The sequence below is a fragment of the Daucus carota genome, chromosome 4 (genome assembly GCF_001625215.2).
Source record: "Daucus carota subsp. sativus chromosome 4, DH1 v3.0, whole genome shotgun sequence".
Taxonomy (NCBI): Eukaryota; Viridiplantae; Streptophyta; class Magnoliopsida; order Apiales; family Apiaceae; genus Daucus; species Daucus carota.
This window is the reverse complement of record NC_030384.2, coordinates 29,189,933-29,672,954: the sequence shown is the minus strand read 5'-3', so window position 1 is coordinate 29,672,954 and position 483,022 is coordinate 29,189,933. Positions and strand designations below refer to the sequence as shown.

The following is a 483,022-nucleotide window of genomic DNA, read 5'->3' as shown; positions in this document are numbered from 1 at the left end:
AGATATCACATATTGGATCATTACAACTGAAAAATGGTCTTGTACTTAAGGAAGTCTTGTATGTGCCTTCTTTCAAGCATAATCTGCTTTCTATTCACAGGCTGGCACAAGATAATTCATGTTATGTGAAATTCAATCCTTCTGATTGTGAAATTCTGAGAAAGGCTGATAATCAAGTACTTGCTGTTGGGGTCATTGAAAATGGTTTGTACTGTATTTCAGACAGGTCTGTCTTATCTCAACAAAAGGAATTGAATGCTGCTCAGAAAATTGTTTCATCTGAACATGATTACACTGTCTGGCATCAAAGATTGGGCCATGCCTCTAAAAGTACAATACAGCATATTTCACAACTGAAAGATGTGGTTACTAAATCAACAGAGAAGGTGTGTTTGACTTGTCCTGCAGCCAAATTCACAAAATTACCTTACAATCTGAGTGATAGTCATGCTGCAAAATCATTTGATCTTGTCCACTTGGACACTTGGGGTCCATACAGAGTCTGCACACGGGGCAAATATCGTTATTTCTTGACTCTGGTTGATGATCATACAAGAATGACTTGGATTTACCTCATGCAGCATAAGTCAGACTTCTTAGAGAAATTTAATACATTTTTTAACTATGTTTATAATCACTTTGGCATTACTGTGAAAACTCTGCGCTCAGACAATGCTCCAGAATTCTCAGATTCTGGTGCAAATGCTTTCTATCAGCAGCATGGGATAACACACCAGACTTCTTGTCCTCACAGACCTCAGCAGAACTCCAGAGTAGAACGCAAACACAGACAAATTTTGGAGCTCTCAAGAGCCTTAAAATTTCAGTCAGGTTTATCCTTGGAATTCTGGGGTGATTGTATCATGACTGCTGTCTACATAATGAACAGACTGCCTACATCAGCTTTGGAATACAAAATTCCTTATGAAGTTTTGTTTAAAGAGAAGGTTGATTACAGTGAATTCAGAATTTTTGGTTGCTTGGCAGTTGTGGCTAATCCTTCTACTTCATCAGATAAATTTGAAGCCAAAGCCATTCCTTGTGTGTTTTTGGGATATCCAACAGGTAAAAAGGGTTACAAATTCTTGAGTCTGATTGATCATACTACATTTGTATCTCGTGATGCAAAATTTCATGAGACAGTTTTTCCACTGAACAAGTCCTGTGAAACACCCTATATTCTACCATTGCCTATGTCACTCACTGCACCACCAGTGTCTTCTTTTGTTGACATTGATGAATTTGTGCCCATTTCTGCAACTAGCAATGCATCTGAGCCAGACACATCCACCAATACTGTGGATATACCACTCAGGCGCACTGGTAGACAGAGTAAACCTCCATCTTGGCTACAAGACTATGCTACTATACCTACTAAAGCTGCTAACATAGCACAGTCTGCTGATCATGTTATTTCACAAGAGTTCAGTTGTTTTCTGGCTACTATTTCAACATCTGCAGATCCTAAAACATTTGCTGATGCAGTACAGCATGATCATTGGGTTGCAGCAATGAATCTTGAACTTGATGCTCTAGAACGTAATGGCACATGGGCCATTGTTCCTCTTCCACCTGATAAGAAACCAATTGGTTGTATGTGGCTTTTCAAAACTAAATTCAAAGCTGATGGAAGTGTTGAACGATATAAGAGCAGACTTGTGGTGTTGGGATGTAAGCAGCAGTATGGTATCGATTATGAACAGACTTTTGCACCTGTTGCAAAAATGTCTACTGTTCGAGCTTTACTGGCTGTAGCTGCTGTGTATAATTGGATTGTAGTTCAAATGGATGTTACGAATGCGTTCCTCTATGGAGACTTGGATGAAGATGTGTACATGACGTTGCCTCAAGGTTATACGTCTTATGGCAGTAGAATTAAAACTGGTCAATCAGCAAAGATGAATGTAAGTTCAGATATTCATTGGGTGTGCAAACTCTTGAAAAGCCTGTATGGTCTCAGGCAAGCGCCTCGGAATTGGTTCAAGAAATTATCAGACACTCTAATTTCACTGGGTTATGTTCAATCACAAAGTGATGCAAGTTTGTTCACTATCATCACAGCATCTTCCTCTACATTGGTACTCATTTATGTTGATGACATTCTTATTGCTGGTGACACAGAATCTGAGATTGTCAATCTGAAGAAGATGTTGTCTAATGTGTTTCACATGAAAGATCTTGGCAATGTGAACTATTTCCTTGGCCTGGAAATTGAACGGAGTTCAGCAGGATTTTTTGTGTCTCAAAGGAAGTATGTGAGAGATTTGTTAAAAGAATTTCACATGGACTCAGCTACATCAGTGAAGGTTCCACTTGACTGTCACTTAAAGCTCACTCCAAATACAGGAGATCCTTTGCCTAATCCTACTGATTATCAACGTCTTTTGGGCAAGCTGATTTACTTGACGGTGACTCGACCTGACATCACATTTGCTGTACATGTCTTGAGTCAGTTTATGCACCAACCTACAACTACTCATATGCAGGCTGCTAAAAAACTGCTCAGGTATCTCCGAGGCACGTCCCAACAAGGTATTTTGCTGGCATCTTCGTCTGCAGTACAACTCCAAGCCTTCTGTGACAGTGATTGGGCGAGTTGTCCAACTACTAGACGTTCTACAACTGGGTTTTGCATCCTCCTTGGTTCATCTCCTATTTCATGGAAAAGTAAAAAGCAAGCAGTTGTGGCAAGATCAACAGCAGAGGCTGAATATCGCTCAATGGCAATGACAGCATGTGAGATCACCTGGTTACATGCATTGCTCAAGGACATGGGGATCAAGTCTTTACCTTCCACTGCACTGTACTGTGATAATCAAGCTGCAATCTCTCTAGCAGCTAATCCTGTTCTGCACGAGCGTACTAAGCATGTGGAAATAGACTGTCACTTCATTCGGGACAAACTGAAATCTGGTGAACTGCACACTTGTCATGTGCCTTCTCATGAACAACTTGCTGATATTCTGACTAAACAGCTGCCAGCACATCAACAGTCTTACCTCCTGTCCAAGCTTGGAGCTTCAACCTCAGCTCAGCTTGAGGGGGAGTGTTAAACTGAGTATTATCACAGGGCATAATAGTACTTTACATATAACAGAATATAGATATATAGTATCTGTGTGTATAGGAGTTTGTTACATTTTCAACAGCTTGTATAAAGCTGAGTTCTCTCTGTAATGTGACACAACTTTACATTTCATATTCAGAGCTCTTTACTTTGCATTTCGTGAGTGTATACATAACACAAAAGTCATCACATATATATATATACAAGTCAACTTCGAACCACCACCACGACCGTTGATTCGGCCACCATGAATGATTCATGTCGTCACCAAATTTGGACGATTCATGACAACTAGAGAGGCTTTAATTGATTTATTTAAAATTATAATAATAAGTGCATATAGTTAGTCGAAAATTGCATAGATTAGAAAAAATGGTGAGCTCGTTGAAGTAATAGAGAAAAGATGTGGTCTCCGGAGAGAAGAAGAGAAATCTCCTGAGTGAGAAGAAAGGTGGGGATCGAGGAAGGGAACGGGGGGAGGGGAGTAAAAAACGGGTGCTAGGAAAAGATAGGGTTGGGTTGGGATGGGCGGTTGTTGGGTGGAACAGAGGGACTGCGATGTGGGATGGGGCGGCATGGGTGACAATGGGGGTGGGGGTGGTCGAAGCAGGACTAATAGTTGGTGGAGTTTGGTCTAGTTGTAGATTGAGATGTGGATGATAATCACTATATATAACTACAACAATCAATGATATTTTTAATTTTCTATTAAATATTGATTTTCGTTTCACACACACATATTTATGTATATATATATGTTAGATCTTAAAGATCTCATTATGTTAGTGGTGGAATCAGCGGGCTAAATAAGCTATTTTCATGAATATTAGTTTAAGAGTGGAATTATGATCAAGTATTTTAATACTTGAATTCTGCTTTGGTCAATATTAAATTCTCTAAATACTTCAATATTGTTCATGGTGTACGTAAATCGATTTTCTTATATACACGTTCTTTGGGCAGGGCATGGATGCTTTAGTTTTTCACATGACACATGTGTATTGATGTTTTTATATAAATCCTTTTGCTTGGATCAATGTAAAGTAGAATGCATGATATAATAAAGCGACATACCTGAATTAATTTTGAGATATACTTGAATAAATTTAGTAATATATTTGAATTAATTTTTTAATATATCCTTCCTGTAAAATTCTGTGTGATAAATAAAATCCATATGGTATATTATGTTTTCTTTTGAGTTGATTATTAAAGAATGAGCTGCACAGTATAGGAGCTTCCTTGGATCCAAAGTGGGTTTGATACAAGACATGTGCATGTTAAATTTTCTTAATATCAGGGAGTGGTTGTTCTTGGCTTTTGTTGTGTTAATGTCGAGGAGTTTTTTAATGCCGTTGTTCATGCTGATTTATCTCCAGGCGCTTGATTGTGTTCAATATTGGGATTTCTGTTCGATTTGTGGTATTCAGGTGTGGAGTCTGAACAGGAGGTGGTTAAGTGGTCGTATGGTGAGGGAGGTGTTAATCTGGACAGGGGCTTGTCAAGGTGGTTCTCTGGAAGTGTAGTGTGGGGTCCGGTTTTTTTAGATTGTTTTGATGGAGTAAAGTTGATGTGTCCAACATGACTTGTTTTATTATTTTCTCTGCTTGTAATTTTATTTGGACGCTTTTATGTAGGTAGCTGTAGTTGTGTTGATTTCTTGAAGGTTGTTTCGAGAAATCTGGTTTTGTCCCGGGGTGTGATTTTCTCCCCAGGTTGTATTTTTTATTTTTATTTAGAGTTAATTGCAATTGACACCCTTTTAATTTCAGCATAATGCACATTGCACATAATAGTTTTGAAAAATACACTTTGCAACCCCAGATTTTTAACCCGTAGACACTTTGCACCATTTCCGTTAATTTCTGCCATTACCGTTAACTTTTGCAGGGGCATTTTGGGAAATATAATTATATTTAATTTAAATTAGACCTTTATTTAAATTTTCTGACCATCTAAACGATATTTTTCGGAAAAGCTTAAAGAACGAAAGTTGTAGAGAATAAAAAGATCTTCTTAGAACTATAAGGTTCAAAATTTTCGTAATTCTTTTTATAATTATTCTAAAAAAATTCAAAAATTAGCAATCTTGTAAAAATGATCAATCATTTTTAAATAATTATTTAAAATTTGAACCTTATTGTTCTAAAAAGATCTTTTTATTCTCTACAACTTTTGTTCTTTAAGTTTTTCCGAAAAATATCGCTTAGATGGTCAGAAAATTTAAATAAAGGTCTGATTTTAATTAAATATAATTAAATTTCCCAAAATGCCCTTGCAAAAGTTAACAGTAACGGTAGAAATTAACGGAAAGGGTGCAAAGTGTCTACGGGTTAAAAGTCTGGGGTTGCAAAGTGTATTTTCCAAAACTATTAGGTGCAATGTGCATTATGCTGAAACTAAAGGGGTGCCAATTGCAATTAACTCATATATATAATTCACACGAGGTGTCGCCCTCATTTACCCGGAAAAAAAAAAAGATTGAGCTGCACAGTAACACATGCATATAAAGTATACACTTAATCAACATAAACTAATCAGACATGTAATAAACTTATTATTATCTAAGATGACAGCTGCAGCTTAATGACCGTTTTTTGTCAGTACAGCTTAACGACATTTGGTAGCAAATAAAAACTGTCAACTCGCAGAGCCAAGATAGGTATTTAGCTTGCAAGTACAGGATTATTATTATTATCACATTATTGTCACAAAACCAAAATAGATAAACTACTTGGTATATTATTTTAACTTGAAGCGAATGGCACCAACTGCATATCACGAGGTTCATCCCATGCTATTCTCACCAGCTCGAGCATTGAATGTCTTCCTGTTATGATAGAAGAGTACAAATTAAGAATTCAGATATATAATAATTTGAAAAAGATTGATTGAATAATTTCAAACTAGTTTATATACTGAAATCAAAATCGGTAACCTAGAAGCGTAATATATGGAAGTTGTATTGTTTATACTTCTTTAGATAAATACATTATTTGATTGTCATCTTTTTTTGCTACTATACTATATGGTCGAAATGTTCAATTACGGGTATTATTGTTTCTTCATATAAACAAGGATCACATACACAGAGCAAAACAATTGTTAATCAAAATTGATGTTAATAGTCACATACCGAATATTAACGAGATCAGGATCATCAGGGTCATCTGGTAGGTAAAACTGGTAATCTCGCAAATCAGTCCTGGGTGAAGCATCCTCCCAGTCCCAAATATCTTCCACTATCCCTTTTGTCTATATAGAAAAAAAGTGATGGAAAATGTTAAACTTAATTACATACCTAAAGTTCAAGCAATATTATCAATGAAAATATTTATAACGCTACGAGAAATACAACTTGGACAAACTATCGCGCTATGCGCGAAAAAATTAAGTTTTGCTACTAAAAGAGTATAAAGTATTTCAAAATACAAGAAAATAATACTATCTCCTTTCTTTCTTTTACCAAAAGAAATTCAGAATATAGAATCTAAATGATATAATGTAATAAATTCCCATAAACTTGTCTAGATTTCAATATTGGATTTAATGGACGATTAACGAGATCAACACTTGCGCAATGCGTGTTACAGTTGTAATACAGTAAAATAATTAAAAACCTCTTTTCTAATCGTTTATTATGGAAGAAACATATGTCAACTTCATTCTTCAATCTTTATAGCGAAAAAAGGAGTGAAATTATGAAAAATTTGGTGAAAAATATGAAGTTTAAGAACTTATAATTCATTATGAGATAAGATTACTGGAAGTGTGACTTACAACCAATGATCTGATGTACATTGATACATCACGTATAGATTTCTCTGGTAACATTACGGCAATCTTTTTGCAAGTATCCAAGATTGATGTAGGAAAGAACCTGCAGGATTGAAAAAAATTGCATATAAATTTAGGGACTGAAACATTCATATATTTATTAATTATTAAAAGCTCATAACACACACATGTATATATGTACATATTAAATATTAAATACTTATCTATCTTGATCAATTTGTTTAAAATATCAGCTAATTAAGTTGTATTATCAAAAAAAACAAAATTTGATAAGATGGTACAAAAGACAAAAGTTTGAAATGTCAAAACCAAATTATTTATATGATTAAAGAAATATAATTTTTTCAATTCTAGTTATAATATGTACCCCCCCCCCCCCACCCCCACCCACACCCACATAAAGAGAGAGGCACACATACACACATAGAGGCCCAAAAATTATATTTGTGTGATAATTTTTATATATAATAAATTACATGGTTTTTTCAAGATATTCAGATTTTGGTTTTATATAAATAATTATTTATTTTTGAAAACAAGTATCTAAGAAATATAAACTTCATATATAATCAACCGAAAAAAGGATACACTTTAACCACAGTACCGAAATGTGAACACACACAAAAAAAATCAAATTATTTTAAGAATATTCACGTAATTATGATCAGTTATGAATCTAAAACTATAAAAATCTTATATATAAAAAGAAAAAGTTATAGAATAAAATTAAAGCCAATAAATAAATGTAAGTACAATAAAGTAAGAAAATACTCACTTTGGTATTTCTTGTTTCATGATTTCATGTTCTTCATTTTTCCAGAGGCTGAACCTAAATCGAATTCTCTTATTGGGTCTGCTGTTGGAGGATGACCCAATCGCCATTGCAGCGGATCTGGAACGCTTTCTTGACCTACCAATAGGTTTCTTATTAGCATTATGAGTTCCATTTGATGATGTTCCAGTATGATTAATCCCGACACCCATTCCTGGAGATCCGTTGAAGGAGGAATGATTGATTTGCTTCATTTGAGGACAAGGAGGGATAAGGTCACCATCCGACCTTGCATTTGGTATGAGAGTACTAATTCCACCAGAGTTGTTTTGTTGCAGAGCAGAAATTGGAGTGATTTGGAAATCACCAGCACTCATAAAAGGACCCATGTAGTTTTGTTGACCAGCAGAAAATGAGGTAAATGCAATGTTTTGGGGTGAAAATTGGTTTGAAAAGGTTGCATCCATTGGAATCTGAGTCGGTATAGGATAATTTTCAGAAAATGAGCCAAACATTATGTTTGAAGATGGATTTTGAAAAGTAGGACCCCTAATAATGTTGTCTTGAACTGTGTTTAGGTGATGAAGATTATACTCCAATTGGAGAGCATTTGTATCACTGGTAGCTGAAATAGGTACCTTAAAGCTACCAAAGTAGATGTTTTGAGAGTTATGAGCCATCTAAAATTTCTTTGTGTTAAGAATGAGACCCAAATATGAAAACTTGCAACACCATACTGAAGAGTACGAGAATTTATATTGGGGAGATATTCATATATATTAATTGATGTGATGAAACTGTTAGTTGATTAGTAGTAGTTGGGGATGTGAGAATTTAAAACTTTATTGTTTAGTATTTAAAGTGCTACTTGTTTGTATATAAAATTTAAATTTTTTATGGTTGTGATCATGTTAATATTTAAAATTATTTACTAATTGGAGAGCATTTACGTCACTAGTAACTGAAATTGGTACTTTAGTATATTTATTTAAAATGAGAAAAAAATATGAAAATTTTCAACTCCATATTGAAGACTACGAGAATTTATATTGTGATGATATTTATATATATTAAATGATATGATGAAAATGTTAGTTGAGTAGTAGTAGATGGGGATGTAAGAATTTAATTTTGTTGTTTAGTATTTAAAGAGCTACCGGTTTGTCGATACAATTTCAAAGTTTTTTATGATTGTGATCATGCAGATATTAATGATTATTCTTTAATTGGAGAGTATTTCTTTCACTAGTAGCTGAAACAAGTACTTTAAATCTCCCAAAGTAGGTGTTTTCAGAATTTTGTGCCATCTAAGATTTCCTTTTGTTAATAATGAGGGAAAAACTTAAAATTTGCAAATCCATGTTGCAGACTTCGAGAATTCATACTGTGATGATATTCGCATATATTAATTGCTATGATGAAATGGTTAGTTGATTAGTAGTTGGGGAGATGGAAGTTATAACTTTATTGTTTACTAATTAATGTGATACTTGTTTGTATGTTAAATTTCAAAATTCTTATAATTGCGATCATGTAGATATTGGAGAGTATACTCTATTTGGAGAACATTTATGTCACTAGCAGCTAAAACAGGTACCTTAAAGCTACCAAAGTAAAAAAAAATTCAGAATTATGTGTCATCTAAGATTTCTTTGTGTTAAAGAATGAGACAAAAATATGAAAACTTTCAACTCCATATTGAAGACTACGAGAATTTATATTGTGATGATATTCATATATATTAAATGATATGATGAAAATGTTAGTTGATTAGTAGTAGTTGGGGATGTAAGAATTTATAACTTTGTTGTTTAGTATTTAAAGTGCTACTTGTTTGTTGATAAAATTTCAAAATTTCTTACGATCGTGATCATGCAGATATTAAAAATTATTCTTTAATTGGAGAGCATTTCTTTCAGTAGTAGCTGAAACAAGTACTTTAAATCTACCAAAGTTGGTGTTTTCAGAATTTTGTGTCATCTAATATTTCATTTTTTTTTTGTCAGGTAGATTTCGTTCTGTTAATAATTAGGAAAAAACTTTTTTTTTTTTGGTGAAGGAAATGAAGCAAAAACTTAAAATTTTCAAATCCATGTTGAAGACTATGAAGTTCATATTGTGATGATATTTGTATATATTAATTGCTATGATGAAACGGTTAGTTGATTAGTAGTTGGGGAGGTAAGAAGTTGGAACTTTATTGTTTAGTATTTAATGTGATACTTATTTGTATATTAAATTTCGAAACTCGTATAGTTGCGATCATGTAGATATTGGAGAGTTTATTCTAATTGGTGAACATTTATGTCACTAGCAGCTAAACAGGTACCTTAAAGCTACCAAAGTAAAAAAGATTTCAGAATTATGTGTCATCTAAGATTTCTTTGTGTTAAAGAATGAGACAAAAATATGAATTCCACTCCATATTGAAGACTATGAGAATTTATATTGTGATGATATTCATATATATTAAATGATATGATGAAAATGTTAGTTGATTATTAGTAGTTGGGAATGTAAGAATTTATAACTTTGTTGTTTAGTATTTAAAGTGCTACTTGTTTGTCGATAATATTTTAAAGTTTCTTATCATTGTGATCATGCAGATATTAAAGATTATTCTTTAATTGGAGAGCATTTCTTTCACTAGTAGCTGAAACAAGTACTTAAAATCTCCCAAAGTATTTTCAGAATTTTGTGCCATCTAAGTTTTCTTTTTGTTAATAATGAGGGAAAAACTTAAAATTTGCATATCCATGTTGAAGACTACGAGAATTCATATTGTCATGATATTCGTATATATTAATTGCTATGATGAAATGGTTAGTTAATTAGTAGTTGGGGAGGTAAGAAGTTATAACTTTATTGTTTAGTATTTAATGTGATACTTGTTTGTATATTAAATTTCAAAATTCTTATAGTTGCGATCATGTAGATATTGGAAAGTATACTCTAATTAGATAACATTTATGTCACTAGCAGCTAAAACAGGTACTTTAAAGCTATCAAAATAAAAAAAATTTAGAATTATGTGTCATCTAAGATTTCTTTGTGTTAAAGAATGAGACAAATATATGAAAACTTTAAACTCCATATTGAAGACTACAAGAATTTATATTGTGATGATATTTATATATATTAAATGATATGATTAAAATGTTGGTTGATTAGTAGTAGTTAGGTATGTAAGAATTTATAACTTTCTTGTTTAGTATTTAAAATGCTACTTGTTTGTTTATAAAATTTCAAAGTTTCTTATGACTGTGATCATGTACATATTGAAGATTATTCTTTAATTGTAAAGCATTTCTTTCACTGGTAGGTAAAACAGGTTTTTTAAAGCTATCTTAGTATATGGTTTCAGAGTATTAACGTACCATCTAAGATTTCTTTTTGTTAAGAATAAGACATAAAATGCAAACCTTCAACTCCATATTGAAGACTACGAGAATTTATATTGTGATGATATATTAATTGATATGATGAAACTGTTAGTTGATTAGTAGTAGTTGGGGAAATATGAATCTATAACCCTATTATTTAATATTTAATGTGCTAATTGTTTGTAAATAAAATTTCAAATTTTTTTTATGATTTTGATCACGTAAGTATTGGAGATTATTCTCTAGAAGGAGAGCATTTGTGTCACTAGTAGCTGATCACGTTGATACTTTAAAGCTACCAAAGTAGCTGTTTTCGAGTTATGTGCCATCTAAGATTTCTTTGTGTTAATGAGGCGAAAACATGAAAGCTTGCTCATATTAATTGATTACAGGAATTTATATGGTGTTGATATTCATATATATTACTCCCTCCATCCCAACCATTTCTTTAAGCTTTCCTTTTTGGGATGTCCCAATTCTTTACATTTCAAAATTTACTAAATATAGTGAACTTTTACAATATAAAATTCAACTAAGAGCAAGTCCAATAGATTACCTATCTCATTGCCTATAATAATATAAAATAATGAGTCATAGTGAGTCCTATTGCTTTAGGTAGTCTACTTTTAGTATGAAGTCCAATAAAAATCTCTATTTTTTGTTCTTTTAATAATAAATTTGAGGGGAAAAAGAGGGAAAATGAGGGAAAAGATAAAGAAAGAAGGAGGGGATGATTTTTTAGTCATTAATATTAAATAGGTAATGATTAGAGATTAACTGAAAATAGGTAATAGTTAGGAAATTTAGAAATGTGCTAGTGATTTAGGTAATCACTAGGATACTGTTAGAGTGCTATTTTTTGATACATTACCTAAATGTGAGTTTAGGAGTTCATTTAGGTAAACTATTGAACTTGCTCCAACCCCACTACTTTTCTCCATTATACTTACTTTATATATTTTCTTGGCCTTTGTGTCCAGCCCAAATGTAAACATTTAGATGGGATGGAGGGAATAATTGTTATGATGAAACTATTACTTTGTGAGTAGCAATTGGGAGATAAGAATTTATAACTTAGTTATTTAGTATTTAAGGTGCTACTTTTTTATATAATATTTTTATATTATTACGATTATGATCATGCAAATGTTGACTTCCTTTTGATATGAGATTGGGTGAGGTAACATTTTGACTTATAGAATACCTTAATGTTACAACATATGAATTAGTTAAATAGTAGTTTTATGTCATTTCTTCTTTCACTTCTATTCAATTTTTTTTAAATGCCTAAAGAAATATAATGATGCTGAGATAATTTGAAAATATTGTTTTTGTACAACTTAGATATACTTATATTTCTTATGAACATAACTTTAAGATATATCATGTATAACACAACTGAATGCGAAATAAGATCTAAGTATGCATTGATATTTTTCTTCAAACTGTCAAAAGCCTTATTTTATATAAATAAAATTGTTAAATAATAATCATTTTCTCCCTTTCTTTTATTCCAACAATATTGAAAGTACTACTTAGTTCTCTTTAAATATATTTGGAATTCATATATATATAAACAATTAATCTCAATTTAATAACACTATTAAACATTTGGCAAAAAAGTTAGTTCGTAACATATTATTCGTTTCGTTTTCTTCTTTAGATAAAATACTAACTTCAAGTTTTAGTAAAAACATAAATTAATTACTTTTTTCAAATCTTAAAATATTTGTTTAAAATTCAATATAGTTATTATTTTATAATGGAAGAAGTATCAAGAAAAGTGTGAATTAATTATATGATATAGTGAACTATAAATAAAATTTATTTATTTTGAAAAAATTAATTAATATTTAAAAAGTTTTAAATATTTCTTGAAAATCTAACCGCACAGATGTTGAAATATACATAATTTAATGATGTGACAAAAATATCACAAAATAAAAATGTTTTTGATGTGAAATTTTTACAGTTAAACTAGTGAAACAACTACTACTTTACATGTCTGATCCTGATCGAATTAATATTTTATTTTTTTATAAAATATTTCTTGACGATCTCACCATATACATGTATGATCTACTTATTTTAATGATGATACAATAATATCAAAAAATAAAAGATATATTTGAGGTGAAATTTTAATAGTTAGCTAGTGAAACTACTATTACTCAAACAAGGTTGGTCATGAATGATGTTATATTTTCTTGATAAATAATTTATTGACAATTTAACCGTAAGATCTAGTTATTTTAATGATATTCGAAATATCAAAACTGAAAAAAAAAATCCATCATCCATATTTTTAAACATTAAAAATTAATCGTATATATTATGTTTAACGAGTCGAGTTCGAACTCGAGTCGAACACTAATAAAACTAGACTTGACTTGAGTTTTTAAACAATTAATTATTTTTGTTCAAACTCGAGTACAATAACAAACTAAACCGAATCTAAACCGAATCGAATCGAGTTTTAAACGAGTGAAGTCGAGCTTGCCTGCGAAACAGCTCGACTCGTTTCCGGCTTTGTTCACCTGCGATAACAGGTTAAGGTATGTCCCACGAGTATCTGTTCCTTTTTGGGATCAGCCAAAGTTAAACACAGTTGTCTGATGACACTGTGCTCATTTAATATTAACTAATTGAGGAACCGCGCGTTGCGGTGGTATATGAAAATTATATTAATAATTCAAAATTAATATTCGTAGAATAAAATAAATTTGCAGCGACTTATAAAAATGATATTAATGATTCAAAATTAATATTTGTAGAATAAAATAAATTTTATATTATAAATATCTCGATGCAATACCAATATTAATATTTAAAATTGTAAAATTGGACTATAATTCATGAGTGAAAAAAATGATAATAAATTTCTACATGTAATTAACGATTTAAAGCAAGGCGAATCTTAATTTTAATTGTGTTTTTTTTAAAAAAAGTAATCATGTTCTTTACTAACATTGTCATTAACTTTTCCAAATACTATTTCTTAGACATATACACCACTTTCTGCATATAAAAAGCATACGGCTCTTTAACAGAACTGATTGATGACATCTAGCCGTATACATCGATCGCCCAATAAAAGTAAGCTTACAAACAACAACAAATTATGAACAAAACAAATATTATGAAAGAATAACCAACAAACAGGTATCGAGAGAGTGTGTAAGTTGTGTTAAAATGATCCAAAACCCTACAACCTATAAGGGTATTTATAGATGTAGAGAGACTTGTCCATAATTAAATAATTTGAAACAAAATCAGATTAAAAAAAAACTTGCAAGCTACTATATTCCATAAATAATCTGAAACAGATTCAGATTAATACTTGCAAGCTTCAAGCTATTATATTCCATAAATAATCTGAAACAGAATCAGATTAATTTATGCCAAGATATATACAATAACAATTAATCTGAAACAAAAAAAGGTAGTTTTTATTTTTGATATCTTTCATCCAAAAATTCCAAAAAATTAGAAAAATAGAACGGAGCTATCTGAGAGGAGCCACCTACACGCCCCTCGCTTCTCTTTTATATAAGTATATTGATGATTGGTGTAAATGAACACTTTTTGTATGTGTTCTTGAAGTATAGAGTTAATTACACTTTATAACCCCTAGATTTGCTCCAAACGCAATTTAGTACCTGAACTTTAACACGTGACAATATGCACCCTAAACTTAACATTCACGTGCACGTTGTAACCCCTAGTCACAATTCCGTCCAGATCTGCCGTTAACTTTAACTGTTTGAGAGGTAACAGTCTGTATATTAGTTTCTAACAGCTATTTTACCCCCTGTGACCCTCAAATTTTATGTATTGGGTCTGTTTGGGTTTCAGAAGCGACTTCTGCTTCTGGCTTCTGTTTTTTTTTAATCTGTTTGTGTAAAGAAGTAGAAGCACTTTTAAGAAGCTGAGTATGCTAGCTTCTCTCTCACAGCTTCTGCTTTTTTTTCAAACACTTTATTAACTTATTTACTTCTCACTTCTACTCCACTTCTTCAATTTAAGTAAGAAATCACTTCTTTTAAGCTAACCCAAACGACCTAATTATATTTTGAAATTATTTCTGAACACACACAATGATGTAAAAAAATTAAAATAATTTTTAAAATATGTACTTATTTTAAAATTTTAAATTAAGTTACATCGTTTATTTAAAAATAAATAAATTTTCAGATTTTAAATCTAGATACATATTTTTAAAATTATCTTTAATTTTTTTACATCATTGTGTGTGTTCAGAAATAATTTCAAAATATAATATATAATTTTTGAGGGGTCACAAGGGTTAAAGTAGTTGTTAGAAACTGATATACACACAGTTACCTCTCAAACAGTTGAAATTAACGGTAGATTTGGACGGAATAGTGACTAGGGGTTACAACTTGCACGCGAATGTTAAGTTTAGGGTGCATATTGCCACGTTTTAAAATTCAGATACTAAACTGCGTTTGGAGCAAATCTAGAGATTACAAAGTGTAATTAACTCTGAAATTTATGATTTATTGTAAAATTACTGCTCAAATCTTTTGATTAATTTTAAAAGTATTTTTATAATTTGTCGACTATCTCTTATCTGATAAAGTTTCTCACTAAATCGGTAATATTTTCAATAAATACTGGATCGACAGATCAATCTATTTGTTCCGACTTATAATTTTGTTAAGTTTTTCCTAATAAAACAAATTCGGGTGGTCAACTACAAATAATATAAGAATTATAAAGCTTAATTATTCAGCCGGCTGCAGCTGTCCCAAACAAAATAATTGATAAACACACAACTTGGATATATTATACATAACAAATATGTAGTCAATCTTGGCATGCATGCACAATTTTACGCGAACGATACACGTTTAACATCTCATATCGAGAAATATTAAAATTCCGCTCAGGCGTCAAACGACATCTTATCACGTTGTTGACTTCGAAAACAAGTCACTGCTTTGATGATTTTCCACAGCCTGTTCTCCCTTCTTTGGCCCGGTGTCACCGCGTCTTGATCATCACGACAACCACGACCGTTACTGTTGGACGGAAAGAATGTCGATGGAGCGTTACGGCTTTGTCGAATTTTGATGTCGTTCATTGTCTGACTTCTTTGAATTTTAGGAGGTAAGCCGAACAAGACGAGTAGCAATTTCGATTTAGCGGGAGAAGCCGAAACTTTGGGCTGATCCTCGACAAATTTAGAAGTACGAGTGACCGAACTGTAACTTTTTGATTTTGTGATAATTGGTTGGTTCGCTTTCGAGGAGGCTGTCATGCGTGTGCTGTTGCTTCTAATTTTGTGCCGCGGATGAGGAAGAATCCCTGGGACCGCATTCCTGGTTCTGGGATTCGGGGGTTTTGAATTCGTCGAATTTTTTGGTCGAAAAACGAGATCATCTAATTCGGCATGGTCAGTCTGAGGAGGCGGAAACGGAATGACAGGCTTGCTAATTGTAATCTTAGGCGATGTAGTGTTCGTATCACCAATATTCCATTCTTCACTAAAAAACTCGAATAAATTTTCCTGATTCTCGTCCTGCGGCGGAGGCGAAAATTTCACCGGTGACGAAGAAATTTCGTGCGATTCGATTTTGTTCGGCCCAAATTTTCCATCATGATGAGAAGCTTGGTTGGTTTTGGAGCTGACTTGGAGATCACACAGAGAAAGAATGTCTTCATCACCTTCATAGTCATGATCCTCCCCAATATAATCTCTTGATTTCGCATGCATTTTGAGTGTTTGATTTCAAGACTTGTAATAATTTGTTGTTGTTTGGAGAATATTTAAGCAGTATTTATATTAGTTATACTAAGGGGTACTGAGCTGTCTGTGTGTGGTCATGTTGAACATCTTATAATTAATCATTTTTTGCTTACTAAATTATGGTTAAATTTGGAATCGTGGAAGTTGTTGATGGGCATCTTTGTTTATTGTTTCTAGATGATTAATTAATAATTATAATTACAGATTTTTGTATCCGATATCAACAGTTTAATCTGTCTGTATCTGGCAGTGAACCCTACCGCGCGGGCTGTTGTAGACTTGTATAGTCTTTTTCTAATGAAAAAACTATCTTAACCGGCCAGTGCGATGCTCTTCTTTTGTACTTCTATAATTTAATAAAGTATGTTATAATTACGGCTTAAAATATAATAAAATAATATGAAATTTTTTAAAAAAAATCCAAGTTGCAGAAAATATTTTCAAAAATACGATGCTAACCTCATTTGGAACACTAATAACAACCGTAAATCAGCTATGTTGCAACTTCGAACATATTTTTGAAATTAAATTTGAAAATATGAAAAATTTTGCAAATTTTTCTAAATTATAGAATGATTAACTTATTTTATATATTCAAAACTAATAATATATTTATTTAAGTTTTTTTAATGTTAAGGGGATTAGAAATTTTTTAATAAATTTTAAATATTAATATATAGAATCATTTATATTAAATTTAAAATTTTTGATATATTAGATTTGAATATAAGATCATAATAATTAAAGAACGAAATAATCAATCAAGTAATACAAATTTATATATTTAACTTTTAATAATATAATATAAATATGTTAGGCAAATGAAAACGAATATAAGAGTTTTATAAGATATATGAGCCACAATTAGATGGGACATGTGATCTGGATTATACAATTTACATCGCATTATATAGTGTAAGGCACGTTTAAGAAGTTGTTTGCAATTTCTTATTAGCATGTAATATTTATTTTACAAATATCTTTGTGATAATTTTTCCTACATTAATAATCTTTTGTTGTGTACCTTTTAAATATTTCTCATGAAATGCTTATATACTCTGTATACGAGGGCTGTAATCGCTATAAGGACTATCCGTTGTCCCGACTTACATCCGGCTCGAAAATATGATACATGTCTCATATCCGTTTTGAAAACAAATCTCATCAATTTTCTTACGCTTTTCCACTACTTTATATATTTATTCGATCCTAATATAAAGAATTGGGTGGGGTGACGGATATCTCATGACATGTATATTTATGGCTGCAAATGAATAAAGTTGAACCAATTTTTGTTTGAGCCTCGTTCAAACTTTTCATGAAACAAATTGAATTTTTTTTTAACTCAAAGAAAAGTGATGTTCACGATTGGCTAGCATGTAAAGTCTATATTTGTTACTATTATGTTATGTCTCATTCCCTCTTTCATGTAAAATTTATAATGATGATGGCATGAAAGTTCATTTTAAAATATTTGAATAATTTATAATACTTTAAATTTTGAAATATATACATATTATAACTGAATCGATCTCGAACTAAAAAATTCAAGATCAAGCCAAAAATGCAAAAAGTTTCGGGTTCGTTAAAGACCCGAACAAAATGTTCGTGTTAAGATGGTACTTTTAATAAACCAACATATTCGAGCCACTTCAATGTGCCGAACTCGAATTTTGTTCATGAACGACTTATACAATTGAGCCCAGTCAAACAATCGAATCTGAATTGTATTCACGAATGACTCTGTATAATTAGACTGTATATTCATATTATGAGCGTGTTTGCCCGGACTTATATGCCTAGATTTTAAATCAATTTCAATTTTAAATGAAAAATGTTTGCTTGTGTAATATGTTAAAAGTCGGCTTAAATTAGAAATCAATAAGCCAAAAACTGATTTAAAATCATAAGTTAATAGTGTACTTTTTGATAAACTAATTTTATTTTTATGATTTTTTAAATAAAAAACAATTTCAACACTAAAATAAATAATCTATTAGATTTTTTTTACTTTTTTGACTGAATAAACTATTTTATTTATTTATTACTTCAATAACTCATAAACCTTCTATAATATAATTACTCAAAAAAAACAATTTAACCAAGCACTTATTACATTACATCACTATAAGTCATAATTCATACCTACCAAACCGGCTCATATATATATCACACTCAAACTTTACTTGGTCTTTTAAGTTGACGTATTTTATTTAAAATAAATTTCTCAATCATCAAGTATTCATCAAATAACATATAGACGACACGGATGTGTAGTTTATTGTAGTTTAGAGCTGTATGTAACGACTTTTTGATGTAATTTTATAAATTATAAATTAAAATTTTGACCAAAAGGTATTATGATATTTCTGACGGTCATTTTAATCTTTTTTTTTTAGAAGAACGCCTTTTCCGAAGACTATCTTTGGCGAAATCTATAGTCAAAATTCTAAAATTCATTGAAAGTTTCAGTTTTGTTATTTTTGTTGGAAGATAAATGAGAGACCTACTTCATGGCAATTATAGTATTAGACTTAATATTTTACAGACTTTGTTGTCAGAAATCTAATTTATTTATTATTAAATAAATTTATTGAGAAATGCATATGCATGCATGTTAGGCTCTTCATGATTAATATAATCCTCCCCAAAAGCAGCTTTTAACATTTCTGTTTGATCAAACACGTCTCTAAATTGAATATTTCGTCGTTGATTACTCGAACACTAACAACAGTTTTCGTGATAATACTACACAATATAACTCTCGAGAAACCTAACTACAATCAGATCATACTTGACTTCCATTACACTCTTTAAGTGTTAGATTTTGCACACCTTGCACGGACATAAGATAAGACCATTTGGCTCTTTAAAAATTCTGCGTAAATGCTAAAAATTCATCCACTCCGGCAAAATACTCATTTGTATGACCAGAATCAATCGGATTGGATTTTCAACCAATCTAACTATGATCCATAGAAACTAAACAATGTAAAAACTAACATATAAATCTAACATAAAATTTACACCAATATTGAATTATAAATATCCAAAAATCATGTTTACATTTATTCTATTTTAATGAATGCATATGAAAATTTAAATATATTACACATACCTACACTTTCACACAAGTATTGAATCATATATGCACACAAAATAAGTTTAATTAAACATATAACATTAATAAGTTATTTATCCAGAATTTTAAATATTCAAATCGATGAAAAAAGAAGATATAAATTTAAGATCGATGTTGGCACTGATGCATCACTCAATATACATTTTAATGGAGTAAAGAATTAATGTGACTTAGAATCTGAAGAAAAAAAATGAAGAGGATGACAAGAAAATGTGTGCACATTAAAGCTCTACTGTCAAGAAGATCTCCCACTCTTTGTTCTGTACTAAGCATGAATATTCATTGGGTTCCTCCACCGCACGGTATGGTCAAAGTGAACTGCCATGGAGTAACTCTTCAAGAAATTGCTGCTAATGGAAACACTTCTGGGTTGGGTGTCAACCTTCGTCGCACAAACGAGAACATGATAAGTTGTGTGGCTGGATCCATGAGGAAGCTCTCTCCACTGGGGAACCAACTGTGGGCTGTTTTCAGTGGTATGAGGCGAGCATTCCTGGGAGATTCGCGTCGGGTTATCATTGAAACTGATAACCTGGAGGCATTTGGGGCGATCAAGCTTCCGAATGCAAATGCTACGGTTGAAATCTCTAGCATCGTCCAGCAGATCTTGCTCCTCAAGAACAATCCGACATGGAACTGCTCAATCAGATTTGTCTACAGTCGCAGGAACAAAGTGGCCCAATGGCGGCGGGTTTGGCTGCGGATTACCTCACAGCTGCAGGTTTCCAGCTGGCCCCCATGGTGCCTGGTGTACAAGAGCCAGAAATCCAGGATGTTGCGTTTGAGGATGATCTGGATGTCGAGGACGGTGCAGTGATCATGCAGGTGTAGCCCCTGTGGCTCTGCAATTTTGTTTTGACGGCGTAGTAAGTAGCTTGTATTTTGCTGTCTAGTATGCTAGGCTCTGTTTGTTTAGTCCTTTAGTCTTAAGCTTTGATATAAGCTAAAGATATGGTGGCCGAGGGCCTGTATTTCTTTTGTCTCCCTGCCATGGGAGTTTATCTTATATCAATGAAGTGCTTTTCAAAAAAAAAAAAGCAGGTATAGATTAACTTCACGGATATCCCATCGAAAGTATCCATTTTTTAAAATATCTATTTCAAATAATTACTATAGGTTTACATTACTTCTTCCAACATGTGTTACTTGTAATAATTTGTATTCCGTAAGAAGTATTGTTAGTTTCTCTAACCAAAAAATGTTTTTTTTTAATTCTTAAATAAAGAAAAATCGATTTATTTTCAGACATCGTAGGAACTGGCATCAGAAATTCTGCATTAAATCTGATGTCATGTCTTTTATAAGGTGTATAGTTATTTTTCTTAAATAAAATATGATATTTTTTCACTTTTTAATTCTCAAAAAACAGGAAAATATCGAAAACCTCTAACCGAAGTTCAATTTTGTTGTCATATGGTCTATTTAGCGGGAAAAAATTTAGCCGCCAAATTATATATATAAAATAATCATCTTCCGACGACATGTTAAAAATCTATCAAATGTTAACTCACTCATCTGTCAAATGTTAATCCTCTTCAGATGTTAAAGACTAAACAGAGCTCCATCAGAAGTTGGTTGTCAGAAAAACCTGTATTTAGTATGAGTAGTGCTAGGTGCACAAAATTGTATACATATAATTTGTACATAATAACATGACAGCTGATGTGGGATTTTAATTGAGGTTGTTGATTTAAATACGAGGTTCATTCTAATTAAAACCCACCACATAATTGTGTACAAAATTTTGGATACAATTATGTATATCAAGCATTTTCTGGTATTAACTTACCCCATTATAACAAGACTATCTTTTATGGTTCTTGGTCCCACATGCTAGGACTCCGTAACTAACACGCATCTTTTTGCGTTGTTGGATGAATATCTAACGGTTAGAATTACAATAATTTTTAATATGTTTAACGGTCACTGAACGAATATGTTCAGCACTTTTTAACCGCTGAATGGATAAAATACTCATTTCAATTGTCAAGCAATGCAAAAAAAAAAAAAGAGGAGGAAGTAAAGACTCTCTAATTCATGAAGTAGTAAAATGCACTAAGCAATTTCATTTCATCTCTAATTCTTTTACTCTCTATTAATTAGCAACTCTCTGATATCATTAAAATTAATATTACAGCAAAAAATCATTTAACAAATATAGACCTGACAAGACTCTGGCAGCAAAATAATACTCCATCCATCCCGCCAGATTGTTTGCGTACACTGTTTGCATGTATCTTGAGGCTCTTGTAAATATAGTTTTACAACTTTTTTCTAATTTTTTTTACTTTTTTTGAATAAAAATTTAAACGTCAAACTTTTTTTCGGGAATTTTTTTCTAAAAAAACATATATTGTATAAATATATTTTGTAGAAGTCTCAAAATACGTGCCAAAAAATAATGTAAAGAACCTGGTGGGACGGAGGGAGTAAGGATGGAAATCTCAGTAATGTTCTACCAAAGCTAAAATTTAATTATGATATAAACTCCCTGAGAACAAAATTATGATATAAACATAATTTTTTTTTTTGATATATAGGAATTAATTCATTAATCAAAAGGCATACGGCATCTACAAATATAATCGAAATTGGACAGACGCTGAATTATATCGCTGTTGAATCTTCTTTCTTGGAGAGGCAACTAAGCGATTTGAAGATGATTTGAATATATGTACTCGTTTCACCTGATTGGTTTTCACCCGATTGGCTTTCACCTGACTGTTCTGAACAATCGACCATGGATGCGATTCCATAATAACCTTCAAACCTGAATCAAACTCATGAAAATCATGCCGATCTATAACCTCGGTCATGGAGAACATCAAAACACACCACAACAAAAACCGACTCTCACAAGAAAGAGAGACTAACAAAACCCAAATAAATTGGGAACTTATTAAAAAGAAAACAAGATTTCAAACAAGAAATGGAAATGGAAATTGAGGTTTTTCACTGGTGAAAACCGATGGAAGCCTCTTCGAAAATCTTTAATAGAGGCTAGGGTTTTGTTGATCCAACGGGGGTCTAAACCCTCATTTAGATCTGTTTCTACACAAGGCGGAGGCCGAACTCTAAAAATGCCCCCCCTCTGCTTTGTTCCCTTTCTTCCTTATTTATAGTCGCTAGGCAGCTTAGGCTGTGCTTTCCACGTGCTTCTTTCCTGGGCTTGTCACCTTGGGCCTTTTCCTGGTCTGAGGGTTTGTGGGCTTTGTGTCTTTTGGGCCTGTGGCCCAACATTTGCCCCCCCGAAATAATGTGGCGGATCTTTAGATGTGCGAGCCCATTTTTACTTTCTTTTCCTGTTGCACATACAGATGTAATTTTCCTGTGCCGTCTTTTTTCTTTTCTCTCTCTTTTCTTTTTTTTTTTATTGTTTTGAATTTTGAAAGATGGGGTTTTTGTTTGAGTGTTAGGGAGCCGTGTCCTTTCCTCGGGAAGGCGAGTCTTTTTTCGTGATCCGTCTTGTCATTAGTCTCCATCTTTTCCCTTTCCCTATTAAAGATTATAGCCTCTCTTCTCCTTCTTCTTTTAAGCTGTGCCTCTCGGGACTCTAGGTATTTCTCTCTTCTTTTTTCCTCCTTCTTTCTTTTCCCTTTGTTGTTGTTTCGTAGTTGTAGTCTTCCGTGTGTCGTCTTGTTTTCTCCTTTTTCTTTTGTTTGTAGCATGGTATTGTGATGTCTCGGCGGAAGTTTGTTGTTGCTCTGTCTTCCTCTTCCGAAACTCTCAGTGATAGGACAGATGGTCTTGAACATTCTGGTGGGTCGTCTGGCGGCGGTCTTGAGTTGTTGGAAAAGATTGATCTTTTGGATGTTAGTGATGACGTGGGGATTGAGGATGATGGCCCCTCTGGTGGTTACGCCCTTAGTGCTATAGAGTTGTTCTCTTCACGACCTTGTCTGAATAGGGTGAGTAGCGTCGTTCCGGGTTCCCCTGAGGCTGATCAACTGCGGAAGTGTGTCGATTTTGGGGATACTTACATCTGTCACTTCCCTTCCCCTGAGGATCGCATCTGGGTTTCGCCGCGGCCGGGCTGGCAGGCTGTACCCTCTATCTTCTTCACTTTTGGTTTGCGCATCCCCATGCATCCCTTTCTCCCTCTTTTGTTTGAGGCGCTTGGGTGTGGGTTTGCTCAATTGTCGCCAAACAGTTTTGCCCAAGTGATGGGCCTGATTGCCCGTTGCCGAGATTATAAGGTTATGCCCTCTTTGGAGCTTTTATTCGCTATCTTTCGGGTTAAAAGCATTGGGGGCCAGGTGTATCTAGACAAGAAGTCTGGGCGTTCTCGTTTGGTTAGGGTTCCATTGTCTAATTCTGGTTGGCAAGACAAATGGGCGTATTTAGAGGGCGGAGAATTTGCGAAGATGAAGCCTTGGTCCTTGGTTCCTCGAGATCACATGATGGCTCTGAGTGATATGCCTCACTCCTTTTCTTCCTCCTTTTTGTCTGAGTTTCATGGGGCTACTGAATTGTATACTGTTAATAATTTTGCTAATGCTACTTTCTTGTCTGAACGTTGTTGTAAGATTTATTTTCTTTAAACTTGTTGTCCTCTTTCTTGTTGTTGTTCTGGTTTAACAGATTTTTGACTCTTTGATTTTTTCTTTATTTGTCGCAGTGGCTGGAAAGCGATTAACTGCTTTGTTGCGACGTCATCCAACCATGCCTAGTGAAGCTGTTATGGCTATGTTAGCCCAAAAGGGGGCTTCTTCTTTGGTTGTTCGTTCATCTGGTGGTGCTGTAGAAACTGGAGCGGAAGAGACTTCTCGAGTCATTGAATTGGACGTGGATGTTGTTGGTGAAGGACCGAGTGAGGGTAAGGGGGCGACTGGGGTTGTGACTCGTGACAAGGCGAGAAAGCGTCTTCGAAAGGATGGAGCCCCTCCTCGTCCTCATCATAACAAGAAGGCTAAGGGCGCGACGACCTCTTCTGGTGGTGGCTCTCTCAAGACAGCCCTGGATCGTGCTGCCGATGTCGAGAGTCTGTTGGGGATAAGCTCTTCCTCAAAGAAGGAATTTTTGAAAGATTTCAAGGGACATTTGGACAAGGTATTCTTATTTTTCCTTTGCAAGTTTGTTTGATGATTGTGTCGTCTGAGTTGTGTTTACGCTGATAATTTTGTATTTGCAGCTTCTTCAAGGTTTTAATAGGGTTCTTACGCTGGTGGAGCATGGTGAGGATAGTGTAGAGGTGACGCAGCTTCGCAAAGAGGTGGCAGATGCCAAGAAATCTGTTGAAGAAGTTACTACTCGGGCTTATTCTCTAGAGAAAGAGAAGTCTGATCTGGGGAAGATGATGACCTCCTTGAAGGAGCGAAATGGTGTTCTTGCTACTGACAAGAAAGCCCTTTCGGCTCTTGTTCTGTCCTATCAAAAGATAGAAGCTGGTTTGAATGCTTCCCTTGCGAAGGCTCGTAAGGACCATGTTGACGAGGTTGGTCGCATTGAAACCGATTTGGAGTCTGTTCGTGAGGAGCTGCGTCTGAGTCGTGAAGAAAATTTGAAGTCTTTTGAGGAGGGTTACCAGGCCTGCTGGGATCGTGCCAATAGGAATGGGTATGCCATGAATGACCATTCCTTTGGTGCGTATTGTGAGGATCTTGCCCGCGAGAGAGATGGGGCTGCTTCCTCCAACCGTGCTGTGGAGAAGGATGCTTAAGTCCTTTTGATTTCTGATTTTATCTTTGCCTGGGGAATGCCCTATAGGCCTATGTTGCTTTTACTGTTTATCTGCTTTGATCTTAACTTTCTCCTTAAGTTTGTTGGTTGCTCCGAGACTTGATTTATTTTGCTGCTACTTTGTTAAACTTTGTGTTTGCTGGCCCTTCTGAGGCGAATTGATTATCTTTTTGCTGCATATTTGTGTAGAATGTCTGGCTGATTTTTTTGCTCTCTTTTGGGCGTATGTACTACTTCGATGTCTGTGGGTTTTGACTTTGGTCCTTCTGTATTTTGTTGTTGAGTCAAGTCCGGTGCTCTTTGTTGTTCTTTGTTTCGCAGTCCTTACTGCTTTTTGTTTTTAGCTTGTGTACTTAATTGCGGCATGCTTTGTCGTAGGTCCTTGTTGTTTGAAGTTGTTGTGTTGTTGTGCTTTGCTTCTTTGGACTTGTAGTTGTGTCTATGCATCTATTGTACATAAAAAATTTAAATAAACAACTTAAATGAATTGTGGTTCGTAAATCCATGAATTTTGATGGATTAAAGATGAAAGTCTTATATGAAGGAAGGATGTGTACCCAAAATATGCATGATGTTTTTAAATCAAGATTAATCAGATGTTTTTGTAATGATTTCGACAAAATAAAGCTAATTTTTATAGATCCTTGAGAATTTTAATACAAAAGGTGCATATAGATGCGCGCAGTTGGATCATAAGAAGTAATTTTTTAGACAGAAACGATGTTCCTACGAACTTAGGTAATGACAAAGATATAGCAGCGCCTTTTCCTATTGATAGTAGCGCTTGAGGTGAATAGCGTTCCAAGTGTTGAGGACCGGAGAACCGTCCGGATAGGCGAGGCGATAGGTCCCTGGACGGACTATCTGAGTAACTTTGTAGGGACCTTCCCATGGGCTGGACAATTTGCTTTGTTTGGTTGGTATTGACACGGATGATTCTCTGAGGACCCAGTCATTGACCTGGAAGTGCCTTGTCTTGACCTTTGAATTGTAGTAGCTGGCTACTTTTTGTTGATACTGGGTATTTCGAAGTTGTGCTTGGTCCCTGACCTCTTCCATGAGATCATTGTTTAATTTAAGCCCTTCTTCAGATGTTTCGATTGAGAAGTTTTCAATCCTTGGAGATCCCATGCTTATTTCAACTGGGAGGACCGCCTCCGTGCCGTAAGCCATTCTGAAGGGTGTTTCACCAGTTGGGCCCCTTGGAGTGGTCCTATGGCTCCAGAGAACATTGGGCAGTTCGTCGACCCAATTTGTTTTTGTGTCCAAGAGCCGTTTCTTGATCCCCTGTAAAATTGCCTTGTTTGTGATCTCCACCTGCCCATTGGCCTGTGGGTAGGCGACTGATGCTTTAAGGTGGTTGACTTTGAGTTGCTCTAATGCCTCTTCGAACACTTTTCCTGTGAATTGAGACCCATTGTCTGTGACTACGATCCTTGGGACTCCGAATCTGAAGACAATGTACTCCATAAAAAACTGTACCACTTCCACTTCTCTGATTCGTGCTAAAGCCTTGGCCTCCACCCACTTTGTGCTATAGTCTATGGCCACGATTATGAATTGTTTCTGACCTGTGCATTTGGGTAATGGGCCTACTAGGTCCATTCCCCACATGAAGAATGGGCATGGTGCTTGGACTGGAGTGAACTGGACCGCGGGCCTATGGTTCATTGATCCATATAACTGGCATGGTCCGCACTTCTTGGAGAACTCTTCGCAATCTTTTCTCATAGTTGGCCAGAAGACTCCGTGTCTTATCAACTTCAAGGCCATGTTCTTTCCGGCTGTGTGTTCTCCGCAAATGCCTGAGTGAATTTCTATCGTGGCGACTTCTGCCTCCTTTGGTCCAACGCATTTCAAAAGTGGTTCTGCCAGGGCCCTTCGGTACAACTGATCATTGTTGATACAATAATTTCTTGCCTTGAAGGCTATTTTATGTTCTTCGTTCTTGTTTTCACATATGAGTTCTCCTTTGATGAATTGCATGATGGGACGGCGCCAGTCATCCTCTTCTTGCTCTATGCAAAAAATTTCTACTTCTGTTATAGAAGCCTGTTCCAGTTCTCTGAAATAGACCGGGTCTGTGATTCTTTCGTTGGATGTTGAGATGAGTTTGGATAGGGCATCGGCCCATTGGTTCGATGAACGGTCGATGCTCCTAATGGTCCATGAGACAAATGTTTTCAGCAGATCGTTGGTTTTCCGGAGATAGGCCTTCATTCTTTCATTGGCAGCTTTGTATTGTCCTATGATCTGATTGACCACCAACTGGGAGTCGCTGAAAATTTCGATGACCTTGACTTCCAGATGTTGTGCAAGTTTGAGACCAGCGATTAGTGCCTCATATTCTGATTCATTGTTTGTTGCCGAAAATTTGAAGCGAATGGCCTGTTGGACCTTGAACCCCTCGGGGCTTGTAAGAATGACTCCTGCTCCGCTTGTGGAGGATGTGGATGATCCATCCGTGAATAGAATTCAAGTTTTATCATTGAATGCTTGAGCTTGGGGGTTGGTTTGGCTGGTTGCAAAGTTGCATTCTGCCATGAAATCTGAAAGGGCTTGTGATTTGACGGTGTTTCGTGGCAGATATTCTAGGTTGAACTGACTCAGCTCAATGGTCCATGAGGCCAATCGCCCTGACATGTCTGGTTTATGGAGGATTCTCCTTAGTGGCTGATTAGTCATTACTGAGATTTGTCGCCCTTGAAAATATTGCCTTAGCTTACGACTTGCCACGATTAGAGCGAAGATAAGCTTTTCGATTTGAGTGTATCGAGTCTCAGCATCCTTAAGCATATGGCTGATGTAATAGACTGCTTTTTGCTCATTCCCAACTTCTTTAATCAGGACCGCTGCGACTGTTGAATCTGTTGCTGATAGGTATAGTTTTAATGGCTCACAGGGTAGTGCTTTTGTTAGGATCGGAGGACTTTGTAGGAAGTCTTTAATATTGTTAAAGCTTTCCTCGCAGTCCTTGTTCCATGAGAATTTGTTTGATTTGGCTGCCACTTTTATTGCCTCATCCTTTTTGAGGATTGTGGTATGAACCGTCTTAAGGCCGCCACACAACCCGTGAGTGTTTGGAGTTCTTTGATTGTTTTTGGTGCTGGCATTTCTTTGATAGCTGAGATTTGAGCTGGATCTGCCTCTATCCCTCTTTGGGTTAGGAGGAATCCCAAGAACTTTCCTCCTGCTAGACCGAAGGAGCATTTAGTGGGATTGAGTCTCATTGAATGTTCTCTTATGCGAGTGAATGTTTCTCTTAGGTCCTTCGAATGTTCATTTGCTTTCAAGGATTTAACTATCATATCGTCTACATATATCTGCATGTTTCTTCCCACTTGTGAAGCAAAGATTGTATCCATGGTTCGTTGAAATGTAGCTCCTGCATTTAAGAGACCGAATGGGACTACCTTATATGCAAAAATTCCCCTATGGGTGATGAAGGCTGTACTGTTTTGGTCCTCTGGGGCCATTTTGATCTGGTTATACCCTGAAAAAGCGTCCATGAAGGATAACAGTTCATGACCCGAAGTGGCGTCGATCAATTGGTCTATATTGGGCAGAGGATAGAAGTCCTTTGGGCAAGCTCGATTAAGATCAGAATAATCGATGCACATTCGCCATTTGCCGTTACTCTTTTTGACTAAAACGGTGTTGGCGATCCAAGTGGGAAATTGGACCTCCTTAATGAATCCTGCTTCTAGGAGTCTGTCTAGTTCGGCATCTATGGCCGACTGTTTTTCGGGGGAAAATATTCTTTTCTTTTGCCGGACTGGCTTGTATGTGGGACTGATATTGAGTTTGTGGAGGGCTATTGCTTCTGGAATACCGGGCATATCTTTTGGTGACCAAGCAAAGATGTCCGCGTATTCCCTGATGAGAGTTATCAGTTCTTCTTTAACCAAGGGGTCCAATCCTGATCCAATGGTGATAAGCTTCCCTGGGTTTGATGGGTCCAGCTCAAATTGTTCTGTTGGACCGATTGGTTGGCAGACCGATTCACGAGGAACGTCCACTGCTTCTTTCTCTTCTATTTTGATTTCTTCCTCCATTGGCTCATCTCGTATTTGGTTCACTGTTTCACTGGCACTTTTTGTTGTCCTGTATCTAGGCGTTATATTGTTGTCATAACATTGCTTCGAGGCCTTTTGGTCTCCTTTGACTTCTCCTACCCCAAACTCTGTTGGGAATTTCATCTTTAGGTGAGGTATTGAAGTTATTGCTTTTAGAGCTGATAGTGTGGTTCTGCCTAGAATTGCATTGTAGCTACATGAAGCACTAACAACATGAGATTTCACAATGTGCCATACTTGTTGCGGGGGAGATCCGAAAAGGACCGGTAGATCGATGATACCCAGGACCTTTACCTCATTGCCTGTGAATCCATACAAGGGGGAATGTCTTGCATCACCCAGTTTTCGGTCTCCAACATCCATTCTTGAAAACGCTCCATGGAACAAAACATCTACAGAACTTCCATTGTCGATTAAGACTTTTTTGACTGTGTTGGTTCCCATTTTAACTGTAATTACTAAGGCGTCATGATGAGACCGCTCTATGCCATCTGTGTAGTCGTTGTCTGAAAAGGATATGACAAGTGATGGGCCCTTCCTTTGTCTTTTTGTTTCCACCTGGAAGACCATATTGTTCTGGTCTGGGAGGCCCTTAGGAATGTATCCTCCTGAAATGACATCGATCAATCTGTCTGAGCTCTTGTTGCCCTCACTGGTTGGGTCCTCCCTTTGGACGAGGTGAGAAAATTCTCCACTCTGAATTTTATTTTCTATTGCGTGTTTGAGTTGAAAGCACTTTTCTGTTAGATGGCCTGTGTCCTCGTGATAATCGCAATACTTCGAGCTAGGGGGTCTGTTTGGATTCATTGGTCTAGGCGGTTTGTAGTTAGGGTCTGCCTTCATGATTGCTAGGATTGTGGCAATATCCATGTTTAGTTTGGAGAACTGTCTTTCTTCTCGCGGAGGGCGAGGGGGCCAAGGCCTGTTAGACTGATGAGGCTCCTGGACCGCGGACCTTTTTTGGATATCGGTCTGCTTGCCTGCTTCAGTTTTTCCCTTTTCTTGTCCTAATCCCCTGGACCATTGTCCCTTTGGGGAAGAATTCTTGTCCCATCGTTTGGATCGTGGTGACGTGATTTGTATGCTACCCACTGCTTCCTGAAGTGTTAATCTGCGCTCAAAGATATCCATTGCCGCCTCTATGGTCCGAGGACTTTTTTCAAAGAACTCTTCCAACAACTGCCCATGCCTTGTCTTGTCAATTCCTGCTGCCAAATAATTGACCGCCAACTCCTCGACCAAGTTAGGGATGTTTGCCATTTCAGTTCTAAATCGGTCCAAGAAATCACGTATCGGTTCTGAGGACCGTTGTCTTACGGTCATTAATGAGGCGGTGATCTTTCCCCCTCTTTTGTTGATAGAGAACCTAGCTCTGAACTTGTTTTTCATAGTGATCCATGAGTCAATGGACCGTGGGGGCAGGTTGTTGTACCATGTGAGAGCTGTCCCCTTGAGACATGTGCCGAAGAAACGGCATCTTGCCACCTCAGAGTGGCCGCAGAAGGACATTCGTCCATCAAACATATTGAGGAAATCTGATGGGTCCGTGGATCCATCGAACAGTTCTACAGATGGGATTTTAATGTTCCTGTCAATTTTGGCATTCTCGATGTCGATTGATAAGGGATTTCCTGATGGAAAGTCAAACCCTCTTGGTTGAGATTTTAGTTGTTCCTTCATTAGTGCGAATTCTTCTCGGAATCTGTCCATGTCTGAGCTCTTTTGGCTCTTTGCATCAGAGGTCTCTGAGTCTTCGTCCTCTCTGTTTTCATGAGTTGACCTTCGTTTGTGTCGTCTAGAGCTGTAAGACCCCTCAGAATCTTCTCGATAAGATTGTTTGCTGTTGGCAGAAGGTCTCCATGAAGGATCGTGGTCCTCGGTCTGGTATTCCGCCGAGGGTTCTATTTCTTTGCGGATTCCCAGTGCTGCCTCCAATCGGTCTATTTCTTGCTTTTGCCTTAGCTTCGCCTCAAGGAGTCTCCTCCTATTGTCCAGGCTTCTGACCTCCTCTTCGATAGTGAGAGGGATCAGCTGCTGTTGAGCCTTTTTCTGAGCTTTGATTTTCTCCAGATGGAGCCTGGCGTCGCTAGTGAGGACTCGCTTCCCTTGTGGTGTTGTCACCATCATCTTCGCGGCTCGCTTCCGGTAGGTTCCAACCGGCTCGGAGTGCGCTGGTAGCACATCCACCATCTGCAAGTCATCTTCATCGTCCTCGAATAAACATCGAGGTTCTAGAGTTCGCTGTGACTGAATCACAGGTGAGAGAATTATGCGAGTGTCCGTAGTTTTTAGATCTGTGTTTTTCCTTGACCTGCTAGGTCCCTCTTCCATCTTTAGATCTGCGGTGTTTGAGTTTTTTAGACTAATTAGCTGGCTGATTAGAGCTCCTTCTAGCGCCAAATGTTGATCCAACGGGGGTCTAAACCCTCATTTAGATCTGTTTCTACACAAGGCGGAGGCCGAACTCTAAAAATGCCCCCCCTCTGCTTTGTTCCCTTTCTTCCTTATTTATAGTCGCTAGGCAGCTTAGGCTGTGCTTTCCACGTGCTTCTTTCCTGGGCTTGTCACCTTGGGCCTTTTCCTGGTCTGAGGGTTTGTGGGCTTTGTGTCTTCTGGGCCTGTGACCCAACAGGTTTGAGAGAGGGAAAAAACAAAGTGAAAAGAAAGACGAGTGAGAGTTTTCCTCGCATCTGTCACGGTCACTTCTCGGAGTTGAAATGTGAGTTGCAGAATCACGGTCCTCTCGTTTCTTTGAATTTTGTTTTCTTCGAATTTAGTTTGAATAAGTCGTATCGTGTGCAATTCGACCACTTACCTCCTGCTTGGTCATCTGTAATCATACTCCCGATTACTTTGAACCATACATACCTTTTTATGCGTGTTTTTTTTTTGTTTGTATACATGGAGAGGGTTTAATTAAACGAGAATATAAAGTGTAATAATATTCGAGAAATGTTGAACTTTAACTAATCTGGAAACAGATTTATCATCTTATACTATTATACTACTGTATGCCCGATCCTGAGTCTCGAAATATATAATAAATTTAAAAGATCCAAGAAAATCGTTACTAAATACACGTCATCAATCTATACCTGCTTATGAATCTATACATAACTTTAAATTTGTTTAAGATATCGAACCAGTAATTTCAAACATCTCACAAAGAAGGTTCTAACAAATAGTGTTATTTACTTTGGTCGCAAGACCTTAAGCTAAACTATCTAAACTTACCATTCACGTACAGAAAGTTCATTTTCTTCTAGAATTGCCCAAAAAATCTCTCCTACACATACCTATCTAGCCTTTTCATTTCACTTAAGTTTAACGTGAACAGAACACACATCTCTCAGCTTCATTACCTATATATTTCATGTCCATCTTTGTCTCTTGCCATTACACAATCAAATTTCGAACCACTTGATTTTATCCTCAAGCCTGCAGCATGATGTCTAGTACCGAAAACTCGCGACAAGGACCAGACTCGGAGAAGGCTGATGATGGTGATGTTGAATTCGAAGAAACGGTTTCTCTGTGTGATCTTGCAATGCAGAACAAGAGCAGCTGCACAGAGGATGATTATCAGTATTTTTCGAAAGAAGAGGAGGATTTTTTCGAGTTTTTTACTGATCTTGAGAGTAATACCAAGTCTATAGCCTCGTATTCGCCCGAAAAGGTCGTGTTTGGAGGGAAAGTGATGTCGAACCAGGGAAAACAAAAGGCGGAAAAGGAACACTCAGGGAGACGAAAGCTTGTGAAGTATGATTCGATAGGGAGTAGTGGCTCGAAAAGGCATACCAAATTGTTGCTTATTTTGCTTGGCTTGCCTCCCAAGACTCAAACAGAGAAGGAGATCTTGGTTGATATTAGGAACCGGCAGAATCAGCATGGTCCTTCCACGTTATTCCAGACGGATCGCGGTAATGATAAGAAAGTTGTTCATCATCCACGGGTTAAGAAAGGGTTCTGGAGGGCGGTTAATGTTGCATCATGTTTTGGGGGCCAATTTATGCAGTCCCCGATTCATTAAATATACGTTGGCTCGTAGAAAATTGTGGCATCATGATTTGGTGTTCAATTTATGCATTCTCCGTTCATTAAATATACGTTGGCTCGTAGGAAAATGGTTGTTCTGTATATAGCAGGGGCGGAACCACCATATTTCTGCACCGCCTCATCTTTGTAGTAGCTAATTTAGTTTGACTGGTTTTTTCTTCACCAGGTCCTGTATTAATTCCTATTCTTTTTTTTCGTTAGTGAACTGCGATTTTCTGATTTTATACTGTGCCCGCTGCTTGTTACAGGTGAATAAACATACGCTCTAATTAAACATAAAAGTGAGATGAAAATTCTAATTTTAGATCTTTCATGTAATCAGAATTACGTGCTGCAGTTGATTTACGAGGAGGTCAGTCGGGTCTTCAGCCTGGCTATCATGCCCCCTTGTTACTCCCCTGTCCAACAATTCTAGAATATCTTCGAGTAGAACAAGTCATGCATATTCTCTTCACTTGCAGCTACTATTATTAATGAAATACTGTTTACTTGGAAGAAAAATCTTATACTCCTTTCTTTGTTATCAGTAGAAGTTAAGCTACTAGTCAAGACATGCGCAGCACTTGTCAATCAAGTCTTTGATTTATAATAATACAACAGAACTAGCATTATCATCAAATTGCAGCTGCACTACTGCAGCAGATCTTGGAAACTCTGTTAAAATATAGTATGATAAGATCCATTTGAGGTCTTTATCTAAGTGTGTAGGTCTCAAATTCGACCGAGATTTATGGAGCTCTCAAATTCGACTATTCGTCATCCCCAATAATTTCACGATATAATACCGACACAAAAGTATTTATCGGCTGGCAGAGTGTTGAAATATAACTTAAGATCGATTTGGGGCTTTTCTCTAGCACGTTAGAGTTTTAGATAAACTCGTTATCAACAACTCTGAGTAGCAAATTTACAGAAAGTTACAGTAATATGTTCTACCTCTACACCTCTGGTTCTCTCATAATACATGAACAATTGATTCAAGATTTTACAGAGAGATTTAAGGTTGATTACATCACCAGACTTCACTTCTAAACATCATGGCTTTTCCCATACAGAAATTATCTTAGCAGGCTGGCAGCCTATAATTTCATCCAAATGTACTGCCCATTTTACTTGATTGCTAAATATGAATGAAAATATGATAAAAATTCTAAATTGAGGTACAAAGCTTGTAAAAATAATCATAGATTAAAAAAGTGAAAACTGAGAGTTTTTTTAATTTTTTTATTTAAGCAAGTCGGTTGATGAAATTCATAATGTGAGAAGACGAAACATGTAACTGGAACAGTAGAACACTCTACTTGTTCTTCTCTTCTGTGTCGGCCTCTGCAGCTCTCTTGAATCTACCCCCAAGATGACGCTCATTCGTCCTCTCTGCACGAAGTTTGGAATAGGCCTTGAATGACTTCATCTCTTGAGTAACCTTGACAAGCTCCGCATCTGGTTTCTCACGTGCAATAGGCATGTATGAGCCTGTGACTTGAGTTGCAGTAGCCAACTCCCTCGAGGGCTTGCAGACAAATGTACAAAGGCTGAAGACTTATAAGGCTAAGCTTGTTGTGTTCCCGAGACGCGTACGCAAGTTTAAGGCTGGTGATTCTGCTCCGGAGGAGTTGGCTACTGCAACTCAAGTCACAGGACTAGTCCTTTTCACTTCACATCTGTCAGTTTCATTACCTATATATTTCACACCCTTCTTTGTGTCTCTTGTCATTACACAATCAAATTTTGAACCAGTTGATTTTATCCTCAAGGCGGCAGCATGATGTCCAGTATTAAAAATTCGTGACAAGGAACAGACTCGAAGAAGGCTGATGATGATGATGCTGAATTCGAAGAAACGGTGTCTCTATGTGATCTTGCAATGCATAATAAGAGCAGCTGCACTGAAGAGGATTATCAGTATTTTTCGAAAGAAGTAAAGATTAAAGGTTTCTGTTTTGGAATAAAAATTGAATTCTGTCAGTTATTTGTCCCTGTTTATAAAATTTAGTCAAATATTAAAAATGAAATCAAAAGATCTGAAATAATTTTATTTTTACAAAAAGTGTCTGTACATAAATTTATATAATAAGCCTACCATATATTTATTTTTAAAATATACAAAACATCCAAACAAGTCATTAACTTTTAAATTTAAAAAAAAAAGTCATTAACTTTTACTTTATTATTTTAATAAATTAAATAGATCATAATTTTTCATCAATCATAAAAATAAAGGTAAATTAATTCACCCATTTGCATTTTTTATAACTATACTTAAAAACTAAGTTACCGAAAACGTGTTCTACTGTAAAATTCACACTCTTAATTAACACAAAACACTATCTCTCATACAAAATTTTAACACAAATATATATCTTTAATATCAAATTTGTCTTATATAATTAAAATTATAATTACAGAAACTGGAATTAATACCAAAAGTCATGTATATAATTTAGTAGCTTGTAGTAATATAAAAACGGATTTTTTGGACACACACTAACAACCACTTTTTGAATAAGTGGAGTACTTCTATTGGCTAAAACTTATTAATAATCATGACCGCATGCGTATGCATAAATCATGACCAGTAAAAATCCCTCACATCAACAAAAAGTAGTTGTTAGTGTGTGTCTAGAAAGACCCATATAAAAAATAGAAGAGTAAAGTGCACTTTTGTACTCGCACTTTACTCAAGACACCACTTGCAATATTGTAATTTCAAATCGAGCACTTGCAATATCAATTTTTGTATTTCATTACATTTTTTTGCATTCCGTTAATTTGGGTTAACTCCGTTAATAATTTAGAGAGTAAGGTGCATTTTGTGTACCCACACTTTACATAAAGTGCATTTTGTGTACTCGCACTTTGGTGTAGTTTTTCAACTAGAGTATTGCAAGTGATGTTTATGAGTAAAGTGTGAGTACACAAAGTGCAATTTACTTCTTAGATTACTAACGGAGTAAACTCATATTAACGGAATACAACAAAGTGTAATAAAATACAAAAAATGATATTGCAAGTGCTCGATTTTGAACTACAATATTACAAATAGTTTAAAGTAGGAGTACCCAAAGTGCACTTTACTCGGAACAAATCCACGGCCTAGATAGTGATGTTTTCTCTAAACCGGGCCATAAGTATTGGGCTTGATCGACAAGTCCATCAGGTTATTGGGTTTGTAAAACTGCGCCCCAGTTCCTAAAATGCCCTTATATATAATGATAAAATGTATAGCAGCTGTCTGTGTAGACTACACACCTGAGCTTTAGGGTTTTACTGGGTTATCCAAAAGTCTGCACGTCACTTCTACTCTCAATCTCCCCAAGGTTCTTGCTCACTTTTCTTACATAAATATTATATGTATGCTTCTGTTTATGTTTGGTTTTTTGGTGTTTGTGTTGAACAGGTGTATCAGCTTTGTTGGTATATCAGATCTGAGTCTTTCTTGTTGGGTTCTTGTTTTTATTTATTTTTGTGAATTTTATGGGTGAAAGTGGTTTGCTTGATGATTTATGATTTAAGAATTTGTGGGGTTTTTTTGTTTCTTGAGAATTAATTGAGGAATGGTTATTTGGTTAATTTGTTAAAGTTGCTGTTTTTATGGGGAATCAAGCTTAAGTTGGAGTTGGCTGCGGTAAGAGATTTTACAAAAAGTCTTGTTTTTTAATTTTATGTTGCAGTTTTTGTGGTGGTTGCTTTTTTGTAATCAAAGATTGGGTTTTTAAGTGGTAATGATTGTTTATGTTTGTTGAATAAGGTGACATTTTTTATGAAATTGGTAATTTTGAGTGACTGCTTAATAGATGTGCAAAGGTGCTAGCAAATGTGTTTCTAGTGTATTAAAGCTAATTTGGAGTTGGTTGGAATTTTCTAGCAGGAGTAGAACCATTTTTGTTTGTGATTATTGTGTTGATTGCTTTTTTGGTTATAAAATTGTGTTTTTAAGATCTAATGATTGTAGCAGTATGTTTAAGTTTATGTAGAACAGAAAGATTTATATATTTTTCAGTTAGCTGGTCGCATAAATTTTTTAGTTTTGATTCTAGAGTAAAGCTTTTGTGGGTTTTTTTTGGTAATGTCTGTATGATTGTATTTACTTTTACTTGTAAAGATATGCAACTAATCATATGAACAATTTCTTCATATGCTACTAGGTCACTTCTGGGTATGCTACTGGTTTCTGGTTAATTTGTGCTACAGTTCTCTTTAAATTTTTATTGATATAAGTTTGGACTTCTATATTGTAGATGAATAGGGAAAAGCTAATGAAAATGGCTGGTGCAGTGCGCACTGGTGGAAAAGGCAGTGTGAGGAGGTAATTTTAACTGAAATTTAGTTTGAATTGCCCATATTGTACTTTGACACATGTAAAATTGTCCACAATGAATCACTAATAATTTAATTACATTTTTGGAACTATTGACCACAGAAAGAAGAAGGCAATTCACAAGACAGCCACCACAGACGATAAAAGACTGCAGAGTACCCTGAAGAGAATAGGGGTTAATGCAATTCCAGCAATTGAGGAAGTTAACATATTCAAGGATGATGTAGTTATCCAGTTTGTTAGTCCTAAAGGTCAGAAGCAAAAAATGTCATTTTGTTTATTTTTCTGATGGGTTTATTGTGCAATAATTTTTATATTCTTGTTTCAGTTCAAGCCTCTATTGCTGCCAACACTTGGGTTGTTAGCGGTTCTCCACAAACAAAGAGTATGCCTTCTTAATTTTTTATATATTTTATCAATTTTGATGGTCTAATCCACCTTTACAGCTTTAGAAGTTGATCATAGTGGTGTGTGCATATTTGCCTAGTATATAATGTTGAACACTTGAGAAGGTAAATTTAAATGTTCTGTACATGCACCTGTGCTCAGAGTCCGTTGATGTGACATCTGTCTTACAAGTCGTTCCATGGTCTATATAATTTGGTAATCATATAGGGTTTATGAGCAGTGTGTTATTGATACAGAAGGGGATTTAAATGACTCATCCTTCAGATGGTTTTGTTAAGTTGGAACAATACCAAAACTAGCTGAGTCTATAGTTGATAATATTTGGGCTAAGTTGTTTAACCATATTACATATATAGCAGAATGTGTGATTCTAATATTACATATATGCCATTTAGCACTGATGATTACAATTTAGCAAACGGCCCGAAATCTTGTTTTAGTGTCATTGTTCACAACCAAATTAACCCTGGATTTCTTGTCTGTCTGTCAGAATTGCAAGACATTCTTCCGGGAATCATCAATCAATTGGGTTTGTGCTGTTCATAATATTTATATCTGCTTCATAGTGTGTTAAATTGTGGTAGAATTGAATTCTAATGTGCTTTATATATCTACCAGGGCCAGATAACTTGGACAATTTGAGGAAACTCGCTGAACAGTTCCAGAAGCAGGCACCTGGTGCAGCAGCAGTACAAGGAGACGATGATGATGAAGTCCCAGAACTTGTTCCTGGTGAGACTTTTGAAGCTGCAGCAGAAGAGACCCCTGCTCAGGCCTCATAGAGTTTTGGATGAGTGATTCATTCCATATATTTTAATATGTTCTGAGGTGTGGTTTACATCATCTCATAGCTAATGCGGACTTGGTCTTTGACATACTGAAGAACTGATGCTTCTCTGTTTTGTTTAATGGAAAATTTATTTTTTTTCATTGCACATTTTCCTTTTCTTTTTTTCTTTTTTTGCTAAATCAGTGCACATTTCCCCCCCACATAAAGTCAAGATATTAGAATGCAACACTTCCGAACCTAGGACAGCTGTACAGATCTTATGTTGAGAGTGCAGAAGATGCCAGTGTACATCTTCGTGGTAAAGAGGTGTTGATCAATTTTTTAATATTTGTCTTTACATTGCTTCTGAATCTGGTTTGCGAGGGCGATATACACCTGTTGGCTTTTTAGCCTGGTTAAACGAGATATGATTACATGATGTTTGAAACATGTTGCTTTTGTTCGAGTTACAGCCTATGCAAATATTCTCAGTCTCTTCTGCATAGATTTCCTCTAAAGGACTCGCTAGGAAAATATCGGCAGTCAACTGCGGAACTGCCCCATGTTGGTTTAGACAGCTTCTGTAAGAGCGGAACTGCTCTATGTTGGTTTAAACAGCTTCTGTCTTGCACAATATTAATCCATATTAATGACTTGATTTAATCTTTGCTGGATTGGTTGCATATAAATCCCTTCTTGGGGACAGTTGGGAAATACCTTGTCTATACTGGAGCATGGTGTCTTTCCAATGAATCTTTAACTACTTGTGTTCTAGTTTTAGAATGTTGTGGCTCTATAATCTATATGATACATGCATATTCTGATTTCAGTTTGTCTTTCATAACAATTGCTTGGTGAAAAAGATAATTCCCATCTATTGGAGGTTTGAATGGAACAGACTACAGAAACTAGAAAACAGGGGATCTTAAAGCTCTTTCTTCCCATGCCAACGGGGCTGTTTATATATTAGACACGACCCAAAATTTGATCCGAACCCTACCAAATCTGTACCTCGATTTACTGAGATAAAATTCGAAAATGACCTGAAAATCACGTGATTGACCCGAGATAAAACTCGAAAATGATCTGAAAATCACGTGATTGACCCGAAATGACTTAAAATTAGAATTTTATTTTTTAAAAACTTCAATTTTCAGTTAATTTTAGGTGATTTTAGCTTGACCTGAAATCGATTTGAAGCGATACGAACACGACCTGTTATCCAAAATCACCACTGTGTCTATATTGCTCGTAATAAAGATTGAATAAAAACATTTTTTTTATTCAATTATATGTTAATTTTAGTGTCACAATCTCTTAATCAATTAATTAATGCAAAACGATAGTATTAATTAATAGATAATACTTGTTATTTGTTTGCTTATAAACTTAAGATAAGAGTGTGATGGATTTCGGAATCGTAAATAAACTAAATTGGTGGTTAAGAAACTTGACCTGATTTGGTAAGAAGTTCGACTTGATTTGTTAACGAGCTTAAATTCCAACAACCACACAGGTTCAACCAAACATGTTTGATAAATTTTACGAGTTTATTCGAATTTTTTTTTTTGAAAGGGTTGATCCGAACTTTTTAAATATTAAAAGTCAAGTATATAATTTAGTAGCTCGTAATAATATAAAAAATAGAAACAAATTTAGAGCAAAGTGAGAAGCACCAGATGGTGATGGCTTTTAGTGAGTATACTTCTCGAAACCGGGCCATAAGTATTGGGCTTGATCGACAAGTCCATCACGTATTTGGGTTTGGAAAACTGCACCCCAGTTCCTAAAATGCCCTCATATAATGATATCATATCATGTATAGCAGCAGCAGCTGTATGTGTAGACTACTCACCTGAGCTTTAGGGTTTTACTGGGTTATCCAAAAGTCTGCACTTGATTTCTACTCTCAATTTCCTTAAGGTACTTGCTCACTTTTTCTTACATAAATAGTATATGTATGCTTCTTTTTATGTTTGGTTTTTTAGTGTTTGTGTTGAACTGGTGTTTCAGCTTTGTTGGTATATCAGATCTGAGTCTTTCTTGATGGGTTCTTGTTTTTATTGCATTTTTGTGATTTTTATTGGTGAAAGTGGTTTGCTTGGTGATTTATGATTTAAGAATTTGTGGGGTTTTTTTGGTTCTTGAGAATTAATTGAGTAATGGTGATTTGGTTAATTTGTTAAAGTTGATGTTGTTATGTGGAATTAAGCTTAAGTTGGAGCTGGGTGCTGTAACAAAATTTACAAGTAGTATTGTTTTTTGATTTTATGTTACAGTTTTTGTGGTGGTTGTTTTTTTGTAATGAAAGATTGGATTTTTAAGTGGTAATGATTGTTTATGTTTGTTGAATAAGGTGACATTTTTTGTGAAATTGATAATTTTTAATGACTGCTTAATAGATGTGCAAAGGTGCTAGCAAATGTGTTTCTAGTGTATTAAAGCTAATTGGGAGTTGGTTGGAATTTTCTAGCAGGAGTGGAACCATTTTGTTTGTGATTCTTGTGTTGATTGCTTTTTCGGCTATGAAAATTGTATTCTTAAGATCTAATGATTGTAGCTGTATGTTTAAGTTTATGTAGAATAGGAAGATCGTATCTTTATATTATATTTTTCAGTTAGCTGGTTGCATAAATTTTTTGTTTTTGATTATAGAGTAAAGCTTTTTGTGGGTTTTTTCCGGTGATGTCTGTATGATTGTATTTACTACTACTTGTAAAGATATGCAACTAATCATATGAGCAATTATTTATTAAAGTTAATTTAACTTCTGGGTATGCTACTAATTTCTTGGTTAATTTGTGCTACAGTTTCTATTTATTTTTATTGATATAATTTTGGACTTTTTTGTGACAGATGAATAGGGAAAAGCTAATGAAAATGGCTGGTGCAGTGCGCACTGGTGGAAAAGGCAGTGTGAGGAGGTAATTTTAACTGAACTTTAGTTTGAATTTCCCATATTATTCTTTGAAACATGTAAAATCGTCCATGATGAATAACTAATAATTTAATTACATTGTTTGGAACTATTGACCACAGAAAGAAGAAGGCAATTCACAAGACAGCCACCACAGACGATAAAAGACTGCAGAGCACCCTAAAGAGAATAGGAGTTAATGCAATTCCAGCAATTGAGGAAGTTAACATATTTAAGGATGATGTAGTTATCCAGTTTGTTAGTCCGAAAGGTATTGAATACAGAAGTAAACAATGTCAATTAGTTTTCTTTTTCCTCCTGGGTTTATTGCTCAATAATTTTTATATTCTTGTTTCAGTTCAAGCCTCTATTGCTGCCAACACTTGGGTTGTTAGTGGCTCTCCACAAACAAAGAGTATGCCTTCTTAATTTCTTATAATATCATCAATTTGATGGTCTAATCCACCTTTACAGCTTTAGAAGTTGATCATAGTGGTGTGTGCATTTTTGCCTAGTATATAATGTTGAACACCTGAGAAGGTAAATTTGGATGTTATGGCATCTGCCTTACAAGTTGTTCCAGGGTCTAAATAACCAATCATATAGGGTTCAAGAGCAGTGTGTAATTGATACTGAAGGGGCTTTATATGAGTAATCCTTCAGATTGTTTTGTTATGCTAAGTTTGAACAATACCAAAATTAGCTAAATCTATGGTTGATAAAATTTGGGCTGGGTCGTTTAACCATACTACATATATAGCACAACGTGTTATTCTAATATTACATATATGCTATTTAGCACTGATGACTAAAATTTAGCAAATTAGCTCGAAGTCGGGTTAATGGCCCATGTTCTTCTATGATCTATCTTTATTTTAGTGTCATTTTTCAGAACCAAATTAACCCTGGATTTCTTGTTTTTATGTCAGAATTGCAAGACATTCTTCCGGGAATCATCAATCAATTGGGTATATGCTGTTCATAATTATTATATCTGCCTCATGTAGTGTTAAATTTTGGTAGAATTGAATTCTAATGTGCTTTATATGTTTTCCAGGCCCAGATAACTTGGATAACTTAAGGAAACTCGCTGAACAGTTCCAGAAGCAGGCACCTGGTGCAGGTGCCGATGCTGGTGCTGCAGCAGTACAAGGAGACGATGATGATGAAGTCCCAGAACTTGTTCCTGGTGAGACTTTTGAAGCTGCAGCAGAGGAGACCCCTGCTCAGGCCTCATAGAGTTTTGGATGAGCGATTCAATCCATATATTTTAATATGTTTTGAGGTGTGGTTTACATCATCTCATAGCTAATGCAGATTTGGTCTTTGACAAACTGAAAAACTGATGCTGCTTTTTTTTTTTTGTTGTTTAATGGAAAATTTATTTTTTTTCATCGCACATTTTCCCCTTTTTTTGGCCAAATCATTGCACATTTACCCCTCACATAAAGTTAAGATAATCAAATGCAACTCTTCCGAACCTGGGACAGCTGTACAGATCTTATGTTGAAAGTGCAGAAGACAAAGTTTACATCTTCGTGGTAAGCAGGTGTTGATCAGTTTTTAATTTTGTCTTCACATTGCTTCTGTATCTTGTTTGCAATATTATGCAAGGTAGATATGCACCTGTTCCTTTTAGAGGATCAACCGTGGAAGATACTGTTGGCTTTAGCCTGGTTAAACGAGATAGATTACATGATGTTTGAAACATGTTGCTCTTATTTGAGTTACAGTCTATGCAAATGTTCTCAGTCTCTGCTGCTATAGATTTCATTTAAAGGACTTGCTCCAGTGAAGTGCAGAACTGCTTCATGTTGGTTTAAAGGGCCTCTGTCATGCACATAATTAATCCGGTATGTTAATGTTAATCTTTGCTGGACTGGTTAGCATATAAATGCCTTTTTGGCGACTGGTTTGAAATAACCTTGTCTATACTGGAGCATGGTTTTTGTCCTAGGAATCAGTAACTTCTTGTCTTCACTATTAAAGAAGTTTTATCGTCAAAGAAAAAAGTACGAGCTGATAGTGATTAAATATAAGAGGATTTAAAATTTTCTATGACGAAGATTGCAAGGAAACACGATGAAGAAGTGTAATGAATATTTCGAAGCATGTAAATTTGATTTGTAGTTCAAATAGTTACAATTGAATAGAATGATTGACGGAATTAAAATTATAGACAATTGTGTTGATCATCCCAATGTAAAATACATATTTCATTCGTTCTTCCTGCATTTCATCCAAGTAAACACAAATCTTACTCCTTCCGGCCCGGGAGATCCGAGTGTGAAAAATTTGTCACCGAGCTGAACACCTGTCAGAAAAGGATTATTATAGATTACCTGCAATTTGGCACGCCAAAACGTGGTGCCTTGTATTGTTTGCCGCGTTACGACTTAAAGTCAACATTTCATTTCACTCATTCATTACGAGGACTTGGCTACTACTACTTGACTTGAAACCTTGTAGTTCACTTTTGTAAGCATCTTCTAATCCGAAAAGGATCGATTGCGACATTATACATGCAGTTTTAATCAGCCCGCCTGGATGTTCATAATTAGTTCCCAAGCATAATCAGAATTCCAAAATAGCCAGAATTAAGACATGGATATAGTTAAATTTTAGATGTCGAAAAAATTCAAATACTCCTTCCGTCTCGCCAGTAAGTTTACGTACACTTGAATGTATTTTGAGACTCTCGTAAAGTCTTATAACGTATTTTTAAATTGTTTTTTGAATAAAAATTTAGACTTCAAACCTTTTTTTCAGGATTTTAAAAACATATACATATGATATAAATATATGTTATAGGAGTCTTAAAATGCGTGTCTTAAAATGCGTGTGAAAAAAGTAACGTAAAGAATCTAGTGGGACGGAATGAGTATTATTTTACATCAAAATCTTTAATAAGTGAAGTTCAACTCAAGTTACACTATATCAGGGACTGGTTAAACAACATACAGTTTTCTGATCTTTGGATGAATATTCAGCGGCTAGAATTATAACAAAAATTTAATACGTCAGAGCTTTTTAAGAACTGGACGTGAAAAAGACCCGGTCCGGCGGTTAAAAAGCGCTATACAGACCTGGACCCTAGAGTCCAACAGCCTCTTGTAATTTCGAACAGACAAGATAATAAGACAGAAGATAATCTAGTTCTAATAAAAGAGGTGGTAATGAGGGGAGAATTAGCTTAGCTAAAACGAGGGACAAAAGAAAGATTCTGTGGTGGCACTAATAAATACTTTATCTCCTTGTCATCAGAGTTTTCTAGTTGGTAAACTGCACACTCCAGCTGTTTAGCTATACTATTGACTTTCCTCCTTTTTCTGATCATGCCATGGACTTCATGTTTCACTCATTAATTCTTGCTTTCTTTGTCTTTATATCCATTTCCCACTTCATCTTCCAACCTTTGTGGCTTCCTTCTTCATAAAGGTCTCAACTTTTTACTCCTTTCTCTATGTTTTCTTGTTTATGTCAAGCAATATTTAACATTGTTGTGTTTCAGTTTGGCTTCTGTAATAATTCATCAATGCTGATGCTTAGATAATGTATATGGTCATGGTTTCTTGTTCAAATATTTTGATATGATGCTTATGAGTAGCTAGCTATTGTAAAGCTTTGTTCATGCAAGTTTATTGAATATCTTTTGGTGAAGTTTAGAAACAAGTTCTAAAAGGTCTATTTAGCTACTTGCTTCTTATTTGTTTTCATTAAATTTTGTGATTGTTTTTGGTTGTACTACCTTTCTGTGTATAGCAATGGACATTGTTGTGTTTCAATTAGGCTTCTGTAGTAACTCTAACTCATAACTTAAGATGCTTATATAAGATTGTTAGCAAAATTGCAGATGCATATATAAGTGTATATTGTTGAGGGGAAGAGTTTACACGAACAATCTGTTTCTTTCTGTTCCTAGAAGTCGATATAAGGTCTGAGTAAGTAGGCCTGGTTTGGTTTATATTGTTGAAATGGTTGTTTAAATGTTTTATAAAGCTCCATAGAAATAGCTAGACAATGTAAATTTAGCTTTATGTAAAATTACTGAACATCTTTTTGTGAATTTTGAAGACAGAAACTTAAATTTATATTTTGATATTTGTTCTTCATCTTAGATTTATTTGTTTTTCAATTGTTAACTTTTATGATATGGATTTTATTGCATTCTAAGACTATATGATGTTGTTAGTATAATTAATGACATTCATTTGCATATGCAGTGGTCAAAATTGGTACTTTGTGGCTATGAAGTGCTTCCCATGTTCCAGTGGAGAAAAAACTGATGAACAGAAGACTATTAGGTCTTCGGTTCGCTCATCATCAACCTCGGTCTCAGCAGATCCAGGGGCTAAGAAATCAGGGTCAGAGTTTAATTCACTTGATCTTTCAGATACAAGTGTAGAATCCAATGGTAGGAAGTCATTTGCAAGTTTGTCGCAGAAGCCAAGTTCTCTCAGAGTCTATGCAGTTTCTGAGCTCAAGGTGGCCACAAAGAATTTCAACCGTTCTCTCATGCTCGGAGAAGGAGGGTTTGGAGGTGTATATAGAGGTGTGGTACCTGATGCAGAAAATTCGAAGAAAAAGATTGACATTGCCGTTAAACAACTCAGCAGAAGAGGATTGCAGGCAAGTCTCTTCTGCAGATGACACAAATCATCTTGAATAATGATATAATAATAACTTTCATATACTTGAAATTGAATGGTAGTTTTATAGATATCGTATGTGGCTTCTTTCTTGAACAATGTCAGTCTCATGAAAATCATTTAAATTTTATCTTAGTCATATGTTTTCTTTGTAGGGGCACAAAGAATGGGTGACTGAAGTCAATGTCCTCGGAATTGTTGAACACCAAAATCTTGTTAAACTTGTTGGCTACAGTGCTGAGGATGATGAGAGAGGTATTGAACGTCTTCTAGTCTATGAATATATGCCCAACAGAAGTGTGCTTGATCATTTATCAAGTCGATCTCGAACCCCTCTCTCATGGGCAACTAGAGTGAAAATAGCCCAGGATGCTGCTCGCGGTTTAGCTTACCTGCATGAAGGGATGGACTTCCAGGTACTTTTTTTACAACTATCTGATTCTGCAGTTATAATCTGCAGATAATTTTCATGATAACTAATTCGATAGAGTTCAGGAAATATCTTTTAATGGAATTTGTTATTTTGTATGAAATTGATTGTAGCCCAGAAATAAACTACAGTAGTGCTCTTTTTTTGTTTACCTTAAATTGCGATTTATCATTCTTAAATTGTTGAATAATTGCTTTCATTGTTTATTTACAAGCTTCATGTTATATGCAGATTATCTTCAGGGATTTCAAATCTTCAAATATTCTATTGGATGAGCAGTGGAATGCAAAGCTTTCAGATTTTGGATTGGCGAGGCTGGGACCTTCGGATGGTTTGAGTCATGTCTCAACAGCGGTATGCATCAATCACATTGACTTGATAGAATCCATTCCTTGATTTTAGCTTTGCAAATCAAGTCATAATGCAATATTCCTGCACTTCATTTGTAAACAGTAGTATCATCTTGTTCCAGGTTGTTGGAACCGTTGGATATGCAGCTCCTGAGTACATGCAGACCGGACGGCTCACAGCCAAAAGCGATGTGTGGAGCTATGGCATCTTCTTGTATGAACTCATCACAGGTAGGCGACCTTTGGATACAAACAGACCAAAGAATGAGCAAAAGCTCTTGGAGTGGGTAAGGCCACACCTTACCGACATGAAGAAGTTTCAACTGATTTTAGACCCTCGATTAAATGGCAAATATTCCATCAAGTCTGCTCAAAGGCTGGCAGCAATAGCCAACAGATGCTTGGTCCGTAAACCAAAGCTACGTCCCAAAATGAGTGAGGTCTTGGAGATGATTAACTTGCTTATGGATACAACTGAAACTGAAACTCCTCAAGTTGCTGTCAAACTGATAATACCTAAACATAGTCTTGAAAGATCCTTAACAGAAGGCTTAAAGAGAAGATTTGTGGATCCTATAGTCGGAGAAAACAAATCACTGGTCTGGCGGACATGGAGGCCGAAGCTTGTGAGGACAGTCTGACTGGTACACATTTAGAAGAGGAGACAACAAACTGTTTAGGTGGTAAAGATATGTAGTAAGAGAGCTTTGTTGCCAAATGAGATAAACTTTGTACTTTATTTTATGCAATGGAGTTGGACAAAACCACTTGTATGTTTGCTTTGAAGAATGTTTACCGCAGGTTTTCTTGCAAACTTTAACACAGTTAAGAACTGTAAATTGTAGATATGTACATTCATAAACACTGCCTTTTTCACTATGCAACATTCTCAAGCTAATTTACTCTTGGCCAACTTGTATTTGCAAATTCTAGGAAAAAAACTTCATTGACTCCTATGTTTCTGGTTCAACTACAGAGACTGTTCCACTAAATCTCGTCTTCTTTTCCGACAGAAGAGTACCTCTATGATTCTGTAGGAGGCACCGTTGGCTACTGAGGCATCGACATCTAGTTCAGAACTTCCATTTGTAATTTCTGTTATGGTTGTTAGGAGCATGAGTTATGTTAGACATTGTATTGTTTCTAGCACTTATTCCATTCTGCGATCATCTTGCTACTCCAGTCCATAGCCAAAGCCGCTGTAACCACCTTATTTTCACCAACTTTTTTGTTTCTGAAGAATCAAATGTTCCACAATACACTGACAATTTTGGTTAAGAAATAGGTTGAGAGCTCAGGTAAGAGTATCCTCAAGATCACGCTTAAGTCCTCCTGAATCATGCCACTTTTTTAATCAGAATTCATGAAAACCGGTGTAAACTTTGGCTACAATTTTGAAAATCAGTGTAAACTTTGGCCACAATTTTGAAGTTTTCTCTAAATATAATAGGTCTCACCGTATGCATACTAATAGCAAGAATCTAACTACTAACCGATCATAAAATACTATTAGATATACGAAAAAAATTTCACAAATTATTTTTTATAAAACCTTGCTACCTTAAGCCTCCAATTAATATTAACTAGCGTTTACCCGTGCTACGCACCGAACGGTTAATTATATAAAATAAAAATAATTTTATATATATAAATTCAAGTATATATTATTTCATATCATTTATACAATTTTATTACATAATATATGTATAATTTTTTCAAAATATAATATTATTTCTTAAATACTCTGAATTTGATCAATTATGTACCACGTATTATATTAAATTAAATATATAATAAATCATATTTTCTTTTTTTATCAAATATTATATAAGGATCGACCATTGTTCAGAAATCAATGAATGCAATCCCCACTCCCGATTTCGGACCCAAAATCTAAATTATCCGGATTCAGATTCAGTTAGCATGGTTCATTTTTCCATACGGATCATTTTGATAGCAAATCACTGATTTTTATTAATTTCTTTTTTTTTGTCCATTGCATCTTCTAATTAGCCATCAAATATAATATAATATATATAGTTATTAAAAAAATGTTATATTTTTAAGATGTCAATTCTACCAATATTCTTTAAACTCTCCTTTTTATTTTTTATTTTCCTAATATATGAACAAAATAGAGAAAAAAATGATGGATGAACATGAGAGAATAAATTTTTATATTAATAAATATAAATTAAGAGCGAAGGAAGGCTTCTAGAAATATGACATTAATCATTTACGAAAACATATTTCAAAATTATCATCATCTAGATAAATTTAAATCATTGTTAACAAATAACGTGATTCATTCAGAAAATCATATTAACTAATCATCTAAATTTCCGGTCATCCAGAATCAGCTATCTAGATTTAACAAATGACTCCTTACACAATGGGGACGGGAGCGGGGCAAGTAGTTTCACGATCATAAATTTTTCCAATTTCTCGTATTGAATAAAGTAATGTCGGATTAAGTTCGATCAGATCGGTGAATGCATCCCCTAACATCGGTCATTATTATTTATTATAATTATAAATACATAATTAATTAATTTTTATGCATTAATTTATTTTTATTTGCATGATTAGTCTTTGGCCATGTTTTAGGAAATTTTTCTACACTTAACTTATTTATGAAATAATATAAATTATTAAATTCAATAGAGCATGCCGTAAAAATATACATTTGTAAATATTCACTCATCTAAAAGAAATATTATTTATTTAAAAAGATGAATATATGTGATTTTTATATCTATTTTCAACCACTGATATAATGAAAATTTTGTCACCATGAAATTTCTAAAATTGATCATTCTGAATGCTAACTTGTATTAATTTAAATATTATTTCTCTCATTGTAATTATATATTTATACTTATAGTTACGATATATTTAGATGAGTATAAATTTAATTTTATAAAATAGGAAATATTTGATTTTATCTCGTATAATACTCGAAAAATCATGCACGACACGTAATACATGTTAATGAGGAGATTGTATTTTTTGAATAAGTAAATAAAAAATTCGTTCTAATCGTCATATTATTAGTCATAAAATAGTTTTTTTTTTGTGATTGGCTAACGTCATATTGGTTCCTAATATAGCACCTTTTTTGTGATTGTTTAACTACATATTGGTTAAAATTTAGTAGAAGGAAAGTATAAAATTTAGTAGAAAGAAAGTAGAATAAAATAAGAGATATCATTGGTCTAAAATTTAGAAAAGAATTTTGATTGGTTCCGAAATAACTATTTTTTCTGATTGGTTCTTAAAATAGCTCCTTTTTTGTGACATATTGGTTAAAATTTAGTAGAAGGAAAGTTGAATAAGGATTATCATTGGTCTAAAATTTAGGAATAGTTTTCTGATTGGCTCCTAAAATAGCTACTTTTTTGTGATTGGTTAACTGCATATTGGTTAGAATCTAGTGGAGGGAAAGTTGAATAAAGATTACTATTGGTCTAAAATTTAGGAATAGCTTCTGATTGGTCTTAAAATAATTTCTTTTTTCTGATTGGTTAACTGGATAGTGTCATAGACTCTGGTATTATAATATAGAATTATATTATTATTATTTATTTATCTGCGAGAAAAAAGTTTGGAGTGCGTATGATCTAATACAATCGAATTGTATCGAAATTCCAATGAATCACCCGGAGTTGGAGCACCTTTGACCTAACCCGTTTACCCGCCCCTTAGTTTTCTTTGTATTTGGATATTTCATATTTCCCTTGCCACAGCATCTTATAAGTAATTTTCTACTTTGATTTTTTAAACCCCTCTTAAACCCTCGCCGCGCCACCACAGTCCCCGCAACTCTCTTCACAAAACCCAGGTACCAAAAACACACACACACACACACACACACACACACACACTTGAGTTTCTTTCTTTACAGTTTATTTTTTAACAAACCCTAATTCATTTTCTTTTTCTACAGTTCATTTTTCCAAGAAAATCAAATGTACTGATTTGGGTTCTGACCAAACCCCTTAAAACAGGTACACAACACACACATACACATATTTATGTTGTTTTGTTACTGTCTGATAATAAAGTTAGTTCCTTTTTTGTTTGTTTGTTTACAGTTTTTTTATTGAAGACAAGTGAAGTTAGTGATAGTGATTTACTGGTATGGATATAGAGCAAGTGCCCCAATTTGTTAACAAAGTTTCTAATGAAGCGAAACTAAAGGAATTATTACGAAACATTACCTCGAATGAGCTCAAGTTATGTAAAGATGGGTCGAAAGAGTTTGTCAAGTTACTTAAGGGTGATTCGGGAGGTGAATTGCTTAAACTATATGTGCATTCTTCGTCAGTGTGTAGCGAAATTGTTCAAGCGTGGAAGCTGAGGGAAGGTAAGGCGGGGTTTTCGTATGTTTTGAGGTTGGTTTCTGCGATTTTGAGTCATTATGAGGGTATGTATAGGGTTGATAATGTGGATGGGATTGTTAGTAGATCTTTGGATAAGTTTGCGAAATTGATTGTGGAGGAAAAATTGGATGGTTTGTGTAAGATGTTGAATGGTAAAGATTCGAAGCAACAAAAGGGGGTGCTTTTGTTGTTGGGTTCGATTGTGAGGCGTGGGTCGGGATTGGCTTCGGATGTTGCTAATAGGTTTGATTTTAAGCTTCCGGTTTTTCCTAAGCTTGCGGAATATAGGAAGAGGGAGAGAGGGGTGAAGAGGAAGAAGGTTACGAGGAAAGCGTTTGTTGGGTTTGCGATGTCGTTTCTTGAAGTGGGGAAAGCGGGGTTGTTGAGGGGGGTGTTAACAAAGAGGGAGATGTATTCGGGAGTGCTTCGTGGTCTTGGGAGTGACGATGATGAGACGGTTGTTTATGTTCTTTCGACTTTGCGAGATAAGATTTTAAAGGAAGAGTCATTGGTGCCACCCGGTCTTCGGAGTGTTTTGTTTGGGAGTGTTACTTTGGATCAGTTGATTGATATTTCTGGAAGGGATAATGGTGGGCTTGCTACAGAGTTAGCTCAAAAAGTCTTGTCTGTTGTTTGTACTGACCCTTCTAATGGGTTAATGCCTGATATGATGCGGTGCCCTCCACTAACGGGTAACTCGACTCGACTTTTGGGTGTCATGAAGAAGCTAAAAGCAACAGAAATTGAATATCATAGAGTATTGCTTTTGGCCATTGTAAAGGGAAAGCCCTCATTTGGTTCGGCATACTTGGACGAGTTCCCTTATAACCTTGAGGATCATGCATCATCAAACTGGTTGGTTTTTCTTTTATAGAAATATCTATGATGTCCATTATATGTACATGCTAATTAACTTTCAGCAAATAGAGACTGAAGTGTTTGCAGGTTTTCTGCTATTTCTTTGGCTGCAGATGTGGTATCCTCAGTTGGTGATGGTGTTTCTTTTGAATTTCTTAATACTCAGACTCAAGATTCTACCCCTTTCCGTAGCTCAGATGTGCAAAGTATCATTAGATGTATATGTCCTCGCCCCATCACTAGATTGGTTATTAACAAAGGCTTGCTCCACTCGAATCCACTTATTAAACATGGAACTCTACGCCTTGTTTTCGAGGCCCTGAAGTTATTGGATTCTTTTGTAAGTGCTCTAAGTAGTAATTCTTGTGGTGGAAGTCAAATGAGGCCTGAGTGGGCGTCTTTGAAGAAAGATATTGAGGAAGAAGTCTGGATTTCGCTCCCTGATCCCCAAGTATTACTGTCATTGCTTTCTTCTCTGAATAGCCACTACAAGAGCCCAACTCCAAAGAGAACATCACGTCCTGGGAATGTGTCTGAAGATAATAGTAGTCAAAATAAGAAGAGGAAAACACATGATGCAGATGATGAAACCGATATGATTGTTGGTGGAATCAGTTCTTTGGGTGGTGTATCCTCATCTGTGGACCCTGAAGATCTGGAGATAAATAGTACAGATGAGTTAGATAATGAAGGCGAGGATATGAAGATCATTGCCAAAATTTGGGGTGTCCACTACTGCAACAGCCTTAGTATGACACTTGATGATGAAGATACATACTTCTACAGTAAATTGCTTGACGCACTCAAAATTTATTATGTAAGTCTCATGCTCTATGACATGTTAAATAATCTTAAAAGCAGGCATGGATCTTTGTTAGTATACTATTAATTTAATGAAAGCCGGGATCTTGATACATGCAGAAAGCTGGGAGTGTGCAGTGTCCTTATGTTGTGTGCTAGTTAATAAATCATCAGTGCTGCCAAAAAAGAGATGGTGACAAATGATTTAAATGAATTATGTGTCAGCCTCCTATAAGTTCTATGATAATAGGAAAGTAATTTAACACATCTAAGTCCAGTTGTATAATTGAAGTTTGTTCTTTAGGTGTTATATTATTGATTATAATTGCGCATAAGCTGCAACTTGCAAGTATTGACCAAAATACCCTTTATAAAAGTTATTGCTAATTAGTTGGATGAGGTTAAAACATTTTATGTTTCTTGATGTGTACAAATTATGAGGTTTATGCAGTATTAATGTATTGCTTTCAAACCTGCCTTAGATGTGATTTGAACTTGATTAATGTATTGAATGATTATTGCTTTCAAACCTGTCTTATATTATGCAGTATCATTTGTCATCATTATGAGGTTTCCTTATCTTTTATGAGAAGAAATACTCAAATTAATCAGTATTATCGATGTTGACTAGTCCTTAGTTTCCAGATGGGTATGTTTAGTTTAGTTAATAATCTTTATTTACTCAAATTATGCAAAAAAAAAAAAGATTTTATAATGGGATAAATATGTACATCTGCTCGAGAGCATCCTCAACTTACCATAATTACTTGTCTGGACATGATTATGTGAATATAGTGTCATGATGGGTGCTGCTTTTGTGGCCTGCTTGTAGGGATGGCAACGGGTCAGATCGGGTCGGGTTTCTTGAGATCCAGACCCGATCCATTATATTTCGGTTCGGTTCGGGTCCAGGTCCATAAAATGAAGATCCAGATCCGATCCGTCGGGTTTTTTCGGGTTTCGGTTCAGGTTCGGGTCTAATTCGGGTATTTAAAAAAATATAAAAATTAAAATTAAAAAATATATATCTATAAAAAAAATGTAATTATTGATTTTTTTTTTAAATTTAGGAACATAAAAAAGGAAATTACAGGTTTCATTTAGTACAATAAACACGTGAAACATGTTAACTTAATTGTATACAATCATTCAACTTATCATTTATATTTTATTATTTTTATTATATTTAGATTTTTTAATGTACAATAATTGAGAAAAGTAAAATATTGATGAAATGAATATAAATTCCGTATTACGCATATAAAATTAAGTAAAATGTTAATATTCATACCTAATAATTCATATACTTTACATTTAACATATATATATATATATATATAACATGTAATATATATACATACACATATACATATACATATATAATATTTGTATCGGGTTTTTGTCGGGTTTCGGGTTTGGATCGTGTTTAAATCGAGTTTCGAGTTTCGGGTCGGGTCTCGGTTCGGAATACCTGAGATCCAGATCCAGATCCAAACTTTTTCGGGTCTAAAAATAAGATCCAAAAAAATCGGGTTCGGGTAGATCCAATCGGGTCGGGTAAAACTGCCATCCCTACCTGCTTGTAATAGCTCACCTGGATCATCACGACTCTTTGCAGCCTTCACCATTTATTTCTTTTGTCTCCATTTTATTAAACCTATATTGTTGCAGCCTTTGGGGTCATTTGGTCTATCTGAATAAATAATATCTGAATTATTTACATCTCTGAATCATTAGTAATCTGAATACTTATGAATAATATTGTTTGGTAGCTAAAATTCTCATTCTTAAACATCTGAATGATAGTATATATTTTTATTTATCCCTACAAATGAATAATATTATCTTGACAAATAATCTATATATCTTTACCTGAATAATAACGTACCAATAGAAAGCATATAGTAACTATTTATGTATATATAAATAAATTATGTTGGAAATTTAAAAAATTAACACACAAGCAATATATTTGAAGATGATAATTAAATTAAATTATAGATAACAATTAATTTGGATTTCAAACAATAGAATTGATTAAAATGCACAATACTTATGTAAATTATGTAAATATTTTAAAATAATTAGGTTTTAGTTTTTACTTATTATTAAAATAATAATAATAATCATTACCTTTCGAACTTTTAGTATTGATTAATTAAGAAATAAATTATTAAATGTTGCTAACATTAACATAGTAAAGTAATAACCAACTATAAAGAGATAATAAAATTACTTTGAAAACACTTGTACGTACATCACATGTACGTATACGTGAAGTCGTGAACATAAATTTATCTTTCATCTTTCTATATCATCAGGCTTGAATTGTTTTCCAAATGATCTGAATTTGTGGAAACGTTTAGAAAAGCTCTGTTTAGTGCTATTAAGAAGTAAACAACTGAGGCCTTTGTCAAAGTTCTACTTGTTTTACTTATATCTGGTGTTATGTGATCATTGTATTCGGGTTTGTGCACTCAGAGCTGGTGTATAAGATATTTCTGCAGAAAGAAAAGCCTGATCATATATATATATTGGTTTAAATAAGTTGATTTCTTGAGTAACCTGGATTACCTAGTAGCTTCTTAATGACTTCATGTAAAGTGGGCTTCACTTGCTATTTAGTATAAGTATAGCCTTTGATTGTATCAGTTTGTCTCTTATTTTATAATTATACAGTGGTTGTATTTTTGTTATTCCCTTTGGATATTATTATAAAGTGGTTGTGATTTATAATTATAAGTACCTCACGCCTCACAGATTATTTTGTTTGCAGAGAACTGGTACTACTATGCTGGAGGGATCATCCAATTTTTTTAAATATCTTCCCAACAATGCCTTGGCATTACCATCTATTCTGCAGCGATCTTTATTGTCACTACTTATAGAATATATCGGGTGGTCTAATGAATGTGAGCTTCCAGTCAAAGTCCATCCTTTAATGAAGCATCTTAGTGCGCTTTTAAACTTGCTTCTGTATTCCCCTGCTAAAGACATCAAGGAACAGGCATATATTTTGGCAAAGGCAGCAATGTCTAGTTCTGGTGCATTTGATCACAATCTGGGAGAGATTGGAACATGGTTCTTATTTCTGCCAGGCTATAGTACTAACAATTTTTTTATTGATGATCAGCATATAAATATGTGCCAGGACCTGTTTTCAACGGTTGTAACCTTCTTGTGCGAAGCTGTGTCAACAATGGGAAATAGTTTGTGTAAGAACTGGGATCGTCTAAGGAGCTATATCTACCATTTGACAGGCAGGAAAGGTAATAAAGAAAATTTACCATCAATATGTTTAAAGTAAGTTTCTATACGATACTTTTTTAAAATCAGTTAGAGGAAATATGTACCATAAAATAAGAAATTTAAGTTTCTATCTTGAAACTCTTGCACCTTGTGATTTGAAACTTGATTGCAGATATCGTAGCCCATCTTATAGCTAATCAACTACCTCACTATGTACTGTCACTTGTCCACATCTATAAATGCCATAATAAGTGTGTAGGGAGTTGATAGAATGGTTTGTAAAGGTTCCATGAGATGCACACAAAGGTGCCTCTCAAGTTCCAAACATGTATTATAGGTAAGTAAGATATTGGATATAATGACATGAGGAACTGGAATTCCCATGTATTGATCTTAAGTCTTTTTGTTGAGGATGATCTGCATAAGTTTGCTGAAGCTGTCAAATTATTTTGACACCTCAGCGCTTGAGTATGGAATGGGTCTGAAAATGAAATGCTTAGATATCTTTTTTAATTGTTTCCTTGGACCTAGCATTTACTTTGACTTCTGCTAAATGTGTTTCTCCATTTGTATTTCTATTAAATGTAGTAAATAGTAATTAGTCTTTTGGTCGTAATACCTCCATTTTGGCCCTTAAGTAGGTGCACTAAAGGTGCATCATTTTTAGATAGGAGCAATACTGGATCCTGTGCTTGATGTTTAAATGGGTAAGATTTTGATGTCAAGTCCCTGTGCTGCATAGGGATTCTTGTGCTACATCAGTTGTATGTTTCCCGTCTGTAGTCCCCCCAACTATCTTTTACCTATCCAACAGGTGAAGCCTAGTGGAGTCAAGGGTTCAAGGCTCAGTGGAGGCATGTGCGAATCAGTACTTAAATTTCTTTAATTGATGTTGCCCAATGGAAATAACGAGTTTTGTCCTCTGACTTGCTAAGTTTATATCAAAGTATAGGTTCTTTCCTTATTGTTCAGATAGTGGAAATTGAAGTGGAGGTGTAGGTCTTGAGTTAATAATATTGTGCTACAGCTGATTTATGATTATATAATGTGTTAATGTTTTTGTTTAATATTCTGCTCCCAAGTCTGCTGGTGTCTCAGAAGAAGGTTGTGCTGTGTCGTATTATTTTTATTCAGTGAAAATTGTTTATCTGAAGCTAGTAATAGAAAGCTTTTACTTATCTCCTATTTGTTAGTTGCTGCTTTGATGATATTTATTTCTTTGCAGATTTATCTCCTAATTTCAGTCCACTTGTTCTTTGTATCCTGGAAAATTGTCTCAAATTACTCAGAGCTGAATCAAAGAAGTCCTTACCAGAAAAAACAATGATATCATTATATGTAAGCAACACACTGATGTACCTCTTGCAAAGTCAGGTATGATATATAAATATCCTATACGAAATTTTGAATATAATAAACTTTATCATATTTTTCCACTGTCAGTGTGTATCACATAGCACTAAGCCAGGTGTTTGATAGGTTGATTCTGGGCTGTTGTCTTCTGTGGTCAAAAGAGTTTTGTCTGAGAGTTCTGAAGGTCTTGACATATCTCTGGACATGTGCGAGTGGAGACCATTGAAAAAATTGTCTGTCTTCCTTGAAAACATCACATGTCAGAAAACACATAAAAGGAGTCCGTCACTTGCTAAGGTTGCAATTCGTCCAGAAAATTCTGTGGTCAACACAATTGACAACATTAAAGTTGTCGCAGCAAGGGGCCATGCTGGTGAATTGGCTGGAGTAACCTCAGCATTTTATTTTTCAATGCTATGCACACCACCTTCTGAGCTATTGCAAAATTTTCCATCAGTTATAGCTCTTTCAGCAAACTTTCTTGGAGTTCCTCTACCGCTCTTAATGTCTACTTTTTTCTCTGAACAAAGTCTTTTATGTGACATTTCCAAGTTGTGGCCTGAAATGTTCTTTGATGGTCTTCAAAGGGCCACAAGTGCTACCCATTCCGAAGAGGAAAACAAATGTACTATTGATAATCTCGATTCAGTAGAATGTTCTTCTGTTGCATTTGGTTCTCTCTTGAAGCAGGCACCATTTCATGTGCTATTTCCAGCTCTTTTTGGTGAAGAGTCTTCACACTTGTTGGATAATATAAAGCTACAAGACTTGCTTTTAGCTAAACTCTCTGAAGGGACGACTGATATATACATTTCCTACGTCTCCCTTGTATTTTTCTGGTTTTATCAAATGCAGTCATCCTATAGACATAAACCACCACACGATCTTAAGAAGATTTCTGAATTGTGCTCTACTGTTCTGAGGAATTTGGTTTCACGCATTGTTTCTGTACGAACTGGTTCTTGTTCAGAAACTTCTTGTAGTCCTTCGCCTCAGTATGTGCAGGAAGTGGCTGAAATTGTTTTCAGTCATCCTGCAGTATTAGCATCTTTGGAACACCCAATTATTATCAATCAGGTTTCGACAGAGGAAATTAGTGGGATAAGTGTAATGGATTGCTTCGGTCTAGCCAAACAGGGAGTCCACACCATAGACTATCATGTCTGGAATTTTGTAGCTTCTACTAGTGACCAATTGTTTACCTTTTGTAACCACCAGAATTCCCTATCTGAGTTAGATTCCTCATATGAAAGAATTACAAAGGCCTTCAATTCCATGGTCAGGAAGCTATTCTTGATACTAAAAGACAAGTTTGATCACTGGTTGAAAACTGAAGATGTAGCGCCTCTTGTACCAACTCTGTATGCGTTACAGAAATTGGTTCCCTTCATATCCCCTTTCACACTGCTTGAGTTGGTACGTTATATATTTTCTGGAGTTGACCTCAATGATTCTGCAGTTTGGAGTTCTTATACAAAGCCTGCTCTCTGTATTGGGTTATCTATAGCTGGTCATGCTTTTGATTTGCTTTCAGCTAATTTACGAGATTCATATTTGAAACCAAAACAGTTTACCCTTTGGGGAGAAGAAAAAGCGACTGATATTTGCCTATTTGAAGAAATATATTTCCATGTGGTCGAAATCGCCTTGCGGTGTGACTTAGATGTTACAGATTTATGTTTGCTTAAAGCTGTTAATGCTGCAAAGAAAAGTATATTGCTGCGGAACGAATGTCTTTCACTGTGTTTTGTTGTCCCGAGAATAATTGCAAGTACTCCTAACAAATTTATTACTAGGTGCATCCACAACACTAGCATGAGTAAAGCAAAAATTTTGTTTGTACTTGCGGAAGTAAGCCCATTGCATATGTCAGTTTTCGGACACTTATTTTCTGACATGATGACTGAATATATGCTTCTGAAGGGAAAGAATATGCAAGCATGTAGCCATACTCTTTCAGACGACAGTATTCTGATGCTTCTCCCTACTTTTCTATTATACTTGGATCCAACTTTGAGAAACTCTGGTAACCGATATCCTAAAACTCTCATGAATATAACAGGCTTTTACTGGGAACTCCTGACACGTGGTTTTTCTATGTGGAAAGACTATGTTTGGAGGGACATATTTCTAGTTGAATATGGTGATATTGGGTTTTCATCTCTGGTGGAATTTCTTAGTTTTTTTCATGACAGTCTTCTTGGAAAAGCAATACTTATGGTGCATTACTATTTAGCCTCAAAAGGAAATTCAGTAGAACTCGAAAAGCGATTGGAGCTATATAATTCTGTACTTCGTACATCTGGAGCACATGTTCTACTGGACTGTAAAGTCAGTGAAATTGATGGTTACAGTATAAATCAGTCTGTAGACGTTATATGTAAAACCATTGCCAAAATCAAATATTGCAGGATGCTTGTGTTTCCGGAGGACAACAAGATCGATTCAGTGTCCTTGCAAGGAAATTATGGTGATGAGAGTATGGGGGTGGTTCCCTCAGAAGTTGGATATGAAGAATCACAAATCCAGTTTGTAGACAGTTTAGTTTGTGCTTGGCAATCTCTTGTCAAGAAGTTCCCTTCAAAGATGGAGGATTTTGGTGAAGTTAAAAGCACAAACAACAGCTCCTTGTTCAGGCTCTTGGAAGTTTTTATTATGAATAACATTTTGCAACTAACGTCTCAGATGGGCAAAAATATTTTTAAATTGGGTTCTGTCAAGAAACTTGTGAAGTCTTCACTTGTCTATAGGTTTCAAGACCCTGCAGTGTTCAGAATGCTCCAAGGTGTTGTTACTTCAACTGTTGATAAAAGAAATACCTGTGATTTGATTATCAAGCTGTTGCTTGCTCACTCTCAATTCGCACCTACGATTGCTGCTGCCTCGAAAACATGTAATGATTCTCAGTTTGGTATTGTTCTTAAACCTATCTCCAGCATATTGAGATGCTATCGCAACCAAGATTCAGTTAGCAAAAAGTCTTTGCAGGCATCTAACCCGTACATGAATCTGTTGGAAGTCCTCAAGTTGCTAAAGATACTATTACATTTCAAAAAGGAATGCAAAAGTTTAGGGGAAGATGTTGGAATAAACGCTAAAGAATTGCTTGTCATGCTTCTGTCTGCTTACGGTGCTACTCTAAGTGAAGTTGACCTGGAAATTTACAATCTGATACAGGTAATTGAGTGTACAATTGATGGGGGTTCTAGTTATATTGCCGAAATGGATTACCTATGGGGATGTGCTGCACTAAAAGTTCATAAAGTATGCGGCACGGAACATGATGCATCTTCAGAGGATATTGACAGTGTTGAAGCTGCTAATGAACGTCGAAGAAATGAATTCAGAGAAAACCTTCCTATTGATCCAAAATTGTGCACAAACACAGTTCTTTATTTTCCTTATGATAGAACCATATTCGGTTTGCCAGAACAGGTTAATAACCTGCATATTGAGGTACTACTTCTCGTAAACTGCCCTGCCTTTCTATTACCTTAATACTTATTTATTAACAGATATATGTTATTCAATTCAGGAACATTCTCGATATATTGACAAACCACCCATTTATGACCCTGTTTACATCTTGCAATTCTCTATTCACAACCTGTCGATTGGGAACATTGATCCTCTGGAGTTTGCTAGTTTTGGCTTGCTTGCGGTTGCATTTGTTAGCTTATCTTCACCTTGGGAAGAGATGAGAAAATTGGGCTACGAGGTTCTAGTAAGGTTTAAGGATGCATTGGAGGTAATGTTTAATCATGATTTTATGAGAGTATAATTTTAAATTTGCATTAATTGTGGTTTAGTGTTAAAGTTGGATCGTAAGTATAGGTTAATAGCAAGTAGAGTGTTGAATACACGTGAAAGGGAATAAAACAAACGTCAAGACTCAAAGAGTTTATCTCCATACAACTTTTATATATCTTAACCCATATTTAAGAATTTTCTATTTTACTACTTACTTACTATATTAGTGTGGAAAAAATCAAGAATTAACAATGTGGGAATATTCCATGAAGTAGAGTTCATTAATTGACATCATGTATTTCTATTTAAATATATGTTTTATGAAGCTCTGATTTGTCGAAATTAATACCACACTTGTTGATAAAGTTCTCTATAAATTATATTAGTAAAGAGATAACCCCTTAAGGCTTTAATTTGTCCAAATCAATTTTTGACTTGTTGATTAAGTTCTCTTAAAGCTATATTAGTCATGAGGTAACCCCTTATGGAGTTATTTCGGCGTCTTCCGGTTCATAGTGTCAGGAACGAGGAATGAGGTGTGGTTAGAATCAAAAGAACTGTACCTATCTTTTGTTTTTCTTTGGCGAACTCATACATAAAAAATATATGGGTTTTTGAAACCTTCACTGAAATTGAGTATGGATGGTGGTGTGAGGTATTGGATTAGATATTATTTTTTCATCGCTATTTATAAAATTATATGTAATTTTTAAAAAATATATATTATAATGATTTTTTTTCATTAAATGAGTATTATTCATATTTACTTAATACTGATTGGCCATATCATGTTTTATTTAGTGGGTGGCATACCCTGTGCATTCACATAAAATATTGAGGGTTAATGCCTACCGGTGATAAAAAAATGCTCATAGATGGTTGCATCAATCACTTTTTAGGGCCCGGACTTGGATCCATTATAATTGTTTAACATTATTTTCATCTTGTATAATGTATACTCCCTCCGTCCTTTACAGTTTCCTTTTTGGGATGTCCCATCCAATTCTTTACATTTCAAAACTTACCAAAAATAGTCAATGGGTCCCACCACTTCCCAATTTTCCCTTCCTTTTTACACAACTTTTACTTCCTTTTCACACTACTTTTACTCCACTATCTCCCTTTTATACATTAAAAACCATTAGGTCCCACCACTTCACCCACTTTTCTTTCTTTTTTCCACTACTTTATACATATTTCTTAACCTCCATGCCCAAACCAAACGTAAAGAATTGGCCGGGACGGAGGGAGTATATATTAGTAAAAATGAGTTATATATATTTGTATTAAGATGAAATAAAAATATAAGAGAAATTTATATTTAAACAATTTATAAACATCACTATAAATATAAAAATATAGGGTAGTTGTCAAAGGGACCCTGTTAGAATTGGCTTTTCGGAATACTATTGGCTTCCATTTGGCCCCACCATGGTTATTGAGTCGACGACTAGTCGGAAAGTCGCTGAAAAAAATAAGTCGAGCAGCGTGCTTGACTTGAAAGATAAGTCGTCCACAGTTTTTACCCGACCCAACCCGGTCCATTTAGATTTGGCCCGACTCGATTAGGGTTTTTTAGCTACACTTCCACTATTGAGACGCATCTGGAGTTAATCAACTCCATCCGGAACTCATCTGACGACGGAGGCAACAAACCCTCTTCTTCTTCATCTTCTTCTCTCTCTCTTCTCTCTTTTCTCTCCACTCTCCACTCTTCTCTCTTATCTCTCCACTCTTCTCCTCTCCTTTCTCTCTCTCATCTTTTTTATCTCTCTCTCCGCTTCTTTTTTCTTTTTAATTTGCACCGACCTATGTGTCTACTCGTATGTAGATACAGACCATCGTGTGTGTATGTACTGCACGTGGCTGCCAAATTAAAAATATAGGTATATATATCTATCACATTATAATCATAATTGTATATTATGTTTATGTTTTTTTATACATTTATAAGCTCTTACTTATAAACTATCACTTAAATATATATAATTCATAAAACACTCATTGACTATAATGAAAGAAAAGGTAGAGTAAAGAAGTATATAGAATACAAGAAAACAGAAGTCACTAGAGAGAAACTGCAGTGTATGGTGAAATCGCTCAAGTGGTTGTTACTTGGTTACGAGCTAGACAATGGTTTCTCATTTACATTCAACTTAAATGGGTAGTTAATATGTATGGGTCAGGAAAAACAAAATCTGGACCGCGGAACATGGCCACCATGACACCATGTTGTTTAGGGTGCAATAGTATGATCAAGATTAAAACATTCTTTCTCCTTAAACATATGTAAAGCTGCAAGACTTTTATCTTGTGTAGTCGTGTTCACATGTATAATTGGGTTTGCATCAACTGTAGTGCTTAAATATCATCCAAAAAATAGAGTGAAATTGAGTGCTATTCATTGTTTCTACTGTCTGACATTATTGTTGCTTCCCAGACATTTTTGAAATCACAAAACTCGATGAGATCAAAGTTAAAACATTGTTTTTCCGTAAACATATGTAAAGCTGCAAGACAATTAGGTTTGCATCATTTGTAGTGCTAAATTATCATCCATAAATTAGAGTGAAATTAAGTGCTATTCATTGTGTCCAAAATTGGGGTTGCTTCCTAGACATATTTACTTAGAATTTTGTTTTCTGCCATCTCATTTGTTATAAATAATACTATAACATGCAGAGAAGTCCAAAGAGGAAGGATGTATCACGACTAGGTCTTTTGCTTACATATTTGCAAAATGGTATCGAAAAGTCGTGGCAGCGGATTCCTTCCGTAATTGCCATGTTTGTTGCAGAGGCTTCGTTCATATTATTGGATCCTTCAAATGAGCACTATCAGCCCATAAGCAAGCTTCTGGTGGGCTCGTCTCGGGTAAATTTGGAGGTATGCTGTCAGAATATAAGAAATTATTATTTAGTTTTTATGATTAATTTGTTTTTTGAAAGTGGAAACCCATTTTCTGATGTGCAGATAACAATGTTGCTATGTAAGAAGTAAAACTAATGTTGGTTCTGATTCTGGTGCAGTGTATTCCCATGTTTAACAACTACTTCTGGAGTAGCTCTGTTAATTATAAATCAGAGAGGATGTGGATACTGCGCCTCCTGTATTCTGGGTTAAATATAGAGGATGATGCTCAGTTATATATTAGAAACTCAATTCCTGATACTCTTCTAAGTTTTTACTCTTCTCCTCTCTCAGATGATGAATCAAGGGAGCTTGTTATTGAGGTAAAACTGACTATGTTGTGCTTGTTTGGATATGGATGGTTTTGTACTGTGATTATCGAAGTAACCATTACACTGGTCCCTGTATTCTTTTATGAATACAAGGAAAAACACTAAATGGTTTTTTTTTGATGTCTACATTGTAACTACTATCTTTAGGAGCATGTGCCACTATCCTTCTGGCTGAGATGGTCCTTCTATTTCATTAATTATGCAGAGATCATGTGCCCTTAAATTCTACTGGTGTCAAATATCTGCTTGGAATAGTAATGTATTATGTAATAACAGCACCACATGAACACTGAGAAAAATAAGTGTTCTTATTTATACAGAAATTTAGGTTAGATTAATTGAGGAGTCGGGTGGGAAAAGGAGATGGGAATTTAACTTGCTGGTTAATATATCTAAAGCTGCATTAACAATCTTCCACAAGATTGTAAAAGACACCTACTAAATGTAGTTGTCACTAGATCTAAGCAATACTAATTCCAATATGCCTGTCTGAAAGCGTTATCTAAAAATTTAAGATATGTTTTGTACCAAATATTCTTAACTGTTTTGTACCAAAAATATATATTCTCCTATTTTTTAACAAAGCGTGGAGTTATAAATGTTTTATCCAAATATTACCCGACAATGAGTTTATGTGCAGTGCTAGTAACAGAGTGAGATTTCAATCACTTTTTTAATTGCAAGTTCATGCTGACATGGTCCGGTCTCTGTTGTCAATTTTTGTATTGGAGTATTAATTACGAACCTAACCTACATTATAGTCATAGAAACACTTGCATCATTGCATGTAAAACAATACTTGTAGTATAGAGCAAAAAGAGACAGCTTCGTTTCTTCATGCTGTGTAAAGCTTTTTAATTGTGTGTCTTATATGTACTTTTTTTTATATCTGAACTAGTGTTGTGGACTTACTGCAGATTGTGGTGAAGTCTACCAAACTACATAAGATGTCTCACTACTTAGTTAAAAAATGTGGACTACTATCTTGGTTATCATCTATCGTGTCGAATTATTGCGGAAGGCAACATTTCAATGAGAGAAAATTATCATCGACTCAGTTAACTGTAATTCTGCAGGTAGTGAATTTCCTATTGTTCTCTTTACTTGTGCAATCTGAATTTCGGATGCGTCATCATCATTTTTATATTTCCCTCCACTAACATTACCAAGGCCCTACTTTAAGGGTGGAGGATATTGTTTTATTCAAAAGATACAATTGATTTCCTGTCTACTCTTTTCAAGTTCTGACTTGTTTTAAACACTCAACTGTTATCCCCTTGAGCACTAATATGCGGGATGCTTTGTGCCATACGGCCCATACCTTTTTCTACTGCGATAAGTGCTTTTGAGAACAAGGGGTTGACCATGCCTGCTTATTATTAAAACGTGGCAGTAAAGTTTAGTGAACAGGAGTAGACTGTGCAATGTCAAGAAGATTCATAACCTAGTAGAAGAGGATGATGGTTTTAGGATGGACACGATTTAATGTCATTCATATTTGAGATATATAATGAAAATAAGTTGTGTTTTGTTGACTACATACTACTAGAACTTGTTTGTATTAAAAAATGTCATTATATTCTAACGCGGTTATAATATCAATAATTTAGTTTATATATATATATATATATATGTTGCTTCTATATTTTTATTTAGTGCACTTCTCTTTGATGAAGCGCACTGTTAGCTAAGTCTCCCTGGAAGGCCCCTGATGCTCCTTTAAAGTTTTCACTTGCAGCAATTATGTCGTCTCTGTCCTTAAGTGTTATTCATCTAAAACAAATTTTATAAAATTGTAGCACTGAGATAAGATCCTGAGAAGGTGTGTTCGTATGTATGTGTTTATATTTTGCAAAGAGAATTAATTCTGGTCATCAGAAATTCAGAATCGGTGTGTATGGTTTCCTATGCAATCGGAGTGACCTTTTTTACCTGTTACAAGCTTCTGGCTTATAGATGTTGATCATTTGGCTACCTTCCATCATTTTGTGTTGATCCTTTTGTTTGTGTTTTATTTAGGTTGTTAATGATGTGCTCTCATGCAAGCACACAATTGAGTGGTTGCAGAAATGCGCCCTTGAGCAGTTGACGGAACTTTCATCTAATCTATTCAAACTGTTGGAGGGCAGTATTGATTTGGTCAAGAAACATATTTCTTTGGGAAGTCTAATCCTAAGAATACTCACATCAGCATTTAGGATCTCGCAGAATAGGGATGTAGGTCAACCCCATTTTACCATGTGTTTTGAGGGTATATTCCATATATATGAAGCCGCTCATGCATTTAGTGATGGAAGGTACAATCCTACTGCAGAGGAAGGACTTGAAGTTGTACTAATGAACACACCTCCAGTAGATTTTATGTGCATGGTATTTTTTTCTCTTCCCTATCTGCATGTCCGAAACATCTCATCTAATGCTTGAGCATCAAATGACTTCTGCTTAATTCCATAATTGTTCGGGCTGTAGCCTGCACAGATGTCGCACTACATAAATAATTGGAAAATATTATTATCATATCTTTTAGCCAGCTCTACCTACATATATGTTTTTGTATTTAAATATGTACTAAAAGTTTGGCAACGTGGACTTACTCAGACATCCTTATCGTTTATTATTGTGTGCATTTAGTTATACCCAATAAGAAACAAAGATAAGGTTTAGCATTTCAGTTTTATGTTGTAAACTTCATTTTATGGATATTTTTCATGTTTTCGCCATTGTCTAAGCTTCCCTGTAACACCCACTTAAGCCTTCCTTTGGCACTGGACGTTAGCCTTTGATTTTTACTAGTCTGGCCGCTCAGGCTGTGGACTGCAAAATCACTCCTTACCCCAAAAAATACATGAAGACAAGAAATTTTAAACAATTGAAATCAATTTAGTTAGCCACATACTGTATCCAATTTATCAAAATAATTTCCTAAATATTACATTACTGATTACTGTCATTTTCTATGGACTACGTGTGTGATATTACGTTAATTCAATACTTTAAACTTTGAGGGGTCAGGACACAAGTGCCACTACCTTACCCGAGTCCCCTTTGTAATGTCACTGATTGTCTTGTTTATTTTGTTTTTTCCGTCAAAACTTTCTCATATCTTCTCTGTTCTTTATAAAATCCCACTTGTCACTCTTTCTTTTCTTTTTGATTTTTTTCCATATTCTCAGTTGTTTACTTATGGAACATATTGTCAGTTTTCTACTGTAGAGATAAGTATTTTACAGGCATACTGTTAATAAATTTGAGGATTTGCATAGTTTTTTTTTATCTCGAATGTCTACAAACTGGACATTGGTGGTGGCAAAATGCCTGCAATGATTAAGAAGTTTATTTGTTTTCATCTCCCTTGAGAAGTAGGAGTGGAGAGAAGATGAGGAATTAGCAGGCTTGTAGTTAAATTGAGATTGGCAATTAATTTTGTTTATATCAGTACTGAGAAGCAGGCTTGTTTAGTCTTCTCGCACTATCATCCATTGTTATCATGCAGTCGCCTATGATGACATGACATCCTGGCACTTAAATAGGCCATAGTCTTCGTCACCATATTCTCTGGTTCTGAATGAAATCTGTTTAAATTAGGTTTATAAGATTGTCATTGCTCAGTTTGTAATTTAGTCGTTATTATGTCAGCATGCCACCTTCTGAGTTTCGTTACTTCATTAAGTGGCATGGACCCCTGGTGACTTTATATGATATTTACTAATGTTTCTATTTTATTTTAGGCTCTTTCTTTTCTTGCTAATTCCTCTTCCTTCTTCTCATTCTAGCTAGCTGCTGACTTGCTGTATATTGTTTATAATTGTATAATATGTACTTCATAATTCAAAACATGTTATATTATTATGTGAATATATCTATTATAATAACTTGTTAATTGTTATTATATGTTTTCACTACAATTATATGAGAAAAGGGTTCCTGAAGTCGACTTTAGGCAAGTTACCTAAAGTCATGTGCATTTTTTGTATGAAAGTTGGATGACATTTTTGTCATAGAATTTACCCCCTTTATTTACAAAAATAGCATTAATTTTGTATTGAAATATGTCTTAGCTATAGGTAATTATCTAAAGGTATCAAGCCCTTATTATATTATATACTCGTACTTGTTATAATTTATGGACAAGTATATATGTTTAATATTTTACATATACATATGTTATTGTGAGCAGTGGCGGATGCAGAGAATAATGTATAAGGGGGCACAATTTTTTTTAATAGCTTGCTAACATCAAAAGACATACTATGTCTGTTACAAAAGCTTCCTGGCATTTTGAACAATCAAAAACATTTTTCTCCCTAATCTTTTTACGCCATTTTGTCCATTCATGATGTTGTATCTGCATTACTGTGTCTTGTTCCCACTTTAGCTCTTTTTTTTTTATTTATTTTTATTAATTTTAGTGGGGGCAAATCAGCATATATAAAAAAAGTAAAAAAATAGAATTACTAATTTGTTTAATTATTATGTGGGCACGGAACCCGAGGGGCCTCTGAGTGTATCCGCCTCTGATAGTGAGAGTTATCTGCAAGCTACTTGATAACTGATCAACTCAGATCAGAATATTATAGTATATGCTCATCAGATAGTGTTATGAATTATTTGTATTACTTAACGCTTTTGGTTAATCTTGTTATAATCATCTCTTACAGTTAAGTGTTTAAACCTCTTGTGATTACAGAATCAGGAAAAGCTTATAAAATTTGTTCAGTGGGCTATTTCTACTGCAATACAGTCAGATTCAACGAGAATGCTGCAGGCTAGGGAGTCTTATCACCATGAAATAATGTCTTTGCGGGAGAAGGAATCTTTGAAATCGAAGCTTTTACGCTGGTTTACTGCTTCCGTAATTCGGGGACTGCTGTCCAAGAGATTTAAGTGCTTAAACTCAACTTTAATACATAAACAATCAAGTCTGGTAACACTGCATACTTTAAGTGATCAAATTCAGAGAGGGCAGGGAGAAAAGCCGGCTGATGTTGGTTCAGAAGAGATATATGCTGTTGCAATTTTTCATCTCCATCAGCTTCTTGGAAAAAAATGCATAGTTATTCCTTCTGTTGTTTCTGCACTCTGTCTAATATTTTGCGGTACGTATCAATAAGTACACCTAACCCTTTTCTACTGCCTGTTTTTTTGAAAGGATTATAATTGCCAGAGAACTACATTATTCTTTAAATTTAAAGGGTGATAAAGCCATGGGATTGTAAGGTATTATAATCTCATGGAAATGAACTAACACAATAATTGAAATATGAATTCATGGTATTATGATCCTTTACTTCACACAAACGTGGCCTAAGTGTCTAATTTCCTTTCATTACCGCCTCAAGTGTCTAATGTCCCTTCACTATCGTTTTAAGTGTCTAATTTCTCTCACTGCTTGTAGTGTATATCCAATTGATGTTAAGTTGCCAACACTACATACATGTCTCTGGAAAATCTATCATTAGTTTAATGTAATGTGCCTCTGTTGGAGATAAAGTTGTACAAAATGCTCATATAATTGTTCTGAATTTACGATATTTCCAATTGATGCGAGTTGCCAACACTACCATACACGTGTCTGGAGAATCTAGCATTTGTTTGACATGGCCAGGGTACTTGGGACACCTTTAATAAAACCTGTATGTCATCTTTGGTCCTCTTGATACTTTGTAGAACTATATGTATTATTACTTGCATGTGTGATGTGTCTGTGATAAACACAATGTGAAAATATAATAAACTGTATTCTTGTACTTGCTCTGATATTACTTCCAACATTATGTTTGTCTTGGCATTATCAAGTATCATACACCTATATAAATTATATCACTTTTTAACTTTCTGCATCTTACGCATACACTTGGCTGTGTTAAATTTTCTCAATCATTACTTTTTAACTTCAGAATCAGGCTTCTCAGTTGGCCAGGCAGGCCACTTGGAATCACTTGCACACAGGATACATTGCCCTAACGAAGCTAAACCAGATTGGAGATGGTGAGTCGAAACATATTACCACTGCTGCTAAAACTTGTGGACTTAATTTTTATGCCCTTTTTTTTCCTCTCTTGTTTTCCCCTAATCGTAAGCCAATATGCTCTTGGCATGCCTCAATTGTTGACAGGTCATTCGACCGTCAATGGAAGGATAACTCATCTGAACTTAGTGAGGCCGAGAAGTTGGATGAGAACCAAGCTTGCCAAAGTCTTTTAGTGATTATTTCAGGCATACTTGGACAGAAATCATCGTTGTCACGGTATCTATCATATGAAGACTTGGAAAATTGTGAATTGTTTAAATGGGAAAGAACAATGCTCGAGCAATAATGTCTGATAATTTTTCTTTGTACACCTATATTAAGAGCCACATTAATCTTCCAGAGGAACAAATTGTAAATATATTTGAGAAACTACCATTGTGTCATATTTATGATTAATTAATAATTATGTTTGTCAATTTCGCAGAGACACGAGATTACTAGAAATGCTATGTCAAATAAAAATTATCAGTTTTTTATAATGACATTTAGATTCATAGATATATTTGTAATGAATTTATGTATATTTGTAATAATTTATGATATGATAATTCATTTTAATGAATGAGATGGACATCCGAAGATAACTGAACCTACGTGGATAGAAGAAAACTGGTAGCAATTTATATTTTTAAAATTATAGATTTTTTTTTTTGGGATGCATTTTCAAACGCCTATGTAAAATCTTGGCCAATAGAGTTTCAAAGGAAAAAAAGAGTAATATCTTAAGTCATATCAAAAGTTTGTTCTATCTCATAAAAATTACTTGCTAGTTAATGTGTTGAAATAACAGTTTTTACACAAAAATCTAATTTTAAAAAAAGTTTATTTGGAGGAGTGTTTCTATCAAAGGTTTGCTACGTATTTATATAAAATATTAAATATTAATTAAATAATTATCTAACATATAGTTTTATACATGAGGTCGATCTACTAGTCAAAATAATTATGTTAATCGGTTTAGTTAGATGTTTTATTATGATATGAGCGATTTTCAAATAAGCTATTCACGTGTTTTGAGAATATTTAAATACTAAGTTATGCATAACTACGTCAATCGGTTTAGTTCGATGTTTTATTATGGTATGAGTGATTTTCAAATAAGTTGTTCACGTTTTTAAAAATATTTAAATACTAAGTTATGCACAAACTTCAACAATATATAATTACTAATCTATGCGTGTAATCTGAGAAATTTAGAGACCAAGTCTTGTACATTTATCAAGATTTTATTTAATATTTAAACTGTTAATCACCTCTATAAATAAAAGAATTGTCCTATATTTCACAATGACTATTTAATAGAACAATTCATTTTCTCTATCATAACACGTTATCAGCACGAGACTCTGCAAAACTGACATAAGTCAAAGAAGACTTTACTAAACTAGGATAAGTCAAAAGAACCTGCCGAACTGAGATAAGTCGAGCAAGTTACAAAATAAAGAGATCCAATGCCAACTCTGAAAAAAATTACTTACTATGTCCCAACCGTTTCTTTACGGTTTATTTTTTGGGATGTCCTGCTCAATTCTTTACATTTTAAAACTGACCAGAAATAGTCAATGAGTCCACCACTTACCCAATTTTCCTTCCTTTTAACACTACCTTTACTACACATAAGGTACGATCTAACTCTAACCATTTTATAATTGTTATTATTGTTATTGCCTATAAATTTATAATTGCTTGATTTGATAAAGATGATTATGCCATCAAAATATCACTATCAAGATGGCTATGTCGTTAAATAATATGTCGTCAAGATGGTCCAGTCGTCAAGTAATATTATTTTAAAAAAAGTTATATAGCGACTATATCATCAAACCTTTTTAAACTTATCATATTGTGCATATTTAGTTGTTTATGTATTAATTCGAAATATTGATAACTCATGTTTTAGATATTTATTTACATTCAAAATGATGAATCTTGTTAGAGTTTATTGCATTATGTTTTAAAAAGAAATTTTCTCTCTTATATAAACGCAAAATTAAAACTTTATGCTAATGGTTAAAAGATATTACAGAATCAAGAAAAGTCTCAAACTAAACAATATATAAAAGTTATGATACTTATTAGGCATCAGATTTACGATGAGCCTAATATAAAACCTAATTGTTAATGGTTCACTTGAACTTTATAATAATCTTAATCATGATTAGCAGAAACTGTTCTCTTTACTATCTACTTAGTATGACCCACTTGATATTTTCTAACATAATAAGTGATTTAATTGATAATTAACCCATAAAAGAAAGGCATTACAAAATAGAGATCTTAGATATGTTTTAAATATATATGAAATTGATGGTAACTACACGGATATTTATGGCACATTAAAAAACTTTTATCATTTTTACTATTCGTCTAAAAAAACCTAAAGAAAGACAAGTAGACACCAAATTTGTCAATATTCCACTATGAAATGATGAGAATTTATATGTAATATAAATGGGTGTTAATCTTTGTTAAGATTATTAGATTATATATATATATATATATATTGTTTTTGGTGTGCTTGTTTCTTGTATTTGTTTTGTTTTAATGGAAAACGTTGATCATTTATATGTATCCATATAATATGACCGACTGCGCAACAACTCACACAATATTATAAAATCATTAATATACAATTAACAACTAGTCTTATCATACTATAAGTTGGCTACAAACTTTCTTAGTGTTATAGATATTCAATTTAATGATTTTCATAAAATTTTGCCAAAGAGTGTTGATTTATGCACACCCCAAAGTTATCTATGCACACCTTTTCTCTTTTTTGAATCAAATTATCCTTAATAGTTTTAGCAGTGTTTTGTTTTTATTTACTTAATTATGGTACTTTTTAAATATTCATGATTACAAATTCTTATAATATTCTTTTAGTATCTTTCTTCTCTGGTCTTCCCGCTCCATTGTCAAGATAAAACCCTAGCATTCATGGAGAGCCTTGCAGAAGAAAATTCAGTCTCATACGGTTGAGAGAGACTTGTTGGAGTTAAATCAAGTAATTGATCCGATCAAATCAAATAGTGTGAGAATCTTTCTGAATTTTTCACGCATCTCTCTAATTCTGGACCTTCCGACGAAGGTATTGTGTGTTTTTCCTTCCTTAACTAATGTGTATATTATTAGTTATAATTGTCAAGAACTTGTAAGTTATTAGCTTGATGATATATGATGCTAAACTAAATATTTAGCAGATTACAATACGTCTGGGCAGGAAGATAATGCACTATAGTTTGGAGAAAATGAATTTGTGTCTATGTCAACAACACGTTACTCAGAACGTGAAAAGCTCATGTCTTGCATACGTAAAGTTGCTTCGCCGCTTGGATTCGCAACAGTCATCAAAAAATCAAAAAAAAATCGTTATGTGAGAGTTGGTTGTGATAGAGTAGGTGAACAGCGTATAAATAACTTCGCGTAAAACAACGAGATGTTATAGTTAAAAGAGCAACTGGGACTCAATCAATTCAATGTCCATTTGAAATTTGGAGAAGATGTAGAAGTGATGGATTTTGGGAGATTGAAATTAAAAATCTGAAGTATAATCATGATCTTTCTAGTGACATGTCAGGGCATCTAACTCATCGGTAATTTACTGGGAATGATGGGAATGAACATATTCGAATTCGAGAGATGACAATGTCTGAAATTTCTCCGAGACAAACCCTTACTTCTCTCCGTCAAGGCAATACAAATATTTGGTCATATTCTAGAAGTATCTACAATGCAAGGGCGAAAATTCGAAAAGATAGCTTACATGGATGTACAAATGATTGAAGCATTATTTCAAGAACTTGGACAAGGTGAGTTTTTCTATAATATAAAGCATGATCATGATGGACATCTGACTCATTTGTTCTTCGCACATCCCTCGTCGATTACACTCACAAGAAGCTATTCTTCTATTTTCATTATGGAATTGCACTTATAAAACAAATAAATGTAGAATGCCTCATCTCAATATTGTTGGAGTTACGAGTTTTAGGACTTAAGCGACAGCCCTCCACTATTTTGACAGATCGAGAGTTGGTCCTAATGAATGCTGCAAAAGTGATATTTCCTAATGGCGCTCATCTTTTGCGCATATGGCACATCGAAAAGAATATAATGGCAAAACGCAAGCAAAATTATAAGAGTTAAGACTAAAGATGATTAGGAAGAATTTATCACTACATGGACAGATGTAATAAGATCACATGGAGAAGAATCATTTTTTGGTGCTTGGAGTATGTTTGTGGAGAAATATAAGGATCACATGTCTGTGATTGCCTATATTGAGAAAAATTGGCTTCCGTTCAAGAAAAAATGTGTTTATGCATGGACAAATAAAATAACACACTTTGAAAATCATGTGACTTCAAAAGTGAAAGGTGTCCATTCAAAATTAAAAAGACAAATAACTTTGAGGTGTGCATAAATCAACACCCTTGCCAGAACACCTTCTTATTACCACAAGTATCTCGGTCGATAATTTTTTTTTGAAAAAACACACTAAATATTTTCTGAATTACGTACCTCACAAATCAAAGTCATTGAGTCTTATAGTACCGTCAGGTCCAAACTTATATACCAAAAAAATCACTTAATTTTGGTATAAAAGACTAGAATATGAAACTCATGTTACCGTTGCACTTTGAAATATAATCTAATTTTTATGTCAATTACCAATGCAACTTTCTTTGAATAAAAATTATTTATTTTTTCTTTTGCTAACATGCGGTACATTTGACTTTTTTTCTTTTCAGATTTGTCCACAATTATTTGAAAAGCTTGCATATGTTTGAAATTTACAAAATATATTAAAAATTGTATTAATACTTCGATTATATAAAAACTTTTTACCAGTCAATTGTTTAAAAAATTGTATCACTCAAGTGTAATGAAAACGAATCCAAATAAAGCACGACTGGAGTTGAACTTTCTTACTCATTCGGTAAACAAAGAATAACCAAGCTATTGTATCACTCAAGCTATAATACTGCCTGTATAATATTAAAAACTGTTCTTCACATGTTTTACCATCGGATTGTCATCTGTGTTCCTGCACGGACAAATGGCATCCTCTAGCTTAAGTACTATATCTTCAATGTTGCATTAACACATGAAGAGAAGTATAATGGTACACCCTTATTGATACTACAAAAGCCTGTAATGTTAAAAAAAAATTAACATAATTACATTTTTTTTCCTTTATTTTATGTACAGTGGCGTTCAATTGAGAGGCAGATGGATTTACATGGCAAACGGCCTATTCCAAGTCAACCTATCTATCAGGAGGTCCATCACATCTCGCTTTATTTAAACTTATTTTTTCATATGTCCATGCAGAGAAAATTGGCATATCACTCTCAAAAACAAGTTATTTTTTTTTATAATTTGCATTACTTTTACTACTCTCTTTGGGCTGAATTTTGATTTGGGTAGTGCTTGTTTATTCGATTTTGTATCTCTATAAGACACAATAAAAACATATATTCAAGATCATAAAATACAACACAAGCATGACTCCAAAATAAAGTAAAAGAAGCTCAATAAACTTGAAAATGAATGCTTATGCTTATGCTAACAATCCATAACAGTTTTTGACAAAACTAAACAGGAATCAATTATTCAGGTACCATTCAAGTAAGCAATTCAACAAAATCATACTGTCATAATTATACTAAGTATCCACAATGTCATCTAATAGTTTGGCATCATTTAATAGTTTGACTCACAATAAATCACAATAACATTCAGCACTACTCATTCCAATTCATACATTTACACCACTGTCACATTGTTGTCATCAACACCACAATATCATTTAAAACTTACTCAGTCCAATTCATACATTTACACCATTGACACATTATTATCAACACCAATGCACGAGAAGACACCCACATTTAGATAATTAATTTAATTCAATTTCAAGTGATTTTAACTTGGCCCGAAATTCACCCGTTTACAAACACGAACACGGCCCCGAAATTGTCACCCCTGCTTACAGAACTCATTTAATACATGGTCTAATTTATTAATGTTTCCACACACTCACACCAATATAACATATAAGAACATACATCGTTTTAATCATTCTAGTTATATTAGTATGTTTCCACCTACTCGACACATTCAAGAACAGGTAACTAAACGTGGGTAATTGAACTTATATTTGATCAGAGGAAGCCATCAGAGAAAACCACAATCCAATATTACAATGTGCAAAATTTAAGTAAAAATCCAAAATCGATTGTTTAAATACAAAACTTAAATCAAAAAGCAAAAGATATGTATGTATGTATTATATAATATTATAAACCAGTTTGGGACTTAGGGGTAGTGGATAAACAGATTAGATTGATGTAAATTTATATCCGACTTATTTATTATTCAGACTGTTCTTATCGAATCGAATATTTTTCCTATCTATCAGACCGAGTCACGTATAAATCCATTAGCAGCCTACTCGGGTCGGATTTCCGATCTATTAGCAGTTGTGTTTATATCATTTTCACCCCCAAGATGCTTGGTGTTGGCATCAAGTGACACAAATTAATATTTTAATATCCTGAATGTCACGATCCAAACAATTGGTCTCAAATATCATTCAGTGAAGACGGATCGTGTAGCGTTTATATTTAGGAACAAAACGCTACATTATGTAGCGTTCTCAGTAAACAATAAAATACTAAAACGCTACTTTATGTAGCGTTTTCATGTAAAACACCACTCTATCTACCGTTTTAAAACCAAAACGCTGCATAATTTAGCGTTTTTCATTGTTGTATTAAATATCAAGCTGGTTCCAAGACTCTAGGGCCTCACGGTTCTAAAGGCTAGAATTAATTAGAGTTTAGATTCGAGAGTTTAGGGCCTAACTCGTAGTCAATTTATTTCAGGTATAAATAAATTATTCTAAAACTCAAATGTGAACCTAAAATATTAATAAATATTAATAAATATTAATTTACGTTCCAATTATTTACTTTATTAAATTGGTTCGTAGGTTTAACAGCCTCACGGCCCTAGCTAAAGTATAGAATTTCTTAAGATTTTAACTCGCAGTAAATTTCATTTCAAGTATATTCTTTTTAGAAAAATACTCAAAACGTAACTTTGTGTAGTGTTTATATTTTGATAAAACTAAAAAATGCTACATCATGTAACGTCTTTGTTTTTAATAAAACGAAAACGATAAACGATATAGCGTTCTGATGTTCGTTTAGAACACAACCTCATATACATTAGACATTAGTGAATGACAGTGATTTTAACCAAAAAACGATATTGTGATATTTGTGACAACGGGGGGACATCTTTCCAAAACATATGAACTTCCGAGATATTTCATATTTCAGTCAACATATATGACATAATACACCATTCACCATCATTATCATACGTTATAAATAAAATTTTAAGCGAAGCCAGCAACAAAAACTTTAATCCAAAATCTAATTTTAAAAACTGGCAAACAAGGTATCATCTAGGAGATTTTTAAAAAAATACCTACAAAGAACAAATAAAATCACTTTCCACCACCCCCAATTTCTGAGCTTACTAGTACACTGACAATATCATCTAGTTTACAGACTCAGAGGCCATTTTGCCTCGAGAGTTCTAACACCTACCCCCATCAGATTACAGACCTACCTGACTAAGGATTACATATTTAGGTCTTATCATGTCCTGTCTTTCTTCTATGCCGGCTATAGTCTGAAACAAACCTGAATTCGCGGCCACATCCTTTGACTTTGCATTTGTAAGGCTTCTCCCCCGTATGAACTCGTATGTGCTCTGTCCGAGCCCATGCCCACTTGAATGATTTTGTGCAACCCTCCCACGGGCATTTAAGAGGCCTGGCATCGTCATGAACACGTAGATGAAGTACTGCGTTCTTGTGGGAGTTGAATGTCTTATCACATCCTTCGTGGGGACACTTATTATTCTTGTGCATACGCAATTCTTCTTTAGTTTCAAAACTCAGCTTGCAATTATCTACATCACAGTTATAAGATGCCTTCCTCTTTTTAATACCATTTTTGCAGCGACTTGGATGCTCTGAAGACTCCTGGATCTTCTTTGCTGCTGGTTTCTCTTCGAAAACCTTCTTTGTATCTGGTTTCTCTTTCAAAACTTTCTTTGTTACTGGTCTCTCTTCCAAAACCTCCTTTGTTACTGATCTCTCTGCCAAAGCAGTACTGCAGGCCCTTGGCCTCAATCTTTCACATGGACTCCTAATAAAACCATCAGCTAGCAATTCTTTTTCTCGTTTTCTTTTCCTGTTGTGTTTTACTACTGAATCAGGTTGTACTTGAGAATTATGTCTGTCAAACTCTTTCATTTCCTGCAAAGGAGTTATTTCACCTAAACTGTCCATTTTGTCAGCAGCAGAGTCCTCCCCTGGAACATCCTGAATCTCTTTTACAGATATTGGAGAAGAGTTGGTTGATGGTGTAATTTTCACAAAGGCAGTAACACTGTCCTCCTTACTTCCCTTTGCGGAAGCAAACTCTGGCTGCAGTTCAAATTCCAAACTTGGACAATTTTTATCCCCAGCATTCTTTTCCACTAGTGGTTTCTCGATCTGCTCCCTTGACCTTTCTACTGTGCTAATATCAGATTCTGAAACCTCGGGCTCAGATAAAACTGGAACAGATATCTCTTTGGTGGAAGCAAACTGTGGCTGCACTTCACCTTCTAAATTTAGACTCTTCACACCAATATCAACTTCTATGATTGGTTTCTCTATCTGCTCACTCAACCTTTCTATTTTGGTGATATCGGAACCTGAACCCTCAGAGATAGTAGGATCAGAGAACACTTTTGTGGAAGCAAACTGTGTCTGTACTTCACAATACAAATTTGCGCGACTGTCAGCCCCAATATTCACTACTGAAAGTGGTTTCTCAATGTGCTCATTTAACCTTTCTACTTCAGTGTCTGGAACCTGAGAGATATTAGGATCAGAGACCTCATTCGTGGAAGCATCTGCACTACCCTGGAGTTTGTGCAGCACACCACTTTTACCAGCATTCACTAGATTAGAATTTACATGTTGTGAACACAATCCTTCTATCATTTGATTTTCTCTCTCAACTTGGACAAAGTCGGGGGTTTGACAAGCAACCGTACTTAAAATGGGAACTTCAGGTGACCCGGCAGAAGAATTTCCATTCTTTTCGCTACTATTACCAACCAGCTTTATCTCCTGCTGCATCTGGGAATCAAAAATTGCTGAACCAAATGCCTCATCCATCATCATCAATTCCTTTGATCTTCCACTTTGTGATGTTACATTTCCAATCACAGGTTCAGCAGAAAGTAAATTTGACTTAATTTCAGAAAGAACAGGACTCTCATTAACATTCCTTCTTTCCACAGGGCACTTGCTTTTCTGTTGCATGTCAGATTGCTGGCCCGGAATTAGCACACTTCGTTCAGAAGAACCCCGACCTGTATTTTCATATATACTGATGTTATCTGCAACACCATTATGTTTGTTTTTATCAAGATCCGCACAATTGACAGGTACGAGGCCTTTTTGAGAATCTTCCAAAATTTTGAATGTTTTGCCAGAACCAGAATTCTTAGATTTGAACCTTCTAACATAGTGAACAAGCTTAACTTGTTTATCAGGAAGGCGCGCATCGTGAACAAGCTTAACTTGTTTATCAGGAAGGGGCGCATTGTGAACAAGCTTAACTTGTTTATCAGGAAGTGGTGCATCGTGAACAAGCTTAACTTGTTTAACAGGAAGGGGCGCATCTTGAACAAGCTTAACTTGTTTATCAGGAAGGGGCGCATCTGATACTGATTTTAAGGCTTCATCATTTTTCATCAGCATGCTCTCAGATGATTTGCTTACAATCTTAACTTGTTTATCAGGAAGGGGAGCATCGTGAACAAGCTTAACTTGTTTATCAGGAAGGGGCGCATCTGATACTGATTCTAAGGCTTCATCATTTTTCATCAGCATGCTCTCAGATGATTTGCTCACAAGCTTAACTTGTTTATCAGGAAGGGGCGCATCGTGAACAAGCTTAACTTGTTTATCGGGAAAGGGCGCATCTGATACTGATTCTAAGGCTTCATCATTTTTCATCAGTATGCTCTCAGATGATTTGCTTTCAGATTGATTTAGTTTCCTCCTTTTAGAGCGCAATTTAGCAGATTTCCACTTAAAGCTAGGAAAACTTCCGTTAAAAGCTTTGTCAAAGCATAACCCCTTCAAAGTCAATGCATGCTGCAGTTCCTCAGAAGGATATTTTTTAAAGGTCTTCAGACAATGCCGCAAATTTATTTTCACCGTTGATGTCCAGTCTTCTTTAGATTCATCCTGTCCTTCATCATCAATTGCAAAATTGATAAGCTTCAAATCTTCTGGGGAGGCATTATCTAATGGAACCTCCTGATAACTGAAAGGTTTACCAATTTCATCAGCTACTGCTGCAGCATGTAATCTAATTTTCTTGAAATCTGCCCAAAAAGAAAAATTTGTTAATACTTTTCCCTCTGATAATAGAAACATATATATTAAAATATGAAATCAATTAAACCATCACAGAAATAGCTTGGCATATAGCCAAACATAAACATTAAAGAATGGCTTGGTAATTTTTTCAGTATCAACTTGTTAGCTCTATAATGGTTTAGTTCAAAAGTTCGAAAGATATAGAGCAGGATCAAATAGTGCGTGTTATGATGAAAATATGATTCGGATGTTTTAGTTTCCTGTCGAACATTTAATTATAGCATTGGATTGTTTTCTAAGTTAAATATGGGCAAGAGGCCTGTTTTCACCTGAATGACAAATTACAAGCACATCTGCTCCCCCTTTACCAGACAACAATTCCTCAACCTGAATTGCATGCTCCAAACAGAATATCCGTGGTCTGAAGTAAGTGTTTGGGCCATGACTGAAATTATCTATTGAAGAACTCAGAGATATTTCTTCCACACAACACATTGACTGTGATCTTTCGACACTTGAAAATGCTCCGGTTGGTGTTTGAACTAATAAAGTAGAAGCCTGTACTTGATCCTCCACGGTTGAGGGTTGCACACATCTCTTTGTCAAATCAATCTGTCCTCCGGTCACTATTTCTTTGTTCTCTGTGACATTTCTCTCACATGCTGATGATATTATATCCTTGATTGATGTATCCTGGTTTTGTATTGTATCTGCAAAAAGAAATGATGCGTTAGACCAAATAGAACTAAAATATCCAACAATCAAACATAAAAAGTAACGCGGTTCATCCATTTTCATTTATGCAATTTTTAATGAACATTCAAGCGTACAAATATAAAGCATAATTATAAACCAGAAGTTGGCAGGCATTCTATGGAATCACAAATTGTCAGATAACAGAACAATGAAGATCACTACCCTTCAATCAGTATGCATTCATTTATGCAGCCAATCATCTAGGAGGATATACCCAAAATTCCATGCTTCGTGGAGAACCAATGGAAGCCTTCATAACTATTTCTTCAGGGAGCTGGGGCTAGGGGCTTGTGGGGAAAGGGGGGGAACCCAACTGGGAATGAAATCTTTATTTCTCCTCTATTAATAGTCATTAACTTTGTATTACTCATTTACTTATAATTATTATTACATAACAACTACTTAATTAATGATAAATAGCACAGGACCAGTTGATTTTGTAAACAAAAAGACAATTACTTAATATTGACAATAAGGACAGACATTTACCAAATTCAGATACAGCTTTAAGTAAGTCTAGTCTCACAATATTTTTACATGTAAACACACCTGTATTCACCAGACGATCAGATAATTTATCTAAGTCACAGATAGTTTGCACTTTGCAGAATATTTGTCCCTACTTCCATGACAATTTTATGTTTCTATATCTAGATGGTGGGCTATGACCACACTGATATACGGGAGTTTAAACAAATGAAAGACCCAATTAACTAATTATAAATAGTCAATTCCAGCTATACAGGCCAATCACAAGTCACTGAAATTTTTATGAGCATAAACGCGTGCACTGTTGCGGTCTTAAACACTAATATCTAATGAGGTTCAGTGTGCAAATCTATACACTAATGCTCCGTTTAGTTGGAAAAAATGGAATACTAATTTGCGAACAAATATAGAGGAAAGAGGAGATGCAAAGAGGAAAGAGTGAAGAAAAAGAACGGGTGTGAATTTTTTTTGTAAAAAATTGTGAAGTAAATGAGTAGGAATGAGCAGTCATTCCCATGTTAGACGGATTGATCTCTATATAAATTGGTATGAATGGAATGGATGAAGAAATAAAAATTATATATATTTACCATTTTTGTTATGTTGCTGACTTGAGGTGAGTCGCAGAGGGTCCCAGAGCGCAACTAGTTTAGCTAGTCCACATGTCAAAAAAATGATATATAATATATATACATTTATATGTGAGATGACATAAACTATGACATGTAATGAGAGACACTTGTTCTATTAGTAAAATGACAAAAAGTTAAATTTCCTTGCACAAGGTACCGTCTATTGTTTAAGTTATACTTATAAGTTATAGTTTACAGAAATACTTTAATATTTACTGACCAAAAATTATGAGATGTACAACCATTACACTTTTACAAGGTATAGACTATTAGAATCATTAATTCATTTGATCACTTTGCTTTAAAGATAAAAAAATAATTTTATATATATATATATATCTAGGCCAACATTCCAGAGAGGGACTCCTTATATGGAGTTACATAGTGCGCCACTATAAATCATCAATTTTATTATAAATTCTGTTATAGAATACATATAAAACGTGATTCTAATATAGAATACTATAAAATAAATCTATTTTAAGTAATTTAACACTTAAAATTTGATTAAAAAAAGTATATTTTCGAAACTGATTCTACAACAGAATAATTCTGGATGATTATTATTCTGTTATAGAATCATGTTGAGAAATTGCATAATTTTAGATGATCTTTGGAATAAAAAAATTGTATAACTTCGTTTTCGGTTTAATAATCAAAATTTGCAATTATATTTCATAAAAAATATAATAGAATATATATTATGTATATATTTATAATGGTGTGCTACATAACTCCATATAAGAGGGTATGCTATGGAGTGCTACCCTATATATCTATATATATTATATTAAAAAAATAATTATATATATAGGAGCTTACTCCACTAGAAACTAAATTTCTTTAGAAACTAGAAACTAGTCCCTGACAAATTTTTTACCACTGTTTTTAACTGCAAAAATCACTCGTTTGTATATCAGATATCTCTATTTGATATATAAGAAATCTGACAAATATAAATATATAAATACATATATATCTACAAGTCTACAACGTATATCATCATCATCTTCACTCATACTATATTTGATGAAACTCCAGGCATGATTATCAACCCTTCTACTACTGTCGCCATCACCTACAACCATGATTTGGCTAATGCCGCTTGTCACCTGCAACTATAATTGATCTTCAATAATTGAACACCAATACCAATCATAAAATAGTGATTAACAACATATAAAACAGTGATTTCTGTAGTTATATACGGTGATTAAAGGAGTGGTTTCTGGTTCATAGAATATTACTCCCACTGTCCCCCTAGTTAGTTTACCTTGGGGACGAGAGTTTGGCACGCATTCTAGTGCTCCTAGAAAATATAGTTTCGTAACTTATTTTTTAATTTTTTTTCTTTTGAATAAAAATTTGATGTTTGAATTTTTATACACAAAAAGAAAATCTCAAAAATAAATTACGGAACTATGTTTTATAAGAGCCTTAAAATGCGTGTCGAGCAGTGAAAAAAAAACTATAAACAAATGAGAGGGACGGAGAGAGTATTGGTTTCTATTTGATCGCCTATATATATATATTAGCCATAGGACACCCTCTAATACCGAGTTTTGTAGCATACCCATTATAAAAATATTTATAATACATATATTTATCATATTTTTTATGAAATATATCTACAAATTTAAATTAGTAAATAAAAAGCCAAACTATTCAATTATTTTATTCCAAGAATAATTGAAAATTAAGCGATATTTCAATATTATTCTGCAACAGAATCATGATGATCCATGATCCAAAATTATTCAACTATGAAACCGATTTCGAAAATCAACTTTTTTTGTTCAGATTTTAAGTGTTAAATTTAATATATATATATAGTACAAATATATGTGTGTATATATATATATATATATATATATATATATATATATAGGGTACTACTCCAATACAAACTACTAAAATACAAACCAATGCGATTAAGCTGAATGGTAAGGGTTTTGGGACTGGGGATGGACCCCAAGATGGGCCTAGACGGGGTCTAAGTGGGGCTTAGTAGGGTCGGGGCGTGGCCTAGTGGGACCATGGTGGGGCCAAGTTTTGGCTCTTAAGGTTGTCTAGAGCCTGTCCAGGGCCTATGCGGAGCCTTCATTATGCCCTAGCGGGCCCGGGTGGATTGAATGGGGGCGAAGGTGGGCCCTAGGTGGGTGATGACATATAGGGGGTGGGTGATGACATACAGGGGGTGGGTGATGTTATTTAGGTATAGTTTCTCTTGATTTGTATTTTAGTTTTTATTTTAATGGTTTGTATTTGAGCAATTGCCTATATATATATATATATATATATATATATATATATATATATATATATATATATATATATATATATATATATAGAGAGAGAGAGAGAGAGTCTAATAAAAAACACCGATATATACACATAAAATACATGTTTCAATCTTATTATTCATCAAATATTAAATAAGTATATCAAAAAATAAAGTTTCAACATTTTCCTCCAAAAAATCGTTGAAAAATAATCATAATATCCAAATTGGTTCTACTTACAACCATATCTGTACAAAGTGATTCTGTAGTAGAACCAAATTTCAAAATCAAAATTTTTGCTTGGAAGTGTTAAATTGTTTGTGCAAGTTATGTGTGATTAGTATTGTGGGTTAGAATCAAATTGTGCATAAATATAATTTACTTTAAAATTATTTATGATATTTTGAAGTAGTTACAAATGCTTTTCCACGAGACTATAATATATGTATATGTGTGTGTGTGTGTGTGGGGTACTATTCTACTTTAGAATCACATTTTATGTGTATTCTGTAATAGATTTTAGAATAAAATCAATCATTTGTAATGCAATGCTACGGAACTCTATATAAGGGGGATCTGTCAAGAATATTGGCTTATATATATACAACATAACAAGTTCCAAGGCTGGTGAGTGACTCGAACAGTCGACTTTTGATGTCTCAATGACTCGCTATGCCAGTCAAACGACTTCCCTCTATATTGCTAGTAGCACGGTCAAGTCAACTGAATTTCCTTCTGGTCGATTAGTCAACAACTTAAGACTCATGATTTTACCTAAAGAATAGTTTAGATTTTATTCCATTCTCACCCAAATATCAATTCTTCCTACCTAATAGAGCTAACTGAGCACGGGAATTTAGCACCACGATCCTTTCAGTTATTCCAGGTGATCATATTATACATAACACAACTTTATATCACTTTATTGTAAGACACCAACAAAATACAGTAAATGAACAAAATTATAAAGATGGTCCACAAGAAAATCACAGAACAAGTTCAAGGTTTATTACGAATGATTACCTGAAACAGAGACATCAACCATGCGATTGGATAACAAAGAGGAATTACACTCCGTAGGACGTGCATGTAGAATACCCTCTAATGCTTTCTTTGATGGCTGTACAACAGACATGAAAGGAAAACCAAGAAGCCCGCAAGCTACACAAGGTAAAGCCCCAGAATCAACTTGAAATTCACTTGATAAGTCAGCATCATCCACATATTCCAAGTACAAGTCCTGGTTAGATAGCTCATGTTTGTGAGTAGTCTCACTTGAAATACTTTTCTTCGGCCTGGACATGTCAATAACGCCGTTGACCAAGTCAGAGCCTCCAGGTGAAAATGGAAGCATTTCAAGGTCCCATGATACTGCACGGTAAGAAGAATTTTTCTGAAGAAGAGAAGTCAAATGGGTATTTTCATGTATGATATCCTCAACAAATGCCTTTTTAACTAGTATCTCTCTTTCTTCTTTTTGACGATCCCTTAGACGAGAGCTCCGAACACCTGGCATTAGGGACTTTGGGACCCTATTATTCAATCAATTTCTCTGTCAGACATGAAATGTAAAATGATGAAAATTGCAAAACAAGCTCTCTTGACAAATGTATGAGAAGATTCAAAAACCTCAAGGATCAAAATATTGGAGATGTCATTTTTTATTAATCAAATTTAGGGAAGCCAGAGTTGAACAAGACAATAATTCAAAAAGGTGGAGAAGTGGGTAAGTAGCTACTTTAAGGTAAAATGCAGCAGTGTCTCATCAATAGTCTCCACAAAGATTATGAAAAAATCTTCATGGACTACTGTCAAACAAAAAAAAAAGAGTTCTCAAAAATAAACCTATTTGCCAGGTATTAGGCTCCTGAGTTAAAAGAAAGACGTTCAGGTGTATATGGTGAATAATTAGAGAGGAAAAAGCTTCAGTACTCTAATATTTATACTTTAGTTTTCGAAAGAATGATTTTCTTTAACAAGCTCAAATTCCGTAGCATCAGCTCTGACTCATAACACAAACATCCGCATACAGTACACAGAAACATTATGCAGAATCACGAAATGATAAAAAACATACCTTGAGATAAAAGACATGGTTAACAGGTATAGCAGCTGCTGGTGAGAGAGCATGGGAAGATGGTTCATAGCAGCTCTGCGCACCGCAGCTTCCTTGGCTAATGTAAGCCATTTCGGGGTTCCAAAATTAGCAGCTTCTCCACAATTGAATCCTAAAAATCAACATCCCTTAGACTATTTTTCAGTATGTGTGACCATGATGGAAATAGTTCAAGATTTCTTTCTCATATAACTCACTATATATGCTTTAAACTTGTCAACTAGAAGATAAGCCACAGAAAGTAAAAAATGGAAACCAATCGTTGACAGAATCTAATTTAAGGTATACATACATGTACCAATAATTGTATGTTCTTCCTATCTCATAGCCATAAAAACCTTGCACTTACAAACTGGCTGTTAAGAATTGAAGTATAACATAGTATTGCAGTAGTACTCATAGGAGTGTTAAATAACAATAGAATGTCAATAAGGGTAATATGGTCAATTGAGTAGTAAGGTCTACTATAAGTACTGGATGAACTAGTTATTTATGTTATGTTGCATTTTGTAAAAAGGAATACTCATTCCACCAATCTCATCCTCCCTCCACTTTCTCACTGCACTTTCTCTCTCTATAACAAACTCTCCATGACTCTGTTCTCTCTCTCTCTCTCTCTCTCTAGCTAATCTCTGCATTCTCTCCCTATCTCTCTTCTCTACTGCTTGTTCCTCTGTTCATTACTCTGCAATTACTTGTCTTAGCTATTCGATTAGTTTATAAACCTAGAATAAAACAAAAGCATTAGAAAATACAGAACTCACAAAAGGTTCTTGACACTTTTGGTAATGTATCACATTAGAAGATAATTTAAGGTGTTGCTTTGTGAAACCACACAAAAGTGCTGAATGACTAGGCACTTCCGAAGTCACTTAGTTCCTCTGCCTGAAATTGAATTCAAGTAAAAAATATTGTTTGGCAAGTGCTTAAACTAAATACACAATATTTATATAATGATCAAAATTCTTTTGAACAAGTTTAATCCATCCGGGTAGCTATTGCAGCTCAAGCCTAAATTAAAATTGCTCAAACATCAAGAAATGTAATTCTGAAAGAATGAGATACCCATGCAGCATAGAATCACGGTACGGTGATGATAAAATTAAACACAAAACAACACACTAAAAGTTCTAGACAGCATTATGGTACAAAAAAAAATAAAAATGAAAGCAATTACCATGGCTGAAGCCTACATGATATGCCCTTGGAAAAGTGATAACAAATTCACCTGGGTTCTGAACTAACCTAAGAATCAAAATTAGAATAAATTACTAAACAGTAAACATTTGCCAACAAATAAGTCAGTACAAAACGATTTCACTGACAGTAATCTACCAAAGATGAAGCAAGAAAGATGGATACATGTCAATTTATTTAACATGGGAGAACAAACCTGCAACATGGAATGCCTGATGCAACAATAACTTCAGGTGATAGAAGAGTAGTCTTCTCCCCCAAGAGTGTCAGAGCAGCTACAAAAGAAACAAATATATATTAAAGACAGTTCCAGATACAACTTGCCAGAATCAGGACAGAAGTTTTTATCAAATCCAGCATCAACTCTAGGAAATTTTATTTATTGAAAAATATAGTAAACTAAATCAATTAAAATAATAGAATTGCCAGATATGAGAAAGGAGAAAAACTAATAACAAATAAACCCTAAAACTCTGTGACATTGTAAGTAAATGCCACGAGTTGATAGCTTTGTCAGCAGAAACCTACATAGCTGCCAAGTGAAAGTAAATAACTAGATAACAAAATTTATCTATTGTGCAACATTTTAGCTGGTAAAGAAAATGTACAAAGATCAGACAGACTCCCATGGGCTCCCTATGTCGAATAGAAGTTCAACAGAAACTGCATGACCAAATTATAAGTATGGAAGATTAATCTGCTTTTCTTGTGTTTTTATATAAATATTGCATATACAAAAAGGAACTAACTTCAGATTAATGACCAAAGTGTTGCAACTTAATAGAAAATAGTTTCATGAGGTGACTGCTGATTGCCATCATTGGCCAGAAAATTCTTCGTTGCTTAGCTAAATGTCAAGAAGGTGGATAAACACATTTGCCAAAATCATATTATCCAACTTAGTAATCAACTACATGTGTTTGATTCCTTACACTAGTGTAATCTAACTGTCACTTTTCCAAGAAAGAAAGATGTCTAGCTAATTGCTGGAAGTTCTGTTCCGACTTCCGAGTACATTGGTTGTGTACAATTTTGCGGGAATGTAATCTAAGAATAAGCAGCAATCATCTTACATACCTAAGCGATCAATATTTCCTCCATAAGCTTGGTTACGAATAACTTCCTCGAAAGTTAATGCATGGTCCTCCGGAACTGCATACCAAGTCTTCGGAGAGCCTGTATGAAGGAAATTCAAACTGTGAAGCTCGTGATCCTCAACATGCCATGCAAACCAGCTGAACAGCATTCCTATGTAAACCATAGGGGATGTCACACCGGGAATATCATCTGGCATAAACCGTGTAACTGATCCAGGTGACTGTGCAATTACTTGTAAATTCCAAGGACTGTCTGAAAGTTTCTGACCAGAACTACATTCTTCATTTCCGTGACCTAAAATTCTTTCCCTGGATGATCTCGCTATATTATCAGGAGTATTAGATGGACCGGTGGCAATGGATGAAGGATTAAACTTATCGGACACACATCCATTCTCATCATTACTAGTATCATTTCCTCTTGGTTCCTTCCTGTTCTCAGATGCATTTTCTCTTAAATTCCTCCTCCTGCTATTGCGTCTACAATACTGAGCCGACCCATCAGGTTCTCCAAACCCAGATCCTGGGACATCATTTGCGTACTCCACATATATAGGCTTCTCAGAAGCCGCCTTCCAAAACAACGTCTCTATAACCAATGCAGAAACATTCTTAACCATACCCAACTGACTCCTAGCAAAACCCCTCGCTTTCGCCTCAAACTGCTCTAATGTATAAACCTCCCCACTTTGCCACACTTGCTTATATATCGGGGGAGCCGGTTTCTCAACGCCCTTATTTCTCTTCCCACTCTGACCCAATTCTTGTTGCCTCGTCGTGAAAACCGCCTTGCTCTCCCCACCACCATTTCCCCAACCCTTAACACTCTCGAAATTCACATCCGAACCCAACTCAGGACACTTTGAAAGCGACTTATTCAAGTTAGCAATCACAAACTTCTTCGAAGGCCTAGGAAACGGCGGAATCACCCTACAAATCCCAAAAGCACTAGCTTCCTTCTCGATTTTCGATATATAAGCAATTGGGTCAGCAAATTCCGTATCCGTTGGTCGAAATTCGGGCGCCAGAGGCAACCCACTTAGCCAATTAGGTATTTTCACATCCCTCATTACAACATTCAAACCCCACCAGCATAATCAATCATAACCAATCAAACACACAAACCCAATCAACAATCTCAAATCTCAACACACACTTCAATGCAGAATCAAACAAAACAAACCCTAGTACCAAATTTCAACACTATCAACTGGGTATCCCTTCAAATTTCAATACAAACATGCAATTAAGAGCAAAAATTGAATAGTGAATGAACAGTAGAACCTGCAAACTTCAATTGGGTGTGTTGAAATTGACTCCAATTTCTCAAAAGTGAGACTGATTTATATATGTATGTATAGGTGTATGTATAAAGGCACGATTTTTTGTGTACATAGATTTTGACAAAGGGGACTAATCTGCGCAAGATAGAGTATCGTACGCCTCTTGTGTGTGCATCAGCAAAAGCTGGGCCGTACGATTTACCTTGGCCCACTTGAATTTCTTATATATTTGGCGCATGTTAGTCTAATAAAAAAAAAAATTATTGTGTATATAAAAATGTTATTAAACATATTTGATTAAATTAGTGCAGTAAGTTACGTGGTGGGTCAGATAAAAAAAATATAATTTAGTAAATTGGATATGAATTTATATATAAAAAGAATTAAATGACAGTATAAATAAAGGGAAAAAAAGAGAGTATAATAAATAAAGTAATACACTAGTGAGTGAGCAGTTGAGATTGGATATTAGAGTAGTACTTTCTTTTCTTTTGCGCTTTCTATCATTTTCGCCATTGAAGTGTACGGGCTGAGGTTGCCAGGTCAGCCGTTTAATGTGCAATGATTACGTGTTTAATGGGTTGTTTATAGAAATTCGAAAATATTACGCCCTCTCGTTCTTTTTACATTTACTAATTTAGGCATAATTTATAGACCAAATATAATCATGAGTAATTTTGTTGGATTTGTATTTACGAGTATTTTAGTATAGTGAAATTTTTATATTTAATACTAACACGAAATTAAAGATATTAATGATTAAAAATGTACGTTGGCAAACGTGATAAAGGTAAACGGAAAAAGTATTTTAAGACGGAGGGAGTAATCAGCATGAAAAATATACAAGTGTTCTATAAATTATTTAAATGTATCCTATACATTTTTTATGTCTTATTAAATTTATAAAAACTTGAATAATTTATTTAGATTTTTAAAATATATTTTTCGAGTGTATGTATATCTTAACTCTTTTTTTGTGTCTTATAAATTTTTCGCACTCATAAATTTTTGTAAGTGCATAGAGTAAAAATTAACATATTTTGGATTTGTTTTCGTGTTGTATATATTTTTTAAGTATGTAGTGTATATAATCATGTTCTGTAACTTTGTTTGAATATCGTGCAATATCAAATTGTTATCCTTGACGGTTTCTCTTCGTATAATATTATTTATATATGAATTACAATATATATATATATATATATATATATATATATATATATATATATATTTAACTTGATTGTGATCTAATAAGTATAATTTAATTGAAACGGCTCGGGAAATAAGATAATTTAAACCTTGATACTCGTTTTTCAATTTGATGATTTTTGAGTACTTGAATGACATGTGCATGTATAATTATATCAGAAAAATGGCTAGAAAATTATTAGTAAAAACTTTAAAATAAAGGAGAACGAATAAGAAAAATTACAATTTTATGGTTGCATCTCATTGCATTGTTTTTTCTTTATAACACCAATATATGAATGTCACTCGTACACTCTTATGAATTTGATTTGTATGTCATGTGTTAGTTTCATTGAATCTGATTTGTATGTCACATCACACTTAAAACGATTAATATGATCATACTATTTATTAAGTCAAATTTGAATCTCATTTGTTAGTCTAATTATATCTGATCTGAATGAGTTCATTCAGTGTGATTTGAATGTCAGGTATTAGTGTTAGACTCAGTACTGTCACGCTTCAATCTTATTAATCTGTCATGTCTGGGACATTACCGATCTCATTAAGTCTCATTGCTGGAGACGATATCATATGATACAGGGAGGGATCCACCAACATGAAGGGAAGCCATTAATATGACCTTGCTAATTGCAATCTCATGATCTTAACGCTTGTTGCATCCCATCGAGTTAATTTCGTGATTCTGATCGATTTATTTATCACATGATAACAACATCCCATCACGTTAATCTCGTGGAATCCGATCGATTTACTTGTCATATTATTATCACATGATAATAATATAATAGAAAGTTATTGATTTAGAACAATTTACATATCACATAATATCTTGAGATAATATGTGATAATACGACGTCACATTATAATTGAGTCCAATCAACTTATATAGCACGTATTATCTTTAAAATATGACACGATAAAGATTGCGTTGGTTAGATCAACTTACCTACCTCATATTACCTTGAAATAATATGACCATAATAAAATAGTGTATCCAGAATTCAGAAACAATAACTTCTAACCAAATTTAGAAGAGAAAAAAGAAATCAACACATGCTTCAACGGAGCTGACATGGATTTATTATTTTCGAGCCGCTAGACACAAACCTTGTAATAAAATGACCACGATAAAATTACCGTATCCGGAAGCAGCAATTTTTAACCAAATTTGGAAAAAAAAAAAGGGTTATATATCAAACTGGCCACTCATTCCGTCAAAATATCTCACTTTAGCCATCCATCTCATTGGAGACTCGTTTAAGCCACTATAAAAAAAAATATATCATTTTCTCCACTTCATTATTCATACCTCTTTACTTAATCATTTATAAAAAAATTAACCGTTTGTGTTTTTACTACAAAACCACTTCGAGTACCCTCGTAATTGTCTCTAGTATTTATTAAAATAATTTGGGAATTAATAAAGCAAGACAGCTATGTATTTTAAAAAAATATTTAATTATAAATATATATTTATGTGATCACCCTAACTATGTTTCTTTAGAAAATTTTAAATTATTTTGATAAATACTAGAGACAATTACGAAGGTACTCGAAGTGGTTTTGTAATAAAAAAACAAACGGTTGATTTTTGATAAATGATTAAGTAAAGAGGTATGAATAGTGAAGTGGGTAAAATGATATATATTTGCTTTACAGTGGCTTAAACGAGTCTCCAATGAGATGGGTGGCTAAAGTGAGATATTTTGACGGAATGGGTGGCCAGTTTGATATATAACCCGAAAAAAAAATCAGCACATACTTCAAAATTCAAACAGAGCCGATTTGCATTTACCTTTTGAGCCGTTAGATCTTTTGCAGTTTTGCTTTGACGGAAACCTTTGGAGCCCCGATACAAAATTAAAGTGAATTTAGGCGGGGAAGGAACTTGTGCAAATAGTCTGAATAAACATGTCAGTTTTCTAGATTGTAAATCCTTGTGTAAATTAAAATTATCTTTAAATTATCAAAACGTATATTTTTTCCACTCGGAACAATATCAAGACAACTGTAATTCAAAGAAAAGGCGTCCTTCACCACATATATGGGTTCAGGAGCTTATAATTCAGTAAATTGTCACAAGCTGTAAACAAAAGCCCTCATACAAAGATGAATGATAAATAAATCTATTTGAAATCTGGCTTCTCCGGGTAAGTGCAACCAGATCTTTGGATGATAACATTTGCTGCATAGCAACCAGCTCGCACACATTCTCCGATCGGCTTTTGTTTGACCAACTGAGACAAAAATCCTCCAACAAATGCATCACCTGCATACAAGTGGAATTACCATCTTATACACCATTTGCAAACAAGAAATATAAGCAACAATTAGCATTAAACTTTAATTCAAATTCAAATTAGATTAACAGCTACAGGGAAGCAAGTATGTCCTTGGACTTGGAGGCTGAGAACATGTCGGGAGAAATATTCCAGTTCAAATCCATGTAGAGTTCAGGAAATGTACATCTCAGAGTCACATTAGCATAAGAGATAAAGATGTTTGAGGTATTAATATTGTTGAACATAAAAAAGATTGTAAAACATACTTGTAAATGGGACCACGGTTCTAACCACAGCCACTGATCCTTATTCTTATATTGAAGGTTATTCAGAAAGCACCTATAAGTGGGAGTATGAGGGCAATTCTAATATGGAAAGAAGTTTTCAGACTAGAATCCGATTTTTTAAGCCTATACAAGTATGACCAAATTTTATCTTGCTTTTTTGCTAAATAAGTATGACCAAACTTTCTAGTATATACCAAGCTTAATTTATCATAAAAACGATATTTGGTGCACCGAGCCTTGCTAAGCAGACCAGCTCAAGTTGAGGTAAAATTAATTCCAAGCTCGGCTTGGCTCAGACACAACAATAGAAGTTCAATCACTAGGCAAAAGTGAAATTTATAAAGAAGAGCATTTACCTGCACCATTGGTATCAACCAGTTTCTCCTTGGGTAACAAGATTACAGGGAACAGTGTAACCTTCCCATCCTCGGCAACAACTGCTGGATCTGCACCCTGAGTTATGACGGTAATCCTTTTATGTGCTCCTGATGCCTTTGGCCATTGAGAAATCTTTATGGCAATCTCTTCAACGTTTTCAGTCTTGTCATAAACAAAGTTCAATAAATAAGATAACCTCAATCTATGTATTTGTTTGTAGATATAATTTGTCAAAAGCATCAGCTCGATCCACCAAACTGAACAATATAATTCTTACCTCCCAACCATGGACCTTCGAGAAAGTTCTTGCTTCTGTTTCATTCCCGAATACATAGTCAACATACCTATATCCATAATAATATTAGGTTGCTTTAGCAAAATGATAATAATAGTAATAATTATTATTATTATTATTATATGAAGAAAACTGGATACCAAAGCCGCAGTAGCAAACTTACGATAGAGCTTTTTCTTGTACATCTTTGAAGAACTCACAGATAAATGGAGCAGAGAGATTCATTGCAAAGACCTTCATCACAGAGAAGCTTACGGATTTAGTATACGAACCTTATAGAAACATCACCAGAAAGTACTACCAGGGAAAACTCCACCAAAATGAAAAACGAATGAGTGAAATAATCTATACCTTATTTGTTGCGGCAGCATGTTCACCTACAAGCTGAATGGATTCTGGAGATACAGTGAGGAAAAATCCAGCAATATAAAAATATTTGGCCTTCTCAACTGTGCAGATAGGTTAATGTATTAGAATAATAGAGTTGGGAGGCGTCTATTACAAATCACAAACATTAGATTAAAAACAGGGGAAACTGAAGTAAAAGAAGAGTAATCATATACCAAGGCTCCAATTTTCAGGCTTTTTCAGGTGATCTGACTTGTAGCAGTTTGCAGCTGACAAGTTGGCAATCAATGACCTACACAAGTCCAACACAATATTTCAGAGGAACAAATTGCACAGGTTGCAAGACTGACTCACAGTTAATAAGTCATAGATAACATTAACCACCAATGAAATCGCAGGAAAAATTATAGAAACTGACCTCTCACCACCAACAACACAAACGGCGCAAGTGCCTGTGGGTGCAGCTTCATCCTCATAGTAGTGAACCTAATTATGAGGAATTATTAGACCTCGGGATAAACAACTAATATTTCAAAGTGTAGATATATACATCATACATATATATACATAGACATATATCTGTGTGTGCGCCTGCAGATACTGAGAGCATCATAAGAAACATTATATAATTACATTAAGTCCAGCAAGTTTTGAGTTCTTCTTCATTTCCTCCCCAAACTTATCCTTTCCGATGCATCCAATAAAACTAGTTGCACCAGGAGTTTGAAGCATCCACTGTAAAAACACCAGCCACATCTATATTAATTTCGATTCTGATGGCACTATTATATTTCTCACCATCCTTAGCAATCTATATTAATACTTTTTAGGGGATTTTTTTTTAATTACCTGGGCTACTCTTATAGAATTCTGAGTTGCACCTGCATAAGAATTTGAAATTATTAAAAGGCAAGGCATGAATAACTAGAGATATGGTGGCAGTCTCAAACACGACAGAGCATATCAAATTCTACATTGCTATATACTCAAAATTCTATGTACTAAAATTACCTCCAGCAATGTACTCCACATTTTTCTTACTAGCCAATTCATCATACCTGCAATAAAGAGAGTCTTCTATAAGAATTAACACAATCATATTGTTCTCAGGGCTCCAAGCCTCCAAATACATAAAGTAGATTCAAAACAAGACTGTATTTCCAGTACCAATTATGCACCCCTATAAATCTATGGTGGGACTCACCCAAATTTTTTTTATGAGGAATACATATATTGGGCAATAATACAGACACTTCATGGTGAGAGCATTATATAGATCTTCCGACTTAACCTACTTACCAGCTTTGACATACATCACTATCAGTATCAGTTGCATAATACTTGAAATATATAAAAATGAAAAAAAAGTGAGAAAAAGTCTTACATTGGCAAGTGCTTGTCTTCTGCAAGAATGGCATTGTTCAATGTCACTCCGTACCTACATATATAGATTGGAGAGTTATCGAGCGAACAAGCATATATCAATATATAAACCAAAAAAATACTGTATATCCATAGCCTTAATGGTGTTTATATTACAAAGAACATTAGTAAAACACAGAAACTTGAAACTCCGGATTTATATGTTCTCTGATTTTTTTCGATCACAAATCCAATTAATCAAGTCGAGTGCAATGTTTTAACACAGGCCTTCCTTTTGTTCTTTTACCTTCTGAAATAAGTCTTATTACAGATAAAGAAGTCACCACTAGCAACTAAATTACAATCCCAGTAACTAACAATCAAAAACCTATACCAATCTACAGTAGGTCTTTTCATTTATAGGCTTTTCGACACAATAATGACAAAGTTTTAAATACACTTCTTAAACTCAAATTTTATACAATGCTAACACTAAAACAGCTACATTCACCACCCCAAACCTTAATTTCATAATCACGATCGCAACATATGTATAGATGCATTTGCGAAACAATTATTAGCAGAAACTAATCACAGATCTAAATCAGAAACTATAGTTTAGATCCATTTCATAATTTAATCATTTATACATATATATAAGGGAGAGGGAAGGGAAGAGGGGGAGAGAGTGAGAGAGGGAGAGAGACAGAGAGAAAGGGAGAGAGGGAGAGAGAGAGGGGGGGAGAGGAGGGAGAGAGAGGGGGGGAGAGAGAGAGAGAGAGAGTACTTGTTGAGGAAATCGTTGTCAACAACAGCAGAGATGTCGAGAAGGGGATTTCCCATGCCCAATAAGATACCTTCGGACTCCATTAATCCTGTAGATACACGGAAATGATAGAGATATGAATGTGAGTGTATAGAGAGATCTGGAGATCTGGGCACAAATTGGTAGAGTGGGAGTGATGATGTATATATAGGAGTGGGGAGGCTCGCGGTAGGTGGCTGTTAACTCATTCACCAAACCTACCTGCTGCATATTTATGCTTTTCTTTTTTTTTATTGTTCTATTTCTTCATTGGTGGGCAGTTAATTTCTTATTTATTTACACACAATATAAATCAAGATCCTGTCAAAAAGAAAGAAAAAATTATAATTCAAGCAAGCATACAATTATATACTTATATATAATAATCGTAACGGAGATAATTTGGTCACATGGTCTTCTGGTCCAAAAGCTTTTCATCCGTTGGATCGTATATTGAACAAATAAGCACCGTTAGATTGGAACAAAATTAACTTGTGTTCTATAAGGCAACTGATATCTACTTGCATGTTTATAATTCCTTTTCTGAAAATAAATATTTACTACAAGTTTTATTTGTAAAATCATATAAATCGCACCGTCACAATATTTTCATAATATATTTTAAAATTAATAAGTCGTATTTATGTGAGGAACGAATACAAAATTCTTTTCTTAATCCAAAATAGTTTCTACCTTCTTATTGCATGTTTATGATTCCTTTTTTTTTTTTTTTTGAAAGAGTTTATGATTCCTTTTCTTAACTCGAAAAAATTATGCTTATCAATTTTAATCTAGAACCATATAATTTTTTTGAAAAATATTTAAATCACATTATAATAATTCTAATATAAAATACATTTATAAATATAATCTAATAGGAGTTGGCGTATCGTATTCTACTCAAAATATATTAAAATTTGATAGAAAGAATTTAATACTTTGGCATGATACATACGAGAAAAGGAATAGTTTCATTACAATAGTTTATTTGAAGCCATTAATGACTCTGATGGTGTATTTACAACAAATCTAACATACAAACAAATCATAATTTCGAAATTTATTTTATTGAAAATTTTAATTTATTATTTGATAAATTAAATTTTTTCACGCTATTTAAAATATATTTAAAAAGTTTATAAATAATTAAAAAGCTCCCGTGCCTTGCACGGGCTATACGCTAGTGATAATTAATGTACTTTTAAGCTGTTATTGAGTTCACGTCTCTCAAATGATTTTAATTTTTAAATATTTTCACATTATATATTAAAATTATTTTTATTTTTTTAATTTTAGATATATAAGTAGAATTTTTTAATAAATTAGAAAGATCATATTGAAAAATAACTATCTCTTTCCAATTCGAATTTTGATAGAATATATTTTTATATATATTCTATATGATTTTATTTCTATATTTATTAATATTTTACATTGATTTGGATTTTATTTAATAGATTTTATTGTTTTATGGTAGGAAATAAAGAATTCCGAGAAGGATTTGGAGATAAATTAGTTACTTTGGAGCTAAACTAAAATTCGGATTTATCGGGTTCCACCCGATTACTACATTGTTTGCGCCATATCTTAAGTTCCGAATGTCAGATTTGGACGATCTTACGGCGCACGCGAATCTCTTGAAATTCTCTTTAATTTAGAAGTGGCCCTAAAAGCAAAGTCCAACTGGAAAAACCAGAAAACAGAGCAGCAAAGAAAGTTACGAATTTTGGAAGAGAATCCTACCTTACTTGGAAGTTCTATTTGTATATTGATTTTAAGACATTAAAATTATTATTATTATTAGAGGAATAGATCAGATTTTATTATTGGGGGATTACTATTAGTATAGGGGAGAGAAGAAAAAAAGAGGGAACATTAGTTACATGCGCTACTTTTACAGAGGGTTACGTTTACCTCATCTGTCTATACTTTACTCTTAGCTTGGATTATTTTCTCGATTAATAGAAGTTTTAAGGTATTTTTTGATCATCTCGTGTTTATTTGTTAATGTGTTAGATGGCTCTCTTCATTATTTTTGTTGCTTTAGTCGCTAGTATGTGTGAGTATGTTCCATTCTATGACAAAAGGGGGGTCCTGTTTGCACCATTATAGTGCTTTATTTTCATTAATTGTTTAATGGGTAATATGTAATTCTAGTCTATATGTCTTGATGTTTGATCTGTGTAATTGGCCAATATCATAGATTGACTGTAAGCAAATATGAGTACAAGATCGAGAGATGTACTTACTAGAGGCATACATAAAATTAACGGGACTGAAATTTAGTGCAAGAGTATCAATGGATTCCTGAGAGTGTTAATATTTGAGAGAGATTAACAATTGCTCTAATCACATGACTTGTTGAATTATTATATGGATAATTTGTTTTGGTGTAAGCATGGTGAACCTGAATTGTCTTAGACCTTAGTTAATTGATTTAAATCATCTTTGCATTGCTTTGTTTAGTTAATAAAAAAAATTCAATATTTATTTGTCTTGTGAAACAATTCGCAATAGTCAAATTGAGATTTTTGAAACTTGTCTCCCTGTGGGTTCGACCCGTACTTGCTAGTATCTGTGTACAACAGGCACCGTGCACTTACGGGAGATATAATTTTACGCATCAAATTTATAGAAAGAAAGTGTCAAATAGTAAAAAAAAATATTTGAAATATATTTATGAGAAAAAAGTTTCATAATGATAATAAAGTAATGGTTTGTTTGGCAACCACTTATATGAAAAAAAAATTATTTTTTTATTTTTTTCGACAATATATTTTTTATATCTTTTTGGTATATAAATGTCAAAGAGGTGTTTCATGCATGTTATTATCATGTGTTATATATATCAACATAATAATTAATTGATTTAATAATATATTTTAAAAAGTATGAATCGATAAGAATAATCGCTTAACAGAAATCAATAAGAAAACATTGATAAAATGACTTACATTTCAATTTAATATTATAAAATAAGTTAAATAAATTCGACTTGTTAATTTTCATATAATGCATAATATTATTTTTATTTAGTATGTTATTTAAAAACTATATTAAATAAAAGTAATCTTATTTATTCAAAAAAAAGTGAAAGTAATTTTATAATCATGAAACTTATATGATTTTATAATTAAAATTAGAATGCAAATTTTGTTTTGAGTTATGAAAAAAATCAATCATATAAAAACATATCATTTAGCATAGAATACTCTTCTTTTTTAATCTAACAGCGTTTATTTGTGCTGATTATTAAATACGTCATACATCACTACTATTATACTATAAGTATATCCTTTTTGATTATTATAATGAGAATACATCAACTTTTCTTTACCATGCAACATCTTTCATTTCTTCTTAAGTTGCATCCTTTTTCATTGTTTGTCCTCCAAATCAGCTAACAAAATGTTTTACAAAATCTTAACTATTTTATTAATTTCCGTCGATATCGCAGTATTCACTCTTTTTAAACAAAAAAAAAATTAAAATAAAATAATAATTAACGATTAAGGTACTAGACTAACAATGACGATCTATAATGACTTTTATAGCAGGGATACATGCTTCTTTAGCCATTTCTAAATTTTCTTAACATGCAAAATGTGTGATTTGTCATGAATATTCGAGATGTGGCTTATGTCAGTGATATTATGTATTTTGTATTAAGTACACCTTGTATGGTTACTCAAAAAAAAAAAAAAAGTACATCTTGTATGAGCATGAACAAGTATAAATTTTAAAATTTATTATTTGTAATTAAATTTTAATATCATTTTATTAGTGATATAATATTATTGAATGTCTAGTTTTTTCTTTATAAGAATTTATGATAATATATTGATGTTTGATTATATTGTAAATGAGCGGCAAAAAAATATTTTTTTTATTATTATGTTGATGATAATAGTTTTTCTTCAATTTTTGATTATTTTAAATTATATTTTTCATCTTTCATATCTCTACATTAATAAGAAAAAAAAGGGAGAAGATACGATGTGTCTTTATCACCTATATGATGACGTTTTTATCACCTAAATTTCAAACTTCTATTTAGGGAAATTTTTTTAAACAAATATTATGACACTATATTATCTAAAAATATGTGTGAGAAAATAAAGTAAAGAACAGAGAGCGCATCTATACTAATTATGATAACCAACATAAATATAAATATAATATGTAATTTGATATATTATCCTCATTTCTGTTACTCGTTTTAATCATATATTTTAAATTTTAGCTTTTGTATATTAATTTTAAATTTAAAAATTAATAATCTTGACAGTTATATTATATTTTATTTCAAAATGATTAAATAATTTAAGAATAGAATAAATAAAAATTATTGAAATATAAATGATAGGCTAGTTTTGAATATAAGATACAACAAATTAAAAAAAATAATAAATATTTTGGTTTTACCTGAGACTTTTTTCGACCGAATAGAGTTGATGGCATATACGGCAGCAGCAACAGCAGAAGGATACTCAGTACTATCTGAGTAATTGTATTCCTGGTTCATTTGTGTGTTAAACCATCTTTTCTTCTCATCTGCAAATCCACCATCAATGTTTGGAAATGTCTTAATCGATAGTTAATTAAGCCAGCCAGCATTAGCATGAGTCTACACATAACAATATTTACCCTGTTCTAGACATTCTATAGATATTACTACAGATATAATGAAACAAAAGTCGAATTTTTGATGTACCTTGAGCTTCACGAGGAGGGCTTATCGGGATCATTCTGTCATTATTTTCTGTACAGAAATTATTGGGATCATTCTGTCCTATGGTTGCCCTGTTAGGCTCTCCTATCTCTAGTTCCACGCCAGAAAATCTCACCCTGCCAGGAGTGTCCCTATTTCTCTGCCGTACACCAGAATATTTCGACCTAATAGTATAAATCGGTCATAAACTAACGAGATTGCGTAATTGCTTTATGTACATTTTGCCATGCATTATAGTTTATAGTAGCCAAAGCACTTGCATATGCATATTTGAAAGATTTTGTACCTCATTTGCTTAATTAAGATCTCCATGACTCGAAGTGCGATTTCTTGAACTTATTCCTTCAATTCTTGATGGTATCTTAAGAAGTTATTTGAGTTTGTATAAAAGGAGCAGGCACGGAGAATCAGTCATGCTCATAGAAACCATCTCAAAAAGATCAAGAAAGTAACAATGAAGAAAAGTACTAATTCTTTGGAATAATGCTTAAACTTTTGGTGGAATATGCAGTCTTGTAAAGTGACCTTGGTGCATTCTCCAGGTTTGCAGAATCAATCACCTTTCTTTGGAGTAATGCTTAACCTTTTGTTGTATTCCTTGTGATTTCTTGACCTTGAGCTTGCTTAAGATGCGCGACGTTCTTGGATTTTTCTAACAGTGAGAAACATCTCCCTGACTCCCTGTGAGGGTGCTCAAGATGATGCATAGCAATTAGCAAACAGCTTCTTAGAGCATCCACAATGCAGAAGCCCATGGGGAAACAATGCAGAAGCCCATGTTCCCCATTTTCTATTATCACCTATATGTCACGTATACAATTTGTTGTTGTCCCCATTAAGAGCGTCCAACTTTTAGGTGGCACCACGACATAGGGAACATGAGATTTGTACCTTTTGTGGATGCTCTTACTTCGGAGAGTAATTTATATCGTATATCTTATCATCCCATATCACGCTATATGTATATTTTTGTCGTATGTCTTATCATCCGATATCAATGCTATAAGTGGTATATGCAGAGCGTTTTTATCTTTGCGACATTGTTTACTCATATATTTTCTTTTTAATAGTTAAAGATGCTATCATAATTTACTTTGGTGCATAAAATTTTAACAAAATGCATATGCAACAGCTCAAATACAGTTTATTTGCAACTTGTAACATCTTTTAGGATCTCATACAGCTAGAAAAACAAAATTTCTCTTTATACTAGCTTCATTGGTGCTTAAAAGAACTATATACATGAGAATTGAGATTCATAATGTATGGTCACCACCAACACAGAAAATCTGAATCAGAAACTTCAAGGACTTGGTAAACACGTTGATTCACTGCGGGATGGAATGCAGTTTATCCATGTGCCCAGGGAAGGAGCCAGGTTTCTGACAATGAGGGGGCAACTTTTTTTTTTTAGCCTAGTATAGTAAGAACAGAAAGTGTAGTAAACTGTAAAAGTAAAGTGCAGTAGGCAGGAATCAACCTAAACCAACACTGGGACAAGGCTGTATAATTAAGACAAGTACCCCTTTGCCTCCGGTGAAGCTACCGGAACAAGTACCCCACTGCCCCGGTGTAGCTCCGCGACTCCGTCCCTGCATGTAGGGGTGAGCAAAAAACTGAAAAAAACCCGAAACCGAACCGAAACCGATAAAAACCGGTAAAAACCGAGCCGAAGAAAACCAATCCAAAACTGAAACCTAAAAATAAAAAACCGAACCGATGTTATGGGTTCGGTTCCAGTTATTGGTTAAAACCGAACTGAAAAAACCGAACCGATTATTTAAATAAATAAATATGATAGACATATAATATTATTTTAAAAATAATTTCAAAAATTTAAATATACTATATTTTATAAGTTGGGCTACTTTTAATTATTTAGTCCAGTATATTGAGTTGGAAGATTATTGACGCCTAACTGATTAGAACAACAGGCACATGTTCTAATCAGTTAGGCGCCAATAGTATTTGATCCTCTGCTATCAAAACATGGCTTTATCTTTAATGGTGCATAAAATTTGTGTAAGATTTGCAAGAAGTCAAAGACATACTCCAGAATTTACGGGCAATGGGTGCTTAGAGCAAGTCCAACACTATGCTAAAAGGTTCCCTAAAAATATTATAAAATAATATGTCTTAGTGATTTAGCACAAGATTTAGCACATGAGCTCCAATAGTACTCCCTATATCCATTCCCTATTATTATAATATTATTAAATTTAAACAACTTTGGTGTGGAGGAGAGAGGGAAATGATGTGGAGGAGAGAGGAAAATGAATATTTTAATGATGAAAATAGTTTAGAAGTGGCTAGCATATTCTAAAAATAGGGAAGTGGAGGCTTGTGCTAGTGATTTAGCACATCACTAGTATAGTGTTGGAGTGCAATTTTATCATATATTCCCTATTTTTGGATTTAAGCCTTCTCTCCAAACTACCTGAGGTTTGTTTTCGAAACAGACTATCTGCGTTTTATTGTACATGATATTTTTATGTGCTAATGGGCTACCTAAAAGCAAAGCCAACTCCGTGTTGGGCTGTTTGCTGAGTAAATAGCAGTCACAACGTTTGAGTTGAGAATATATCACTAAGCTTCTTTTTTGAATAATTCTTGCTCTAACGGGCTTTTAGATGGTGGGCAGAAATGAGAATGTGGTATGGAAATTGGGATGTAGATATCCAAAAAGAGAGAACTAGGTCTTAATATCACCCCACATTAAAATTGTTAATCTAAATATTGACATAATATGATGTTGCGATTTTTACTAACCGGTCTTGTTAATCATAGTCAAACGGCTTCTAAATAGCCAACTTTCAAATCAAAGGCTGATCCAAGACTCATATGTATAAAAGATCAACAGACTGAGCCGCAACAAGACTTCTGGCTTTTTTTATAAGGCGGCTTCCGCTTTTCTTGATTCCCTTTGTGTAAAAAGTCGAGAATCTAGCTTTTATTTTAAAACTTTTATTTCTTCCCTATAAAATTTAATCACTTATAAATCCTAATTTACTTCTCACTTTTAATCCAATTCTTTACTTCAAGTAAGATAAATTTTCATTAAATTAATCTAACCGGCCTCAGAAACAGTCCAGGCTTCTACTTCTACTTCTGAGTTCTGTGCATGTGTGTACTTTGTTACAGTAAAAGTGTTTGACTCTTGCGTGGAAACGAATAATATAAACGATTCATATTCCCATGTACGTGAAACACAATGATTCTGCGGTGAAAAGCATGCAGTAAAAACACTACTCACACTCTTTATATACCGCTACTCTTATGCTATGTATATGAGTGGACTTGGAAACGAATATTGTAACTTATAAAGCTGACTCATTTGCTTTATACTTTTGCCTTGCCTTTTCTTCATCTTTTTATCTTTCTTTACAACATCAATAATGGATGTTTTTCCTAAATGTTTTCATGACTTATCCTAGCTATTGTATCTCTTTATGCTTATTGTTTCATATTCTGTATGATACATTACAATTTGTTTTTAGAGTTTGTCTGGGCGCACACCAGACAAACTCTATAAGTTTGTCTATAAGTTTGGTGGATTAATTGGTGTTGTTGGCGAATTTGCAGGAGGCACCATTATAAAAGAATAAGAGCCAATCAAAATCACCCAAACTTATGAATTTTAATGCATGGACAAACATTAGAAAAACCGTTTGTTTTTATACAGTTTCTAGTTATTTAGAAGTCGGAAATTTTTACGAAAACAGACCCGATAAGAGGTAGACAGGTTTTGGTTTGATTTAAGGTGTAAATTGGAGGAGTGATTAGGAGTAGGTCCAGAAGTGGTGTTTGATACTTTGCTGCAAAAAGGAGGTGTGCATGCATGGCACAAGAAGCAAGGCTATATGATTAAGGGTGAATCTAGGCTTCTCTCTCACATCACACATGCATATGGACAATTGGAGTACATAGTTAAAGGTCAGCTTTGTGTTTGACTTTCTCCTGGAAAGTCTGGCAAATTTTTAGGTGGTAAAGCTAGGGAATCCTATCCCATCTGCCAATAAAGCCCACTACTATCACAGGAAGCAGTATTGTTTTTCTCGGTGGATCTCACTCATTGCATCCATCCATCCACATTCACTTGTCTAATATATACAGCCATCGGATCAGACAGTCACGTCGTGTACTTTCGTGTAGTATATTTTCACATTTCGTATATTTGAAAATGAAATTCATATCCGACCCGTTTTGTATTCGTGTATCTAAACTCTAATTTATACTTGTTTTAAAACGTTTCGTGTAATTTTTCGTATACATTTAATATAAATATAATAACAAAATTTAATTAAAATATTTTTAAAAAATACAATTTTATGTATTATATAATAAAATATATATTAAATCTTCATATTTGTATACAATTGTGTATAAATTTGCACATGTATATGTATTATATATATAAATATATATATATTTTTACATGAACATATACTTATTTTTTTAAAAAATATACTTATACCGTGTACATTCATGTATATAAAATATAAACCCGAATTCGACACTAAAATCAACATGTATTTTGGTGTTCGTATACTTTCGTGTGTGTACTGAATATTGAAAACTAAACTCAAACTCAAACTTTTCGTTTTGTGTTCTTTTGTATTTTCGTGTCGTGTCTAGCTATCAGTCTGCTTAGTTAAATGGTGATACAAGGTGTACACTTTTTCTTTTGTTTTCATGTAAATATAGGAATCAATTATGGAGGATTTTAGTGTTTAATTTTATCACCTTTGCTAAGTGTCAAAATCATTACTTCATTTCACTAAGCTAATTATAATTTTGTTTCAACAATCGTCTTTACGAACCCGATCTTATATCTGTTATATATTTGAATCCGTGCAGTTCTCTCCACAGTTTATGACATCTCCGCCACACTTCCTGTATTTTATGACCAACTTTCTCCAAAAGATTATGTTTAACATTAGTATTAATTTAGTTTTGTAAACACAAACAAACACTAGTCATTCATGTACCAGGAAGAGAATGAGAAATTTAGTAATTTGGAAAGCATAAAGCAACCGAAGTGGTGGAAAAGGAAGCTCCACTGAAGCCCCTTGCAAATAAGATTCTTCTCCATGGACCATGCATCAATTAAGCTCATGATTTATCAAGAAATTCAACTTCTTTAAATGGTTGGTTTTTTTTTTTTTTTTTGACAAAAAATGGTTGGTTAAATATATGTATGTGTGCAAGTGAATCATTTGGTGCCCCCATTTGCCATATTATACTTAAAGGTGTAATCGCCGGCCCCAAACTAATTTTATTTTAGATTTTTAATTTACAAGAAGAAATTAATAAATTCAAAATAATAGTTAAAAATAGTTAAATTATACCGATGTTTTTATTATATGAATGCAATGACGAAAGAAAAATGATTGACATTGTAATCAAAATTTAAACAAAATTATTGATACAGTTCATTAACATATATGTTGAAAAGCTCTCTCCTCTTAATCCTAAGAAAAACTTCTAGCCTCTTCTTCTTTCTCGACATGACTTTTATCGGTTTTCATCGATGAAACGTCCTTAATCAATTATTTTCTATGCTTTGTTCTTATTATTTCAATAACACTACTTTTCAGGTATGGATCTTCTATCTCTCGAGATTGTATTATTTATTTGATAAAATCTTTTCAAAATAAGTTTTGTTCATAATTTATTTGAGTTTTGTTTATTCTATTTTTGTGAGAGCTTGATATGTTTTTTTGGGTGTTTTGGTGTAATTCAATATCCGGGACTTTAGATCTGCCGGATTTTCAGGGATTTGATTCTGCGATAAAAACTTAAATGAGATTACAATTATGATTGATGGCTCAAACTGGTTGTGATGAAGCCGATTTATGTATATATATCGGCTTCAACAAATCGCTGTCTTCGTAAAGACTAATTTAATCAGTGATATGATCCATTTTATTTTTGTTCGGCTCGATTGTTTTTAATTCTGTATAACTTTTCATTTTTGAATTAATTTTTTTAAAAAATAAACGTGAAAATGCTGGGTGCCCGAAATTTTTTCTCATTTTTCTTTCAAATTCTAATTGACAAAATTTGATTGCTTCCACCCAAAATAATAATAATTAGATCATACATGCACATAAACCAATCAACTGAGATTAACTATTTGTTTAACATGTCATTTAGGAAAAATATTGAAACCGAAAAACCATCAAATACGACTAGAATATATAGGTGGTGTTTGGGAAACGTTTATAAGCCCGGCTTCTGGGTTTATAAGCTAGAAGCACTTATTTGTACCGTTTGCGTAAAAAGTTGAGAAGCACTTAAAAGAAGTTAGGATTACTAGCTTTTGTTTTAGGACTTCTACTTCTTTCCCAAACAGTTTAATCACTCATAAGTCTTAACTTGCTTCTGACTTCTAATTCACTTTTTTATTTTAAGCAAAAAACACTTATTTTAAGCTCACCCAAACGGCCCCATAGTATGTACAAGACTACATTGCTTTTTTGGTCCGAAAAATACAGTGCTAGTAAAATTTTAATAAATCATCCATAAATATGGATGGTAATCCCTTAAAATAAAATTAAATTTGAATGAAGGTATTATTAACCCTTTTAATCAATAAGAAATATGATAAAAATACATTCTCAAAACTTAAAAAAAAACATGCCATGAAAGGGTTGCATTGTAGTTGAAAGTTCTTGAAAACAAAAGAGGAACACATCTTGGACCCATTTGAATAGTCATCCATTGACTGGTTAATTATCGGTGGGCGATTAGAATCGTTTTGATAATGTCCATTTTCACGGCGCAATACAACGTCCATCTATCTAACTCAAAACTCGGTTGCTTTATTTATGCCGAAAACAAAAAATATCGACAGAAACAGCTTGGCGCGCATGATTTTGTCAATATCACCATTTATTTTACTCAAACTCGTTGCCAAATTTGACAAGTAGTAATCAAAATTTCAAAACCGTGCAACATAATGTAAGGCACTATCATACATTTTTTAAATTATTTTATTTATAAAAAATGTCACTTCCTTGCATTTCAATATATCTGTGTCCTCTTTTCAATTCCTTTAATAATAATTCAAATATATAATAATAATAATAATAATAATAATAATAATAATAATAATAATAATAATATGACACAATAATAAGATATGTTTTTAGAGTTCATATATCAAAATAACGTTTTAAATTTTAAGGACAATTTTTTATTATTATATTTATGATCTGGTTTCTATTAATATTATAAAAAATTCTCAAGTCCGTGTAATAATAATTTACTTTCCTGCAAAACCAACAAAGAATGCTGCTAGAACTAGAAAAACAAATGGTTGACAAATCGCATACGAAAGGCGTGAGTAAATAAGTGTGGTTTGCACGTGTGAAGAATAAGCACTTATGAAAATTATGACCGATACGTAAAAGTCCATGTTTTCGAATCATCCTCCCCTTCCATGCTCACAATACACCATCATCATTCACATTTTTTAATCGACATCTTTTGCAATACCTTTATTAAAGCTCTAGATATACTACTTTTCCGGTCGTCTAAAGGTGGTGATTTTTACTAGTTTGTAATTTATGGTATTGTGAATTTTTCTCCGAGGACTGTTTATGATTTGATAAGTATGCAAGTTTTACTATATAATCGTGTTTCTACTTTAAGAAAATGAACTAGCTATACAAGTAAACAGAAATTTGGCACCGTTGATATAAAATGGAATAATTTTAAATATTGTTGTTACAAAAGAGGATGTATCCTCGTTCCGCTGAGCCAGATCCAATCCGATATCTACTCCGTTTAAACTAGAGGATCAAAGTTTTATAAAATAAAGTACAAAGAGAGACGAGTTCGGGGAAGTAGTGTATCCCCGTCCCAAATGTCGTGATATAATTTTTATATTTATAGTTTCTTAGAACATCTCCAACCATCTAAAGCTTTTTGACTAAAAGGTGAGTTGGCATTTTTAAAATAAAATAATTTAGCCCACAGTTTCAAAAACTCAACTCCAACCATGCTTTGTCTATAAATTTAGTCAACCTCCTATGGATGGCTAAATTTGTCGAACCTCTACAGGTTTGTAAAATAATCTGTAGGAAAATTGTACATCATTTATTATCATATTGAACTGGTATATTTTATTTTAACAATTTAAAATATTAATAACATACTATTTTTAAATTATAACCAACCAATATAACCAGTACCATTGAAGCAAAATGTCTTCCAGGTTCAACAAATTTTACATAATGTCTTACATGTCCAATTTAGCCAATGATTATAGCCAACGCCGTCGGAGATGTTCTTATATTTTTGTGATATTAGTATTATTCTGTGGGAGTATTCATTTTTCTGCATTTGCAATCAGTTGCAACTTATTATACAAATAAATATAATTTCAATTTTTTTTACAAGGTTGTATTTCTGTTTGCTAGCAGTTACAAATATAATTGCATGCAATCATCGTATTTTACAAATATTTTTTGAAATATCATATTTTTACAATTTATTTTAAAAGTGTTTTTAGTTTTGCAAAAATTATTTTAAACTTTTATTATTTATAAAAAAAAACCCAAAATAATTTGGTGGACGGATTGGGTCCGCCATTCCTTATTTTAATGTAAAATTGAAGGAGCCAGAGATTCTATACCTACATATCTCTGTTTTTTTCCATTACATGACACAGCTTTCCATTCTCAACTTCCCATCCTCCAAGGTCAAAACTCTCTCTCCATATTAATACCCCTCCTCTCTCTCTCTCTCTCTCTCTCTCTCTCTCTCTCGTATATCTACACCCTTCTCTCTGCTTCCTCCAAGAACCAACCTCCTCTGTTACGTGCACCCCTCAACTCAGTTCTCTGGTTTCTTGATTTCCTAGTAAAAATGAGTAGCAAATGGAGAAAAGCTAAGCTTGCACTTGGCCTGAACCTCTGCGCTTATATCCCTCCAGAGACTAATGACTTGCCTGAGAAATCTTCTGATGCTGCTCTGCTCTCACAGTCTCAGAATAACTGGGCTTTTGGGCCCTCAAGATTGTCTAAAAGCTTTAGCAGATCATCAAAGGTTTGTTGTTTCTTTAAGCAAGTATTTATTTATTTTCAGATTTTTAGATATCATCTTGTTGGTACTTGGTATTCCTCATGATTTTGTAGCTAAGATATGTTGTTAATATTTCTAGGAAAAAATAATGAGAAAAGTTTGCCAAGTGGTGCAGCTTTTGATGACTTGTGCATATCATGCATGTCTGTGTAGGTTCAAATTTCAACTAAGTTCAAGTTTTAGCCTACAAATTACAAACAAGTGAATTGTATTGCTTTGATGGTGAATTGTAATTTTGAGATAGTTTAATAATTCGGGTTTTTTAGCGCGGGGATGTGACACATCCTAATAAATTAATAATCATGTTTTAGTTAGACGGTGGATTTCTACTGATTCCAATTTCTTTTAAAAATGCTTGCCATGCAAGCACAAAAATCTCTCTCAAAATGCTCGGCGCCTAAATAAAAAAGGAGTAGTTGTTAGTGTGTGCCCACCAGAAAGACCCTCGTTAATTTTAGCAAAATATGTTACATGCGTTATTAAACGGTAAAGTAGTTTGTAGCGGAACATGAGCCTCTCGGTGTTATATGTTATGTTTTTGCATGCGGACAATCTGCAATTTGCACTTATTTAAGTACTTCTTGAATTTTCTATAATCAAGCTATGGTATATCTTGTTAGGCATTTTTCCCTTAAAAAAATTTAATTATAGGAAAACCATTTTTTGGAAACTCCTTGCCAAGTTGCCAATTTGCCATAGCTTTTATACTTATATTGACATTATGCACCTCTGTCATTTTGTGGGCATATTTGGTCAAAGGAGGCCTACAGTTTGTTACTTCCTTTGCTCATCTTTAGTTCCCTTGTAAGAGAAGTAGTAGAATGGGTGATCTCATCTTTGACTGTTTGTGTTCTTGAGTGCCTTCTTTGAGGATAAACGTGATTCTGTTTTTTGGTATATTTATAAAAATCTTAAATTAAAATACTCACGCAGACATGTCTCTCCGAGTTCATGACCCTCAACCTAGTATCAAGAGAAGAGGAGAGGTATCTCTTCGACTTAACCGATTGTGTCCTAAATTTTGTATGGCCAAGTTTAAAACTCGGTATTGTTTGAAGTTAGAAGTCATTGTCATAAGCTTGCGTTGGACCATATGAAGCTGGTTTTGTATATCTAATTGTTGAAAGTTCGTAAAAATGGACCCTGCCATTTATTTTGATTAGCAACTAGCATATTAATCATATCCATGAGCATTAGATACCTTTTAAATTCAACTTCAGCAACTCTCGTAATAATGAGCTCATTTGACTAATCTTTTTGGGTGATATAATCAAATGTCAAGATTCAGACAATTTGATGAGAAATCGATATCAACCAGTGATTTATGACCCACACACTATGTAATTGTGCTGTATAATCTTTAGAATAGTACTTTTGCACCATGAGGCGACTACATTCAATATGTGTCTCTGCTGCACCTGATGATCTGAATCTGTTACTACATGTCTAATGTCTGCATCAGCTTTTCATGCCGATTTATTGCTATTAAGTTGGCTATTTTGTGAGTCAATGTTATACATAGTATTCTTCTAAGATTATGTTTTGTACTTCCAGAAAACATGCTCCATATGTTTGGCTACCATGAAACGTGGAGACGGGAATGCTGTTTTCACTGCAGAGTGCTCACATTCCTTCCATTTCCATTGCATTGCGTCAAATGTTAAACATGGAAATAAAATCTGCCCCGTTTGCAGAGCGAATTGGAAAGAAATTCCATGGCAAGCTAATACACTGGAACCTCTTCCTGGAAGGTCTAGAATCAATCCTGTGGATTTGTTGCCTAACAATGGTCTAATGACAGCTGTACGTCAGTTGCCTCCTCGTCCTGTTTCTTATCGACATGTAGCACAACTATTCCAGTCTCCTGAGCCTGCTGTCTTTAATGACGATGAATCCCTAGATCATAAAACAGAAAAAGCTGAGGATATTTCAAAATTTAAAAGTCATGTAGATGTGGAATCCGGCACAACCATAGCGGTCAAAACTTACCCAGAAGTTCCAGCAGTCCCACAGTTCAAAGCGTATGATAACTTCACTGTCCTGATCCATGTGAAGGCCCCTTCATTTTCAAGTCACGATCATAGTATCAATCAGTCTAATGTGTCTCCGATTCCTCAAAATCCTCGTGCACCTGTAGACCTTGTCACAGTGCTTGACATCAGTGGCAGCATGGCAGGAACCAAACTTGCATTGCTAAAGCGGGCCATGGGATTTGTGATACAGAATCTAAGCCCAAACGATCGGTTGTCAGTGATAGCCTTCTCATCAACAGCACGCCGCCTTTTCCCTCTTAGTCGTATGTCTGACACAGGACGGCAGCAAGCACTGCAGGCAGTTAACTCTTTAGTTGCAAATGGTGGAACAAATATTGCCGAAGGCTTGAGAAAGGGTGCTAAGGTGATGGAAGATAGAAGGGAAAAAAACCCTGTTGCAAATATAATACTCCTTTCAGACGGACAAGATACATATACCATGAATAGTTCTAGTGGCAGCCAAAATGAACCCAACTATGGACTGCTGCTTCCTACGTCCATTCACAGGAAGGAAAGTCCTGGCTTCAAAATTCCAGTGCATGCATTTGGGTTTGGCATGGATCATGATGCTTTATTAATGCACTCTATCTCCGAGGCTTCAGGAGGGACCTTTTCTTTCATTGAAGCTGAAAGTGTGATTCAGGATGCATTTGCACAATGTATAGGGGGACTATTGAGTGTTGTTGTTAAAGAGCTGCGTGTGACTATTGAAAGTGTTGACTCCCAGATTTGTCTTCGCTCTATAAAATCCGGTAGCTATCCAAATCACTTGGTGCATGATGGAAAAACTGGTTATGTCGAAGTTGGTGATATGTACGCGGATGAAGAAAGGGATTTCCTCGTTTCAGTTAATGTTCCTGCAGAATTTTTGAACAAAGAAACATCTCTATTAAAAGTCAGATCTGTTTATATCAATCCGCTAACAAAGCACACGGTAACACTTGACAGTGAAGAACTTAGGATTGGGAGACCTGAAAAAGCTGGACAAGAAATGGTTTCAGTAGAAGTGGACAGGCAAAGGAACAGGCTGCAGGCAGCTGAGGCGATGGCAGAAGCTCGAGTCGCAGCAGAACAGGGCGGCCTAGCAGCTGCAATTGTAATCCTTGAAAATTGCCGTAAAACATTGTCACAAACTGTATCAGCTAAGGCTCATGACCGTCTCTGTATTGCACTGGACGCTGAGCTCACAGAGATGCAAGAAAGGTTGTCAAGCAGAAATGTTTACCAGTCATCCGGAAGAGCATATATATTATCTGGACTAAGCTCACACTCTTGGCAGAGAGCAACTGCAAGAGGTGATTCTACAGACGGTTCAAGCCTCGTTCAAGCCTATCAAACCCAATCAATGACTGAGATGCTTACTCGTTCGCAGGCTGCACTGTTAAGCAGTCCTTCAGTTCATAGGCCTCTTCGACCAAAGCCAAGGTGATGCCACAAGCTTTCACACGCTGTAAATCAAACTTAAATGTGTGAAGTACCTATATTTTGTTTATTTCAATTTGGAGGTAAATTGGAGGGTATAAGAAGTGCGGTTTTTGTGTCCATATCGCTCTCTTTTTTCAGTCGTGTAACGCAATAACAATCAGATAATGCATGCAGAATATATGTAGTTTCTGTAGCCTTGTATTGGTGGGGCTAATTCTACTGAAGGAAGTGTTTCTATAGATATATATAAGTTTGTTACTGATTATGCCAAGTTACCTGCATTCTGATTCTTGTAATACTTTTTTCTACATTTATTTTACTTTCAGTTTTGCGTCCAGAGATTAATCGAATAATCACAGTATTTAAAAACACGGAGTCCATGCACGTAGAAATAAATTCTATAGAGCAAAATATAGATGTCAGATTCCTTGTGTTAACTTAGTGCTGTTATAGCATTAGTTTGCTATAAGCAAAGAATCAGTACTTCTATTTTTGTGCTTTTCTTTTCCTTTTTAATATTAAATGATTATTCACTGTGGTTAGCTTTTATTATTCTGTCTATATTTGTAACCAGAATCAGGAAGGGATAGGTCCCTTGCGAAAAACATGGATCACGACCCTATTATATGAAATGATTTATTTAAGTGTTTTCGTAATTAGTAAAGGTTTTTGGAGAGTCGGTAACTTAGCAGTACCTACACGAAGTATAATATCACTATGAAATGCACAGTTCTTTGTTGATCTATATATGACCCCATATGTTTATGCTAAGATCAGTCTATTATCACAAGTCTTAACAAATAATTCATTTCTTGAGCTCGAGCTTTTCAATGGCAAACTATGACCACATACTCAAGTGTCTTCCAATCTACAAAGCAGCAATAGAAGGCGACTGGGAAACTGCAGAGCGCTTCTTTAAAGAAGACAAGAGAAACTTAAACGCGCGCATCACATACGAGACAGACACTACTCTGCACGTAGCTGTGGGCACAAATAGTTCTCACAGATTTGTGGAAGAATTAGTGGAGCTGATCATGGATGAAGATCCTCAGATGCTGCTGACTGCTAACTGTTATGGAAATAATGTGCTGCACTATGCTGCTATGGTAGGGAACACGCGAGCTGCAAGGCTTTTGATCAATAAGTACCCGGAATTGGCCCAGATCTCTAAACCGAATGGGCACACCCCCTTGAAGTTGGCAGCGCGGTATGGACATAAAGAGACCTTATGTTATTTGTTGCAGGTGACAAATGATGTGGTTGGAGAGGACGGAACTAGTCCTTACCGCGGACACGATGGTGCTGATCTTCTTACTCTTGCAATTATAGCTGATTACTATGGTATGTCACTATATTACTAACTTCTCAAGCCTTATGGTCTTATTAACATTAGTCCTCAAGAATAACAAATGTCAAATATTATTTCTTAGATAAATAAGTCTTCAGATTCGATGCTCTAGCATTAACACATTATTCCTACAGGTCTGCATTAATATTGATATTGTCACTACATAGCAATTAGCAAGATTACTCTTTCTAATGTCTAGGACACTAATATGTTTGTTAATATGTATCGGATGGATTGTCAATGGATTTTGTGCAGATGTGGCTCTGTATTTGGTGGATAAGTACCCAGACTTGGTGACAGAGAAAAATATCAAATCGCAGACAGGGTTTCAGATACTAGCTGCAAAACCTAATGCTTTTCCAAGTGGAATGAGAATCGGATTTTGGCAACGAATCATCTATTCATGTAGGTCATATTTTCCAGTTAACGAACTCATATATGTGCATACCACAAGTTCACATTTACTGATCTTGTCTGATCAGGGATTCCTGTGAATCGAGAGAAAGCATTAGAGTCCCCTGTTACTAGACTGTCGCGGATGGTAACAACTCAAAACCGATATAAAGGTATATATGTACTTCATACATGTGAATCTGACCTCCACTTTCTGTATGCTAAACATTGCTACTTGTTCATTCTCAGCTGGCTATGGTTTGCATGTTCCCTTTTGGAGTGTACTCCACTACTTAGGTATGAAAATAAGCTCTAAACCTATTAATTGTTGCCAAAAACTTAATATGCAGTAGCTATGTTTGTTCACAGAGATATAATTCCATATTAACCAGTTGATATGGTTTCTAACACGGATTAATATAGTCTAGACTATAATATTGTGATGGAATCAAGATCAGAAAACAACTGAGGCTAAAAAGATATTGTCATTGTTTAGAAGCCGGCCAGGACTTGAATTTACTTTACAGATTTTAGCTAAAACAAGGGATTTGTAAAAGAAAAATAAATTTATTACTGATTAATGAAGATCGACCAGGCCTGAAGCTTAGCCTTTTGTCCTGCCATTGCTATAAAGAGATAAAATTTTGAAATAACTGCCACTTTATAATCCGTATCAAAGCTTTTACTTCTAAGACTGTTTGATCAATCCATTACATGATATCACTGCAGCACCGCGGATCAAGTACATGCATGACTGCAAAGTAATGCATATACTGACAGAAGAACTTGTAAAACATATGTGCTCAACTGTTTTAAAGAAGGGCAATCATGCCATAGCATGGGATGTATTGGGAACAACACTAAGGACAGCAGTGACACATGGAATTTATGAGCTTATAGAAGAGTGCATTCATCAATATCCAGGCCTCGTCTGGTACAAGATGGGAGAATTCTTCCTGGTCCTGGTTGCAATTAGGCAACGGCAGGAGAAAGTGTACAACCTTGTATATCAAATGTCAGGGCATAAGGTTTACACAGCTATAGCTTGGGAAGAGTACGCCAATAATGATACTGCATTGCATTTGGCCGCCAGGTTAGCACCTCGACATCGCCTCAATACGGTCACTGGTGCAGCTCTGCAAATGCAACGTGAGCTTCAGTGGTTCAAGGTCATACTCAAACAATCCCTTCAGAAAGTCTTTTTTTTTTTCCACTTATTTCAAGTTTCAACCAATGTTCGATTAGTTCACTCGTCCTCTCTGTGATGCTATCTATTTTTCATTGTGCTAATTGAGTCGACCTTAAGTCACTTTAATTGCTACAAGGTCATCTAAGAACTCAATCTTCTAAAGTTCTTATAAGCTGCTCAATTTAACTCCCTTATTTAATGTTTAAAATTTTTTTTTTTTTTTAATTAGTTCCATGCACGATGCATTTCATAGTGAAGACCTGGACACAAGGGCGGATCTAGTAAGAGGCAAGGGGGACACGTGTCCTTAAAAGAATTTTTTGACATCCTAAATTTTGCAAAATTATAGAAGTGCCTCTATAAAATTTGAAAATATATGGTGCTTTTTGAAAATTTGCTTGGTGCTCATCTAAGAAAACAATCCTAGATCCGTCCCTGCCTGGACTGGACAGACTTAAATATAATTGTATCTTATTGGTGCAGGAAGTTGAAAATTTTGTGCAACCTTCATACAAAGAAGCCTTGAACGATGAAAACAATACGCCAAGAATGGTATTCTCTATTGAACACAAGGAGCTACTCAACGAAGCACAACAATGGATGAAGGACACATCATCCTCAGCCACTGTGGTCGCAGCTCTTATTGTTACCATGGCCTTTGCAGCCATATTTACAGCACCAGGAGGAAACAACGACAATGGGAAACCCCTGTTCTTAACCGACGCAACCTTTATACTCTTTGCCATATCAGATGCTGTAGCATTATTCTCCTCATCAACCTCTGTATTAATGTTCTTATCTGTACTCAGTTCGCGTTTTGCAGAAGATGATTTTCTGTATGCTTTACCAAAGAGATTGACGCTGGGACTAATCTCATTGTTCGTATCACTAGCAGCTACCATGGTTGCATTCAGTGCAACACTCTCACTTGTGCTACACGATGAAATACAGTGGATTGCTGCTCCGGTTATAATGATGGCTAGCGTTCCGGTAACATTGTTTTTGTTGTTGCAGTATCCTCTGCTTGTAGAACTGGTTCGCTCTACATATGGCAGAGGCATTTTCTACAAGCAAAACAATTTGTTGCTTCATTAATTTTGTAAAAAATAATTGTTATTAGTACTTTCTCTCATGGCAAGTTAGGTTAAGAATCTGTAGTTGTTTTCATTCATCAATAATATAATCTATTCGCTGCTTGAGGGTTGAAAGTGTTCTTTCATGAGCCTCATTCACCATCACCACACTGTAACTCGAAAGGTCAGGTTCCCCCAGAAATTTTCCATTAATCGCGATTCATCCGAATTCGTCCAATTATCCATAAATCGTGATTCATCGGCCGATTTTTAAAACGCTGGAAAAATTTAATTGATAACAAAGTGACTCACTAATAGAGAAAAGCAAATAGTAGTAAACGAAATTAGGGTCGGGTTGAACAGAGAACCGGTGCTTAAAATAGAACCATGAAACCACTAAGATTCAGCTGCAGAACTCTAAATTTTAAATAGATTTTTAGGATTTAAATCTAAATACGTGTTTTTTTCATATTTTTTTATCGTTGTATGTGTTCAAAAATAATTTTAAAACATAATACATAGATATTGACATTTTTTGCATGTGAAGTTAATCTTAACTAATACTAGAAATTCAGTTACAGAACCCTAACTAATACTAGAAATAAGGCAAGAGAAGGTTCTCTCTAGAACATGACCCATAATGTCATTAACTAACCTTCATATTATATTATTTTAATATACATTTTCATTATTACTTTCAGAGTCAGAGAATTTTAATTTATTTTTCACGTGACTATACTATTATAGCTCTAGCCTCTAGTATCAAAATTATATTAATAAAAATCATCAAAATGTAATTATAGTATAACATGATCAAAAAGTATGCAGAATGCACTGGGCTAAATAAACTGCAGATACAATCCGCTGTATTCTGTAATCAACCTAGTATCTCATCAATATCAAAACGACAAATATATCACTTGGGGCAATGACTTCGGTAAGAAATTACACGTGTAACAAAAAAAAAAAACCTGTGTTCAAAAATTTACAGGAAGACTACTTATAAATGCCAAGGTAAAAGGAGATGTTGATTTCCCAAATAAAGAACACCAAGGAGGGAGCTTAGAAATAACTGTTTTCGCCATTGGTGTTATTCTGTTTAGATCCGTTCTTAATTTTAGAAGGAGATGCTGATCTGCACCCTGTCGCTTCTCCTTGTGTTCCGCATGGATATTCCTTTTTGCCCAAAAAAGCGTGAGGCTAAACTTTGTCGGAGTATTTTTCCCTCCTGAGAACTGAATAATATGCCATCCATCTACACTGCTTTTCTCACCAAGCATTATTAACTCAGAATTTCCTGCAACATCTATGGGAAAGTAAAGTTGTCAATTTAAAACTGTAAAGGAACAAGGCGAAACTTATATTTTTATTACTTTAACAAAACTTGGGGAGCGTATGGTCCATAGTATATCAAACTGGTTAATTTTAATCAATGTGTTGTTCCCATGTGTTAAGTACTTGGTACTTAGTTGAGGGGTTTAATTAGATGGAACCGGAAACTCACTCCATTAACTGGGCAACTCATTCCCCACTTTTCAATGGGATCCCTAATCATTCCTACATCCAATTTCCCCATATTCACTCCCTTCATTTCCATTATCTATTTTCATTTACAATCCACACTTTCCCTTATAGTTAACTTAAATTGCAACTTTAAGATATTATAACCTATATATAATTAGGATAAAGGATTTGCTGTGGTCATGATATGGCGTGATGGTTGTAAATGAGTCCCACAAAACTAAATATTATAATATATTTCTATACATATAAGCAGTTAATATAAAAATAAAAGTAATCAACTAACACAATTAATAATATAACTATATTCACGTGATATCATATAAAACTAAAAATATGTTTGCAAGAATGAAAGCAAGTGTTAATAATAAAAATAAATTATGTATAACAATAATACATATTCAAAAGATACACGTGAATTCCATGTGTATAAGCTAGTTAGTCGTAATTACACAAAGGTCCATTTGGCAATAACTATCTTTTGAGTAGAAGCTTGAAACTTGAAACTTTAAACGTTGTAATGCAAAAGTACAAAATTTAAGCAACTTAAATGCAGCGGTCCTCGATCAAATTAAAGCCCATGACCCATGATACTCTGACTCTTTTGTTTCTATATCCGTACCCCACTTGGATACAACACTTATATATCGTGTCATATCCTTTGCCAGAAATGTGGACACTTTGACCAGCTTAAAGGCCACATAGGAGTTGCTAACAATTCAAATAATACATATGGGAAGAAAGAAGCAGAAACGAGATACAAGTAAGAAAGATGCCAAATTGAAAAAATCATTTACAAATTATGCTTGCTTGAGTATCTACTGACCATGCCTTTTTATTAATAACTTATGCCGTGTCCCCACAACCATGTCAAACATAGGAAAGTATTTCTGTGTACAAAATTTTAATCAGATACCCGTTTGGCAATTCGTTTTCGAGTAGGAGTAATATAGTAGAGAACAAAGTGTGATTGACAAAAACACAATCCAAAGTATAATTATGGTACAATGCACCTGCACTTCCAATTTATTTAAAATTTCAACAGTCACAAGAATGTAAACTGAATCACAAGCCCATAGGTATCTTGATACCAGACTATTAAAGCGAATGGTGAAAGATGGAATGGAATGCAACTAGCCACATTAAGATATTTTTGTCAATTGAGAATGCATGAATGTATATATTATTGATTGGAGTAAAGAATCTAATCTTTTCATTTTCTAGTTACATAGTAGCAATCAGCTAAACATTTTTAAAACTCTTTCAGGGAAGTTAGGATCAGTCACAATTTTATGCTGAAATTAATGTTGAGATAAGAATTACCAGAGTATGCAGAGAAGGATTAAATACTCAAAACCATACCTCGAAGACGAAAGTCTTCTATTTCATTTGTATTGATTGCAAGTGACCAGCGCGTGGAAAGTTTTGTATCAATGATAACTTCGGTGATTCTGTTATCCTCTCGGTTATCATTTTCAACACGAAGAATGGGAATATCTGACTTGCTCCACCCACTTTCGATACCATGTTGTGTCCAACACCCATACTGTACTGAAAATGTAACAAAATCAATTTTTTTATCCCTTCCACAAACAAACCCCTCACCAATAATTTCTGCCTCCTTGGTCAACTTTCCAGGCGCTGATGAAAACAAAGAGATGTATGAACTTGCTTCTTTTCCCTCATATATCCCAGTTGTGTCCACAACATGCACGACCTGCGAGTCATTTAAGACAATTTATGATTTACTCATGTATAGGGTCCTTCAATTAAAATTTAATTTTATATTTCTGCCACATCGAAAATTAGAATGCATGGAAACTAGTATGATATGCTCAATGATTTTAAGAGTACCACCTACATTCAAGTCACAGACAAAACACAATATTTTTACTGTCAGATATTTAATACTTTACTGCATTAAAAAACTTTTAAGAAATGTGGACAATGTAAGAATTTTAAATTGTCCATTCATTTATCAGAATCATGGGAACACACACACACAACAGAATCATATTAGAAATAGATAAGTGAAGAATTAGAAAACAAAAAGTTTTTTGTTTTCAAGTCGCTCAATTTACACAAATTACTTTACAATCTAGGTACACTCATTGAATAACTTTGTAAGTAATTGGTGATTAAGGAATGAAGCAATTAGTTGCTAATACAATACATACATTTACTGTTCTCGCAATGTCTTCAGTAAAAGCGGGCACGATACCAGATAACACTGCTGCCACAGAGAGCCCAAAAAGAATGCATGTTGCAATAGATATTGTGGTTTTTGCACCTGTGAACAATAGTTATCAGTTGAATGCTTCAATTAATCAAATAATTATGAAAGAGAAGGGACGATTTCCTCAGATTGTGATGTCCGGATCCACCTTAAGTCTAACAAAGATACAAGCTCTCTTTCCTTTGAGAAGATATACATGTAATTACTACCTGTCCTACAATATATCATAAGTCCGTTTTAAATTTGGTCTAAGCACTAATGAAAGAAAGCTGTAATAGAAAGGAGCACTTATATAAAAGTGGTCCTATACGTGAAACATTGCTGAATTTTGCTAGAATTTGGATATAAGCATTACAGATAGCAGAACAAATATTATTATTCTTCCAAGAAGTATATTATAATATAAATACTTAATGAGGCTAGTCAAGGATCATCAAGTACTTCCGTACTGAACATGAACATAGCCTATCACCTCTACTTCAGAAAAAAAGATGGCATACAAAAATTAATTGCACGTCATTACAAATTATCAAGGGAAAACTTGAAATCAGGTTTATACATCAGCTAATATCCACTTTGCTGAAAATCTAGCTACAGCTTTAAAAACGGACAGCCTGCATACTTCATACGACTACCACAAGTAATTATTTTTTAAGGACTTGAGCAATGGATAAAAAATTATAATCTTTATTCGTAGGTTTTGGAACTCAATGCAAATTAGAATAAGATAAACAAGAAGTAGATAGGTAAAGCTCGGTAAAAGAGATCATATGACAATCCCAAAGGGGTTTCTAGGAGTTCTCACTCCCCTTTTCCCGATGGGATTTTGAGAGGAGTGATAGCACATAACTCTCCCGTTTAATATTTGGTCCTTCCCCCTTAGCAACTAACGTATCACTTTTGAGCTGAATATATGTTATAATGAAAGAATTATCTTGGAACCTGTTTCCAATTGTTATAGGTTTATAAGTCTATCAGAAACTTAAGCAACAAAGCTTCTATATTTATATTGATTAGATCTAACACAGTAATAATAACCCACAAGGTAGGGTACTTACACTAAAACAACAGAGCTAGCAGACATCTACAAATTACTTGCATGCATCCTATTTATTCCATTTCTCACCCCTATTCCCTCTTTCTTTTTCTGGCATGTACAATTCAGCATTACACTTTGTTCACTCTTCACTCTTAAATCTCATGTAGTTTAGTGCAATAATGCACTTTTTCTTTCTTCCTCTATCATCTCCACCACGTAATTTTAGTGCATTAACATGTTCTTTCTTTCCTACTCTTTCATCCAGTAATAATTACCAATCATTTTTCATCTTAACTCCTGCACCCTATGTGGCAATTTAATAAAAAATGATATAAGAGGAAGAAGATACAAATGAATATCTGGGATGTTTATATCATATGACATGCAACTTTCAGGTTAAAGCTGACTGCTGACGCAAGTCATTGCTTTGGATTCAGTACATTACTTTATTTACATCTTCAAACTACATCTATTTAATTAACATATCTTATCTCACAGCAACATACTGGTAGCAAGTTTAATTAAAAAAAAGAGCATTACAAGAAAAAAAACCTGATATGTGAACATATGATAGAAGGTAGACCAATGTGAGGCATACAACTGCTGCAATATATACAGCGAGTATTACACTCCCAAGCCACTCAGGTGTACCTCCAGGATTCCTGCACAACCAAGTATGGATTAGCAAACCACTTCTCCTAGACTATCAAAATGACAATACATAAGCAAGAAAGCAGTTTTAATTAAGAAGAAAGTATTTATGAAGCTAATAATATGTCAGCCAAACTAAGGCAAGTAACAATCTAACAAAGTGATCGTTTGTAGTAAACAAAACAAACTACTTTTATTTTATACAAAGAATATAACAATCACGTTTTTCTGCCATCATCACGAGGCTTTTTAGAGTAAATTTCAGGATGGTGACTAAAGTTTTCAGATTTTTACAAAATGTTGGCTTATTTAAGGAAATAGCAATAATTTGACCAGTCTTATCTTCTTCTTTTTTTAAGAAAGTGACAGCGGTCAACTACCATTAATGGTGTGCCTTTAAGTATTAAAGATTAAGCGTAAATTCAATATGGTGGCTAAAGTTTTCAAAATTTCACAAAATGTTGGTTGATAATCAGCCAATATCTTGTGAAAATCAGAAAAATATAGCCAACATCTTGAGATTTACTCTTTAATTTTTAATACTTAACGGCATAGGGCATATGGTTAAATGGAATTGACGGGGGCCACTATTTTAAAAAGAGAAAGAAAAGACTGGCCAAGTTATTGCTATTTTGGAGAATCAGCCACTATTTTGTAAGAGTCTGAATACTTTAGCCACCAGTCTGAATATAGGTGATCGCAGAGCATTATTACAAATAGACATGATAACAATCTTGGTGGTTCCAATTTCCAAATAAGCTTTAGGCCTTGGAATTTAAATTATATATTAATTTTAATAGAAGTTCCAAGAAGATCGGACTTCCTGATAAAACCATTTCTCACATGTCGAAGTAATAAATATATATCATTGATGCAGACCGTGCAGAAAGGTATATTAATATTTCAAATGTCCTAGGTTTTAAATAAGTTTTTATAAAGAGGTAAGTAAAGTATCCGTATTAGGCCGATTCAGACACCCAGTAAAAAATCCGAAATTGTGTACTTGTGTTTATCACAAAGTGTTCAATAAAGTTCGACTATATGCCTCAATTAAAACAAGGGAACATCTTGCAGAAGTACAATACAGAGACACCAAACAATTCAATGGGTAGTAAGCACCAGATGCATGAACACATATTATAAACAGCTGTCGTCATATATGGGCAAGAGAAACAAACAGTTTTACCTTTCAAATCGCACAGCAGTTCCAATTAGTGTTGCAGCCAACCGAACAAACATCCCAGAAGATATTAAAAATGGCACCAACAAGCCCAACAAAAGGGTAATCGTTTTCAGTGGCTTCGGGAGGCGAGCCGGAGATAAAGTTGCTTCAAGCAAGCCATCTAAATAACCGAGCAGATAGGTCAGGTTTACTAAAAGCCATCAAAAAATTTCAATAACAATATTTGTTATTGATGGAAGAAAATGAAATTGAAAGCATGCATATTTAAATTTGCACAGGACCTGTATATTTTGTAAATTATAATGATTCTTTTAGTATTTAATAGAAACTAGTACTCTCATATTTTTCAAAATATATCTATTTTTTTAATATGTAAAGTATATTTTTGTTGTAATTTATTTCAAACTTCCAAAATTTTAATATTCTGCAACATATATCATTTAACAAAATTTAATTTCAATATTATTAAAATACAAAAAAGAATTACATTGGCAAATAAAGGTAGAAAACATACATAAGCCGTCCTGTGCCCCCTTTATTAGATTTGTCAAATTTTTGAAAATAGATATATTAATAGACATTAAACACTGAGGTCTATCTGCAGAACTTAAGCATGTCTATGGTGGCTGCTAACCAGTTAGTTAGATTTTGATTTCGACTTTGGCTATTGAAAGACATTAAAGTGTTTGTTGCTATATTAGCTCATCAGTGTCAGTTTATCTACCAAGAAAAGAACTTCTATACTTACATGAAAATGCCGGCGAGACTAACCAAACAAGAGCTATATAGGAAGATCCAATTTTATAGAAATTTCCAATCATCAGAAGAACAAGCCACTGCAGCAGACCAGCTTTATACAGCCATCTTTCAGCATCCAATTTTATCAAATCAGCTTTAAGCACGGGTGAGAGATTAACATTTCTTCTAGAAATTATACGTGTCAAATATGATTTAAGAATGATGAAACCCAGATGTTGGCCGGCCAATGCCCCCAAAAGAGAAGGACAGACAAATAAACCAACTACCAACCATGGACTTGAAATAAAAGGCACTGGTGATGTAGAAATGAAAGGTAGTACAAAGGCAACAAGAACAGAAAAACTGACTGAACATATCCACATGAGGAGTACACTCAAAAAAGATAAAGCTAGAGATATTGCAGCAGGATAGCCCCCAATAACCACTGATGTACCCCATATTAGAAGTGACTGCAAAATAACTGAATTGTGCAGCATGCTGGCAAGACGCTGACGGTACACGATCATATATGTTCCCTGAGAATGAAAGTATGTCCAGATCACTATAAGAAATCACCATGAGAAGTTTATGTAGCAGGGAGGAAGTTCTTAAACCAACAAAAACTGAACAGCATAGAATAACATAAACACCCATTAGTATAAAATACCAATATGTCAAAATATATAGCAGAGTCCTTCCCACTGTTAACAGCTCCGTCTACTGACTCCATCTTAGAAAGATAAGAGGAAGCACCAGCTCTTTGCAAAAAAGCAAGCATGTTTTCTCCAAGATGCTGGAGAGAGCCTGACGTTAGAAGCTTCAATTTGTCGTTCTGCATGAAAGGATATCAAATCGCCATCGACAAACTAAGTTAGAGATTGAGACTTAATAAGTAAGACACCTATTTTAAATTATAATAAAATAATTTACATTTAGGATTTAATATTCCAGCTTCAAGTGGATTCACGGGTACATATTATTTGACCACTTTAACTATACTTAACAAAATTTACAAGTCAGTTTCTAAGATAGATAATATATATGGGTAAAAGAATCAAACCCTTGTATCTAGAGAAATTACTTGAGATGACAGTAAGCCATCATCTTGGGATGATGGGAGTTCATAAACAATGATCATATTCATCATGAGGTCAAAAATTTGCATTTTAATAAACACTTTAATAATTGTAAATTTTACTGCCAGATCAAAATCATAGAACATGGTCAAAGAACTTAGTGTTTTAGCATTAAAAATATGTTGATGGAGGATGGGAAAAAAGAATTGATCTATATGTTATTAATTGGTTTATATTTTTCTAGTGTAGAGATAAATAGTAGAATTTATCTGTATGTTATATGCTGTATAGTTATGTAGGTTATTTTAAAATAAGCCCGATTGTTTACAGGCCTTGGTCCATTAGGTTATGTTTTAGGGTTTCCATTCGCTATACAAGTCATGTATCCCCACATGTAGACTTGATTATTGAGATATTTTAAAATATGGAATTGGGTCTCTTATGGGTTGCGATCCATAGTGTTTCTCCCTTCTGCAGTTGGGTAACTATAAACTCTTGGGGTAGTGGGTTTTCTGAGGTTAACCCTCCGAATAAATGGCTGTTCTGCATCATATATGATAATCATATGTTTAGCAATACCTTTGTATGATATACAGCAGTTGTATCTACATATGCAAAGTCAAGTCCTGAAAGACCAGCAACTTCTTTGTACACTTGAAAGTCTGTAGCAGACTTTATAACTCCAGAAGAAAATAGATCCTGCACAACTAGAGTAGATCGGAATATAAGATACAGAATGAAAATACAGATATATTCGTTGTTAATGGAGAAAAAAATGTTTATCATTCATAACCTCCACAAGGATATATCAAACCTGAGCCAGAATTTGTCCAGATGGATACTTCGCTACCATAGCAAAGTTCTCGATAGCCCATGGATGGGGACCAGCCTATTGAAATGAAGAGAATTTAAAGTATAACTTGGTACAATGACAAAATCTAGGAGTGAAATGGAAAATCAAATGTAGTAAGGGGATAATGAAGTCTCTTTTTATTAAGCGAACAAGGTTTTGTATAAGGTTTTGTACAACAACGAAGGATGCTCGATTAAATATGAAAAGTAGATAAACAAGTTAAAAATTAATAGATTAGATGAGACCTGAAATATGCTAGAAGCCCCACCAACTCCCATAGCTTCCAAGTCAATAGCCATACGAATTGTACTGCTCCAGGGATGCTGTTATATCATAAAGTAGAGTTATTTTATACTTACGACTTCTGCATCTAAAAATGACAACTTATTTTCGTGAAAAAGTTGTAAATATAAACACTTCTATGTTGCCTATAACAATTTTTTCCTGGTGATCTTTGGTTAGATTTGGTATGTTGGCAACGTAATTGCTGTTGATGCAGTGGCAGACCCAGACCCAGGGCCAGAAATTATTCTGCTGGGAGGCACCAAATGCATAGACGGAGCTAAGGGATGACACAAGTAGGTCCTGACATACAAATATATATACACATAAAATTATATATATATATACATTATAGTGTTTGTATTTAAAGATTAAATTTTATTTTTTTAATTTTAACTAAATACAAAGGACCACTTCCATCAAGTCCAACTACTCCAATCAGGTCTTCATTTGGTCTTTTAATTACTCCCTCCGTTTCAAATTAGTAGTCCATTTTGAATTTTTCTGGTCAAATTGACCAATTTTTAACTGAAAATTAAAACTGTTAGTTTATGATTTTAAGAAACTGAAGATTACATTTAAAAGTAGATTATATATACTTTCTAAATATACATTTCTTACATTTTTTTCAATTACATAATATGTAAATTCCAATAAAAACTTGGTCAAGTTGACCACGGAAAAAGTTAAAGTGGACTACTAATATTAAACGGAGGGAGTATTTGCATTATTTATGTCTGGCATGAATGACTAGGTTCTTAATTAAAGATTTGAATGAAGTATATGCTAAATTTGAATGGGTATCTTCTGGAGAATTTGGTGTTAATTGTGTAATATCAAAGGAAGGAATTGTTGGGACTAAAATATCAAGAGAATCTACCTGTTAAGGTAGATAATAATTCCTCTACCCAAGCGCTCTTAAAACATCATATTAACAATAGTATGTAGGCAAATCCAACCAGGGATGTAGAAGTTGTGTAAGTGTGCCGTAGAAATTGCCAAATTGATACTGTATACAATGCAATTTTAAATTGCAATAGAATATAAAATCTGAGCCATTACATAACTGTTGCACGAAATATATAATTTGTAGTATTGAAATATTTAAATTCTTTATGTGTAACTTCTACAAAAATTTATATACCTAACTATTATTGTTGAAAATTGAGTTTAAAGGGCTTCGGTAGAGTTATTATCTACCTTGTCAGATATATTCTCTTTACCCTAAGTGGACGATCACTCAAATATCACCTAGTGATGTGTGGGTGATGTGTGTCATTATTAATAAAAGTATACATTAGCAGTGACTTTTACATATATAATTTTGCATATATATTATATTCTAGAAAGCAGGGATACTCCAAAGAGGAGAAGAACTGCGAATGGGACACGCGGGGGTGCGGGGGTGCGGCGGAGTGCGGCGGGATACGCACGGGATACGCCACGTGGCGTATCGGTGGAGGCAGCGAGGGGGATACGCGGGGGTGCGGGAATGGGGGTGCGGGAATGGCACGATTTGTAATTTTGAACAACTTTTTTTTAAAAATAAAAACTTAAAATAACCTGGTCAAATGAAAAGAAAAGACGGGTCTGGGTCAAAATTAGGTTTTTGTACGAGAGAGAACAGAGGCGGCGACTCCAGCGATACTTCAATCATCGATCTTCAATCAAATCGACTCCAGCTCAACTTCAATCATCAATCTTCAATCAAATCAAGATCTCCAGCTCAACTATTTCGTTTGGTAAGTGTGTTTTTGACTTTTTGTATATCTACTCGTGTGTATGTATATATAATTGCTCGTGTGTGTGTATATTTATATCTCTGGTATGGTATGATTGATTAATTGGTGATTTGGGGTTATGTGGTATACTGGTATTAGTATATATCTCTGATACGTTTTGATTTTTGAATTTTAAAAGATTTGGTTTGTTATATATGGAAGATTTGATTTGGTTGGTTATAAATGGTAAATTGCAATAATTTAGGAACTGTTATACGGCTTGATTTGATTTGGTTGGTTGTATTAATATTAATTGCTTGTAATCTTATTCAGTAATGGAGTTCATGTCAAACTCGGCTACAACTACAAGTACAGGAGGCTCTAATTCGGTCAGCCAACCATCACAAAGTGTGCCAGTGGATGAAAACACATTGTGGAGGCATGTTACTAAAGTTGCAGTAGCCAAAGAGAGAGGGGGAAACACTAAATTTCGATGCAATTTCTGCAACAAAGAATATACAGGTTCACTGAACCCAAGGTATGTATTTTCCAACTGAATTTCAGCTTGTACATGTGTTATTTTTACCACTGACTTTTAGTGATAAACATTTACAGGTATTACAGCAATACATGGCTTAATGCAGCTCCAGACCGCCTTCCTCCTCATCAAGATATCGAGCTATCGGAAGAAAGAAACAAGTGCATTAAAAGATATTTTCCAGATGGGGAGGCAAGGAAAGCTGTAAATGTTGAATTTGCTCGCTTTTCTGGACAGATGGATAGTTTTGGAAGTGCAGACTCTATTGAAGATAGAGGCACTGAAGATCCTAAGATGTGGTGGCTGGTTTATGGAGCTTCTGCTCCAAATCTTCAAAAAATAGCTTTAAAGCTATTAGGACAGCCCTGCTCTTCTTCTTGCTGCGAAAGGAATTGGAGTACTTATTCTTTTATCCACTCGGTTAAAAGAAATAAGATTCTTCCTACTCGGGCAGAAGACTTGGTTTATGTCCACACCAATCTCCGGCTCCTTTCTAGAAAGAGTGATCAATACATTAAGGGAGAGACCAAGTTGTGGGATATAGGAGGTGATCGTTTTGATCCACTTGATGGTGCCGAAGAGCTCGAGATTGCTAGTCTTTCTCTTGACGAGCCGGAGATGGAAGCCATGATTATGCTCGATTGAATCACTTAAATTGCACTAGTTATTTATGTGTTTTAGTTATCAAGACTTAAGGATGATTAATTTAGTTATTCCACTATTTTGTTCTACTTAAATGCATCTTATGTATTATTTATATATATATAAATAATATTTTTATTATTTTAATATTTGCCGTATCCCCCCGTATCCGTATCCCCATATTTTGGAATTTGACGAATTCCCGTATCCCCGTACCGCGCACCCGCACTCCCGCACCCGCACTCGTGCTTCCTAGATTATATTTGATATAGAGGCCACAACGAGTCACTTTTAAATATAGCTCCTATACCTGATGCCAAGAAACACCCATTTTCTTCTTATAATAATAGTAATAAACTTCCGAATGTTATAAATATAAATATTAGGTGTTTACTTATTTTGTTGTTGGTTCTCACTTCTTACCTCCTTTCTGCTATGCATTTATTCCTTTTTTTTGTTTTTTCATTAAATTAGATGGAGCATCCAGGGTACCAGAGTGAAAATTTATAATAGAGAAAATGAGTATGAGGAAAACAAAAATCAATAACACATTGCTCCATATAGGGAGACATTACGTAATGTTAAACACATTGCTACCAGCATATTAAAGTAGCACGCTCTTTAGGGAGTTCATCCATAATCCAGAGATAAGAACCTCCAGCCCCTGAATGATACCTTAATATAACTTCTATATTAATGTCGGCAACAGAGTGCCTAAACCTAAAAAGAATTATGTTGGTAGTTGTGTAAAAGAAAGATTTTGCTAAAACCAAACGTAAACCGCAAAGGAGTGACTTACAATGGGTTGGCTAAAATATTAGAAGACTCATAAAACTACTACATGTCGCACAAAACTTAAATCCAGACTATGTTAGAGGAAACACAACCATTTACATAAAGTTGGCATATATATCAATCGTGCTTTCTTTAACAAATGACCATATTAGGCTAAGGTCTAGGTACATCTAACCCTCCAAGAGCCACTTGCAATTAGTTTGGTTTATTAGAATGAACACTCGATACAACCAAAAAATTCATTCAACAGAGAAATAAACAGTCTGAAGGAATCTTAATAACTCAGCCTTTACTAGGTGTAAATAATCCAGAATACACTAACCTGAGTTATAAAGCTATGAGCACCATTTAAGCCCTCCTCTTCCCCGGTGTTAAATAAAAATATAACAGCATTTTTGAATCCATGAGCCCACTGGGAAACTCCTCGGGCAAGTTCTAACATCACAGCCACACATGAACTGCAATCTCCAGCTCCTTCCCTGTTAAATACAAAGGAAGAATAATTATCGCTGAAGTTGCATACATTTTAGAGCTTGGAGTCTGGTCTAAATTCTACAGCCTATTTAACCAAGGTTTCAAATAACTGCAAACTCTAATATATCCCATGACAAATTTCTAAAATATTAGCAAAACACATTTCTGTAGTGAATGACTTCGAGCAAAACTTGGCGCAATATGCTAAACATAGCAGCATTATATTCTGTTATATTTGGCAGAAATCATATCTAGATAGTACAAAGTGACATCCTGAGGCTTTTGGTTTGGGTCCGGAACATTTAGGCTCAACAATTGTCGACAACCAGATAGTTAAGTCCCACCAATCATATGAACACGTTGTGGAATGTCTCGATTTCATTTGCCAAAGATAAATACACAACATGTCCCTATTTAACCAAAAGTCTTATCTTCAAAATCCTCCTTGAGCACAAACATATTAACCGACAATCATTGCCAAATTGTTGCTAAAAACATATGCAATTCTCTATATCTACATGAGAGTTACCCCCTCCCTCCCTCCCTCTCTCCCCCCCCCCCCCCCCCTCTCTCTCTCCCCCCTCCCTCTCGCATCTCAAGGTCAGGCGTCGATGAGCATATTGAACTATCCATGTGGCTGAGAGCCCTCACAGCTCAGGAACAACGACGCAATTATCAAGGGTGCGCTCTACCACTGAGCTAACAGCCCGTTGTGCGAGCCTCCTGCTGGGGACCCGCTATGCCCAAAGCGAGAGAAACCCCATCCCTCTCTTTCCTTTTTTCGCCCTCATATCGCAACGGGGAATCACTAGTAATCACCGGTCAGCCATACGGCAGTAAATTCGTTCCCGGGCCTTGTACACGCAGCCCGTAACACTATGGGAGCTTGCCATGCCCGAAGTCGTTACCTTAACCGCAAGGAGGGGGATGCCGAAGGCAGCGATAGTGACTGGAGTGAAGTCGTAACAAGGTAGCCGTAAGCCGTATTGGAAGGTGCAGTTGGATCACCTCCCTCCCCCTCTCCCTCCCCCCTCCCCCTTCCCAAGACAATTCAGCAGTATACTTTGTTTTGTTATCCAATAGAGCATTGTTCATAGTCAACAACTATATTCCAACTGATCATAGCACATAAATGGTAAACTGCACTGCAATTCTTTAACAAAATCATAATCCTCGAAACTGTTTCATTTACTACTAAAATTAGTGGTGTGATTAAGAAACCACTTTATCATTTATCGTTACAAAGCAGTAAAGTAATAGGAAGAAGTTTTGGTTTGAGTTTTATCAAAATATTGAACATACTGAGAGTACGTTTCAAATCATGATCCTTTGTTGTAACACAGCAAAGTTTACTAAAAAATATTCACCTACTATAGTTTCATATAAAACTTATTCAAGTTTGCCTCGTAACACAAAGTAACAGAAACAGATTAATCAACTTCCCAAAAAAGGGATGCATGCTTATAATAAAACTTAAAACATAATCTAGAAACACATAAGAAAATTATTTAAATATTTTAGTGAAACTGACTGCAATATTAAAATGAAAATAACGATACTGAAGTAGGGACATGAACTTTAAACTACGAGATAAAAGCACACCACTGACATGACCAAGTACTCATGTGGCATCACATATTAGCCTCGTTAAGAAAGAAAAGTAATAACTAATTATTAAATACAAAAAAGGATGTAGGAAGCATACGCTGCAAAAACTGTATCAATGTGAGAAGAGACCAGGATTGCATTTTCTTCCACTTCAGATACATACTTAGGCAAGATCCTTAAAACAACATGAGTCAGATCTGAATACGCAACAGTTCTCCCCTTAAAAAGGCCACCAACCATAATATTAGCACCAGAATTTACATGGAACAAATCCACTTGAACATCAACCTCCCAGTGTGCACTTTTCTTAATGCTTTCAGCAGCTGTCAAGACATACTGCAACAGATAGAAAGATCACCGCAGATTGTGAATAAATTATGAAAAGATGGAACTAAACAAAAAAATTTTAGTAATTCGCCCACAGAGTGAAATAATACTACGAAAGAATAGACCATGGCAATACAAGAGAATGTAAAGAATAATGTTAAGCGGTTACCATCACATTAGAGAAAGTAAATGGTCATAATAATGTAGAGAACTCGATACTGAATATGTGCTCCAGCAAATATCTATGTACAAAATTTTAGTAAAAAAGAAACACTCGAGATCTTATTTCATGTCAGCAATTAATAAAGAGTATTACAGGGTATGCTGTTCTTGTTAAAATTAATAGAAAGAAAGGGTTAAAGTTGGATGGAGGTGGGTCAGCAGTTGTGTCCGTACTTTTTGCTTTTCAGTTGATATGAAGAGGAAACCTCGATCTTGGTTCAAAGCCTCAAACATTTACCCTGTCTCTAACTATTCCAATAGATGATAGAAAGAAAGGGTTTTAAAGTCAAATGGAGGTGGGCCAGCGGTTGTCTCTACACTGCTTGCTTTTCAGTTGATATAAAGAGGAAACCTCAATCTTCGCTCAAGCCCTAAAACTTTATCCTGTCTCTAATCCTTCAGATGGATGTACGACACAGAATGTTAAACACTAGTAATGGGTAAGGATTTAAGGACCACTTTATACTGCTGCAGTGGACTAAAACTTTTTCCCTACCTCTTAATCTTTAGATCATTGTTTAGAGCAGAATAGTGAAGGCCTAAACAGTGGTGAGGGGTGACGATATGAGCTTTATGCTGAAATACCTATAATGAAGGGGAAAGTTAAATATTCCCACCTTCAGTTTGCTAATGATATAGTCGGGAATAAGGGGGGGGCATGCTGGACGTAACCCATACGTGCGACTCTCGCATACGGCTCGCACAATTCTCTTTCTTCTCCAATATCATCAACTATCCACAGATACAGCATCATTTCTAATAGATTTTAGGGGTTTCCTGAACTCGTATTTCACGTGTTTAACTGTATTTGTATGAACATCGATTCATAGGGAAACCTAATTTGTTGGTTGTTAGGATTGCACTAACAACTGCATCAGCACTCTTCTTCTTAGACTGTCAGTACCAAGGAAGGGCAGTTTAGTACTTTCATATTACTTAACACGATATAAAATCTTTAAATAGAAGTCTGAGTTTTATTTATCAGTATGTTGAATTTGAATACATAAAATGGAATCTGTTTCACCAACTGCTTCTCTCTCTATAACTGTTTTCTCACCCTAGAATCCTAGCTTTCTCTACAATTTATGCTTTGTTTTCTTCACACTCACCTAAACTTCTGTTTCTGCAATTATACACTCAGATCTCTCTCTATATCTGCCATATCTGTTTGTTTCAATCATATAAAACCAGAAAACCTCAAAACAGTCACAAAACAGGTTAGGAACTCGCTGATTCCTAACATTGGTGCCTACACCTATCTGTTATTCAGAGGCTTCCTGGCTCTTGATATTTGATCAGCACATCCTATTAGAACATAGAATATATGTACAGACAAATTTTCAGCCATACTGTTCAAAAAAATCAAGCAATCATTACATAGCCTTTAACATAGGTTTGGAAGATGCAGATGATAGTAAAGCCCTAACTACCTTTTGGATTATAGCTACACGTTCTTTTAAGCTTGTAGTAACAAGTTTTGCACCACAACTACACTCCTTCATCCAATTCCAACTTAGTAGGTAGTGACCTTATCATATTGTTCTTCATGTATTAGTGCAGATAGCGAGTGTGTATATGAAGCTAAGGTAAGAAAGACCAAGTGAAGGACAAAAAATATACCACCAAATGTAGACAGACACAATCAAAAAAATACCTGCAAAGCATGATCCAAAACATCAGAACCTACAGGATGAGGACCCAACTCAGTCAACGCCTTCACATGCTTCATCGCTTCCTCCTCTGAAAACCCCCTCTTACCAGCCTGCTGAGCCGTAAGAGGCTGAGGCAAGACCTCAAACTGATAATGATGAACAGCCCACGAGCCTTGTATAATCAGAACAAACAAGGCCAATATCACATACGTCGACCTCTTGGCCTTGCTTGAATTCTCACCACTCTCCCGTACACTACTACTAACATCGCTAGCATTATCATCGCTAACAGGTGCTGCCACAGAACCTTTAGACCTCTTTCTCATCCTCGAATCACGCAAACACCTACTCACAGATGTAAACCACAATTTGCCCAAAAGTATAAGAACAAATACATAATAACAGTACCAATCAAAATATCAATCCAATTCGCTCCAAATCACCAATATCAGTTTACACAAGCCTATATAAACATATAATTACATATCATCCAGACAGAACCTAATTATAATCAAGCTACTATAGTACATATAAAACATAAGTATACACATACGGATGTAACAAGATTCACATGAAACAAAACATGAAGTAAGAAGATTGGATAACTTAGAATTAAAGTACCTGTATAGAATTTGTCTGCGCCCACAATTATCAGTTTTGTGAGGTTTTTCTTGAAACTAACAAGGTTGTTAAAAGTACTGACCTATGAAGACTCTGTGTGATAAGTGTCTTTAGTTAATCAAAGTAGGGTCCTGGTCCACAGCCATCGATGGCTGTGGACAGGTTAATTGGCCTACAGTTTTCTGGCCGTTGGATGCATATCCAGCGGCCAGGATTATAACAAAATTTTAACACGTCTAGCGGTTTTTAACCGCTAGACGGGGAAAATGTGTCTAGCGCGCTAGACACATTTTCCCCGTCTAGCGGTTAAAAACCGCTAGACGTGTTAAAAAAAATGTTATAATCTGGGCCGCTGGATATGCATCCAACGGCCCAGAAACCATATGCCATTTACTGCGTCCCTGGCACTCGACTGCCAGGGACCAGCACCCATCAAAGTACAGTATCTCAAACTCATCTGGGCTAGCCGGTCAATGAACCCTGTTGTAGTATCCTAGACTACAAGGTCTCTAGAGTTTGCCTTTAACTTAAAAAAAAATGTTTATTACTTAAAAACAAGAAATTATTTGTAAATAAAAATAATTTTTATTTATATTAATTTAGTTTTTTGATATTTATATAACTTATCAGATATAATAATAAATTATATTTTAAAGTGACTTGTACAATTTTGTTAAATCAAATTTTAAATAAAAATAAATTATCAAAAAAGTTAGGATTTTCGATTTCTCGTATAACGTACAAATAAACTGATTTTGACTTATAAACCTACAAATCAATATACTTATATAAAGGAGAAGCGAGGGGCGTGTAGGTGGCGCCTCTCACATCGCTCCGTTCTATTTTTCTAATTTTTTGAAATTTTTGGATAAATCAATATACTTATATAAAGGAGAAGCGAGGGGCGTGTAGGTGGCGCCTCTCACATCGCTCCGTTCTATTTTTCTAATTTTTTGAAATTTTTGGATAAAAAATATCAAAAATTAGAACTACCTTTTTTAGTTTCGGATATATTAGAAGCAAGTTTCAAAATCTGATTTTGTTTCAGATTATTTATGCAATATAGTAACTTGAAAGTTTTAATTTGATTTTGTTTCTATATAGAGAAGCGAGGCGTGTAGGTGGCGCCTCTCACATCGCTCCGTTCTATTTTTCTAATTTTCTGGAATTTTCGGATGAAAAATATCATAAATTAAAACTACCTTTTTTAGTTTCGGATATATTGGAAACAAGTTTCAGAATCTGATTTTGTTTCAGATTATTTATGGAATATAGCAGCTTCAAAGTTTTAATCTGATTTTGTTTCAGATGATTTAATTATGGAAAAGAGCAGCACACAAGTATCTCTGCATCTATAAATACCCCTATAGGTTGTAGGGTTTTGGATCATCTAAACACAACCTATTCTCTCAATACCACAACCCTACCTCTCTATGGTGATAGTTTGTTTGCTCGATTTCTAACTCGGTGGTGCCGTTCTTCTACAACGATAAGTGAAGGTTGTTTATACAGTATTAAAAAAAATTAAGGTCGTTGCAAACAAAGGTAGTTATAGACCGCTATGTGGAAGTCAACAAATCCAAATACGAAAGAAGAATATAGTCTTGACATGATATTGATGGATGCTATCAATAAATTAACTATTAGTGATGTATGTTTGTTGGTTATTCTTTTATAATATTTGTTTTGCTCATCGGACATGTTTGTTATTGTAAATTTTTATATGATTTACTTTGTACACAGGAAAATATTATTCATGCATTATCTGTTTGCTCCGTTCAAGCAACTTTTAAGTGAAGACTGTTCATACAGTATTAAAAAATAAAGACCCTTACAAGTAAGGGTAGTTATAGACCGCTATCTCACGGATTTAAGTTAGATGTTTTTGTGCACAATCATTCTAAAAAAATTGGAGGAAGGTGACAATGTAAGAACATGATTTCTTTTATAAAAAAACACAAATAAAATTAATATTCGCTGTGCTTTAAATTGTTAATTACATGTAGAAATTTATTTTCATTTTTCACCATGAATCATAGTCCAATTTTGCAATTTTATATATCAGTATTGGTAATATAATTTTTATAGACCGCCGCAACGCGCGGCTTCTCAACTAGTTTTAAGTATAACCAAACCCGTCTTATGAGTCATGTGATACTCCTTCTGTCCCCTTAGGTAGTTTATCTTAGATACGAGAGTTTGGCACACATTTTAATATTTCTAAGAAACATAATTCCATAACTTATTTTTTAATTTTTTTCTTTTGAATAAAAATTTGATGTTTGGATTTTTATACAGGAAAAAAAAATCTCAAAAATAAGTTATGAAAATATGTTTTATAAGAGTTTTAAAATGCGTATCGAGCATTGTAAAAAACCCGTAAAAAATGAGACGGAGTTTAGTGTCAGTATATCCATGAGATACTGGACTGACCACAGAACAAAGAAACTGGACCACGGGTCTGTTTGGGAGTGCTGTTAAAAATTGTTGTGATGTCAGAATAAGTGCTGGTAAAATAAGTGCTATTGTAGAAATCAGATAACTGTTTGGTAATTTTTTGATATTAACTTATTTGAGTTATAATATAAAAACTAATAATGTTTTTGGTGAGATTTTATAATGAAATCTATAACAGCATTCTGCAAAAGCTGAAAAACAGCTTTTTCCAAAAGCATGGGAGGACCTGCTTTTTCTAACAGCAGCTTTTCAACTAAAAGCTGCTTTTCGATTTACCAAACAGTTTTTCACCTGCTTTTCAGCAAAAAGCTGCTGTTGCTGTCTGCAACAGCAACCCCAAACAGTACCCACGAATAGAAAACAGTAAGTTCTGCAAGTAATGTACTCCCTCCGTCCCACCCATTTCTTTACACTTTTCTTTTTGGGGTGTCCCATCCAATTCTTTACATTTCAAAACTTACCAAAAATAGTCAATGGGTCCCACCACTTCTCCACTTTTCTTTCCTTTTCACACTACTCTTACTCCACTATCTTCTTTTTATACATTAAAAATCAATGGATCCCACCACTTCATCCACTTTTCTTTCCCTTTTTCACTACTTTATACATATTTCTTAATCTCCGTGCCCAACTCATTTGATAAGAAATGAGAGGGATGGAGGGAGTAATTATTTAAGCTAAATAACTTCACAAGTGACACAAAGTGCCATGTGCTCTACTTGCTAAATATTAAATGATAATTTATTCAACTTTTTTGCAGTATTGTTCACCTAATTTATTGTTTAAATAATTTTACCATAAATGGGTGGTATTGCAAAGAACAAGCACGGATCACTCAATGACGAATCTATTACTCAAACGACTTCTTCCTTTTTTTTGGGTTTGTCTAGTGTGTGACCATGAGCACATGCTAAGCGCGGAATTTGATATGTTTGGGAGGTTTTGATTGGTGTGGTTGTTGTATTTGCAGGGGGTCCACCATTATTAAGATATGAGGGTCAATCAAAATCTCTTAAACTTGTAAAATTCCGCGCTTAGCATGTGCCCATGAGCACACTAGAAAAACCGTTATTTTTTTTGCTTTATGATAATGACAGGATTTCTTATCTTACTCAGTCACTGGTCAGTCTATAAATGAGATTTAGACAGTCTGCGTTAAATTTGTGATAAATGCCGTATTAAAATCCACCGAATCTGTGGGGGCGAAGCTGTACTTAATTATGTCTAAATCAGAAAATTGAGTGTTGTACGTTTCTCCCACGTCGATCATTTCCTGTTATTCTCCTGTTACCAGTACTCAAGTTCTTCCCATTCTATTCTAAATTCATCAATTCCAACTAACACTAAGCCGTCGTCTTCACGGAACAACCAGAGTCCGAATACATTTTAACTTTCACAGACTCTGCTCTAAACGGTTTATACCAGAGTATTTATGTTTTAACTTTCACTGATCACTGATCCTGGTCTAATATAGGGTTGGTTTATCAATGCCAACTAACTTATCCATCAATTTAAACACTACTGAGATACGGGACCAGACCATGCATTTAGATATTGTGTTTTTTTCTCTTCAACCCAGATCCATATTACTACCATATTTCTTCAAACTTTTGAGAAACTTGGTAAGTTAAATATTTTTTCCATTTTTTATCACAGGATACCAGTGTTCTTGTATGTGTGATGATTCTGCTTTTAATAAAATGTTAATCAAGTTTTTTTTTATGGTCTTTTGTGGATGATCTGATACTTATTTTGAAAATGCAGAAATGGTGACAGGCATGAAAGAAGCTACCCTGTATACACCTTTGCGAGGTGAAGAGGCTATAGACGACGTTAAAATCAGTGATGATGGAAATGTTACCCCTTTCCGCAATGCTGGGGTTCTGAGTAGAATGACTTATTGGTGGTTGAACCCGATGTTAAAGAAGGGAAAGGAGAAAGCTTTGGAGGACGATGATCTTCCAAAATTACAGCCCGCAGATTGTGCAGAAACATGTTACTCCTTGTTTATGGAGCAGCTGACGAAAAGAGGAGCTTCTGGATCGCTTCCAGTTTTAACAACTTTATTTATTTGGCAGCGTAAAGCTATCTTACAGTCTGGTATTTTTGCATTGAGCAAGGTACTTGCACTGGCTACTGGCCCTCTGCTGCTTAAAGCTTTCATACGCGTTGCTCAGGGGAAGGAAGCATTTAAATACGAGGGATATGCACTAGCTGCAGGCTTATTTTTTGTCAAATGTTTGGAATCACTCTCAGAAAGACAATGGAAATTCCAAACTAGACTAATAGGACTGCAAGTAAGATCTATGCTATCTGCAGCAATTTACCAGAAGCAACTTAGAGTATCAAATGCAGCTAAAGCATTTCATTCTCCGGGACAGATAATGAATTATCTGTTAGTAGATGCTAATAGAATTGGGGAATTTCCATATCATTTTCATCACATCTGGGCAACAAGTCTCCAATTATGTCTTGCTCTTCTTATCATTTACTATTGTGTAGGCAAAGCGACGGTTGCAGCTCTACTGGTAGTGATATTGATGGTAGTCGGAAATTCTCCATTGGCCAAATTGCAGCATAAGTACCTGACAAAACTCATGGTAGCACAAGATGTAAGGCTCAAGGCTATTACTGAGGCAGTGACAAACATGAAAGTACTGAAGTTGTATGGTTGGGAGACACACTTTAGACATGTTATAGAAGGATTGAGGAAAGAAGAAGCAAGGTGGTTATCCGCGATTCTGACACAAAGAGGCTATTATTTATCTCTCTTTTGGTCATCCCCTATAGTAATTACAATATTTACTTTCTGGGCATGCTGTTTCATGAGAATTCCTCTAGATACCGGTACTGTGTTTACATTTCTTGCAACAGTCCGAATTGTCCAAGAGCCTATCAGGCTTTTACCTGATGTTGCAGGAATTTTTATTGAATCAAAGGTTGCATTAACTCGTATTGTGAAGTTTCTTGAGGAGCCTGAACTGCAAAAAGGAAGCACAGAAGGTCAATGCAAGTGTATCGAGCAGTCAATACAAATCAAAGAAGCATCTTTTTCATGGGATATCAGTTCTTCACAGGCCACTTTAGAGAATATAGAATTGAATGTAAAACCTGGTGAGAAGGTTGCAATATGTGGAGAAGTTGGCTCGGGTAAATCAACCCTTCTAGCTGCAATTCTCGGAGAAGTTCCAAGTACTAATGGCATGGTGAGTCAAATTTAACATTTTTACATGTATACTAAATTATATACATAAGATTTAACATGCACTCTTGAAAATGTTCCTGCATAATTGGACTAACTTATGAATTTCAATTTATTCATTCATTTATTCCCAATGTCTATATAATATCTCATACTGGTTCAATTTAGCGGGTTTTCCTTACGTTTTCCAGGTCCAGGTTTGTGGAAAGGTAGCTTATGTTTCTCAGACAGCATGGATACAAACAGGAACTATACAAGAGAACATACTCTTCGGGTCATTAATGGATCAAGACAAGTACCAAAAAGTACTGAAAAGATGTTCACTTGTACAAGACCTGAAAATTCTTCTATATGGTGATCACACAGTAATAGGAGAAAGAGGTGTAAACCTTAGTGGTGGGCAGAAGCAACGGGTTCAACTTGCCCGTGCACTATATCAAGATGCAGATATATACCTTCTTGATGATCCATTCAGCGCTGTAGATGCGCATACTGCAACTAATTTATTTAATGTGACCTCAGTACCATATCTAAACTATTTTTAGATTATTTTTCTTTGTCTCATGTAAATCATATGATTTTTGCAGGAGTATGTCATGGGAGCATTATCAGAAAAAACGGTTTTGCTCGTTACCCATCAAGTTGACTTCCTCCCTGCATTTAACATTGTTCTGGTCAGTATTTAGTGAACCAAATCCATTATCAGCAAAATATTTTCAGATAATAAGAAGCAACTTACTTTTTGGCAGATAATGTCTGAAGGGAAAATCCTACAAGCAGATACGTACCAGCAGTTGTTAGTCCACAGTCCAGATTTTCAAAATCTTCTGATTTCACAAAATGGCTCTACCAATCTGGAGAGACGAATCAGTTATAGTCCTCCACAAAGACCTAAGATTTCCAACCAAGAGATACAAAAAATTGATGTAGAACAAGAGGTTAAAGTAGGGTCCGGAGACCAGTTGATAGAAAAAGAACAAAAAGAGACCGGAGACAGTGGTCTAAAACCTTACAAACAATACTTGAAGCAAAACCGGGGATACTTATACCTCTCACTATCAGTTATACTCCATATATTCTTTATAGTTGGACAATTAGTACAAGGTATTTGGTTGGCTGCTGAACTACAAAATCCCGCTATAAGTATCCTCATGCTGAACGGGATATACACTGGGATTGGGTGCGTAATGTTACTGTGCCTACTCATTAGATCTTATGTAGTAGTATTATTAGGTATCAAGGCATCAGAAACTATTTTCTCCAAAGCAATAGTCTCAATCTTTCGAGCACCTATGTCCTACTTTGACTCGACGCCTGTTGGAAGGATACTGAGCCGGGTAAGGATCTCTACATGTTTAAAATTACATTTCAGGCACGATAATAAGGTCTTCATATGACTTATGCATCCAATACTTTTTATAGTTATCTTCTGATCTGAGTATTATAGACCTTGAATTGGCAACGAAATTTGCATTTTCGCTGGGATCAACAATGAACACGTGTTTCAACTTTGGAATATTGGTTGTACTCACGTGGCCAATCTTATTTCTCGTCATTCCTACAGTTTACATTACCATAGTTTTACAGGTATATAATTTGACAACGCTGCTAAGAATTGTGATTTTAATTGCTTTTTAAAGAAATCAAGGTTCATGTTACTGAATAGTGAATATGCAGAAATTCTACTTAGCTTCTGCGAATGAGTTGATCCGCATTGAAGGCACGACAAAGTCTTCAGTTGCAAGCCAACTTTCGGAGTCCATTGCTGGTGCAGTAACCATCAGAGCATTTAAAGAAGAAGGTAGATTTATTTCGGAAAACTTTTATCTCATTGATGCAAACGCAATTCCATACTTCCACAGTTTTTCTGCAAATGAGTGGTTGATACAACGTCTAGAAGGATTATGCGCGATCATTGTCTCATGCTCTGCATTGGGCATGACTCTGATGCCTCTTGAAGCTTCTAAATCAGGTTGCAACTCTGTCATTCTGACTTCTATAGTTAATTTGTTCCAAAGCAAGACTCCCTTCTGAAAAATTGCAGATTCAAACGAATATACGCCCCTTCCTGGTGATATATGATTAGTAATGTAGTACAGAAATGATATAAAAATTATATCATAAGATTGAGGAAGTCTAGTTTATTTTAATTATCATCTAAGGACTCAGCATATAATTTGATACTAAGTGCTTTAGTAACTTACTATCTCATGACAGGATATGTTGGGATGGCTCTATCATTTGTCCTTTCAATGAATGTCTACCTCGTAAATGCTGTAAATATGAATTGCACGCTATCAAATTTCTTCATTTCTGTTGAAAGATTAGAACAGTGCATGCACATTCAAAGTGAAGCCCCTGAAAAACTTAAAGAAAACCAACCTCCACCGAACTGGCCAAGTGCTGGGAGAGTAGAGATCCACAATCTAAAGGTATTGATGGCCTCTTATGTGCTCTTTTCAAATAATTTCATGGTCATTAACACCAGTACATAATGAGAAGTCATAATTAAGCAGGTCAAATACCGTCCAAATGCTCCTCTAGTTCTGCGTGGAATTAATTGCATCTTTGAAGGAGGGCATAGTATTGGAATAGTTGGTAGGACTGGTAGTGGGAAGACAACTTTGATAAGTGCATTATTTCGCCTCGTAGAACCTGCAGAAGGAAAGATTATAATAGATAACGTAAATATTGCTAAGATTGGGCTTCATGACCTAAGATCACAGCTTGGCATCATTCCACAAGATCCTACACTTTTCAGTGGTTCTGTGAGATATAACATAGACCCCCTCAATGAGCATATTGATAGTGAAATCTGGCAGGTAATTATTCTCCAGTTGCTTATTATAAGATGCAACTTTTGTCAAAGAAACTAGCCAGCACCTATTCTATCTTTGTTTCGCAATATTCTTCTTTTGTTAAGTATTGTTTTTCAATAAACTTGCTCTAGAAAATTGACACTAATTTCTGTGCAACTATGTTATGCGAGGAAGGTTCTTGAAAAATGTCACCTTCTAGAGGCTGTTCAAGAGAAACAAGAAGGGTTGAACTCTTCGAGTAAGTAAACACTTGCAGTCACAGAAAGTCTTCATCTACATACCTCTAAGTGTGTGCATGTGTAGTTGTGCAGGACGGATCAAATTGGAGCATGGGACAACGCCAATTATTTTGCTTGGGACGGGCATTATTAAAGAGGAGGAAGATATTAGTTCTTGATGAAGCCACTGCATCAATAGACAATGCAACAGACAGTATAATACAGAAAACCATAAGGACAGAATTAGCAACCTGCACTGTAATAACAGTGGCTCACAGAATACCGACCGTGATTGATTGCTCAATGGTGCTTTCCATGAAAAATGGTAAGTATCATACATTCTAGTCAATTAATTTTTGTAAAAAAAACGTTTACATTAGGTCGTCGTGAAATTATTTTTGTATATGCAGTGATTTTTTTTTTTTTCCTTTTGAAATGCAGGAGAGATGGTAGAGTATGATGAGCCTAATAAACTGTTGAACCAGGAGGGCTCACTGTTTAGGAAGCTAGTTGAGGAATACCAGTCTTATTCTTGTCGCCACAACCAAGAATAAACTTTCAAAACTTGTTTAGTAGCAACCAGAATATACAGAAAGTCATTGCTTTCTCAAATAAACATCAAATGAATCTTTGATCATAATAAATAATTGTACTTTCTTCTGTGACATATTTATTTCCCGCCCATGCAAGTATGCTAATCCATAACTAAAAACTGTGAAGTTTATATAATCTCGGTGACAGTAAAGGTCAAAATTTACCTTTTGTATCTATGTGACTGCAGTAACTCGACGTTGAAGCATATCTAACAATCTCAGACTACTAATCACCAAAAGGAAAAAGCCCTGCAATGTAAAACGACGCAGAGGAAGCTGAAGTAAGGGTGAAATATTCAAAGAAAAAGAAAAAGAAGCAGCAGAGCCTTAAGATGGTGAACTTTTAAGTGTAGCAGATGATTATAAAGTAGTACCATGTGCATTTGTAAACTAGTTCCAATCCCTACTGCATTGAATCGGACACAGGTGAGGTATCTTGCTTCAACTGGGACACTGAAATAAAGCCGGAAAAATGGTGAAGCCGCCTCCTCTGGCTTGGACAAAAGGCCTACTTGTTTGACTCGAAAATCTATGGCATTGTGGAAGAAGCTGAAATGCAGAAACATAAAATTCTTGCTGAATCCAAGGAGGAAAGGCTTGACCTGGCCAGGGTTAACAAACTCGAGCTCCTAGACTTGGCCAATTCTTCAAACACTGAAGATGCATGCCTCCAGAACATGAAAGATATGATTCATTTGATAGTATTGCCTTCTTTCTCAACTTCTGGATCGCTTCCAGTTTATCAACTTTATTTATCTGGCAGCGTAAAAGCTATATTAAGTTATCTCGCAGCATCACACACGCATTGGACTATTGGAGTCCAATGGGGTCGTCGGCTAAATTGGAATAGCAAGAGATTACTTAAAATTCGTGTTTTTAATGATAACCCGTGCGAAGCACGGGCGGGTATATAATTCGTAATTTATTATTTATAATTTAAATTTTAACATCATTTTATTAGTATTTTAATATTAATGGATTGAATTTTAATTATATTATATTATATTTATAACATCATTATAATTTTTTTAATGAAATATTATATGATAATGAATTGTTATGAGTGTTTTTAGAATTTGAAACTGTTTAACAATATAATACTAATAGACTCCACATTTGTAGACTTTTAATACCAAAAGGAGAGTACAAAACCAAAAAATAATAGAGTCCACATTTGTGGACTTGTAGTACCAAAAGGAGAGTACCAAACCAAAAAATATAACTAAAACCTTGGATTACAAATTATACCCATGTTGGCTTATTATAGTATAGTATAAATTGGTTATATTGATTAGTTATAATTTAAAAATAGTGTGCTGTCAATAGTTAAAATAGAATATATTAATTGAATAAGTTGAAAGTGATAACAAATGATATGTAATCTTCTTACAAATTTCTTATAGAGCTAAGATGCGACAAATATAATCTTCACAGAAGGTTAACTAAAATTACAGACAACATATAAGTATGGTTTGGTGTGAGTTTTTCGATAATTTGACTATATTTTTTATTTTTAATGTTTTTTTTATGATTGGAGATTCAGTAAGAGCATCTCCAACCATCTAAAGCCCTTGGCTAAAAGGTGAGTTGGCATACTTAAAATAAAAAAATTTAGCCAACAGTTTCAAAAACTCAACTCCAACCATGATCAGCTGTTGTCTATAAATTTAGCCATGGATGGCTAAATTTGTCGAACCTCTACAGGTCTGTAAGAAAATCTATAGGAAGATTGTACATCATTTATTACCATAAATTTTACATAATATCTTACAGGTCCAATTGATGCTCTAACCGATCAAAATTTTAGCTACCAGCTTCCGGTCTTCTTGTTTTACCAAACCAACGTAGGTTTGTGAATCCCAAACCAGATCCCCTCGCTCACTCCCCACTTCACTCTCTCTTAATATTCTTAACCACCCTAAACCCTTGAAACAATCCAATGGCGTCCGCATCAATTCCGGCCCCACCCAGCCGGAATTGGCTGGAACTCCCGCCGGAGCTCACCGCCTCGATCTTCCACCGCGTCGGCGCAATCGACGTCTTAATGAACGCTCGGAAAGTGTGCAGAACCTGGCGCCAACTCTGCTCCGACCCGGAAATGTGGCGGGTCGTGGATCTCCGGTACACCGGCGATCTCTGCGATATCGATTTGCGCAAAATGGCTCGCAAAGCTTTGGAGATGAGCGCTGGACACCTCGTTGACTTGACTGTTCGACATTTCGCGGATGATGAGCTGCTCAATTTCATCGCTGATCGGTATTAATCTTTCTCGCATCAATGTTATATTCAGTTTCTTTTGGCTTCTCGTAATTGTTTTTCCAAAATTCGTGTTGCATGTTTATATATTTTGTTAGCATTTTTCTTAACCTCCGTGCTAAACCTGATGTAGAGAATTGGGCGGGACAGAGGGAGTATGCAATTGTAAGATATTAACTCGTCACTGTCCTATGTTTTTTATTATTGACGGTTGATGGTTGTGATGAATTTAACTAATATGACCGGTCATTTGCATGAGGGGTCTTGGTATTTAATTTTTGTATTTCACAGCATTGTATGTAAAGATCCCGGAGTATATGTTATGCTGTTTTTGATATTAATAAATGTTTTTTCGTGGAATTTGTCTTGTAATTGTTCTATATTGTATAAGCCATGCTTTGTTTGAGCACATGTTTCTTGTCGTAAGACTCGTCAAAGTAGAACTACATTAGTCATCACTCTTCACTCATCAACTAAGTGGTACAAACCACCATCTGTAACAATGGAAAGGAAATCACCACCGATGATAGTACAATTAAGCAAACCATTAGATTATTAATAATGGATAAATGTGATGACTGTTCAGTTTTGATACTATTTTTTGTTATCATTGAACACAAGCCTATATATACATACAGACTGGAGATAGTGATGTCAAGGCTCTAGCATTCGTTAATATATTCACATAGTTCCTGAAATATTGAGATAAGCTTTACAGTTTATTATATAGTCCTACATTATTGATAATATAATGGATGTGATAAATTGTACTATTATGATGGATGATTTGCCAGTACGGCTAGGTGTATATGTGTGTGTATGTATATATTAACAAAAAATTAAAACAATATATATACAGGTTCAGATTGTTTAAGTCTTAAAGATTTTACTGTGGATTTTTGTTGCATGTTAAATTTGGTTTTCTGTTTTATTTATGTATACATTATCATTTGCTTATACACATAATATCTTTAATGGATGAAAATGATGACTATATATTTTTGGTATTAATTTTTAGTTTTCAATTGATCAGGTCTATATCTTAATAGAGTGAGTGTGTTATATTGCAAAAATCTTCACTCTAGAGACCTCTAGCATTCACCAAATATATACATACACATAATTCACCAAATATGTAGTTATCATTAAGCATTCACTACATAGGCTAGACGTTACATGTACCATGTAGTTACATAAGATTCTCTGAGCCAAATCAATTTATATATTTAATATATGTAGATAAGTGGTTTCCTGTAATATGAGATAGAAAGATATAGTTTCTTAGTCTGAATTTGGTCGGAAACAAGTCTTTCTTTTTTGAAATTAAGACCTGTCATGCGGTTTAATTTTGAGCCCCAATCGCCTTTTACATCCGCTTGTTTATGTTTCTTCTTTATCTTGTGCTCCCTTAAATGTTTTGTTATAGTATCATTGTTTCATCTGTGTAACTTGTTTCTTTTACTTATGTCAAAACTGAGTATTTTGTTTTATATTTAATATTTATAGCTACGTATTTAAATAATAGCTTAATCTGAACTTGTTTTTGCAAAAACTTTAAGATTAATTTATTAGAAAATGGCTGAAAAGAGAGGGAGTCTAAATGAAACAGAAGGGTATAGATAATTGTTACCATTGCTTAAAAGTGTGGCTCTCTCTGTTTATCAGTTTCCCTGAGGTTCCCTCTCGCATTTATGTTTACTGACATTGTCAATGATGCAACTGGTAACTGCTAATTGTAATCTTAATTTAATGATTATCATGAAATTATCTGTCATTGTATGCAACAAAATATTTTTCTGGGATATATTTGTCATATCTTGGATTTTGATTGCTAGTAGTCTCTTATCAATGACCACATAGATGTTACTATATTTCTGTGGTCACAAGTTAATGCTGACTTTTCGCGTTCCTTTCTATCATGTTAACAGATCAAGTCAGCTGAGACGCGTTAGTCTCATATCTTGCTTTAGCATCACAAGTGATGGTTTAAGTGAAATGGTCAAAAAACTCCCTCTCTTGGAGGACCTTCACCTTTACCGCATTCACGTCTCTAAGCAAGCTATTGAAGTTGCAGGGAAACATTGCACTCAACTGAAATCATTCAAATTGAACAGCCAAGATTATGGATATTCAAATATTGGGTGCGATGAGGAAGCTGTGGCTATTGCAGAAAATATGCATGGTCTACGTCATCTGCAACTCTTTGGAAATAAGATTACAACAGATGGCTTGCTAGCCATACTTGAGAAGTGTCCTCATCTTGAATCTCTCGATCTACGACGGTGTTTGAATGTTGCTAATCTTGAACCTGATCTACTAAAAAGGCTATCTCAGCAGATGAAGGATCTCAGGCTTACATATGACTCCCTTGAAGACTTCGATTTAATTGATGAAATTGATGACAAGTTTGATGATTTGGATTCTTTTGATGATGGTAATGCTTCTGGATTTTCTGATATCGACCTTGTCTCTGACGATTATGATTATGTTGATGAGGATGATGATGTTGATGATAATGACGATGATGATGATGATGAGGATGATGGTGGTGGCAGCGATGAGATGTATTATGTCTGAGGTATTTGTTGATGGTATGTTAAGCTTATAAATTTGTTAATTTGCATGCACTTGACTGTTTGAGTATGTAATTTTTTATTCCTAGGTCTATTCTTTTTCATCTTCTGGTTGGTGTTGATTATATTCTTTTTCCCCTGGCCTATTATTTTCTGATTGATTATGTTTATTGGTCATGAACTATTGGCATTAACGTCCATCCATCAGTTAAATGTAGGTGCCTATGTTGCCTGGTCGCACGAGGAAGTTGGAACATATGGACTTATATTGGTAGATGATTATCAAAATGGAGTTGACAATCTACTGAAGCCCAGAATTATCATATGATGCAAAAGCAACTTGTTGATGGTGCTTTGGTGAGAGCTGTTGGGTATTACTAGTCGTTTCTGTATGAGACTGCAAGTACATGTATGTGAAAGCAGTTTATGTATATCCCTGATCTATGGTTAAAACTTGGTGTTCTCCGAAAAAGTAGAAACATTATTTATGTTCTAATACTTCTATCTTGCCTGGTTGTCTCTTCATCATCTTAGGTGGTTTAATTTAACTATTGCTTTTCTTTTAAAATGCAAAGGATTTTTTTTTAGAATAAAGGTGATCATGAGTTGGACATATAATCACACGTGAATTTACAGATATAGTATCTTTATTTTTAAAATAAAATTTGCGGATTGAAATGAATTATTTAAATAGACTGAAATAAGTTCGGTCATGTTTGGTGTTCAAGTTCGTTAAACTTGGTTAAGTATATTAACAAACTCGAGTGCAAACAATTTCTTTTATCCAAAAATCTTAACAAATTAAATCAAGTTTCACAAGTGTTCGAGTTCGACCCGTGTTCTCTATATTAATGTTTTGAGTTTGTTAAGTTTAAGTTTGATCATCAACAAACACATATTTGAATATACCTTTCTCTATTAGTGTTGTTTTGAGTTTGTTAAGTTTAAGTTTGATCATCAACAAACACATATTTGAATATACCTTTCTCTATTAGTGTTTAGAGTTTGTTAAGTTTGAGTTCGATCATCAACAAACACATATTTAAATATACCTTACCCCGTTAGTCTACTATACATCTACGACACAGAGCTAAATTGTTATTGTCAAATTCGATAATAACATTATCAATCCATACATCATTATTCAATTACAAATGAAAAGACTAAATTTAAAATAAAAATTCCGAAACTATCTCTATTTCCGGCTTCTAACTAGTATATTGTTATTAAGGGTCTGTTTGGGATTGCGGTTGAAAATTGCTGTTGCTGTGAGTAAAAGTGCTGTTTAAAAAAGTGCTGTTTATAAAAGCTGAGTCTGTTTGGTAAATTTGATTTTAAATGTGTTGTTTGAGTAAAAGCGGAAAACAAACTGTTTGGTAAATATTTTGTAAAATTGCTGTTTGGAGTTATAGTTAAAAATAAAATAATATTTTATTCATTATTTTATAGACAAATATTGAACAACAAATTATAGTTGTATAAAATAAAAAATTAATTAAGATAAAGATTAAGTTTTCACAAAGAAAAAAAAAGATAAAAATTAAATCAAACTAAATCACTATAGGATTATCTTTAAAAAAACACAATAAGATTACGAGTCAAAATCCAACTAAAACACTATAGGAGTAATGGAGAAGGAAGATGCATGATGCTTGCTTTATCTTAATGAAAAGGTAATTTGTTGTTGTTTACCATACAATATTACAAAAAAAATGTTTTATACGTATGTTGAAAGTTTTATTAAAATCTGCAATTTATTAATACTGTTTTTTTTTAAAATAATTTTCTTATAATGTATCAGGTTTTTAAAAGAATATATGTTATATATATATATATATATATATATATATATATATATATATATATATATATATATATATATATAATTCGTAATAATATATATTTCATTGGTTCATTTATTAGTTATTAAAATCAATCTCTTCATTAAACTAAAAAAAATATAAAGTAAGTAATGATATACGAATCATATTTAAAATATAAAATTATGTTGGAATAACTATTAAAATTTATGATTAAAAACAATATTCTATTTGCAAAACTATATAATTAAGGTGAAATATTTTCAACAGTAACTTATCATTTATTTTTTATATTCAAATATAAAATAAAATAATTTTTAGTATCACGTAATTTTAAATGCTTAACGGGCAATAATAATCCAGATTAGAATAAAAAAAAGTATTTCATAAATGTGTACCGCTTATTTTATTGTTTTGTTTTAAGAACAAAAACAATTGCATGTGCTAGGGTTTGATGCCAGGACTTATAATAGCGGGGCGCAACAGCTGCTTTTGTGAAAAGCAGGGATATACCTGCTTTCTCTAAAAGCAGCTTTTAAACAAAAAGCGTGGTTAGAAAAAGCTATTCTGGACGTTACCAAACAACCTTGTACCAGCTTATTGACAAAAAGCTGCTGTTGTGGTTGACAACCACAACCCCAAACAGGCACTAAATTTATTAGTTCTGTCCGATTTTAATTAAGTTTGATATGTTTCTTGGACAATTTGTGTTCAGTTATTACCGAACTCGGTTCAAACATAAAAATTGTCCAATATCGTTGCTGAACATGCTTGGATTCGATAGAATTTTATTCATGTTTGCTAAAATTTCGTTACAGTTCGTTCTTTACGGTCGGTTCTTTATATCAAATAAAAAATGGTCGCTGAGAACAAAAACACACCAAACCGACGTCGTTTCCAGCACTCAGCAGTCAGCATCTCATCAGCAGCTCATCCTGACATTCAGCAACCACGATCACTTTCCTAAAACCCACCTCAAATCAACCACCGCTTTCCCATTCCAACTCCAATTTACTTCAACAAACTCTTTTTTTTACCGCGGTAAAACAAGCATGAGTAGAAGCCACCCTTCGATCCACCCGGTGGACTTGGCGGCGGCGCCGTCGACGGCGGCGCCCGGCGAAGAGAACATCTATCCTCCGATGCGTCTTCGCATGAAAGACATTCAAGGCATGCCTGGCACTTGTATGAGCCTCGTTTTGCGTGCTTTTCAGTTCCTCTTCGCGGCAATTTCGCTCTCTGTTATGGCCTCCACCTCCGATTTCCCCTCCGTCACCGCCTTTCGGTATCGTCTCGATAAATCAAATTTTCAATTAATATTTGTTTTTTTGTCAGGAATTAATATTTGTTTTAGTTGCGGTGAAGTAGTCAAATTCTGTTAATTTGTTTTTTGCTTTATATAGTGTGTTTGTTGCCTTTTTTGGATTATGTGACCTAATTAATGATCTAGTTTTTGAATTAATTAGATGATGATTTTTGGACAGTAATTGCTTGATGGAATTGGTAAATAGCTAGATTTTTAGATTATATCTATGCTAAATATGCTAATGCCTAATAATAATTCTTTTGAAAATACGTGTGTATCTGCCTATCTGGTTATGATGTATCGGGAACTTTTACATTGTTTTGCATGCCCTAACGTTTTCATTTTACGTGAGCAAATTCTCCCAAGCATTGGAGAGAGTTTGAGCTTGTGGTAGGCGGGGGTAGTGTATATGGCGTCATCTATAGCCAATTAGGTTAGCTACGGTTTTGTTATGGAATAAGAATGTAGAGTATTGTCTGAGCAATGGGCACATGGTTAGTATTGCATGTTCATTCCCTTTTCACTACGTCAGTATTTGATACGGCAAAGTTATCTTGTGATAATTTTAAACATTCTGCTACTTATCTTATATTTGTAAAAAATACCAATAATAGAAAACAACTCAAATATTTGTATATTCATTTATTGCTTAACCTAATGGCTTGTTTTGGAAATTATCCTGGATTTGCTACAAATGACATATTTGGATAATCAGAAAGATTTGGATGTGATTCAGTTCAAGGCATATATAATTATAGATTTGAGACTTTGAATTTACAACTCAACTCAATTCTAGCTATACCACCTCTATCTAGAATTTTTGGCTTAGAAATAAAATCTCTTCTCTTTGTATAAAGGAAATTACATAAAACTAAGTGAAGAAAATATTCATGGCAACTCCTTTGCCATGGTGGTTCGGCTCTCGCTACCCCAAAGATACCCAAAGATGGAGAGGTAAAATTGGAACAACCATCTAATAAAATAAGTTGGTAATTTAAATTCTAAAAGATTGATTGATTTTTTTTTGCTCAAGATATCTTTAGATTCCATGATTATTTTCTTTATAAAAAGAAAATACGACTTTTCTCGTGTATCGACGTAATTTCCCTATTTAGTGCACATTAAAAAGAAACAGCTAACCATAAAACTGGAGAACAAAATGTATCAATTATATTTGTGCTAAATATACTTCCATTAAGTATTTAAACAAGGTTCGCAGATGTAGTCTCTATCAATTTTTTTTTAAGTGTTTGCAGATAAAATATATATAAAGTGTTTAAAATTGTTTGTAGAATTAGTAGCTTATCCAATGTAATTATGGTGTTATACGCCTTTGGTTGGTATCCTATGCTTTTTGAAAGGCAAACGGTGTTGATTAAGAGGGTCCCTAGTCCTTATCAGGATTAGAACTTTAGTACTCCTAACTAGTATTTGGCCTAGTTTCGAGGGGAAGGTGGTAGTCGTTCATTACTATGCTATCCCTCTGAATCCTTATGAGGGTCTCAACCTATGAATCAATTTTCAGTTCTGTTTTCGTGTTATATGTAAACACAGGTTAAATGCTAGGGTTGGTTTTATACTTATGCTGATGTAATACAAAAAGCTTTAAAATTTCAATTCATGTATGAAAATGGCTTATACTGCATAACAAGAATTTAAATGCTCTTATCCCAGCTACCTTGTTGCTGCTGTGAGCTTACAGACCCTGTGGAGTCTCTCACTTGGCATTGTTGATATATATGCTTTGTTGGTGAAGCGGTGCTTGAGGAATTCCATAATTGTCGCCCTGTTTACTATGGGGGATGGGGTAAGAGTGCAATTCTTGTTTTATATAGATTGCAAAGTTAATATGATGTCTCGTACATGATTTATGCCAATGCCGTTTCTGATCCTCGTGTTTAGTAATCATTTGTGTAGCTTAAACTTTCTATAATTGAAACTGTGGGTACCAAAGAGTGATTGACAGTCCACTCTGATACTTAGAAGAGTGGCTGGATACAAGAACAAAAACAAACTTATCTTATTTGTTGAAATTTATATGCCAGCTAATTTAATTTCTTTTTAACTTGTACAAATGCCTCTCTGATTCGTACTTGGCATATTCCAGTATTTGGGATAAAGAGTGTTACTTAGTGGTATATATTTTTTAATTTCTGAGCATTTTAAATCTTGTTCTCTAAGCGCGTGCATTTGCAGATCACATCGACACTTACATTTGCGGCAGCATGTGCATCTGCTGGGATAACTGTCCTTATTAGCAACGACTTTAACAGCTGTGCTCAGAATCACTGTACTCGGTTTGAGACAGCTACTGCGATGGCCTTTATGAGTTGGTTTGTTGTTTCGCCTTCCTTTTTCTTAAACTTTTGGTCTTTAGCATCTAGGTAAACACAAGGCATATATGTGTTTTGTCGTATATTGATCCATAACTATAGTTTCTTGGTGCTCTTCATGTAAATTGAGTTATTGGACGTGGCATCATACTGTTGTACCCACTTTTTTTATTGACAGTTTGTATTTTATAGTTTTGAGCCTTAAACTTGAGAAACCCGACCAAAGTACTAAACCACCCAGTCCGGCCAATTATTTCTTCTGGTTCAATGGCTGATCGGTTTAGCCTCATCAAAAAATTGTTGTTGGTTTACTAGTTTGGTCAGACCGTACCTGACTATTAAATGCATATGAGTGTGTATACATCTATACATCGCTTTTTAAAGCAAAAAAAAGAGTTTGCATAAATATGATATATTTCTCCACGTTTAGGTGGCAGGTGAAACCAAAAAAATATCTTGGAGGAAAACTAAAAGGCAACATACATAGTGTTTGTGAAGGTTTATATAAGCCAAGGGATGTTGTAAGAAATGACAATATATCTTTAAGTCAAAATTGACACAAATGTTCATTTTTGAAGATGGTGAGTAATTTTAGCTATTTAGATGTGCATTTATAATTTGGTTTTACCAGTTTTTAAGGGAATCTCTCTTTTGCAAATGTGCAAGACAAGTAAATGGAAATTGGAAAATCTACCTGGACCAGGGTATCCCATATAATGGGATGTCTATTTGGTAATGAGACGTCCTATTTGCCAATGCATGTTTGATTCGAAATTCAGAATACAAAGGAGAAATATATAGATAAAAATAAATGGGTCTTCAGCTCGCAATTTTTGTGCAAATAGTTCAAAAAAAAAAAGTTAATCTAAATTTGTACCTTTTCATTACAAAATTGTTTGTTTGATGTTTACCAGAGTTTTTTTGAGAAAGGCTATTTTGTTCTATAATTATAATCATGAAAAATTCTTAATTAGAAAATGAGTTGACAAATTAAAAATAAAAAATAGAAATAATTTCTTAAAATAATCACACTCGAACCGTACCATCTCCTTATCTGTAGTTATAGTCAAGTTTCTATGGACTATTTTTGTCAAACCAATATAGATCCGTAACAAATGTCACATCATCGATTATCATATTAAAACAATAAATTCTATTTATAACAACTTAAAATAATATAACATACTATTTTTAATATATATAGCTAATTAATATAATCAATACTATCGAAACAAAATGTCTACATTTTAGCTAACCATTATAATCAAACACTCTATTTATAACAACTTGAAATAATAATAATATACTTTTTTTTAAGTATAGCTAATTAATATAATCGATACCATCAAAACAAAATTTCTCGCGGGTTCATTAAATTTTACGAATATCTTACATGTCCAATCTTTTTTTTTTTTTTGCTAAATCAGGATAATAATAATCTAACAAAAGAAAACAGTACATATATCAAGATACCCTGCAACAACCCCTGAACCAAAGCTCTGGAGCAAACTTAAGACAGCTAGATCACCAACCACAACTGGACACTAGACATTAACAGACATTAGAAACAGAAATAGAACACACACTGAGCTAGCTTCCCAACCCATAATTATAAACAAGTTATATCAAAGTGCTAACATCAAACAAAATCACCAAACTTTCGAGAAGCAATACTTTAATCTCGATGCTTATCAACACAAGACAGAATTAACTATATTAAACGGTAGAAGTACAATCTACTAAAGTACAAATGAACTATGCAGCTACAGATTGTTGCTGCATGTCAACAATGATTCAGTGGTCGTTGGTTTTATAGACCAAGATAATGAGTCTCTAATCGCAATCCAAGACACAACTAGACTATTCTCGAGCTAGGAGAGCAGTAATTGTTAATTCATTTGATGAAGACTTAGTGTTTGGGTTGCTTATACTGTCTACTTCAAACAAAAACCTCTCCATGAAAAATCCCGGCTGCTTAGGTTGAGCCAGTTTCGTATTATTGCTTAGCATGAAAACCACCTCTGACATAGCTGGCCTGTCCTTTGGATCGTGCTGAACGCACAATAATCCGATTTGGATAAGTCGTAGAGCTTCAGTCTGGTCACATGACTCCACAATCATATCATCGATTAATTGCAGAAGTTTCTCTTCATTGTAAGATATCCATGCCTTAAAATTGTCATACAAAATTGTCAGTAGCAAATTAGGCTGTAGTATAGGAAGTGTCATAATGCATTCAAACTTACATGACCGAGAAGGTTTAAGCTGTGACCAGGATGAAAGAATAATCTGTTTTTCATTCCACTGACTATCTCTATCAGTAAAACACCGAAGCTATATACATCAGATTTAACAGAGAATTGTCCGTCAATAGCATACTCGGGGGACATGTAACCACTGTGGGAGATGTATAGAATGTTATTTATCAAATGCGATGTAAGGAAAAGAACACATTTAATTGCAGAGTCATAGAAATTCTTACTAAGTCCCAACAACTCGTGATGTATTTGCTTCAGTTTCATTTGCTTTAAAACTTCTTGCCATGCCAAAGTCTGAAATCTTTGGATTCATCTCATGATCAAGTAGAATGTTACTTGCCTTGAGATCTCTGTGTATGATTCTTAGCTTTGAATCTTCATGAAGATACAGAAGTCCCCTAGCGATACCATTTATAATGTTGTATCGTTTCTGCCAGTCCATCGTGTTTCTTAATTCTTCATCTGTTCGTTTTTTAAAATTAATTCATAGTTCAGGATAGTAACATTGACATCTGTCACAACTAAGATCATCATATAAAGTTCTCAAAAAGGGCCATACCAAAAATGAACAAATCTAGGCTTTTGTTAGGCATGTATTCGTAGATCAAAATCCTTTCTCCTTTGTCTATGCAGCAACCAAGAAGCGCAACAAGATTTCTATGCTGAAGTTTGGAGATAAATGAAACTTCATTTTTGAACTCATCTAGTCCCTGGCTTGAATTGCTTGAAAGTCTTTTCACAGCTATTTCCTGTCCATCATCCAACATGCCCTGAAAAATAAGTGTTCTGATGAGTCCATTCACGGCTATTTAAAGTATTTCATATCAGCTTTTCTTATTATTTGTAAAAGTTGCATTCCAAGAAGGCTATAATGTTTAATCTTTCAGAGAGAAGCTTTTATTTTTTTAATTTCTGTTTTAATGCTACCATATAGTGGGACAATGTTGGTTCTTTGCAGGAATACATTTCATTTTATGTACAGGTTGTGTATCACCATAGTACCTTGTAGACGGGTCCATAGCCACCATGTCCAAGTTTGTTGTCGTTTGAGAAGTTACTTGTAGCATTTGCAATGCTCTCAAATTCAAATAACGGCAACTCCATATCTTCACCTTCAATTTTGTTCCAGGCAACAATTCCAGAACTTAACCTCAAGTTTTCTGCAATGTGTCAAGAAGAACAAATGCAAAGTGATTCAGTGTTCAAGTGCTATCAACCAAACTTCCAAATTTTTGATAATGGTCAGTATCAATTCTCCCTCTTAAAATTCAGTTCTTCTCTTCTCTTCTATTGGTCTGTATCTAAATACTTTTTACTATCGGATAACAGTTATGATAGCAAAGTAAAGTTTACCTTGTAACTGCCGTTTTCTCTTCCTACATGCTATGTAGAGGGATGTCATGCAAAATAGTCCTAATGTTAGTACTAGAAATAGTACTAATGTTGATACACCAGCAATGACAAAGACCTTTATTTTTCTCTTTGTTTTGGATCTTCCACTTTTTCCTGCGTTTGCCACAGGATTAAAACTCAAAGAAATATTCACAATAATTCCAGTTATTCACAGTCTGCAGTTCATAAAAAATGAAGATATAATACATGAGCGGAAAATTGTCTTTACCTAATTCTGATGATGGTATCCTTACATAAATATCTTGTCCACCTTCTATGTTGTCTCTGATATCAATAAGGCCTGTAAACCATAAGACACATCCATGCCCCCCGCTTCTGACATCTGCATTTGCATAAGCTGTACAAGAACAATTTTTCAAGCACAGTTCCTCACATTCTTGAAGATTGATTGTCATGTTATACCACGAGTGACGTGTGTCTGGCAACTTTACACTTGAATATTTCACAAAATCCTCTTCAGTCCCACATACCAGATTAGTTCTGTGGACGCATCCATTAGACCAGTCTGCTGCTTCCCACTGTTTTGGGAATTTTGGAACAAATCCTCGTAAGCATTCACATCTTGGTGTTTTGTTTATATTACATATTCCATAAGCACCACACGAACCATAATTATCACAGTCTGTGAACTGTTGAGCAAGGTTTACCTCCCAAATTTGTTGTTGATTATTCCACATAAGAATTTTTGCTTCTCCAGTTGGAGTCAGTACGACCCTCATAATAGCAGGCGTTTTATTGATGAGATCAAACTGACTATATATTTCCCTTCCATCGGAAACAAACGTGTATTTATAATATCCGCTCTGGTAATAATTAGGAATGCCACTGTATGCGGGACCAATCCATGGTCCAAACCTCGACCAAATAACTGAATCTTTCCGCAAAATAAATTGTGGAAAACCATTAGAATCAAGTTTGTAGGTGAAATTACCCAGGGATGGATCATTAGCACTTTTCCAAGATGTATAGTACCTGTTTATACCAGTTACCAGGTCTATTCCAAACTTCATGCCAGGTAGCTGAGTGTCTCCAGGATGATCAAAGCTCTGCCAGATGAAATCTTCTGAGTCATTGATATTATGATCTTCATCCCATAAAACCAAATTCCCTGTATCTAGTAGCTGTAGAGAAGGGTTCTTTAAAGATTTAGATGTATTTGCAGACCAAATCAGCCCATCGCTACCATTAACTGTTTGCAGTGTAATTCCATTTCCACTCACCCTCACCATACCGAAGGAGTTATTAAGTGGAGTTTCTCTATTAGCCACCCACACAACCGTTCCATGTGATATCTTCTTGTACCATATCCCCAGATATCGATTTGTTGAACTGCCTGGGCTGAAAAATCCAAGCTCGAATTCTCCACCTGCTGATACAATGGTTTCACCATCTTTAATGGTCTGATTTGAACTGATGGTGTCAACTGCCATGGAATTAACTACGGTGAACCATGAGAAAGACCACAACAAAATTATGTCAGTTAACTGCATTGTTTTGTACACTCCTTTAACTTGCAGAATGTACTAAAAGTTTACTGATAGAACTTTTTGGCAATGCTTCCCTTTGCGCAGAATCTTATACCAGACACACAGTTCACAGATCACAGTAAAATCCAAATTTGGCAAACTTATTAGCCACTTGTCTTGACTAGCAATAAGAATAGTTGTCTTGGAAAAAAGGCTCAGCATTATTTTGTCAGAGACTTTTCAAATAAATCAACAATTATTAGCTTCTTATCTGAGTGAAGAACCGCAAAGTAATACTCAGTAACAAAAGTGAAATAGATAAAAATCAAATACGTAAAATGTTTTTATTGTATTCTTTCGATCTGAATTTCAAAAAAATAAAAATAAATGCTATATCTGATCAGTGGTTTTCATTCTCTATGGAGTTTGTAGTTAACTGTCATTTTCATCACCCAATTGACATACAACTAAGGAAACTATCAAACTCGAAAACTTTCAAATGTATAACTACACAGTCTCCCGCGAGACTGAGCTCTTATACCATGTTAATTGACCAACTCTCCTAAAACCTCAAGGTGTTGAGAGGAGGGCTTACCAGGATCATATAATATTTTAACACACGCAAGTTGCTAAAAATGTGATCTGCTTCAAGCAAAGATCCCTCTCCATGAAAAACCCAGTTTGCTTAGGTTGAGGCAGTTTCATGTTACTGCTTAAAATTGAAACCACTTGTCACATATCTGGCCTCTCCTTCGGATCATAAGTCCCCTAGCAATTCCATTTATTATGTCGTATTGTTCTGGCAAGTCCATTGTGCCTCTTCTTTTTTCATCTCTACATTTCTCTACAAATTGGTCCACTGTTTCGTTGCGTATGCATGAAGACGTATGCATATATATGTCACATTCAAATTTATTATTGTTAGCCATATATTCGTAGATCAAAATCCTTTCTCTGTCACAAGGTTTCTATGCTCAAGTTTCGCAATAATTGAAACTTCATCTTTGAACTCTGACTGGAATTATGTACTTAACTACAAATCTGTCTCTTTAGCAATGTTTCCCTTTCTGCAGAATCTTGTCACAGCCACACAGTAAATTCCAAATTTGCCAAACTTATTAGCCAGTTGTCTTGACTAGCAATTAGATTAGTAGTTAGATGATCAAGCTACTGGATTGGTGGTAAGGATTCGTGGAAAAACAAGGCTCAACATTTTGTCCAGACTTTTCAAAGAACACAAGAATTTTAGCTTGTTAATCAATTACTAAATTTTTGTATGATACCCTGCTAAAGCGTGAGAAAAGGGCTAAACATCACAATTTGGAGTTGAAATACCTAAAGTATCACATCTTGAAAATATGGCCCCGGATACCACATTAAAACACTAAATTGTGCAGCGTTAGGGTGTCTAACAACGTTACACGATTTTCATCCCTCAACTGACATCCAACTTGCAAGTCAGTACCGAGTATATTGACCAGACCGTTCAACCGGCTCAAATAAATCGTGCTCAATGCTAATACCAGTACCAGACTGCTGATGAGAGGAAATAATGAGAAATATAAGCATGCCCACACAATGCATTTCCATTCATTTCCATAGTTGAAGCTAAACCATGCAATTCAAGGGTCAGCAACCAACCACAAATTTGAATCCAAATTCAAATAAAGATACTTGATGATAATTAAAAAAATACATAAACGTGTTAAGGTTAGAAAATAAATTCATCAATCCCTCAAGTATAAAAAAAATAGTTAGGCCATCTACATGGGTTATAGTAAGATTTTGGTTGGAATTTTGGTATTGGGGCTGGTTTTGATGGGATCTGTTAGTGCAAAACCACCCCCTTATGATCCTGACCCTGAAGTAAATGCTTGTAGACAAAATTGTTACAGTGCCTGCATGGCGGGTAAGATGGTTAAACCCACCACAAGACAGCCATATCCACAGTCTGAGTGTGAATCTTTTTGTACGCCGTGTTAAATTGGATCTTGCCTTGTAATATCATTTGTTCGTATGGATCCTAAATAAACGTTATATGTGTATGTACAAAATCATTCTACTAACATATTTGTATATATTGAGCACGTTTGGATAGCTCAAGTGGTTAAGAGCTTATTCTCTGTTGTCTCAGGTTCCGGGTTTGACCTTCGTTCATCCTGAAAATTTATTAGAACAGATACTCATTTGTAAAGTTATAAGTCATATTTGTCAAAGAAACATATTTGTATATATTTAGATATTCAGATTCTTGTTTCTTATTTTACTTCTTTTTTTACCCAAATAATGTGTTTTTGTACATCCCTGGTCTGTAATAATATTTTTTATAATCCAGCGAAGTTTCAGAGTGTGAATTGACATGTAATATGTGTTGGTTTTTCTGCTGCAAATTATTCCTTTAACTAGATTCATATTGTACATAAACTAACTCTTCTGAATTGTGTTTAAATCTATCCTAAGTGTTAGAGGCACGAGTTGCATTTGTTTTACAGTAAATTCTTTATTAAAACTTGTGGTCAGATGACACACAATTCGAATGGGATTGTGATTCTTTTCACTTCATTGAATATTTTGGCTTATAAGCTCCAGAAACTCAAAGAAGCAGCACAGCAAAGCAACTCAAAGAAGCAGAGGAAACCACAATCCAAGAAACAGAGGAGATAATCGATTACCAAAATTTATGTCGTCCTTTTCCACTTACAATCATCAAGTCAACAACAAACAAATTTCCCGAGGAACTGGTGATTGAAAAAGGCGACTCGGGGTACAAAGGGATCATACACTTTGTAGGTAGAAAACTGAAAAGTTGCTAGATTAAGGAAATCGACTCAGAGATCAAGATGCTTAACAAGCTTCAACAATGTCATTTTTTATATATATTAAACCAGCGGTTATTTTACCTCTTTGAAATAGGCTTCTCAATAAAAAGTTTTATTTTGTTAATTAGTAATCACTATGATCAAGGAGTTCAAAGACAAGTCATATTACTTAATAAATATGACAAAAATATTGAAATGGAGATTTCCAGTTACTTGTCCAAATAAAAGTGTAATTTTGTCGTCTTCTTTTTTCATAACAAGGCCCTAACCCTGATTTCTTGCTCTGTTCGACAAATATTAGTACTTCTTTCATGGGTTCAACTCCTCAAGATATGCATAGGAGCAGCTCGAGGACTGGATTACCTTCACACTGGTACATGCATTCAGCACAGAATTATTCACCGTGATGTTGCAATGAACTTTATTATTATCATCCCCAGAAGGTGAGTCATGTTTTTGTTATCTTAAATTAGATCATTTTATATCGGCAGGATGACCCGTGTCGGATACGTATTTGGCTAGTTTATGCAATTCTCAGTAGTGCCATGCATCTCCAGTATATGAATTTAAGTTTGTGTTGATTTACTGATTATTGATGTAGCTACTCAATATAATTAATGTTAGTACTCCAGCAATTAAAAAGATCTTTATATGCCTCTTTGCTCTGCTCTGACATCTACATTTGCATAAGCTGTACAAGAACAGTTTTCCAAACACAGTCTCTCACATTCTTGAAGATTAATTGTCATCTTATACCAAGATCGATGTGTGTCAGGCAACTTGATTATTTCACAAAACCCCCCTCAGTCCACATACTAGATTTATCCCTTAAAACCAAATTCCCTGTATCAAATAGCTGCAGACATCTATTCTTCAACAATTTAGACGTATTTGGGAACCAAATTATCCCATAACTAAATTTAGACGTATTTGGGAACCAAAAATCAAAGTTGGAAATCTCCAGCAGCTAAAAACAAAATGATGGCAGTGAACATCATTGCATTCAACACTCTAACTTGCACAAAGCATATGATATCACATATGCAAATTTCTAAAAATTTACCAAATAATTATCGGATTTATGCGACAACCCTTTTGATCAGGCCTAGCTTCTTTTCCAACCCAACATCTTAGAGTACTGATAATGTATCCAAGTTACACGAAAATCTTGAGTTTATATTGGATGACAACGTCACAAGTCCGTTTCAACTAAATTTATATCCAAATAATCCAAACTGAAATCCCTTGAGATCGGATCAAACTTTTTTGTATATTTAATTTTTTAAATAATATAATGAAGTCCATGATACTTGCACTGAGCAAATAATAATTTTTTTTATTATTAGAGCAAATAATATGATTTATATACATATATATAAATATAAAATCATAAATGATTAACTTTTATGAGTTACAATATTAAATATTGTTTAGACATTAAATTATAATTATATAACTAAGAATTAAATGATTTATTTTAACAAAACTAATGATTTATTCAGAGTAAAGAATGAAATGATTTAAATAACAAATAATCATGAAATCATGAAATAAATAGATGTATGTTATGCCTTTTGTATTTAAAATATTAATATATACGGTTTGATAAGTTTAGATTGGGTTGAAGCCGGTTTTGAATTTAGATTTTATGTGTCAAAATTGCAAACTAATTCATGATCAATTCAATAATATTACATTCTAAAAATGAATATTCAGTAATAGTATTAATCATTTTAAAATATAAATCCAAATTCAAATTCAGATATCGAAATTCGGATATCGGTTCGATAATATTCAATAGATCAATAATAAATATAATATTTATTATATAGAAGGTTGCACCATTATCTATCCATACATCACCACTTATTCAACACCACATATCGTTAATAATCACCGATAATTAATCGATAATTCTCCGTTGATAATATAGATGTTAAACATAAATAAATAAATATTATTAATTGTTCTAAAAATGAAAATTGGGAAAGTATTTTCGAACATCAATTTTTTAAAAAAATGACATTTAGATATAAATATATAATTTTTTTGACAATTACCTTTATTCAATTATTAAACATCGGTTTGCCTCTTTAATGGTAAGATTTGTCCCGGCTTACCGACGCAACACGGGAGAAGAGTCGTGTCGGGTCGACTCGCTTTATATTTGAGTGAAGCAGCGTTATAGCTAACGGGGGTGTATTCGATTGGGATTTTAATGCATTGTTTTTAGTCTATAGATTTTAATGGATTGTATGAGATTTTGATTTTGTGCGGATTCTTGACGAAATGTCGCAGAGTTGATAGGATTTAGGTACAATGCTTCAAAATCCCATTGAATTTGGTGGGATTTCAAAAAACTTAAAATACACTGAAGAATGCCACAAAATCCATCATTTTATGAAATGAAAAAAAATCCATCAGCATTTGAATACCATCAGATTTTAATGGATTTCAAACAATCTCAATCGAATACCCTCGGATTTTAAAGCATAATTTAAAATCTCAATTGAATACCATCAGATTTTGTAGCATAATTTAAAATCCCAATTGAATACCTCAAAATTTTAATGGATTTCAAACAATCTCAATCGAATACCCTCGGATTTCATGAATGCAAAAAAATGTTTTAAAATCTCAATCCAATACACCCCTCTAAGCCTTGCTTTCCATCTCTTCGATGTTATTGTCACTAATTGTTTGTTCTATACTTGTCTTTATGATTGTTTCGTTGTTTGATTCTTGACCACCTATTGTTGAATTTTTCGTGTTAATTGAATATGATTGCCATGTTGTTTATGTTTCCACTTTCCAGCATTACCCGTTAAATGACCAGTTCTCCAAAAATCTCGATATATCAGGTAGAAAGGCTAACATCACGCCTCAGCCTGCTCATAATCCGAATTTATAAGATCACTTAAAACTTATAATCAACACAAAGAGGCTTGTAGTATCTACAAGCTAAATGAACTATCCAACGAATAAGATGACTTGCTAAACTCTGAAATTAATGAATATACAGTTGATAATCCACATTTGTAAAATTTAGTAATGTACAAACAGACTAGGGTAACTAAATAAGGTGCACAAGTAAATTGTTCAAGGGTCGTAGAGTTTACGGACCAAGATAATTTGTATCTATTCTCGAGGTAGGAGAGCAGTAATTGTTAATTCAGACGGTGATGCAGTTGGATTGGTCAAACTGTGATCTGATTCAAACAAAAATCTCTCCATGAAAAACCCAGGTTGCTTAGGTTGAGGTAGTTTCATATTACTGCTCAGCATGAAAACCACTTGTGACATAGCTGGCCTGTCCTTTGGATCGTTTTGAACGCACAATAATCCGATTTGGATAAGTCGTAAAGCTTCACTCTGGTTACATGACTCCAAGATCATATCATCGAGTAATAGCAAAAGTTTGTCTTCGTTGTAACATTTCCATGCCTTAAATTTATCATACGAATTGTCAGTAGCAAATAAGCCTATAGTATAATAAGTGTGTTTTATAATGCATTCATACTTACATGACCTAGAAGGTTTAAGCTGTGATCAGGATGACAGAAGTATCTGTTTTTCTTTCCAGTAATTATCTCTATCAGTAAAACGCCAAAGCTATATACATCAGACTTAACAGAGAATTGCCCGTCAATAGCGTACTCGGGGGACATGTAACCACTGTGGGAGAAATAAAAGGTACAGAATGTCAAATATTAATGCAATGTAACTTGTAAGAAAAATAAAACAGTGAACGGCAGAGTCATAGAAATTCTTACTAAGTCCCAACAACTCTTGCTGTTTTTGCTTCAGTTTCATTTGCTCCAAAACTTCTTGCCATGCCAAAATCTGAAATCTTTGGATTCATCTCATGATCAAGTAGAATGTTACTTGCCTTGAGATCTCTATGTATGATTCTTAGCTTTGAATCTTCATGAAGATACAGAAGTCCCCTAGCGATACCATTTATTATGTTGTATCGTTTCTGCCAGTCCATTGCGTTTTTTATTTTTTCATCTGTTCATTTTTCATTAAATTAGTCTAATAGTTGTTCGTGCCCAAAGACATACATGATAAACCCCAGGATAGTAAAATTGACATATGTCAGAATTATGATTATTGCATCATATTCACAAAAAGGGTCATACCAGAAATGAATGAATCTAGGCTTTTGTTAGCCATATATTCGTAGATCAAAATCCTTTCTCCTTTCTCTATGCAGCAACCAAGAAGTGTCACAAGATTTCTATGTTGAAGTTTGGCGATAAATGAAACCTCATTTTTGAACTCATCTAGTCCTTGACCTGAATTGCTTGAAAGTCTTTTCACTGCTATTTCTCGTCCATCATCTAACATGCCCTGACAATAATCATTTTTATGATTCCATATTTTGGAGCCCAGTATGAATGCATGTTCTTCAATATTTTTGAAACACCTTACAGGTGAATGCTACTTGTACTTCAATTGGTCGTGCATTGCAGGTTGCCCTGAGATTATTTTTTTCCCAATCATGTGAATTACCCAAGTAGGTCAAAAAATGGCAATATTGTTTTTTGTTTTTTTTTGAAAATAAAGATTACTGTTATTTTATCAAAAAGAGTTTATAGTATCAGCCATTCTTATAAGTTCTGGAAGCTACATTGTTTAATTTTCCTGACAGCAGCTTTTATGCTTCTATATATCAAAAGATGTTGGGATCCTAGTATGCTAACATGTGCTATCTAACAGAAAAAGGAGAAAAAGAAAAAAGAAGGGGAAACTGATTTTTAGACATGGGAAAGCGATGTCAACCAGGTTCTAAGTTAATCACATTATGTACCATGAACACTGAGTTTTACTATACTGCAGTGCTCTCCCTACTCAGGTATCGTGCAGACTCGTCTACTAGTTATCAATTATTAGGTTTTAGGAATATATGTAACAGTTTTCTGCTTTTCGAGTTTATGTCAGCACTGACAAACTGGTTGAGTATAAACCATTAGTGATACAATGTCGGCTCTTTGCACAAATAATTAATGTTTAATGTACAGCTTGTATATCACCTTGTACACAGGTCCATAGCCACCATGTCCAAGTTTGTTGTGGTGGGAGAAGTCACTTGTGGCCTTCGCAACTCCTTCAAATTCAAATAGTGGCAACTCGATATCTTCGCTCCCAATTTTGGAAGCACCTTCAGAACTTGGTCTTGAGTTTTCTGCAATGCGTGAAGTTCAAAAAATGCACAATGATAACACTAAGCACGAAATTATAATTTTCAAAGGTAAGTGTTATTCACTTCTGATATTCAGTTTTCGCTTATTGTTTAAAATCTTGCCCTTATTCGTATAGGCGTATAGCAGTAGATGAATTACCTTCTGTCTGCCGCTTTCTCTTCTTTAATACTAGACAGAATATTGCCCCAAGTAGTACTAATGTTGTTACTCCAGTAACTATAATGATCACTATTTTCTTCTTTACTCTGGATCTCCGTATTTTCACTTCATTAGCAAAAAAAATAAAAAATAAAAAGTCAATAGTAAAAGAGAGGTTCCATAAGAAAAAGTCTGAGGTAGCATTTCAGTTATTCACAACTTAAATAAATTAGAGAAAATGAACTACTATAAAAAATATTCTTACCTAATTCAGAAGATGGCATTCTTACATATATTTCTGCTCCATCTTCTTTATAGTCACTAATATCCATGAGGGGTTTGAACCATAAGATACATCCATGTCCACCGTTCCTGAAATCTGCATTTGCGTAAGCTGTACAAGAACAATTTTCCAAGCACAACCTCTCACATTCTCGAAGATCAATTGTCAAGTTATACCATGTGTGATGTGTGTCTGGCAACTTCACACCCGAATATCTTAAAAACCCCTCCTCAGTCCCACAAACTAATTTATTTCTGCGGACACATCCATCAGACCAATCTACTGAATTCCACTTCTCTGGGAATTTTGGAACAAATCCTTGCAAGCATTCACATCTTGGTGATTTGTTTATGTAACATATTCCATAAGCACCACACTGTCCATAACGTTCACAGTCAGTGACATGATAACTGATGTAAGTCTTCCAAATTTGATCTTGATCATCCCACTGGAAAACGTCTGTCACTCCACTCGGTGATAGCACCGTTCTCAGGATAGGAGAAGATTTACTGATAGCATCAAACTTACTATAGATCTCCCTCTCATTAAAAACAAACGTGTATCTATAAAATTCACTCGGGATATAATTTGGGATGCCCCCGAATTTGTAACCAATCCATGGCCCAATCCTCGACCAAATAACTGAATCTTTCCACAAAAGAAGTTGTGGCAAACCATTATAATCAAGTTCGTAGGCAAAACTTCCTAGGGACGGATCATCAACACTTTTCCAGGATGTAAAGGACCTGTTTATACCGGTTACCAGGTCTATTCCAGACTTCATGCCAGGTAGCTGAGTGTCTCCAGGGTAATCAAAGCTCTGCCAACTAAAATCTTCTTCGTTCTTGATATCACTATCTTCATCCTTCAGAACCAAATTCCCTGTATCTAATAGTTGCACACAAGGATTCTTCAAGGCTTTAGACGTATTTGCTGACCAAATCACCCCATCACTACCATTAACTGTTTGCAGTGTAATTCCATTTCCACTCACCCTCACCAAGCCTGAGGTGTTTTTAAGTGGAGTCTCTCTGTTAGCCACCCACACAACCGTTTCATTTGATATTTTCTTGAACCAGATGCCCAGATATCGATTCGTTGAACTGCCTGGACTGAAAAATCCAAGCTGGAATTCTCCTCCAGCTGATACGATGGTTTCACCATCTTTAAGAGGCTGGTTTGGTGTTATAGCATTAACTGCCAGGGAGTTAACTAAGGTAGAGAGAAAAGTGGAGCAAAACAAGATGATGGCTGTTAACTTCATTGCATTGTAACACTTCTTTGGTAATGGAATTTAAGGTTATCTATTTACTCCTTTAGTAATGGAGTATATACTAAGCTGTAAAGTAATGTAGGTCACTGGTCCTCCTAGCAGTCGATTGCCAGGATAAATATTCAGCGGTCAGAATTATAACAAAATTTTAATATGTTGAGTGTTTTTAACCATTGGACATGTAAAATGACCCCGTCCAGCTTTTAAAAAGCACTATACATATTAAAAAATGTTATAATCCAGGCAGCTGGATATTCATCCAACGGTCCATAAATTGGATGCCGGTTAAAACGTCCTTGGCAATCGACTTCCGGAGACAAGTGCCCAGTAATGTGTACTCAAAAGAAAGTCTAAAAATCTGACTTCTCTTCTTACTAGAAATAAGTTACGTGGACCGTTTTTATGAAAGTAGTGCAGGGCTGAAGGCAATTTGTTTGTGGAAATTTTAGTCATTTCAGAAGTTGTCAGCAAATAAAGAGTCATGGGTTTGATTTCCAAAATTTGAGTGTTTCTTGGAAAAGGGCTAAATGGTTGTCAAGCTGTTGTGAGCTATGACAACCTAATTGGAAAGACTTTCAACTATTGCGTCTGGCATTTTCTTTCTCGTCTCTTTTACGTGTCACACATGATGCTTAATTTCAAATAACTGTTGACTGAACCGAAATACACGTTTTTTTAATCTTATATAAAATTATTAAATTTTCGTACTTTTTCGAATAGCCAGGAGAAGAATACATGGCTCTGCGCTCACAAGTCAATCTCACTTCTCACACGGCATCGAGTAGATCAGGTCATCAGAAGACTCGACTTGTATTTATATATGTGCTGCTATGACCTGTTAGTTGCGGAAAAGCTCCACTGTTGCAGGGCCACTGGTCGGATTTGGAGTATTGGTGATTAGTCGGTTGACTTGGTCGATTGATTAATTGATTTATTGAATAGTCACTCTAATAAGTATAAATTCAATTAAAAATTAAAATGAAAAAATGAATCAATCAATTGACTTATTGACTAGTAAGGTAACAGGTTTAAATTAAATCAAAAATTAAAAATAAATATAAATAAATACGTGTTCATGAAATGGAGAAATATATTTTTATAATCAACATATCTTGCGATTAATATAAATATGAGAATTGGAGTGTGAGAATTGGAGTGTTAGAATTAGGTTATTGAAAATCATGTATATAAGATATATATTAATATATATTATATATTTGATTATTATTATTACAATCATGAAAAGCTCCTCTGTCAAATTTGACTCGACTTGCCGACGTGAAATTATGGAAAGCTCCAAATCATGGAGATACATTTAGGTTTAACTGTTAAGAGAAGTCGGCAAGCCAAGTGATTCAGGAATGTTTATCTTTGTTTTTCAACCTCGTTTCAGCTATTTTCTCGCAAAGAGACTCCCGAGAGCCAGAAGTATCAAAGGAATGGTCATAAGAATGAATTAGTTGGTACAAGAAATGTTAGGAAAAGTAAACGAAAAGAGTAATTAGAAGTGAAAAGGACAGAGAAAAGGTTTATATTTCACTTTTTTTTAGTTTGTAATTTATAAGTTGTGAAGCTGGTTAAATGGTGGGAAAATTCACTTTAATGATAGTAGCAAAATTGGAATCTCACGCCGGTGGTGTCGGAATATTTAATTACATGGTTTATTTGGTTAATGTTTATATTAAATTTTTGTGATTTGATAAAAACTTCTTGATTATTACTTATATTGCTTTTTCAGCTATATCAAGAATTGGTCATTTGATTTATTTTTCGCAGTATTTGTTTCTTGTTTTGAATTTTAAATTGCTCTTGTCAAATTCAATTTTCAATTCCAATCCCAATCCCAATCCCACTAGCAAGTGCACTCCTGTCTCCCCTGCTACCCCGCCCTTTGCTCCAAACTTTGAGTGATCGAATCGTATTTTCTTTTTTCTGGTTCAGTGATTAGTGTTTATTTTCCGTGTAAACTTGGATGATTAGCACGCTAGTGCAAGTTATCAGATTTACAAGAAATCTACACTCTATTCTTTGATTGTTTAAATGCGGATAAGATTAAAGAAATATGACAACTAATTTGTTTGATGTTCCGAGCCATTTTATCTCAACAAGTGTTTTTCACATATTTTTTAAGTTTCAAGTGAATTGCTTCTATATATACAATTTTTTCTGAGCGCCGCAAGAGTACTACTCCTCCACTCCCTAGTAAGCCTTTGGTTCAGCGTATTCATCTGAAGTCTCGACTAATTAGAAATTGGTCCAAGGTAGGTCAGCCACAATTCCACATATTTCTTTTGCAGAAGGAATTCATGAGAAACTGTAATTTGGTTATCAAGAACATGCAGGGAGCTTGGAGAGCTTGCACGCGTTAAAAGCAGGGACTAACATATATATTAAGAACAAAGCTTTTTACCCCGTTTCTTTGCAGTTTTGGCAAGAGCATTGCATATATCTCTTTTCCGTTTTGAGGCAATTGCAGATGTGTTCGAAACTGCAGCATGGCGACTTTTAGTGGTGTTTTTGCCGCCATTGCTTGAACTATTTCTTTGAGAGCCTAGAGCATCCCTTAAAAAAAACTTTAGCCTCCATAAGGTAAATTCACTCTGCAGCAAATACAGTCATTAGTGCAATCAAAGAGGGAAAAAAATGGTAAATGTACAGTAACAAGGTCATAGTGGTATTGAAGTAGTTAAATAATGACCTGAGCACTAATGTCGAGCTCAACCTCTTCCCCTGTTGCTTGAAATGTAGGTTTATCCTGGGATACGATTTCCAATGCCTTAGCAAGATCTTCAGGACATAGCTGAGCGAGCGATATCCCAATACCTCTCTTCTCCTTAATAGATAATTTCCTGAAAGCTATTGTAAATTTAGTTTCCACAACCTTAAAAAATGCAAATTATGATGCTGCACATATTGATTCATGCATGGTATTATATTCAGTAGACTTGGATAAAAGGGGCTATTAAGAATATGCAATCCCAGATTATAATGCTCATTCATGCATAGAAGGTACTATGTTCAGTTGACTTGGATAAAAAAGGCATACTAATAATATGGAGACCAGAATTATGATGTTGCAAAATTTCCTTGCGCTTTCCAATTAAAGTTTTAAAGCAATATTAGTATCACAGTGAACCTGCATTTTTTCCCCAAAATTCCTCCTAGTTCCTCTAGCTGCTTGTTGGCCTCATTAAGCTGAAACAAAAATCAAAAGAACAATCATATATTACAATCTGATATAAAGAATAATATTTGCTTGAATAAAAATTTACCCTCATATACTAACACTTTGATCACTCAACTTAACATTCAACAAATTTTGGATCATTCAAATGTTTATTAAACTAACATTTTGCTGACAACTGAATTGACCGTTTAAATTTTCAGCTGAGTGAACAAAAGTGTTGGTTTTTAGGTAGTTGAATTTTGAAAAGCCCCTTACAGAATCTGTTGTTCAAAGAAAATCATAAGATCTATCTTACATACGCGCAAAGACACCACATAAATTATGTACCTCGTTAGTAAGATCCCTAGCCAATTCAGCACGAGCTGCCTCTTGAGCAAGTTGCTTTTTAAGTTGCGCCTCTACTTTCTCCTCTTCACGTCTTTTATCCTGCATATGACGTTTTGAAGTTACTGTATCTACTATGTAGGGTAAATAAGAAAATATATTAACTGTTAAACACCGCATCCCTATCATTATCGTAAAGAATACATTGGATCTTAAAGTTAAACAAAATGAACAAACTAAACTGTATCACCAGAATTATTGGATAAAAATACTGGCAAGTGATGAAAATTGATTTAACCTCCACTACAGAAGCAACATGTCAAGATGCATGAAAACTTCATCAGCATAACAGATAACACTATTTCCTAATAATTTTTGGAAAAATAATATAATTAAAATTTTCATTTTTAGAGTGGATATCTACTCCACGCCAGACTTGAAGGTACAGAATGATCATTTAGCCAAAAATGAAACATTATCTTACTATATTCTCTCTCATTTACCTTTAACACCTCTTCCTATACACAAATTATAATTTGGTTACTGCAGCAGCACATTATCGTACTAAATTAAAATATAGTATCATATCTATTATTTGACAAGTTAGCAGTTACCTCTTCTGTGACTTTAGGCAAAAGCTGCAGCCACTTCTCCTCAAACTTTTCCAGCAACGTCTTTGCCATCAAATGAACATCACTTGTTTCATCATTATATTTCATTGCATTGTTAAAAACCAACAGCATGTCAGCATATATCTCACGGACGTGCTTATATCCAGCACCATCCATTGCTTCCATTTGGTTTTTTATTGTACTGAAGTCCATTGGCCTATCAATAACCTAATGTACAGCAACCCGATAAAATCAAATGATGATGTCCAAATATAGATAAAATCAATTCCATAGGAAACACATGTGAGCCCACAATAGCCTAGGTAGAGGGTTTATATGACATCAAAATACATAGCTTCAAGCTGTTAGGTGAAAATATTGCTACACAGTGATAACATTCAAAAGTTAGATTTAGGGCTGGCAAAGTCAGGCCCGACCCAACAACCAGACACAAATTCGACCTGCAAAGTACGAATTCGGCTTGGAGTTTTTCAGGTTAGGGTTGGTTTCAGGTTAGACCCAAAATTGACCTAAAAAGGGGTCAATTTCAAGTTACCCGAAATTTTACACACACAAATACACAAAAGATCCATGGAGACCACTGTTTCAACGAAGACCTTGGGGACCATGTAAGTTTTTGATTAAAATATTGAAAAATGTATTCTTTCACTAAACATATTATATGAAGTTCACTACAAACCATAAATATCATGTGTATGTTCTATGAGTAGAACATGTTTTGTAACTTGCAAAACATGTTTTGCTAAACAATACGTTTTGCAATATATTGCTTGCAAAACTTACATAACTTTCGAGATATTTAAAGAGACAGTGGTCTTCCACGCATATGTTTTATAAGATAACATATTTTATAATGTTTCCAACTCTGAACATACATGGTCTCCACGGTCTCCGATGATGAAATAGTGGTCGAGTTTGAATTAATCGTGGGCAGTGCAGGTCGGTTTCGGGTTGAGCATTCTGACCCATTAAAATTTCGAGCGGGGTCAAATTTCCGACTCGAGTCTGTCAACCCGACCCGAAACCCGATATTTGCCACCCCTGGTTAAAATCACTAGTCCTTGAAGTCATATATTACAGCAGCGGATTTAGAGGGAAAGTGAGTTATCTACTCTTACATTAACAAACAACAATCATGCACATTTCACCACAGAATAAATTAAAAAGCATATGAGATGCTCCGATTCACATCTTAAGAAAAACCGATATATCAAAGGTTTGACCAGACAAAAACTTTGAGAGGCAAAATGGAAGTACCGAACCGCAAAAACCAAAAGTTTAGGCCAATTAAAAATGCAAATAATTTAATGAGCATGAGGTAGAAAACTAATAAACATGAAGATTTTTTGCGGCAAAATACACGAGGGCCCAGCAATTTATACTAGCAATTATCGTTCAAATTATACTGGATAGAATTAATTAAAGCACACAAGACGGTTTATTTTACATAATATGAGAAGTTACACCTGCGTGTCCAGCAAGTAGATAAGCTGTTACATGATGTTTGGGTTGCTTAACTGTATTCAACTCCTACTTCTTCGAACTCTATCTCTGCCGCCGCCCCCCCCCCCCCCCCCCCCCCCCCCCAACCCCACCCCCACCCCAGTCTTAAATCTCTGCTCTGCAGCTTATAAAAATTTATATTTGAATAGAAGATCTACATGTGCCTATGCTCAATCATTTTTACTTCTTTTACAAAGACATGAAGTGTATTTCCCTCTATTCCATCTTCGAAAAGAACGTAATTTTGTATGGCCAATCCTACATCTGGAAATACAAGTCATTTTAAACAGTGCATTTAACTGCATAAGGCCGTGATCAGTGATCGTAATACTAAGAATGCTCGTGGCATGACATTACTAAGTGGACCTGTAATGTCACTATACAGCTTTATTAGTTACCTTAAAATAGCTTACTAAATTTCAAACATAAGCCTGCAGGCCTTGTATTCAGCAGGTCTTTAAAACGATCCAACATTGAAGCTTGAGCTCTTCATTTTCAGTTTCAATAATATAGAAATTTCTACTGAGAATAACAGTGTCAAGATGGTAAAGTAGTCTCATGGTGGATTTCAATCTAGAAAATGATAAGATGTGTATCGGAGGAGCCAGAAAGAATATAATGCATTTGGCAAGAAAAATTTCTATTTACACACAGTTAAATAATAAATTTACCTCGTAATAGTCGTGCAATCCCAGACCTTTAACATCGACAGGTTGCATAAAGGGCCATGCGCATTTATGCTGAGTTATCTGGCATAGAGCAGTGCAAAGCAAGCTGTAAGTGTAAAGGAAGTCATGAGAGTGAACTACATAAATTTCAGATTAGATATATATCCCCCGTGCAATCACATAAACCAACAAGAGTCCAAAATCTTCCATAGCATGACCAGCATCATGGGTATTATCACTAAGGTAGTTGAGCAGTGCAAAGCAAGCTGTAAGTGTAAAGGAAGTCATGATAGTGAACTAAATAAATTTCAGATTAGATATATATCCCCCATGCAATCACATAAACCAACAAGAGTCCAAAATCTTCCATAGCATGACCAGCATCATGGGTATTATCACTAAGGTAGTTGAGCAATGTTGCTTAACATAAAATGCTTGATCTACTCTAATTGCTTTTTATTAAATTCAGCAATGAATTGCAAGATCTACTCCAATAAGCAATTTTGCTTTATATATATAACTTTTATAGAATGCAAAAAGAAGGATGGTTCTCTTTTCAAGACTGTGTTTTTGTACTTAACTACGGTTCTTTTTTTTCCAATTCCGAAGAAATATGCTGCTGCTGATGATGATGATGATGACACAAAAATGATGGCGAAAAAAGTTTCTACGTAACTAAGTAAACATTAAAAAAGGATAACAACCTTTAGATAACACAAGTAACAATTAAAAGATGTGTTTGGTGGAAGCTAGGTTGTGATGGATCGCTAGTTCACTATGGTATGTAAGAACTTGCGCGAACAATTAAGAGCAAGTCCAATAGTGTCCTAATAGATGCCTTACAAATATAATAGAACATAATGTCCTAGTGATTCAGGATATTATATACATACATCAACTCCAAGAACATGCCTTGTCCTCATTTCCTGTAACTATATTGATAATATATTTGAATCACAAGGAGGGAAAAGAAGTATAAAAAGAGGGAAAAGAAGCGTAAAAAGTAAGGGAAATGAATTTTTTATTGATAGAAATGAAATAGGGCATATATAGCGGTGTCCTAAAAATAAGGCATGTGACGGATGTCCTAGTGTTTTAAGTCACCACTAGGACATTGTTGGAGCATTCACTTTCTCTAAATGCCCTTAATGTTAGCAAGGACATCATTTAGGGATAATGTTGGACTTGCTGATGTGTAATACATGCAAGTTTTCGGCTGAAGCAAAATCCAGCAATTTCCTTTTATCGAGGAATCTTCTCAAAGCAAAAACATAAATTACTCGCTCCAGCAAAGCGAGTAATTTTATGACACTAATCTCGGACAAGAGCTTACTATTTAAAAACAGCAACCAGAAGAAAGAGAATGGAGGGAATATGCCAGCCTACAACGTACAGGCAACACTCTCGTAGCAGAGAGTAATTCAAGTATGAGAAGATAACAAAATATGATTCAAACAGGAAATTTATATTAACATGATAAAGTCAAAGAAAATATCTTCTTCAAGAAAGAAGAGTCTAATGTGCAAGCTCACAGGTAGAGCTGTTTAACAAACCGAGTTGTTCGCGAACAAGCTCGAGCTCGGCTCGTTAAGAGCTCGTTCGGCTCGGCTCGTTAAGTTAACGAGCTCGAGCTCGAACACAAAAAATTGTTCGTTAAGAAAACGAGCTCGAGCCGAGCTTTTAGTATGTTCGGCTCGAGCTCGGCTCAAACTCGTTCGGCTCGAGCTCGGCTCGTTAAAGCTCGAAAAAAAAAGAATATTTTCATAATAATTTCGTAATATATATATGTTATTGAACGCCGAATTCAACATATAATATATCAAATCGATCATGAGAATATCAACTATAATATGGTACCATCAAAACATACTAAAAATTTTATTTGGCTTGCTATTTTAAGAGTAAAGTAGCGGTTTGACCTTATTTTTATCTAGCTCGGCTCGGTTCGTATTTGTTCGTGAACAAGCTCGTGTTCGGCTCGTTAGTTATCGAGCTCGAGCTCGAACACACTTTTTTGTTCGATAAGAAAGCTCGGCTCGGCTCGGTTCGATAAGAAAATATTTAAAGCTCGGCTCGACTCGGTCAAAACTCGGCTCGGCTCGGTTCGTGAACAGCCCTACTCACAGGTAAAAAATATAAAACTTTTGTTTCATATTCTTCATCTAATGATTTTTGTTTAATAGTTTATATTAATGACACGATAATAAAATTACGATGTAAAACTTATAAGCAATATCCAATCCAATATTATTACTCAACAAAAAGGGACTTATAGAGGGGAGTTATTGGCAATTAAAACTTTCTTCATGAAACAGAGATTGAATAAAATTCCGCGTAACTGGGATCCCCCACGTACATATAAGCAAGAGCACCTACATGTAATATATAAGTGTCCGACAATGATCAATTAACTCCCCATGCTTCCAGAATTATCAGTAATGTGGCCAATATCACTTCCAAGTTAATAACATGCAACAATACTGAGTTAGCAGTTTCATTAGACTGAATCATTCTTAGTTCAGGAAAATAAAATAGTTTCCCTAAAAATGCAGGATAGAGTATGATGGAAGTGTAGACCAGAAATTTAATCAATGTGAGCATAATGTCAACACTGAGTGAATCAACTTATTAAAAACAAAGTCAGTGCATAAAAAGTATATGTTGATATAAGTATGTGTTGACTCAATTATTAAAAGATGAAACAACTAAAAGTTCACAAGTTAAGGGATTGCCTGGCGAAATATTGTGCCAAATTGGCGCATAAGCTCTTGCATTCTCTTTGCAGCAGCTGCATCTCTGCGTGATGCATCTTGCTGCTGCCTTTTCATACCAGGAATATGTTTATCCTTATCTTTATCCTTTCGAGCTGGGTGATCTTTCACAGTGCTTAGTTGATTTTTACTCGTAGTCCTGTAAAAATGCTGAACCTCATTTACTCGTTTTTCAATCTGCAAGTAAACATGTGACACTGGTGTTAGCTGTCATATTAGCAACAGAAATATATCCATAAAATAATAAATACTTATCCGTATCATCCTATCCTACCCCTCTTCTGGTGGTAATAAGAAATCAAGGATGGTGGCATGCGCGTCAAAGTATTAGACTTCTGTAATTGACCATGCCCAAAAAACATTACAAAGTTGGCAGTTTTTGGCGGAGTCTGCCTATGTCATCACAAACTAGATGGAACATTCATCCTACTTGACCATTTTCGTTCAGATAAGTGATACCATGTCAACATTGGTAGTTGACATACACATATGAATAAATGATATGACAAGTCACTAGAATTATTTGGATAAGTTATAAACATGAATTTGCATGAGAAATTAGGTTCAAGAAAATAATATGTTCAAATTTTTGAAAAAGAAAAACAATGAAAACATGCACCTCCAATTAAAATTTGCATATAATTATTACGTCTTGCTATTTGTATAAGTTTTGACACTGAGAAATTTGTTTTGGGTTGCTCTCAAAAATATTACCTTGTCCACCTGAATTTGTAATTCATCAATGCGATGTTTGTGTCCATCTACTTTGACGATATTTCCTTCCATCTTTCCTTCTTTTGTTAATTCAATATTTGCAACTGATGCATCCACCATCTCCTATATAGCATTATAATCAGTAGGTTACAGACTTACAGTTAAAGATAATAACCATTAAAATGGAATGTAATATCATTATTCAAACAGAAACTATACAAAATTAACAGCATACTCTACTTTTATATAAGAAAGCAACAAAAATCATGGATGAAAAACTATTAAAAAACACGTAATTTATACATGCTACATGCATTCTCTGAAAACGCATTCAAATGAAGTGTTTCCTTTTTTAAAAAAAAATATAAATATTATGAATGCATATTCCTGAAAACGTTAAATAAAAGATGTGTATTGTAAATACACATAAAAAATGCTTATGTGCTAGAGAGGTCCATTTTTTCCAATTTCTGTTTTGGGTGATTTTATTTCAAATTCTGCTGAATAGGGCCAACACCATATTACAAAATAGTAAGTGATACAGAAAATAAACAAAAATTGGTTGATAAGCGCAATGAAATAAGTGTTTTATACTAAATAACAAAATTCAGCAATCCTTTACACACTTTTCAAATTTAGTTGCATTAGAAGCAACAAAAGACAAGTAATAGGATTGTGAATATGTGACAGTGTGTAATAGTTATAAATGAATCAATCTCCTGTTTACCTATATGCCATCTTGGAATCAAGTACTCACTCTCGCATATTACAAATGTTATCGTAACTAAATTCAATATATAATTTATATGGCCTACATGACCACATTCACTTGGTTCGTTCTACGGGAGAGTTTCTTTCCTTAAACCAAAGTCAATCAACAAAGCTCGCTTCTTGAATATATAAAGCCATCTAGTTATCATTAAACATTCAGAAAGATATTATGTTCCTCAATCATTTCAATTCCTTCCACGAGTTCCCAGTTCAAATGTTGACTACGTTAAAGTTAAACAAGATCAATATCCCTCGATCATTCATATCGATCCATTAGTAGAAACAACCTCCAACACACCTCGACCGCAACCAATCAGGATTTTTCACACTCAAATTCATTCATAAAAACCAAACCTTTTTACCTAAAGTAAGGAATTTTTGGGCAGTCATTCAGATAAAATATTAAAAACCCCTTTTCGATATTAGCTAGCATATCCTAAACAAAGATACAAACTTGGAGTTGGATATCAACAAGTTTCAACAAATAAATCAAGAAATTAGCAAAATCAGCAAAATTAATGCAATTAGTACATTTACAAATGGAACCCTAAAGAATACAAATGAAATACATGTAAAACCAGAACAACAAAATGAGAGAGATTAAATCATACCAATTATGAAGTGGGCACGATTGCTGAGTAATGTATAGTGTATGTATATGTGTATATACACACAATTACACAAACTTGCAGAATTGAGTAGTCTTTTTGAAGTTTGTAGCTAAAATAACAGAGATGAACAGTGTTAAATGGGTTTAGATGTAACCGGGTCGGAAAATACATTAATTGGATCCGTTTCATAAAGCTCGAATTGATTTTCTTTAATTTACTTCTGCATAAAAATAATCCAAGATGATAAAATTTTGGAATAATAATAAATTTTACTCCGTTTTTTTGAAGAAAACATAAATCCAGTGAATTTGTTTATTTCAAAAAAAAAAAATTATGCTTCAAACGAAAACAAACAAAGGGGCATTCCGAGAATTGAACTCGGGACCTCTCGCACCCTAAGCGAGAATCATACCACTAGACCAAATGCCCATACATGCCGAGATTCATTGAATTATTTATATAAAGGATAAATGCAAAACCCCACAGACTACATGTTACAAAACCCTAGAAGTAACTAACTACCTACAGATCTAAAAATCAAGAAGTAGAAATGGGTAGAAGAGCAATTTTTCAGCTGATAAGATCACAAGCCACTCGCCATCTTGCTTCCAAGAATCTTCATTCAGGTTCATTTCTGTACACAAAGCCTATTTTGAATACAAATGTGCTTTGTTGTGTTAAAAAGATTGTATTTTTTAATGATTGGTGGCAGAAATGAGTGTAATTCTTAGATGGGTGTGTTGGTTTTCATGATATTTAGGATGAAGTTGTAACTTTCTTGTGTTAGGTTGCATTTTTTGTGGTGATTTTAGATGGGTGGGTTAGTTTTGATGATTTCTTGGTGAATTGACAATTCTTTTTGTGGGTACTTGTTGGGTTTCCAATGGGGAGGCTAGTTGATTATGATGATTTTTAGTGGGTTGATCAAGTATAAATGAAAGTTAATTTGGTGTGTAAGTTGGGTTTTTAGTTGTGATTTTAGCTGGGTGGATTAGTTTTACAGGCTTTATAAAGATATTAGAAGTGATTTATGTATTTGATATTGCTACACCAAGCTATGGTTTATGTGGAATCACATTCACATTCACATTTATTAGATTATCTGTCTGTTGTCTCTTCCTTGCGTCGTGCTTATGGTTTAATCCATGCTTATGCCATGTACTTGAGTCTGTTTACAAATTCTGAGGTTCTTTTCTTCTTATATACTGCTAATAAAAGATTTAACGAGTAGGAACGTTAAGAAATAATTTCAGAGGTTTCTGACCCTGCTAGAACTGAAGATCGTTGACATACTATCTGTGTTTGGTTGGAGGGAACAAATAATTTAAAAATATAGTAAATTGTGCAGTAAAGTTAAGATGGGGAAGGAGGATAAGTGAGAATGAGAAATTGCAAAATTTTCAGAATAAGGTTTCTGAGAGATATGAGTAGGAGGTAAGAACAGGAAATAGTATTAAACTTGCTGGAATTTATTTAAAGTTTAAAATTCTGTGAACAAAATGGAGTAAGGTATGAAATTTTATGAATAAATACCCCTAGAATGATAAAATTTGCATTGCATTCTCAGTCTGTTTATTTCTTCTGAATTTTAATGAAATGGATCCAATGGGAAATGGAAAGTGGATAAGTGTTTCTATGTGGGGTGACCTTTTTGTTTGATTATGATCATAACTAAAGTTCTGGGATTAAAAGAAGGAAACTCTTGGGGTATTAGAGTTGCCTGCTGTAGGTCATATAGGAAAACTCAGACTCATTATTGTACATGAAGTTAGTATAGTTTCAAGGTAGCTGGTCTAAAGTTGGAAACATGGGGAAGAATCAAGCACTTGTTCTTACAATGTCAGAGAACATGACCTTTATGGTCTTTACTTAGCTTGGCTTTTCAACTAGATATGTTGGCCCTTGTGAGATTTTCCTTCTTTTTTTGTTTACTATTATTATTATTTAGAATAGTGAGTATTCTAATTTGCTTTATATATTGTTTAGTGTTATAATATAGTCTTGAAGCATCTTCTTCCTTATCTATTATTCTGTTCAGTGTGCCGCATCACCATCCACATAATCTGCGATGTTTATAGTTTATGAAATCCGTATATCTTATCTATCATAGAAAACAACTATCATAAAGTGAAGGTTCAGATAATGCCCGTCATTGCTAGAAATGAACATTTCTGACATGCTAAGTGAAAGGAGGAGGGGAGGTAAGTTTAATGATATACTAAAATGATGTTCTTCCAATTCTGATTATAGTGGAAGTAGAAGAAAGTTGATAAAAATTGACTTTGCGGGGTTGGGAGGAGGGAGTTGGAGTGATTTTTGGTTATACAAGAAAAGTCGGTCCAATAAATAGTTTATATTCTGGAAATAAGCATTTTGTATATGATTTTTTGTATGGAGGTCAGGCCTTTTTAAATCAAACAATTTTGAACTGCATCTAATATGAATATTATGTCAGCTTTATGTTTTGAATAGTGTATGCAAGATGAAGACACGCATACCGACCTCTTGCCCTTCTGCTCTGCGCCCTCTACCTTATATGCAATTTTTATATAACTCTACATTCTTAAATTTAAGTTAATATATATAACTCTCTGTCAAGAATCTTTTCACATTCCACCCAAAGTGCATGACTGTCTGTATCTTGTGGAAGAAATGAAGTTTAGCTAACATAGAAATTTTGAATTGGATTTCCTGACATGAGAGGACAGATCAAAGTTTCTACTAACCAGTCATAAGTTTAAATTCTCCTGAGTTTGAAGTTTATTTGCTCAATTGTGTATCAATGACGCGGCATAATAAAAACATTAGCATCAGTGAAACCTATATAGACTACGTCACTCGTTGATGATAGTTTCTGTTTCAGGCTTGCATCCTCATAGGGTTGGACCATGTTTGCAGACTAGAGATGCCAACACAAACATCAACTTTGCGAGAACTTTGGCTGCCACACAGAGAAGGTGGGCTTCCCGATCTGCTGCAGAAGAAGATAACAGAATCAGCATAGGGCCTCGTAAAGGAAAAGACATCGAGGAAAATGAAAAAGACAATGCAATTGTTTATTACGGCCCGATCTCTAGTACTATCAAGAAAGTTAAACTTCTTTCTCTTTCCACCTGTTGCCTGTCAGTGTCTTTGGGACCTGTCATAACCTTCATGACATCTCCAGACATGAATGTAATACTGAAGGGTGCGGTGGCATCCTCGGTTATATTCTTAAGTGCTACTACCACAGCTGCACTTCACTGGTTCGTCAGCCCTTACATTCATAAGCTCAAGTGGCAACCTGGTTCAGACACCTTTGATGTGGAAATGCTGTCATGGCTGGCATCACATATTCCAAAAACTATAAAGTTTGCTGACATCAAAGTACCAGAGACAAACAGACCTTATGTGACGTTTAAAGCCAATGGAAACTTTTATTTTGTGGACGCCGAGCACTGTCATAACAAGGCTCTGTTGGCAAGACTGACTCCACAGAAGAGTACACAGGAGTCAGCTTTTAAGAATCTTTAGATTTTAATGACAAGCATAGAAGATGCTTAATGATTGTACACACTTCAAACATTCTGGTGCTTTTGTGAACCTGCTTTCAAACCCTTCTTTTCCGCTTCCTATACATGATAATCTAAATAATACTAGTTGAATATCCCATCTGTTGGGGTTTTTATAATAGTAGCATGATGAATAACTATTTGATTTAAATGTTGGAAGTTTCTTGAAGTTGCAGGAAATTTCTCGTGTTTATTTTTATTGTTGCTTTCAAACTTCTGTTGTTTCTGTTGCTCAGTTTGTTGGATTACAGGACAGCTTGAAAATTTCTGGAGTTTATATATGTGAGCACATTTTTGTTTAACCATTCTTTACCAAGCAAATGAGTATAGCAAATATCCCAGTATCTTGAAATTCTGCAATTCAGCATCACCAATTAGTATATTTTGCCAGCTATGTCTAAGTATAAATTCTAAACAATATAACCTTTTGAATAGACAAAAATACTATGCTAATTTCAGAATCAGCGATATTGTGTCTTGTGACCGGCAAAGATACAGAAGAAGTTCTAGACAAATTGTACACAGAAATTGAAGCTTGTCTTCGAAAACAAAACTGAGAAATAATACTGTAACTGGAGAATGAGATGCGAAACATGAAAACTAAGCAGGCCAGAACAATTATACAAGTAAAATGATCACAAAGAATATGTAAAACATTCAAATTAGGCAGCTTAATGATTATATAGATCCTGTTTAGTCCACAGGGAGAACATCATGAAAAATTGAAAACTAGAAAGGAAACATACTAGTAAAACAAAGCATAATAACCATGCCACCGTCGATCAAGCACCCAGTGCTCAGACCAGGCACCGGTTGACGGAACAACCACTGAACACAGACTTAAGCAAAAACATATAGACAGACATCCTTGACAAGAAACGGCACTGAAAACAGAACTCAGGCCTTTATTATAAATATGGTAACATCCACCCAAGATAGAGGGCGCATCCTGCACGGTTCATTTCTTCTTGGCAGCAGCTTTTGTGATCTTCGCTCCTGTGGGCTCTTTTTTCTCCACACTCTTAATGACTCCAACAGCCACAGTCTGCCTCATATCCCTAACAGCAAACCTACCAAGAGGAGAATACTCAGCAAATGTTTCAACCACCATAGGCTTGGTAGGAATCATCTTAACTATTCCTGCATCACCATTCTTTAGGAACTTGGGTTCCTTCTCAAGCTCCTTACCAGACCGCCTGTCTATCTTGGTCAAAAGTTCAGCAAACTTGACAGCAATGTGGGAAGTGTGACAGTCAAGCACAGGTGCATATCCATTTCCTATCTGCCCTGGGTGGTTCATTATGATGACTTGAGAAGTGAAGTTGGCAGCCTCCTTGGCAGGATCATCTTTAGAGTTTGAGGCGACATAGCCACGCTTGAGGTCCTTAACAGCAACATTCTTCACATTAAACCCAACATTGTCACCAGGAAGAGCCTCTTGGAGAGCCTCGTGGTGCATCTCGACTGACTTGACTTCAGTGGTCAATCCAGAAGGGCCAAAAGTCACAACCATACCAGGCTTGATCACACCAGTTTCAACACGCCCAACAGGCACAGTTCCAATACCTCCAATCTTGTAGACATCCTGAAGTGGGAGACGAAGGGGCTTATCAGAGGGCCTCTTTGGCTCATTGATCTGATCAAGGGCTTCAAGAAGAGTAGGACCCTTGTACCAGTCAAGGTTGGTAGACCTGTCAATCATGTTGTCGCCTTCAAATCCAGAGATAGGAATGAACGCAATCTTATCAGGATTGTACCCCACCTTCTTCAGATAAGATGACACCTCCTTCACAATTTCATCGTACCTAGACTTGGAGTACTTGGGAGTTGTGGCATCCATCTACAAGAAGAGGAAAATCATATATCAAATTTCACTAGACCATATTTTAGTGTGAGCAGCCATCTAAGTAGCCACATTCAAATACCTTGTTGCAGCAGCAAATCATCTGTCTCACACCAAGTGTGAAAGCAAGCAACGCGTGCTCACGAGTCTGTCCATCCTTAGAAATACCCGCTTCAAAACCTCCAGTAGTCGAATCAATGATAAGAACAGCACAATCAGCCTGAGAAGTCCCCGTAATCATATTCTTAATAAAATCCCTGTGTCCAGGGGCATCAATGACAGTGCAATAGTACTTATTAGTCTCAAACTTCCACAGAGCAATATCAATAGTGATACCACGCTCTCTCTCAGCCTTGAGCTTGTCAAGAACCCATGCATACTTAAACGAACGCTTGTTCATCTCAGCAGCTTCTTTCTCAAACCTCTCAATCACACGCTTGTCAATACCGCCAAGCTTGTAGATGAGATGACCAGTAGTAGTCGACTTTCCAGAATCGACATGGCCAATGACCACAATGTTGATGTGAACCTTCTCCTTGCCCATAGTGCTCAGCTGCTAACTTGCTAGAAACTAAGAAAAAGTATGAAACACTCTTAGAGTTGTTTAAATTAGAATGCAGTATGCAAATTATTGAATTGGATATTATAATCATAATTATGTTGTGATCTTTGTAATTCCTTGTCTTCAATATGTAATTATCATGTAATCCCTAACTACAGATCATCTAATTATCACCACAAATAGGAAAACACTCTTGTATATAAAACCAGACTAACGAGTCAAATTCTTTAACATGGTATCAGAGTTCATCCGAATTTCAAATTGATCAATTACATGTGGACACTATAAAAGACTTTCGAGTGAGAGAGTGTCAAAGTTATAATCCCATCTCCAATCAAAAAATTTCATCTCGATATGCAACTAAACAACTATTCTATCAAACCATTGATCTGGGGTCATGAGTTACTCTTGATTTTTACAAATAAACGCATATGTAGCCTAAAATAATTAGTTCAAAATTTAAACTAAAAAACAACAACAAAATTTCTAAATTTCATCAGCCGGGACTAACTAAAACCAAAATCTAAGCTAAAATTTTAAACAATAAAATAGTCTAGCTACTAAAACTAAATGATCAGCCAAAACATATGAAAGCATGAACGAGAGATAAAATATATACTGACCGAAGAGAGGAGCGTCAGGTTGCAAAAAGCCTTATCAAACAGAGTGCTCTGCAAAAGCTAATAAAGACTTAAGGGGTGGCTCTGTTTTTATAGAGGAATAAAAAGCTTAAAAAATGAATGGACAATAATATTCTGGGTGATTGACCTCGTACAGTTCTTGAAGGCCAAGCAAAAAGATCTTGGCACGTTAAGTAGGTTCTAGAATTGTACTACTTGACTTGTATACCAGATTTTTTAGAGTTGGTATTGTATGATTATGAAAATTTTTGGCTGGTTTATTTGCTTTTTACTTGGATATCAAGGCAGAAAGTGCTGAGGAACATCTTAAAATTTGCCTAAAATGGTTATTTGCAGACCAACGAAAGGAATATTTTATCTATTCTAAGAGCTATCTCCAACGGAGATTTCTATAACTGTTAGCTAAAAATGTAAATATAGATGATTATTAAAAATTTGCTCAACCTGTAAGCTTTTTCCTCCAATGTTAGCCAAATGGTTAGCTATATTTTAAAATTCGGTTATTTTGTTATTTTCATATTCTAATAATTATATTTTAAAATAATAATTAATTATTGTGAATAAGTTTCATAAATAACTTTCTTATAAATTCAATTAAATAATTATTTCATATTATTATAATTATTTCTTATTATTATTTCTTATAATTATTGTCTGAATTTAATCAAATCAAGTTTTTATACAAGGATATATGTTATTTTTATTAGTTAAAATAAAATTTCAAGAGCAAGATAATATTTTTGTAAAATCATATGTGACTATATATCCAGCTCATGTGTATATCACATTTTATTTTTATATTTAAATAACATATAAATTATTTTCACATAAAAAAATATATTTTTCATATAACTCAAAACGCTGTAAATTTCACAAACAAAAATGAGAGATTACTTTTAACACAAATATTATATACAAATATTTGTATTTATAAAGTTTTTTTTAATAAATATTAAAATATGTCCTCTTTTATAATTTAATTTAAAATTTACAATATTAATAATTAAATTTAACTTTATTATCATCATAAAGAAATTGGACAAAACTAAATTTAAATTAAATTAAATCTATAATATAAAATTATAATACTAATATATGTAATATAATTATTAAATATAAATGAATGACAAAAGTATAGAAGTAGGGTACATTTTAAAGGAAAATGACGTGGAAATAATATAGATGATGAGTTTTCAATCAACAAATGTAACGTGCGTGTTTTACGTTATCTAAAATTATTGCTAAGAGGTTACTGTGTTGGAGTAGTCTGTTTTGCACCTGTTATGTATATTTTTAAACCCGAACATGACAGCTAGACATTATACCTAACAGATGCATCCCGTTGGAGATGCTCTAAGAGCAACTCCAAGGCATTAGACCTCTTAGGTAAAAGTGTTTATGTGGCACCTACATGGCATCTATGTGGCACATTTTAGACAATAGGTAAAAATTCTACACTCCAACCATGACCCCTTAGCAAAAAAATATAGATAACTAAAATTGGGGTTGCTACATTTGTAAAACATCTAAAGCTATTATGTATAATTTTAGATAATATAATTATACATAATGCCATTGGAGTGAAACTAGAACCTCTTAGCTATAATTTTAGATGATTATTTATATATCATATTATAGCTAACAAATATAAATAAGACCCTTGGAGATGCTCTAACGGGGAAAAAATAAGAAATATGACAAAATTTTGTTATAATCTCAGCCGTTGGATACATCATCCAACTGCCTATAAAATTCTATGTCCAATAACTCCTTACCAGTATATATGTAATACTATTCTTCCAAATTTAGTTTTTGATTTTTTGTAAAGATAATTTGTCATAAATTAATATCTGTTTTTCCCATGATGCACCTCAACAGGGGATGAAGTTGACACACAGAAAAAAAAAAAATTAATCTTTTTCGCTAAATGTCTGCAAGTCCTGTCCATAATATTCACAACAAATTACATTTCAAATAACTAAGGGCGGGCTTATCACCTTGAAGACGTGGCAACTTTCTTTCTAAATTTATCAAAAAGATGCTTCTAACATCACACTAATTTCAATATTTTTATCTAAGTATTCTTATAATAATTTATGAAACTTATTTTAAGAAATTAAGAGTGTATTACTAAATAAATTAAAAATACTTCATATCATAATTATATATTCAAACTCGTTCAATTTTATAATTTAAATAGATATAATGATACAAGTAATATATGAAAATAAAAATCAAGTTATTAATAAACAAATTAAAAACATAAATATCTAGTGTAAATGTGTAACATATAAAGAACACATATATTGATCAAAAAATGAAAAATATATAAAAATATAATCAAGTCAGCCTAGTCAGTTCGAGCTCGAAAAACTCATCTCGAGGTTTAATCGAGTCGAAAATTTTGTTCAAACTCAGAGAGCTTGAGTCGAGCTAAAATACTCATCTCAAATTGCATCCCTCACTGTCCTACTTTCACTAATTCAATAGTGCATAACATCATTCTCTATCAGTAAGACAGTAACATAACAGAAAGACAATAGTGAACCCTACTTGAAATTACCTAGACAATACAGACAATGAGAGCTTCATTTTTGTGGACACTGAACACTGTCATAACAAGGCTCTGTATTCCCAGGAGTTCGCAAGAATTTGTGTCCTCGAGCAGTGGTGCTTTTGTAGAACCACTGAATATCCCAATTTGTCAGGATTTTGTTTATAGGAGCATGAACTATGAGACTTGATTTGCGTTATAGAAACAGAAAATAGCACATGAAACAGACACATTAGAATGGTTCATCACACGAAAGACGTTTCACATTAAAAAGAAGACATTCAGATTTGATCATATGTAGGCATGGCATGCAAAATTCATAAACAACAATACACAGGATGATCGAAAACGATATTGATTATACTACAACATAAAAGCCTTTGACAGGGGACAGTAAATTGCAGAAAATCTTTTGCCAGCTTTCGGACAAACTTCTACAACTATACATACAAAAAATTTAATAGTAAAAGCCACCCTTCGAGTCAAATCAAACTATGATACTCCTTTATGAAATCTGAACTAAAGGCTTCAGAAACACTATCAACCAGACTATAAAAATAAAAATTATAATCGAGAACCGGGATTATGACAAGAAAATTAAACAAGGGCATATAGTTAACACATGCACAGAATATCCAACAGATTTAAAATAACTAAGCAGGCTTGAATAATTCCATAAATCCACTTAAGTCCACAGGCAACATCACGAAATTCAGAAAGAAAACATACTAAAAGACAAAGGATAATGACCACGCCACCGCCGATCAAGTACCCAGTGCTCGGACCAAGTACCAGTTGACGGAACAACCACATGACACAAACCTAAAAAGAAACAGACCGCACGACAAACTAGACAAGTAAAGATACTGAACATAGAAACCAAGCCTTTATTATGGTAACAGCCCCCCAAGATGGAAGGCAGGTCCTGCACGGTTCATTTTTTCTTGGCAGCAGCTTTTGTGATCTTTGCTCCAGTGGGCTCTTTCTTCTCCACATTCTTGATGACTCCCACTGCCACAGTCTGCCTCATGTCCCTAACAGCAAACCTTCCAAGGGGAGGATACTCTGAAAAAGTTTCAACAACCATGGGCTTGGTAGGAACCATCTTAACCATCCCTGCATCACCATTCTTCAAGAACTTGGGCTCCTTCTCAAGCTCCTTACCAGAACGCCTGTCTATCTTGGTCAAAAGTTCAGAAAACTTGACAGCAATGTGGGAAGTGTGACAGTCAAGCACAGGTGCATATCCATTTCCAATCTGCCCAGGATGGTTCATGATGATAACTTGAGAAGTGAAATTGGCAGCCTCCTTGGCAGGATCATCTTTAGAGTTCGAGGCAACATAACCACGTTTGAGATCTTTAACAGAAACATTCTTCACATTGAACCCAACATTGTCACCTGGAAGGGCTTCCTGAAGAGCCTCATGGTGCATCTCAACAGATTTGACTTCAGTAGTCAACCCAGATGGGCCAAAAGTCACAACCATACCAGGCTTGATGGTTCCAGTCTCGACACGTCCAACAGGGACAGTTCCAATGCCTCCAATCTTGTAAACATCCTGAAGCGGAAGACGAAGAGGCTTATCAGAGGGCCTCTTTGGCTCAGTGATCTGATCAAGAGCCTCAAGAAGAGTTGGACCCTTGTACCAGTCAAGGTTGGTAGACCTCTCAATCATATTGTCGCCTTCAAATCCAGAGATGGGGATGAAAGCAATCTTATCAGGATTGTATCCCACCTTCTTCAAGTACGATGACACCTCCTTCACAATTTCTTCAAACCTACCCTTTGAGTACTTGGGAGTCGTAGCATCCATCTACACAAAAACCAAAATCAATACTCTCACTAGTAATTAACAAATTTCAATACAAACAACTTAATTAAAAAAAACTAGCCAGGTATCAGTTACCTTATTGCAACAGCAAATCATCTGCTTCACACCAAGTGTGAAAGCAAGCAACGCATGCTCACGAGTCTGTCCATCCTTAGAAATACCCGCTTCAAAACCCCCAGTAGTCGAATCAATAATAAGAACAGCACAATCAGCCTGAGAAGTCCCCGTAATCATATTCTTAATAAAATCCCTGTGCCCAGGGGCATCAATGACAGTGCAATAGTACTTATTAGTCTCAAACTTCCACAATGCAATATCGATAGTGATACCACGCTCTCTCTCAGCCTTGAGCTTGTCAAGAACCCACGCATACTTAAACGAACGCTTGTTCATCTCAGCAGCCTCTTTCTCGAACCTCTCAATCACACGCTTGTCAATGCCGCCAAGCTTGTAGATCAGATGACCGGTGGTGGTCGATTTTCCGGAATCGACATGGCCAATGACCACAATGTTGATGTGAACCTTCTCCTTTCCCATAGTTATCAGCTGCAACTAACTTCTTCTGTAACAAATTTACAGCATTCCATCAATCCAGAGGAAAATATACTTGCAAAAATAAAATTCAAAATGCACATCTGATACTAATCAATATTGACATAATTGAGTCAAATTCGAACTTCGGAATTCATTAAATCTATACAGTAAAATTACTCACGAGGGAAAAAAAACCGAAAAACAAATCGAAAAACACTATAATCTACAAAACAACTCTACCGAATATAACAAAATCCATATTAAATCTATAAAATAAAATTACTCACGAGGGAAAAAAACCAAAAAATAAATCGAAAAACACTATAATCGACAAAAAAAATTGTACCGAATATAACAAAATCCATACATCATCACGAACAAAAATACACTCACTCGATGCTAACAGAAATGCTTAGTTGTATTCCTAATTAAAAAACTCGACTGCGTGAAAAAATCGGGAGGCTAAAACTCAATAATCTCAGATCGTAAACTAGGCACACCAAAACATCACAGAGTTCAAATTACTGTGTACAAATATGATCCGCATCGATTTACATTTCTGTTTAATTTTTTCAAAAACGGAAACCGAAACAAAGAAAAATAGGCACATCAAAACATCACAGAGCTCAGATGACTGTGTTATATGATCTGCATCGATTTACATTTATCCGTTTAAATTTATCGAAACCGAAACAAAATGATCGTTAAGTATCAGATTAAACATCGACAAATCCATCAAAACTTTTGACAAAATCGCTAAATCACGATATGCACACTCAAATAAACACATCGGTTTATGCATCGAAACTAAATAATCGTACAAATTAAATCAAACAATCGAAACAAATCACCACGATCATACTAATACAACGAGATTAAACAGTAGAAACATATAAGCACATAACTCATAGACAAAAATTCAGATTTAAATACACTCACCGAATTGAGAAATCAAAAACCCTTGATTAAACTAGAGGCTGCGGCGAGTGTACGATAAAATGTTGTGCAGTGGCTCTGTTTATATAGTGAACGAAAGGTCAAATGTGAAATGACGTAAATGACCTGGGTGGTAAATTAATGGACGGGTTTCGCCCCTGGGCAGTGCTTGGAGATCAAGCAAAAGGGCAGGACGTAAGTATAGGCGGTAGTGTGTAGCAGGTTCTAGAGTTTTACTATTGCTGGCCTCTATCTTTTCTTTCTTTTTTTTTTGTTTTTTGCATTATTTACTATTTTCCATGCTAATTTATTAAAGTAAATCGTTTTTTTGGTAATTGAAGAAAATTTTATTTGTTTAAGTTTAATTAATGTTGGTTAAAATTGTTAAACGGCGCAAAATGGCTGTGTGCATTCACGTTTGAAACTCTTGAAATGATTTCGTCTGCATAAATTATAATATACAGGTAGAATAATAGAATTACAGTCATTTTTTCATAAAATATTTATATATATGTAACAAATATTAATTTTGATTTCCTCCCGAAGATATACTGAATTATAAATTAATCAAGTAGTATGTGATGAGCTATTGGTAAGGAATTTATCAATGACACAAATATCTTGGGAGATTCATCAGTTATTAAAAAATATATAAAATAATAATCATCTTCATTACAAGGTTTAGTGGAATCGGAGGAACCGTGAATGCATTGGCAGATAGACGAGAATCAGACATAACAGAGAAAAACATAGCCAACTCTGTACTTTCCGAAACTATTAAATACTCCCTCCGTCCCATTTTAACGGCCTTTTTAGAATTTGGTTGTTGTCCCAAAATAAGTGATTTTTTCTTGTTTTCGTGAACTATTTGGTAGGTGAATTTCAATTCTACCCCTCATTAATGCACCTTATATTTTCTATGCAATACAAATAGTGGTTTAGTTTGACTTTACTAGGGGTAGCTAGGTAAAAGTATTCAAATAAACACCTCCATAAATGTAAAAATTGGTTTGTGTGCATCTCTCTAAAAATGCAGTTAAAATGGGACAGAGGGAGTACTCATTTTAACAAGAAATTCAAGAATCAAGTCCCCATGGTGTCTCATACATTAAATTATGAAACATAAGGAGCCTTGAGAATTGAGATATACTCCCTCTGTTTTTTTTTATATTTTTTATATGACGTTTTGACTTTTGACACACACTTTTAAGTGCTTTGACCGGGTAGTTAAAAATATTATTTTTTAAATTTTCTTTTTTTGAATAACAATATATAATCAAAATTTTTATTCAAAAAAAAAAATTCAAAAAATAATATTTTTAACTACCCGGTCAAAGCACTTCAAAGTGTGTGCCAAAAGTCAAAGCGTCATATAAAAAAACAGAGGGAGCACTTGTATAAATTTTTGAAGCAGTCACGCTTCATATAAACCTGTTTAACTTAAAAATCACTTGCCATAAATAAAGTTCTCTGAATTGAGACCACTGTTAAAACAAGAATTTAGTCTTTAATACATAAACTCAAATATAGAGGAAGAACAACAAAAGTAGAGGGCTGGTCTGCCATCGCCTGTCAAGCACCCAATTCTGACACCAGGTGCCCAACAGAACAAAACGAATCCGAACAAAAACTCCACTCAAAATTAAAAGTGCAAGAGAGCAGTAACAAACCCACCCTGCACTAACAAAACAACGGTAACCTCCAACTGACCCAGTTCATTTCTTCTTGATGGCAGCTTTGGTGACCTTGGCTCCGGTAGGATCCTTCTTCTCCACACTCTTGATGACTCCAACAGCAACAGTCTGCCTCATGTCACGCACAGCAAATCTACCAAGAGGAGGGTAAGACATAAAGGTCTCAACCACCATAGGCTTGGTTGGAATCATCTTAACGAACCCAGCATCTCCGTTCTTCAAAAACTTAGGCTCCTTCTCGAGCTCCTTACCAGAACGACGATCAATCTTGGTTTGGATTTCAGCAAACTTGACAGCAATGTGGCAAGTGTGACAATCAAGCACTGGAGCATATCCGTTTCCAATCTGACCAGGGTGGTTCATGATGATAACTTGGGCAGTGAAGTTAGCAGCTTCCTTGGCGGGATCATCCTTGGAGTTGGAGGCAACATAACCACGCTTGAGATCCTTTACAGCAACATTCTTAACATTGAATCCGACATTGTCACCGGGAAGAGCCTCTTGGAGAGCCTCGTGGTGCATCTCAACAGACTTAACTTCAGTGGTCAATCCAGAAGGACCAAAAGTCACAACCATACCAGGCTTGATCACACCAGTTTCAACACGTCCCACAGGCACAGTTCCAATACCACCAATCTTGTAAACATCCTGAAGGGGTAGACGAAGAGGCTTGTCTGAGGGTCTCTTTGGCTCAGAGATCTGGTCAAGGGCCTCAAGTAGAGTAGGTCCCTTGTACCAATCAAGGTTGGTAGACCTATCAATCATGTTGTCACCTTCAAATCCAGAGATAGGAATGAATGCAATTTTGTCAGGGTTGTACCCAACTTTCTTCAAATATGAAGACACTTCCTTCACAATTTCTTCAAACCTCGACTTGGAGTACTTGGGGGTTGTAGCATCCATCTATATCACACAGAAAAACACCAAACTATTATTTTGATGCATAAGATGAAACACTAGTTATAAGTTCTGAAGCAGCAGTGTGTTTAAGAATTTTTCACATAGTTGTAAAGGATAAGCATATATCAGGTAAACAAAAGAACAATAACCAGCACTCAAAAATTTAAGTATTTACCTTGTTGCAACAACAGATCATCTGCTTGACACCAAGTGTAAATGCAAGCAACGCGTGCTCACGGGTTTGCCCATCCTTGGAAATACCAGCTTCAAAACCTCCAGTGGTGGAGTCAATGATAAGGACGGCACAATCAGCCTGAGAAGTTCCAGTAATCATGTTCTTGATGAAATCACGATGTCCTGGAGCATCAATGACTGTGCAGTAGTACTTGGTGGTCTCAAACTTCCAGAGAGCAATATCAATGGTGATACCACGTTCACGCTCTGCCTTGAGCTTGTCAAGCACCCATGCGTACTTGAATGAACGTTTGTTCATCTCAGCAGCCTCCTTCTCGAATCTTTCAATCACACGCTTGTCAATACCACCAAGCTTGTAGATAAGATGACCAGTGGTGGTCGACTTTCCGGAGTCCACATGGCCAATGACCACAATGCTGATATGAATCTTTTCCTTACCCATATTGATTAGCTATATGCTACATAGCAAAAAATGATCAAAGTTAGTTGCAATTTCATAACAATTTCAAGTAATTAGTAATGTAATAAAAACATAAACATATCCTGCACAGACGGATTGAAATAGAATTTTGTAACAAAATTTCTGTTTACAAGAAATATAAATCAAAATTTCCAAGTGTGGAATCCAAAACAATCACAAGTACTATGGTCTGCTCAACACGTTACAATATAGCATTAATCTGCAAGACAGAGTACTTGAGAATAGCTAGAATTAAATAAATCTACATGGTTGCCTGGAGTTGAACATAACAATACTTCAAACAGCTTATAACAAGTTTAGCATTGCAGAGAAAAAAACATAACCAATTAAAGCTTATTTCAAAAGACAATTATATATGAACATAGATCTTTCACAGAATTAAGGTGTACATGTTCCAATAGAGCTACAGACTACCAAACCTGTCATGGTAATAAAAGTCAAATCTAAAAAACATTAATTTTTCTTTAAATTTAAAAAAGGTAAATTCAATCGATACGATTATGCACAAAAATAGACATCGCAAGGTGTCTAATATTTTCACAAACAGAACTTAAAATAGCAAACAATAACCAAATTCAGCTAATCACCAGAAATCAGTGAGTTCACTTTCTATTTTATTGCATAAAACAATTAACAGAACACCTGACCAAGATCTCTACATAGTAACATCAACTAACTCAGATCTAAAACATAAACCAGACATACCCCAAACACAAATAACTAACTCAAAAGTCAAGACCAAAACATCTTCAGCAACTAAAATTCACCGGACAACATGTATAACTAAGCTCAATCTAGTAATCTAGTAATCTAGCAAGGATCTTAACTACAAAGTTGAAACAAATCGAAGACAGATCCAAATCAACAATCTGAAACATACTAAACAACAGCTTACAACATAGCATGCAAGTAATCAACTAGACACACATGAATAAACAGATGTTAAGACAAAAAGACATGGATAATAGAAACAGATGCAGAGGAGTACGAGAAAGGAGGAGAGTTCTTACAAGAGAAGCGGCTAGTGTAAGAGAGAGAGAGGTAGGGTTTTGAGGACAATGTGTTTGTATTTATAAACGATTTCTCAAACCCTAGGTTTGGACACACTACTTTACGTAAATGGCCTTGCATTATATTTCCTTTTTTAAGTGTTTGTTGAGTAGGCTTGCCACTTTTATTTTTGTGCTTTGTGTGGGCGGCAAGTCGGCTAGCTGAAAAAGATAAATGTTTGTTTTGGTTATGGGAGGGTGTTAGGGTTTGGGGGAGATTGGGCTTTGTGAAAGTGGTGACCCGGCCCACTTGCATGGTTCTGGTTGGCTTGGAGGAATTCAGTTAGGCCTGATTCCTGTTGGGATATAATGAGACATGCAAGTACATGACTTCTGGAGACTCGACTGAAATTAGAAAGAAACTGAGGATGCTCGGATGTCCTTTTTATCTAAAAAAATAAGATGATATGATTAGATTCTCAGTTGAAGGGGGCTTGTGGCTGTTTTTTTGATTAAAATAAAAAAATTGAAATAGAATTCAGAAGCAAGTTAAGATTTATAGGTGATTAAAATGTTTGGGAAAAAAATAAATCTTAGGCTACATCCTTAGAGCATCTCCAACGGCGTTGGCTATAATCGTTGGCTAAATGGGACCTGTAAGACATTATGTAAAATTTGTTGAACCTGTAAAACATTTTGTTTCAATGGTATTGGCTATATTGGTTGGCTATAATTTAAAAATAATATGTTATTAATATTTTAGATTATTAAAATAGAATATATCAGTTCAATATGCTAATAAATGATGTGCAATCTTCTTACAGATTTCTTACAGACCTGTAGAGGTTCGACAAATTTAGTCATCCATAGAAGGTTGGCTAAAATTATAGACAACAACTCGGTATGGTTGGAGTATGAGTTTTTCGAGCTGTTGGCTAAAATTTTTTATTTATAGTATGCCAACTCACCTTTTAGCTAAGGGCGTTCAATTGTTGGAGATGCTCTTATGCACTACTAAAACACTACCCTTTTTTTAGGAGTAGTCCACTTTTAATTATTTTCTTAATTTAATTTAGAAAAAAAATCAGAAACCTGTATATTCCTTCTTGTATCCCCTCACGACTTCCATCCACCGCTCGACTCTTCTTTCGTGATCAGATATTTCATCAGTTACTACCATTCCTTTCGATCAGTAATACAATTACATATACATAGAATATATATACACAGATTTCATAATTTGTATTAATCATTAGTCATATATTATACACAGATTAATGGATCCCGAGTTTGAAAACTAGTCTATGGAACTAGAGGAGAATGAGGAATACAAAAATACAGAGCAGTTAAAGACCCAAGAGGAAAATAATGAAGAGGAAACAAGTAAACAACTCTCACCCCCTGAGGTAAACAAAATTTTTGATTCCGAAACTGAGGTATATGAATACTATAGACAATATGGTATACAAAATGGATTTGGGATTATGATAAGAAATACTAGAAAAATCGAAGGAGTTAATACGTATATGACTGTTGCATATCACCGATATGGTGAGCCAAATCAAAAGGCACCGGATAGCTTAAAGCCAAAACCTGTTGTGAAAACAAATTGTAAAGCTAGACTTTGTGCAAAAAGAATGGATGAGGATGATAAATGGCGTGTGACTCAATTTGATAATGAACACAATCACATTTTGAGTCCAAGCAAGGCATATAGATTTCGTTGTAACAGAAAATTAACAAATCATGCAAAGAGAAGTCTTAATTTGTTTGATGAAGCTGGTATTCCCATGAACAAGAGTTACAATGCTCTTGTGGTTGAACATGGAGGTCATGAAAATATGACTTTTAGCAAAAAAGATTGTGAAAATTATATGAGGACAATAAGAAGGCTGAGGTTGGCTGAGGGTGATGCAGTTGCTCTCCAAAATTATTTTAATAAAGCCCAATCAATAGATTCCAAGTTTTATTATTCAATGGATCTTGATGATGAAAATAGGATAAAAAAATTATTTTGGGCTAATGCACGATGTAGAGCGGCATATAAAGAGTTCGGAGATGTAGTAACTTTTGATACTACATACCTGACTAACAAATATGATATGCCATTCGCACCTTTTGTAGGAGTTAATCATCATGGCCAGTCAATTTTACTTGGTTGTGGTTTAATTTCAAATGAAGACACACCAACATTTATATGGTTGTTTGAAACTTGGCTCACTTGCATGTCTGGTTATCCTCCTAATGCTATAATAATATATCAAGATAGAGCAATGCAAAATGCAATTGAGAAAGTGTTTCCTAATGCACGCCACCGGTGGTGTTTATGGCACATGTTGTGAGAGGAATTGATACAACACCCCCAGAACCGTGTAGCACAATTATAGGGATATCTATTACAACTACGAAAATCACGGCTAGCTTTTAGGGGCTACCGTTAACATAAACTAAGAAAAACAGATGTGAAACAAGTGTGTTTAAGGGCTGAGCTTGCAAAGAACCAAACAACGAGGCCGGAATTATGGAATTCCGTCCTGCAATTGCTCGGAAATATATGTCACAAAGGTTACACGTGCCTCTCTCTAGAGTGTAGAACTCGTGAAAAATGACTCTCGTCCGTCTCTTTGCAAGGTGCCTACATACCCTATATTTATAGGGATCAAGCCCATGTAGTTCTTGATTTAGGACTCTGAAGAGATAAGCTCTTATCCCCTCTAGTTTGAGATAAAACAGCCTTCTTTCAGTAGTTATCCAGCGGTATCCCACTCCAAGTAGGTCACTTGAAGCCTTCATCTTGCATGATTATCCGAATATATGTGAATTATCTCCTCCGATCATAATTATCTTCATAATAGATATATTTATCCCTCAATTCGTAGATAAATAATAGCTGATACACTCCCAATATGTCTCCAATTCGTCCTCCTAGAAACAAGGAAGAAGAGTCCTGTTTGGAGTCTGCCTGCCATTCTGCCCAGGCGGCGGAAGCCCTGCCAGCGGCATCCCCTAGCTGCAGCCCCATAACTGCAAGCCAGGATGCACTTAGCGGTAACCCCTAGTAGCGGTAACCCCTAAAGCGCCTTCAGGTGCAACCCCATTCTGATGGCAGCCTTCATTATGCTTCCAGTGTAAGTCCGTACACCTTCTTGTACACCTTCAATGATCCACCCAGCCATGGTGAAGCCCATTATTCTTAACCAAATGATTCCAATAAGCCCAAGTGAAGCCCAACTAACATGATGGGCTATAAAATAAGCCCAGGGAGATTTTATGGCACAACAACTACCCCCCGGTTCCTTGAAGTATTAAATACGAGAGGAACCTAAGAACGGTAACCCTCAATCATCCAGCTGCAAGCCCTTAAATTATGTCAGAAATTAATCATAAATTATTTCTAAGCTTACGTGAGCATAGCCCGGTGCAAGAAACAAGAAATAATTCAAACATAATTCCCACACATAATTATAAAACCAATTATATTAATTCGGCACAACCACCACAAGCCTTGAATATTTATCCCGAAATAATAAAAATTATTTTCCAAAAATATGTCCAAGCTTCCACAATTTTGTTCCAACTTTCTAGCTTCCCGCGTACGCCATGTCAGTTTGTGATAAGGCTGATCCCAAAGATTTCGGGGTTTAATTCAAATTTAAATTGATTTGAATTGTAACAGAAAATCCCCTAAATAGGTGGTGCAGCCGTAGAGTCCTAGCCTGCCTCTACCTCTTCAGCCACCCACCTGGGCCTCGGGAAGCCCTGCGTCATCAAAGCCTTCTCCACGCCAAGCCAGTCACGGCACGCCACCTGGCGCAGCTGTCCCCCACTTCCCACAGCTATATATACACTCACACTCAGCCTTGTTTCACTTTTCTTTTATCTCTCAAACACTTCACTCCACACTCTCTCCTCCGACTGAAGCACTTCCAGGCGCGCATTACTCTTTCTCACCGGCGTTCACTTCTCCGTCTTCGTTTCCAACTTCCGACTAAAGGTATGCTCTCCTTGAGCCTTCGTTTTTTCCTTTTTTTTTTATTTGCACCATGTCTGCAACTAATCGTTTATATGATCCATGCCTATTTGCCTCTATTTCTGCTTTTCAATTGCTCACCTCGGTATGCGTGCACACACCCACATTTGTCCATCTGAGGTTACTTCAGTAGATTAAACCGCCAATATGCTCTGCATGCCAGTATAGTTAAATATGTACACTCGTTCTCTGAATGCACACACACCACATGCTTTGATTTGGCCCTGATTATGTTATGTGTATCCCGTGACCTGACTGCCACTCTCGGCGTTGCTGTGACGCCTTGTCGATTCGCAGCCCCAATTACGATTTTAGGCCATAAACCCTAGGTTCCCAATCAGCCTTCAGAGGAAACCCCTCTTTTGCGATCGAACTCCCTTTGTGTGTCTTTATCTGCCTTGGATGTTTTATTGTGTGATTTGCTGCGTTGTACTTGCTTAGATTGTAGCCTAGGGTAATTATTGGATGTTGACTGTTGCGGTTGGGGTTAGGGTTAGGATTAGGCTTCCCGCTCCGGGTCCCTTGTTGGGCTTCCCGAAGAAGATGAACCGTCCTCCGTGGCTTGTGCTGCCTCCTGTGAGGGATGTAATCCTCTTACACTTCTGGGCTCCCACTGAAGCCTTTCCATTCCTTCTTCACACCCGTAGGGCTCCACCCTTGCAGCCCAGTCTTCCGCATACCCCTTCTCCTTCTCCCCTTTTGTTTTTCTTTCTCTCGACCTTTCCTCATCTTGCTGTGTCCTTTCGTTAACCCATCCTTTCCTATTGTAGATGTCTCAAGGATCCATGTCCTCACACTCTTCTCAGTCTGCCACCAGCAAGGCTCCCGTTGTTGCGGTTGACACGGGATCCTCCTTTAGCCTGGACCTTCAACCTGCCCGGCCCAGTTTAGGGGTTAGTTCCAGAACCCGCTCCAGGCGCAATTTGGTGGTGAAGGAGCTCAACTGGACAACCTCTGAGTCCAGTAAGGCGGATGGGACCTCGGGCCTCCCGCTGGACCCCTCTGCTGAAGCCCTCGAGGGGAGCCCCGAGGAGGCTGAGCAGGAGGCTGAGGCTTCCGTGGAGGTGATCGAGCCTCCAGCTGTAGTCCTGGCCTGCGAGCATATGGACTCCATCATGACTCCTGTTCGGCTGCAGTCCCTATTGGAGTCCTGCAACCCTGGCTGCACCTTGGGGATCCCGAAGCCAGGAGAGAGGTGTCACCGCTTTGACACCCTCAAGCCAGGCACTGGCTATCCCAAAGCCGTGCTTTCCGCCCAGTTCTTCAGGCTGGGTTTGTCTCTCCCCCTCCATCCTTTCATCCTGGAGGTCTTGGACTTCTATGAGGTCTCCCCCATGCAGCTCACCCCCAACTCCTACCGCATGGCGGTCTGCCTCTACATCCTCTATGACATCCACCATGGGGTGAGGATGTCTGCCTTGGAGTTGGGCTGGTTCTTCCAGCTGAAACTTACTGGCAGGACCCCAGGGTTCTTCTACCTCACTGCCTGGAACACCCACCACAAGAAGGGCATCAAGGGCAACCGCCAGTCGATGTCGGACTGGCAGAAGCTCTTCCTTTACTGCTATGACTGCCCAGTCTATAGGAAGGACTTCAATCTCTCCCCCAGTAAGCCAGCTCTTCCTTAATCCATTGTCTAGTTTAGCCCTTTAGGGTTCCCGTTTAGTTTCCTTATGCTTGTATTTGTTGTAGACATGCCAGTGCAGACTCCTTTGGCGGGAGAGTCCCTTGAGAGGGCCAAGCATGTGCTGGGGCTATCCACCGGGCTAGGTGATGGCTCCAGCCTGCTTACTCCAGAGAATCTGGAGAGGCTCGGTTTTTCCACTACGGTGGTAGATGCATCCCCCGTTGACGAGGGGGGTGCAGACGTGGAGGCGACGGGAAGCCCAGGTTTCCTCTTAGCTTGCACCTTTGAACTTATTTTCCTTATACGATATTTGTTTTATAAATTTTCTTCCTGCATGATTTATGATTTTTATGCCATCTGCTATGCTTGCATCTCCCCATATTTCCGCATATGTTTAAATATTATCTAATTGTTTCTCCTTGTTTCTTTCCACAGATATGGCTGCCAACATCCCCCGGTTTGTTAAGCGCTCCACCAAGTATGAGGACCTCTTTGGAGAGGCCTCCGGTTCACAGACTCCCCTTTCCGCCAAGCCACTCTCCCAGCTTCCCGCTCCTTCCCTTGACCAGAAGAAGGCTTCTTCTGGGAGCCGCAAGAGGGAAATCTCCAAAGCTGGGGAGGCAGGGTCTTCAGCTGAAGGCCGTTCCAAGAAGCCCAAGGTGGCCTTGGCGCGTAGCTCTCCGGCCCCCTCCTCTTCTCAGAAGACTCAGCTCTTCCACCGGATGCTCTCCGATCAGATCCCTGAGGCCACCATCCGGGAGTGGGACAGACTCTCCATTGCTGAGGCCACCCGAGACAAAATGGTGGCTAATGCCAAGAGCCTGCTCCTCGACCTAAAGATGGGGGAGCACGTCGCCGATACCGCCCGGGTGAACGAGACTATGAGGGCGGACCTGAAGCAGGCCAGGGCTGATCTGGCTTCTGCTGTCAAAGAGAGGGACGCCTTCCGGAAGGCCAACCTCAAGTTCAAAGAGGCGGAGGGCGAAGCTCGGCGGCTGAAGGAAAAGGAGGACCTGGTGAAGAGGGGGCTAGAGGAGGAGGTTGATGGCCTGCGTAGGCAGGTCAAGGAGCTGGAGTTGCAGGTGAAGGGTCTTCAGGATGCGGCCGCCGCTACCAAAGCGGGCAGGAAAGACCGGGAGGCTACCATCTTCGAGGCTGGGGTAGCAGCAGGCATCAAGGACTGCGTTAAGTCGGCCTACAGGTTCTTTCCTGAGAATGACTGGGCGAGGCTGGGACCTGATGCTGCGGTTGCCCTGGAGGAGGCGAAGGCCGAGGATGAGGCCGGCATAGATAAGGCCCTGGCTGCTTCTCAGGGTCTTTCTGGCGATGGCGGCGACAAAGGGGTGACGGCTGAAGACGAGCCAAAGCCCGCAGAGCTGGTTTCTGCGGGTCTTGTGGTGACGCCCCCGGAAGGGGTTCCGGCCGTTGCCCCTGCGGTAGCCTCGCAGGATCCCCCCGCTGTCGATGAGAAGGACTCCTCCTCCCCTGCTGCTCTTTGACCTCCTCTCCCCCTGTTTTAATCAACCTTTTTAATTACGAATATTTTTGCTTGGCGCTTGTCGTCATGAATTGTTATTTTGATGAGGGTGCGGACTCCTCCGAAAGTCTCGCAAGATATTTTGATGCTACAAGGGCCTCCCTCTGTTGGTGTAGGGAGGAATTTCCCTTGTAGTTTATTTCGTATGTAATTGCTTTTACATCTTCAGTCCTTGCCTTATATGCCTTTCTTGTATTTTCTTGAATATTATTGTGTTGGTCGCCTAACTTTCCCATGCAGGTAGAAAGAGTGAATGTAGGGGATACCCTTGTACTGAAAGTGTACACATTGTCCACCTTCTGGGGGTTGCGACCCTTGGGGCCTTGTTCTTCAAGGTTGTTTCCTTCTTTGCGAATGTATGTTAATGTATGTGTTGATTCACCAATAGCGTACACAAAAGCACTTGATTTTTCCTTGTAATACTCCGTTCAAGCATAGTTGAATCCGATCTCACATGTGTGAGAATCCAGGAACACCTTTGGGCTTAAGCTCCAAAATGACCCCTAGGTGTAAGCCTTTAAAGTAGTCTCCAAGTATAAGTTTTGAGATAATCTTATAATGTAGGCCTTGTAATAATTCCTCCAAATAAGTTCTGAAGTAATTCCACCAAGTTAGCCTTGTAATAACGTCACCAAGCGAGCCTTATGAGCCTGGATAGGCTTTAAACTTGAAAGCCTGAAAAGCTTTAGCCTTGAAAGCCTTGATAGGCTTGAAACCTTGAAAGCCTGAAAAAGCTTTAGCCTTGAAAGCCTTGATAGGCTTGAAACCTTGAAAGCTTGAAAAGCTTTAGCCTTGAAAGCCTTGATAGGCTTGAAACCTTGAAAGCTTGAAAAGCTTTAGCCTTGAAAGCCTTGATAGGCTTGAAACCTTGAAAGCTTGAAAAGCTTTAGCCTTGAAAGCCTTGATAGGCTTGAAACCTTGAAAGCTTGAAAAGCTTTAGCCTTGAAAGCCTTGATAGGCTTGAAACCTTGAAAGCTTGAAAAGCTTTAGCCTTGAAAGCCTTGATAGGCTTGAAACCTTGAAAGCTTGAAAAGCTTTAGCCTTGAAAGCCTTGATAGGCTTGAAACCTTGAAAGCTTGAAAAGCTTTAGCCTTGAAAGCCTTGATAGGCTTGAAACCTTGAAAGCTTGAAAAAGCTTTAGCCTTGAAAGCCTTGATAGGCTTGGAACCTTGAAAGCTTGAAAAAGCTTTAGCCTTAAAAGCCTTGATAGGCTTGAAACCTTGAAAGCTTGAAAAGCTTTAGCCTTGAAAGCCTTGATAGGCTTGAAACCTTGAAAGCTTGAAAAGCTTTAGCCTTGAAAGCCTTGATAGGCTTGAAACCTTGAAAGCTTGAAAAAGCTTTAGCCTTAAAAGCCTTGATAGGCTTGAAACCTTGAAAGCTTGAAAAGCTTTAGCCTTGAAAGCCTTGATAGGCTTGAAACCTTGAAAGCTTGAAAAAGCTTTAGCCTTGAAAGCCTTGATAGGCTTGAAACCTTGAAAGCTTGAAAAGCTTTAGCCTTGAAAGCCTTGATAGGCTTGAAACCTTGAAAGCTTGAAAAGCTTTAGCCTTGAAAGCCTTGATAGGCTTGAAACCTTGAAAGCTTGAAAAGCTTTAGCCTTGAAAGCCTTGATAGGCTTGAAACCTTGAAAGCTTGAAAAGCTTTACTTCCCACCGGTGTAGCCAAGTTATCAAGTTGTGTTTACGAGTTTTAGTGTTTTCGATTCTCAAATTTATTTGAATTTTAAGCCAAATGAGTAATGTTAATGATATGCCTACTACCCCCCGAGTTCTTTAGCGTAATTTTAATTATGGTGGAGAACTAGATGCAATTGAAGCCCTAAATAATTTTCAAAGCATACACGAAGTATTCAATTAACAATCATGGTAAGCAAGCAAACATATACAACATTTTTGTAACGGAAAGCTGCGAAATTTTTATTGAATCACATGGTAAAAGTTGACATATCATAATATTGGGGGGTGCAACGACACTACCCCCCGAGCGTCCTAGCAAATAAAGCAAATAGTAGCCTGATAATTCTCCTAAAAGCATGGCGATTACAACTAATAAATCGCTTTTATTTCTTGACCCTTAAGCCGAAGCCTACAGAAATACTACCCGGGTGAAGCTACTGGTAATACCTCTTTAAGTGTTGGGCGTTCCATGCCCGTGGTATGAGTCTTCCATCCATGTCTGTGAGGTGATAGGTACCTTCCCAAAGCACTGTTTTGATGATATATGGGCCTTCCCATTTCGCACCGAAGGCTCCATGAGCGGGAACCCTCATGTTAGGCATCATTTTTCTGAGAACTAGGTCTCCCGTTTTGAGGGGTCGAGCCCTTACTTTCTTATCAAAATATTTACGGGTCCTCTGTTGGTATGCAGCAAGTTTCAACTGAGCCGTATCCCGTACTTCTTCAATCAGATCTAAGTAGAGCCTGTGGTTGACCTCATTATTCTCAGGGTCGTAGTTATCCCTTCGAAAAGATCCTGCTCCAACTTCTACGGGGACCATGGCTTCACACCCGTATGTTAGGGTGAACGGGGTTTCGCCGGTGGTAGACCTTGGAGTGGTATTGTAAGACCACAACACCATGGGAAGTTCCTCCGGCCAGCATCCCTTTTTCTCTTCTAGTTTGGCTTTCAGGGTGTGCTTAATAATTTTGTTTAGGGGTGTGCATGGTGCGGTTTGGTGCGGTTCCGGACATTAACCGTTACCAAACCGATGAATGCGGTTCGGTTCGGTTAATCATCATTAACCGTAACCGCACCAATTAAAACGGTTTTTCGGTTGCGGTTAACCATTAGTCGGTTGCGGTTTTTTTTCGGTTTTTCCACTATTATTTGCTACTCTTGTGCATAATGAATTTTTTAAAAAAAATATAAAATTTTCATGAACATGTACAATATGTTCGGTTACTATTTACTATTGTTTCTATATAAGGATATAGGAAACATTACATACTTTCATCTAAAAAACCTTAATACACAATAAAAACTAAAACATACGTATTTTGACAAGAAATTAGATGATGTCAAGTCAATAAAATTACCCAAAATCAACTAATCATAAAATTTAAATAAAAAAATGTTCAAAAAGTACATAAATAAAAAAAAGTAGAATAAGTTTCATAATAAAATTTGATTAGCAGATTAACAGCAGAAATATTTCTACTTTGTGGCAAATCACAATAGCCCTAGTTTTCGATCAAGCGCTCCTCCAAATATTTGGGTGCCCGGTTATTTAAGTGACTCAGCAAGTATGCAAGTACGAAGAAGAACCTCCATATAAAATTAGATGTGAAATTTTAAAATGACTAAAATGCTTTATTACTATATATATATATATATATATATATATATATATATATATATATATATATATATATATATATATATATATTTCGGTTCGGTTAATTTCGGTGCGGTTTTAGTATAAAACCGAAAATAAAACCGCACCACTAATTTCGGTTTTTTATCTCGGTTATTTTCGGTTTTATTTGCGGTTTGGTTTTTTTCGGTGTGGTTTTTCGGTTTTTTTAGGTTTTTTTTGCGGTTTCGGTTTTTCCTGCTCACCCCTAATTTTGTTTACGGCCTCCGTTTGACCGTTGCTTTGAGGGTGGCACACCGCGGAGAAACCTTTCTTTATGCCAAGATTTTCACAGAAATTCATCATTTCATTGCTGTCAAACTGTTTCCCATTGTCTGATATGAGCTTGTAGGGAACCCCGTATCGACAGACGATCGCGCGGCAAACGAAGTCTACCAACTTCTTTGCAGTGATGGAAGCTAGGGGTTCAGCTTCAGCCCATTTAGTAAAGTAATCTACAGCCACGACTGCATATTTCACCCCTCCTTTCCCTTTTGGTAATTCACCAATCAGATCTATACCCCAAACAGCAAACGGCCAGGGGCTTGTCAGGGTCTTCAGGGGTACCGCGGGGCTCTTGTTTGTATTAGAGAACCTTTGGCAACTGTCACAGGCCCTGGCGAAGGCATGAGCATCCTTGTGGAGGGTAGGCCAGTAGTAGCCTTGACGGAGGATTTTGTGAGCGAGGGAGGCACCCCCCGAGTGATTCCCACAGATCCCCTCATGCACCTCGCGCATAATGTATTCACATCTTATCCCAGCAACACACCTGAGGAGGGGCCGATTGAATCCCCTTTTGTAAAGAATCCCATCATAAATTACATACTGGGCTGCCTTGTATCTCAATTTCCTGGCCTCAGCTTTGTCTGTAGGCAGGGTTCCGTTGGCTATGTATTCATGGATTGGGGTTGTCCAGAGGTTAGTCTCATCAGCTTCAACATCCATGACTTCAATTTTGGGGATGCTAGGCTGATACTGGATTTCGAGTGGGATCACCCCGAGCATGTGGGCATCCCTCTGAGAGCCCAATTTGGCTAAGGCATCGGCATCTGCATTCTCAGACCTTGGTATCTGCTCTAGCTTGATTTCCCTGAATTTCCCGATTAGTTCCTGGGCATACCGCATATAGAGATCGGTGCGGGGACCCCTAGCTTGGAAGCCTCCTCGGATGTGCCAGACTACCAGCATAGAATCACTGTAAACATTCATGTTTTCCACTCTCATTTCCAAGGCCAGCTTCAGGCCAGCTATTAGGGCTTCATACTCCGCGTCGTTGTTAGTGGCATTGAAGTCAAAATGAATGGAGCTTTGCAGCTTATGGCCTTCCGGACTGACCAAGACAATGCCAGCCCCGGCCCCATTTCCATTTACAGCCCCATCGACGTACAGGTTCCACCAAAGGGAACAATTCTCGGGTACAGCCATTGGAGACTGGGGTTTAGGCATGCATTCCATCCCTTCGACTTCAAAAGTGGGTGGAAATTCCAAGATGAAGTCAGCTAGCGCTTGCCCCTTTATTGCGGTTCTTGGCTTGTACTCTATGTCGAACTGGCCTAGCTCGACTGCCCATTTCATGATTCTTCCCGAGGCTTCCGGCTTGTGCAAAACCTGCCTGAGAGGGAAGGACGTTCGTACTTCAATCTTGTGAGCCTGAAAGTAAGGCCTTAATTTGCGGGAAGCTAAAATTAGCGCGTAGGCTAACTTCTCCATGTTTGAGTAGCGGGTTTCAGCATCAAGTAATCTCTTGCTCACATAGTATACTGGCTGTTGGGCTTGCTCTTCCTCCTTGATCAGGACAGCGCTAATTGAGAACTCGGAAACCCCTAGGTAAAGAATCAAGGCTTCACCTTCTGTTGGTTTGGCCAACAGGGGCGGGCTTCCAAGTTGCTCCTTTAGCTTTAGGAAAGCAGCCTCACATTCTGTCGTCCATTCAAATTTTTGCCCCTTTTTTATGGCTGCAAAAAATTCTCTACATTTGTCTGAGGATTTTGAGATGAACCGGTTTAGGGCGGCAACCCGGCCTGTAAGGCATTGCACCTCCTTTACGTTCCTAGGCGACCTCATTTCAATTAAGGCCTTGATCTTCGCAGGGTTAGCTTCGATTCCCCTGTGATTGACAATGAAGCCCAAGAACTTGCCGGATTCAACCCCGAACACGCATTTTTGGGGATTCAACTTCATCCTGTAATCCCTCAGTATATCGAACATTTCTGATAAGTGTGTAACATGATCATAGGCTTCCTTGGATTTTACCAACATGTCATCCACATACACTTCCATAGTTCTTCCAATCTGATCTTTAAACATCTTATTGACCAGCCTTTGATATGTAGCCCCAGCATTTAGCAAACCAAACGGCATGCCTATATAGCAATAAAGCCCCCTGTCAGTGATAAAGGAGGTGTGTTCCTGATCTGGCTCGAACATGGGGATCTGATTGTAGCCTGAGTAGGCGTCCATGAAGCTTAACAGTGCATGCCCCGCAGTGGAATCCACCAATTGGTCAATTCGAGGGAGCGGGAAGCTGTCCTTAGGGCAAGCCTTGTTCAGATCAGTAAAGTCTATGCAAGTCCTCCATTTTCCGTTAGGTTTTTTCACCAACACTGGGTTTGCTAGCCATGTGGGGTAAAAAGCTTCCTTCACTAGGCCTGCTTTCAATAGTCGGTCTACCTCTTCTTGAAGAGCGGTAGCCCTCTCTCCGCTAATTGGTCTTCTCTTCTGTCTGACTCCCTTCCTGTCTGGGTCAATATTGAGGTGGTGGCACATGACTTCTGGGTGAATCCCGATCATATCCGAATGGTTCCAAGCGAAGACGTCCAGATTATTCTTTAAGAATGCGGTCAGGGTTTCCCTTAGGTCCGGCCCCAATTGCTCCCCAATTTTTAGTTCTTTAGTGGGGTCGGACTCATCCACCAAGATGGACAGGGTATCCCCAGCTGCTCCGGTCTTCACCTGGGTTTCCGGCATCCTTGGGTCGAGGTCGATCTCAACGGTAGCCTCTTTGTTGCCACCCTCTTGGGGTTACGTACCCAGGATTTCATGAACGGGAAGCCGTGTTCGGTTTCCAAGTTGATAGGTTACCATTGCACTATTGAAGTCACAAGGTGCCTCGCACTCATTTTCTTGCTTTTTATTTTGGGGCTGCTTTTGATGTTCCCCTTCAAAGTCACTGTCAGTAGCATCTTCCACAATTCCTTCTACCAGGGTTTCAGCTGTATCAATATTCTTTGTTGGGAGTGCATCCGTGGGTGCAAGCCCTTCATGCACGGCATGCGAGGCTTCTAGATAAGGGTCTTCCCCCGGATGTTGCACGATAATCACCATGTTGCAGGTTGCTTTCACAAACTTTATTAAAACCCTTCCCTGAGCCTTGGTTTCAGGTTCCTCTTCTATATCCACCTGCTTGTAACAGCTCTCCGGGATGTCTTCATCCATTTGTTGGGCTTCTTTACAGGCTTTTACTGCCGACCTCAAAGCCTTGCTATAACATTCCCGGGAGTCAGCTTGACATCCTCGTACACATCCTACCCCATTGGGGGTTGGGAACTTCATGGATAGGTGGTATATTGAGGTTACAATCCGCATGTCCCTTAAAATAGGTCTGCCCAGGATCCCGTTATAGGAGATGTCTTCGTTCACTACCATGAACTCTGCAACCTGAGTGACAGCTCGGGGTTCCACTCCAAGGGTGATCGGGAGTCTTACCCTTCCAACGATCTGGACAGCATTCCCCGTGAAACCATACAACTCATTATAGCAAGCCATCATATCCTTATCCGCCATTTTCATTCTTTGATACGCATTGTAGGCCAAGATATTGACAGAGCTTCCGTTATCGACAAGAAGCCTGTGTACATTGACATTTCCAATCACGGCTGTTACCACCAGGGCGTCGCTATGAGGATGGTGTACCGCGCGTGCATCCCCTTCTGTGAAGGTAATGTCCATGGTCTCCCCTTTGAACATTTTGGGGGGCCTTTCAGACAGATGACACACATTGGTTAAGGGCGGCCCTCGGGCTTCCCGTACATATCTCTTCATAGCACTGCGTCCCTGGTAGGGGTGAGCAAAACCGAACCGAAACCGAAAAACCGAACCGAACCGTATAATTTCGGTTCGGTTCGGTTTTATTTTTCTGGAAATTTCGGTTAATTCGGTTTTTCGGTTTGAACCGAAAAGAATTTCGGTTCGGTTCGGTTTTTGATATAGTATTTCGGTTCAAACCGAAATAACCGAAGTTTTTATTAAATAAAAAATAAATATATAATATATTACATACATACTGATATATCATATACAATACAGATAAGATAACCCTAGAAATAGAATCTAATGTCCTAATTCCACTGCGTGCGGCGACTCTCCTCTCATCCAAACTCCGACTCCGAGTTTCCGATACAAGCTCTAGTCTCCACTCCCCACCCAAACTCTAGTCTCTATCGTAATTCGTAACACGAATCTCAATCACGGATTCACGGTAACACGAATCTTCATCTCCAGCAGCAACTCATCTTTTAATCATCATCTCCAGCAAGCAGCAACTCAAACTCCAGGTTTGTATTCTGCGTCTCTAATCTAACTATGTAAGACGAGCTTCAATTAATTAGCTTACAATTTCGGCTAATACTTTTCTTAATTTGGAATAAGATCTGAGATTATATGATTACCTCTTTAATGTTTTTCTTAATTAGATTTTCATGTCGAGACTCGAGAATCTTAGATTTTGATTTGGAATATAATATATTGAGTTTGATTTTTAGGTCGAGAATCATAATGTTTTACTTGCTGATAGTTATTAATTTATTAATCTGAGTTCACACAAGAAAAAATGCATTGGATTTTTGTCCAAAATGGCTGAGGCTGTAGCCTGCAGGCTGCAGGCATTAGCCATTCTGATTAAGCAGTCAGTAGCTACTAGTAATTTAGTAATTAGTATGTAATAGACTAACTGACTAACAACCATTTCTTATTTCATTTTCAGTTGGAAATATGTCGCAAAATCAACGAGAAGTGGAAATGGGTGACTCTAATGATGCAAGCTCCGGGAAGAGGAAAAGATCAAGAAAGCCTATGAAAGATAGGTCGGAGGTTTGGGATCATTTCACAAAGTTTGTAGATGCCGAAGGTGCACCAAGAGCTAGGTGCAAGTATTGTGAAAAGGTATATTGTTCCGATACTAGTACTAATGGCACTAGTTCACTTAGAAATCACCTCAAAGCATGCAATAAACTACCCCTTAGTGGTGAATCGAAACAAACCCAATTGTCTATGCAATCCGTGGGAGGAAATGAGGGTATTCTTAAAAAATGGCGTTTTGATCAAAAATCTTCTAGACATAAGTTAGCCGCCATGATTATAATTGATGAGCTTCCATTTAGGTTTGTTGAGGGTGAGGGTTTTATTGATTTCATGCGCACTAGTCAACCACTTTTTAAGATGCCATCACGTTTTACCATTGCAAGAGATTGTTACCAAATCTTTTTGGATGAGAAGAAAAAGTTGAGTACTTATTTCAAAATGTCGGGTCAAAGAATTAACATTACCACGGACACTTGGACTTCAATCCAAAAGATATTTTGAAATGGTGGAAAGTTAACTCAAGTAGGTTTCCCATCCTCTCACAACTTGCCCGTGATGTGTTAGCAATTCCAATCTCCACCGTAGCATCGGAATCCGCTTTTAGTACGGGTGGAAGAGTACTTGATCCATATAGGAGTTCCTTGACACCTAAGGTTGTGGAGGGTTTGATTTGTGCTCAAGATTGGTTAAGATCGGCCAAACGTCCAAAGACCATTGAAGAAGATTTAAATGACCTTGAAAAATTTGAAGAAGGTACATTATATATGTATTATGTTTTTCATGTATATTTAATTGTTGTATTCGTGAACTACTGAACTAATGTCTCGTTTTAATATAACTACTGCAACTTTTTCAGCTCTTACGGTGGAAGAGAATGTCCAAGATGATGCTATACCATTAGAGAGTGACTGGTAATTCCTGTGTTTTGTTTTTTTGCTCTGCTGCTCTGCTGTGTTTAAGCAGACTGTTTCTGCCCTGTAGCTCTGCTGACTGCTACTCTGCTCTGTTGGAACTATATGCTGTTTTGGTGCTTTAGAGCCTCTTTATATGATCTCTGTTCTGTGTGCAGTAATTTGCTAAAAAAATAATAGTAATTTGCTTTGAGCTAGGTGATTTGCTCTTATATGTATAACTACTGCTTATTATGATAAGAACTCCTGTATATTATAATCTTTAGATGTTACTGAAACAGAATACATTGTGAAAGCAGGACACATTTAACTCTGTCTGATCGAGTCAGTAGGCAGTATGAACAGTTGCACACGTTTATATCATGTATTTACTAAAATGCAATTTAATATAAAATGCTTATTATTGCTTTTTTTGTTCCTAATTTCTTCGCTATTCCTGAATCTTGAAGTAACAGAGTAGTCTGTTTTCATACGTGGTCTGCTGCTCTTGGTCTGCTAACATATTTAGTACATATTTGCAGAAGTGCGGAGGCTGGAGAAGTTCATGCTGCAGACTGAAGTTACTGGGATTGGAAGCATTTTATTTCTTTTTAAATTTCAGTGTACTTTTGTAATGCAAATTGGTAGATTCTATTTGTTCTGATGTAAACTTTAAATTTTCCGACTTTAATTTGTCATATTTAGTGATGTATGAATCAAGTGAAGTTTGGTTGATTGAAATCATTTAATTACAAACTGTAATCTGCAAACTGTACAGGATGTTGAAAAATTTCGGTTTTTCCAAACCGAAACCGAAACCGAACCGAAATATTTCGGTTGGTTCGGTTCGGTTCAAAATCCTAATTCGGTTCGGTTCGGTTTCAAAAAAAAGTCTAATTCGGTTTTCGGTTATTTCGGTTCGGTTCGGTTTTGAACCGAACCGACCGAATGCTCAGCCCTAGTCCCTGGCCTCCCACGAAGGGTCCTCCGATGATCATCCGTACACTGCCAGCCCGGGTGCTACGGTTGGCTTCTTGGTTATTTGTCCTTTCAGCTTTCTTTTCCTTATATTTCTTAGCCTCTTGGGCTACAAACTCCGTTAGGTATCCTGTTCTGATAAGATCCTCTATGTGGTCTTTAAGATGAACACATTCCGCCGTGTCATGCCCGTTCAAATCGTGGAAAGCACAATATTTTCCCTGATCTTTCTTTCCAGGGGGTCCACTTCGAAAGGGCTTCCGGAAAAGTCTCGCCTTGTCTCCGACCTCAAAAATGTGATCTATAGAAGCCGTTAGTGGTGTGTATTCGTGGTACCTCGCTTCTCTTGCCTTCCTCATTGTCAACCTTGACTTGTCGAAGCCCTGCGAGCTGGTTGTGTTCACGGTAATGGGCGAGGTCTTGCCATCTCGGCTCGAGGATTTTTCACCAACAGGCCTTACGTAGGGATTCCTCTTGTAGGTGTTCCTCCTATCGGGGCTGTAAGACCTATCCCTCTTGTTTTTCCAGCTGCTACGGCTTTCAGACTTTGACTCCTTTTTCAGCTTAGCTAAGGATTCCTCGATCACCTTATGGGGTTCAGCTCTAGCAAAGAAGTCCGCTAGGGTTTCAGGCTCTCGCCCTTGCAACTCCTTCCAAAAATCTGTTCCGGGCCTTACCCCCGCTATCAAGAAGTTCTTCAGGGTTTCCTTTGAAGTTGGTCTAACCCGGGGTACTTCTGCGTTGAAGCGCTTGAAATACTCTCTCAATGTCTCATGCTCCTTTTGCTTGATATTGGCCAGAGTGTTGGCAGGCGGGGCGTAAGTGACGGAAGCCCTGAACTGTCCCACAAACTGTTCGCACATTTTCCTCCAGGAGCTGATGGAATCAGCGGGAAGCCTCTTGAACCAGTGATGAGCGTCATCCCTGAGGGTTGCAGCCAACAAGCGACATTTTGTGAGGTCTGGAATTTGGTAGACCTCCATCTCAGTGTCAAACCGGCTAAGATACTCCACGGGGTCCGTGGTTCCGTTAAAACGCAGGTCGCCAACCCCCCTGTAGATACGAGGTAGGGGTGACTCCCTAACCTTCTTAGTAAAGGGTGACTTTACGGTAAGCTCGGCTTTCGACTTCTTATCGGCTTTCACCTTCTTTAGGGCTTCCAGCAGTTCTTCCATCTTGCATTTATCATCCCCACCATCAAGCGCAACCTCATAGTCATCATCCAGGGGTTGGTCTTTCTTCTTGCTCACTTCATTATCATTGTGCGACCCTGAGCTTTCCTCATCGTCATGAATGGAGATAACCTTTGACGGCCTTTGGTTTTTATCCTTTGACCGAGCTTCAGACACGGGCTTCTCCGGTCGTTGACTGGGAGGAGCCCTATGTTGCGAGCCTTCAGGTCCATCCCCGTTAGGGGCCTTGTTGCCAAGCCTGTGCCGCAAGTCTTGCTCGGTCAGTTTCCTCCCAAGGCGGTCGAACACACTAGCAGCTTGTGAGTGTTCTCTATCATCCATTTCGGGGTTAGCTTCCTTCTCAGGGTTGCCACCTTCTTTCCTGCCGTCTTCTGCACCGAAATCTAGCTTGGTGGGAGTCACCTTGCTAGCCCTTTTCGACCTTGCTGACTTTCTTTTCAAGGAGGCAATCCTCCTACTCATTCTCTTCATTTTTGCCTTCATCTCCTCGCGGGTCAGTTCTCCGCTTGGAAGATCACTTTCATCCTGCGTAGCGCCTTCCGGCGTCTTGGGGTTCTCAGTATTTTCGGGAATTTCTGACATCTCTCCTCTCTAAGATCAGTAATCCCCTCCTTCTAGCGCCAAAAAGTGTTGTGAGAGGAATTGATACAACACCCCCAGAACCGTGTAGCACAATTATAGGGATATCTATTACAACTACGAAAATCACGGCTAGCTTTTAGGGGCTACCGTTAACATAAACTAAGAAAAACAGATGTGAAACAAGTGTGTTTAAGGGCTGAGCTTGCAAAGAACCAAACAACGAGGCCGGAATTATGGAATTCCGTCCTGCAATTGCTCGGAAATATATGTCACAAAGGTTACACGTGCCTCTCTCTAGAGTGTAGAACTCGTGAAAAATGACTCTCGTCCGTCTCTTTGCAAGGTGCCTACATACCCTATATTTATAGGGATCAAGCCCATGTAGTTCTTGATTTAGGACTCTGAAGAGATAAGCTCTTATCCCCTCTAGTTTGAGATAAAACAGCCTTCTTTCAGTAGTTATCCAGCGGTATCCCACTCCAAGTAGGTCACTTGAAGCCTTCATCTTGCATGATTATCCGAATATATGTGAATTATCTCCTCCGATCATAATTATCTTCATAATAGATATATTTATCCCTCAATTCGTAGATAAATAATAGCTGATACACTCCCAATATGTCTCCAATTCGTCCTCCTAGAAACAAGGAAGAAGAGTCCTGTTTGGAGTCTGCCTGCCATTCTGCCCAGGCGGCGGAAGCCCTGCCAGCGGCATCCCCTAGCTGCAGCCCCATAACTGCAAGCCAGGATGCACTTAGCGGTAACCCCTAGTAGCGGTAACCCCTAAAGCGCCTTCAGGTGCAACCCCATTCTGATGGCAGCCTTCATTATGCTTCCAGTGTAAGTCCGTACACCTTCTTGTACACCTTCAATGATCCACCCAGCCATGGTGAAGCCCATTATTCTTAACCAAATGATTCCAATAAGCCCAAGTGAAGCCCAACTAACATGATGGGCTATAAAATAAGCCCAGGGAGATTTTATGGCACAACAGCACATAATGAAAAAAATTCCTGAAAAGTTAAAAGGGTACAAGGAGTATGATTCAATAAAGTTTCAACTACAGAATATTGTTTATGATTCCATTCAGGTTGATTCTTTTGAATTAGGATAGAGTTCTATGATTTCAAATTATAATTTGAAAGATAATGACTGGTTGAATAGGTTGTATGATGGAAGACATAAATGGGTCCCTTGTTTTGTGAAAGATTGTTTTTGGGCAGGAATGTCAACTACACAAAGAAGTGAAAGTATGGATGCTTTTTGTTGATAGAGGAATTTGGTAATCAACAAAGATGAGGTTCATGGCCGGAATCAAGATCTGGGACGGTGGTTTTGGTCGCCGGAGTGTGGTGGTTGTGCGTTTTAGGGGGTGGCTAAGGTTAGGGTTTTGAGTTGGTCTCACGTGCTCGCAACTCATGATCCCCTAATGTGCCTACATACCCCTATATTTATAGGGGATCAAGCCGTACGTAGTTCTGTTACCAAGACTCCTAGTTTGATCAGGACTAGGCCTCTTGGGGATAAGACCAACCCGGATGTGGTGACTTATCTCTTAGACGTCCAACGCCTTCAGAGTCCTACTCCAGTTAGAATTAAGCCTTGAGGCCAACTACCTCAGACTCCTAGTCCAAGTACATCACGGATACGGCATCATCTCCACTACGAGAGATGACACTAACCGCTACTTTTCGTAGCATGGAGGAGACGTCTGGTAGAGCCGTGACCAATTCCTTGAGGTGTAGGGCGCGCCCTTCCCCCTTAGTGAAGGTTCTCACTAAGAGGTAAGACAAGTAAGGAGCCAAGTTACACGATCGTCTCAGTCCCCCAATGAGGGCTAACTCACCAGAATACAGGACCCAGACATATGATCGGCCTTCATGTTACCCCGGAGGGCCTTCTACAACCGTGATCACCCCAAGCCCCCGCACGAGGACAACCCGGCAGATAGCAGGATTGGGGATTATAGATCGCGCCCGGTCGTAACTGATGTGTTAAATTATAACTAACCGCAAGCGCACGGTGTCTGTTGTAGTGCAGACTGGCAAATGCGGGTCGTATCCTCAAGGAGACAGATACTATCAATTCTATTCAGTTATACTCAATTGTTTCTAGATCAAAACGATTATCAAAGATATTTTTAACTAACTACTACAACTAAATAACACTAGCTAAAAGGACAAGAAAATAATATATTAAAAATCCAGGGCAATCAGGTCCACCATGCTTACACAATGACTGGCTCTAAGCTAAAGCAATTAAAGTGGTCAAATAACAAGAGTATGTTAATCTCTCTCAAGTATCAACACTCTCGAAACATGATTACACGTATAATCACTTTTAGTAATTCGATTAATCATGTAATTAAAGCAAGGTTAATCTCTCTCGAGTATTAACGCTTTCAGAAATCTAATGATGCTCTCGCACTCAAATTCAATTCTGCTAATTGTATGTGTGCCTCTAGTAGTATATCTCTCGATTATACTCCTATTCGCATAGAATCGATTCATGATATCGGCCGATTACACAAATCAATATTAAAACATATCAATTAGAATTAACTAATCAAACAAATCACTGTTAAATCATGCCAAGATCATAGTGCAAACATGGCTTCCCCTTAAGCCCTAGAACACACTACTCGATACTAATTAAACAAGTAAAACAATTAGGACAATAAAGAGACATAATAAACTAATAAGAAAAGAGAAGAAAACTATAGAAGAAAACTTTTATTAACCTTCATTGTTGTCATCCAAGAAAGTCATAGCCTCCTCGGTAAGTTTCTCTCTAAACCTAACCTACTCTAATATTCTACCATGATAAAACTAATCCTCTCTCTAATCATATATGTCTTTTTAATATTTAAAACTAATATACAAATAAAACTCCAAAACCAAGTAGGATTTAGTCTCAAAATTCGCAGCTTTCTGTTCTGTCCAGTTTTCGGGCCTTTACAGTTGGACTTCGCTTCTTAGACCACTTCTGAATTAAAGAGAATTTCAAGGGCTTCGCGTGGGCTGTAAGATCGTCCAATTCTGACACCCGGAACTCAAGATATGGCCCAAACAGTGTAGAAATCGGGTAGAACCCAATAAATCCGAATTTAAATAGAATTTAGCTACAAAATAGCTATTTTAGCTTCAAATCCTTCTCAACTTGGAATTCTTTATTCCCTACAATAAAACATGAAAATATATTAAATAAATATCCAAATCGGTGCAAAATATAATTAAATATGAGAATAAAATCATATAGAATATATATAAAAATATATTCTATCAAACATCCCCACACTAAGCTTTTGCACGTCCTCGGGCAAATAAGCGAAATAAAATCTAAGTCCTAACTAACTAACATCATTTTCGTAGATGACACGATTGCATTGAGCGTATGCAACAAGCCGTTAAACCCCTAGGCAGCCCTAGTAGGACGAGTTTTGTCTCGTGAGGGTTTATAGTGAATCTACCCACAAAATTCATTATTTTCTACCAAGTCTCAAACATGCAACTAATATGAATGCAAACTAAATGAATATGTCTAAAAACAAATCATGAAAGCATCAACCTCGTCAATATATATGTTAGGTCCAATCAGACGTAGAAGGGGGGGGTTGAATACGTCGTACCAATTTTTCTTCGATTTAATTTAATTGCGGATAATCTTTGTTTCAGTCCATGTTAAATCAATCGTAAATAAATAACTCCAGCAAGTCGGGGAATATTCTTGTATTAGAAATAATCCTCGGGTGCTACAAATTCCAACACAAGTGTCGGCTGCAGAGACTACAATCACTCTATTACAAACTCTCGATAAATATGATCTTCTAATTGAACTCTCGAGAACGTGTATAGTGTGTGCACTTACAAAGTGTGTAGTTCGTTTCAAATGAAACTACAAGCTCTATTTATAGGCTTTACAAAATCTAACCATGGTTAACGAGTTCGTCCTGGACGACTTGAGTTCGTCCTGGACGGATTCGTTTTATAAAAATAAAACTAACTCCAAGGAAAAGCTCTAAGTTGCGCCAGGAGAGGTGTGGTCAAAGTTGGCGCCACCCAGTCAAACCTTGCGCCCAATGCATCAACACAGTGTAGGGACTTAGACAAATTTATACATATTCAAAGTTGCGCCCAAGTGTTGGTAGAGTCAGAGGCGCAACAATTGACCAGGGATGGTCAAATGTTGCGCTTTGACTTCATCAAGTGCCACTGTGTCCCTGTAAATATGACTTAGAAGAAAATAGAGAAGGATGAAGTTGCGCCTTGACTTTCTAGTCAAAGGTTGCGCTTCAGTGTACCCATATGTGGGTACTTAGAATATTTTCAGTCTATTAACTTCAAACTTTGACTTTAGTCAAAGTTGGCGCCATATAGTGTATTGATACACTGTCTTGACTTAGGCAGATTTACAAATCTTCCCATTTGTACACACACACATATATATATATGTATATATATAATTAATTGCATTTATTTAATTACTTGAATTTAATTGTATTCAAGTAATTCACAATTAATAATATATATATATATATATATATATATATATATATGGCAATTAAATCCATTGTCTTCTCCTGAACTGTTTAATTGACTTGATCAATTAATTCGTTAATCGAATCCACTGAATACTTTCGTACGTCCTGACGTCCTGTGCACTGGTCTGGTTCACGAACGACTCGAACTGAAATAATCCTTTGAATCCTTTGCTTGATAATTTACTTGATCAGTCATTCCGGGTTAGATGTTGCTTCGATAAATTTGATTATAAATAATCAAATTAAATATACTGGAATCTTCTGGTCTTTGATACTTGATCTTCAGGCAATCTTGATAGCAGAAACATATTGAACTTTATTCTTCACTGAGGCTTGAACATATTAATGAACTTCTTTCAGTGGACGGATGCTCGTCTCAGATATCTTGATTGTCTTTGTCTGTTCGTATCGAATCTCCAACCTGTAGATTCCTGTATTATACTTACGTATTGTTTCCTGTCTTTCGTTGTGTTGAGTTATCGTAATTACAGTTACGTTACATTATGCTTTACAATCTCCCCCTATTTGATTGTTAGAGTTCGACAAGCAAATCCTTTAAGAGGATAACTCAACTGACACAATGAAAAAGCATACTAATTTAAACAGGAAATAATACTAAGTACAGTCTGGATTATATCTTACAATTTCCAGAATTCAAAAGTAAATATAAGCAGCCATTGTTCCTCTAGCCTGAACTAATCTTTCCTTGGTTTCTTGGCTCTTGCATTAATCAGCTTCTGTTCAGCTTTCCTCTTTGCAGCTTCTTCTACTCTCTTCTGAGTAAGTTTGTTTTCAATCTCTTCAATCCTTGCTGTAATGGTACTCAGTGCCACTTGCTCCAGTGTATTCTCAGGTGGAGGTTGCTCTAGATTTTTCTTCATCTTCTCTAAAGTTTGCAGATGAACCATCTTCTTCAACTTCTTGAAAGTGACATTCATCTCCATTCCTTCAATTTTCATAATGATCCTTGATGGATGAGCACGAACTCTAGAAGTGTTGTGGACAGTCTCTACAGCTTTTCTTATCTCCAGAAGATCAACCAAATCTTTGAGCACACTCTTGTCTTCTTTTACCACTGACCACTTAACAGCTGCAACTGCACGAGTGATTCTTTTGGAATTGAGTTTTCCAATCTCTGTGAGTGGTATAGCAGTGACTTCAGAGTCTTTCTTCTTCTTGAATATTACAGATGTAGGATTGTAAGTGACAACAGGTGCATTTGGAATTTCAGGAACTTCAGGGTCTAGTGGAGGCAGTGGATATGGTGGTTGACGATTGATGGCTGATAAGTCTAATTCTCTCAGAGCAGCAAAGTTCAGACGATAGGCATATAGCAGTTCAGCAGTTAGTCTTCCCTTGCTAGTCCTTGAGCACTTCTCCCTGACTTGAGCTTCCAGATATTTCAGTATACGAGGATTGTATGTTGATAGTGCTTCATCAGTGAGTCCTATACTCTGAATCATACCTTCCTTGAAGTACTTAATAACTGAGGGCTTGTCATGAATTTCAACTCCAATATCAGTGATCCATTCTTCCACCATATCTCTGAATACTTCATTATGCTTTCTGCCGGTAGAGATGATCTTGTTTCTTACCACAAACAGCTCAGTTAAAGATAGATCTCTGAGAAACTGACTTGACACATGCTTGAGTCCATGGCCTTCTCTTTGTAGCTCAAATGATATGTTAACCATCCATCCTCTTCTGGGAAGAACAGCAACAGACACAGTAGAAATGATATCATTCAACACCTCGTGATAATCATGTAAATCTTTGTAGTTGTTCCTGAAGGAGTCAAAGATATCTTTTACTTCGTCATCATCATTATCTTGAGTGACCTCTGGAAAGTCAAACACAGATCTAGCAGCATCCCATTCAGCTCCATCTTTATGTAAGTTGGCAAGTCTCCTTTCCCTTCGAATCCGTCTTTGGTTTTCTAACTTCTCCCTTGCTCTCTTTTGCTCAGCATAATCCCTAGCAACATTAGCAATGTCTTGTGGATTTGCAATTTCAAATTCTTCAGCAGGAAAGATGTCATTGTGATATGCAAGTTCATCAGCAAAGACTTCAGCATCTGGGATTTCTCCTTCTTCAAGATCTTCATTCTCAGCACCAACCATCCTAATCACCCTATCATCCACAAACTCAGGGATGTATTCATCATGAGTGTAACTGAATTGATGCCTAAGAGCAGAATCAATCAGTTCTTCAGACACCCCTGTTATCACCCTTTTTCCTTTAGCTTTTTCTGCTGCTCTCTCCCCCTCAGTTGAGTAATCCTCTCTGGAAGGTTGAGATGCCAGCAACTTAGCCTCCAGGGCAGCCAACCTTTGCTCCATTGTTGATTTGATTTCCACCAACTCCTCCCGTAGAACAAGATTCTCAGCTTCTAAGTGTTGAACTTTGAATTTCAGAGCTTCAAATTCTGTCACAGATACAGTTGGAATGGCAGATTCAATTGTAGGTTGGGATGAGGGGTTCTCACTTGTACGTTCTGCAGGTGTTTCTCTCATTTCACTCAACGCTAGAACACTCAGTGGGTCAGAGGGTTTCTGTATAACTGGTTCTGTAAGTGTTTCCCTCTCACTCAAAGAAGTTCCAGCATCTGTTGATGTACCTGCAAGTGAAATCTTCTTAGCCTCTTCTAGAGAGGTCACAGAAGGTGCAATGAAGGTTCGTAAGCCTTCGTCCTCGGTTTCCTCGTCAGATGAATCTGAGTCATAAGAAACAAGTTGCCGACCACTTGAAAGTGGTGAGTCCTTAGATGGATCCTGAGTTGGAATCTCAGGGTGGGTAGACACAGGGCTCGAAGGATGTGATCCTTGAATTGGCGAAGCACCCTGGTTTCCCACAACTGCCTTTGACGGCGAAAGACTTTGTGACAAGTCCTCTATAACTGGCACACTTCCTGATATGAAGGGCTCAGAAACAGATTGCCGTTCACCTTCGAGAGGTGAAGAGTCCTTTGAAGGATCTGGGAATGTTCCTCCCAGGGGGGTAGACAAGGATGTAGAATGTGGCAATTCATCCAAGTTTCCCCCAGAAGCCTGTGAAGGCAATTGACCCTGAAAAGGATCAGAAACAACAGTGTCTATCCCTGACATGGACGACAAAGTGTTCGCAACCGTCAATTCTTCAACTGTGTGTGCAACCTCACTGTGCATTGGAATAGTGTTTGGCTGAGGTGGTGAAGAAATAGACATATCTGCAGTTGTCTCAGGTTCTATTCTCCTGTCTTGACTAGGAGACAGAGCTGCAGTTTCAGAAACAATCTCCTTATGTGGTGCACTTAAGGCACTTTCTCCCTCTTTCTCAGAAATATGAAGTGGTTGGCTGAGGGGTTGAGAAGTTTCTGCTACAATTGTTTGTGAAGTGGTGCCTTGGTTATGAATTTGGGGGATTTCAAATTCAATGGCACTTGTGATAGTAGGTGAAAGCTGATTGGAATCCAAAAGATTCTGAACCCAATCAGGTGCATCAAATGACAAGTTGTCAGAGTCAGAAGGAATACCTGACTGTAGTAGTGGATTGTAGGTGTTAGAGAAAAGTTCATCAACATCCACCATTACATCAGCTGCAGTGGATTGAATAGGAGTATTCACTTCATCTTCTGAATCAGTGGAGTTGTCTTGCAGTGAATCCTCTCCTTCAGATTGAGCATTGTCATCTGAGGATGTCTGTGCATCTTCCACTATCACCTCTTCTTGAACTTGAGAAGTTTGAGTCTCAGGAATATCAGCTTGATGAGATGACTCAGGAACTTCTTCACTATGTGTTTCAGGGACCTCCTCTTCCTGAACCACTGGATTAGCAACATTTGGAATATGTGGTGGAGGCAAATTCTGGTTGTTTAGAAATTCTTGCATTGCTTCCGGAAGAACCACAGCTTCATTGTTGGTGTAGTTCTGATGGTTTTCCAGCATAGAAATAACCCTGGTAGTCATGAAAGAGCATATGACATTGTCTATATTGGGATAGACAGCTCTTTCAGCAGGAGTCAGCAACTGGTTGAGCACAATCTGGAAAAACCTAGGATAGAGTAGTATGTTTCTGTTTTTCCTTAGGGAGTCCTGAAAAGCTCCCATGATCATGTGTCCCAGATTTATCCTTGTATTCTGAGCTATTGCAATTCCAATCTCCTGGTTGAAGGTTGTGATGCCATGGAACCCTCCAGTCTTTGGTGCAAATACATGAGAAATGGAATTAAAGAAGAAATTCCATTCTCGAGGTAAATGCTTGACGTACATTTTGCTTGGAAGATCACCATTCTCCCTCTGGCAGTGAATAGCAAAGAAAAAATTTGTCCTTTCAGCTCTATCAGGAACTGCTTCAAAGTCTTCAGTTGGTAAGTGGAGTGCATTGTTCAGGGTGTGCTCAGTAATCATCAGTGTTCGTCCCTGAATGACGCACTTAAGTCCAAATACCTGTCCTTCATTTACAACAGAAATAGAAGACAGAAAATCTCGAAGTAGAGATTTGTTAAGATAAACTGATTCTGTCATAGCAAATCTAGCAAATGAAAATTCTGACATGTAACGAACCCAGCGTCGATAATTCGCTTGCGTAATTAAATTATTATTTTCAACAATAGTGAAATTTGTTTTCGGAATATCAAAATTTGCAGCCATTTTTAATTAGAATTAAAAATGAGTATAAATTTCGTTTCACGAAAAGGCACGAACAAATATCAACTTATGTCACGAAAATAATTAATTAATAACGCTCCGAAAACCCTAAATCCAAGAATTTTAGATTTCGATGAAATTACAGTATGTTGTTCCTCTCGAAATTCTAAGATTAATGGGATCGGTTATGCAAATTTTCGACCCTTAGATCACTTTCAAAACTAGCCTAGAATATGAAAAGCTTCGAAAACCCTCTTCGAGAAATCGTAACGGATCGTTGTGAAACAGGTATGTATTGAAAGCTCTAGACTTAAGGAATCCAAAACTGGTCTCAGATAATCAAATGGACAAGATCTCGTCGGTGAAAAGAGTGATTATCAATTCAAGAACTCGACAGTTTTTGAATGAGAGAGAGGGTTTTGGCTTCGTGTATATATATGTATGTAATGTGAATAAACTGAAGTAAAAGAAACAAGGGAGTTTATATGTATCCACAGTCATACAAAGGCGCAATAAGGAAAATGACGAAAGTGTCCCTCATACTGAACATAGTAGGTGGGTTAAGCGCGAACTTTGAAAGTACAATGTTGCCCTCCATAGTGTACACTGTGGAGGCGCAACATTGGGAGACTTAGATATTCTCTAAGTCGACTTATGCACACATACACGCCCGTGGCGCAACATTTGACCAAGTCAAATGTTGCGCTAGGGTCACCATACAGTCAGACTGCTCCTATGTATTTATACAGTATTTGACACAGAGCGCAACTTTTGACTAAGTCAAACGTTGCGCCTGTGAACAAATGACTATATGAACGAGCACTTAGAATTATTTCAGCACGAGTAAACGCCCAAAATAATCATATTAACTATATCAAATATATTTTGATTAACTGCAAAACAATTTAACAAGTTAATATCATAATTAAATTAAATAAATTTTAACTAAATTAAAATTTAGTTAATAAGTATTTAATAATTATGCTGCATATATTTTAATTAAAATTCAATTAATGGTCAACTTAAAATAATTTGAATTGCTTCAACACCATTAATCAAATATAATTAAAATATGAATCAAATAAATACTTAATATTCATTAATTGAATATAAGCACTTAAATAATTCAAGAAAATTAATTCTAAATATCTACCACTTAGCAATTAATCACATAATCACATCAAACCATGCAAATCATATAAATCATGGCAAATAATTAAAACTAATTATCAGAAAATTATGTAAAATACTGGATGCTCTTTGTAAATTCACAAGTCCTGAAAATATGTACATTTTAAAACTTGTGAACTTACGAGCAAATTGCAGTTATTTCTTGTCTAATTAATTAGACATATTTAACATCCCAAGTTCACCAACCAGTCTAGAGAAAGTGGATTCGTCTAGTGGTTTAGTGAAGATGTCTGCAATTTGTTGATCAGTAGGTACGAAGTGTAACTCTACTGTTCCATTCATGACATGCTCGCGAAGGAAATGATACCTGATATCAATATGCTTTGTCCGGGAGTGTTGAACAGGATTGTTGGCAATGGCAATGGCACTCGTGTTATCACACAGAATCGGAATTTTATCCAACATGAGTCCATAATCTTGTAGTTGATTCCTCATCCACAAGATTTGAGCACAGCAACTTCCAGCAGCTATGTATTCAGCTTCCGCTGTAGACGTAGACACGGAGTGTTGCTTCTTGCTATACCATGACACCAACCTTCGTCCAAGAAACTGACAGCTTCCTGAAGTACTTTTCCTATCAATCTTACATCCTGCAAAGTCAGAATCTGTATAGCCAACTAGATTAAAACCTGTATCTTTAGGGTACCAAATCCCTAGATTGGGGGTTCCCTTAAGATACCTGAAAATACGCTTAACAGCTATAAGATGTGACTCTTTAGGATCAGCCTGGAATCTAGCACATAAACAAGTTGCGAACATGATATCTGGTCTACTAGCAGTTAAGTATAAGAGAGAGCCAATCATACCTCGATACTTCGTGATGTCAACTGACTTACCAGATTTGTCCTGATCAAGTTTGACAGCAGTTGGCATAGGGGTTTTGGCAGTAGATGCTTCTTCCATTCCATATTTCTTCAGAAGATCCTTGATGTATTTAGATTGGCAGATAAAAATACCGTCAGGCTTCTGAATGACTTGAAGTCCTAGGAAGAAGGACAATTCTCCCATCATGCTCATCTCATACTTGCTCTGCATTAACTTAGCAAATTTCTCGCACAAAAGATCATTAGTAGAACCAAATATAATGTCATCGACATATACTTGTACAAGAATTATATCATCCTTATGCTTTTTATGGAAAAGAGTTTTATCGATGATACCTCTGGTGAAACCATTTTCAAGTAAGAACTTGGAAAGAGTGTCATACCAGGTTCGAGGGGCTTGCTTCAGGCCATAGAGTGCTTTGAAGAGAAAGTATACGAAGTCTTCAAATTCTTTGTCTTCAAACCCAGGGGGTTGTTCAACATAGACTTCCTCTTCCAGATCACCATTCAGGAATGCACTTTTCACATCCATCTGATATACTTTGAAGTTGGAGTGTGCTGCAAATGCTAAGAACATCCTGATTGCTTCAAGCCTAGCAACTGGAGCGTAGGTTTCATCATAGTCAATTCCTTCTTCTTGTGAATAACCCTTTGCAACCAGTCTTGCCTTATTCCTCGTAACAATACCATCTTCATCCAGTTTGTTTCTAAAAACCCATCTGGTGCCAACTATAGATTTTCCTTTAGGTCTTGGCACCAGCTTCCAAACTTTCTGCCTTTCAAATTGATTGAGTTCTTCCTGCATTGCAGATACCCAATCTGGATCACTTAGAGCCTCCTCAACTTTCTTTGGTTCTGTCTGAGACAAGAATCCAGCAAAGTTGCATTCATTCTGAGTTGCTCTTCTAGTCTGCACTCCTGTGTCTGGATCACCAATGATTTGTTCAACAGGATGGTCTCTACTCCATACCCTTTGTCTTGGCAGATTCAATCTTGATGATTCACCAAAATCATAGTTGTGTTGAGTGTGATGACTAGTAGATCCACTTTGGCTTACTCCCCCTGAGCTGATGTATATCCTATTTGATGATCCTCCACTTTGACCACTGTGACCATGATGATCATTTGTATTGTTGCCAATACTTCCTCCAGATGGTTCAGGATCAGCATTCTCTTCATTTGCATTAGGATCTCTTATATCAGCTTCAGGTTCATCTTCTCCTAAGTAGATGTCTTCTAAATTCTCAAACTCCAGAGAATCAGATTCATTTTCCTTTTGAAGACTTGGGAGTTTGGTATCATCAAATCTTACATTGATGCTTTCAATCAGCTTGTCGTCATTGATCAGATAAACCCTGTAGGCCTTAGATTCCAAAGAATAGCCCAGAAAAATGCCTTCTTCAGCTTTGGCATCAAACTTTCCCAAATGCTCTTCTTTTAACACAAAGCATTTTGCACCAAACACATGAAAGTAACTTAGTGATGGTTTTCTGTTGGCCATTACTTCATAAGGAGTCTTATCCAAATCCTTGTTAATCAGGGTACGATTTTGAGTGTAGCAAGCAGTGCTTACAGCTTCAGCCCAGAAATAGATTGGAAGTCTTGATTGACTAATCATTGTCCTTGCTGCTTCAATCAAGGTTCTGTTCTTCCTTTCTACGACACCATTTTGTTGTGGAGTCCTTGGAGCTGAATACTGACGAGAGATGCCCTTATCAGTACAGAAGTCATTAAGAACAGCATTACGAAATTCTGTTCCATTATCTGATCTGATTGCCCTTACTGGCAGATCTGCTTCCTTTTCAATCTTCTTGATATGATCAATGATGACGAGTGCTGCTTCATCCTTTGAATGTAAGAATAATACCCATGTGTATTTTGAGTAGTCATCGACGATCACAAGAGCATATCTTTTCCTTGATATAGAAGGAATGTTGACTGGTCCAAACAGATCCATATGAATCAGTTGAAGGGGTGAACCAATGTCAGTCATGCCTTTGCTCCTGTGTGATGCTTTCTTTGACTTCCCTTTTTCACATGCATCACAGAGTCCTTCTTGACAGAATTCTTTCTGTGGCAATCCTCTCACAAGTTCCCTTTTGACTAAAGAGTTCATAGTCTTAAAGTTCAAGTGTGAGAGCTTCCGATGCCATAACCAACTATCATCAGCAGAGGCCTTGGTGTAGAAACACTTGACCTCCCCCTTACTTGCTGAGTCTATGTCGGCTATAAACAAACTTGATTTTCTTACACCACGGAGTGTAAGATCCTTGTTCTTCCGGTTCTGGATTAAGCAAACTTCCTTCTGAAAGATTACGTCGTATCCTTTGTCACAGAACTGACTGATACTCAGTAAATTGTGCTTGAGTCCTTCCACCAGAGAGATATCTTCAATTATGACATTTCCAACTTTCAGCTTACCATATCCCGTTGTAAAACCTTTGCTGTCATCTCCAAAGATTACAATTGGGCCGGTTCTCATTACCACATCTGTGAGCAGGGACTTTTCTCCAGTCATGTGTCTTGAACAACCACTATCAAGAACCCACACAACTTTTCTTTTCCTTCCTGTGCCCTGCATTCACAAATGGATTAAACTTTCTTTGGTACCCAGACGTTCTTGGGTCCAGGTGATTTAGTAGAAACAGGATTATCAACAGAAACTGGTTTAACATGTGCTTGTTCAGAGGTGACTGGACTCTTATCCTTTTTAGTCTTAGCAGAAGTGCTTTTAGACTTGGAGTTGGGAGTTTCCTTCTTCTTAGAAGGACTAGCAGTCTTTGCCACAGGGGCAACAGAAGGTGCAGGCATATTCATATTCATGGCAGATGGTGCAGAAAAAGATGCATTCAACATGGTAAAGCATGCAGACATCATATTCATAGCACATTGCATGCAACCTACTCTACCACATGGCAAATGAACAGCATTCATGTTAATAATGTTTGGCATGCTAGACACAGAATTATCTACTTTAATCACTTTACATGCATGAGTAAGATGATTAGTAGAATTGCAGTTATTACAAACCTTTCTAGCATTAGAATTCCTAGAGTTGGTGTTCTTAGGATCTAACTTGCCATTCCTGTTGTTCTTCTTTTTGTTGGAACTAGTACTTCCTAATCCAGTTTTATCTGAGTCATCTCTGACATGGGAATTAGAAGGTACATCTTGTGATTCCTGTTTTACTTGAGGCTTAACAACTTCCTCATTTTTCAACTCTTCTTTGATTACAAGATCTTCTTCTATCAGAGGTTCTGTTTGTGCCATTCTAAAGATAGGGGTCTTGGTGTTCTTCAGAATTTTAGGTATATTTGTTCCTTCAGGAGCATTCTCAGTTCCTGCTGAAACAAATATGCCTTCATTCTCTTTTCTTTTCTTTCTTTTAGCTCTTTCCAAAGAACTATAGTCAAGGCCAATAGCAACCTTCTTATCAACCCTTTGACTATCCAAGATCTCTTTCTGTAGAAAGGCAGAATTCTGATAGGCCCTAAGCTTAGTTTCTAGGTCAGCAATCTGAGACCTAAGAGACTCCTCAATTTCTGCACTACACTTCTCCTTATTCTCTAGATATTCAATTCTATCTTTAAGGTTAGTGTTTATGAGTTTCTCTAAAGCTAATTCATCTATTCTTTCTTCAAGTTTAGCTATCTTTAGAGAAAGACTACTGTTATCTGATTCTGAAGCTAATAAACTAGTGTGCAAGTTATACATCTCTTGACCTAGTTCATTTATAGTCTTTTTATAATCAGCAGTAGTCATGTCATCAACAGAAATTTCAGGAGATACCTGAGATGGAGATTCCTCGACAGTGTCAGCCATTAATGCAAATGCATAATTGCTCTGGACAGGTTCATCATCAGAATCTGTGTCATCCCAGCTTTTTCCCTCAGCAATGTAAGCCTTTCCTTTGTGCTTGGCCACCATTGCTTCCAACTTAGCTTTCAGCTTCTCATTCTCTTTCTTCAGATCCTCATAAGAATTCTTCTTATCATATGAGTTGCTTCTGACAGGAGCAGCTTTGGGTTTCCTGCACTCTGTTGCAAAGTGCCCTAAGTCATTGCAGTTGTAGCATCTGACCTTGCTCTTGTCGTACATGTTTGGTTTGAAACTGCCAGTAGTTTTTGACCCTGAGCCTGAGTATCCTCCTTTACCCTGAAACTTGTTCCCTGAAGTTTTCTTGTACCGGGGGTTCTTCCTGAACTTGATATGCTTGAACCTTGCAGCCATATAAGCCATTGACTTATCTTCCAGCTGCTCCAGCTCTTCTTGAGTGTAAAACTCATCCTCCGGTTCATCAGAAACTTCATCAACTTCAGCTTCTACAATCTCAGTAATGGTAGAAGGATAGTCAGCTTTGATGGATGAACAATCACTCTGAGCAACAGTGTGATCATTGATACCATATTCAACTAATTGTTGATAACCAAAGTATGGTTGATCAGCAATAAGTGCAGTGGTCTTCTGTAAGGCCATACTCTTGGATTCTGTTGATCCACCACCATATATAATCTTTCTCTGTTCAAGTTCCATCTCAAACGTCTTCAGTTTTCCAAACAGCTTTTCCAAAGTCATAGTCCTGAAGTCGCTTCTTTCCCGGATGGTCTCTGTCTTAACAACCAGATGAGGTGGCATCACAAATGAGAACTTTCTGTTTATCTCTTTCTGTGGATAAGTCTTTCCATGCAGGGTGAGTTCATTCAGTAACAACATGAACCTCTCGTAGATTTGAGAAATGTTCTCTCCAGGTATTGCCTGAAATGCTTCATATCTGGCAATTAGCATATCGTATCTGTTTTCCCTGACTTCTTCAGATCCCTCCATCAATGCCTCAATAGTGTCCCACATCTGCTTTGAAGTTTTCAGACTTAGTATCAGATGTGTCATTGTCTTGGTCATTGATTCAACAATTATGAGTTGCAGATTATGATCCTGTGCAACATATTCCTTGTCAGTGTCAGTGTATTCACTTTTCTCTTTAGGAACAGACTTCTGTGGAATACGAACACCATTTTCAACAGATTCAGGAATAATCTTCATAGGCACAAATGGACCATTTTCCAGAATCCCAATGAACATGGGATTAGCAACTCTGATGTACAGCAACATCTTCATCTTCCAGTTGTTGTAGTCATCCTTGTCAAATGGAGGTACTTTGATTCCTAACTTGTGTGTCGACATTGTTATCAGATAAAATTACGATTGTACGGACAGCTAGCTTTTCAGATTGGTTACGGATCTCAGATCTGTATATCGATCAGCTAAGCTCTGATACCAATTGTTAGGTCCAATCAGACGTAGAAGGGGGGGGTTGAATACGTCGTACCAATTTTTCTTCGATTTAATTTAATTGCGGATAATCTTTGTTTCAGTCCATGTTAAATCAATCGTAAATAAATAACTCCAGCAAGTCGGGGAATATTCTTGTATTAGAAATAATCCTCGGGTGCTACAAATTCCAACACAAGTGTCGGCTGCAGAGACTACAATCACTCTATTACAAACTCTCGATAAATATGATCTTCTAATTGAACTCTCGAGAACGTGTATAGTGTGTGCACTTACAAAGTGTGTAGTTCGTTTCAAATGAAACTACAAGCTCTATTTATAGGCTTTACAAAATCTAACCATGGTTAACGAGTTCGTCCTGGACGACTTGAGTTCGTCCTGGACGGATTCGTTTTATAAAAATAAAACTAACTCCAAGGAAAAGCTCTAAGTTGCGCCAGGAGAGGTGTGGTCAAAGTTGGCGCCACCCAGTCAAACCTTGCGCCCAATGCATCAACACAGTGTAGGGACTTAGACAAATTTATACATATTCAAAGTTGCGCCCAAGTGTTGGTAGAGTCAGAGGCGCAACAATTGACCAGGGATGGTCAAATGTTGCGCTTTGACTTCATCAAGTGCCACTGTGTCCCTGTAAATATGACTTAGAAGAAAATAGAGAAGGATGAAGTTGCGCCTTGACTTTCTAGTCAAAGGTTGCGCTTCAGTGTACCCATATGTGGGTACTTAGAATATTTTCAGTCTATTAACTTCAAACTTTGACTTTAGTCAAAGTTGGCGCCATATAGTGTATTGATACACTGTCTTGACTTAGGCAGATTTACAAATCTTCCCATTTGTACACACACACATATATATATGTATATATATAATTAATTGCATTTATTTAATTACTTGAATTTAATTGTATTCAAGTAATTCACAATTAATAATATATATATATATATATATATATATATATATGGCAATTAAATCCATTGTCTTCTCCTGAACTGTTTAATTGACTTGATCAATTAATTCGTTAATCGAATCCACTGAATACTTTCGTACGTCCTGACGTCCTGTGCACTGGTCTGGTTCACGAACGACTCGAACTGAAATAATCCTTTGAATCCTTTGCTTGATAATTTACTTGATCAGTCATTCCGGGTTAGATGTTGCTTCGATAAATTTGATTATAAATAATCAAATTAAATATACTGGAATCTTCTGGTCTTTGATACTTGATCTTCAGGCAATCTTGATAGCAGAAACATATTGAACTTTATTCTTCACTGAGGCTTGAACATATTAATGAACTTCTTTCAGTGGACGGATGCTCGTCTCAGATATCTTGATTGTCTTTGTCTGTTCGTATCGAATCTCCAACCTGTAGATTCCTGTATTATACTTACGTATTGTTTCCTGTCTTTCGTTGTGTTGAGTTATCGTAATTACAGTTACGTTACATTATGCTTTACAATATATCCTCAGAATATGCAACAATCAAGGCATTCATCTATCTCACACATTAGTCAAGCAACTCTTCCACTGCAAGTACGGAGTGCATCGTGTGTGCTCAACATGCTCTCTAGTGAAACAAAACAGAGACCAACAAACTCCAACAGAGTCTTAACCATGAGTCGTTTATCAGAATAATGCTTAAACACTTCGTTGCATTAGAGTTAACTACGGCTTAGGGTCACAAGAGAATTTCTATGCCTCCCCTATTTTATTTATGCTTTTTTTTTCATGCTCGGTCTAAGGTCGGGACGCTTCTCAGGGTAAGTGAGTTACGACCACCATAAGACTTCGCTAGCTTATTTTTTTTCTATTTTTTTTTAAGTCAAGTAATTCTCCAGTAACCAAGGGTTGTGAAAAGTCACCAAGAAAATTTTATTTCTAGTACAATTGCACTTAATACCAGCACAAGTACATGGATCGTTCTTTTCAAAATTTACCACCCGTTGATCTCAAAGGAGTACTCGATACTTTATTTGCAGTATTCTATTTTTTTCTTTTTTTTAGAAAGGCATATACATCCTAAAGCTCCCCTAAACTTAAGAATTACATACTCTAAGCTTAAAAGGGAATAGTCAGAATTCTACACTCGACTCATAGATAAAACTCAAGAATTAGGTTAGCCTAAGTCTTGTCTCTAGAGCATTTTATAGTGTATTTAAAATTTCCGCACAAACAATTTCCAAGCATGCAAGACATCACACATGATCAAGATTACTAGCCAAGAAATTATGCAAATAAAATCATCACGAGAAATTAACTTGGTATTATTTACTTTCATGAAATATGCAAGCTAAATGAAATTAAAAAAAAAACTACTAAAAAAATGCATACAAAATTAATAACTACATGCTCTAATTAAAATGCAACTAACATGAATTTCCTAATTTAAAACATGGCAATCTACAATTTTTTTCTAATTTTTTTTTAATTTTATAATATATAATTTTTTTTTTTGAATTTTTTTTTAATCATTGAGAAACCATCCCCACACTAAAGTGGTTCATTGTCCTCAATGAACAAATATGATACATATATAAATATAATATAAGTCAAAAAGAAAACTCCCCTTAAATGCGGTAGCATGAAATGTTGTGAGTTGATTCTGGTCTTCTTAATACTTTATTCACGCGTATGCACTTTGTTAACAATGACACCTTGTGTGACAGTGGTCATGTGGTGGCTTATGAAATCTGGAGTGTAGAGCACCTGGGTTCAACTCCTGGTAGCCTCCATCAGCAGGAGCCAAAATATGAGCGCGGAGGCAGAAGATATCGCACGCCCGGCAGGAGCTCTGCACCGCCGAACTCGAAAAATAAAACCGCGGTTTACGCCCACTGCCCACTGTTGTCCAGCTATATTTTTTCAAAATTTATTCTTCTTCTTTCTTTTTTTCAAAAACGATTCTTCCAAAATTTAAATAAAACACTTAGTGTCTTAAATAAATTATTCTCTCAGCTACAAATCACCTGAAACACTTCAGAAAAATTCATCAAGGCATCTTGTGGGAGTAAAATATATATATATATATATATATATATATATATATATATATATATATAAATTCTAAATTCCTAAAAAAAATATTACAAAAAATATATTATATAATATAATTAACTTACAGAAAACTTGGGTTGCCTCCCAAAAAGCGCTCTTTTAGAGTCATTAGCTTGACTTCTTCAAATCACGTCCAAATAAACGGGGAGTATTCACCTTCTCGAACATAAACTTGCCACCACTGATAAAATCATGAATATAATTAGTTGTTTTGATCCTACAAAAATTCTCCAAACAAGCATTATTAAACTTAATTGTCACATTAAAAAATAATAATTGAGCAAGAGATTTCAAATTTTTGGAGAAATTTGTAACAAAACAACGATAAAATTCACAGCCAGAAAAATGAACCCCCTGAATATTCACACGAGGTGGAGGCTCAGGTGGCGGCTTTTCGAAACTCCTCACTTTCTCAAGAGCTAGTTGAATTTCTTGGCTTCTCACATCAATGAATAAGGGATCAGTATCATTTTCCCCATCTTCCGAGAATTGAAGTACAAGAGCCTTTTGGAATAGATCACCCACCAAATTTTGAGAAAGATTTCCTAGGACAATTCTTGACATCTCTTCAACCCTGAAACATGTATTCTCATGTACAAGAGTAGAGGTTGGAGCAAAAGCAAATTTATCATTATCAAACCATTGATCCAATTTAGTCATATCCATCCGAGTAGGCATTAGTATTTCAGGCACATATGTTGGAATAAACACAAGAACCAATTTTGCATTGCTTTCCTCGCTAACCCCATCATCAAGCACGTGGTCTACAACAACATCATCAATTTCATCATATATGGCACGATCCTCCTCTTTATCAGTAGGCACATCATCAACACAGATCGAGAAATTATCACACTCTTCATCACTTGCAAGTATGACAGTATTTATGCCCATCTCTGGTTGAATAGATGGAGAGGGTGAGAGGGATTCGGTTTGCCATGTTGTAGAAGAACTAGCCAACTGTGCAATACGAACCTCCATCATTAGATTTTGAGTTTTTAGCTCATTGATCTCCTGCATCACTTCTTTCAACATCTCGTTAGTTTTTTGAGCTTCCATAGCCACATTAGTTAGAGAAAATTGTGGCTCTTCCGGTAGAGAATATTGATATTGTTGCTGTGGCTCATACTGCTCTTCATAATATTGTTGTTGAAACTGCGGTTGATCATGATATGAAAAATTCTGAAAATCATTGTCCGTGTAAGAGAAACTTGGTTGACCCATCCATTCTTGATCACAAGAATTAGAATATTGGTTGTACTCATATTCTTCTCGATAATCATTCATCGGTCCCAATTGAGCATTCTGAGAATTGAAGACATTGTACGAGCATTCATAAGCATAATGACCCTGAACACCACAAACTTGACAGAAGTTGTAAGTTTTCGGGGCAACTTGTGACATCTCATTAATACTCATCGGACGCATAGTAGGCTCTGTAGCATTCAGTGAGGCATTATCATGAGTATATGCCTCGATCAGGGAAGATAGACGTGCAAAGTTATCAGCTCCCTCCATTGTAAACCTGAAAGAAAAACACAAGCCAAGAAAACACAGTAAAATCTACCTCACTTGGAACTAAGTCCCAAAGAGGTGAAGGAAACAATCTAAATAACCAAACAAAATCAATAGAAGCTAGCCGTCTCCCCGGCAGCGGCGCCAAAAACTTGATGTGTTAAATTATAACTAACCGCAAGCGCACGGTGTCTGTTGTAGTGCAGACTGGCAAATGCGGGTCGTATCCTCAAGGAGACAGATACTATCAATTCTATTCAGTTATACTCAATTGTTTCTAGATCAAAACGATTATCAAAGATATTTTTAACTAACTACTACAACTAAATAACACTAGCTAAAAAGACAAGAAAATAATATATTAAAAATCCAGGGCAATCAGGTCCACCATGCTTACACAATGACTGGCTCTAAGCTAAAGCAATTAAAGTGGTCAAATAACAAGAGTATGTTAATCTCTCTCAAGTATCAACACTCTCGAAACATGATTACACGTATAATCACTTTTAGTAATTCGATTAATCATGTAATTAAAGCAAGGTTAATCTCTCTCGAGTATTAACGCTTTCAGAAATCTAATGATGCTCTCGCACTCAAATTCAATTCTGCTAATTGTATGTGTGCCTCTAGTAGTATATCTCTCGATTATACTCCTATTCGCATAGAATCGATTCATGATATCGGCCGATTACACAAATCAATATTAAAACATATCAATTAGAATTAACTAATCAAACAAATCACTGTTAAATCATGCCAAGATCATAGTGCAAACATGGCTTCCCCTTAAGCCCTAGAACACACTACTCGATACTAATTAAACAAGTAAAACAATTAGGACAATAAAGAGACATAATAAACTAATAAGAAAAGAGAAGAAAACTATAGAAGAAAACTTTTATTAACCTTCATTGTTGTCATCCAAGAAAGTCATAGCCTCCTCGGTAAGTTTCTCTCTAAACCTAACCTACTCTAATATTCTACCATGATAAAACTAATCCTCTCTCTAATCATATATGTCTTTTTAATATTTAAAACTAATATACAAATAAAACTCCAAAACCAAGTAGGATTTAGTCTCAAAATTCGCAGCTTTCTGTTCTGTCCAGTTTTCGAGCCTTTACAGTTGGACTTCGCTTCTTAGACCACTTCTGAATTAAAGAGAATTTCAAGGGCTTCGCGTGGGCTGTAAGATCGTTCAATTCTGACACCCGGAACTCAAGATATGGCCCAAACAGTGTAGAAATCGGGTAGAACCCAATAAATCCGAATTTAAATAGAATTTAGCTACAAAATAGCTATTTTAGCTTCAAATCCTTCTCAACTTGGAATTCTTTATTCCCTACAATAAAACATGAAAATATATTAAATAAATATCCAAATCGGTGCAAAATATAATTAAATATGAGAATAAAATCATATAGAATATATATAAAAATATATTCTATCAGTAACCCGGGAACTACCAGATGAGCCTGATAACTTCCAGATGAGCCTGACACTAGTCTTCGTATCCCTCGGAAGGGTAAGTCTTCGTGTCCCTCGGAAGGGTCGTCACTGAGACTCACTCATCCTCTCACTCAATGCGTCCACATGTGGGCGCGACCCCTGAGGGCGCGCCCTTTGTCTTCGTCCCATTAGTCGTTCCAACAACAGGTCAGACATGTCTTTTAATATCCGAAGGCCGCGCCCATGGGATCGTCCCGCTAAGGGCGCGCCCTTGGTCTTTATCTCATGGTCCATTTCTTACAAGGACCGCGCCCCTCGGTCACCTCCGAAGAGGGCGCGCCCTCCTCCAACACCATGACCAATTTTGGTCATAACAGGGTGGACGGAGGGTCGGTCGCGTCCTTCCATCAACATTCCCAAGTAAGGCGTCCCTCCTTGTGACTCGGAGGACGCATCCTCTTCATGCAACATCGGCGGATTAGTCACGCCACGGAGGGCTGCGCCCATTCCGTTCAGACTAGTCTCTTCAAGGGTCGGTCGCGTCCTCCCTTTATAAGCAGGAGGACGCGTCCTGATACCTCATATAGGACTCTTAGCCCAATTCATGTCTTACTTAGTTAAACTAAGTACATACCCGGCCCAACAAAGACCTAGCCAAATTTGGCTATAACACTTTTTTTGATGGATATGTCAATGCTAAAACATCTTTAAGGGAATTTGTGGGAAAATATGATAATGCTTTGAAAGATAAGGTGGAAAAAGAAGTTCACGCCGATACTCGCTCATTGAGTAGTACTATTCCCTGTGTCACACCTCATGTTATAGAGAAGCAATTTCAGGAGAATTATACTAATGATAAGTTCAAAGAGTTTCAAAAAGAGATGATAAATCTCATGTATTGTGAATGCATGATGATACATTCTGATGAGGTCATCTTTAATTATCAAGTGGAGGAGATATATGTAGGTGATTCTCAAATTCGAAGAACTATTAAATACAATGTTTATTTCAAAGAAAATATCTGTAGATAAGTAGACTAGTAAGAGTGAAGGTAAAAAGTCAAAAAAATCTGATTCGAGTTTAAGTATTCATTCACCGATTAAGAAAAGGTGCAAAGGTCGTTCACCAACTAGGAGAAAGCAGTCAAAGGTTGATACAGTTGTTAAGTGTCTGAAGAAAAAGGTAAGATACTATCATGCTTTAATTTTCTAAATATGTATATTCCTCTATTATAAATTGATTTCTGCTTATTATAAAAAAAAAATTTGTAGTCCAAAAAGGGTGGGAAAAAGAATTGCATACAGTCGGATCTGAATGATTTAAGTGAAGAGCTTTTAACTTTTTTGCCAGAGGATGGTTTGTTCTCTACTATATCGTTAATATGGAATTGTTGTATTTGTTTCACAAGGTGTTAAATGTTGGGAGAACTAACCTCTGTAATTTGAATTCCTGATCTGCATTATATATTTACTAGGGCCAAATCACTTGACAAATTTGAGACAGCAGACACCTGATGATGCTGGTGGTAATGGCAATATAGCTTTAATCCAAGAAGTCAATGATGATAATGTTTTGAAAGTTGTTGCCGGACTGACTTCTGAATCTGCAATAGATAGCAGAACAACAAGACCACTTGTCTCCACACTATCTGGTTATCTAGCTTAATTTCAAGCAGCTTTCTTCAAGTTTCTTGAGTTTAACTTAAGCATTCGTCTCTGTGCAGTACCAGAGGAGGCTACCAATATCACATCCACCACCAGCAGCAGTTAGGTGTGGCGTCTTGTTCCAGGCAGTAGTTATTTTAGGCAGTAGTTGAGTACTTAGATTTCATAGCAGATAGTAGTCTATTGCATATCATAGCAAACATTAGTTGTTTTAGTTAATTGATTCTCACAAGTGTTATTCAAAACCAGGAGTTGGTATGTACTTTAATTAGTGATTGTCCAAGCGCTGAGTATCTGAGATGCTATTGATAGTTGTTGCACATCAGATGCCTTATCATTTATCAGATGCTGATATACTTTAGCCCTCTCAACTTCTTTCTTTTTGTTCATAATGGTGGCTGTGTTTTTATAATTCTTGTTCCCTTTAACTCATCATACTTGGTACTATCTTGCTTGTTCCATTTCAGATTGCTTATTGGATTACAAATCATATGGTGATTTCGTCGAAGTTTGGTTATGTTAGTTATGCTGTCTGGGGACTTGTCCATAAAGAAGGTGAAAATTTGGCTGGTTGGTGGTGCAATTCCTTAGAGCATCTCCAATGGTGCTCTTAAGTCCTTCTTTAAAAAATAATATAATATGTGACTCCTAATAAGTTAATACATTGAATATTGTGACAACTCCAACCATGCTCTTTATACTTGTTCTTAACTCATATTTTATTATTATTTGAGAGAAAAGTTGGAGAGAGAAGTGAATAGAAATCGAATGAAATGATTATTTTATTCAATGAAAAGAAGTTAGGAGCACCTAGATGCTCTTTAAAAGAAAGGAGAGAGAGGAAAATCTTAAATTTTTTAAGAGCTACTAGGAGCCCTTTGGAGCTCTAATTTTTCATATCCTCCTAAAATTTAGACTTAAGAGCTTGTATGAGGAGCCCATTGGAGATGCTCTTAGAGTTTTAATATGGTTTTGCCTTGATAGTGTCTTTGCTTGTGAAGGGGAAAAAAAGTCTACAGGTTTTGGCTTCAATTTGGTGGATTTTGTTCTTAATTTCTTACAATTACAGCTATAAACACAAGCATTTTTCATCCTCGAAGCAGTAGGAGGGCCAGTGAAATTCTTTCTTCTCATATGTGCTTTCAGAAGTACCACTTCTTTTATTTTCCTAAATTATAAAAACAAACTAACCTCTAAAAAAATAGAGTAACAATAGGAGTTAGCTATAACAATTTGAAAATTCTTTTTAAAATGATGAATACAAAATTTATGGTTATATAGTAATAATATACAAAGAAATACAAAAATAGTAATAAAAGAAATTTCTCTAAGTAGAGAAATTTTATGTTAAAATTATATTTATTTAAGAATGATATTTACAAAGATGTAATACATAATAGTTACAAAGAAATTAAATTTATGTTGAATCATAAATTAATATTATGAAAAAAAAATCAAAAATCAAACTTTAGGAAAATGAAACAAAAATTTAATAGTTGGTATTATTTAATTGAATAAATTTCAATAAATTTATATTTGAATAAATTCAAAATAAATGAATTTTCTCAAAAAAATAAAATAAATGAATATAAAAAGTACGTTTAAAACTGGCTTGGTTTTCAATTTTAAGTACTTTAAAAAATTGGGATCTTTTTAAAAATACCCATCTGTAAAATTAGTTTTTTAAAAATACTACCATCTTTTTCATTGTTTTTAAAAATACCTTTTCATAAAATTTTTTTTTCAAAAATACGATTTGCAACTTTTGCAACCTCATTTGCAACCTTGGGCGGCGCAGCCGTAAAAGTTGCAAATGAGGTTGCAAAAGTTGCAAATGAGGTTGCAAATAAAAATGGAAAGTTGCAACTGTTACAACTGTTGCAACCTTGGGCGGCGCAGCCGTAAAAGTTGCAAATGAGGTTGCAAAAGTTGCAAATGAGGTTGCAAAAGTTGCAAATAAAAATGGAAAGTTGCAACTGTTGCAACTGTTGCAACTGTTGCAACTGCAATTGCAACTAGTTCAACTGAAAACTGTAAGTTGCAAATGAGGTTGCAAAAGTTGCAAATGAGGTTGCAAAAGTTGCAAATGAGGTTGCAACTGCAGTTGCAACTTTTGCAACCTCAGTTGCAACTAAATGCAACTGAAAACTGTAAGTAACAACAGATGTATGGTGTGCCCCTGGCGGGGCCATTAGAATACAATAGAATCAACTGAATGCAACCATATGCAACTGAATACAACCATATGCAACCATATATGCAATTACAAATACTGATTTCAAGTTCCAGTTTTCAAATGTCATTTTCGACCTCATTTTCGGAATCGATATATATATATATATATATATATATATATATATATATATATATACTGGAACTTGAAATCAGAAATTCAGTTGCAGATGAAGTTGCAAAAGAGGTTGCAACACGGCTGGCTAGTTGCAAATGAGGTTGCAAAAGTTGCAAACAGTATTTTTGAAAAAACAATTTTATGAAAAGGTATTTTTAAAAATAATTCTGGAAGGTAGTATTTTTGTAAATAATTAAAGAAAAGGTAGGTAGTTTTGTAGATTTTCCCAAAAAATTTGAAGTCTAAGCCGTGTTTTACGGAACCAGCAGAATAGCGCCAATGTTGGGCCACGTCAACTCCTAAAAAAGGTAGTGTTTTAGTAGTGTATAAGGATGTAGCTCAAGATCTATTGTTGGAAAAAAAAGTAGAGATTGTGAAATAAAAGCTAGTAATCCTAACTTCTTTCAAGTACTTCCTGATTTTTTACGCAAACCATACAAGTGCTTCTAACTTACAAACCGATAAGATGGGCTTATTATCTGTGGCCAAACACTACCTTCACAACTCATCGGACCATTTCTAAGAGATGTGTCGAACTTCAGCCCATTTCAAATATATTATTTTATTATAATAATATATAATATGAAAATTTATTAAATAATCAAAATTATTATATCTTTACATATATTTCTCTCGAAACTTTACCGTCATCTCTTGTCCAAGTAGTTATTGGTCATTGGGGTGAGCAAAAAACCGAATTCAAACCGAAACCAAACCTGAAATCGGTAAAACCGATTAAAAAGCGAACCGCATAAAACCAATCTGAATCGAAACCAAAAATTTTAAACATATAAGTATGATTGTCAGAGTGAATGAAGCACAAATAAATATTTTAGTTATTATAAGTATGATATCGTTAAGTTAATTTATATGATTAGGCTTTTGTTTATATTATCATTCATTGTATACAATTGAACATATTATAAATAGTTCGTTGTTCAAGCGAAGGTTTAAATTTCAAAATATCTCTTCAACCATTACTCTAGTTAGCTAATTTATTTATTAAATTCAAAGTATGTTTCTTAATTTATTTTTTTTAGTTTTAAAACCGAAACCGCACCGATTAAAACCAACCTGGAGTTTTAAAATCGAAACCGCCAGTTCAGTTGCGGTTTTAAATTTTTTAAAACCGAGGACCTTCAGTTTCAGTTTTACCAAAAAACCAAACTGAAGTTTGCTCTTCCCTGATGGGTGATGGTTCCAATCTCTTATAAAGATCATGTATGTTGAACAAGAAAGATAATACAAAATGTATTATCATATAACTGTTTTATTAAATATCTTAGAAACTATGTAAGTTAAACTTATTATTTTGTAAGATATGTTTTGCAGGTTACAAAATGTAGTCTACTATGACATACATGACTTTCATGATTTTTATATTAAATGTTTAGTGAGAGAATATATTTTTCGATATTTTTAATCGAAAAACTTAGATAGTCTCTACATCTCTCTATTGAAGTTGTCCGTGTACACAAGTGTATATGTGCTAGCTTATAGTTCTTGCATTGCACATATCATCTTCGATAGTTAATAATTTTCTTATGTAATTTTAAATTAATAAAATATTTTAATATACTGTTGACGGAATCCCGAAACTCATACTTTAGTAGCACAAATATTTTTTTAAAAAAACTAATAGTCAATTTGATTTAAGTGATTTAACAGCTACTCCCACCGTCCCTCTCAACAATAGTTTACATTGAGTTTGGGCACGGAGGTTAAGAAATATGTATAAAGTAGTGGAAAAGAGAAAAAAAAAAGTGGGTGAAGTGGTGGGACCCATTTATTTTTAATATATAAAAAGGAGATGGTGGAGTAAAAGTAGTGTGAAAAGGAAGAAAAAGTGGGAAAATGATGGGACCCATTAACTATTTTAGGAAAGTTTTGTAATGTAAAAAAATGAGAGAGACATCCAAAAGAAGAAACTGTAAAGAACCCAGAGGGACATAAGGAGTATAATTCTTTAGAGCATCTCCAACAGCCTCCTTGTTGGCTCCTAAATATAATATAAAAAATGTGGCTCTTAGCAATTTAGGACAAAGTTAAGAGTGTAAACTCGAACAATACTCTCAACATCTCTTCTCTATTTCATATTTTATTCATATATTGGGCTCCACTATAACAAAAGAGATGGAAAGATGGAGGTGAATTGGAGGGAAGGATTTTTTTTATTGTGAAAAAATAAGTTAGGAGCAATGTAGTGGCTCTTAACTTTGAGGAGAGAGAAGAGAGAAACAAGAGGTTCTTAGTGATTTAAGAGCAAGTCCAACAATGTCCTAGCAAGTGCCCTATATATATAATAAAAAATTATGTCCTAGTGATTTAGGACATCATTCTAATATAACAACTCCAACAATATGCCTTATTATTGTGCCTTATTATTTAAATAATAGTATAGTTGAATTATTGTTGGAGGGAAGTGAAAAAGAAAGAGAAGAGAGGTGTGTTGGAATGTGAGTAAACTAATATTTTATTGATAGAAATGGTTTAGGGCATGCATGATTGTGCCTCAAAAATAAGGCATTTGTTAGATGTCCTAGTGTTTTGAGGCACCACTAGGTAATTGTTGGAGCACCATTTTACTTCAAATGCCTTAAATTTTGATTTAGGACATGATTTTAGGGCACTCTTGGACTTGCTCTAAGAGCCACTTAAGAGTCTCTTGGAGTAACATTTTTCCTCTCTCTTTTCAAGTTAGAAGCATAAATGAAGAGGCTCCTGGATATGCTCCTGTACCAAACAACAAACTAATGATTAAAATTGCACTTGAGTGGTCAATCTGCACCACAAGAAAACAGTACAGAAATTGTTGACCACACATGACACATCCACTGGATATTCATTTTCCAGATGGGCATTCCTGCAGATGGCCACATCCCACGTGGACCAATCATGAGCTTTGTACTCTCACCCTCAGGCCTCAGCCAATAAAATCAACATCAGGATCTTACCTACATGACTACATCTTACTCTTCTTGCATATATATACTTGCCTTCCCCTGCTACTCTTTCCTTCATTCTAACATTCTTGCTCTCTTTATCCCCTCCAATTTTAAAACCTCTGTTGTAATATACCATATCCACAGCTACATTTATCAACATGGCATCGCAATCTTTAACAAGATGCAGCATGGCAGCAGTTTATCCGTCAGTTCTTTCGTCTTCCAAGTCCAAATTTGCAGCTGCATTGCCAATGTCATTGCTTAGTGCTAATGGTAATGCATCTCGCTTCACTATGAGTGCGGAGTGGATGCCTGGCCAACCCCGGCCTGCCCACCTCGATGGATCAGCACCCGGGTACGTGTAGCTTTCTACTTGAATTCAATATAGAGTCCTCACTTCTTAGAAATTAAATTCATTCGTTACCAGAAAATCATACAGCATCTGCAAAAACAATCAAAATCGAATGTTTAAGTTTAAGAAGGTACAAATTACGAAAACAAGTCCAAAATACGGGATATTTGTGCACAATATTGGCGCATTGTGGCAAGTACAGAATCGAAATGGGATAATGACCATTATATTATCAGATATTGTAAAATTGAAGAAACTGTCAGTTGACATTAGCCAAATATAAAAATGATGGTACTCAATGTTTTGTTGGCTAAGACAGATGTGATGTTGTTTGGTTTACAGGGATTTTGGATTCGACCCGCTAGGACTAGGAACAGTCCCAGAAAATCTCGAGAGATTCAAGGAGTCTGAGCTCTACCATTGCAGATGGGCTATGCTTGCTGTTGTAAGTTCCTTTTTCCTGATAAATATTACTGTATATACTTGATCAAGTTGTGATTTTTTTCAAAGCAGAGAGTAATAAATGTATTTCAGCCAGGAATTTTGGTGCCTGAGGCATTAGGTCTGGGCAATTGGGTACAAGCTCAACAATGGGCTGCAATCCCTGGAGGACAAGCAAGCTACTTGGGCAATCCAGTTCCATGGGGCACCCTTCCCACCATCCTGGCAATAGAATTTCTCGCCATTGCGTTTGTTGAGCACCAAAGAAGCATGGAGAAAGACCCCGAAAAGAAAAAGTACCCTGGTGGTGCTTTCGACCCTCTAGGCTACTCCAAGGACCCCAAGAAGTTCGAGGAAATGAAGCTCAAGGAAGTCAAAAATGGTAACCAGACTCATTTTATCTCCTTTTCATTTCACTTGCTTCAAACTTAAACAGTCTGTTTATAAGAGAAATGTTTACATATGAACCAAACATGGGATTTTAATTTACTCAACAACTATTACTAATCACATTGTAACCTAGTTCCACGTAACTTCAGGTAATTATGTAACTACAAAAACTGTGAAATAAACAAGCCCTTAGGAATTATATTGAAATACTTATCCGGAAGTAGAAGTGATTACCAAATAACTTCTGCTACGGTTTTCTGCTGATGTTTGGATTATTTTTGTGTAACTAGGCCGTCTTGCTATGTTAGCGTTTGTGGGATTTTGTGTTCAACAATCAGCATATCCAGGGACGGGGCCATTGGAGAACCTCGCTGCTCACTTGGCTGATCCGTGGCACAACACCATTGGAGATATCATCATCCCCAGAGGGCTGTAAAAACACTACTGTTTACCATTGCAGATCTTATTTGTGCTGTTTACAAGATTCAAGTAGTCCTCACATTCTGCTGATACATTAGACTAGTTGTTCAATACTGATTTGTTCTCTTTTTGTTTTTTTGTTGGCTAAATGATTTGTTCTCTGTTTTTTGGTTGCTTGTAATTATTTATGGAATCAGTGTATGAATTTATAAAATGTAGGGATCTTGTTTGTAATTATGAAATTGCATTTTGTAAGTTGGATTAACCAAAAGGTCCTGCTTAACACAAGTTAATTAAAATAAAAGTGTTTTGAGAGAAACCCTGCGAATGAGAGTCAGCAGTCATTCATAACTTTCATCCATCCGTCACCGTCTCACCCTCATATCAACCCACATCCGCCCCAACCATTCTCTCCTCCCATTTTCTCCGTTTCTGAATCTTTAATTTCTATTTATTAGTTTTTTAAAAAATTGAGATCTAATTCTTTCTGGGATGATCTCGTTGCCGTATCCATCCTTTTGGGTTGTTGATTGTCCCCAATTTTTGAGTGTATGTTTTGGTGTGTTTTTTATTTGTCGTCATACTGCATAAGAAATGATTTATGCGGTGTATTGGGAGATCTGGGCAACCCGCTTCAATTTGGAATGGTGATGATTATCGCGAAAGCTCACCACACACAACAAAGAATTGTTCCAGTATTTTATTTTCCATAAAATCTTATTGTTCGTCGGGGAAAAAAAAACACAAGTTAATTACACTACTATTACAAACCCCGGTGTATACATATATTTATATTCGGTAAGGTAAGGATCATGTAAATTGACTCCACGACGATGGTATGAGTTCAAAATCTTTTGTCTTAGTGCTTTTAAATATACTAGCCCTTAACCCGTGGGAAGCACAAGCGGTTATATAATTTGTAAATTATTAATTATAATTTAAATCTTAACATTCTTTTTTTTAGTATTTTAATATTAATGAATTGAATTTTAATTAAACTGTATTAACCATAGAATTATATTTTCTCACGAAAGCTTAGCTTTTACAATTTATTATCTATCTATAATTAGTTTTTGTTATTAATATGTGATAATTTATTATTCAATTAATTTTAAATCGGATTTTTCATAATTTCATCTATCTTCATGTTTATAAAAAAAAAGATATTTGTCGTGTAACAAATTAGAGTTAGAAAATGTTCTTGTTAAAAAAAGGTATTCAAAATTGTATATTTATAATTTTATTTTTAATATCATGATAATTTTTTATGAAATAGTATATGATAATATATTATCATGAGTGTTTTTAGTATTTGAAACTGTTTAACAATGCAAGAGTAATAGACATCCACATGTTGTATACTTGTAGTTGTAGAGGAAAAGTACCAAACCAAAAATTATAAATAAAATTTTGGACTAAAAATTATACCCATGTTGGCTTATTATAGTATTAATTAATTAGTTAATTAATATGATAATGTATTATCCTAAGTGTTTTTAGTATTTGAAACTGTTTAACAATGTAAGAGTAATAGACCTCCACATGTTGTAGACTTGAGGTTGCAGAGGAAAAGTACCAAACCAAAAATTATAACTAAAATTTGGATTACAAATTATACTCATGTTGACTTATTATAGTATAGTATAGATTTGTCATCTATGTCCTTTGTTATTGGTTATATATTTCGTAATTGAGTTTATTGATTCGTTTATCAATAGATATATAAGACTTCTATTTTGCAAATTGTGTTTTAGACTTGTTGTATCTTTAGTTTTAATTGTTGTGTTCCTTTTGAGGGACTGCCATATTGCTGCTTTTTAATTGTATATTGCGATTTTGTTTGTCGTAAATTAATGGTTGTGTCATTTTGATGACTTTGTTTCGGTGCCTGACATAATCTTTTGTACCTGATTCTTTATTTCTTTCGTCCTTTGTTCTCTCCCTCTTAATTTTCTTCCTTTTTGCGGATTTTTGTTTTTCATCTGGGTTTTCTTTTCAGTTATTAAAATTTTATTGACTAAATTCCCAGTGCCATCTCTGCATGATTTTTAGTTAGTCGGTATACCTTTTTGAATGAAAGTTCTCATTTCTTCTTAGTTCCGTGGATTCTTTTCCCCTTTATCAACAACAGAAATCACCATAATATCCGAATCACTCTTTTCATCACTCAAAGATTTATCCACACCCTCATCAACGTCAACATCGTCACTACTAGTGGACATCTCAACCACATCATCATCACTTAAAACTCTTTTACCATCTTTTCACCTTTTTTTAAATTCCCCTCGCATTTTATTGATTTGAAACTCTCGACCTTCTTGGCACACTCAACCTTTCATCATCTTCGTCAGAATCCAAATCTATACGCTCAACCTTAATCTCCGGTCCGGTAGCTTAATTAAAAATTATAAATAAATAGTAAATAAGCTTTATAAAATCTAAATATACTATCATAAATACTAGAAGTCGTAACCTTTTACTTGGTTGTGGTAGTATTCAAAAATAATGTGTCAAACTCTTAAATAATATTTTTACTCTTTGAACTAAAATTTGGAGGTATTTGATTAATATTTATTGTGACTTTAATGATTGAAATGATACCCCGTTAAGATCAGTGAGCGAAGTGATATATGGCCTCCACTTCAGTGACCACTTTGATATTTAACCCTATTTTTTATTCAAATTTTTAAATGAATAACTCATTTGAGTCAGTTTTGTAATCAGTGACTCACTTGATACATTTGGATGCAGTAGGTGACCTATTTGCTAATTAACCCTAAGATATCTGGAGATACTAATCAAACTGGGAGAGAGTGCAGTCCTTTCACAGAAAACTTGCAAGAAGATAAACATGTCACATTCAGAATCCTGCAAACTTTTCTACAAAGGGTATGACAACAATTTATCAAGATCCCATGTCATCAAGCCAAATTCAAGATAACAACTACAACAATATCAAAAAGTCTTCTAGGCCCCAGCAAAACAAAACATAGCCAAACCATATGGCAAACAAACTTTAAAGACACAGAAATAGCAAGATTAAACTATTCAATTACATAATCCACGAGGCATCCCTCGCTTCAAGCAACTTCCTTAGCAGCAGTGTCATTGTCCTTAGACCCCTGGGCCTCTTCATTTCCAAGTCGCAACCTACTTAGCTTATCTTTCAGCTCCTTTATTCGCTTGTTCATAACATTATTTTCCTCAGCATGAGCCTCCTCAACAATTTTAAGTTTCTCCAAAAGGTCCTTCTCGTGAGCTTTAACCTCCTGAAGTTTGAGGATCATCTTATTAAGCTCTAGTTTCAGACCTGCAATCTCCTGCAATAACAGAAAGAGATTTTAATTACAAACTTTTATCACAAGTAACGAGAAGAGATCATTATTATTCTTATTAAATACTTTTCGTCACATCACCAATAACTGTGTAATTGTATGACTAAAATACCTCATCCGCTATGATGCTTGCAATTCTATCCTGCGGAATGTCATGAGGCGAAATCAGACTCTCCTCATACTTGGCAATGTGGATTCTGCCTTCCCTATTCCTAATCCTTCGTACATCACCAAGTTTGTAGGCTATATCCTTCACCGGATCATAGGAACGGAGCTCAAGATTAATCTCAAAAATAACCTCATCTCCTGCCTGGCAAATTGGAAAAACCGATACATGAGGCTTGAGAAAAGCTCTTCTGAACGAAAAAGTCTTGGTCCAAGACTCTTGAACACCAAGCTCCTTCATCATCCACATTCCCACAGAGAAATCATCCTCGTCAACCACAACACTAAGGCACTCTTCCAACACCACTAAAGCCTTAATTTTTCCCGGATGTATATTCTCATCATGTAAAGAAACTGTCATAAATTCCTCTTTCACAAAATCAAACGCTATAATGCAAAGTCGTTGATGTTTCCCATCAATGTCTGCAGACCAGCCTAGCCAGTAAGCAGAACCATTGAAATAAACTGCATAATCAGAAATAAAACCCAAAAGAGATTCCCTAACCGTGACCGGCTTGGTCTTCCATGAATCAGCCTTACCAGAATAAACCTTGATCATTGGTGCATAAGGCAGATCCTTATAAAGGGCAACACAAACAACCATGAAGTCATCCAGTGATGGAATGTAACCAAACCCTGACACCTTACTCGGAGGCCAACTCGAAACCCAGAATCTACCAGGATTAGGCAAAACCCGAAACTTTTTAGTAGTCGGGTTCAAAAGAGAGTATGTGTTTGCAGGGCAGCGGAGACATGCCAAGCCTTTGCATGTGCCAACCAGACTGGTGGGACGGCGGAACTTGCTGACATCGTTCGGGGGCAATGGAACAGCAGCCATACGAGATACAAGGTTGTGATCTGTGATGGTTAGAGTGTGCACACTCGAACTGGCAGCTACAAAGACTAATTTCAGACTGTTCTGATCCAAGATTTGCTGGCTGTGGTGTTTGATGAAATGAGGAGATTTGAGAAACAAGTTGAAAGATTTTGATACACATTTTAGTTGGCCAAGTGTTTTGACTGGCAAGCCTATAAGAATTTTGGTGTTGATTTCAGTTGGTAAGCTCTCCATTGTTGTTACCTTTGAAATGTTATTGTGGTTATGTTTTGCCAAGCTAAACCCTGCAAGATTTTATAGGCAGGTGCATTTAATTAGATTGTATGGATTTGTCTATAGATTAGAAAATCCAAGGAGTAATCATTCAATATTTTAAATTTCATTAAAACTTAGGTGAAGTTGTTAGTTGAGATTTGTAACTATCTATTAAATTTCAATTGTATTATAGCCTCTTCAACGGTTCGCTAAAATTGGTTGGTTAAATTATATATGTATGACATTGTGTTTTGATAGTGTTGTGCCATATTTATATATATAATTTTTTTTTGAAATTTGAAATAAAAATGGATGACTATTTGTTGGATTGCTTTCACGAAAATTTTGTATAATATAGTTCCTTTTAAATTTTAAAAATCTCAGACAATGTGATTTTAAACTTATAATACATTAATAATTTTCTAAAATATGAATCGGTAAATTTTAGTCAAATTATGGTCAATTAAGAATTATAAATAATTTCATACAAAACCTATAATTAGGTATATTACTAAAGATATCATTAATTAAATCTAGATAACATTTAATACAATGATATGGAATTGCTTCGAATAAAACTGCTACAAGATAATATCTAGTTAATGAAGATTAGAAATTTGAAAGTTGGAAATAATAATAAAGTAGGTGAACATTTATCAAATTGTTAGAGCCATTTAGTGAAAGATAAATTTACAAAAATAATATATAGTATAGTGTACTCAATTATAATAAATAAGAGCGTTAAAGTCGAGGCAACTCTAGCAAAATCCAAGCATAATAACTCTAGCTAAAATCCGATATGATATTTAAAATGAAAAGCCAAATAAGTGTAAATATAACTAGAATCCAACATGGTATACAACAAACTCAAATTAAGCAATTGTAGTCGTATAGATTAGAAAATCCAAAGAGTGATCATTCAATATTTTAAATTTCATTAAAACTTAGGTGAAGTAAGTTGTTAGTTGAGAGTTGTAACTATCTATTAAATTTCAATCGTATTATAACATCTCCATCGATTCGCTAAAATTAATTGGTTAAATTTAATTTGTATGACATTGTGTTTTGATGGTGTTGTGCTATATCTTTATATATAATTTTTTTTGAAATTTGAAATAAAAATAGATGACTATTTGTTGGATTGCTTTCACAAAAATTCTGTATAATTTAAGTTCCTTGTAAATATTAAAACTATAATACATTAATAATTTTCTAAAATATGATTTCGTAAATTTTAGTCAAATTATGGTCAATTAAGAATTATAAATAATTTCATAGAAAACCTATAATTAGGTATATTACTAAAGATATCATTGATTGAATCTAGATAGCATATAATACATTGATATGGAATTGCTTCGAATAAAACTGCTACATCTAGTTAATGAAGATTAGAAATTTGAAAGTTGAAAATAATAATAAAGTAGGTGAACATTTATCAGGTTGTTAGAGCAATTTATTGAAAGATAAATTTATAAAAATAGTATATATTATAGTGTACTCAATTATAATAAATAAGAGCGTTAAAGTCGAGGCAACTCTAGCAAAATCCAAGTATGATAACTCTATCTAAAATCCGAATGATATTTAAAATGTAAAGCCAAATAAGTGTAAATATATACAACAAACTCAAATTGAGCAATTGTAGCCGTATAGATTAGAAAATCCAAGGAGTAATCATTCAATATTTTAAATTTCATCAAAACTTAGGTGAAATAAGCTGTTAGTTGAGATTTGTAACTATCTATTAAATTTCAATTGTATTATAGCCTCTCCAAAGGTTCGCTAAAATTGGTTGGTTGAATTAAATCTGTACGACATTGTGTTTTGATGGTGTTGTGCCATGTTTTCATATATAATTTTTTTTGAAATTTGAAATAAAAATGGATGACTATTTGTTGGATTGCTTTCACGAAAAGTTTGTATAAACTCAAATTGAGCAATTGTACCGTTATAATAGAGTAACCGTGATATATTTGTTAGAAGTTTGAATTCTAAATATTAAAAATTGAAAAAAAATAATAATATAATTTTGGATATATATAAACACACACACATTTATTTATTTATGTCATTGTTCAATGAAGAATCATCTTATATAGAGTACAGTGGAGAACAATTTGGTTCTACTTTAAAATCTCATTAACAATGCTAAAATTAGATACATATGCATAAATTTTGATTCTTGTATAGAACACTAGTCATACATAACATGGATAAACAATTTCACACATACGATCTAAGTAAAAAGTTTAAATTTTTAAAATTGGTTCTACTATGAAACCAATTTGTATATTATGATTAATTTAGATTATTTTCTTCGGAAGAAAAATTATAAAACTTTATTTTTTTGATTTACTAATTATATATTTGATGAATAATAAGATTGATAAATCAATTTTATGTGTATATATAGGTTATCTCTACTATACTCTGTATAAGGTGATTCTCCAAAGAGCGTGACTATATATATATGGGTGGGTTCTGGTACAAACTTATAAACTTTCCGCGTTCAACACATATATAATTTGAGTTCAACATTTTTTTAACATATTCTGTTGAAAATCGATTAAAATTATGTTGGAGAAGTACATAAATTAATTTTTGAATGTAAGAACTAAGTTAAATGTATTATATAAACAATTTTTATGTTTCTAAACCTCACCCAAACCCCAGAGGTATAATTTAAGTATCTTTATAGATATATTCAACATAATGATAATTAGTGTTCTACACCCGATGTTGAACCCCAGTTACAAATGTGTTGAATGCGCGATTTATTTATGCGTTATTTTTAAAAATTGTAATGTTTTTTCATGAATTTTCAACATGAATACTTTTCATAACTAAAGATTAACACGATGGGAGAATAAAAAAAAGTTTGTAAGTTTGTAACTTAAAAAAAAATTTATTTGATTCTATCCATATAGGGAAAATAGATTGTTTTGTCACCGAACTTATTATGTTTTTAGAAACTTGCCACTAAACTAAATTTTTTTTCCTTTTAGTCACTGATGTTAGGTTTGGATTTGTTTTTAGTCACTAATTTAGGTTCGGATATGATTATTAGCATTGTGATAATTTTTTGTAGTATCATTAATACATAGTGATAGTATATAATTTTTTGATAATATGATGTATGTTTATATCTTTGTATATAGCAATAATAACATAAAATGAGGTGATATAATATTAAAATCAGGAAAAATCGTAATTAGAATCTAGAAATTCATTAAATCATCAGTATGGAATCAATGACTTCAAATAATTTATGCTCTCCATGATAAAATAAAGTCTAATTGAATGATACGATGCATCATCTTTCACTATTAAAGTTTCAATCACCTAGTTCAGCCTAAGATCTCTCTTAAATTTATCCTCATAATTTTTAATAACTTTATCTTATTATAATTTTTAAGATAAAGATAAATAAATAGAGAGGAAAACTTAATCTTCGATGATTTATGAGATTTTCTTTTTGCGTATAAAAATTCAAACACTAAATTTTTATTCGGAAGAAAAAATAAAATAATTTATGAGAGTACACTTTTAGAAACCGTAAAATGCGTGTTTAACTCTTATCAACGAAGATAAACGATCTTAGGTACATAAAAGTACTATATATAAAGATAGACATATATCAAATCATCAAAATATTACAGGTTATCACTATATTTTAATAATACTACAAAGAATTAATATAATGGTAATAATCAAATCCGAACCTAACTTTAGTGGCAAAAAAATTCCGAACCTAACATCAGTGACTAAAAAGAAAAAAAATTTAGTTGAGTGGCAAGTTTCTAAAAACATAATAAGTTCGGTGACTGAATTTTGTGGAGACTGAATTTTGTGGAGGATGGAGAGACCTAATCACATCCGTCCATTTCTTACACATCCAAGGGCTCATGTTATTTATCCTGCACATTCGTTTTTTCTCCCTGTCATGTCCTGCACTTCTAAATCGGTGAACAACAAGCACTACTTCTAAATCCCGCATAACATAAAATAATAATTCCATAATATTAGTGTTCAATCACCAAAATCCTAACAAATAGAAATAATAATTGCATACAAAACAAAGATGTAGTTGGACATTGCTATGATTGGCACTGAACTCATTGTCATTCTTCTGCAACGAATTGAATTTGTTGCAAGACAAAATAACACTTAGATATATCACAAATATGCGGGACAAATTATTAATATTACATTTCTATAAATGCAAGACAAGAATAGTGTAAATTATAAAGATAGCTTTGAATTAAAACTAAAACAAGAAATGCAGGACAAGAATATTAATAATACATTACTAGAAATGCAGGACAAGAATAGTGTAAATTATTAATATTACATTACTAGAAATGCAGGACAAAGAATATTTAATCATGTCCATTAATTGCTAGATTATTTTAACGGTAGATTTTATAGTCTCTGAGGACTCCAAAATTTTTGGTCTCCATGGAGCCAAACTATCTCTCTCTCTCTCTCTCTCTATATATATATATATATATATATATATATATATATATATATATATAGAGTAAGGTTCGAGGGAGAACTTTATTATCAAGAGAACTGAGAGATCTAATAGTAACCGTAGATATATTGTAATTGTATTCAAAATTAAAACTGATATATTTAATGGCATTGATGTAATAATCTTCAGTACATTGGGCATGTTGCTTAGTAATTTAAATGTGATCATCAAAGAATCTACTAAACATGGAAGTTTTTGATTACATCTGATTTCATACAAATCAATCAGAATAAACTTTAAAATGGAAAGATTAATCAAATTTCTGATTATCAATATATATACAAACACATACAAGAGATACTCTTCTTTTTCATAATCACAGAAGCAAAATAAGAGAGATGCAGAAGTTGACAATGGAGAACAGGGAGAAAATTACAAGGTTTGAGGTCTTTCCTATCATTGTTTAAGGATGTTTTAAACGATTCTTGTAACTAATCCTTTAGCTAACAACACCTATAATACTAAATCCGATTTTTTGTTTTATTCTGCAGAGTATTTGTTAACTTTTTTTAAGGAGTTCTTCAGAGTATTCTTGAACAAGTCTTACACAGAGTTATGGAATCCAAGAGAGGAAGGAATATGTTGCACTTTTAGTTGGTTTTTAGTATTTGCGTCTTTGATTGTAAGAATTTTTATCGTAGTAGTTAAATTAAATTTATATTGTTGCTTTTAGAACGGCGCTTCTTGATGTTGATTATTATTCAATGATCAGTAAAGAAAAAGAATTCTTGTTATATTTTTAGTGACGACAGAGTTCTAACTCAAGAAGCATCCAAGATGCTTGAGAGTATCTTGTGGAATATATCTATATCTCTCTGGTAATACAATATTGAATGTGGAAGAACACAACTTTCCAGGTGTCTACGCTAATAACGTTCTTGGTGAAGAATCAGCAGTTGAGTTGTGGAATCCAATTACTAACAGATTATTCATTACTAAAATGAAATATAATAAATTAAGATTTTCATTTATTTAAAACACTTAAGAGAATCTTCTGACGAATAATATTTCCTAAATCAATATTTGTGTATTAGATTTCTTTTAAAAACACTCTTGAAATAATATAATAATAATGTATGTAAAAGATTCTATTAAGCATTTGTCATTGAAATATACTGATTACTTAATAATTCTTTTATAATAATAGAAATTGAGATTCTAAATAGAATAATGTATAATAAGAAACATCTCAATATATATTTAGTAGAATTACTACATATTATAATATGTTGTGATTCTAATATATGTACATTTGAAGATTCTTGTAAGAGTTCGGTAGAACAGATACTCATTTGCAAGGTTATAAGCCGTATTTGTCAAAAAAAAGATTCTTGTAAAAATTTTATATTTTATTATTTATATTTTTCTTTTAATTATAGAAATACATTTAATATTAATAATAGATTCTAGTATATATTATAAAATATAATCAGGTTATCAGTTTGCTAAGGATATATCTTGATATGAATTCTATCAATATGAAATTGAGATTCTTTAAAATGTTCGCTCAAATATCGTAAAATGATATATCAGTTTGCTAAGGATATATCTTGATATGAATTCTATCAATATGAAATTGAGATTCTTTAAAATGTTCTCTCAAATATCGTAAAATGATATATGGTAGAATTTTTAAATATTTTTTATAAAATTGACATAAAATATCTGTTATAAGTAATATAAAAAGTATTAATACAATGAACTATATTTAAGTGATTTTTTTAAAGAATCTCATAATTCTATTATAGGCATAGGATACTAACTTAATTATATTTAATGAGCATTTTATAGAATTCCTAATAAAGAAAAACATATAAGTGAATATATTAAACAATCTTTATTTTGATTCTAATATATCTTAATATTTAGTTGCATAACTCCATATTATAATATGCTGAGATTCTAATATATGTACATTTAAAGATTCTTGTAAAATTTATATATTTTATTATTTATATTTTACTTTTAATTATAAAAATAACATTTAGTAATAGATTCTAGTATATATTATAAAATATAATCGGGTTATCAGTTTGCTAAGGATATATTTTGATGTGGATTTTATCGATACGACATTGAGATTCTTTAAAATGTTCGCTCAAATATCGTAGAATGATATATAGCAAATTTTTTAAATCTTTTTTATAAAATTGACATAAAATATCTATTATAAGTAATATAAAAAAATATTAATACAATGAACTATATTTAAGTAATTGTTTTTAAGAATCTCACAATTCTATTATTGAAGTGGAATACTAACTTAATTTATATTCAAAGAGCACTTTATAAAACTCCTAATAAGAAAAACATATGATTGAATATATTAAACAATCTTCATTTTGATTGAGTGCTACAATAGATTTTGCAAGTTAGTCTTGTAACTAAATATCTATACAACATTTTAAAAAATCTTTATTTGAAAATTAAATATTTATACAATTTTTAAAAGAATCTTTAATAAAGAATAAAGTATAGATTTAGCAAACATGCCATTGTTGTATTTTTTTAAAGTTAAATCATGTTATAATCTTATCTTAAATTAAATTTTTTTATTTAAAAATGTATTGTAATAGTTTTTAAAGAATCTCAATTTCAATTATTATAATAAAATTCTCAGATAATTTGATATTTCAACAATATTATGTAGAATCGTAGAATAGAAATTTATTTAAATGAATACTTAAAAAAATTCAATTTTCATTTCAAATTTTATAGTAAATTTCTCATGCTAATTATGTGAATAAAAATTTTCATAATATTTTAAAGAATATCTGAAAATTAAATATTTTCATCATGGTGAATCTTTTGAAAATTTGAAATTTGAAATTCAAAGTTTAATATACATTAAATGCTCTAGTTGATTGATTCAAATATGGAGAATATAAAAAAGGAAAACAATTGATTGCATATCTCATTATTTATGTTAACCAAATCATGTGTATATATGATCATAAATGAATATTTCCCCAAAAGATTTTTTATCATCTGTGTCCGATTATGCCCTTTGTTGAATTGCTAATAAATATTTACTAAATCTCCTAATTATAGTAGCCATTGGATTAGAATGGCTGATCTACGGTAGAAAGGCTAGTTCTCTCGGTTCTCTCGATAAAAAAGTTCTCTTAGGATCTTACTCCTATATTATATATATATATATATATATATATATATATATATATTCCCACTACAATATAAATTATTAAAATACAAACCAATACAATTAAGTAGAATGATAAGAAATTTGAACCGAGGATTGACCTCGAGATGGTCTAGATGGGCCTGGTTGGGACCTAGTGGAACAAAATCTTCGCTTTTAAAGCTGTCTAAAACCGGTTCGGAGTCTTGACGATGCTCTAGTGGGTCCGGGATGGTTGAGGGAGCCCGAGGCAGGCCCTGGGTAGGTGATGTCATATATGGAGTGGGTGATGGAATATAAAGGATGTTGATTTCGTTTAGGGGTGGTTTATCTTAATTTGTATTTTAATTTATATTTTAGTGGTTTGTGTTTGTACAATTACATATATATATTTAATGATAAGTATCATAATGTAATTCTAAACCGCATATAATACAATTAAATGGAGTTGTTTCAATTAAATCGTTATAATATAATATTTAGAATATAACGGTTAGAAATTTGAAAATAAAAATAAAATATTTAAACAACAATTATCATGGTTGTGAGAGCGATTAAGTGAAAGATAAATTTAGCAAAATTGTATATAATTAAAAATATAGTAAACTCAGTATAATAATTAAGAGCGTCATAATCTAGGCAGCTCCAGTTCAAATCCAACCGACATAATTCTAGCTAAAATCTAACATGACATTTATCAAAATGAAAATCCTGTAAATATGACTACAATCCAACAAAAGTATACAACAAACTGAGATAAAGCCGTAATACTATCATCGAAATATTGTCGTTAGAAATTTGAATTATGAATTTTGAGAACTAGAAAATAATAACATATGAATTTTGTGAAATCATATCTATCTTCTTTCCCTATTTTTTCACATCTCCCTAATTAAATCTGAATTTCCTATATATCCTATATTTCTTCACAATCATTCCAAGTAACTTCATAATCTCTCTCCACATTATAAGATTAGTTTTATTCATATATTATTGTCCATATATTTTTATTTTTTATTATAGTATAATCAATTTTTTTATTCATGCTAATTTTCTAGTTTTTTAAGCAAATATGCATGATGTTAATATTTGGTGTGGATAATTTTGATTTATATGTTTATGTTGAAAAATATTAGTTTAATCATAATAATATAATTTGTTTTAACTCATTTCGACATGATAATTCTAGTTATATTTTGGAAATATTATATGTCTTATGTAAATTTTTAATAATACAAATATAGATGGTAATCGTTCATTGATGTATAAAAGAACCGATGGTAGAAAATATGTTAATGATGCTTTTGTTGTCGGATTAGAAAAATTCATGAATTTTGTCATATGTCGACCATCTTCAATGAATGGCACAAATATAAGATGTCCTTGTACTAAGTGCAAAAATAAAAGATATTGGGATGAAAAGACGGTGAAATTGCATTTCTTGAAGAAATGATTTGTTGAAGATTATTACGAGTGGAATTGACATTGGGAGCCATGCATTGCTTGGAAAAGTGTTGGACAATCTTCGACGAGTCATTCAAATAATATACACACACATATTATTTAAAATAATAATTAAATGATAACTATGCACTTATCCCAACATTACATCAAGTAATACTAATATTTGACGAAAAATTGTTAATTTTTCAAATATGTAATACATATTACAATTTAATTTATAGTATGAGGTAACTTTTTAAGTAATTTAACTTATCTTTTAAATATATTTAACAAATGTTAACACTAAAAATATATATATAATTTTATTTTTTATTATTTTATATGAAATTTTCTTAACAAATTTTAGCTTAAACCATATTTCAACTTCAGCTTTGAATAATTATAAAAGAATAAGCAGTAAAATAGATTTTCCCTACAAAAATTAGAAGAACACTCTCCATATAATAATAACAAAGTATAATTCCAATCATATATAAAAGTATCTCGATTTAACAATAATTTCTCAAGAATAATATTTAATTAAAATATCTTTGAATTTTATTAGACTTCTTTTGGGCAGAGACGGGGCCGTTTGGATGAGTTTAAAAGAAGTGACTTATTGTTTAAAGTAAAGAAGTGGATTATAAGTGAAAAGTTGGTTTGAACTTATAAGTTATTAAAAATGTTTGGATACTCGTGACTTATTTTGTTATAATAAGCTCCAAACCCAAAAAAAGCTAGGTTTCCTAGCTTTTTTTCCGGGGCTTTTAAGCCCGATTTTAAGTACTTCTCTTAAGTTGCCAAACACTACATAAATAAGTTGAAGCAACTTCTCTTCCAAATAAGCAATAAGTTGAGTTTGCCAAACATCCACTTATTTTACACTTAAAAATTATAATCAGCTTATTTTTATTTTTGTTTAAAGATGTTATAAACGGGCTTTCGACTTATAGATTAGACACTAAAATATTAAAAATTCTAGTTTCTTAGCTTTTTTTTAAATTTAATTTAGTTTTTTTGAATTTTTTTTTAATTTAATCTTAAAATTGTATAAAATAACTTTAAATGATGGCTTATAATATTTTCTTTTAGCAATAATTCTTATATCTAAAACTATATTATCAAAAATATTATTCAAATAAATATATTTTTTTTGAAAGAATAAATAAATTTTATTTTTTCCTAAGTAAGCCAACGGCCCAACGCCATTGTTTCATAACTTACGGACAAGAATCTATTAATTTGACCGAGGAGTAAGAATCTCCAACCATCCAAAACCTTTGACTAAAAAGTGAGTTGGCATATTTAAAATAAAAAAATTTAACCAACAACTCCAAAAACTCAACTCCAACCATGCTCACCTGTTGTCTATATATTTAGCCAATCTCTTATGGATGGCTAAATTTATCGAACTTCTACAGGTCTGTAAGAAAATCTGTAGGAAGATTGTACATCATTTATTACCATATTGAACTGATATATTCTATTTTAACAATTTAAAATATATAGGTTCAGCAAATTTTACATAATGTCTTCCGCATCTAATTTAGGCAACGATTATAGAAATTGGAGATGCTCTAACTTGCAACTTGCGAGTGAAATCAGTCACTTCACTTGTGTCTGAAAAGTCAAAACCCAGGTAAAACCCTAGTATCTCGCTCTCTTTATCTTCTCAAACACAATCTCTTATCCGACTATGACGTCACTTCTCCGACGCGCCCAACCATTTCTCCGGCGAAATGCAGCAAACCCTCGGTAACTATCACGCATTTCATCTTTTTAATCCCCTAATTACACCTATAATCACACTACTATTACCAAACCCTTCAAAAACCAATCTTTTATATTCAATTTCAATGCCATTAACAAAAAATAAAATCAATCATTTAAATTATATATTTTTAACTTTTTTTATATGGGTTTTTGTTTTGTTGTCTAGGAAATGTGTTTCGAATAGTTTGATGGAACAGAGAGTTATGACCAAGGCTTGCATTTCTACTGCTAGTCAGAGTTTTTCGACAAATGGTTTTTTGACTTTAAATTTGTGATTTTATTGTGCATTGTAGATTTTTAGTGTTTTGTTGTTTTATGTGTTTGATTGTTGTTTGTTTATGTTTTTGGGTCATTAGGGAAATTGTCGGATCGGGTTTTTGCTAATTATAATATTTACAAGGGGAAGGTTGCGCTTTCTGCTTCGCCAAGGCTCCCACAGTTCAGTAAATTGGACGTATGTCTCTGTGTTCTTTATAGTTAATGTGAATTACTTGCTTTTGAGGAGTTGATTACTGATTGATGGATTCGCTGTTTCTGATCAGAGTTGCGGTTTTTGTTGTTAAGGTGTATTTAATGAAATTCATTGTCTGTGAGATGTTGTGAGGGCCACATTTGAATATGTTGATTAGCCCTAATTTAGATTGAATAAAGAGGAAAATAGAAAGTTCATTGTGTGGCAACCTATATTCTTAAACATAATGGCATCAATTTGTGATTCGGAATCTCTTTGTGGGCCGTTTTGTGCCTGGATCAAAAATGTTTTACAGTAAATGACAATCTTGTTGTAGTACTGACAAAAGTATTGTCTTAGGCATTTCAAGGTGACAGGCTCATCAAAGCGCCTTACTTTGGCTAAAGGAATCATCTTAAGAGAGGTGCACGCCTTGTGTTATTAATTCAGAAGCAAGAGGTGCAAAATAGGCGTGCCTCAATGAACTTTGTATAAATTGCTTAAAAAAAATTAATCATATGAATTTTAGAAGTCTAATATGCAAAAATATGTAAGACAGTTAAATTAATCATTTATGCTCGTAGAAGACATCATTATTGTAAAACAGACTCATCATTTCTTATTTTTCTTGCCTGGGTTAGTTTTCTCAACTGTATATATTTCTGTTCCCTCACTTTCTTGTTGTCAGAAGTAAGATATCGATTCATGCATTCAGTTTCTGGGCATGTTTTACATATGCATATGGTTTAAGTGGTTGGTTCGTACTATTTGATATGATCATAGACTTTGTTTTTGACATCTTTTTTAATTTCTTTCGATAAATTTTAATTGTCTCACATAGTCTGGAAGTCTTAAAGTTGATCGCCAAGGTACTATCATGCTTTCGTTCTCCCCTGCTATTGGTGAACGCAAATACGACTGGGAAAAGAAGCAGGTATGTTGTTCTGTTGATTACGACTGTAAATTGTTAATTACTTTGATGGCGACTTGGTGTTGCCACTTTGTTTATAGCAATAGTTGATTATCACATGTATATTTTTTAAAAGAACTAAGTACATTGAATATTTATCCTTTCGGCTGCAGCTTTGTGCATTTCAACCTGTTTATGACTTTTGTACAGTAAGTAGTGAAAGGAATCTTAAGTTGTACACCACAAATTATTTTGAATCTTTAAGTTGCATCATTTTGTATTTGTGTTGACACTTGTCATATTGTCATCTATTGCTTTCTTAAGTTTTTTAATCTGCAATTTTCTTACACAGAGTTTAGAGCCTTTTACAAGATACATTATTATAGTAAGCATGTTCCTCTTTTGACCCTCAGACCGTTTTGTTTGCTAATAAGATATGGACGATATGATTTGTATTGCCGTGCATGTAAATTTTCATGTATCAATATTACGTGCAAGTGAGTTAGGATAAGCCTTAAAAAATGCAAAATCATCAAGGAGACATATAAAAAGGAAGAGGGGGTGCTTTATTCTTACTTGACCTTATTGCTATATGATTGTAAATGTTCTTAAAAAATATACGTAATAAGCTAAGTGTTTGTATTGTAACTTTTATAGTTCTTTGCTTTGTCGACTACGGAGGTTGGATCTTTGATAAGTTTGGGTCCTAATGACACATGTGAGTTTTATCATGACCCTTCAATGAAGTCGAGGTACGTTGTTAATATATAGGATGTCTATATTTCATACATAATTTGCTCCTAGTTTAGTATGTTATCAAATACAAATTCTTGACTTTAATTGGTATATGTTGGATGTAACATAAAATTATAAGAAACCTGTGCACTTATAAGCATACTATTCGGGTACAAGTTACGGCAACACCATAGCTAGACCTAGAACTTTGAAACATTTGGAGACTCGTAGGTATTTTCTAACAAACTAGCTTGATCTTTTTACTTATTCCATTTTGTCATCAAATTTGTGTTCTATTATTTGATAGATGGTTTCTACTTTCCTGGCATCGGACTGAACAAACAACTCCAAGTTTTTTTACATGAATCATGTATAAAGTATATCTATTGACCCTTACCCTTAATTAGCAATTTTATGTACGTTGGATCACTAGGTTTATAAAAACATGGTTGCAATTTAATTCAACCATCATGTCACTACATAACTTACATAACTCTCTTAGTTGTGTTAATAATACTATATAATCACTCTTCAATTTTACAAGCACATCATCATACCACTTACGCTTAGAGATAATATCAAATTATTATGACTATGCAGCCAAAGACAATAAAAGCAAATCTTACATGAACTGGCATTGTTTCTTAGCTCGGAAATATTTATAAATCATAGTGGAATACTATTCCTTGAAATTGCCCCCCAACCCTCCATATTTTTCACACTATAGGGCTGAATTAGACAGTCCAGATGTTCTATTAATTTAATTTATGATTTTGTCCAGCAAAAGATACAAAGGAGAACAATAAAACGATAAGTTTAATTGATTATCCAGAGAAAATTTGTTGGTGCTAAGGTGATATTATTGTAGAAGAACTACTATCCCTAGGATTTCTAATTGGTAAAAGACAGGAATTTGTTTGGATAACAACCCATAAAAAGAGATCAATCTCCATATATTAATTCATTAGACTCTTTCAAGTTCCAGTACTAAGAAATTTCATCTGGTCATGTAAGAGTAAACTTCTTATAGCCTAAGCAATAGGTAAAATAATAACAATAATAATAATAAAACAAATCAATATGTTTTTCAACTACCCTGACTTTATATATTCCTTAAACTTTATGTCTAATTATTATTAAACTTATATGAATTGCAGTAAATTTGTCTTGAATAATAATACAAACTAAGCACAAATCAATATTTTCAGTATAGGAGTAAAGATCTCAAAACTTTAAGCAATAAGTGAAATCATGACAATAGACTCTTTCTATCGTTTTAGGTGGTTGAATAAATATTCATGTGTTTGTCCTTAAATATCCATAGTTTCTTATCCCTCATTTTGCAAAGTTGGCTTCGTTTTACTCTAATTTATTTACTTTTTATCTATATATTTTTAAATTTCCATGCTTAGTTATGGATCTGATAAAATTGTATTATATTGCAGCAATGCTGGCCAAGTAAGGAAGACGCTACAAGTGAAGCCATATGCAGATGGTAGTGGTTATTTTATATCTCTAAGTAAGTGAGATATCAATTTAGCAATGCCTAATCAGTAATCACAAGTTTATATCTGAACTTCACCATCTGCTAATTGAACGTTAGTTGTTTTCCCCTTTTTTCTAATTGGAATCCAGACCTTTTTAATATTGCGACATGATGTGGGTGAATTGAATACATTTGTTGTAAATAATAAAACAAAAATCACTTTTATGTTATGGCACCGTTGATTTTTGAAGGTTGAATTAGTAGTGCCCATTAATTTCACTTGAGGGACTAGGTTTGGAGGAGGGGGGATTAGTTGGGGTGGATGTAGAGGGGTGTTGTCCACGTTGGATCGAGTAGAGTTGTTTATTTTTAGTGTGAATCATGAATTAAAAGTTTAAGCACAAGCTCAGGATTTGGACCTGCCACGACAATTGAATGGCAGGGAATAGATCCTGAATATAATTGGATGATGAACAATTTATCCCAACTGTATGTTAGTTGGTGTCTCCTTTATACTTGCCATTGTTTTTCCTCCGGTTGTATGGGTCTTAACTAAAGGGACTGATTCAGTGCCAAGTTTTTTGAATTTGCAAGAACTATAAGTGAACGAGTTTTATTATGTCATTCAAGGTCAATGAGTTTTTTTTTTTTTTTTTTTTTTTTTTTTTTTTTTTTTTTTTTTGGGGGGGGGGGGGGGGGGGGGTATTCCGTTTTGGCAATTGACCATCTCTCACCCTCCCCCCAAATAAAAACCAAAAAAAAGCCTGCTCCAGTATTGTTAGTCTCCTGATAAAAGTTAACTCTGCATTTTCTTGCTTACACTTCAAAACTTCACAATGCGGAAACTTGAGATGGTATAATACTGATCGTTATGGTGACTGGATGTAATGTACAAGAAGCATTGTGATTTGGGGCAAGTCTGAGTTGAACACATGCGTCTGATTGTTAAGTCACAGATTGATCTATTCACTGACTTACAATTCTGAGACGTGAATAAACTTAAGAGTTTGATGGGAAAAAAAGAAGAAGAAAGATGATATATAATCCTGTTTAAGAAATGAAAAAGACTTTGGTGAATTTTATGGTTGTCGTGTTTGGTATGCTAATGAATGTTGTTTAGCAACAGATATATGTTATTACTTATTATGTGCCCCCTTTATCGGGTTCCTATAGAGAATCCAGTTGATAGCTGATAGCAAGTTGATAGTTGAGTTACAGTTGCTGATAAAACTTGTACATAATTGCTTATACTTCCCCTCTGAATGGTCTAACAGGTGTTGTGAATAATATCCTGAATATCTCCGATAGGTTCACAGTTCCTGTTACAAGAGCCGAGTTTGCAGTGATGCGTACAGCTTTCAGTGTATGAACTTGCCCACTTTTGCTTTGCACTAATTTTTAAGATTGAATGGAATTCTGGTGGTTTTATTTATATCTATTAATTACTAAATTTTGATGCCGGTTTTGTTGGCAAGCTGAATAATTTGCTGAATCTATCGACTTTAATTAGTTGTGATATGCTTGTTCTTTTATGTCGTCTAACTTATAGAAGAGCGCGTGTGCTGAACCCCTTCAGAATGTGATATTTTTAGAATGACACACATGTATCACTCTATATATTCATCTATCTAGGATTTAGTTATCAGTTTTTTCCTTGTAGTAGAAAACAATATTGAAGACCATAAGCTAAATCCAAAACTTGAGCATGGTAGGATGTAGACTAGTATACTAAGCAATGACTGGTTTTAATCAGCAGCCCGCTGATATCTTTGAAGGGACCTCAGCCCCTGGTATACCATGTGCATTGGTAAGCGAGTAGTATGTCTGTTTATCTTTTTGTTGCGAAGCTTTAGCAGCCACCCTTAATTTGAATGCTTAACAACAAAGTGCTTATGCATCAACCAATTCAATGAGCACATACACCATATAGACGACAAATTAGTGTCCAACAAGTTTTGGATCCTGATTGGGTTAGGCCTAGTTACAATATTGGTATTGCATTCTTAGTGAGGACTAGTTGAAGCATAATATTGTAAAAATTGAGATGTAAACATAATATTGTTTTGGGGGGGGGTGGGGGGGGGGGGGGGGGGGGGGGGGGTTGGTTGGTCCCTAATTTGCTTTTTTTAAGATGCATTTTTGTGCCGGTAAATATATTTTCAATAAGATCAAAAATTCCGTGAATGCTCTACTGCAGGTATTCTTGTTTTTGCCTTTTTGGTGATGGAAGGTGTCCAGTGTCATTTATTAGTGTTTCCACGTTTAAGCCTGTGCTTCCTATGTCCGCATGTATCTTCCGTTTTCTTACAAATTCTTTTTGTGATGGCCACAGCCAATTTTTCAACTTGGCATCTGGGCACCATTTGATTATTATGAATTTTGGGTGCAGTTGCCCATATGGATCATTTGTAAAGTAAATAATGGATAAAATTGACTTGATATTTAGCCTGGACTGTTTTGTTTGATAAAAGATATAACTCCATGTTATGCACATCAGCACACACTTTCATGAACAGGTAATAAAGTATGATTCAGTTTCAGTTCTCTTTGGTTTTTTTTCTCGTGTAAATAATGAAGTTGATCTTTTTGGTTGATTTTGGAATTAGTTATAAAGTATTATCATGAGGATTCAGCTGTCTGATTGATGCGTGATTATTTTTGATATCTTGTGTCATTCTGTGTGAAAATAAGGTTGCTCACGCATCTCCTGCAATTTGATCAAGTAGCAATTTTCTTATGCAGTTTATTTTGCCCCACATTTTGGGGTGGGACCGATACATTAATCAGTCTGCTAAAAACACACAGGAGAGTGCTTCAATGGTGGATCCCCGAGTTAAGGATCTGGAATGGGATAGGTGAATAGCATTTTGCATAACACCAGGTATATACGTTTACTGGAGTTCTGTACTCAACTGCATCATAGGAATATGGGGATGTAGTACTTGAGAACCTTTCTCTTGTGATTTTGCACTTAGAAGTAATCACTCTGTTAAACGGCTGCCTCTCAAGTTTAAATGTATGTCTTCGTCGCCATTAATCCCCTGCCATGCAACTGATATTTTGTATAAAAGATCTTGTTTATAATGTTCTAATTCCAGATCACTTCCTCTTATCTTTTGCTCTCTTTTTGATGGTTTTATTTTCACACCCATGATAAGATATTCGAAGTATAGATTGATCTGAAACTTAATAATCAAACTCAATAATGAAAGAGGGAACATGTCCAACTTGGCAGGCCCTTGTCAACCAATAAAATAATTGAAATCCAATAATACTATCAACAGCAATACGATTTTGACATCTCTTACAAGAAAAAGAAAGACCAATTCAAACTTATCTAAACTAGTGTTAGAATTGTTACATAGATCTAAGAACTAGTTACACTATCACCTGTAATGTCCAAAATTTTAGCACTGATGATCAAATATATGGTACATTTTAGTTGCACTATATGCATCATCTATGTTATATCATCTGCTGGTCTTGGTCATTGCTCCTTGGCAGAGGTGAGACTCTGGCATAGTTTAACATTCCTTATATCAGTGATGACTCCTGGCTGTGTGATATCAACTTGATCATCCAAATTCACCTCACCACTCAGCATTTTGATGGCCATAGACATTACAGGCCGTAGTCGACGAAACTGCTGAACACACAGTAATCCCACTTTTATGAATCTCACTGCTTCTGCTTCGCTGAACTTCCCCTTCAACATTGGATCCACCAGCTCTATAAGCTTCTCCTCCTCGTACATTTTCCAGGCCTGAGCAGTAAAAAAAAATTAGCTCTAGAATAGTTTATTAGAAACGAGTATTGTTAAGTTACCAGCTCTTTCAAAATCTCACGGCGGTCCTAGAGGTCTAGAGGGTTTCAGTCATGGTAGATATTTAGGCGAGTAGAAATCTGCAGAAGTGTGAATCTAGTTCAGAAATGGGGCGTTCATTACCTTTTCAACGAGATAGTATTCACCAAGCTGTGGGTCAAAATCAACTGCTGTTCTTCCGCTGACAATCTCTAGAAGCAGAACTCCAAAACTGTAGACATCTGATTTTCTTGTCAAGTGACCGGAAATGGCATATTCTGGTGCAAGATATCCTCTGTTACATCAACAGAAACAATTCCAGTTACCACATTTATTCGATACTTCGTAGTTTGTAAGGCAAAGAAGAGGAATCACAGAGGCAAGTGAACTTACAATGTACCAGCAACTCGAGTACTAATGTAGGTAATGTTTTGGGGGAACAGCTTAGACAGTCCAAAATCAGAAATTTTGGGATTGAAATTCTGATCAAGAAGAATATTGCTAGCTTTGATGTCGCGATGAACGACGTGGGGTCTGATCTCTTCATGAATGTGTGCAAGGCCTCGAGCAATTCCCAGGCAGATTTCTGTTCTTGATTTCCAGCTGAAGCTCGCTCTTTTCTCTTCTCCTAACAAAGCCTGAGCTAGGCTGTTGTTTTCCATGTATTCATACACAAGTATCCGAGATCCCCCCTGGCCAATGCAGCCACCATGAAGCTGAACCAGATTTTCATGGCTGAAATTGGAAGTTGAGTTTATTTCAGACATGAATTCCCTGTCTCCTTGTCTTGATTCTTCTGAAAGTACTTTGATTGCTACCACTCTTTCCATCTTCCAGTGTTCCCTTCATTAGTTCAAATTCAACAACAATTAGTACGTCTTCTCGACGAACCTCATCTGACACTCAGACACGCATCCATCTAAAATTTAAACAAAAGGGTAACTAGACAGATTATAAGATGTAATGCCAACCTTGTAAACACTGCCAAATCCACCTTCTCCAATCTTATTGGAGAATCGAAAACCAGAGGTGGCCTGCTTAAGTTCTTCATACGAAAATGCTCCAATAACATTCGGAGCAACCTTTGCACCTGCAAATCGCACACAATTTGACTTATTACACAAACAAACACGTAAACACGAAACCGTAAACAAACATGCATGCATACATGCATCTTCACAAACATTTCAGGTCTTGTAAATTACCTTGCCTAGTGCTGTTACTAGTAGTATCCGGAGAAAAATAGAAGCAACTTGACCATACAAAACTGAACTTCATCTCTACAGAACTTGTCTTTTCTTCTATGTTTAAGCTTTATATAAAGATATCTGATGTTGCAATAACACACGAATTAGTTGAATTAAATATTATATTAATAAAATTTTTGGGGATCTCTGGCATGTAAAATCTCGAACCAAGAATGTAGCAGGATTTTGTTTTGTTACTGCTACCAAATATATATGTTGTTTCATACACAGAATCTGTGATGTTTCCAGGAAGGAGAAAGTTGATCCATCCGTTAAAATCACACTAATGGATGGCCTAGATGAAAGCTAGCTAGTAGCTATTTGCATCATGACAATAATGTGGCAATAAATAAATACATTTAGGTGTGTAACCTTTGTAGTCCAAGAGGCGGCTTTGGATTATATATGTTTGTTACTAAATCTTTTAATTTTATATTGGAAAAAATGGTATGTGCATGGCTGCTAGAATTGAATGGATTTATATAGGTGATATATTTATTTCATGCACTGTTTATGTTATACTTTGACCTCTTTATTGATATGGACGGTGCAACATGTTGCCCTATTATACACACTAGCTTTTGACCCGTGTTTATGGTTCGTAATTTATTATTTATAATTGAAATTTTAACATCATTTTATTAGTATTTTAGTATTGATGGATTGGATTTTAATCGAATTATATTATTCAGACTATATTTTCTCCCGATTACTTGAAAATGGACAAACCCTCAAGATTTTAGTACATTTAATTTGAATTTAGTACACGTAGATTTAAAAATAAATAAAATCAGAAAAATCAAATCTTTTCCAAACATAGCCGATCGTGTAATACATTCAGTAATCGAATTTCAACGTAATTTTGTAATCTTGATTTTTTTGACAACAATAATTTTTAAGATTAGATTTAGAAAGAGTTATGTAATGTTTCGTGTTTATATTGAAATAGAACACATTAAAGTAAAAAAAATGTTATATAAAGGTTCTTGTTAAAAGAAGATATTCAAAATTGTATATTTATAATTTAATTTATAACATTTTTTTAATGAAAAATTATATGATAACGGATTGTTATGAGTGTTTTTAGTATTTGAAACTGTTTAACAATATAATACTAATAGACTCCACATTTGTAGACTTGTAGTACCAAAAGGAGAGTACCAAACCAAAAATTATAACTAAAACATTGTACTACAAATTATACCCACGTTGACTTATTATATTATAGTATAGATTACACATCACAAGTGGGCTATATTCACCTATTTATAAATATTTTTGAAATTATTCTAGATAAAAAATATTTCTAATATTCGTATGATTTATTTAAGCTATTTGATATGAAATGTAATGTTATTTTTTTCAAGAGATTATAAAAGTCTAATGTAAAATAATATAAATAAGAGTTAAGTTCTTTTTGTCTAGTTTTAGAAATAAATGTCAAATTTAAACAAGAAAAGACTCTTACGGTTACGTTTTAAAGTGAAAACATTCCGAATATTGCAAATGACCATTTCTCACCGAAAAACAATGGTTAGTGAAAATGCCGCTCTCTTTTTCGAACTTTTCTATGGATTTTCTTTATAAAACAAGAATTTTAGAGAAATAAATTAGAAAAACCGAATAACACATGTTGCACATGCAATTTTTCATGAAAGCGTTTTGTTCACGAGAAACACATTTTCAACACGCGTTATTCATTTTCTCCTAGAAAAAATAGTAAAAATATATAAAGTAATTGTATCTTAAAAAAATTCATATAAAAAATGCGTTTTTAGATGATCGAAGAAATAAATTTCATAGCTTACGATGTTCTGGCATTTTACTTCCAAATGTGATAATAAAGGCCATGAAAGAATTTAAAGAGGGTTGGTATTCAATATCAAATATCAGCGACCCAAATATCATTTATTAACGCTACATCGTTAGTCATCGTATATCGTTTTTATACAAAATGCTACATCGTCCGGCGTTCTGTTACAGTTAAAATAACAGAACGTTAGTTTATGTAGCTTGCTGTTAGAATAAGCTTAAAAGAACGCTACAAGCGTTTTGATAGGGTTAAAATACTGTCATTTTTTAGGATATAGTGTTTTTTCTCCAAATTAAAAACGCTAGATTATCATGCGTCACTGACTGATATTGTGATCATTTTTTTCCACTCTGTTATTCTGGACATTACTTCCGAAATTTACGAGATCTGGGATCATTTTTTGAATTTCTAACTAGAGTTAAATACCGACATATCTAGTAACTTTGGGTGAACGGTGATTAAAACAAACTACTAAAAACGACTTTAATCAGATGAGAACATGAACATACGTGTTCATATTATTCTCAGTCGGAGTAACAAATTTTCTAAAATTTCATAGTTGGTGAAGCTTAATTAAGTAAGAACCGAATATATTACGTATGAGTAATTCAATGTACGAAGTCATCTTCTCCAATAATAGAAGTAAGACATGGGAGTAACAGCTAACAAGTAGCCCAGATGATCCGCACGTTGTGCTCAAGAATTCAAGATATAATTTTGACTTGAACGAGCAATCAAACAAAATAATACGCATTCACTATCATATCACATTTGTAACCGTCAGACTTGTTGCTTACCTCGTTTCTTTTCTCCACACAAGCTTATCGGAATTCAACTATTATTTATTTTCAATATTTTAACATCTGGAGGTCACAACAAGACAAGCTGACAAAGTAGTATCACGACTTTTTTCGGCATGAAATTTTAGAGAAAAATCAATTTACGCTGATAAATAAATGTATCATTACATTACATTTTAAGTAATGTATGACAGAGCTGGTAAATTTCAGATAATGGATCGGACACGGGCCGGGTTATCTTATCTAGTCGTGTATTTTAATGAACTCGAGTTCGGACTAACTTTCCAAGTTGGAGTTCGATTTTGGATTGTGTTAGATTTGCCATGCGGACTATGAGCCGTTTGACTGAGATTCTGACTTAATGTGATTTATAATTTAATGTGAATTATGTTGAGAATCTAAAATGTATGTTCGAATAATTTTAACTTATTAATGGCTCAAAAGTAATTAAAAATATAATAATAAAAATAAAGGTAAATTATGTGTAATTTATAATTTGGGAGTAATTTTATCAAAAAATGGGTTGAAATAATTTTAGTCCCCCAAAAAAGTATCTTAAACTAAATTCCGGTTTTAAGTCAGTTTCTGACTTATTTATGCCGTTAAATCGATTTCTGACATATCACACAAACAAAATTTTTTTAGTTTAAAGTAAAAAATGACTTAAATACCGGATTTTAAGCTTAGACAATCAGGCTCGGTAAGCAGCTCCGATGAACATTATTCTGTTTGTTTTAGCAGACTTTCGGAGAGTTGTCATTCACCTGCATCTATTCAAGTTCAACAACAGCTTTCATGCTCGAAAATATGAAGCAGTATCTTTATGAAGTGCGGCCCAGAAGTTAAGAAAATATGTAAGTTAGTGATGAAATGAAGACTAACAAGATGGAGAAAATTTGGCGTCTTAGATGAAATTGGAAATAGCGGAACAATCAATTTTTAAGGTCGTTTGGTTCATGATTATTTGGAATCAGATATGAGATTTGTCTATTTCAAACTCATATTCGGTGTTTTTGATACCCAAATAGGAAGGTGGACATGAGATGTAAATATGAGATGCTATATTTAAATAATGAAATATTAATATTTTATACAATATTAAATCAATGATGCAAAAATATATCATAACAATAATTTATTAATATTTTAAATTAATATAAATTAATAACTTATTTTTTACCCAATAATCCAATATCCAGCTCAATTTATACGAAAATAGAATTCGGGAACAAATTCGACAATACCTACTACCTAGCAGGGAAACGCCATTCCCTTTTATAGCTCTAAATCAGAAGCCGCCGCACTGAGAACTTCTTTCACATATAGAGTGGATCCCTCCTTCCACAAGTTCCCATTTGTTGAATAATCTAACTCCTGGCAGAAGCTGGCTCCCACCTCACCGATAAAATACTACTCTATCTATTTTGAAATATTAGTTGTTTGATTTTTTGGCACACAATTCTAAATTCTTTGACCACATAGTTAATAATTTTAATATAAAATAATATTAATATTGAGCTTCTATTAATTATTATCTTTCTATTCAAAAAAGTAATTAATATCTTTACTTTTGTATTACAATTATTATTATAATACATTCTTAATAACTATCGAAACATTAAATCTTTATATGAAAAATTACAATTTTTTATATGACGGACAGGAGCTCGCACGTATTTTAATATTTTCATAAAATATAGTTCTGTAAATTATTTTGGACTTCTTTTTCTTGAATAAAAATTTAATAATTAAAATTTCATATAGAAAAGATTGTGTATCTGTACTTTATATATACCTCAAAATACGTGTCGAGCATTTAAAAAGAGTATAAAAAAACGTAAGGGACAATAAAATATATTTGAAAAATCTTGTTCAAGTTGATTTTTTCAAATAACCTAAATCCAAGATAAGTAGATAACAAATCAGAAATTATTATATATATTATAAACTGGTATAAATAGGCGAATATAGTAGCAAAAATACATGTATGATTTCCGCCACCAATCCGTATCTTGGTATGTGTGAAGCACATTACAAATAAAAGGGCTGGGCGTGGGCGTGGGCGTTGTCATTTTTACAAACACATAAACACCCCATTGCCCCCTGCCTCGATTCTTGAGCCTCTCTTACACCCGCCTTCAACAGATTGCTTACATAGCTTCTGTAAGTACTTCTCAATCTCCATCTCCATCTCCTTGGTGGGTTCTTTAAAGATCTGTTTGTTTGTTTGGTTGTGTGTAAGAATGTTTTAATCCTGTTGCATGAAATTTCTTAGGTGGAGTAGTATTCTTTTGACATATATTATGTTGTTGTGCAAATACTTATTGATTAGAGATAGCCCACCTTTTATTTTTCATTTTGGATCTGCAATATGATATCTTAGAGGGGATAAATAGTGAGTTGGTTTTATAGGTGCAAATATTTTTTGTGATGCTTAGAGCAAGTCCAGCTGGAGTACTAGGATGTTTTTTTTGGAAATAATATAAACAATGGCTCTAAATTGCTTATAAGTAAGGACTGAGAGGAGGATCCTGATTTTTCAGGGAATCGCTCGGACTCTATGGAGCACCAATTTTGTAACAAATTCCTTAAAGTTGAGCTAAGGATCCCATGTAGCTAATAATATATTGGACTTGCTTTTGTACAGGCCAAACTTTTATGGAGTTCAGTTATATGGCTTCGTTTATATGTTTGGTAATCAGAACAATATGTTCTGCATTGTTTCACCACTAACAGAACATCTTAGGTTTTGCCGCATTGTTCTTCCTCTTGCAGAACATGTTTTGAATTCGAAGGACTTGATATAATTGCAACTTCATAGAACCCCAACCCTGCTTATATATATAGGATTTTAACTGCTCTAAAAACTTTGAAAATTTTATACTTTTATACCAATTGCCATCGTTTCCTAGTGCAAAAGAAACAATCCAGTCCTATCATCTATTTGATCCAACACCCCCCAAAAGTTTCTAGATTCTAATGAACTATATATCAGTTTAGAAGCCCTTACATGTCTCTCTTATATATATGTTATTTTTTTATGTTGCAGTGCTAGTTTTGCTGCAGTTTCTGTTGGACAGAATTTGAGTGAACATCTTTGTTCTTCCTTGAGACGAAAATGAGTTTCACTTTGCGGGTATCTCCTTCTGAGATTGCACCAACCTGCTCAGACATTTTGCGAGGCAGGAACATGAATTTAATAGTGTCCAAACCGTTGTTTCGGGCTGGCGACTTCATTAGAAAAGAAAACAACCTGCCAATTTATGATGATGCTAGAAAAGTTGTTATTTCTAGTCGTATAGTGCCTGGTCAGTTGGAAGGGTCCTTAATGGGGAAAAAGCATATGGCGGGGCCAAGCAGGAAGTTAAAGTATGTAAGGACATTGTTGATTGATAATTATGACAGTTACACATACAATGTATACCAGGAGTTGTCCATCATTAATGGAGGTAGAATCTCTTTTTTATTTATCTGTATATTTCCTAGAAGGCATTTGGTAGTTGGTCTTTTGTTTGCTGTTGCAAGTGGCTGAATATAAATCCTTGAGAAGCAAATGTTATTGCCCTTGATCGTATTTCTTATACTGCACAGCAGAGGAAACCATATGTCTGTGTTTCAGTCGCAATTTAAACTTAAGAAAATACCCTTAGCTGTACTTTGTGTGGCTTTGAGTTGTTACTTAAATCTAAGCAAACTGGCCTGGTCTTGATCAAGCTTTTGTTTGCGCAGACCTTCACTGTCTTTTGTTTTCTTTGGGATAGTCGGCATATTATAACTTGGGAAGACATGAGGAAGAATGTACTTCACTTCATTGCCCTAACTAGGAGTATCACTTTTCTATACAGTAAAATAGATAAACCTGGGGAGATCAATTAAGAAATTCTTTGTCTTTCTTAAAATATATAACATCTAAAAATTAGTTGAATAATGAATGGGACTGAAGTTGGTAATATTCTTTTTCATAATTTGTGGGGACTCTGTATGCAGATTATGTCTATATATAGTTATACTATTCAACATTTGATGATTATTGATTGGTTATAATTCATATATCAAGAAAAATAATCCCTATTGCTAATGTGGCAGTTCCTCCTGTGGTGGTCCGCAACGATGAATGGTCATGGGATGAGATTTGCCACTATCTGTACAAAGAAAGAGCTTTTGATAATATTGTAATATCACCAGGTCCTGGATCTCCAACATGCCCAGGAGATATAGGTTAATGGAAATTTACTTCACCTCTTTATGTATTAATTTTAAGTGGTAATTTTTCATGCTGAGTTCTATATAAAGGCTTTTAAAAGATAGTTTATTAATACCTGTGTTAAAGACAGGTTACTAAATAACATCTTTAAGTATTGTAGATTAAATTAAAACCAGGCGACCTTATTCCAGTCAATTTAGGCCATTGCCTATTTATGGGTATTATATTGGAAGAACTTATGTATGCCTGAATATGGATATTTCATAATACAAAGATTTAGTATTAATACTTGTTGAAATACCTAATTTTCTGGGATACCAAACATGTTTACATGTGCATACGTCACGCGGTTTCACAATTTTGACGCTACCAAAGTTTAGGCTGTTCATTTCACTATTTTATTTCTCATACTCTAATTGTGAAGATTTGATATCTCCTAGTCTGAATTTTATTTAATTTGAAGAGGGAAGAGAATATTAAGACTCTGCAAGACAAAGACTGATAGAAAGTACAATATTCAAGAACCATGAAGTTACTGCAATTTGATTATTACACATGCATATGCTCAAGGGTGGATGTACTCAGTAATGTGAGTATCCCACGAAGAACCGTGAATATATTATGTTCACAGAATGAATTACAGTTCTAAACCAATTTCATAGAGTTAGTTCCGTAAACTAATCAATTTTGCCTTTCTTTTTTTTTTTTTTGTTTGGCAAGTGTATACCAGTCCTGTGCAGTTGTAGAGGGTATAAATTGAATGTTATATTGGACCACAATATACATGTAGGACATCTTTACTAAATTATAATATATATTAATTTAAAAAAAGAACATAAATTTGTGAAGCACTTTTGTGTGTAGGACCTAGTAAATTTGCAAACTAGATTTCTTGTCATGTTGATTATCTTTATTTGCTTTCAAGACTTCTAGTTATATTTTCTAATTACATTAGTTATCTACGACACACAGGAGTTTGTCTTAGATTGCTGCTGGAATGCAGGGACATCCCGATACTGGGCGTTTGCCTTGGACACCAGGTACCTCCAATTATTTTACAGTGTAGCTTGTTAATTACTTCTGTCTGATAGCTAACTGTCTGGTGTCAGCCTGTAAGTCTGTAACATATCTTTGCACATCTTGTTATCTTATTTCCTATTTTCACTTTTCCAAACATATAACTACAATTAACAATGAAGGGATGCTCTTTATGTGCATGTGGAGAAAGGAAAGAGAAGATGCAGCATAACCTAAGCATAATACTGGATGTAAATATAATTTCCAAAGAAAAGATCATGGTGATGTTCAGACACATATAATATTATAAAGACAGACAAGAATTTGCTCCCGACAGATTACCAATAGAGAGAACATGTAGCTCTGCCAAGGTCCTCAGCACACTGTTTGGGCCTTGTAAAAATTAAAATTTCGAACATCAAATATTCTGTCTATAACTTTTGTAGTTTTTAGTAATGCAAGATTTTTTATTGAACTTTATTAACTTATGCACACACACACACACACACACTCAAAATTCTGAGGAAGTGGATTTATATTTTCGAGTTGACAGTCACTATATGTTATTTTGATTATTCCCGATGGTTAAGAATATATAGAATAATTTATGAATGATCTAAAAGTTGACAGTGCAATATTACAAGGTAAAGTAATATATAGGAGATATATATGTAGCACCTTGCAAAAGAAATTTTCATTATAATGTAAAATTGCAGAGTTTAGAGATCGGGAATAGAGGAGAGAGAATGAATCTCTAAATATGACTAGAGAGAAATAATGAAAGATAGTGATTAAAAACATTGGCTCAGCTGTTTAAGTCTACATCTGACGACTCATTGCAGCATTTCTACCTTTTGTTTTCTATATATATATATATATAGGCTCATGATTAAATAGAAACCAATTTTAAAATAAAAACTAGAAACCAATATAAGTTAGTGATATTCTCAGTACAATTTAGTGATATTCTCTTTAGGATTTAGTGATCTGTGTTGCAGTGTTGCAGGAATTAGTGAAAACTTAATCTCCAGATATGTTCCAGTTTATAATCTCCAGATCTGTTCACGTTTTCGATTCAGATGGTGGTGATAGTGGTGGAGATGGTGGAGGTGAAGGTGTAGATGGAGGAAAGACGATTGTACCGGAGGTTTGGGCAGCTTGAAGTAGGGGGTTGGAGCGTTGCCGGAATAGTGGCGGCTCCGCGTTTGAAGTTGAGTTGAGGTGGAGAGAAAGAAGTATGAACGGGGCTGAAGGAGGTTGAAACAACGATTAAGAAGGGGCTGGTGAAGATGGAGGTGGAGGTTGTGTTGTTAGAGAAATAATGGAGGTGGAGGTGGAGATGGATGTGATGGTTATGGAGGAGGCAGGCGGCATAGAGGTGGTAGTGGTTATGAAGAAGGCGACGACGGAGGTGGTGGCAGTAGAGGTGGGGTTGGTGAAGAATCTGAAGATGGAGGTGGGTTTGGTGAAGATGGAGGTGGAGATGGGGTTGTTTAAAAATTTAGTGGTATTTGCTTTAGGATTTAGTGATATTTGAGCTTGGTTTTTAGTTTTTAGGATAAGGAGGTTTCTATTGAAGTAAAACTCTCTCTCTCTCTCTCTATATATAGAGTCCTACTCCAATAAAAACCAAATTAGTCTAAAAACTAAAAACCAGTTTCTGGACAGTTTTTTATCACTATTTTTAACTACAGAAATCACTAATTTGTACATAACATATCACTAATTTATATATAGCATATCTCGCGAATATAAATATATATATATATATATATATATATATATATATATATATATATGCAACGTATATGACCATCATCTTCACCCAAATCGTAATAATAGACCTCTTACCACCATTACCAGACGTTTCTATGACTTGCCACCATTGTCTATCATCACCATCACCAATAGTCACATACACTTTCCATCATAACTTACAAAACTAACGACTACTTCCCATCATCATACAACTTTTCTTGCGGCTTCCTACCGCCAAGAACCTTCTTACGGATGAAATTGATCATCTATAATCGATTATCAATAGTTTAGATAAGTAGATTTTCTCAATTTTGATAATAAAAATTGATGTTTACATACTGTATAGATAAGTAGATTTTCTCAATTTTGATAATAAAAATTGATGTTTACATACTGTATAAAAACAGTGATTAGTGCAGTATAAATTAGTGATACCCGTAGTTATAAATAGTGGTAGGGAAATTGGTTTCCAGTTTTTATTTTAAGGGGGGTTTCTATTTGATCATGAGCCTATATATATATATGTTATGAATTTCCCTTTCAAAAGTCCCTATCCGTGTGGGTAAACTGAAATCATATGTTAGTGAGAGGCAACTTATGTACGACGTAATCCTTATGACTTAGTAAGCTATCAAGTAGTCTTTATCTATTTTTCTTTTTACAAAGAAGTTTCTTAAAATGGCAGGCCCTTGGATATGTACATGGGGCTCAAATTGTTCATGCAGCCGAACCTGTCCACGGACGGTTAAGGTATGATAGGGTATATGTGAAAGATTTCTGTTTTGTCCACATTATGGTGAACGACACAAATTTGTCCTGAAAAGAAGCATATTTTACTAACAAGAAATCTTGTATACATACGGGCATATTTTCCTGTCCTTTCTTGCTATAATTTTGCTTCCTTTAATCAGTGACTTATTCATCTTTCTGTGAAGGTTAGTATATTGATTTCATGGATTTATTCATTTTTAATTACAGTGAAATTGAGCACAGTGGATGCACGCTTTTTCATGGCATCCCGTCTGGAAGAAAATCGGGGTTCAAGGTTTGTAATTTGTTCTTGAAAAGCCTTCCATTATTTTAAATATCAATTTCATACTACATGCTAATCTAAAAAACTGTAGGGTTCTCCCAATTTTATGAACCTCCTTCAGTCCTGTCATCACACAAAAATTCTGTTAAAAATTTAACCATGTTTGATATGTGCTAGTACAAGTGAACAAATATTTGTTTACAGTAACATATTGGACTTGCCGACCTTTGAAATTAAAATCCTCCATGTTGGGTTCATTTTTATCAGGGGTGCCTAATTAGTTAAATCTAAGATCGACAGGCATCATAGTTTTCTAGTCACCTCTTTCCCTTCCCTTTGTTTTGCCATGTAGCATTCTGTATACATTTATAAGATTCTGATAGCTTCATCTCCCCTGTATCTGCCCTTCTAAATAGAAAGCAGCAGTGATTGACATATAATATTTGGACCATGTTATGTACTTTTGATGTTATGATTCTGGCATGAAAAACAACTTTTTTAATAATATATATAATTTTTAAACTTCGTGCTACCTTTGGTTGTGATCTACCAATACCATCAATGTAGGTGGTTCGTTATCATTCACTTGTCATAGATGCAGAAACACTTCCCAAAGAACTCATACCTATAGCTTGGTCATCTTCCACTGGCACACTTCCTTACCTTGGTAACCAAAATTCTGATGTTACTGTTGATGGTTATAAAAGCCGGCTTAACCAACAACCTTCTGATAGATCTGTATTGGAAGATTTTAGAAATGGCGATTCTTGGCTTTCTGGTGATGCTGAGGAGACACGTAGCAAGGAAGTCCTGATGGGTATCAGACATCATACCTGGCCTCATTACGGTTTGCAGGTGCTTGTTAATTTCTGCTCATTTTTCTCATATATTGGTTTTTTATATGGGGATGAGCTTCTGAGTATTGCTTCCTCTGCAGTTTCACCCGGAGAGTGTAGCAACGTCTCACGGGAGGCAAATTTTTAAAAACTTCAAAAAAATAACCGAGGATTACTGGGGCAGTTTAAGTTTGACCACAGTAAGCGAGAGAAAGGTGTACTGTAATGGTAAGATAGTTTACGTGCTTATCATTAAGTAACCTATGACAGATATAAGCTTAGGTATTTCTCATTATTACCTAGACATGATTATTTGCCTGTAAGAACTGTTGCAGAAAATGGATATGTATACCATATATAATATAGGGTAAAGCTTAATGATAAATGCAATCGCTATTGTAGTTTAACCTCGGTGCCTAAAATTAATAGGTAGCTCCAAGATACCGAGGTACCTACAAGATACCGAGGTACCTACCTTATAGCCGCCTTATAAAATTATAGATAAAAAGGATGATGGCAGAAGTTCATTCCTTAGTCTATTTATTAGCTTTAGGATCAATGACCTCCACCTTGCACTGCTTGTAAACATTTTTGAGTCTATTACTGTATGCATAGGCTGATATCTTGCATGATTAATGCTTTATACAACCTAAGAGAATCATGGAAAATTGGAATTTATTGAATCACTTATCTTATCAAATGGACTTGATAGAACTACTGGTTTCCCATCTTTGTTAAGCTTAACTTGAGGTGCATATACTGTTGATGGGTTATTATATTTATAGGTGTACGGTTGAAGAAATGCAAATGACAACCACTAATCTGAGACTCTGAATAATCATACACCTCTTCCTTTGCAATTAATGCCGTTACACATAGCCATTGAGGAAATGGATTAACAGAAAATGCACCCCACCATGAAAAATACCTGTTATAATCATTACTGATTAAGCTTATAAGAATATCTTTTATAAAAAAAAAAACCCTATGCAGATTCTCAGTAAATGTAATTAAATAGTAAGAAGGTCCTGTATGAAGCGGGGTTGTAGACGCCAAATACTGAGCTAGGTTAATTTTGAATTCCTTCAAAAAGTACAAATTTACTGTAGGTCTAAAAAATGATAGTAATTAGCTGTAAATGTAATAGGAGTAATGATGACTTGGGAGTTGGGAGTGAACAATGTACTTTTATTATTACCTACACCTGCACGTTACTATAATTTACTTGCAATGTGAACACCAATTTCTTTTGTTTACTGTTGGATAGGGTATAGTACTTGATAGTTACTAGGTTTCTATATGTAGCAGGTCAAGCTATTTTGTCCAAGCAGTGACCTTTACTTAGCATGCTTGCAGGATAAAGACAGACAAAGGCTGTTCAAAGACATACCCAGATATACAAAATTTGTTAATAATGCAGAGGAAGCAATTCATTTCAACTCATATAATGCAGTGAGTTTCTCAAATGCCAGCAACGGCAAAAAATATTTGAAGCTGAACTGGAGAAAATTTGAAGGTTTAGCTAGTCAAGTCGGCGGAGCAAGAAACATTTTTTGTGAATTATTTGGGCAACATAAGGCTGAAAACTCATTTTGGTTGGACAGTTCCTCAACAGAAAAGGTTGCTTCCTTTTTCGGAAATTGATTTTTGACTTGCCTTTGTTTGTCCAGTTCTTTTTTCTTTTTTTTTAATCTTTTTGTATTTAAGCAATCAAAAGAATTAGCCAGATATCAGTCGTTTTAAAGCCTTCTTGCAAATGAGATAAAATTTGATGTAAAAATGGGTATAGAGTGATATTTCAGAAGCTCTCTTGTGCAATTTTCTAGCAACAACTTTTGTCATTGCTTAATGTATTATATGAATAAACTTTGTCAAGCTTTCTTGAATTTGTCTAGTATGGACTGCTGTAATTGCTTAAAACAAGTGAAGAATTTTTTCCTTTTGCAGAAAAGAGCTCGCTTCTCATTTATGGGTGGTAAAGGAGGTCCTCTTTGGAAGCAAGTCACATTTAGATTGTTAGAGCAAAGGTATAAATGGGTATCTTTGCACATATAGCCTCCGAAAGCTAGAAGCTTGTTTTCGTTTTCCAGTTTTACTATGATTTCTTTTAACATGCATTGTGCCCTTTTTTTTTTTTCAGTGATACGTCATGTAAACAAGGTGGGTATCTATCCACTGAGGATGCTCATGGCTCTACTACAAGTACCTATTTGGAAGACGGATTCTTTGATTTCCTGAATAAGGTTACATGCGAGCTATGTTCATTCAATTATATCCTTTTGTCAGTACTCGAGTATGAGGACACTTATATTACCTGTTGAGCCTATAACCTATGTCTTTTTGATGAAACTAAATGTACTTGTGTTATTTCTCTAAACTACAAGGTTACCGCAACCCAAACCAACATCAATTACTAAAAATTTAAATACTCTCGCACACATCTCCTCTGAGGCTTGAATCTAGACCTTTGGTAACTAAGAATGAGGGATAACCGCTAGGCTAAGTCTTGTAGATGAAGATATAGACTTTATTAAATTGATATAAATACTAATTGATCTTAATACACCTGATATAATGTATTTGATATCAAAGGTGTCAACACATTTAGCAAAAAAAAAAAGGTGTCAACACCTTCTTATCTAGTTCTGTTGGTACTGGCCCCTACATAAGTTCACTAATAGTCTTCCATTTTGATTATTAACTTTTTATAGATGCATGCATGTCAGCATACATAGAGTTTATATTCTTTCTCAATATTTAGTTCTGAAACATTTTGTGCTTTGTCAGGAGCTCCAATCATTTTATTATGAAGAAAAAGATTATGAAGGGTTACCATTTGACTTTTATGGTGGATATATTGGTTACCTTGGGTATGTTGTAAATTTATTAATTCTACTTGGTGCACTCCTATGTCAGTAAAGCATTATCGTAGCTATATATCATTACAAACGTCCTCGTATTGTACTTCTAGTTGGTGTATTTGTGAAGCAAAACTTCGGTCTCTGTTAATACTGCTGTCACTCCTTAGATATGAAGAATTTTACAATATGTATGAGATAATGACTAGACATATCTGGAGGTATAAAAATTGTAACCTGGACTTTAGTTCTAGATGGCAATAGAATGTTACAAGCAGAATACCATCTAATTTATCATGACTTGGTAGGTAGGCTGTAGTCTTCACTCATATTGTTAATTAAGCAAATTATTTTTATTTGGAGTTGATTTAACTTTCACAAGGCCTCTTCTTGATACTGCATGCATATAGTTATCAGTTTTGTTGTGGATAGTGATATATGTTTTCTCAGTTCATATTGATTCTTCTATCATGCAGGTATGGCTTAAAAGTTGAAAGTAACATGTCACTTAATCGTCACACAGAAGATGTACCAGCAGCTTGTTTTTTCTTTTCAGATAGTTTTGTAGTGATAGATCATTGTAATGATGATATTTATATACTGTCGATACACGATGGAAGCAACAAAGATGCACAGTGGTTGGATGATGTTGAAAAGAAACTCCTCAGTATAAAAGATCACGGAGCAAATGATTTGCGGCCTCAGCACTCAGGATCTGCTCCTTGTCCCCTAGTTCGGCCAGACTTTGTTGCTGAGAAGTCCAGAGAACAGTACATTGCAGATGTTGAAAAATGTCAGGAGTTCATTAAAGATGGAGAAAGCTATGAGTTGTGCCTCACAACACAAATGAGGAAAAAAATAGGGGAGAGAGATTCTCTGGGACTTTACCTTAATCTTAGAGAAAAAAATCCAGCCCCATACTCTGCGTGGCTGAATTTTTCATCGGAGAACCTATCTGTTTGCTGTTCTTCCCCCGAAAGGTTTCTACAATTAGATAGACATGGGGTACTGGAGGCAAAGCCAATCAAGGGTACGATTGCTCGTAGTGCAACACCCGAAGAGGATGAGCTCCTTAAATTGCAATTGCAGTACAGGTGTGCTTAGTAGTAGTCATTAGTCAACATAGTTTACAGTTTCCTACCATGAAACAGGACCAAGTAGTCGAGGCAGTAGTATATGAATGTCCAGTGTCTACTTCTCATCACAGTTTAGTGTCTGGAGTTTATGTTTAGTAACTTTTGGCACTGATAGAAACAATTACCTGCGTTTAAATATATCATGTTCAGTATATAATTGGCTGGTGTGAAATGCCAATTCTTTATGGATGATTATTCTGTCACAACTTTAAATTTGGGACACATTTCTTGTTAAAGGAATATGCAATCTGCAGTATACAAGTTTGCATAATTACTCAAATTTACTTGTCCTTTTTCTTTTGTACAGTGAAAAGGATCAGGCAGAAAATTTGATGATCGTTGATCTTTTAAGGAATGATCTTGGCCGTGTTTGTGAACCTGGCTCTGTTTGCGTTCCACGTCTCATGGAAGTGGAGTCATATGCCACAGTTCACACTATGGTGAGTACGATCAGAGGAAAAAAGCGATCAAGTGTAAGTGCAGTTGATTGTGTGAAAGCAGCATTTCCCGGTGGTTCAATGACAGGTGCACCAAAGTTGAGATCGATGGAGCTTTTGGATTCTCTAGAAAGTTGCACCCGAGGAATCTACTCAGGTTGCATAGGATATTTTTCATATAACCAAACTTTTGATCTGAACATTGTTATAAGAACAGTTGTGATACACAAGGGTGAAGCTTCTATTGGAGCAGGGGGCGCAATTGTAGCTTTGTCAAATCCGGAAGAGGAATACAAAGAAATGCTTCTAAAAGCTAGAGCTCCAGTTAATGCAGTGATGGAACATCACAGGAATTCAGACAAAAATTAGTATGACTATATACTTGAATCATTTATCGTTGTTTCCCTCTATCCGAGCCTCATCGCTTTTGGGGAATAGAAATTTAGAATCAGATGTAGCCAAAGCTGCATTGATGCTATTTACCATTTCTTGTGTTAGTATTGATAATAGCTGTGATCCTATTTATTTAAAGTACTGTATAATTTTTCCAATACCCTGTATCTTGTTCCATCTCTGATTTTTGGTCTGCCTTCTTGCTTCCTAATTTGTATTAGTGCCTTTTCTTTTCCTGATTAGCAAGTAAATGATATTCCAATTATGATATTATTTATCTTCGGATTGTGATACTTAAAAGAGTTACACATGCTAATCACAGTCTAATTAGTTTCCTTTGCAACTCACCTTTGAACTCAATCTCAAGTGCTCAAAATGTACATGAAATAAACTAACAAGAGCTTCCTCTTCTCCTATCAAAGCAAGCAGCTAGTATTAGCCGAGACGCAAGATTCTGCTTCAACAATCCTTTTTCCAGGGCTAGTAAAAACTTGAATTTGGTTCATCCGCGGATCATAAAACAGAGTGTTCATCTCTCTCCGTTTTTCATTACATGACACGAGTTAATTATACTGTGGAACTTGATTTTCTGCTAATCTAGATTTGCATTAAGCGATTTTTGTTAAGAGCATTTTTTGAAACAATACTTTTAAAAATGCAATTAAATTTTGTCCAAAAGAAATATGCAATTAAAATATTTGAAAATTTGCGTCATAAACTGGAGCATCGCATAGAAAACGCAGACAAAAGATGCGTTGTGTATATTTGTGCCGAAACGCAGGGGTTACATGCGTTGTGTGTATACAACTATACATACAGTTAGGTGCGTCTGGCGTCTGCGGTCCTTACCAAACACACACACCTACTATTTCCCACCAACCCCATTTCCTCTTTTGATTTTACACACACCCGCCTATACATATATCTACACATTCTTCCTATCTCTCATCTCTCTCTCTCACGGCAACAATGGCTTCTTCATCTCTCTCCACCAAGCCGTTTCTCGGAGCTCCCAATGGCGCCGGATCGTCTCGGTTCGGATCTCTTCTCCCCTCCGACCTTCGCAATTTCACTTCTTCTACTCTTCAATTCTCCGCTCGCCATTCTCATTTCAGAAAGCTCGGTGAGGTTTCCGGCCTGATTACTCGATAATTGTTTCGGTTTTTTAGCAATTGTATGGAATTTTAGTTTGTTATGCGTCTCTATCACTAATTTTGTTGCTATATTCTTTGTTTTAGCTAATTTAATTGCTCCAGAAAATCTCCTCCCTCTCCCTCCCTCCCTCCCTCCCCCCTCTCTCTCTCTCTCTCTCTCTCTCTCTCTCTCTCCCCCCCCCCCCCCCCTCTCAATGAATATATGTGAAGATTGAATTTTTAGTTGTCTTGATCAGTTTCCGAGTCAAGTGTATTATATTTGGTTGAACGTTGTTAGAGCAAGTGCAGTGTTCTGTAATAGACAAAATATAGAGCTAGAGTGGAATCTTAAAGTAATAGAGGCACTTGTTTATATTTAACACCATATAAATTAGTAGTGTTGATAAATTAATAAAAGAATTTGGTTTATTTAACAGAGGTTTTAGTATGGAATTACAAAATGATCACTCGAGTGCATAGCTATTATTGAATGGAATTGTGCGTGGGTGGATGATACCTTAGAACCAGAGACGATGATTACCATTTTTGACACATTTCATTAAAAAAGCGGGATATAAATTATGTGCATGCATTTTGACTTATATGTAACAATAGCTATAGCCGTTAGCCTTTCCATTGGACTTGCTCTTGTTAATAACATAACATGACAAGTTAGGTGCATCTTTGACAGTTCAATGTATGCCTGGTAAATATAGAAGCTATTTGAATTTTTGTGACTGTGGGTTGAGTCAATTTTTGACACTTGTGTTGTTTTATCTATAGTGTGTACATAACAAGTAACCTTGTTGGCAGTGTAATATATGATCAATCGGTGTTAATTGTGACTTTGAAGGAAGAGTGTAGTGCTCTTTCCATATTTTGGTACCTCTCTTATTAGAAGTATAATTTTAGAGGAATTTAATATGTTTTCTTTCTTGCATTTATATTTGGAGGTCATTTCCTGGTTATAGTTGTTTCGCCACCTAGTTAAAAATCAGAGTCTGGCTAAATAATAGTATAAAAGCTTCCTTCCAACTGTTCAGACTTTAGGGATACGAACTCTGCAATGATCTTAAAAAAAGGTTGCTTTATGGATTATAAAATATTTCTCCTTGAATTTGGTTCAACTGTGTGGCTGCTATTCCATATAGGAATATCATGCTTTTTCATTGCTAATGAAATGTACTTGTTTAATTAGATACACTTTTTCCGATTTAATTTAACCTTCAGTTTTAATTCATGCTTAATTTACAGAGATACAAGCGGTTGGGAGTACATATGGAACAAATTTCCGTGTTACGACATTTGGTGAATCGCATGGTGGTGGTGTTGGTTGTATAATTGATGGCTGTCCTGCTCGCTTGCCTCTCTGTGAAGAGGATATGCAAGTAGATCTAGATAGGAGGTACTTGTACAATATCTGTGCTCCTTTTAATATGGTAGAAACGTCATAAGCAATTAACTTCTTGACATTCCGGCAAAATAAATATTCTTTACGTCCCCTAAATGTGGCTGCTGCACTAAAAGTGTATTAGTTCAACAGAAAACGGAAGAATGTGTGCCCCTTGCATTAGTATTTGAAACCATGTCTTATTTTAAAGTTATATTGTGTTGCATGTGTTTTCCAATGAATGTAGCTTTAGAATTAAGGATTACAACTTTGCCCTATTATGAATTGTTTTTGTGTTCACTACCAAGTGTTAATATTGGGATTGTAACAGATCTACTTCTATTTATTATAATGTTTTAGAACATCTATTCTTGAGTGCAAGTGGTCAATTATAAACTGCAACTTTGAACCTTCTTAATGCTAGATAAATTTCAAGATGAAGTGAGTGTAAAGCAAGTATTTTTATATTTGATGATCAGTAATAATTTTTTTGATTCAAGTATGGTGGTAATACTAAACGTTCTCAGCCATCAACTTTAGGAGATCTTGCTTATGGAAGGAGTTCACAAGGCTTTTTCTTTAAATATTGCAAATCTCTCACGTAAATATAACAAACACTGTATTAAATAAGTTTGTTTGGATTAATTTTTTTTATTTATCTAGAACTTGTAGCTGCATTAGTTTTTTTTGTACCCCTTTGTTCATTTATTACCAGAAAAAGAAGACCAGTGTAATAATGGTTTGTAAGAGGATTTAAGAAAAAAAATGGTGATCTTTTTTTTTTTTCATTAAAAACCTATATGCTTACGCTTCAAAAAAAAATTATGCAGGAGACCAGGTCAGAGCCGAATTACTACCCCTAGAAAAGAGACTGACACGTGCACTATCTATTCCGGTGTTTCTGATGGTAATGGATTTAAACTCGTGTTTCTTTGCATTCTTAACTTAGTTATATGATCGTTGTGTAGTCTTCTTGAATTTGCTTGATGATTGATGCACTAATTGTAGGGTTGACTACTGGCACTCCAATCATGGTAAAGGTACCCAATACGGATCAAAGAGGAAAAGTGAGTACCCAATTCTGTTATCTATACTTGTGTTTGGAAAAAGTAAAAAACAAATAAAAAGCAATATGTATGACAGTTGATAAGGCCTCCTGTTGAACTTTATGAACAGGGTTCTGTATTACTTGGTACAAGGCTAATTATTATAGTTGGATTTTACCTTTTTTTTCTTTTTGTTTTTACTAGAATCATATTGTATTCTAACATTCCTCCTCACTCGCAACCCATTTTTGCATCGAGAGTGGATCACGGCGCCCATCTTTGGGGCATAAATTTTCCTGTCGTGTTTATAATAAATTATGAGAATATTGGGGGTCACGGGGAGTTGAACCTCTCCCACAAGTATGGCTCTGATACCATGTTAAGTAACCAATTCTCCTAAAACCATAAGGCGTTAGGAGGAGGGCTTGCCAGGAGCATATTATATTCTAACATACTTTATGTTAAGTCATGCTTAGAATACTGACTGCAGGAATAGTATGGTAGAGGGGGGGTTGGGGGGTCGAACTTATTTATATAGTTAATTAAATGGTTATGCAGAGCATTTTCGGCTGAAATCTGATCTAGCCTTTAGCATAAGAGTTAGTTGATTAATTTGATCATATATATGGGTAGGCACAATCTGTGGATGCTAAAATTAGTTTGCATGCTTTTACTAATGCCTGCTAAATTACCTAAATGACAAAATACTGTTAAAGAATATGCTCAATCATCATTTTGATTTGTATTGGAAATTTATATTGCTGAAAATTTCAAGCTTTAATAATAAGTTATTCTAATTATCTAAAAGTTTACATTTGTCCTTTGAACTTTTCAGGATTATTCTGAAATGTCAAAAGCCTATAGGCCTTCTCACGCTGATGCAACATATGATTTCAAGTATGGGGTGAGATCAGTACAGGTAATTTTTTGCGGAGCAACTACTAACTGTGAATCTGTTTCTGAAGGGAAAAAATGCATTTCAAAAAAAAATTCTGTGATACATATTGATCTTATCTAATTTAGGGTGGTGGAAGATCATCAGCAAGAGAAACTATCGGGAGAGTTGCAGCTGGCGCTGTTGCCAAGAAAATTCTCAAACTATATTCAGGAACTGAGGTGGGTTCAAACTTAAAGAGATGCCAACAAGTTTTCTCGTAAAGACTTGATTATTTTGATTGAATATGATGTACAGAGACACATCGTATGATCTACCTTAAACAAATATGTATATGGGCTATAGACGTATATGATTAATCATATGTTAGCATTTGCATTTACCAACTTGTTTTAATCTTCATATGCCTAAAAGCTTTGACTCCTGAATATCATGAATATTACAACTGAGATTGGCGTATTTGTAATTTATACTCAAGAAGTCTTGCAGACAATTTAAAGTAATGTATAAAATTGTCTGTTAACAGTATACTTGAATTTGAACTAAGAGAACCTGTTAACTGAATTAGTAATTGAGCAGAAAAATTTACGTGTTACTGCATGAGTGAGTTTGTTAGTCAAAATTAGCCAGGAGAAAGTATTCAGGATCCATGGATCAGATATTAATAACCATTGGCATCTCCTCCTCTAAACCTTCTTCATCCGAAGTGAGATAAATTATGATGAGCGTCACATTGTAATTAACATGTTATTTGATGTACTTTGCCACTCACGTGCCTGTGACATTTCTTAATCCGTATCAGGTTTTTGCGTATGTCTCTCAAGCCCACAAGGTTGTACTACCAGAAGGTTTGGTTGATCACGAGACTCTGACTCTGGAGCAGGTAGTGTTTCTATACTATTATGATAACGTTACGCCAAAAAATATCAAGCTCTGAGGTTACAAAGTTGAGAGTAATCATTAGTACCACTGACTACTAGTTCAATCGTTTTGATATCTCATCGCTTCTTGAAAAGTCTTAAAATACTGCGGAAACAAGTGTTTTGTATGCTACGTCCATGTTGCATTCTAAGTTTAGGACTTTTAAATATGGGGTTTCAACATTTCAGCTACAAAATCTATATTTAAGTTAAGTAAATTGTCTTATACTTCAACATATATTTTTTTTAATGTGCTTGCATTGTGAACCAGATACTGTTATGTTCTTTATTAGACAGTTTTCAGTTTTTTGTTTCTTCAGGTTTTAATTATGGAAAGCGAGATTAAAATTCTGCATTTTTGAGTATAACATTTTGTATTTTGTTTAAATGCTTTTTGGTAAATCCACCCTTCTAAACTATGTTCTTTCTTTTATATCAATTGACGGTAAAATTCTGTATATATCAGATAGAGAGTAACATCGTACGATGCCCAGATCCCGAGTATGCTGAAAAGATGATTGCTGCTATTGACGCTGTTCGAGTGAAGGGTGATTCAGTTGGTGGTGTTGTTACATGCATCGTGAGAAATGTCCCACGTGTAAGTTCCTTCTCTCACCCCCTTCCCTGAGTTGTATGTACTGTTGCGAACATGCTCAATCAAATTGCACGACTTTCAAAGTAAGACACATGTCTGGAATTTCAATATTGACTTATAGGGTCTTGGGACGCCAGTATTTGATAAACTTGAAGCTGAGCTGGCTAAAGCTGCTATGTCGTTGCCCGCAACAAAAGGTTTTGAAATTGGCAGTGGGTTTTCAGGTCAGTAGTATGTGTATTTTGTGGTTGTTTCTAGCCGGCTCTTGTATTCATCGGTAGAAAATCATTTTTATGTAGCTAGTGATTGTGTTTAATAAATACATATTCTGGATTCAGTATCTTTATGCTCTAAATGATACCATTCATTAGGTACATTTCTGACCGGGAGTGAACACAATGATGAATTTTTTAGAGATGAACATGGTCGTATCAGGACTAGAACAAATCGGTCTGGTGGGATACAGGTAGTTGCTTCTCTTCATGTATTTGGCTCTGTCTGGGTGGAATTATTATCTGCTTTATTTGAATATTTGGTTCATAATATTGTATGATCATCTGCAGGGTGGTATTTCAAACGGAGAAATCATCACTATGAGAGTAGCCTTCAAGCCAACATCTACAATTGGAGTAAGTTTTATCTTTGCTGTTCTGACAACATTCTCCCTTGTCCTCTAGGAAAAAAAAACTCAAACATGTGCATATAGGACAATATTTTGGGATTGTCCAAAGATCTTTGATTGATCATGTTTGAGGTTTATACATGCGCATTATGTAGGGGTCTTTTTCCAGTTGCGTTATTAATGTTTGGTGGAGTGATTCATAAATGATGAAGTTTGAAACAATATATAAATGTGGTACATATGTACTGGTGTGATATTCTTGTAGAATGGCTTTTAGTTTTTTTAGCTGTTGTGAGTTGTTTATTATAGTAGTTGCTCTCTTTTAAGATTAATCAGGGGCAAGAACTTGGTGTTGGCATTTTCTATTATATTTCTCTAGACTTAAAATAAAATATGGCCACTTGTCTCTAAAGTGTATTGATTTAATTGCTTGTTTGTCAACCTAGTAACAATCGGAAATACTTTGATGGCCCTTATGTTCGTGAACCTAGTAACATAGACACTTTGTGGTTTTGTTATAATTTTGAGATGCTTCATACATATGAATATTGATATATAACTGCCATATATTTAAGTATAAATGTCTGAAGACAGAGATAGTGAGTTCAATATTAAAATTCTGTATAAAAAAAAGAAAGAGCAAGTATCAGCTGATATGTTTTAGTACTTTGCTTCTAAATTGGCATAAAATAATCCCCAGCATTTTAACATAGTATATACCCCTCGCCCTATGGTAAGCTGGAGGGTCTCAATGGAGACAAATGTGTGCATAAGTATTTAAAATTCTTTTAATTGACCTCAACCATAAAAAAATAGCACAATATATATCTTGTAAGAGTAGTTTAAATGCGTACAGTATAATAGAAGAAAATCAGGCTCCCTTAAATTACATCGATAAATGACCTTATGGCTTATATTTGCCACTATGTTGATCATGCAGAAGAAACAGAATACAGTGACCAGAGATAAACATGAGACAGAGCTTATTGCTCGTGGTCGCCATGATCCTTGTGTTGTCCCCAGAGGTACGTGCCAAATAATATCATTTTTCTGTTGCTGTAACTATGTTGCAATTAAGGTGTAGATGTTGGCACATCCGTTACTATTCTATTTGTTCAGATAATTTAATGTTTGCATATCATCTGCGTGTATGTAGATTATAGTAGAAGGAAACTAGGTTGATACACTGTCCAGTTTATTTATTAATAATTGTTTTGGTTTGATTGGTGTAGCTGTGCCTATGGTGGAAAGTATGGTAGCTCTAGTGCTTGTGGATCAATTAATGGCACAATATGCACAAAATCAGCTATTTCCTATAAATTCTGATTTACAGGAATCAGTTTTGAAGCCCGAGTCAGCTAACATGCTTGTCTAAAGGGTGCACATAGTGGATTTCGACATACTGTATCTGTATCAAAGCTTCTTTGTTTTGCATAAATGGAGATATTTTTTTTAAATCATGAAAGAGTGTGATTGTTGTAGTAAGTTGTCAGAATATGGTAATTAATGGTTTAAGCGGCGGCAAGAAAATAATGCAGCCACTATCGTTTTGACATATAAAAGATTGATTCATTGGTTAGAATTTCATCTTGATGTACTTTCTTTACAAAATGATATATATGTGCTTAGTATGGTATGATGCTCTCAATATCTTTGAACTTAGCCTCGGAATTCTAGTTTAAAATAGAAGTATGATATATAAACAAGGGCTGAAACAAACCGAGCAGTTTGTTTAGATGAAGCTTCATTTTGAAATTCTGACAGCTCGGTTTGTTATCAAGTTGGACTTTGAATATAAATATTTGTTCGTTAAGGAATCGAATGAAAGTAGAGTATCATCAGTGTTAAGTTGATAGACTTAAACTCCGCTAATTAAACTTGGCTTGTTAAATTCTAATTTAGCAAATCCAGTTCAAGTTTAACGTTAAATTGCTTGTTAAATTCTAATTTAGCAAATCCAGTTCAAGTTTAACGTTAAATTATAAAGTAATAGTATTTCCCCTCTCATTTTAACAAGTCGAGTTGGGTATTTCCCTTTTTAACAAGTCAAGTTAGTATTTTCTTTTTTAACAAATCGAGTTCAAGTATTCTTGTTTATGTACAAGTCAGTACTTAGATCTCTTTTTGACTTGAACTATAATACTCCTTCCGTCCCACCAGGTTCTTTACGTTACTTTTTGGCACGCATTTTAAGACTCATATAAAGCATAGTTCTATAATGTTTTTTTTTCTAAAAAAAATCATGAAAAAAAGTTTGACGTTTAAATTTTTATTCAAAATAATAATAATTTAAAAAAACGTTATCGAACTGTACTTTATAAGAGTCTCAAAATGCATGCAAATAGTGAACGTAAACATCCTGGTGGGACGGAGGGAGTATTTATAGAGTGCTGGTCCCTGGCATATGATTGTCGGGGAGGGGTTAAGCAACACATGGTTTTTTGGGCGTTGGATGCATATCCAGCGGCCAGGATTATAACATTTTTTTAAGACGTCTAGCGGTTTTTAACCGCTAGACGGGGAAAAGCTGTCAAGCGCGCTAGACAGATTTTCTCCGTCTAGCGATTAAAAACCGCTAGACGTTTTAAAATTTTGTTATAATCCTGGCCGCTGGATATGCATCCAACGGCCAGAAAACCATAGGCCATTTAATCAGTCCACAGCCATCGGACCCATATTTATAAGCAAATTAAAATTTATAATATTTATAAAAACTTCTAGGTTCTTGCATACTTGTCCTCGGATTTATTAATGTGACACAATAATTTGTTTTATCATAATTTTTTAATTTGTAAAGTTTTGATTGAGCCCCAAAACTAGAAAAAATAAAAAGATATTGCTAACTACACAAACTTGACTGGAATAGTTCAAAATCAACTTGAACTCAACTCAGTTCTTGACGGACTCTAGTTTGGACGACAAAACTTTTTTGATTAGTAGCAACACCAAACTCAAAAGTAGACTATGTTTTTGGCAGTGCTTGCTCTCTTTTCGTCAAGTGAAAATAGAATTTTGCATGCGGCAAGTGGGAGTGTTCCAGATCTAAATTCCATAAGTGGGAGTGTTCCGGAACTAGATTTTTAGAAGTGGGAGGGTTTCAGAACTCAGTGTGGCAGCAACCCGCAAATGTTTAAATTAAGAAAACTACTGGAAAAACATGTTTGTAAATCTACCTATTCTAATCATAAAAATCTGTTCCACAACATTAAAATTTTACTAATCATACCAGCATTGTATAACATGTCCAGACTACATCACTGAGAAGCATCAACAAAAATTGATGTGAACTCCTCTTCATGTCTCTCCTGCTCTCTCTTTCTCAAGCTTCATTGACTTGAGTTGTCAGTATTGTCAGGACAGCTGACCGATATTATCTACATTAGAATTTGGTTTTACGATGTAATGTAGCTTCCACCCACCAAACCCTGCCAAAGAAAATGCCTGCAATTCACAGCATTAAGTCAAACCACAAGCCCTTCAGATATTATTATTAAATTTTTTTTTCGCTAATTGCCCTTCAGATATTATTTACGAACTAAAGATTACAAGCATCTCCAACAGTGTTGGCTAAAATGATATAAATTGTCCCTCCGTCCCCCTGAGTAGTATATATTGGGGACGGGGACGTGACACACACTTTAATGCTCCTGTAAAGTATAGTTCTGTAACTTATTTTTAAGATTTTTTTCTGAATAAAATTTAACATCTAAATTTTTATTGAAAAAAAAATTCTTAAAGATAAGTTACAGAACTATACTTTATACAAGCATTGAAATGCGTGTTGAGCAGTGAAAAAAAAACATATAAAATTAAATGGGACATAGGGAGTACTGATTATGTAAAATTTGTTAAACCTATAAGGTGTTGTGCTTCAATGTTACCGATTATATTGATTGACTATATTTTTAAAATGGTATGTTTTTATTACTTTTAGTTGTAAATAAAATACATTATTCAATTATGGTAATAGATGATGGGGAATCTTACTACACGTCTCTAGAGGTTCGACAATATAGCCAACATTAGAGAGCTGACTAAATTTTTAGACAAGAGGAATGCATGGTTGGTGTGGAGAAACTTTTACATATTCTTTATAATTTTTAAGTATGGTGCCATTTATCCAATATTAGCTAGAGATTTTAGAGGGTTGGAGATGATATAAATATGGCTGATAAAATATAGCTCGACTCTTTTTTGGTTGGTCAGGTCCATCAGGATGGAATAGAAGTTGGTAAAATGGAAAGTTTTAGCAAGGAAAAAATATCAATTTAATATAAACAAATGAAACACACACAATTCAAGTAAGCATAATCATTTAGCCCTGACACATACGGAAAAGAACGGCATAGTAACTAACATGTCAAATATCTGAATTAAAAAATATATATTCTCTATTAAAATGTTAAAATATCTAGAATACGAACTAGCAATGTTTAGCAATATTGAAAAAGGTTGATATGTATTTCGATTAACACTAAACAACAATTACAACTAATCTCAAAATTCATCTCATATTGAAAATAAAACATTAATATGCTCACACCATAAGAAAAGACAACTAAAATACAATAGCCAAAGAGGACTCTTATATAGTTCTATTACATTGGACCGACTGAGACAGGAGCATTGATTTTTAAAAAGCTTCTTTTCTTAGTTTAATATAATGTCCAGTTAACTGCAACTATATTTCGTAATTGACTTTCATCTTTATTGAATCAAACTAACACAGATCACAACTTTACTAATGATATATAACAAAAATTCAAATTATATTAACCTCTTCCCATGAATTTCCAGAGGCTTCAAGCAAAGCAGCATTGCAAGTCTTCAGCTCGATAGAGGCACCTGAGAGCATTGAGGCCGCCTCCTCCCATCCCCTGTTATGTCCCATACACCTGTGTAAGTCCAATATCAGACTTGTTGGTTCTTTCGAGAGAACAAGAATCGTACAGTTTGTCATGTGTTTAAGAAAAAAGTTATATCTGCATGCGCATATGCATATAACTGACACTGGGACCAATTACACCTATAATATATTGCATATCAGAAAGCTCAACTTAACCAAATGTTCCTATATCACTTGTTTTAGTGAAAGGTAAAGTGAAGGTGTATATAAGTGCATCCTCTGCCCAGAAAGAAAATTATCAAAGAAATTCGGTCCCAACTACATTATAAACAAAAATAAAGTGGAACATTATCGTCTGATAAGGCTATTATACTAGAAGACATGCTAAGAAAGACGTGGAGGATTAATAAAGTTAAAGCTCTTAGTTTACGAGGAAGAAGATCTTTTGTCACCAGTGTTAATAAAATCTTTGTAATTTATATAGGAGAAAGAAGTAGGTAAACTTTCTGCAATGCCTTACTACTCTATTCGAGAACTTGAAAGCACTAATTGCTAGTTTCTTTCTCATTATTTTCAGCAATGTAATACTCGACCATGAGCAAAGAGTAAACCTGTTCCTGTTTTTATGTGGATTAAGCTTAACTATGAAGGGAAATAACTTGCTTAAAGTAACACCAAGCATCCATAACATTTAATTAAGAAACTGTAGAAACACTACCAAAAATCTCCATTCCATTCTTATGGCAGGTCAGGATGTACCTAAAGTACACACAAGCACCTCACCTACAAGATAGAACGTCCAAAGAAGCTGTAACAGTCAGCAGAACTCACATAACTGTAAGTGTCTCATCTCGTGCATATTTACAGATGGCTTGTTGAAGGTGCTGAGCGGTCTGTCCATCCATTGCTGCAATAGAATAAAAGCTCGAGATGAAATGTACCTCAGCTTCAGACAGCTCTTTCACTTTTTCCTGCATGCACTTGAGTGTTTCCCTTGTTCGCACTGCGTCACTATACAGAATTGTTTGTTATCAACTAATTCTGTGCAATCTATTTACCAGTAGAATGTGTACTGGGGATAGATGACTAAATGTTGTGATATGAAGCAATGCATAATAACACTAACCTAGATAAAATCAATTCAGGAACCCAGCCCAACTGATGAAGCTTCTGAGAAACTTTGATAGCATCAGCTTCTCCAGCTTCGCTCAGAGGTCGGTCGTGATCTATAAGAAGACAGAGAATGGAGTTTTTATTTATAATATAAGTATATACATAAATGTATAGCCAATAACAGATTGATGGAGGGATGCCCATAGTGATGTAGAAAATGATATTACAGAAAGATTAAATTGTCTACATGGCTAGTGGATGCACGGTTGCTTAAAGAACTGGGATGTATTTGTTTTACATGCACACTCAAAATTTTGAGAGAACGTGGTAAACGAATGTTAATACAAGCTTCAAAACAGGTACAGAATTTGCATTATCAACTTAAGTTCATGCATTCTTAAACTCAGGTTGATGTATTTGTTTTTAAAAACTCAAAACAATATGTTAATACAAGCTCCAAAACAGGTACAGAATTTGCATTATCAACTTAAGTTCGTGCATTCTCAAACTCAGGTTGATGTATTTGTTTTTAAAAACTCAAAACAGTTGCAATTACCAAGTATGAATGTCACTACAGATAGAGCAATGTGCAACCTCATTGAGACACTCATATTACAATGCAACTACAAACTCTATGAATCATCTTTCTTTCTGGATTTGTAGGAATTCTAAACAGGTTGAATGTACAAGTTATGCATTTCTGCAACCTTTTTCTTCAGCTTGATGGTCAATGTACAATACATTTGGTCCCATCAGTTAAGATGTTTGATACTAAAATTTTAACAGGCATCTGGAACTATGTATCCATCACATACAATATAGAGCAGCTATATGTATGCTAACATTATGGATTACAATATTATTTGCTTGTCTACATGTTCAAGAGCAAGTGATTTGGAAAGATGTGATGACCAGCTTCACCAAAAAATATTAAGAGAGGATGTTTGGTTCTTTCACTTTCTCACACAGAATATGATTTATACTGTCATTTGTTTTAGCATCTTAGTGCTTTGTCTGATGATGATACAATACAAGTCTATCAAGTCTGCATGTATATGTTAGAATGGCGGTTCCAAACAGCAATTCAGCGGAATGGCCACTTTAAGTAGTCGCTATGGCAAAAATTTGTAGAATTTGAACTAGTAGTTTACAGGCATTAAACATCTAGGCCTTGTTTGTTTTAAAGGATTATAATTCCGCGATAACTATATTATTTTCTTTAAATTAAAGGGATTATAATCCCATTGGATAGTATTCCAATCAACTTTTTATTTCATTTCCATGGGATTATAACATCTTCTCTCACAAGGGGTTATAATCCCATAAAAATGGACTAAAACAGTGATTGGAATATGAATTCATGGGATTATAATCCTTTACAAATGAGATAAATAAGGTAACAATCTGGGGATTATAAACCCTCCAAACAAACATGGCCCTAGTGCTTATTATGATTCACATCCTGATCTAAAACTAGTTATGCACTTTTGAGACACAGAGAAGATATTTTTCCCACTGATTCAGTTATGAGTCTAGTAATCTGGACAAGAAAAACACTTCCATTCTCTTGTTAAGAAGGGGGACAAACACAGCTCCCGTAGGACGCAGCAACAAAGGAAGAAGATGACTTCGAAAATTCGAATGTAGAGCCACAAGAAATCAAAAATCATTTCTAGAGTTCCTATCTACCTCAAACCATAACACTGTAACACATATTCCCATCTACCTAATCTCTCGACTTTCTTATCTTTCCCGAAAGAAAAACAGAGTTATCAAAGAGAGCCCCTATCCTAGGCCAAATAAACGGAAACGGAGATAAACTATTACAACTAGACTATCTACGAATTCTTCTCTATCCAAATTATCTTCTAACAAAACAACAATTAGGCCATTCGAACCATAACAGCACACGTTGATCTAAAATTGCTAGCTAATTATGACACACAACTACATCAGACTCATACTTACAACTGATTAGCAAACAAGGGGCTGTAATAAAAGACTGTGAAAACATAAAAACAGTTGATGAGGAAGATACTACCTCGGAGAGAAGCAGAAGAGTAAGAACTATGAGCGTGTCTGAGCAAAATAAGACGGCGGGGACAAGGCGAAACGAGAGGGGGCCGCTGGGAAGTAGCTGTCTGAACTTCATCAATAACAAGAGAAGGAGATACGCTTGAACTACTGTAGGATTGAAGAGGCTTGTAACTTTTAGTACGACCAAGAGAAATACAAGGACAAGAACAAAAAGAGGGTAACATTTGTAACATGTCTTCTTCGTGCTCGCTTCGGACACTCGCACAGTGTTACTAGGTTTCTTCGTCGCCCCTTTTGTTCCTTCTTATCTTCGCAACAGAAGAAAATATGTCCCAGCCAGGATGCCCGCTATCTTTTAATACTGATTAATGTCCGGTTAAACTGATCGGTTAAAATAATCCAAGAATTATTTAGTTATATTAAATATTAAATTCTGGGCCGAGTAAAATCGAACCGAACCGAAATAGAAATTATTGAGTTATGTTTAATCCAGGGCCGAGCAAAACCGCACCGAAATAACCGAACGTACAAGTTCGGTCCAGTTCGGTTTGAAAAATTTAAATTCCAGTTAGTTCAGTTTTCGGTTATAATAGGAAAAAAATGCGGCTTGATCCAGTTTCTGAAAAACATAATTTCGATTTAACTGAAATTTATATTATTTTTAAATTATATTTATGTATAATAATAATAATAACAACAATACATTAAAACTACATACGTGATACGTTAATTGTTAACGTATCCCTATTGTCTTTGTATTCAAGTTCGCCATCTATCTATCCCTCATAATTATTTTCCAATTCCCTTATTTATCATAATTCTGACCTATATCAATATCACCTATTCTCGGAGAGAGAGAAAAGGCCTTTAGGTCATAAGAAAGAAGAGATTAGCCTTATAATACGATATAACAAAACTTAACTAGTTTGCCCGTCATGTTATATTACCATGTCTAATCTTTTACCGCTATTCTTGATATCGTCTAACATTTATTATTTTTACTTCGAACGTTTATTTATGATGCAATGAACTAAATATTGCATCTAAAAATTATTCAGCAGAACATAAGGACCTAGATGAACAAAAACGCGACAGATTGGATTCAAGTTCGCAATTTGGTTAATAAGTGATAAAGTTTGGGGGGTTTAAACGAACCGAAAAAACCGAAGTATTTTCGCTTCGCTTCGGTTCGGTTTGAAAAACAAGTTCGGTCGTTACATATTACGAATCGAATACGAGTCGCTATATGGTAAAACAATTCCGGCTCATAAATCAAACGAATTAAGCACGCATACCGCTCACACGAATCAACCGAATGAACGAATCACGAACAAATCACCACATGAATTAGATTAATTTATTTTTGTCATTTTAAAAGTTGTCTATTCTTTTTTGTGTATTGATGCGGTTTATTTCATTTTTTTGAGAGGATTCCTCTCAAATTATATGTAAAATTTCTTTTTAATTAATAAAATTTATATGAGGTACCGTCCTTTTTTATTTTATATAGAAAATAAAAAAATTAATTCACCTGCTTGGCTACTTCTGCTTGTTAAATCGAAAAAAAATTAATTTTCTTTTTGACTTCTTTTATTTACAAAGTAAAATTTATTTAAAATATTGAATAGTTGATTATATTAAACTAAAACATAAAATTTAAAATTTTAAAAAAAATGAACTGCCCCATCCCGCAAATCCGCGAATCAGTTCATGGGTTCACTGGCTGTGGCTGAGGACTCGGCCCGGGATCGAACCGAACTGTGTAAACAAGCGGGCCGATTAGAATCAATTCCCACCAGCTTGGGCCGCTGGCAACTCCGCCAGGCCCGACTCAGACCGCCCGAGTGGCCAACACTGCACTATACTCGCATGAGCATGTTCTTCGGATAAAATGACAGAGAGTTCATTGTTGTGTTAGTTTAAATTTTTATTATTGAAGTGCGGTGTAAATTTGTCATTTACTATTTTATTTATCGTCATCTTACCTACAAGAATCCCTGTTTATAAAAGATAGCAATGACTGGGTAAATGAAAATACCTACTATGATTACTTCAAGCGCCTACTATGATTACTTAAAAAAACGTAAGTTAAACAACTAATAATATCATAATTATCTTGTACATATCACTGCCAACCAGACTATTTTAGCTAATAACTGTGACACCACTTCAAACACACCCGTGCATCATAACTGGTGGTTTGGCCTTACGCTTGAGACGTTGCCCTTGTGCTGAGAAGGCGCATCGCAAAGTATCATAGTGATAATTTCTATCAGTGGATTATCACTTTGATATCAATTGGTTGTGATGCATGATACTGATACTCCTCCGACAATGGGGTATCTTGCGGGCTTTTAAGGCCCATTCTTAGTGAATATTTATATTTTGATCAAATTTTGTTGAAAACCGGGTATTTCGACATATATTCATCCGAGAATTTAATTAAGTTTATAAATATATATGTTGTTTCACTCCCAGTGAAGTATCATATTAATAATACTTTAGCTGTGGAGTATGAACCAGCTGATACTCAACTAGTTGTGTCGTATCAACATGGGAATCCTCTTATAACCCAATATTTTATGAGTATCCATGATCTTTTATACTGAATATTCTTATTTTGGCTAAATGTTGTTAAGGCACAAGTATTCAGGATTTTTAGATATCCTTCTTACTGAATATTCATATTTTGGTCAAATGATTGAAAATTGATTATACTGATCGGGCATTCATCCAAGTGTTTAATTACAATTTTATAAATATACATGTTGCTCCTCTTGTGGCTGTCCGACAATACAAAGAGTTTATTATTTTGTTAGATTCCGATTTTTGCTGTTATAATATGGTGCGAACTAGTTTAGTCCCTAATACTAAGCCGTAGTTTATTGATATACATTATTTTACATTTCAGTCGACATCTTATTATTATTATTATTATTATTATTATTATTATTATTATTATTATTATTTATCTATTTTTTGAAATAAATATTTGTAGTTACAATTGCACATAAAAATTATATTGATTTCAAAATTTCACAATCAAATGGTTTTAACTTTTTGACTTTGAAGAATAACAATTTGTAATCATATTTGTACGTATAAATTTATTGTAACTAGCTTAAAACCCGTGCAATGCACGGGCGGTTATAATATTTTTTATTTTACCGCATAATTTAATTAATTTTATTGATAGTAAAATTATGATAGAATAATGTGATTAAATAAAACTTTTATTTAACAACTGAATAAATTCTTAATAGTTAAATCCGTCAAATAGTTAATTTAAAATGAAGTCAAATATATATTTTAATGAAAATGTTAAAATATATTATATTTTCTTATATGTTATAATTTAAAGAGACCCATAAATCCAGATATAAACAACCCAATTAACCTTTTAATATTTAGTTATTAATAATTAATAATAGAACCATAGAACATAACCCATACAGTATAAAACATATTATAAGTTAAAGGGAATCGTACATGGATCGAATATGAACCGGTTTATCAATCTCAACCCAGCAACTAAACTTTTCATATTTTTGTTTTAATAGTACAATATTATATAGTATATTATAGATTTGTAATATTACTTTTAAATTTAGATCAGTAGAGTATTTAAAAATAACATTAATATATTTTGGTCAACAAATATCACCATTTATTTATTAATAATAATATATTAATAATATTATATTTTTATATATATGTCACCCGTGTTAATTGTAGAAGATCGGTTTTTTTAGTTAGTAAATCTTAAAAAAGATAACGTGTTTTAGTTAAAAAGGCAATAACTATATTGCTCGATGTTATTTTAGAAGATTGAGTTTTTTTAGTTAGAAAATATAAAAAAATAATATAGTTTAGTTAAAAAGAATAATTAGTTATATAGATAGGCTTGTATTTCAACCCAAAGCTAAAAAAATTAAAAAATTAGTTATATAGATATGCATGTATTCGGCCTAAATACCGACCGAGCAAATTTTCAATGTTTCGACTTTAATAGTATATTAAATCTTAAAAAAGATAACATGTTTTAGTTAAAAAGATAATAACTATATTACTCAATGTTATTTTGAAAAATTGGGTTTTTTTAGTTAGAAAATATAAAAATATAACATATATTATTTAAAAATAATAATTATTTACATAGATAGGCCTATATTTCGGCCCAAAGTTATAAAGAATAATTAATTATATGGATAGGCCCGTATTTTGGCCCAAGTACCGACCGACCAAATTTTCAATATTTCGGTTTTAATAGTATAGTATAGATAACATATTAAAGTAATACTAATACATGAACTATGTTGTTAATAATTATTTTAAGGTATTCAATATACATTTTTTTCAATTTATTGAATATTATTGTGAGAATTGTATATTAATATATATAGTGAGTTCATATTTAAATTATTCATATTTATCAAATAATTAATTATAAATGTTCAAAAATCGAGTCAATCAAATTTTGTTTTATAATTTAAAGATTATAATTTACCTAATTAGATCCGGAAAATGAGTCCTTAATCACTTTATATAATAATTTGCTAAAGCCGAACTAAACAAAGACCGCATTACCAAACATGTGTACTGTATACCATGTATTTGATTGAGATAAAATTTGTATTACAACCACAAAATATATTATTTCGCAATTAAATGAGAAAGCAAAAAAGAATTTGTCACGAAACAATTACGATTGAAAGCGAAGGATGCACAGAGACGGTTGTGGAAGATGAGGAAATGTCACGTTGTTTTTAAAACTTAATTAAACAGCTGAAAGTGAAATTTCTTCAGGTGTTAGACTGTTGTACTAGCACCAGTAGTCGCCAAATTTTGAAACTCTTTTCTCATAAATTTAAAATATTGAAAACTTGGCTAAAATAATAATCCAATTATGACATATAATTCTTGACGAAAAACATAACATATCATACAATAATAAAAATATCAAAACTCATAAATATGAGATAATTATTTAAAATTATAATGTTTAACCAAAACGAGAACTTTGGTTAGACACACATATTACAATATTTATAATTCATACTAATCTTTTTTTGTAAAAAAAATAAATTTTTTTTTCATATTTTTGTCAGGAAAATAAACAAAAGAACTAATCATATTGATCATCAAAAAAATTTTAGTACAAAAAATGGTGAATCTTATAATTAATCAAAATTTAGTCCATTTGATTAAACTTTGTTACAATGAAAGGTGAGTTTTAACTTGTTGCCGCAACCCGCAAGGAACACGAGGCATTTTATGCTAACGGCCAAGTTTAGAGTGCTAACCATTCTAAATTCTAAAAATACCGATTTAACGTGGACATACAGATCTGAGTAAAAAAAAAAAAAAAAAAAAGAGTCGGTTGGGAAAAGAAAGAGGTAAAGCAAGGCAACAAATTACACTTTGTTCCCTTCTAGTGCTCAAACTCGGATCTGGCCACGATACGCACACTCTCTTTGTATCTATTCACATCACCATAGCATTCCGTTAGTGTGTGTAATCGTTGAGATTCGTTTCTATGTGCGTGTGCTTTTGTTTCAATTCTCCAGATTTGGTATAGACTCATTGTGTGCCAGAGAGATTGAGAGAGAGAGAGAGGGAGATAGAGAGAGAGATTGATGAAAGGAGGCGGTGGCGGAGCGTCATCGTACACGCTTCCGAGGCGATGGAGAGGACCTGTCATTGCGGTGCTGGCGCTCGTCTTCCTCTCGATGCTCGTGCCTTTAGTGTTCATGCTCGGTCTCTTCAAATCTTTTCATTCTTCAGGTACCTCTCCAATTCAATCCATCACATTACTATTGCGATTTTGAGTAATGTTAGATCTACTTGTTTTGCGTCGATTTTGATATTCGTGTCTCGTCTTATCCGTTAATTACAATGTATGTCGAATTAACTGCTGCAGACTCTTTAATTTTTCAGATCAGTTGTTAATATGCTCCGTATTTTCCTCGAGATGTAGAAATTAATTAAGTTACTGATTTTGATTTTTTTTGTTTATTCAGTTTTTGATTCCGATTCACGGCCTTTAGAATCAGTAAGTATTTGTGTGGTAATTTTATGTTATTTACTTCTGTTACTTTTGTGTTGTTTTTAATTTTTTTTCTTCTTAATTAGAAGCGGCTTAGAGTTTATGATCAGCATGTCGAAGTTACTACTAAGAACTACTCTCAGGTAATAATGATGATAATAACTATTATTTTGGTATTATTCATCCTTTACTTTATTAATTGTATAGCTGTATGATGTCACGTAAGCGTCATTATTTTCTTTTGCTTTATGTAGCAGGCGGAAACAAAATATGTAGATCAACAAGTGAGAGTAACGGTGCCAACACTTCCCAAGGTTCATTGCATACTGCTTAGATGGTTAAGACTCGTCTTCTTGTGCTGTTAAGCTATCTGAGATATCAGAGCGCTGTCATAATGTCTCCTAATTATAATGCTAAATATGCCTAATAAATGGCAAAAATTATGAAATGGGTTTTCCAATGAAGTTATAAGAAAATTTGAATTTCTGTTAATCTTGTAGCAGAAGTTGTACTAGAATTATTTGCGCACAAATATGTCTAGGCAATAGGATTATCTATATTCTTATTTCTATATGGTCAAAATGGTCGGAATTTTATTGCCTAGACGGCTAGACCTATATGTGGCAATTCTTTACTGTAGCTCAATGTACCGTTTATCCCAGAGTATATAATTGCTTATTCTGTTCTAGAATTATTAATTTTCATTTGCTTCAGTATATAATCCCTTTTTTCCGGCACATCATCATATACGTTCACTATCATTAAATGCAAATTAGGAATACTAGGTAAGCATGTATCCTAATCATATCACATGGTCAAAAGAAAATGTTATCTCTTTTAATATCATCCTATATATATATATGTAAAAACAGCAACAGGAAGAAATGCTGTGGTGGAGGTAAGTGGAACCCCTCCCCCTCTCTCTTCTCCTAAGTATATAGAATTATGTGAGGTTTGGATTTTTGAAGTAAGATTGCACCAGGCCCCCCATCAGCTGACTATAATTTGCTGCAGTCTCAAGAGATAGTCAATGACTTATCTCTCTAGTCGTTTGACTTTTAAGTTAAAACCCAGTTGATCTTTTGGTTAGTCCGTCTTTAGTGACTGGATAGCCAGACTATGACTTAACAATTATTAAGAGGTGTCTGATAAATCTATCTGGATATATTGGGTAATGCTATATTGATGATCTATATGCTAAATTTATGACTTCATTGTAACATATGGTTCTACGACCAGAATTTTAATCGTCAAACTTGTTGCAATTATCAGTCATTGGAGCCTATGCTGAATAGGCCCTCGTGCTACAGATGGGTGAAGCTTACAATATTATTAGTTGTTCTCCTTTCTATATGATTTAGGTCTTGGTTTGTAGTTTAGTATGCTTATAAATACGGGTCTTGATTTGTATGCGAAAAATATCATGTCCAATGGGGTGTGTTTGAGTTATTCTGAATCACATTTCAAATTCTTAGGCGTAATGACCACCAGGAGTCCCTTGTTAGCTTTCCAGCTTGCTAGCTTGCTGATAATATGATTGTTATACAACCTTTTTAGCTGGGACTTCTTTTTTGGCTGATTGATGGTTTTGTGTTGTTGCTCGTCTTTCTTAGTGCAGATACCTGTATTATTAGTATTGCAGACATTTGTATCTGTTTTTATTGCATTTGATTCAGTAACTATGTCTATGTGTTTCTCTGTATTGACATGTTCTGAAGTTGGTAGATGAAACATAACAAGCAATTAGAGTCTAGTTGTCACATCCTTGTATACTTGTAATAGAGATTAGCTTATCATTGTATCTTTATGCGTATTTGTTATGCACAAATGAGATTTCCTGGTAAGCCAATCTCTCTTGACATGTCCCTGTTTTTGGTCCAAACTTGTGATATAATGATTTTAGATGGTAGAGCTAGTCAATAATGGCGAAATCAAGCTTTGTGCTGTTAGTTTGTTGTAGTCTTGCAATATTTGACATATTTTCTGTTTCTGATTGTATTACATATTTCTGGCAGGATTTTACAAGCAACCCTGGCAAGGAAGTTGAGAATAAAACCAACAGTAAGTTTCCTGACATCGCAATCTAGAAATTTGTGCCATTTCTCGCATATTTTTTTTATAATTACTCTTGTATTGCTTTTCAATTTGTTTTCTCTATTTGTCTTTTTTTGCTTATAATTATGCAGGTTTCACAGTGTTGACTAATACATCATATTCACGTCCTGAAACAAATGTATGTGCATTTAAAGTGGTTTGCCACTTTTGCTTATCAGCTCTTTCTAATAACCTCCTCTCTAACTTTTCTTTTTTACTATAAATTTGTTACAGATTTTAAGACAAAGTGGTAGAAATGAAGTTGCCAAAAATTCGGAAGGAACTACTGAGAGCGAACAATTATGTGCATTAAAATACGGTAGTTACTGTCTATGGCGGATAGAACACAAGGAGAAAGTAAAAGATCTTGTTGTGAAGAGAATGAAGGACCAGCTATACGTGGCGAGAGCTTACTATCCAAGTATTGCAAAACTTCCAGCTCTTGACAAGCTCTCTCTTGAAATGAAACAAAATATTCAAGAATACGAGCGTGTTCTGAGTGAAACATCGACAGATGTTGATCTTCCATCTCAGTAAGTTTAAGTATCATCCTCCGTGCTTTGTATGAACTCTCAATCCCTGCATGATCTATATGTTTATTGATTAAAATACGAAAGTGTATAAATTACAGCAGGACAGCCTAATACCCCCAAACTGCCCCAGTAGCCTAAATGATCTAGATACAGATACTTGGGTAAACAGGAAGGGTCAGAAACAGATTCTCTCGTCCTGGTGGTTTGGGTATAGATCGGATTTGGCGATTTGCCTTCGTCTTCAAAATTTAATAGCCATATCGGATTATCCATGTAAAATTGATGCATGTTAAGATATCTAGAGTTTAGAAAAAGTTGTAGACTTTATCTTTTAAGAAAATATTGATGGTGAAGTATCAGAGTTGAAGATGATACACTGTATGTCTGTATTTTGGCAAGTCAGAACAATTCTGCTTCTTATGAGTCAATTTTGCCTTTTAAATTTTAGAGCGTACAATATTGTGTACACACCTTGCATGGATGCTGAAGTTATTGCTGGTACTTACTGGTGCCATGATAAGCTTTTGACTTAAAATTTCCATGTTGTTTCAGTATGAAAAAGAAACTTCAGAATATGGATGATGTAATAGCTAGAGCAAAATCATATCCGGTGGATTGCAATAACGTTGACAAGAAGTTCAGGCAACTAGTTGATCTTACTGAGGATGAAGCCAACTTTCATGCAAAGCAGAGTGCTTTCCTTTACCAACTTGCTGTCCTAACAATGCCCAAAAGTCTCCACTGTTTGTCAATGCGATTAACTGTTGAGTATTTTAAATCTCCTTCACTTTATATGGAACAGTCACTCTCGGAAAAATATATGAACCCAGATCTGCAGCACTATGTCATATTCTCCAATAACATACTTGCATCTTCTGTTGTGGTCAACTCAACTGTAATGCACGCAAAGGTATGTTTTTTCTAACACCACTTTGCATTTGATAATTTACTGTTGATTGCACTTACGGGTTTTGCTTAAATTTCAGGAAAGCGGGAATCAAGTTTTTCATGTGCTGACTGATAAACAGAATTATTTTGCCATGAAAGTTTGGTTCTTTAGTAATACATTCCGGGAAGCTACAGTACAGGTTCTTAATATTGAAGATCTTGAAATAAACACCCAAGAGAAGGGATCCCTTTTGCAGTTATCATTACCTGAAGAATTCCGTATATCTTTCCATGATGCCAGTAAACCATCCAAGAGCCAAATCGTTACAGACTACATGTCTCTTTTTTCAAATTCCCACTATGTGCTTCCAAAGATATTTCACACTTTAAAAAAAGTTGTGGTTTTGGATGATGATCTAGTTGTTCAACGTGATTTATCTGCCCTATGGAGCCTTGACATGGATGGAAAAGTTATTAGTGCACTTCAGTTCTGCAGTTTGAGGCTGGGTCAGATAAATTACAATTTTGGAAAGAACTTTGACGGAAATACTTGTGCGTGGTTGTCTGGATTCAATGTTATTGATCTAGTCAGGTGGAGAGATCAAGCTGTTACCGAAACCTATAAGCGATTGGTGCAAGAGGTGAGTGGTAGCTTGTTTAAGACCCTTCTCATTTTTTTCCGATTATAATGGTTATGCTATGAAATCTGTAATCTAGGCTGCAACTGGGGATACCTTCATTTGCTTACATGTATATTTGTAGAAGCTAATACATGTCTCTTCTTTTGTTTAGTGAACACTTCTAAAATTAACAAGGTATTAACAGTGACTTCTTGAGTGGTTGCCATCTTAACTAAACTTGTTGGAACTCATCGAAGAAGATGCACACACATGCATGAATACCCACACAGATAATTAAAATATATAAACACCATTGCCGATTTATTATTATTATTATTTTTATTTGCAGACTTTTACTTTATGTAATGTAATTTGACCTTTTTCCTATTTTTGTCATTGTGTTTCTGATAATTTTTATCAGTGTATTGTCCTTTTAATTAAAACATCAAGTTGAGTCCCCTTTGATGGAGGGATCTTCTTACCTTGAATTTTCCTTGTACTTGTGAAGAATTGCCAGTGGTTTGATATTACTTTGAGTTATCTGTGTCATGACTTCCAGACTTTATTTATTAGTCCTTCAGTTACTGAATTAACTAAAGATTATCTCAAAAATGTTAACTAAAGACTAGTTTTAATAGGTCAATGGCTGCCCCAATATTTTATCAATTGCTTATTTGCTTGTACACTTGTCCTGGTATTTACCCTATTCGTATTTTTGGACAACAGCTTGACAGGGATAGAGGACGTTTTAAAACTGCTACAGTGTTTTCAAGCTTGCTTACCTTTCAAGGAATGGTTCATACCCTAGATGATGACTGGGTCTTACCAGGACTGGGTCATACATATAGTCTGGCTCCTGAAACTGTTAGAAATGCGGCAGTGTTGCACTTTAATGGGAACAGGAAGCCCTGGCTTGAGCTTGGCATTCAAAAATATAAAACCTTCTGGAGGACATATTTGAATCGAGAACATCGTTTCTTGAGTGACTGCAATGTGAACCCGTAAAGATCATAATCCTTTTAATTGGCTGACATCGAAATGAAGTGTAGTATCCCAGCATACACATTATTCGCTTCAGGATGCAGAAAGTTTTGAGCCTGGGAAGAGTTTGTGAAGGTTAAGAAATTGCTAGTGGTAGGCCTTGTGTATTTATAGTCTGTTGGTCTATTTTTTTAGATTTAATAAGATGAACAGAATATGACTACTATCTATCAAGGCATGATGATTGGCTATGTTCAGCAATCTGGCAGACGTTTTTTTGGTTGATGTGCTTTCAACTGTTATACAGGAAGATCATTGAGGGAGTTGTTACAATTCCTCTGGCATAGGGAGAAAGTGCATCCATTAGTTTGTGTGCACAATAGGCCATTCTTGGTGTAAATGATTGTCTGGTGAAGAGCTAAGTTATTTGTTTCTGTGGCAAATCTGAGATATGTACCAGCCTGTTACATAGCAAATTATTGCAGTTTTGAACCAGCTGCTTTGAAATTCCATTTGTAATTACACTGATTCTGATATTATGGATTATACATTTAAGCATTCTTTTGTTGTTTTAATTATAATTTGCCCTGTTCAAAACTGTGGATCTGTAGTGATCTTTTCATTCCTGTACCTCAATATAATGGATCACCAACTCGATTACTGCATGCAGTACACTTATCACAATGAATATAGCCTGCATATGAGCAACTCCAACAAGTGTGCAATTGCCTCATAGCATGACACCATTGTTTGCATTCTATTGGAGTTGTGGGATGCTTATGGGTGTCAAATGATGTGGCACAGGTGCCAACTTTGAGGTGTTAAAAGTTTGCATCTTATAAAATAGGGTGTTAATTTCATTCGTGGCCGTAGTTCCATCATGAAATAAATAGTGTGAATACAAATTGATGTCTATGAGTCAATTGTCGGAGTGTTTTCTGAAAAAATGGATGATAAAAGGGTCACGCTGAAGAGAGAACCAATGTTTAAAATAGGCAGAACCTTATATTTTTCAGGATCTCTATCTAAATACATGTTTTTTTTGCATCGTTGTTGTGTGTTCAGAAGTAATTCAAAATATAATACCAAAATAAGACATTTTTTTTCATGTGCAGTTCTGATGCAGATCCTAACTAATACTAGAAATAAGGTAAGGGTTTTATGGATTCTCTGTCCAATGGTTATCTCTTGAACATGAACTAAAAAAATGATGTAAAAGTTAAAAAAAAATTATAACTTCTTATTATGGGACAAAGTTGACACTCATTTGCTAGGGGTTGCTCAAAGAGCTGTCTGTAGATTGGGATGATGCGGATGAAGTGTAAATTGTGATTCGAGAATAAAATAGTTGATACTATACAAAAACATTATATTTGTAATCGATAACACCGTTTGATAGAATTTGAATCTCATTTTAGATTTATACAAGAAAGAAAATTTTAAAACAAAACTTATATAGTGTCTATATACATTTATTAAATTAAAAGATAGAGATTGAAGTCGAATTTAAAAAGGATATGTTATTTATGTTTGATAATGCTGTATTGCGTTATTTATGTTGCGCGGAGCTGTTTCTCTTGATACGCTGCATTGAGTATTTGAGCATATTTTGCTTCTTGAAGGATAAAAGAATATTGTACATAAGCACTCTTTCTTTCATTATTGTTATCTGATTGTTTACTTTGATCAAGTTATTTTTATGCTTCAGATTTGTTTATTTGTTGTATGCAGTCAAATCCAGCTTTGGATGTTCTAGGGAGCAGATAAGGAAAGGGTTGCAATTGTATTCTTCGATTATGATCAGGAAGTTTTATCCAAATTATTCCAATTGTTTCTCGTCATCAGCAAACTGCTGATGTGTGCCGCTCCCTTGGGTTGTCCGAGAGAATGTCAGGTACGTCCACTCTTCTGAGCTTTAATAATGTCTGTTTTATCATTTATGCATGAGAAATTAAAACATCTAAGTGCACTGTGAACTTCTTTCAGTAACAGTACTAGATGAGAATGTGAAAGAGGGCAGGACACTACAATGACATTCTAGAATATTAAATGACTTGGTCTAACTTTCTAGAATGTTCTTTTGTCAGATGGATGCAAGAAGAGATGTGGAACAGAGGTTGTTCACAGAAGTGTTGAGGACAACAGCAGTTCCCAGGAGGCATAACCGGGAGTCATGGCTAAGCATCGATCTATGGATTGACGTGACTGATGCTTTAATGCCAAAGCTGGTTGATGGGCTCCCTAGTGCAATATGACAGGTCTGATCCATCTGGTGAGGATGCTTTAATTTTGCAATTGCAAGAGGGATCTTGTAAACCAAATTTGTTATATGTATTGTCTTTGTTTATGTCTTGGGTTGAAACTTAGAGGAATATACGAACACTATAAATTACTCTTTCATCTTACCAGCAATATTGCAATTGCATTATCTCGGGGTTCCTAAACCTTGATGCGGCTGGGGAACCTAGTACCCGAGTGTCTTTGGGATCGACATTTGTTTCCAACAACTTAGCCCTCGTAGAGCAAAACTGGCTGGCTGTGGCAACTCAAACAAAAACTGAAGAAAATAAAGTGGCAAAACTAAGAGAGGAAGGGCAGTGCTCTCAACCTGATATGGAAGAGATTGAAGAAGATGATGGATCGATGAATCTTAGCCAGTTAATTAGATTGTTGGCTCAACATCTCTGGGTGCAGGTTCTATAAGAAAGACATAAGAAGCTGGTATTTTGTTTCAGTTAAGCCGTTTGGAATAGCTTCAAACAAGTGTTTCTTGCTTAAAGTAAAGAAGTTGACTAGAATTGAGAAGTAAATTAAGACTTATAAGTGATTAAACTGTTTAGGAAAGAAGTAGAAGTTCTGAAACAAAAACCAGTATTCTTAACTTCTTATAAGTGCTTTTGACTTTTTACACAAATGGGTTTTGAAAAGTAGAAATCGGCTAAGAAGCCGGAAGCACCGCTTCCTAAACAGCCACAATATTGTGGCTTTGAGTGGTTCCAGTGATATAGCAGATCTTCTGAAGATGTACTGATTTTCCATTATTATTGTTAAATTTTGCCATGCCACTGAATATTCCAGGAAAACTTCCCTGCTCTCCGGAGGTGCATTAGGTCACTTGAAACAGTCTGCAACACCTGACTAGCCTTCCTGGCTGCATGGTGTGAGTTGTAGACATTTGCTGTTCCGAAATCCATCTGTACCTCATAAGAGTGCACACACATTAGTCGAGTTGATCGGAGTGACAACAACAGTTATTGGCAATACTAAGGCTGTGTTCACTTGGATGAAATAAAATGAGGTGACAAGTAATGAAATTTGTATTATAATTATGAGTGATGAGTGAAATTGTTTATGATTTTCATTCCTTCACTCATTCCATTCTAACTATTTTAATTAAAAAATCTAGTCCACATGTTTTAAAAGGAATGTTCATTCCATTTGTTCATCATCTTTTCCTATCTTCTTCTTATTCTTGAAAAGTTTTAACTCACTCAAATTTAATCATTATTACCTCATTCTTTTTTCTTTCTCCACAAAACTTGTTCATATATTTTCATTCCATTCTCTCGTATTTCATTTTATCCGAGTGAATACAACCTATATCAACCAGAATTCTCAGAGTACACATATCCTAAAGATAGAAACAGCTGCTTGGTATTGTTTTATTTTAACGACGGCAGTGAGCAACTGATTAAAGTGAAAATCACTTCACCATGATTCAAAGCAGTTTTGTCCCAAACCACTTCAACCGTGAACTAAAAAATAATACAAATTTGGATCAGCGAATAATACTGATCTAATCAAAATTTGGATCACTATTATTCACTAATCTAATTTTTTTAATATTAATATATTATTATTTTCTATTACTTAATAATTTTGTTAATGTTATTAAAGATAAATTGATTATGATTAGAATATCAAAACACATCAAAATAAAGCAAACCAACTCTCGTAGAATTGGGACTTTCCATCGATACGATAAAGGCTTCCTCAAAAAATCTTTAATAGCTAGGGTTTGGGAGGGAGGGGGGGGGGGGGTGTCTAGGCTAAAATTAAAATGACTAAAGTTAAATGAATATAAAATTACTTCGGATGTATAGGTAAATAAGAAAAATACATAAATCCATCTACACAATTCCAAATCTTTTTTAACAAATCCCTCGAGTCAAATCATAATTTCCAATACTCACACCTACAAAATTCTAGTTTCTCCCAATGTGGCATAAATGCAAAAAGTAAGGCAAGCGTGAAAAATCAGCAAAAATCGAAATTAGGCTCATCAAGCAAGAAAGAGAAAGGGTAATGGCGAATGGTGATTCTGATTCGAATTCCAAGATTTTAGCCAGATGGGTCATGGGTGGTGTAGTTGGTGCAGCTGCTATAGGTTTGTATGTGTTGTATCCTCAAGAACTTGGCTTTTTCAGGAGGAAAAAGAAGGGACCTATAAGGGTTTACATGGATGGGTGTTTTGATATGATGCACTATGGCCATTGTAATGCTTTGCGTCAAGCACGAGCTCTTGGTGATCAATTGGTTGTTGGGGTTGTTAGTGATGCTGAAATAACTGTTAATAAAGGCCCCCCTGTTACTCCTCTTAATGAAAGGTTGAATCCTTATTCATTTCTTGGATATTGTGTGTTGTTTGTGTATGGATGTGTTCTTGAGTGACCCAATTGTCAGATTTGTGTTTTTAGCTTTGTGGGTAGTATTTTTTGATATTGTGTCCATTTCATTAATTGTTTTTGTTGTTGGTGTGTCTCAGTTTGCTGATTTGTGTTTCCATAGTTTCATTTCGCGGATTACGGACGCGTGTGTCAAAATATTGTTATGTTATTGAGTGACGCCGTTTTTAGATTTGTCTACACACATCGGAATATTTTTGTAAGTGATTTGTTTTCCACATTGCCACATATATGAGAGAGTAGGATTTGGTTGAGATCCCTTGAATTATAGCTTCTGGCCTTTCTATTTAGTCGTTCCGCAAATTTTGTTGTTTAGTTGACAGAACCTTTCATTCTCTCAGGTTCTTTTAGTCCTTATTATTGTAATATGTATTAGATGAAATGAGAACCAGTAACTAGATGAGAAGCTACTATTGTTCAACACATATATAACAAAAGTTCGACATACTTATACATCAAAGATATAAGTGTAATTTAATGACAATGATCCACATAAGGATGACTGTTCCGGAATTTGGGTAGAGAAGGCATAAGGTTTAACCCACAACTAATTAAGTTTCACATGTAGTGTGATGAATGTGAATCTTAGTGGTTCGCACTATTCCTGTTTTATTTGGTATGATATTTGAAGCAGACCCTCTGTATGAATATATTATTAATTGGCCCAGTTTTTAGGTTTGTTAATGTGATTATGTATATGTGCAGTTCATTTCCCTAAATATTATGTGTGTGTACTAGTTTACTAAGTTGTCTTCATACTAAATATATTTTTTATAGGAAAGTTTTTGTAGTAAAAAAAATTATTACATTTGTTATAGGATGATTATGGTTAGTGCTGTGAAGTGGGTAGACGAGGTTATACCTGATGCACCTTATGCTATAACTGAAGAGTTTATGAGAAAGTTGTTTGATGAGTATAATATTGATTATATCATCCACGGGGATGACCCTTGCATTCTTCCTGATGGATCTGATGCTTATGCTCTTGCTAAGAAGGCTGGTCGCTATAAGCAGATCAAGCGTACAGAAGGAGTCTCAAGCACTGACATTGTTGGTATGTATCCTATGCCGCTCAGAGTGTAAATTATTGCCTATTTTTGTATGTATATCATAATCTTTATTATGCATCTACATAATCGGACATAAGGAGCTGAGTATTAAGCGATCAGATAGTTGTGGAAGCATCAAAGCATCAATGTTTCGCAATACCTTTGTGTAGGTCGAATGCTTCTTTGTATGAGAGAGAGATCTAGCAGCGACAGCAACAGTCATTCTTCGTTACAAAGACAGTTCAGCCATGGTCATAGCCAAAAGTCTGATGATGGTGCATCTGGTAATGGAACACGCATTTCTCATTTTCTACCCACATCTCGCAGAATTGTGCAGTTCTCCAACGGGAAGGTAATTCAATATGTAGTTAGTCCTCTATTATATTAAGACACCAATTTCGTGACTGGAATACTTCTTCTAGAATGATGTGGTTCCATACTAACTTCAATGTATGGACCCTTGTTTAGTTTCGATGTGTATATACTATATACAATTCTGTTCGCAAATTTTGTAACAATTTGAAGCTAAAAGATTATATAACAGTAAATAAGGGAAATGTAATTTTTAAAGACATTTAGCTAAAAAAAATGTCTATAATTGGCTACTAAATAAGAAATGTGTGTGTCATAATGAATGCAATACAGTTGTTATAGTCAGTAAATACTACGATATTGAAATTAAAATTGCTATTTTAGGCGACTTTCCAAAGTCCCTTTTGATTTTTTGACTTAGAAACACTTGATTCAAACTGAGTGTTGGTAAAGGCGGCACTTAATGGTGCTTTGTGCTTAGGTGCAAGATGTGCAATCTAAATATTAGCGATTTGATATGATTCTGAAATCAGCAAAAATGCTAAAGAAGCGTGCTTAAGCACTAAAAAGCAAAAAACACCAAAAGCACAAAAGGTTAGTCAAAGAGAGAAATACCCTTAAAAGAGGGGGAGGTGGGGATAAAAGAAACCGAATCGTGCAAGACACTTGACTAGAGGAACATCTACCTCAAATGTAACTCATAGGGCTTCTTCTTCGACTTTAATAGATGAAGATGATGAGGAAGAACAGGAATTTGAAGAGCCAGAAGTCGAGCTAAAGGACTCCGAAGCTTTTGAGTTATTGAACATCATTGATTGATGCTTTATTATTGATAATTATGTTTTAAGACATGCTCTTCTATGTTTGAAAGTTAAGAATCTAATATATTATTGTTAAAATCTGTGATTATCTTTTTATTGACAAAAAAGTGTATGATTAATGGGCTTCGCGAGTCACGTTTCAAAATTAGGTCCTGCGGGTTTTTTTTTGGATTTTGTGCCTTAAACAACACTAATTCAAACTAAAAAGTAGAACCTATATAGTATATACTATATACATCTGGTATAATTTTTATATCTATGTGTATGGTTTCCGCTGAAAACACTTGAATAAGTTTGTCAAACACTGTTATACACTTTTGGAATATGGAAGTGCATATTTGCACAGGCAAAGTTGCTATAAAGAGATCCACGTATTTTTAATCCTTGGTATTTTTTCTTGGTGATAGGGGCCAGGACCTGATGCTCGCATAGTTTATATAGATGGCGCGTTTGATCTTTTTCATGCTGGGCATGTGGAGGTATGTGGATAACCTACTATTTTTTTTTGAGTGAAATCAAGTGCAAGAAATTTTAAATTCTCACATACACATTTGTCCCCCTACTCGAACCCAAGCTTGGTACCACGAGGGAAGGGTATCCACTCTGCTAAGTCTTGCAGATTGGATACTTTAGTTCAAGTGAAGAGGTACTAAACAGATGTTTAGCTGGGATGAATTTAATTTGTATCTATTATTTTTAACATTGCTTTTTAGGGGCAAAACACCTATGAGAAAATATGAAGAGAAACTGTGACTGCTGACATGTTTTTGCTTGTTGGCTCATCAGGAGTGGATTATTTACTTTTAGCAAGTCAACATTGTTGTAGCTTAAGATGAGTATATAAATAGAACCTCATGTATTGATCTTATAGGCATTGTACAGAATACAGACCAGCTTAATGAACTAATGTGTTAAAACTTAAAAAGTAATATACAAACATATGTTATTTGACAGATTTTGAGGCTTGCTCGGGGCCTAGGAGATTTTTTACTGGTTGGAATTCACACTGATCAAACTGTTAGGTAAGCCATTAGTCTTCGAGCAGTTTCAGTAGGATTATTACATTTCAAGTTCTTCATTATTTTTATTGTTGTTGGTATTGCTGTTTCAATTCTTAGTATGTCTTGTACTTGTAAATTGCAAAAAATGTTTTTCACGGCAATAATAAATGCACATCCTTTTTATATACAGCATTGATGGGGATTTTTGATTTAGAGGCTATGCGACATTGTTGAGTATTGGGTGCTTTTTACTGATGCTTATCTGCTGTATAACTTTCCAAGAAAACTGAACCTATAAAAACGGCTAGTCAAGAAGAAAATACAAATAGTAGAAGTTTTCATGTTCTCTTGGCAGTCGGGCATGGTTGCTGTTGGCCCACGCCAGTAAACTTAATGATTGTTACTGATTTCTGGTTCTTGCAGTGCTAACAGAGGAGCTCACCGACCAATCATGAACCTCCATGAAAGGAGCCTAAGTGTTTTGGCCTGCCGTTATGTTGATGAAGTGATAATAGGTGCTCCTTGGGAGGTGTCAAAAGATATGGTAATTTAGTCTTAAATTTGTATTTGATATATTTGAGTGGTGCAGTGATATCCCAAGGGGAAATTTAAAATTAAATATATTTTTCTTAAATTGTAGTGAATTTCTTGGTAAGGATTTTATTGTTTATGTTAATTGTTTCAACTGTATGCAATGTTGCTGATATGAAAATACAGAATATATTGAATCTTCAAGACCGGATGGGTTATTTATTTATTTATTTATTCTAAATTGTTCTCTAGCTAAATTAAGCTTCTAGACTTGATTCGTCCCTACCACTTTATGGGCCTGGAGAGTTGAGTGCTTAAATTTACTGGTTATATGTTTTTGGTTCCTCACATGCCAATTTGAAATAATGTGCAATCATATAGAAGTGGCAGGCATAATCTTGTTTATTAAATGCAATCTGACAGTGGTAACAAAAAAATTCAAGCAAGGGGAAGATTGGGTGGGTAATGTTTATATATAATTGCTTTGAAAATTTCTTATAAGTTCCATAGTGGCTTTCCAGTTTTTATGCGTATTAATCTGTAACTCTAGTAACTAACATAGTGCCATCCTGTTACTCTTTCTATATGTGTGTGTGTGCGCGCGCGTGTGTGTATCTTTGTTATCTTCATGACTTTATTGATAATCAAATTTGAGTGAATGAATGAATCAATTATTATTTCATTTTAAGTCCGAGGATTTATTGTGTATCTAATTCTTGGCGGAGATAGGTTATATACCCCCCTCTACACTACACTTTTGTGATTTTTTCGTACATCAGCTACATTAGTCTGAGGGTATTTTTTCGTTGCTTTGTGGAATTCATTGTGTCACAGTAATCAATTAATTGTATTAAATCCTGTTTGGAATATTATATATCTAATGTTTGCTATATTTTTCCTTTTGGAGAATGACTTTCTCTAAGCGACTTGTTTCTCCATCATAACATGCTGATAAATGTCATGCAGATAACTACCTTCAATATCTCTATAGTAGTTCATGGAACAGTGGCAGAAGATACTGATTATCAGAAGGTAAATTGAGATTTTTATTGGTTCATTTTAGCAACTTCTTCAAAATTTCTAATTTCACTGCTGTGTTCGTCATACAGGAGGAGCGCCTTCCATATGATGTTCCAGCTAGTATGGGAATTGTGAAGCTGTTGGATAGTCCTCTGGATATTACAACTAGCACAATAATCAAACGGATTGTGTCAAATCATGAAGCTTATCAGGTTCCATAGCATTCTCTATATAATCTACTTTTTTTTCACGAAATCCATTTTCTTTTCTTCTTTTAGTTTGTTGATGGCGGAGGCGTTGTACCCTTTTTCATCTCAATTTCTATATTCTAACTCGTCAAGAATTGATTACTATTAGTAAGGCGGTTTATCGTAATATTCTTTGTATGAAAGAGGTGCACTAGGCTAAATTTGTGCATATCAAGCGACAAGCAGGTATTGTGCATGAGCGATAAAATCAAGATGTCAAAGCACAGAACGTTGTGTCATGTATTACAATAGGCTAGATGCATCTATTTGTGTGGTACCAAAGCTTGGTATCGGTGGGAATCCTTTATGGAAGAAGCATTTATTTCAATGACAGTTGTCATGTACAATAGTAATGAAATCTGAACTATGTTTAAGTAAAGCTTACTCAGTTACAAAATAATAACATTAAACCAGTTACCTCTTGCTTTAATATCTGTCCTGCAATATATGATGCTTAACTGATGTCTTTTATGTTCATTTTCAGAAACGCAATGAAAGGAAGGCTGAAAGTGAAAGAAGGTATTATGAGGATAAGAGCTATGTGTCGGGAGATTAATATATCATGAGTGAAAACATTTGACGCTGCCATACTCGGATTAGTTGTGAGCACCAAGAGATAGATGTTCAAGATACTTACAGTAGAGATTTTTGCATAGAGATAATTTGCTTCAAATGTTGTTTGTTTGTTTACCTAGATCCCTTTTGAGATGGGGTTAGAGAAATATTGAAAGTTGCTTTATTTAGGTTTATTATATCAGGGCCACAACATTGACTTGTTAGCAGATACACTATAATATATATGCCTATCAATAGGTTTGACAATTCAACTTAATAAGTATTATAACTAGCCTCAGACTTGTCTATCAGAGAGGGATCTTTTTACCTGCATAATTGTTCTGCATTTATTTATTTTGAAGCTTAAGCATGTAACTCGATGGAAGTATGCATTGACCTCGAACAATTGTTACAACGCTGCCAACGCCTTTGTTGAATGTCATTGTCAGGAGACAGAGTACGTCGGTGTTTCTAACGATTTCCTTTATATTCATGTTTGAGCACAAAAGTTTATGAGCAGTTGGATAGGAGGGGTAAAATTCTACGTGCACCCTATATAAAAATGTACCGTCATGAAACTTCAAAAAAAACATTTCAGCAGCGCAAAGATGGGCAAAGATGACAGTAATGGAGGACTTCTGTGTGATTTGTCCAGGAAGATGACGGTGGTGACGGATAGATAACAATTTCAGAAATGGTGGGCAAAGATAACAACAGTAATGTGCTTAACAATTGTGAAATGGCGCTAGAGTTGCTAACAAGGTAGCTATTATAATGATTTCTGTCATGCTGTAATAGTCAAAGAGGTAGGCGAACTGTAGGAGATGAGGATTGGAGAAATTATCTGCAGACAGCAGAAATTGAGCAAGAAACTAATTGCACGCTTACTAGTTGAGCTGCAATGGAGCTCATAACTGGCCGTCAATGGAGCTGACAAATGGATATAAATGATTGATTAGTCTGGATGCGGGCAAGGTTCGGGTTTAAATATAAGAAAATTACTAATTGATTGGTGGAGTAAAGCTTGTCTAAATTCCCAGTAATAATAATGTGGTGGATAATGACTAGAGGGTTGTGAATGAACCGAAACGAGTCAAGTTTTACCGAGTTCGAGTTCGAATCGAATTTCTTTTTAAACAAGTCTAGCCAAACTCGATAAACTTATCGATTTTTTTTTTCCGGTTTGAACGCGAGTTCGTTAAAAACCAAATTAGGTTCAAGGTTTTAACGAACCGATCCGAGTCGAGCAGAACCGAGTTGGTCAATTAATTTCTTTTTCTAATGTATATTCTTTATCGAGTAATTTTTTAACAAGTCGAGTCGAGTCAAATCAAGTCAAACAACTAAAAATTTCGATTCGACTTGTTAAGCTTGTCGAACATTATTGGTTGTTCGAGCTCCAGCCGAGTTTTTACCGAGTCAAATCGGCTTAAAAACCAACTCAGTTCATTGAGTACGAAGCAAACCACCCCAAACCAATTGAACAGAGTGAATTAACTATGTGACATGCGCCTAGAATGCATAATTCATCATCAGAGCGATATTGGTGCTGACAAGCATTTTCATAAAACTAAAACATCATTTGGTACAGGCTTGAAACACAGTTACCATGTACATCAAGCGTAAAGCAGCCAACAAACTACTCATCCTCAAGAGTGAAAAACAAAACAAAATAAAACACTGATATAGTACAAAAGTATCGACAGTCTCTTATCTAACCCTACATGCTGCAGGGCCGCCTGGAGAACAGTTGGGGTTTGGAGACCGAAAACCAGCAGGTGCACCTACTGTGCCAGCAAATCTATGATGCATCCTGTACTCAGAAAACCCACCCATGGCAAAGGAACCGCCAGCTCCCATCATAGGTGGGACTGATGGTGAAAGTTCTTTCACATTACTGCTTTGCAGAGGCTCTAGCGTCTCAACCACATCACTCATTAAAGGTCTTGCTTTTGGGTTCTGGCTTAGGCAATAGTAAGCAAGGCTACAAGCTTTTTGCACTGCCTTGGCTGAATACTGATTTTCTAATCTAGGGTCTAAAATCTGCAGCAACTTTTTCTTGTCATTTAATTTTGGTCGGGCCCAATCGACTAAGCTCTGCTCCTTGCTTGGCCGTGTTTTGTCCACAGACCTCCTTCCTGTTAACAATTCCAAAAGAACAACTCCAAAGCTGTAGACATCACTCCTGGCAGTTAGATGTCCTGTTCACATCATGTGGAGGTTGTTTCAGTAGTGTGGAGCCAATAAGAGGGACAGCTTTCAATCATATGATATATCTCATGAGTAATACACAAAATGAATGAACAAACAAAACATTTGTGCTTTCTGGTTTATAATAACACCATCATTACTCATCCATTGTCACACAGTCATCTCTGATCTATTATGCATACCTGAACCATTTTCCTATAATTCTCTAGCACAAAGTTCCCAAAAGTATCCTAAAATCTTGCCTTAATTTTGTCTAGCGAACTTGGAGAAACCTTGCTTTAACTTGAGACAAAAAATAACAAAGTTTGTTAATTTTTACAAATAAGGTTGTCAAGAGCAGGCTTCCTCAAAAGATGATAGAGTGAACTTTTTGTCTTGGGTGATGCTAGCATGACAAATAATTGTTTGGCAAAAATTTGAGGCAGATGCACACAGATCATCACACGAAGAAGTATAATGACCACTGGTTATTGTTGCAGTTGGAATTGGTGAGTAAAATTAAAGGCTGAAGAAGAGAATAAGAAAAAAACCTTAAGATCTCAAGTAAAGATTAGAGAATGCTTAGAGGATTCATTTCCATAAACTGCTTTTCTTTTCAAAATTTCCTGTAATTAGCTAATCATTAGAATTTAGGGCATTCCTGATGCCATTATATGTTATGGCTAACACGTGTTGCTATATTAATTATGATCTATGAAATACCTAATCTGCAAGCAACAATTCTGCAGCAAGTAGGAAAAAATGAATCTTCAAAAGTTAATACAGTAATCCTTTCTAAGATGTTAGAGGCCTTACCAGTCATCACATACTCGGGGGCAGCATAACCATAGGTACCCATCACTCGGGTTGATACATGTGTTTCATCACCTTGTGGCCCAGCTTTTGCAAGCCCAAAATCAGAGAGCTTAGCTGTATAATCCTGTTCAGAAAACAGGCAAGATCTTTGATATTTTTTCCTACTATAGAAAACAATGATAGTGGGAGAGTTTGCTTGAAAAAGTTAAAAGACTATTTGCTTATAAAACAAGTCAACAGCAGGACTTACAGAATCCAACAAAATATTTGAAGTTTTGAAATCACGGTATATAACTGGTCTCTCAGCATTGTGAAGGAAAGCAAGCCCTTTTGCCGCTCCAAGAGCAATAACCATCCTCGTTGACCAAGATAGTGAAACAGTGGCCTCTGAATACCTCAAGAAAGTTCACATTAAATTAACATAAATACAAGCTGGCTAAAAAACAGATTAATGTTCCCAGCCAGATAAGTAAAGAATACTGGTCATTCTCAAAATAAATCATACACTCTGGCGAGTTAACATTATAGTTTAAAGGACACTAAAAACAGCCAGTCAAATATTAAGTACAGCGGTAGACATTTGAGTATATTGAAATAAGTACACTTTTAAATAGAAAGACAGCAAATAGTTTTTATAGTAGGACAACAGATAATTTTTCAAGATAGAACATAAGTCGATGATACCAGTCACCAGATTCCAATAAACCAGCAGGTTGTGAATTCTTTTATATATGTACTTTACATTACTCCACAGGGGGCATTGAACATTCCTATCACGTTTTGGCAACAAAGGTAACAAACGAGCATCAATCGGGAACTACCAACAAATGCTGTCCAAACAACGATACTCATATAAAGCAGTCACTCAAACATAGAATGCTGAGACCTTCCCTATAGATACTAAAATAGCAATTAACTATGGCTGAGAATTGAGATATAATACATCAATGACCATATAACAGTCATGGGAATAACATTTAAGTAAAGGGTAGAACACATATACAGTTCGTTCAACGTGTATACCTATAATAATTCTTCTAATAATGACAAATAAAGGGGTCTTGACTAAACAAGTAATTAACTGAAGGCAAGCCAAACAGATCCTTATGTTGCCTATGCATGGAGGGAGATCCCTATATTATATAATTATATTTACTGTAGTAATTAGCTGAGCCTCTATTATTGTCGCCCATTCTGAAATGAAAGTAGAGTTATTTAAGGACTAGTAAAAATTAGTAATAGTTTTGCTTGTAGGTTATGATATATGTTTGAATAATTGAAGTGTTTATAATATATAATTTACAATTTATTAAGTATAATAGATTATACATGTGATGATGATAGTAATTGTAGTATTACTGTTTATCAAGCCATATATTAACTAAAAATAGTGAAATAAGTATATTTATCCGAAAATTCAACATAAGTGTCAGTTCGAAGTAATAAGTTGTTACTACAACTGCAAGCAGGTCAAATGACGTAATTGCAAAACTTCTAAGTAGATTACCCAAACAGGCTATTATGTTGGTGGAAAAAGGCAGCTAACAGACTGTATCCAACTACCTTGATAATTTGTTTGACAAATATAGCAATGTGAGGCTTTCTGCAGCTAACAGAAATTTAATTACATAGATACCTCCAATATTTTAAGTAACAGAATCACATTGACCGTTGACCATAAAGCGGGTCCTTTTTATAGTAAGCGTCCTGACAAAATAACTAACTTCTTACAATATCATTTCTCACGTTTCTTATTTGCTTCCGATGCTATCATCTTAACCAACAAGGGTCTACATTGTAAAACGATAGTTATTAGAAGTACTTCTATATTCTTGCTACACATGCTTCCTAATTTACTTGGAAATTACTGGCACTTGAAAACAAATATGCTAGTCTAAGATTAATTATGCATGTCAAGGAACACAGAGTAACATATGAGAAATAGTGAAACACACATTTTATTTATAATATACAAGACTAAGAATGAGTAACTAGTTAAATTTATTGAGCATTATATTATTTAATCTAAAACTATGTTTAACATTATTCTCTTCATTACATATGACTAGTTACATGGGAAACATTTGTGCATAACTAGATTCAGTTTACTGTAGTTTTTGAGACTAATTCAAATCTTTGATAATTGGTTAGTTAAGTAGGACTGTTGGAATGAAACACATGACAATTAAATTATGACATAGCAATGAAGAAATTATTTCTTTTAAAAACTGAAACATTTTTTTAACAAAGGAACAGCTAGCAAGCAGTTACTAAAATATACGCGCAATGCTGCAGTTAGGAAGAATGACAAGGGATTGAGAAAGGTTCATACTTCGGAAAAGGTGATTCTCAAGACTTCCGCGGAACATGAACTCGTACACTAGTAACCGATGATCATCCTCGCAGCAATATCCAATCAACTTAACAAGATTTGGATGCCTGAGCTCACCTAGAAAATTGACCTCTGTCTATAAAGAACCAAAAAATTAATTACATTGCAGTATTTATTAACCAAACTAACAGTAAGCAATATCAATTCTGGATCTGGAGACTTACAAGCCACTCACGATGACCCTGAAGACCTTCCTTATTAAGAACTTTAACCGCAACTGGAAGAGATTTCAGGCCAACTCTAAGATTCTCATCAATATATCCCTTGTAAACAGTACCAAACCCACCCTGTCCGAGAATATAATCCGACCGAAAACTCTTTGTAATAGTCTCCAGCTCAAAAAGAGTAAACGGAATCACATGAGTATACAGCAAAGCATTCTTCCTAGAATCCTCAATGAAGATTTTCCTCGGCGTCGAAGAAGGATCGCTTAGATCTGAAACAGAACGACTGTGCTTCTTCTCCGCAACAGACGCCGATGCTGCCAAATCAGTAATTATAACACATTAAAAACTAAAGTCAACACACATACACGCACACACATCCAGACATACATATCTATACAACCAACTATGCTTTTTCTCCAACACAGACGCCAATGCTGCCCAAATTAGTAATTATAACATATCAAAAAACTAAAGTCAATGCACATACACAGTCTCACACACAAATCCACATAAATATCTCTACAAACGACTATGCTTATCTCCGCAGATGTCGGAGCTGCTAAAGTACTAATCATAGCAAATCAGAAACTAAAACTAACACAAAATACACACATATACATCCACATAAACATACATAACTGAATTTCGTTTCTCAAAGCAGCTGCCAGTGCCAAATCAGTAATCAAACATATCAAAAACTAAAGTCAACACACATATCCACACAGCCGACTATCCTTCTCCCCAAATGTCGGTGCTGCTAAAGTACTAATCATGTCAAATCAGAAACTAAAAGTAACACACATAACCGAATTTCCTTCCTCAAACCAGCTACCAGAGCTAAATCAGTAATCATAACATATCAAAAACTAAAGTCAACACACATATCCACACAACCTACTATCCTTCTTCTCCGCAAATGTCGGTGCTGCTAAAGTACTAATCATACCAAATCAGAAACTAAAACCGACACTCATACACACATATACATACGCATAACCGAAGTTCCTTTCTCGAACCAGCAACCGGAGCTAAATCAGTAATCATAACATATCAAAAACCAAAGTCAACACACAGAAACACATTCAAATGAAGAACAAATCACAAATCACAACCGAATTCGCTCTTTCGAAGCAGATGTCAGTGCTAAATCACTAATCATAACTCCACAACAAATCAGAAACTCAAACTAAAAACAATCTACACATACACAAACAAACAAACATATAAACCCTAGATCTAGAAAAATTAAGGAGAAACAAAAGAAGAAGACCTGGATGATGAGCGTTAGGAATCACAGGAGACTCCTCTCTAGTACCACAGTTCCCCATTGCTTCTGCAAATCCACAGATCTTTAACGAGATTAGTGTGTCCAATACAAATAAAACTGTTTCAGAATGCTCAGTGCAGCTTCTTTGTAGTCATCAACAGCAACGATACTCAGAGTGTGTGTGCAGAAGTATATAATAGAATATGTTGATGTTGAGCGTGGTGTTATAATCACCGGTGTGTTACCACTAACTCTACTTTCAGCTGCAGCAACAGACTACTTTATTACTCTGCTTTGCAGCGGTAGCACTATTTTATTACTTACGGTAAACTGGATAAAATAAACTAAAGTACTACTCCATCAGTCAATTGTATGCGTTTTTCTCCTGCTCGACACACATTTAAAACTCTTATATAACATAGTTTTGCAACTTATTTTTAAAAATTTTTTTTTTTAATCGAAATATAACATTTATGTTTTTATATAGAAAAAAAAAATCTTAAAAATAAGTTGCGGAACTATGTGGGTGTTTGGGGAGGGCTTAAAAGCCCCATTTTTCGATTTTAAGTTAGCACTTATTCGTACTGTTTGTGTAAAAAGTCAAAGAAGCACCTATAAAAACTAGAAATGCTAGCTTTTGTTTCAGGATCTCTGCTTATTTACCAAACACTTTAACCATTTTTAAGTCCCAATTTGCTTCTAACTTCTACTCCACTTTTTTAATTTAAGCAAAAAACATTTATTTTAAACTTACCCAAACGGCCACTATGTTTTATTAAAGCATTAAATTCCGTGTCACGCGTCCGTCTCCGAATGTATACTATTGACCGGGACGGAGAGAGTATCTGTATTTGATACTCCCTACTCCCAACCTGTTCACACGCATATCCGACACTTTAATAAAATATATTTGCATAATGTTTTTTTAATAAAAATTATAACATCAAACTTTTATTCAGGAAAAAAGTTTTAAAAAATGTTGTGGAAGTATACTTTAAAAAAGCCTTAAAAAACATAACAAAAACAATTCATTGGGACAGAGAGAGTACTTGTTAGCGCTTGGATTTTTTTCAGAGTCCACTTTCGTGACGAGTGATGTGTTCACTATTTTTTATTGTAGAATAAATAATAATTTTAAATTTGATGAAAAATATCAAAAATGTCATAAATAATTGTTATAATAATTTATCCGTTATTGTTTATAACAGTGATAAATCCATTACTTCGTCTGCGATTTTAACAATCACTCTGATTTTCCGCGAGAAAGTTGTCCGAGACCACCTCTTCTTAACCGTGGAAAGATTACTGAGCCCTCAGTTGGATACGATATGAGTTGCTTTATCTTGAAAAATGGATAAGGATGAAAATGAGAGCTCGTGTTTTCATTAAAAAGTTTTTAAGTTATATTTATGTTTTTCTAATATTTTTATTAAACTTTATATGTTTATATAATATTCTAACAAGTATATGTTGTTCGTATAACAAACTATAATTTTTTCACAGAAAGTGTCATCAATTTTGTAGAACATGAAATATGGAACTCGGTTGACAATATGTGTTAGAATGGGGTATTTGACTCCGACTTATAAACAGAGTCAAAAATAATTTATTCATACTGCTTGTATAACAAAATCATTTTATTGACTTATTTTATTTATGAAGTTTGATTTTACAAATGCATAAAGGATATTTTAAAAAATAATTTATTATTATATTAATAATGTTTACACCTTATAAGTTGTAAATACAAAAAAAATTTATCCAAACACATAAAATAAAAGTCATTTTCCTACTTTTTTTTAAGAGAAGAAAATAATTCAATAAATAACAGTCACAATGATCGAGTCGAACAAATATGAAATAGATTAACACGCATGTCTTCATATTCAATATGAGACAAATAAGTGATGTTGAAATTGATGATGATATGTTTATGGATCCATTGCTATGTGTTCAACATCTTTTTCCAAAAAATCTATCTGACACCACAAATACAATTTCTCTATTTTATTATCAAAATAAGTTAAGAATCTCGTAAAGTCTCCTAAAATAGAAAAAAAAAATAAACTCTTAACTCCAAAGTGCCTTTAAAAATATTTTGAAATTCTACTTTACTCGAGACTCTATATTCTTCTATTAAAAATATTTTGAAACTCTACTTTACTCGAGACTCTATATTCTTCTATTTAAAGACTTAGAACGCCTTCAATAACTTAACTATTGGGAGTCTTAACCTAAAATATAATAAATACGAGAAGAAAAAACCATTTCAATAGTATTAAATCATTAAAATTCACTAAGATCCCTTCTCATTTCTTCGTTTCTAGATAGCCTCTCTCCTCTTATTAACTCTTATTTTATTATATATATATATATTAGAAACAAACACTTTCTCTCTTTTTATTTTTGGTTGTAATAATATTTTTTAATAAAAAAAAATATAAAGAATGAATATAAAAATTATTGTTGGAGATGAGAATAACTATTAATATCTTAATTCTTTAAATTATTTGTATTTTATAATGGGATTTTCTATGATGTGCCCAAGCGCGCATACTAATCCTTAACTCCAATAAGAATAACTCCTTTTGATTGGTGGGTGAATAATAAATGTAAATGGTCCTCCTGCATTCGCATCAACTCCACCAATCAAATTAGCTCATTTTTATAGAATTTAATGTTTATTACGTGCCCATGAGAAAGACCGTTTTATAATTAAATCAATGAATGAACTAAACATTGTTAATGTTGCTCTTTAGCCGAGAGACCCTCGAAAATCCTACCAGCACAAAGGTAAAGTTATACAAGTGACCCCCTTTTCATTTTGAGGACATCTGTGGTCCCTACAGCCTGCACACACGCAAATTTCCACTAATTTTGACTTATAAGAAAAAAGACGCGCTTTTGGTTACCAGGGGCAAGGCTCCGATTCCGCCAGCTTTGCCATTCTCGTCTTTAAAAAACTCTCACCTCAAATATTCCAGTTCCATGCACCCATCGATTTCTAAACTGGTGTGCACACACTTTCAAAGCCTCAAATCAGAGTACTGAGTATTTGCCTCATGATTAGTTCATTTAATTATCCGAATACTCCCTCCGTCCCAGTCAATTCTATACAGTTTCCTTTTTGGGTCGTCCCATCATTTCTATACATTCCAAAAATAGTAACTTTTAATAATATAAAACACTATTACACCTACTACTTTCTTCCACTATCTTCATTCTATAATAATATAAACACTATTACACCCACTACTTTCCTCCACCATCTCAAATCTATCATTAAATATAAATGGGTCCCACCATTTCACCCATTTTTCCTCTAACTTTACTCACTTTTTACACTTTTTCTTGGTCTCCGTGTCCAAACCATTTGTATATAAATCACCGGGACGGAGGGAGTAGGTTTTTGCACCAGTCATGTAATATATGGGGCTTGTAGGGAACGCTTAATTATGAAAATAAGAATTTCTTTGGGATCTTTTTAAAAATACTCATCTATAAAATTATTTTTTTAAAAATACTACCACCTTTTTCATTGTTTTTAAAAATACCTTTTCATAAAATTTTTTCTTCAAAAATACGATTTGCAACTTTTGCAACCTCATTTGCAACTTTGGGCGGCGCAGCCGTAAAAGTTGCAAATGAGGTTGCAAAAGTTGCAAATGAGTTTGCAAAAGTTGCAAATGAGGTTGCAAATGTTGCAAATAAAAATGGAAAGTTGCAACTGTTGCAACTGTTGCAACTGCAATTGCAACTAATTCAACTGAAAACTGTAAGTTGCAAAAGTTGCAAATGAGATTGCAAAAGTTGCAAATGAGATTGCAAAAGTTGCAAATGAGGTTGCAAATGAAGTTGCAACTGCAGTTGCAACTTCATTTGCAACCTCAGTTGCAACTAAATGCAACTGAAAACTATATATAGTTGTAAATGAGGTTGCAAAAGTTGCAAATGAGGTTGCAAAAGTTGCAAATGAGGTTGCAACTGCAGTTGCAACTTTTGCAATTTCATTTGCAACCTCAGTTGCAACTAAATGCAACTGAAAACTGTAAGTAACAACAGATGTATGGTGTGCCCCTGGCGGGGCCATTAGATTACAATAGAATCAACTGAATGCAACCATATGCAACTGAATACAACCATATGCAACCATATATATATATATATCGATTCCGAAAATGAGGTCGAAAATGACATTTGAAAACTGGAACTTGAAATCAGGAATTCAGCTGCATATGAAGTTGCAAAAGAGGTTGCAACACGGTTGGCGCCGCCTGTAGTTGCAAATGAGATTGCAAAAGTTGCAAACAGTATTTTTGAAAAAAAAATTTATGAAAAGGTATTTTTAAAAATAATTCTGGAAGGTAGTATTTTTGAAAACAATAAAAGAAAAGGTAGGTCCCAATTTCTTTCAGGAATTTATTTTGTATTTATATAATATAAATGTTTTTTTTTATTTTAAGTATTTCATGAGTGCTAAATATTTATTACTTATATAAGTAAGTTACCTATTTACAGAAGAAAATCTATATTTATATATTTTTTCAGAACTAAGTAATTTATATCTGAAAATAAAAACACCAAACATGATCATTAATAAATCATATCAATATTATTTTTTATTTATAAAATTAAATCAAAATTTGTTTTTAACTTTTAAAATTATTCGTTTTTAATGGTTGAAGATATGAACTATATTTATAGATGGAAAAAAGATTAAAAAGAAACGGAAAAGAAATGGGGTAATGAAGTAAAAGGAATAATTAGGGTAACCTGGGCTGAAATAGAAAATGATAGAAAGAAATTATAATTTTATAAAAAAACATCAACGCAAAATGTATCTTGTTAACTCCCTTGAATCAAAGCGCTCGTTGATCTATTAAAACAATCCTTCTTTATTTTATTTTTATAATACTTTTTGTTAAAGATCATTTTTATATTTACCCGGCTCTTCTCAAATTATCAATTTTCATAACATACCTGTATAAAAAAAATTAAAAAACATAATATTTTTGATAAATTTTCTGAATATTTCATTATTATTGCTATTTTTTTTTTAACCCCCAGCCGCTACCCTTCGGATGCTCACGAACTCACGTAATAGCCTGCAAAGTACGTGAACCAGTAAACCGCAATTAAGCGACAGGCTCTGATCCACAGATTATGCTGTGACGAAGAGGATACACGTCCCCTCTTTCAAATAAATAAATACATACTCCCTCCGTTCCTAAATACTTTTTCTGTTTGCTTTTGTCACGCTTGTCAACACACATTTTTAATCATTAATATTTTTAATTTTGTATTAGTATTAAATATAAAAACTTCATCGTATTAAAGTACTCGTAAATATGAATCCAACAAGATCACTCATGACTATATTTTATCTTATAGATTAGGCATAAATAAGTAATTTGTCTCGTGCGTAAATAAGTAATTTGTCTCGTGTTATGAACAATACCGACCTATGAAAGTGGAAAAGTAAAAAAATCAGAGGAGTATATAAGACCTATGAAAGTGGAAAAGTAAAAAAATCAGAGGAGTATATAAGAAGGGGGCAATAACATAAGGTGGTAGTTAAATTGTCCTTGTTTTGTCACTCTTCTTGTTTTCCACCTTTTTCTTTCTAACACATCACTTTCTTTCATAACATGCTTTCCCTTCATCAAACCTTACAATTTCCTACCTTCTAATGTTAACAGCCCAGAGAACAATATCAGAATCCATAAGGATTACAAGTTCCTTCGCATCAACAAGAAACTATATTTTAAAAGAAAAGTTTAAAATCAAATCCCTTTTTTCATGCCTCTTAGACAAAGGTAAAAGATGCTAATGTCTGAGTACTTGAATTTCTGCCACGGCCCTTGTTAAAAAGAAAATAACATCAAAAACTTTAAACAAATGCAGAAATTAAAGTATAAGAAACAATTCAATTAAGTTCCTTCAAGAACTTGAACTAATCAATTAAGTTCCTTCAAGAACTTGAACTTTCAAGTCGATGTGTCAAACCGCATCTAATTATACATATTCATTGTGTTCAATTCAGGTGTCGTGTACATTTCAACAAGTTCAAAGCAAAAATCCAATCAAAGCTGCGGCCACTAGATATGCAGGATATGTTCCGATTCTAAATACCATAAAAACAATCAAATGAAACCCAAGCAATGTAACACAATGTGAAAAATAAACACTGCAGCTATGAAAGTCTAGGTCAGCTGTGACATACCATTAGAGGCCTGAACTACTTACCAATTCCACAAAAAATTTAGTGGCCAGTAAATATATCTAAAAGGGCCACCACCTCCGACCCCGATTCTCTCTTTGGCTGTGAGGGCCGGATAGCAGGTTGTGATTTGGATGTTCTGTGCAGTTATCGTGATGAACTGGTTGTGTTCCCTCTGTAAGAGGGCTGCCTAACCACAATACCAGGACTATGCCCACAAGACTGATGATAGGAGCAGTAGCAGCAATGAACCATCTTCTTCTCAAATTTTGCCCACCAGAACACTCCAAGGAACGAGCACCAGATTCCAGAACCCTCTGCTCCACGGAATGCCGAATAACCTCAGAATCTTCTACTGTTTCACTACTACTATCAGATATCTCTGAGAAACCATCGTCATTTAAGCTGTTCTGTGAAATTTCATTAATCACCAAATCTCTAAGAGTGCTCTGAGCACAATCTTTGACATCGGTGGGAAGTTCAAATCGACAAAGTGGGCATGTGCTACGAGCACTTAACCATGGTAGAATACAGGAATGATGATAAAGGTGAAAACAAGGAAGCTGGTTTACAACAGTGCCAGCGGATAGAGAATCTTTGCAAATTGCACAGACCAAACCATCCTGCTTCTCTTGGTCCTCGCTAATAACTAGACTTGGGAGACTTTTTACAAAAGAGACAGCTGCAGGAGGTGCTCCTCTTCTTGAACCATCAATGTCAGCAAGATTCTCAATCAGCTCCTCAAAGCCCCTCGCATCAAGAAAGTTGCTGGGATCCTCACCATAATAATGCAACTCTGATTCCTCCAAATTTGCAACTGCGTCAGGCATGTATGTCCGTCTTCTCTCTCTGATTCGCAAATGAGATTCGGGAGAACGAAATGGCCGGTGCCAACGTGTTGGTGAAGGTAAAGGTAAGTGAAGTCTTACTCCAGGACTAGGAGAGAGTCCTGTATTTCTCCCAGGATCTCCTTCTCCCCATTCATTGTCATTATCATCTTCACCTTCTTCATCCTGGTCATCCGAATTCCATTGGTCAACTCCAGCATGCATAGGGTCAATATCAGAACCAATGTCAATATAAATTCCGGCACCAGGATGGGCTAAAAAGTCACTGTCCATAAAACTGTGACCATCTGCAGAAGCATCAGATTCTTCTCCATAACCACTAATCGAAATATACCCGCTAAAGCTGACATTTGATTCACTCTCCCCGTACAGAGAATCAACACCATCGCTTTCTGTATCAGAAAGTACCCTCCTCCATCTACCAGATCCAAGTGGAGTAGTTTGAGAACTTGTACGGTTCATTGACCTCCCTCCAGCAGTATCAACAGATTGAGTGTCATGCTCATGAGTAGTCTGCTGCCTTTGCCTTGACAAATTAAGCATACTTGTGAATTGTTGTGAGAACAGATTCTCTCTAGACTCTGAATTGTTGTACCTTGCCCTTCGAACTCTGGCTGTCTGCCTCTGACGACTATCTCGTATGGGTGTTCCAAGCTCCTCTAGCAGCAAAACCTTACAATCACCACATACATTTATATCTTCACAATCATGAACATTAAAAGGAACAACCTTTTGGCACCATGCACATGCATCTAGCATGAATTGTCCATCAGTCAGGTCAATGTGAGTGGATTGAGGTGATTCTTGAGTAACACTGTTTAAGTTTGCTTCCATCTAAAACTACAAAGAAGAAGAATTGCATGAAGACAATAAAAGATATAAAACGCTGCTGGGCAATAGGATATATTAACATAACATTGATTGTTAAAGGAGGAATAAACTACTCAATAATTAGTCAAGGTGAAGAGCAATATGATTTATACCCTTACCCTACATATAGGAACACCAGCATAACATAGGAGGCAGTGTTTTCACAACTCACAATGAGATACTTGATCCGTACAGGGAGATCCCACATAAGGAAGAAAGCATAATAAGTAAAATATGCTTAACAGTGTGCGACTTAATCCCAACTTCACTTGGAGATCAATAGAGTTTTTAAACTTTTGGGAAATAATATCAGCATAATCGGAGTAGAAGGGAAAACACAATAGACAACTGGTAAGAAACAACCAAATGAACCTATCAAATTCAATAAATAGAATTTACAGAATCCACCTCTTTGCCTTCAACTACTACCTCAAAAGTTGCTAAACGCACTATTAGTGACATACATATTTTGCACTAGTAATACTATCACTGCTCTTACATAGAATCTGAGATGATGTTTTGAGATGAGAGTGCACTAAATGAGAATCATTTTAGCACGACTTGGCTGGAATAGGCCCAAACTGACTGTTACTTATGAATCCATGCCCATTAGATCGAATATTTTTAATAACCTTCTTTCCTCTTAGTATATCTTTTGTGCAGCTCATCCTTGCCTAAACTCTTTCTATTTTCTCCTCTAGTTAATCTCATAAACTGTCTAGTTGTTCTCTCCTCTAATGCATATCCTCCACACCACAAGTTAAAAAATATAATACTTTTCCATAGTGGTATACTGAGTTTCTAAGGTGTTAACTGCTTTGGCATATAATATATAACAGGGAGTAGGTTGGATTGATTTTCTGATAGGTCGCGTTGGAGGAGAATTCTGACAGGAGTCACCAAGTTATCTTGCAGGGTGCTGCTTATGTACCTCGGATGCCTCTAGAACCCAGATGAACTAGTTAACTTCAGCTTACCTACTCAACTTTGTGCTTAATGTGCAAAACTCAAGAATGATTTGGTTTTTAAACAAAACACAAATAAATGTCGTATCAGGTACCCACAAATTTCAATATAGGACAGAAATTGCACATCTATTTTGCCCTATAGAAAAGGACAAGAAAGAACATATAGTTCTTAGCCTGATATAGAATAAATCAAAGATAAGGTACAAATATCTATTTTGTGATGGCCTACTATTATATTCATGTACTTGTAGAATAAAAGTATGCGGCTAAGAACTATATTACCTCCATAGCTTAATAAGTCCATATATAGTTAGTACTCGGGACGTGCAATCTGAAATCCTTTATAAGATTATTTGTTCTTATTATTATTTTTATATCAACTTCATGTGTAACCTTACTATTTCCACTGCATTCTTGTTTAAATAAACAGGTATATTTGCCGATTTACTAAATGGCTTCAGAGGTTTCAAGAAGTCTAAAAGAATCCTAATTCCTATTTGTTAAAGTCTCCCGAGCTTTTGAGGTGACCAGAGTTTGAAGCAGATAAATGATCCATTCGTGTTGAACTAGAGACGCTGTACTAGGAATTATAAGTATCTAATTGGGCTGTTGTCAAAAAATTTGAAGACGATGGCAAAGGTTGAAGCTTTTAACACTCTTTCTGCTTAGCCGGTCTCAATCTTAAGCTTCTCTGATGCTTTACAAATTATAATATAAAGCCCAAGATCGTTTTCTTGTTGATGCAACCTAAGGCATCCCTACATCCATGGTCCATCCTTATCACTACAAAATTATATATTACATAAATGATAATGCTAATTTCAGAATATCGACAAGTGACAGTAAATTAGTAACTGCTGGATTTACAGGGTATCTAGTATCTAGGTAGAAAACCTATAACTAATTTAAGATCTCAAGCTCAATTTCTTTGAAATCCCTAAAATTGTACTCTATCATCCCAGTATAATAACTTCCGATTCCACATCGACTTTGCAACAGAAACCTCTTTCGACTTAACAGCATTAACTTACAAACACAAGGCAGGTTTCTTAATTAAAACTTACAAAAGACTTCTGAAGCTCACAAGCACACTAAATCACACACTAAGATTAAACATCCATCATACCCACTAGAGTAAAAACAAAAAGAATCAGACACACACACATATATTAAGCACTAAACATAAGAGAGCAGCAACTTTTAACCAATTAGTCCATCAAAAAACAATCTTTACATCAAAATATAACAAATCAAGAAAGCAAAAAGACAGCACAACAGCATAAAGAAACAAGAAAAGTTGTCAATCACCTGAGGGATAGATAGATTAATCAAGAAAAAAGCAAGCTTGAGAAGAATCAGAGGTGTAATGGGTGAGCAGAGAGTGATTATTGGCTAGGGTTTGCTTGTTGCTTTGAAATGTTAGGTAACATATACGTGAGTCTCCGAAAACCCAGAGCAGATCTTTGAAATATCTTGCCCATGAACAAAATGTACAGTATATACATACAGGCCTATAATGTATGCATATTCAAGTTTGCAGTTCAGACTTCAGCGACTCACAGTCAATTCTCGCATAACTATTCTAAAAATCTAATTTTTTTTTCTAATTAATGTGTATATAATAAAATATTAGTTTTTCTAAGAAATATTTAAATTGTAATTTTCTTTTTTAAAATTCAACAAAACAATGTAATTATAATATAATATTTTATTTACTAATAAATAATATAATATTTATTGATCGATAAACAAATAATCTTGTTAAATACCCTCTCTGTCCCATTTAATTCTATACGTTTCTTTTCCACTGCTCGACACGCACTTCAATGCTCTTATAAAATATAGTTATATAACTTATTTTTAATTTTTTTTTCTGAATAAAAATATAACATTCAAACTTTTATTCAGAAAAGAAAAATCTTAAAAATAAGTTATAGAACTGTACTTTACAGGAGCATTAAAGTCCGTATCGCGCCCCCGTCCCCCAACGTATATAACTCAGGGCGACGGAGAGAGTAATAATTTTGACGATATTACCTTATAAAAGTTTTATTATATCTATTTAATAAATCAAAATCGTTAGATTAATGTCGAATAAATTTTTGCACAAACAAAGTCTAACGAAAAGGTCCGTCCCGTTGGTGTGAATTTTGATCCAATTTAACTGCCCTCACATTGCCAGGTGTCACCTATAATGTCACATGCTGGTAGGTCCCACAGTGGGCCCCAAAGTGGATCACACTATTTAAAAAAAAAAAAAATTACACTAAGGTAACATAATTTTATGTTAAAGCAGGAGAAGAAAATGTTGGCTTACATACTCTTTGTCTTTGCTAACATATATATTTTGTTGCTTTAGACAAACTGAATGTTGCCTTACACCCCCTAGGGCAACGGCGAAAATCCTATCACAAAATAAATGTTGCCTTAACCCTTTTACGGGCCTTCAGCAACATATCAACCCCCTGCTGCAACAGAAATTTTCCGTTGCAGAAGGCATTTTATGGCATATGTACACTAAATCCCTTTATATATGTTTTCTTTTTAAAAGTTTGTTATGAAAATTTTACTTCATTTATTTTTGTAAACTCAACACTATAATTAATAGAGGAATAAATAAATAAATACGATACATGGATCGATATATTAAAGAACTGGTACACACATAAACAGACGATCAAGTAAACCGAAGGAACAAAATTGTGTACATATTCAATTGATTGTGGATTCCAATACCATCAAACTCATTATTCGTAATCATTATCTAAAGCATGTCTAAACCAGAATGAAATATTAAGGATATTTATCAAATACGGTATAAAGTTCAAATTTGGTGTTAGTCGTTTGTGAATCGGACTAATGCACTAAACGTCAACACGTAAGAACTTGTTCGTCATATTTATCAAAAAAAGAATCGATAATGTCAACTAGTACAAGTCAGGTCAAATCTACAAAATGTTCCAAGAAATCGACAACTACTATTTAAAAGATAAATCAAAAAGTAGTGTAAAGAAAAAAGAATATATATTTTATATATTTAGAATCAAATGGTTGTATTTTAAAATGTTTTTAAGTACAAGCACACGACGCCTCTCTCGTGTGTATATATATATATATATATATATATATAATGACGTAATGTGAAGAAAAATAAAGAAATATGCCTGAAGTCACATACATACATTACTATGTGCTGACGCTAGATAAAGAGAATGAAAAGAAATTTCAAATACAAGGGCCTGACGCCTCTCCAACTGTTCTCTATGTGTAGGCACCAGATAAGTTGAGAGCTGTTCTTCACCAAATCAAAGGACCTGGCGCCAAATATATACGTTTATATGTGTATAGCGTAAGGTGATAGTTGCTGTTGTGAAATGGATGTGAAAAAGATCTAACGCCTCATACATTGATCTATATGTGTTGAGCGTCGGGTGACTATCTCACTAATACACACATACAGATAGTTTGAGAACACAAATATCACCTAACCATGGTTAGATATGAAAGCATGTGAACAAAATTTTGAAATTTCATTTGAAACCAGCAAAACACATCACACATTACCATTCATATTAAGATAGATTGAGAGATCTGATGTGCGAATTTGTGTGTAATGAATTGTTGTCCTGTAGCCGACCTACAAATTGTATTTATAACACTCTCTTGATTTATATTAACATAATATATTCTCCGAACTTACTAGAATCATTTAATTATGATTAGTGACATATATAATGAACAATTCGGCAGATCAAATTAAAACAAAAAATTTAACAGTGACATATTCAACCACTTCTATGTCACTTCGGGACTCCAGTTAAATCTTTGTAAAGTGATAACATTGGGACCAACGAAAAATATTAATTTATCGAGTGTAAAAATACATTATGTACATTATATTGGTACCTGAAAAATATATAATTTTAGTGAAGATATTACTTTATCGATTATTACTTAATCGAGGTTCAACTATAACACAATATAACTTTCATACTTTCATTTCATTTCAATCTCCACAATTCATGAACAACATAGAAATTTTAATACCCCTCCAAATGTATTACCAAATTTTATGTCCTATGAAGTTGTCAAATCTCTTTAAGATAACATCATTTGGACAAATAAAAAGAATATTATTTTATCGATTTATTTAATCTATTAATACAATATCTACATTTGTTGGCATTAGAAGAAAAATATCACTTTAATGAAATCATATTACTTTATCGATCAAGATATTCAAGAACCAAATATATTTAGATGTACAAATATATTCTGTGTCTGTCTCGAAATAATAGTCATTTTGACTTTCCTCATGAAATTTGAGGCGAAAAAAATATATATTATTTTTTGATTTTGGTCCAACTATACGATTCTTCGTTTGTTTTTTGTTTCCATCGATTATTACCATATGCTGGCAGGACACTTTTTGTAAAAGAATAAATAGAATAGTTAAACAAAATATTTTCATCTAATTAATCTATATTTATAAATGCTGTATGATATCTTATTAAAAGGAACCATTTTACGACCCACCTGATATTTTTTTAAGTCAATCATTCTTCATATATTAGCTAGATTCTATATTTAGAAGTCCATGTTTTCTTATAGATGTTAGTTTCTACTTAAAATCCCTCTAAATTCTTGATACAGGCCAAATGTATAAAACAATTTGGCAACTGGTAAAAGGTTTAAAAATAGATGAATTGAACATGGCTGGATAAAGTACACTCATGACAAGTTTACAAGCAGACAATGATCCCATCATGGTGGAGATGTTTCAAGGTAGATGCTATAAAACACACAATGTACACAGGAGCTGGGAAGTACTGTCTTCAGCAGATCCAGTGGCACTAGTTTCCTGATCAGAATTCAGTAGGAGCCTTTAACCTGATGAGCCGCTTGATCCTCTCCTTGTCTGTGTTCTCCAACAAACCCTTAAGAACAATAGGATCAATACCATGAGCAAAAGATGGGGCATGTATTTCACAGATAAACACTTGTGCTAACAAAACATCAGGAACTACAAATATAACCTATTTTCTCCTGTTACATGAATAAATACTATAGGTGTGGAGAAGGGCTCCAACAAAAATGTTACCCCTAGGTGTCTGAATATATGGAGGGCCAATTAATAGAATTAATACTTTACGAGGCATCAAAATGGTTTCATTTACAGTCGGTGTGAGAGCATATCAGTCATTTTATAGTGCAGCTCAACCTATATAACAAATAAACATTTTAATCTGGTCTACAGATAATGCCAGAGTAAAATCATGTCACTGTACCAGTATGTAATACATTGAGATTGATAGATCCTCACCTTCCATACAATCTCATCAAAACATAAGCAGATTTTTCCATACTTATCCAAGAAAAGGCGTTCGGTTGGAGGCTTCCCGCATACGTCCTTTAGAGCTGAGGTTATAACAAAGATTGCTTCTGACACTTTAAAGTAAATAACATTGTATTAGAGACAATGTATAGATAGGAAATAGAAAGTTAGGCATGCTAGACTGGGGCCTTGGATCTCTCCAACACAGCTACAATCATTGTGCATCTCCGTTATCATCCATGTTATCACCAAACAGAGCTAAGAAATAAATTTTGTGCAAGATGTCGGCATTTGAAAGCATTATAAATTTATAAGCCTTTTCAGTAGTCAGACTTGGTTACTTTCTTATCAGCTTTACTTTATTGGACAAATGAAAACAAAACTTCATACCAGCAAGGGGGCTAAAATTGCTCAGGCCAGTTTGCAAAAAGGTTATATATTAATGAAGAGATATGAAAAGGCTGTAATACTTACAGGCAAGTTCATCATAATTATCCTTGCCAACAAGATATATGCTTACATCTCCAAGCACAGTGTAGACAATATAGACTGATCTGAGTGAGAAACAATCAAGTCATCAGTGGATCTGAATGTTAACCACAATCTGTCAAAATTAAGTAAACAATGGAAACTTTAAAGTGACCCTCTATCAGTTTCTTGCCAAAATAGAACTAACTTATTGTAGCCCAAATTCTGGGAATACAGTGAGTCACACAAAAAGGTTCCGCATCAATTCATCTTAGAAGAATAAATTTTTAAAATTTACAAGTTGCATTCTATCAAAAGTATGTGATTGCTTGAGTTCAAATTCTAAAACTTTGAATGCTGTGATAAACTTTTCTCACTCAAATTTGCAAGCACCAAGAGAAGACAGAGTGGGTACCAATGTAACTCATATCTTACAGATCCACGTCTAACTACCTAGACTAAATAGAGACAAGACGCTTGAATGCTTGAACATTTTTGTTTGAAACTGAAGGATGAAAAGACATCTAGATTCTAAGAAAGATACATGCCTTCTAGAACATGTTAATTTTTTTCATTGTATATGTTATGCTTACTACTTACTAGTTACTTCTGTACTTGATCACTAGAATGCAAGTAATCCACATTCTTTTTTTGGTATTGACCTATTGAGGTACCTTTATCACAAAACCTGGAGTGACGCTAGTAATTAATCAGGTAGCTTTCTTTAGCATATGTTTCTGAAATAATATGTTGGGTTGTCCATATTGCTACCTGATAATGCACAATGTATTTTTCAATCAACTGTGATGGATTATATACAATTGTTTTTTGCACCTACATTTTTTGGAGTTTCCTTGTTTACGTTGTTAACACTCAAGGATGTACATCACTAGATATGTTAAAGCTTCAACAGGGTTTTGTTTTGGTCCATTCACCAAATCAAAAAAGACAATCAAAGTATCAAACTAATTCTTACTGCGTGCGCAGTGGAGGGAATTGGTAGAAGATTGATTACATCCGTAGCTTTGTCAGTTAACTTTGACCTCTCATCTGTAGGAGTGATTGCCTACTGTTATTTCAAACCAGAAACTGTGGATACTTTCTGGTTTTTCAACTTTTGGTTTTTCACTTAAAAATTTATACAATTAAATGACATGTAAATTTAATTTAAACACGTGACTTATTTAAGTCACAGTTTTCCATCGTAAATTGTTAAGGGGTTTGTGTGAACATCACTTTTTTACCAATCAAACTCTTTTGACTTTTAAATTTCTAAAGGTGGAAGTGTATCTATTTATCTAGATTTCTCTGCTGATTGAGTTAAAGGCTGAGAGGTTCTGGTAGGAATAGAAAAGACAAAGGTATTTATCTAGATTGATAACCTTGTGTTACAATAATAGCGATGATACTTAAGTACTGCCGTATTTCATGTGAAAATGTCTTTTACCGTACACTTAACCATTTCAGCTAATTTTGTAAAGCATAGATTTAAGGATTAGTTGCAGTATCCCAATAGGTCATGGAACTTAGTAATACTTAAAACTGTTGATGTAGGTCTATATGACTATATGTAGTTTTAGACTTAGTGCTGAAAAACTGCAAATTGTATAATAATGTGCAGTTGATCCTTGGATAATTTATCAGCCCTCTGCATAAGTTCTAGAAAAAGAATTATGGACCGTCAGGAATGAACATGGTAAGACTAAAGAAAAATCTCTTATGAGGCGTCATGTAAATATCAAATAGAAAAAAATGAATTTTTTTTAGAAGTTTAATTAAATATCGATTGTGTTGAATATGTAATTTGGTGCAGAATCTCACATCTCAATGTGGTGGACTTATTCTAGGATATGTAATCAGGTCTTGCACAGAATTCTTATCACTGATCTGTCTCGGTTCTAGGATTAAGTAAAATGTACTCTGTGCACGTGTAACGTAGACCTAGCAGAACTAATATTTGAGTTCTAATTCTAGCAAAAAAAGAATACTACACTTAAAATAAGTGCACTTCGTGTACTTCCATCGGACAAAACTACAACAGTTAACTTGTATAAGGGATATTAGGTTCAAAAATATAAGTAGATCCATCTCGGACTTATGTAAATCCTTTTCAAGCCTCCAAACAATGAACTCTGCCGTCCAAGTCAATCAGCAATTGAACATTAATTTTCCAATCACTGCAACTGTTCTTGCACTATCCAGCCCAACTGTAGTTACGTCCTCTCCCACTCTTTCCCCGTCTCCTACTCAAATTATCCCCTGCAAACATTCTAAAGGTTTCATTCTATGCCTCTCTCCCCCTGTCGCCCACTCAAATTACTACTGCACACATTTCAACGGTAACAAGAATCAATGGTCTCTTTGGTAGCTAAACCATCAATTTCAGATCCCTCTGGCTTCATCTCATTCATGTTCTTTTATCTTCCATTATCTTCCAAATACCCATCAAATCGCCTTTGAAGAAAAAGTAGGTGCTATTAGGGTTTTCGGGACTCTATTATTGATAATCATATAGGTCGCTGGAGCATGGCAGGAGTACAAAATGGGCAATATAATAATACTATAATAGTGGTAAAAATTATATGGTGACAAGAATTGATGACTGAGAAGTCCAAGATAAGCATGGGAGAAAATAGCTATTTGTTGAGCCCTTTGTTAATCTGCTAATAAAAACAAAGTCTAAACACTACAGTCCTTCCATCATCAAGTTTACGAAATGATTATCATATTCAGATTGACCCATCTTCAACCAAATGGTTACTTTGCAATGAGAAAATTAGGGAACGAAAGGAAAAGTAATTGTTTAGTTAAGATGACTACGAGGGGAAGATGCCAATAATCATTCCTCAATAGTCATTATTTTCTCATACAATCTTCTTTCTTCATAAATTTTTTTTTATAATTTTTCATACCATTCTCCCCTCATTCCATTCCATCCAAGTAAACACAACCTAAGTATTTTTGCTAGAACGTGCATACTAAAGGTACGAGAAATGCTTTCTACTCTAAGTTGATCAAGTAAACTAACTTGATAATCAAATGAAAGTGTTATAATTCCCTTTCCGTGACCAAATAACAGATAAAGAGCAACACAACCAACAGGAAGGCGGTACCAAAAAAACATGACAATATATCCTTAGAGAAGGAAAGGGATCACGTACTTGTGACAAGCAACAAGGAGCTCCTCGTTCTTAATCCCCTTAAGGTTATCTGCTCCAAGTTTAACTAAAAAAGATCGCCAATGCAACCTTTCTTCAGCCGGTACACCATTAAACCTGCAAAATAACACCGATTCCAGCAATCAAACTACTCGGGATCTTTAACTAATCTAACTAATCCAATCAAATGTTCCTAGGCATGCTGTCAAGCAAAAAAAAAAACACCACATAGATAAACAAAGTAGCATAAATTCATTCAAGATCCTTAATTATGCACAAATTAATATCAATTCTCATCCCATTTCTCCTGTTTTTAGTAAGTAGAGCGCAGAGTAAATGATAAAGAAATAGATGGAATGGAATCTAGCCACACAAGTAACTGAAACTACGTCCACGATAATAACATACACTAGAAGGGGGGAGGGAGAGAGGGGGAGAGAGAGAGAGGGAGAGATGGGAGAGAGTACCGTTCGACGAGAATATTGCCCTCGGGATTGGCGATGAGAACAGCCAGCAACATTTTTTCAGATCTTCTGTATCACCGGAAGCAATGACCTTTTAAAATTCAGACAGATGCTATGATACTTGCTTCGTCTGAGTTCTAATTATTTAATGGACTGAATACCAAAACTGTATTTTTGTGTAACCGGATTTTGAGCCTTTTAGTTTTTTATGATAATCATGATTAATCGGGACAGGAATCGAAATTAATTTAATATTGTTTTAAAATTATATGTAATTATTAATATCATATATTATAGATTTATCGTCTTATAAAGTCTAAATAGTATAAATTTATATATCACAAATATATTGCCTATTATATGTATAGAAAATATTATTAGTATAGTTTTATACGTATTTTTAAGTTATCACAAAAAATATTACATCTTTTTTATTTTTAGTTTTTAGTTAAGTTAAATTTTAAAATTTCAAATTTAAAAAAAAGAAAAAAAATTAATTTTTAAACTTGACCGACTTTTTACCGACTTCTGAGCGATTATACCAATGATTTTTGACCGATTAATACGATTTTCCATAAAAATGATTTTTAACCCGATTAACGCTTAATCGAGACGGAACTCGCTTGAACAACGATTAATCGGTGATTAATTCCGATTAATCGCCGACTTTTAGAACACTGCCAATACAGGTTAATCCGCGTTATAATATTTTTTACATTTTTCAAAAGTAAAAATTAAATTTATGATTTTTTAAAATAATAATTAAATTATTATAATAATATATAAATTAGTTATAGCAATGTTTTTTAAATTTAAAAATTAAATTAATAACTAAATTGTTATATATATTGTTAATATATACTCCATCTGTCCCTCTCATTTCTTAACGGTTACTATTTTGGGATGTCCCTCTTATTTCTTTACGTTACTATAAATAGTAAGTTTTTCTCATCATTACACCCACTATCTTCCCCTACTATCTCATATTTAACAATAAAAACTACTATTACACCCACTACTTGTCTTTCCTCCACTATCTCAAATCCATTATTAAATATTGGTAGGTCCCACCACTTTACCCACTTTTCATCTAATTTTACTCATTTTTTATACATTGTCTTGGTCTCCGTGTTCCCCTCCAATGTAAACAATTGAGAGGGACGGAGGGAGTAACAATTTAATTAATCATGTTTTTTACTGTAAACAGGAACGCAAGACCATTGTATTGTACATCGGTTTCACAACTTGATGCATAGCCAAAGCGTCGGACAGTCCATTACCGTCTTCAACTATATTTAGAGATTAGTTGCGGAACAGTACATTGTTATTGTTATTATCATCTTGCATTTTCATTGTATGTGTATATACGATATGCAAGAGGGGTGCAAAACAAACACTATAATTGCCATAATCCTCTTCAACTATATTTAAGAACAAAGATTAACCAGATCAATAGAGGTGTAGCACGATGAAAGTTGTTGACTTCAAAATGGAGAAGAAGAATGATAATCGACGACGAACGAAATGGACAAACAATTACATAGATGTGCAGAACTATTGCATAGTCTGGAGTAATACATAAAACACAAAATCATAACCGATGTCATTAATTATAGCTGGTGGTCCGTATGTTATATAGTATATCTAACATTCACCCATTAAACATAATTTAAAAGTAATAAATGAAGAATAATAAGGACCGTTAGATTAAAATCAATAAATGGTTAAGATGTTGGTCTATAATGGTACAATGAAAAATGTAATCTATAAGGAACTTTACTCATGTTTTATAACATAATCTATTTTATAATATTTTTCACGCTAAACATGTATGATCTCCACGGTCTTCGATAGAAAAATAGTCTCCATTAAACTTAACACACACACTCTATATATAACCCGCTAATATACGACCAATTAATATTTGGATAAAAATATTTTCCTGCGTTTCCAAAAGTCACATAAATACCTCGGGCATTGTCACATTTTTTTCGATGTACAACAATGTGTTAAACTATTTCAACAAATCCGCGCGTAAGATATTCGCATCTGAAATTCGTACTTGTAATACAAATTTTTGTACCGAAAATATCATATCAAATGAAAAATTTTCATGTCTAATTGACATGTCATTTAAATTTGGAGCAAAGCGGTGAATAGCCTATTGGTAGATTATCTTCTATGATACGTGGTTCGAATCTCAGTCATCCAAAAAAATAAAATTTCATATTAAATATTTACTTGTAACATACATAAATCTAAATTTAAAAAAAAAAAGACGGGAGTCGCGAAGTAAAAGTAGTAAAACTAGATATACTTGAGTGATGTATACGTAGAGTAGAGCCGGTGTAAATGAATCGAACTTGGACCACTTTTATCAACTCAAACAAAATTTTATTGAATCGAATAATGTTTGATAACTTTATCGACAATTTTCTTGTTCAAATTAGAGTTCGCTAACAATCGAATCAACTACAACCGTTCACGAAAATATTGAACCGAACCGAATATGAACATCTCGTGAACAATATATATTTTTATAAAAATTTTAGGCTATCTTTAACTTTATTTAATGCAAAGAGTTAGCCTTTATATCATGAATATTATATATGATACAAAATACTATAATACAAACTAATTAAAAACCAATGCAATTAAGTCGAATGGTAACGGTTTTGGGACCGGGGATGGATCCCGAAATGGGCCTAGACAAAGTCTAAGTGGGGCCTAGTAGAGTCGGGGTGTGGCATAGTGGGATCATGGTGGGGCCAAGTTTTGCCTCTTAAGGCTATCTAGAGCCTGTCCAGGGCCTGTGCGGAGCCTTGGTGAGGCTCTAGCGAGCCCGGAGTGGATTGAGCGGGGGTGAGGGTGAGCCCAAGGTGGGTGATGACGTATGGGGGGTGGGTGATGTCGTTTAGGTATAATTTCTTTTGGTTTGTATTTTGATTTTTATTATGGTGGTTTGCATTTGAACAATTGCCATATTATAAATATAACAAACAGACTCGAACTTAACGAGCGAACTTGAGTCAACATCTTAATATTTTGATTTGATTTTTAGAGTTATCGGACAATAGGTGTTGTTCTAACTCGGGTATGATAAGATATCGAACCGAATTCATCAAACACGAACACCTAACGAATCGAGCGAGTTCAGCAAATAGCTCGGTTCGGTTAGAACTCATAGCTGTCGTGAAGCTTTGGGGGATGCCAAACTCCAATGTAGTACATATTGTTATTTTTTACTATTGCCATTGTTATTAGTAAATAGCAGTGTTCTAAATGTCGGCGATTAATCCCAATTAATTACCGATTAATCGCTGTTTGGTCGGCCACCGTCTCGATTAAGCGTTAATCGGTGAAAAAATTGTTTTTTTGAAAAATCGGTAAAAGACGGGATTAATCGGACAAAAGACGGTAAAATCGGAAAAAATTGGTAAAAAAATCGGTAAATCTAAAAAATTTAAAAATCATAGTTAAAAAATTTAAAAATTTAAAATTAGTTTTAAGACGCATTGTACTATTGTCTTATGGGATGAATTGACCTAAATATTTAGAAAATGGATATTTTGTGGATAAATTCATTGATTTTTTTAATTTATAGAATTATATGATTATAAATCTATTGTAAATATAAATATAAATATATTTATATTTATCTAGTTTAAAAAATAATATTAAATTGTTTCCGATTAATCACTCCGATTAATCCCCGATTATCCGATTAATCGCTAGACGGTGCCTTTGCTAACTAAGTCCGATTCCCGCTTTTTACAACACTGGTAAATAGTAACAAAGAAAACACAATATTGAAGGGAAATTATATATCAGCGATTAGTGCGGGAAGAGAGGGAGGGACAGTTATTTCTAAGACATTGTATTTGTACGTGTGTGCATGTTATGTTTCTCCATCCATCAAACATAAAAAAGGGGAGTATTATACCCAAATAATCTATTCATCCACAAACATCATTCTCAATCTCCATCTGCACCTCTGTTTTTCATCTCTTCTTTCTCACCTGCATTTGCTACATTGCGGTGGAGGTACCTTGCGGCGAACTGCTGCTGCTGTTCTTCTTCATGGTGGTGGTGGTGGTGGTGGTGGTGGTCGTAACGTGACATTTTGCCTATAATTTGTATCATTAAGGAGAAATTTTTAAATGGCTTTTAGAAGAAGGCAAATAATCACCAGGACGTCTACGTGCAAGGACGATGATGACGATGATGATCCTACCTCCTCTTCCTCCTCCTCCTCATCTCTCGCGGCTCAGGCCTTCATAGCGGCTCGCTCTGATTCTTCTTATTCTCCTCGATCACCTCAGGTGTTCATTTCTTGTCTTTACTAGTAATTTTTCTTTAAATGTGCGCGTTGTTTTTTTGCTGTCATTTTTTTTTAATTAGGAAATTATGAAGTTGTAATATTCGACAATCAAGGCCTTAGATTCTCATTTGCATTTGGTTAGAATGAATGGAATGTTGAATGAAGTGAAAGAAAGGATGCAAGAGAGGTCTCTGTGCTTGAGTATTTAAATTTCTGTCACTGACCTTAACGAAAGATAAAGAATCACGAAAAAAATAAGGTTTTGTGGGATTGAGTTTTGGTTTAAATCTACATGACAGGTTTCAAGGAAAAGAACAAGAATTATGGTTGTTTACTTACAAAGCTTATGAATTTCTGGCTAAATATCAGTTTTGAAGCTGTTTTAATCACTCCTTTATCTTCTGATATGTAAATGATAGGGGCCTACCTATGATTATAGATCATTAAAAACTACAAATGATCAAGCAGGAGGGTTCTGGAATGTTCTTGCAAGGACAGCTAAATCAGTTCTTGAAGAAGATACCAGTCCTAGACACTATTCGAGGCCTAATCAGATGGCATATAACTCTACTTACTTGACAAATGACCAGGTGAATACTTCTGTGTTTCTGACTATGATTTTGTTAACAAAATGTTAACAACTGATCATGATCATTAGTTCATTCACTAATGCGTAAGATTTCTATTAGATTGCGTTTGGGAACATGTATTTCATTTTAAATTTAATGCCCCGTCTTTTCTTTTGGGATATCAGTATTATCATTCACGTCTATCAAATGAGAGGTCGAAACCAGTGGACAATCCTTCTCTTCGGAAAGGCTTAGATGCACTGACATCCTCATTTAATCAATTTAGTGGTACCACTGGAAATGCCTTGGAGGTAAACATTTGAATCTCAGAAGATAGACCAATCAATTTTCTTGAGCTGTTATTTATTAGAGTCTTGTCATATATTAATTCTTTCAATGATGTACAGATCAAACTCCAAATAGTTTCTGAAGTCTAGAAACATAAACAATCTTGCACATATGTCTTCCTTTTCAGGAAGGTCGAAGTAAGGTGGAAAAGAAGTCTCCAGATATTCTTCAACAATCACGGAGTATGCAAATTAGGAGAAAAGGAAGCGATTTAGAGGGAAATAGTCAGGCATCAGGCATACCTAAGCAGGAACCACTGATAAACTCTGCACAACCACGGGTGCAGTCAAATCAACAAACTCAAATCAAGGCATCTCGCGATGTAAGATTTTCTAATGTGAAATTACGCTTTTTGCCTCCACAATTTTAGAGTCCAGAGCAGATTTTAACCAAGTAAATGGAAACCATCAGCAATGTTATTCGGGGCGTTCTGTAGTAAAATTTGCACTTAAATGCAATGGCCAGATCTATGTGGATCTAGTGCTTAGATGCTTAAGGAAGCACGATTAGAGTCTCTAATTTAGGATAGATCAGGTCCTTCTGTCAAGTTTACTCGTAGGCCTATCAGATGCAGCTATTTAGTAATTTATCTTGAGCACCACCAGCTTATTTCTCCTTTGCTAGGAAAACACGATAATAGAATTTATTTTGGTTTTATAGGTGGCAATGGCAACAGCTGCAAAGGCAAAACTACTACTTAGGGAGCTGAAAAATGTCAAATCAGATCTAGCTTTCTCTAAGCAACGGTGTGCTCAACTAGAAGAAGAAAATAAAATGCTAAGAGAGGCTTTTGACAAGGGTGATCACCCTGCTGACGATGACATGGTATATATGTACATGCTTTAGAGTTCGTGTTTTTTTCTTAACATACGGAGAATGTAGTTATGATTATTTATCTTAGATCTGGCTAATTATCGGCACTCTAACTCAAAAGATGAATCTTGAATGCTTTAACTTTCTTGTTATATGAGCTTCTAGGTAATATGCCATAGGCTAATAAATAATATTGAACATGGTATGTGTTGTGATCTCAGATTCGTCTTCAACTTGAGACACTTTTGGCAGAAAAGGCTCGTCTGGCCCATGAAAATTCTCTTTATGCTCGTGAGAATCGCTTCTTGAGGGAAGTTGTTGAATTTCACCAACTAACAATGCAGGATTTTGTGTATCTGGATGAAGGCGTTGAAGAGGTTTACCCCGTACCTGGTATCTCTAGAAGGCCTTCTCTTTCCCCACCATCACATCGATCCCCAACACCTGAGAGATCACCATCCAGAACCTCTATGGTTTCCAATAAAAGCTCCCTTGGTCCTTTACAGTTGCAAGCAGTAACAGAAGTAGTAGGGAATGAAGCCCCTCTAGATTCCACTAGTCCAGTTTCTTCTCCAGAAACTGCAACAGCAAAACCAAATACTTATTCTACCTAATTTTAATTATCCTTGTAGTATTACGAGTTATATAGTTTAGTTTATTTCTTAGGGATGGAGCATGCTTGACAGTTGCACTGGTATTTACCTTCCTTTTAGCAAATTCTGTGCATGATTGTTTGTTAACCTTCTGGTCAATTCTTGAAGTAAAAGAAGAGCTGCTCTTTCTCCGAAGGAATTTGATTGTTGACCCTCAATTTTGGCAAACTCATCATATCAAAGTCCTGGTAGAGAGTTCCAGGCCACTTGGATTACATTATCTAAACACTTTAAATCAACCTACACTGATCCGATGACTTGAAACATCTGGTTCTTTTTCAAATGAACACATAAACCCTAAATAATAGTTAGCATAAATCTGTCCCCCTTAAGTAGTTAATTGTACTCGCTGTGCATTTCAACTTTTTATCTTAAATTTATTTCAATTTTGCGCCTAGTGCCTCTGGTTGAATTTGGACGAAATCGATGAATTTCTCAATTTTTTTAAACAAAATGACTCTTCAATCACAAATCATAAAAGGGTCAGACTGTACAAAAGTATAAACATAAAGGGTTGAGTTGTACAAAGAACAAACATAAAGGATAAGGAAGTATGAGTTTTTATTTTAAGGGTTCATGTGTCAAAATAGACATAGTTAAGGGATCAAAGAGTTAAAACCCCTTTATAAATCATAAATAAAGTGTTTGCCAGGGCAATTGTGGAGCAATAGACTCTAGACTACATAGATGCAAGAGATTTAGATACTTTTTTTCTTTTTAATAACTTAAGACAGACATACTCACGGCTTGTCTTAGACAAGGTTCGAACCCTTGACATCCCGTAAAGAGAGCGAGAGAGATACCACTAAACCGATACTAATTATTAATACATTTTTTCATTCAAACTTTCGATCTAATAACAGGTTTTAACAGTGTACTATCCAGAAACAAACCTCCATTTTCTTAAAAGTACAGTAGCAATTTATGAATCCACAGATAATCGAATACAAAGAAATTGCAGCATCGACAATCAGAAGACAGTGAAGTAATTCTCAAAGTTTAATGCACCTAGTATCATCGGATTCAAAACAAATTAAAGAAACTAACATAAATACAATTTATAAATAGTAATACACAAACTTATCCTTTTTAATCATCAAAGATACAAGGATGAACATTTACTTATAGCACAGATATAGTGCAATATACAAATCAATTTACACTTGACTATTGTTTAAACCAACAAAAGTTGTACATCACTTCAGGTTACTACATGATGTGATGTTCAAGAGAAGTGTAATTCAGAGGAAGTCCTCACATGTAACATTTTTCTGAGATCCGGAGCAATTTCAGGATAGTTGAAAGAATAGACTCGTTGATCCATCGGCAAATGATCTTAGTTCTGCAGGTTTCACCAAAGCCCTGCATAGGGGACACGTTCTTTCTCTCTCGAACCTGAAATTTCAAAACAATCCGTCACTATATTTAATAAAGTTTATATAAGCATGAGATAATTATGGTCCATTTTTCACACAATCCAAAAGAAACAATGCTGGTGATGTGATCAATTCTTCTTTATTGTGTAGACATTCTAGAGAACCAAGCATTAGGTCTTCTGAAGATGTACTTAACTATTAAAGGCACATGTAACAGAGATCTAAATACAGGTAAAAAGCTTTATAACTAACCACTCAGAGACACAGTCTTCGCAAAATATGTGTTTACAACGTAGCAAGACTGGGGAGTGCATCTTTTCCTGGCAGATAGCACACAAATCTCCAGATTCACTGACCTGTATCAAGTGATAGCATAAGGGAAGTAATACTTCGACGACATACACAAGTAGGGATCAATGGCCATTGTCGCCAGAAAATTGATATTATAATTTTCTCCAGCAATCTGAATACTATATTAGATCCTCCAAGTTCTGTTAACTAGTAAATGTAAAGAAATTAAATACTGCTTTGTACTATAGTGTTCTTAGCTCCTATTTTCTACCATCAGCAGATTGATACCGTATAGAGAATTTTAGTATCATATTGAATTAGATAATGAAATAGCAACTAATTTGGGGAACAGAACATAAGTGGTCTTATCCGACAGAAGACAGTAGCACACCTGCTCAGATGTAGCATAAGTTCCATACTGAATCTCTGTGCGAGACAAAGCCCTCAAAGAAGCAAAGAGATATTGAACCTGAAAAAACTCATAGAAGGATATAGTAGAAATTATTTGACATTAGCTACCTAACTTTTTGTATTTCCAGAACAGATATAATTAATCAAGAGCAAAAATATATAAGACAAAGATCACTCTATATATATCAAATTAAACAATGGAGAATCATACCTTCTCGACAATAGATATGAGCTTAAAAGTCAAATACAGCCCAGCTATTATAGATGAAAAGAGGCTTCCATATTCCTTGTTTGAAAAGAAACGATACCAAACTGGAGCCGGAAGCAAAGCACGGTACAGCAGTACAAGATACTCGACCAGAGTCAACATTTGCCCCTTAAATATCAGTTTACAGTTAGAAAAGGAATAGAAACTATGAAGAGGTAAAATTTGTGCAGGATTATTTTTTTATGATATTTTACTCTTAGTTTGGGTGATGATAACATAATTACTTTTTGTTTCTTTGAACTTAGTTTATATTGCCTCACCTGCTTCCGGTATGTTCTACCCTTGCTATTTTTATAGCACATCAGTATAATGCACTTGATAACCATTGCTGCCTGACGAACCAATGCATCTGAGGGGAAAAGAAAACAAATTTTATGATCATATCATCTATTGAGTTGCGAATATACAAATTTCACCCGTCCTGGGAGAAACTGGGAACATGTTTGATGTGTTGAAAGAAAAAGCCTCTTATTTTGCAAAGAAACATAGCACCCATATTGTTTGGACCACATTTAATGCATCATTAGTACTCACTTATAGTCTCATCGCGGTAAGAAACCACCAATCAGATATGTCTACGGGTATGTAGAGTCAAAGTTATGATGATGAAATGCAAGTACAAATGCTGTTGCATTTCTACTATTGTCTCAAACATTCGACGAAGAAGGTCCACTAGATTCAAACTGAAGTTGATGTCTTTAGAACGTTGGTGGCGGCCAAAAGCAAGTAAAGCTTAACAAGGGTTAATCATAAAGAACAATGGGATGCAGTTATAGATTGAGAAGGCTCTCAAATAGTAATCACTGTTATCATTAGTGCTTAGACCTACTTATTTAAGAGGTCTTTTGCTCCTTTACTATGTAATGATTGTAAATCCACAGTTCCTGATTGTGACATAGATAATAACAAGAACTCACCATTCACCATAATGATGAAAATAGCATTCCAAAAGGGTGGATTAGCTTTTGGGGGAATCATAGCTAACGAATACCAAAGGTCAGTCCAATACCACCAATATACGATTGTCACATGTAGGATGAACACAAAAGAGATGCCAAATAAAGTTGAATATCTCCTCTCTCCCTGCAGACAGTAGTTACATCTAAGATTATTGTTTCAGTTTGTTGACACTTAAAAAGTTTATATAAACAAACTTGCTTGTAAAGGAATACGGGTAACTAATACACCTTTAGAGCTGTCTGCTTTCGTAGAATATCATTAGACTTGAACATAAAGGCAGCCACCCAGATTGTAAGAAGGAAGCCTGCAAGCCATTTTAATAATGGCGTAACCAATAGATTATTAGAAGATTATGTAAATATGCAAACAGATTCTATTTTACAACACTGGCTTTTGTAGGAAATATGTGAAACTCAGTGGCACAATTCTGAGAACATTTAAGTCAACAAAATGGCATAAGAGACCAAGCATAAAACTAAGCTAATAATTACTTGAAACGTTATCAAATAGGTCATTGAAAACAATACCTTGCAAATGCTGGCGAATGAAAACGAGTAACAAAAGCATAGAGAATGGAAGAGCTTGTTCAATCCATCTAGCAGCCTGATGTATATCATATCTCTGGTAAGAAGAATCTGTAGTATGATTAAGGGCAGCAGCATCCGTTGGTTGTGCATTGGGATTTGCATTCACAGGATCACGCTCAGTGGGTGAGGGATCAGTCGCAGAATTTGTATGAACATTCAAAGCTGCTGAGGCCAAAGACGCAACAGAAGCTGCTGTTGCAATTGAATGATCCAGTTCTTGATCACTGGCAGAGGCTGCTGTCGTTGAGGCAACATGGTGAACGACTGGTGAAGGCGAGGCACTTTGAATTGTCTGATTCTCCTCTTGCTCACCTGCACTGATAATCCTAATTGAAACTTCCCCATTGCTGCTACGGCTTGCATTGCTGAGTGTTGGAGACACCACCGGAACAGATTCTTCCAGGCGTGGAGCGGGTGCACTAATAGAATTATAATGAGGGTAATTGTGCAGAACACCAGAGTATTCCAAGAATGAGGACATGGGGGATCGAAAAAAGTTGGAAGCAGTAAAGCGGAAGGTGCTTCCTGGACTAGAACTAGCAGAAGAAGGGGAAGGAGGGGCGTCTGAACTATGACCAGATGCTTCCATTCTCAAACAAAGCCTAATCTCCAAAAATTTCAGCTATATTCAAGTCAGCCTAGATTAAGAGAGTAACAGAACAAACTGTTTCACAGCAGCAAGCATTGTTAGAATAAGGAAGCTGCTGTTATCAACTGTTTTCATTCAATACCTATTTATCTTCTTCTTCTTCAAAATCTGCAAGCATTCATGTTAGCAATATTATGAACTAGTCAGTAACAACCAGGCATCAAATTTTTCGATGGAAACAGAATAATGCAGAAAAATCATATACATTTGTTAAAGTATGGTATTGTGCATAGCTATAAACATTATTCCTCGTTATCCTAACATCGTAGCCTGGTGAATATCCATTTTCATTTTTGGGTCGAGAGTTGAAGTCTTATTCGATAATCAATACATAAACATACGGGCTATGAAAATATTTGACATGCACAAAATATAGTCAACATCAAAGAACATGTCTAATTATTCAGACATTTCGATATTAATACCTTAACCGTTTGTTGTTTTTCATCATATATACAGATAAAAAAACAACAAAACATCATTATGAAATACGAGGCCTACACGGTACAAGATTTCATGCATGCACAAAATATGTATATGAATGAGAAGAAATTAAGAAAAAGAAAATGGGGGTATTGAGGAAGCAAAGTGTAGAAAAAATACGTTGAAAAAATGGAGAGGTGAAGGGAGACGGAGATGAGACGTAGATGAAGGACCTTATTCGTCAGCACCCCCTTTCTGGCCCCAAAGCTAGACACAGAGCGGGAGACGGAGATAATATTTTTTTTGTTTTGTATTCGAGGGGTTTTCATGAATCGGTGAAATATTAATAATCCCTTGTAATATTTCTATATAATTGATTTTTAACCAATCAAACAAGATAGGTCATTTAGTAACAGAAAGTTTGTAAGATTTTTATAAGTATCAGAATTTTAGCATTTTCAACATATGCTAAAAAAAATAAAAAATACTCATGTATAATATATGTTGGAGAAATTAAGATTTTAGATTATAATTATATTATACTCTTGATATAATTTATGAATTCTGATGATAGGAGATTAATTGTTCATTATAATTAGAACTCAAATTATCCCTTTTGGATATAAAAATTTATTTTAGTGTAATTTATAGAGAAACTATGGGGAACATGAAATAGTTTGGAATGAGTAAATGTGGAGGAGGGTATATAGTGTTGTTGTGTATCTGACACTTGTGCGGGTTGAAGTGTGATAGGCGAATGTTTTATTATTTATTTATTAAATTTATTAAATTAATTAATTATGTTATTTAAATTTGAAAATTAAATTTAAAATCATTATTGTTTGAATATATATTATATATATTGTAACAGTTGAATCTGATTAGATTAAATTAAGGGCTTTTTTTATCCATAATCACGTTTTCAATCTTATTTTAAAAAATACTACCTTCTCCAATCTTATTTTCAAAAATACTATCTTCTCTAAAATATTTTCAAAAATACTGTGATTGAATATGCAACATATATGCAACTACAAATCCTGATTTCAAAGTTCTAATTTTCAAATGTCATTTTCAACCTCATCTTTGGAATCCATATATATATATCCATATATATAATATTACCCCACTACAAACCACTCTTAAAATACAAACTAAAAACTAAATATTTTTTTTGTAAAATTTCGTGGAAACATATCAAATATGGTATGCAAATTGATCGTTAAGAAATATAGAAAAATATGGTGAAGTCAGATTTTAAAAAAAGTTTACCAATTAACGGGAAAAATTATTTTAAAAAACAGGGGAATAGGCAGGATTGTGTGCAGATAATTCCCCTTAAATTAATTTGAATGCAAGAATAAATATATATATTTTGTAACAATTGAGAATTCATTATAAATATTTAATAAACACTGAGTTAAATATAATTTAATCAATAAATAAGAATCTTCACTTTCTTTTAACAACATTCAGAATAACCTCTTTGTCCTCTTTTTAGCACTTTAATTTTGCTAAGCATTTATTATTTTTATATATTAATTATTATATAAGGATATTTTTTGCGTTATTTTTAATGAAAAAAATATATTTTCTAGTAAGTTTAGTTTTTTTTGTTATTACTCTCTAGAGAATTATGGTTATTTTGATATTTTCTATTTTTTTTAGATATTAGTATTTTCTTAAGATAATTATTTTTAATAAAATTGGGTATTCCTTCTCATAGAAACAAGTAATTTTAAAATTTGAAAACTAAATTTTTTGAAAGTGGAAGAAATTATATGATCAACTTTCTTGAGCTTAGAAACATATTTTTATTTTAGGTGGTTTACATGTATGTAGCTACCTAGCTGACAAAAATAAATGATGAAACATTTATGAGTTAAACTTTTTCTGTCAGTGAGTATTTTGTAATTTTGTAAAAAGTGTTGAGTAATTTGTACAAAGTGTTGTCTTTATATGTCTTAGGTTAGTGTTGAGTAATTTGTACAAACTACAAAGTGTTGAGTAATTTGTAAGTGTTGTCTTACGTCTGTAATCTGTAAGGCCTTGTGTACTAGTTTATGCAACACCATCTTGTGCTACTGTGTTGGGGTTGCCATGTGCACTTATGGAGTAGTGGGATAAAACATCTTTCCATAAGTCTGCGACTCTATTTTTAAAACTTTATTTTTAAGATCTTTACAAAGTATAATAAATGATATCAGATTTATTGATGAGGGGTCTATTTAACATCTAGATATCAATAATATTTTTATCAGATTTATTGATGACTGGTCTGTTAAGCATCTAGATATCAATAATACTTTTCTGCCTGATATATTGAAAGAATCGTATATGTTTCCTCATGGATATGAGCAGGATATAATGCTCATAGTTATGTTTGTAAGCCAACCAGGTCTATTTATGGTCTGAGAGGAGCAGCTGGACAATATATTCATGAGTAAACATCTTGTTGAATTAGATTTTCAAGATTCTACTCAAGACTATTCTCTATTTATGAAGTGATGGTGTTTTTACGGCTATGGTTACTTCTGTAAATGATTTAGCAGGTGATGATTAAGACTTCTTTGTATCAGGTATTTGCTATTAAAGATCCTTGAGAACATTCTGTTTTATCAGTCTGCAACCCTATATCCTTATCAAACATTTTTTCTTTCAGGATCAGCTGCAAACATGTACATTCCTTCCAATAACCCTGAACATTCTTTCTGCCGCAACTTTATACATTCTTTCCATCAGTGAATAACCCTGGACATTTTTTCTGTTAGCCTGCAACCCTAAACATTCTCTTTTATGAATCAGCGTGCAACATATCTCTTTATCTTTGTGTCAGCTGCAACCTTATACATTCTTTCCTTCAACTGCAACCTTATACATTCTTTCCATCAACTAATAACTCTGAACATTATTTCTGTTAGCCTGCAACCCTAAACATTCTTTTTTATAAATCAGCGTGCAACGTACCCTATGTCTTTATCAAACATTCTTTCTGTCAAGTCTTATCAAACATTCTTTTTATTAAAAGTATTATCACCGTCAAGAGCATATCTCTTATTACTTTTACTGCTAGCGAAATATACAGATGATCAAATATTTTTTTGTGAGGGTCACAGTCATATTAAAAAATTGCTCTCATTTTGCAATAATTTTTTTAAAATTTATTTATTTATATAATCACAACTACAAAATTAATTTTTTAAAAACTAGTATTCATCTTTTAGTTTATGATATCAAAATTAGACCCAGAATTTTAACTTGATATTTGAGAACTTAAATTTAAATAAGATATTACATTTAATATTAATAGCTATAATTTTTGATGAAAATGAGATATAAAGAGATACTATTAATTAATTAGTATTTACATTTTAAGTGTATTATTTAGATTTTACTAAATCAATAAATTTTAACAAACCTTAAATTTTAGTAACTCCTACTTTTAGGTTTTCTTTTTCAAAATCTACACATGAAGCTATAAGTAAATGAAATCCATCAGAAAATATAGGTTAATTTAATGATGATAGATTTATAAATTAATTATTCTAAACATGTCAAATTATTGTGGCAAAGAAAAAGTCAAATTATTGAGGTTTTCTGTTTTTTTTTTTTTTTTGGTGTTCTCCTCGACTCAAAAAGCGTGTACTTTGGCAAAAGAAAGAATACTATATTTTTGACTTTTATACATAGTTTTAATTGAATTCGAGTAATTTGAAACAGAGAGTAGTATAAACTTTATACTACTCTCTGTTTCGAATTACTCGAATTCAATTAAAACTATGTATAAAAAAGAATAAGGATGGAAAAGTCTAAATTTCATGATCATTGTAAGTATCATTGTAAGTATTGAAGCCTGGAGGTCTAAGTGTTATGCAACCGCCACAACACACACTCTAATGTATAAACGCATGCATGATTCTGCAGGTCTTTTGATCAGGCGGTCACCAGAAGAAAACAAAAGGATCTATAATCTTATTTGATTCCCCCTGACCTCGTTACTTGTAGCTCACAGTAACAAACAAAATGCAACCTGCAGCAGACATTATTGTGTGCTAATAGAGTACTAGTGCTATTTTAGTTTACCACCCTGGTACCACTTTTTCATGCTTAATCCAGCTAGTACACTGTTTAAGCCATAGTTATAAGGTGCCATGTACCGCTATCCAGATTATTCGTATCCGATACGGGAGCGAACGCGAACGGAAACGTTCGGGGTCACAACCCAAATCGCCGGAAGTGACGACCAGCAAGAACACACTTCATTCTTGTTCTGAACAATAAATCCATGTCTATGTCATATGATAAGTAGTTTATTTTATCAATAAATGTGTACTTCTATTTGTTATTCAATATCTTTTTCCTTAAAAAAATTATAAATGTATAAATTATCAACTAAAATTGTATATTATAATGGAACATATATGATTATAGAATTCTTTTTAGAAGGATTAATCGTACACATACGTTCCGTCGTACCGGATTCACTAATACTAATGTTCCGCGTATCTGATTTCGTTCCCCGTTTCGAATCGAATCCTGTGTTATGTAGCTATGGTTTAAGCTTTCAAACCCTACAACACTAAATGTCCGAAGAAATCACGATGCATATACTTTGATGGTGTCCTTAAGTGAATTTCTAGTGAATTTAATTTCAACATTATATATTTTTTTTGAGTGTGATCATCTGTGTTAGAAGGTTATGTGTTTTATTCCTAACATCGGAATACAGATATATTAATGGTGTCCTTGAGTGAATTCCTCGTAGATTTCAGCGTTTTATATATTTTGAGTGTGATCATCTGCATTAATTAGAAGGGAACGTTGTATTTTATTCCTAACATCGGATTACAGATACTTTGACAAGGATGTAAGCTATTCTAATTCTAAGAATGTTTACTGTTCAAAGTAAAATTTTAAATGACAGACGTATTCACCAGCTACATGCCTGTACTTCTATTATAGTTTCTTCGACGCTAAGACTCAGTAGAGGATTCTGTCAGAGAGGATTTTTCTTCAAAACAAAAATGACAAATTCTGCTCTCTCAACTCTTAGCTGACAGAAACAGCTGTACTGCAAGATTCTTCAAAATGAGTCCTACACATTGCACTCAAAATGATCCATTAAGTCCTAAAACTAAGCACAGAATTATTGTGGTCTGGTTTTATACACTGCACAAGGTGGATAATAGTGCATTTTAAAATGACTACTGGTTTTTTTTCTCAGACTACGCGCCTGTTTGCTGTTGTTTTCATTCGACTTGACGAGTACTATAATGGATAACATCGACAACCATGAATTTCATGCCCTGTCATTTCTTGTCTTCTCCTGGACTCGAAAGTACTCGTAGTCTAGTACAAAGGATGAGCATCGACAATATAAGAGGTCTTCACAGGCAGCCACCAAAAGATTTATCGATCAATTAGTTCTGCTCGTTACTAGTATCTGAAAGTAACAAACAAATATGAATTTTCATGTACCTGCAGATATCATGTGCTATTTTACTACCCTTGTTTCACTTTTCATGCTTAATCTAATCACAATAATATCAGAATCTGACCCTAAACAACTGAATAACTAAATGTCATATGAGCACAAAGATACCTTGGGCTGTTTTTCATGCAGGTATGTTTTTCATTATACTTTGCTGCAATATTGTGAAATTAAATAAAAACCTAATCACCAGCTACTCTGACGTCATATGGAAGCAAATAAAAGGCAAGCGTTAATCCTCAATACACACTAAGAATTCTCCTACATCATGCTTGCTTGTAATTCTAATGTAATTTCTTTGATGTTAAAACTCTAAGGACACAAATCCAGCACTACTTTCATCTCCTTGATATTACTGTCAGAGAGATTTTTCTTGACTGCATAATTAATATTTTCATGGATTGATCAAGATGGCAAGCAAGTAGATTTATTTTCTCATTCCCACCTATGCATTTTGCAGAAATGACAAATTCTGTTTTTTCTGATAATCCAGACCTTGTTACTTGTAGCTGACAGTAATAGCTGTTATGAACAAATTTCAAAGTTAGTCCCCATACATTTCACTCAAAATAATCCTTCAAGTCCTAAAACAAAGGATAGAATCACTGTGGTCTTTGCCTTCAACTTAGAGTACTACTGTACTACAATGAATAAGGATCGACGACAACCATAAATTTCATCATCTGTCTTCAGTTTACATATCGCAGGCACATGCCTGTCTGCTAGCCACCAAAAATAGTACATACAGAGACATTCATATACGGAGTGATCATGCAAATACAAGGTCTTTTCAGTCTCTGATCAGCAGAAGACAACTAAAAGTCTAAAACCTGATGAAACCGCCTGCCTCGTTACTTGCAGCTGAGAGTAACACACAAAGTGCATATATCTATACCACCTGGTATTGTTATGTGGTTTCGCTTTTCATGCTTAACCTAACACAGAATATTAGTACAAGATTTCATCAAAAGCTACACATCTACATCACTGCTTCAATTAAACAAACTGTGACATTTATGAGGTCAGAGTTATCTAGGGTATTGACACAGGGACACGGCTACTTTGATAAGGACTAATTGAAATTATAACATTCGGGACTACTAAAAATGCAAAAACCATTGCAGACGGGAACCAGAATTTGCACTATTATATGTATATACTGAAAAACAATATATCACTCTGCAAGGACATATCTTTACATATACATTTACACAAAATAACTTCTCACCAGTGGCAAATATAATTCTTAAGCAAATTATCCGTCATTAATAGGATAAGTAAACAGTATTTCTTCATCAGAATCCTAACAGTAGGTACATAATTACTGGAAAGCATATCTCCAATTATTTTTTTTGCTGCAATTCGAAACTAAAATAATATAAACCTATTCAGCAGCTACATGCCTGTTCCTATCATAAGTTCTTCAACACTAAGACTCCGTATAAGGACACGAACCCCATCAAAACTACCTTCATATCAGTATCCGAGAGGATATTTTTTTGGTTTATCATATAATATTCACATCCTCCCAAAATTTGTTTTGCTGTCTGCACTCTGTAATAAGATCACATGAACTTTCGGTAAATACACAGTGAACAATTCTCATTATCCAGGACCATTGTGATTTTCGTTCCGGTCAACATGGTAAGCTAATTTGCCCCACACATGCATCTGGCAGAAATGACAGATTCATCTTGTGCAGTGAATCTAGACCTTATTACATGTAGCTGAGAGTAAAATATCAGTAATAAAATATTTTATTTTATTAGCAAATTTCTTGACCTATACATTGTTTGCTTATATATAGTGTCTACCATGGACTCACTTCATTACACCTAAACCAGTACACAACCTAAAAAAATTTCAACCCCTGCCATCATAATTAGGGCAAAAAAATAAAAAGACCCTGCAATCAATATTACAGCTTCGAGATCAAAGAGACTGCAAAGATTAGCCTAAAAAACCAAGGGAAATGTCGCTGGAAGGGGACTACTTTCAAAGTGTTCATATGTACATATACCAAATTCTCATGGAAGAGAATCAAGAGGTGCCCATGTTCCCTGAGTCTGCTATCCAGGCTACCGAGAAGTCCTTTTATGAAGTCCTAGATGGAAAGGTCCCTTCCCGTGATTCTCCACATAATGATCCTGTTGGTACTTGCCATGAAGAGTTCATCAACAGTACTTCAAGAGTTGCACCAGAAAATGTGGTGGAATCCAGTCAAATACCAAATCCAGGTAAAACGCAAACCTCTCCCACTGATTCAGATCATTTAAATGATTTTGTTCCATCTATTCCACACTCATCAGCCTCTTCAAGCAACAATATTGATCGTCTTGTCCAAATGCCCATGGAAGATGATCAATATTTGTCTGTGTTCCATGAGTCAGCTATCCAGGTCCCCGAGAAGTCCTTGTATGAAGATAAGGTCCGTTCTGATGATCCTTTTTGTACTTACCATAAAAAGTGCCTTAACAGTACTACTACTGTTGAGTTGGAAAACATGGTGGAATCCAGTCAAATACCAGGTCCAGGTGGACCACAAACCTCCCTCATTAATTCACATCATTTAAATGATTTTGCTCCACCTAACCCACACTCATCAGCCTCTTCAAGCAACAATGTTGATTCTCTTGTCCAAATGCTCATGGAAGATGAACAATACGTGCCCGAGCTCCCTGAGTCAGCTATCCAGGCTCCCGAGAAGTCCTTGTATGAGCAAAACGCCAGTTCTGATGATACTATGGGTACTTACAATGAGGAATTCATTAACAGTACTTCAACAGTTGCACCAGAAAATGTGGTGGAATCCAGTCAAATACCAAATCCAGGTGAACCGCAAACCTCTCCCACTAATTCAGATCATTTAAATGATTTTGTTCCATCTATTCCACAATCATCAGCCTCATCAAGCAACAATGTTGATCTTCTTGTCCAAATGCTCATGAAAGATTATCAAAATGTGTCCATGTTCCAAGAATCAGCTATCCAGGCTCCCGAGAAGTTCTTGTCTGAAATTCTGGTACAAAACATCAATTCTGATGATCCTATTTATACTTACCAAAAGAAGTGCATTAACAGTAATACTACTGTTGCATTCGAAAATATGATGGAATCCAGTCATATACCCAATCCAGGTGAACCACAAACCTCTCTCACTAATTCACATCATTTAAATGATTTTACTCTACCTAATCCACACTCATCAGCCTCTTTAAGCAACAATGTTGATCCGCTTGTCCCAATGCTCATGGACGATGATCCAGATGTGCCCACGTTCCATGAGTCAGCTATCCAGGCTCCCGAGAAGTCCTCTGAAATTCTGGAACAAAACGTCAGTTCTGATGATCCTATTGGTACTTACCATGAAGAATTCATTAACAGCACCTCTATAGCTGCATTAGAAAATGTGATAGAATCCAATCAAATACCAAATCCAGGTGAACCACAAACCTCTCCCACTAATTCACATCATTCAAATGATTTTGTTCCTCCTAATCCACACTCATCAGCCTCTTCAAGCAACAATATTGATCATCTGATCCAAATGCTCATGGAAGATGATCAATTTGTGTCCATGTTGCAGGAGTCAGTATTCCAGGCTCCCGAGAAGTCCTTGAATGAAAATCTGGAACAAAACGTCAATACTGATGATCCTCTCGGTACTTATCATAAAAATTGCATTAACAGTACCACAACTGTTGCATTGGAAAATGTGGCGGAATCCAATCAGATACATAATCCAGGTGAACCACAATCCTCTCCCACTAATTCATGTTATTTGAATAATTTTGTACCCCCTAGTTCACCCTCTTCAGCCTCATCAAGCAACAATGCTTCAAAGGGGAAGAAGCATCATCATGAAGAATTAAGTACTACTAATGACTGCCTTCCAGAAACACAGAGTAACAAGCAATTGGCAAGAACCTCTGAAGAAGAAATTGATGACCTGTCAGACATGTTAGACAAGGTCTCACTTTGCCCTGATTACAATACTACTTGGCAAACCAAGGAGTCTGTGCTGCAAGTATCAAGAGGCAGGAAGCCTCAAGACAAGAGAAGGCAACTGGTGGACTTAAAAAGGCTTCTAACTCAATGTGCATCATCAGCATCAAATGGCGATATTTTGGCTGCTGAACAAACTCTTGGCACAATTCGAAGCCAGTCTTCACCACACGGAGATGGAACACAGAGATTGGCACACTACATTGCTACTGCTATTGAGGCACGAATACATGGAACCGGGACAACACTATATGCAGATAGTTGTATGATGGGAATATCATTTGCTGATACGCTAAAAGCTTATCAGTCGTATTTTACTGCAGTCCCGTTTCAGAGAATGTCAAACATATTCGCCAACAAGGCTATCTACAGACAGACCATGGGAGCAACAAAGCTTCACATTATTGATTTCGGCATTTCATATGGATTTCAATGGCCATGTATCATCCAGGCATTTTCAGTAAGACCAGGCGGGTCACCTTATCTTCGCATCACAGGAATTGATTTTCCAGAACCTGGTTTTCTGCCATCAAAGAGGGTGGCAAAGACAGGGACTTGTTTAAGTGACTATTGCAAGAGATTCAACATCCCATTCGAGTATAACTGCATTGCGAAGAAATGGGATTCCATTCAGCTAGAAGATTTAAAGATCGTCGAAGGTGAAAGGCTGGTCGTCAATTGTCTGTACAAGTTAAGGCAAGTGCCTGATGAGACAGCTCTAGAAAGTGGTCCACGAAACGTGGTATTGAAACTAATCAAGAGAATAAATCCTGAGCTGCTGGTCCTTGGGGTACTTAACGGCAGTTACAATTCTGCCTTCTTTAAAGCACGGTTCCGAGATGCTTTAGCTCATTTCTCAAACCTCTCGGACATGTTTGAGGCTACTTTAGCTCATGAAGATAAAAGCAGATTGATTATAGAACAGATAATGCTGGCAAAAGACGCGATAAACGTCATAGCCTGCGAAGGAACAGCAAGGGTAGAGAGGCCGGAGAAGTACGAGCGGTGGACATCCAGGATCATGAAGGCTGGTTTTATGCAGACACCTTTGCCAAGAGAGATCCTGGCTGAAGTACAAGGAAAGGTTAGGCTGCAATACAACAAAAAGTTTCTCGTTCGTGAAGACAACAATTGGATGTTGCAGGGATGGAATGGAAGAGTTATCTATGCTCTCTCCTTGTGGAAACCTGTCCAACAATGACCATTACATTTGTATTTTACAATGTAATAATCATTCCACTGTAATCTGCCTAGCCCGGAAATGTAATCCCGACGTTTTTCTAGCACAGGCACCAGCTTCGCTACTATATAGTCTGTATTCTAGAGTTGCTTCGTACTAGATCTGAAACACAAAGGGCGCTTACACCCAGCTCACGAGTTTAAAATGAGAGGAAAGCTAGTGAAAAGTAAGTAAAGTACTTTCACCTCCAAAATGGAGTGAAAGTATATTACACACATACATTATTACCAACACACATAATCCACCAGGACTAAAACAGTCTTCAAAGAGTATTATAACTCAAAAGGAAATCCAGTAATTATTTGGAAACATAATAACAAGAAATCCGATCGTCTTGCCTGAAACGCAATAGAAGGAAAGAAACACAAATCCAAGGAAGAAAAGAAAACATGATAACTGAAAAGAGCAGCAACGTTTTCATTTGCAGTCGGCCTGGATAGGGGTCTGTTTATGGGTTGTAGAGATGCAGATCTCAGTTACCGCCATTCCTGACAGAGCTCGAACTACCACCATGGACTTCATCGGTATGGCTCTTAAATGCATCAAACTCGCAGAATGACTTGAGGCAGTTCATCCAGCCACATATGAACATCTTTCCTTTCCCCATATGAATCTTCTGGATTTTGTTGACCGGCGCTTCACAACTAAGCAAACAAAAAAAATAGCTTATCTTTATGATTTTATCAGGGTAACAACAGAAGAACATACTTTTTGATACTAAAATTATGATGTTTATACAACTATAATCTCCATTGTTAATAAGATGTATTGATCTACTCAGGCAACAAAATACAGTACAAGATGACAGATGTGTGCATTAATTTGAGCTTACATGTAGCACTCAGAATTGCTTTCCAAGGCGCAGTCCATGCAGAAAGCATGTTCACAGGGGCTCTGCAACAAATACAAATAAAATGGATGGTAGTTTGCTATCAAAAGTTCAGATTGATCAATATTAAGTGACAAAAGATCTGAAGGTTTACATTGACTGAAACTAAATCAAAACCCACTATATGAATTGATTTAAGAAGATTTAAAACGCAAAAAACAGATGGCATGAAAATATTTAGTGGGGAGATAAAAGTAGAGAAGTGAACTCGAGTTATAGCCTTTAGGCAAAGATAAGCTAATTGTTCTATCTATAAAAAAACTTGTCATGAGATACAAAATAAACAGACCAAGTGTTATCCTGATTGGATAATATATTTATACACTCACATCTTGAGTACTAAGGATAAAACTCCAGGAAATTAATGAGCTTGCAACAAATAAAGGAAGACAAGGAGTGTTGGAAGGAATTATACCAGGCGACCATAAATTGCAATCGGTATGTTGCATTTAAAACAAATATGAACTTTATCTCCTTCTTTGTTACCACTGCGAACAGTGGCTTTAACTTTCTTTACAGGTGCAGCAGCATACGCATGTCCAATGCCTTTCGCCACCGACAGATCAGATATGATGAGGTGGCTGGGACATGCTGCTCTGACATTTTCCCCTGTCCCAGGAATTTTCTCCCCTGCACATTCAGAGGACGAACCCTTCTTTGAAAGGATGATCTTAAGTGGCCCCGGCTTCATTCTAATAATACAATCACATAATTGGAAAGAGTAATTAATGAGCATTAAAAATTAAATCGAAATTGTGTACCAAGATTGAATTACGGAATCTATAATTGCAACAACAAACAGATCAGTAATCCAATCAAACTTAACAGAATATTTTCATCAACAAAACATCACTTCCAAGATAGAAACATAATCACAACACTTACTTGATTTGTTATGATGATTCGCCCTTATCACTTGCTCACAAATTTATTCTCTTCTTCTTCGGTGCCTTCTCTAATAACTCTATGGACGAACTCTCTGGAACTCATATGAAGACTAATATACCAGTGACACGTAATGTGCCCAATATAACAATGCCACGTAACAAAGAGAAACTCCCGTATTTATGAAAACAGGGGGCCGGGTAGTCGGTTTTCTCGTACCATTTAACTGCTAAACTCCAAAACCGTAGAGAGCATTTTAGGGTATAGTTCCAAAGACAGTAAAGATGGCAACTTTAGCTCACCAGGAAGCTGTTGCAGCATCAAATGCAACACGCCCAGGCCCGGCTAACGGGACGTGCAAGAGTGAACTCGCTTGGAGCCCGTATTTAGAGGCAATTTAGGGGACTGATTTTCTGCGTCCTTTATTTATTAAAACAAAGAAAATTAGAATGGCCTCATTTTGAAATAAAATAAAGAAAATGACATTTAAATTTATCTGCAGAATCTCCGATCCCTGAAAAGGCATAAAATAGTTTCTAATATTTTAATTCTTCTCCATATAACAGCCTAAATCTAAAGAGGATTCTGAACTGCAACTGCGAAATTCACTTGAACCATTAATCATGTTGTACGTTATATAGTCATACTCTATTTATTCTAAATTAAATATTTCTAGTTCAATTAAAACTTAATTAATTGCTGTTAATATATAATAAATCTTTCCAACCTCTGGTGGTTGAATGCTAAATATATGTTTGGTAAGAAGTGCAGACACATATTTCACCGTTCATAAAAAATTTAAATATATGAACTCTCTCAAACATCAGCTCGTTACAAATTATAGTTCTAACACAATACAGAACACCATTAGTGAATTTTCAGATTAGGAAGCACCCGTTATGCTTATAGAAACATACTTGAAGTATGGAACAAAACACAATCATTGTTTTCAAAGCAAACTTAAAACTCGAAAAACCAAATAAATGAAAGCATAAGTTTAAATAAAGCCCGACCAGCACGGAGGCACACATGATACACAGCAACAATCAAGTAAAGCTAACAATGTAACACATGTAGGGCACAAGTAAAAAGAGGCAAGTATTTACAAAAGATAAAATAAAGATGCAACTATAGAGTAGTACAGACCATAACTATTTAGGAACCAAATGTGATGCATGAGCTAAGAATTATCAACATTATAAGCGGTAAAAGGTTTTAATTATCAGATTGGGGTTTCGATAGGTTCCTAGATGGGTTTAGATATTAGCTAATTTTCTATTCTAGTTGGTCCTGAATTTCTTTCAGATTCCTCTTGAGTTTAGACTATTTCCCTAGTCTATAAATACTCATATCTTGAAATCTTATAAGACAATCTTTTATTAAAATAAAACCTTTCAGAGTTTTCCCTTCATTTTCTGGTGGATTCAAAAATACTTATTAGTCCTTTGGCTATGATATTTTCTCGTATAAGAACATCAACTCTTATATCATTATTGATAACACCAAAAGCCTTAAAAGCAACACATCTCAAATCCTGAAACACACCTAAACCCTAAATCATCCCGACGCATCCCAAAACCCAAAATCATAACACTACTTTCTACAGAGATACAATTCAGTCAGTTATGCATAGTACCTATAGGTAAAATATATATAGCCAGTATTCTTGCGCAATGGTTATGACATCAGTTCAGGTCCTTAAAGAGCATAAACCGGACTATGTTTATATAGGTTGGCAAATGATTTAAGTAACCTCTGTACGAATAACATATACATATAAGAACATGCACTTTCTCGGCACCCTGTATGGCTGTATACATATAAGAGCATGCAGTTTCTCGGCACCCTGACTAAACAGCTATACAATACGCTCGTTAAATCAAATGTTACAGGCACAAAAGTACTAAGTAAAATGAAAACCTAACGGGGAATCTTAATGTCCTCGGTTTTGTTTATCACAATGAATGACTTGTAACATCGCAAGGCTTATCCCCTGTCGTCCCAAGTCATTTGTTCACTCTTGCTCATCCCGGGATTTAATTCATTCAAACACATAATAGCCGAGATTTATTAGAACATATACTAATTCGTAAGACATCTTACTCATATTGATAAAGAAAAATTAATCTTTTACCTTATTACATAATCAAGTCCACTCAAAATGGGTTTCAAGATTACACAAGAATTACACAAAGAATTATAATGCATACAGCTACTCATGAGTATCATGAAAAAGAAAATTGATATTTAAAATCTTTGCTCACCAAAATAACAACAGCCCTGCTTGTCTTCATTAAAGCTGTGCCTACGCCGACGACCGGAAGTTCTCTCATCGCCGGTATTCCAAACCTCCGGCAACTTCCGAAATTCTCGCGAATTAAAAGCGACAAAGACACAGTTGGGCCGAGCATAACCATGAAAATGAGCTGTATCAAAATTTGATTAACTTTATATTTGTCAAAGTTGTTAATTGAAGAAATGGTGGAGCTTCTAACAGATAATTTATTTTTTTTTTGATAGAGTTCTAACAGGTCGTTCGGTTCACGGGTCTGGTATCAGCTATGATTTTCGTTCATTACATACGCATACCTAATGTTTGGTTAGATTTTTTTTCCCTTCAAATCCATGCCTCAAACCTACAATGTATGAGATTTTCATACTCAGAGGAGGAGGTGGGTATGAAACATAGATTTGAGAAATCAATTTTGATTGTCTTATTTTTTATTTTTATTTATGTCATCAAATTCAAAATGATATTACCAAATTAAGTTGATGACTCAAAGATATATAAAAAAATTATTTCAAGAATATTTTTAAATTAATTATAATTAATCACTTAAAAATATTTATATTAGATATATTCATTCCAGCACTTAACAAAACACATGATATTAAAAATGATACATCAATCTCATACCACCTCAAGTCGATTCCTCATTTAAACCCCATACTCCCCTCCAATCAAACGACCCCTAAAATAATATTTGGATCCGATACATAGAAATATTATAATAGTTAATAATTAATCTGACGTAAATGATTGTATGGTTGCAAGCAGGGCTGAGCAAAAAAACAAAAAAAAAACCGTAAACGAACCGAAACCGGTGAAAACCAAGCCGAAAAAAATCGATCCGAAACCGAAACCGAAAAATGAAAAACCGAACCGGTGTTATGGGTTCGGTTCTGGTTATTGATTAAAACCGAACCGGAAAAATCTGAACCGAACCGATTATTTTAATAAATAAATATAATATATATTTATATGAATTTAAAAATAATTCCAGAGAAAGAAATAACTATTTTCATTGTGTTGATAGTTATATTAATGTTAGAATTTAAGAAAAACATATTCTGGCTGCTGTCAATGTGACCTGTTTGATTTACAGATGAACTTAAAGTTGAAACCAAGCAGGATATTCAATGCTTTCTGCTGGTTCCAATATACCGTTAATGCTGCCCTTTTTTTTCTTCAAAATACTTGGTATAGTGAGCTAATCTGTTGCTGCCATTTGTTATTAAGTAGTTACAGACACCTGCTTTCTGAAGTTTTAATTGATTTTAAGCAACTCCTTCCTTTGGAAGGTAAAGAAGTGTTAAAACATTTGGAAAAGAAAAGGATATCTATTATCTGCTTCGAAAGAGTTCTACTATCAGCATGAAATTCATTGCACTATTTTTCTTTGACCATGTTCAAGTTGTATTTATTATTATGTCTAGATTACACGCATTAGTTTGTCTCGTTTGTATATTGTTTTTTATTCTTTTATTTATCGATTTTATAACCGAAACCGAGCCGATTACAACCGAACCGGGGTTTATTAAACCGAAACCGAAATCGAATCCATACCCATGGTTGCGGTTTTCGATTTTAAAAACCGAAGATATATGGTTGCGGTTCCGGTTTCACCCGGAAACCGAGCCGAACCGGCCCATATTCTCCCCTAGTTGCAAGCCTTGCAAAGTATAATTCAAATAGATTATTTAAATTTTTTCTTATAAAAATTACTTAACTTTTAAAAGTTTTTTAGGATAATTTAGACCTGAGTTATAAAATTATACACTATATATAATTAAAATATGTGTTAAATATAATAATTTTTTTAATTTTGTCATATTTATTATTAAATATTTTATTTTTTCAATTAAATAAAAATTTTATATTTCGAAGAGATTTTAATTTAGGGTTTCCATAAAATTTAGTGACATCTGAATTTACAAACAGAACGGGATTTGAATTTGCAAATATTATCATTAACCTAATTAGACTAGTAATCGAAAGCTAACTTATATATATTGACGATTAAATACACAACAAAACAGTTTCTTCTCTAGGGTTATCACTAGGGGTGAGCAAAAAAAACCGAAAAACCGAAACCGAGCCGAAAAACCGAAAAACCACACCGAAAAAAACCGAAACCGACAAAAACCGAAAAAAACCGTAGCTCAACCGAACCGACGGTTAACCGAACCAACGGTTACGGTTTTACACCTAAAACCGAACCGAAAAACCGAACCGCTTATATAATATTATATAATTTATTATATATTATATATTTTATATAAAATAAATTATTACATTGGTATTATTGATATATTATCTGCTAAGTAAGGAACTATCCACCTCAACTATAGTTACAAGTCAGCAAGTTACAGCAGTTTGTTATATTTAAGTAGAGAGAGAGTAGTAGAGTAGTTACTAATTAATATCATTTTCATAAAGAGATACTGTGTAACTAAGCCTTGTACTGAATTCTGATAATTTCTAAGTAATGCAAGTTCGTTTCCTTAAAAAAAAAAAACACTGGGCTGATTCATACTTTACATTTCTAGATCATCTTTACATACCGTAATAGTGCTCATGTACTTCATTTCGATTATATTAATAAGTATTTATATTTTAAATATTTTCTTTTTTATTTATTTTGGTAAAATACGTACTAATGAATAATATTTAATTAGTGATTATACCTTATTTTTGTCTCTTGCTCACAAAAATAACCGACGGTTAACCGAAAAAATCGACGGTTAACCGAACCGAAAAAAACCGTTTGAGACGGTTCGGTAACGGTTTTAAGATAGAAACCGAACCGAATCGATATGTACGGTTCGGTAACGGTTTTAGCTAAAAACCGAACCGAACCGACCCGTGCACACCCCTAGTTATCACACAGTGCAGCTTCTTCTTCAATTAAGGTTTATTCTACACTCAATCAAACGTACACACAGGTACTTTTATATGGTTAATTAATTCGATTTTATCAGGTTCGATTTTCGAATATTAAAAACGTTAATTTTCGAGTGCACTTTGTTCTTGTTTAAATTTGATGTAGATATTGTGATTGATGATCATCACTGCTAGAAAAATCGTTAATTTTGAAAGAATATTTTTGGCAGAAGTTAAATTCGATGGAATACTGTTGAAATTAGTGACTATTGAAAAGTTGAAATTACGCTGAGTTCTTTGTAGTGCATGTTGATTTGTTCTTCAAATTTTAGCTATTAATTTGTGTATAATCAAAATTCTGCTATATCGATTGTCAGGAAATATGAGGCCGATCTTGATGAAAGGGCACGAAAGGCCATTAACGTATTTGAAGTATAACAAGGAGGGTGATCTCCTCTTCTCCTGCGCATTAGACAGAAACCCCGCTGTTTGGTATGCGGATAATGGAGAGCTTTTAGGCACTTACCGTGGCCACAATGGGGCTGTCTGGGGTTGTGATGTTAGTCGGGATTCGAAACTTTTGATAACCGCAAGTGCGGATCGAACAGCGAAGCTATGGGATGTTCAAACGGGGTCTGAGCTGTTTACGTTTGAATTTAGGTCTACTGTGAAATCAGTTGAATTTAGTGTTGGAGATAAGCTTGCTGTTATTGCAACAGACTCCTTTGGTGAAATGTCTTCTGCGATTCATGTGAAAGAAATTGTGGGAGAGCCTAGTGAGCAGTGCGGTGATTCTGTGATTGAATTGGCACAGCTTGGAGGGAGAAGTAATAGAGCTGTTTGGGGGCCGTTGAATAGGACGATAATAAGTGGTGGTGAAGAAGGTGTTGTTCGTGTGTGGGACGTTGAGACGAAGAAAGTGATTTATGAGTCGGATAAGGAGACTGGTCATCAGAAGGCTGTTACATCACTTACAAAATCAATAGATGGTTCATGTTTACTTACTGGTTCCATCGACGAATCAGCTAAGCTTTGGGATATCAGATCAATGAGACTTGTCAGGACATATAAGGCTGAAACCCCGGTTAATGCAGTCACACTCTCTCCACTACTTGATCATGTCGTGCTTGGAGGTGGTCAGGATGCATCGAGTGTTACAAATGATCCTCGTGCTGGCAAGTTTGAGGCCAAATTTTATCATAAGGTCCTTGGAGAAGAAATTGGATCTGTGAAAGGACACTTTGGTCCGATAAATGCATTGGCTTTCAACCCTGATGGAAAAAGTTTCGCAAGTGGAGGTGAAGATGGTTATGTGCGATTACATCACCTTGATCATGACTACTTCCACATAGCAATTTGAATCGAGTTACTTAGTTAGGTTGCTACGTCTTTTTTTTTTCCGGTTTTAGTCGAGTTATTTTCTGGTTTATATGTTGACGTTATGTTCCTTGTTATAAACAAAAGTGTGGTTGCATTTTAAAACTATTTACATAGGTTTTTATCTTTTCATGTAGTTTAATCAAAGTAAATGCTATGAGATCCTGAATATATACTGAATGTTAAATGTTAACTATAATACCTATATACTAAATGCTAATATTAAAAATATTCATCAGGTAATCTTGGAACACTGGGTAGATATGATATGAACGTGATACATAAATAAATTACAGTTTTAGATGCAACATTTAATCTGGGCATTATATCCTTGTAGATAGTTGTGTTTGTCACGATATTCTTGTCTGATATTAGTTCCGGGATCAGACACTTGTTACAAATATAATATCAGGCCAATCTTATTGTGTCAAAGCAATTATTCTACAAAAACTGTAACACATTCTGATAACTATGATTGGAGCAGTACTAATGAATAAATCTGGAAGAAGACCACTTTCTTTGGTATCAGCCACAAGGACATTTCTTAGTTGTTCCCTAACGGATCTGCTTTCTTTCCTCAGGTATCTCACACAATCAACAACTTTAGAGTGTTTATTAGTAATTTCTGATTATAGTGTTTTGTTCTTCTGTGTGATTACAATTTTTTTGACTTTATTTCTCTTATTTAATTGTGTTGAATTGGATTAAAAACTGATGCTTCACTGGGTAGCTATACTAGCAGTCTCTGTATATTCATAAATCTTACAGAGCCAAATTTTGTTGTTCTGTTGCATTCACTTTCTGTTCCGAAATTCATGTGTCTGCAGCAAAGAACTGGGAATTGCACCAGTTAGATATCAATAATGCCTTCTTGCATGGCTTTATTGATGAAGATATTTACATGCTTCCTCCTCCTTGATATAGTAAAGCTCAACCTGGTTTAATGTATAAACTGAAAAGATCAATATATGGTCTGAGACAAGCTGCTAGGGTGTAGCAGCTAGACAGTGGAATAAAGAGCTGACTAAACATATACTTCACCTTGGTTTTGTGCAATCCAAGCAAGATTATTCTATGTTCACTAAAGCTGATCCTTATGGTACTTTTACAGTGGTCTCGGCTTATGTTGATGATTTTCTGGTTGCAGGTAATTCCTTATCAAGCATTGGAGCTGTCAAACATTTTATTAGTACAATTTTTACGATCAAGGATCTTGGACCATTAAAATACTTTCTGGGTATTGAAGTTTGGAGGAACTCTTCTGGTATATTACCAAACCAAAGAAAATATATCATTAATCTTTTAAAAGATACATCTGTACAAGATTGCACGGTGACTTCTTCCCCCTTTCCCCAAAATCTATCCCAACCCAGAAATCTATAGGAGACTTGTTGGAAAGTTGCTTTACTTGAATATGACAAGGCCTGATATCATACTCTGTCCAACAACTTAGTCAATTTCTACGATCTCCTGCACAATTTTATCTGGAAGCTGCTCAACATGTTCTCTGATATCTCAGTGGTACCATCAACTAAGGTCTTTTTTATTCCGCTGATAATGATCACATTTTGAAGGGCTACTGTGACATGGACGGGGGAAGAGTTTTACAGCTAAATCTCTTAGTGGTTATGCAGTTTTTCTTGGCAATTCGTTAATTTCATGGAAAACAAAGAAACAAAAAACGTCAAATAGTACTTGCGAAGCTGAGTATCACATTATGAGTTATTCCTCTAGGTTCTCATATAGTCATATGGTTACATGGTTTGTTTGACGATTTACTGGTTTCAATTCCTACTCCTATTGATTTGTTTTGTGATATTCTGTCTGCAAAATATATAGCTGAAAATCATGTGTTTCAAGAACGGACTAAGCATCACAGGAATTGATTTTCCAGAACCTGGTTTTCTGCCATCAAAGAGGGTGGCAAAGACAGGGACTTGTTTAAGTGACTATTGCAAGAGATTCAACATCCCATTCGAGTACAACTGCATTGCTAAGAAATGGGATTCCATTCAGCTAGAAGATTTAAAGATCGTCGAAGGTGAAAGGCTGGTTGTCAATTGTTTGTACAAGCCAAGGCAAGTGCCTGATGAGACAGCCCTAGAAAGCGGTCCACAAGACGTGGTATTGAAACTAATTAATCAAGAGAATAAATCCTGAGCTACTGGTCCTTGGAGTACTCAACGGCAGTTACAATTCTGCCTTCTTTAAAGCGCGGTTCTGAGATGCTTTAGCTCATTTCTCCAACCTCAGAGTCTCAGACATGTTTGAGGCTACTTTACCCCATGAAGATAAAAGCAGATTGGTTATAGAACAGATGATGCTGGCAAAAGACACGATAACCGTAATAGCCTGCGAAGGAACAGCCAGGGTCGAGAGGCCTGAGAAGTACGAGGCTACCAGCGGTTGACATCCCGAATCACGAAGGCTGGTTTTATGCAGACACCTTTGCCAAGAGAGATCCTGGCTGAAGTACAAAGAAAGGTTAGGCTGCAATACAACAAAAAGTTTCTCGTTCGTGAAGACAACAATTGGATGTTGCAGGGATGGAATGGAAGAGTTATCTATGCTCTCTCCTTGTGGAAACCTGTCCAACAATGACTATTATACATTTGTATTCTACACTGTAATAATCATTCCACTGTAATCTGCCTAGCCCGGAAATGTAATCCCGACAATTTTCTAGCACAGGCACCAGCTTCGCTACTAAATAGTCTGTATTCTAGAGTTGCTTCATACTAGATCTGAAACACGAAGGGCGCTTACCCTGCTCCCGAGGTTTTAAAAGGAGAGGAAAGCAAGTGAAAAGTAAGTAAAGTACTTTCATCTCCAAAATGGATTGAAAGTATATTACACACATACATCTATTACCAACATACATAATCCACCAGGACTAAAACAGTCTTCAAAGAGTATTATAACTCAAAAGGAAATCCGGTAATTATTTGGAAACATAATAACAAGAAATCCGATTGTCTTGCCTGAAACGCAAAAGAAGGAAAGAAACACAATCCAAGAAAGAAAACATGATAACTGAAAAGAGCAGCAACGTTTTCAATTGCAGTCGGCCTGGGTAGGGGTCTGTTTATGGGTTGTAGAGATGCAGATCTCAGTTACCACCATTCTTGACGGAGCTCGAACTACCACCATGGACTTCATCGGTATGGCTCTTAAATGCATCGAACTCGCAGAATGACTTGAGGCAGTTCATCCAGCCACATATGAACATCTTTCCTTTCCCCATATGAATCTTCTGGATTTTGTTGACCGGCGCTTCACAACTAAGCAAACAAAAAAAATAGCTCAACTTTATGATTTTATCAGGGTAACAACAGAAAAACATACTTTTTGATACTAAAATTATGATGTTTATACAACTATAATCTCCATTGTTAATAAGATGTATTGATCTACTCAGGCAACAAAATACAGTACAAGATGACAGATGTGTGCATTAATTTGAACTTACATGTAGCACTCAGAATTGCTTTCCAAGGCGCAGTCCATGCAGAAAGCATGTTCACAGGGGCTCTGCAACATATACAAATAAAATGGATGGTAGTTTGCTATCAAAAGTTCAGATTGAACAATATCAAGTGACAAAAGATCTGCAGGTTTACATTGACTGAAACTAAATCAAAACCCACTATATGAATTGATTTAAGAAGATTTAAAATGCAAAAAAGAGATGGCATGAAAATATTTAGTAGGGAGATAAAAGTAGAGAAGTGAACTCGAGTTTATAGCCTTTGGGCAAAGGTAAGCTAATTGTTCTATCTATAAAAAAACTTGTCGTGAGATACAAAATAAACAGACCAAGTGTTATCCTGATTGGATAATATATTTATACACTCACATCTTGAGTACTAAGGATAAAACTCCAGGAAATTAATGAGCTTGCAACAAATAAAGGAAGACAAGGAGTGTTGGAAGGAATTATACCAGGCGACCATAAATTGCAATCGGTATGTTGCATTTAAAACAAATATGAACTTTATCTCCTTCTTTGTTACCACTGCGAACAGTGGCTTTAACTTTCTTTACAGGTGCAGCAGCATACGCATGTCCAATGCCTTTCGCCACCGACAGATCAGATATGATGAGGTGGCTGGGACATGCTGCTCTGACATTTTCCCCTGTCCCAGGAATTTTCTCCCCTGCACATTCAGAGGACGAACCCTTCTTTGAAAGGATGATCTTAAGTGGCCCGGGCTTCATTCTAATAATACAATCACATAATTGGAAAGAGTAATTAATGAGCATTAAAAATTAAATCGAAATTGTGTACCAAGATTGAATTACGGAATCTATAATTGCAACAACAAACAGATCAGTAATCCAATCAAACTTAACAGAAAATTTTCATCAACAAAACATCACTTCCAAGATAGAAACATAATCACAACACTTACTTGATTTGTTATGATGATTCGCCCTTATCACTTGCTCACAAATTTATTCTCTTCTTCTTCGGTGCCTTCTCTAATAACTCTATGGATGAACTCTCTGGAACTCATATGAAGACTAATATACCAGGGACACGTAATGTGCCCAATATAACAATGCCACGTATCAAAGAGAAACTCCCGTATTTATGAAAACAGGGGGCCGGGTAGTCGGTTTTCTCGTACCATTTAACTGCTAAACTCCAAAACCGTAGAGAGCATTTTAGGGTATAGTTCCAAAGACAGTAAAGATGGCAACTTTAGCTCACCAGGAAGCTGTTGCAGCATCAAATGCAACACGCCCAGGCCCGGCTAATGGGACGTGCAAGAGTGAACTCGCTTGGAGCCTGTATTTAGAGGCAATTTAGGGGACCGATTTTCTGCGTCCTTTATTTATTAAAACAAATAAAATTAGAATGGCCTCATTTTGAAATAAAATAAAGAAAATGACATTTAAATTTATCTGCAGAATCTCCAATCCCTGAAAAGGCATAAAATAGTTTCTGATATTTTAATTCTTCTCCATATAACAGCCTAAATCTAAAGAGGATTCTGAACTGCAACTGCGAAATTCACTTGAACCATCAATCATGTTGTACGTTATATAGTCATACTCTATTATTCTAAATTAAATATTTCTAGTTCAATTAAAACTTAATTAATTGTTGTTAATATATAATAAATCTTTCCAACCTCTGGTGGTTGAATGCTAAATATATGTTTGGTAAGAAGTGCAGACACATATTTCACCATTCATAAAAAATTTAAATATATGAACTCTCTCAAACATCAGCTCGTTACAAATCATAGTTCTAACACAATACAGAACACCGTTAGTGAAATTTCAGTTTACGAAGCACCCGTTATGCTTATAAAAACATACTATAAGTATGGAACAAAACACAACCATTGATTTCAAAGCAAACTTAAAACTTGAAAAACCAAATAAATGAAAGCATAAGTTTAAATAAAACCCGACCAACATGGAGGCACACATGATACACAGCAACAATCAAGTAAAGCTAACAATGTAACACACGTTACAAAAGATAAAATAAAGATGCAACTATAGAGTAGTACAGACCATAACTATTTAGGAACCAAATGCGATGCATGAGCTAAGAAGGATCAACATTATAAGCGCTAAGGTTTTAATTATCTAGATGAATTTGGTTTATATATACTTATATATTCAGATTGGGATTTTGATAGGTTCCTAGATAAATTTAGATATTAGCTATAGAACTATATTCAGAACAAATTCAATGTTTAAACTTTTATTCAGAAAAAGAAAATTATAAAAATAAGTTATAGAACTATATTTTATATGAGTCTTAAAATGCGTGTCGAGCCCTCCATTTCAAACGATAAGAATTGGACGGGACGGAGGGAGTAATCTTTTAAGACAATCTTTTATTAAAATAAAACCTTTAAGAGTTTTCCCTTCATTTTCCGGTGGATTCAGAAATACTTATTAGTGGATTCAAGTTGTTCAAGGATTTCTTACACTATAAGAGTCCTTTGGTTATGATATTGCTCATATAAGAACATCAAGTCTTATATCATTATTGATGATACCAAAAGCCTCAAAAGCAACACATCTCAAATCCTGACACACACCTAAACCCTAAATCATCCGATGCATCCCAGAACCCAAAATCATAACACTACTTTCTACAGAGATACAAGTCAGTCAGTTACGCATCATACCTGAAGGTAAAATATATTTAGCCAGTATTCTTGCGCAATGTTTATGACATCAGTTCAGGTCCTTAAAGTGCATAAATCGAACTATGTTTATATAGGCTGGCAAATGGTTTAAAGTATACATATACGAACACGCAGTTTCTCGGCACCCTGACTAAACAGCTATAAAATACGCTCGTCAAATCAAATGTTACAACTAAAATGAAAACCTAACGAGTAATCTTAATGTCATCCCTTTTGTTTCTCAGAATGATGACTTGTAGCATGTCAAGGCTTATTCCCTGTCGGCCCAGGTCATATGTTCATTCTTGCTCATCTCAAGATTTAATTCATTCAAACGGATACTAGCCGGGATTTATTAGAACAGATACTAATTCGTAAGACATCTTACTTTTATCGATAAAAAGAATTAATCTTTTACCCCTTAACTTATTACATAATCAAGTCCACTCAAAATGGGTTTCAAGATTACACAAGAATTACACAAAGAATTATAATGCATACAGCTTCTCAAGTTTATCATGAAAAAAAAATTGACATTTAAAATCTTTGCTCACCAAAATAACAACAGCCCTGCTTGTCTTCATCAAAGCTGTGCCTACGCCAACGACCGGAAGTTCTCTCATCGCCGGTATTCCAATTCTCCGGCAACTTCCAAAATTTTCGCGGATTAAAACCGACAAAGACACAGTTGGGCCGAGCATAACCATGAAAATGAGCTGAATTTGGAATATGGGCTGTCAAGATTTGATAAAAAAATTTAATTAACCATGTGCCGTAGTGTAAAGATTGTTAATTGAAGGAATGGTGTAGCTTATAATCTAGATAATTTTGATCCGATACACAAACAATATAATAATTAATCTGACGTAATGATTGCAAGTTTTATAAAATACTAGCTTATAGCCCGTGCAAGACACGGGAGCTTTTTAATTATTTATAAATTTTTTAAATATATTTTAAATGGTGTGCAAAAATTTAATTTATAAATAATAAATTAATATTATATGTATCATGCCAAACTATTAAATTCTTTCTATCAAATTTGAAATTATTTTAAGTAGAATATGTGATACCAACTCCTATTAGATTATATTTATAAATGTATTTTATATTAGAATTATTATAATGTGATTTAAATATTTTTCTAAAATTTTTAATGGTTCGAGATTAAAATTGAAACACAATTTGTTTTGAATTAAGAACATGAATCATAAACATGCAATAAGATGGTAGAATTTGTTTTGGATTAATAAAAAAAATTTGTATTCGTTCCTCACATAAATCGGGCTTATTAATTTTAAAATATATTAGATAAAAATAATTTTGTGACGGTGCGATTTATATGATTCTACAAATAAAATTGGTAGAAAATATTTATTTTGGATTAAAAAAAATCATAAACACATGAAATACAGAATTTGTTTTGGATTCAGAAAAGGAATTATAAACATGCAAGTAAATATCAGTTGTATTATGGAACAGAAGTTAATTTTATTCTAATCTAACGGTGCTTATTTGTTCAATATGCGATCCAATGTGATAAAAATAATTTTGTGACGATGTGATTTATAAGATTCTACAATTAAAATTTGTAGGAAGTATGTATTTTGGATTAAAAAAAACAAAAACACATGAAAGACAGAATTTGTTTTGGATTAAAAAAGGAATTACAAACATGCAAGTAGATGTTAGTTTCTTTATAGAACAGGATTTAATTTTGTTCTAATCTAACGGTGATTATTTGTTCAATATACGATCCAACGGATAATAAGCTTTTGGACAATAGGACCATGCGACCAAATTATCTCCCTTACGCTTATTATATATAAGTATATAATAGTTTAAATTATTTTAATTTTTATCGTAAAATTGATATAAATTATTTAAGATAATTCAGAGACGATTTATGAAATTAATTTTATATATATTTAAAATATGTGTCAAGCATAATAGATTTTTTAATTTATTATTATTGTTTTTAGATATTTACATTTTATTCTTTAAATAAAATTTAATATTTCATGCGGACTAAACAAGACTGCCTCCGTCCCGTAATACTTTTCCTTTTTCTCTTTAGCACGTTTGCCAACGTACAATTTTAATCGTTAATATCTTTAATTTTATATTAATGATAAATATAAAAATTTAATTGTATTAAAATACTCATAAATACAAATTCAACAATATAGTATATTTGATATTATAAATTAGGGTTTGTAATTTGTGTTGTGTTATGAACAGTGCGACATGTCAAACGATAAAAGTGATTGAACTTGCAACCCAAAGCAACTTATATATATTTTGTCGATTACATACACAACAAAACAGCTTTTCTTCTTCTCTCGGGTTATTGCCAGACAGCAGCTTCTTCTTAAGGTTTATTCTACACCCAATTACACGTACACACACAAGCACTTTTATATGATTAATTAGTTCCAACTTTAATTTTCGGAGTGCACTTGTTCGCGTTAAAATTGATATAGATAGTGTAATTGAGAATTATTACTATTAGAAAAACTGTTAATTTCGACATAATACTTTTTACAAATTTTAAATTTGACGGAATGCGTCTAAATTAGCGACAGTTGAAATTACGCGAATTTTTTGTAGTTTATGTTGATTTGTTCTTCAAATTTTAGCTATTAATTTGTGTATAATTAAAATTCTGCTACTTCGATTATCAGATATGAGGCCGATCTTGATGAAAGGGCACGAAAGGCCATTAACGTATTTGAAGTATAACAAGGAGGGTGATCTCCTCTTCTCCTGCGCATTAGACAGAAACCCCGCTGTTTGGTATGCGGATAATGGAGAGCTTTTAGGCACTTACCGTGGCCACAATGGGGCTGTCTGGGGTTGTGATGTTAGTCGGGATTCGAAACTTTTGATAACCGCAAGTGCGGATCGAACAGCGAAGCTATGGGATGTTCAAACGGGGTCTGAGCTGTTTACGTTTGAATTTAGGTCTACTGTGAAATCAGTTGAATTTAGTGTTGGAGATAAGCTTGCTGTTATTGCAACAGACTCCTTTGGTGAAATGTCTTCTGCGATTCATGTGAAAGAAATTGCGGGAGAGCCTAGTGAGCAGTGCGGTGATACTGTGATTGAATTGGCACAGCTTGGAGGGAGAAGTAATAGAGCTGTTTGGGGACCGTTGAATAGGACGATAATAAGTGGTGGTGAAGAAGGTGTTGTTCATGTTTGGGATGTTGAGACGAAGAAAGTGATTTATGAGTCGGATAAGGAGACTGGTCATCAGAAGGCGGTTACATCACTTACAAAATCAAGAGACGGTTCATGTTTACTTACTGGTTCCATCGATCAGTCAGCTAAGCTTTGGGACATCAGATCAATGAGACTTGTCAGGACATATAAGGCTGAAGCACCGGTTAATGCAGTCACACTCTCTCCGCTACTTGATCATGTCGTGCTTGGAGGTGGTCAGGATGCATCGCATGTCACAAACGATCCTCGTGCTGGCAAGTTTGAGGCCAAATTTTATCACAAGGTCCTTGGAGAAGAAATTGGATCTGTGAAAGGACACTTTGGTCCAATAAATGCATTGGCATTTAACCCTGATGGAAAAAGTTTCGCGAGTGGAGGTGAAGATGGTTATGTGCGATTACATCACCTTGATCATGACTACTTCAACATTGCGATTTGAATCGAATTACTTAGTTAGGTTGCTACGTCTTTTTTCAGATATCTAGATAGGCAGATAGCATCTTGTTTTAGATATAGAATTTACTCTGTGCAGGCAAAATCTGGTCTTTTCTGAGCTTTTCAAATTCTAGGCTTTAACATGTTTTTTCACGTTTTGTGCTTCTGCATGATTACAATCTTCTTGACTTTTACTTCTCTTTTTTAATTGTGGTGAATTGGATTAAAAATTGATGCTTCAATGGGTAGCTATACTAGCAGTCTCTGTATATTCATAAATCTTACAGAACCAAATTTTGTTGCTCTGTTGCATTCACTTTCTGTTCCGAAATTCATGTGTACGATGCTATTACACTCTAACTTTTCTATTATAACCATACCTACATAGCATCATTTTTATTCAGAATGGGAGCAGTTCCTTCGGTGATCATGTCTGAGGATCCTCTACTTCTTCTGCATTTAATGTGTTTGCAGAACCTTCTTTATCTCATCTTGATGAATCTTCTTTAGCTGGTTCAGCGAATGTGTTATGTCTACAACCATCTTCATTTTCTCAAGCTAGAACTGATCCAAGATGGATTGAAGCCATGGATAAATCTCTCAGTGTTTTGCAGTTTTTCTTGGCAATTCATTAATTTCATGGAAAACAAAGAAACACAAAACAAGCTGAGTATCGCATTATGAGTTATACCACTAGCCACTAGGTTCTCATATGGTTACATGGTTTGTTTGACGATTTTCTGGTTTCAATTCCTACTCCTATTGATTTGTTTTGTGATAATTCGTCTGCAAAATATATAGCTGCAAATTATGTGTTTCAAGAACGGACGAAGCAATCTTCATGTGGATTTCCATTTTATCAGAGATTTGTGGTGGATAATTCCATTAACATTCTACATGTCAAGTCTGTTTTGCAACTAGCTGATGTTCCCACAAAGGCCTTGGCCCTTGGGTGCTGAACAACATGCTTTTATTTCCTCCATGCTTGGCCTGGTTTCCTGGTCACCTCCCAGTCCAACTTGAGTGCTGGTTAATAGAATACTGGCTGGAAGTTGGATAGAAAATGTATATATGGTCTTTCTCTCCTCTCTTTTGTGACATGATTCTGGAAATAATATTCTACATATCCTTCTTCTTCTAAGTTTCTAACCTACTCTTATGTTATTACTGTAAAATCATCAAATAACTGCTGATTTTATTAATCAGTTTCCCTTCCAGGTTCATGAGTAGGCTGTTCGTATCTACACGTTCTGATTACTTAATCAATTCAATTGTTAATCATTATTAATTATGTTATCATGTTCCAGAGTGTTTACTCACAGAGTTTGACATGTTCGAGTTACGTGACCAATTCTTTTTATCTCAGTTTAAAGCCTTGCTCCCGAGTTTTTTTAGGAGAGAAATCAAGTGAAACTATGTTATATTTGCACTCACTTTCACTTGCTTTCGTCCCTTTAAGAAATTCGGGAGCATGAATAGGAGTGAAATTCACTTACTTTCCTCCCTGTTTAAAACTCGGGAGCAGGGTGTAAAAGTCAGAGGAGTGAAGTCTATTGTCTTACACTTTTAGTTAATTGATTTTAAAACATAATTATTTAGTGAAATAAAAATCCTCAATATTCGTTTTTAATCCGAAAACAATTTATATTATTCAGATTAAAATTCAAGAAACCTGAGTGAATACGATCCCACTGCTCACTAATTTCTACCAATAATAAACATCTTGCACAGAGGACAATAATTAAAAAAACACATCAAGCTACTGTTAGTGGTCAAACAAGCGGAGAAATCGGTACATAAAATTCGTTTTTAAATTTTGCTTTTTCTGCGCATGCCCTCTTTTCAGCTCTCCAGTTTTCTGTCTAACACCCAGTGACCCAGATATTAGAAAACAGATAATGCTGCTTTAAAAGATTATGCATTACATTGTGCTTGTTTGGTATCATGATGGAAGTTATTTCCTATGGTAACTTCTACTTCCTATCTACATTAAATATCAGGGAAGTAACACAAACGTGTTTGGTTGACATGTTGGATATTTTACTTCCTGCATATTATTTGTTTTTATTTTTTATTTTTTTGGATAATATATTTTCATAATCATAATGTCTTTTATTATAATTAAATGATAAATATCATTTTTTGATAATAATAATAATCATACAAAATTTATACGACTTTTAAAAATTACTCCAAATTATTTAGCAATAGTCCATACTAATAATTACACAAAAAATTAAAATTAATTAATTGTATTTTTTATTTTATATAAAATTTGTATATAAAGTTATAAACAAATTAATTATTCAAACTTATTCCTGACTCTAGATTGGATTATATTTTATAAATTTTTGACAAAATAGTATTATTAATATGTTACCGTTTTTTTTATTTTTTTAAATTAAAAGAACATATTCTATATTTTTAATGAATAAATATAATTCAACAATATAAGTTTGAGTTACATATAATAATAATAAATAAATAATAATAATCTCTAAAAAATTTAATATTTAACTTTTTTACTATTATATGTATCAATTTTAGAATTGTTATATATTTTCACATGTATACATTAAAGTTAAATCTGGTGGAAGTGTGAGTGACCGAGAGGGTAGTGGGTAAGTAACTTCCTAGGTTTCACAGGTATTACAACTTCCCAGCTAGTTAGACTTCCTGTGTTTTTGGTAAACCAAACAACCTGATAGATTGTCATTTCCCAGTCATTTAAAATACCCCAAGAACTTCCTGTCAACCAAACGACCTCATTGATTCCGATAATATACTATACCTTTCTTTTATACAAAAATATCAATAATTAATATGCTTTTACAAAAAAAGTAATAAAAGATGAATAAACTTAATGTATGTAGTTGTGAAATAAATGTATTTTAGAATAATAGTATAAATAATTTTATCATTCATATAAATCTTTTCAAATCCCTAAATATTTTTAATACTAAGTCCGTGTTCTAAATATTTCTGATTTATTTAATAAATTTCGAGCAATTTTAAAAAAATATTTCATCGATTTACTTATTACACTCCGATTTGACTAAAACCCGATCAATTTCTAATAAATCTCGTATCAGGAGATCAATCGATTTTTTTCGATTCCCGATTTCTGCAACCAAAATTAAACATATTAAAAGAGCAACACAACCCACATGAATTATGTTTAACAAAAATTTATGCACCGGATGCAAGAAATATACAAAAGATACCTGATAAAGAAAAAAAGACAGTACAAGATGGTTCCTTTATTCTTTATTCTTGGCTGCTTTACATGTCTTAGCTCCTGCCCCGACACTCCATGCAGCTTTCTCTTTTATCTTCCCTACTAAACTATTCTACCATGTTATTTAAATTTATCTACCACATTAATTATAATAATGTTAAACTCTACATGTAACGCATGTCTAGGACATTAATGTCAGTTTGGTTTCGAATTTTGCATGCATTTGAAACTGAAGCATAATAAGTGAGCAAATAATTATGTTTGATTAGTCATAACAATATAATTTTGAATTGGTTTGAAAAGAAAATAATGTAAAGTAGAGTTGGACATGTACATTAGTGAGGGGAAAGAGTACAAGAAGAAGAGGACGATGAAAAGGAGAAACAATTTGGTGGTAGCCAACAAAAGCATTTTTAGGCAGCTGTAAACACTGAGGAGTTGGGGGGATTCTTGTTCATTTCACATGCTTTCGTAAAGGTGAGGCGGCGTATCACCTTACTGATGCGGGAGTTCAGTGCACTGAGTACGATTTTTTTTATGTACAAATAAGTGGATGCGGATTTGGTATTTTTATACATGTTCCTCCTTTTGCAGATGCTGTGAAATCAAATGGTCTCTTCAGATAGCAGCTCACTCTCTCCTCTTCGTTCTTCTCCTAGATTCTGCAATTCCTTTGCTAACCGGTATTTTACTATGATTACTTTGATTTTAGTACATGCTTTTAATGTGTTATAGGGTTTGTTTTCTTTAGATCTTGTATGTGGGTAGTTTAGCTTAATTGAATGTTATTAATCACTAATTCTTTCTTAATTGAAATTATTTAACCTATTCTATAATTTAAGTAAGTGCCATTTTCTTGACTTGTTTACCTGTGCACAGTATATTTTCAGATGTTGCCGGGGACATTACATTAGTTGTTGATGGAGATTCCTATCTGCTGCATAAGGTAAATTATTCTGCGATTAGCTCCTCGACTTTGAAATGAACGTTTCTTGATTTGAATGTCTTCATTCCTAGCATCGTAGCCTAGTGGATACTGGATACCCTCGAGTGTATAGATTAGGAGCGGTTAAAATTTATAAGGCTACCTTAGTGGATGCATGGTTGTGTGCATATTTAAATTTGTGCAATTGAAAATACTCCAAAAATGTTTAGTATCTTTTGATTTTCTCTGGATTTGATAATTATATGTTGGTGAATAGTGAAATTCGCGAATCTGATCAAGATGTTCTTTCTTATTTCTATGTTTCAAAAAGTTTCCCCTGGTATCTCGGAGTGGTAAAATAAGAAAAATGGCAGGAAATTTAAAGGATCATGGTCTCTCTAAGTTGGAGCTTACCAATTTCCCAGGTGGTTCGGAGACGTTTGAGCTTATAATTAAATACTGTTATGGCATGAACTTTGAGATCACCACTGCAAATGTAGCTTCTCTACGATGTGCTTCAGAATACCTAGAAATGAGTGAGGCTTATTATGAAGAAAACCTAATAGCACGCACTGAAATCTATCTGAATGAAGTAGTGTGTCAGAGTCTAGAAAACTCGTTGGAAGCACTATCAGCTTGTGAGTTGCTACTTCCTACAGCAGAGGAGGTGGGAATCACCAAGAAATGTGTAGATGCTATATCTCGGAATGCTTGCAAGGAGCAATTAGCATCAGGCCTATCACGTTTACAATTTGATGGTGATTCTACAGAGCTTAAGGATAAGTGTCTTGAGTGGTGGATTGAAGATCTATCAATACTGAGTATTAACTTTTACCGACGAGTGATCTCTGCTATGGCAAACTGTGGTGTCCGTGTAGATAGCATCACTGCATCTCTGATGCACTATGCACAATCATCTTTGAAGGGCATTGGTAAACAACAGATTTGGAATCCAGCTAGACCAGATAATGGCTCGATGATAGTCTGTCAGAGAGTGATTGTGGAAACTCTTGTCAGTTTACTACCAACAGAGAAGAGCTGTCTTATTCCGTTAAATTTTCTATTCGGGATGTTAAGAATGGCAATAATGGTTGATGCAGACCTTGCCAGCAGGCTTGAGCTTGAAAGAAGGATTGCATTACGTATGGATCTGGTTTCACTTGATGATCTGCTTATACCAAGTGCGCAAACTGGTGATTCTTTATTTGATGTTGAAACTGTTCATCGAATACTGGTACATTTCCTGCAATGCGTTAATGAAGAGGAGAATGATGATTGTGGGTATGAATCAGAAGGGATTGGTTCACCTAGTCATGGCTCCGTCCTGAAGGTTGGACGACTTATTGATGCATATCTAGCAGAAATTGCCCCTGACCCTTATCTCTGTCTAACAAAATTCATCGATATCATTGAAGTTCTGCCTGATTATTCTCGTGTCATTGATGATGGGATTTACAGAGCTATTGACATATATATAAAGGTAAATTTCTGTTCCGAAAGCATTGATCCTACACCTGACGAAAAAAATTCAAAAACTACTTTCATATTCCATGTAAATTTTAATCAGTCGTACGTGCAAAGTCTATACTTAATACACATTTGGAATTTTCCCCCTTCTGTCAAATATTTATTACTTTTGGCAGGGACAGAATGCGATTGGTGAATTATGGAAATTTACTATAGAGATATCATATATCATATATACATGAATGTTCAGAGTTTAGGCATATGTGTCACTGGTTTTAATTCTTTTATATTTGCACCCAAAAAAACAAATTACATTCTATTTTGATGTATCAGGCCCATCCAATGCTGAGTGAGCAGGAGCGTAAGAAGCTCTGCAAGTTAATTGACTGCGAAAAGCTCTCTCAAGAAGCCTCCAATCACGCTGCACAGAATGATAGGCTTCCAGTCCAGATGGCTGTCAGAGTTCTCTATTTTGAGCAACTTCGCTTGAAAAATTCTCTTTCTGGAAGTTCTGGAGATTTATTTCTGTCACAAAAGATCAGCAGTGGAGTACCTAGTGCAGCCATGTCTCCTCGTGATACCTATTCATCTTTGAGGAGGGAGAACCGAGAACTAAAACAGGAGATTTCCAGGATGCGAGTAAGGCTGAGTGATCTGGAGAAGGAGCAGGTCTGCATGAAACAAGGCATGATGGATAAGTCCGGCAATGGAAGAACTTTCTTAACGTCATTATCCAAAGGGATTGGCAGGATTGCTATATTTAGTGGCCCTCCAGGAGGAAAACAAAAGAAGTCTGCAAGGAAGTCCAAAGTAACAGATGGAAAAACACGCAGAAGTAAGAGGTATTCTCTTTCTTAGTCTGTCATTCAAACTACGACATTCAATTTATGAGAAGAAATCCATCCAGTGTAAATGATTCAATCTATTGCTGCTTAATGCAATTCAATTATATGTTTGGATAGCTTTTCTATGTCGTGGTATATCTTGTCGACTGGTTCTGAATTCTGATACCACTAATCATGTCATAGTAAATAAAGGAAGTCTATAGATAACAATACTAAAGTTATAAACACTTTAGAATTCCATTCACCCTAAGTGGAAGTATGATCAGACATTGTCAACTACTTGAAGTATGTTCAGTGTCTGTGGGTACATGTGCATGACCATGTCATGCACTTTTTGTTTAAACTTCTTAGTCAAATGATCTACACTTATGACAATATGCCATTATCATTATATTTAATATTTTCCTTAGATCACAAAGGACTTGTCTTTTTATAGTTTTTATATATGTATTATTAAGCAAAACCTAAGCTAGCAAAATGGTAAATGTCTAAGCCTTCTTGAGGAGATGGAGAGTGGAAGTAGAGCAAACTGCCTTGGCCGAGAGGAGGTCAATTGTATATCAAGGCATCAAGCCATCCATCTACCAATGTGAACAAACTGCAAATCAGACTATTGTTTACAATGAGTATCAGAATGAATGTACTGTATTACGAAAGTGTAGTATAATTAGCTTGCTCCCACTGAGACCAGCTTGTAACCTTGTGCGGCCATAGAGTTCTAGAAGAAGGATTTGGTAATCTACACGCTTAGAAATGTATTATTAAGGTACAAAGTACATAGGATTAGGAAGTTTGAAAGTCCGGTTGCCAGTAAAGTCTCCCTGAAGATCACTCCACTGGTCTCCCACATTTCCCCAAATTCTGTATCCTTCCTCCACTAGTTGCTTTCTCTTCTCAGATTTAAATACTACTCCGCCTTGTCCCCTATTCGCTGCACTCCTGCATAAGCTTGCACATGCATTAATAAAAAAACAGTCTGCAAATTAAGATTTCATTTATCTACAGACCTGTGCATACATTATTATATGTGTTACCTTAAAATCAAACGTTCGTAGCCAATGAATTCTTGATTATGCAAATTATCAGCTGTGGCCTGATAAAGTGTTTCTTCATCTCTACCACTCACAAGAAAGACCTTGAGTCCGGTCTCCACCAACTTGTTGAACAATCTTAGAGTGGCTGGAACTGCTGGGCAGCCTCCTCTCGACGCCCACATCTTAAAACCTTGTGGATCGTATGGCTCACACCTATGCACATATGAAAAAAATGATTAAGGAACCATTACTGTTATATCAAAATATATATTGCTGACATAATAAATGTAATTGTAAAACATACCCAAATTGCCTTAGTTTGTAGTAGACAATATTGGACAGACAAGTATCATCAATATCCAGAATCCAAGCGTCGTATCCATCATTAGACAGAGGAATTGAGTTGATGTAAGGAAAAATGTGTTCAAATATGATCAAGTTGAGGTCAAGGTTATACTGTCCAAGGAGCATGTAGGACTGGACATGGCGTAGGCACTCAGAAGGAACTGTTCGCCATCCCCTAATATCATTAGTCTCTGCGGCAAGCCTCCAGCTCAAGCAATAGCTATAACTGTAATCATAGTTACCCCCCTCTAATCTAGGCTTCCAGTTTGAACTCAGGGACCTTGCAGCCTCTCCTACTTCCGCTAACACAGCTACCATAAATATCACTACAACTCCTCTTATTACCTTCATTCCTCGCCCCTTAGGCCCTATCACGAAAAATTAAAAGAATGGCAGCTACAACTTAACTATAATTACGTAATTATGCAGTACTCAGACAGGTAGAACAGAGGGAGAGAATGTTGTATTATCTGGGGAACATTTAGGTAGTAAGAACTCCTTTATATAAACATGGTTTCCCTCCACTCTCTCCCACTTGGTCAGTTGGAATAATATTTTAGGAAATAAAACCGACATTTCGAAGCAGAAGGAAAACAATAGACACTGTCAATAGTGGAATACAAAGAAAATGTATAATGCCTGTGTAACATTATGTGCTATATGGCTATGTAGCATGGTCGGTGTAGAGAATTCAGAGTCATCCACCACCAAAGTAAGGGAATCCTGGAGAAGGATCCATATATTTCAAATGTAAGGAGTTAGAGTTCTTGGACTATTTATACTTAAGTGGAGCAACATAGATGTTTGTATACACAGTATTTTTATGCATGCATCCAGATTGTGATGAAAACACAAGTTCAGTGCATCATGGTCAGCATCAGGTGAAGGTCTTTTATCATTATCAGCATGTTCTTGAATGACCAGTAAACCAATCCATTCAAGTAGTTTCCATAAACAGACTCGGATACTATGTTAAGTAACTAGATCCCGTCAGGGGCGGAGTCAATTGCAGGCAGGACCTGCCTGGCCCTCTGAAATTTCTGTAACTATTTGTTGTATATTATATATAATCGATAAGTAGACCAAAGTGGTATAGATCATAGTATAACTCCTCCAAGGACCAGGTTCGATTCGCGTTTAATTCTTTCTCCATGTATCAAAATATCGACGGTTTTAGCATTATAATTTTAGCGTTTTAACTTATCATATACAAAAAAAAAAAAGATAAATATGTTGCATCAGTCGTCTGCCACCCGAGTCATATATGATTGCTCAAAATCGGTAATGGATCATCAGAAAATTATAAAATCAGCCAATGCTCACAAATAGCATATAATTATCATAGATCAGGGACCTGGGCTCATGACCTATGAATTAGTGGTGGTAGGGATCTCAAATTCCATTGCAGTTGAAACAAAAAAAGAAGCTATGATGAAATGTCAAACCTAGTTGAATAATGAGTAAAAATAACATATAGTGATCCACCAATGTTGTTCCAAGTTTGAGGTTGATGAAAGAAGGTCAAAATCCAATAAAGACCCTAGCTTATCCATAATTAGAGTAGAAAAAAGTGCACATTGGGTTATCAAAATAGGTGTCGAACCAATAGTAAGTTAAATATTGTGTATTCTAAGATTCCTCCATCATGAACTCATAGTCCACCAAACCTACCTCACTCCATTACTAAATGTATACTTTGTGTACATGTATAGGCACTATATATAGGAATATATAAATTCACCATCCACTACATAAATTCATTATTTTACATAATTCTAGTCGGCAGCTTTTACCTGCAAAAACAAATTATAATATATGATTCAGTCATTCAAGATTTCTAAGTGTTGCAGATACTTGGCTCCTTGCATGAACCGAATTAGAGGAAAAAATTGCTGCAGCAAGAATGGTTGTACTTCTCTGCTTTAAACAAGTTTTGAGTATTTTTGAAATTCTGATTCCGTCACGAACTAAAAATTTCTAACAAAAAATGCGTCTACTAAAAAACGGTAGAGTATTTGATTTGGTTTTGTTAGACCAGTACAGTATTTATCATATAATCGAATGTGGCTTAAAATATAGTGGGCCTGGCGGCCCAATGTCAATTACAATCTTGTGCATTCCCTGATGATCCAGTTACAAACATTTTCTTCGAACTCGACATTTCTAATCGGGTCTTTCTAGTGTGTGCCCAAAGGCACGCATTAAGCACTAAATTTGATGAGTTTAGTGGATTTTGATTGGTGAAGTTGGTGTAAATGCAAGGGGGCCATCCATATTTATGATTACATGATCAATAAGAATGCACCAAACTCATAAAAATTAGTGTTTAGTGTGTACCCTTGGACACACCATAGAAAAATCGTTTCTAATTATCTAGATGGTCAAAGTTGGCGGTTCACAACTACAAGCATAAATAAATAGTAGACCACGATAAACTCGCACCAAGGCCTGACGGTGAAGAAATTCGTGAAAAAAAAATTCAGTTTAAAATCAAAAATACGGTGCGAGAACCAGGAGTATTCATTAAAATCGATCTTTTGTGGTCCAAATTTAATTTCATCTGTACTGTACAGATTTAAATTTAGTACTAATAAAAACGACCCGGAACTTGGAAAATGAGTTGCGAGATAATTGACGTGCATGTGTAACCAAATAGTGACAGCTACATTATACTTAGTAAATATTATAAAAGGGAGGGGAAGAAAAAACATGTAGAGAATGAGATATGAGGGTGAAGAATAGGAGCAGATCGACCATGCTTGTGAGCCATCCCTATCTATACTCAAGTATAAATGTGGTTGAGAATGCACCCATGTTCTTAGTTCCATGAATCGTGTTTCTTTCCACGAGTCTGTCTCATCCCATTGGTAGAGCATTCCAAATTTGAAAAGGTGTGGTGTTATATCCTGTGTTGGCCCATTCATCTCTATTATCCCAACATTCTTTTCTTGTTTCGCAATCATATAAAAAAATTGCAAAACTTTATATTCGACATATAGTTAATTTACGATAAAAAATTGTATTTCGATCTAGGTTTTTGAGGATAAGAGCGTGTATTGATTTGAGATTTTTAAAAAAAAATTCATGTGTGAAAATCGATTATATAGAATTTGGATTTTTCATGCAAGAGATCGAAGTGTTATTAGTGTGATTAGAACAAATCATACATGTTCAACTAGATTTTGGAGAAAAAAAAGTTGAAAATATATTTTACTGTATGTAGCATTTTTCATTAAAAAAAAATACTATTTGAATATGATCAAATTTTAAATTCAAATTTAAAATCGTGATTGAATATTATCATATTTTGTAGCATTATATAGAATCTCAATTCAATACTACACACTTGTTGCTGTTGTTATGGGATTATAAAATAAATTTAGGTATGAAATTATACAGTAACTGAATAATTTTGTATGAATAATTTAAAATTTTGATCCAAATATCTTAAATTTTAAATTTTAATATTATCTTTGAATATTATTAAATTTTAATAAATTATTAATATCTAAATTTCATAATCAAATTTAAAAATTCATTAAAAATCTTCAAACATCATGAACGAATATACACCCATTTTGTGTATTAAAACATGATGGTGCGTTTCCACACGAAATATGTTTGACTCATTTTTATTAATTATTATGTCTTAATAATGGTAGACTCCCTTCATATACAACCATCACACTCATCACCATCTATTAAACATATAAAATTTCATGTTTAGCATCTGCTCATGAGCACACACTAGACAAACCCATGTTTATATTATTACGATGAAAAATCACATCTTTAAATATACTTTTTACACTTTAAATTTAGTGCAAATATCATTATAAGAAAAGGCACATACCATCCTTCAATACCTTTAAATTAACCAATTTTTGATTAAACATTACGAATTATATATTCATTATTATTAAAATCTGAAAGTTGCATATTAAAATAGATTAAACATACTTTCGAATGATATAGTTTTTATTATTTTTTTCAATTATATGATACATGTAAATTTTAATAAAAAAATAATCAAATCAGAAATCAAAATAGACATGTTAAAAAGGACCGAGGGAGTAAATATTTGGAGTTTGGTCTAGCAGACTAGCACGCTTTTATTATGTGAGATCTAAGATCGGTGCATGCATGGCTTGACCTGTTGACTGTATTAAATTTGGCCGGTAGGGACAGGTGAATTTGCACCCTTGAAGACTTAAGTGCAATGCGTTTTTATATTTTATACACCCTCTTATCCTTTTTATAAGTTATTTGGACTTTTTGCAAATAATTTTAAATATTTTGATCACTTATTTAAAATTGTTTTTTTAGAAAAAAAGTTTAGAATAAAAATATACGTCTCATATTTTAATTCAGAAAAAGAAAATTTTATAATTAAAATATCTTGTAAAACGTGTTATCTTGTAAAACATGTTTCACAAATATCATTGCTTCAATAAAATCTTACAAATCTTATGAATTTACAAGTACAATATGTATGTTATGCAACCGAATAAATATGCTCAGTCAACTATATATGTTATATAAAATAATATAATATACAATGTTTCAATTGTAAAATGCATGAGATCCGCAATATTTTTAATGAAACAATGATGTTTGTAGAACATCATTCGAAAAATATAATATGTTCTATAATATTTTAAGAGCAGAACATATGTGAACTCCAAAACCACAATGAAATTGGGATTTCACAAAATTTTACTCTAATTATATTATTTCAATATATTTTTATATATCTAATTAACATTTATTACTCTCCAGATTATGCTGTTAATGGCTAATCCTATCCCGAAGTCCAATTTCCATTTTCCGGTGTAGTCTTCTCCTTTTTGGCGTTGATCCGAAACCAATCTGTACGTTCACTTTCAGAAAACATACCGTACTGTGATACCAAAATATCTTCGGTCATCTACATGAGTATGTACACTATTGATGCACATGCTCAGTTACACCGTGACTTGGACACTGACTGAATTATTGGAATAACCAAACCCATGTTCTAGTTCCAGCCTCGTTTTCTGAGTTTCGATTGAATTTCTGATGGTGTTATTTATTCTATTGAATTTTTAAAAATATACTCCCTCTGTCCCACTCAATTCTTTAGAGTTACTATTTTGGGATGTCTCTCTCATTTTTTTACGTTATTATAAATAGTAAGTTTTTTTTATCATTACACCCACTCATTTTTAAACAAGTCTAAGTCTGTTACTATTATATTTTTAAACAGTTTTAAATACTAAAAACACTCGTGATAATACATGATCATATAATATTTCATAAAAAATTATAATATGCTAAAAATAAAATTATAAATATATAATTTTGAATATCTTTTTTTAACAAGAACCTTCATATAAGTCGTTTTAACTCTAACATGTTTTATTTCAATACAAACACGAATCATTACGTAACATTTTCTAACTTTAATATGTTACAAGACAAAAATCTTTTTTCATACATATAAAGATATACGAAATGAAAAATCTGATTTAAAATTAATTGAATAATAAATTATCACATATTAATAATAGAAAAATATCAATAAATAGATAATAAATTTTAAAAGCGAAATTTTTGTGAGAAAATATAATCCGTTGGTTAATATAATTTAATTATCAATTCATCAATATTAAAATACTAATAGAATAATGTTAAAATTTAAATTTTAAATAATAAATTATGAACTATATAATCGCCCGTACTCTGCACGGGTTAAAGGCTAATTTTTATAAAAACAAACACAAAAACAAGATCAACGCGCATTGCAATCAAAAAATCAACTAAAATAACAAACTAGAAATCAATACAAAAACAATCAACTAAAACAAATTAGAAAACGACTCAAAGCAACAAGTCAAGACTTACGGTATAACTCTCTCTTTCTTCAATTCCATATCTGCCTCCTTCGTCTTAGAAACTACGAAATCCAAAATCAATAACCACCGCAACCAGCAATCAATCTCTCATCAATTTCTCCAAAATTTGAAACTCTAATAAAAAATTCATCTCATCAGATGAAAGTCTGAGAAGAGAAGAGAAGAGAGCGTGGATAAAGAAAGACATAAAGATTAGAGAGCGAGGAGATAGAGGCAGGAGATGGAGAGAATGAGACAAAGAGTTAGCAGGAAAGAGTGCAACCAAAGAGAAATCAAGAGGGAGAGGGAGAAGCAACAAAACGTAAATATGCAAATTAAGTGTAAATTTTTAAATAAAGAATGTAAATACGCAATTTTTGGGAGAAGATAGTATATTACAATTTAAATATTAAAAAGGAGTATATTTGATAATAATCCTTGTTTTTATAAATTTCAATTTTTTGTAAAAGAAAATTCTAATTGATAGAATAATATACACATCAATTATCGATTATAAATAAATACATGTTATATATATCTGAATATTATATGTTATTTATATTCACATAATAAATAACTGATTTATTGATATATCTTAAAATGTACAGAGATTGATCGTTTAGTAGAAGCCAACAATAAATCTGAGAACAAGATCACAAAAGGAAAAACTTCTTTTAGTAGAAATCAATAATAAATCTGCACAAGGTCACAAAGAGGAAAAACTCCCCAACGTCAAGTCTAGAAGCCAACGGGTAAAAAAAATCAGAAGTAGTGCTTACGTATCTCAAATATTATTTCCAAATAATGTGGCGACGACTAACTTTAGTTGGGTGGTTAATATGTATACATGAGTCTTCGTTATTATTAGTGTGATTTAAACCAATCGTATATTGTTAACTAGATTTAAAAAAAAAATTGGGATCATTTTTTGAGTAGCTAGCATTTTTCAAAAATTAGTGATAAGTTACTTAAGTTGCACCGAGTTCTCAAAATATATGAATTTTCTAATAATATTATAAAATAAGTTAAGTAAATAATACAGTCTGTTTTGTTGAGAATGTTAGATAATAAAAATATAGCTTATTCGAGGCAAAACGTGTGTACTGATAAGACGAATTATATATCTTAAATTTAATATATATTATGATTATATATTTTTATATATATATATATTTTGTAAGTAATTGGATGTTTAAACTTTAAGAAATACTGGTATACTGGGTTATATATATTATGTCCGCAAAAAATCAACAGTGAAAACTACAAAAAAAGTTATTTATAAATAATATCAAATATCAAATATTTTAGACATTGCTTATTAAACATTTTTCAATTCGATTTAGGCATATTTAACTCTATGTATTATATTATATAAGAAGAGTAAAGTTCTTTGTAGACCATATTTTCGTTGTAGTATCGTAGCCCAGCATTTTAACCATTCTTTATTTCTAATCTAATGATCCTTATTATTCTCCTTTTGTTACTTTTTAAATTCTGTTTAATGGGTGAATGTTTGATATATTATATAAAATACGGACCCTCAGCTATAATCATGGGCATCAATTATGATTCTGTGTTTTATGTACTTCTCCATACTATGCAATAGTTCTGCACATCAGTGTAATTGTTCGCCCAATTTGTTCATAATCGATTATCGGTTTTTTCCTCCATCTTGAAGTCAACACCCCTCATCGTGCTGCACCTCTATTGGTTAATTTTTGTTTTTAAACATAGTTGAAAAGGATGATGACAATTAAAATAGATTGTTTTGCAACTACAACGGATTGTTCTGCAAGACAATGCATCGTCTTGCATTTTCATTATATGCATATGTATAATATGCAACGGGTGCAGAACAATCCATTATAATTGTCATCATCTTCCTCAACCATGTTTAAGAACAAAAATTAACCAAATCCAATAAGGATGTAACACGATGGAGGTTGTTGATTTCAAGATGGAGATGGAAAACGATAATCGATAATGAACGAAATGGACAAACAATTACATAGATGTGCAAAACTATTGCATAGTACACAGATCACATAAAATACAAAATCATAACTGATGCCCATGCTTATAGCTGGTGATCTGTATTTTATACTATATATCTAACATTCCCTCACTAAACATAATTTAAAAAATAATAAAAAGAGAATAATAAGGACCGTTAGATTAAATATAATAAATGGTTAAGATATTGGTCTACAATACTACAATAAAGATGTGGTCTACAAGTAACTTAATAATGCGTAAAAAAATTCACTAAAAGAATATAAATATTTATATATTCTATTTACATTTTTATTTTATATATGTTCTAAAGTATGTGTAGAAAATAATAAAGCATATAAACGGAAAGTAAGAAATATGTTTTATATTTATATGCTTAGAAACAAACTAACCATCACAAAAGTGTCAACTTTTGCCGGAAAAAGAATATCAACAAGAAGCTAACCATCACAATTCACAAACCCTACCACGCTTGTTCACTAGATCTAACTTAATTTAATACTAATAAATCTACACTATTACAACCAACATTACAGCCTAAAATAAAACTTAAATTACAATTAGCAATACCGATAGTCTCTTTTATAACATCTAACGTAAAGACTAGACCAAAAAAGAGGCACGTTCCGTGTCTCCCTTCACATCTACTCTCTCTCTCTCTCTCTCAATCTCTCTCGCTCCACATGCTCCCACATTAGCGCCCCTTCCCCTCTTCCTCGAGATGCGTTGGGATTTGTGAATCTGTTTTTCTGCTAGTTACACTAACCTATACATACATAAACACACTGTTATAGTATATTATATACAATAATGAGCCGTACATCTTCGGTTAGCGGTGGCGCTAGATCAACCGCCGGAGCTCATCAACGGCGTCACTCGCTCACTAATTCAACCGTCGCCGAAGATCATTTAGCTATGCTCGATCTCTTCTCTCGCAATCGACGCAATGATGCCTCTTCCGACGGTACATTTCTGTATAAACACATGTTTATTTGATTATATGAGCTGCGGTTCTGTTAATTACGCATTTACAGTGATGTGATGATTGTGAATGTGTTTGTTGTATGTGATGATGTTGTTGATATTGTTGCTTATTGAGGTAAGTGTTGTTGTTTGTTGATTTTAGTGAAATTAGGGAGGCTCTCGCTTGGATCAGCGGTTAAGCAGAATCCGAAACCTGGATTTGATGATCTTTTGTCGTCTGTTGATGCCGGAGGAAAGAATGATTACGATTGGTGATTATTCTAACTTTTTTGTTTATTTGTCATGTATGAATTCAGATCTATTGTCATTACACTGTGTTTTATGCAAGGGAGTGTGTCAGATATAAATAATCGCTTACTTCTTTGCTTGTAATCTGTTGATTTTATACAAATCATATATTTCGTGTGCTTGATTCCGTTGCTCGTAGAGATTCTCTGTTGCATTAGTAGGCTTCGTAGTGACTAAGTATGGATCTGAACTATCGCATATTAGTGCATTTTACTCTTGCTCTGGTTATGTGTTTAATTTAATCATGTTGCAACTATGTATACTCATTATAAGTAGATATGTATACTCATTATGTAGAACTAATTAAATTAGTTTCACTTCTTGCAAAAAATATTAGATTCTATATAGTTATTACTTACGGATGTGAGCATCTTTTTACTTCCTCATAAGGTGTGCAAACACACACACATTGGGGAATCTTCCTTCCAAATCCCCGTTATACTCTGAAACTCTTACATTTACAAACATAGAACAACCAAAAACTCTGTGATGGAAGACAACTAGATTATCTACTACATGCATTTATGTAGGCTTTTCCAGCGTAAGTTAGATATTCTGTGAGAAGTTTAAGTTCCCTTGCCCTTATAAAATGGTTGATTGAGTGTTATCCGAAATGATACTAAGTTTTTGTATCTTTGTGGTTTAATTAAGTTAGTTAAACTGATGTAGTGTAATATATATAATTTTATTATGTTTAAAATATAGGAGTATACAAAAGAAAGCATGTAAGATTATTAGCGGATTAGCATTAATGACAATCAGAAAGAATTAAGATATGAATTCTTTTTTATGAATGAAGTATGCTTAGATCGACTTTAGTCAGCTTTCAAATTTATTACTGAAAAGAAAGTACGAGAAATAGAGTTTACAGAATATCTCTCTTTTTATGGAGATCTCTTTTCAGTTGTGTGAACTTCCACTAGTTATATGTTGTTAGTTATATGTTCTGATTTAACTTATGATATTATGAATGATGGAAGCTACATGTTTATTTAATTTGTAATATGTTCCTGTGGCTTAACTTGTGAGCATCTGGGGACTCCAGGTATAACTTTTGCTGATTGTTATCTTCTTGTTTATCTGTTTGAATTACATGTGTTCCTTTTCTTGTTGATGTTGTCATGGCATGTTTTTGGCACTCTGGTAGTTATACTGTTTTTGGGATGATTTCTAGTATATTAGGACCTTGAGTAACAAGGATTACTAATTAGTTTAGTTAACTGGCATTCCATAATACTTATTGCATCTATTGTTAACAGGCTTCTTACTCCTCCTGGAACTCCTCTGTTCCCCTCGTCAGATGGGAGCGAATCGCAACCTGCAACATTTGCTCCAAAAAGAAGTACCAGATCTGTTTCAACAACTAAGGCTTCGAGGGTGTGTATTAGTATAACTAACATTTAATTAATACCTAATATTTACTTTGAGTCTGGGTCTGCCTGATATACAAGCAATTGTGGTGCAATAGTGGGCCAATACCCTTTTTCATTCCTCTAGATATGGACAGATGAGAATGTGACAAAAACTTAAAGATTTTTTAACTAATTAGCAGCAGACATACGTCACTAATGGTTGCATATGAAGTGCACCATGTATTTTGTAGTTTAAAATGCAATACTACTTAATACTAGCTTATAACCCGTGCCATGCACGGATATTTTTTAAAAATATATGTTTATTCTAAAAATTCGTATGATTTGCGGTTGTTTTTAAAAAAATAAATTTGTATTAAAATAATATAATATATTATTAATTGATTTACTTTATGAATCATGCTACTAATATTTTATACGCCAATTTATAGACGATTAAAGTGATTTTCATTTCAGTGAAATAAAAAGATTTAGTGATGATTTAACAATTAAATTTTAATTAGAATAGAATTTTATAATAAAAATCATATTCTAATTACAAAACCTCTTATTATTTGGTTTTAAACATAAAAAGAATAGGATTCATATTCTGATTCAAAAATTATTTCTATTTGATTTTAACAAAACCTCCTATTATGTTTAGAACATAGAAATTATTAATTATATTTATATTTAAATGTTATATATAAATATTTTCTATTATTATATAATCTTAACCGTTAATCAAACAATAAGATTTATCGGTTCGTATCTATTCTGTGGCAGTTAGAACACATAAAGAATAAAAGTGAGCTAATTCTATATGATTTCAACAAAATCTCCTTCTATGTTGTGAGCATATACAACAAAGTCAAAAAATTTGATTTTTCACTGTGGTTCCTACTTCCTAATATTCATGTACATAATACACCTCCTTGCTGTTAAAGTAACTGTTTGTGCCTTTCAAAATCAAAACTGTTTGTAGATCTTTTGAAGCCTGATGATGAAGAACATTTCCTATTAAGGCTGAAACTTGCATAATAAATAGCAGCTTTTTCACCAAGTATATCTGAGCTGAACTATATCAAAAATTGAAGAAGATGTCATGTACTAAGTTAAACTCTCTAATTCAATTCTCAACTTCAGTGTAGTGTTTTAGTGGGTCAATGAATTAAGTGGAAATGACCTTGTATGAGTACGCCATTAACTCTGCTAATGGATTCTGTAAAAAAACATATGGAGTATATTTTAATTTGACTCCATTGTAGCAAGAAACCATTAATTGACTTTGTTCACATAAAAATGTAAAGTATATACGGGTCTCTGATTTATACTGCCTCTATATGTTTCCTATTTTCTATTATTTTTTGTAGGATGTCTTTCATGATCAGTTGCATATCACTTAATATTTGTGCTTGTGTCATATTCAGTTTTCGGTCTCTGAATCCGAGAACATCCATCCTTCAAGACCAGCCCGAAGCAGTTCGGTTACTCGCCCTGCTGTATCTAGTAGTCAGTATAGCACCTTTTCAAATAAATCCTCCTCTATTCTTAACACAAGCTCTGCTTCAGTTTCATCTTATATTAGACCCTCCACCCCCACCACTCGATCTTCAACCAATTCAAGACCTTCCACCCCAACAAGCCGTTCGACTCCATCACGGTCCTCAACTCCTTCAAGAGTGCGTCCATCGCCACCAAGCTCATCTGCTGACAGATCAAGACCATCCACAAATTCTAGACCTTCAACTCCTACATCTAGGCCTCAAATACCGGCAAACTTGAACACCCCAATCACTCGAACAGTTTCTAGGCCATCTACTCCAACGCGTCGGAATTCGGCACCATCTTTATCTCAATCAACTGGACCTTCAACCCCAGTTCGCACCATTTCAAATGGGAGCCGGGCAGCACCAGGATCTCGGCCAAGCAGTCCTAGTCCCAGAGTTCGGCCCCCACCTCAGCCACTTGTGCTGCATGATTTTCCACTTGATACTCCACCTAATCTACGAACAACTTTGCCGGACCGGCCACTTTCTGCTGGCAGATCCAGGCCAGGATCCACCCTCCCTGTAAAGGGAAATGTCGAGACTCAAAGCCATGCAACACTCAGAAGGCCATCATCACCAAGTGTCACTAGGGGAAGGCACTCGGAGCCTAATGGAAGGCTCTCAGAGCCTCATGGAAGGGGCCGCATGCATGCCAATGGTCAGGTTGTTGATACAGTGGAGTCGCATAGACCTTCACATGTCCTAGAAGCATCAACAAGGAAACTTGGAAAGGCATCTCCAGACACCACAGGATTAGGGAGGACAATATCCAAAAAATCATTGGATATGGCTATTAGACATATGGTACGCTTACAAATTCGATTCTTTTTTCTTTCGAGTTATGCAGGTCGGGAAATGGATCCAGATAATGTCACTTAGGATGTGTCTATAGTTTAGTAATGAAATATGAAAATATTGTTCGTAAATAAAAAAAAAGAAAAAAGAATGGGTTAATTTATTCGTAGACTTTAAATACAGCAAATGTGAATAGGTCAAGTGCATCCATCTTCATCTTTTGCCTGTGTTACAAGATCAACAGTGTCAATGCTAAGTCTTTGCAGTATCTCTTTTGTAATCAATATTACTGTCATTGTCATAGATATTATGGCATACCTCTTCCCAGTACAATTGTTTGTCATACTGTTGAATTATGTTACCAGTTATTATAGAACAACACCTGTATTTATAGAGTTATCATGGTATAAGTACTTTAAAAGAGAACATGTAAGTTTTCTGAAAGTAATAGTTTGCTGTCATAATGGTCATATTAATCGAGCTTGCATACTTAAGTTGCCCAATGAAACTCCTTTTTTCTGGTTCTTGTTTCCTTTAAGATTAGGAATTTTGACCATTGGAGTTCTGGTGTGACACTGCTATTGTAAATTCTGATATCAAAATTGAGTATATTATATACAGATTCTTTTTTCTCTTCGTAGAACAGAATTCTGAATCGATGAGACTCGTTTGTTTTAGATGAGAGCAGTAACAAATGTTGGATAAGATAAGTTATGTTAGTATATTCAATTAAATCTTAAACACATTTCTCCTGTTTTCAGGATATCAGGAATGGGACCAATGGAACACGTCCAGTTATGGGCTCAACCCTCTTCCCACAAAGTATAAGGTCTGCAAATTCCAGAGGCCAGCCTGGTCGGTCTACAAGTGTTCCAGCAGCAGTAGATCGAAGTATGCCTGTTAACAATAACAGCGTCTTCTCGGAAAATGGACATTATGTAAACAGGTATCCTGAAAATGTGAACTCAGAAAACAAATATCCAGTTTCTTCAAGAGTGAGTGACGTGGACATATACGAGAGTTCGCGATATGATGCAATTTTGCTTAAAGAGGATCCAAAAGACACAAATTGGCTGCACAATGGTGATGACAAATTTGATCAAGGACCCATATTTGACAACGGGTTTGAACAATTGCCAGAACCTTTTGGCCCCTTGTAACCTTGTTATTCGTGCTTGTTATTTCCTTCTTTGTTTCTTTAAATCCTCACAAGCGACTTGGCTCGTATATAGAGAATTACAAAATTGCATTCTACTGTACTGCAAGGGGTGTCTTGTTACCTCTTGATTGTCTGTGTTTATAAAGTATTTGAATTGGACACACCTTCCTTCAGTTTGTGCAAAAAAGGAGAACTGCGGCAGGAGAGCTTCCAGATAGTTGCATGAATGTTTGGATGCAATTATAACCAACTTCAGCAGTAGATTGGAGAAAAATTGCACATCTAAGCATGAACATTACGTAAACAACTGATCTTGCATTACAATTGTGTACCAGGTGCTAAATGTGTATTTTATGGAACAAAAGGCCTTTTTTTTTTTTTTTTTTTAATACTATAACCACACGCAATTTAAGCCTAAAAATATGGTTGTACTTGCACTGTTTTTTCTTGAGGCATTAACTCTCTTGCAGGTATAGTTAAAGTTATTTTTCTGATTAAAGTAAAGAAGTGAATTAAAAATTAGAAGTAATTTAATATTTATAAGTGATTGAATATTTGGAAAAGAAGTAAAAATCAATAAACAAAAGTTAGTATTCTCTCCTCTTATAAGTATTTCTTGATATTTTACCGGAACGATTTGAACAAGTGTTTCTAATCGGCCAAATACCCACGATGTTCTAAATAACTTGATACACTATAATTTCTGATAAAAATTAGTCACAGTTACATCCACTGGTCCATTACTTTGTTCGTACTATAATGTCCATATCGATCAGGACCATTACATTCATGCGTAAAATCAAGTTGAGAGAAGGAAAGATGAAATGAAATATAAAAAGAAGAATCTTTACAAGTTCACGAGAAGCTTCTTTCCTCTGCCGTCAGCTAAACAACAATCTAGTAGCTTAATTTATAATTCATTCAATTAATTCTCTTATTATTCTTCTAACCTTGACCCGCTAATCATGATTAGGAAGAAAGGGATCTAAATTAGTTGACCTTTTTATAATTGTACCCAGGCTATACAATAACACACATGTCTATATAATATACATACAGAAATAATACAGAAATAAAGAAGAAAATTAGTACTCATTTGTAGACCTTAAAAGAACAGCAAAGCTTCTCCATCCATTCAGAAATTTCCCCTCATCTCCTCGACAAGGTTTGAACTTTCTTGATTTCATCTTTATTTACTTGCCCTTTTGTTTACTTGCTGTAATTGATGCCAATTTAGGGTTTGCCTGCTTGTAACTTTCTTGATTTTCTTGATTATTCAGTCTTTTTAGTTGATATCGATGTAATTTTGGTTAAAGATGATAACTTTATCTTGTTCTTAAGGAGAATTTTAATGGGTATCCACCAGTTTTTGTGATTTTGTAGTTGTGCTTGTTTTTATCAGATCTTTACTTGTTTCTAGTATCAATTTTGTCTTGCTTTTAGCTACTTTTTATCTCCCATGACCCTCAAATCACAATCATTTAAAGCTACTGGAATTATTTTGTTTCCTGTGTTTTATTGCTTATTCTCCGAAAATATATTTTCTTTCTGTATTTATAATACTTGTATTAGCTTGATCATTTATTTTGAAATCATCACAAGTTCTTAGATTGATGACTTTATCTATTCAATATGATTGCAAGGTGCAGCTTGTGCAACTCACCGCTTTTGTTTTAATACTCAAACAATGGGATTCTGCTCTTGTTTCTCAAAGGTAAAGTAGTGGAGTAATGGTAAATACGCGAAAAAGCAGATTGTTATACTTCCATCTTCATTCTAGTTTATACATAAGCATCTAGGTGTAGTTGGTTGCTATTATTATTTAAGTCTTGCCTAGTTGCCTGTGTGATATTTTTAGTTTATGAACCCTTGGTTTGGAATTTTACCAAATGCCTGGTCCTACAATGGAAATTAATTTCCGATATGAAAATCAAGCATTGGATGCTGCAGAAAATTATATTGGAAGAGCATGTCCACATTGATTTTCTCATTAACAAATTGAAGAGGTTAGGCATTAGTCTATAAAATAACCCTTGAGGATGGTAGTTTGGCCCCTGAAAGTAAGGATCTGGGCCTTGAAGAAATCTTGTCACTGCTTCTCAATTATTTTGCAATAGTATGTTACATTCTGCTGTAAGATTTAGAGTTATACATGAAATAATTGTTGAAAATTTCTGAATTTTGCACGTGTGAATATCTCTATGTATAACTTGTCAGTAGGCATGCATAGCTCACATAGACAGATCATTCCACTGAGTGGTGAATGGTACATAGGTCAATCCATATATCTGGTAACGCACTAAACAGTTTCCACAGATCAGATGGTCACTGTTTATCTGCCATTGTGCCTTGTCTTAGCTGTTTTTCAAGGCAAATATTGGTTGTAAGAAAACCTATAACTTGTGGCAAAGTATGGAGGAATTGTTATGGTATTAGTGATTAGCGTATTGGTTTTTTTTTTTACAGCTTTGCATAATTGATTATAGATCTGTTTAGAATCGATGGAAATGGCATTTGACCCATGTATACGTGGTTATTAAAACTCAAATGTACCCTTATTATTTTGATATATTGTGCTTTCCTTGTTTTGTACTTTTGTACTTGCAAATTAGTTAAAGCAACCTTTTTTTCTTGTAGGATAAAAATGACGGAGATGATTCCAATCATCATGTTGATTTTGCCGGTGGTAATATTCAACTTATCACTGGCAAAGATATGTGGGACGAGAAGATAGCTGAAGCAAAGAGAGATGGCAAAATTGTAAGTTTTTATTGCCCAGGCCAAGAGTATGAGCTGTCTTCTCCTTTTTTGCAGTGTTTGGTTCTGCATTGGAATCAGTTAAGCATCGTTTAGAAAACAATCAGAAAAATCATTTATGTTTTGTACTGTCGGCAAGCATGAACATTGATGGGCCACATAATATTTAGTTATTCGAAACACTGTGTTCATGTGAATATAGATATATATATTTCCAAGTACGCAAACCTAAAGCTAAGTGGTTAAAAAAGCAATAATATAGCCCGTGATGTATAGATCTAATCTTTCAAGCACACGATAGGCTGGTGATGTTACTGTGGAGGCTATAATCTATATTTAGATAATGAACAGAAATATGGAATTTTTAATTTAGCAATATATATATATGGGGGGTTTAGATTCAAAAAGAGATAAAATGGAGACTTCTACCTTACAATTAAGTTAATTCAGTAATTTATAAGAAATTGGAAAAAAATTAAGAATAATGATTGAACTTATACTTGTATGAGCCCAGACTATTACTAGTCAAACTCAGTTTATGAAGTTTTATTCCCTACTACAAGTGAATTTAACTATTTACATAATTATGAGTTTATAGCTATACAGACTACAATACTCATGATAATATAAGATTGACTAACGAATAATCAGTAAGTAATTAAAATAATCTTACATTGATAAACAATATACTATAAGTTATTGGATACATATGTACTACAACATCAATATATATATTTGTATTATTTTATAGGTGTTGAATCCCCATATTATCATGTTAGTCAAATCCTTGTATCCCAATACTACATGCTCGCACCCCCACGCCAGTATTCTTGCTTCTTAGGTGAAGACAATCTTTTGATGCACATGAAACATTCAAGTTTTGCTATTTTAGACAAAGAAACTTGAGAGCATGTGAGGGTAACACATGGTTTTTATTTTTCGGGGTAAGAATTTTAAGTTATGAAGCTTCAGGGGTTAAGCTGTAGAATCTTGACAGTTGACAGTAAAGCGCTTCATTTGTAATTCCAGATATTTTCTAGATGGTTTATAGGGTTTAAGCATGATTCATGGTTTACCATAGACAGTTATTACCCCAGTTATAGTACTCATCTATTGTTGGTTCTTGTTAAACAGGTAATTGCAAACTTTAGTGCATCATGGTGTGGTCCTTGTAGAATGATTGCGCCGTACTACCGGGAGCTATCTGAGACTCACCCATCTATTATGTTTTTAGCCATTGATGTTGATGAACTCACTGTAAGTAATGCAACACGGTTATGAACTTGTCTTCATGTTCTTAATTGCGACTACATTTACTCCCTAGGGAATCCATCTCATCTGAATGCTTGATGGTGCTGCCTGTCTAGTGCAAAAGTTATACTCTGTGGTGAAGATGCTTATGGATCTGTTACAATGTTACATGTTAGGTTTAGCTAAATTTATTGATGAAGATATCTTCGGTTGTGCAGGAATTTAGTACACAGTGGGATATCAAAGCCACTCCAACTTTCTTCTTCCTTAGAGATGGGCAGCAATTTGACAAACTTGTCGGGGCTAACAAGCCGGAGCTGCAGAAGAAGATGGCTACTATTTTGAATTCATGAGCTGCCCGGTGTTAGTATCATGTGCAAGTATCGTTGTGTCCTCCCCTCGGATTGTAAAGTGTTACATAAGTTGATTGATTTTGTCCTTTCTTTTTTTGTTTCGGAAAAGATTAAAATAATGGTATTGAAATGTTCTTACTTCTTAGTGGAGTAGCCTGTTATCTCTCACGGGCTTTTGTTGTATCTAGTTGGTTTTTCATGAATCTTTAGTTATACAAGGAATAAGGACTATAATACATATGGAGTATGTGTTACTTTGATTATAAATTTATGTCTTTATAACGTGTATTTGCTCAAATAAAATGCGAATAAAGTGAATATTGGGAACTTGTAACGGAACTTTACCTTGGATGGCCCGGTGACATTCCGGTTAACTTGTTCCAATTTTACTTCTATCAAATTTTAATATCAGAATAGCATGAAGATGCCAGTTTTTCTTCTGATAGCCCGAAGATTTCTTAAATATTTATCTAAATGATTTGTATTGTTGTGATAGGAGTTTGTGCTATTATAACCTGTGATCTGTAATAGAGTGATCGGTATTCAATACAATTTATAATTTGAATTCGGATTTTACAACTTTTTGGATATATATTAGATGGCTCAGTAGTCACACGTGATTTATAATACTGTGACCAATACAAATGATAATCTAAACGCGGTTTTACAAATTTTTGGATATATATTGGATGGTCCGGTCGTCACATTTGATTTATACTACTGTGACCAATCTATACTATACTATAATAAGCCAACATAGGTTTAATTTGTAGTCGTACAAAATTTTGGTTTGGTCATCTCTGTTGTAACTACAAGTCTATCACATGTAAACTTCTCTTGCTCTTACAACATTAAAGAATTTTATACCATTTAAATTACAAACACTTGAGATGTAGTAGAGGATAAAAACATCACTATTATTCTTTTAAATATAATTTATATACTACATTATAATAAATCGACATTGGTATAATTTTTAGTCATCCAAAAAATATAATCAGTTGGTAAATATAATCGGGTTAAAATCCAATTCATCAATTCTAAAATACTATTAAAATGATGTTAAAATTTAAATTATAATTAATAAATTACGAATTTTAGTTAAAATCCAATTCAACAATTCTAAAATACTATTAAAATGATGTTAAAATTTAAATTATAATTAATAAATTACGAATTTTATATCCGCCCGTGCTTCGCACGGGTTAAAGGCTAGTACAAATAATAATCTAAACACGATTTTACAAATTTTGGGATATATATTGGATGGCCCGGTTGTCACATTTAAATATGATGACGACAATGTAACAATGATCTCCTCCAAATATTTAAGTGACTTGTATTATTGAGACTTACATTATGACTTGTATTATTGAGACTTACATTATTGTGATCAGAGTTTGTGCTACTATAACCCTGGATATTGTTTAAGTTATTGGTATTATTGTGATCGGAGTTTGGAGTTTATGCCTACCGTAAATCGTGATTTGTTCTGTACAACTCATAATTTGAACGCGGATTTTAGTTTTACGCAACATTTGGGCATGACCGTATAATGAGCGTATATATATAAGCACATAATTCAAAATCAAAACTAGAAATAATTGAAAGAAACCAATGTCAAAACCAAAACTACACGACTCATGTGCAAGTTTTGAAAAAGAAACCAACAACTTGGAATCCATCTTGCCTTTCTAGAGCGCCGGCACCCATCCATGTGAATGTGATGCTCTTTTCATTCTCTTCCTTTCTGGTGTGCTGTCCGCAGCAATGCCAGATATACGACATTAGTACAAAACAAGCCAGCTGGTGATAGAATTGCAAAATGTCACGAAAACTGATAACTTGAACACTTTCACATATCCCTTAGCTAAAATTGATAAACTTTGCTCGGCATATATAACTCTATCGAATCGTGGTGTAGGATAAGCATAGACGACACACTATATTACTTCAAAACCAGCATACACGAATATATAGCAGTCAGGTAGAAAGTATAGCTAAAAATATATACAAAAATAAACTCTTACATACTAAATTACGCATATGCTATTACCTGGATGTAGCAGTACCGTAGATACAAATTATAGTACATATTTGATGGAAAGCCATATGAAGATAATAAAACATTAAGGTAGAAAAGAATAAGATACAAATGAGAGAGTAGTTACCAGGCAGTGTGAATCACATTGCCTAGCTGGGTATCGACCTGTAGAAAAGTGTAACCAGGGAGGGATTATCTCATCGTCCTTTTGGGTTCATGATTTGAGAGAAAACAGCACTAGGAGTCAAACCATCTGAGTCTGTACTCGCTAGACTTCGTCCACCAATGCTCATTGACATGCCAGAGCTTCTTGAATCTGTTACATGCCCATCAAAGCCTGTGGATGAATCAGGATCCTTCTTTCCTTTATCAAATGCTCCGTCTTCTAAGTCCATCCCGACAAAACCTTTACCACTCTCTTCAGCACTCTCTTGGAGCTGCAGAGCAAATTCAAGGTTCCATAGGACATCACCCATTGATGGCCTGTCAATTCCCTGATCAGCCACACACTTTACTGCTGTTTCTGCTACCTTTTTTAGACACTCAGGAGCAATCTTTCCCTTGAGATATGGATCAATAATCTGATCAAGATTGCCCTTCTGATGGCAATGGAAAGCCCACTCCGCCAAACTCACTTGCTCCTTTGGTAGTGTTGGGTTCAAAGCAGGACGAGCACATAAAATCTCAAACAGAACAACTCCAAACGAGTATACATCAGATTTTTCTGTCAGTTGCTGCCGCCTAAAGTACTCCGGATCGAGATACCCAAAACTACCTTTCACTACTGTACTGACATGAGTGTGATCCAATGTAGGACCTGTTTTTGACAATCCGAAATCAGATACCTTTGCAACCCACTTTTCATCTAAGAGAATGTTGGTTGTCTTGACATCACGGTGGATAATAGTATGCTTGGCACCCGTATGAAGATAATGCAAACCACGAGCAGCCCCAATGCAGATTTCAAGTCTCTGCTTCCATGGCAAAGGTGGCTTTTGGGTCTTGTAGAGATGCTCACGGAGAGTTCCATAAGCCATGTAATCATACACAAGGATCATTTCACAGTTTTCTTCACAATAACCAATCAATGAAACAAGGTGTCGGTGTCGTAGTTTTGAGAGCATTTCAATCTCCGTTTGGAATTCGTGCACACCTTGCTCAGATAGCGGATTTCCACGCTTGATTGCAACCATAGTTGTACCACCATCAATCTCACCCTTGTACACTTTGCCAAAACCACCCACGCCAAGGATCAGTGCATCGTCAAAATTCTTGGTTGCAGCCATTATCTCAGCAAAAGAGAAGTGTCGGCAAAGATTTGAAGGGAGGGAGGAGGCATAGCTCCCTGTGGTTGTGGTCTTTCCAGAACCTGAGGAATGTGAATTTCCATAGAGAGAAAGAGGTAGCCACCCAGATGGTCCATCACTTGCACTCGGATCCCTCCTCTGCCTACGCCGAGCAAGAAAACAAACAAGTAAACCAACAAGAAGTACAGCAGCAATGCTACCCCCGATGCTGCCACCAATGACACCAGTCTTATTTGAGTCACCTGATCCAGATGAAGATCGTTTACGTGATGGATCAATTCTGTCTTGTTTAGGGGCTGGGATAGGATTGGGACCTGCAAGAATTCCATCAGTAACATTTATTTTGAATATCTCCACCCCATTAAGAATTGCATCATCGTAATTTGATTTCGCTTTAAGATTCGGATGCAATGCTAACCAAAGATCCTGCTGTGGAGGCCCGGATGGAACAATCACCGCATAATCCTTGTAAATTGGAACTCCATTTGTAACAGTCCAAGCAACCACATCTGCCCCAGCCTCGGCAGTTTTATTGTTAAGGAAGATATCAAACACCCTCTGGTTAATCTTGGTTACATTTGCAGAAACCTCGCAGAAATGGAGCCTAACCAAGTAAGAGAAACCTGAATCAACAGAGAAGACCCAAGTCAAATTGTACTGATCGTTTATGTTCGGGTCTGGACCCATTGTTCTAGCAGTTTTATATATATCAACTGGTGCCACATAAGCAGGTATGTCTGGAGGATAGGCAATAGTCATATCTGGGTCAGCTGTTTGTGAAACCCCAGATCCTGCCCCAAATATGTAAAGCATATCATCGAACCAGGACCTAAAGAGACCAGTATCACTTGAGGGAGAAATGGCATTTCCACCTACATTTAACCGATAAACATTCTCAAGAGCAGTGGAATTATCAATGGTGAATTGATTACTTAGCCCCACGAGAGCCGCTTCAGTCGCATAGATGTCAGGATGTGACACAGCCTCAATACCGTTCACAAATGCATATGAATCAGGAATATTTGAAGCTGGGGTGAAGGTAATGTTTAACATTGTGGATGGAACATTAATAGAATACTCTTTAACAATAATATCATAGTTAAGCGCTTCTGCGGTTTGTGCTGCACTAAAGTTTTTGAGAAGGGTATATGGACCACAAGACACTGAGAAGATAGCCTTAGAGGCATTGAAGTTTCCATAGGATGCAGGATAGAAGTGGAGGCGGATAAATTTGCGACCAACAGCAACCGGAATGCTGTAGGTGAACTCGGATTGGAAAACACGAGCAGTCAGGTAAGGGGTAGTCGGAACTGAAGATTTCTGGGCGTCAGCCTCGAACGTAGAAGACTTGGCACCTGCCAAAACAAACTTTGACCCTTTATCTGTAGTCCATTGGCGACCATCAACTTTATCATCAGGACCACCACAGTTCACAAGGTTATTATCTGCCGGGACATAATCAGCAGCTAATACTTCACCAACCACAAAGGCCAGCAACAGAAAATCAACAATCAATTTCCCATAGCCAACCTGAACGGACTTCCTCATCGAAAAAAATCTACGTATAGAGGAGATAGGTTGCCCAAACAAAACAATTAAAAGGTTCTGCACAATAAAGAAAACAAGTACAACATAAAGCTTAAAATCTTGAAATTTAATCAAGAAACAGAAAATAAAAACATATCAAAGGCACATGCAAAGATGCAACAATAGAATGATCAGAATTGATAGAGTATCAGCTTATAACACATAGTATCAGCTGAAGAGCTGAAAACACATAGTATCAGCTGAAAACAATCGAGTCTCTCTCTCTCTCTCTCTCTCGCCCCCTCTCTCTCCCTCCCTCTGCCTCTCCTTCCCTCTCCCTCTCCCTCTCTCCCCCTCTCTCTCACACACACACAAATGCATAGCTTAATTGAGCATCATAGATATATAAAAACAATGACAGACTCATGCAATCCACATGAAAAGAAAACTCATAAAGTTGCAGAATTCAGATAAATATACCTTACAAAAGAGTAAAGCAGTGATCAAGTCAAGAGCAGATCCAACAAGTAAAAGCCATAAATCAAAAACCCCAAGTAAAGGAAGATGAAAATGCCTCCTTTTGACTAAACCCCACTTGAAGAAAAAGAGAGTTAATCTCAGCTGGGTGATGAAGAAAATGGATAGAGAGAGGAAATGAGGGTTTGAACCAGTTTAAGAGAGAGAAAGAACAGACATTACCAGTTTAATATATTATATGTGTGTGAATATTTTTCCTTGCTTGGTCTACTTGAAACTTACAGTTGTCCGTTTTGGTGATTAGTTTCAGTACAAGTTTACAACTGCTACTTAAGACATTGATTTTCATTAAATTAAACAACTTCTTTAATTATGTTCAAGTATGTCACACTAATCATTTCTGCATTAAACGCGTCAGTTTAGTTAGTCGTTGACCGATAAAATCAAAATCTTATCATGGAGTAATAGATTATAAGTAAATTGTAGAATTTAGTCCGTAACATGGTTTATAATAATCGTATGACTTCTTCTTAGTTGGATACTCAGAAAAAATCATATATATAATTCATAAAAGGACAACTATAGATGTGGTTAAAGAAAATATATCGAAGGAAAACACTCCAAAAAAATAAATAATATTTTCTTTTTCGTTAAAGTCATGCAAGACTTCAGAAATATATTGTTTTAAAAAAGTTATTAACTTGTTTCAAAAAAAAAAAAAAGAGTTATTAACTTAAATGTACTACCTCTGTTCCGACAAATTCTTACATTATTTTTGACGCATATATATTGAAACTTTTATGAAATACAATTTTATAACATTTTCTTTAAAAAATTGCTAAAACAAAAATCTAACACTTAAAAATTTATTCAAAACATTATATAATTATACTTTATAAAAATCTCAAACTAACGGTAAAAGTAAAAAAACATGGGTAGGAGTAGAGCTGTAATTCGAGTCGGGCGGCTCGCGAGCTCGCCCGGCTCGAACTCATTTAAGTGGGCTCGACTCGACTCATTAAACGAGCCGAGTTCGGGCAAAGATTTCGGCTCACTTAATTAAACGAGTCGGATCGACTTGACTTGTGAAATTAAACGAGCCGAGTTCGGGTAGAGGTTTGGACTCAATTAAGCATAAAATTATACGAGCTGGCTCACTCGACTCATTAAAACCGGCTCGTTTAGTTAAACGAGCCTACTCGACTCGACTCGTGAAATTAACCGAGTCGAGTTCGGACAAAAATTTAGACTCGATTAGTTAACCGAGCGGGCTCGTCTCGATTAAACTTGGCTCGAAGTAGGCTCGGTGGATGTTTATTGTTTGCATTAAAGCAACGCAGTTGGGCATTTTCCTCTCCTCGAAGCGATTGGTAACGGCCCACTAGAATAGCTAAAATATGCTATAACAAAACAATTTTTTTTTTACGAAACATTTTTTTAATATTAAAACAACTTAAACTAATTTAAATTTGGTTCACCGTTTGAGTAGGAAGTTTCGGAAAGAAATTTCAGATAAGCGGTCTGAAATTTGTATTTTTTGCCGTCAGAAGCCACAAACAATTACAGAAATTAAAAGACACATCAATTGTGCAGTGCCACATTTTAAATGTATCATAACGGAACATAGTTTACAGAAATTAAAAGACACATCAAATTGTGCGGTGACACATTTTAATGTATCATAACGGAACATAGAGATGAGAAGAAGTATAGGATCAAGTACGTAGAGAAGCCAGCAAGTCCAGCGTAATGCATGCAGAAAACAACAATTACAGTCGATGCAACCATTTTGGAAGCTAGCAAGACCAAGTTCAATGAATTTAGCTCATTATGAGCGTATTTCTCTCCACGTGGCAGTCCACGTGTACCCTGCAGCCACAGACAGCTGTCTCTTGATAGTTTTAAGGTTGTGTAGTTTGAGTAAGATACGCACGCCTGTCTGGTGCAATACACTCCTCATCTGCTAAGTTTCATCAAAGTGGTTTTGGTGAGTTCCAATACTGTAACATCAGGTTTTTGTTCCCCTATATGTTCCATCAATAACTATATTTATAAATCAGTAGAATCGTGTATTGTTTACTCTTCATCTTCAACCATCTATAGCCTGTTTTTGGTATTTGTTGGTCTCACTTTTAAGTATTTGTTGATAGTTAGCGTTACTGTAGTGTACTACTACAGGCGGGGCGGAACAAGGGGGCTTGGAAACTCCGACTCCGGGCTGAATTTCAAAATTTAATAAATTTTTACTTTTCAAATCTTGACTTCTAGCTAATTCCTGATTAATTCTTAAAAAAATATTTTACTGATTTATCAGATTATACTCTTTTTTTTTTTTTTTTTTTGACAGATATCAGATTATACTCTTAACTAAAAATCCCTGATTTATTGAAAAAAATTTCAATAAATCCCTAATATATCTTGAATCGATAGATCAACAATTAGTTCCGATTCTCGATTTTTGCAACCATGCCTGTTAGTAACAAAATTATTTCAAGCTGCGGCTGATATACAAAACTAGCGATATTGAATTTTAGCTTGGCCTGGATTTATGTATACAGGTAATTAAACTGATCATTAAATTCCATCGAAATCAGTTGTCATCGAGCTGGCTTTTGCAGATTACTGGCTTGCATAATGCTTGCAAGTATACATTATAGAGTGACTTAAAAAGCTTCTGATTTCCGTTACTTAAGCGTATCAGATAACTTCTGGTGCAGTACTCCCAGGTTTCCAGCAGACTCTGAGTATACAGTATCATCTAGTACAGAGATTTATAGTTTTTTTTAACTTTTGATCTACCTTAATTATCTTAATTTGGGAAATTTATAAATGAAAGATAAATTTATTGGAACACACCAACTAAGATGTGACATTAGAACATCTTTGCTTTTAAGGTAGAAATTTACATTTCTTATAGAGCACTTCTTTAGCAGATTGTACTTTTTATTGCATCACTCAATATTCTTTTTGTTCATTGTATCCTTATATATACATGCTCCGGGAGTACATTTATCACGGCGGCTGATTGACGTAAACATGGACAATATGATGCATATATTTAAATTGAAAGCTATTTTTTGGGTGCTTGTACTTTTGTTATTGATCAGTAATTCTGATTCTTCGGTATTTGAAGTTGATGAAGATGAAATCTCTAGCACAAATTATGGGTATTTTAATAGAGTTTTTGTATCTTTTTTCGCCAGTTTCCAGAATTGGACTATATGCGCTTAGTTTTGTTGTTCTGTGATCAGGATTGATGAAATGGCTGATATGGAAGAGAATGCATGGGCAATGGTGCAGAAACAAGGAAAACAATTTGTGGCGAATAATCGGCCTCTTTATGTAAACGGATTCAACACGTACTGGTTAATGGTGTTTGCTGTGGATCAGTCTACCCGAGCCAAGGTCAGTGAAGTGTTTCAACAGGCATCGTCTGTTGGCCTTACAGTGTGTCGAACATGGGCTTTTAATGATGGCCAGTGGCGTGCTCTGCAGAAAGCACCCTCAGTTTACGACGAAGATGTTTTCAAGGTAGTATTCTTCCTACCAACTGTCCCCTTATGCATAAAAGCCACTTCTGTTCAGAGTTCTTTTGATTTTAACTTCAAACATGGATAATTAAATTGCGTAACTATATTGTTCTGTCCGATTACAGGCCTTAGATTTTGTTATAAGTGAGGCAAGGAAGTACAAAATCAGACTTATATTGTCATTAATTAACAACTGGGATTCATATGGAGGGAAACCACAGTATGTCAAATGGGGTAAAGATGCTGGCCTTAATTTAACATCAGACGACGACTTCTTCTCTCATCCGACCTTAAGGAGCTACTACAAAGCACATGTAAAGGCATGTAAACCAACAAGTTCTTCTCTTACATCTCTTTATACTTGTGTCTCTGGCATATCATCTTTTTGCTCGTAAAAGTCCTTTCTAATGCTAAACTAGTTATTACTTGTAATATGCAGACGGTGCTTAATAGGGTGAATACGTTCAACAACATAACTTACAAAGATGATCCGACCATATTTGCGTGGGAACTGATGAACGAGCCTAGGTGTCCCTCAGATTCCTCTGGGGATAAACTTCAGGTTCGAGTTCCTGAAAATCAATAAAGTATATCACTTTTTACTTGGTACCAAATAAGTTATCATGTTGATATAAACTATGATGCAGGAATGGATAGAAGAAATGGCAGTCTACGTGAAGAGCATCGATCCAAACCACCTAGTGGAGATTGGGCTAGAAGGGTTTTATGGTCCCTCAACACCAAACCGGGTTCAATTCAATCCAAACACATATGCTCAACAAGTTGGGACTGATTTTATCAGGAACCATAACATACTTGGTGTTGATTTTGCCTCTGTTCACATATACGCAGACTCTTGGTAAGTAACAAGAATGCAAAACAATACACATTTTTACTTCCCTAATTCTCTTGCCCTCTGCATGAGACGGAATCTGATCACTGTGTTTCTGTTCTGGTGAAGGATCTCACAATCAATCGATGATTCACATCTTAAATTCGTCAAGTCATGGATGGAATCTCACATTGAGGACGCTGAGAAGGTTCTTGGAATGCCAGTAATCTTCGGGGAGTATGGTGTATCAACAAAAGACCCTGGCTACAATTCATCATACCGCGACAAGGTCATAAGTACAGTGTACACCACTTTGCTAAATTCAACCAAGAAGGGAGGAAGTGGAGCTGGTAGTCTTCTCTGGCAGGTGTTTCCCGAAGGGACAGACTACATGGATGATGGATATGCAATAGTCCTTTCAAAGACTCCGTCCATATCAAACATCGTGTCCCTCCACTCGAAAAGGCTTGCTACATTCAACTCTTTATGTTCCTGGAAGTGCCGCTGGGGCTGCAAGAAGAAGCATAGGTTGGAAGAACTCGATCACCACGACGAGCTCTGAGTCGTACATGTTCCATCAGGTAACTCTTTTCTGAAGATGAGTAATGGCAAAGGACTGATGCACAGTACATTTGAAGAACTATCTGTTCAAACTCTAGTAAATGTAAAAATAAATTACTGCAGCTGAATATATCTCATGAACTGCACTTTGTAATCTGTGACTTGAAGAGCTGGTTTTGTTTGTAATGTATAATATTTTGGTTGAGAACACCTGAGTTAGCTTTCAAGTCTGGCAACATGTGCCATTTAAGTTAAACTATGCCATGATTCATGGAAAATCCATGATAAAAATATTCAGATAAATTGGAGATTTTTAGATAAATCAGAATGTAATCGGTAATATCTTTCAAATTTTTATAAAATTAATCAGAGATTTTTACAACACTTGCGACAGCCATCAAGCATTCAAATGAAGCTTCAATCATACCAACATTCAAACAAAGCTCCCCTCATACCAACAAAATACGTTCCTGTTTTCCGGCAAGAATGATCAGAGGCATGCCAATTGTGTTAGTGAATCATATAATAAAAGAAGCTGCTTAGGCTGAATTTACGGATTATGATACTAGCAGCAAATCATAAGATTCAGTAAAGTTAAAAAGGGAGGTCTCTTCAGATAATGTAAATGTGCTGAAACACAGCCCAGACTTGTCACTGACAAATACAACTTCTGATATAAACTAAACTGCCAGTGAGCAAACTTATGCTACGATGGCTATTTTAATAAAATGTTGCAACGAGTTAATGACATCCGAAATCTTCATACAAATTGTTTATTAGCACAAGGAACTGTCGCTGGAAAGGAATGAATCTCCAGGTCTCACATAACTAAAACCTTGAAAGGGATTTCCAGTAGCCTTTGGGCTGGAGGCTGGTGAATCCAACAAAGACATGTCTGTCCAGCGCTTATCAAAGTTTGCAATACAGTGTATTCCTGCAACTTCGGGACAAAAACTAGGCTTGATTTCTCTTGCTTCCAATTTCTTCCAATTAATTGGCTTAAACCACTTATGGCCCTTCACTTCGTCGCTCCCAGTAGGCCCGCTGCCCAAGCGCTTTTCTGGATCCTTTTGTAGGAGCTAGAACACAAAAAAGGCACTGTTTCAGTCCTATACTCCTATAGTTACATTATAAATATCTGACAAATAACAGGGCAGTAACTATAATATCCGTTAAGTCTTCAAATATTTTGGTGACATTTATATTTGGTGTGCGAGGTATTTGTTTGGCATTAAAATCATCTGAACCTAAATGCTGCCAGAACTACTAATCATTTTATAAGCAAGAGTATAAAAGTAAATGTGGATAATAACAGTATAGGTAGTAAAAGAATTAAGCATGTAAATATTACCGCTTTCAGTAAAGAATGAGCTTCACTTGATAAAAATGATGGCAACTTAATTTTATCCTTAATTATCTTTTGCTGAACTTTCTCTCTATTTCCACCTATAAAAGGAGGCTGCACAAACAAAAAACAAAAAAATCAGTACTTCCAACATACAAAAAAATCAGTACTTCCAACATAAGCTGAGTCGTTTCTACGCAGAAACGTATCTCACTTGAACAGAAAGCTTTAGTATTTCATCATATGTTCGGAGTGAAGTACCCAATTTATCCAGTTAATGGAATCCCACATATAACATAACTATACCTTCAGATCTAAACATGATCTCGTGTAACTTGCACTACGAATTTGAAGTGAATAGTCTCATAAATGACAAACATATTTCACTACGCTCAGATTCACAATCTCCAAAACCACACAAGTCCCAAATTAGCAACCAAATAAATGCCAAGATCTATTAGGAACTATAAATTCCACAATCTCCAAAACCACACAAGTCCCAAAGTAGCAATCAAATAACTGCAGAAAACTACTAAGAATGATCATGTGTTGAAAAGAATATTTAGGTTATTAAAACAATCATATTCTACATTATCAAAATACATTAGCCATGTATTTTATTTATTTGATTTAAAATTTGACCATTTATCTGATGTTTAATCCTCCAGTTGTGCGAAAAATTCCTACACCAATCGACTTGGACACCCATACGCATATATTGTGTTGAATAGAGGGTTTATATCCCAGATGTAAAAACTACTCAAATGCCTACTTTCTCTCTTACATATGGGCCATATGGCACATTAATCACAAGGGATACCTATTTAAACTCCCAATTGTGAGTCTCAAAATGTGTTCTGATTATTAAGAGTGTTCGATATCATGATATATCCACATAATTGACGTACATATCTAGCGACAATCATCGAGGACCAATGGACCATACACATGTATTCGAGACCTTGAATTTGACTAATGTAATGCACCAAAAAAAAAATTCAAATTACACCGGCATGTAATAAACACTGAAAAATAGTTGGATTTATGTAAGCAATTTTGCAATATACTAACCTTCCCAGTGAGCATCTCAAACAGCAAAATACCAACACTCCACCAGTCTGCAGCTTTATCATGACCCTTCCCAAGAATGATTTCAGGTGACATGTACTCCATTGTTCCACACAATGAATTTGATCTTGTATTTTCTTCGTATTGCTTTGCCAGGCCGAAGTCAGTCAACAAAGCCTTTTTGTAATTTACATTATAAAGCTCAGTATTAGTGTCCATGCTTGTCTATCTGTGTGTGTGTGTGTGTGTGAGAGAGAGAGAGAGAGAGAGAGAGTACATGTCCATCTGCATCTAGTAGAACATTCTCTGGTTTAAGATCCCTATGCATAATCCCATTTTTGTGCAGATGAGAGACAGCAGATATAATCTCTGCTGCGTATATGCGAGCCAGATCCTCCCTAAAAGAATACATATGGCAATCAACATTGGCCAACAAACACATTACATTTCACAGAGAAATGGACAGACAAAGGATACCTGAAGAGACCCTGGTGGTAGAGCTGGAAAAAAAGGTGCCCGCCATTCACAAAATCCAGCACAAGATAAAGTCTGTATTTGGTCTGCAGATCAGAAGATATCACAATTAGATTTATATAAATAATTAACTTAATCTTGAAAAGAGACCTATTCGGAATTTAGATTCCTGGGCTATCAAAAAGGCATATTAAATGAAGTCCTAGATTTGAGTTCAGGAAGAGGCAAAGCTAGATTAGAACAAACATAACACAAAGTTGAGTAAAGTACATACTACGTACTGATAAATAGACCGATGCTAATAATTCGATTTTAGCAAATGAAAGACTAGTTTATAAATTAGCAGAAAATTATGATTCATATCGTGTGCACGAAAAATTACCTGGAACGAGTATCTGAGCTGCACAATGAAGGGATGATCAATCTTTGTCAAGATATCCCTCTCTGCTTTCATGTATTCAGCATGATTCTTCTCCATAATCCTATCTTTCCGCATGACCTTCATTGCATACACTTCCGAAGTCCCCTTCTTTCTAACCTGAAACACTTTTGCAAATGCACCCTGCCCTACAACCTTCAAAACCTCAAAATCTTCGAGGCCTACACTCCGGACCTTCACTGAATCGTCTTGGTTTAAAACTAGGGATTCCTCCTCAGTAGAGTTATTCTCGACAAACTCCTGAGCTTTTGCAGCTTCTTCGTCACTGAAGCATTCTAAAAATTCCATTGAATCCTCAATCTCGCGTATTGTTAAGTTGCTCTTTCTTAGTGACTGGCTAACACATGCAGAGGGACCAACCAAAGAATGTGATCGGCTGTGAATGATTACTAGATCATCGCAAGTAAGTTCACTGTCATCTCCTGCAGGCAACGGATTTCCTAAATTCACATTGTTAACATCATTTATGGCCTGACCAGGTAGAGGACCAAATATATCAGAAAATTCCAGTTCCACATCATCAATAGGAACTGCCTCAGGATGGGTCATAGGGAAAAGTAACTGCCTCGAGTTGTGTGTTGGAGTATTTTTAAAAGCAGTGAAGTACGAAGAAACCATGCTGCCAATAACAGTTAAAGAACACAGATGATCGAGCAAAATAGCAGAATGACTTTCTTAAAATGACGTCAAGCTGCAAATTGGTGGCAAACTCCTATCAACTGCCTTAATCAAATGGAAGTCCAAGTTAGCAGTTGGGGTTTTAAAAAACTTTGTAAGGAGGCAAACCAAAATCCTGCAAAAGAAGAAGTTCTTGTTTCCCGATTGACAGGAAACGATGGATCCAGTAATGGTTCTTGAATTCATGAAGATCCGGTAGTCAAATCTGTATACACAAAGCAAACAATTAATAATGCAAAAGTTGTTGGTGCACTCAGTACCTACTTCAAAGACACTAATGTAATCTATCAACATTCCAAATATGAGTTCATAAAACTATGTGTATTTCTTATACAGTATCATTTCTATGAGTAGTATTTCAAACTCCAGATACACGCAGAAGAGAAAACAATACATAGATAAAGGGTAAATATGCACACGGAGATCTTCTACAATTTTAGAAAATATATTTGACGGCCAACTACAACATACACATGTATATGCCTATGGGGAAGAACAGATGAAAAGGCATAACAACTTGATCATTAGTATAAACCAGTGAATCAGACAAAATTACAACTAAAAAGTCAGATTAAGTAAAGGTGAGCTTGTAAGAATAGACTATTGACTTGTATTTTGACAGATAAGGACCCATATATATATACTAACATAGACCAAGAAAGTAAGAGTCCAGGATTTAACTTGATTACATTCTGAAAATGCAGTAAATCTGGTAAACCTATGTAATATGTGCGTGACTCATTGTAAAAAAATTTATTTGCTATTCTTACTGTCCGATTAACACATTGTATAAGTAGATCAAGGGGCCAGATTTAAATAAATTAAAGCTTGCATACTTTAAAGTCAAATAATTCTACTTTATAAAGAATCAAACAGTACCAAAATCACATATTTGGTCTACCACTAATTAACAATTTCGCACAGATGAAATAATAATGGTGGAGTATGGTGAAAATAAAAAATATTGGCAAGCAGAAAACACTATAGGCCTTTCTAATCTCATACAGTAATTCTCAATATCAAACTAATTTCAGCCTTCACAATTCATTCTAGTAGGAAACTGTCTGACTTTAAGAAATCAAATCTCATACTATAAGAGCTCCTTAGGGTAAGCTTTTTCCTGATTCACAAGTCCGAAAAGCAGCCAAATGGTACTTCTCCAAACAAAATACAACAAGGGAAAAAAACTTCTCCAAACAACCGCTAAACCAATTAAGCACAACTCTAAGGAATAAATACAAAACGCATGAACAAGCATAAATCTAAAAAGTATACAATGGGTCAGAGTCAAATATAGCCATGTGTAAAGTATACAACAGAATCAAATCAATCATATGTTCTTCCAAAGAAAGCCTCACAGACACAAAATAACCAAAAAAACACAAATGGGCATCACCAAAAACCAAAAAAGATTCAAACTTTAGAATCTATTTAAGGTAAAACACATGAAACATTAAAACCCATTAAAATTCAAGGCCTAATATGCAACAATTATATACATATGCACTAACATGCGCCCTTAAGATCTCAGATCTATTAGCAATGGCCACACCCAAAAAACAGATAATCAAGATTTCAAAATTCAGATGAGAAAAAGCAAAGTATTACAATTACCAAGCACCAGTTGAATGAATGTAAACAAAAAAGCAGCAAATAATTATAATTATAGAAGAAATATAATAATATAAAATATGTAGAGAAAAGAAGAAGAAGAAGAGGATTACCTGTAGGTTGAGAGAGGGTTGCGTTGCAGAATGGAAACTTTTTTGAGACGTGTTTGATCAAACAATCTGATCTATATATGCGGGTTTCTACGAATAAATTATTATAAAATAAAATAAAAAGAAATTGTAATAATAACAAACGAAAGTGGAAGATAGGAGACTTTGCTTTCAATAAGGCACGGCTCGCCACTTCCTTTTTGTTCTGTTTAGATACGAGGTATATGCCTTTTGTGGTGTGATACGATGAAATTACTTTTATTGGTGATTTAGGATTGACAAATTATAATTTTCCGGTCCTCTTGATCGTGGATCAATTTTAGTTGGAGGAAATTATTAATATAATTTTACAGAATTAATAATTATATCATGACATTATATTTATATATATAATAATATTATATATATATATAATAAGAGAGGTTAATTTGATAATTTGGTATAATTTTTCAAAATATGTATTGGTAGATCATATTATTACTTTATAAACGGTCAATATTTCATAATAATAAAAGATATTATGTATAATATTTAAATTAAAATAATATTTAAATTTTCGATGTTTTAAATCAAATAGAAGTAGGTTTTGTAAGTATAATATGTTGTCTACTATTATTATGTTTTAAACCAAATAGAAGAAGGTATTGTAAAATCAAGTAGAAGTATGTTCTGTAATAATTAAATTATGAATTTTATTCTTACTAATTACGCCCCGTACCGGGCACGGATACTTTTTGAAAATATTACTTCATCTTAATAATTCGTATGATGTATGGATATTTTTTAAAATATATTTGTATTAATATACATAATTTGAATTATTATGCTTTTCCCTAAATTCCTCATTCGATCTTGCAATATTCAATTGTATCATCATCATTATTGGTACAAGAATATTTAAATCTTGGTGAAGCCTGAACAAAAATAGTGTATTTATTTTCTTATACAAACTTCTTATATTGAGTATTTTTATCATTCTAGCCCTTCGCGATTTAATGATATTTTTGCATGTACAATTCTATTTAACAACTCATTTTTTTTAGTGAACTTTTGAATTATTAATCTCAAATCTTACTATCCTTTGATTAAGATGTTTAATTTATCGTTAAGAATCCTTTCTTATTTCATAATTTCAGCAAAGATTTTAGAATGTTCATCTTTCAATTTTTGAATCTGTAACTCAAATAATTTTTTTTCTTAAAACCGAAGTTGACTATTCTTGAATCAACGAATTATTTTTAATTTTCAAACTTAAGAAGTCAACATGGAGCTTAGAATGATTTTCATAAGGGAAAATCAAATGAAACATCCTTTAACTATTCCGATTTTATACATAGGTTCTTAAATAAAAGATTCCGCAGATCAGGTCTTTTAACATTCAAATTTTTTGGACCTGGTTCGTTCGTTGAAAAGTTAGAATCTTGCTGATGTGGCAGTTATCTTTAAAACCTGACATGTAAATTGACAGAAAATTGTTATTTAAAAAAAAAAGACATATTAGCTCATATATAGATACACAATTGATTGTACTATTGAAGAATCCTAATTAGCTTTTCTAGAACCCTAATTTTCTTTCTAACTTAACGTTATATTGATTTTAAGTTATAATATAATGTTTAAAAAGTCATGTGCATGGCATGTGATGTTCTTTTATATGTTTTAACTTCATTTTTTGTGTTTAATTAGTTTCGTTTTTAGTTAAAGTTACTATCACGTCAGCAAGATTCTGACGGCATTAGAATCTTTTTAACGGAAGGACATGATAAAAAAAAAAAAAAAAAGTTAAGGGACGTGGTTTACGGAATCTTTTGTTTGAGGACCTATCGCATAAAATCAGAATAGTCCAGGGATGATTTTCCATTTTTATAATTGTAGCTACTTGTTTTCATCCTCAATTTCTAGTATAGTAATAATATTTTTACACTTATTATTTTGATTTTTCAAGATATCATTTTGGTCACAAAAAGATGAGAACTCTTCCCGGTCTTTGAAATTTAATTCTTTTATGAGAGAATTTTTTTTCTCGAATTTTGTACTATTGATCAATCTTTTCTCTCGTGGATCATAAAGAAAGAATACATTGATTAACATCAACATTCTTTTACACATATCTAATAAATTTAAAGAAGTCATGGCATCATACACAAGCCATTCTAATTAAGCCACAAAAATCAATCCTTCAGAAATCTTATAATCAGTCAGCAGGTATAATATTTGCACTCAATCAGTGCAACAAGTGTACATGGTGGATTTCTCCATAGGACGGCCACATTCTGCACAGACCACCTTATCCTCCACACTACCTGTTGCTCCCGGAACTGTAAAACGATGACAATGATGCGGAGTATAGAGCTTTTTAAAAAATCCATTCAGTGCTGGCAAAAAGCCTTTCTCTTCACTGTCATGCCTCCATTCATCAAACTCATACAAACTCTTCAAGAACATTTCGCCTTTCGCTTTAGCCATGTCTTTCTGACCCTCAAAAATCACTGCCCATCCTTGATCACTACCGTCGAAGTATAACATCATCATGATTTCTTTCATTATCTCATCTTTTTCAACAGATTTCCCATGTTGCACTTTGGAGTGCCACATGCTCTCTATCCTGCTCCAGAAGTACCATATTAAGGTCAGGTGTGACAACACATGACTAAGATTTTCAGCTTGAATTAATTTAATGATTGTTTCAATTTTTTTAGTCGGGTTGCTTTTGCCTACGTATAACATCTCTAGTTGGATATTGGCAGCACGCGCTACTGCGTACGCTGTGGCAGTGAACCTGCGGATCCAATCAATATCGTCACCACCATACAAGCAAATGTGCTTTCTTTCAATGATCTACACAAGAAATTTTTTAAAATAATAAATGTAAGTATGCAGTCAAAGCTCTTAAAATTGTGTGCCAGAAAGTCAAACGTCAAGTATTTGAAAACAGAAGGAGTATACAACAATGGTGCATAGTTGTCTCACCCAGTCGAAGTTCATGGGTTGAATGGAATCCACCACTAGCTCATATCTCCATGATTCTTCTTTCCATAGTTGCTCTTCTTTTAGGCTAGTGAAAGGGTAAGCCATGTTAGCCCAAATCCACATCATATGGAGCGCGTTAAGGTTCACAACTTTCCCTTGTTGATCCACCACGACAACAATAGACTTCTTGTGTTGTGTTTGGTTGGGGTGAATGATTCCGGAGGGAATGGAATGAAAAAATGAACTATGTTATGGACAATTGTTAAGAAACTTCATTCTTTCCTCCATTCCATTCCTTCCATAATGTGCTATATATCAAACCTTCAATTTGAGATGGAATGCTTCATTCTCTCCTACCCCCAATTTCTTCACAAATCTCATTATAACAATTTTGCCTTCACTCATTTTTTTTCCAAGACTTTCCTCCTATCTCTATTAGTTTCAAGTAATTTTACTCATTTCATTCCATTCCATTCCATTCTCCCCAACCAAACACAACATTGGTGAAGTGCCATTTGTCCTTGATGTACCTAATGGCAAGGGGATCCAGCATAGACGGATGATACAAAAATAGCCATGGCATTACGCTCTGTGTTTTTTCAAGTAATTTTTGCTTTTCTTCATTCCATGGAACTGATCTGTCCATGATGGGAAGCCAGACGACTTCATAGTGACTCTCGGTAAATTGGCTTTGCTTTGATTCTCTATACATAAGATCAAAAAGCACAAGCTCTTCTTGGGGCATGTCATCCTCTGTAATAAGAAGTAGCACAATCTTACTTCTCAGTGTCTCGATGCTAACCTGTTTACATGCATATAAGTTCAAATCTTGACTAGTAACATGTGATATTTCAAAAATGATGTCAGATCAGAAAGAGTTGAGAGCTAACCCTTCTCCTGGTAGAACCCTCACACAGTGGGAGCTGGTCGTCTTTGGGGTAAATCAAAGTCTTTAGGAACTTTGTGTTGTTAAAGTGAGGTGTTTCAAGCAGTCGAACAAATGTTCTATAAGCTTCATCGTGTTTCTTCGTAGCTGATAATTGATATATAAAATAATATGTAAAAATAATGCAACCAATTACATCTATGAACACAAATGCACAAGAAATATACCAATGTGCTGATGGCAAAAAGACAATTGTTTGTTAAGGTAGCCGTGCATGTTATTGAGCTTACGGGCCAAACTATACAATTCCCATGCCTCTGTTATCAAGGCAAGGTACCTAATCAATCAAATAACATCAGCATTATAATTTTGATATATTAATATGTATGAGCAAATTGCAGCATATCATAACAAATAAAAGCAGTAAAGACATACTCATGACTAAGGCCAATTAGATTGATAACTATAAATGCACAAGCCACAATGCTTCTGATGGTCCAGTACACAGCTATAGGGATATGAGCAATGGCACTGACCATTTCTGGAACGTCCGGGTTAATGTACTGTGAAATGAGGCTTTTAAACTCCACGATGCACTTTGTTAGATCAAGCACTGCCTTGATCAGTTTATCAAGTGACTCAAATTTTGGTATCAAAGATTCGGCCGGTTCTGTTGTATCTGGAAGTTGCTTGAGGTGTGCAGCTGATTTGGCTAGAGGGTTGGTGTGGCAAAGCTGTGCCACTAGGCAAAACTCGTCATGGATCATAACAAGTGCCGCCAAGGCTACCACTACCTTAACATCCCATGGATAGATTGAGAGCGTTTTAAAGAGTGACACTGTTGTTGCCTGTGCATCTCCTCCCCCAGAACATTTGCAGGTTATCTATAAAGCATATAATAAGTTCAAAATTTGTAAAAATCATAAAATAAAACCATATTTAGGATACTGGTTATAGATTACCTCACAGGAAATCTTCTTAATAGTGAGGGCTAAAAGTTTAAGAATGTCAGGGAACCCGTTGTGAAGAAATTTCTCATCCAACTGTGCCGTAGTTCCCTGGAAAATTTAATTGTGAGAATAAATATAGTCAAATTATCAATCAACCAATGTGTATAGTCTGAATAAAGTAGCATAGCCTTTGAAATGAAACTTGGACTCACAAAGACTGATGACTTGAAATATTTGAAAGAACACGCAAAAAGCACACTTAATAGAGTCTAAGTACTTATTATCAATACCTCAAGGGTGGTGGAGAGAGTAGTGCCAAGGAGGGGTGCATCGGCACGGTGCATGGCATCTTCAATGATAAGAAAAAGAGGCTGGACATGATATTCGCGACCATCAGGCGAATGTGTACTCAGGATCTGGTCCATCATGACATTGTCATCCGACATGGAGAACAAGATCCGATCACCCCTTTCCTGCTGCATCCTAGCACTCCCAGTCGGGACAATTGCTGCCATTAAAGCCAATTACTAAATTTGTATTTGAAAAAAAACACACAGCGACACTTATTTTGGACTTAATTGTGTTCATTTTCATGCACTTTGGGTACACTAATTGCTAGATATCTATAGTATGTATGATGGTAGTGATGTGGATTAATAAAGGCCAATGGAACCAGATACTCTTGCTTTCATTACAAAAGCAACTTCAAGAGCTATTCATGGAAATAGCTATAACCTGCAAAAGTACATTAAGAGTTCTTCCGTTAATCTTGGTGAGTAGTTTATGTTGTCGAGGAATCTTTCTTGAAGGTAAGATCTTTTGTTTGCAATGTTGCTTGAGGCCCATGTTTACTCAGGCAGATTTTTAAAGAAAATTCATGATGAAAGAGTAAAGGAATTGGATGGTTAACTTTGCAGTAAGTGACAAATGTTTCATGCTCAACTATCTGTGATTTTAGTAACTTTGAGTGAATGAATTCATAGAATATTTCAATTCCTTATAATCATTTGAAATTTCAATAATTTTGAGTGAATGGTTTCCTTTTCCTATAGAGTAATCATATATTTGAAAAGCATTTCCCCTGTAAATTATATCTTATAACAAAATGTACAAATTAGCCAAAAAAAGTGAAGATAAAGACCAAATGCGCAAGAAATATACCAATGTGCTGACGGCAAAGAGACAGTTCTTCCTTAAGGTGGCTGTGCATGCTATTGACCTTATTGGCCAAACTAGAGAATTCCCATGTCTCAGTTGTTGAGGCAATGTACCTAATCAATCAAATGACATCAACATTACAATTTTGACTGATTTAACTTGCATGAGCAAATTGCAACATAGATAATTAATAAAAGAAGCAGAAAAGACATACTCATGACTACTGCTAGTAAGATTAATAACCATAGATGCACTAGCCACAATGCTTCTGACGGTCCAGTACACGGCTATTGGGATATGAGCACTGGCAATGACCATTTCTGGAGTGTCCGGGTTAATGTACTGAGATGGGAGGCTCTTAAAATCCATAATGCAATTTGTTAGATCAAGCACTGCCTCGATCAGGTTACCAAGTGACTCAAACTTTGGTTTCCAAGATTCGGCCTGTTCCATTATACCTGGAAGTTGCTTGAGGTGTGCTACTGATTTGGCCAGAGGGTTTACGTCGTCAAGCTTTGCCACTAGGCAAAATTCTTCATGGATCATAACAAATGCGGCCAAGGCTATCACTACCTTAACTTCCCATGGATAGACTGAGAGCATGTTCAAGAGTGACATTGTTGTTGCCTGTGCATCCCATCCCCCAGAACATTTGCAGGTTATCTATAAAGCATATAATAATCTTAAAATTTGTGAAATTCATGAAATAAAACAACACTTTTAATAATGGTAATAAATTACCTCACTGGAAGTTTTCTTAATAGTGTGGGCTAAAAGTATAATAATGTCAGAGAAGCAGCTGCGCAGAGCTTTCTCATCCAACTGTGCCTGAGTTGCCTAAAAAAATTAAATTGTAAGAATGAGTTAAGTCAATTTATTAATCAACCAATATGGTATATAATTGTGTGTATAATCTGAAATAGAATTTATATGCTGTTTAAAATGAAAATTGGAGGCAAAAAAACAGATAATTTAAAATAGGTGAAAAACAAACAAACTGAACTTAATAAAGTCTTAGTGCATTGGACCTGGCGAACACATATCTTACTAATAGACTTAGTCACAGACTTTTGTCCTATACAAGAAAACTATAATTTCCTACATATTATGGTATTACACAGCACCTGAAGTGTGGTGGAAAGGATAGTGCCAAGGAGGGGTGCATTGGTACGGTGCATGACATCTTCAATGATACGAAAGAGAGGTTGGACATGAAATTGGCGATCATCAGGAGAATGTGTACTCAGGATCTGTTTCATTGTGACATTGTCATCGTACGTAGAGAACAAGATCTCGTTACCCCTTGCCTGGGGCATCCTAACACTCCCAGCCGGTACAATTGCTGCCATTAAAGCCAATTACTAAATCTATTATATATCTAATAGGACAACTTTGATCAATTTAATTTAATTTGACCAAACTACCCTTTACTCAAAATGCATTTATTTTTATATATAGAGAGGTCATTATTGACTTTTAACAACAACGTATTTATTAGACATTAATGTCTAATCATTAATATACATTAAATTACTTCATATTTACATATCTATTATCTATTATATACTTCCTCCGTCCACAAGTTCTTTACGTTACTTTTTGACACGCATTTTAAGGCTCTTGTAAAATATACTTACATTATATATATTTTTTAGAAAATAAAATTTGAAATATAAACTTTTATTGAAAAAATAAAAAATTTAAAATACGTTATATATATCTAATAAGACAACTTTGATCAATTTAATTCAATATGACCAAACTACCCTTTACTCAAAATGCATATTTTTGTATATAGAGAGGTCATTATTGACTTTTAACAACAACGTATTTATTAGACATTAATGTCTAATCATTAATATACATTAAATTACTTCATATTTACATATCTATTATCTATTATATACTTCCTCCGTCCAGAAGTTCTTTACGTTAGTTTTTGACACGCATTTTAAGGCTCTTGTAAAATATACTTACATTATATATATTTTTTAGAAAAAAAAATTGAAATATAAACTTTTATTGAAAAGATAAAAAATTTAAAATATTTATCGAACTATACTTTACGAGAGTCTCTTAGACATTAATGTCTATTCATTAGTATACATTAATAAGTTTATAATCAAAACTCCAGTACAAAGATGTATATTATATACGAATATGTATATTATATATATAATTATGATTTAATAAATAAATAAATATTTATGATTTGATAATAAATAAACAAATATCTAGTGTTATAAAAACACTGGATCAGAAAATCGGCGATTAATCAAAATGATTAATTGGATCATTATTCAGAATTAAATTTATTTTTTATATGTAAAAAAATAAATATATATAATGATTTTTTAAATTTTAAATTACCACCACAAATTTTGTAAATTTCAATATTCGGCCTGATTTTCAACCAGTTAATCCAATTTTGTCCAATTAACCATCGATTTTATACTACCATTTGCTCAAAATACATATTTCTTTATATATAAAGGTCATTATTGACTTTTAACACTAACGTATTTATTAGACATTAAAGTCTATCATTAATATACATTAAATTACTTCATATTTAAAACTCCGATACATATATGTATAATATATTTATATTTATGTTTTAATAATAATAAATATATATTTAGCGTTATAAAAAGCGGGAATCAGAAAATCGATGATTAATCAAATTGATTAATAAGATCATTATACATAATTAATTTTATTTTCAATATGTAAAAATAATAAATATATAATGATTTTTAAAATTTTAAATTATCTCCCACAAATTTTGTAAATTCTAATATTCGGCCTGATTTTCAACCAATTAATCCAATTATTGTCCAATTAGCCATCGATATAATCAAAACTCCAGTACAAAGATGTATATTATATACGAATATGTATATTATACATATAATTATGATTTAATAAATAAATAAATATTTATGATTTGATAATAAATAAACAAATATCCAGTGTTATAAAAACACTGAATCAGAAAATCGGCGATTAATCAAAATGATTAATTGGATCATTATTCAAAATTAAATTTATTTTTTATATGTAAAAAAATAAATATATATAATGATTTTTTAAATTTTAAATTACCACCACAAATTTTGTAAATTTCAATATTCGGCCTGATTTTCAACCAGTTAATCCAATTTTTGTCCAATTAACCATCGATTTTATACTACCATTTGCTCAAAATACATATTTCTTTATATATAAAGGTCATTATTGACTTTTAACACTAACGTATTTATTAGACATTAATGTCTATCATTAATATACATTAAATTACTTCATATTTAAAACTCCAATACATATATGTATAATATATTTATATTTATGTTATAATAATAATAAATATATATTTAGCGTTATAAAAAGCGGGAATCAGAAAATCGATGATTAATCAAATTGATTAATAAGATCATTATAAATAATTAATTTTATTTTCAATATGTAAAAATAATAAATATATAATGATTTTTAAAATTTTAAATTATCTCCCACAAATTTTGTAAATTCTAATATTCGGCCTGATTTTCAACCAATTAATCCAATTATTGTCCAATTAGCCATCGATTTTAACCGAATTTTGTCAAATTCGATTATATATCTAATACAACAATAATGAGTAATTTAATTAAAGAGACTAATCAAATTTAATTATATCAAATTTGAATCTCATTTCTTATATCAAATTTTCAATAATTTTAGGTGGGTGGTAATTTAATTTTATAATAAAATTTTAAATAGTGTATATTTTTTGTATTTATATTTTAATAAATATCATAGTGAGGATATGTGTACATATAGATATCAATATAATATGACTTCAAATATAAATAAATATACAATTTAAATTACTTTTACAATACAAATAATCTCAATTTAAAAGAGATGAGCATATATAAAAAAAATAATTTAAAACAACCCGTGCTTTGCACGGGTTAAGGAGCTAGTTTATATTTAAAGAAAAACACAATATGACACTAACTATTTCTTCAATGCACTTTGTGTACTGTAAGTGTTAGATATCTATAGTAAGTATGAGGGTGGTGATGTGGACTTAATGCCAATGGAACCAGATACCTTGCTTTCACTGCAGAAGCAACTCTAAGAGCTTTTCTTGTAGATACGGTAATGCAGGGAATAAATTTTGGAATGAGGGCAAAAGCTTGATTTATTGTACTTTAATTATTAATTTTTATAATTTCATGTGTTTAAATGGATTCTCAACATGGACCTCCATATCAGATGCCGCCATGCTACTCAGTATCAGCAGCAGTTGTCCCGCAAACTTTTTCAGCAAAGACGAAATCAATCACAACACCAGATACTAATTCTGAGTCTGAGGGTTCTTAGATTACTGCGGTCTTGTTAGGCAACCATTTAGTTCCATCAAATACTGTTCCGTATCCTAAGATAACCGGCCCATGAATCCATGATTAACTCTGAGCCATAGTCTCTGGTGAACACGCCCTGCATTGTGTCATATAAATTCCAACTAGGGATCACTTTGAAGGGGTTTTAGTACAGACTGATAGAACAAATGTTCTCTCCTCATAGAACTCAAATTTGATCCACCAGCATCACTGAACTGGTTTGGAACAGGTTTCATCAAAGCCTTAAACAATTATAATAGGGAGCATTCATCTGCAATAAACAAATTTGAGAAGTTGTCGTAAATAATTAGCTACTGAACCTAAAAAAGTTATTGCACTGACAAAAAACCTTTTAATCATCACATTCTGCATCTTTTGCTAATTTTCTTGGCAACAATACAATGTTATATATAGGCTACCTAGAATACATCAATATCAAGTGTAAAGAGAATGAACATGCTCTATTTTTTCATATTTCATATATAAATAAACTAAACCAAACCAAACATAACCGGTATATCCCTCTTAGAGGGGGAGGGTAAGATGTACGCAACCATGCCCTTCTCCTGCTCAGTTCCTCCTCCAATTAACAGAAGGATGCATATTCTCACAATTCTCATGAATGAAATCAGTTCTACTGAGACTGCCATGAAGACTCGTACGATGCGTGAATTAGACCCACAACACTTTTTAAACTCATGGCTGGTCATATCAGCAAACTTGAGACTTACAGCTGCTCTTGGATAGGTGGTTTGCTTTGTATTCTTATGTGGGCTTTGTTGATGGAGCTTGTATCAAATCTCAGGGTCAGGCTTGCTCTGCGGGATTGGGAGGCTTTATTCTTTCTTAATCCAGGAAAGTAGTTCTTATTTTCTCTGGGCCTTGTGTGGCTCATAATGGTTTTGAGGCAGAGTCTGAGGCCCTAAATACGCTTATGGGTCACTTAGAGCACAATCCTATTGGTATTCAAAGCTGTGTTATTTTCTCTGACTCTCTGCAATTAATCAATTGTATTCAGAAAATTAAGGAGGGAGTGTCTTGGTGCAGAAGCCTAGAGAGAGTGGCCTCCAATACTTTCATTCAGCGAGCTAGTTTTTCTTTTATTCCCAGACACTTAAATAAATCAGCAGATTGGTTAGCCAAGGAAGGCAGGTCACGTAATACTGTGTTGGCTGCTTGGTTTTAAAGCCTATCTGCCTTTATTATGGGCTACTCTTCATGTTTATACCTTGCGTAGGATGTTCAGTCTGCTTTAGTTTCTTTAGAGCTAGACCTGGCAATACAGTCCCAAAACCATATAACCAGTCCAAACCAAACCAGTTTTTAAAATTTGGCCCAACAAAAAATCACATATTATATTTGGATTTGGTTGGTTTTGAAATCATCTTTTTCATCCAAAATATGGACCAAATATGGACCAAATATATGATATCCATTTTTAAAGCCTGTAGCACTCGGAACTCCCGATTAGTTGTTATATACTCTAAAAAGCTGCGTAAACAGATATGGTGCTGCACCGTTAAGAGCTGCTGCTTTAACAACTAATTACTAGCACCTCTTTTTCTTTAGTTGTTTTCAACGGCACAGAGGTTATTTCAACTATATACTAAGACTGATCACACCACTTTTAATAAAATACACGCGGCTACATCTGTGTATGAGTAACTGGTCTCCTGTGGCATGTTTGCTTGTGCTCGTGTACGTGACTTTTTTTTAACGGATATGTTGCTGCCTCTATTAATTTTTAAAATTTTGATGCAAATATGGATATCCATATTTTAATCCATAACCATATAAAACCAAACCAAATTATAATCATATTTGATATAATATAGTTAATATATGGTTTTGGTTCATAAATCAGTCCAAATCCATATTAATAAACCAAAATTGGTCCAAAACCATATTCTGCCAGGTCTATTTAGAGCTTTAGTTAGTAGTTCAGTGCATGCAGGTTCTTGTAGTTTGGCTTGTGTTAGGCCTGCAGGTTGTACTCCCCCCTCCTTCTCCTTCCGGAGTTGGTTTATTTTAATAAACTTTTGCTTATAAAAAAAAACACTTGTTGTACTGCAACTTATGAGGATTGTTTCTTCCTGTTTACTATGTGAATATGCATCACATTTGATACAAACACGTTGAATGAGTCTGTGTCTCGGTTAAATCTCTAAAAAAATGTGCGGTGACTCGTCTTACGTTCAAATCCCACAAGCTCCATTTATTTACAAAGGAAAATGCTAGGTGCACATAAATGTGTACAAATTTTTGTACATAATGACATGTTTTGAATTTTAATTGGAATGAGCCTCTTGTATTTACATCAACCACCCAATTTAAATCCACCGCATTCATTGCCACATCATTATGTACAAAAAATTATGTACACAATTTTGTGCACCTAGCCCTGCTCATTTACAAATCTTTGTCACAGGCCCAGAGCGCCAACTACTGCCGAAATGATATCGCAAACACAAACCAGGCCGACTCTAGAGACTTCGGGGCCTTAGACCAATCATAAAAATGAGACCTAATTCTAAGAAAAATCTAATATTTTATTAATAATTTAAATATAAAATTTTTGTGATGTTTAAACATTACAAAAATAAAATCACTCTCAACATGCTATTATATATAATATTTTATCTTATTAATTTTATTAAATATTACTCTCAGTATATAAAATTAATTTATTCAGCTATTAAAAAAATTATTTAACCACATTATTTTAGCATAATTTTTTTCACAATTAATTACTTAAATTTAAAATATATACGATAAAATAACAAATATTATAATCGTCCGTGAATTAGACGAGTTATAAGCAAGTTATTATACTACTTAAGTCGAAATATTAAAAATTCTGTTGGTCGGTACTTGAGCCAAATTATGGACGTACTTATATAATCAATTATCTTTTTAACTAAACTTTCTTTTTTATCTAATTTTATATTTTTTAACTAAACTTTTTCTTTAATCCATTGTATATTTTCAAATTAAAAATTTTAATTTTTTAAAAATAAAATTGGACAACATAATAACTAATCTTTTAAACTAAAACACATTATTTTTTTTCAAATTCCTAACTAATAAAGTAAAGAATCGACACGAGCGGAAATGTATCGTTCGACAAACATGGATGACTTTCTTTTGTAATGATAAATTATTGAATTAGTAGTACACTAGTATGGAAAACCATGAAACAATAATCAAACAACGATAGATTCAACTTTTACTTTCTCCATCCTCCTCATCCTACTCTACATGACCCATGTTTCTCTCCACTCTCCTCTATTTGTGTACTAACAAAAATAATCACATCGCAATTATATTACTTTAAATTTTGACACCCCATAATTATCCATCCTGCACAGAAAAATAAAATCAAGAACTGGGGTTTCAGCTTTCATTGATTTCTTGAATTATAAAACCGTTCTGGGAATTTTATGAGATCACATCTTCAAAATTTTTGCCTGACCCACCATTAGAATTACACACAAAAAACAAATACAAATACAAACCCTTTGTATCTCTAGGTAACTAGTCATCATCATTTCTTATTCAGTGCATTCAATTTTTTCTGATTCAACCTGTCCTTTTTACCACCCTGGTAATACTTTCATTTACACCACCTTCACCTGCCAAGTTTATGAATGTATACATACAAATTTACAGTCTTTTATGTAAATTAATGTGGCCCATCTGATTTTCTTGGATTGTTTTTGTACCATTTTTTGTTTTATTGTTCACTAGGTGATGCTTCTGCATTTTGTTTTATGTATGTGTGTGTATGATTGTGTGTGTGTTTGTGGGGTTTGTGTGTGTTTTTATGTTCTCATGGTTGTATTATTACTGTTTATTTTCAGGTTTTGGCGTTTCTTTTGTTTATATTTGAGAGTGCAGCAGAAAAAGGAGCTGATAGATATTCACTTGTCACCTCTTTGCTCAAAGGTCTGGTCTTTTCTCTTTTTAAAGTTTGAAACTTTATGTTTTGTATACTTAAGTACTGTTGAATCTTGTTTAATGTCTTGATTGTGAATGATAAAGGTTAGTTCTTTTGCTAATTTACTGATTTTGTTTTGTTGGGCTAGTTGATAATTGATTTTCTTCATTGTAATGTAAGATTTCTTGGCATTGGGGGGTTATGCAGATTCTTGGAACACATGTGTTTACATTGGCTGGCCCTTGGAAATAGTATAGTGGTGTTTGGGATTTACTCATTATGATTATCCCATGCTTTGATTCAATAAACTTGGGTAGTGATATATGAGTTCTGGGAAACATTTGCTTTCATTGTCATCGGACTCTCCATCTCCCCATTCTCCTAATTCAGATAATTGCCAACCAAGTAGTTCTTTGGAATATTCACCTGTTGTTTTGGAGGACGACCCGCAAGCCAGCTTTCTGGTTAAGGCTGAGAAATTAAGTGTTGACACTAACCTAGACGTTTCTGGTGAACATTCTGCTTCTGCCGCAAAATCACAGGACTTGCATTCCACTTGTCTCCATAGTTGGGAATTTCCTTTGGAACACACCCCACCAGAGAGGAAAAAATGCCTGGTGTCGTGGGGTAGTGATTCTAAGCTGCAACACGGTTGTGAATACACTCCCATGTCTACGTCTTCACCTCCACCAGGTTCACCTCGGACGGATTTGGTTGTTGACCAAGTTGAGATCCCTAGGGTCTATCACAAGAGCATGCAGTCTGATGATGGTCGTGAAGCTAATTACAGGTCAATATATATAAATGACCCCTCTATGACTAACGATAAGTATCGGTTTAGGGGTAATGAGATTCGAACCAGCAGGTACACTCTCATTAACTTCTTGCCCAAGAATCTCTTTATTCAGTTCCACAGGGTTGCTTATCTATACTTTTTAGGCATTGCTGCCCTAAATCAGCTTCCGCCTCTTGCAGTATTTGGGAGAACTGCATCTCTGTTTCCCCTACTTTTTGTGCTTTTAGTTACAGCAATCAAAGATGGTTATGAAGATTGGCGAAGACACAGATCAGATCTGTATGAGAATAATCGGAAAGTTCTGGTGCTTCAATCTGGCAAGTTCCAGAATAAGAAATGGAAGGATATAAGAGCCGGTGAAGTTGTGAAGGTCTCTGTTGAGGATTCGATTCCGTGTGACATGGTACTTTTACGGACTAGTGATCCTAGTGGAATTGCTTATATTCAAACGATGAACTTGGACGGTGAGTCGAACTTGAAAACAAGGTACGCCAGGAATGAGACAATTTCAATGGATTTTGAAGGGGGCGAAATCTCAGGAGTCATCAGATGTGAACAACCAAATAGGAACATATATGAGTTTATGGCCTACATGGAGTTGGATGGACAGAGATATTCACTAAGCCAATCAAATATAATCTTACGTGGTTGCCAGCTGAAGAACACAGAGTATGCAATTGGTGTAGTCATTTATGCCGGGCAGGAGACAAAAGCCATGATGAATAGTGCAGCATCGCCATCCAAAAGGAGCAGACTGGAAACTTATATGAATAGGGAAACTATTTGGTTGTCAATTTTTCTTATCGTCATGTGTGGAGTAGTGGCTCTTGGGATGGCTTTATGGCTAAAGCGTCATGACCGCGAGCTTGATAGATTGCCTTATTATAAGAAATCTTATTCAGTAACAGGAATGAGACCTGCCAAATTATACAAATATTATGGGATTCCTATGGAGACCCTTTTCTCCTTCTTGAGTTGTGTAATAGTGTTTCAGATAATGATACCAATATCTTTGTACATCACCATGGAGTTGGTTCGTCTAGGGCAGTCATTCTTCATGGTCAAAGACAAGCATATGTATTACAAACCTACTGATACATGGTTTCAGTGCAGATCCCTGAATATAAATGAAGATTTAGGTCAAATTCGTTATGTATTTTCTGATAAGACAGGAACACTTACTGAAAACAAAATGGAATTCAAGAAAGCAAGTGTGTATGGAAAGAATTGTGGAACATTCCTGGCTGCACCAAGCACCTCACAAGATAAAGACATTGCAGGTATGACTGCATAGTGCATAGTATCTTGTATTAAACAATTACAGTATGTTATAACCATGTATGATGACAATACCAAATGTTATTTGATGGCAACTGGCTTTCGTACATCATATTAATTTTTTTTAGGGCAAATTAATTTATAGGTCCTTGAACTATTGACGTTTTATTGTCTAGGTCCCTGAACTAAAGATTCCGTATTTCAGGTCACTTAACTTTTCTATTTTCTGATCTAAGTCCTTCCGTCAAAAAGATTCTAACGGTGTTAACTAGGGTTCTTGAGTTTCATACAGATCAAAGCAATTTTGAAGGTGTTAGTGATATCCAAACTCAAAGTTCAAATAGTCAAATTGAAGCTTGAATCACTAGCGACACTCATATGACAACAATTTTCACAAATTAGATTTAATTTTAAAAAACCCCAAATTTGACCATAAATTTAGGGTTCTTTATCGAATTTAGTGACCTAAATTTATAAAATTTTAAATTGAACATAATTTTTGAAAATTGGTGTCATATGAGTGTCGCCAGTGACTCAAGCTTCAATTTGACTACTTGAACTTTGAATTTGGATATCACTAACACCTTCAAAATTGCTTTGATCTGTATGAAACTCAAGAACCCTAGTTAACACTGTTAGAATCTTTTTGACGGAAGGACTTAGATCAGAAAACAAAAAAGTTAAGTGACCTGAAATACGGAATCTTTAGTTCAGGGACCTAGACAATAAAACGTCAATAGTTCAGGGACCTGCAATTTAATTTTCCCTTTTTTTTATAAAGATTATTACTTCCTAATAGAAGCTAGTAGTTCCTTTTACTGCTTTTTCCAACACCAGTGTATCATTACCTAGTAGACATCAATTGTTCCGTGATGGAAACACAAAAATATGTTAGTGTGTGTTCTTGTGACCATTAATGCCAAGTTGATTGAGTGTGCTGATCACATATAAGAGGAGATTTACTACCGTGAGTAATTTTTTTCTTTTTTTGCAGGACCATCAACAGCCTCTTCCTCGGGAAAAGAAAAGTTGAAGCTAAAATCAGATATTACTCTTGATTCAGAACTCATGGCCATGCTACACAAGGACCTTACAAAAGAGGATAGGATAGCAGCACATAAGTTTTTTCTTGCATTGGCTGCATGCAACACTGTAATTCCTATCCATGCAAGTTCCGCTTGCACTGGGAGCATAGATGACGATGTCAATGCTATCGACTATCAAGGCGAATCTCCTGATGAAATAGCATTAGTTACTGCTGCCTCGGCTTATGGATATACTCTTTGTGAGAGAACTTCAGGGCACATTGTTATAAATGTTAATGGTGAGAAATTAAGGTAGAACACAATGGCCAGTTTAATTTCGCATTTTCATATGCTTCCTTTTTAGAATTAATTACTTGAATCATTATTTTCTTGAGGCATCATCTGATTGAATAAATTACATGCTGTTCGAAATTTGTTCTTTTTTGGTCTTCATTTCAAGCTAATTCTGTTATGATTGTAGGTTGGATGTTTTGGGTATGCACGAGTTTGATAGTGTACGGAAAAGGATGTCTGTTGTCATCAAACTTCCCAATGGTGAGATTAAGGTACTGGTGAAAGGTGCTGATACATCAGTGTTTAATATTCTAAATGAAGACCCAGAAAAGGATGAGCATTTAAAGCAAATGACTGAAAGCCATTTAAATGAATATTCAGCTGAAGGTCTTCGAACACTAGTTGTTGCTGGCAAGGATCTTACTGGGGGAGAACTTGATGAGTGGCAACACACGTATGAAGGTGCGAGCACTTCTTTGACTGATAGATCTTCAAAGTTACGTCAATCAGCAGATTTTATCGAATGTAATTTGAATCTACTGGGAGCTACTGGAATTGAGGATAAGCTTCAAGAAGGTGTGCCAGAAACCATCGAGTCTCTGCGAGAAGCTGGAATCAAGGTCTGGGTTCTGACCGGTGACAAGCAAGATACAGCAATTTCAATTGGTTTATCTTGCAAATTGTTGACTTCAAATATGCAGCGGATCATTGTAAATGGTAATTCAGAGAATGAATGCCGAAAACTTTTATCTGATGCGAAGCTTAAATATGGTGTAAACTCGACGAATGCCAGAACTGAAAATTCAAAATCGAGGGACAACACGGAAACTGATTATCATGAGATTCCTGCAGACATGAATCTTAATGATTTATCACATTCACAAGTCAGGAAGGAAGAAGGTAGTGGAAGTACAACAAAGCCAACACTAGCCCTGATAATTGATGGGAATAGTCTAGTTTACATCCTAGAGAAGGATCTGGAGTCTGAGGTATGTCTCTTTCTATTCTTTTATATTTAACAAAAAATCTTCACAGATGTGCTGTTCAGGCTTGGGGATCTGTCGCAGTTAGTTGTCTATCCTATACCCTGACCTTATTTTCTTTTTCTCAGGAGCCTGACCTTGATTTAGTGTAGCTGAAGCAACCATATAATTCTATTTGTTCTTTTCAATCATCTAGAAGCGTGTCTAACTTGTCAATTTAATTTTTCTGAATAGTTGTTCGATCTTGCAATCGTATGTCGGGTTGTACTCTGCTGCCGTGTTGCTCCTTTGCAGAAAGCTGGCATTGTCGACTTGATAAAGTGCCGTACTGAAGATCTGACACTAGCTATAGGTGATGGTGAGTTAATAATTCATACACTATATTTTAAACAAACGAATTGCACTACAGTTCATTTATTTAAGTTCATATAATATGGATCAAGTTTTTTTTTTTTGAGAAATAGAAGTTAAATTGCCTGTCACCCGCTTGTGCAAGGCCTTAAGCAATGAAACTGTTATTGCACGGACCAATAAGGTTGTAAGTAATTATTCTTACTTTCTTTTGTTTGATAACACTTCTGTAGGGGCGAATGATGTTTCAATGATACAAATGGCGGATGTTGGTGTTGGCATATGTGGCCAGGAGGGGCGGCAGGCCGTTATGGCATCTGACTTTGCTATGGGGCAGTTCCGATTTTTGAAAAGATTGCTCTTGGTACATGGGCACTGGAATTATCAGCGCCTGGCTTATCTTGTCCTTTACAACTTCTATCGAAACGCAGTGTTTGTATTGATGCTTTTTTGGTATGATTACTTTCACAGAGTAGGTTTGATATTTTTCAAGATTATATCTGGTAGACATGTGAACTTATATATTTTGCTCCACAAAATCTCTCGAAACCTTTAGGTTCCCCCTATTGTGCATATAATTTTATGGCACCATAAGGGTTTGTTTTCCCCTCTTTGTAAGTTGCGACAGATATGTGTACATGTGAGAAAACATAGTGGAATATATATTTGAAGATACTATATTATCCCTTGACAGTTATTGTTATTAGTTAATGCGATATCTTAAAGTTAATAAACTTGTTGAGTGTTATTCTCCTCGCCTTCTCCTTCCCCAGCTTATATACTCTCCAGATTATTTATATTGTCCACTGCTGTTTAGGCAATTAAGGTGATTAGCACTTAAAAAGTGGAATATTATAGCAAAGAACATTGTTTTTATTACTTTTGTTCTGTGGGATATGTGATCCAGGGGAAGTCTCTCATCTCTCTTGTGAGCAATTAGTGAGGATCTTTGACTAGGATGGAATAGCTCAGTCGGGGTCTTGGTAGAAAGAATCATGCAAACCATGAATAGCCATTTCAAAAAGAACTATTGTCACTGAAACATTGGAGCTGAGTAACGTAAGACCGAAAGTACGACACACTTTTACATGAAACATCAGATACAACCTCGAGTATCCAAATTACTTTTTAATACACATCAGATAGTCAGCGCTTAGGATCATTTGTATTTTAAAACATTATCTCAACCACCTATTCCTGTAATATATATAACTTATATATTAACTCTGCTGCATATTCTATACATAATATCTACATCATTTATCTGAGTCCTACAGCAAGAAGTATAAGGATGTTTTTGCTAAGTAGTATAAGGAAATTACAGTAGAAGTTATAGCACAACACTGTTAAAGAAAAATAGTAGCATTATTGAACATAGTGAGGCTATAATTATCATTACAGGATCTTGAAGAATATATTGGAGGTTCAGATAGTAAATAAACTCGGTACAGATAGTCCGGCTCATTGCAGGTCATTCCATGTTTTATTATCATAGTACATGCAGTATATGAAATGGCATATATCTGTCATACCTAGAGCACATGTTCCTAAAAGCTATGGAGCACATATTCCTAAAAGCTCCAGAAAGGTCATGTGGCCCAAGCAATCAGTTATCAGCCCATTGTAGAAACACTAAAGTCAAGCCCATTTTTGTGTCTTTAGCTAACTAACAAACCATTTTTTAATTTTTAGGATAATTTATGTCTGAATTGGATAACTGGAAGAGAGATAGAAGTTTCATGTGATATATTATTGATTTTAGGAGTGTACTTGGTACTAAGAGATATGACCAGAGCTGGTGATATTTCAAATGCAGGCTCAGGGAGTGGTACATTGGATTCTGGTGCTGGTATTCAGTTGGAGATAGATGCATAATTCTACTTCAGAGTATATAAGAAAGAAGAAGAGATGTCTAGAATATGTCTAGTCAAAATCCAGTAGGTTATATGTGTGTGTGTGTGAGTTGTGACAGGCTAGACTCGCTCAATCACATTAGTAACCTGAGGTTTAATTATTTTTTCTTGCTCCACTTATTTGATAACTGAAATTGACTTTTTGTTCTTTTTTGCATATACAATAATTCTATAAGTTCAAAGAATTTCTGAACAAACTCGTTGCTAAAGCTGTGAAATTATCATATTAATTAATGTAAAACTTATATTTGATGTTTGATTTTTGTTTTTCCCTTCAGGTATATGCTGTTCACAGCTTTCTCCACAACTAATGCAATAACTGATTGGAGTAGTGTCTTTTATTCTCTTATATATACTTCTGTACCTACTATTATTGTTGGAGTCTTGGACAAAGACTTGAGCCACAAGACATTATTCCAGGTTCCGAAGCTTTATGCTGCAGGCCATAGAAATGAGAGTTATAATCTGCAGCTCTTCTGGATCACAATGATTGATACACTATGGCAGAGCCTTGTCCTATTTTTTGTACCTTTTCTAACTTTCAGAGTGAGCACGATTGACATTTATAGCGTCGGTAGTCTGTGGACCATTGCGGTTGTTATTTTAGTGAATCTTCATCTTGCAATGGATATTAAAAGATGGGTTCTACTGACACATTGCTCAATATGGGGATCAATTTTGGTTACATATATCTGTTTGGTGATATTGGATTCTATACCCGATTTCCCGAATTTTGGGTTAGTGTGTACTTGTTGTTTAATGTTGCAATGTATATGTTATATTTTTTTTGATGGTTTACATGAGCTAATATAGTTCTTATTGTTTGGCAGCACAATCTACCATTTGGCAACATGGCCTGCTTATTGGCTTTGTATTCTACTTATTATAGTCTTAGCTTTGCTCCCACGCCTAATTTTCAAAGCTTTAAGTCAAACTTTTAGGCCTTCTGATCTTCAAATAGCTAGAGAAGCTGAGATACTGAGAAAACGGCGGGGTTATGTTTGGTCTAAGCCTTCTCAGGGTTCAATGCACGTGCGTGATTAGTGTTTCAGCCGAACCATTTTAATGCTTGGAATTGATCAAACTAATCGCCCACCTCATGGCTTATAATTATGACTGGTAAGTATAATATTTACTCGATCACGGACAACTATTGGTGGCTTTGTTGTTTTTCCAGATGAGTTGTCCAGAGTATCTGGTTATGTGTAAAGGCAGCCAGTCTACTAAGCTTGGCAAAGAGGTGATTATTTGCAACACAGTGGCAATGTGGAGCCTGCATAAATCGTGCATGAGCTGCGGGAACTACGATTGATGGTATTAGTTGTAATGCAAGTGAGGGTGAGCAGTGTAAAATTCCTCCTGATTGCAGAATGGTGGAAAATCAGATACATAATACTTGCATGCGAGATAGATGACAAGTTTGAGGTAAAGTTATAGAGCTATCACCGGCTGCACTTGAAGAGGACATGAAAGTTAAAGTTTGCAGAGCGCTCATCACTGCACTTGAAAGGCCAGGACTCTTTAACATGAAACACTCCTGGAAATTGAGGGGTGTTTCCTAAAAGTATGTTCAATTTCCAGTTGCTGCTATTATGTAATCATTGTGCAAATATGTTGCGCTGTAAAAGCAATGCAATCAAATTCGGAGCACTATTTCAATTTTCCACTTCTTATGAACTTGCATGTTTCTTAACTCTGTATACATGTAATGCCATTGATGGAGTCACCATGTGAGGTTTTATGAAAACTGAGGGAACCTTGATCTCTTCATAAGAGAGAATCTACATTTGCACTGAGTTATGATTCGCCTAAATAGTGTCTGAAGTATGATCAGGTTGTTCCGAGTCTTGAATTAGTTAATTTTTTACACTGGAAATGTAACAGCATGTTGCTGGTTTATATCTATCAACATTTTATTGTCCCTGTAATAGTTCATCTATTCAACCACTTCATTTCTAAATATGTACATCTATGGAAATAGGAAAATTATCGTATAGATAATATGTAGGTGATTACTCGAAACAAACAATGCAACACAGATCGAATGTTGATGACCAATTTTAAAATAATGCAACTGAAAAAGAAACAAACAATGTTGATGGCGTTCTAATCTCAGAAACATACCAGTAAAGAACAACTGCATAAGAAACAGGTTTCTTTCCAGCACAGATCGAAGCGTTAAGAAGATTACTAGTACTTGAATTGCATAACATTCACAACTAAGAACATTACTGAGTGCAGAGACCATTAGTGATTGCCCTCCTTAAACTTTGACCAGTAACAAATAACAATTAGGGGCCGTTTGTAAACATGCATTTCTTTTCAAATCATGGACTTCAAATGACAGAATTTGAGTTGTCATTTCAAATTCTAAGATTTATATGAATGTCTGGAATTCAAATGAAATCCAAATTCAAGTTCTCAAACAAAATCCAGAATTTCAAATGAAATTCAGTTTTCCAAACAGGCCATTATTGAATTTTAAATTTTGGTTTCTTCCGCACACTCTGGCAACATGGTCCAACATGCAAGAATTAGTCTTCTTTGAAATTCATCTCTCTCCTTATATAACATACATCTCTCATAATTTCGATTGTCCTTGCAACACGCAACACAAGTATATGTAGTCTGTAGTCTTATATACAATCATATATATGTCTTGACGAAAACATCCAAGTATGAGTCTTGTATTGCAACTCCTTCGCGTTTACTGCAGAATTTCTGGAAAAGAAATAATAATGTCGAGCACCAAACGTGGAGAGAAATCATTCTTAGGGTAACCCCGAAATTGGTCTGATGACTTTGTCTTGCACAGACTAATAAACAAAGCTGCAGGACCAAATTTATGTCATTTTCTCATACCTGTTGAGTATATATATGCCTTCATCCCGGGTAGTTTCAGTATCATATTTGAGGATCTCCAACTAAAAACTACATAGTAGAGATGAAATCTGCCTCACCACTTGTTCCAGTTTGCTTGTGCCTCGCCTGGCTCTTCTTCCAGCAGACAATGGCTGTTGATCCGACTGTCGGGTTTACCTCTCTGCCTCTAGATCAATCCAACTTTGATATTCAAAGGCCTTACGATGTCCCTGTGAATAAACGATACAGCTTCATTAACGGAGTTCACAAGATGTGGGTGTACAAATCTGATAAACCTCATTCACCTGATAGCCATACTAATCCACGTACTGAAATCCGTATCCAGGTGATAAACTTATACAGTTATATCAAAGTTTTATTATAATGTTGTGTTTGGTTGGGGAGAATGGAATGGAATGGAATGAAATGAGTAAAAATACTTGAAACTAATAGAGATAGGAAAAAAGTTTTGAGAAAAAATTGATAGAGTGCAAAATTGCTATGATGAGATTTGTGAAGAAATTGAGGATAGGAGAGAATGGAGCATTCCATCTCAAATTGGAGGTGTGATATCTAGCCTATGATGTAAGGAATGAAATGGAAGAAGGAATGAAATTTTTTAAAAATTGTGCATAAGATAGTTCATTTTTCATTCCATTCCTTCCGGAATCATTCACCCCAACCAAACACAACATAAGGGTTTGTCCAGTGTGTGCTCATAGGCACATGCTAAGAACTAAAATTTATATGTCTGGCTCATTTTGATTGGTGTGACTGTTGTATATAAGGGGTCCATCATTATTAAGAAGTAGTAGCCAATCAAAATCAATCAAATTTATAGATTTTAGTACTTAGCATGTGCCTCTGGGCACACTATAGAAAAATCGTCAGTTGCACAAGTAGCTAGTAACTAGACTAACAAAACTTTCCATTCGTTTCTTCAGGGTTATGATTTCTCTTCTGGTGTTTGGCAATTCGAAGGATATGGATACGTCCCAAGAGTAACATCAGGGGCATGCATTATGCAAATCTTTGGCGGGAGCCCTCACGCAACGACTCTGATGCTTAGAACATACAAAGGCACACTTGCATATTACCGGAACCCTGTCCTTGTCCAGAACATTTACAGTAGATGGTTCCGGTTAAATGTAATCTACGACGTCGATGCAAACAAGGTGCAGGTTTACATCGACGGGGATCTGAAGTTTGAAACAACAGGCCGAGGAGGAAAATCCCATTTCTTCAAATGCGGGGTGTATGCTCAAGACGACGATTCTAATTATATGGAGTCCCGCTGGAAGAATATTAAAGTTCTCAAGAAAAACTAGATGGTAAAACAGACAATCAGATGTATGGTGGAAACACGGTGGCTTTATGTAAATGAAATGATAGTGAAGTTGAGTTTATTTTCAATCACTTTGTAGCTAAATTGAGTCTAAATCACATTATTGTAACGATTATGAACACATATATAATATATCTAAAGAACAAATTATACAAGACACAAGCAGCCGCAGAATAATTATCATTAGAAACCGCAACAGATTCCAGACAAAATTAACAATGCAAATGGATGTGCTGTTTTCTATTCAATATTTAAAGGAACAAGGGAAATCAAAATAAAAGTTTGATATAATTTAGACTGGGCTAAATTAAGTCATACTCCATGAATTGTAATTAACACAGAAGTTTGAAAAAGAAGAATCAGATCACAAACAACATTTCTGCCCCAAGACAAAACAAAAGGGATTTCTTTTCTCTGTATGAACCAAAACAGAAGTATCTAAAGGTTTGACAAATAATTTTGCCGAGCTTCTATCTCATTGTTTCTAGTTTCTAAGGGTCAGAACTATGATAACGGAGACGATATAAATATTCAATACTACTGTTAATAGCCATAACAGATTTCTATTTTCCCTATATTTCTAATATACCAAGACAAGATTGCAAATTTTGAAGTCTGGCAAATGCATTTCGTCTTACATTTGCAGAAAGGTTTATATATTATATATCCACATGTTTGCATGATTCGTAAAATGCTCTCTGTGTCACCATGTGTGGTTTTAAGAAACAGAGGGAACCTTGATCTCTTCATAAGAGAAAATCTACATTTGCACTGAGTTATGATTTGCCCAAATAGTGTTGTCATATACCAGATTCTCTTGATTATTATTATTATTTCATGTCTGCTACTGCTCTATTTATAGCTATTTCTGCTGCTATCGATCTTAATATGGATGCTTGTAGGCTTTTCTCACATAAGCCTGGAAAGGAATTTATGCACGATGACCATGATACATTTTCCTAAACCTTGAATCATAGCTTGTCCCTAAAACAGTCAAGTTCATAAAAAAATTGTTCCATTCTCTGTCCCTTTCTTCCGGAGTGAAGATCATCCCAGTCGAGCCATTGATGGTATCGTTGTAATTATACGCTTATACACCTATACCTTTTAACAATATCTCATTCCCTTTCTACGCATACTTTTTTCCTCTAAGTTCCCTGAGAGAGTAGATGTAGCTTAATATACCTGTCTGAAGTATGATCAGGTTGTTTTTTTTTTTTTTTTTTTGCTAAATATTAAAATTGAATTAATCTGAAAAGATTACAAGGATAGGGTCCAACCCTTAATGAAAAGGGGGGACTATAATACGAAGACCAGTACAGGCACTAGAACAAGCATTAAGCTACCAAGCTACAGATTGTTACAAAAGATAAGCTAGCAAATTAAATCAGTAGAGAATGGCTACAAAGGAAGGGTCCCGTTTAATTCTAGCTCTAAAAGCAGCACATGAATAAAGTTTCTCTCGAACAATCTGCTTGATCTTGCTAATCATAGTGGAAGGATTGCATCTGGTGTCACGGTAAATGTAACGGCATGCATGTTGCTGGTTTAGTCCCTGTAATAGTTCATCTATTCAACCACTTCATTCCTAAATATGTACATTTATGGGAAATTATTGTATAGATAATATGTAGGTAATTACTCGAAACAAACAATGCAACACAGATTGAATGTTGATGACCAATTTTTAATAATGCAACAGGAAAAGAAACAAACAATGTTGATGGCGTTCTAATCTCAGGAACATACCAGTAAATAACAACTGCATAAGAAACAGGTTTCTTTCCAGCATAGATCGAAGCTTTAAGAAGATTACTAGTACTTGAATTGCATAACATTCACAACTAAGAATATTTTTACCAAGACTGTGTTTGCAATATAGAATTGCAACTTCTATCATAGACCAGAAAACGCTAGCAGAGCACAGGAACATTTTCTAGTTACAAATAAGTATGGTGCAAACAAGAACATTTTCCGATTACATATAAGTATGGTGCTTACCAGTAGCAATATGATGAAATTCAAAAGATGATAAACAACTCATTGAACATCACTGAGTGCAGAGACCATTAGTGATTGCAATGAGGGAACAAAGAAATCAATCCAAGCTCCCCTTCATATATTTCCAATTTATATTTTCAAGATCAACCATATTGCACATGTTATGTTCAATTAATGACTTAATATGTGGTTTGTCCAAAAAAAAAAAAAGACTTAATATGTAGAATTTAAAGGGGTTAATTATCAACTGGATCACTTATTTCAGCCCAATGTATCATCCACATCACTGTGAAAATTTTGGTCTCATATAAACCACTCAACAGATTAACGGTTGCATTCCGTTAAATAAAACTAAAAAAGCTAACAATAGCAACTGAGGTGAAAAAATAACTACTCCGGCGTTTTGGACTTGTACTGAAATTAAAAACTTAATACTACTTTCTAGTGTTATTAATATAAAATCTTTTGTCATATTTTTTTGTATATGATTTATTTACTTTCTAGTTTTATTAATAGAAAATCTCTTTTTTTGTATTTGATTTATTTACTTTCTAGTTTTACTGGAATTGAAAGAATCAAGAGCTGCAAAATTTAAATAAATTTAAAGACAAACATAAATACTTAAGTTTCAAAAGAACAAGCAAACGAATAATGTTAAACATCATGGTTAACTTGAACTTAACGGAAAAAGTTAAATTTAACGTCTATTTTGATTTGATTTAACGGCATGCAACCGTTAGTCTGATGAGTGGTTTATTTGAGACCAAAAATTTCGCAGTGATTCGGATAATACATTGAACTGGAATAAGTGATCCAGTTGATAATTAACCCGAATATAAAGGATTCAGATTTTAAAGGATTTTTTTCATTCCTAAAATCCGAGTGTATTCAATTGAAATTTTAAATTATGCTACCAAATGTGGTTTTCCTTATAAATGTGTGATTTCGTGTAAAGACCCCGATGAGTTTTTGTATTTTAGTTAAGCCAACGGCAGATTTTTAACGTCGTTAACGACCGCCAATTGAAAAGAGAGGTCAAATGGTGGCCACATTTTTGCTATTTTTAAAATTCAGCCACAATTATGCAAATTGGTGTAAAGTTTGGTCACACTCTTGTAATTTATTTTTTTAAATTATGGTTAAAAATCTGATGGATTCGATTGAGATCGTTTAAAATTCATTAAAATCTGATGTTATTCAAATACTCATAGATTTTTTTGGATTTCATAAAATGATGAATTTTGTGATATTGTTCGGTGTATTTTAATTAATTTTTTTTTTAAATTCCACCAAAATTCATAAGATTTTGAAGTACTTAAATCTTAAAAAATCTGTATCAACACTGTGATATTTTATCAAAAATCAACTCAAAATCAAAATACAATCCATTAAAATCTATAAACTAAAACAATCCATTAAAATCCCAATTAAATATATTCTTTTTTATTATTTTTTTGAAATTAGACATCTATTTTGAACATGTGTATATATTTTCCCGGGAGGGCCGATGCTTGCAAGTTGCAACGACAGTATGGGGCACGAGAATATTCATGGTTTCACAAATCGAGATTTCACTGCGTAAGAATGATGCAGCGGAGGAAAATTAGGGCACCAATCGAAATCGGAGATAAGTGCTTCAAATTGGTATTCTTTGTGTTGGTCCTTTAATTTACTAAACCCTAATTAAATTTCTTCAAATGACGCTTCCATATGAATTAATCGATGAAATACTCTATCGCCTCCCCGTTAAGTATCTCCTACGTTGTCGATGTGTGTCGAAAGAATGGTGTTCAGTTATTGATAACAATGCATTTGTTAAGAAACATCATAGGAGAACTTTTGAATGTGACCCTGATGGCGGTGTCGTAATTAGCGGGGATGGAAGGGTTTTCTTGACTGATGTCGAGTCTTTGCGTGATGATAAGGTTGAGGTTGTTGAACTAGACGATAGTATTGTGTGTGGTGCTGAATTTGTTGGTGCTGCCAATGGATTAGTTTGTTTGTGTAAGAATGAAAAGAAGGTGTTTGTGCTGTGTAATCCGGCGACTAGGAAGTACAGGAAGTTGCCGAGTGTTCCGAGTATGTTTGCAAGTGAGTTTGATGAGGTTGAGGTGACGCTGTGTGGGTTTGGTTATGATCGTGTTAATGATGATTATAAGGTTGTTAAGATTGCGGAGTGTGAAGAGTGTACGATGGTGATTATGTATAGCTTGAAAAGTAATTCATGGAAACGGATTCAGGATATTGGGAAAAACATTCAGTTTATACCTGAACGGGGAAAGTTTGTAGGTGGGGCTCTGCATTGGATGACGATTAAGTATCCTAGAAATTGTTGTGGTATTGTTTTTGGTGTTGATCTCGGGCTTGAGCAGTTTAAGGAGGATCCTTTTCCTGATGTTCATGGGACCTTTGTCTGCTTGGTTCATGTTGGAGGATCCCTTTGCATCACTGATAACTACAGTGGATCTCATACCGATGTGTGGCTGATGAATGACCAAAGGGAGGGAAGTCCTTGGTACAAAGCATTTACAGTGGAGCAACCCGGCCCATTTGGGCCTTTTAAGTTTATTAGGCCTGTTGTTTTTTCAAACAGCGGGAATGATGTACTTATAGAGGTGGACCGCACAAAACTTTTGTGGTATGACCTTGAAAAGAAGGCAGTCAGGAATGTTAGGATTCATGGGATTCCAACTAAGTTCGATACACATCTGTACACGGAGAGTCTATTTCAACTCACTGAGCGTAAGCAGCTGCAGAAGCCGTCACAATACAAGAAACAACCAAAGAAAAGGTACAAAATAGTTAATTATTTGTGGTAATGTTTCTGTGGCATTTAATGCCATTTTAGCTTTTGGTGCAACACAGAAAATGTATAGATGCTCTGGCTCAAACACTGAGCCTGTGTGCTGAACATATTGTACTAGGTATTATGAAGCAAAAAATCATTAAGCAGTATAAGCAAACTCAAACATGTATAAATATGAATTGTAATATGTATTGAGTATTCCGGTTGGCTTTAGTGGTTCGCTGCTGTGGTTAAGACCTCATTTTGTTGCCCTTCTTGGGTTTCACTTGGCCTACCATTGGGAATATCATATATGTGATTTTTTGTTTAGTCTTTTTATGCTCTATAATTCATTGAAGAGGCTTATCTAGTTTTTGTATCCCTTTTAGCCTTCTACGTTTCCTGACATGGAGCATGAAACAGTTCTTCTAGTTTTCCAATATCCGAATCTAGAATAAAATATTTTTTACTATAAAGTTTACACTTGAGTTAAGATATTTATTTATGCCCTAGGTGTACATTGATATTAATTTTTATGAATGTCTTTACTGTTATGGTACAAAGATCACATATTCTTCGATTCCACTGTGCTATATTTTCTGGATGACTGGTTAATATCTTTTGTGTTGCTCACCTTTATGAAAATTTTGCCCTTTTAAATGATAGATGGCTTCCTTGCTCCATGTCTCAAGCAACAAGAGTTGTTCACTTTTCCTTTTTCTTACGAATATCTTGTTTGGTATTGTTTGTGAGAGTTCATATGTATTGATTGGGCTGAAAAGGGAACATATGATATAGAAAATACATTAATTAGCATTTTGGCTATTGAGTATTGTTTTTGTCTCATTTTTGCTACATAATGTGTTTCTGTTTTTATATACAGAATAATTAGTGTCTAGAACTTACTAATAACATGGCTTACATCAAGTCTAGATAACTTTTGCTTGTTTGCAATTGATGGATGAAATATGTTTAGGCTAATGATCTTCACTAATATTTTTGCCAATTGTTGACCTCTCTCTTGTAGGGATGATTTTCTTTCCAAAGGATTTAAATTGAAGCTATAAGATATACCTGTTCATTGGAAAGATGGATGCTTCTGAAAACAAGGTAGAATTTTTTGTAATCTAACAGCTGTTGCCAGGATGTTTTATATCAATTTATATTATTGCTTGTAAGCATTTCGTTGTAATCTATAGCTGTTGCCAGTAAGTTTCATAGCAATCACATTTTTTTCTTTTCTTGGTACTTCTTTTAGGTTGTGTTCTCACTAGTGTAGGGTGTGACTCAGAAGAAGTTTGTCATTATCCGATAAAACATGTGTTATTATTATGTATTTGCTATTCACTTCTTCACAGTTAAGCTATTTAGCTTACTTAATTTGTATGTTATTGGATTAGCTCATGAACTTGTTTGAGTATACTGATATAAACTTATAAAGTAGTAATAACTTTATCATAACTTTGAACTTGTTGCCTGACAACATGACGTATATCATTGTTTTGTAGAAATGCACCAGAGATGGGAGACAAGATCGTATGGAATGGAAGGGAGTTTACCAGCTAGATAAATATTTTGATATTCTTGTCATTGTTTGTGGCCAACTCTACCCTTTGGTTTGTTAAATTTAGTTGTTCTTGGGTTTTTTTATTTTATAGTGAAGCAACACTTCTAGTTAGAGATTCGGTATGAACATTTCTTTGGTTTATAAATTACTTATGACTGAATTTTATATATTACTCCTAGATATTATTTTATCAGAATTTGGATAGGAGTGCTATTGCTATACTTACAGGGGTGTTTTTGTGAAATACTTGCTTCCCCCAACATACTTGTTTTTGAAAACGCATCTTAGGATGGCGTATACTATACTACATGCAACCTTGGAATGCCTGTATAACTACGTACCTTGGGATGATGCGGCGATAACACAAAACAAAGATGTATATGACCGGAGGGCAGGGAAATCAGAGAAGTATGTAAGGCCTTGCTGGTTCCCTGTTCCCCTCGAAGGTTGCATAGTTGCATTTGAAAGTCCTTGTTGGTTCCCCCTCGATATATTACTTTTAAAGTATAATTCTTTTATGCAAGTGTTTTTTCCATTACTATATAAAAATTGAAAGTCTACATAGCTAATTAATTTATTTTAAAATTTAATTTTCATAAAAAAAAATTAAATATGAAAATTCTATTTACAAAAAAAAATTTTAAAAATTAAATGTCGGAATTAGATGGTTGATTTATCTTAAGTTGTGTGTCCAAAGTTAACGAGTTTATCTATTGTCCAAAACTAACGAGTTTATCTAATTTGGAATGAATGAAGAGAGTATAACCAAAGAGTAATTATCATTTTGTATCTCTTATTTTTTGACGCATTTTTGATTTAGTATCAAACTTGTGTTTTGAACTTGTTTCATTTTGCATTTTTTTGGACTGAATTTCGTTCAAGTTATTGTTACCTTTAGCATGTAAAAGGTAAAATGTATAAGATTTATTTGAATTTAAATTATAATTACATAGATCTCTAATGTTTTATTTTAACTCATGCTAACGGTAATAGTCAATTTGGATTGAATTTGATAAAAATAGTAAATTGAGTTTAAATTATAGAGGTGTAATATGATAAAAAAATATAAATAAGATTAAATCAGAAAAGTACTAACAAATATAAGGATTGTAAAGTAGGATTGTAAAGTGTTAATTATTCTGTAACCCAATGAACACGAGTAAACATATTTAACATAGAAACTGGACATTGATACGGAGGTTGAGTATGGGATTGGTCTGAGTTTGTTGCAGATGGATACATGGATACTAGTATATTCCTTACTACTAAGTACTAACCATCAAAAGATAAGTTTGCGCTTGACAGAATCGGGCGTTCACCCGAGTTGAAGAGACAGTGAGATGACTAGAAGAAAGGGGATCGGGTTCCAATCCGTGCTTATCGCAGGGAAGTTTCCACCCACCAGGTTTTATCGCTCGGTTATTCCGATTTACCTACCTGTGTTGGTTGTGGAGCTAGTCGGCAGGTTCCTAAAAAAAATCCTAAACAGACCAGGGTGTCCTTTACGCTTTTGAAGAAATTTTGCAAGTGGATTAACTAATATTACTTGACATCCGAACCCAGCAATCATATTTTCAACATTGCTAAAGTATCAAAATTGTTCCATGAAAAAAAGGTGTCAAAATTTTACGTACCGTACCATATTTTGATTAATTGTGCTTTGAAATGTACTTATCTTAATTTCAAATATTAAATCATATTATTTTTAACGCAATTTCAAATGCATTGTTTCCACATTTCTCATAGGGAAAAAGACACATAAATGAGACGACCATATGATGGAATGCGGACCGTTTTTCTTGAAAATTGATCCATATTCAATTTTCAAACTGGCCCTATTGCCTTGCAGTTCTGCCTTTACAAAGAAAACAGTGAAGTCATACAAGGGCGCGGGTTAAACTACAGAAGCTGTCTGCAAACTGAGATTTAAGGTAAATCTTCTCCTCAGAGCATCTCCGGCAGTGTCTTAGCATGGTTCCGTAAATATATGATAAACAATTGAGCTCCGACAATAATCCCTGTTTGTGTTTCTGTTGTTATTATAGTATTAAATTCAAAATTCTATCATTGTCTTTGTGCCTAATTCTAAACATAATATTCAGATATCTTAGTCCCCAGGTAGCTGCATTTCTCAGAATGGCCCTTCCTTGTGAGCTGATTGATGAAGTACTCTGTCGTGTCCCTGTCAAGTATCTTCTTCGTTGTCGCTGCGTGTCGAAAGAATGGTGTTCTCTTATTGATAGCACTGCGTTTATCAAGAAACATCTCAAAACAACCACTGAGTGTAATGCTCCTGGTGTCATTCTTACTGGGGAGCAGAGCCTTTTCTTGACTGATCTCGAGTCTCTGTCTGCTGATGAGGAGGTTGATGTTGTGGAAATAAGAGATCCACTTAAGTCTGTTTTCCCTGATGCTGAGTTTGTGGGTGCTGCCAATAGCTTGCTATGCTTTTGTAAGAATAATGCTTATGAGTTTTTAATATATAATCCAGCCACCAGGAAGTATAGAAAGGTACCTGACATGCCATATATGTTTGTGCTTTGGTTTGACATGGTGACGGTTTCCCACTGTGGGTTTGGCTATGATCATGTTAATGATGATTATAAGGTTGTCAAGATTGCGGAGTTTTGTGGTATGATGGTTATAGTCTACAGCCTGAAATCTAATTGTTGGACACAGATTCATGATGTTCCTAGTGACATTCTGATTTATCCCTTATCCCGAAAGGGTATGTTTGCAAGTGGAGCTTTGCATTGGTTGGCGGCTAGGAGTCAGCCGGATGGCTGTTTTATCATTCTTGGTTTCGATCTTGTGCTTGAACACTTCAAGGAGCTCCCTTTACCGGTTTCTAACCAAGGGAAATTTTATATGGCTGATGGAGGATCCCTATGCATCCTTGAACAATGCACCGATTCTCGTACTGATGTGTGGCTAATAAATAATTATGGGGCGAAAAATCCTTGGTACAAAGCATTTTCCGTGGAGAAACCTTGTGCACTCGGATCTTTTAAGGCTTTTAGACCTATTGTGTTTTCAAGACGCGGCAAGGATGTACTTCTGGAAGTGGACTACACAAAACTGGTGTGGTATGACCCTGAAAAGAAGGTAGTAAAGAATGTTAGGATGAACGGGATTTGGAGTGAGTTTGGTACAAAACTTTACAGAGCGAGTCTGTTGCAACTGACTGAGAACGAGCAGCTGCAGAAGCCGTCAGAAGACAAGAAAAAGAAGAAACAGCAAAGGAAAAGGAAGAAAGAGAAGAAACAACAAAAGAAAAGGTAAAAAATGTTTTGATACTTTTGTGGTCTAAAGATTTGTGATTTATTTGGCAGTTCTTGAATTGTTATCTTTTGGTACAACATGTCCATTTTCAAATCACATTAGCAGGTACGTTACATGTGTGCTGAACATGTTTTATTAGACTAGTAGGTGCTGTAAAACATAAATCTGATAACTACTATCAGCCAACATGAGCATGTAATATGTAAATTGTGGCATAGCTTCAATTCATCTGCGGATGGCTGATCAATACTGTGGTTAAGGCCTATCTATTTTTGCACTCCTTTGGTTTAGTTGCCGCCGACTTAAGTATACATAGTTTTTCATAATTTGTAAGCTTTCTGTTCTTAATTTTGCATTTTTCCTGAGAACTTGAGACAAATCATTTTGGTCACTCTCAAGTTTTCTCAAATTCTATTAGAATATTGGTTTTAACAGTATGCTGGACTGCCACATTAATCCATACAATTGTCTTTACTGCAGTGTTACCTTTTTTCCATTATCACATGATAGTTTCTTACCTTTTTTCCAGTTGAGTTCATAAGAATAGTGAAAGTGGTTAGCAGATTTTGTGTGGCTCACCTTTATTTGTAATAACATTATCTGAAATTTTATTGTTCTATGGTAGTTCTTGATTTTCTCTATTATTTACTAGGTAAGTGTTGTGTCCTTCTCTTTTAAGTCAAATAAACAGATGATAATATCGTGGATGCTTAAGAAAACTCCAAAGTCCAATTTTAGTTAAGCTTGACCCTACCTCCAATTTTTTTTATTGCATAAGAATCGCTTTTATTCAAGTTCATTCAGCATATACTGAAAATTAACTCCGGGACCTGATTTCTTAGCAGCTTCATTTCATGGATCCCGATGGAACATTACTAAACTAATGAGAAAAATGAGCATATGCTTCTGTTCAGGCAATCAGGCACAGATAAATTAATTTTGTTGCATTATGGAAGGTGTTATGCTTCTATACAAGGCAATGCTAAATAGGAACTGCATAAGCTCATAAAATTCATTGTTTTACGCAAGCTGTCATGCTTTAATTGAAGGCATTGCTAAATTGGAACTGCATTAGCATAGAGCCACATACACAACTGCTCAAGCTTCAGGATGTAAATCCAGATTCTTGAATTTCCACACCTTAGGCTAGTCTTCGCAGTTTGCCATCAAGTAGTGAGCTTATCCTACCTTTAATAAAAGTAGGGCATGATAATGGGATAAAACTTATGTTACAACATAATGATCCTCATTACTCCTGGCCTTTTAAGTTGTTTCTTAATAGTTGAATTTGTTGTATCATTTAAAAAATAGGTAATTTGACCCTAAAAGTGGTTCTTTGTAGTTCCTCTAATATCCAATATCTAGTACACACGACTACGCAAATTCCAAGTGTTTGTTGCTGCTAAGTGCTAATAGAACGTATTAAGCACATTATCTATAATAAATGCCAGAAGGCCATGCTTAGCTAGTGGCCAGTCTTTGATATAGGTATCATGCTTCCAACAAGTCTGCGGAAGGCGGAAGCACATGGTATGAAGCTTTGCACAACTAGAAGTCTTATCCAACAACCACTGCTAATATGTTTTTTTTTATGCTAATCTTAGTCAAGAAAGAAGAGAAGTTAACCTTTCTTTTTCTCATGGATTTCTTGTTTATAATGTTTTCTTTCTCAGTCTCTCTGAGAGCAATATATCTAACTGTGACAAAAATAAAATTAGATAATATAGAGAAGACATATTTAGCTATAATTAAAGGCATATCTTTTGCTTGATTGCTGTTGATGGAATATCATTTTTGGTCTAATGTTCTTCACTAGCATTTTTTGCCTTTTCTGGACCATATCCCTTGCAGAGATGATTTTCTTTCCAAGGGATTCAAACTGAAGCTATAAAAAGATGGACGAGTTGGATAACAAGGTAGATTTTTTTGTTATTTAAAGCATTCGTTCTTCAGTTCTTATTTGATGTGGTAAAGTTAGAGTCTTCGGTTCCTCCATGGCAACCATTTTCATTAGACATCCACTGTTTACATGAAGACATATGGGCTACAAACTTCTCTTTGTGTGTTTGCTTCTCTTTCTCATTTTCTGATAAACATGAGTTTTTCATCAAGTATTCACTAACCTTCACTGAAATAAGCTAGTAACTTATTGGTTTTTCAATAGTTTTATTAAATAGAAACAAGTTTTTGCATAACTTTGAACTTGTTACCTGTAAGGTTGCCGTGTAACTTTGTGTTCCTCGTGTAACTTTGTGTTGCAGGAAGGCAACATATTATGGATCTTTCGGAACAGAAGGGAGTTAACCAGTGCAATTAATATAGTGATGTACTTGTCATTGTTTATGGACACTCCCCTTTTTGTTTTTCAGATGTCGTTCAATGAAACAATTACCTTGCTAGTTTGAGATTTTGGATGTAAGATATGTCTCTGATGCTGCTACTATATATATGTCACTTTTGACTGGCTTGATCTTTCTTTGCTAAATCTGGCTCGGTCTCTTTATATTATAACTCTTTAATTTTAGTATACGTCTTGAATCTGGATAAAGAGCCCAATGTGTATATTTAGATTTATTTTTTATGTCATTTTCCACAGGACAAATTCGTATTTGAACACAATAAGGATTATAAGAATGAGTATTAGAGGATCTGCAATACGCTTATTAGAATGGCGTTTTAATACTTTTTTCTGGAGTTTTAATCAAGTTTTGTGGTTTGTTTTAGATCTAATCATGCTTTGTGGTTTGAAGTTTGTTGTAAATCAGACTTTATGGGTTAAAATGATTGCATGTTTTAATTTAGTTGTTTATAGCTTCTATTTTGTTGATGAAATGAAAGTGACCGAGCCTAACAATGATATGTAATAACTGATACAAGAACCACTAAGTTTCTTAGACAATAACTACGTATGCCTTGATCCCTTGTAGATAGGGTGCGTAGGGAAATTAGGGGAAGACGAGTTGAGAGCACAAGGAGACAACTCGAAACACTAATTTAGCCACCCTTACTTTCATCACCTCCACCGTCTTATACAAACGGTCAGATCTTAATTTCTGCTACAATCTCGAACTTTGTTAATTACCAAATTCCTCTGTTAACACAAACTAAAATTCTAATAAATATGTTCCACTTATTTTAAACATATATACATTCATGCTAGAATGAAAGACCATATTTGAGCCGAAAGAATTTCAAGTATCCTAAACATTGTTAAAAGGTAAAACATGCCGGCATGTTCATTTGACACTATATTCTGGTTCCAAAGATCAACCAAAGACACTAAATTTTTACGTATAATGACAAGTTACATGTCACCCAGACTGTCAGTGACGCGGGAGGGACTGAATTTAAATATTACTTTCGTGGTTAGCAGTTCGTTTTAGAAACTGATAAATTACAGTATCCGGAGTTAATTACTAGTCCTATTTCAAAAACCATATTATTTGAAGAACTAAAGTCCTGTTGCTCACTTACAGCTAGATCAACTGATCAATGAACACATTGTATTACAGTCATGCTAATCTACACTATAATCAACAAGTACTAATGCAGAATTGTTTTGTTAATAATCAGGTAGACAAACACACCGGACACATTTGATCACTTTCCTTCTCTTTCACTTCTACACAGGTAAGCTATCCAGCTTAGTTAATTTGTATGTGATTGGATCAGCTCATTAACTTGTTTGAGGATACTGTTATGAAGTAGTAACATAACTTTATCATAACTTTGAACTTGTTGCCTGACAACATGACGTATAACATTGTGTCGTAGGAATGCACCAGAGATGGGAGACAAGATCGTATGGAATGGAAGGGAGATAAATATTTTGATATTCTTGTCATTGCTTCTCCCATTACTATCTAGAAATTGTAGTTCCAAATAAATAGTCGGAGGAACTCGTTGATTTTGCACATGTAGTTTGAGGTTTGTAGCTAAATAATTTATTTTCTTCAATAAAAATTTAAATATGAAAATTTTATTTACAAAAGAAAAATTAATAAATAAATTTCAGAAATAGATGGTCAGTATATTTAAAGATGTGTGTACAAAGGTAACAAACTTATTTAATTAGGATAAAAGGAATATACATTGAGTAATTATCATTTTATACCCTTATTTTTAGGCGCATTTTCGATTTGGTATCAAATTATGTTTTTTTACATGTTACACCTCTCTGTTTTAAACTTGCTTCACTTCATGCTTTTTTGTCTAAATTTCATTCAAATTACTATTACTTTTAGCATGTGAAGAGGAAAAATATAAAAGATTTATTAAATTATATAATTATAATGACTTTTTGATTGTTTTTTTTATCTAAACTTATGCTAAATTTGGATGAAATTTGGTCATAATAGCGCAAAATAAGGATTGGTTTAGCTGGTTAAAGAGGGAACGCGTATCTACTTGGTCATCTGTGATTATGCCTCGTGGACAGTGATTATGCCTCATGGACCCGTATACTTCTTCTGTTTGATTCCCAACAGCCGCCAATCATATTTTCAACATTCGAAAATTTACCACAATGTCTATACCCGAGCATATTTTGATTAATTGGGCTTTGAAATGTATTTTTCTTAATTTCATATATTAAATCATACTAATATTAACGAAATTTCAAATGCATCGTTTCCAGATTTCTCATAGGAAAAAAGGACATAAAGATGAGACGACCATATGACGGAATGCTGACCGTTTTTCTTGAAAATTGATCCATTTTCAATTTATAAACTGGCCCTATTGCCTAGCAGTTCTGCCTTTACAAAGAAAATAGTGAAGTTATACAAGGGCACAGGTTAAACTACAGAAGCTGTCTGCAAACTGAGAGTTAAGGTAAAACTTCTCTTCAGAGCTTCTCTTTAAGGTGGTTCTCTGAATATACATGTTAAACAATTTAAGTTCTAGAAAATAAGGACTTCGTATTGATTGATAGTTATAGTAATAATCCTTATTTGTGTTTTTAATTGTTAATATAATATTAAATTCAAAATCGATTAATAAAAAGATGATAGAACAATGTGGGAATAACTTCATTCACAAGGAAAGCATCGAGTGGGAGAATGGAGATCACTAAATAGTCTTAAGTAGTATTGTAGTGAGGCAGCACTCTTTTAGGGAAGAGCTGGCAACTAAAAGGTAGATAGCCAAACGATGTAAGGCATCAGACCACACTCTTTTAGGGAAGAGATAGAACCTAGAAGGTAGATAGCAAAACGTTGTAAGGTCGGACCTAAGTTGTTAGGGTCCTTTTCAGATAATAAAAGGTCGGGGAAACCCGTAAATCATTTTGTCTCTTCCTTTTAAGGTTTTGGTGGGAAGCATGCAGGCAAAAAATTAGATGTTAGGTTGCGCTTCCGCACGCCTGTGTTACATTTGGAGTTGAATATTTAATCATTAAAAACCAAATGAGGAATGAGTTACGGATTACCTATTTATGCGGAATGAAAAATGGATCCTTAATATTTAGAGAATAAGTAGGGAATTTTTGTGCATAATCCTCAAAATTATAGCTTAGGACATCATATACCTAATCTGCCGGAGATGCTATTATAAACTTTGCATTTGTAGTAAAATTCATCATTGTCTTTGTGTCCTATTTTACTAAACATAATATTCATATATCTTACTCCCTAGCTAGCTGCATTTCTCAGAATGGCCCTTCCTTGTGAGTTGATGGATGAAGTACTCTGTCGTGTCCCTGTCAAGTATCTTCTTCGTTGTCGTTGTGTGTCGAAAGAATGGTGTTCTCTTATTGATAGCACTGCGTTTATCAAGAAACATCTCAAAACAACCACTGAGTGCAATGCTCCTGGTGTCATTCTCACTGGGAAGCAGAGCCTTTTCTTGACTGATCTCGAGTCTCTGTCTGCTGATGAGGAAGTTGATGGTGTGGAATTAAGAGATCCACTTAAGTCTGTTTTCCCTGATGCTGACTTTGTGGGTGCTGGCAATAGCTTGCTATGCTTTTGTAAGAAAAATGCTTGTAAGTTTTTGATATATAATCCAGCCACCAGGAAGTATAGAAAGGTACCTGACATGCCATCTATGTTTGCACTTTGTTTTGGCATGGCAACGGCTACCAATCGCGGGTTTGGCTATGATCATGTTAATGATGATTACAAGGTTGTCATGATTGCGGATTTTTGTGGTATGTTGGTCATAGTCTACAGCCTGAAATCTAATTGTTGGACACAGATTCATGATGTTCCTAGTGACATTCTGGTTTATCCCTCATCCCAAAAGGGTATGTTTGCAAGTGGAGCTCTGTATTGGTTGGCGGCTAAGAATCAGCCGGATGGCTGTTTTATAGTTCTTGGTTTTGATCTTGGGCCGGAACAGTTCAAGGAGCTCCCTTCTCCGGTTGCTCGTGATGGGGATTTTTATTTTGCTGATGGAGGATCCCTGTGCATCCTTGAACAATGCACCAAATCTCGTACTGATGTATGGCTGAAAAATAATTATGGGGCGGAGAATCCCTGGTACAAAGCATTTGCGGTGGAGAAACCTTGTGCACTTGGATCCTTTAAGGCTTTTAGACCTATTGCTTTTTCAAGGAGTGGCAAGAATGTGCTTTTAGAGGTGGACCAGGACCGCACAAAACTGTTGTGGTATGATCTTGTAAAGAAGGAAGTAAAGGATACTAGGATCTATGGGATTCCGAGCAAGTTTAGTGCACATCTATACAGAGAGAGTCTCTTGCAACTGACTGAGAATGTGCGGCGGCAGAAGCCATCAAAAGACAAGAAAAAGAAGAAGCAGGAAAAGAAAAGGAAGAAAGAGAAGAAACAACAACAGAAAAGGTAGATAATGTTCTGATATTTGTGTGGTCTATAGTTGTGATTTATTTGGCAGTTCTCGTGTTGTTATCTATTGTTACAACATGGTCATTCTAAAATCACATTAGCAGGTACATTAATCATGTGTGCTGAACATCTTTTATTAGACTAATAGGTGCTGTGAAAAAATATATCTTATAAGCACTACTATCAAACATGAGCATGTAATATATAAATTGTTGCATAGCTTCATTGCCTCTGTGGATGGCTGATTAATACTGTGGTTAATACTGCCATATTAATCAGTAAAATTGTCTTTACTGCAATGTTATAAAGATCACATGATAGTTTCTTGCCTTTTTTCCAGTTGAGTTGGTAAGAATAGTGAAAGTGGTTACCAGATTTTGTGTTGCTTGCCTTTATCTGTAATAAAATTATCTGAAATTTTAATTTTATTGTTCTATGGTAGTTCTTGATTTTCTATATTATTTACTAGGTAAGTGTTGTGTCCTTCTCTTTTAAGTCAAATAATCAGATGATAATATTGTGGATACTTAAGAAAACTCCAAAGTCCAATCTTAGTTAAGCTTGATCCTACCTCCAATTTGTTATTGCATACGAATTCGCTTTATTCAAGTTCATTCATCATATACTGAAAAATTAGCTCAGGGACCTGATTTCTGAGCAGCTTCATATCATGGATCCCAATGGAGAATTACTATACTAACGAGAAAAATGAGCATATGCATCTGTTCAGGCAATCAGGCACAGATAAATTAATTTTGTTGCATTATGGAAGGTGTTATGCTTCTATACAAGGAAATGGTAACTAGGAACTGCATAAGCTCATATAAAATAAAATTCCTTGTATTACGCAAGGTGTCATGCTTTAATCAAAGGCATTGCTAAACTGGAACTGCATAAGCACAGAGCGACATACACAACTGCACAAGCTTCAGGATGGAAATCCAGATCCTTGAATTTCCACACCTTAAGCTAGGCTTCACAGTTTGTCATCAAGTAGTGAGCTTATCTTACCTTTATTAAAAGTAGGGATAATACTTATGTTACAACATAATGATCCTCATCACTCCTGGTCTTTTTCTTAAAAGTTGAATTTGTTGTATCATTTAAAAAATAGGTAATTTGACCCTACAAGTGGTTCTTTGTAGGAACAAGTCGTGTCCAAAAAGTTCTTAGGTTCCTCTAATATGCAATATCTAGTACATGACTATGCAAATTTCAAGTTTTTGTTGCTGCTAAGTGCTAATAGAACGAAATAAGCACAAAATTCATAATAAATGCTAGAGGGCCATGCTTAGCTAGTGGCCGGTATTTGATATAGGTATCATGCTTTCAACAAGTCCGCGGTATGAAGCTTTGCACACTAGAAGTATTATCCAACAATTACAGCTAATATGTATTTATTTATTTGTTCATGGAAGATACTATCAAAATGCTCTTTCTCAGTCTCTCTGAGAGTTCATATATCTTAACTGTGACAATATTGGAATTAGGAAATATAGAGAAGACATATTAGCTAGAACATTGACTACTGAGTATCATTTTAGTCTTGTTGAACTAGTTTGAGCCATATTATTGCATATCTTTTGCTTAATTGCTATTTTCTATTGATGTAATATTCATTTTTGGTCTAATGTTCTTCACTAATATTTTTGCCTTTTCTGGACCATATCTCTTGCAGAGATGATTTTCTTTCCAAGGGATTCAAACTGAAGCTATAAAAAGATGGACGAGTCAGATAACAAGGTAGATTTTTTTGTTGTCTAAAGCAATCATTCTTCAGTTTTTCTTTGATGTCGTAAAGTTAGAGTCTTTAGTTCCTCCATGACAACCATTTTCATTTGATATCCACTGTTTACATGAAGACATATGGGCTACAAACCTCTCTTTGTGTGTTTGCTTCTCTTTCTCATTTTTTGATAAACATGAGTTGTTCATCAAGTATTCACTAACCCTCACACAAATAAGCTAGTAACTTGATGGTTTTTCAATTGTTTTATTAAATAGAAATAAGTTTGTGGCATAACTTTGAACTTTTTACAACCTGATAAGAAGGTTTCCGTGTGACTTTGTGTTGCAGGAAGGCAACATAGTCGGGCGACAAGTAGGGTTGTGGATCTTTCGGAACAGAAGGGAGTTAACCAGTGCAATTAATATAGTTATGTACTTGTCATTGTTTTTCAGATGTAGTTCAATGAAACAACTACCTCGCTATTTTGAGACTTTGGATGTGAGCTATGTCTCTGATGCTACTACTATATATATGTGTTACTTTTGACTGGCTTGATCTATTTTTGCTAAATCTGGTTAGGTCTCTTTATATTATTACTCCTTGATTTTTAGTATATGTCGTGAATCTGGATAAAGAGCCCAATGTGTATATTCAGATTTATTTTTGTGTCATTTTCCGCAGGCCGAATTTGTATTTGAACACAATAAGGATTATAGGAATGAGTATTAGAGGATCTGCGGTACGCGTATTAGAATGGTGTTTTAGTAGTTTTCTCCGGAGTTGTAATCAAGTTTTGTGGTTTGTTTTAGTTCTAATCATGCTTTGTGGTTTGAAATTTACTGTAAATCAGACTTAATTTATGGTTTAAAATGATTGCATCTTTTGATTTTAATTGTTTATAGCTTCTATTTTGTTGATGAAATGAAAGTGACTAAGCCTAACAATGATACGTAATAACTGACACAAGTACTAGTAAGTTTTTTAGACAAAAACCACGTATACCTTGATTCCTTGTAGACATATACCTTGATTCGTTACAGAGAGGGTAAGTAGGCAAATCAGAGGGAAACCAGTTGAGAACACAAGGAGTCAACTCGAAACACTAATTTAGCCACCCTTGCTTTTATCACCACCACTGTCTCGTACAAATTCCAAGCGGCCAGATCTTGATTCCTGCTATAACCTCAAATTTTGTTAATTATCAAATTTCTTGGTTAACACAAACTTAAATTCAAACATGTTCCACTTATTTTGAACATCTCGTGTTTCATGCTAGAATGAAAGACCATGTTTGAGCCGAAAGAATTTCAAGTATCCTAAACAATGTTAAAAGATGAAACACGCTGCACGTTCAGTTGACACTATACTTTATATTTGGTTCCAAAGATTAACCAAAGACATTAAATTTTCACGTATAATGACAAGTTACATGTCACCCAGACGGCCAGACTGTAGCTTTTTAGAGGGAAAAAAGAGAGGTCATGTTGCTCACTTTCCTTCTCTTTCAATGTATCTAGTAAGTTGATTGATACTTGATTAAAGGGAACTTATGATACTTGAGTATTAAGGTTTTGACTGATAAATATAATTATACAAACAAAATTATAAAAATTAATCTGATCATCATTATATGAATTATATAGTTTATGGATATGTAAACAAACATTTTAATAAAAAACAATAATTTGTTTACAGTATGGTGTCGCGGCTTTAAATATTTAACAAAAATAAAATAAATTTAACTTTTATGGAGTCCACAAAACATCTGAGTATTGGAATTCAAAATTATATAAAATACGATCTAATCATTTTTATTTTTATTTTTCTTTATTCTACTATATTTTTTAAACCGTCGACAACTGTTCTACAACATAATCACTGTAATCAAAATATAGAACAGTTAATTTTATAAATCGCACAACACTTTGTTATACGGCATATAATTCATAAGCTGAACAATGATCTTGATAATTGTTAAAGGTGAAGGATGTTAATGATTAATTTATATTTATATTTACAACCGCTTATAAATAATAAATTATATATATATTTGGATAATCAAAGATATTAATACGGAGACAAAACTTTACTTTAATTTTGTATATATAAGATGTCACTTTTGTCACCTTTAGGTGATGATCACATTACCCTGTATGATCTGCATTGCATAATTAATATAGTGTCTGAAATACATGCCTAACTAGTCATAACTTGTCCATGTGACACGTAATAACTGACACACCTGTTCCAAGTCTTTCCGGTTTTATTTCTAGACAATCAAACTTGTTTCTTGTTCACTATTGTCCCAATTTTGCAGGCACATTTCCCTTTCAACAACTCTGTGTCTTCACACATCAAATTCTCTGATCCGGGGTGTTATCATCATGGCATTCATGTGATTTTACATAGGGGTCTTGTTTGTGTCATTCGAAGTTGATAGTAAGCGTTTTTCGGGTTAGAATAAGAATTTGAATTGATATCTGTCTGTGATCCGGGCTCTTTGTTGAAAAATGAGGGTGTTGCATGGAGTTTGGGCTTGTGTTTGGTTTGTGATGAATGTGGGCTGTATGGGGAGATTTGTGGTGGAGAAGAACAGCCTGAGAGTCACTTCGCCACCCGAATTGAGGGATACGTATGAATGTGCAATAGGAAACTTTGGGGTTCCTCAGTATGGAGGGACAATGGTTGGTCTTGTAATGTACCCCAAATCTAATCACAAATCTTGCAATAAATTTAGTGACCAGGATATCTCTTTCGAAAGTAAGGCTGGAGGGAGACCCGTCTTTCTGCTTGCAGATCGAGGAGGTATATTTTTATGCTTGTATTGACGTCCTTATATAAACTATTTTGGCCTTTGAACTGTATAAAACTGGGAATTAGATATGCGCGTTATATTGTAAATGTGTAAGTAGTGAATTTTATTATATTTGTGAAGATTGTTTGTAGTCGAATGTGGCACACAAACAACATAGATATATGCTGATGAAGAATAAAATTAGGTGCTAATGCTAATTCGAATTTTGGTTTAAGAGTATAAATTTTTGTTAAAGGACTCCAGTTTATCTGTTCCAGTAAGTTTAATAAATACCTTACATCAGAATATCAGATTTCCAAATTTATCCCATTTATTGAACTTTGCTTCGGTTCTTTTCTCCTTCAAGTATAGTTTTTTTTTTTGCTGTTTAGAACTTTTTGTCGCAGACTGGGGTAGTAAAACTATAACAATTTTCTAAAATTGGAGCTTTAGATATAAAGATTTTCTAGAGGTTGTGATTCCAGAAATATCTGACTGTTATATGCATCCACAAGTAGATAACTGACTGTGCAGACCCTCAAGAAATGTTCTTACACTAAGCTTTCCATCTGGTAGATTGTTACTTTACGTTGAAAGCTTGGAACGCGCAGATGACTGGAGCAGCAGCTCTTCTAGTTTCTGATGACAGGGTTGAACCTTTGATAACCATGGACACACCAGAAGGACAGAATGCTCGAGAAGATTATCTGCAGAACATTACGATTCCCTCAGCACTTATTAGCAAAACGTTAGGAGATAATATCAAGAAAGCTCTATCAGATGGCGAAATGGTTACCATAAATCTTGATTGGAGGGAATCGCTTCCACATCCTGACGATCGGGTAGAGTATGAATTCTGGACAAATAGCAATGATGAGTGCGGGCCAAAATGTGACAACCAGATAGAGTTTGTCAAGAGTTTCAAGGGAGTAGCCCAGATACTTGAACAGAAAGGTTACACCAGGTTCATGCCACACTACATCACTTGGTATTGCCCACAGGCTTTTATCCTCAGCAAACAATGCCAGTCCCAGTGCATCAACAATGGAAGGTATTGTGCTCCAGATCCAGACGGGGATTTCAACAAAGGATATAGTGGCAAGGATGTGGTGGTTCAAAACTTACGTCAGGCTTGCTTCTTTAGAGTGGCTAATGAAAGTGGTAAGCCATGGCTTTGGTGGGACTATGTCACAGACTTTGCAATCCGCTGCCCAATGAAGGAAAATATGTATAACAAAGAGTGTGCAGATACTGTTATTAACTCACTTGGTAAGTTGCACATTAAACTTTAAAGTATTTCTCTTCTAATCTTTAATGTATGTGATAAATCTTGTTTAAATCTAGATAACTAGGTAGGTAGATGTAAGGCAATACAGTATACTTCTCACAGAATTTATTTTTGCCTGCATTTTAATTTTTTTGTGCAACACACTACATGTTGCGATTTTAGTGTCTGTTGCTCACTTCAGTTCTTACGATCACACTTTTACTACTGATTTCTGCATTATAACTTTTCATGCTCACCCCTTTCCGGCTTTCCCTTTCCTCGAGAAAAGAACCCAAAAAACTTAATTTAATAGAAATTTAAAACTGGAACTTCATATAGTATAACCGTGCAGCGGATACATGAGCAAAATGTTCCATATTCCATTATCATTAATTTGCTAAACAGTGTCTTCTAAGTTTCTGGTCACATCCTCGCTCACACGTTTACGACTGATTTCTGCACTATAACTTTTCATGAGGTAACATCCATTTTGATTCTTTATGGTATATTTTTTTTTTCAATTGCAAAATGGATTCACTAGTTGTATGTTTCTGTAATGTTGAATTTACCAGAAGAGAGTGTCTGAAATTAAAATTAGCTCTTTAGGATTTATAAGTCTGCAAGGAGGCACCAGGAGAATGTTTAATCTTGCTAAACAGATTCCCTTATTTGATAATTTAACGCACTCATAT

At 34.8% G+C, this 483,022-nt stretch overlaps 51 protein-coding genes, 3 long non-coding RNA genes, 1 other non-coding gene and 2 pseudogenes across 84 annotated transcripts in view; 32 read left to right on the top strand and 25 right to left on the bottom strand.

Annotated features, from left to right (window-relative positions):
* Positions 1-28,625: 28,625 nt before the first annotated feature.
* Positions 28,626-32,021, bottom strand: LOC108217176 (uncharacterized). The gene has a single exon (XM_017390020.2). The coding sequence runs from the start codon at positions 32,019-32,021 to the stop codon at positions 28,626-28,628; it is 3,396 nt and encodes a 1,131-aa protein (XP_017245509.2).
* Positions 32,022-36,927: 4,906 nt separating this feature from the next.
* On the top strand, positions 36,928-39,402 carry LOC108216030 (nascent polypeptide-associated complex subunit beta). Its single transcript, XM_017388685.2, has 6 exons — positions 36,928-37,063; positions 37,985-38,052; positions 38,167-38,315; positions 38,393-38,449; positions 38,963-39,001; positions 39,091-39,402. The coding sequence occupies exons 2-6, from the start codon at positions 37,985-37,987 to the stop codon at positions 39,252-39,254; spliced, it is 477 nt and encodes a 158-aa protein (XP_017244174.1). The 5' UTR covers positions 36,928-37,063; the 3' UTR covers positions 39,255-39,402.
* A 1,610-nt stretch (positions 39,403-41,012) lies between these two features.
* Positions 41,013-43,552, top strand: LOC108219505 (nascent polypeptide-associated complex subunit beta). Its single transcript, XM_017392984.2, has 6 exons — positions 41,013-41,164; positions 42,098-42,165; positions 42,281-42,429; positions 42,517-42,573; positions 43,088-43,126; positions 43,216-43,552. The coding sequence occupies exons 2-6, from the start codon at positions 42,098-42,100 to the stop codon at positions 43,395-43,397; spliced, it is 495 nt and encodes a 164-aa protein (XP_017248473.1). The 5' UTR covers positions 41,013-41,164; the 3' UTR covers positions 43,398-43,552.
* A 1,889-nt stretch (positions 43,553-45,441) lies between these two features.
* LOC108219503 (serine/threonine-protein kinase PCRK1) lies at positions 45,442-48,411 on the top strand. 3 transcript variants are annotated; one of them, XM_017392982.2, is made up of 5 exons: positions 45,442-45,596; positions 46,382-46,787; positions 46,963-47,223; positions 47,469-47,591; positions 47,710-48,411. In XM_017392982.2, the coding sequence occupies exons 2-5, from the start codon at positions 46,407-46,409 to the stop codon at positions 48,226-48,228; spliced, it is 1,284 nt and encodes a 427-aa protein (XP_017248471.1). In that variant the 5' UTR covers positions 45,442-45,596; positions 46,382-46,406; the 3' UTR covers positions 48,229-48,411. The 3 variants fall into 3 exon arrangements, with proteins under 3 accessions (XP_017248471.1, XP_017248472.1, XP_063947915.1); XM_017392983.2 differs by lacking the exon at positions 45,442-45,596 and adding an exon at positions 45,633-45,712; XM_064091845.1 differs by lacking the exon at positions 45,442-45,596 and adding an exon at positions 45,719-45,840.
* Positions 48,412-51,293: 2,882 nt separating this feature from the next.
* On the top strand, positions 51,294-71,669 carry LOC108218535 (uncharacterized). 2 transcript variants are annotated; one of them, XM_017391518.2, is made up of 15 exons: positions 51,294-51,428; positions 51,534-51,594; positions 51,682-52,824; positions 52,915-53,644; positions 56,405-56,897; positions 58,103-58,251; positions 58,357-61,686; positions 61,766-61,978; positions 64,663-64,866; positions 65,010-65,213; positions 66,140-66,298; positions 67,242-67,592; positions 69,910-70,318; positions 71,120-71,210; positions 71,338-71,669. In XM_017391518.2, exons 3-15 carry the CDS (start codon positions 51,728-51,730, stop codon positions 71,537-71,539), a joined length of 7,632 nt encoding a protein of 2,543 aa, XP_017247007.1. In that variant the 5' UTR covers positions 51,294-51,428; positions 51,534-51,594; positions 51,682-51,727; the 3' UTR covers positions 71,540-71,669. The 2 variants fall into 2 exon arrangements, with proteins under 2 accessions (XP_017247007.1, XP_017247008.1); XM_017391519.2 differs by lacking the exons at positions 51,294-51,428; positions 51,534-51,594 and having other exon boundaries at positions 52,659-52,824; positions 52,941-53,644.
* Positions 71,670-78,683: 7,014 nt separating this feature from the next.
* On the bottom strand, positions 78,684-91,718 carry LOC108218745 (lysine-specific demethylase ELF6). Its single transcript, XM_017391833.2, has 7 exons — positions 90,271-91,718; positions 89,390-89,468; positions 89,174-89,241; positions 87,958-88,108; positions 86,904-87,412; positions 82,051-82,431; positions 78,684-81,726 (listed from the first exon to the last, which is right to left on the bottom strand). The coding sequence occupies exons 1-7, from the start codon at positions 91,358-91,360 to the stop codon at positions 78,920-78,922; spliced, it is 5,085 nt and encodes a 1,694-aa protein (XP_017247322.1). The 5' UTR covers positions 91,361-91,718; the 3' UTR covers positions 78,684-78,919.
* A 3,081-nt stretch (positions 91,719-94,799) lies between these two features.
* On the bottom strand, positions 94,800-98,743 carry LOC108219421 (adenosine kinase 2). The gene is made up of 12 exons (XM_017392869.2): positions 98,525-98,743; positions 97,760-97,813; positions 97,387-97,433; positions 97,225-97,256; positions 97,009-97,110; positions 96,794-96,861; positions 96,591-96,667; positions 96,379-96,476; positions 96,191-96,261; positions 96,010-96,076; positions 95,711-95,894; positions 94,800-95,054 (listed from the first exon to the last, which is right to left on the bottom strand). Exons 1-12 carry the CDS (start codon positions 98,605-98,607, stop codon positions 94,912-94,914), a joined length of 1,026 nt encoding a protein of 341 aa, XP_017248358.1. The 5' UTR covers positions 98,608-98,743; the 3' UTR covers positions 94,800-94,911.
* Positions 98,744-102,958: 4,215 nt separating this feature from the next.
* Positions 102,959-103,687, bottom strand: LOC108217175 (uncharacterized). Its single transcript, XR_010291300.1, has 3 exons — positions 103,561-103,687; positions 103,257-103,438; positions 102,959-103,096 (listed from the first exon to the last, which is right to left on the bottom strand). It is a non-coding gene; the product is annotated as an uncharacterized LOC108217175 (long non-coding RNA).
* An 8,230-nt stretch (positions 103,688-111,917) lies between these two features.
* LOC108219143 (E3 ubiquitin-protein ligase WAV3) lies at positions 111,918-116,093 on the top strand. Its single transcript, XM_017392431.2, has 2 exons — positions 111,918-112,328; positions 113,919-116,093. The coding sequence occupies exons 1-2, from the start codon at positions 112,149-112,151 to the stop codon at positions 115,824-115,826; spliced, it is 2,088 nt and encodes a 695-aa protein (XP_017247920.2). The 5' UTR covers positions 111,918-112,148; the 3' UTR covers positions 115,827-116,093.
* A 147-nt stretch (positions 116,094-116,240) lies between these two features.
* LOC108217174 (uncharacterized) lies at positions 116,241-119,966 on the top strand. The gene is made up of 6 exons (XM_064091756.1): positions 116,241-117,163; positions 117,426-117,575; positions 117,653-117,736; positions 117,813-117,860; positions 118,293-118,732; positions 119,236-119,966. Exons 1-6 carry the CDS (start codon positions 116,653-116,655, stop codon positions 119,845-119,847), a joined length of 1,845 nt encoding a protein of 614 aa, XP_063947826.1. The 5' UTR covers positions 116,241-116,652; the 3' UTR covers positions 119,848-119,966.
* Positions 119,967-120,635: 669 nt separating this feature from the next.
* On the bottom strand, positions 120,636-138,139 carry LOC108218711 (uncharacterized). Of its 3 annotated transcripts, none has more exons than XM_017391787.2 (14): positions 138,005-138,139; positions 137,386-137,728; positions 135,280-135,518; positions 133,423-133,579; positions 129,368-129,445; positions 129,084-129,158; positions 128,849-128,968; positions 127,861-128,025; positions 127,204-127,729; positions 126,459-126,615; positions 125,174-125,283; positions 123,524-123,636; positions 122,709-123,063; positions 120,636-121,131 (listed from the first exon to the last, which is right to left on the bottom strand). In XM_017391787.2, the coding sequence occupies exons 2-14, from the start codon at positions 137,707-137,709 to the stop codon at positions 120,803-120,805; spliced, it is 2,748 nt and encodes a 915-aa protein (XP_017247276.1). In that variant the 5' UTR covers positions 137,710-137,728; positions 138,005-138,139; the 3' UTR covers positions 120,636-120,802. The 3 variants fall into 3 exon arrangements, with proteins under 3 accessions (XP_017247276.1, XP_063947452.1, XP_017247277.1); XM_064091382.1 differs by having other exon boundaries at positions 120,636-121,122; XM_017391788.2 differs by having other exon boundaries at positions 128,849-128,976; positions 138,005-138,120.
* A 3,582-nt stretch (positions 138,140-141,721) lies between these two features.
* On the top strand, positions 141,722-148,094 carry LOC108219521 (ABC transporter C family member 10). Of its 2 annotated transcripts, none has more exons than XM_017393008.2 (12): positions 141,722-142,083; positions 142,226-143,667; positions 143,855-144,175; positions 144,251-144,337; positions 144,413-145,000; positions 145,086-145,250; positions 145,341-145,464; positions 145,881-146,095; positions 146,180-146,485; positions 146,657-146,720; positions 146,786-147,025; positions 147,142-148,094. In XM_017393008.2, the coding sequence occupies exons 2-12, from the start codon at positions 142,228-142,230 to the stop codon at positions 147,252-147,254; spliced, it is 3,663 nt and encodes a 1,220-aa protein (XP_017248497.1). In that variant the 5' UTR covers positions 141,722-142,083; positions 142,226-142,227; the 3' UTR covers positions 147,255-148,094. The 2 variants fall into 2 exon arrangements, with proteins under 2 accessions (XP_017248497.1, XP_017248496.1); XM_017393007.2 differs by having other exon boundaries at positions 141,723-142,083; positions 145,341-145,635; positions 147,142-148,092.
* LOC135151954 (uncharacterized) lies at positions 143,284-146,184 on the bottom strand. The gene is made up of 3 exons (XR_010290937.1): positions 146,046-146,184; positions 144,403-145,937; positions 143,284-144,317 (listed from the first exon to the last, which is right to left on the bottom strand). It is a non-coding gene; the product is annotated as an uncharacterized LOC135151954 (long non-coding RNA).
* Positions 148,095-149,071: 977 nt separating the features above from the next.
* LOC108219522 (putative F-box/LRR-repeat protein 9) lies at positions 149,072-152,650 on the top strand. 4 transcript variants are annotated; one of them, XM_017393011.2, is made up of 3 exons: positions 149,072-149,549; positions 151,478-152,140; positions 152,331-152,650. In XM_017393011.2, the coding sequence occupies exons 1-2, from the start codon at positions 149,233-149,235 to the stop codon at positions 152,124-152,126; spliced, it is 966 nt and encodes a 321-aa protein (XP_017248500.1). In that variant the 5' UTR covers positions 149,072-149,232; the 3' UTR covers positions 152,127-152,140; positions 152,331-152,650. The 4 variants fall into 4 exon arrangements, with proteins under 4 accessions (XP_017248500.1, XP_017248503.1, XP_017248502.1 ...); XM_017393014.2 differs by having other exon boundaries at positions 149,095-149,549; positions 151,478-152,127; positions 152,341-152,650; XM_017393013.2 differs by having other exon boundaries at positions 149,095-149,549; positions 151,478-152,127.
* A 2,133-nt stretch (positions 152,651-154,783) lies between these two features.
* LOC108216347 (CASP-like protein 5A2) lies at positions 154,784-157,772 on the top strand. Its single transcript, XM_017389091.2, has 3 exons — positions 154,784-155,227; positions 156,923-157,055; positions 157,445-157,772. Exons 1-3 carry the CDS (start codon positions 154,995-154,997, stop codon positions 157,634-157,636), a joined length of 558 nt encoding a protein of 185 aa, XP_017244580.1. The 5' UTR covers positions 154,784-154,994; the 3' UTR covers positions 157,637-157,772.
* Positions 157,773-159,154: 1,382 nt separating this feature from the next.
* Positions 159,155-173,142, bottom strand: LOC108217173 (uncharacterized). Its single transcript, XM_064092159.1, has 14 exons — positions 171,148-173,142; positions 170,883-171,008; positions 170,574-170,725; positions 169,680-169,890; positions 169,311-169,548; positions 169,062-169,212; positions 168,678-168,981; positions 161,461-162,762; positions 161,193-161,345; positions 160,842-160,999; positions 160,399-160,609; positions 160,064-160,301; positions 159,828-159,978; positions 159,155-159,750 (listed from the first exon to the last, which is right to left on the bottom strand). The coding sequence occupies exons 1-14, from the start codon at positions 172,427-172,429 to the stop codon at positions 159,442-159,444; spliced, it is 4,986 nt and encodes a 1,661-aa protein (XP_063948229.1). The 5' UTR covers positions 172,430-173,142; the 3' UTR covers positions 159,155-159,441.
* A 1,324-nt stretch (positions 173,143-174,466) lies between these two features.
* LOC108218611 (transcription factor GTE6) lies at positions 174,467-183,776 on the bottom strand. Its single transcript, XM_017391629.2, has 9 exons — positions 183,620-183,776; positions 182,238-182,360; positions 181,485-181,700; positions 178,756-178,833; positions 176,564-176,788; positions 175,953-176,051; positions 175,575-175,633; positions 175,137-175,287; positions 174,467-175,038 (listed from the first exon to the last, which is right to left on the bottom strand). The coding sequence occupies exons 2-9, from the start codon at positions 182,355-182,357 to the stop codon at positions 174,829-174,831; spliced, it is 1,158 nt and encodes a 385-aa protein (XP_017247118.1). The 5' UTR covers positions 182,358-182,360; positions 183,620-183,776; the 3' UTR covers positions 174,467-174,828.
* A 200-nt stretch (positions 183,777-183,976) lies between these two features.
* On the bottom strand, positions 183,977-184,048 carry TRNAP-AGG (transfer RNA proline (anticodon AGG)). The gene has a single exon. It is a non-coding gene; the product is annotated as a tRNA-Pro (tRNA).
* Positions 184,049-184,086: 38 nt separating this feature from the next.
* Positions 184,087-187,321, top strand: LOC108216186 (uncharacterized). Its single transcript, XM_017388878.2, has 2 exons — positions 184,087-184,245; positions 186,483-187,321. The coding sequence occupies exons 1-2, from the start codon at positions 184,170-184,172 to the stop codon at positions 187,130-187,132; spliced, it is 726 nt and encodes a 241-aa protein (XP_017244367.1). The 5' UTR covers positions 184,087-184,169; the 3' UTR covers positions 187,133-187,321.
* A 481-nt stretch (positions 187,322-187,802) lies between these two features.
* LOC108218590 (elongation factor 1-alpha) lies at positions 187,803-190,381 on the bottom strand. The gene is made up of 3 exons (XM_017391592.2): positions 190,199-190,381; positions 189,096-189,584; positions 187,803-189,010 (listed from the first exon to the last, which is right to left on the bottom strand). The coding sequence occupies exons 2-3, from the start codon at positions 189,555-189,557 to the stop codon at positions 188,129-188,131; spliced, it is 1,344 nt and encodes a 447-aa protein (XP_017247081.1). The 5' UTR covers positions 189,558-189,584; positions 190,199-190,381; the 3' UTR covers positions 187,803-188,128.
* Positions 190,382-193,413: 3,032 nt separating this feature from the next.
* LOC108218591 (elongation factor 1-alpha) lies at positions 193,414-196,245 on the bottom strand. 2 transcript variants are annotated; one of them, XM_017391593.2, is made up of 3 exons: positions 196,078-196,245; positions 194,680-195,166; positions 193,414-194,586 (listed from the first exon to the last, which is right to left on the bottom strand). In XM_017391593.2, exons 2-3 carry the CDS (start codon positions 195,139-195,141, stop codon positions 193,705-193,707), a joined length of 1,344 nt encoding a protein of 447 aa, XP_017247082.1. In that variant the 5' UTR covers positions 195,142-195,166; positions 196,078-196,245; the 3' UTR covers positions 193,414-193,704. The 2 variants fall into 2 exon arrangements, with proteins under 2 accessions (XP_017247082.1, XP_017247083.1); XM_017391594.2 differs by having other exon boundaries at positions 194,680-195,163; positions 196,078-196,192.
* A 1,263-nt stretch (positions 196,246-197,508) lies between these two features.
* On the bottom strand, positions 197,509-200,544 carry LOC108218754 (elongation factor 1-alpha). The gene is made up of 3 exons (XM_017391845.2): positions 200,355-200,544; positions 198,844-199,321; positions 197,509-198,671 (listed from the first exon to the last, which is right to left on the bottom strand). The coding sequence occupies exons 2-3, from the start codon at positions 199,303-199,305 to the stop codon at positions 197,790-197,792; spliced, it is 1,344 nt and encodes a 447-aa protein (XP_017247334.1). The 5' UTR covers positions 199,306-199,321; positions 200,355-200,544; the 3' UTR covers positions 197,509-197,789.
* A 1,093-nt stretch (positions 200,545-201,637) lies between these two features.
* On the top strand, positions 201,638-243,042 carry LOC108217172 (protein FAR1-RELATED SEQUENCE 5-like; annotated as a pseudogene).
* A 2-nt stretch (positions 243,043-243,044) lies between these two features.
* Positions 243,045-243,721, top strand: LOC108218272 (uncharacterized). Its single transcript, XR_001806336.2, has 3 exons — positions 243,045-243,268; positions 243,358-243,442; positions 243,561-243,721. It is a non-coding gene; the product is annotated as an uncharacterized LOC108218272 (long non-coding RNA).
* A 5,339-nt stretch (positions 243,722-249,060) lies between these two features.
* LOC108216497 (chlorophyll a-b binding protein 6, chloroplastic) lies at positions 249,061-250,882 on the top strand. The gene is made up of 4 exons (XM_017389269.2): positions 249,061-249,400; positions 249,740-249,842; positions 249,932-250,220; positions 250,519-250,882. Exons 1-4 carry the CDS (start codon positions 249,204-249,206, stop codon positions 250,662-250,664), a joined length of 735 nt encoding a protein of 244 aa, XP_017244758.1. The 5' UTR covers positions 249,061-249,203; the 3' UTR covers positions 250,665-250,882.
* Positions 250,883-253,728: 2,846 nt separating this feature from the next.
* Positions 253,729-255,220, bottom strand: LOC108217171 (F-box/kelch-repeat protein At3g06240-like). Its single transcript, XM_017390015.1, has 2 exons — positions 254,096-255,220; positions 253,729-253,968 (listed from the first exon to the last, which is right to left on the bottom strand). Exons 1-2 carry the CDS (start codon positions 255,218-255,220, stop codon positions 253,729-253,731), a joined length of 1,365 nt encoding a protein of 454 aa, XP_017245504.1.
* A 10,729-nt stretch (positions 255,221-265,949) lies between these two features.
* On the top strand, positions 265,950-272,830 carry LOC108216481 (single-stranded DNA-binding protein WHY2, mitochondrial). Of its 2 annotated transcripts, none has more exons than XM_064092563.1 (8): positions 265,950-266,118; positions 266,303-266,367; positions 266,493-266,590; positions 267,429-267,521; positions 268,155-268,249; positions 269,678-269,751; positions 270,993-271,081; positions 272,461-272,830. In XM_064092563.1, the coding sequence occupies exons 1-8, from the start codon at positions 266,060-266,062 to the stop codon at positions 272,575-272,577; spliced, it is 690 nt and encodes a 229-aa protein (XP_063948633.1). In that variant the 5' UTR covers positions 265,950-266,059; the 3' UTR covers positions 272,578-272,830. The 2 variants fall into 2 exon arrangements, with proteins under 2 accessions (XP_063948633.1, XP_017244737.1); XM_017389248.2 differs by having other exon boundaries at positions 265,953-266,118; positions 266,303-266,388.
* Positions 272,831-272,976: 146 nt separating this feature from the next.
* LOC108217846 (putative serine/threonine-protein kinase) lies at positions 272,977-274,925 on the bottom strand (annotated as a pseudogene).
* A 4,461-nt stretch (positions 274,926-279,386) lies between these two features.
* LOC108219009 (aminodeoxychorismate synthase, chloroplastic) lies at positions 279,387-291,245 on the top strand. 3 transcript variants are annotated; one of them, XM_017392234.2, is made up of 15 exons: positions 279,387-279,543; positions 280,430-280,829; positions 281,467-281,598; positions 282,557-282,624; positions 285,045-285,109; positions 285,338-285,404; positions 285,960-286,059; positions 286,141-286,247; positions 286,330-286,456; positions 287,574-287,848; positions 288,176-288,255; positions 288,369-288,471; positions 289,016-289,098; positions 289,563-290,180; positions 290,530-291,245. In XM_017392234.2, the coding sequence occupies exons 2-15, from the start codon at positions 280,499-280,501 to the stop codon at positions 291,026-291,028; spliced, it is 2,655 nt and encodes an 884-aa protein (XP_017247723.1). In that variant the 5' UTR covers positions 279,387-279,543; positions 280,430-280,498; the 3' UTR covers positions 291,029-291,245. The 3 variants fall into 3 exon arrangements, with proteins under 3 accessions (XP_017247723.1, XP_017247722.1, XP_063947794.1); XM_017392233.2 differs by having other exon boundaries at positions 285,960-286,247; XM_064091724.1 differs by having other exon boundaries at positions 279,404-279,543; positions 280,447-280,829; positions 285,960-286,247.
* Positions 291,246-291,865: 620 nt separating this feature from the next.
* Positions 291,866-299,289, top strand: LOC108219299 (chorismate synthase 1, chloroplastic). The gene is made up of 13 exons (XM_017392668.2): positions 291,866-292,175; positions 293,440-293,590; positions 294,406-294,482; positions 294,584-294,642; positions 295,457-295,540; positions 295,645-295,737; positions 296,319-296,399; positions 296,903-297,034; positions 297,153-297,255; positions 297,403-297,497; positions 297,595-297,660; positions 298,594-298,678; positions 298,886-299,289. The coding sequence occupies exons 1-13, from the start codon at positions 292,022-292,024 to the stop codon at positions 299,026-299,028; spliced, it is 1,323 nt and encodes a 440-aa protein (XP_017248157.1). The 5' UTR covers positions 291,866-292,021; the 3' UTR covers positions 299,029-299,289.
* A 1,474-nt stretch (positions 299,290-300,763) lies between these two features.
* LOC108216413 (uncharacterized protein At3g52155, chloroplastic) lies at positions 300,764-305,991 on the bottom strand. Its single transcript, XM_017389166.1, has 5 exons — positions 305,654-305,991; positions 303,626-303,725; positions 303,331-303,510; positions 302,431-302,548; positions 300,764-301,094 (listed from the first exon to the last, which is right to left on the bottom strand). The coding sequence occupies exons 1-5, from the start codon at positions 305,880-305,882 to the stop codon at positions 301,005-301,007; spliced, it is 717 nt and encodes a 238-aa protein (XP_017244655.1). The 5' UTR covers positions 305,883-305,991; the 3' UTR covers positions 300,764-301,004.
* Positions 305,992-310,953: 4,962 nt separating this feature from the next.
* On the top strand, positions 310,954-317,371 carry LOC108219107 (probable galacturonosyltransferase 7). 6 transcript variants are annotated; one of them, XM_017392389.2, is made up of 10 exons: positions 310,954-311,433; positions 311,670-311,701; positions 311,782-311,838; positions 311,950-312,009; positions 313,711-313,756; positions 313,882-313,928; positions 314,024-314,322; positions 314,875-315,232; positions 315,309-315,851; positions 316,557-317,371. In XM_017392389.2, the coding sequence occupies exons 1-10, from the start codon at positions 311,286-311,288 to the stop codon at positions 316,833-316,835; spliced, it is 1,869 nt and encodes a 622-aa protein (XP_017247878.1). In that variant the 5' UTR covers positions 310,954-311,285; the 3' UTR covers positions 316,836-317,371. The 6 variants fall into 6 exon arrangements, with proteins under 6 accessions (XP_017247878.1, XP_017247879.1, XP_017247880.1 ...); XM_017392390.2 differs by having other exon boundaries at positions 311,033-311,433; positions 311,953-312,009; XM_017392391.2 differs by having other exon boundaries at positions 311,068-311,433; positions 311,785-311,838.
* Positions 317,372-320,964: 3,593 nt separating this feature from the next.
* LOC108219613 (ethanolamine-phosphate cytidylyltransferase) lies at positions 320,965-327,344 on the top strand. The gene is made up of 9 exons (XM_017393135.2): positions 320,965-321,418; positions 322,315-322,550; positions 322,716-322,897; positions 324,086-324,157; positions 324,633-324,700; positions 325,103-325,223; positions 326,177-326,242; positions 326,320-326,442; positions 326,963-327,344. The coding sequence occupies exons 1-9, from the start codon at positions 321,117-321,119 to the stop codon at positions 327,032-327,034; spliced, it is 1,242 nt and encodes a 413-aa protein (XP_017248624.1). The 5' UTR covers positions 320,965-321,116; the 3' UTR covers positions 327,035-327,344.
* Positions 327,345-328,576: 1,232 nt separating this feature from the next.
* Positions 328,577-334,162, bottom strand: LOC108219005 (probable serine/threonine-protein kinase PBL8). Its single transcript, XM_017392230.2, has 6 exons — positions 333,869-334,162; positions 332,596-332,912; positions 332,372-332,507; positions 330,290-330,426; positions 330,040-330,163; positions 328,577-329,234 (listed from the first exon to the last, which is right to left on the bottom strand). The coding sequence occupies exons 1-6, from the start codon at positions 333,924-333,926 to the stop codon at positions 328,744-328,746; spliced, it is 1,263 nt and encodes a 420-aa protein (XP_017247719.1). The 5' UTR covers positions 333,927-334,162; the 3' UTR covers positions 328,577-328,743.
* A 5,610-nt stretch (positions 334,163-339,772) lies between these two features.
* LOC108219581 (uncharacterized) lies at positions 339,773-344,300 on the bottom strand. 2 transcript variants are annotated; one of them, XM_064091854.1, is made up of 2 exons: positions 344,080-344,300; positions 339,773-341,767 (listed from the first exon to the last, which is right to left on the bottom strand). In XM_064091854.1, exon 2 carries the CDS (start codon positions 341,765-341,767, stop codon positions 340,148-340,150), a length of 1,620 nt encoding a protein of 539 aa, XP_063947924.1. In that variant the 5' UTR covers positions 344,080-344,300; the 3' UTR covers positions 339,773-340,147. The 2 variants fall into 2 exon arrangements, with proteins under 2 accessions (XP_063947924.1, XP_017248582.1); XM_017393093.2 differs by having other exon boundaries at positions 339,773-341,773; positions 344,080-344,298.
* A 3,154-nt stretch (positions 344,301-347,454) lies between these two features.
* Positions 347,455-352,371, bottom strand: LOC108216404 (uncharacterized). The gene is made up of 5 exons (XM_017389156.2): positions 352,200-352,371; positions 351,736-351,849; positions 348,581-348,660; positions 348,095-348,219; positions 347,455-347,708 (listed from the first exon to the last, which is right to left on the bottom strand). Exons 1-5 carry the CDS (start codon positions 352,250-352,252, stop codon positions 347,637-347,639), a joined length of 444 nt encoding a protein of 147 aa, XP_017244645.1. The 5' UTR covers positions 352,253-352,371; the 3' UTR covers positions 347,455-347,636.
* A 3,985-nt stretch (positions 352,372-356,356) lies between these two features.
* On the top strand, positions 356,357-359,033 carry LOC108217170 (uncharacterized). Its single transcript, XM_017390013.2, has 6 exons — positions 356,357-356,518; positions 356,937-357,107; positions 357,272-357,397; positions 357,562-357,756; positions 358,095-358,259; positions 358,469-359,033. The coding sequence occupies exons 1-6, from the start codon at positions 356,357-356,359 to the stop codon at positions 358,859-358,861; spliced, it is 1,212 nt and encodes a 403-aa protein (XP_017245502.1). The 3' UTR covers positions 358,862-359,033.
* Positions 359,034-359,943: 910 nt separating this feature from the next.
* LOC108217169 (uncharacterized) lies at positions 359,944-364,191 on the bottom strand. The gene is made up of 9 exons (XM_017390012.2): positions 364,046-364,191; positions 362,734-363,550; positions 362,434-362,510; positions 362,164-362,329; positions 361,507-361,595; positions 361,190-361,354; positions 360,959-361,036; positions 360,529-360,632; positions 359,944-360,295 (listed from the first exon to the last, which is right to left on the bottom strand). The coding sequence occupies exons 2-9, from the start codon at positions 363,380-363,382 to the stop codon at positions 360,190-360,192; spliced, it is 1,434 nt and encodes a 477-aa protein (XP_017245501.1). The 5' UTR covers positions 363,383-363,550; positions 364,046-364,191; the 3' UTR covers positions 359,944-360,189.
* Positions 364,192-372,441: 8,250 nt separating this feature from the next.
* On the top strand, positions 372,442-374,710 carry LOC135152420 (scarecrow-like protein 11). Its single transcript, XM_064092691.1, has one exon. It carries the CDS (start codon positions 372,463-372,465, stop codon positions 374,560-374,562), a length of 2,100 nt encoding a protein of 699 aa, XP_063948761.1. The 5' UTR covers positions 372,442-372,462; the 3' UTR covers positions 374,563-374,710.
* A 47-nt stretch (positions 374,711-374,757) lies between these two features.
* LOC108216620 (E3 ubiquitin-protein ligase HAKAI homolog) lies at positions 374,758-378,919 on the bottom strand. The gene is made up of 6 exons (XM_064092692.1): positions 378,640-378,919; positions 376,678-376,795; positions 376,376-376,604; positions 375,906-376,182; positions 375,434-375,495; positions 374,758-375,245 (listed from the first exon to the last, which is right to left on the bottom strand). Exons 4-6 carry the CDS (start codon positions 376,179-376,181, stop codon positions 375,074-375,076), a joined length of 510 nt encoding a protein of 169 aa, XP_063948762.1. The 5' UTR covers position 376,182; positions 376,376-376,604; positions 376,678-376,795; positions 378,640-378,919; the 3' UTR covers positions 374,758-375,073.
* Positions 378,920-381,527: 2,608 nt separating this feature from the next.
* LOC108217168 (eukaryotic translation initiation factor 3 subunit I-like) lies at positions 381,528-383,017 on the top strand. Its single transcript, XM_017390011.2, has 2 exons — positions 381,528-381,601; positions 381,917-383,017. The coding sequence occupies exon 2, from the start codon at positions 381,922-381,924 to the stop codon at positions 382,897-382,899; it is 978 nt and encodes a 325-aa protein (XP_017245500.1). The 5' UTR covers positions 381,528-381,601; positions 381,917-381,921; the 3' UTR covers positions 382,900-383,017.
* Positions 383,018-385,718: 2,701 nt separating this feature from the next.
* On the bottom strand, positions 385,719-389,902 carry LOC108216547 (E3 ubiquitin-protein ligase HAKAI homolog). 4 transcript variants are annotated; one of them, XM_064092728.1, is made up of 6 exons: positions 389,626-389,902; positions 387,631-387,748; positions 387,329-387,557; positions 386,859-387,135; positions 386,386-386,447; positions 385,719-386,197 (listed from the first exon to the last, which is right to left on the bottom strand). In XM_064092728.1, the coding sequence occupies exons 4-6, from the start codon at positions 387,132-387,134 to the stop codon at positions 386,026-386,028; spliced, it is 510 nt and encodes a 169-aa protein (XP_063948798.1). In that variant the 5' UTR covers position 387,135; positions 387,329-387,557; positions 387,631-387,748; positions 389,626-389,902; the 3' UTR covers positions 385,719-386,025. The 4 variants fall into 4 exon arrangements, with proteins under 4 accessions (XP_063948798.1, XP_017244828.1, XP_017244829.1 ...); XM_017389339.2 differs by having other exon boundaries at positions 387,329-387,748; XM_017389340.2 differs by having other exon boundaries at positions 387,329-387,708.
* Positions 389,903-391,360: 1,458 nt separating this feature from the next.
* Positions 391,361-392,961, top strand: LOC108218063 (eukaryotic translation initiation factor 3 subunit I-like). The gene is made up of 2 exons (XM_017390986.2): positions 391,361-391,447; positions 391,756-392,961. Exon 2 carries the CDS (start codon positions 391,758-391,760, stop codon positions 392,733-392,735), a length of 978 nt encoding a protein of 325 aa, XP_017246475.1. The 5' UTR covers positions 391,361-391,447; positions 391,756-391,757; the 3' UTR covers positions 392,736-392,961.
* Positions 392,962-396,188: 3,227 nt separating this feature from the next.
* On the top strand, positions 396,189-399,325 carry LOC108216219 (BTB/POZ domain-containing protein At3g08570). Of its 2 annotated transcripts, none has more exons than XM_017388915.2 (5): positions 396,189-396,492; positions 396,564-396,652; positions 396,849-396,915; positions 397,226-398,374; positions 398,695-399,325. In XM_017388915.2, exons 2-5 carry the CDS (start codon positions 396,579-396,581, stop codon positions 399,217-399,219), a joined length of 1,815 nt encoding a protein of 604 aa, XP_017244404.1. In that variant the 5' UTR covers positions 396,189-396,492; positions 396,564-396,578; the 3' UTR covers positions 399,220-399,325. The 2 variants fall into 2 exon arrangements, with proteins under 2 accessions (XP_017244404.1, XP_017244403.1); XM_017388914.2 differs by having other exon boundaries at positions 396,190-396,446.
* Positions 399,326-399,460: 135 nt separating this feature from the next.
* Positions 399,461-401,390, bottom strand: LOC108216220 (acid phosphatase 1). Its single transcript, XM_017388917.2, has 3 exons — positions 400,545-401,390; positions 400,241-400,453; positions 399,461-400,145 (listed from the first exon to the last, which is right to left on the bottom strand). The coding sequence occupies exons 1-3, from the start codon at positions 400,934-400,936 to the stop codon at positions 399,968-399,970; spliced, it is 783 nt and encodes a 260-aa protein (XP_017244406.1). The 5' UTR covers positions 400,937-401,390; the 3' UTR covers positions 399,461-399,967.
* Positions 401,391-409,041: 7,651 nt separating this feature from the next.
* Positions 409,042-414,760, top strand: LOC108219196 (uncharacterized). Its single transcript, XM_017392510.2, has 5 exons — positions 409,042-409,435; positions 409,598-409,706; positions 411,003-411,120; positions 412,526-413,449; positions 414,202-414,760. Exons 1-5 carry the CDS (start codon positions 409,282-409,284, stop codon positions 414,598-414,600), a joined length of 1,704 nt encoding a protein of 567 aa, XP_017247999.1. The 5' UTR covers positions 409,042-409,281; the 3' UTR covers positions 414,601-414,760.
* An 856-nt stretch (positions 414,761-415,616) lies between these two features.
* Positions 415,617-419,227, top strand: LOC108216017 (thioredoxin H-type). 2 transcript variants are annotated; one of them, XM_017388668.2, is made up of 5 exons: positions 415,617-415,764; positions 416,249-416,313; positions 417,237-417,359; positions 418,491-418,613; positions 418,826-419,227. In XM_017388668.2, the coding sequence occupies exons 2-5, from the start codon at positions 416,287-416,289 to the stop codon at positions 418,958-418,960; spliced, it is 408 nt and encodes a 135-aa protein (XP_017244157.1). In that variant the 5' UTR covers positions 415,617-415,764; positions 416,249-416,286; the 3' UTR covers positions 418,961-419,227. The 2 variants fall into 2 exon arrangements, with proteins under 2 accessions (XP_017244157.1, XP_017244158.1); XM_017388669.2 differs by having other exon boundaries at positions 415,668-415,764; positions 416,243-416,313.
* A 1,311-nt stretch (positions 419,228-420,538) lies between these two features.
* On the bottom strand, positions 420,539-424,560 carry LOC108218818 (receptor-like protein kinase FERONIA). Of its 3 annotated transcripts, none has more exons than XR_010291000.1 (3): positions 424,319-424,543; positions 421,132-423,916; positions 420,539-420,718 (listed from the first exon to the last, which is right to left on the bottom strand). XR_010291000.1 is itself a non-coding variant. In XM_017391938.2 (2 exons), exon 2 carries the CDS (start codon positions 423,857-423,859, stop codon positions 421,202-421,204), a length of 2,658 nt encoding a protein of 885 aa, XP_017247427.1. In that variant the 5' UTR covers positions 423,860-423,916; positions 424,319-424,560; the 3' UTR covers positions 420,944-421,201. The 3 variants fall into 3 exon arrangements, 1 of the variants encoding a protein (XP_017247427.1); XR_010290999.1 differs by having other exon boundaries at positions 420,539-420,766; positions 424,319-424,542; XM_017391938.2 differs by lacking the exon at positions 420,539-420,718 and having other exon boundaries at positions 420,944-423,916; positions 424,319-424,560.
* Positions 424,561-427,281: 2,721 nt separating this feature from the next.
* Positions 427,282-429,446, top strand: LOC108216821 (mannan endo-1,4-beta-mannosidase 6). The gene is made up of 6 exons (XM_017389665.2): positions 427,282-427,482; positions 427,567-427,846; positions 427,971-428,165; positions 428,285-428,407; positions 428,493-428,704; positions 428,807-429,446. Exons 1-6 carry the CDS (start codon positions 427,352-427,354, stop codon positions 429,237-429,239), a joined length of 1,374 nt encoding a protein of 457 aa, XP_017245154.1. The 5' UTR covers positions 427,282-427,351; the 3' UTR covers positions 429,240-429,446.
* Positions 429,447-429,827: 381 nt separating this feature from the next.
* Positions 429,828-435,103, bottom strand: LOC108219458 (serine/threonine-protein kinase AtPK1/AtPK6). The gene is made up of 7 exons (XM_017392924.2): positions 434,967-435,103; positions 432,508-433,447; positions 432,129-432,211; positions 431,929-432,049; positions 431,655-431,828; positions 430,590-430,697; positions 429,828-430,317 (listed from the first exon to the last, which is right to left on the bottom strand). Exons 2-7 carry the CDS (start codon positions 433,180-433,182, stop codon positions 430,015-430,017), a joined length of 1,464 nt encoding a protein of 487 aa, XP_017248413.1. The 5' UTR covers positions 433,183-433,447; positions 434,967-435,103; the 3' UTR covers positions 429,828-430,014.
* Positions 435,104-437,024: 1,921 nt separating this feature from the next.
* On the bottom strand, positions 437,025-442,261 carry LOC108217165 (protein SIEVE ELEMENT OCCLUSION B-like). Its single transcript, XM_064091335.1, has 12 exons — positions 442,052-442,261; positions 441,669-441,764; positions 441,142-441,590; positions 440,931-441,040; positions 440,060-440,277; positions 439,782-439,877; positions 439,255-439,703; positions 439,047-439,156; positions 438,824-438,966; positions 438,433-438,735; positions 437,934-438,119; positions 437,025-437,801 (listed from the first exon to the last, which is right to left on the bottom strand). The coding sequence occupies exons 1-12, from the start codon at positions 442,241-442,243 to the stop codon at positions 437,184-437,186; spliced, it is 2,970 nt and encodes a 989-aa protein (XP_063947405.1). The 5' UTR covers positions 442,244-442,261; the 3' UTR covers positions 437,025-437,183.
* Positions 442,262-448,521: 6,260 nt separating this feature from the next.
* LOC108215619 (phospholipid-transporting ATPase 1) lies at positions 448,522-457,816 on the top strand. Of its 3 annotated transcripts, none has more exons than XM_017388135.2 (9): positions 448,522-448,848; positions 449,179-449,263; positions 449,463-451,331; positions 452,324-452,666; positions 452,836-453,637; positions 453,866-453,989; positions 454,216-454,435; positions 456,174-456,632; positions 456,726-457,816. In XM_017388135.2, exons 3-9 carry the CDS (start codon positions 449,579-449,581, stop codon positions 456,937-456,939), a joined length of 3,915 nt encoding a protein of 1,304 aa, XP_017243624.1. In that variant the 5' UTR covers positions 448,522-448,848; positions 449,179-449,263; positions 449,463-449,578; the 3' UTR covers positions 456,940-457,816. The 3 variants fall into 3 exon arrangements, with proteins under 3 accessions (XP_017243624.1, XP_017243621.1, XP_017243623.1); XM_017388132.2 differs by having other exon boundaries at positions 448,522-448,922; XM_017388134.2 differs by having other exon boundaries at positions 448,522-449,065.
* A 973-nt stretch (positions 457,817-458,789) lies between these two features.
* LOC108218192 (citrate-binding protein) lies at positions 458,790-460,264 on the top strand. Its single transcript, XM_017391107.2, has 2 exons — positions 458,790-459,103; positions 459,702-460,264. The coding sequence occupies exons 1-2, from the start codon at positions 458,840-458,842 to the stop codon at positions 460,083-460,085; spliced, it is 648 nt and encodes a 215-aa protein (XP_017246596.1). The 5' UTR covers positions 458,790-458,839; the 3' UTR covers positions 460,086-460,264.
* A 3,346-nt stretch (positions 460,265-463,610) lies between these two features.
* On the top strand, positions 463,611-466,627 carry LOC108216319 (F-box protein CPR1). Its single transcript, XM_017389052.2, has 3 exons — positions 463,611-464,894; positions 465,916-465,998; positions 466,397-466,627. Exons 1-2 carry the CDS (start codon positions 463,801-463,803, stop codon positions 465,953-465,955), a joined length of 1,134 nt encoding a protein of 377 aa, XP_017244541.1. The 5' UTR covers positions 463,611-463,800; the 3' UTR covers positions 465,956-465,998; positions 466,397-466,627.
* Positions 466,628-468,199: 1,572 nt separating this feature from the next.
* Positions 468,200-472,264, top strand: LOC135151999 (F-box protein CPR1-like). 2 transcript variants are annotated; one of them, XM_064091317.1, is made up of 4 exons: positions 468,200-468,386; positions 468,567-469,733; positions 471,589-471,653; positions 471,999-472,264. In XM_064091317.1, exons 2-3 carry the CDS (start codon positions 468,592-468,594, stop codon positions 471,626-471,628), a joined length of 1,182 nt encoding a protein of 393 aa, XP_063947387.1. In that variant the 5' UTR covers positions 468,200-468,386; positions 468,567-468,591; the 3' UTR covers positions 471,629-471,653; positions 471,999-472,264. The 2 variants fall into 2 exon arrangements, with proteins under 2 accessions (XP_063947387.1, XP_063947386.1); XM_064091316.1 differs by having other exon boundaries at positions 468,558-469,733.
* A 2,175-nt stretch (positions 472,265-474,439) lies between these two features.
* LOC108217164 (F-box protein CPR1) lies at positions 474,440-478,704 on the top strand. Its single transcript, XM_064091802.1, has 4 exons — positions 474,440-474,570; positions 475,372-476,537; positions 478,219-478,283; positions 478,618-478,704. Exons 2-3 carry the CDS (start codon positions 475,390-475,392, stop codon positions 478,256-478,258), a joined length of 1,188 nt encoding a protein of 395 aa, XP_063947872.1. The 5' UTR covers positions 474,440-474,570; positions 475,372-475,389; the 3' UTR covers positions 478,259-478,283; positions 478,618-478,704.
* Positions 478,705-480,562: 1,858 nt separating this feature from the next.
* Positions 480,563-483,022, top strand: part of LOC108216439 (vacuolar-sorting receptor 1) — a 6,034-nt gene continuing 3,574 nt past the window's right edge. The window contains exons 1-2 of the mRNA XM_017389205.2: positions 480,563-481,074; positions 481,640-482,332. Coding sequence (XP_017244694.1) covers positions 480,780-481,074; positions 481,640-482,332 — 988 coding nt within the window. The 5' untranslated portion in view covers positions 480,563-480,779. The remainder of the gene's footprint in view (positions 481,075-481,639; positions 482,333-483,022) is intronic.

Coding starts and splice junctions, on each gene's coding strand:
- LOC108217176 (XM_017390020.2), bottom strand. CDS start 32,021: ATGGAAGAGGGACCTAGCAGGTCAAGGAAAAACACAGATCTAAAAACT.
- LOC108216030 (XM_017388685.2), top strand. CDS start 37,985: ATGAATAGGGAAAAGCTAATGAAAATGGCTGGTGCAGTGCGCACTGGT. Junction 38,053..38,166: donor GGAAAAGGCAGTGTGAGGAG/GTAATTTTAACT, acceptor TATTGACCACAG/AAAGAAGAAGGCAATTCACA. Junction 39,002..39,090: donor GGGAATCATCAATCAATTGG/GTTTGTGCTGTT, acceptor TATATCTACCAG/GGCCAGATAACTTGGACAAT.
- LOC108219505 (XM_017392984.2), top strand. CDS start 42,098: ATGAATAGGGAAAAGCTAATGAAAATGGCTGGTGCAGTGCGCACTGGT. Junction 42,166..42,280: donor GGAAAAGGCAGTGTGAGGAG/GTAATTTTAACT, acceptor TATTGACCACAG/AAAGAAGAAGGCAATTCACA. Junction 42,574..43,087: donor TGGCTCTCCACAAACAAAGA/GTATGCCTTCTT, acceptor TTTTTATGTCAG/AATTGCAAGACATTCTTCCG.
- LOC108219503 (XM_017392982.2), top strand. CDS start 46,407: ATGAAGTGCTTCCCATGTTCCAGTGGAGAAAAAACTGATGAACAGAAG. Junction 46,788..46,962: donor TCAGCAGAAGAGGATTGCAG/GCAAGTCTCTTC, acceptor TTTTCTTTGTAG/GGGCACAAAGAATGGGTGAC. Junction 47,592..47,709: donor TGAGTCATGTCTCAACAGCG/GTATGCATCAAT, acceptor ATCTTGTTCCAG/GTTGTTGGAACCGTTGGATA.
- LOC108218535 (XM_017391518.2), top strand. CDS start 51,728: ATGGATATAGAGCAAGTGCCCCAATTTGTTAACAAAGTTTCTAATGAA. Junction 61,687..61,765: donor TTAATAACCTGCATATTGAG/GTACTACTTCTC, acceptor TATTCAATTCAG/GAACATTCTCGATATATTGA. Junction 70,319..71,119: donor ACTCTGTCTAATATTTTGCG/GTACGTATCAAT, acceptor TTTTAACTTCAG/AATCAGGCTTCTCAGTTGGC.
- LOC108218745 (XM_017391833.2), bottom strand. CDS start 91,360: ATGAGGGATGTGAAAATACCTAATTGGCTAAGTGGGTTGCCTCTGGCG. Junction 89,242..89,389: donor TCAGGCATTCCATGTTGCAG/GTTTGTTCTCCC, acceptor TTTGATTCTTAG/GTTAGTTCAGAACCCAGGTG. Junction 88,109..89,173: donor TCATGTAGGCTTCAGCCATG/GTAATTGCTTTC, acceptor GTTGATTTTTAG/GATTCAATTGTGGAGAAGCT.
- LOC108219421 (XM_017392869.2), bottom strand. CDS start 98,607: ATGGAGTCCGAAGGTATCTTATTGGGCATGGGAAATCCCCTTCTCGAC. Junction 96,668..96,793: donor TGTGTTGTTGGTGGTGAGAG/GTCAGTTTCTAT, acceptor GGACTTGTGTAG/GTCATTGATTGCCAACTTGT. Junction 96,477..96,590: donor GCCTGAAAATTGGAGCCTTG/GTATATGATTAC, acceptor CTATCTGCACAG/TTGAGAAGGCCAAATATTTT.
- LOC108219143 (XM_017392431.2), top strand. CDS start 112,149: ATGAGTAGCAAATGGAGAAAAGCTAAGCTTGCACTTGGCCTGAACCTC. Junction 112,329..113,918: donor GCTTTAGCAGATCATCAAAG/GTTTGTTGTTTC, acceptor TTGTACTTCCAG/AAAACATGCTCCATATGTTT.
- LOC108217174 (XM_064091756.1), top strand. CDS start 116,653: ATGGCAAACTATGACCACATACTCAAGTGTCTTCCAATCTACAAAGCA. Junction 117,861..118,292: donor GAGTGTACTCCACTACTTAG/GTATGAAAATAA, acceptor ATATCACTGCAG/CACCGCGGATCAAGTACATG. Junction 118,733..119,235: donor GTGAGCTTCAGTGGTTCAAG/GTCATACTCAAA, acceptor TTATTGGTGCAG/GAAGTTGAAAATTTTGTGCA.
- LOC108218711 (XM_017391787.2), bottom strand. CDS start 137,709: ATGAGAAAGAGGTCTAAAGGTTCTGTGGCAGCACCTGTTAGCGATGAT. Junction 128,969..129,083: donor CTGGACAAATTCTGGCTCAG/GTTTGATATATC, acceptor CTAGTTGTGCAG/GATCTATTTTCTTCTGGAGT. Junction 121,132..122,708: donor AGAAGACTTTCGTCTTCGAG/GTATGGTTTTGA, acceptor ACTTTCCCATAG/ATGTTGCAGGAAATTCTGAG.
- LOC108219521 (XM_017393007.2), top strand. CDS start 142,228: ATGGTGACAGGCATGAAAGAAGCTACCCTGTATACACCTTTGCGAGGT. Junction 144,176..144,250: donor CTGCAACTAATTTATTTAAT/GTGACCTCAGTA, acceptor TGATTTTTGCAG/GAGTATGTCATGGGAGCATT. Junction 145,001..145,085: donor TTGGAAGGATACTGAGCCGG/GTAAGGATCTCT, acceptor TACTTTTTATAG/TTATCTTCTGATCTGAGTAT.
- LOC108219522 (XM_017393011.2), top strand. CDS start 149,233: ATGGCGTCCGCATCAATTCCGGCCCCACCCAGCCGGAATTGGCTGGAA. Junction 149,550..151,477: donor CTCAATTTCATCGCTGATCG/GTATTAATCTTT, acceptor TCATGTTAACAG/ATCAAGTCAGCTGAGACGCG.
- LOC108216347 (XM_017389091.2), top strand. CDS start 154,995: ATGAGTAGAAGCCACCCTTCGATCCACCCGGTGGACTTGGCGGCGGCG. Junction 155,228..156,922: donor CCCTCCGTCACCGCCTTTCG/GTATCGTCTCGA, acceptor CTCTTATCCCAG/CTACCTTGTTGCTGCTGTGA. Junction 157,056..157,444: donor TGTTTACTATGGGGGATGGG/GTAAGAGTGCAA, acceptor GTGCATTTGCAG/ATCACATCGACACTTACATT.
- LOC108217173 (XM_064092159.1), bottom strand. CDS start 172,429: ATGAAGTTAACAGCCATCATCTTGTTTTGCTCCACTTTTCTCTCTACC. Junction 169,891..170,573: donor GCTATGGACCTGTGTACAAG/GTGATATACAAG, acceptor GATTATTGTCAG/GGCATGTTAGATGATGGACG. Junction 169,549..169,679: donor CCTAGATTCATTCATTTCTG/GTATGACCCTTT, acceptor AAAAATGAACAG/ATGAAAAAATAAAAAACGCA.
- LOC108218611 (XM_017391629.2), bottom strand. CDS start 182,357: ATGGTGGATGCATCAGTTGCAAATATTGAATTAACAAAAGAAGGAAAG. Junction 176,052..176,563: donor TGCCTAAAGTCACAGAAGAG/GTAACTGCTAAC, acceptor CGTCATATGCAG/GATAAAAGACGTGAAGAGGA. Junction 175,039..175,136: donor AGCTCGACATTAGTGCTCAG/GTCATTATTTAA, acceptor TATTTGCTGCAG/AGTGAATTTACCTTATGGAG.
- LOC108216186 (XM_017388878.2), top strand. CDS start 184,170: ATGGGTAGAAGAGCAATTTTTCAGCTGATAAGATCACAAGCCACTCGC. Junction 184,246..186,482: donor TTCCAAGAATCTTCATTCAG/GTTCATTTCTGT, acceptor TTTCTGTTTCAG/GCTTGCATCCTCATAGGGTT.
- LOC108218590 (XM_017391592.2), bottom strand. CDS start 189,557: ATGGGCAAGGAGAAGGTTCACATCAACATTGTGGTCATTGGCCATGTC. Junction 189,011..189,095: donor TGATTTGCTGCTGCAACAAG/GTATTTGAATGT, acceptor CTCTTCTTGTAG/ATGGATGCCACAACTCCCAA.
- LOC108218591 (XM_017391593.2), bottom strand. CDS start 195,141: ATGGGAAAGGAGAAGGTTCACATCAACATTGTGGTCATTGGCCATGTC. Junction 194,587..194,679: donor TGATTTGCTGTTGCAATAAG/GTAACTGATACC, acceptor GTTTTTGTGTAG/ATGGATGCTACGACTCCCAA.
- LOC108218754 (XM_017391845.2), bottom strand. CDS start 199,305: ATGGGTAAGGAAAAGATTCATATCAGCATTGTGGTCATTGGCCATGTG. Junction 198,672..198,843: donor TGATCTGTTGTTGCAACAAG/GTAAATACTTAA, acceptor TGTGTGATATAG/ATGGATGCTACAACCCCCAA.
- LOC108216497 (XM_017389269.2), top strand. CDS start 249,204: ATGGCATCGCAATCTTTAACAAGATGCAGCATGGCAGCAGTTTATCCG. Junction 249,401..249,739: donor CTCGATGGATCAGCACCCGG/GTACGTGTAGCT, acceptor TTTGGTTTACAG/GGATTTTGGATTCGACCCGC. Junction 249,843..249,931: donor GATGGGCTATGCTTGCTGTT/GTAAGTTCCTTT, acceptor AATGTATTTCAG/CCAGGAATTTTGGTGCCTGA.
- LOC108217171 (XM_017390015.1), bottom strand. CDS start 255,220: ATGGAGAGCTTACCAACTGAAATCAACACCAAAATTCTTATAGGCTTG. Junction 253,969..254,095: donor CAAGCATCATAGCGGATGAG/GTATTTTAGTCA, acceptor CTGTTATTGCAG/GAGATTGCAGGTCTGAAACT.
- LOC108216481 (XM_017389248.2), top strand. CDS start 266,060: ATGACGTCACTTCTCCGACGCGCCCAACCATTTCTCCGGCGAAATGCA. Junction 266,591..267,428: donor CACAGTTCAGTAAATTGGAC/GTATGTCTCTGT, acceptor TGTCTCACATAG/TCTGGAAGTCTTAAAGTTGA. Junction 271,082..272,460: donor TGATGCGTACAGCTTTCAGT/GTATGAACTTGC, acceptor TTTCTTATGCAG/TTTATTTTGCCCCACATTTT.
- LOC108219009 (XM_017392233.2), top strand. CDS start 280,499: ATGAGTTTCACTTTGCGGGTATCTCCTTCTGAGATTGCACCAACCTGC. Junction 285,405..285,959: donor GAAGAAAATCGGGGTTCAAG/GTTTGTAATTTG, acceptor CCATCAATGTAG/GTGGTTCGTTATCATTCACT. Junction 287,849..288,175: donor ACAGTTCCTCAACAGAAAAG/GTTGCTTCCTTT, acceptor TTCCTTTTGCAG/AAAAGAGCTCGCTTCTCATT.
- LOC108219299 (XM_017392668.2), top strand. CDS start 292,022: ATGGCTTCTTCATCTCTCTCCACCAAGCCGTTTCTCGGAGCTCCCAAT. Junction 293,591..294,405: donor CAAGTAGATCTAGATAGGAG/GTACTTGTACAA, acceptor AAAATTATGCAG/GAGACCAGGTCAGAGCCGAA. Junction 298,679..298,885: donor TCCTTGTGTTGTCCCCAGAG/GTACGTGCCAAA, acceptor TGATTGGTGTAG/CTGTGCCTATGGTGGAAAGT.
- LOC108216413 (XM_017389166.1), bottom strand. CDS start 305,882: ATGTTACAAATGTTACCCTCTTTTTGTTCTTGTCCTTGTATTTCTCTT. Junction 303,511..303,625: donor CCTGAATTGATTTTATCTAG/GTTAGTGTTATT, acceptor AATTCTGTATAG/TGACGCAGTGCGAACAAGGG. Junction 302,549..303,330: donor GATGAGACACTTACAGTTAT/GTGAGTTCTGCT, acceptor GGACTTACACAG/GTGTATGGGACATAACAGGG.
- LOC108219107 (XM_017392389.2), top strand. CDS start 311,286: ATGAAAGGAGGCGGTGGCGGAGCGTCATCGTACACGCTTCCGAGGCGA. Junction 312,010..313,710: donor CGGTGCCAACACTTCCCAAG/GTTCATTGCATA, acceptor TATTTCTGGCAG/GATTTTACAAGCAACCCTGG. Junction 315,233..315,308: donor CAACTGTAATGCACGCAAAG/GTATGTTTTTTC, acceptor CTTAAATTTCAG/GAAAGCGGGAATCAAGTTTT.
- LOC108219613 (XM_017393135.2), top strand. CDS start 321,117: ATGGCGAATGGTGATTCTGATTCGAATTCCAAGATTTTAGCCAGATGG. Junction 322,898..324,085: donor TGCAGTTCTCCAACGGGAAG/GTAATTCAATAT, acceptor TCTTGGTGATAG/GGGCCAGGACCTGATGCTCG. Junction 325,224..326,176: donor GGGAGGTGTCAAAAGATATG/GTAATTTAGTCT, acceptor AATGTCATGCAG/ATAACTACCTTCAATATCTC.
- LOC108219005 (XM_017392230.2), bottom strand. CDS start 333,926: ATGGGGAACTGTGGTACTAGAGAGGAGTCTCCTGTGATTCCTAACGCT. Junction 332,508..332,595: donor AGGGTCATCGTGAGTGGCTT/GTAAGTCTCCAG, acceptor GGTTCTTTATAG/ACAGAGGTCAATTTTCTAGG. Junction 329,235..330,039: donor CCCCGAGTATGTGATGACTG/GTAAGGCCTCTA, acceptor TGATGTGAACAG/GACATCTAACTGCCAGGAGT.
- LOC108219581 (XM_064091854.1), bottom strand. CDS start 341,767: ATGGAAGCAAACTTAAACAGTGTTACTCAAGAATCACCTCAATCCACT.
- LOC108216404 (XM_017389156.2), bottom strand. CDS start 352,252: ATGTTGCTGGCTGTTCTCATCGCCAATCCCGAGGGCAATATTCTCGTC. Junction 348,220..348,580: donor TAATTATGATGAACTTGCCT/GTAAGTATTACA, acceptor TTTACTTTAAAG/TGTCAGAAGCAATCTTTGTT. Junction 347,709..348,094: donor TTGATGAGATTGTATGGAAG/GTGAGGATCTAT, acceptor ATTGTTCTTAAG/GGTTTGTTGGAGAACACAGA.
- LOC108217170 (XM_017390013.2), top strand. CDS start 356,357: ATGGCTTTTAGAAGAAGGCAAATAATCACCAGGACGTCTACGTGCAAG. Junction 356,519..356,936: donor ATTCTCCTCGATCACCTCAG/GTGTTCATTTCT, acceptor TGTAAATGATAG/GGGCCTACCTATGATTATAG. Junction 357,757..358,094: donor AAATCAAGGCATCTCGCGAT/GTAAGATTTTCT, acceptor TTGGTTTTATAG/GTGGCAATGGCAACAGCTGC.
- LOC108217169 (XM_017390012.2), bottom strand. CDS start 363,382: ATGGAAGCATCTGGTCATAGTTCAGACGCCCCTCCTTCCCCTTCTTCT. Junction 361,596..362,163: donor TTTCATCATTATGGTGAATG/GTGAGTTCTTGT, acceptor TTTTCCCCTCAG/ATGCATTGGTTCGTCAGGCA. Junction 360,633..360,958: donor CTTATGCTACATCTGAGCAG/GTGTGCTACTGT, acceptor CACTTGATACAG/GTCAGTGAATCTGGAGATTT.
- LOC135152420 (XM_064092691.1), top strand. CDS start 372,463: ATGATGGAATCCAGTCATATACCCAATCCAGGTGAACCACAAACCTCT.
- LOC108216620 (XM_064092692.1), bottom strand. CDS start 376,181: ATGAAGCCGGGGCCACTTAAGATCATCCTTTCAAAGAAGGGTTCGTCC. Junction 375,496..375,905: donor TTGCAATTTATGGTCGCCTG/GTATAATTCCTT, acceptor TATTTGTTGCAG/AGCCCCTGTGAACATGCTTT. Junction 375,246..375,433: donor AGCAATTCTGAGTGCTACAT/GTAAGCTCAAAT, acceptor TTGTTTGCTTAG/TTGTGAAGCGCCGGTCAACA.
- LOC108217168 (XM_017390011.2), top strand. CDS start 381,922: ATGAGGCCGATCTTGATGAAAGGGCACGAAAGGCCATTAACGTATTTG.
- LOC108216547 (XM_017389338.2), bottom strand. CDS start 387,179: ATGCTCATTAATTACTCTTTCCAATTATGTGATTGTATTATTAGAATG. Junction 386,448..386,858: donor TTGCAATTTATGGTCGCCTG/GTATAATTCCTT, acceptor TATATGTTGCAG/AGCCCCTGTGAACATGCTTT. Junction 386,198..386,385: donor AGCAATTCTGAGTGCTACAT/GTAAGTTCAAAT, acceptor TTGTTTGCTTAG/TTGTGAAGCGCCGGTCAACA.
- LOC108218063 (XM_017390986.2), top strand. CDS start 391,758: ATGAGGCCGATCTTGATGAAAGGGCACGAAAGGCCATTAACGTATTTG.
- LOC108216219 (XM_017388915.2), top strand. CDS start 396,579: ATGGTCTCTTCAGATAGCAGCTCACTCTCTCCTCTTCGTTCTTCTCCT. Junction 396,653..396,848: donor TGCAATTCCTTTGCTAACCG/GTATTTTACTAT, acceptor ACCTGTGCACAG/TATATTTTCAGATGTTGCCG. Junction 398,375..398,694: donor CTATTGACATATATATAAAG/GTAAATTTCTGT, acceptor TTGATGTATCAG/GCCCATCCAATGCTGAGTGA.
- LOC108216220 (XM_017388917.2), bottom strand. CDS start 400,936: ATGAAGGTAATAAGAGGAGTTGTAGTGATATTTATGGTAGCTGTGTTA. Junction 400,454..400,544: donor TACAAACTAAGGCAATTTGG/GTATGTTTTACA, acceptor ATATGTGCATAG/GTGTGAGCCATACGATCCAC. Junction 400,146..400,240: donor TACGAACGTTTGATTTTAAG/GTAACACATATA, acceptor AAGCTTATGCAG/GAGTGCAGCGAATAGGGGAC.
- LOC108219196 (XM_017392510.2), top strand. CDS start 409,282: ATGAGCCGTACATCTTCGGTTAGCGGTGGCGCTAGATCAACCGCCGGA. Junction 411,121..412,525: donor CAACAACTAAGGCTTCGAGG/GTGTGTATTAGT, acceptor TGTCATATTCAG/TTTTCGGTCTCTGAATCCGA. Junction 413,450..414,201: donor ATATGGCTATTAGACATATG/GTACGCTTACAA, acceptor TCCTGTTTTCAG/GATATCAGGAATGGGACCAA.
- LOC108216017 (XM_017388668.2), top strand. CDS start 416,287: ATGGGATTCTGCTCTTGTTTCTCAAAG. Junction 417,360..418,490: donor CAAAGAGAGATGGCAAAATT/GTAAGTTTTTAT, acceptor CTTGTTAAACAG/GTAATTGCAAACTTTAGTGC. Junction 418,614..418,825: donor TTGATGTTGATGAACTCACT/GTAAGTAATGCA, acceptor TCGGTTGTGCAG/GAATTTAGTACACAGTGGGA.
- LOC108218818 (XM_017391938.2), bottom strand. CDS start 423,859: ATGAGGAAGTCCGTTCAGGTTGGCTATGGGAAATTGATTGTTGATTTT.
- LOC108216821 (XM_017389665.2), top strand. CDS start 427,352: ATGGACAATATGATGCATATATTTAAATTGAAAGCTATTTTTTGGGTG. Junction 427,847..427,970: donor ACGACGAAGATGTTTTCAAG/GTAGTATTCTTC, acceptor GTCCGATTACAG/GCCTTAGATTTTGTTATAAG. Junction 428,166..428,284: donor ACTACAAAGCACATGTAAAG/GCATGTAAACCA, acceptor TGTAATATGCAG/ACGGTGCTTAATAGGGTGAA.
- LOC108219458 (XM_017392924.2), bottom strand. CDS start 433,182: ATGGTTTCTTCGTACTTCACTGCTTTTAAAAATACTCCAACACACAAC. Junction 432,050..432,128: donor TACCACCAGGGTCTCTTCAG/GTATCCTTTGTC, acceptor GTATTCTTTTAG/GGAGGATCTGGCTCGCATAT. Junction 431,829..431,928: donor TACTAGATGCAGATGGACAT/GTACTCTCTCTC, acceptor AATTACAAAAAG/GCTTTGTTGACTGACTTCGG.
- LOC108217165 (XM_064091335.1), bottom strand. CDS start 442,243: ATGCCCCAGGCAAGGGGTAACGAGATCTTGTTCTCTACGTACGATGAC. Junction 438,736..438,823: donor AGGGTTCTACCAGGAGAAGG/GTTAGCTCTCAA, acceptor GCATGTAAACAG/GTTAGCATCGAGACACTGAG. Junction 438,120..438,432: donor ACAAATGGCACTTCACCAAT/GTTGTGTTTGGT, acceptor ACACAACACAAG/AAGTCTATTGTTGTCGTGGT.
- LOC108215619 (XM_017388135.2), top strand. CDS start 449,579: ATGAGTTCTGGGAAACATTTGCTTTCATTGTCATCGGACTCTCCATCT. Junction 454,436..456,173: donor TTTGTATTGATGCTTTTTTG/GTATGATTACTT, acceptor TTTTCCCTTCAG/GTATATGCTGTTCACAGCTT. Junction 456,633..456,725: donor CCCGATTTCCCGAATTTTGG/GTTAGTGTGTAC, acceptor ATTGTTTGGCAG/CACAATCTACCATTTGGCAA.
- LOC108218192 (XM_017391107.2), top strand. CDS start 458,840: ATGAAATCTGCCTCACCACTTGTTCCAGTTTGCTTGTGCCTCGCCTGG. Junction 459,104..459,701: donor GTACTGAAATCCGTATCCAG/GTGATAAACTTA, acceptor TCGTTTCTTCAG/GGTTATGATTTCTCTTCTGG.
- LOC108216319 (XM_017389052.2), top strand. CDS start 463,801: ATGACGCTTCCATATGAATTAATCGATGAAATACTCTATCGCCTCCCC. Junction 464,895..465,915: donor AAGAAACAACCAAAGAAAAG/GTACAAAATAGT, acceptor TCTCTCTTGTAG/GGATGATTTTCTTTCCAAAG.
- LOC135151999 (XM_064091317.1), top strand. CDS start 468,592: ATGGCCCTTCCTTGTGAGCTGATTGATGAAGTACTCTGTCGTGTCCCT. Junction 469,734..471,588: donor AAGAAACAACAAAAGAAAAG/GTAAAAAATGTT, acceptor TATCCCTTGCAG/AGATGATTTTCTTTCCAAGG.
- LOC108217164 (XM_064091802.1), top strand. CDS start 475,390: ATGGCCCTTCCTTGTGAGTTGATGGATGAAGTACTCTGTCGTGTCCCT. Junction 476,538..478,218: donor AAGAAACAACAACAGAAAAG/GTAGATAATGTT, acceptor TATCTCTTGCAG/AGATGATTTTCTTTCCAAGG.